The following is a 576,716-nucleotide window of genomic DNA, read 5'->3' as shown; positions in this document are numbered from 1 at the left end:
ACATTTTTGGGACCACTGGCATTTTTACAGCGATCGGTGCTATAAACATGCATTGATTACTGTAAAAATGTCACTGGCAGGGAAGGGGTTAACACTAGGGGCGATCAAGGGGTTAATATGTTCCCTAGTGTGTGTTCTAACTGAAGGGGGGAGGGGATTGTGTAGGGAAAAAGATAGATCACTGTTCATACTCTGTATGAACAGACGATATGTCTCTTCTCCCCTCAGAGAACCGGAAACTGTGTTTACACACACAGATCCCAGTTCTCCGTGTGCCCCGAGCGATCGCGGGAGCCCGGCGGTGATTGCTACCGCCAGGCACTTGCATCTGCTCCATGGGTGAGCAAAGGGCACACGTGCTCCTAGTAGCCACAGGGCGAAGTGACATTACATAACGTCGTTTCCCCCAGCCGAGCCATTCTGCCGCAGTACAACTGCAGCGGCTGGTTGGCAAGTGGTTAAAGCTTGTTTGGCTGTACTTCTCCTGTGAATTGCAGGAGTGCAGTTTGTTCTGAACACCTGTGACCCATTTTCAGCATACAGCGGGCTGTATCCTGCTGTCGGCTGATGTCACAGAGCTGGTCCAGGCTTCGGAAAGATTGCGACCGTATAGTCAGGGTCCGCCCACATGCCTGGACCGGCACCCGGCTCAGCTACTCAGCGAGCCGTTAAGAGCCTGAGCTGGCCGCTCCCATCCACTCCACAGCCCAGTGCTCCAGGGAGCGTGGGGGCAGACAGCGGTGACTGACAGTCACCAGCTCTCTGCTCACAGAGCTCTGAGAACCGAGCGATCTGTGCTATTTGATCACTCAGTTCTCAATCTTAGATCCGGCAGAAGACAGATGCAGCACCCACCTATGTAAGTAACATTCAAGAGAAGAAAATATTTACACATTTTTAATGCATTCTCTGAATTAGGGTAGAAAACCTTCTGAGTGCAGTGACCCCCCCATATACTTACCTGAGCCAGATCTTGAACCAGTGCGGACACGGCATAGGTGAACTGAATCTCATGGGAATCCCGTAAGTCATTGTGATGAAACATCGGGACGTGACTGTACGGTAACCAGTTTTTCACGCTTGATGCTATACTGGAAGTGACGCTCAGAGGATCAGGATCTTTCGCTGGTGAGATTCAGTTCACCTATGCTGTGTCTGCTGACACCACAGTACACCAGTACTTGCTGCTGCAAGTGGATACCTCTAGGCTTCATTGATTTGAGCTTATGTGAGTGCAATGTTTCAAGCTGTTTCGATAGAATAAACTTTTTACAACTTAGAGCACTTTGCTTCATTATATATGGAGAGTCCATAATATTGGGTGTCACGTCTGGATATTTAACCCTGTTATGCCCCGTACACGCAATCTGGTTTTGCTACGGGAAATGTTCGATGTGAGCTTGTTGTTGGAAAGTCCGACCGTGTGTATGCTCCATCGAACATTTGACGCTGTCGGAATTTCTGCACACAAATGTTTGATAGCAGGTTTTCAAATATTCCTCCAACAAAACTTGTTGTCGGAAAGTTCTTTCGTGTGTACACAAATCTGTCGCACAAAAGTTCACACATGCTCCAAGTCAAGCAGAAGGAGCTGCACTGGCTATTGAACTTCCTTTTTCTTTTTCCCACGGTTGGAATTTTTGGTCAACATTTGTGTGATTGTGTGTGTACAAGACAAGTTGGAGCCAACAACCTTTGAACAAAAATCTACGGTTTTGTTGGCGGAAAATCCAATTGTGTGTACGCAACATAAAGGTTGATGCTGTTTTGCCAAGCATGAGAGTACAAGGCATCGTCATTTAGTGAGTTTTTAACTGCTTCAGCCCCGGACCATTTGGCTGGCCAAAGAGCAGAGCACTTTTTGTGATTCGGCACTGCGTTGCTTTAACTGACAATTGCGCGGTCGTGCGACGTGGCTCCCAAACAAAATTGACGTCCTTTTTTCCCACAAATAGAGATTTCTTTTGGTGGTATTTGATCACCTCTGCGATTTTTATTTTTTGCTCTGTAAACAAAAAAAAAAGCATTATTTTTTACTTTCTGCAATAATAAATATCCCCAAAAATATAGAAAAAACATTTTTTTTCTCAGTTTAGTCTGATACGTATTCTTGTATATGTTTGGAAAAAAAACTATCGCAATAAGCCTATATTGATTGGTTTGCCCAAAAGTTATAGCGTCTACAAAATATAGTTTTATGGCATTTTTATAATTTTTTTTTATTAGTAATGGCGGCGATCAGCGCTTTTTATCGTGACTGCAACATAATGGCGGTAGGGTTGCCACATCATCCCTTTAATCCAGGACACATATTAATTACACAGGTTCTCATGCTAATTTAATGCAGATAAGGCACCACCTTAATCAGCCACAGAACCCGTGTAATTGATGTGTGTCCTGGATTAAACGGATGATGTGGCAACCCTATATTGCAGACACGTCAGACAATTTTGACACATTTTTGGGACCATTGGCATTAAAACAGCGATCAGTGCGATTAAAAATGCATTGATTACTGTAAAAATGCCACTGGCAGTGAATCAGTTAATGTGTGTCCTAGTCTGTGTTCTAACTGAAGGGGGGAGGGGACTGTGTAGTGAAACTAACAGATCTCTGTATGAATAGACGATCTGTCAGTTCTCCCCTCAAAGAACCAGAAACTGTGTAAGGCTGGATTCACACCTATGCAGTTTTAGCGCCTTTTTGCATTTTGCACTACAGTCCATTTACCATGGATTCCTATGGAGCGCGTTCTGTAGTGCAAATCTGCAAAAAGCACCAAAAATGCATAGGTGTGAATCCAGCCTAAGGGTTCTCTGTGTGCCCCGAGCGATCATAGGAGCCCAGCGGTGATCGAGACCGTCGGGCACTCGCAACGGCTTGAGGAGAGAGCAGGGACGCACGTGCCCCCTAGTTGCCACAGGGCGAAGTGACGTTACATAGCGTAGTTTCGCCCAGCTGTGCCGTTCTGCCACAGTACAACTGTGTCGGCTGGTTGGCATGTGGTTAACCAAAGAGGAGTGGAAACACTGAGCCCATGTGATGTGGTGAAAGTTATGAAGATCTCACATCAGGATATATTCAGCTTTCCTTGTTTGAGACAATCCAGTCTCATTTATGGACTATTTTTGCACAAACTTTATTATTAGTTGTTTATTTATGTATTAGTGTTGATCACTATCACTGGGTTTATTTATTTATACTGTTTAGCGCTATTTACTTTAGTTTACACTGTAAATAATTATATTCATACAGTTGCCCCGACCCCATAGACCTCTACAACACAAGACACTGCATTGTAAACATGCTCTGGTGGGGCCCCTGACTTTGGTCCTTGCCAGTGATGATTGTGCTGTTTGAGGATCTCTCCATACACAGGGACTGAATCCTCCAATCACCTGTACGAGTCTCTTTGTACATGACCTGTTCTGTTCTCACAAATCAATAAAGTTTTTCCTGGATGTACAAACCCAATGGCTCCATTACAGAACACGGCAGCCCGTTACAAACCTCAAATAAGAAAATGGGATGTAACAAACCCAATAACGTGGGATACTGCACCCAGTGCACCGATGACTACTGACTTTCACTATTTCCATTCGTCGCTTCTCATACACACCCCTCCTCCCCTCCCCCTCGTGACACCAGAGCGGACATCACTTCCTGTCAGGAATCGTCTCCTCAGCTCAAACAAAAGCGCCCGTTGCCGCACAGACCCCGCCCATCCTCTCTGGCGTCGCTTTGTGCCGTTCAAACCAACCAATAAACGGCGTTCTGCTATCGGTGAAGCGAGTCCGTCTTTGTACTCTGGCTGGCTATTGGTTGAACTCTCACTCTGCACCAGGAAAGACACGCTGACTGGCCAGCGCTCTCGGCTGCTGGTTTCTATTGGTCAGCTCAAGTGACGTCTTTTTGTTTTGATTGGACAGCAGGGACCATTTGGAGAAGGCGTGGTCAAGAAGGGGACGAAGGTTATATGAAGGGGTGTCGGTGGGCCGTAGTGGCTTAGTGCCGGGGGAAGCTAAGTGACTGGAGGAGACCTGGGTGTCCGGAGAGCCGGCTAACGAGGAGGAGGGCGCCGCTGGGAGGAGAAGAACGCTGGCGGTCGTACACAAGGGTTAGGCCCGAAGCCTCCGAGTTTGAACGCTCAACGTCACATCCTTGTCACCAGAGATACCCAGGCTGGCCTGAGACCCGCACCGGAGCATCCCTCAGTCGTACCGAGAGAAGAGCCGATCTTCCCTGCTCCAGAGGCATGGTATGTGCGGACAGTGTTCAGGCCTGGCCACTGGGGGAAGAGAAGGCTTTGTACTGAACGTTTCCTCCTTATGTCACATCTCCTGTCTCTGATTTCTGACTGTCTACAGTCTTTAACCAGTCACAGGTCTGTGTGCACCCTGATCTGTCAACCGATCACTGGTCTGTGTGCACCCTGATCTGTCGCCAATCGCAGGTCTGTGGGCACCCTGATCTGTCGCCAATCGCAGGTCTGGGCACCCTGATCTGTCGCCAATCGCAGGTCTGTGGGCACCCTGATCTGTCGCCAGTCGCAGGTCTGTGGGCACCCTGATCTGTCGCCAGTCGCAGGTCTGTGGGCACCCTGATCTGTCGCCAGTCGCAGGTCTGTGGGCACCCTGATCTGTCGCCAGTCGCAGGTCTGTGGGCACCCTGATCTGTCAGCCAGTCGCAGGTCTGTGGGCACCCTGATCTGTCGCCAATCGCTGGTCTGTGCGCACCCTGATCTGTCAACCAATCGCTAGTCTGTGCGCACCCTGATCTGTCAACCAATCGCTAGTCTGTGCGCACCCTGATCTGTCAACCAATCGCAGGTCTGTGTGCACCCTGATCTGTCAACCAATCGCAGGTCTGTGTGCACCCTGATCTGTCAACCAATCGCAGGTCTGTGTGCAACCTGATCTGTCAACCAATCGCAGGTCTGTGTGCAACCTGATCTGTCAACCAATCGCAGGTCTGTGTGCACCCTGATCTGTCAGCCAATCGCAGGTCTGTGTGCACCCTGATCTGTCAGCCAATCGCAGTTCTGTGTGCACCCTGATCTGTCAGCCAATCGCAGGTCTGTGTGCACGCTGATCTGTTAGCCAGTCGCAAATCTGTGTGCACGCTGATCTGTTAGCCAGTCGCAGGTCTGTGCACGCTGATCTGTTAGCCAGTCGCAGGTCTGTGTGCACGCTGATCTGTTAGCCAGTCGCAGGTCTGTGTGCACGCTGATCTGTTAGCCAGTCGCAGGTCTGTGTGCACGCTGATCTGTTAGCCAGTCGCAGGTCTGTGTGCACGCTGATCTGTTAGCCAGTCGCAGGTCTGTGTGCACGCTGATCTGTCAGCCAGTCGCAGGTCTGTGTGCACGCTGATCTGTCAGCCAGTCGCAGGTCTGTGTGCACGCTGATCTGTCAGCCAGTCGCAGGTCTGTGTGCACGCTGATCTGTCAGCCAGTCGCAGGTCTGTGTGCACGCTGATCTGTCAGCCAGTCGCAGGTCTGTGTGCACGCTGATCTGTCAGCCAGTCGCAGGTCTGTGTGCACGCTGATCTGTCAGCCAGTCGCAGGTCTGTGTGCACGCTGATCTGTCAGCCAGTCGCAGGTCTGTGTGCACGCTGATCTGTCAGCCAATCGCAGGTCTGTGTGCACGCTGATCTGTCAGCCAGTCGCAGGTCTGTGTGCACGCTGATCTGTCAGCCAGTCGCAGGTCTGTGTGCACGCTGATCTGTCAGCCAATCGCAGGTCTGTGTGCACGCTGATCTGTCAGCCAATCGCAGGTCTGTGTGCACGCTGATCTGTCAGCCAATCGCAGGTCTGTGTGCACGCTGATCTGTCAGCCAATCGCAGGTCTGTGTGCACGCTGATCTGTCAGCCAATCGCAGGTCTGTGTGCACGCTGATCTGTCAGCCAATCGCAGGTCTGTGTGCACGCTGATCTGTCAGCCAATCGCAGGTCTGTGTGCACGCTGATCTGTCAGCCAATCGCAGGTCTGTGTGCACGCTGATCTGTCAGCCAATCGCAGGTCTGTGTGCACGCTGATCTGTCAGCCAATCGCAGGTCTGTGTGCACGCTGATCTGTCAGCCAATCGCAGGTCTGTGTGCACGCTGATCTGTCAGCCAATCGCAGGTCTGTGTGCACGCTGATCTGTCAGCCAATCGCAGGTCTGTGTGCACCCTGATCTGTCAACCAATCGCTGGTCTGTGTGCACCCTGATCTGTCAGCCAATCGCTGGTCTGTGTGCACCCTGATCTGTCAGCCAATCGCTGGTCTGTGTGCACCCTGATCTGTCAGCCAGTCGCAGGTCTGTGTGCACGCTGATCTGTTAGCCAGTCGCAAGTCTGTGTGCACGCTGATCTGTTAGCCAGTCGCAGGTCTGTGGGCACGCTGATCTGTTAGCCAGTCGCAGGTCTGTGTGCACGCTGATCTGTTAGCCAGTCGCAGGTCTGTGGGCACGCTGATCTGTTAGCCAGTCGCAGGTCTGTGGGCACGCTGATCTGTTAGCCAGTCGCAGGTCTGTGGGCACGCTGATCTGTTAGCCAGTCGCAGGTCTGTGGGCACGCTGATCCCTCAGCCAGTCGCAGGTCTGTGGGCACGCTGATCCCTCAGCCAGTCGCAGGTCTGTGGGCACGCTGATCCCTCAGCCAGTCGCAGGTCTGTGGGCACGCTGATCCCTCAGCCAGTCGCAGGTCTGTGGGCACGCTGATCCCTCAGCCAGTCGCAGGTCTGTGGGCACGCTGATCCCTCAGCCAGTCGCAGGTCTGTGGGCACGCTGATCCCTCAGCCAGTCGCAGGTCTGTGGGCACGCTGATCCCTCAGCCAGTCGCAGGTCTGTGGGCACGCTGATCCCTCAGCCAGTCGCAGGTCTGTGGGCACGCTGATCCCTCAGCCAGTCGCAGGTCTGTGGGCACGCTGATCCCTCAGCCAAGTCATTATCAGCCAGTCACAGGTCTGTGTCCCTGCAGGGAGCATCCTGATATCAGCCAGTCACAGGTCTGTGTGCTCGCAGGGGACATCCTGGGACACCTGACTGCTAAACACATGTGCAGTCAGATCTGACTGTTCACAGGGGTGTGCCAAGCGCAACTTACGATTCAGGACTTATAGTGATTTTATAGGACTAGCCATTGTGGACTATCCAGGTTTTCTTAGTTTGGAATAATCGGGCTCAGTGTTATTGCCCATGCACGCCATCTTGTACTGATCTCACCATTATTGGCACAAGCAGTGAAAATCTAAAGCCTGTACACGTGTATTTAGTGTAAAACTGCTGTCAGGTTTTCTGTCTCAGGGATAACGTTCTCACTTCCTGTCCTGTAGTCTTACAGATATCATTTCGATGTGAGGGAAAGCCCCCACTGTGCCTGTTCATAGCAGAATGCAGTGCTAGAACCCACATGGGGTGCCAAAGAAGCAAGTGACCCCATGGAAGATTTTTCCCTCTATTCCTGCTCTGCTGGTAGTCTTCTTCATTCCTGGGGTCGTTTTTAATCTGTACAATCTTGCTGGCCATAGACTGTTTGTTTAATTTTTGGCCGGTTTAGCAGGGACCAGCCTAATATCAAACCATGTATGGGCAGGCTAAATGTTGGGCTTGCTGAGTTTTTCATGCGATTACCTTCTTCCAGCATTGCAACTTCGGTGCCCCGCATGGACGGGCTGCCACTGCTAGGCACTATGGGTTTTGTAGTGGAAGGAAAGGAAGTAAGGGGAAAGGTAGAGGAGGCACAAAACACAATTTCATGAGCAATCCCTTATGAGGTCATTAAGTAGTGGATGTGTATGGATAATTTTTGAAGAATGATGGTCTTTCTAGTGTCGTTTTAGTTTACATTATTATGTTAAAGTGGAGTTCTGCAATTTTTTTTAAAAGTCAGCTACAAATACTACAGCTGCTGACTTTTAAAATATGGACACTTACCTGTCCAGGGCACCTGCGATGTCAGCACCTGAAGCTGATCTGTCTCTCGGGTGGAGGTGCCGCCATCTTCGGTAAGGGAATCGGAAAGTGAAGCCTTGTGGCGTCACAGCTTGGTTCCCTACTGTGTATGCGCGAGCCGTGCTGCACAATCCTACTGGTCACTGCTGTCTTCTGGGGCCTGTGTCTCCCAGAAGACAGTGAGGGGGATGAAGGAGGTGCCAGATATGGCATAGATATCCGTGGATACTGTGACTATCTATGCCCGGAAGTGGGAGCAAATGCCTGGTTTAGACAGGTATCTGCTCCCCCCCTGAAAGGTGCCAAATGTTACACCGGACTAGGAGAGGATTCCGAAATGCGCTAGTTCATTTCCAGAACAATGGGATTGCTGACATGAATCAGCCCTTAGAAAAGTACTTTCAATGATTAGCCATAACATTGACATCCAACCTAATATTGCGTATGCCACCAAAGTCCTCCATGCCAGACTTATGGTGCTCTTTCTGAAAGCAAACCAAAACTGCAGGACATAATTGAAGTCTGTAGAAAAGCTTGGCTACAAAAACCTCTGGTACACTGCTCTTCTCCCTCGCTGCAGCCAAAGTGCAGTGTGAAAGTGCCCTTATACATGCCTGTCCTGCTAGCATCTGCACAGCCACCACTGTAGTATCTCCCAACCAGGTAGCTTCAACACATGGTAACAATCCCTATTCATTGCTATGTCAAGCCTCTTGTAATACATCCCAATCCCATACACACGGCTGGGAGATTTTGCAGTGGAGTTTGTGCAGCCTCAGTAAGGATCTGGCAGGAGTACTGGTGAGCATGTGTTGTATATACTGCTAAGTTTTAGTACCAGTGATTCACTTGTAAAGATTTTGTAGCAAGTTATTTATATTGTGAGTGGGTGTAAATTTAGGTGTATACTGAGAGTTCTTTCATTGGTATGACTTCCCAAAGTTAATTACTCAATAAATTTAAATTCCTTAAAATTACGAATGTTTGCTTGAGGGTGGAATGAGGAAATGGTTGAATGAGCTATGACCTGGGTGATCGAGCTGTTATCTACGTATGTGTTGGACCTGTGACTTAAGTGAACTTTCAGGTTCTAGAAGTTTAAGCGATGCACACTAATCAAATCGGTGCCTGCCCTTGGTGGTGCTTAGAGACAAATCTCTACCATTGGCACACAGTCTGCACAGCCAAGGGCCGTTGGAAGCCAAAGAAATTGCCAGCATATGTTTGAGCTATCATAGGGCATAGAAGCGTAAAAAGGAAACTCTCTGCATGAGAAGAACCTATAAATTCCATGAACTGTTAAAACTGTATATGTATAGTCAGTTTTTAAGTCTTATTTACGCCATATATTTTAGAGCTGCACGATTCTGGCTAAAATGAGAATCACATTTTTTTGCTTAGAAGATAGATTACGATTCTCTCACTATTCTCTCTGCATATCATCTTTCACATTAAAACGAAAGAGAAAAAAATAAGATACTGCAGATTAACAGGTACAACTTATGTAGAAGGATTTGTTTTGTGTCCCTTCACTGGAATATACAGGTGCATCTAATTAGAATATCATCAAAAAGTTAGTGGAGGTCCAGCCTAACGCTAAAATCGCTACATCTACAGACATCTGTGATCGAACACTAACCTATCTAGCCCTGTAAAGAAGAAATTGGCAGCAGTGGCTTCTCCATAAGGGGCGCCGGCCCCTAATCTCTATGTGGGTGCCGGACGCATAAAGTTGTATGAGGGTGTTTATTATTTGTATATTTTGAAGCGTGTGATTAGAGCCAGAGGCGCTAATTGGCTTTGAAAAGGTTGGGGTTGCAGAGCACTACACCCTGAGCCCACCCACTTGTGACAATAGCCAAACAACATTCGCTATTGTCTTCCTGCTTCTCCTTCTGGCCAATCGGGACCTAAGACCAGATTTGCCACTGTTGGGAGAAGCCAGGGAATCCGCCTGCATGGGGTAGGGGGAGGGGGAATTTGTAAGCCAGTCCAATCTCCAGTGGGGAGAGCAGAGGAGACTGAAATGACTGGGGAGTGTCATCACCCATAGACTTACTATGGGGCTTCTGTTGGCTGCCTCCACAGTGAAGCCGTGGCTGACAGCTCGGTGTGGGATCGGGGCCGGCTTTAGAAAATGTATGTATATTTATATTTTCTTACAGGGCTAGATAGGTTAGTGTTATGCCTTGTGCACACGGTCAAACATTCCGACCACAAAATCTTTTTTTTTTTTTTTTTTTTCTGAAATTTTGTTGCATATACACGGTCACACAAAGTTGTCGGAAAATCCAATCGTTCTGAACGAGGTGACGTAAACCACGTAAGTCGGTACTATAAACGGGCCAGTAGCCAATAGCTTTAGTGTCTCGGTTTATTCTGAGCATTCCTGGCACTTTGTCCGTCGGAATTGTCTACACACGATTAGATTTTGTTAGAAAATTTTAGCGCCTGCTCTCAAATTTTGTGCGTCGGAAAATCCAACAGCAAAAGTCCGATAGTGCCCACACATGATTGGATTTTCAGACAACATAATCCGTTCGGAATTTTTCCATCGGAATTTCCGACTGTGTACAGGGCATAAGAGCGTGGATGTATATAGATGGAGCGATTTTAGTGTTAGGCTGCACTTCTCCTTTAATTTATTTCAGTAATTCAACTCAAAGTGAAACTCATAGATTCGTTGCACAGTGACATATTTCAAGCACTTCTTTTCATTTTGATTGTGGCTTGCAGCTAGTGAAAACCCAAAATTCAGTATTTCAGAAAATCTAAATATCGCAAAAAATGTTTTAATACAGAAATGTCAGCTTACTGAAAAGTATGTCCATGTACAGTATAGTGTGCACTCAATACTTGGTCAGGGCTCCTTTTCATAAATTACTGCATCAATGCTGTGTGCCATGGAGATCAGCCTGTGGCCCTGCTGAGGTGTTATGGAAGCCCAGGTTGCTTTGATAGTGGTCTTCAGCTCCTCTGCATTGGGTCTGGTGTTATCTTTCTCTTGACAATACCCTGCAGATTCTCTATGGGTTTAGGTCAGGAGAGTTTGCTGGCCAATCAAGTACAGCGATACCATGATCATTAAACTAGTTGGTTCTTTTGGTATCGTGGGCAGGTGCCAAGTCCTGCTTTAACCACTTCATGCCAAATGTACCTTTACGTCATTTGGTTGAAGAGGTTATACCGGGCGGATGCCTACAGCAGCAGGTTTTCACCCCAGTACCGTTTTTAGTGCTAGCGTTCGGCTCACAACAATCGATGCAGCTAATGAGCTGCTCTGCCGTTATAGGCAGCTGAACGGCAGGGGCCTTCCACTGCCCCGCCTAGGTCTCACGTCCCAGTGAGCACTAGCAGCTGACACTGGACACAATATGCAGCCGTGGCTTTCTGTGTGAAGGACCGATGTCCCTCTGACCAGCTTTTATTCCCCTCACGCTGACAGCATGAGGGAAAAAATACTGATTACCGAGCTTCTGTTTATATCACTTGATTTTTTTTTTTTTTTTGGACTAAATGAATGAATAGCAGGACTTGTCTGCTTTTGCTGGTAAATATGTAGGTGTTCCCTGTTCCTGTCAGAAGTCCTGCTGGAGGCTCTACAATGTGCACACTTGCGTTGACAGGAGTCACCAAATTTTGTAAACAGAGCCAGTTTACTGTGTAAAAAATGTCCTAGTATCAGTAGGAGTAAACAATGTCACATCTTTGTCGGTGAGAGGAATTGTGCCCCATCATTGGTGTAACTTGGTGGGAAACATCATGCCCCATCGTTGGTGTCAAACAAAGGAACTATGCCCCATCATTGGTGTTATGGGGAGGAATCGTGCCCCTTTCTTGGTGTCATTGGGGGGAGTTATGCCCCAGTGCTGTTGGAGGATGAAATATTGCCCCAAGGGCTGGAATAAAGCAAGCAAGGGGCCTCATCTGGTCCCCAGACTGCAGTTTGAAGACCACTGGTTTAGAACTAAAACCTTAGGCTCAGCCATCCCAGAGAATACACAGCCAATGAAATGCTGACTCAGGAGCCGCTTTCGATCACTGCTGTGGAGAAGGCGGGGAGCCACTTTGGCTCTGTCTCTCCCTCACTCTACCCTGTTAATGGCTGCCCATAAAATTGTAGTTCTAAACGGGGTCACATATGTAATAGACTTCATTGGGACTGGCAGCATCCATGTGCCTGGAGTTGGGGTCAGCATGATGTGCAGAAGAAAAATGAAAACAGCAAGTGCAGGCAAGTTCTGCTATTAACAGCTCTTTATTACTTTAATATCCCCTGAGGCCAGTCATTCCACTTGGTGTATGAAAGGGTTTACAACCACTTTAACTCTGGGCCCCACTCGCGACTACATGAGAATGGATGTGGCCACCAGCACATCATTCATTTGTACTGGCTGAAAGGCTGTTTGCATACACGTTTGATTCCAGTTGCAGGAATCTGCTGTCAGGCCCTAATCGGATGGTTTTTATTTGGTGTTAATTTTTGAAGTTTCTTTAAACCTTTACAAATGATTTTCTCTGCTGTTTTTTTCAGAATTCAAACGTTGAAAACCTACCCCCACATGTAATTCGCCAAGTTTACAAAGAGGTTTCTACTTTGACATCTGATCCGCCAGAAGGAATAAAGATCATTCCCAATGAAGAAGACATAACTGATGTGCAAGTCAGCATTGAAGGGCCAGGTTGGTATATTCTGTTTTTGTAAGTTCCATGTCTATATGTTCAGATGAATTTGATACTTTCAAGCAGTGTAATGGGATTAACATTGTTGTAAGTATTAGCAGGTTTACAATCAGAAGCCTGTACAAGCACAACAGAATCTCTTTACGCTGAGTAAATAGATACTTAACATGTCATGCTTTAAAATTGCGCACACTTATAGAATGGCTTTCAGTGTTTCTCTGGCTTACGGTCTTTGCCGACTGGTCACCGAGGCGATAAAAGGCTTTTTTTATATCTTTTAAAGGTAAGTTTTGGGTCCTTTTTGACATGTCTTTAGGACCTGCTATCCTTTCTATTACAAGGGATATTTACATTACTTGTAATAGCAATAAAAGTAATTAAAAATTAAATCGCCAAAGCAAAACACACATGTGAGGTGTCACCACAAATGTTAGCAAGAACAATAAACCGGTGTCAGAAAAATCCAAAACCATAGTCCTGGAACTTTCCTAGTTATCACCCTTGGATGGTAGACTGGATAGTGCCTTGCTGGCTTGCATACTCACCCACAGCAAACTCCCCTCTTGGCTATAAACAAATGTGTAAGGCAACTGAGCTTGGACCTGTGTTCTGTTCTGCTGTTGGTCTCAGAAGTGATGGGATTGGCTGGAGAAACCATTGCGTACAGAACGGGACACAGGAGATCAATGCTATGGAAGCGTGTGTTTATGCACAAACATGGAGGATTTTGCATAGATCAAACAGTTGGCTAAGCTAATACTTACAATATTCCCTCCAGCTACAGCTTGTTCAGTTGTATTTAAAGTGACAATGCACATTGCCTGGCTGCCTGACTCCAGTGCTTTTGAGTTAGATTTGGAACGAGCACACTGAATAAGTGGCAGAAAAGTCACTTCCTTTTTTCTATACTTGTTCTGGGTATGAGACTCAGTGCTAAAAAAAAAAGCGACGGGTGCCGTGGTATGGTCCCAGTCTGAGATGGCTGCCTAGTCTCTAGCCTTCCAAGACCTCGAGGTCCTGAATACTACTACTCGGAGATGATCCACAACTTGACCATGGGGAGAACACACCGGATTGTTTCAGCAACTCGTTCCTGTTCCCCCCGAGGGCAGGGAACACAACTGAGCTGCAATATCAGTTGTTCCAGACTCGGCAGCAGCGAGATGCCATGTCTGCCTCACATGCCTCTTCACTGAGATCCCGCTTGGCTAGCAGAAGCCTGTTATGCTCACAAGGTCAGAACCCCGGCGCCTCAGCTACCCACACAGCTCCTGCCCCCATTGATCTCCAGGTGATAGCTGCTGACATTAAAAACACCTTGTCAGCAGCTATCTCTGATCTAAGAATGGACATCCACTCCATTGCAGCCAGGATTGGGGAGGTGGAGAGAACCGCCTGCCATTATGCCAGTCTCTGCCATGTGCAAAAATTCCCATGCAATCCATCTGAGAGAACTTCAATATCACCTTGAAGATATTGATAACTGGGGATGGCGCCACAACTTAAGGGTAAGGGGGTTACCCAAATCCATTGAATCCAACACCCACAGTATCAGCACTCTTCAATGACCTCCTAGAGAGACCACATGATACACCTATAGAAGTTGAGTACATAGGGCACTGCGACCAAGAGGCAGAGACAGACACCCCTAGAGACATGGTCTGCTGCCATGTTAAAGAGGAACTGCAGTCTACTCACATAATTTGTAATGAAAACGTCTTTACCATTCTGAAGTTTCCCTATATTTTATATATACTGTGATTCTGTACTTTCAAAATATGCTGCAGAAATCTCTCTCCACTAAGTCTGGCTGCAACCATTTTTAACTGTGGGCAGCTGAAGCTGCTGTCCACTTCCTGGATTTACACAGAGGCACACCTCCAGCTCTGCAACTCTGATTGGCCCTTTTATGACCCACCCCCCTCCCTTCCTGGCCAACTCTGAGAACTGTGCATGTCATACCCTAGGTGCTTTTCAAGACAAGAAGCAGGAAGTGGGTTGTATAAGGTATTTACTGGCAGAAATTTTTTGCTATCCAACGTTAAAACAGCAAGGACAGAAGATTTAAAATGGAATGATGAAAAAATGACTGAAGTTCCACTTTACACCCTAAAGGAAGAAATCCTCAGGAACGCGCATTATCTTCTACACCAAGGCAGATAGATTAAAGCGGAGGTCCACCATAAAGTGGACCTTCCGCTCATTGGAACCCTCCCCCCCTCCGGCGCCACAATTGCCACCTTTCAGGGGGGAGGGGGTGCAGGTACCCGTACAGTACAGGTATCTGCACCCACTTCCGGCGTAGATTCTGCAGAAGGTACGCCCCTTTCCGAAGGTCCCCCGCTGCCTGCTGGGAAACACGGATCCCAGAGACAGCGGGGACCATCCTTATTGCGCAGCGCGACTCGCGCATGCGCAGTAGGGAACCGGGAAAGGAAGCCGAAAGGCTCCACTTCCTGATTCCCATACCCAAGATGGTGGTGGCAGCACCCGAGAGACGATCTAGAGATCGGCTTCGGGTGCCAACATCGCGGGCGCACTGGGCAGGTAAGTGTCCTTATTTTAAAAGTCAGCAGCTGCAGTATTTGTAGCTGCTGGCTTTAAAAAAAAAAAAAAAACGGCGGACTCCCGCTTTAAAATCTTCCAGGACCTTTCTAATATAACCCTGCAACACAGAAGGGAACTAAGACCCCCTGCTGGACCTTCTCTGAGCAAAAGTTATAACCTATCGCTGGAAGTTTCCTTTCTGCCTCTCAGCCTCCTCACAGGGACGCACAGCAATTCTAAGTGTTCCAGACGATTTTAGAACATTTCTGCGATACACTGAAAATACCCCCTAGTTGATCTGCCAGATTGGTACAGCGATTTCTGAATGCCACCACTGAGAAACGCCAACTCCATGGATGACATACAAGAAGCTGGTTGTCTCAACTATCCTCACTTAAACGCTCAAGGAGCATGAAGGTGCGCAGTCCCACAGCCTCTCCAGCTCACTGAAAAGCTAGTCTCTCATGCTGAAGTGTTCCCTACACAATATGGCCCAAGGTCAGTACACTCTTGTAGATTTCCAGAACATTCTCTGAACTATCTTGTGACTCCATGTTTTCCATACTCGCAATACCCTTATGCCGTGACTCATGGAAATATCCACTGATCACTCATATGGACAATCCTTAAATCCCTCTCCCTTTCCCTATGAAGCTCTAAACTGTACACTGTGCTTGTATCCCCCAGAATTTTGGGTCACCCATTGGTCCGTACTATGCACCAATCCTTTTCCACTCCCTGAAGACCTCTATCTTCATCTATACAGCCCCTCAACACTGTGTTCTTAGGGTATAGAGAAGGAAGTCTGCCTCTAACATCCCCCTGTTAAAAACGACCTAACCCAAAGCACTCATCTGAGCCTACCTATCCTAAGCACCTTATTACTACGAGGTCAAGGTTCTCAGGATAACCTCATCGCTGAGCTAATCTACCAACTCAACACCTTATGGACCTGCCACTTATCACTCTGCCTCGGTCTTATCTAATTCCAGAGGCTGATACAACAGACCTCTACTACCCCACTTACGTCCAGCCAATTCGCTTGCCCTCTGAATGACTCTTGTAAAAAATTTCAGACTCCAGGATAGTCTCTACCCTGTCAACTACTCACCTCACTCTCCAGAATTAACGGACATTGGGGTAGAACTCACAGCTCCTTATCCAAGAAGGCTTTACAGTTCTTTCCCCGAGTCTGGTGAACTTTGGCCTACCCCCAACGCCACGTTTTGAGCCCCATTCCCCCCCCCCTTTTTCCCTCCCCTTCCTCTTTTTCTTTGTTTTTTGCTATGGACAGTGAAGCTCATGTTCTAGTTCTTGTTTTATATATGATGCAACCAACTAGAAGCAGTTATATAGTTACATAGAGTGTACTGAAGGGCCATATGCTATTCTTGGCTTGTTTTTTGATCCATTCTCTGTATTCACTTATATACTATTTTGTTTATTATACCTATTCTGTGACTGAGGACTCCCAAGGGAGATAACTGCAAAAGCTATATTTGCCTACATTCCATCCTCCAATTCCCACCCTCTTCAAATAAAAATGGGAAAGCAAGAGAGAAAAAAGGGGAAAATGCATCTTTTTTTTAATTATCCCCCTCAAAGATCTCTTGCCTCAACAGGGGACTTTTGTTCTAGAGGAAAAAAGATAGGACTGTAGTCTCAGCGAAAGTCTGTCAAGTGGATGCATGTTCCAAAGCAGTTAACCAGTTCTCATTTTTTTTTTTTTTTAAGGTTCATGTTTTTTAGATTCGCTACACTACTTTATCTTAGACCCTTGAAATACTTTCCAGAATTGCTGTTCTTTCCATGATCTGAAGAGCTTGTACGCTACTTGAGACTTCCTCTTCAATATTATACAACCTTAGCTCCTCTCCTATAATAGACTGGTTTCCTTCCTTTCCCACCATTGCAAGAAAGCATGTTTTTTTTTTTTTTCAACCTATCCGATCTCTACCTTCACCGTTAAACACACATACTTACACACATGGGATTTCTGCCCTCGTGTCCTCTCCCCGCACTTGTCTCCTTCATAAGATTTTCTGACCTTTTTTTTTTTTTTTAAGAGGTTGGAGACAACCGCCTATCCATGACCAATACCTACCACTCCCACAACCAGCGACCTCAGGAAGTAATCGCTGACCCAGTCCTGATCTCCTTTCATACTTAGGTGAGTTAAGTGGCCTAAACCCCCGGATTTTTCATTCTTCCCCCTTTCTCCCTTCCTATCCACCTCTGCCTTTCCTCCATTCCAACTTCTTACTGGTCCGCTCTTCTCATACCCCCTTTCTTACCCTTACTACATCTCTACCATCTCTCCCTCCCTACTATCTCTCCCTCCCTCCCTACCATCTCTCAGGGACGCTACATCCTTAGACACACTGTGGGACAAACCCATTACTCTAGCCAACATTTCTTGCCCCAATGTCTCATAAGTTGTCTTTTTTCAGATCAATCACATGCCTCCTAGGTTCATTCCAATCCTGAATGCCCATTCTAGGTGGAGAAGTAAACGTTCCCCTAGACCCCCTCACTGACGCCTCCACCGGCACCTCTCATCTCCCATTTCTAGCCCTGTGCCAAAGCAAATTGTGTTTTCAGGACTGTCTTCTACACGCTGCTTGGCAAACTATTCACCCCCAGGACAAGGATTTCACCTGCTGCTCCCCACAACAGATACTCAGACTATATCTTCCTCAGTCAACAAGACCTACCCTGCCTAACCAAAGCAACAATCGAAACCATGTTTCTATCCGACCACCACCCAGTCACTCTCGCTAACCTTTACAGAACAGGCCCATGTCGCCAAATTTTGGCGACTTGATTCAAATCTATGAACTGACAAAGACAAAGTACTCAACATATGAAAGAACTTAGACTACTTCAGACAATGACACTCCCGATACTACACCTCTCTCAATGGGAAGCACATAAATGTGTCATGCAAGGACATTTCATATCTGACTTCCACTGCAAAACATGAGAAACAAGCCCACATAAAAAAACACCTTTCCAAAATAAGCTACCTAGAAAAAGCTCATAAACGCACCTTAGCCCAACAAACCTTACAACACCTCACAAACTCAAGCTTCTCTTGGAGGAACTTGGACATAGGCTCAAAGAAATTCACCTGGTCTTAGGAGCTCGTCTACGAGCATAGCAACAAATGTGGGCACCTGTTGGCACATGTCTTGTGCGGTAAAGCTAAAGCCACAGTTCATCTCAAGACCTCAACTGGCACCACTCTTGACAGCAATCCAGACATCGCACAGGAACTTTAACATTGCTACTCTTCCTTATACAATCTCTCAGACATTAAGACACCTTTACCCCACAACAGGATAACTCAAACCAATTCCTTGAGAAATACTGCCCTAAAACTATCTCCACTGAAACCGCTGTGACCTCAGGCACTCACTCTTGCTACAAGAATGGAAGCCAGCACTCAAGCAAACAAAACCGGGTAAAAGTCCAGGCCCAGATGGCCTTACAGCCATCTGTTATAAGACCACCTTAGACATATTGGCATCCCCATATATTAAAGCCTCAATTCTCTTTCCACCTTTATGCCCCTTACCCCAGGACTACTAGAGGCCCATATCATGGTATACCCAAGAAAGGGCAAGAAGACCCCGCTTTACAGGGAGATCGCTGCTTGTAACCACCCCCTTTGCACCGACCATCTGTGAGGCTGCCCGGCCCCCCTTCTATTCTGAGGTACTGGATCAAGCATCGGAGAATTTGCATGAGTTGGTGCAACACTATATTCTATGAAATCCAAAGCTTCCTCTGGCTGAGGTGGAAATATTGACATCCACCCACCTCTCCACCACAGCCAGAGGAAGCCTTGCATTCGTTTATAGAACACAAAGCTTCCTGTGCATGGCTGAGCAGCACTCAGCCTGACTTTTTTGTTTTGGGAACAGGATGGGAAGTCCTCATTTTAGTGGTGGTACACAGCACTGTATACAGTGCACCCAGCAGGTAAATCTGTAGCAAAGGAAATTATTTGGGCCAGCTTGGCTCAAGCAAGCTATTTAAAATCACAGTAAACATGGAGAGACTTAAAGCGCACAAAGGCCATGTGCAGAATCTTCAGTTAACTTATTTAAATACTTCAATTACTCACAAGGGTACTTGAAAAACAGCATGTAAAACATAGGCTCTGTCCGGATATAGATACTTTAGAATCACTGGATACCATTGACCAACTGTAGGGCCCTTAGACCCCTTTCACACTGTGCCGCCCATAGCGCCAGCGGTAAAACGCCGCTAAAAATATTGGATTTGGGTGCATTCCGGCTGCTGACGGGTTTTAACCCCAGCTAGCGCCCAAGAAAGGGTTAAAAATGCCCGCCATGCTCCGCAATAGTTGTTTTGCCGGCGGTATAGCCGTTCTGCCTCATTGATTTCAATGGGCAAAAGCGGTAAAAACACTGCTCTAAAGCTGCTGGCAGGACTTTTCCTGACACCCTGCCAGCGCACCGCTCCACTGTGAAAGCCCTCAGGCTTTCACATTGGAGACAATGGAGCAGCTGTTTGAGGGCGGAATGCAGGCGCTATTTTTAAAGCTATAGCGCCTGAAAATCTCCCTCAGTGTGAAAGGGGTCTTAAAGCAACCTGCTGTCATGTCACGGACTCAGTTGTGCCTAATACCAATGCATTTCAAGGGCCAGGTGCTCTTGCTCTAGGACAGGGGTCTCCAAACTGCTGATGCAGCTCTTTACCTGCCGACTGGCCATAGTCTGGCCCCCCCCCCCCCCCTAAAGTCTGAAGGACAGTAAACTGGCCCTTTTGTTTAGAAAGTTTGGAGACCCCTGCTCTATGATAACCGTCCTGCGGTGTGCCTAACTAGCACTTTTCAAAGGTCCTAAATGGCAGTCTCCATTGTTCCAATAAGAGTTCATTTAAGTGACAATTTAAATGCATTCTACTCAGGCAATATAGTTTGCAAAATATAAAAAGTGTTAAAAAAAAACAAATTGCCAATGTTCATGCGACAGTTTAATCATATGTGAAGTAGCTGTTCTGTTGGCTTGGCTTCTAGTCAGTGGTAACTTTATCTGGTTTTCACAGTGGGCTGCCTCCAATTGTTACATGCAGCCCAGGTGTTTCTTTTGTGAATGGTGATTTTATTGCATTTTTATTTTGTCCATATTGAAATATTTACAGTGCTCCCAAATGTATTGTCCCATAACCATGTATGTTCTTTTTCAGTCTGCAGAATTTCAGTATGTTTTTTTTTTTTTTTTTTTCAGAGGGGACGCCGTACGCAGGTGGTATTTTCAGAATGAAGTTAATTTTGGGTAAAGATTTCCCAGCAGCACCTCCCAAAGGATACTTTCTTACCAAAATCTTTCATCCAAACGTTAGTTCCAATGGAGAAATCTGCGTCAATGTTTTAAAGAAAGATTGGAAGGCAGAGTTGGGTATAAGACATGTCTTACTGGTGAGTGTGTAGACATCTGTCCTGGTTTTTAGTGGTGTGCAGCTACAAACTTTGAACATTCACTGCCATGGAGGCAAGAGGCATAATTTATCTTTTAAACTTGCCTTGGGCCAGCATGAATACGTGTTATCCATGTCACATCTGAAGGTCCGTTGGGGATGCTGAACATGATTGTAGTCTGGGCCACATACCCTTGGCACTGTTGTGTTCCAGGTGCTGCTAGAGCAGCAACATGCAATGTGTAAACTAAACTTGAGTCATTCACTTTTACCTCCACTGTTTAGCAAATGTCTTGAATTACAAAGTGTTCTTTAATTGGATGAGGACTTTGGCTGCGAGGAAGACTGCGCTGGACTTTATGGACAATGCAAGGCTGCTTTTTAGCTTTGCATAGGTGGGGTGAAATTCCTTTGTAAGAACAATTAAAGTAAGTTTATCAGTAAACTACTAATACTAAGAAGGAAAGGTGTGCTAAGCTATGAAATTCCGTAAGAGTGCAAAAGCAATGTGTTACTAAAGGTTTACTAAGCTTTGCAGTATGATAGGATTAGTACATTTTATCAATAAGGACTAAAGTTTTTAAAGCCTTGTTTTATGGACATATGTAATTGTATTCAAACTTGAGTCTAGGATCACCAGACTACAGTAGTAATACACCTTCTAGAAGGCTAACCCAATATGTGGCTAAAGTCCACAAACATCTTGCTAGTACAGGCCTCTTGGCATTTTCCGGGTGCCAGATCTTCTTGTTTGGGCAGCGGGGAATGAGGCAACCCTTGTATTTCTGTGCTGAGATTGTACACTGAGCTCTGCATTCTCCGCTTCCAAGCAAACAGGCAAGTAATATATTTAATTTTTGTCTTATGCAATAAAGAGCATAAGGACGCTTAATATGTCTAAAGAAAATTTGAAAAATGGCATATGGTCCCCACCCAGTCCATACTATGTCATAATTAAAGAAAAAAAAAAGTAGCCCCCCCCCCCCACTAAACAGTCATACCAGACCAGTATCGAAGCACACAGACTCCCCCCCCAATACCATACCGGGCCACATGCCCTCATTATGGGGGGCAGCTGTTGGCGGGGAAAGCCCATTGACTCATCAGTTGTCAAGGATGCCAGGGCTGGCTTTTGGCCCCACTCCTTAACCAGCTTATACTGCGCTATTGGGAAAAACTTTGCACAATCGCACCGAACTGATGCTGTTGCCGAACCGTTCGCCCAAATCTACTCTTCAGATTTATGGACTAGTAGGTAGACAGACAAGCTAATCTTGTACAGGAAATGTGATGCTGGGCTCCAGCTTGATCGTCTGGTGTGTACAGTTGTACAATACACAAGTAAATGCGCAAAAACAGGGTCAAAGATTTTCCCAATGTCCACCAGTCTCTCACCAATTGAAACCAAAAATCCAATTAAATGAATGAGTCCATATTATGTAAAGATCCGTATGATTATAAATATAAAAGCTACTGTCTAGTAGAACAAAGGAAAGCATTTAAAACCAGGAGCTCCATATCCAGGGCTGCCATCAGTGAAGGACTGAAACCATGTTCCAAAGTCTGTGAAAAAAAGCAAAGGAAGAGGCGCCTCTGGGTGTAGATAACATACACTTTAATAAAAAATAAAAAAAAACGTATTTAATACAGGCAACTCACATTTTGGATGTGGTCTATGAGCATTCAGTCACTTTAAAAGCTGAGCATGGATGTGGTCATCTAATAGTCCGTCAAGCTGAGGCACTGTAGCTGCTAGGGGCCAGGAAGTGGCACAGACACGGAGAGAGATGACATCATGAGGTGGGTGCTCATGATGTCATCTCTCTCCGCGTCTGTGCCACTTCCTGGCCACTAGCGGCTACAGTGCCTCAGCTTGACGGACTATTAGATGACCACATCCATGCTCAGCTTTTAAAGTGACTGAATGCTCATAGACCACATCCAAAATGTGAGTTGCCTGTATTAAATATTTTTTTTTTTTTTTTATTAAAGTGTATGTTATCTCTACACCCAGAGGCGCCTCTTCCTTTGCTTTTTTTTTTTTTTTTGTGTACAGTTGTACAGACTTCTCCCCTGTACTGAAATTGCTTACTAACCTCAAGCAGCAAAAAATATTAAAGCCTTGCACGCTACCATATATATTCACTAAATATTCCAAGGTCAGCTGCTGACACTTTTCACAATCTTATATATGTGCTAAAAATAGATTTCATATTTGTGTAATGCTATACCCTCCATACAAGTGTAATCTGTAAATCTAATATCAAAAAACTAATATTGTGTACAATAAAATCTATAAAAAATATTCAATAAATATATAAAAATATATAGTTCATATAAACAAAAAATCCAATGGTGAAGTTCATCAATGTGAGTTCATCAGTGATTCTTCTAGTACGAGTGCTTCTTAATCAATTTCATCCATGCAATAGTGCTCCAGAAATAAAACACAAAATATAGTGAGTCACCACTCTTGTGCTCCCCACCCTGTGGTCTTATCCTCACCTCAGAGTATCAACTAAGTCATGTTTGGTCAAGCTTCGCTTGCGAGCCTCACGTGGGCTCAAACATAGAAGGATCTCTAGATTCCTATATCGATCTTCCGATCAGTATTCCAGATACAAGTGGACAAAAAACAGGCTCCAATAGTGCTTATAACGTTTAAAAGCATAACTGGCTACTCACGTACCTGGTGCTTCCAGCGCACCACGCTATTTTGCACAGTTAAAAGATGTGTCCATTAAACAGCTGCACACCTGCTATATTCCCGCAACTACTCGCTCCTCGTGAAGCCACTGGTGCCTCCACCGTCCCGAGTTATGAGCAGCACTATTTGAGCCTGTTTTTTGTCTACATGTATCTGGGATACTGATCTGATATAGGAGTCTGGAGATCCAGGTGAGGCTCGCAAGCGCTGCTTGACCAAACTTAACTGTTAGGTCACACTGAGGTGAGGAGAGGACCACAGTGTGGTGACTTATATTGTGTTTTAGGGAGGACTATTGCTTGGATAAAATGGATTAACCACTTCAATACAAGACATTTATAAACCCTTCCTTCCCAGACCATTTTTTTTTTTTTTTTTAGCTTTCAGCGCTCTCACACTTTGAATGCCAATTGCTCAGTCATGCAACACTGTACCCAAACAAAATTTTTATAATTTTTTTTAATACAAATAGCTTTCTTTTGTTGTTTAATCTCCACTGGGTTTTTTTATTTCTTGCGACACAAGTAAAAGCGAACATTTTGAAAACTTTTTTTCCGTTTCTATAACATTTTACAAGTCCTGTTCATAAATTTGGGCCAAAATTTATACTGCTACATCTTTGATAAAATAACCCAAATTAGTGGATATTTGGTCTCTGTGAAAGTTAGTCGACAAGCTATGGTGCAAATCATTGAAAATTGACCACACCTGATCCACTGACGGCCAATCTCATTTCTTGAGGCCCTGAAATGTCAGGAAAGTAAAAATACCCTGAAATGACGCCTTTTGAAACAGACAAAAGTATTTAGCAAGAGGCATGGTGAGTTTTTTATATTCTTGGGGAAATTAAGAATTTTTGTTTTCCACAAAAATTGTCATAAGTTTTCTCACACACAGCATATGCATACTTCCATTTACACCCCAAAATACATTCTGCTACTCCTCCCGAGTATGGCAATACCACGTGTGTGACTTACACAGCCTGGCCACACAAAGGTCCAACATGCAGGGAAGCACCATCAGGGGTTCAAGGAGCATAAATTATACATCTAATTTCCTAACAACCTATTACAATTTTGAAAGCTCTGCAGCACCAGGACAATGGAATTACCTACAAAATGTCCCCATTTTGGAAAGCAAACACCCCAACGTCTATTCTATGAGGCATAATGAGTCTTTTAAACGGTTCATTTTTTTCCCCACAAGTCTTCGGAAAATGTGGAAAGAAAATTAAAATTTTATTTTTTTTACCCAAAGTGCCAGTTTGATATTTCTAACTCTAAGCATGTATATAGCAAAAATGACCCCCCAAAATACATTCTGCTACTTCTCCTGAGTATGGCGATTCCAGGGAGCACCATCAAGCGTTTTTGGAGCCTAAATTACAACTCTAATTTCCTAATGACGTATTACACTTTTGAAGGCCCTGGAGCACCAGGACAATGCAATTGCCCACAAAATGACCCCATTTTGGAAAACAAACACCCAATGTATAATCTGCGTGTACCATTGAGTCTCTTTAACGGTCAATTTTTTTACACAGGTCTTCAGAAAACGTGGAAAGAAAATTAATCTTTTTTTTTTTTTTTCCCCTCAGTTGTCAATTTATAAGATTTCTAACACATCGTATATACCAAAAATTACACCCCAAAACACTTTCTGCTGCTACTCCCAAGTATGGCGATACCACGTGAGACTTTTACACAGCCTGGCCACATACAGTCCCTGACAAGTCTTGTCACTTCTCTATTTTGTAGAAACTCCTGCTATTAACCTGACTTTTAATTAATCAATTGGTGTTAGAAATAGCTCATATGAAAAGATAAAGCCCTCCCAAATGATGTTTAATGCACTGAAATAAATTAGTTTCACTGAAAAAAGATTCATCATTTAATCAAGACAGGCAGGTCAAATTTTGGCAAGACAAAAGTTGTCGCCTATACAGAAATTGAACTTTACTGAAAATCAAAAATGTCAGCAAATTAAGTAGTGGTGCTGTGAGATCCAAATTTAATATCTTATATGACTTCTGTGAGCTTGAAGGACAGCATCCATGCGGTTTGGCAAGGATTCATACAATTGATGAAGTCATCAGGAATAGCATAGAAAACAGTCTTGCATGCCTCCCAGAGTTCATCAATATTCTTTGGTTTCGTCTTCCATGCTTCATGTTTCTTCCTACACCACATATGCTCAATGATCATGTTTGGTGACTGGGCTGGCCAATCCTGGAGCATCTTGATCTTCTTTGCTTTAAGGAACTTTGATGTGGAGATGGAAGTATGCGATGGAGCACCATCCTGCTGCAAAATTTGGCCTTTTTTATGGTTGGGAATATGAGGTAGCTAAGATTTTTTGGTATTTTAGACTATTGATGCCTTCCACTCTGCAGATCCCTCGCACACCCCCATACTGGATGTAATCCCAGACCACGATTTTGCCTCCACCAAACTTCACTGTTGTCTGGGTAAATCTCGGCTCCATGCGGGTTCCAGTAGGTCTTCTGCAATATTTGCGGCGACTATGGTTTAATTCAACAGAAGATTCATCTGAAAAATCCACCTTCTGCCACTTTTCCAGAGTCCATCCGTTTAGCAGGCTGTGGCCCTTGGCAAATGCCACATGTTTTTTTAATTGTCTTTTGTTTAGTGCTGGCTTATGGGCACTGATTTGACCATGGAGGCCATTTCGAGACCTAATCCGACAAACTGTTATGGTTGACACAGGGACTTCAGGTGTCCAGGTCTCGTGGAGCTCTGCTGCAGTGGAAAATGGGCTGGCCTTGGATTTTCGAGCCAACAAACGGTCCTCTTGAGCAGTTGTCTTGCAGGGTCGGCCGGACCTGGCCTTGTCCAAAACATCTCCAGTCTTTTCAAATCTTTTTATCCTCTGAACTTGACGATGAGACACATTGAAGGTGTCTGCCACAGCAGTGGATCTGGTCTTCAGCCTCTTGATAATCAACACTTTAGTCTCTGGGGGAATCTTAGGCATGTTTGCAGAGGTCTAGTTGCAGTTGAGAAGGTCTAGTGTACTGGTTTTCGTTTTTATACACACCTGAGACCTAATTGATCCATTATTAGTCACAGGTGAAGCTCATATAACAAGGTGACACTTATGTCTTGGCAAAAATTGACTCAATGGGCTTTACTAAGCTGTGAATATTAGAATACTTTTTGTCTGTTTCGTTTTGCACTGAGACATTACAAAAGCTGTTGTGATTAAAATGACCCGTTTCTTGTAACAAAATCTTGATTAGAAATATATTTTAGCGGCACTTCAGGTCAATTTGTACACAAGCGACAAGACTTTTGTCAGGGACTGTACAGAGGCCCAACATTGAAGTAGTACTGTCAGGAGTTCTAGGAGCATAAATTGCACATCTCATTTCATTCCTGCCTATAACACTTTTGAAGATCCTTGAGCACCAGGACAGTGGCATTGCCCACAAAATGACCCCATTTTGGAAAGCAAACACCCCAATGTATATTCTGAGGCATGGGCTGCAGATAGGTACTCTGTTGGACTGGAAACAGGTACTCTTATTGGCTTTTTACACAGATCTTGGATAGGTTGTGTCTGACACGCCTCATCCCTGATCGCCACGCTGGAGGCCTGCAGGAACGGCGAGAAACCGAGGATGTCACATGTCCGCCCAGGCTGGGAGATCCCTTCTCTGGATGTCATAACTATGTCCTGGTATTGAAGTGGTTAAACCATCAGCAATTGGAGATTTACGGGAATTGCGGTTTGGACACAACACTGGCAACCATTTACAGTCCGCTGCATGATGAGAGGAGATTGTTATTCGCTCCAATACTACCCAACAAATTGGCTGCCTCTGAGGCAGCGACAACTTTGTCCCAGTTAGCCGCTGTGGTGTCAACAGCAAAATCTTCCTATACTGGACTGTATTCGGTTGGCGGGGTGTCCAAACAGCAATTCGTCAATCTCAGATTATTGATGGTTTAACCTCTTGCTGGCTGCCAAAAACATCCTGGGCTTTCAGTGGGGACATCTGAATGATGCCTGCACCTGCAGGCATCATTCAGCTATCATTTTGTTCTGCCGGCGATTCTCTTCACCGTAAGAACAGGCAGGCATCTCAGCCTTTCCTGCCTGGAGGAGAGATGTGGGGTCTTATAGAGACCCCACATCTCTCCATAAATAGGACCTGTCACACACTATTTCTATTCTTTTAATTCCTTGTAATAGGAACAAAAGTGATCACTTTTATTTTAAAGGGAAAGTGTAAAAAATAAAATCACAAAAGAAAAAGTGCCCCCCATCCCTGTGTGTCATGCTAGCATATGTAAACAACGTTGAAACCACACGGGTTATGTATCACCAAGATTGTTAGTGAGAGCAATAATTCTAGCACTAGATCTTTAACTCTAAACCTGAAACCTGTAAAAAAAAAAAAATTGAAAGTGTCGCCTACAGAGATTAAGTACTGAAGCTTGGTGCCATGCCACAAGTGTGCGCAATTTTAAAGCGTGACATGTGAGGTATCTACTCAGCCTATCTGTCACATTCTACAAAACAATTGGGCTAACTTTACTTTTTTTATTTTTATTTTTTTATCACGTTTGAAAAATTGCTGCGTAAATACTGTCGGACAAAAAAAGTTGCAAGGGCCGCCCTTTTATTCCCCAGGGTCTCTGCTAAAAAAAAATGGGGTTTTGGTTAATTTTCTAGCAAAAAAGATAATTTTTACATCTTTTGCCGATGGGCAAGTGGTTAAAAAAAACAAACGAAAGGTGGTTGGAGTTTCTGACATCGGCCTTTTTCTTTTCTTTCTTTTTTTGAACAGCTGTGCAGCTCTGCACTTGTCACATAGAATCAAGGAAATGTCAGGTTAAGATTGTGAGGGGGGGGGTTGAATCGAGATTGCAATCTAACGATTAATCGTGCAGTTCTAGGTCATGGGCAGCATTCCTCCTCCAAACACGGTCAGTTGCGTTGATGCCTTTTAAGAGTGCTCAGCGCGTTGCCTGTATATGGCAGAATAAGGACAAAAGTGACCTGACATAAACTAGCATCAACATGCCTCCATCCCTAATACATGAATGTGGAAAAAAGAGGTAGTGGGACTTGTCTATGCAGTGAATCTTGAAGAATAACACTTTATTTAAATGGTGTATAATTTAATAAAAATTGATAGTATAAAATTTACAGGGGTAAATACCCCTTCACTGTATTCAATATGGGGAAAAAATGTTTTTCCTTCGGGAGCACTATTCATCCCTTATGGAAGACCAGTAGAGGGAGTATTTACAAGTCTTCAGATAAATGCAATAGGCAGATGTGGAACAGCAAGGTAAAATTGGGTATGTTGCCTAGCTTTAGGAGTGAGCAGCGCGTACCCATCATGAGTAGCACAATTGTATATTTAAGTCTATTAGTGGTCTAGACAATAAATGAGGACTCTGCTAGCCTTCTCGTATCCCATTTTTGTGTGGTTTTTAGTGAGTAATTCTGTAGCAATAATTGTAGATTGTAGTGTTTGGTCAGCCGAAGACAACCAAGTCAGCCAACAACCTTGACTGTGTTCACAATCTACTTCAAATAAGTAGCATTAAGGGTCCGCCTAATAGGATACTAATTAAAATAATTGCTTAGGTTTGTTTTTATACTGCATTGCTTTGGTACAGCGAAAGAATGTCCAATCTTGTACAGATTGTATAGTGCATGGCCAGCTTTGGCATTGAATTCTGGGATTTCAGCCACTTTGTAACGCTGGCTTGCTATGAGCGAAGTCTACAGCAGTGCATGTCAAGTATTAAGTATAATCTGGCAGTATCAAGATTCCTTTTATTTAGATTTGAGCGTGCAGCCCTAGAATATGTCCACTTGCAACTCGATTGTGAAAGTACAAATATGGGCCTTGTGCAGTTATTGCTGGACTTGCTCAAACATCAGACCCGCCCTGAATGTTTGAATGATTTGTGGCTGAGGGGAGATGACTCCAGTTTGTATTCACCTGTCCAGTTCCAGTCTGGTTCTTAGGACTCAAGTTAGCGGGAACTGGTGCTGTCCTTATTCTTTTAATTTCCTATCATTCTCCAATCACCCATTCTCTCCCTCCCCCCAGTATTGAGATGACCTGTTTAGAAAGAAGCTATAGGGATAGAATGGGAGCTGCTGCTGTTTTGACTTTAGGGCTCATTAATACCTGCGATTAGGGCTGGACAAAAGATTCCTGTGGTAAAAATCAGCAAATTCCTGAAAACTATCTGAATAGCCAGTGGTTACTTGCGACTAGGGAGAGATAAGCCCTGGATGCAAATCTGTCCATGGCATGTAATCTATCAATTATGTGCATACATATGGACAGCCGAGGCTCCATTTATCCTATTGCTTTTTACCAAGTTGCTTTTGGCAACTGTTTGCATTCACCTGTGATTCCAGCTGCAGGGATCTGCACATTCTTGTTATGGGAATCTGCTGTCTGGCCCCAGTTGCATTTGGGAATGAGCCCAAAGGCTCCAGTCACTACTTAAAGAGGCCAGTGACTTGGTGCAAGCACATCAGTTAGGTGTTGGGGCCAAACTTCTGCTTGGGTCACCTAGGCAAACCCAGTGGTAGTGGGAGCAGGTAGCTGTCAAAACTAGGTAACTCCTCCAAAGCTTTTACAATAGGAGAGGATAAGTGAATTTAAGTCCTTCAGTTAGCTCTTGCCTCAAATATTTTAAAGAGGTTTTTGTATACAAAGTGTTTTTATTAAACTTTTGAAGGTTTCTTTCACTAATGTTTGTATTTTTTTCTCTTAAGACAATAAAGTGTTTGTTGATTCACCCAAACCCAGAGTCGGCATTGAACGAAGAGGCTGGTCGTCTCTTACTGGAGAACTATGAAGAGTACGCATCCCGTGCAAGACTCATGACAGAAATTCATGCACACAGCTCATCCTTAAGGGGCAAGGATCCTACAGACCCCTGCTCCTCTGCATCAGCAACAGGTGCTCTTGGCGATGGACCCATGGCCAAGAAACATGCTGGAGACCGAGACAAGAAACTTGCAGCTAAAAAGAAAACGGACAAAAAGAGAGCCTTGAGGCGACTTTAAGTTGGAAAATAAAAACATTTACCCAAAGGGGCAGGGAAGTATTCAGGTCAAATTATGTACAAGAACTTTAGACCAGGAGGGGAGGGCCGGTGAAGAGAGTCTGGGGAGCAATTACATCCATATCCTTTTTTTCCCCATTTTTGTTTTGTTTTTTACAGCCTGCTTTTGTTAGTTTTTTTTCCAATCTAAGTTATTTAAATTATAAATCTATTAAATACGTTTTTTCATAAAGCACTATGTGAACACATTTCTCTTTAAATGCTGGAAATGTATTTTGATGTGTACTGTACATCGCTGAGAATCAAAGCCAAGACTGGGAAAATATCCCCAAAGAAAAATGTGCACTTACCTGCATGGTCGGTGAATACTCCAACTCTGTTCTGCATCAAACAAAAACCTGTTATCACTCTGTCCTTGGAGTTCAGAAGATCATTTTTGTAGATTGACAGCTCATCTTTGTATGCTTCCCCTTGGTGGTTTATGAAGACTATGGCAGAATTATGGTGGTGCCCAGCAGCATTCACTGCTGCACTCCAATTACAGTATATTTTTAAAATGTATAGACAAAATAAAAATCTGTTCTGTGTAATACATGCACATTTCCCCATGTGTTCAGTACTTTCCAATGCAGTTTTATAAAAAAGACAATATGGGCAAATGTGCAAGTACAAAACATATCTACCTGTTTGCCAGAAATAGTGTGCTCCTAACTTATTTGAGCGGACAATGCTTCATCTGCTGCACTGAAATCCCCAGCAGTATTGCCACACCTGTCTGAAATCTGTACCTGCTGGATACAGAGCACTTCCCTTTCCTGATCTTGTAACACACAGGAGCTGTCCTGTAATTCAGTAGGAGAGAATTCTTGGGAAGCTGGCAACAAGATTACTGCGCGGCCTTTTCAGCTCACTACTGGAAATTTGGGAGTTCACTGGACCTTTGGCAGTATCAAGGAAGTGTTTTTCTGTATTGGAGACAACCTGGAGAAATGTGCATGTGGTGTTGATATACTAATGTTTTTATATTTTGCTCAGGTATACACATTAAAGAATCTGTTCAGCTGATTACAAAACTTCAAAGTTCATCTAATGTGAAATAGCCTGACCTATACATTTCAAGAAACAAATACAGGTGGACCTACCCTGGTGCTGATAGGAGGACCAGCCCCTAAACTTCAATAGACAAGCGAGGCATCAGGCAGGCATCTCTGGTACATTGCTGGGTTGACCAAGGGTGAAGAAAGGCAGGCCAAGCTTTGTAATTGACAGCCTAGTTAAGGATATGTATTGCAGTGGGCCTGTGAGCCTGTGTATGTCATGTGATATTCTTCTGAGGACCACTGAAAATGGCATCCTATCCCTGTTGGATCAACAAATATTTGCTCTCAACTCCTCACTGGCTTGAAATTCATGGAACTCAATGTGAGTGCTTTCCTTTCCTCTCCACTTAAGGGAGTATGAAGTGTCCAAGAAAATTCTTCAGTATGAGGAAGTGGTGGATGTTGAGGGTCTGGAATCCTCATGACTAGTCCTTTCAGGTGTAATCTTGGGCTTCAGGGCTGTCGTACAGAAGACCATTGTGGGCTTCTTGGTGGATGTGGTACACAATAAGACTGCTCTTTCCCCTTAATTCACTAGTTTTTGGGTCTTGGCAGCTGCCAAAAACTCAAGTCCTCATGTACTTGTAGTGATGTATGCCAATTGTTGCCACTGAAGCATTTTGATTGTCCTGGTGGATCAAGTCCCAGTCTTTAAAGGCAATATAGTTGAGCAGTAGGAGAGGCTCTGTAGATGCGGCATTTTGCCAGGCTCTTAAATTAGAGACAAGGCATATGCTGTGTTCCAGAGCATCAAACACAAGATCTGCCATTTGATAGCTCCCGGAACACTCCAAGAGTTTTGAGTTTCTTGCTAGATCACTTGGAAGATTCCATATAACTGCTTTCAAGGATGGGCACCATGCCTGTGATCCTATAGCTTAAAGGGTTAAACCCAAAACTATATATATTGCAGCTTGGCAATCATTAGCTGTGGTGGCTACATGTTTTCTTTTAGGCTCCCCAAGATTCTCCTGGTAATCTGGCCAGTAACACACCAGTATTAGTGCCCTCACTCTGGCTGAAGGAGCACAGGGGGCACCTTTAGACAGCAGCATTGTCAGTCCAGGGGGAGGGGAGTATTATATGTACTAGCAGATTTAAATACACAAAAACAATTGTAGCCAAACTCCAGCTAATACTTTATGATCAGTTACAGCAAACCATTTTCCCTAATGGTTTTACATAAAAAAAGAGCAGATTTTTTTTAAGCACTCATCATTGATCTAATTCCTGTAACTGTAAGAGCTTGTTCTTTTGACTAGATTACCAGATGAAAATGGATATAAAGCCTTAAAAGAAAATGAATGCAGCCATCACATCTAAGAAATGGTAAACTGCAATACAATGTTTGGCTTAATTGTTTTAAAGTCTTTTTCCCTATAAAAATAACAAACATGTTATACTTGCCTGCTCTGTGTAGTCAATTTTTACAGAGCAGCCTGGATGCTCCTCCTGGGGTCCATATTTGCTGCTCCTGGCCCCACTATGGGGGCACTCGAGCAGAGTCACAGCTCCCTGTGTCCATTCAGATGTGGAGCCCTGGCCCCGCCCCCTCTCTCTCCCCTGATTGGCTAGCTGGTTTTTACTGGCGGCAGCCAATGGTGTTGCTGCTGTCAGCTAATCAGCAGCTGAACCGAAGAGAATAAACTCTATCCAGAGGTATTTGCAGAAATTTGTGGTGAGGGGTGCCAGATGTGGCTCTTGTGATGTCCAGGTTCAACTACAAATGCAACAATTTTGTGTTCTGAACCAGGTGATGCCTTGGTGACTTCTCTGCAGCTTTTTCCTTGTCTAATGTGCAGCATGATGGAGGGATAGTGAAGGGCATTCTGGTGATTCTGATCATCTGCTTGACCAGGAGGAACATTGAATGCAGACATTGAAAAGCTCCTGGCAGATGAACTGTGGGCTCCTCCAGATTTGCTGTTGCAGGGTTCGATCTGCCATGTTACTTTACATTTGCTGGCTTTGGCAAGCTTGGTGGTTGATGCCAAAGTCCAGAGGGTTAGGGTTGTTTCTGACCAATCCCTATCCTCAAGGAAGGTGTAACTGTGTATGTAGAAGCGTGCAAGGTTGTCTTTTGGTTGCAATTATTTTGGCTTTGAGGGTAGCTTTTATAGTTTCATCAGGATAAGGTGATATTGAGGCCTTGACCCTCCTTTCTACCAAAGGTGCTTTCTTTGTTCCATTTGAATTGGGACATAAATGTTAACAGCTTGAACATTAATCTGAAGTTTACAGCTTAATTTTTAGTTTCATTCCCAGTCACTTTGTCAGCCCATTTCACTTTGTATTGAGGGCAGAGTTCCTCCCTTTCTGGTCGAGGCCTATTCCACCAGGACTGGCAGTTCTTCCTGGGCTATCACGTGTCAGGCTTCTATTCAAGTTTAAAAGGTGGCTACCAGGTCTTGTTTTCCAAGTTCTATCAGGTAGATGTCTGTGTCTGCAGAGTCCAGTTTTTGGCGAAAGGCCTTGTATGTGTTTTGTGGTCAGGTTTTCCCCTTTGTACTTTTAGCTCAAGGCTCATACATTTTGGTGTCTAATTCTTAAAGCATATCTAAATCCAAAGCATTTTAAGTTTTGGAAAGGTTTGCATGGGATAAAACCCTTGTTTTCTGCTCTCTGAACCATTGGGAAGGCCCCCTCATTTCCTGGCCCAGAGACACAGCAGCAAGTGAAAAAATCTCCCCAAAGTGAGTCTTAGGTCATAAACATCTTCATGTTTCAGCAACAACTGCAAAGTTTTCTTTCTTGTACATCACGGGACACAGAGCCATATTACTAAAATCACATTGAAAACACTGCGCTATCAAAGGTATAAGCCTCTGAACTGGTAAAAATATATCCTCTACACCGTGGTAATGTATAAAATATATGATGAAAATATGACACATGCTGAATAGCCAAATAACGTGACAATGTGCATTCATATGGTGATAAAAAATAAAGCAAAAAATCCGTGGAGACCTAGATGGATCCAAATACTGGAATTATAAAAAAAAGTACTTAAGTGCACCGTGAAAAGTTCAAATTGATCCAATTTACAGGTGCTTCATGCGATTCAGTATGCTGTGAAAGCGATAATCAGATGCTGTGTTCTCACTCAGGTGCTCCTCCTCTCTTTCTCCCCCCCCCCCCCCCCCCCGTAATGAAGGCTCACCTTAAGGTGTGTGACCTTGCTGTTAAGCTTAGTCAATTCATGCTTTGGAACTGCTACAGGGTTCAACAGTGTGTCCGGTATCCTGGATAAATCGCAAATGTGCCTCAGTAAGTCAATGAAAAAGGATCTCATAGTGTAGTATGCTTATGCAATTTATTGAACCAAAAAATAAACGGGTCCCACACAGGGTACTCGCAATATCCAGGCACTTCGGTGCGCCATTCTACATCAAGCAAAAAAATGAATGTTTGAAACCGGCTGGTAATGGGATGGTATGCTATCGTTCCTAATAGCTGATCTGCTAAGCGGGCAGTCCAGTCCCCTTCCCCTACATGTGTTGATACAAGGGAATTTCATATCTTCCTCAGGCTGATGTCCACATTTGTCCCTTCTTTTTAAAATAGGGGGTGTAACCATAGGCAATAGGGGGGCGCTTGTCGGCGTTCTCCGATGCCAGGTGCTCGAGGAGACAAGTTTTTTTTTTAAAGCATACTGTGCTGCTGCAGGTTGTGGAGGGACACAAGAGAAAATAGGTGGCATCAGGTTTGGGGACAGGCATTTCTTTTGACACATTGTTACTGCTGCATCAGGCTGAGCATTAATAGCAGCAACTGTGCTGAACTATAACTCAAGCAGTATATGCATTCCTTCTTGTAGTACCTCTGCTTTGTGCATTGGGTTATGGTGTGTGGGGGGGGGTAAAAACACACAGGGCTCTAGAAAGACTTATTTAGTCACACGGAAGCCTAGATCCATCCCAGTAAGATGGCATCCTCCCCTGAGAGTAATATGGCTGGTTACGGTGAGCCTTCAGGAGGGGCAAGTGTTGCAGCTGCTCTTAAACACTGTAGGCCCTGTGTATATTGCTAAGAAGGTTTTTTTCTTCAACCGTTTTAAGCTTAAAGTACGGTTTGATGTTTTAATCGCATCCCAGAGTTGGGACTAAACGTAACAGGTCCCCGTGCTCAGGACTCATATTGAGGAACAAGGAGCGAGATATGGCAAATTTTATCTCTAGGACCAGGAAAAAGCTGTCTCCTCCTGTAGAACCTGATGAGAAATATCAAGCTTGCAGGAAAGGCTTTCAGTCACTCACTAAATTGGCCTGCTCCACATTTTTGCTGCCAGTAAGTCAGTCAATGAGCCCACTTTTGCTTTGGGTTCACTAAAAGCCCTCCAATCTGTTCATGCTTTTTCTATCCGTTCATGGCTAAGAAAGCTTATGTATTCTGAGTGAAAGCACCCAGATAGATTTATTTTTTATTTTTTCCCCCTTTGAAAAAGTTCTCAGTACTTCTATGGAGGAAAGGCTTTATGGGGAGTTCCAGCGATTAACGCTGTAACCTCTTAAAAAAAAAAAAAAACTGACTTGTCCAGTAGACAATGCTCATGCTAAAGGGTCCAACAGATAAGAAGTTGGAATTCCTTTTTAAAAAAATATATTTTGCCCGCAGTTTGTCATTCAAACCTGCGCTGGCGTTCAGAGGCCTATGGCCACATCACCCTGAAAGTGCCCGATCTCGTCTGATCTTGGAAGCTAAGCAGGGTCAGGCCTGGTTAGTACCTGCATGGGAGACCGCCTGGGAATTCCATGAGCTGTAGGCTTCCAGGACCAGTTTATAGAGGTACTCCAAAGTTATCCCTGATCAGCAGGCCCAGTGTTTGGCCGGCATATCAGAAGCGTTCTGTTTTACAGTTATCGCTATAGAAGATTCTATTTTCCAGACCTCATGGCTCATGCAAAGGATGGTACATGTCCATAGAATCCTATGGTTGAAAAGATGGTAAGCCGAAGCACCATACAAAAGTTCTTGGCCAGTTTCCCTTTTTATAGTGAACGGTTATTTGGAGACAATCTGGATTAGTATATCCAAAGAATTTCTAATGGGAAAAGTTCCCTTTTTCCCTTATCGTCTTTCAGGACAGCCACTATGAGAGATAGACTCCTCTTCCTCTGGAAACACTGCGCCAGCCCATAAATTCTTACTTCCCCTGCCGGACCTCAGTTATTAGTGTTTCCTCCGGCGGGGAGACACTGTGCAAGGAACCAGGCCGATCAGTCGGGGAGGCTGTGGCCATTTTTTTGTTAAAGAACCCGGTTGAAGGAAGCAGGGGCTTCGTTTGGAGAAAGCTGGGTTCAATCCATTCGAAACCGAGCGGGCCGAACGGTTTACTTACCTCACCAGGTACTGCCACCCCTTCCTAGTCGAGCGCGGCTTCAGGTCGTGGGGGACTCCTATCGCGTCTACAGGGACGCAGCTGGCAAGCCGTTCGCAAGATTTCCCTGTACAAGGGTACAGTCCGCCCCTTTTTTTTCTTTTGAACCGAACGACGGGCGACGTCGTATCCGGCGGAAGCGAAGGCTTGACCTCGAATACGATCGACTTCCGGGTCGTGGAGCTGATAGGAGGGCCGGGCACAAGCTGGAGATGAGTTCGGAACGCGCACAGGCAGCGTGGAACTCTGTAGTAAGCAGCCACCTGCAGTCATGTCGGAAGCTGAGGCTCAAACAGACTCTATCTCCAACATTCCTAAGGTAAGAGCACCCTGGGGAGGGGTACTCTCTATCTAGGATCCCCCCACCCCAATGTATGGTTCTATCATGGGGGGGGGGGGGGGCAGACCCCCTGGGTGGCCAGGGGGGAGGGGAGGCTCAGATTCCTTCTTTTAAAAAAGGGTCTAGTGCACTCCCAGGGTTGTATCCGAGCTTTGTATTGACTTTGTCTTTTTTCAGTTTTTTCTTTTTTCCTTTTTTTCTTATTTCAGAAAGCTATGGAAAAAACTAGGTCTACGCATAGCTCTAAAAAGAAGTGTGCCTCCTGTAGTGACATTTTAGGGGAATCTTGGACCAAAGTGTTGTGCAAAGGCTGTAATGACTCCCTCGTTAGGGAAAGGGAATCTGAACAGGAGTCAGGACTAGCAGCTTCAGTCAAAGAGCTCTCGTCTACCTTCTCTTCTTTTAGGTCCCTTTTTGAAAAATTTCAGCTTCCTACGGGTCCATCTCCCCAGGATACAACCCCACCTCTAGCACAGAGTTCTGCTCTGGTCCAACCTGCTAATACAGGGGGGGCAGAGGTTGCAGGCCCTTCAGGGACAGGTAGGGAACTTCCAGACAGTTCCTCTTCCGATTCCCAGGAGGTTTCAGAGGGGGAGGACCAGGACGGGGGGGTCCAGGAAAGCCTCCAGATATAAATTATCCCTTGATGAGGTAGAGGACCTCTTAAAGGCAATTTATACAACCCTCGGTATCCAGACGGATAAGAAGCCCCTAACCCTTCATGACCAAATGTATTCAGGTTTGGGGGAACCAAAAAGAAGGGTGTTTCCAGTGCACGAAGTTTTAATGGAAACAGTTAAAAAGGAGTGGCAGGATCCGGAGAGAGAGCCCTTTTTATCTAGATCCCTCAAAAGAAGGTTCCCATTTTCAGAGGACCCGGCATGCCTTTGGAATAAAAATCCCAAATTAGATGCCGCTTTCTCCCAGGTCTCCAGACACACAGATTTGGCGTTTGAAGACATGGGGGCCTTGGCAGATGTCATGGACAAAAGTATTGACTCTCTGCTTAAAAAAACGTGGGACTTGGCTATCGGCAATCTAAAGCCTGAAATGGCAGTTACAGTTGTGGCTCGCAATTTAGAGCACTGGCTCTCACAGATCCAACAACATATTGAGGCAGGCACAGATAAGGAAACCATTCTGTCATCCTTTCCTACTATGCTGCGAGGGATCGCTTACATAGCAGATGCCTCTGCTGAGTCCGTCCGCATGTCGGGCAGAACGGCGTCTCTAGCCAATTCGGCCAGAAGGGCCCTCTGGTTAAAAATATGGCCAGGGGATAATGCCTCCAAGATAAAACTGTGGTATACCGCTGACGGGGGACCTCCTTTTTGGCCCAGGGCTAGAGACTGTTCTAGACCGGACAGGAAAAAATCCTTTCCTCTTAAACGGAAAACCCCCGTACAAACTAAAAAGGGGTTTCGTCCGCAAGGGCGTAGGGAAACCCCTAAACCAGAGGGGAAAAAGAAAACCTGGCCCCAAAAAGGCAGGGGCAGAGGAGGGGTGATTTTTCGCCCTCCTGTCCAGCCCCGTAAAACCCAGTGACATCCCAGCTACAGTGGGAGGAAGACTGGGGGCCTTTCTACCACAGTGGGAGACAATATCCCCCAATCAATTTATTTTAGGGGTAATAAGAAGGGGGTACCTCTTGGAATTCTTAAGACCACCCCCTCGAAGGCTCCTTGTCACACATCTACCCAGGTGCATGGTAAAGGCCGAGGCCTTGCTAGAAGCTCTGAGGGAATTGGAGAATCAGGATGTTATTCTCAGGGTCCCAAAAGCAGAAGAGGGAAGGGGGTTTTATTCTCACATCTTCGTAGTAAAAAAAACCCTCAGGAAAGTTCAGATTGATTCTGAACTTAAAGCCCCTGAACGCTTCAGTGACATACAAAAGATTCCGCATGGAGTCGATCTTTTCAGTAAGGGCTCTTCTGCCCTGCAACTGTTTCATGGTATCTCTGGACCTAAGGGACGCGTATTTGGACATCGCTATAGCGGAGGCCTCGCAGAAGTTTCTATGTTTTGCCATAGATTTAGGGGGAGAAACAGTACATTTTCCGTTTCAGGCCCTGCCATTCGGGCTATCCTCTGCACCCCGCATTTTTGCCAAGGTCCTGGCAGAAGCCATGGCCTTTCTTCGGCTCCAAGGGATATGTATAATAGCCTACCTGGACGACCTGCTTTTATTTGCAGCATCCCCAACACAGTTGGTCAAGGATCTCGATCTAACCAAAGGGGTCCTTACAGACCTGGGGTGGCTTCTGAACTTGGAAAAGTCCAGCCTGATCCCCTCACAACAGATCTCCTATCTAGGTTTCCTGTTGGACTCAACACTGTTGAGAGTTTTTCTACCAAGAGAGAAGGTACAAAAGCTGGACAGAGCGTGGCCTCTCTTCAGAGCAACCAGCTGGTTTCCATAAGGGTTCTGATGTCAGTATTGGGTCTCCTTACATCTACCCTCCCAGCAGTGCAGTGGGCAGGGCTACATTTTCGTCCCCTACAGACCTTCATCCTGGGGGTTTGGGACCACAGTCAGGAGGCTCTAGACACCCTAGTACATATTCCACACCAAGTAAAGAGATCCCTCTGGTGGTGGAGGAAAGTGACGAATCTGTCGCAAGGGCGTCTGTGGCTCATCCCGGTTTCTCGGGTAGTGACCACAGATGCAAGTGGAAAAGGCTGTGGGGCACATTTGGGTTCCCTTCTAGCCCAGGGCACTTGGGAGGACGGCGAGTTGACTCGATCGTCCAACTGGAAAGAATTAAGGGCAGTGGGACTAGCCCTCACATTCTTCAAAAAAGAGCTCCGGGGTCACCACATTCAGGTGCGGTCGGACAACTCCTCCGTAGTGGCCTATTTAAACAAGCAGGGTGGCACGAGAAGCGGAGCTCTGTTGTCTTTAGCGACAGAGATCCTGAGCTGGGCCGAGACCTACACCCTTTCGCTCTCAGCAGTTTTCCTGAGGGGAGAGAAAAACGTGGTAGCAGACTTTCTCAGCCGAAAGAGGCTGAGGGAGGGCGATTGGGTTCTCAACCAGGAGGTTTTCAATCTCATAATAAAGAGATGGGGATCTCCAGAGGTGGACCTGTTCGCGTCCAGAAACAATGCAAAAACCCCCTGTTTTTTCTCCCTAAAAAGGGAGAGGGAGCCTTAGGTGTGGACGCCTTGAACCAGAATTGGCACTTCAGAACTTGCTATGCCTTCCCACCTCCAGCGTTGTTGCCAGCAGTTCTGAGAAAGTTTCAAATGGAAAACACATCTCTGATTCTGGTGGCTCCGCATTGGCCCAAGAGAGCATGGTTCTCAATGCTAAAGCAGTTGGCGGTAGAACCTCCCTTACTCTTGCCCCCTCGGGACGATCTCCTCTCTCAGGGGCCAGTCCTCTGCCCACGAGTACGCCAGTGGAAGTTAGCGTCCTGGCTACTGAGGAGGGTTTATTAAAATCTAAAGGTTTTTCAGAGAGACTAGTTTCTACCCTCCTGGACAGTAGGAAAAAGGAAACTCGCCAGATCTATGAAAAGGTCTGGTTACGTTTCAACAAGTGGTGCGCAGAGAGCTCTTTCCCAGTACGGAGCTCCTCCGCAGTTTTGGAATTTTTACAATGTGGGGCAGATAAGGGCTTATCCATTAGTACCCTTAGGGGTCAAGTATCAGCCCTCAGTGTTTATTTGGAAGATCATTTGGCTGCCAACCCATGGGTAGTCAGATTCTTTAGGGCCCTGTCCAGACAGAGACCGGTCCAGGGTCTGTCCTTTCCCAGATGGGATTTATCTTTAGTTTTACAGAGCTTAACTGGACCCCCCTTTGAGCCTTTAAAGGAGTGTTTTCTGAGAGAACTTACTCTGAAGACAGTGTTTCTGGTAGCAGTAACAACTGCCAGGAGGGTCAGTGAGATGGAGACCTTATCAGTCAGGGCTCCCTTTTGTGTTTTTTCCGGACCGGATAGTTTTAAAGACCGATCCGGCCTTTTTGCCGAAAGTGGCATCCAGCTTTCATAGAAGCCAGGAAATTGTTTTGCCCTCTTTTTGTCCCAATCCCTCCGGCGAGAAGGAACTAAATTTTCATTATTTGGATGTTAGGAGATGTATCCTACACTATCTAGAACTGACCAAGACATTCAGAAGGTCAGATTCCTTATTTGTTTTGTTTTCCGGGGCCAGAAAAGGTTGTAAAGCGTCCCGGCGCACTATTGCTAGATGGCTCAGAGTAGCCATTGAGCAGGCTTATTCAGTTGCAGGGAAAGAAATCCCAGTGGGTATTAAAGCACACTCCACTAGAGCTATGGCAGCCTCCCAGGCAGAAAGAGCGGGAGCAACGCCAGAGCAGATTTGCAGAGCAGCAACATGGTCCAGCTATTCCACTTTCATAAAACACTACAGAGTGGATCTGGTGTCGGCAGGTGAGCAGACCTTTGGGCGAAAGGTTTTGCAAGCTGTAGTCCCACCCTAACTGGTAAGTGCTCGTTTATCCTCTCATAGTGGCTGTCCTGAAAGACGATTAGGGAAAATTAGAGTTACACTTACCGGTAACGTCTTTTCCAGTAGTCTTTCAGGACAGCCCTACTAGTTCCCACCCGAAAATTGGGGGGAGTCTTACAAAAGACCAGAGCGCAGCAAGATAATGGTATTTGATAAATATGTTATTAATGTGTTCTTGTGTCTCCCCAGCTGGCCGGAGGTAATCTCGATAAACTGAGGTCCGGCAGGGGAAGTAAGAATTTATGGGCTGGCGCAGTGTTTCCAGAGGAAGAGGAGGAGTCTATCTCTCATAGTGGCTGTCCTGAAAGACTACTGGAGAAGACGTTACCGGTAAGCGCAACTCTAATTTTTCTGGTTAAGAAGTATTTTTCTTTTAAATGTGCTTCTTTAGAGCATCTGCCTCCAAGCAGTCGCAATGGCCTCCACCGTCAGGATTCTAGATGTAAACCCCAGGGTCAAGAGGACCTGGGCGAGGTAACCCACAAAACAAAATACTAAAGCCTTCTGAAAGGATGCCCCTGCTCGCTCTAATGGGGGGTGGGGGGGAGGCTTCTACAGCTTTCAAAAGTCTGGCAGGAACAATGTCAGAGTTCCCATCTCATTTTCTCAGGTCAAAACATTCCCAGAGATCCAGTGAAAAGAAGTCTTTCTAGCTTGGATCATCATCTCTTGTCTCAGAGTGATATCGGTTCCCTTGGTAGAGCAAGGATTAGGGTTTTTTTTTTCAAACCTTTTTTTACGGTTCCAAAACCGTACGGGGATGTCAGACCCATTTTTGGATCTCGAAGATCTAAACCGGGTTTGAATATCCGTTCTTTTCGCATGGAGTCAATCTAATCTGTAGTCTACGTCCTACGAGGGGGAGAACTTCTGGCGTCAATTGACGTTAAGAATGAAATTTACGCTAGAAAATCTTAATCTTTCGTTGACTGACACAGCATCTTCATCTTGACCTTAGGGTTATATCGCCCCTTTAGGAGAGGACTAGGCAGAAAGTGTTAAAAACAGCAACACTCGCACAGTACTGCCCATGGGGCGGTCCTACTGGCTATGATCCCTCACGCTACATCCAGCAGCTCAGTTTTTTTTTCTGCCTAGAGTAGGACCTGGCTCCCGGTGGGACCATTGGTCCTGGGAATTTTTTCTTTTCTGCATTTTTGATTCCTCTGCTCTACACTCAACAGGCTGGATAATATAGATCCTGGTAGTATACCCAGCCTCGCCATTGTGAGTGGGTTGGCCACGACATGCCCCATCTGATCCAGGGGTGACTGGTGAGCTATATGCTCCGGGGCACAAATATGACTGGGCTACTGCTGTCTGTGTCAGTGTGCCATGGCTGACAGCCACCCCGTACTGCTCAGGTGATGGGTCTGTCTGTGGCATGCATCCAGCAGTCCCTGCAGGAGGGGTAAGTATGGTTCCACCTGTCTCGGCAGGATGGAGCAGCTGGGTATTCCCTGGGAGGTCGACTAGGGGGTCTCTCACTCTCCCTTTCTTCTCTCCCTGTCCCTTCCCTCCTCCCCATGCTATGGGCCACTGTGTGACTGGGGACATGTGGGTGCAGTGCATGTACCTGGCCAGGGGGCTCTGGGTCCTGGCAGGGGGCTGCGCTGGGTGTTGGGGGTCCGCTCCTCCTCTTCCCTGTTTCTGGGCCATGGTAGGGTGTTCTGTGTTTGACGTGTGGCGAGGCCACTGTGCGATCCGCGACCATTTTTTTTTCTGGAAGTTCGCGCCCATTTTCTCGGCGCCCTCAGACGTTTTTGCTGAGGCGGCCGGTGGCCATTTTCTAGTAGCCTCGGGTAGTTTTGCCTCTAGCGCTGGGTGCTTGTTTCCTTCTAGAACAGCGTGCTTTTCACACAGACACCTCGTGGCTGAAAAAGGAGAGAGCGGACAGCAGCAGCCCAGTGCAGTACCATGTTCAGGGTGGTGAGTCCTGCTGGGGGCCCCTCAGTCTGTGGCAGCTAGGAGAGTGAACATTTTGTGTGACTTGCCTTAGGTCCCTAAGTGGTGACAGGTGAGTGTGGGTCAGCATGGCTTTGGAAGCTGGCACTTCTTCCCCAGACATCCCGGTTATTGCAACTGGTTCCCCTGCACCTTGTGGTGCCAATGGACACTCTGTCAGCAGTGCTGGGGCCTTTGCCAGGGTGGAAGTGGTGTGCGGGCGCAAGGGGGGTAAAAAACGTCCCCTCCCCCCACCGTCTTCGGCTGTGACAGGCGGCCCCTGTTCTGATGTGTTAGAGGATTCGGACAGTGAGCATGACTGTGTCCGGGTCAGTGCAGGAAAAGGCGCTTGTAGGAGCACTTATTACAGCGGTGCGGGATACCCTAAAGATAGAGAATACGGCGGGGGCTTCTACAGAGGCGGCGGCGGTCCCTTTCGGGTCCCACAAGCCGGCCTGTACGGCTAAGGTATTTCCTTACCCAACTTATTTTGATAAGTTTATTTACAAGCAGTGGTGAAAACCGCAGCGGGCCTTTTCAGTCCTGAAACGCATGGCGATGCGTTACCCCTTTGAGGAGAGTTTCCTGAAGAAATGGACATCTCCTCTGGTTAAATAAGGTAACCACGATTCTGGTGGAAGGGACTCCTGCTTTCAAAGTCAACTGAAGGGCCGAGGCGGTTGCACGGTCCATGTTTACGGTGGTGGGGTCAGCATTGCGGCCAGTGTTGACCACGGCCCTGGTGTCACAGATGCTTAATGAATGGGCAAAATTGTTGCATTGTGAGTTGGAGAAGCAACAGGCTTCCCCGGTCTGCGTGGAGCTGGCGGACCAGTTGGTGCAGGCCCTTAAGTATGCCTGTGATGCGGCCTTAGATATGGCCCCCTTGCTCTCTAGAGCATCTGTATCAGCAGTAGTGCTACATCTCCTGATTTGGCTGAAATGCTGGTCTGCGGACCAGGCATCTAAGAAAGCACTGGCAGACTTGCCCTTCCAGAGAGAGAGGCTATTTGGAGCCTTGCGGGATGACAATAAGAATGTTACTGGGGGTAAGAATACGTTTCTCCCACAGTCCAGAAAAGTTAAGGCGTCACGCCGTAGGCAAGGGCCCTCCCTTTCCGCTCAGAAGTGGATTTTTTCCTCCAGCTGGGTTGGCAGGTAAGCGTTCCCAGTCTGACAAGGTGCTTGCTGAGGGACAAAAGCGTCCCTGGTTTCGGCAAGCCTGAGAGCAAATCTGTTACCACATGAAGGTTTGCCCAGCCTGCTTCTCGGGTGGGGGAGGGTCGCCTTCGGCAGTTTGCAGCCCGGTGGACCTTCCTATTTCTGACCAGTGGGTCTGCGAACTGGTTTCATCAGGATACAAGATAGTTTTTCTTGTCTACCAAACAGATTTTTTTTTTCTCTCCAAACTTCATCTTCTTCCAGCTCGTCAGTAAGCCCTGTTCAGGGCAGTACAGGACCTGCTGTTGTGCGGGGTGATAGTACCTGTACCAACGCCGTAAAGGTTTCAGGGATTCTTCAATCGTTTTGTAGTCCCAAAGAAGGGGTCTGTCCGGTCCTGGACCTCAAGACCCTCAACAGATTTGTGAAGGTACAAAGGTTCAGGATGGAATCAGTTCACTCAGTGGAAGCTGCACTCCATCAGGGGGATTTTCTGGTGTCCCTGGACATCAAGGATGCATACTTGCATGTCCCCATATGCATCAAGCATCAGAGGTTTCTGCAATTTGCGGTCAGGGACGTGCACTACCAATTTGTAGCTCTACCTTTTTGGTGTGTTGTCGGCACCGAGGGTCTTCACCAAGGTGCTAGCCCCAATTTTGGCTTTGCTAAGGCAGCGAGGGATCGCAATCGTGGGTTACCTGGACAACATCCTGAGTGCAGCTTCCGCCTCAGAATTAAGGGAGGATGTGGCAATCACTAGGCAAACTGTTAGGGAGTTTGGTTTGGTACTGAACCTACAGAAGTTGGTGTTGTTGCTGACTCAATGCCTGGAGTACCTGGGCCTGCTTCTGGACTCCTCAGAGGCAAGCGTATTTCTCCCTTCAAGCTGCGGTGAAGTTGTTGTGTTCCGCAGGTGGTTGTCGCTGCGTTTTTGCATGCAAGGCCTGGGTCTCATGGTAGCCACTTTCGAGGCTGTACCGTATGCTCAATTCCACACTTGAGTCTTGCAAAAGGAGATCCTGTCCAAATGGATAGTCAAATTCGGGTATGCCAGCTAGTTAGGGATTCCCTGCTCTGGTGGCTGAGATCACCGGCCCTTCCATCTGGGAAGTCGTTCCTTCCTCTTCATTGGATGGTGATCACACCGGACACCAGCCTGAACAGTTGGGGGGGAGTTTGGGGCATAAAGTCAGCCCAGGGTCACTGGACCCAGGAAGAATCTCTCCTGCCGATCAACGTGCTGGAACTTTGGGCTATTGGACGGTGCCTCTCCACATGGTCACAGAGGCTGCATGGGGCATTCGGTCAGGATACAGTCGGACAACACCATGGCATATGTCAACCATCAAGGAGGAACAAGGAGCTCGGCTGCAGCACTGGAGGTCACTTACATCCTGCGGTGGGCAGAGCGGTGCATGCCGGCTCAGTCGGCCGTGTACATTCCGGGTGTAGAAAACTGGCAAGCGGACTACCTAAGTCGTCAGATGCTGGACCAAGGGGAATGGTCGCTACATCCGGATGTATTTCGGCTCCTTTGCCTAAGGTGGGGCATGGCAGATGTTGATCTCCTGGCTTCTCGACACAATCAGAAGGTACAGAGGTTCCCCAGATTGGCCTCAGCATCCGTGGTACGCCGACATAGTACGAATGGTGGCGGATGTTCCTTGGCAACTGCTGATGTGAGAGAACCTTCTTTCACAGGGTCCAATACTTCATCCTGCTTTACTGTCACTGGTTTTTAATGGCATGGCTGTTTAAAGCCAGGTGCTAAGAGACCGAGGTCTGTCGGATTCGGTAATATCCACTATGCTGAGGGTACGGAAGTCATCTTCTCTGAAGATTTATCATCATACGCAGAAGGCCTACATCTCCATGTGGGAGGAGATGGGGTAGCGTCCGCACACATACTCGATTTCCAGGATCCTGCTGTTTTTGCAGCGAGGAGTGGATCAGAAACTTGCCTTAAGCACCATCAAGGGGCAGATAACAGCTTTGGGTGTCTTTTTTTTTTTTTTCCAGGGACTCATTCATTGGTGAGTACGTTTGTTCAGGGGGTTTGACATGTGGCCCACTCTCTCAGAAGGTAATCTTTTTAGTAGCTATTAGATCTACCAGGACGGTTTCTGAGTTGGCGGCCTTGTCTTGCAAGTCTCCCTACTTGATCCTCCACAAGGATAAAGCGGTGCTGCGTCTGCAGCCTTTGTTTTTTTGGCAAAAGTTGTTTAATCTAAATGAAGACATTGTGCTTCCTTCATTATGTCCTCGGCCGTCACACCTCAAAGAGGTGGCTTTGCATTCTTTGGATGTGGTACGCCTCTGCGGGTGTGTGTGTCTGCTATGGCTCCTTTTCGGAGGTTGGACTCTGTATCGGTGGCTGGTCCGAAGAAGGGTCTCATTGGCCACCATTTCTCAGTGGATCATAAGGGAGCGGGCACCTCCCTTTCCTGTCATGGCACATTCTACCAGGGCAGTTGGTGCTTCTTGGGCTTTCCCACATCAAGCATCTGTTTCCCAGATGTGTAAGGCAGCTACCCGGTCGTCCGTTCACACTTTCACAAGGTTGATATGAGTGCATCTTTGGACGCTTACTTCGGGCACAAGGTTTTGCAGGCGGCTGTTTAAGGTTGCAACTTGTGCGTTGAGGAGCTCTTGTTGTTATGGGTGGAGTTATTTTCTTGCTGTACCCCTCCCCTCGTTTCTTTGACACTGCTTTGGTACGTCCCTAAGGTCAAGATGAAGATGCTGTGTCCGTCAATGAACAAAAGAGAAAATAGGATTTTTGTACTCACCGTAAAATCCTTTTCTCTGAAGTTCATTGATGGACACAGCACCCACCCCTCCTGTTTGTACTGCTGTTGACAATCTGAGCTGCTGGATGCAGTGTGAGGGGTTATAGCCAGTAGGACCGCCCCCTGGGCCGTACTGTGCAAGTGTTTCTTTTTGACACTTTCTGCCTAGTCCTCTCCTAAAGGAGCAATATAAGGTCAAGATGAAGATGCTGTGTCCGTCAATGAACTTCAGGGCAAAAGATTTTACGGTGAGTACAAAAATCCTATTTTTCAGTTAGTAGCTCTGCCTTTCATTCTAGCTACTCCACCTTGAATGTTTACAAAGGTCCTTGCTTCTCCTTTAGCCAGGTTAATGGCTCAAGGTATAACAATACTAGCCTATTTAGATCTTTTCATAGATCAGTTTGGTAGCCTGCTTAATCCAAACTTTGGTCACTGCAGTTAGCTACCTGGAATACCTAGGTTGGATTCTCAGACTAGAGAAATCCTCCTTAAATCCATCAAGGAGATTGCAGTACTTTGGACTGATCATTGATACAGCTCAGAAGAGGATGTTTTTTTCCCTAGGAAAGAATCTGCTCCATATGGTGGAAGTAGATCCAGGGGTTGGCACCCCAGGACATATGTCATAGGTAGGGTCCTTGAATTCCTACAGATGGGATTAGAATTGAAGCTGGCCTTGAGTACTATCGATGGGCAGATATCGCCCTTATCTGTCTTTCTTTTTCATCAACCACTTGCTTCTCTCTCTGGTTCGTAACTTTATTCAGGGGGTAATGTGAATTAATCCTCCAGGTTGGTCACCCCTGAACCTTGGGACTTAATTTTAGTCCTGTTGGCTTATAGAAGCAGTCTTTTTTTCGGAGCCAGTATGAGATATTCCCTTGGTCCTCTTGATGGGGGAAAAATAATTTTATTGGTTGCGATATCCTCTGCAAGAAGAGTATCCGTGTTGGCTGCTCTTTCTTATAAGGAGCCATATCGGTTGCTCATAAGGATGAGGCTGTATTGCGGCCTCATCCTGAATTTGTACCGAAGGTAGTATCAGGTTTTCATTTAAACCAGGATATTGTTCTGCCTTCGGTTTTTTTTTTTTTTTCCAGAACTTTGTTTCTGTGGAAGAAAAGTCCATTACATTTTCTTGATGTGGTGAGAGAGGTCAGGGTCTATTGAAAGTGACTGCTCAGATTTGTAAACAAAGGTTTTGTTTGTGTTGCCAGATGGTCCTAATAGAGGACAGGCAGCATCAAAATCTACTGTTTCTAAATGAATTTGTCAAGTGATTGTTCAAAATTATGGTTTTAAGAAGAAAGTTCCTCCTTTTGATATTAAAGCGCACTCCGCCAGGGCTGTTAGTGCTTCTTGGGCAGTGCATCACGAAGTCTCCATGGCTTAAATCTGCAAGGCCACAACTTGGTCTTCAGTCCATACAAGTACCAGATTTTATCAAATAGATGTAAAAGGCATGAGGACATCACCTTTGGGTGCAGTGTACTGCAGGTCCCACCAGTCAGAGGGATTATATAGGGAGTGCACTTTTTAATTTAGGGCATGCCAGTGTCCATCACCTGAAGGTGGCCTATAACCCACATAGTAACTACTATGGGTCTGTGTCCCATGATGTACTTCAAAGAAAAGGATTTTACAGGTAAGCTGTTATAAAAATCCTATTTTTCACTAGCTGACCCAGTGCTGGCAGTCTCCAGGACAAATTGAGATGGTAAATTTCTCCAGCAGGGACATCAATAAAACAGCTCAAGAGCGTAATATGTAAAGCTTTGTATGTTCTTTAACCCCTTGCTGCCGAGCGTACGCAGATGTGCTTACTCGGCTTCCGGGGGTTATACCAGGATGATGCCCGCACCTGCAGGCATCATCCCGGAACTGATTTTTACAGCGGGCGATTGGCTTTCCAGCCATAACAACCGAAGCAGCTAAAAGCCGCTCGGCTGTTATGCCGGAGGAGCGGGAGGGGACGTCAGCCCCCAACCCCCCCCCCCCCACGGGCCTCCCGTTCAATCGGGAGCACCAATCGCACAGCCGATGCCTCTGGAGGCTTCATTCCAGTCTCCTAATTGTAAACACGGAAGCAACGTCATGACATCACTTCCGGTTTACTCGGCTGCCAATGGCGCCAGATTTAAAAATATATACAGTATTCAGAATCGCCGAAAACGGCGATCTGAATACTTTGAAGTGTAAAGGAGGGATCGGGGATCTTTTAGACCCCCGATCCCTCCTTAGAGTACCTGTCACCACCTATTACTGTCACAAGGGATGTTTAAATTCCTTGTGACAGCAATAAAAGTGATCAAAATTTTTTTTTTTAAATAATCAATTTATTAATTAAAAAAAAAAAAAAAGGCGCCCCCGTCCCCGCGAGCTTGTGCAGCAAAGAAAACGCATATGTCACGCCCGCATATGTAAACGGTGTTCAAATCACACGTGAGGTATCGCCGCGACCGTGACAGCGAGAGCAATAATTCTAGCACTAGACCTCCTCTGTAACTCTAACCTGGTAACCAAAATTTTTTTTTAAAGCGTCGCCTATTGAGATCTTTAGGTACTGTAGTTTGTCGTCCTTCCACGAGTGCGCGCAATTATAAAGTGTGACATGTTTGGTATCCATTTACTCGGCGTAACATTATCTTTCACATTATGCAAAAAAATTGGGCTAATTTTACTGTTTTTTTTTTTTTAATTCATGAAAGTGTCCCTTTTCCCAAGAAGTTGCATTTAAAACACTGCTGCGCAAATACCGTGTGACATAAAATATTGCAACAATCGCCGTTTTATTCTCTAGAGTCTCTGCTAAAAAAAATATATATATATATATATATAATGTTTGGGGGTTCCAAGTAATTTTCTAGCAAAAAATATGGATTTTAACTTGTAAACACCAAATCTCAAAAATAGGCGTAGTTATGAAAGGGTTAAGACTGCCTAAATCATGTGAATAAAATAGGACTTACCTGTCCATATACCAAAAATTACAAAACTCAAAAAAAAAAAATCAATAGTAGCAAGAAACTTAATTCAAATGACTGTACCCGCAACGTGGTGCATTTGCACTGGATTGCACAAAGTAATGTGGTCCATGCACTATTTTTCAAAAAACACGCTGCACCAGATCACACGGTACTGCGGTACCATGCAATCTGGGACAGGAAATGCACTACATTTACAATCTGCATTTGGGGTGTAGTTAGGAATATATTGACCCTGGCTGCAGATCACACACCCACTGTGTTTTGAATGTGGTGAGGGAAATGCACACAGAACACCGGTTTCCAAAAAATCCAAAAACAATCACTGAGTTGGAAAAGGGATAGTCCTCCTTATGTCAGTATTTTGTTGGCCCACATTGTGCTTTAATTACAGCCATTAGTCTGTTGGGATAGGTCTCTACTAACTTTGCAATATTTGCCCACTCTTTGCAGAACTGCTCAAGTTCAATTACATTTGATGGCGACTGTTTGTGGACTTCAGTCTTTCCACAGATTTTCATTGGGGTTTAAGTCTGACTATGCCATGCAAGGACATTCATCTTTTTCTCCTTCAACTACTGTGTGGTAATTTTTGCTGTGTGCGTTAGGTCATTGTCTTGTTGGAAGGTAAACCACCTTTCCATTGACAGCTTTCTGATAACTTCAGTCCCATCTGACCCCCTTGAAGATTCTGAGGCCACATGGAAAAAAGGTGTTCTGGTCAGATGACTAAAATTTAATTTTCTTTTCTTACATCAGGGGACACAGAGCCATAGTTCTTACTATATGGGTAGGTGATGGACACTGGCACGCCCTAAGGCAAGAAGTGTACTCCCTATATATCCCCTCCCACTACTGGGAGTCCTCTGTTTTTTCGCCAGTGTCCAAGGTGTGCTGTGCTAAGCTCCACTGGAAGCTTCCCTGCTGGGGCTAGCCATGCTGACCGGATACGTTCTGATGTCCTTTCATGGGCTAATTGGATGGTACCCGGTCCTCATGTCCAAAGAAAGAAACAAATTTGCTTGCAAATGCTTCTCTTTAGAGAGCTGGACCCTGGGATTCAGTACTATTTGGTAGTAAGGCCATAAAGTGTTTACTGGCAGGGTGCTGTTGCAGGTCCAGGATTGTGGGTAACCCGAGGTTCCCCAGTTCCTGAAGGTTTCCTAAAAGGTCTCAGAGCCCACCGTGAAGGGTGATGATTGGGTTTTTATCTCAGATAACCCTGCTGCGAGGAAAAGGTAAGGAAGATTTTCTCAGGAATGGAATTTCTTCTTCTATGTATAATGCTGTCATGCCTATGTGTCACCACTAAGGGCTGTATTGAGCACTCACCGACCTGATGCTGGAAACAGCACATAAGCCTTTATTTCTACTTCTCGGGCCACAACAGATCCTCCGGTAAGAAGGGGGGGTCTGGGTCTCCTCCTGCACCCCCACATATTGATCCCTTTCCCCTTTGGGGGATTGATATAAAATCCGTTTAAAAAAAAAAGGGACAGAGCATGCGGCCGCTCAGTGGAGGATTTACCCCCCGCCACCATGTCTGCTGTTTTTACAGGACGCCTGAGCTGCCGCTCGCGTGGGAAAACACTTTCCTTTGAAAGGAAAGGGGGGGCCATAATTTGTGCTGGGGCATGGCTAACGGCGTCAACATGGAGGAAGTGTTTAAGCGCAGTGTATGTGTAGCTGCTGCTGGCTGTGGAGGGACACATGCTGAGGATGGCTTGTTCAGGTTAGTGACACAGGCGTTTCCCTTTGACACATTATACTTTACCAGGCTAGGATTAATAGCAGCTAATGGCGCTGGACTATAGCCTAGCAGTGTACATTCTTTTGCTGGTAGTGCCTCTGCTTTATGCCTCAGGCTATGAGTGGTAATGGGACCAGGAACTCCTCTAAAGGGGTCAATGGTTTTCACTATAAACTAAATCCATTTCCAAAAGAACGTCATCCTCCTCTGAGAGCGATGCGGCTGGTCAGATTGAGCCATCAGGGGAAACTGTTGTTTCATAAACACTTCAGGCCCTGTATACATCATACAAGAGGTTTATTCTACCATTTGTAATTTGGAAAGAAGATTGATGCTATGATGTCTCTCCATAGTGGGGCTAAACATAGAAGATTCCCATCTAGTGCTTAGGACCCTCTTATTGAGGTGCAGGAGGCTAGGGATCAGGTCGATCTTCCCAATATTTGGAAGTTACTTATTTATCCTCTTCTGAGCATCCCAATATGGAAGGAGTAGCATTACAAGACCGGTTGCTTGTGTACTCCCTTACTCAACCTTTTTGCTGCCTGGCTCTTCAGGAACCTACCTCTAATTGGGTTCTTTAGAACCTCCCCCATCTGGGGATGTATTTTCCTATTCATCCATGGCTAAAAAAGCTTATGTATTCTGAATGGGAACATCCATATAAACAATATTATCCTCCCAAGAAATTCTCCACACTTTATCCTATGGAAGATGATTTCTATGAAGAAAATGGGGGGGGGGTTCCAGCAATTGATGCTGCAATCGCCTCAGTGAGCAAGAATCTCACATGTCCGGTGGATAATGCACTGATGTTAAAGGATCCAACAGATAACAAGTTGGAACTTCTTTCTAAAAACAATATGTCTTTAGCAAGTTCATAGCGCAGCCGGTTCTTGCTGCAATTGTTGTATCTCAGTCCATTAAGGAACAGTTTGTGGGGATACTTGAAATTCTGCCTGATCAACAGGCCCAGCAATTGGCTGGTGTATTGGTCAGCCAAAGCACCGTGTAAAAAGTCCTTAGCCAGTTTTCCTTTTCATGGTGAACGGCTATTTAGAGACGATCTGGATAAGTACATCCAAAGGACCTCTAATGGGAAAAGCTCTTTTACCAGTAAAGAAGAAGTTCAAATATTTCTCCTTTAATCGTGTTGCCTCTCCTGTGCCAGGGGCATCAGCCTCTAGGCAGTCTCAACGGCCTCAACCATCAGGTTCAAGAGGAAGTCCCCAAGGGCAGCACCAGGATCAGAAGAGATCTTGGGACAGAAAGCCCACAAAGCAGAATGCTAAAGCCTCCTCATGAAGGGGTGCCCCCGCTCGTTCGGGTGGGTGGAAGGCTCCTGCAATTCTTAAGATCTGGCAGGAACAATGTCAAGACAGATGGGTGGCTTATGCAGTTTTTTTCTCTAGATTACAACTAGATTTCCGAGAGTTTCCGTCTCCTCGTTTTTTCTAAGGGAAAATGTTCCCAAGGATCCAGAGAAAAAGAAGTCTCTTTCTGGCTCTGGATCACCTATTATCCCAGTCAGTGATATCAGAGGTTCCCTTAGTGGAACAGGGCACAGGGTTTGATTCAAACCTTTTACGGTTCCAGAACCAAATGGAGAGGTAAGACCCATTCTAGATCTCAAAGATCTGAATCGGCACTTAAACATCCGATCCTTTCGCACAATCCGATCAATTGTGTCCATCCTGCAAGGAGGGGAGTTTTTGGGTTTTATCAATATCAAAAATGCATATCTCCATGTGCCAAATTTTCCCGCACACCAGAAATTTCTGCGCTTTGAAATATAAAATCATTTCAATTGTGGCCCTGCTATTCGGTTTAACCACAGCGCCATGGGTGTTCTGAAAGATTCTGGCACCTCCTTTAGCCAGATTAAGGGCTCAAGGCATAGCGGTCCTAGCCTATTTAGACAATCTACCTTTAATAGATCATTCAGTCTCAGGTCTAAACTAGAGTCTGAGCACAGCTGTAACTACCTGGAATCTCTGGGTTGCATACTCAACCTAGGGAAATCCTCCCTAAAACCTTCAAGGAGATTACAGTACTTGGGGCTGGTTATAGATACCGTACAGAAGAAGGCATTCTTACCCCAGACAAGAATCAGTTCCATTCTAGGACTAATTCAACTTATCAAAGAAAATAAAAATCCTTCCATTCTGTGAGATTGTTAGGGGAAATGCGCAGTTTTCACAAAACAAATGCGCAGTTTTCACAAAACAAATTCCTCAAAACACCATCCTGTCAGTCTGGAATAAAAAATGCAGGCATTGTTTTTTTTTTTTCCAATACGCTTGGCTCCTGACGTAAGTCAGAGCCTAAATTGGTGGTTGTTATCCAGCAAAAGGGAAAATCTTTTCTACATATACCCTGGAAAGTATTAACAACAAATGCCAGCCTTCTAGGTTGGGGAGCAGTCCTGGAAGAAGATTCTGTCCAGGGGAGATGATCCAGGTTAGAGGACCTTGCCTATCAACATTTTAAAAGATTCGGGCAGTATGTCTAGCCCTAGAATTTGGGACGGATAGGATGTCAGACTACGGGACTGTCCTGTCAGGTTTGAGTCCGATAAGGCCACGGCGGTGGCTTACATCAATCACCGGGGGGCACGAGAAGTCGTGCAGCCCAAAAAGAGATGAATAATGTTCTAGCTTGGGCAGAACACAAGATTCCTTACCCATCAGCAATTTTCATTTAAGGTATAGAGAATTGGCAGGCGGACTACTTGAGTCACCAACAATTATTTCCGGGAGAATGGTCTCTTCATCCCGCCATCTTCCTGGCGCTATGTCAGAGATGGGGTATTCCAGACCTGGACCTATTCACGTCCAGATTCTACAACAAAGTTGACAACTTTGTGTCGAGAACAAGGGATCCACTAGCAGGCGGAACAGACGCATTCGTCTTCCCATGGGATCAGTTTTCACTGATCTATTAATTTCCTTCTGCTACTTCAACGCCTTCTCCGCAGGATTAAGCAGGAATGAAAGGAGGTGATTCTGGTGCCCCCAGTGGGTCCCAGAAGACCTTGATTTACCAAGATCATAAAGATGTCAGCTTCTCGCACAAGGTCCGGTATTTCATCCTACCTTACAGAAGAAAAATTTAACAGGTTTTACTGTTGAATCCCACTTTATAAAAGATTGTGGGTGATCTCCTTCGGTAGTGTCTATTTTGATTCATGCCAGGAAGCCGACTTCCAGAATCACTTACTTTAGAGTCTGGAAGGCATATGTTTCTTGGTGTGAATTCAGGGGTTGGCACCCCAGAAAGTATGTCATAGGTAGGATTCCTGATTTCCTGCATATGGGATCTGAAATGGAGTTGGCTTTGACTTCTATCAAGAGCCAGATCCCGGCCTTGTCTGTGTTTTTTCCTATGGCCTCTTGCTTCCTACTCTTGTTGCGTAGCTTTTCCAGGGGGTAACACGGTTTATTCCCCCTATCAAGGCACCTCTAAATCCTTGGGATTTCAAATTGTTCTTATCAGCTTTGCTGATTCAGCCGTTTGAGCCTTTGCGAGAAATTTCCTTGGTTCTTTTGACAAGAAAGATATCTTTCTGGTTGCCATTTCTTCTGCTAGAAGAGTATCGAAACTAGCGGCTCTGTCTTGTAAGAGCCATATTTCATCATGCATAAGTATGAGGTGGTTTTATGTCCTCATCCTGAATTCCTACCAAAAGTGGTAACATGTTTTCATTTAAACCAAGATGTTATTCTTCCTACTTTCTCCCCAGAGCCTTAATCTGGGGAAGAGAAGGCACTACATTCTCTTGATGTAGTAAGAGCGATCAGAGTCTATTTAAGGGTGACCGCTCAGGTTCGCAAAACAGGTTTTGTTTGTACTGCAGGCTACAGTATGAGTCCTCTGGCCTCCTGTCTTTTGTTATGTCTCTCCCCCTTCAGTTGCCATTGCTATGGGACATCCCACATAGTAATTACTATGGCTCTGTGTCCCCTGATGTAAGAAAAGAAAATAGGATTTTTATAACAGCTTACCTGTAAAATCCTTTTCTTTGATGTACATCAGGGGACACAGAGGTCCCTCCCTTCTTTGGTAAACACTTGTATTGCTTGGCTGCAAAACTGAGGACTCCCAGTAATGGGAGGGGTTATAAAGGGGAGTACATGCATTTAGGGGCGTGCCAGTGTCCAGCATCTGTCGGTCCGATATAACCCACATTGTAATTACTAAGGCTCTGTGTCCCCTGATGTACATCAAAGAAAAGGATTTTACAGGTAAGCTGTTATAAAAATCCTATTTTTAGTGTCCTTTGCACAGTGTGCACCTAAAGCTTACCTGAATACAATTGCTGGTGTTCTCATACAAATACAGGCAGGGAGCTGCAGTATTTTGTTTTAGTGTCCTTTGCACAGTGTGCACCCAAAGCTTACCTGAATACTATTGCTGGTGTTCTCGTACTAATACCACAGGCAGGGAACTGCAGTATTTTCAGGTAGTGTACTGTGTCCTCTGCACAGTGTGCAACTAAAGCTAACTGAAGACAATTGATGGTGTTCTCATACTAATAATACTACAGGCAGGCAGTTGATTCTTCTAGCTGCAGTATAATCAGTGTGTGTGTGTGTATGTGTATGTATATATATATATATATATATATATATATATATATAATCTCAGCTTTGTGCAGCTACATCTCCCTGCAGGCCATTAGTGTGTCTGGAAGGCCAACAAGGAGAGGCAGACAGTCGCGAGCCAATAAAAGAGGGCAAGCATGCTCTGTGTCTAGAGGCAACAGTGCTGGTCATGGACATGGTGCATCCTCATCAGCACGTAGCCGTGGGACACGCTTGTCCTTTTTTTTCGGCAGCTGGCCACGTTGAGCCACAAAATGCCGAAGACTTGGTAGAGTGGATGACCAAGCTGTCCTCATCCCCTCTCACCCAGGCTCAGGGCACTTTGGCAAAGCAGCTGACAATGTGGCCTCTTCCCTTGGCGCAATGGCATCAGTCACTCCTTCCCTAGCCCCACCATGTCCCTCTGAGGAGCCCCTTAAACTGTTTGACCACAGTATTGGGTACATGCTCCAGGAGGATGCCCAGCGTTTTGAAGGCTCTGATGATGGTACCAAGCTAGAGGAAGGCAGTAAAGTTAGTCCAGAGAGAGGGGATGCCCAAGAAGGACAGCAATCTGGCAGTCATGTTCCCCCAGCTGCAGCATACTGCCAGGTTTGCTCCAGTGATGAGGAGGGAGGGGATGATGAGGTCACTGACTCCAAGTGGGTGCCTGAGAGGAGGAGGCACATCTCCAATGAGGCAGGATGCCCTCCAGGGGCCAGCTTAAGGGCAGCACACCGACTGCATCACACTGCAGAGCTCCACATGTGCAGGGTGCTGCTGTCTCTGCGTGTTATTCCAAAAGTTCTTTGGTGTGGGCCTTTTTTTGAGACGAGTGCATCCGATTGCATCACTGCTATTTGCAACATATGTCTCAAGCGTATCTCATGTGGCCAAAACATCAGCCGCTTGGGCACCACATGCTTGACTAGACATATGTTGACCTGCCATGCAGTTCATTGGCAAGCGTACCTAAAAGACACCAAAGAACAAAGCGGACCTCTCCTTGCTCCTCATCAGCTGGGATCTCCAACCCCACCTATACCTTCAGTCCTCTCTGAAACCTGCACTGAGAGGAATGAAGGTGTAGAATTAGGTGTGTCACAGCCAAGTACTTGCGGGCAATCTGCTATCGGTACACCGACATCGGATTGTACCAGGCAAATTTCCCTGCCCCAGCTGCTGCACCGCCAAAAGAAGTTCACTCCCAGCCATCCACATGCCCAGCGGTTGAATGCTAGCTTGGCTAAATTGCTAGCACTTCAACTGCTGCCTTTTCAGTTAGTAGACTCGGCCCCCTTCTGTGAGTTTGTGGATTGTGCGTTCCTCAGTGGCAGGCTCCCAAATGCCACTTTTTCTCATGGAAGGCGATTCCGGCTCTCTACTGGCAGGTGGAAGGCAATGTCTTGGCCTCGCTGGACAGGGCAGTCAGCAGTAAGGTGCGTATTACCGCTGACTCGTGGTCCAGCAGGCATGGGCAGGGATGTTAACTATCTATCACGGCACATTTGGTGACTCTGCTGGCAGCTGAGAAGGATGCAGGACACGGTGCAGTACTGTTGGAGGTTGTTCCTCCACCATGCCTCCAAAATGCTACTACTGGTGATTCTGACACACCTCTCTCCTTCACCCCCTCCTCTTCTTCTTCCTCCATGGCCTCTTCCAGTGCTTTGTCCTCGGAACCAGTAGTGCTCCATAGGCATTCAAGGGGCTATGCAAGTACGCAGGCAAAAAGATGTCATGCAGGGCTTGCGCTGGTGTGCTTAGGGGATAGAAGCCACACTGGGGCACAGATTCTGTCAGCTCTGCAGGGGCAGGCTGAGGGGTGGTTGACGCCACGCCAGCTTAAGCCAGGAATGGTGGTTTGCGACAATGGTACCAACCTCCTCTCCGCCCTCCGACAGGGACAACTAACCCATGTGCCCTGTTTGGCTCACGCCCTTAACTTGGCGGTGCAGCTGTTCTTGGGCAGGTACCTGGGCTTACAGGATGTCCTGATGCAGACCAGGAAAGTCTGTGTGCATTTCCGCCAGTCATATAATGCCAGTGCTTGGCTGACTGACCTCAAAAAGGAATTTAACCTACCCAAGCACCGCCTTATCTGTGACATACCCACCAGGTGGAACTCAACGTTGGCCATGCTTCACCAGCTGCACACACAGCAGAGGGCCATCAATGAGTACCTGTGCAACTATGGCACCAGGACAGGGTCAGGGGAGCTTGTTTTTTTTCCCCCATGCCAGTAGGCCATGATCAGGGATGCATGCACTGCCCTGTCACCATTTGAGGAGGCCACGAGGATGGTGAGCAGTGACATTGCATGCATCAGTGACACTATCCCTCTTGTCCACCTGTTGAAGCACATGCTGTGTGGAATAATGGACAGGGCACTTGAGGCAGGAAGAGGAGGACTTCCTTACTCAATGCCCCCTTTATCCAGACAGTGTTTCTGCTGGCCCGCCGATCGCACAGGAAGAGGAGGAGGATTGTGTCAGCATGGAGGTGGAGCCTAGCACTCAGCAGCAGTCTTTAAGGGATCATTTAAAGTCCAGAGAAACCCATGGACTTGTACGAGGCTGGGACGAGGTGGCTGCGGATCATGTCGTCCTTAGTGACCCAGTGGACTCTGGACCGAATGCCTCAGCTAACCTACGCTGCATTGCCTCCCTGATCCTGCAAAGCCTGCAGAAGGATCCTCATATTCTTCGGATCAAGGAGAGGGATCATTACTGGCTGGCAATCCTTCTTGATCCACGTTACAAGGGTAAGGTTGTGGACCTTATCTTGCCATCGCAGAGGGGGCAGAGGATGAAACATCTTCGGGATGCCTTGCAGAAAGGTCTGTGCAACGCGTTTCCAGAGACTGGGAGGTTACAAATTCCTGGTCCTGGGCAACGTGTTGCTGAGTCTTTGGTCAGTCACAGAAGGAGCGGTGGAGAAGGTGGCTGTCTGACCGATGCGTTTTTTTTTAGTCCACAGCCCCAAGGTATGATCGACTCCAGCAACCATCGCCAGCGTCTGATTTACATGGTGCAGGAATACCTAGGGGCAAGATCAGACATGGACTCCTTTCCCACCGAAAATCCTCTGGGTTACTGGGTCTTGAGGATGGATCACTGGCCAGAGCTTGCACAGTAAGCAATTGAGCTACTGGCCTGTCCTGCATCCAGCGTTCTTTCAGAACGCACATTCAGTGCTGCTGGAGGCTTTGTAACCTATCACAGGGTGCACCTGTCCACTGACTCAGTTGATCAACTGACATTCATAAAAATGAATCAGTCTTGGATCACCACCAGCTACCAAGCACCTGATGCTGATGTAACTGAATATTTTTTTTTTTTTTTAAATGTCAAATCCCTTCAATACTGCCTATGCTGAGTGACTATCCTCTTTCTCCCCAATGATCATGCTAATAGCTTGTAAGAACATTTTTGGTTCTGGGCGCCGCCACCAGTGGCTAAGGCCCAATTTTTCAGCCCCTGTTTAACAGGGGCGTGTAATTACAATTTTTGATGCAATAGTTTGCAGCAGGGCTCATTCCTGCGCTCCAAATAGAGTATCTGTGATGGGTTGCAGTGTTGTGGCACCAGCACTAGTGCCTAAGGCCCTGTTTAACAGGAACATGTAATTACAATTTCTTTTCTTACATCAGGGGGTCACAGAGCCATAGTAGTTACTTTGTAGGTTATATATTGGACCTTCAGGTGATGGACACTGGCACACAAGACGTGTACTCCCCTATATAACCCCTCCCTGGGAGTCCTCAATTTTTTCGCCAGTGTGTAAGGTGTTGGTCATGAGTAAAGATGTGCTGTGCTGAGCTCCACTGGAAGCAATCCTTGCTGGTTGCTCGCCATGCTGACCGGATCCGTTCTGATGTCTTTTCATGGGCTAAATGAATGGTACCCCGGGCCTCGTGTCCGAAGAAACTATGTTTTGCTTGCAAACGCTTCTCTTTGAGAGCTGGGCCCTGAGATCCAGTACTTTTTGGTAGTAAGGCCATAAAGCTTTTACTGGCAGGGTGCCGTCGCAGGTCCAGGATTGTGGGTAACCCGAGGTTCCCTGGTTCCTGAAGGTTTCCTAAAAGGTTTCGGAGCCCACCGTGAAGGGTGAAGATTTCAGGCTTTATCTCTGATAAAACCCTGCTGCGAGGATAAGGTAAGGGAGATTTTCTCAGGAATTTCTCCTATGTATAATGTTGTCATGCCTATTTGTTACCAGTGGGGGCTGTATTGAGCACTCACCATCCTGATGCTGGAAACAGCACAGAAGCCTTCATTCTCCTCTCCTCTAGCCACAACAGATCCTCTGGTAAGAAGGGGGGTCTGCTTCTCTTCCTCTGCCCACAAAATAGTTTTTTCCCCTTTGGAGGGTAAGATGCCTAACTAGTTTCCGTTTAAAAAAAAAAAAAAGAGACAGACAATGGTCGCTCAGCGGAGGATTTACCCCTCGACATGCCTGCAGGACACTCATGCGGGAAAGCACTTTCCTTTGAAAGGAAAGGAGGGGGGCCGTAATTTTGTGGGGGGCGTGGCTAATGGCGTCAGCCGCTGGCCACACATGGAGGAAGCTGATTTTAGTGCTGGATATGTGAAAGCTGCTGCTGGCTGTGGAGGGACAGACAGGAGGATGGCTTGTTCGGGTTAGTGAACACAGGCTTATTCCTTTGAAACATTATACTTTACTGAAGGCTAGGATTAATAGCAGCTAATAGCGCTGAACTATAGCCTAGCAATGTGCATTCTTTTGCATAGTACCTCTGCTTTATGCTTCAGGCTATCAATGATAATGGGACCAGGAACTTCTCTAAAAGGGTCATTGGTATTCACTATAAACTGAATCCATTTCCAAAAGAGTGTCATCCTCCTCTGAGAGGGATACGGCTAGTCAGATTGAGCCGTCAGGGGAAACTGTTGTCACATATACAGTCCCTGTATATATCATATGAAAGGTTTGTTTCTTCTACCATTTGTAAATTGGAAAGAATATTAATGCTAAGATTAGGGATGGCCAAACTGTTCGCCCGGCGGTCGGTTCGCGGCGAATTTCGGCTGTTCGCGGTCCGCCCGATCGGCGGACTATTGCCGCTGTTCGCCCGGCAGACTTACGTGTTTACTGTGTAAAAACTTTGACCTATGATGACACATCCATCATGTGGTACAGGACAGCCAATTGAGATATTACAGCACATGGACACTTGGACATTCCCCCTAACTTATAAATAGACCCGATCCGGCGGACATTTTACATTCTTTCTTCTGTCACTATAGGGAGAGATTGCTGTGTGGAGCATGGAGAGACTGCAGTGACCCAAACCGCTAGCTATTAGGTCCACAAAAGTTCTTTTAAGGACTGGTATGGTATAGGTGTAGTTCAGGATATAGGTTTGAGGCACTGCTATTCAAGTCATTGTTGCAGCAGGTTGTCTTTTGTCAGTGCTGAGAGAGGGACAGATAGGACGCTGTGTGTTGCAGAGAGGGCCAGTCAGTTTAATCATTAGCTGTTACTATTAGGTCCACAAAAGTCCTTTTCAGGACTGGTATGGTGTAGTAGTACAGGATATAGTTTTGAGTGCTATTCAAGTTATTGTTGCAGCAGCCTGTGTTTTGTCAGTTTAAATGGGGACAGACAGGAAGCTGTGTGTGGCAGTGAGGGACAGTCAGTTTAATCAGTAGCTGTTACTATTAGGTCCACAAAGGTCCTTTTCAGGACTGGTATGGTAATAGGGTTGTACAAGTATAATATTCTTTCTTCCAAATATAGAGAGAATATTATACTTGACTGCTGCCCTTCTGCTGCAGTAGTCCTTTATCAGTATAGGGACTGAGGTACAGTCTGCTAATCACAACCTACTAGTTGCACAAAGGTCCTTCTAAGGACTGGTAAGGTATAGTGTACTAGAGTATATAGGGTTGAGTGAGGTACAGTCTGCTAATCCTTAAGGACTGGTATAGGGTTGAGGTGCACTACTGCTGACTGCTGCCCTATTTTGCAGCAGTCCTTTATCAGTATAGGGACTGAGAGTTTTGTCACAGGGTCATTTAAAAAATGAGAGGAAGAGGCAGGCCCTTCCACAGGGGTGCTAGGGGTAGGGCAGGAGCAACAGGCTTGAGCCAAAGTGGGAAATTGCAGAAGGTGCGTGCGATTACGTCAAAGGAAGCACCAGAATTGGTTGAGTGGCTCACTCAGCCTTACTCTTCTGCACCCTCCTCATCCTCTCGATCTGCACCCTCTTCTTCACTCTCTGCTATGTGCACCCCCAAAGACACTACCACCACCAACAACACCACCACCACATACCTTCCGCTTGAGTCACAGGAATTATTTTCCGATCCGTATCAAGACATTTCTGATGCGCAGCCACTCTTGGCATTGGATCAGGAAGAGGAGGTAGCAACAACCGCCACTCAGCAGTCTGACGACAGTACCCAGATCAGCCCAAGGAGGAGGTTGGTCACCGGTGTTGCTGCCTACTCCGAGATCTCTACTTATAGCGGTGGGGAAGGTGACGTAGATGATGTGTCTAGTGATGTCACGTGGGTGCCCACAAGAGAGGAAGAGGAGGGGAGTTCAGAGGGAGATATGGACCATCAGATAGGGAGGAGAAGCAGGAATAACTTGCATTGCACAGGAGGGACAAAGCAGACTGCTAATTTATCAGGAGAGCGTCATCGATCATGTACGGTCACATCTGGCACTCCCAGGACACCGGCACATGGCTCCGCAGTGTGGGCTTTTTTTTTTAACGTGTCCGCTGCTGACAATAGTGTTGCCTTCTGCAATCTTTGCAGTCAACGCATTAGTCGCAATAAGCCCAACACTCACCTAGGGACGACCGCCTTAAGAAGGTACATGAGCTGCCATCACCGAGCCCAGTGGGAGCAACGGAACACACAAAGCCACACTCCAGGCTCTCACCGTCCAGCCTCGTCTTCTACTTCTCCTTCTCCTCTCTCCTCACAATTGTCCTCCACTCCACCTTCTATCACGCCAAGCTCACGTTTTTCTGCAAAAAGGCACGCTTCCGTGGGCCTAATGTTCGGGCGTAAAAAAATTATGACGCCGGATAACCCTCTTGCCCAACGGTTGATGGCTGGCTTGTCAGAACTGATAGCCCACCAACTACTGCCATATAAACTGGTGGACTCGGAGGCCTTTTGAAAATTTGTGGCCATTGGAACACCACAATGGAAGGTCCCAGGAAGGAAGTATTTCTCACAGAAGGGCATCCCAGAGCTATATGGCCATGTTCAGCGGCAAGTGAATGTATCTCTGGCACACAGTGTCTGTGCCAGGATACATCTGACCACAGACACGTGGTCTAGCAAACACGGGCAGGGAAAGTATATCACTTTTACTGCCCACTGGGTGAACCTTCTGACGGCCGTCAAGCATGTAACCCGTGGCACCCGTGTAGATTTGGTTTTACCGCCACGGATTGCATGCAGGCCTGGCTCTTCTTCTCCTCCTCCTCCTACTCCATCCTCCTCCCTCTCCTCCTCGGCTGACTCCTCCTTTTCCGCTGCTAGCATCTCTTCCGCTGCGCCGCCCAAGCTCCCCAGAACCTATTCGACATGCCAGGTGAGGCGTTGCCATGCCGTGCTGCGTCTGTTGTGCCTGGAAGCCAAGAGCCACACTGGCCCGGCACTCCTTTCAGCTTTGCGTTCACAGGCAGATCAGTGGCTAACACTGCTCAATTTGACAGTTGGTAAAGTGGTGTGTGACAACGGTGCCAATCTGCTTAGCGCATTGAAACAGGGCAAAATTACGCACGTGCCATGCATGGCACACGTCTTAAACTTGGTCGTGCAGTGATTCGTTGTCAAATACCCTGGGGTCCAGGACATCTTGCGGCAGGCAAGGAAAATCTCGGCCCATTTCAGAAGATCTTACACGGCCATGGCTCGCCTTGCTGACATTCAGCGGCGACACAATCTGCCGGTCAGACGTCTTATTTGCGATTGCCCGACGCGATGGAACTCAACCTTCTATATGCTTGATAGGCTGCTCCAGCAGAAACGTGCAGTTAACGTCTACCTGTATGAACTCTGCTGGGTTTTTTTTCACCGTGCCAGTGGCTGCTCATGCGCGACGCATGCAGACTTCTGCGGCCATTTGAGGAGATCACCAAACTGGTCAGTCAGAGCCATGGCGCCATCAGTGACATGGTACCTTATGCCTTCTTTATGGAGCGTGCATTGCGTCGTGTCATTGATCAAGCTGTGGAGGAGCGGGACGATGAGAAAGTCGCAATTCTGGATGAATTCCCGGGGGGGCCTACTCTATCTGAGACAAGTCAACAACAGGAGTCTGAAGAGGAGTCAGAGGAGGATGGTGCCGGGCGGATGAGGAGGAGCAAGAAGAGCATGCTTTAAACCTTTCTGGGATCCCTGTTGTTGTGCGTGGATGGGGAGAGGAGAATGAAGAGGACAACATTATCCTGGATGATGAGCAGGAGCCAGGCCACCACACCGCTTCCAGTTTAGTGCAAATGGGGGCCTTCATGCTCCAGTGTTTTAATAGGGACCCCCATATAAAAAGCATAAGGGTCAAGGACCAGTACTGGGTGGCAACGTACTTAGACCCCCGGTACAAACACAAAAAGGCGGAAATGTTATCGCCGTCACAGAGGGCTGTCAGAATGGAGCACTTCCAGGCCTTGCTTCGAGAAATGCTGCATTCTGCTTTTGCATGCGCTGGCAGAGGAGCAATTCCCACTCCCAGAGAAGGAGTTGCGGGTACCAATCCAACAGCGCCTGCAAATAGAGGCTGGTTTGAAGATGTGTTGGTGACTTCGGATATGAGGTCATTCTTTCATCCGGATCCAGCATCAGGGAACCCCTAGACCGTCAGGTGTCCGACTACATCGGGTTAACGTCCGATGTGGACGCTCTGAGGAGTGATGAACCCCTGGACTACTGGGTGGGCAGGCTTGACCTCTAGCCAGAGCTTGCCCAATTTACAATCGAACTGTTGGCTTGCCCCTCGTCCAGTGTCCTGTCCGAAAGGACGTTCAGCGCAGCAGGGGGGATCGTGACCGATAACCGTACTCGCCTAGCTCACGACAGTGTTAACTACCTCACATTTCTACAAATGAATGAGGCATGGATCTCGGAGGAATTCAACACATGTGACCAGTAGACCATGTATATGTCTATAAACGATTTTTTTAATCGATCACACAGACCTTCTTTCTTCATTTGGCTCACTTCCTTGTACAAAAAAGCACACCGTACTATATGCCCGCACCCTCCTGTTTGAAGAGGTTGAGGGGTGTCATATTTCTCCTGGGGCTGCTTATTATGAGGGGCTCCCACCATCCCTGTGCTGTGCTGACTTCCTCCTGGGGCTGTACCTCTGCTGTGCATATTATGAGGGGCTCTCATCATCCCTGTGCTATGCTCATTATGAGGGGCTCCCACCATCCCTGTGCTGTGCTGACTTCCTTTTGGGGCTGCTTATTATGAGGGGCTCCCACCATCCCTGTGCTATGCTGACATCCTCCTGGGGCTGCTTATTATGAGGGGCTCCCACCATCCCTGTGCTGTGCTGACTTCTTCCTGGGGCTGTACCTCTGCTGTGCATATTATGAGGGGCTCCCACCATCCCTGTGCTATGCTCATTATGAGGGGCTCCCACCATCCCTGTGCTATGCCGACTTCCTCCTGGGGCTGCATATTATGAGGGGCTCCCACCATCGCTGTGCTATGCTGACTTACTCCTGGGGCTGTACCTCTGCTGTGCATATTATGAGGGGCTCCCATCATCCCTGTGCTATGCTGAGTTCCTCCTGGGGCTGCTTACGGTGCAGGTGTCAGTGCTGTATATCACGGTGCTGGTGTCAGTGCTTTATGTCACGCTGCTGATGTCAGTGCTCTCTATCACGGTGCTGGTGTCAGATCACTTTATCACGATGCAGGTGTCATTGCTGTATGTCACGCTGCTGATGTCAGTGCTCTCTATCACGGTGCTGGTGTCAGATCACTCTATCACAGTGCAGGTATCATTGCTGTATGTCACACTGCTGATGTCAGTGCTCTCTATCACGGTGCGGTTAATCATCTCCTGCACCCTCTTCTTTGCCTACCCTGACCTTCCCTCTCCTCCATTGCCTTCATGCGCTCCACAGTCCCGAATTGTCACAATTTCACATATAAAAAAAAGAATGCTTGTAGTTGTTGATCCCAGATTCACCTCATACATGTGTTATGTCATTGGCGAAGTGGTGGGACTATGTGTACACAGCTAGTAATTATTTGGTGGCTGCAAATTTGACCTGTAGGTTTGTAAAGTTTACCTCCCATTGAAGTCAATGGCGCCCGCCGCAAATGTTACGGTTCGCGAACTATCGGCCGTGTTCGCGAAACGTCCCGTCGGAAGTTCGTCCATCACTAGCTATGATGTCTCTCCATAGTGGGGCTAAACATTCCCATCTAGTGCTCAGGACCCTCTTGTTGAGGTACAGGAGGCTGGGGATCAGGTTGATCTTCCCAAATATTTGGAAGATACTTATTTATCATCTTCAGAGGATCCTAATATGGAAAGTAGCATCACAAGACAGGTTGCTTGTGTACTCCCTTACTCAACCATTTTTGCTGCCTGCAGCCCAGGCTCTTGAGGTACCTACCTCTAATTGGGTCCATTAGAACCTCCCCCATCAAGGGATGTTTTTTCCTATTCATGCATGGCTAAAAAAGTTTATGTATTCTGAATGGGAACATCCGGATAAACAACAGTATCCTCCCAAGAAATTCTCCACACTTTATGAAGGAGGATTTCTATGAAGAAAATGGGGGGTTCCAGCAATTGATGCTGCAATCACCTCAGTGAGCTGAACTAGTGATTCAAAAAGCAATATGCAAAAAGTATAAATATATACAAAATATTGCAGTATATGTAATAAATACAATATTGAACTAAAGTGCATATATCCAAATGCAAATAAAATAAAAAATATAAATAGCAGATAGTGAAAACTAAAAATCATGCATAATAAATAAATGACTCCATAGGAACGTAAATGTCCATAAAATTCATCTTCCTGTAAACCATATGTGGAGTATAGGGACTCTTAAAAAATAAAGTGCAAAGTGCTGGCAATCAAACTTCAATAAAGTGCTGCTAGTGATGGGTGATTTGTGAATTTCTCCGTGCTGGTAAGATATAAGGGTGTCCCCTTACCTTACTGCTGTAAGGTAACAGCATATAAGTATGACTTTTGGGGGTCCTTGGTGACCATCTTAATGTGGGATGGTGGCCCCAGGCTCTTGTTGTTTATGGATATCCTGCCTATAATCGGTGTGAGCATCCCCCTTTAAATGGTGATCTTTGGGAACTCCAGGATGGAAGGGTCTCACCAATAGGTCATATGCAAAGATTAAGTACAGGAAGGATGCCCTATAATGTAGTATATTAACCACTTGACCACTGGGCACTTAAACACCAGACCAATTTTCAGCTTTTGGTGCTCTCACATTTTGAATGACAATTACTCAGTCATGCAACACTGTACCCATATGAAATTGTCCTTTTTTTCACACAAATAGAGCTTTCTTTTGGTGGTATTTAATCACCTCTCGGTTTTTTATTTTTTGTTCTATAAAAGAAAAAAGACCGAAAATTCTGTAAAAAAAGTGAAATTTTCTTCATTTCTGTTATAAAATTTAGCAGATTAGTAATTTTTCTTCATAAATTTTGGCCAAAATTTATACCACTACATATCTTTGGTAAAAATAAGTACAAATTGGTGGATATTATTTGGTCTTTGTGAAAGTTATAGAGTCCACAAGCTATGGTGCCAATATCTGAAAATTGATCACACCTGAAGTACTGACGGCCTATTTCAATTCTTGAGACCCTAACATGCCATAAAATTACAAATACCCCCCAAATGACCCCTCTTTGGAAAGAAGACATTCCAAGGTATTTAGTAAGAGGCATGATGAGTTTTTTAAAGTTGTCATTTTTTTCCTACAATTCTTTGCAAAATCAAGATTTTTTTTTCCTTTTTTTTTTTTCCACAAAATTGTCATATTATCAGTTTATTTCTCACACACAGCATATGCATACCACAAATTACACCCCAAAACACATTCTGCTATTACTCCCGAGTACGGCGATACCACATGTGTGAGATTTTTACACAGCGTGGCCACATACAGAGGCCCAAAATGCAGGGAGCGCCATCAGGTGTTCTGGAGCACCCAGGACAAATCTGTCATTTCTCTCCTACATGTAAAAATCATCATTTATATGCCAGAAAATTACATAGAACCCCAAAACATTATATATATATTTTTTTTAGCAAAGACCCTAGAGAATACAATGGTGGTCGTTGCAAACTTTTATCTCACACGGTATTTGCGCAGCAATTTTTCGAACGCGTTTTTTTGGGGGAAAAAAAGTTTTGTGCTTAAAAAAAAAACATTAAAGTTAGCCCAATTTTTGCATAAAGTGAAAGATGAAGTTATGCTGAGTAAATAGATACCTAACGTCACTTTTCAAAATTGCACATGCCCATGGAATGGCTCCAAACGTCGCTACTTAAAAATCCCCATAGGCGACGCTTTAATTTTTTTTTACTGGTTACATGTTTTGAGTTACAGAGGAGGTATAGGGCTATAATTATTGCTCTCGCTCTAACGTTCACGGCGATACCTCACATGTGTGGTTTGAACACTGTTTTCATATGTGGGCGGGGCTTACATATGCGTTCGCTTCTGCATGCGAGCACATGGGGACAGGGGCGCTTAAAAATTTTTTTTTTTATTGTTCATTTTACTTTATTTATTTTAGTTTGACATTTTTTTCCCCAAAAATAAATTTTTGATCACTTTTATTCCTATTACAAGGAATGTAAACATCTCTTGTAATAGGAATATGGGATGACAGGTCCTCTTTACAGTGAGATCTGGGGGTCAATAAGACCCCACATCTCACCTCTAGGCTGGAAAGCCTGAAATAAAAATTAAAAAATAAATAAAAAGATTCTGGCTTTGATCGTATTGGCGAGTTGGTAGAAGCACCGGAGGGCGGCGAGGGGGGGCACGTCTATGGCTGGGTATTGCAGGGTATCACCGAGTATGGCTGGGTATCTCCGTGTATAGCTGGGTATCGCAGGGTATCTCCAAGTATGGCTGGGTAGGGCAATTTATGTCAGGGTATTGCAGAGTATTGGCGGGGTATTGCAGAGTATTGGCGGGGTATTGCAGAGTATTGGCGGGGTATTGCAGAGTATTGGCGGGGTATTGCAGAGTATTGGCGGGGTATTGCAGAGTACTGGCTGGTATTGCAGTGTACTGGCTGGTATTGCAGAGTACTGGCGGGTATTGCAGAGTACTGGCGGGTATTGCAGAGTACTGGCGGGTATTGCAGAGTACTGGCGGGTATTGCAGAGTACTGGCGGGTATTGCAGAGTATTGGCTGGTATTGCAGAGTATTGCCAGGGTATGGAGGGGTTAAATTCGGTGAGCAGCGATGTGGGCACTGCAGATGCAGCCCACAGCGCTGCTGACACCGATCTCTTTCCCCTCTGCTGTACTGATCGGTACAGAGAGGGGGAGGGAGGAACCGACGTCATAACATGACGCCGGTTTGTTTACAAGTGATCACTCCGTCGTTTACCGTGATCCGTGATGCGCCGGGTCCTGTGGGCCCGGCAGTCACGGATGCTCTTGTGTGCGTGCCCCAGGGGGCGCGCAAGAGCAGAATTCTGGGAGGCCATTAATTAATGGCCTCTCAGAGTTAAACAACCTCCCTGAAGCCGTTAATCGGCTATGGGCGGTTGTTAAGTGGTTAAACTGATGTTTATTCAATAAAAGGTAACAAAAGACAGGTACTCACATAGGGATGTATAAGCAACGGGTATTGTAAAAACGAGCAGCGAGCTCGATGACGTCACTTCTGGTATACCCCTGATGAATTCACGTGACCGTGGCGACCACGCGTCGGGCACTGTGATACCGGAAGTGACGCCATCGAGCTGTTTTTTTCGGGAGCACTTAATTTAATGACGATTAAAGTGAAAAAAAAAAAGTGTCTATAGTTTGCCTGTGAAGTGGCATGTGTTTCCCGTGTTTATAACAATCCCTGCACAAAATGACATTTAACGGAAAAAAAAGTAATTTAAAACTGCTTGCAGTTTTAATGTAATGTCTGGTTCCGGCAATACGGATGAAAATCATTGAGAAAAATGGCATGGGTAGTCCCCACTGCCCATTACCAGCCCCTTTGGGTCTTGTACGGATATTAAGCAGTATACAGGCACAAGACAGGGACTGTTTAGGTTTGTTAAGTAGAATCTGTTTATAATTTTGAACTGGTCACTGTTCACCATCCTCATGGCCTCCTCAATGGGTGACAGGACAGTGCATGCATCCCTGATCATGCCCCACTGTGGTTAAAAAAACTGAGCTCCCCAACCCTGTTCTGGTGCCGTAGTAGAAAAGGTACTCATTGATGGCCCTCTGCTGCGTGTGCAGCCACTGCAGCATGGCTAACGTTAAGTTCCACTTGGTAGGCATGTCACAAGTAAGGCCTTGCTTGGGCAGGTTCAACTCCTTTTGGAGCTCAGCCAGGCGAGCACTGGCATTATATGATCGGCGGAAATGCACACAGACTTTCCTGGCCTGCCTCAGGACATCCTGTAAGCTGGGTACCTGCCCAAGAACCGATGCACCACCAGGTTAAGGATGTGAGCCACACAGGGCAGATGGGTCAGTTGTCCCTGTCGGAGGGCGGAGAGGAGGTTGGTGCCATTGTTGCAAACCACCTTTCCTGGCTTAAGCTGGCGTGGTGTCAACCACCTCTCGGCCTGCCCCTGCAGAGATGGCAAAATATCTGCCCCAGTGTGGCTCCTGTCCCCCAAACAAACCAGCGCAAGCATGGCATCTTTTTGCCTGTGTACTTGCGTAGCCCCTTGAAGGCCTATGGAGCACTGCTGGTTCCGAGGACAAAGCACTGGAAGAGGCCATGGAGGAAGAAGAAGAGGGGGTGGAGGAGAGAGGTGTGTCACAACCAGTAGTAGCATTTTGGAGGCGTGGTGGTGGAACAACCTCCAACACTACTGCATCTTGTCCTGCATCCTTCCCAGCTTCCAGAAGAGTGACCCAATGGGCCATGAAAGATAGGTAACATCCCTTTCCATGCCTGTTGGACCATGAGTCAGCGGTAATATGCACCTTACCACTGACCGCCCTGTCCAGCGAGGCATGGATATTGCCTTCCACATGCTGGTAGAAATCTGGAATCGCCTTCCGTGAGAAAAAGTAGCGTTTGGGAACCTGCCACTGAGGAACCGCACATTGCAAAAACTCACGGAAGGGGGCCAAGTCTACCAACTGAAAAGGCAGCAGTTGAAGTGCTAGCAATTTAGCCAAGCTAGCATTTAACCGCTGGGCATGTGGTTGGCTGGGAGTGAACTTCTTTTAACGGTCCAGTAGCTGGGGCAGGGAAATTTGCCTGCTACAATCGGACATCGGTGTACTGCTAGCAGAGCGCCCACAAGTACTTGGCTGTGACACACCTAATTCTACACCTTCATTCCTCTCAGTGCAGGTTTCAGAGAGGACTGAAGGTCTAGTGGGGTTGGAGATCTCAGATGATGAGGAGCAAGGAGAGGTCCACTTTGTTCTTCGGTATGGGTCTTTAAGGTATGCTTGCCAACGAGCTGCATGGCAGGTCAACATATGTCTGGTCAAGCATGTGGTGCCCAAGCGGCTGATGTTTTGGCCACGCGAGATGCGCTTGAGACATATGTTGCAAATGGCAGCGGTGCAATCTGATGCACTCGTCTCAAAAAAGGCCCACACCAAAGAACTTCAGGAATAACGCACAGAGGCAGTGCCCTGCACAGGCGGAGCTCTGCGGTGTGAGTCAGTTGGTGTGCTGCCCCTAAGCTGGCCCCCAGAGGGCATCCTGCCTCATTGTAGATGTGCCTCCTCCTCTCTCCTATCAGGCACCCACGTGGAGTCAGTGACCTCATCATCCCCTCCCTCTTCATCACTGGAGAAAACCTGGCAGTATGCTGCAGCTGGGGGAACATGACTTCCAGATTGCTGTCCTTCTTGAGCATCCCCTCTCTCTGTGCTCACGCTACTGCCTTCCTCTAGCTGGGTATCATCATCAGAGCCTTCAAAACGCTGGGCATCGTCCTGAAGCATGTACCCAACACTGTGCTCAAACAGTTTGGAGGACTCCTCAGGAGGACATGGTGGGTCTAGGGAAGGAGTGACTGATGACATTGAGACGAGAGAAGAGGACACGTTGGCAGCTGCTTTGCTAGTACCCTGAGCCTGGGTGAGAGAGGATGAGGAGGGCTTGGTCATCCACTCTACCAAGTCTTCAGCATGATGTGGCTCAACACGTCCAGCTGCCGAAAATAAGGACAAGCGTGTTCCATGGCCACGTGCTGATGAAGATGCACCGTGTCCATGACCAGCACTGTTGTCTCTAGACACAGAGCCTGCTTGCCCTCTTTTATTGGCTCGTGACTGTCTGCCTCTCTTTGTTGGCCTTCCAGACATAGTAATGGCCTGCAGGGGGATAGGAAAACCAGCAATTGGGGTAGCTTTAGGTGCACACTAAGCAGATGACACAGTATACCGACTGTAATTACTGCAGCTTCCTGCCTGTGTTACAGAAACAGAACAACACTAGCAATAAAGGGTATCTTTAGGTGTATACTGTGCAGGAGGCATACTACACCCACTGTAAATGCTGCAGATGCCTTTATTACAGAAACAGAACAACACCAGCAATAAGGGGTAGGTTCAGGTGGCACACAACACCCGCTTTAACTGCTGAAGATGCCTGTATTACAGAAACAGAACAACACCAGCAATAAGGGGTATCTTCAGGTGTATACTGTGCAAGAGGCACACGACACCCACTGTAAATGCTGCAGATGCCTGTATTACAGAAACAGAACAACACCAGCAGTAAGGGGCAGCTTCAGGTGTATATTGTGCAGGAGGCACACAACACAACCTTTAACTGCTGCAGGTGCCTGTATTACATAAACAGGACAACTGCCACTGGGTTAATCCTGTGAAGGATACGGAAAGGCCCAATAAACCGAGGTGCAAACTTCAGTGAGGGAACACGAAGCCGGAGGTTGTGAGATGACAGCCAGACCCTGTCCCTAACCTGGTAGGAAGGCGCATGCAGGCGTCTGCGGTCAGCATGGAGACTGTACCTATCATTAGCATGACGCAAAGCCTCCTGGACTTGTACGCCAAGTGGAACGAAGACCACGGAGATGCTCCTCTAATGCAGGAATACTCTGCGGAACAAACCAGTCAGGCAACATGGAAGGTTGGAAACCATAATTCACCATAAATGGAGACAATCGGGAGGCATAATTCAAGGCACTGTTGTGAGCAAACTCTGCCCATGGTAATAGGTCTGACCAGTTGTTATGGTGGTCAGAAATATAACAACGTAGGAATTACTCCAAGGACTGATTGGCTCGCTATGCAGCCCCATTAGACTGCGGGTGATACACAGAAGAGAACGCAAGCTGGATTCCCAACTGTGCACAAAAGGCTCGCCAGAACCGGGAGACAAACTGACTGCGCCTGTCCGAGACATTCACCTTGGGTAGCCCATGTAAGCGAAAGATCTCCCGAGCAAAAATGGAAGCCAGTTCCTTAGAGGTAGGCAACTTCTTAAGTGCAATACAATGACACATCTTTGAGAACCAGTCAACCACCATAAGGATAACAGTGTTGCCTTGGGAGTTGGGCAATTTCACAATAAAATCCATTGACAGGTGAGTCCAGGGCCTCTCTCCATTGGGTATGGGTTGTAGGAGGCCCACTGGAAGGTGTCGTGGAGTCTTACTCTGAGCACACACGAGACAGGCAGCTACGAAGGCAGTAACATCAGCCCGTAGACTAGGCCACCAGAATTGTTGGGAGATGGCCCAAATGAGTTGATTTTTCCCAGGATGGCTAGCTGCCTTGGGAGAATGATAAGTCAGGAGCACTGCAGTACGGAGACTCTCTGGGACAAAGCAGCGGTTACAGGGTTTATCAGGAGGAGCATGGACCTGAGCAGCAAGAATTTTGTCACCCAAAGGAGAAGTAAGACTGGTGCGAACAGTAGCCAAGAAACGATCAGGAGGAATCATAGGAACCGGAACCGACTCCGACTTGGAAGTGGAGGAAAATTGACGTGACAAGGCATCAGCCCTTACATTCTTAGTACCGGGTAAGAATGAGACAATGTAATTAAAGCTCGACAAGAAAAGAGCCCATCGCGCCCTTCTGGGAGAGAGTCACTTACCCTCAGACAAGAATGTAAGATTCTTATGGTCAGTAAGAATAAGAACAGGCACAGTGGTACCTTCAAGGAGATGTCTCCATTCTTTCAGGGCTAAAATTATCGCCAACAGCTCTCTGTCACCAATCTCATAATTGCACTCAGCAGGTGACAATTTATTGGAAAAGTAGCCACACGGATGCATAGCGCTCTCAGAGTTAGGACGTTGAGACAGAAGGGCGCCAACTCCAGTCTCAGAAGCATCAACTTCTAGGAAAAAAGGCAACGTAGGATCAGGATGTGCAAATGGAGCAGAAACAAAGGCAGCCTCGAGAGTCTCAAAGGCCTTAATGGACTCCGGAGACCAACTCTGTGGGTTACCGTCCTTTCTGGTCATATCAGTCAGGGGCTTAACCAGAGACGAGAAGTTATGAATGAACTTCTGATAGGAGTTGGCAAAACCCAGGAAACGCTGCAGAGGACGTAAACCCACGGGTCGAGGCCCCTGCAGGACTGCCGAAAGTTTCTCTGGATCCATCGAAAAACCAGCAGTGGAAATTACATAGCCCAGGAATGTAACCTGTTCACGATGGAACTCGCACTTCTCCAGTTTACAATAGAGATTGTTCTCTCTTAGTTTCTGAAGCACACGACAGACATCTGTATGGTGGCTCTCCAGGGACTTGGAAATTATGAGGATATCATCGAGATAAACCACCACACATAACTGTAACAAATCTCGGAGGACATCGTTATTAAATTCCTGGAAAACTGCCGGGGCGTTACAAAGGCCAACAGGCATTACCAGGTATTCATAATGGCCTGTTATGGTATTAAACGCAGTTTTCCACTCGTCGCACTCCTTAATGCGCACAAGATTGTATGCCCCTCTCAAGTCAAGCTTCGTGAAAACCATTGCTCCCTTGAGGCGGTCAAATAACACTGTGATCAATGGAATCGGGTAGGCATTCTTAATTGTGACACGATTGAGACCCTTATAATCTATACAAGGTCTCAGTTCACCGCTCTTCTTCTTCACAAAGAAGAAACCAGCAGGAGATGAGGATTTGCGGATGAAACCTTGAGAAAGTGCGTCAGCAACATACTCCTCCATGGCCTTATCCTCCAAGACCGACAAAGTGTAAACCCAGCCACGAGGAGGTATGGCACCAGGTTGAAGAACAATTGCGCAATCATAAGACCGGTGTGGAGGCAAACTACCAGCTTGATCTTTATCAACGACATCGCTAAAACTGCGGTACTCCTCTGGCAGGGAGGGGAGTGAAGAGGTGCACAGGACCTTGGATACCTTCAGGAAGGATGTCTCACTGCATTGTGGTGACCAGGAGAGAACCTCAGCACGGAGCCAATCAAAAGAGAGGTTGTGCCTCTGTAACCAAAGATAACCAAAGATAACCAATAACCAGCGGAAACCTGGGTGAGGAAATAACTTGGAATTGGATTATCTCATGATGAAGTGCCCCTACGGCCATGGACAACAGAACCGTCTCATGAGTCACATGGGCAGGCTGTAAAGGTCTCCCATCAAGAGCCTCAATGGCAAGTGGAGTGTCACGCAGCTGCAGCGGAATCGAGTGCTGCGAAACAAATGCAGCATCAATGAACAGGCCTGCAGCCCCAGAGTCGATTAGAGCCTGTATCTCGATGGGCGACTCAGCCCAAGAAAGGGGGGGCTTATCCTTCTGGATAACTGGGGACGAAACAACGGCACCTAAAGTCTGTCCATAACAGGACCTCAAGGTTTGGGCGTTCCCTGGACGGGTAGGACAAGACTTCAAAAAGTGACCTGCCTGGCCACAATAAGGGGACAATCTGTCCCTCCTCCTAAAGTCTCTCTCATCCGCAGAGAGACGCGTGAAGCCCAGGTGGGTGGGTTCATCTTCACTGACCGACAGGAGGCATGGGAGGTGAGGGAGGCATGGGTGGGACTACAAAGCTCGGAGGCAAACGTACAGGAGGCTTCCGCAAGCGCTCCTTAAGAGAAAGTCTTTCTCTGAGTCTGGAGTCAATGAGGATGGCAAACGAGATCAAGCTCTCCAGCTCTTTGGGTATATCTCGGGCTGCTATCTCATCCTTGATGGAATCTGAGAGACCATGAGAAAAAGCAGCCATGAGGGCCTCATTGCTCCAAGCAACCACTGCTGCCAGAGTACGGAATTCAATGGCATAGTCGGCAACAGTTCTCGTACTCTGTTTGATGGACATGAGGCACTTGGCAGCAGAAGCAGAGCATGCAGGAACGTCAAATGCCCTTTTAAAGGAGGCCACAAACTCAGGGTAAATCAAGAAAACAGGTTTTTGCATCTCCCATAGAGGGTTAGCCCAGGCCAAGGCTCTCTCAGAAAGCAAAGATATCATGAAACCTACTTTGCTTCTGTCCATGGGAAACGCCTATGGCAGCATCTCAAAGTATATCTCAACCTGATTGAGAAACCCTCTGCATTGAACTGGATCACCCCCAAATCACTGGGTAAGCGGAATGAAACCAGACATACCTCTTATAGAGGTAATACTCGAGGCAGGTGCCTGCACAGAGACTGGCACAGCAGCAGGGATGGCCTGCGACTCAGGTTGTACCGGAGCAGCCACCGTGGGGGATTCCAGGTGAGCCGTGCGACTCAGAAGCATTTGTAACGCCATGGCAAACTGATCCATGCAGTGATCTCGCTCATCCAATCTGGAAAAAATATTACCAACAAGTGGATTGACTGTATCTTCTGAATTCATGGCCTTTGCCTACTGTCAGAAACCATGAATCAGACCGAGACAGAAGTACAATTAAATCACACTTGTTTATTAAATAAAAAGGTAAATAGAAAAAGCGTAGTCAAAGCTTAGCCAGAGTCCAGTAACCGGATCGAGTAGTCAGCCAGGCCAGAGTTCAATAACCAGATCGGGTAATCAGCCAGGCCAGAAGTCAGGGATCCAAGTAGAGCAACAGCAAGCAGGATAAGGAGCCAGAAGGGATGTCAGCAAGCCAGTCTTTAAACAGAACCGCAGGAGATGGTTTCTAGTGATGTGACCAAGGCGAAGGCAGAGGTGAAGTGAGCTGGACAGCTTTAAGTAGGCAGTTCAGACGAGCATGATCAGGAACAGCTGGTAACTGTGGAGAAAGATGAGAGCTGGCAATTAGCCAACAGCTGAGCAGCCAGCCCAGAGAAGGAAGGGCTAAGTCAGCCCTAAAACAACACCAGCAATAAGGGGTAGCTTCAGGTGTATACTGTGCAGGAGGCACCCTACACCCACTGTAAATGCTGCAGATGCCTGTGTTACAGAAACAGAACAACACCAGCAATAAGGGGTAGCTTCAGGTGTATACTGTGCAGGAGGCACACAACACCCACTTTAACTGCTGCAGATGCCCGTGTTACAGAAACAGAACAACACCAGCAACAAGGGGTAGCTTCAGATGTATACTGTGCAGGAGGCACACAACACCCACTTTAACTGCTGCAGATGCCTGTATTATAGAAACAGAACAACACCAGCAATAAGGGGTATCTTCAGGTGTATACTGTGCAGGATGCACACAAAACCCACTCTAACTGCTGCAGATGCCGGTATTACAGAAACAGAACAACACCAGCAATAAGGGGTATCTTCAGGTGTATACTGTGCAGGAGGCACACACCTCCCACTGTAAATGCTGCAGATGCCTGTGTTACAGAAACAGAACAACACCAGCAATAAGGGGTATCTTCAGGTGTATGCTGTGCAGGAGGCACACAAAACCCACTCTAACTACTGCAGATGCCTGTATTACAGAAACAGAACAACACCAGCAATAAGGAGTAGCTTCAGGGGTATACTGTGCGGGAGGCACACAAAACCCACTCTAACTGCTGCAGATGCCGGTATTACAGAAACAGAACAACACCGGCAATACGGGGTATCTTCAGGTGTATACTGTGCAGGAGGCACACAACACCCACTTTAACTGCTGCAGATGCCTGTATCACAGAAAAGAACAACACCAGCAATAAGGAGTAGCTTCAGGTGTATACTGTGCAGGAGGCATACAACACCCAAATTTTTTTTTTTTCAATTAACTTTTTTTTATTAGAATATACAACAACAAAATCAGAAACATTACATGCCGAGGGCACCGCGGCAGGATGGGCATACAAAATAGAACTGTCAGATGTGGATACCACTGTGCCTGGTTAAAGAGAAAAAACTCAGCAATCACTGGCACATCAGGCCCTACCGAAACAGTAGGCAGGGAACACAGAGTACCAACTTGTAGCTCACGGCGTTAGTTACAAACAGAAGTAACAAGAGAAGAGGAAGAAAAGAATGGGGAGGTAGAAGAGAGAGAGGAAAAGGGGGGGGGGAAGGGGAGAGGGGGAGGGGAAGAGAATAGAAGGGTAGGTAGATTAGCATCCCTGCTTCCAGGGCCTCTCACCTCGTGTCCTCCCGAAGATGCCAGCGCTCCCAGACCACACCGTGCTCGTCCAGCTTGTCCCTCACCCTAGCCGTCAACTTTTCCATCAGTTAAACATCCTTAATTCTAGCGTACAGGTCCTCTTGGGATGGGGGTGTTTTTTTTTACCAATTTAGAGCTATCAGGCAGCGGGCAGCTGTGAGTATGTGCCGGAGTAACTTCCTGGGCGGCTTGGCCATCTTCGGGTGCGATAAGCCAAGCAGGAAAAATTGTGGCGTGAAGGGTATAGGTGCGTCAAAGAGGCGGGTCAATAAGTGTCGGACCGAAGTCCAATAGGAAGCTATTAGGGGGCACGTCCAGTAGAAATGGAAGAGAGAGCCCCTGTCACGCTGACAGCGCCAACACCGGTCGGTGGTGGAGGGGTATATTTTATGGAGGAGGTCCGGAGTCTGATACCAAAAATAAAGGATTTTATAAGAATTTTCTTTATAGAGAGTGCACATTGAGCTTTTGGCTGCCTGTCTCCAGACTGTCTGCCATGCCTCCATCGGAAGAACCTCCCCCAGCTCTCTCTCCAATCTCAACATGTATGCGTGTTTGCCCTTCGTGTCCATTGGGAATGCATTAAGAAGTTGGTATATGTCAGATATGAGACCCCTACGGTTACGTCCCTCGAGTATTATCCGTTCAAACAAAGTTGGAGGGGAAAATTGCACGGTGAGGGCTATAGTCTGGGCAAAGTGTCTGATCTGGAGTTAACTAAAGAGGGTTCGGCTTGGTAGGTCAAATTTGGTCTGGAGCTCCGGGAATGGCAGCAGCCTGCGGGTTACAGGATGAACCATATGGCCAAAGTGGAACAGATTTCTAGAGGCCCAGGGCCAGGACATCTGGTGAGTGAGGCTGACTGGGATTTCGGGATTGTAGAGAAACGAGTTCATGACCGAACATTTGGACTGCAGCAGCCCGGAGCCAGACAACCTGCGCCAGAGCTGCCGAAGGTGGGACATCGGACCCAACAGTCGGTCGGGAGGCACCGTCACCTACATGTTCCATAAAAGGCTGTTGGGGTGAATTGGGGCCAACCATAATTTCTCAATTTGCGACCATTTATTGTAGGACCACTGCGGGAACCACGCAAGGATCCCCCGTAATTGGGATGCCTGATAGTATTTCACTAGATTCGGGAATGCCAAGCCCCCATCAGCCCGGGACGCGGTCATAACGGAGCTTGGTATTCTATGTTTCTGATGGTTCCATACGTAGCTCAACGCGTCCCCTTGAAGCTTCCGCAAGTGGGCATAGGGGACGGGGATGGGTAGAGTTTGAAAGAGATAAAGGAGCTTCGGCAAGATAACCATCTTAATAGGTACAATCCTGCCCAGTAAAGAGATCCGGTGGGGCCTCCATTTTTGGAGAAGGGCTCTTATCGAACTGTACAGGGGCGGGAAGTTGGCGTGGTATAAAGTACTATAGAAGGGAGTGATATAGACCCCTAGGTATTTAATGGAGGCGGTTTCCCATCTGTAAGGGAAGGTGGACTGTAGGTGATCAACCTCCGCTGCCGGAACATGCAAGGGGAGGGCTGCGGATTTTGTTGCATTTATCTTGTACCCTGAAAGTGCTCCATATGCAGCCAACTCCGCGTGAAGATTGGGCAGGGAGATCCTAAGGTGGGTCAACGTCAGAATGACATCGTCCGCAAACAGGGACACCTTAAATTCCTCGCCTCTCACCGACACCCCCCTAATATCCGGGTTGCCCCTAATGGCTGCCGCTAGCGGCTCCACACACAGTGCAAAAAGCAAGGGAGAAAGGGGGCATCCCTGGCGGGTACCATTAGTCAGCCGGAATACGGGTGAAGTAGCAAAGGGGGTTTTAACTTGAGATGTAGGAGCTGTATAGAGATTAATTACCGCCTGCAGAAAGGGTCCCGTGAAGCCCAGGTGCCGCAGTGTGGTTATCATAAAGGGCCAGCTCAGGCGATCGAACGCCTTCTCGGCATCGAGACTCAGGAGTACCGATGCCATGTTTTCCCTATTGGCTACATCAATTAAGTCAATGATTTTCCGAGTATTGTCCCCCGCCTGGCGCAAGGGGACAAAACCCACCTGGTCCTTATGAACTAAAGCGGGGAGGAGTGCGTTCAATCTATTCGATAGGATCTTAGTGAATATTTTAAAGTCAGAGTCCAGCAAGGCGATGGGTCTGCAGCTGGCGCATAGCGCTGGGTCTTTGTCCGGCTTCGGGATCAGGGATATAAAGGATCTCTGCATGTCGGCAGGGACCGGAGTTTGGCGGAGAAAGGCATTGTATAGTTTAGTCATGTGGGGCTAAGTAGGGGAAGGAAGGCCTTGTAGTATTCATACGGTAGTCCGTCCGGACCGGGGGACTTATGGGCGGGCAAGCCTGTCACCGTCTCCTCCAGTTCCTCCGCCGTAATAGAGGCATTAAGACCTAGCAAGTCTTCTGTCCGCAGTCGGGGCAATTGCACGCGCTCTAGGTAACGAGTGATACCGTCCGTCAGATCAGGTGACGGGGGATTGTGCGGTATCTCGGCTTTATTATAGAAATCCGTGTAATAGTCAGAGAAGGCGTTCGCAATTTCCTGGGGATGGGTCAAAAGAACACCTCGCCTGTCCTTAATCTGGTGGGGCGCAGACATATGGGTTCGTTCCGCCAGTTTACGGGCCAGGAGTGACTGTGCCTTGTTGCCCTTGTCGTAGTACACCTGCTTCAGGCGGACCCGTTCTTTTTCTACCTGGCCCATGGCTAAGTCCCGAAGGGTTGCCCGTACATAAACGATCCGTCGGAGGAGTGGGATAGAGGGGGAGACTTCAGTTTTGTGGTATCCGCCTTTTCGGCTGCCCTGGCATCCTTCTTCATAGCCGAAGAAAGGGCAATACAGCGACCCCGGAGGACAGCCTTATGGGCCGACCATAAGGTCTGGAGCGAGACGTCAGGGGTGTCGTTTTCCCTAAAGTAGTGTTTCAGAGTGCATTCTAGTTTGATTTTGGATGGGGGTGCTGCAGGAGAAAGTTGTTTAGCCGCCAGTTACATGGCCGTCGTATAGGGGTACCGAGGTTCAGCGAGAGAGCGATGGGGGCATGATCCGACCATGAGATGGGGAGAATCTGCGCCGAATCGACAATACGTAGTGCATTGTGGTTTACAAAAAAGTAATCGATACGGGAGTGGGTCTGGTGGGGGGCAGAGTAGAAGGTATAGCAGAGGTCGGTCGGATGAAGTGCCCTCCAAACGTCAAAAAGACCGCGTCTCCTAGTCAGCTGGCAGAATAGTTTGGAGTCCCTAAGGACCCGTGTCTGTGGGGTTTGAGGGGTCACTGCCAGACGGTCATGGACAGCAGAGTGGGATAGGTTAAAGTCTCCTCCTAGCACAAGAAGGTCTGAGGGCGTGCGGGATAGGCGGGTAAGAACCTTGGCCAGAAAGCTGTGTTGGCGCACGTTTGGAGCGTACAGGGCGCACAGGGTAATGGCCTGCGCTTGCCAGGTGCCTCGAAGAATGATGAAGTGTCCAAGTGGGTCGAGATATACGCTAGAGCACGTAAAGGGGGCCCCTTTTTTAAAAAAGGATAGCGACCCATGCTCTCTTCCGCGGGTTAAAAGCTTGGTAGACCTGTGGGTAGTAACTGGATGCGAATTCAAAAGAGTCCCCCTTGTTAAAATGAACCATAATGATATCGGCCCGTGATTGCCGGAACTCCCGGAGCGCCAGACTTCTTTTTTTGTTTGTTAAGCCCGTGGACATTTAGTGATAGTACCTTAGCCATTGTCATATAAGGAGTGGGTAAAAAGCATACTTAGCTGAGGCCAACAGTAGCAAAGCTGGATCTGGGAGCGCGGCATCCAAGGGAGGAAGTCAGGCGACGTGCCAGATAAGGAGGACCATAGAGCGGGAGGGGGTAGAAGCCTAGGGTGAAGAAAAAGAGTTAGAAAACATATACAATTAAATAATAACAGTCATTTACAGTCTGGCCTACAGGGACCGAGGTGTCCCAGGGCCAAGTTCCAATTGGGCTCCCCGGGCTCCCTCCCAAACAATAAGGGGGGGGGGTAGAAAAATCTGGGGAGGCAGGTCCCAGATAGGGAGGCCTGGAAAAACAGGAGTCCAAAAGGGAATGCAAAAACAGTTGACAAAAACGACAAAAAAAAAAAAAAAGGGGGGGGGAGGCAGGGAACTATCAGGTGGCTAACCACGGGGGGGGGGTAGGTAACTCCGAAACCGGCCTGTCCGAGAGGAGTCCAGGGCCAGCCCAGTTCGTGTAGCGGGATTAGGTAGGCTATAGGCCAACGGGGGGCACAAGAGAGAAAACAAGAAAAAAAAAAAAAAGGGGGGGGGGAAGAAACGTAGTGGTGTTCGTGGGAACTCAGGAGGGCAGGGTCATTGTGATCGATGTCTGGTTGGGAGGGTAGAAAAAGCAGTGTTCCGTGTGGCTCCTCCTGCGGGCTCATCTCATGCTGTGTTTGGGGGGTCTGCGCGGGTGCTCAGGGCCACAACACCCAATTTAACTGCTGCAGATGCCTGTATTACAGAAACAGAACAACACCAGCAATAAGGGATAGCTTCAGGCGTATACTGTGCAGGAGGCACACGACACCCACTTTAACTGCTGCAGATGCCTGTATTACAGAAACAGAACACCAGCAATGTGTATCTTCAGGTGTATACTGTGCAGGAGGCACACAACACCCACTGAACAAGCGCTAGGTTTCCAAGAAAAAAAAGACACTGTCCCTGCCTATTGAGCTCTTTCCCTGACCGCCGCAACACACTACACAAGGCTGCCGCGCTGGCGGCCTTATATAGTGTGGGGCATGTACTAAACCCCCCTGAGCTATAATTGCCCACAGGCATCCTGCCTGTGGCCAATTATGGCTCTCCTCGCTGCCGGCGCTGTGAGTGGCCAAGCATGCGGGGTCACAGTGCATGCTTGGCCAATCATGAGCCAGCAATGCACTGCGATGGCGCAGTACATTGTGGGCCGTGGGCGCCACGTGAATATGGTGCAAACGGGCCACAAGGTTCTGGATTCGCCGAACAGGCAAACAGACGATGTTCGAGTCGAGCACCGAGCTCATCCCTATACAGCACCACGAGTGTTCTGAAAGATTCTGGCACCTCTCTTAGCCAGTTTAAGGAGGCAAGGCATATCGGTCCTAGCCTATTTAGAAGATCTTCTTTTAATAGATCATTCAGTCTCGTGTCAAAGACCAGAGTCTGATCACAGCCGTAACTATCTGAAATATCTGGGTTGGATACTCAACCTAGGAAGATTATCCTTAAAAATCATCAAGGAAATTACAGTACTTCGGGGCTGGTTATAGATATCATACAGAAGAAGGTAGTCTTACCCCAGACAAGAATCAGTTCCATTGTAGGACTAATTCAACTTATCAAAACAAAGGAAAATTCCTTCCATTCGGCTGTGCAGGAGATTGTGTCAGAAACCATGAATCAGACCGAGACAGAAGTACAATTAAATCACACTTGTTTATTAAATAAAAATAAAAAGGTAAATAGAGAAAGCTTAGTCAAAGCATAGCCAGAGTCCAGTAACCGGATCGAATAGTCAGCCAGTCCAGAGTTCAATAACCAGATTGGGTAATTAGCCAGGCCAGAAGTCAGGGATCCAAGTAGAGCAACAGCAAGCAGGATAAGGAGCCAGAAGGGATGTCAGCAATCCAGTCTTTGAACAGAACCGTACTAGCTGCTTCAAAACACCATCCTGTTGGTCTGGAATAAAAAGATTCAGGCCTTGTTTGTTTCCAATACGCTTGGCTCCCGACATAAGTCAGAGCCTAAATTGGTGGCTGTTATCCAGCAAAAGGGAAAATCTTTATCCTGGAAGTTGTTAACAACAGATGCCAGCCTTCCAGGCTGGGGAGAAGCCCTGGAAGAAGATTCTGTCCAGGGGAAATGGTCCAGGTTAGAGGACATTGCCTATCAACTTTTTGGAAGATTTGGGCAGTACGTCTGGCCCTAGAATCTGGGACGGTCAGACTACAGGACTGTCCTGTCAGGATTTAGTCTGACAAGGTCACGGTGTTGGCTTACATCAATCACCAGGGGGGCACGAGAGGCGTGCAGCCCAAAAAAGAGGTGAATAATGTTCTAGCTTGGGCAAAACACAACATTCCTTGCTTATCAGCAATTTTCATTTCAGAAATAGAGAATTGGCAGATGGACTACTTGAGTCGCTAACAATTATTCCTGGAGAATGGTCTCTTCACCCCGACATCTTCCTAGTGATATGTCAGAGATGGAGTATTCCGGACATGAACCTATTCGCGTCCAAATTCAACGACAAAGTCGACAACTTTGTGTCGAGAACAAGGGTTCCGCTAGCAGGCAGAACAGACGCATTAGTCTTCCTATGGGATCAGTTTTTACTGATCTATGCATTTCCTTCAGTTCTCCTACTTCCGCGCCTTCACCGCAGGATTAAGCAGGAACGAAAGGGGGTAATTCTGGTGGCCCCAGTGGGTGCCAGAAGATCTTGATTTACCAAGATCGTAATGATGGCGGTAGGAGTCCTTCGGACTCTGCCATTATAGCCAGACCTTCTCGCACAAGGTCCGGTATTTCATCCTACCTTACGGATGAAAAATTTAACAGGTTTGACTGTTGAATCCCACTTTATAAAAGATCGTGGGTGATTTCCTTCGGTAGTGTCTACTTTGATTAATGCCAGGAAGCCGGCTTCCAGAATCATTTACTCTAGAGTCTGGAAGGCATATGTTTCTTGGTGTGGATCCAGGGGTTGGCACCCCAGGAAGTATGTCATAGGCAGGATCCCTGATTTCCTGCATATGGGATCTGAAATGAAGCTGGCCTCTTGCTTCCCACTCTTGGTGCATAGCTTATTCAGGGGGTAACACAGATTAATCGCCCCATCAAGGCACTTCTAAATCCTTGGGATTTAAAATTGGTCTTATCGGCTTTGCAGAATCAGCCATTTGAGTCTTTACGAGAAATTCCCTTGGGTCTTTTTGACAAGAAAGATAATCTTTCTGGTTGCCATTTCTTTTGCTAGAAGAATATCAGAACTACCGACTCTGTCTTGTAAAGAGCCTTATTTGGTCATGCATAAAGGATGAAGTGGTTTTATGTCCTCATCCTGAATTCCTACCAAAGGTGGTAACAGGTTTTCATTTAAACCAAGATATTCTTCCTTCTTTCTCCCAGAGCCTCAATCTAGGGAAGAGAAGGCACTACGTTCCCTTGATGTAGTAAGAGCGATCAGAGTCTATTTAAAGGCGACCGCTCAGGTTCGCAAAACACATGTCTTGTTTATACTGCCAGAGGGTTCAAAGAGTGGACAGGCAGCGTCAAAATCCACTATGTTTCCAAATGGATTCATCAAGTGATTGTTCAAGCTTCAGCTTAAAGAAGAAAATTCTTCCTTCCTTCTTATATTAGAGCACACTTATACAGGGCGATTAGTGCCTCTTGGGTGGTGCATCATCAGGCCTCTATGGCTCAGACCTGTAAGGCCACGACTTGGTCTTCGGTTCATACGTTTATCAGATTTTATCAAATTAGTATTAAAGGTCATGAGGATATTGCCTTTGGGCGCAGTATACTGCAGGCTGCAGTATGAGTCCTCTGGCCTCCTGTCTTTTGTTATGTCTCTCCCCCTTCAGTTGCCATTGCTATGGGACATCCCACATAGTAATTACTATGGCTCTGTGTCCCCTGATGTAAGAAAAGAAAATAGGATTTTTAAAACCGCTTACCTGTAAAATCCTTTTCTTTGATGTACATCAGGGGACACAGAGGTCCCTCCCTTCTTATTGCACACTTATATTGGTTGGCTACAAAACTGAGGACCCCCAGTAATGGGAGGAGTTATATAGGGGAATACACATCTTGCCTTAGGGGCGTGCCAGTGTCCATCACCTGTTGGTCCAATATATATAACCCACATAGTAACTACTATGGCTCTGTGTCCCCTGATGTACATCAAAGAAAAGTATTTTACAGGTAAGCTGTTTTAAAAATCCTATTTTTTGATGCAATACTTTTCAGCAGGGCTCATTCCTGAGCTCCAACTATAGTTTATGTGAGGTGTTGCAGTGTTGTGGCACCAGTGCCTAAGGCCCAATTTTCCTGCCCCTGTTCAATAAAGACATGTAATTACTATTCTTGATCTAATATTTCACAGCAGGCCCATTCTTGCGCCCACCAAGAGTAACTGTGAGGGCTTTCAGTGTTGTGGCAACTCCACCACCACCAAAGGCCCAATTTTTCTGCCCCTGTTCAACAGGTACGTGTAATTACAATTCCTGATATAATATTTCACAGCAGGGCCCATTCCAGCGACCACCAAGAGTAACTGTGAGGACTTACAGTGTTGTGGCACCACCACCACCAAAGGCCCAATTTTACTACCACTGTTCAACAATGGCATGTAATTACAATTCTTGATATAATAGTTCACAGCAGGGTGTTCCAGCGCAGACCAAGAGTAACTGTGAAGGCTTACAGTGTTGTGGCAACACCAACACCTAAGGCCCAAATTTCTGCAGAGTATATAGGGCAGGCCCCTACTTTCAAACATCCAACTTACAAACAACTCCTACTTGCAAATGGAAGGAGACAACAAGAAATGAGATGAAATCTACCCCTAGGAAGGAAAATTCTCTCCTGTAAGAGTTAATATGAGAAAAACATGTCTCCTTTCCACTGATGCTTTAACACCAATCCTTGTTTCACTAAAAACCCCAAATCTTCAAAAAACATTTGTCATTGGGACAGAAAGTGAGGTGAAATCTTCTGAAGAGGTGCACAGACAGCAAAACAAATATGCCATTTTTAAAACTTTTTTTTTTGCATTGATACATGTCCCCTGGGGCAGGACCCGGGTCCCCAAACCCTTTTTAGGACAATATCTTGCATATTAGCCTTTAAAATGAGCAATTTTGATTTTGAATGTTCGAACGGGGTTCTAAAGTTTGCGCAAACTTTCGGTCCATTCGCAGGTTCTGGTGCGAACCGAACTGGGGGTGTTCGACTCATCCCTAGTCCTGATCTACAACATATAAAAAAAAGGGGGGGTAACTCACCTGGTGTAATGTTGGAGGGGGAGACGAGCGAGGCTTCGATCCCCTGCATCGCTGGACCCTGGGACAGGTAAGTGTCCAATTATTAAAAGTCAGCAGCTGCAGTATTTGTAGCTGCTGACTTTTATTTTTTTAAATGGGAACCCCTCTTTAATGAACATCCACTCAGAATGAGGAAAGGACCACCGGGCCGTTTATGTGCAGTGGCCAGGTGGAAGGTAGTTAAACTATCTAAGGCAAGGATATTGGTGTTGGTATTAGGTAACTAGTAACACTACATGTTTTGTGAATTCCTTAAAATATATATAAATAAGTGCTATATGCCTTTGAAGAAAATGCTAAGGTTTATTGTTAGGAAAGTTTGGTTACAATTCTAAATACTTTTTATTTTCTTATGATAATCATGTATTGCAAGGTTAAGAAACTATGTTCTGAGATTGAATATGTGTTGAAGTAATGTGAAAGGTTTTGTTCTGGGATTATTTGGTTCCACATGGGTCCAAAGGATAAGGAACTAAAAGTGTTTTGCCTCAGGTCACTTCTGAATCCAGTCTAAGAATTGGAAGCTCTTTTTTTTCTGATTTGTTGAATTCTGCTGCAGTATTGAGTGTATGCCTAGTAATGAAAACTGCTGCTAGAAAACACTTTATTTCGCCATACTTAATGGACTTATGTTTGAATTCTTAAAATGGCAGAATATTATTTATTTTTTAATTACCTCCAATAGTTAAGAAAGACTTTATCTAGTAGTGAGGTGTTTCTGTGGTTATTCATGCTGACTGGAGAAGTATCTGCCCCTAATTTCGCCTTTATCCGGATGTTCTACTTAAAGAAAAATTGTTGAAACAATGTATGGAAATCCTTGTTGTTTTAAAGCTACGCAGGAAGTCCTGGAATGATTCCAGAAGCTTTGACAAACCATCACTTTGGAAACACCTCTACCTTTACGCAAGCTAAAGGTTGGAGATACCTGTTGGAAAATTTCCTAAAAAAGCCTAGAGGAAAAGAGCTATATTGGCAGCCCAAGGCCTGAAAGTCCAGTGAATATCACATGAGAGAGAAGACATGAAGGTTAATTTCTTTGTTTCTTTGCAACATCATTTCTAGTTTGTTTGTGGAGGTCAAGTTTTGTCCTTACTGAGAGGGAAGTTCTTAAAGGGTGGTAGATCTTTTCTAGATGCATGAATAGATACAGAATGTTTGGAGGATATTTTTAGAAGTTAGAAAATGAACTTGAGCTCGTGATCTGGAAGATGTATAAACATTCGTAAGGTTCAATACAAGACAGACATTTTTCTTTTTCTTTTTTGCTAAAGACTATTTTATTACCTTAAAGACGGTTATGCTCTTTTATTTTTTCATGGACATTTTCTATACAATTGGGATAAGTTAAAGCTGATATATCATTATCCAGCCATATGTTAATTTAATGTGTATATTATTTTATGTTTCTATACATGCTTATAAAGATAGGCCCATGCAATTCAGGATGATGCATATTGAAGGCAAGATTCATGATTGTCACTTTTGTGACAAATGAGAGGAAATTGTTAGGCTTATGCTTCAAGTTCAAATTCTACTGTGATATATTCTGAAGTTTCACGCACATTTTTTTAATGGAATATAAGACAATTCCTCCCATCAGTATCGAACAGTTTTGTTTTCCTGTTATTTCTGCTATTCTGTCATCTTCCCCCCTGAGTTAGATTGCTGTTATATATGCATCTGTTTCCTTTACGTAAAAGTCTATGGTTAATTACTTTTACTTTACTTTACCTTTTTCCTGTTATGCACAGTATGTTCCTGAAATATAGACTATGACGTGTGTATAATTAAGACAGAATACTGAACTTTTCCTGTTTCAAACTGTATATAAGACTGAGACACTGGAAATAAAACTTAAGTTGGCATTCAGCAGATTTTGAGTTGAGTGTTCACTTCTTGAGCTGCTCCGATGTGTGAGAGGTGTGGAACGGAATGAGGCCGGCAAAAGGTTAGTAGGGATTACATAGACAGACAATATAGAAAGAGATAAAACCCTTAAGTAAATATATAGTTAACTCCTGGGATAATCTTTTAGACAGAATAAAGTAATATATAAGGGAATATGGATATGTACCATTAGCTTGTTATATATCACATATATTAATACAGCATTCCCCCCCTCCACCAAATGATTTGGACCAGTGCACAAAGCAAGGACCATAAAGACATGAATGAACTAGTTTGGGGTGAAGATACTTGACTGGCCTGCCACCATACCCAAGTGTGTGATAAAGTGCCTGCTTACCAAATGAACATGAAACCCTTTCTCAAGAGAAGTCATGTATGATCAGTGTATGATGACTTAAAAGGCTATCACGCTACGACTCCAAGGCTCCCTGATCATCCGGAGTCCACAACTGAACATGCCAACCAAGACTCAAGATATAGGTAACCATGTTAAAAAAGAAAGAATATTAGGGACCTGGTTACAGTCTAATGGGACTACCTGGCCCGCCAGGGTCGGGGGCCCCCCCTGGAGCCGGAGTGCATCCCCTCTTCTATCTCCTTTATCCTTCTTTCTTCTCTTTCCTCTCTCTACTCTTTTTCACTCATCTCAGTCTATGATAGCTATCTCATTTGGTTTTTCCCTTCTCTACTGGGGGAGTTCTTTGTTTTGGTCACATATGTGCCTTTGATTACTGTACGGTTATTAGGTTGTACTGATTATGGTACTGGAGCCGGGATTGAGGGCCGGATGGCGGGGTCCCAGTACTTGCCATGCCGTTCTCATATAGAGCAAGATAAACACTTGATTCCGGTATGTGTTGATCTAATTATTCTTTGAGCTACCTTTTAAGCCATGCATATGCGGACCTACCTTTTTTCTTACGGTTACTGTTATGCTATTTGAGTTGTATTATTATAAGATTTCTGCCTCTCTGTGTCTAAGGGATGTCAAATACTGAGATTGTAATTTCTAAGTGGAAAAACTTGAATAAAAATATTGAAAGAAAAAAGAAAGAATATGCCTCTCTATAGTGCAATAAAAGACTGACACCTTATTTATTACAGGAAGAGATGCATTCACAGTAGTAAAATAAACATGCACATGTATAAATATCCCATACCAGCAGAGATCCCTGGTTCTAAGGATGCAGTGACGTTAGTATGAGAAGTTAACAATCCCAAAGCAGGTCTGGCTATTATGGGCTCTATAAAACTCCCAGCTTGCTTAGAAATTATGTCTCACCTTTGAATCAGCCCATATTTAGGCAATGAAATTGCCTAAATATGGGCATGTGCCTATAAAAGGGCATTGATTCTGGTGATATCAGTTCCCTTAAATTGACACATGTCCATATTTAGGCAATTAAATATGGGCATGTGTCCATAAAAGGGCATTGACTTCACCAACATTCCAGCCCTTTGTTTACATGTCCTACAGGGAAGTGAATGGCCCAACGCACAGCTAATTGGGAAATGCAATTTCGATGCTTGGATAGAGAAGAGTTTGGAGGATGCCCAAGCTCATCCTTATTGTGGTGAGACTAAGCCTGCATGGTTAGGATCGTTTTTCATTTCTTGCTGGCAGTTAGGTGCCTGGGCTAGAAGAAAGTTTCTCCAGGATGGTTAGTCAGGGCCCATTGTTTCAATGAGTTGCCAATGTGGCACTGTCATGGTTATGCAGTGATGTGTGTCTGTCTGCTTACCTTCTCCATGTGTTTCTTAAGAGGCCAGCCACTTCCACCTGGTGGTTTTTATAACCTCTCCTCTAAGCATGGCTCCACCCCAGGCCCTTTTAGGGAACCCTATATTAACCTATGCACTGCAAACCAGCGGTGCTGATCATTGTGTATTCACTGTGTGTTTGGCTTCCTGTTTCCTGCTTGCCATGTGCTCTACATTTGTCTCTGTTACCGACCTTGGCGTGTTCTCGACGATTCCTGTCTGCTTGTGACCTTGACCTTTTGGTGTGTCCCCGACCATCCCTGTCTGCCAGTGACCCTAAACCTTTGGCGTGTACTCTGTTGTTTCTGTCTGCTAGTTGCCCTGACCTCTGCCTTATCCCTTTACTATCCTTGTTGTTCCAGCCTGCTGTTTCCTTCTGCTGTAATCTACCGTGAGCATGAGCTGTGAGACCCTAGGGGCCGTGACCAGGAGACAGACTGCAGCGAAGTCCATCCTCACCACTGGAGGCTCTGGTGAACACCTGCTGGCTCTTAGACTCCGCGCCGTGGGGATCCCACTGGGATCTGTGTTAGTGATCAAGTAGACCTGCTTCTTGACTCTCCCTGGTTACAATCAGCAGCAGTCAGTCCTAAGGTCCACTACCTTAGCGGTGCACTTCCAACTCCTACGGAGTGCATCTGTTACCTGGTCTCAGGTGACCTGACAGGCACGTAGCCTGTACATATTGTAAATAGGCTCTGTAAATTAATTGAATGTATTCACCAATATCTGCTGTTTCCATTTAACGTGCTGTGGACTTATTTGTTAACTAGCAGTAGTCAAATTGCAATCACTATGAGTCTCATTTTGCTTTTCTTGTGCAAGTTGGGAAATAAGTGGAGACATCAGACTTGTGCATGTGGTCTAATGCCAAACAAAAATATCCATTCATAAAATGTTTTCTTTTTGTTTTGGATAAAAAAGCTTTTAATTTTGTGGTCTATGTCCATGCTGTGGATATTCACCTTTTATATTTGTCTTGGTGATCATTGTCGCCAGGACAGAAAGTTAGTAGAAATTAAGAAATGTAAGGTCTCAATGGAACAAGAGGTAAAACTGTGTAAATGGACAGTCTTCACTTTGGACATTGTGTTTCTGGGACAGGAAGCAAGAAGGAGTCTCCCATATGGCCACAGACAGCAAAAATAAAATACATAATTGAGAGGACTTTTTACCCTTCCCCAATCTATCCAAAACTAAAGAAATCAGTTTTGATTAAAGGGGTTGTAAAGGCAGAAGTTTTTTTTTATCTTAATGCATTCTATTCATTAAGATAAAAAGGCTTCTGTGTGCAGCAGCCCCCCTCAGCCCCCCCCCCCCCAAACACTTACCCGAGGTCCCTCTCTGTCCAGCGATGTCCATGACTGTCTCAGCCGCCTGAAATTCTCCTTCCTGATTGGCTTAGACATAGCAGTGGCACCATTGGCTCCTGCTGCTGTCAATCAAAGTCAGCTAGCAAGTTATGAGAGGGGGGGCAGGTCTGGTCTGGGCTCCATGTCTCCGTGTCAGGGAGCTGTGACTCAGCTCGGGTGCCCCCAGCTGCTTGCCTGGGGGCACTGAACAGGAGGGAGGGGCCAGAATCACAGAAGGGGGACCCAATAAGAGGAGGATACGGGCTGCTCTGTGCAAATCCACTGCACAGAGCAGGTAAGTATAACATGTTTGTTATTTTTATAGGAAAAAAAAACCCAAAAACTTTAGAATCACTTTACAATCATCGTAATGATACATTTTTGGGCTTAACATTTGTTTTTACTGGAGTACAATGGTGAAATGTTCTGCTGTCTCAGTAACTGTGGTCACCAGGGCAGGAAATAAGGGTGATTTCTTACTCTCTCCAGTACAGATTTATACAGTAATAAAAATAAATACTTTGAAGTAGTGGAGTACGGAAGTATTAGACCTCCTGTTATATTTGTATTGCTATCCAAAAATGTTCTCTTCTGGTAATTTATCACATTCAGCTGGACTAGTTTTGAAGATGTTTTGAAGCCTATTCAACCAACTTCTTTAGTGATAATGATTGTCAGGAACATACCCTGGTATTTGTTTCCACACAGGTAGAAGGGCTCTTCAAACAAATCACCATGAAAATTTCAAGGCAGATTTGTATTGTCCAAGAACAGGCTGGGAGGTGTGAAAGTTGTTGAACACCCTGTTCTATTTGCATAATCCCATTTCTTGGTATCAGGTCTCCATAGGTATTAAACCTTCGATTTGCATGGTTAACAGTGTGAATTGTTGTCAGTTCACCAGTGTAGAGATGTTAAAATGGCATTATGTGTGGAAGACAAATGGTGTCAAAGGCCTCCACCCCTGTTTGGGGATGGTTGCTCCAATTTGACATAAATAGTTTCTTTCACGACTCTTCCTAATAGTTGAGAGATATAGACCAGGAGGCCTGGTTCCCCCACCAGGCCTACCGGGAACAGGGGCGAGCTAACGGACTATTGCGGTACATGTATCAATATTTATACAAAATAATTTAGATCAACATTAAAAAATAGACGAAATTTATTAAAGTAATAATAAAATCATTTAACATGCAAACTGGTACAGGTGGTGACGTATTTCTACTAGTTTCGCTCTAAATGAGCTTCTTCAGGAAATACATGCGTCTGTAAGGAAGTATAAATATATATAATAGGTAACAGGAGAAGTCATATACAAATACAATGTGAGGTAAAGGGGAAAAAGTATACAACACAAGCTAAAATACATTTTATGGTGCTTACCCCACATTATGGCATTATGTGTGGAAGACAAATGGTGTCAAAGGCCTCCACCTCTGTTTGGGGATGGTTGCTCCAATTTGACATAAATAGTTTCGTTCACGAATCTTCCTAGCAGTTGTCCTCTCTGTCCAAAATGTGCACCTCTCTGTCTTTGAAGGCTAGAAAGAGGCCATTTATGTCAAACTGGAACAAACAGGAGTGGGAGTGGCTTTTGACACTGCCTGTCTTCCACATGAAATGCTGTATTGACATTTCTAACACCTATGTAGACCTCCTGATATCAAGAAAGTAGAACTAAAGGCAAAACATACTTTTTTGTTTTGGATATAGTAAGGGGGGGTTATAACCCCTGCCAGTTTTTTGTCATCTGTGTCCTATTGGAGTGGATTTTTGGGGATTTTTTCATATACTTCCCACCCCAGAACCAAAATAAGAAGTGGGAGGATATCTCTGGTTGTCAAAAGGATCATCAGAACTGGTGTACCCACTGAAAGATTTCTCCTCTATTACTTTTCTTGGGACACGCTAAAATGTAGGATTTTCTTTTACTTTCACTTTTGATGACTCTTGACACATTCCATGGTGATCGGATTAAGATGAGTCTGCTACATGTGTTAAAATACATTCACCTGCCACTTTATTATGTACACTTTGCTAGTACCGGGTTGGACCCCCTTTTGCCTTCAGAACTGCCTTAATTCTTCGTGGCATAGATTCAACAAGATGTTGGAAACATTCCTCAGGGATTTTGGTCCATATTGACATGATAGCATCACACAGTTGCTGCAGATTTGTCGGCCGCACATTCATGATGCAAATCTTCCTTTCCACCACATCCCAAAGGTTCTCTTTTGGATTGGGATATGGGGGGTTATTTTACGAAAGGCAAATCCACTTTGCACTACAAGTGCAAACTACAAGTGCAAAGTGCACCTGAAATTGCACTTGGAAATGCAGTCGCTGTAGATCTGAGGGGGACATGCAAGGAAAATAAAAAACAGCATTTTAGCTTGCACATGATTGGATGATAACATCAGCAGAGCTTCCCCTCATTTCAGATCTACCCCTCAGATTTACAGTGATTGCACTTTCAGTGCAATTTCAAGTGCACTTTGCATTTGTAGTTTGCACTTGTAGTGCAAAGTGGATTTGTCTTTCGGAAATAACCCCCATGGTGACTGTGGAGGTCATTGGAATACAGAGAACTCACTGTCATGTTCAAGAAATCAGTTTGAGATGATTTGAGCTTTGTGACATGGTGCATTATCCTGCTGGAAGTAGCCATCAGAGGATGGGTACACTGTAGTCATAAAGGGATGGACATGGTCAGCAATAATACTCAGGTAGGTGTTGCTTAATTGGTACTAAGGGGCCCAAAGCGTGCCAAGAAAATATACCCCACACCATTACACCACCAGCCTGAACTGTTGATATAAGGAAGGATGGATCCATGCTTTCATGTTGTTTATGACAAATTCTGACCCTACCATGTGAATGTCACAGCTGAAATCAAGACTCATCAGACCAGGCAACATTTTCCAATCTTCTATTGTCCAATTCTGGTGAGTCTGTGCAAATTGTAGCCTCAGTTTCCTGTTCTTAGCTGGCAGGAGTGGCACCTGGTGTGGTCTTCTGCTGCTTCAAGATTTGATGTGTTGTGCTTTCTGAGATGGTATTCTATATACCTTGGTTGTAATGAGTAGTTATTTGAGTTACTGTTGCCTTTCTATCATATCAAACAATTCTGCCCCTTCTCTTTTGACATCAACAAGGAATTTTCATAAACAGAACTTCCGCTCACTGGATATTTTCTCTTTTTTTGGACCATTCTCTGTAAACCCTAGAGATGGTTGTGTGTGAAAATCCCAGTAGATCAGCGGTTTTTGAAATACTCAGACCAGCCCATCCAGCGCCAACAACCATGCCACATTCAAAGTCACTTAAATCCCCTTTCTTCCCCATTCTGATGCTCGGTTTGAACTTCAACACGTCTAGATGCCTAAATGCATTGAGTTGCTGCCATGTGATTGGCTGATTAGCAATTTGTGTTACCAAGCAATTGGACAAGTGCACCTAATAAAGTGACTGGTGGGTGTATATGCTGGGGTATGTTTCTGACATTCATTTAAAACCAAGGCTGTGAAACATCTTTATCAGTACAGAACAAGCCCAGTTGAATGTGATGAATTACTACCAGCAATACAATGGTCTGGATAAATGAGAACTTACACAGACACTCTATCCAAAGCAAATTAAACCGATTTTGGCTTGAAAACAAGAATGACTTTTCCTTCTGGTTCTATAAGCCTGTCAGTGGGATACCAGTTTAGTTTTGTAAGTAATGAAAAGGAAACAGTATGTCGAAGGTAAAAGGCTTTTAATGTGATTGATTACAATAAACAAATGGCAATGCTGCTTTGAAGTCAACCTGGCTGAGTTGCATGGTAAAGATAAAGACTGTTAACATCAGTTAAAGCAGCAGTTAATTTGGAAATGTTCTTGACATTTTTAACCTTTTTGTTGTCAGAGTTTGAAAAATTTAGTAAATTCTATAACATCAAATAGTGTATTCAAAATGACATTAGTAAAATGGAGTCACACAAGGTAAATACCTGCAATTAGATTTTTTCCCTTTTGCAAATTTAGCAATGTTGCTGATTAAAACTAAAACTCCATACTACAACTAATAAAGTAAATGTTATTTCAAAGTTAAAGAATTATATCCATACAATGGTTCACAGTACTTTAAAAGAGAACTCCAGACAAAACACAAAACTCAGTAATAAATATAAGGAACGCATATTTACCTGTGTCTTTTTTGTTTTTGAATGCACTGGTTAGCAGAATACTGTGAGGTTCCATAAAAGTTTTGAGTTGCAACTGCAACAAAGGCCTTTTATTGACACCAACTTGTCTGTGTTGGTTGTGACTGCAGCTAGCCATCGCACACAATGATATTCAAGTTTAACTTCTCATAGCCTGCTTTTCATAAATGTTTAGGCGATTGCAGTAGACTTATTTTTTAAGCAGATATTCAGGGAAAATAGAAAAAGTATCCTTTAATCCAGTTAGGTTTTCATATAAAAATCATTTAGTGTACTCATCAAAGTATAATTACCTGAAATCTATGTTCACTTCCCATAATCCTTCACCCTCCATAAAACAATCTTAAAACCCAATTGATGCTGTGTCTGGCTGCATAGCAAGTAAAGAATATGTTTTTTTTATTGTGTTAAAAGTGCTTTAGTACTTTGACGTGCTTTCCTGTGCCAACAGCACACTGGAAATCTGGACTGTAGCTCTCACATAGAGGATAGTAGTCATGGCCACGATTAAGGCCTGATGGACGAAACACGTTGGCTTTTTTTTTTTAACTGTTATTCATCTGCATTATTAAAACAATGTTTTAGCCGACTTCTATGGCACCAGCCTTTCTCCTTTTTGGCACGGATTGTACATGGAGGTTTGCAAAGACTTCCCAGGCTAAGTGCCATGTTCTTGAGGCTGACCAGGCATTACAGAGGAGGTAGTAGCTCGGATGCACCTGTTCTAGTACATATATTCTTTATTTGTTCTGCAATCTAACTGTATAATACATGGCTTCAATTGGGCTTTAAGCATGAGTATCAACAGTGCGATCTAAGGCAGGCTCTATTACATTGCACAATAATGGTAACCTGATATGTTTTAGGCACTGTGGGGTAATGTGGCAGAGCACAGGGTGGATCTAACCACTGGGGTGATGCTCAGCAAGGTGAAGATATGGAGTTGAGATGGGTCTTGCAAGTTCTGAGCAGCTGAGTTACCTTCTGGCTAAAATAGTGTGGTAAAGGTGTGTGCGCCACAAAAAAGAATGAACAACATTACAAGAATTTTGAAATGCAGAACAGTTTACATACTATAGATATATTTAAACTGTATCTATAGCTTATTAAACATCCTGGATAAAGTTTCCCTTAAAATAAAATATGTACAGAAATATAAGGGCTGCCATTGGCTAACCTCCTGAAAATGTTTACCCCAAATGAACCCCTAAAATTATTTTCTGGTCTCAGAGTGCCCTTAGTAAAACCAGTTTATCAGGGTTTAATGGGATAGGAAAACATCCAAATCTTGCAGTTGTGGTCAGAATGCCACTTTTAAAGTGTTACTAAACCCAGGAACCTGCATTCACTATATCTGGTCTCCCACAGTACACAGAACACGGAAATGCAATTATTTAAACAAAAAAAAAATAAACTGCTAAATACCTTTTCTCATCAACAGTATATAGCAGTCATGACTTCTATCAGTGTCTGCCCAAGCATTGGTTAAAGCTTGTAGGAGGAGTTTTCATTCTCCTCTGACTGTCCTATGAGGCTGCATGACTCTCGACCTTCTGTCTGGACAGTGCTGATTGGCTCTGTGCTGATTACACACACCCTCCCAAAAAAACGTGCAGTACACACCAATCTGAGCATGTGCTTCCAAAGCTCTATACTATCAGGAGATGGATTGGGGACTGTGGAAGGGGAGGATGAGAGAAGACAGGATCAAAAAGCCTTTTTACACAATGCACAGGATTAACCCCTTAGGTTCCACAGTGAGTGTGTATGCTTTACTGCATATACACACTGATTTTTACTGTTGTGGGTTTAGTAAGACTTTAAGGACAGCTAAAAAGATCATTGGTGTTATGATGCTGCCTATGCCAAGTGGCGGTGGTCCTGATTAATGCATCATTAATTGGAAGGCCAATCAGCCATAGCTCAAGGGACCCCTAGCAACCTCTGGAGGAACCCTAGTGCTTCCAGGGCTATTGAGCCCTGGTGGAGAATGGCTGCTTCAGATAATTGTTACAAGAAAGTGACCCAGAAAGTATTGAAACCATGGGAATAATATTACAGCTTGGCAAGTAGCATTTTCAGAAGGTGTAGGCAACAATATAGACAGCTGTTAAAAATAGTTATATCCATATTCTGATAAAATAATAGTGTTTTGTTTTGTCCTGACTGGAGTTTTCCTTTATTTTTTTGAGTTCCTGTCTTCTTTGGGCACTATGATTTAATATTTAATTTGCAGCAAAAAGGTTAAGTGTTATGTTTCTAGATGATTGTACAGTAGCATGCAATGCTCTTATGTGCAACCACAATATTGCAGGATATTACTGTACTAATATCTGTGGAATCAGGTTTTTAAGTTCTTGTGATTAAAGTTACTAAATCAAAGTTTAATTGTATATTCTGAAGTGAAAAAATTATGTTTAGGGAAGCACAACAACTCCTAGAGTACTTTGATATAATTGCATGCAAGCATAAAATTAGACCCTTAGTTTAAACATCAGGTAGACAATTTAACAATGAAGGCTTTAACTAGTGAAGGATCTGTGCGGTGAAAACACAATATGCCTCACCCACAGACTAGTGGGAAGAACATTGAAGTTCGCTGTCATTTTTTGATTATTAGGCAGGAGGAACAAAGAAGCGAATAATAAATCATTAAAGTCTACAACTGTGCTCTATCAGGTATTTTGCTTTAAAGAAGAAAAAAAAAAAAAACAGACTCCAAAATATTTTATACAAAATCTATTTTTCTATAATTAAAATGAACACAAGTACGTTTTATCTACACAGAGATATAGATGTATCTTAACATTTTGAACATGTCTTGAAAAAATGAGAAAAAAAAAAATCCTAAAAAAAAGTCTTAGGGACAAAAAAGAACACTTTGCACGCTGAGAAATGGGCACCCAACAAAGTCTTCTATGCCGAGTCGGGTGTCTATTGACAGCAAAAAAAGGTTTGAGTAGCATATAATAGCCCTTACAAAGTTAAACAGAGAACTGCCTTTTATAGCCAGGCTCTGAATAACATATATATTCATATTTTTTTTTTATATAAAAGAGATAGGAAGAAGTAAAAAGCTCCCATAATTCTTCAGTAACAAAGAGGAATGCGAATATGGAAATGTACATGATGCTATATGGTGCATATGGCAAATCTGTCTTTCTGTTGTATATAGAAGTGGACAAACTAGACTAGTGCTCATAAGGACACATAGCTAATGGAAAAAAGCAGCACTACTGGCATTGCTAAGGTGTATCTACTATGGATGTAGCTAACTCTATGTTTTATTCCATAAATAAGTGGAATCTCAATCTTAAGTTGAAAAAAAAAAATGTAAGGTTCCCATACATGGAGGAAAAATGTGTTCAAATGCTTATCTTTTGTATAATCAAAGTGGGTGGTGTATGTGCAGGGAATATACAGCAGCAGATAGTCAAAGTCAGAAAAAATAGTTTTTCAGAAAAGCCATTCTCAGACGTTATCTGTTGTAAATTTAATTGTGTGTGCTAATTGGTAGGCACATTAAAGATAAATTAAAGTCTTGGTAATAAATAGGCAGTCAGAGAGACAATATACTAACAACTTCTATTTTCTAAGTCTTAAGCTGGCCATACACACATCAAATGGAAGCCAATTTGACAGCAAAAGTATTTCGGTGGGTGGCACTGTTGGCACCACCATGCTCAAAAAAGTCATTTTCAATCCACTTTTGTTGAGGGAGCCATGCAGAAAGTTTTTGGTCAAACAGCACCTGCACCCAATCAGATGCAGGCACTGTTTGGGTACTCTGGCAGCTGCAGGTGCTGGCTGTCAGAATATAATAGCAGCATGGCAGATTCGTCCATCTATACAGGTTATCTCGGATGGAGGAACTGATTTCTCTCGTTCAGCTACTTAACATGTATGGCCAACGTTACTTCAACTTTCCTATTAAAGTAGTTGGTGTGGGTGTCTAAATATTCCACAGAGTTTGAGCCTGAAGTTTCAATAATTCACTCAGAGCTGGTCAGACTCAGAGCACTGTGGAGCATGGCAGGAAAGCAGCATTAGGACCCATTCATACCAGATGCAGTGCGATGACTTTTTGAATGCATTTCCGCTGTACCGACGGCCCAAAATCTGTTAGGTAATGAGCATAGTTCACCCCATTGCATTACATTGCAATGCAGTGAAAAACTACAGCAAGCTGCTTTTTTGCAATGCAAATGTGTATGAATGAATGCATTGCACGTAAATGCGACTCTGGAAGCAAAAAAACAAGTTTGGCTCCTTGGAAGACCTGTCCACCCCCATGAGAAAAATGCTTTGAAAAAACTCACGCAAACACATGTAAACTCAAATATGGAAATACATGAAACACACAAATTTTCAGGTGTGAATGTGTCCTAAAAGAAAAAATGTATTTCAGAGCATTTCCCACAAATAAGGCAGCCACAAATCATAACATGTCTTTCTGTTTTATATATAGGACTTTAAAGAGATGGAAAGAGGTCAGACCTCAATCGGGCTTTAATGCTGAGATAAGAGACCAGTCATCAGCCAGGTCTATTAGCTAGTGGGCAGTTTAGAGTCTAGATTCATATATCTTTATGTGCAACCATAGAAAGCATTCTAAACATTAGGATCACGATGGATTTATGTGGGTGCATATTCAGGGTTTTTTCCAGTAATGGCTGCAAACCAATGCAATTGTCAATTAAAAAATATTTCTCATATGATCGGGGATCAAGCAACTAAAAAAAATATATTTTTTGGGGGTACCTTAAAGCACACTGGTTTGCAATATGACATCAAGCTTTCAAAATACAAAAAAGTCTTCCCACCCTTAATTTTTCCTGGAAAACTTAATTAGAAAATGATTACTATGTACAGTAGATTCAGGAAAAAGCTGCCTAACACCATGCTGCCTGCAAGATATAGATATATATGTATCTAGCAAAAAAAAATGTCATCCCAGTTTTTATTTTTAGTGAAAGAAACATCTGCCGCCAACCAAAAATACAAACACAAATAACTTCCAAATGATATCTTTTACCAAATAACTAAGTAAAAAGTTAAGCATTGCATTCAGCATATATGGCACACAATCTCTAAAATAGCAATATAAAGTATTATGTCTTCCCAAGGTGACTTATATACCTATTACCATTTATTTATGCCAACTCAAGCCATATTTTCCTAAATGTCACAGTAGTATCTATATATTAAAGTAGAACCTAACAGTATCTGAGCACCACAATCTATTTGATTCATTTTTTATATTCAAGGCAGACTCGCCCATCCATCCATGTCTCCTTGCTGTATTTTGTATTTTGAAATTACTTTGAAAAAAACACCCCCTAACTTTTCTAGTTGCAGCCATCTTGAGTAAGGGTAGATGATTCATGTAGCATTCACTTCCATGAATCTATCTGCTCTTAGCTCAAGCATGCAGGCTGAGAAAGCCCCTTCTTTCCTTGAAAGAAAAAAAATGCCCATTAAGACACTTAGGATGTATGGCATAATTTTGGGCTATTCTAGAAACCAGGAAGCAACTGAAGCAAGGTAAAAAATAATTAAAACAAGTAAATATAATATGAATTTATTTATTAAGACTAGCAGCATAAGGATTAAAAATAACTAATGTTGATTGGGAAAGTTAAAATCTGCTTTAAGGCCAAGAGCAAGTTGAAAAATAAGTAGACAAACTGCAAGGAATTGTCTTACACCAACCTGGCTATGCCAAATCTTAGTAGTTGACTGGAATAAGTAGATCAGAAGTCTTCACTTAATGTCATTAAATGTTGACATTTGTGGTGTTAAACAGTTGGATAATCTAAATCAGGGCTCACAATTTCAAGTCCTGAGCCTCTAGCCAAGCCTTAAGAGTTACTCGATACCAGTTGCCCCACCCAACCCCTCCCCTGCCCTGCCCCACCCCTAAAAATGCCCTCATAAATGATGTAATGAAATTAGACTGTTACATATTTTATGCAGAATGAAGTTCCAAAAATAAATATTAACAACTTCTTTAACATTATTAACATAAAGCATATCAGTATACATCAATGCAGCCTCACGGTGCCCATGAATGCAGCCTCACTGCCCATCAAAGCAGCCTCACTGTGCCCTTCACCGCAGCCTCACTGTGCCCTTCACCGCAGCCTCACTGTGCCCATGAATGCAGCCTCACTGTGCACATCAATGCAACCTCACTGCTCATCAATGCACCCTCACTGTGCCCATAAAAGGACACTTTACTGTGCCCATAAATGCAGCCTCACTGGCCATAAATGCAGCCTCACTGTGCCCTTCACTGCAGCCTCACTGCCCATTGATGCAGCCTCACTGTGCCCATGAATGCAGTCTCATTGTACCCATAAGTGCAACCTCGCTGTGCCCATCAATGCAGTTCACTGTGCCTATCAATGCAGCTCACTGTGCCCATCATCAATACAGACTCACTATGGATGATGGATCACACATACACAGCAGGCATCTCCTGCCATGTGTCGCAGAACTGGGTCTGTGTTTGGTGGCGCTGTAACAAGGTGCTGCCCCCCTAGACCGGCTTGTGTTATAGGCGGAACATGTTTCAATCAGTATTCCATCTACTATCACAGGAGTGGTCTGGGGGGGGCAGGACCTTGTTACAGCGTCACTGAACACAGACCCAGTTCTGTGGCAGACAGCGGGCATCTCTGTTATACACAAGAGGAGGCGAGAGAAGGGGAGGGGAGAGCTGCAGCCTCAGCTCAAAGTGGCCCAGGGCAGTCCAGACCTGCCGCTCTATGTCCTCTGGCTGATCGCTTTTGGCAAAAATGGTACAGGCTTTTTACAGGACATCAGAGTGGAGGCGGTGGGGGGCAGGGAACCCCTCCTCCAGGCTGCTCTGATGGCCTCACCGCTTCTGCTAGAAGTGATCAGCCAGGAAACTGTCAGCCTGGTCCGCCCCTTCTCACTCACCCTGCACTAAATTCCACTTGCAAAATGTGAGCAGGCGAGTGGAATTTTTGAGGGCTGGTCTAAGTGCAATTTAAGCTAAGCATATGCAGGGGACTCTTGATTGGTCAGTTCTGCAAAATATGTGTAATAGAGCTTTTTGGAGATCACTTTTTTAGCCCTATTAGTTATGTAACTATGTACTTTAAAAGCTTCAATCACTATCTATACATATATACACGTCTTATCACTTTAATCTTTTACGGGCTGAAAACTACTTTGCCTATAACAAGCATAATTCATACCACCAAAGTAATATTTATCGTTACATAATCTACTGTAAGACCATATCCATATTTAATCCTTTGTCACCTAATGTCATATTATTAAATATCACTTAGCCATATACTGTCTATCATGGTCTGATATCATAATCCTGTTATAAGGTTAGAATACTGCAGTCATCTTTAGAAATTACAATGTTGATGGTGCCCTGATAATTCCTTCTGCTAGATAGTGGAGATATTTTTGAATTTCAGTTTGTGTTTAACCAGACTCCCTCTTCAGTCAGAATGATATAGTGAAAAAATAAAATAAAACTCAGTAAGGTCTACTAAAAAACTAAGTGGCATACTAAAATGTGTAAGGTATTTCCTCATAAAACCCTTTTAGATGCTTGTCTTTCCTCCAATATTTCTGGATGAATAAACAGCAGTGTGATGGAAATGTGCTGTATTTTCAGAAAAAAAGGGGACAGAGACACCTGCAAATTTTGAGACACCTGCAAACTGGGTCAAAGGGTGAGAGTGAGAGGTTCCAAATAATTTATCAAGCATTCAAGCCATGTATTTTATATAATATTGTGTAGTTTAGGTATGAGTATATGAGTTATACACCACATTAAGTGACTTTACTCTTTAGAACATTGTTGAATGTTTGAATCTCTTCTCACTATCCTGTGAGGTTTACAACAAAGGAACTGGACATCACAGGTATTATGTAATGGAAATTTCCAATCTAAATATCATTTAATACTTGGTAATTATCTGTCTGTCATAAAACACAAAATAATCCCCGTTTCAAAGGTTGAAACAACAGAGTCCTTGGCTCTCTTTTATTTACAAAAGTAAGTGGAGAAAACTACAATCTTTCTGATATAATGGCCCCCAAGAGCATCATCATATCTGAATGACAACGCAATACTAGATTTCAAATGAATCCCAGAGCACAGAGGAAAGAATGGGGACAAATAACATTTGAAAAATGTATATGCTATTTCTTACAAGAGTTGTTTTCATGCTGCATTTCAAAGAACACATGCTTACTACGTTTGATTTTCTTTAGGAAAAAAAAAAGGGACGTGTTATGTAAATGACCAGAACCCAATGCTCTAGTCTAAGTTTGGAAGAGATATGTTGCCACGTAGCGTGAAAGATTAGCATGCTTTGCTCTTTCCTTCTTGTTTTACCTGACCCTCTAATTTGCTGTTATATGAGAGCAGAAAAAATAACACCTACTACAGAATTTGGTTTAACAATTTAAAGAGGGATATCACCTTTCCACGTGAACATCTGATTATGTCTGAAGAGACATATCATATAACTAGTCCTATTTACACTGTTCGTGTTACATTTTTATCGTTCCTTCTATATTTAATATATATCAGTATATATAATCCGCTTCGTACAGGAAAGCAAATATTTTAATGAAAACATATCTACTGTCACAGTGAATAGTACTTATAAGAACCTGGTTTGGGCTGAAATGTACCAGCAAGTAGCATGGGGGGTTATTTACGAAAGGCAAATCCACTGAAAGTGCACGTGGAAGTGCAGTCGCTCTAAATCTTAGGGGTAGATCTGAAATGAGTGGAAGCTCTTCTGATTTTATCATACAATCATGTGCAAGCTAAAATGCTGTTTTTTATTTTATTCCCATGTCCCCCTCGGATCTACAGTGAGTTTACTTCCAAGTGCACTTGCAGTGCAAAGTGGAGTTTGCTTTAGTAAATAACCCCCACGGTGTCTTGACCTGTTGTGAATGGTTACAAGCTGCTGCCTAAAGTAATAGTATTTGCTTTAGCATCTCATACACTGATAATCAGAGGAATAGTTTTATATTTCCAGATCTTTCAAAATATATGTGTCTCATGCTTTTAGAACTTTTATTTAGGCTGTAATCGTTCATTTTTCTTTTTTGTATGATAGGTATACTTTATATTTTTATACACATTGCCACTTTTTGCACACTGAGTGCTTCTTCACTTGGCAATCTCGTTGCAATGTATTAATGTGTGTTCTAGGGATAAAGTAGTTATTTCTAAGGAGTGTGGAGAATAGGGTGCTCTGGATAACAAGAAGACTTTAACAAACAGTACATGACTGGCTCTTGAGATGTGATTAATGCACCACAGCTGCACTTCACAAGCGGGAAGCATACCCTATAGGAAAAACAAAGCAAAGAAGAAGGCGCTTCTAAATGCAATAATAAAATACTTTAATGACAAGGAAGGGTTAAAAATACTTACAAGACGGAAGTGAAAAACAGGCCTATCAATGGATCCATAACTTCCAGTGGGATGCCTCCTGGGAGTAAAGACAGCTGCCAAACCTTTGAAGAAGGAGCAACTGGGCATGCTCCGAAACATGTACCGCCCACTCTGACACCACTTGCGGGTTGCCTGAATTCCATGCTGGTCCTGACAGCACAGCCCCTCCATCTTGGATCAGAGACAGTGTTTACCACTGCTGGTCAGCAGAACCTTCCATCTGCAGCTGTCCTTACTCCGAGGAGGCATTCCTCTGGACATTATAGATCCATTGATATGCCTGTTTTTAACTTGCATCTTTTAAGTGTTTTTAACCCTTGCTTGTCATTAAAGTGTTTTATTACTGCACTTACAAGCGCCTTCTTCTCTGGTTTGTTTTTCCTAAAGTATTTCTTTCAAGTTGATGCAGAGGTCAATACTCATTTGCACTGTGCCCTTGGATGAACTTAAAATTAAGAATGTATAATTTGAGGTGAGTTAATTTCTGGTCAAACTTTTAGTTAGTATTGACCCCTACTTCAACCAGAAAGGACCCTTTCCAGATGAGACTTTTATGCACTTCATTTAGGACCTCCAAGACTGGTCATCGCCCTGAAAACAATGGGCTGAGAGATATCTTTCCATCCTTGTGCGACTTATACAAGTGGTGTAGAATCAATATCCACCTATGAGAAATATTCGGCGCCAGAATCATGACCTGCCTTTATCAAGTTCTCTATGGCAGTGGTCATCAACCCTGTCCTCAGGGCCCGGCCAGGTTTTCAAAATAAATGAAATACATCACAGGTAATATCATTTGCTGCTCAATGATTGCAGTATTCTTGTCTGCATCTTCCCAAGGTAATAGATAAAACCTGGCCAGTTAGTGGGCCCTGAGTACAGGGTTGATGAACACTGCTCTATTAGAAGTCTAAAAGCATAAGTGCTCAAATGACAATCTAAGGGCCCCTTTACCAATCGTTTTCTAATGTCTGATGCCTCACAAAACTGAGCACAATCAATAGACTGATCTCAAGCCTCAAATGTGGTTATCATATTAGGGCTTATTCAAGCCAAGTGCATGCACCAGAACACATACTGGTATGTGTTTTCAGATTGTGCTGATATGCATTTTAAACATATTGTGGTGCTTTTTTTTAACATGTTTTCTCTTTCTTTTTTTTTTTTTATCTTTTTTGATATTACTATTCACTGCAGAGGGTTTTGATGCTTTACAGTGCTTTGAAACGAGCTGTGCAAGTTTACAACATGTCCTATTTTTTGGCACCAATTGTTGGTGTGAAATGAAACCATAGGACGTAGGGCAAATTGCCTTGTTCTTCCTTTAGGACTGCGTTAGGTAACTCTGCTTAATGCAGCCCAATGCTACTGGTGTGAACAAGCGCCTGGCTGAAACAAGTATTCTACAAAAAGTTAAAGTTGTACCAAGTATAATTTATTTAACTAACTAATCAGCAGTTAGGAAATCCTCTAAGCTTTCTGAACAAGCTCTCCGCTTACAAATTTTAAACCAGAGAAAATGGCTTTTAAAAGTCAATCTTAAAGCAGTTGATTACTACCAATGTACAGTGCATCTAGAATAACATTTGGTACAAGCAAAGCAGGGAACAACCAAATGTGTTTGATATTCCACATTTTGTTGTAAAAACCCATAGTCTGCCAGTTGAATACATTCCTCACAATTACAGATAGGAACATCATAAAAAAAGTATATATATATATATATATATATATATATATATATATATATTAGGAAAATTTGAGAAATGATTTTGTTTGGACAGAAGAGACATGTCCGTTATTACTACATTTGGCACTTTGATGTGTGAGTAGTGACATGCCTTTAAAAATACAGAAATACAGGACTTCCGTCTATGCTCCAGACTTCCATCAGTCAGTACCCACAAGTAGATGAGTAGGTATAAATCTTTTTTAATGCAGGTAAGTAGGACACTGTTATGCTCAGCAAATGCAAGAGCAAGTGAATGGGAGATATGAGAATGTTAGTATTAGCCGAGGATTTCTACTATTCACTTTTTTCTTGTGAGCAGCAGGTCACATGATCAGGTACTATAAGCAGCACAACATGTGATCCGGTATTGTGAGCAGCAGGTCATGTGATCCGGTATTGTGAGCAGCAGGAGGTCATGTGATCTGGTATTGTGAGCAGCAGGTCATGTGATCCGGCATTTAGAGCAGCAGGTCACATAAGTGGGTTTTGTAAGCGTCAGGTCAAATGAACAACTTTTCATCCACGCAGGTCACTGATCCACACTAAACTTTAAAATAGGCTAAATGCCATATCAAAAACCTCTAAGCACTAGGCACAAGAAAAAAAAAGTTGTTGCTATTGTAACCCTTAGTAAATAAACAAAAATGTCTGAACAAAAGTCTGCCTTCTCTTAATATCCCTTTCTGTGTGTGGACAACATTTGGACAGTCCTACTGTAATAGGGATTCCAAACGCTGGACCACAAATAAGGCAGAGTTGGGGAGTTTTTATTGTAGTGCCATATATTTGTTCTTCCAAGTCTTTGACTCTCCCATAGTTTTTTGGATTTCTCAAACAAACAGTAAAGAAAGAATAAAAAGGAGTTGGTTTCTAAGTAAACTGCATCTAAAATCCTTGCTTGTATGCATCCCTAAAGGATAGGACATGTGAAGCTTTGCCCTACTGGATCTACTGGATCTATTCCCTTTCTTAAAACGTTGCTTCTATTAAACCCGGTGTATCTGTGAGCTGTGAGTTAAAAGTGGTTTTAAAGGTTCAACGTTTTTTCATAGAATGCATGAAGATAAAAAAAACCTTCTGTGTGCAGTGGCCCCCAGCCCCCCTAATACTCACATGAGCTTCCTCTCAATCCAGCAATGTGCATGAGAGCTGAGCTTCTCCAAGGTCCCTTATTCCTCATTGGCTGAAAGAGCAGCGGGAGCCATTGGCTCTTCCTACTGTCAATTGCTGCCAATGAGCCGATGAGGAAAGAGCGGGGCCAAGCCACAGCTTTTTGTATCTTATGGACGCATAGAGCGTGGCTCAGCAGGGAGCATGCAGAGTGCCCCCAGAGCAAGTGGCTTGCTAATGGGGGCACTGGCTGAAGAGGAGGAGCCAGGAACACAGAGGAGGATCTGGGCGGTTCTGTGCAAAACTACTGCACAGAGCAGGTAAGAATGACATGTTTGTTATTTATTTTTTTAGGGAGCATTAATGTAACTTTAATTGTTTTTTGTACTGATCAGGACATTACATATTTAGTGCAAAACCCATTGACCTGCACAGAACTCTGTTATAAAACCCAGGAGGAGAGCTTGATGAAAGAAGGAAAACAAAATCTGTTCTGTACCTCACCACCAAAATGTAACCAGGCCAAACGCCTTGATATCCTTATATTTGAAATGTGTGGTTTGTTTTCACATTCTTAAACAGAACGTTATTCAAAAAATTTAATCCAATTATACTTAATAGAAATGTGACCATAGTAGATGATAGCTATAGTTTTGAGCTGTATGGTTCTTTATGCCCCCTTTGCTATGTGGTTTGAATTATAAATCATTTTATGTACACTATTTATTAGCCCATGAATATGTAATATTTCCATCCCTGTTCTTGTAATACTGAACATCCAGCAACTATGTTCCCCCTGTGCCTGCATGGGTTTCCTCTGGGTACTCCGGTTTTCTCCTACACTCCAAAGACACGCTGGTAGGTTAATTAGCTCCTATCTAAACTGGCCCTGGTGTGTGTATGAATGTGAGTTAGGGATCATAGATTGTAAGCTTACTGAAGGCATGGACTGATGGGAATGTACAATATATATGTGTGTAAAGTGCTGAGTAAATTCTCTGCCTTCTAAATACCATCTAAATACCTGTAATAAATAATAATGATAAATAGCTGATAGCTATAAAGTATAATAGCCAGCCCAAATCTCTGGAAGCCTGCACGGAGATGGACTGGCCACAATAGTCTATATGATAAGAAGTCAGTGCATGCACACAATTTTTAGAAATCTTGGCTCCCGGGTTGGTGAAGCACTATCTGGTCTTTGGTAGGATGGGTGGCTTATAGCAAACAATTTCTGATTAACATTCTTTATACTAATTAGCAGGTAAAAAGGGGGCATATAGAGATTTATGCTTCAATACTACAGTGTTCCTTACCGTTTCTGGCCTTTGCCAGCAGTATATAATGTGGGAACAAGCTTTGAGGATAACTGAACTAATAGGTAAATAAGTTCTAAGTTCTGTATATACACAAGTTATTGCTCCCTACTGTGGTAATGGAAGAAAGGATGGCAGCTTGCTTATTATTTACATAAAGTTTACTTCCCTGTCTCCCAGCTGCACACTTCGACCACTTGAAAGTGACTCACACCCCAGGGTACTTGATAATGGTGGAGTTCATAAAGTATAAAAAGGAGAAATGCTATTTTAATGATTTCCAATTTGAGAACTCTTCTAAAAATACATGTAATGTTAAATCCCACCCACTATGCGTGAAATTTAAAACCCTGGCAAAGAGCAAGAACATGTAGCTAAATATATTAACCAGACAACAGATTTAGGCCTTCAACAGTTGGATTGTTGGATTATTAATTTAAATTCATAAAGCCATTTGAAAGTATTTGACATTTGTTAAATGACTCAATATTCCTTCCAGCTTTGTTCAGCAATAAACAGCGCAGTGCAAAGTCACTCAAATTTTGGAAAAAAGACCTAGGAGACAGCTGATACTCAATCTTAACTGTTACACAGAACTGTATCTTAGGGTGTAATATAATTGACATATTAATTCTATTAAAAAATGTTATGGTCAAGAAAAAACCTTGATTTGCCACTACTTTTCCAAATTATTATTTCTTAGGAACTCCAAACAAACATTTATCCCAGTTTTGCATGACACTAAATTCTGTGGATAATAAAACGCATATTGAAACCAAACATTTCTACCTATGTATACAGTTCCATGCAGAGAAATCTAAGCTGATCCAAAAACTTGATATGAAGTCGCTGCGAATGAAGATTTTCACTAGTATAATCCGCTAATAGATATATGCTAGGTCAGTTGTTATTGACAGTGCTCTTGGAACAGTCACAAAAGTGGTACTTCTTATTTATCTTTATATTTTGTATCAAATTTTTTCCCAAAATGCAAAAAAACAAAAACCTTGATTAACCATCCTTTGGAGAGAAGTGGCTGCTTTAAGACATCTACCCCTATTTTTTTAATGAATACTATATTGTTTGTGTAGTAACCCCAATGATGGGAGCAGTATATCTAATAGTGCTGTATCTCATTTTCTGTAGTGGTGCTTGGGTGGCTGGCTGTGGCCCCTGCCTCCCTTCTGTGTGGTTCAGTCTCCAACTTACCTTTCCCTTTGATCCATTGGGGGATTGGTATTAGGATCCCTTGTATGACACCTTATCAGAGGCTAGTGGTTATTATATCTATGTTAGATGTTGTGGCAAGCTTTTCATAGCATCAATTTTACAATGTTGTAAATGATAAGGTCCATTTTATGAATATATGTGTACTGTCAAAATCTTCTTTCAACTTTTAACATATTCCCACGACACCCTTAATGAAGCAGCTGAGGACTGTAAAAGGCATCTGCGGCTATTACCAGTGGGATATATTATTATTCGCACATCTGTATTCATTTTAATATTTGGTGTATATATTTTGTAATGTTTGATGTAGAACCACATTCTGCAAATTTCACATGGCGACTAAGGTTAGACATTTATTTGAACAAAATTGAATAAATATATTGTTTTATCTACGTCAGCTGTCTATTTGAGTATGGTGCCTCAAAAGTCCCTGTATATGGGAAGGTGATCCTTAAAATGGTGTTTCTAGAATATTTGGGATGTGACACCATATGCCTATTGCCTGAGAGGTGGTAAATTTGTCTACTTGATTAACCTTTAAAAAGAATTCCAGGAGAGCACACAAAACCTATGGGCCAGTATCTTCTTAGCAAGAGGGCCAGCTAGTAAACAGTGTCCTATAAATGAATATTAGACAATTTTATCTTTAAACTTTGGCTTGTTGCTTTAAGGGGCTTGCTCTAAAAATCATAATCATTCTATTGTGGCTGCATAATATTCACAATACATGTTTAAATACATGAACCTATTAGCCAATCAAATCATGCGAATTGTGATGTAGCTATCTTCCATTTCCAGTAACAATTCTCAATGGGTATATGTTTTGGAGCAGGACACTTTAGAATGCAGGCCTGGAAGAGGTAGATGCATTTATTTTAAACTGGAGAATGGGTGGTAGGGTAGTATACTTTAGTTATAGTGTGTTAAAATATTTTTGTTTATAAACTATTTCTCTGCTTCTCTGGTTAACTGGTGCATGGTTCAAAATGGTTGCTATAATAATTCACAAGGCAGAGCACAGCAATTTACAGGGAATTATCATACATTTTACTTACCACACTTCAAATTGAGCCATCAGAGGTGGGCCAGAGCATCAGGTATCAGTGCTTTGAAAGGAGTTCTTGTTTTTTTTTTTTTTTGGGAGGGACTTGCATTAGGCATAGTGGGCATGTGCCTATAGGTGGCTGGGGGGGAGGAGATTTTTTTTTCTCTGTAAAACTATTAGCCTTTTGGTTTTTTTTTTTTGCCATTATTAGTACATATAAAAATCTTATATTAGGTTATTTACACAGTATCCTAAGTTTGAAGCCAGGCTAGGAGCAGGAAAACAAGTAATGCTTAGTTTTCACTTGTGTTACTCTATGAAAAGCGAGCCATACAGGTTTAGTTGATAACCATTCAGGAGGCAATATTGCTACCTTCTAAATGCCACTTTAATCTTAGACAGATAAACAGGGTTTTTGAATGAGAATACTGTGCCAAAACCACAAGCCTTGCTTTTGGCTTGCAGTTGTGATGCGGCCCCATTAACTTGAATCGGATGTGCTCGCTGGTGGTGCTACCTGCCAAATGTGATAGGGGATATCATTTTTGCTGCACCATGAAGAAAAGCATTGCGGCCACAGCATGTGTATAATCCCTTCTGGATGCCTATTTTACCACCCCATCTGCAATGGTAAACGAGTCCTAAATGGTGTGTGTTAAAGAGTTGATCCTAGCATATGACTGTTAGTGTAGGGGGATAGAAATCGTGAGCCTACAGGTATCAGTGATGGAATTCCAATTCCAATTCTACAGAATTCTGGCAGACTTTAAGATCTACTATCAGTATAGAGGGGGCCACAGGCCAGCCAGCCTTTTTGAAATTGTATGGGTGACTGATGTCCTGGGCTGGTGCCCTTTGGGGGATGACCAGGCATGGCATTCTTGTTATTTGTAACAGCTAAGTATAAATAAAAATAAATACATGGCACTGCCTCTGCTAAATTACAAGAGTGGTACCAGTATCGGCTTTAGTACACATCCATTGATTATGCTAGGCCCAGGCTGCTGGAAACAATACCCCTGGTATAAAAAAGTGAAATGGCCTTCTAACCTACCTATAAACAGTACACATTGCATTTGAGAACTGATTTCACAGTGAAAATGGGAATAAAAAGTACTGAATGCTGCGAAATCAGATAGCTTCATCTTTTTATAAATAGTTTGAAAAGTTAGGTTAATTTACATTGTACACAGTTCTTTATAAATAGGCTTCATCATCTACATATATATCATGGAAGTGGCCATGAAAGTATCAGTAATGGGAATTGAAAAGAAAGAGAAAAGACCAAGCAGACATGACTGGCAAAAAATTCTATCAACAGTGTCTCCTATATACATTCATGCCCTCTCAGTGGTGGGAGTTGCTTAAGTAACGGTAAAGTTCAGGTCAAATATTTTCAAGAGATATAGTTGAGAGTCTATAGAGCAGTGATGGTGAACCTTGACACCCCAGACGTTTTGGAACTACATTTCCCATGATGCCTAACTACATTGCAGAGTGCATAAGTATCATGGGGAATGTAGTTCCAAAACATCTGGGGTGCCAAGGTTCGCTATCACTGCTATAGCGTGTAATGCCTGCAGTTTCAGAAAGAGATTTTAACTCTAAAGTAGCTGCATACAAAACAATGTGTGACTGTGCTGAGTTTAATTGTTGGCCAATGTAATTTGGGGTGTTAGGTTAACCAAAGCCACTAACTGTCACAAAATCATATCCAAGGTAACTGTGGTTAATAGAACTGTACTGTGTCAAATAAATGCTGAGACTTTATACAATTTGCCTATGACGCTTCATGGTAAAACACATTGGGGGACATCCAGTATATTAGCAATGCACCTAGACTCAAATCAGGCTGCCTCTCATTTAGCAAGGTCAACGCGATGGTTTTCCAGTGTATTTGTGACCCCTAAGCTTACAATTCTTGTCATCACATTGAGGCAGATTTGCAAGGTCTGCCACAGATTTGCCACTGAAGATGAGAAAGATTTTCGGGCTGCGTTAACATATATGCAAATTGGATGCGGATTTCCCTGCATCCAATTCACATGACAGGCGAGTGTGACCAGCTCTCAATAGAGCATCTCACACAGGTCTGGGGCAGCCGCAGTCTGGATTGCAGAAGGGTCATGTGCATCTTTGGGTCCGGTTCCTGAACTGGTGAACAGGGATGCACCGTACCCCATGCTGGGAACCACAGCCGAAGACATGTGAAGCTGGGCCTCACTTCGAATACACAATTAGCAAGTGGTTAGGGGCAGGTTTTATTCTGTTATATAAATGTAGCTGAACTGTTGTAGCAAATCTGGTCTCTTAAGCTATCTACACCGATCCTGATTAGCAATGTGATAGAACTGATAAATGTCCCCCTTTGCTTATGCAGTATATTTGATACCATATAGTATTTCGCACAGAACTATTGGGTCCAACGTTCGTGGGATTGAAGCAGATATTTTTCATGGACACAAGGACTGGCAGAAGAAAATGCTATCTAGGGCGATTATAATTACTTGAAAGGGGGTTTTATTTTTCTAACTGAAGCTTTTCTTTATTCTAGTGGATTGTTGTGAAGACTAACACTTCAATATCAGTAATGTTATTTGAGTTTGACATAGGTGTAAGACAGCACTTTTGATTTGATGTGCACAAGGAGGCATTCACATATCCTCAGTTCAAGCATCTCTCATATGTATAAATAAAAAAAAAATAGCTACAATTAAATCACATTACCTAAAAGCACTAAATAGTGCAAATGACAATGCCACAGTGTTGAAAAAAGATCTTCAGCCTGTTGTATATTCATGTCATAATCCTGGAAAGATTTGCATTACATCTAGAGCAGTAGAGGTCAATAAGCTTGATGGAAGGTTTAAAGAATAATGCACATATTTGTTCATATATTCATGCTACACATTGGAATCTTCCCTCCACTGGTTGTGAATCAGTCTTTAATTCTCTGCAAATCCACCATTAGATAACAGTAGGGTATTTTTTTAATTATTGTAGGTGAATTCAGTATCTTAGCAATGTAACCTTAGCAGCATAACATGACTTCTGAATACAGGATGGACAGTCAATCAAATGTCAAGAAAGCAACATTTTTAGTACAATTAATTAAACCGACTAATCACACAAACGTGTTAATAATGTTTTTAAGGAATTAGATATTCTAGCTTATTGACATTTAGTTTGTAATGTGGCAGAGAGAAAAAAGGTAATTTTCACAAATGGCAGATTAGTAAGTTTGTGTCTGGCAGAGAAAAAAAAATCTTAAATAGATCTTAACCAAAAAAAGACTGCCTGAGGGGAGATATTATTGAAACAGTTAAGGCCATTCCTGTTTGAGAGCTCTCCATGGAAGTGTATAGAGTAGGAGAGGGAAAGGGGGTGGGGGGAGTAAAATACAGGCCATTGTACCATCGGTGATGGTATGAAGATAAAAGTCCAAATAGTAGTCTCAAGTACTGTGATGTCATTGAGTTAAAAAATATAATAATAATAAAATAAAGATTTCTTTATGGCACGATCCTTTTTTTCTTTTTAAATAATACAACCAAATCATATGACGCATTGATAGCGTAACGTTAGGAACCAGATGGCTTTCTTTTGATGCAAAAATTGGTTTTTATATTGGAGACGATGATCCAGACAGTAAGCACTGCAAACGTTAGAGGATAAAACTGTTCAAGACGATCAAACTATTCCTTTCTAGACAAGTCCTTATTTGTATTCATGAAAAAAGCAAGAAAACTTGAATGCAGCTAATTGTAGCCACTTAGATTGCAAAGAAACCTAATTACATTAATATTGTTGTGAATACCTGGCATAGTTTGTGCTGTACTGAACCACCTGTATTGGCTACTAGATTGGATTGCACTTGACCAAGTTCCTTTGCTAGTAAAAGGGGTGAAGTTATATGTTTGGGAAAATCGAGACTTTAAAGTCTAGTCTTTGCAGTGACATCACTGTTTTCATCCTATACATAATTTTCCTTGTAAAAAAAAATGTGTGCAACTTCTTTTTTTTTTTTTTTAATCAGTTGGCATCATATATTGACCTTACCCTGATTGAATTCTGATTGCTAGTTGTTCTCTGGGATGTATTCTTTACTGGAAAAAACACAACCGGAAGTCAAATCTCTTTTTCCATTTTGAAAACACACCGTTTCACCTTGGGCTAACCAATCTCTACTTGCCAGCCACGTAAGGTGCTGTATGATCTTCATCCATCAGAGAGCAGGCTGGTGCCAGAGTCACAGCTTTCTGCTTGTTTGTGAATGTCATCACCTTTGACATCATTTGGTGCCATTGACTGTTTCATCAACTTGGCAGTGGAGGCAGCTGCATACATTAACAGTAAAACTAAGGTGAAAAAAAAAAACATGTAGAAATACTCCCTTTTCATTACTCCAGAGATCTGGAGTGATCTTTTCTTGGTTTTACTTCTGTATGAGCTGATAAGTTCAAACTAGCAATGCAAAAATAGTAAGGAAGCCACAGAATGAAAACCAACTGCCTCTTTTTTCTGATTAAGGAAAAAAATAAACAGTAAAAATATGCAGCTTAAACAGTGACTTCATTCTTACTCCCAGTACGCAGGTGCTGGCTCGGAAGATGGCCAGGAATAAACTGAAGTTGCTCAATGGTATTCTGGCGCTTAGCAGCAAAAGCTTGCCGTCGATTGGCTGTGTGGTTGGCCATATCCCACGTGGTCTTGGGGGAATTAGAAGAAGTAGGGTGGGAATTCATTTTAATCATGTGGTGACGGTCTAGCATAGGAGTGCTAGCACAGACATTGGTGTGAGACAGGGCCTTCTGATGTCCAAGACGCATTTCCTGGAATGGTGGCGGCCCACGATGATGTATCCTTTCAGGAGACAGCAGATGCTCCTGTGAGTGCAAGACTTCACGAGAAAGAAGACGTTCTTGAGAAATTAGGCGGTCTCTGGGTATAGTGTAATCATAGTGAACTGGGTAGTGATTGTCCGAGAGGATGTGCTCCTGGGACATGACTCGTCTTGGTGTTTGAGATTTTTCCAGGTAGCCATCACGGTCATAGTTCATCTTCATGACATGAAGTGGAAGGGTACCACGTGTTAATTCTGCTAGGTGTTTTCTCTTTAGATAAAACTCATCCATGTCCTTCTCAGCTTAATAAAACAATAAGAAACACATAAAAATAAATTATGTCATAGACATTTGATGACCCTATTATTACCGATCTACAGTATTTGATTATACAAAAATAAGTGTAGTGCAACACTCCTATGTGGTATACTGTCAAATGTGTACATCAATCTAAATAAATAAGTATATATATATATATATATATATATATATATATATATATATATATATATATATATATATATATATATATATATATATATATATATAACAGTGTTTGACTGTTTGTCCATGCAAAAATAAAATTACAAACAATTTTCTTAACCAAAAAGTGCAATAAGTGACCAGCTATCTCAGCTTCTTCACGTGACTTATGCACCTCCACCAACAAGGTGAAAAACCTGCTCACCACAAGCAAGCTCAAAACAAGTGATCAATTATCACAAACTTGGCAAACCCTCCACAGCTTTCCTGTGGATGTATATACCCTCCGTTCCCAAGTATATTCGTGTAACAGCCAACATAAATCATAAAACAAAAAGGTAACAACATAGTGCACTCCATTTCCAAAAGGTTTGTTAAAACCCCAGCCAATATAAAACACAGGAAAAAAATGAAAACGCGCTTTTGAAATGTGATCATCAGCCTGCGCACCACTTCACACTTGGATGCGGCATAAAGTCACGGGCTCGGCTCCTCCCTCTTAGACACGTTGAGCCCTCCAATTCGGCTTCTTTATTAGAAATAGTGTTTTATATTGGCTGGGGTTTTTAATAAACTTTTTAGAAATGAAGAGCACTATGTTGTTGCCTTTTTGTTCCATATGATTTATGTTGGAAGTTACACGAGTATACTTGGGACCAGAGGGTATATCCATCCAGAGGAAAGCTGTGGAGGGTCTGCAAGTTTTTAGCTTGCTTGAGGTGAGTAGGTTTTTCACCCGGTTGATGGAGGTGCACAAGTCATGTGAAGAAGGGGAGATAGCTGGTCACTTATTGCACTTTTTGGGTGCTGGACTGTTTACTTTTTGTTTACTGTTATTTTAAGAATTTATTTTGTAATTTTATTTTTGCACGGACTAAGGGTCCGTTCACACAGGGGCAACACGACTTTGAGCGAGACTTTGGGAGGCAACTTGGACACGACTTGAGTATGAATCACAGCACGACTTGAGGCAACTTACAAGGCAACTTGAAGTTGCTTCCAGGAGAGGAGACTTTACCAGTGGCCAATCACATAATAATCAGCTCTGTGGGAGTGAGGGGTTTGCCTATAAAACTATTTTTACTTCCTGGAAAGTTGCTTCAGTTAAGACAGGGGATCAGACTTGGAGGCAACTTCCATTGAAATCAATGGGTACAAGTTGCCTAGAAGTCGGATTGAAGTAGTACAGGAACCTTTTCTGAAGTCGGAGCGACTTCAGTAGTGTACATTAAGACGGCTCTCATTCACTTACATTGATTTTATCATGTTGCGCGACTTGAGGCAACTTGGGACGACTTCAAGTCGGATCCAAAGTTGCTCCTGTGTGAATGGACTCTTAGGGCCGGTTCACACAGCGAGGTGACACGACTCGCCTCGCCTCGCTCCCGCAAGTCGCCCCCGTTCTGTACAATGGAACCGTTCTGAGAGGAGCGACTCGAGTCGCTCCGACTCAGAAAAAAGGTTCCTGTACTACTTCTGGGCGACTTCGGGGGCGACTTGCATTGACTTCTATACAGAAGTCCTCTGCAAGTCGCCGCTGAGGTCCCCGCAGGTCGCGGCGAGGCAAGTCGGAGACGCCTCGCCGCGCCTCGCTGTGTGAACCGGCCCTTAGGATCAAATATTGCTTTATATATGTATATTTAGTTTTATGTACACATTGACAGTACAGTATACCACATAGGAGTGTTGCGCTTCACTTATTTTTGTATAATAATTTCTGTGGAAGAAGGTGTGGTGGAATCACTTTAAAGTGTTTGTCAGTAACACATTGTATTTTCTATTTTTGAGTGATTTAATATCGTTTATAGGAGGTAATTAGGCTGCGCTTATTGAGATCTAATTATTATCCACAGTATTTATTTAAAAGAGAACTTTGTTTTTTGTTTTGTTTTTCAAAATCATACTTACCTAGGTTGATCACCATTGATTGCCCAGGTCTTAGAGCTCTGTGAGCAGATGGCTGGTGACAGTTAGTCATCGGCTCTCTACTCTGCCCCCCCCCCATAATCATCGGAGTGCTGGGCTGTGGAAAGAGCTAGAGAGGCTGGCTCAGGTTCTCGGTAGCTCGCTGAGAGGCCGAGACAGGTGCCGGTCCAGTGATTTGGACAGATCACAACTTTATTGTCGGGATCTTTCCCCAGCCTGGACAGGCTCTGTGACATCAGCCAACAGCGGGCTTCGGCCTGCTGTTTGCTGAAAACGGGTCACAGGAGTGTAGAACGAACTGCACTCCTGTGAGCCACAGGAAAAGTACAGGTAAATAATCTTTGACTGTATTTATCCTTTAAAGATTGTAGACAAACAACACAGAACGACTGCATTATCTACTTTCAAGACCCTGTTTCCACAAAATAGAGAACTTCACAAAGCCAAAATTTCATGGTGAATGAGTTAAGACAATAGAAAAAAGAGAAACAGAATAAAATCATAAGTTTTGTTTTGTTTCCAGCAAAGCAAGCTACAAATATAAAATTAAGCCCTTTAATAATGGTGCTCACATTACTGCATCAACCCCCTGTAGGTCTATAGGCTTCCTCCTTTTCTGAGACAGAAATTGATGGGAATTGGATCTATGTACACTGAAAAATGTTAATTAATATATTGGTGCTGTGCTATATGTAAACTGGAAAAAAAGATGTTCTCCATTTTCTGAATTTCTTGCAGTGTTTTAGTTCACCTGGATAGAACACATTTTTTTCTCACAGCAAGGAATAATTTACATGGTGCTGAAAATGGTGTTGGGTCAGATTTTGTATAGTAAAGGAGAACGGCAAGAAATTATAATTGAAGTTGGTGTAAAAGGTTTATGCCTCACCATATGGTGATTACTGCCTGATTTGAAACAACACAGAGCAGAATGCAGGGACCAGAAATATAATGAAATTGACAGAACAGCAATGGGAACGTACTCTAAAGCCTTTGTACACACATCTATTTTTTTTTCATTCAACCCAGCGGGTTGAATGAAAAACTGACAGCTCAGGTCAGAGCCGCTGTACTAACAATCTGGTGTTAGTACAGTGATCTCCCCTGCTGTGCTATGGTGATCTGACAGGGAGATTTCCCCCCACCAGAACACTCCAGCGCTCTCAGCCAATTGCAACAGTCCGCAGACTTTATTCGGTTATGATCCTTCAAAAGCCGGCCAATGCCGTCCGACATTAAGCTCATGTGCACTAGGCTTTACAGCAGCTTATTTAGCAAACAACACAAAGATAACTATCAATTATAGCTTAAACTGGACATACATACATAAGATCTTGGCTGGTTCAGCAGGAACTGGCCGAGATCCGAACCATGTATGGGCAGGCTAAATGTACTCAAGCTGATCAATTGATCAACTTGGGTACAACCCACCTACCGGATTTTACATATGACAATTGCTAACAGGTGTTACAGCTGCTAGCAATAATCACTGTATTCTCCCGACAGGAACTGCTTCCCCTGCCTCCCTGCCACCAGAATATAATGGCTCAGCGGGGGGATTCAAGCCTATAATTACCACTGTCAGAGCTGAAGGCTGGCTTATGGGGCACAGCAGGGGGTCCGGTGCGTTCCTGTTCTCCATTTCAGGAGTGAATCAGGTCCAAATTTTTGCCTGGATTTAGACCTGAAACTGAGCCAAAGATGCACAGGACCCTTTTCCAGTGTGGGCTGTGGCTGCTCCAGGTCTGTGGCTGCCCCGGAGCTGTGTCAACCAACTCCATTGAGAGCCGGACACAGTCTTCTGTCATGCAAATTTGATGTGGGGAATCCTGCATCCAATTTGCATCAGTGTGAACCCAGCCTTAAAGTGAACATGTACCCTGACTATACACACTAAAGAAATTACAGCCTTCTAATATAAACAACCAGCAGGTGGTTCTAAGCTGCTTGAACTCATTAAAGCCCCTTTCACACAGTAAACAATGTACCAGTGGCTCTTTCTTTTTTTTAGGAATTGCTAAGGTAAGGAACAATGTACCAGTGGCTCTTTCTTTTTTTTAGGAATTGCTAAGGTAAGGAACAATGTACCAGTAACCCTTCCTTTTTTTAGGAATTGCTAAGGTAAGGAAAAATGTACCAGTGACTCTTCCTTTCTTAGGAATTCCTAAGGTAAGGAACAATGTACCAGTGGCTCTTCCTTTCTTAGGAATTGCTAAGGTAAGGAACAATGTTCCAGTGGTTCTTCCTTTTTTTTTTTTTTTTTTTTTTTAGGAATTGCTAAGGTAAGGAACAATGTACTAGTGGCTCTTGCTTTCCCAGAAATAGCTGAGACAAGGAACAATGTACCAGTAGCTCTTCCTTTTCTATAAATAACTGAGGTAAGGAACAATGTACCAGTGGCTCTTCCTTTTTTAGGACATGCTAAGGTAAGGAACAATGCACCAGTGGCCCTTCCTTTTTTTTAGGCATTGCTAAGGTAAGGGACAATGTACCAGTCCTGTTTCTTTCTCATGTATTGTTAAGGTAAAAACAATGTTCTAGTGGCTGTTTCTTTCTCAGAGATTATTAAGGTAAGAAACAATGTTTCAGTGGCCGCTTCTTTTTCAGGTTTTATTAAGGTAAGACTTCATTCACATTGCCGATTTATACCAGTGAGAATTGTAGCATCAGGAATCAGAGATCAGCCAGCAGTCCCATTCACTATAATTACAGATCGCCCCGGTCGCTACAGCTATTTGCTACTGTCCACAGAGCCAGGGATTACCTGCGGTGATCCCTGCTGGATGCACACAAAGCGATTCCAGTAGCAATCACTGCAGGTAATCGCTGGCTGTGTAGAATAGCTGTGGTCTCCGGCGACCTATCATTATAGTGATTTCTGCTGCTACAACAAGCACCGGCCTAAATCGCTGGAGTAAATGTAGCAACAAGAAACAATGTACCAGTGGCTTTTTTTTTCTCAGGTATTATTAAGGTAAGTATATATAATAAAAAGTGCAGCACTAGAAAATATCAAATGCAAATATGCAATCTAGAAAAGGTGCAGATGTGCTCATGTGAACCATAGTTTATATACAATATGCATGTGAATATAATATAATGCAAAAAAAAAATAAAAAAAATGGCTTAATTGCAAGCAAGAATAAAGTGCAAATTAAACACTTATACAGAAAGCTCATTGGTGATAAAAGTTTGTAAGAAGAGATCCTCATGAAGCATGGATCCAATAGGTGAAATCATGTGAAGTGTAAAATATGAACTTGACCACGTGAAACCCGTCACCACAGAGAGACAAGAGGCTTACCAGAGAGTCAGCGACCGCCCTTATTCAGGGGGGTCATAAGGCGCTTGTTGGATCTGAGATCCTGTGAAACGATGACCTGATGTCCTGGTGCATCCCTCTGAAATCTGCAGTGATTTTACTTCTGTTCGGAATTCCATTTTACTATTTTTATTGCTGTACGTGGGTCATACATGGGTCATACATGGGTCATATGTGGACCTCTTAGTTTTACATGCAGCATTACATTTCTCTTTATTAAAGTAACCTCACAAGGCATTATTGCACTATTGGAGTTTTTCCTTTTTTTTGCATATTTGTATTTTTTGCAATCGGGCCTTGAGTTCATTTGTACTGGATCTGAACACTGCTTGGTACCTGTGAGGATTTCCAGAGAGGGACGAAACCAGGACATTGGGTTATCCCTCTATAAGGTCCCAGATTTCAGAGGGATGCACCAGGACATCGGGTCATCGTTTTACAGGATCTCAGATCCAACAAGCACCTTATGACCCCCCTGAATAAGGGCGGTCGCTGACTCTCTGGTAAGCCTCTTGTCTCTCTGTGGTGACGGGTTTCACGTGGTCAAGTTTATATTTTACACGTCACACGATTTCACCTATTGGATCCATGCTTCATGAGGAGCTCTTCATTATGAACTTTTATCACCAATGAACTTTCTGCATAAGTGTTTAATTTGCACTTTATTCTTGCTTGCAATTTAGCATTTTTTTGTTTTTTTACATTATATTATATTCACATGAATATTATATATTAACTACAGTTCACATCTGCACCTTTTCTAGTTTGTATAATTGTATTTGATATTTTCTAGCACTGTTTTTATTATATATTCTTTTTGTGCCTGATAACTGGGTTATAGTGCTTAGCTGCTTGTTTTGCTGTTTTTACCAAGCGCGGATATTACTCTTATTTTATATTATTAAGGTAAGGAACAATGTACCATGGTTGTTCCTTTTTCTAGAATTGGAAAGGTCAGGAACAAAGCAGAGAATGATATACAACACCCAATTGTACAATTTGCAGCTGTGACTGGAATTATCAACTTAGGCCCCTTTCACATTTGTGCGATCTGTCTTGCGACTTGGTAAAACAAAAAGTGTAGCGCTATATATGATGAAAAAAATTTAATTGAAAAGAATACAAATCAAATCAGATGTTAAGCAATGAACCCAAGTACTCTAAATAATAAAATATAAACATAAATGGTGAGCCGTATGTGTAAGTGGCTAAATGTCCGTGAAGGTCAAAAAGACAATATAACGATGTGCAAAGAAAGTTCAAAACAGTGTTTCAGGGAAAGTTCAGAACTTCGTGTTGGTATCCAAACAGTGATGGAATTATATGGCTATAGTGAGGGGAACCACCACCGATAAACAGAAGGCTTACCAAAATGTTTGAACCCATTTGTACTTTTTTCAATTAAATTTTTTTCATCATATATAGCGCTACACTTTTTGTTTTTCCACCGTTTTGCTATATCATATTGTTGTGTTAGCTGCTAGCACTAAGGGCAGCGCAGAATTATTTTTATACTATGTTTTGCGACTTGGGACTACAAAATTGCATGACAAGTTGTACTCCATGATTTTCAAGTACCGTTCATATTTGTGCGACTTCAAAGTAGTCCTTGCACTACTTAGGTCTGACTTTGATGTGACTTGAAGTCTCTAGACCTCAATGTTACACAGGCATTGCTTCAAGTTGCGTCAAAATCGTGCCAAAGTCACGTGACTTTCAGGATGTACAAGTGTTAAAGGGGCCTCAGACAAACAAAGCTAAAAATATAATATAAATATAAATATAAAATAACATACAGTATAGCTTCTACAAAACTTACCCAGTCTTTTTAGTGATGAATATCTGCTGATGTCTGATTTAATAGCAGACTCATAGGAGGGTGGCAAATGAGACAAGTTATGGAAAGAACGAGAGAATGACAGTGTATTATATTTTTTGGAAGAAGGTGGAAGCTGAATATTGTTCATTCTGTAATCTAGATAGGGAAGTAAAAACAAAAACAAATTTTAATTATATTTTCTTCTGAAATATGCAAGAGTACCAGTTTGTAATTCATATAATACCATTATGATGAATGTGAAAATTGAATTTATTTAGGTGGTTTGTAGACAATGTGCAACAAATGGTATTCTGTACATATCCTCCCATTTCTGCTGTCGGAATTATGTCCAGGACTTATTGACTTCAGTGGTGATTATTCTGATGCTGACAAACAGCACTACTTGGAGTTACGCAGAAGGAGACAATTGAAAATAGATCAGGAATGTGTTTTAAAAAGTAGCTTTGCAGATCACACATCAACATGTCATAGAGTTACACCGCCCATCAAATTTATCTTGACTAAGCTCTACTACCCTCTCCATCCTCCAGAGAAGTCCTTCAATTTTACTCAGTCCAATGCCAATGGTGGCATCTGTGCAGGCCAGTCAAGTTCCTCCACCTTAAACCCGCTCATCCATGTCTTTATGTACCTTCCTTTGTGCACTGGTCCAAATCATTTGGTGGAGGGGGGGATTATGGTGTGGGTTTTTTTTTTAGTGGGTTGGGCTTAGTCCCATAGTTTCAGTGAAGGGAAAGCCGCGTACACACGGGCGGACTGTCTGGCCAACTTAGTCCGTCAGACAATCCGACGGACAGTCCGTCATACTTTCGAATGAACGGACTTGACCACACACACCACTTTTTGAGCGGACTAATACGGCGTACTAAGTCCGCCATACTATCCGCCCTACTTTTGAAATGAACGGACTCGCCCACACACGCGGAGGAAAGTCCGCTCATTTGTTGCGCGTCTCCAGGTAGGCGGGGCCCGCGAAGGAGACGTCGCTGACCCCGCCGCCTGGTATGGACTTAAAGGGGAACCCCAACGCCGAAAAAAATCGGCGTGGGGGTCCCCCCAAGTCCACAACAGACCCATGTCCGTGCACGCTACCCGGCCGGCCAGGAAAGGGGGGCGAGCGAGCGCCCCCCCCCTCCTAAACCGTACCAGGCCGCGTGCCCTCAACATGGGGGGGTGCCTTGGGGAAGGGGGGCCGCGCGGCCCCTCCACCCCAAAGCACCTTGTCCCCATGTTGATGAGGACAAGGCCCTCTTCCCGACAACCCTGGCCGTTGGTTGTCGGGGTCTGCGGGCGGGGGGCTTATCGGAATCTGGGAGCCCCCTTTAATAAGGGGGCCCCCGGATACCGGCCCCCCACCCTATGTGAATGAGTATGGGGTACAATGTACCCCTACCCATTCACCTGTAAAATAAAAGTACCAAAAAAAACACAACACACGAGATAAAATACTTTATTGCACAGCTCCGGGGGTCTTCCGTCTTCGGGGGTCTTCTCGCCGGACTCCTCCGCTATCTTCTTGTAGCTCTTTTGCTAGCGGAGGAGTCCGGCTTTCTTCCTCGCCGCCGGCCTCTTCTCCCGACTTCGGGGGTCTTGTCCCCCTCTTCGGTTCTTCTGCCGGGCCAACGCGCCTTCTTATAGCTCTTTTACAGGCGGTGGCCCGGTCTTCTGTCGCCGCCGCCGCCGCCTTCCGTTCTTCTTCTTCTTCTTCTCCAGGAGATGTTGCCTCGACGATCTCTCCGGCCAGAATGCCAGGGACGCACTGCGCGGCCACTTATATAGGGACAATGGGGCGGTGTCACATGGCTTTATGTCACATGGTGGGGGGGCCGCGGGGCCCCCCCTTCCCCAAGGCACCCCCCCATGTTGAGGGCACGCGGCCTGGTACGGCTCAGGAGGGGGGGGCGCTCGCTCGCCCCCCTTTCCTGGCCGGCCGGGTAGCGTGCTCGGACAAGGGTCTGTTGTGGACTTGGGGGGACCCCACGCCGATTTTTTTCAGCGTTGGGGTTCCCCTTTAAGTCCATACCAGGCGGCGGGGCCAGCGACGTCTCTTTCGCGGGCCCCGCCTACCTGGATACCCGCTCGAAATGAGCAGACTTTTCTCCGGGCGGGAAAAGTCCGCTCATTTCAAAAGTACGGCGGACTGGCATACACACGGGCGGATTGTCCGCCGAAATGCGAGTACGACGGACAGTATTTCGAACATTCCGAATACTTAGTCCGCCGTACTGCGCGCTGAAAAAGTCCGCTGAAGCCCACACACGAGCGGACTGTCCGCTGAAATGTGTTTCGGCGGACTAAGTAGGCCAAACAGTCCGCCTGTGTGTACGCGGCAGAACTCTTAAGGCATCAGCATACCAAGACATTTTGGACAATTTCATGCTGCCATATTTGTGGGAACAGTTTGGGGATGGCGCCTTCCTGTTCCAACATGACAGCGCACCAGTGCACAAAGCAAGGTCCGTAAAGACATGGATGAGCGAGTTTGGGCTGGAGGAACTTGACTGGCCTGCACAGAATTCTGACCTCAACCCGATAGAACACCTTTGGGATAAAATAAGAGTGGACTGTGAGCCAGGCGTGTAAAGGCGGGCATCCCAATACTGGTAATATAGTGTATATACAATATATATATATATATATATATATATATATATATATATACACAGTATATCACAAAAGTATCTCAGTATCTCACATTTTTCTACATTTTTTTTATTATATCTTTTAATGTGACAACACTGAAGAAATTACACTTTGCTACAATGTAAAGTAGTGAGTGTACAGCTTGTATAACAGTGTAAATTTGCTGTTCCCTCAAAATAACTCAACACACAGCCATTAATATCTAAACCACTTGGTAACAAAAGTTAGTACACCCCTAAGGGAAAATATCAAAATTGGGCCCAATTAGCCATTTCCCCTACCCAGTGTCATGTGACTCATTAGTGTTACAAGATCTCAGGTGTGAATGGAGAGCAGGTGTGTTAAATTTGGTGTTATCGCTCTCACTCTCTTTTACTGGTCACTGGAAGTTCAACATGGCACCTCATGGCAAAGAACTTTCTGAATATCTGAAAAAAAGAATTGTTGCTCTACATAAAGATGGCCTAGGCTATAAGAAGATTGCCAAGACCCTGAAACTGTGTTGCAGCACGGTGGCCAAGACCATACAGCGGTTTAACAGGACTCAGAACAGGCCTCACAATGGTCGACCAAACAATTTGAGTGCACGTGCTCAGCATCACATCCAGAGGTTGTCTTTGGGAAATAGAAGCAAGAGTACCAGCATTGCTGCAGAGGTTGAAAGTGTGGGAGGTCAGTCTGTCAAGGCTCAGACCATAGGCCGCACATTGCTTCAAATTGGTCTGCATGGCTGTCATACCAGAAGGAAGCCTCTTTTAAAGATGATGCACAAGAAAGCCCACAGTTTGCTGAAGACAAGCTGACTAAGGACATGGATTACTGGAACCCGTGGTCTGTTGAAACCAAGATAAACTTATTTGGTTCAGATGGTGTCAAGTGCGTGTGGCAGCAACCAGGTTAGGAGTACAAAGACAAGTTTGTCTTGCCTACAGTCAAGCATGGTGGTGGGAGTGTCATGGCCTGGGGCTGTAAGAGTGCTGCTGGCACTGGGGAGCTACAGTTCATTGAGAGAACCATGAATGCCAACATGTACTGTGACATACTGAAGCAGAGCATGATCGTCTCCCTTCAGAGACTGGGTCGCAGTCCCCAAATCCCCCCAAATCCACCTCCAAGATGAACACCACCTTGCTAAAGAAGCTGAGGGTAAAGGGGGTTGACTGGCCAAGCATGTCTCCAGAGCTAAACCCTATTGAGTATCTGTGGGGCATCTTCAAATGGAAGGCGGAGCAGTGCAAGGTCTCTAACTTCCACCGGCTCTGGGATGTCGTCATGGAGGAGTGGAAGAGGACTCCAGTGGCAACCTGTGAAACTCTGGTGAACTCCATGCCCAAGAGTGTTAAGGCAGTGGCACACAAAATATTGACACTTTGGGCCCGATTTGGACATTTTCACTTATAGGTGTACTCACTTTTGTTGCCAGCGGTTTAGACATTAATGGCTGTGTGTTGAGTTACTTTGAGGGGACAGCAAATTTACACTGTTATACAAGCTGTACACTCTCTTTACATTGTAGCAAAGTGTAATTTCTTCAGTGTTGTCATATGAAAAGATATAATAAAATGTTTACAAAATTATGAGGGGTGTACTCACTTTTGTGAGATACTGTATATATATATATATCTATATCTATATATATATATATATATATCTATATATATATATATATATATATATATATATATATATATATATATATATATAGATATATACATATATTGTTAAAGAGTTGATGGTGGGTAAGAGAGTTATGCTAAAGTAGTACATTTTGCTTCAATCGCTTTTTTCCGATTTTTGTAAGACTTACCTAATGTCGCTGAATGCTTTGGGCTATTAACGGTAAGGATGAAGTTATGATGCATATTGTCTGAAAAACAAAAAGGAAAACATTTAATACATTAAATATTGTTAAATATCCTATCACTTTCATTTTTCCCCCCCCCAAAATGATGTTAGTTTATTTTTAGTTTCCAGGTTACTGGGTTTTCTATAAAAAAAAAAAAGTAAACCTGTACTGTAAACATCTCTTATTTGCTCAATTTTTAACTGTAAAATATACAATTGAAAGGATTTAGTTTTATCTTTTTGTTACATGCCAAAAAAATACTAAATTATCCTTCCAGAAATTACTGTGATTTCTGCCTTTGCTGCACCTTTGCTGCACATTTATCAGTTACATTGTTCCCAGCTCTCTCTGCGAACTACAGAACACCCTCTATTTTATAAAGAAGAGGAGATAGGGAGGTGTCCTGTAGTGATAACAAGTTCATGCATGTGCGGTAGTCCTTCCAGTGATTAAACAGTGTATCCAGTAGGTGCCTGTACTGACCATAATGGATGGTGCTGTGCAGAATGTGGAAGTCACTATGACTGTAGCTGTGTTCTTTTCACTTTTGTATTGTGAAAACAGCATCACATAAGGTCAGATAGGCAGGGTCCCTTCCTCAAGGCAACATAATGACATTATGTGACTTGGCCTTGTGGAAAGGATGCGGACACACACTGAAAAGTAGACCCCTTTCACACATACTACATAGTCTATTTCATCAGTTCAGTTACATTTTTTCAAAGAAAAAACGGATCAGTTTTTCCATCAGTTTACGCAGTTCTTTACATCCACTTAACCATTTGAGTCAAAATGTTGGTCTACATTAGGGCTGCATGAATCATGATTTTTTTTTTGCTTAGAATAAAGATCACGATTCTTGCGGCGTAACATCATCTTTCACATTATACAAAAAAACTTGGCTAACTTTACTATTTTGTTTTTTTTAATTAATGGAAGTGTATTTTTTCCCCAAAAAATTGCGTTTGAAAAGCAGCTGCGCAAATACAGCATGACATAAAATATTGCAACAACTGCCATTTTATTCTCTAGGGTCTCTGCTAAAAATGTATATAATGTTTGGGGGTTCTAAGTAATTTTCTAGCAGAAAATACTGATTTTAACTTGTAAGCAACAAATGTCAGAAAAAGGTTTATGCTTTGTACACACAGTTGGACATTCCGAAACTTGTGTTGCATACACGCGGTCGCACAAAGTTGGTGGAAAATTGGATCATTCTGAAGGAGGTGACGTCAAACACGTACGTCGGGACTATAAATGAGCCAGTAGCCAATAGCTTTCGTCTCTTAGTTTATTCTGAGAATGCGTGGCACTTTATCCGTCAGAATTGTCTACACACGATCGGAATTTATGCGATTGGATTTTGTTGTCTGAAAATTTTAGATCCTGCTCTCAAACTTTGTGCGTCGGAAAATCCGTCAGAAAAAGTCAGATAGAGCCCACACAAGATCGCATTTTCCGACAACATAATCCAATCTGACTTTTTCCATCGGAATTTCCGACTGTGTGTACAGGGCATAAGTCTTTAAGTGGTTAAACTGACCTCATTTAAAGCCCTTTCACACTGTAATGCCCGGTACACATGATCGGACATTCCAACAACAAAAACCATTGGATTTTTTCCAACGGATTTTGGCCCAAAGTTGTCTGAAAATCCGATCATTCAGAATGAGGTGACATGCAAACCATACGACGGGACTATAAAGAGGCCAGTAGCCAATAGCTTTCGTCTCGTAATTTCTTCTGAGCATGCATGGCACTTTGTGTGTCAGAATTGTCTACACACGATCGGAATTTAAACAAACGGATTTTGTTGTTGGAAAATTTTAGATCCAGATCTCAAACTTTGTGTGTCGGAAATTCCGACGGAAAAAGTCAGATGGAGCCCACACACAATCAGAATTTCCAACAACACAGTCTGACTGTGTGTATAGGGCATTGGAGGTAAAGCGTCGCTAGTTTTAGCGTCGCTTTACCATAGTTTCAGAATGCTTTTTGGCCGCTAGTGCTTTTAACCCCCACTAGTGGCTGAAGAAAGGGTTAAAGCTGCTTATGTTGCGGCGCTTCCGAAACACTTTTCAGGTGCTTCAGAAGCGTTGCCCATGCCCATGTATACAGCAGTGGCGTCACTAGGGTTGGTGTCATCCGGGGCAGTAAAACATGGTGTCACCCCCATCCACCAATTATAGTCGCCCCTTAGTACAGACCCCCTTCCTTCAGTAGACCCCCCTCCACTAAGTATAGACCCCCCTCCATCAGTACAGCCCCCCTTCAACCAAATATAGTTCTCTCTCAGTACATACCCCCCGCACTGATAGAGGGTTTTCAGGTTGAAAAAAAAAACGCAAAACGGAGCCAGGGCTTCTGTCACCCATGGGATGGTGTCACCCCTGTAGTGGGTGGCACCCGGGTGCGGACCACACCCCCCGCACCCCCCTAGCAACGCCACTGGTATACAGCCCTCCTAAACCGCCCCAAAGATGTTGCTTTGTAACGCCCCGCAAGCACATCACCCTAGTGTGAAAGCACTCAGGCTTTCACACTGCGGTGGCATGGGAGGCATTTTGGAGGACCTTTACAGGTGATATTTTTAGTGCTAAAACAGTGTGAAAGGGGTCTTACAGACCAAAGTTCATTCCTTTCATCCAAAGAACCGAGAGATACATTGTATCTCTTCTCTTCTCTCTGAGCTGAGGAATGTATATATATATATCTATATATATATATATAGATATATATATATAGCTGAGGAATTATATATATATATATATATATATATATATATATATATATATATATATATATATATATATAATATTTGGGGGCTCTAAGTAATTTTCTTGAAAAAAAAGATGGATTTTATCTTGTAAGCAACAAATGTCAGAAAAAGGCTGTGGTGTGAAAGGGTTAAAATCCTCCATTATAGTTTTGTTAGATGTTTTTGGAGTATCCCAAGGCTCACTGTATCTCCGTTTTCTCAGCAAAACTGTAAAAAGATACCCTGTTTCCCCTAAAATAAGACCTAGCATGAGTGTCGGTGATGGCTGCAATATAAGCCCTACCCCCCAAATAAACCCCACCCTCTTTCCCCAAAAATAAGCCCTACCCTGAGAATAAGACATAGAAGGACTTTAACTAGGGCTTATTTGGGGGGGTAGGGCTTATATTGCAGCCATCGTCGACAATAACGCTAGGTCTTATTTTAGGGGAAACAGGGTATGTACAGCCTGTTCACTGACTCAAGTGACTATGAACTACCGTTTGCCTGGCTGCTGTGTGCTTATCAGGGAATGGAACCTGGGACCACACAGCCAGAGACCAGTCCTAGCTCAGTGCTACATAAGTATGCCATCTCATACTTTAACGTTCCCTGTGGAAGCTGCAAACCATTTTAGTAGTCACCACTACTACAGCGATAGCAATGATCTTCCAGATCTTTGCTGCCTTTCACCGAACACCATGTGTGTGATCTCCGCCCATCATGCTATATCATGCTAACAGATGTGTTGATATACATAGGGTTACACAGGAGGCAAAATTTATATAGGAATATATAATATCTGCCATCAATAGTTAAAGAAAAAATTATTCTCTCATGAGAGGCTGCAATTTATGCAAGAATGCTAATAATCTTAAAAATTTACACATTTTAGATGGGATTTTGAGGTGCTTTAAAAGATTTCCTAAAAAAAAAAAATCTTCGAGCAGTCATTCCTCCTTGTGACCACAGGGTGTCAGTGTAAACACATCTAACATCCATTGTGCTGTGACTTCTAAGGCCTAACAAAATGCACAATTATTATATATTACAATTTGTGCAATGTGTATTTCCATCAATTAGACACCAATTGATATCATCTATCCTTTTTTTTTTCTATTTATATATTTATTTTTTCATGAAATACGTATTTATAGGATTTTCATCTTACTTGAACAACAACATTTCCATACTTGCAGAGTCAAGTACATACTGTATATCCTTAATAAATTCCTATGAAATGTATCAATCAAATGTTACATAAGCAGTTTTGCATTCCTACTAACTACTGTACTGATAGTTAAAATGCAGAACACAAACAATTAACAATCCATGTCCTGTATGCATGTATTTTGTTCTGGTGCATCAAATGGTATGCATTTTCAATGTATCAAAACTGGAGACAGAATCTGGAGCAGCTTTGCATGGCAACCAATCGGCTTCTGTCTTTCATTTTCAAAGCATAAAGGTACAAGTCTATGATAGAAGCTGATTGGGTACCTATGCACAACTGTAATCACATTTTTAATTAGGGTTGCCACCTCTTCTCCAAGCCAAACCCGAACACTTTAGAGGCCTAGGACACCTTTGGGAGCCGCAAGGAGAGTAATAATGTGTCACGCATTGCATGCCACAGCAAACAATGGGTGTGGCCAAATTGCTTTTCCTGACTTAATTGCTCTCCCCCCCCCCCCCCAGTGGTGCCGAACCTGAACCCAGACAGCCACCTGCAACTCCCAGATGCCAACAGATTTGTGTGTGACTCTCTTGGTAACTTGGAGAGCCGCAGCCCAATCTGAAAGTCTGAATAATGTGTCCGGGTTTCAGTCTGCCTCAAACCCGGACTTATGATTCAAAAACCAGCCAGGTAGCAACACCACTTTAACCTACAAGTAAGCCTAGATTAAGACTTACCTGTAGGTGCTTGCAATTTCTCCCAGACCTGCACGGTCTAGGAGATATTTGCAAATCATCGTACAGCAATTTCTCCTGCGCATGCGCTGGAGTTAGAAAGGGCACACTGTGCCGTTTCTAGCTCGGGTCATTCGGTTAAAGGTGGCTTCCACACGCATGCACGGGAGTGACGTCACGCGATGTCACGCATCTCTGGCCAGTCACAGAGCCCAAGTTCGCAACCCCAGAAGGAAGAGCGGTGAAGAATGGATGCTCGCTACTAGCGAGGAAGAGGGGGACATCACTGGCTTCTCCTGCAGGTAAGTGTCACATAATGGCCATCAGGGTTTACTTCCTCTTTAATGCACCCGCTTTAGGGGTACCAGTGATATTAGAAGAAAAGTATACTAGCTCAGTGTAAAAATGTCAGTTTATCTGTCTGTCATGCTCACAATACATTCAGCATTACTGACCTTTATATGCAGATCATGAATTGTGACTTCACATACATTCTAAGTCAGGAACTCATAATATTGAAGCCAGAGGTGGCCAGGTAACTAGCATGCTCTCTAGGAGGTTAGAAGTGGCAGTCCTTTAGGGTTCCTTTAACCACTTGAGACCCGCGCTATAGCCGAATGACGGCTACAGCGCGGATCTCCTTTGCCGGGATGACGTCTATTGACGTCGTCCCGTGCACGAGCGGCCTGCGCGCTCTGTGATCGGCGAGTCTATGAGACTCGCCTGATCACTGATCCGAGCAAGGGGTCGATCCCGACCCCTTATCACGTGATCAGCTGTCAGCCAATGACAGCTGATCATGTGATACAACGGAGCCGGTAATCAGCTATTATTCCTCCTCGCGCTGACAGCGCGAGGAGAAAAAAAAGAGCCGATCACCGGCGGCCGTGATCGGGACATCAGTCCCGATCACGGCCAGCCCTGCCAGTGCCCACCTGCCCCCTGCCAGTGCCACATCAATAAAAAATGTGTCCCCCCCTGTCAGTGCCACCCAGCAGTGCCCACAGTGCCACCCAGCAGTGCCCACAATCTGCCTCAACAAAGGTGCTGCACCCCAGTGCCACATATCTGTGCCCATCAGTGTCATCTACCAGTGCCCATCAGTGCCACCTATCAGTGCCCATCAGTCCCATCTATCAGTGGTACCTATCAGTGCCCCTTAGTGCCACCCATCCGTGCCACCCATCTGTGCCACCCATCCGTGCCATCTTATCTGTGCCCATCTTTGCCCATCAGTGCCGCCTTATCTGTACCCATCAGTGCCGCCTTATCTGTGCCTATTAGTGCCCACCAGTGCAGCCTATCAGTGCCCACCAGTGCAGCCTATCAGTGCCCACCAGTGCAGCCTATCAGTGCAGCCTATCAGTGCCGCCTCATCAGCGCACTTCAATGAAGGAGAAAAATGACCTGTTTGCAAAATTTTATAACAAACTATTAAACATGATTTTTTTTTTTTTGCATCTTTTTTTGTTTGTTTAGCAAAAAATAAAACTCCGAGCTGTAACTAAATACCACCAAAAGAAAGCTCTATTTGTGGGAAAAAAATGATAAAAATATTATTTGGGTACAGTGTTGTATGCCCGCGCAATTGTCATTCAAAGTGCATCAGCGCTGAAAGCAGAAAATTGGTCTGGGCATGAGGGGGGTTTAAGTGCCCAGTAAGCAAGTGGTTAAAGTAGAACTAAACTCCCTCAATGATCCCTCAACATGAACAATTTTAACCCTTATCTGCTAGAATTAGTAAATAGATAGGAAGGTATATTATATTTACTTGTTTTAAACTTTTTTTTTTTTTTACATTTCTTCAGTTGTTTCCTGGTTTCTAGTCTAGGCCAAAATGATGTCATCCATCCTAGGAATCTTCATGGCAATTTTTTCTTTCATCTGGAGGAAGGGTGGAGGGTTTTCTCAGCTAAAAACACCCTTCTGCCTGCATGCCCGAGCTAAGAGCAGATGTATTCCAGGAAGTAATTGCTACATGAATCATCTGCCCTTACTCAAAATGGTTGCGGCTAGCAATGCTAGAGGAGTGATTTTCAAAGCTATTTCTCAACAATATGAGGCTCCATGCACACTGAAGCTCGTAAATGGCCGTTTTTGGGGGTTTGGGAATTTTTTTTTAACAGCTCATGGGAGTTATTTATGAAAGGCAAATCCACTTTCCACTGCAAGTGCACTTGGAAGTGCAGTCGCTCTAAATCTAAAGGGTAGATCTGAGGGGAAGCTCTGCTGATTTAATCTTCCAATCGTGTGCAAGCTAAAATGCTGTTTTTTATTTTCCTTGCATGTCCCCCTCGGATCTACAGCGACTGCACTTCCAAGTGCACTTGCAGTGCAAAATGGATTTGCCTTTAGTAAATAACCCCCCCATAAACTCCCCTCTATGTTATCCTATGTGTCCATGCACACATGGACGTTTTTGGACGTTTATCAGCAGTGGAGTTTATGGGCTGTTTTCTGAACGCCATAAAAACGCGTTCAGGAGTCGTTTTTCTGACCACAAAAAATGCCAAATGCTCATAAACGCTAATAAATGCTGATATGCTCAAAAACGTGGCTCACCAGCGTTTTTTTAACATTTTTGATCCATTGAAAAAAAACGCTAATAAAAGCTATTGCAAAAACATTAAAAAACATTGAAAAAAGACTCACTGCAAAGCTACCTGTGTTTTTATAATGTTATTTTAACGTCCAGTGTGCACACGGAAGTAAAGAATGCAGATTTTTTGACTGATCTGAAATGGGATGCATTGTTGTCTATGGGACATTGCACAAAGCTGAGTAAACATCAGTAATACAGTGATGAGTACAGAGCAGTAAAACAAAATAAGAAGATTTTTCATTTGAGTGCAGTAATTTACTCGCATAGGTGTGTTTACTCATCTATAAGCATGTTTACTTGAGTATAAATAAGTATATTACAACACTGGCAATGAAGTAGAATTTTACTTGTAACATAGTAACATAATTGGTAAGGTTGAATAAAGACATCAGTCCATCCAGTTCAACCTATGTAGGTGTGTATGTGTAGAAAAATAATTTACCATATCCCTGTATATTGTTTACATTAAGATGCACATCCAAGGGTATTTCTATCCATACTTCCTGCCGACACCACCGATTGTGGAAGAGTGTTCCACATCCTTACCGCCCTGACACTGAAAATCGTGAAAACCCTGTAAACGGTTTAAAGTTAAATCGCTTCTCTTCCAGTCTCATTGTGTGCCCCGTGTCTTCCTACAATCCCTGGGACTGAAAAGTTTCATACTTATGCTGGGATCACCATTGAGATATTTGTATATCACTATCATATCCCCTCTCAAACGTCTATGCTCATCTATATGCTTATGTACCTTTACACACCTATACTCAGCATTACTCTTTACACAGTTTTTGGTCCCTTGCACATCCAAGGGGCCTAAATTGTGGAGACATGGATGGGTGAGTTTGCTTTGAATATTGAAAATGAATGAAATATCATTGTCAGTTTGTGGTGCTCGCATAAAGTTTAGTTCCACTTTAAGGGTTTTATAAGGATTCATGTGGCTGCAGACCTCACCACACACAGATGATTAAGGCTGGGTTCACACCATTGCAAATTGGATGCGGGTTGCCCCCCATCCAGTAGTCAATAGCAGGAGATTTTGACCGGCTTTTCTTTGGTAAATTTACACAGGAGTCCTGTGCGTCTTTTGGTCCATTTCAGGTTCAAATTCAGCCAAAAATTCAGGCTGCAATCGGACCTGCAACAGTGAACCGGGACACACCGGACCCCTGCTGGGAGCCGCATGTGGCGATGGTGTGAACCCAGCCTAAAGCAGAGCTGCACTGAGTCTGAGCACCACAAACCAAAAACAATATTTCATTCATTTTTAATATTCAAAGCAAACTCTCCCATCCATCCATGTCTCCATGCTTTATTTTATTGAGCAATCACTTTTAAAAAATACCCCTTAGCATTTCTGACTGTGGCCATCTTGAGTAAGGGCAAATGATTAATTTAGCATTTACTTCCTGTAATCCATCTGCCCTTAGCTCAAGCATGCATTCAGGAGAGTGTGCTTAGCTAAGAAAATCTCTGTTTATCCCCTCCTCCTCTCCTGAAGACTCCTGGGATGTATGACACCATTTGCCTAGACAAGAAAGCAGGAAGTAATGTAAAAAAAAAAAAAATTTAACAATTAATATGATATACTTTCCCATCTATTTACTAATGCTAGCAGCATGAGGATTAAAATAATCAATATTGATTGACTGGATTAAATCCATGGCCCCAAGAAGACACACATTCAACCAAGTACAACTCCAAAGACATGCAGGTAGGTTAATTGGCTTCTGTCCAAAAATTGGCCCTATTATATGGATGGGGACCTTGCATTGTGGGCTCCTTGAGGGTAGGGACCAATGTGAGTGTGCAATATACAGGGATTGGGACAATTGTAGACACTCACTCAGGTTGAAATGGATGGACTGGTGTCTTTATTCAAACTTACTAACTATGTACAGTGGTGTGAAAAAGTGTTTGCCCCCTTCCTCATTTCCTGTTCCTTTGCATGTTTGTCACACTTAAGTGTTTCGGAACATCAAACCAATTTAAACAATAGTCAAGGACAACACAAGTAAACACAAAATGCAATTTGTAAATGAAGGTGTTTATTATTAAAGGTGAAAAAAAATCCAAACCATCATGGCCCTGTGTGAAAAAGTGATTGCCCCCTAAACCTAATAACTGGTTGGGCCACCCTTAGCAGCAACAACTGCAACCAAGCGTTTGCGATAACGTGCAATGAGGCTTTTACAGCGTCCTGGAGGAATTTTGGCCCACTCATCTTTGCAGAATTGTCCTAATTCAGTTACATTAGAGGGTTTTCGAGCATGAACGGCCTTTTTAAGGTCATACCACAACATCTCAATAGGATTCAGGTCAGGACTTTGGCTAGGCCACTCCAAAGTCTTCATTTTGTTTTTCTTCAGCCATTCGGTGGTGGACTTGCTGGTGTGTTTAGGATCATTGTCCTGCTGCAGAACCCAAGTTCGTTTCAGCTTGAGTACACGAACAGATGGTCGGACATTCTCCTTCAGGATCTCTTGGTAGACAGCAGAATTCATAGTTCCTTTTATCACGGCAAGTCTTCCAGGTCCTGAAGCAGCAAAACAGCCCCAGACCATCACACTACCACCACCATATTTTACTGTTGGTATAATGTTCTTTTTATGAAATGCAGTGTTCCTTCTACGCCAGATATACTTGGACACACACCTTCCAAAGAGTTCCACTTTTGTCTCATCGGTCCACAGAATGTTGTCCCAAAAGTCTTGGGGATCATCAAGATGTGTTGTGGAGAAATTGAGACAAGCTTTGATGTTCTTTTTGCTCAGCAGTGGTTTTCTTCTTGGAACTCTGCCATGCAGGCCATTTTTGCCCAGTCTTTTTCTGATGGTGGAGGCATGAACGCTGACCTTAACTGAGGCAAGTGAGGCCTGCAGTTCCTTGGACGTTGTTGTGGGGTCTTTTGTGACCTCTTGGATGAGTCGTCGCTGCGCTCTTGGGGTAATTTTGGGCGGCCGGCCACTCCTGGGAAGGTTCACCACTGTTCCATGTCTTCGCCATTTGTGGATAATGGCTCTCACTGTGGTTCGCTGGATTCCCAAAGCTTTGGAAATGGCTTTATAACCCTTTCCAGACTGATAGATCTCAATTACTTTCTTTCTCAATTGTTCCTGAATTTCTTTGGGTCTCGGCATGATGTGTAGCTTTTAAGGATCTTCTGGTGGACCTTACTGTGTCAAGCAGCTCCTATTTAAGTGATGCCTTGATTGTGAACAGGTGTGGCAATAATCAGGCCTGGGTGTGGCTAGAGAAATTGAACTCAGGTGTGGACAACCACAGTTATAGTATGTTTTAACAAGGGGGGCAATCACTTTTTCACACAGGGCCATGATGGTTTGGATTTTTTTTCACCTTTAATAATAAACACCTTCATTTACAAATTGCATTTTGTGTTTACTTGTGTTGTCCTTGACTATTGTTTAAATTGGTTTGATGTTCGGAAACACTTAAGTGTGACAAACATGTAAAGGAACAGGAAATGAGGAAGGGGGCAAACACTTTTTCACACCACTGTAACTATGCAACTAAGTAAAAGCTTTTTATATTAGATGGAGCAAGAGATTAACAAAGAATTGCATGTCAGAGAAGTTCAGACTGTTGTATTATAGACAGGAGAATGGTCATAAAACAATTTGATTATGATTGGGAGAGATAGGAAGTGGATAGCGTTGATGTTGAACTTCACTCTGCAGCAATCTGTTTTTTTTTTGTTTAAAAAATGTTATTCAAACCATTTGGTGGTACAAGTAAGTTCACACTGGAGAGACCTGTCAGGAGACTTAGTTGCCTGACAAGTTGCGCTCCATGCAGTGCAATGGAACCGTTCTAATGGGAGCGACTCAAGCCGCTCCGACTTAGAAAAAGGTTCCTGCACTACTTGGGGGAGACTTCGGAGTGGCTTGTATTGGCTTCTTTTAAAGAAGTCATCTGCAAGCCGCACTGAGGTCACACTGTGTGGGGCAGCATCAGAGTCGGAAGACTTTGAAGCCTCCCTAGTGTGAACCGACACTTAGAGAGAACAAAAAAAATAAAGAAAAACAGCAGCATGAAGTGTATACAATAAAAAAAGGAGTGTTCAAGGTGCCATTGTCAGTTATATCACAAGATTCGTTAAATGACAAAGGAAAACATAAAATCGTATTTATGAATGTAAAACAATATTACGACTTAAGTCAAACGAGAAAGCTAACATCATATATACAAAAATGACATTGATGTGTTTAACTGTAAATGGTTAGTCAGATGTAGATTATCCACATTGATAATATAGTTGTCAATCTTCTAGAAAAAATTGTCAGCGTGTTTAAACCAGGGGTTCCATTTAATGTTATAATTCATAGAATTGTATAAAATATGGAATATTTTTTCCATAATGTTAATGGAGTTTACTCTTGATTTTAATTGGGTAATAGGGACTTAAACAGATTTCCAGTTTTTGGCTATTAGCCAGTGTATGGCAACACAAATGGTATAAATAATGCCACAAACTCACAATCGGACTATCCAGTGGACTTAGTCCGGCTGAAAATCCGACAGACTTTCATGCAAATGGACTTGGCCACACACGATCACTCCAAAAGTCTGACGGATTTGAACATGATGATGTCGAATAAGGAAGTTCATAGCCAGTAGCCAATAGCTGCCCTAGCGTTGGTTTTAATCCGTCAGACTAGCACACAGACGAACGGATTGTCCGCTAAAAGCAGAGTTCTGCGGACAATTCGGGAAGAAAAAGTCAGCTGGAGCCCACGCGCGATTGAATTGTCCGATCGTGTGTACGTGGCATTAGACTTGTGCACAATGGAAAAATTTGTTTCGTTTCGGTTTGTTGTCATTCATAAAATACATAATTTAGTTCTGTTATATTCGTTATGTTACATTAATACGTTTTCGGATAATTTGTTATTTATGTAGAGTGTCAATATTCGTTATACTGAGTCTCGAATCATGGCGAATTCATTCGATATATATACGCTATAATTTTGTTCGTATTCGTTCAAATTCAATATTTATGTATGTAAAATATTCGTGATAATGATTTGAAGTTTGCAAATTCGTTTGTTTATTGAATCTATTAACACACACAATGACAATATCTCATCTCCTCTGCTCAAATACAACACAACACCCTTCTCACTCAGTTCTCATGAATGCACTTTGCCAGTAATCCAACCTCCAGCACAAACTTAATCATCTGATTGGACTGTAAGATTTACTTTGAGCTGGCCTTTTATTTCATTAGATCTTTAAGGAAATACCAAATAATATCGAATTCATTCGTTATATCCGCTATAATTTCTTTCGTATCAGTTGAAATTCGTTATTTTTTAATCAGACATTCAGATGCATCCGAATGTCCAAAAGATGCAAAATTTGGCCGAATTTTTCGATTCGTTACGAAATGGATTGCACAAGCCTAGTATGAATAAGTCACATATAGGGGTGATATCGGGGTGAACAAAAGACAATTAGTAGAGGTGAGGTGGACCAGGTTTCCTGTTATGAATGAAGCAACATTTTCAACTTACACCAAATATGGGATATTTCCTCACATTCCTAGAAAATATGAAGAAAGGAACCTTGAGAGGAACATCCTCTAAAACAGGGATATGTAATTAGCGGACATCCAGCTGTTGCAGAACTACAAGTTCCATAAGACATAGCAAGACCCACAGCCACAAGCATGACACCCAGAGGCAGAGGCATGATGGGACTTGTAGTTTTGCAACAGCTAGAGGTCCACTAAATGCATATCCCTTCTCTAAAACATGTGGGAGAGACTGCGGGGAATATAGCATGTAGTTTGGTAGGTGTGAAATATTATCTGGTAAAGCATTTCATGGCAAACTGTAATGCCTCATACACACGATCAGACATTCCGACCACAAAATCTGTCTGATTTTTTCCGATCTTGCATACACATGGTCGCACAAAGTTGTCGGAAAATCCTATCATTCGGAATGAGGTGATGTTCGTAACGTACAACGGGACTACGTAGAGGCCAGTAGCCAATAGCTTTCGTCTCCAATTTTTTTCTGAGCATGCATGGCACTTTGTGCGTCGGAATTCTCTACACACGATCGGAAAAAGTCAGATCGGATTTTGTTGTTGGAAAATTTTAAATCCAGCTCTCAAACATTTTCCGTCAGAAATTCCGACAAAAAAGGCCTGATAGAGCCCACACATGATCGGACTTTCCGACCGTGTGTATGGGGCACTAGGGATCTTGTACATTTTCCTGAGCTGCTGAGAGACTGAGATGGGAGTTCCCCACCCCTTCACAGCTCAGTGCTCCAATGAGCGTGGAGGAGCTGAGAGGAGAGATGCTGATTGACAGTCAGCAGCTCTCTGCTGGAGGAGCCGAGAGAACCAAGCCATCGGTGATGCTCGATGGCTCGGTTCTCAATGCAGAGAGGGTGGGGGACAGATGTGGCATCCGTCTGATGCTGCATACACTTAGGTAAGTATGAATCTGGGAAAGAAAAAAATATATACTTTTCTTTTAAGGTCTGATTTCCATTTCTGCATATATGGTCATTTTTCTTGTGGGTCCGTGCTCACCAAATGACCGCAGTTCTCTGAAATCGAACCCCTTCCTCGTTTCCAAGTTTTATAGAAAATTTGTTCGTATAAAGAGGTGGTGTTGACATCAAATGTATTACAATGTGTGGTATAGAAATGTCTAATGTGTAGAAATTTGCAGTCCCATATGACCAATTGTTTCTGCACATACATAGAAATTTGCAGTGTTCACTATTCTGTAGGTTGATATAGCAATATGTATTTTTATACTCCCCACTTTACATAGCGTGCAGCTTTCTTTCCATTATTTTGATATTTATTCGATAAGTTCGACCTTAAAAAAAATGAGTCTGTCCTTTACTATTCATCGTGCTGGGCACTGGCCTGGGGGAGAAGTCAGGCAGAGCCAGCATATCACTGCAGTAACACTCACAGCGACAGTGATCGCACTTTTCACTTTGCGCTTTTAATTTTGCGCTTTTCAGCAAAGCAGCTTCATTATTATCCCATTAAAGAAGAAAAGAATATGCGCTGCATTTTGAGAATTCATAATTTGCCACGTCACGAATAGTGATGGACGAACTTCCGACGGGACGTTTCGCGAACGCAGACCGCGAATGCGGCCGATAGTTTGCGAACCGTAACGTTTGCGGCGGGCCCCATTGACTTCAATGGGAGGCGAACTTTGCAAACCTACAGGTCAAATTTGCAGCCACAAAATAATTACTAGCTGTGTAAACATAGTCCCACCATATGGCCAATGACATAACACATGTATGAGGTGAATCTGGGATCGACAACTACAAGCATTCTTTTTTTATATGTGAAATTGGGACTATTCAGGACTGAAGGCAATGGAGGAGAGGGAAGGTCAGGGTAGGCAAAGAAGAGGGTGAAGGAGATGATCACCAGCAGTGTGACATACAGCAATGATACCTTCACCCTGATAGAGTGATCTGACACCAGCACCGTGATAGAGAGCACTGACATCAGCGGCGTGACATACAGCAATGACACCTGCACCGTGATAAAGTGATCTGACACCAGCACCATGATAGAGAGCACTGAAATCAGCAGCGTGACATAAAGCACTCACACCAGCACCGTGATATACAGCACTGACACCAGTACCGTGATATACAGCACTGACACCAGCACCGTGATATACAGCACCGACACCTGCACCGTAAGCAGCCCCAGGAGTAAGTCAGCATAGCACAGGGATGGTGGGAGTCTCTCATAATGAGCATAGCACAGGGATGGTGGGAGCCCCTCATAATGAGCATAGCACAGGGATGGTGGGAGCCCCTCATAATGAGCATAGCACAGGGATGGTGGGAGCCCCTCATAATATGCACAGCAGAGGTACAGCCCCAGGAGTAAGTCAGCATAGCACAGGGATGGTGGGAGCCCCTCATAATAAGCAGCCCCAGGAGGAAGTCAGCATAGCACAGGGATGGTGGGAGCCCCTCATAATGAGCATAGCACAGGGATGGTGGGAGCCCCTCATAATATGCACAGCAGAGGTACAGCCCCAGGAGGAAGTCAGCACAGCACAGGGATGGTGGGAGCCCCTCATAATAAGCAGCCCCAGGAGGAAGTCAGCATAGCACAGGGATGGTGGGAGCCCCTCATAATATGCACAGCAGAGGTACAGCCCCAGGAGGAAGTCAGCACAGCACAGGGATGGTGGGAGCCCCTCATAATAAGCAGCCCCAGGAGAATGTCAGCATAGCACAGGGATGGTGGGAACCCCTCATAATAAGCAGCCCCAGGAGGAAGTCAGGACAGCACAGGGATGGTGGGAGCCCCTCATAATGAGCATAGCACAGGGATGGTGGGAGCCCCTCATAATAAGAAGCCCCAGAAGGAAGTCAGCATAGCACAGGGATGGTGGGAGCCCCTCATAATAAGCAACCCCAGGATGAGAACTAGTAGGTTGTGATTAGCAGACTGTACCTCACTCAACCCTATATACTCTAGTACACTATACCTTACAAGTCCTTATAAGGACCTTTGTGGAACTAGTAGGTTGTGATTAGCAGACTGTACCTCAGTCCCTATACTGATAAAGGACTGCTGCAGAATTGGGCAGCAGTCAGCAGTAGTGCACCTCAACCCTATATATTGTGGACCTATACCAGTCCTTAAGGATTAGAAGACTGTACCTCACTCAACCCTATGTACTGCAGTACACTATACCTTACCAGTCCTTAGAAGGACCTTTGTGGAACTAGTAGGTTGTGATTAGCAGACTGTACCTCAGTCCCTACACTGATAAAGGACTGCTGCAGAATTGGGCAGCAGTCAGCAGTAGTGCACGTCAACCCTATATATTGTGGACCTATACCAGTCCTTAAGGAGTAGCAGACTGTACCTCACTCAACCCTATATACTCTAGTACGCTATACCTTACCAGTCCTTAGAAGGACCTTTGTGCAACTAGTAGGTTGTGATTAGCAGACTGTACCTCAGTCCCTATACTCATAAAGGACTACTGCAGCAGAAGGGCAGCAGTCAAGTATAATATTCTTTCTATATTTGGAAGAAAGAATATTATACGTGTACAAGCCTATTACCATACCAGTCCTGAAAAGAACCTTTGTGGACCTAATAGTAACAGCTACTGATTAAACTGACTGTCCCTCACTGCCACACACAGCTTCCTGTCTGTCCCTATTTAAACTGATAAAACACAGGCTGCTGCAACAATAACTTGAATAGCACTCAAAACTATATCCTGTACTACTTTACCATACCAGTCCTGAAAAAGACTTTTGTGGACCTAATAGTAACAGCTAATAATTAAACTGACTGTCCCTGCTGCACACAGCATCCTGTCCCTCTCTCAGCACTGACAAAAGACAGGCTGCTGCAACAATGACTTGAATAGCAGTGCCTCAAACCTATATCCTGAAATACACCTATACCATACCAGTCCTTAAAAGAACTTTTGTGGACCTAATAGCTAGCGATTTGGGTCACTGCAGTCTCTCCCTGCTCCACACAGCAACCTCTCCCTATAGTGACATACGAAAGAATGTAAAATGGCCGCCGGATCGGGTCTATTTATAAGTTAGGGGGAATGTCCAAGTGTCCATGTGCTGTAATGTCTCAATTGGCTGTCCTGTACCACATGATGGATGTGTCATCATAGGTCAAAGTTCTTTTACACAGTAAACACGTAAGTCCGCTGGGCGAACAGTGGCAATAGACCGCCGATCGGGCGGACCGCGAACAGCCGAAATTCGCCGCGAACCGACCACCGGGCGAACCGTTCGGCCATCCCTAGTCACGAATGTTAATTCTCCATTACGAATGCTAGTTTAGAAGACCGACCGCTTCTGGCTAATCCTTGCTTCTGAGTATGCGTGTTTGTACTTTGGACTTTTGTCCAATGGACTTGTGTTCACACGCTCGGAAAATCCGACAAAACACATTTGTTTGTGGAAAATTTTAAAACCTGATAGCCAGCATTTGTCAGCAGAAAATCCGACAACAATTGTCTGATGGAGTGTACACACGGTCGGATTTTCCACCAACAGCCTGACATCACACATTTCACGTCGGAAAGTCCGATCATGTGTATGAGGCTTAAGACAGTCAGTGGGTGTTGTGGGAGGCTGGGTGTCTGCATAAAAGAAGCATGCTCTCTGCAATGTCCTCGTGAATAAAAATTTGGAGACATACAGTGGGGAGTGGAGGGGAAGAAAATTACAGGCTGGCACAGTTTTCTACCAAGCACCAGAGGCAGAAGTAGATGGGACAGAAACAGGCTGGAGTGCACTTTCGGGTATCTGAGTTTCTGTGCACTCCTGTGCCCAAAGCGTCAAAGCTGTATATCTGCAGTGTGAAAGCTAAGGCACTGCTGCTCCATGGAATGACATAAATAGCGTCCAAATGGGTAATTTATTGCATGAGCGCAACACAAGGAGAGTGCAACATTTCGGAGTCACGCAGGACCCCTTCGTCAGGCATGTGATAACACATGCCTAACGAAGGGGTCCTGCGTGACTCCGAAATGTTGCACTCTGCTTGTGTTGTGATCATGCAATAAATTACCCATTTGAATGCTATTTATGTCATTCCATGGTGTGCTGGCAAGTATCTTCTCTGTGCCTTCATACAGAGACACCGGGTAGAACTGAGATAAGATCAGCTGCAGGGAGACCGCAGACAAAACTGGTGACTAGAAAGTCTACCTGCCTGACATTTTTTTTGCCACAGCTTCCAGAACTTAGTTCCTCACAACTGATTTATTAAATGCACCTCATATTTGTTTAATGGTGTATGTATTCCACTTAAAAGAAAAACTCTAGCTCTGAATTATCAGTGGTGGGGGAGCTGATTTGTGCATTAAAGCAAAGAGCTTGCAAGTTTTCTAGTGATTTTCATCATGTCTCCTTTAAGTTAGGTGTCCTGCACTAACAAGCTTCTCACACGGTTCTCACATAACTCTACACACTTCACACATACTGGTGCGTGAAAATCAATGTTAACAAAGAAAGCTGTGAAATTTGCTGCTTAGCGATGTATTGAAACATTGTGATTTACTGGAAAGAGCTATCATTTTTCTTAAAGGAAACCTCTATTAAGCAAGTATGCTGATTCTGAGCTGATTCTGAGCTTCGCTTCTGAAAAACACTACTTGCCTGACTCTAGGAGCTTTAATACATTAAGGCTCCATTCACACCATGGCATTCCGTTTTGCAGGCAAAATCGCTGCGATTCTGCTTGTGATTCGTAAATGCCGCAAATCGCGGGAGGCTCCTGCTATCCACGTTACTTTGGCACCCAAATTGCAGAGTGATTTTACAGCGATTGTCGCATGACAAATCGCACCAAAATCACGCTGCGTTTTGGGTGCCATTCAAATTAATGGGGATTGCAAGGGTGTCCCACGATTTGCAGAGTTTCCAAATCGAGGGCAGAATTTCAGTAATTCCACCTGCAAAACGTAACGCCATGGAGTGAGTGAAGCCTTATGCCGCATACACGCGGTCGGATTTTCCAACAGGAAATGTTGGATGTGAGCTTGTTGGCTGAAAGTCTGACTGTGTGTATGCTCCATCAAACATTTGTTGTCAGGCTTTCCGCCAACAAATGTTTGCTAGCAGGTTCTCAAATTTTCCATCAACAAAACTTGGTTGTCAGAATTTCCGCTCGTGTGTACACAAGTCTGTCGCACAAAAGTTCACGCATGCTCGGAATCAAGCAGAAGGAGCCGCACTGGCTATTGAACTTCCTTTTTCTCAGCTTGTCATACGTCTTGTACATCACCGCATCCCCACGTTTGTAATTGTGTGACCGAACAAAAATCCACGGTTTTGTTGTTGGGAAGTCCGATCGTGTTTACGGGGCATAAGACTCACTGACTTGGAACAAGTATGCAGGTGATTCATTGACCTTCCTGATTAGTTCAGTAAATCAAAAATTACTGAAAGCAATGGGTTGCAGACAATATTTTTTGAAGGAGTTAAGCATGACAGCCACCCAATTTCTCTCATTACAGGTTTTCTCTTTTTTTCTTAATAGTAGCGATAAGACAAACACATGCAATTTTGACAGGTTCCTTCAGGGGAGTGGGCCTGTGTGCAAGAAAACAAGTTGAGCCCCATTGCTTAATGAAAAATAATAAGGCATGCTGATTGCGCTGCAGAAAAGAGTGGGCATAGTTTTCATTATGTGAGAGCAGGGCACATTACATGGGACCAGGGCACATTACGTGAGAGCAGGGCACATTATGTGAGAGCAGGGCACATTACGTGAGTGCAGGGCTCATTATGTGAGAGCAGAGCACATTACATGAGAGCAGGGAACATTATGTGAGAGCAGGGTACATTACATGAGAGCAGGGCACATTACGTGGGACCAGGGCACATTACATGAGAGCAGGGCACATTATGTGAGAGCAGGGCACATTATGTGAGATCAGGGCACATTACGTGAGATTAGGGCACATTACGTGAGATCAGGGCACATTACGTGAGAGCAGGGCACATTACATGAGATCGGGGCACATTACATGAGAGCAGGGCACATTATGTGAGAGCAGGGCACATTACATGAGAGCAGGGCACATTATGTGAGATCAGGGCACATTACATGAGAGCAGGACACATTACATGAGAGCAAGGCACATTATGTGATAGCAGGGCACATTATATGAGAGCAGGGCACATTATGTGACAGCAGGGCACATTACATGAGAGCAGGGTACATTATGTGCGAGCAGGGCACATTACGTGAGAGCAGGGCACATTACATGAGAGCAGGACACATTATGTGAAAACAGGGCACATTACATGAGAGCAGGGCACATTATGTGATAGCAGGGCACATTATATGAGAGCAGGGCACATTATGTGAGAGCAGGGCACATTACGTGAGAGCAGGGCACATTATGTGATAGCAGGGCACATTATATGAGAGCAGGGCACATTACGTGAAAGCAGTGCACATTATTTGAGAGCAGGGTACATTATGTGATAGCAGGGCACATTACATGAGAGCAAGGCACATTATGTGAGAGCAGGGCACATTAAGTGATAGCAGGGCACATTACGTTAAAGCAGGGCACATTACGTGAAAGCAGGGCACATTACGTGAAAGCAGGGCACATTATGTGAGAGCAGGGCACATTACATAAGAGCAGGGTACATTACGTGCGAGCAGGGCACATTATGTGAAAGCAGGGCACATTACATGAGAGCAGGGCACATTACGTAGGTTACATGAGAGCGGGGCACATTACATGAGATCAGGGCACATTACATGGGACCAGGGCACATTATGTGAGAGCAGGGCACATTACGTGAGAGCAGGGCACATTACATGAGAGCAGGGCACATTACATGGGACCAGGGCACATTACGTGAGAGCAGGGCACATTATGTGAGAGCAGGGCACATTATGTGAGAGCAGGGCACATTACGTAAGTGCAGGGCTCATTATGTGAGAGCAGGGCACATTACATGAGTGCAGGGCACATTATGTGAGAGCAGGGCACATTATGTGAGAGCAGGGTACATTACATGAGAGCAGGGTACATTACATGAGAGCAGGGTACATTACATGAGAGCAGGGCACATTATGTGAGAGCAGGGCACATTATGTGAGAGCAGAGCACATTATGTGAGATCAGGGCACATTACATGAGAGCAGGGCACATTACATAGGTTACATGAGAGCGGGGCACATTACATGAGATCAGGGCACATTACATGGGACCAGGGCAGATTATGTGAGAGCAGGGCACATTATGTGAGAGCAGGGCACATTACGTGAGAGCAGGGCACATTACATGAGTGCAGGGCACATTACATGGGACCAGGGCACATTACGTGAGAGCAGGGCACATTATGTGAGAGCAGGGCACATTACGTGAGTGCAGGGCTCATTATGTGAGAGCAGGGCACATTACATGAGTGCAGGGCACATTATGTGAGAGCAGGGCACATTACATGAGAGCAGGGCACATTATGTGAGAGCAGGGTACATTACTTGAGAGCAGGGCACATTAGGTGAGAGCAGGGCACATTATGTGAGAGCAGGGTACATTACGTGAGATCAGGGCACATTACATGAGAGCAGGGCACATTACGTGAGAGCAAGGCACATTACGTGAGAGCAGGGCACATTATGTGAGAGCAGGGCACATTATGTGATAGCAGGGCACATTACGTGAGTGCAGGGCTCATTATGTGAGAGCAGGGCATATTACATGAGTGCAGGGCACATTATGTGAGAGCAGGGCACATTACATGAGAGCAGGGCACATTATGTGAGAGCAGGGCACATTATGTGAGAGCAGGGCACATTACATGAGAGCAGGGCACATTATGTGAGAGCAGGGCACATTACATGAGAGCAGGGCACATTACGTGAGAGCAGGGCACATTACGTGAGAGCAGGGCACATTACGTGAGAGCAGGGCACATTACGTGAGAGCAGGGCTCATTACGTGAGAGCAGGGCACATTACGTGAGAGCAGGGCACATTACGTGAGAGCAGGGCACATTACGTGAGATCAGGGCACATTACATGAGAGCAGGGCACATTACATGAGAGCAAGGCACATTACGTGAGAGCAGGGCACATTATGTGAGAGCAGGGCACATTACATGAGAGCAGAGCACATTATGTGACAGCAGGGCACATTACATGAGAGCAGGGCACATTACATGAGAGAAATGCACATTATGTGATAGCAGGGCACATTATATGAGAGCAGGGCACATTATGTGAGAGCAGGGCACATTACATGAGAGCAGGGCACATTATGTGAGAACAGGGCATGTTATGTGAGAGCAGGCAGGGCCATCTTTAATATTGATTGGACCCTGGGCAAAACTTTTCTTGGGGCCCCCCTCCCATGCAGTTTTGCTCTCCGCCTGCTCTGAGGCATACAATAAATAGCAGCTAGACTCAAAATCAGTTTACTGAATCAGATCAGGCAGCTATTGCGATTGGTTGCCAGAGGTTACAGTGTATCATTACCCCTTACTGACTGGTTGCTAGAGGTTACAGCACACATTACAACTCACTGATTAGTTGCTAGAGGTTACAGCACATGATTTATGCTTGTTGACTGGTTTCTAGAGATTACTGTGAATATGACCTCAGGGGGAATGATATACATATCAATGCAGCTGGCCGCCGCTATTTACGTATAAATGGCACCTTTACATATGAATGCCACCAATATTTACATATGAATTTCCGGCAATTTACATGTAAAAACAGGGTCTGCGGGTGAGTCAGCTGTATACAGCAATAGGGCAGAGCTTTGCAGCATTGGTAGCAGCACTTCACACTGAGATATTGGGACACAGCACTGGACTAAAACCTCAAGGGATGAGGGAATTTAAACCAGGATAGTTGGCAAGTATGGGGCAGCTGCTTTGGGCCCGACAACAATGACAGGGCCCAGGGCAGCTGCCCCTTTTGCCATGCCTTAAAAACGGCCCTGAGAGCAGGGCACATTATGTGAGAGCAGGGCACATTACATGAGAACACCCATGCGATCCAATTCCAGTATGGGAAGAAAAAAGTCCCTGCACCTTTTTTGTGTGAATTCAATGCGAGTTCAGTCATACAACTGTATGGTTGAACTCAAACCGCACAGACATCGCATGTGATCGGTCCCATGTCTATGGAGTATGGGGTGAACTGAATCACATGCAATGTCTGAGATCGCACAAGTGTGAAACTAAGCTTAAACACCATGCCCTACCTGAGCATGGTTGCTGACCATGTCCATCCCTTTATGACTACACTGTACACATTTTCTGATGTCTACTTCCAGCAGGATAATGCGCCATGCCCCAAAGCTCAAATTATCTCAAACTGGTTTCTTGAACATGACAATGGGGTCACTGTACTCCAATGGTCTCCACAGTCACCAGATCTCAATCCAATAAAGCACCTTTGGGATGTGGTGGAATATTTGTATCCTGGATGTGCAGCCAACAAATGTACAGCAACTGTGTGATTCTATCATGTCATTATGGACCAAAATCTCTGAGGAATGTTTCCAACACCTTGTTGCATCTATGCCATGAAGAATTAAGGCAGTTCTGAAGGCAAAAGGGGGTCCAACTCGGTACAGGCAAGGTGTGCCTACTAAAGTGGCCAGTGAGTGTATATCATTTATATATTAGTGGACATTACAATTAGCCACACTAAAAAAAAGTCCCATGCTGTCCTGAAAAATGGATATTGTGAATTATTATTATTTATTATGTATGTCTTATTATTAGATGTTACATGTATTGTGTCATGTCATAATCCTTTGCACATACATGTCTATAGGATGTAAACCTGCACATGTGTGTGAGTTGCAAGCTAAAAAAAAAAAAACTTGGCTACCAGTTCATTGGCTGATGACCTAATTTACTAATATGGGTGGCTTTAAGTTTGTAGGATTTTCTAGACTTCTGTTATTTTAATAGGGTGATGTAAAAAGCAATAGCTATGTGTCCCATTTCATAGCCTATCCAATAGATGTCTTATCACAGAGAAGTCAGTACATACTTTGCTTATTTTTAAAATGTAAATGATCTTCTCTGCAATGAATACCAGCCTTCTGTAATAAAGATGATAAATGGGTCTTTCAGTGAGATTTTGAAGCTCCTCCATTTAGAGCTCTTCACATTTTCTGCACACACTGGTAGAATTGCAGCTGTGACTGAAGCAGTCAGGATAGGATTAGAATCAGGATCATTAGAAGATTAGGAAGATGAGATGCGAGGAGGTCTGAGCTGTACATAACACCACCGCTATATATTGATTTATGGGTCTCAATTCATTTGTTTCTGCCAGAGGTCAAGAGGAGCAAATTATCTGGATTTGGATTGTTTTTGAGAATCTCCCCATTGGGCTTAAACATTTCAAGATTTTCTTTGTTTCAATAGCAGAACAAATGGAGATTTTAAAGAAGAGTTTCAGAGAGTATGATCAATAAAAAATAAAAAAAGAGAACCTGTATATATATATATATATATATATATATATATATATATATATATCTGTGTGAAGCACCAAGGCAGTAGTGATTATGTGCTGGCACCACCATCTTGTGAAAAATGAATAAATAAATAAATAAATAAATAAATATATATATATATATATATATATATAGTATATATACATACACTGTGTGTGTGTGTATATATATATATAGATATACTGTGTGTGTGTGTGTGTGTGTATATATATATAGATATACTGTGTGTGTGTGTGTATATATATATATATATATATATATATATATATATATATATATATATATATAAAATATATAAAAAAAAAAATTTTGTCCCTCAGTTTAGTCCAATAAGTATTCTTCTACATATTTTTGCTAAAAAAAAAAAATCGCAATAAGCGTTTATCGATTGGTTTGCGCAAAAGTTCTAGCATCTATAAAATAGGGGATAGTTTTACGGAATTTTTATTATTATTATTTTTTTTTTTTACTAGTAATGGTGGCGATCAGCGATTTTTATCAGAACTGCGACATTATGGCGGACACATCGAATACTTTTGTGGCCATTTTGGGACCATTCAACATTTATACAGCGATCAGTGCAATTAAAAATGCATTGATTGCTGTGTAAATATGACTGGCAATGAAGGAGTTAACCACTAGGTGGCACTCTAGGGGTTAAGTGTGTCCTAGGGAGTGATTCTAACTGCGGGGGGGAGGGGTTGTGTGTGACACGACACTGATCACCGCTTCCGATCACAGGGAGCTGGGATCAGTGTCGTTAGGCAGAACGGGGAGATGCTTGTTTACATCAGCGCTTCCCTGTTCTTCCTCTCTGTGAGACGATTGTGGGTATCCCTGTGGACATCGATCACGCTCAATGAGCTCCTGGCGGGCGTGCCCCAAAGCCGCCTCTTATAGGGCAACGTACAGGTATGTTAATATGCTTGTACGTGCTCCTCTGCCGCAGTATATCTGCATGAGGCAGTCGGGAAGCGGTTAAATAATGGAAAGATTCCCTCGTGGGGTTTTTTAACAGCGGACCACACATGGATCACACGGATAACACAGACCTTTGAATAATTTTTTGGCTGCTAAAAAAACGCACGAGGGAACCTTTCCATTATATAAAGTTTCAAGGTATGAAGCATCAGAAGCTCACACATATGTGTTTTTTCCATTCTATATCTAAAAGTGGTTTAGAGGCACTCACGGGTCTTGCAGAGGAGGAAGATCAAAGACAGCGTGCTTTTTATTATCCGCAACTACTTTAAACACTGCTGTTTGTGACCTTCCTCCTCTTCAGTGAGTGCCATGTTTTGAATATATATGGATTTCTTTGTGGGTGAGCACCTGGGCATTTACTTCAAGCATAGAGTGCCGTGGCTACCCTCGGAACTATATATTTTTGTAAATATTTTATTCTATCTTTTCATGTGACAACACTGAAGAAATGACACTTTGCTACAATGTAAAGTAGTGAGTGTACAGCTTGTATAACAGTGTAAATTTGATGTCCTCTCAAAATAACTCAACACAGTCATTAAAGCGGACCATCACTTGTTTTTTTTAATTTTCCCTCTATTAAATCTTCTGCCCTTTTTTTTAACTTTGGATAGTAAAACATTTTTTTATGCCAGTAAATACCTTATACAGCCTACTTCCTGTTTCTTGTCTGGTAAAAAGCCTAGGCTTATGACATCATGCACAGCTCTCACTCTCACTCTCCTGAGAGTTTGCCAGGAAGGGAGGGTGGATGAGTCATAAGAGGGCCAATGAAAGCTGCAGAGCTAGAGGTGTGTGTGTGTGTATATATATATATATATATATATATATATATAAAAATACAGAAAGTGAACAGGCAGCAGCTTCAGCTGCCCACCGTTAAAATGGATGCAGCCAGACTCAGTGAAGGGAGATTTCTGCAGCATATTTGGCAAGTACAGAACCACAGTATACAGTATATAAAATAATATGCAAAGTGGTTGGAGGGAAGCTTCAGAATGCAAAGATGTTTTATTACAAATGATGTGAGCAGACTGCAGTTCCTGTTTAATGTCTAAACTGCTGGCAATAAAAGTGAGTATACTCCTAAGTGAAAATGTCTAAATTTGGCCCAAACCGTCAATATTTTGCGTTGCCACTGGAGTCCTCTTCCACTCCTCCATGATGACATCACAAAGCTGGTGGATGTTAGAGACCTTGCGCTCCTCCACCTTCTATTTGAAGATGCCCCAGAGATGCTCAATAGGGTTTAGGTCTGGAGACATGCTTGGAGAGTCCATCACCTTTACCCTCAGCTTCTTTAGCAAGGCAGTGGTCATCTTTGAGGTGTGTTTGGGGTCGTTATCATGTTGGAATACTTCCCCGTGGCCCAGTCTCCGAAGGGAGGTGATCATGCTCTGCTTCAGTATGTGACAGTACATGTGGACATTCATGTGGACATTCATGGTTCCCTCAATGAACTGTAGCTCCCCAGTGCCGGTGTCCTATCATATAAGGTCCCCCATCAGATAGTGTCCGCTGTGTACTGCGCATGCGAAAATAGCCGAGGATGAACGGCTGGTTCTAGCCCCACCATCCAAGTGGACATAGAGGAGCCGAGCCCGAAGTGTGGCGAGCGAAGCTCGCCCGCGAGGGGCCGTCTGATTTTCACAACCCTATGTCCGCTTGGATGGTGGGGCTACCACCTCCAATCACGGCGCAGGTGCCGTTTAGCTTCGGAAATTTTACGAAGCTTATTCTGCTCCATACTGTGCATGCGCAGTACGGGGCGGGCGCTATACGATGGCCGGACTGAATATGCCAGAACACCGGCAGCACTCATGCAGCCCCAGACCATGACACTCCCACCACCATACAAAAATTTGGAAAAAAAATACTGCGCTAAAGAAATCTCTCAACAATCAGTCTAAATATCTAAAGGCTGCGATTGATACGATGTGATACACACCTATAAAGCATATAAGTCAGGAATTTCAACCGCGCTCACAATTACAAAAATCTAAAAAAATATATCTAAAACCTAGAACAGAATAATATGTATACACTATAACTAGTCAAAAATTATAATACAAAAACCCAACTAAGTGAATAATAAAAATATACTCTATAACTCATACAATAATCAAGTGTACAAAAAAAAATATATATAAAGTGCTCAAAAATTATATATAAGCAACAGTTCCGCATAAAGACGTAGTCATGAGCATACAGTGGTAAAGTGCACAGAATTTTTGTGAACAATCAGAAATATTATGAATAGAGTGCTCAAAAATTATATATAAGAAAACAGTTCTTCATCAAGATGTAATCATGGGCATAACAGTCCAATAATCATAGTGTTTCTTCTGAAGAAATCCTATGCGGGTGCAAGAGAGAGAATTTCCTTCACCAACACCGTGCTGATAAATGGTAAAAATGCGCGCTTACCAAATCCCAGAATTAGAAAGGCATTTGATATCAGAAATCTTAGGGGTCATCACATAGGGACATCACCTCGTTTTCACGTGGTTGGACCATTCATAAAAGGCAAGCAAAGACTCCCATAGCGTAAAACCGTAAACCAAAATCTTTTATTCCATAATAAAAAACATACTCACAAACATAAAGGTCAAATCAGCGTTAAGAAAAGCCAGCCGGCAAAGCGAACGCCCAAATGTCACGTGATTTGCGTCAAGCACGTCAAGACCATCCTACGTACGTTTCGCCATATGTGGTGTCGCCCAGGAGGCAGGACGAGTGCCGTGCATACAGGAGGAGAATTTCCTGTTTACACGGCAGCTGTAATAGGAAGTCCCATCTCTGCCATTGGACGACTGTTCTGTCCATCAGAGGAGGCGGGACTTTCTCTTAAAGGGGCCGTTGTATAAACAGGAAATTCTCCTGTAGGATGTCTTTAGCGCTCGTCCTCCCCTCAATGGCTGCTCTGATGGTAATGGTGGTTGCATTCCTGGCAATTGCAATTGTGGGGCTGCATTACTGGCAATGGTGAGTGAATTCCTAGCAATGGTGGCTGCATTCCTGACAATGGTGGCTGCATTCCTGGCAATAGTGGGAGCATTCCTGGCAATGGTGGGTGCATTCCTTGGCAATGGTGAGTGAATTCATAGCAATGGTGGCTGCATTCCTGGTAATGGTGGCTGGATTCCTGGCAATGGTGTCTGCATTCTTGGCAATGGTGGCTGCATTCCTAGCAATGGTGGGTGCATTCCTGGCAATGGTGGCTGCATTTCTGGCAATGGTGAGTGAATTCATAGCAATGGTGGCTGCATTCCTGGCAATGGCAGGGCTGCATTCCTAGCAATAGTGGGGCTGCATTCCCAGCAATAGTGGGTGCATTCCCGGCAATAGTGGGTGCATTCCCGGCAATGGTGGGGCTGCATTCCCGGCAATGGTGGGGCTGCATTCCCGGAAATGGTGGGGCTGCATTCCTGGCAATGGTGGGCGCTGCATTCCTAGCAATGGTGGGCGCTGCATTTTCTAGCAATGGTGGCTGCTGCATTCCTGGCAATGGTGGGCGCTGCGTTCCTGGCAATGGTGGGGCTGCAGATGGGCACTGACCCTTATTTTGCTTCACAGTTCTTTATTTAAAATGTAAATTTTTTTTTTCCTGAAGCTTCCCTCTTAAAGTGAAGATGCGTGTTATACACCAATAAATACGGTGTATCCAAATAATACAGTTGAGTTAATCTCTTCACCCCACACAGCCACAAAGGCAAGAGAATTCTTGTTGGGTAGTGTATTAGTGCTCGGATGAACACACTTAGACCGAATTTTAATGGTTCAAAGAATGTAAGGCAAAATGGTCGGCCCTCACGCATGTTCAGTCTGGCCCTCTTTGAAAAAAGTTTGGACATCCCTGATATAGGGGGTCTACAATGCCAAGAGATGGTGAAAGCAGGGGTCCGTCATCCGGAGATAGTTCAGAAAATCATCCGGATTATTCTCCTGAAGCTCCCGCAGCAAAGGCATATGGCATAATTGGTCACGATTAATAAAGCAACCAATTTTTGGTCCAAGAAATCCCCCTCATCCTATTCGTGGACTGGACTTGGATCATAACAATAACTCCAAGGTCAATAATAAATAACACGTTATCTCCTCCGATTCTGCAACATGGCTGGTTGACGAACGGCCATTCAGAAATTAACTGAAAAGCACGAAATGAAAAGCGCGAATCAACACTCACCAAAATTCTACAAACACGAAATTAGCAGAAGGAGCCGAAAGGGTGGTGCATGACAATTGAACTTCCTCTTTATCATCTCGTAGTACGTCACTATGTTCGTGTTTGTTGGCTGGCAATTGTGTCCCATTTGTATGTAAGCTAATTTTTTGGCCAACGCCCTTCGTACAAAAAGCCAAAGCTTTGTCCATGGAAAAACCGATTGTGTGTAGGAGGCTAAGTCATACCTCCCAACAGTCCCAGATTGCCTGGGACAGTCCCACTATTGGCAGCTCTGTCCTGGGTCCCAGGCACCTTCATTCTGTGACAATACAGTGTCCCGGAATTGCCTCCTGGCCCTGGGCCAATCTAATGCTCCATGCACTGTGGTGGACCCCTGGCTGGCGGAGACTGCTTTTACTTTATTCTCTGGCCCCTGGCTCACTGCCCCCCCCCCATCCTAAAACTTCACCAGCCACCACTGATTCAGATTCTGTTATCTGCTTAGTAATAATGGATAATGGCTGTGCTTCACTGCTACTATTTCAGTGTAAGTTTTTCAGTCTGGTCTGATCTCATAGAAAGCAATGGGCAAAGAGAGAGTCCTCAGCATGTAAGCTCCTGGTCAGGACTTGAAACACAACTCTTCAGAAATGAAGTGAAGCATCTCGGAGATATAGGAAGGGAAATATGTGCAGCTTGGGGGGCCATCATTCAGTTATAACTAAAGGCAAAACCTTTTTACGTTTTGGATGGAGTGGAGACAGATTAGAACACCTGCCTGGTTCTTAAGCTCCATACACACTATCAGATTTTCTGCTGATTTTTTCCTTTAGATTTACCAAAACCATATATGAGGTCAAACCTTAGGAGTTTCAATTTGTATGCAATCAGGCAGGCCCTTGCACTACATGATTTTGGTAAATCTGAAGACAAAAATCAGCAGAAAATCTGATAGTGTGTGTGTGTATGGGGCTTTATTGTTGTCTGTGCACCTGTTAGGGCAGCTTTCTAAAGATTTTCTAAAGAAAGGGCCAGTTTATGGTCCTTTAGACTTTAGGGGGGCCAGACTGTGCCCAGTGGGAGTAATTTCACACCTCCTGTTACAGCTATGGGACAGGACGTGAAGCCAAATCCCAATGGGACACCAATGGGACCCCAACTGGACACAGATGGCAAAAAAATATTGAGGTTATACCCTTAATCCAGGTGTGTCCAATTCAATTTAATGGCGGGCCTCATTATGGTTTCCCTCAAATGGCCGATTGTATATGCCATGGTGTTCTGTCTGAGTAGTCTCCAATAAAGTTTATTGCGGATGATACCAGCAGTGTTATTCTGATAATTATAAGCAGATGTCTAGAACACCTCCCCCCCTTACATCAGATGTCAAGCCCCCACCATCAGATGTTAAGAGTCCCCCAGCTGGGGAAGGAACTGGAAAGCAGAAAGTGCAGGGTTTGGAGGAGGACCAGAGGAGAGCTGGAGTTAGCTGCCAGACTCGGCTGAATGCTGAGTGTGTGTGTGTGTATGTGTGCACATATATATATATATATATATATACAGGGCCGCTGATAGGGGGGGACCACCAGTCCTCCTGTAGGGGGCCCTGGCACACAGAGGGGCCCTAACACCAAGAGGAATCGGTGTTGTCGATCAGAGGGGCAATTACAGAAAGATGCCCTGTGCGGCTCTCTGCAGCAGATAAAAGCTGGTTTGTCTCCCACCCACCAGCTTTCAGCTGCTGCAGGGAGAGACACAGAGCATTGTTCCTGTAATTGCTTCCCCCTCCCTGTCCTATTATAAAAGGGCTCATTTACACAGGTTCTCTGTTATGTTTGTGTCCGCTAATAATAATTTTAGTGTATTTTTTGTAAAAATAAATTGATATATGGGGGGGGCTGCCTTGTAGGCTGTATGGGGCCCCGTGATTTCTAACAGCAGCCCTGTATATATATATATATACAGTGCTGTGCAAAAGTATTTGCCCCCTTCCTGGCTTTTTATTTTTTTGCATATTTCTCACAGTTAATTTATTCAGATCATCAAATAATTTTTAATATTACAATATTACACAAAGATAACCTTAGTAACCCAATGCCGTTTTTAAATTATTATTTAATTTGTCAAGAGAAAAAAGATTTCAAACCTGCCTGTCCCTATGTGAAAAACAATTGCCACATCCCATGCTGAATCATGAATGAACTCTGAGGCCGCGTACACACGCGGGGACTGTTCGCCCAACTTTGTCCGCTGAACAGTGTTTCGGCAAACAGTCCGCTCGTGTGTGGGCTTTCAGCGGACAGTTTCAGCGAACAGTCCGCTGAACAAGGTTTTTCGGAAATTCCGAAAAACTGTCCGCTGAAACTTTGTTTCAGCGAACAGTCCCCTCGTGTGTAGGCTTGTTCGTCAAACTAAGTTCCGCACATGCTCAGAAAGGATTTACACGCCGAAAGTTATAATGCAGTGTATAGAACGTCGTATTTTTCGTCCCGTCATCGCGCATGGTTTCAGCAAACTGTTCGTACGTCGTGTGTGGCCATGTCCGTCCATGCTAATTTTGAGCGGACTGTTTGCCGAAACTGTTTGACGGACAAAGTTGGGCGAACAGTCCCCGCGTGTGTACGCGGCCTGATTAACCACAATTTGTGGGAATGCTGAGTAAAAAAAATCTTTTGCCACACCCAGGCCTGGTTACTGCCAGACCTGTTGAATCAAGAAATCACATAAATAGAAGCTGTCTGACAAAGTGAAGCACCTAACAGATCACAAAAAGTCACACATCGTGCCACAATCTAAAAAAATTAAAACAGATTAGGTCTAGTAATGGTTTCAAAGCCATTTCTAAGGCTTTTGGAACTCCAGTGAATCACGGGGAGAGCCATTATCCACAAATGGAGATAACTTCCCAGGCGTGGCCCTCCTACAAAAATTACTCTAAAGCCCCATACACACTATCAGATTTTCTGCAGATTTTTTCCTTCAGATTTACCAAAACCATATAATATGAGGTCAAACCTTAGGAGTTTCAATTTGTATGCAATCAGGTAGGCCCTTGCACTACATGGTTTTGGTAAATCTGAAGGAAAAAATCAGCAGAAAATCTGATAGTGTGTATGGGGCTTAAGAGCATGACGACAACTCATCCAGGAGGTCATAAAAGAACCCAGAACAACATCTAAAGAACTGCAGGCCTCACTTGCCTCAGATAAGATCAGTGTTCATGATTCAACAATAAGAAAGAAACTGGGCAAAAATGGCATCCATGGAAGAGTTCCAAGGCCAAAGCCACTGCTAACCAAAAAGAACACAAAGGCTCGTCACACACAGGTGCTACCACTATGCGGACTAGGCAACCCACCTAGGGCGCACTGCCGCCTAGGGCGCAGCCAGGACCGCTGGTTTCCCTACTTTGCGCTGGGAGCTTGTCAGTGGCTCTTTCTCCATAGTCCAGCATGCACAGGGTGCGCACAATGACAGCACACTAGCACGGCCGGCCACGTCAGCTCCACTCACACACACACAGAATGGCATGTTTGTGGGCACTCCGCTCCCCCTCCTGTCTGCCTTCACTTCAGGTCGTTTCTCATTGTTTACTGAATGGGAGGAGCGAGAGAAGTGTGGGAATCCCATCCCAATAACGGGGGAGGCCGTCCCGTCCCGCCCCGGGGCAGGAACACTTAACAGGTGACAATACATTCGCCTCCACCCTCCTGCCTCTACTCGACGCTGACTTGAGCCCTGGGACAGAAAAGCACACTGGTAGCTATTGGCCACGCCCACCACCACACAGAACGCCCGCCCCTGCTATCGATTGGTTGTGGATCCACAAGCATACGACTCCATGATTGGCTGCTCTGACGGGCTGTTTATTGCTGAGCTAGTATTCCATGCAACGTGATTGCCTCTTGAGAAGCTGACACTAACAGCCAACACAGTGAGTGAAGTTCTTGCACATGTCAGACTGGCCCCCCACCATCACCTGTCACACTGGCCCCCCACCATCACCTGTCACACTGGCCCCCCACCATCACCTGTCACACTGCCCCCCAGCACCACCTGTCACACTGGCCCCCCCACCATCACATGTCACACTGGCCCCCCACCCTCACCTGTCACACTGGCCCCCCACCATCACCTGTCCCACTGGCCCCCCACCATCACCTGTCACACTGGCCCCCCAACATCACCTGTCACACTGCCCCCCCACCATCACATGTCACACTAACCCCCCACCATCACCTGTCACACTGGCCCCCCACCATCACATGTCACACTGGCCCCCCACCATCACCTGTCACACTGGCCCCCCACCATAATCTGTCACATTGGCCCCCCACCATCACATGTCCCACTGGCCACCCACCATCACCTATCACACTGGCCCCCCACCATCACATGTCACACTGGCCCCCCACCATCACCTGTCACACTGGCCCCCCACCACCACCTGTCACACTGCCCCCCACCACCACCTGTCACACTGGCCCCCCACCATCACCTGTCACACTGGCCCCCTACCATCACCTGTCACACTGCCCCTCACCATCACCTGTCACACTGCCCCCCACCATCACCTGTCACACTGGCCCCCCACCATCACCTGTCACACTGGGTCCCCACCATCACCTGTCACACTGCCCCCCACCATCTCCTGTCACACTGGCCCCCCACCATCACCTGTCACACTGCCCCTCACCATCACCTGTCACACTGCCCCCCACCATCACCTGTCACACTGGCCCCCCACCATCACCTGTCACACTGGCCCCCTCCACCACCACCTGTCACACTGGTCCCCCACCACCTGTCACACTGGCCCCCCACCACCACCTGTCACACTGGCCCCCCCACCACCACCTGTCACACTGGCACCCCACCATCACCTGCCACACTGGCCTCCCACCACCACCTGTCACCTGTCACACTGGCCCCCACCACCACCACCCCTGGTCACACATTCACCAAAAAACATCTTGATTATCCCCAAGACTTTAAGGAGGCAAATATTCTGTGGACCAATGAGACAAAAATGATACTTTTTGTAAGGTGTGCATCCCTTTGCAGTTGGCATTAAAACTAATACAGCTTTTCATAACAAGAACATCATACCAACAGTCAGATATGGTAGTGGTAGAGTGATTGTCTGGGGCTGCTTTGCAGCTTCAGGACCTGGACAACTTACCATAATTGATGGAACCATGAATTCTGAGCTCTACCAGAAAATCCTAAAGGAGAATGTCCGGCCATCAGTTTGTGACCTCAAGCTCAAGGGCCCTTGGGTTATGCAATAGGACAATGATCCGAAACACAACAGAAAGTCCATCTCCAAATGGTTCAAACAAAGCAAAATTTAGGTTTTGGAGTGGCCAAGTCAAAGCCCGGACTTAAATCCTATTGAGATGCTGTATCATGACCTTACACAGGCCGTTCATGCTGGAAAACCCTCCAATGTGGCTGCATTAAAACAATTCTGCAAAGAAGATTGGGCCAAAATTGTTCCACAGCAATGTAAAAGGCTAATTGGCAGTTATCGCAAACACTTGATTGCAGTTGTTGCCGTCAAGGGTGGCACAGCCAGTTATTAGATTTAGGGGGCAATTACTTTTTCACATAAAGCCAGGCCGGTTTGGACAACTTTTTTGCCTTAATAAATGAAACCATCATTTAAAAACTACATTTTGTATTTACTCAGGTTATCTTTGTGTAATAATAAAATTAGTTTGATGATCTGAGTCATTTAAGTGTGACAAATATGCAAAAGAAAATAAAAAAAAAATCAGAAAGGGGGCAAATACTTTTTCACAGCAGTGTGTGTGTGTGTGTGTGTGTGTGTGTGTGTGTGTGTGTGTGTGTGTGTGTGTGTGTGTGTGTGTGTGTGTGTGTGTGTGTGTGTGTGTGTGTGTGTGTGTGTGTGTGTATATATATATATATCTAGAGAGAGAGAGAGAGAGAGAGAGAGAGAGAGAGAGAGAGAGAGGTATTATTATATTATAGAGAATTTATATAGCACCAACAGTTTGCGTAGCGCTTTAAAAAATAGGGGAAGACAGTAGAGTTACAATACAATTCAATACAATGGGAATCAGGAGGGGGGCTACTTATTATGTAAATTATGAAATTTTTCAGATAAAAATAATACTCTAAATGAAATGAATACAAAAAATACATTCTAGTTGGCCAGCCAATTACAAAAATGTATCTATGTTTGCTTTTGTATCTTTGTTTTTGGATAATTTGCTCAGGAGGAAAAGCTGTTTTGCAAACAAAGGATGGATAGCGGAGCACAAGGTTGCCTGTGACCATCCATTCCAGCTAGAAGTGGAACCCCCCAGACTTACAAAGGCTGACCTTGCCAGAGTAAGGATCCCCCTGGGAGAATCTAGAGTTATTCACACTGATTGTAATGGCAACAGTGGTTTCTATGGCTGCAGTGTATTTATAATTGTATTGATAAAACACAACACAGAGTATTGTCTTCTAAAATGACTGCAGATGGATTTGGTATAATCCTCGATGTTGCAGCCTAAAAATTCCAGCGCCAAGAACCGTTTATATCAGGAGTACAAGGTACAGCTTATTATATAAATATGATGCTGATTAAGCATGTACCATTTTATTAATAATATGGAGATGCATGGATGAGTTTAGGGCATGGATTATAGAGTATCCATTGCCTACTGATAAACTGTAAAAAATACTTATATTAACCACTTGCCGATCAGCCCCCATCATTATGTTGCAGCAGGTCGGCACAATCCCGCAAACCGTTGTAGCTATACGTCGGCTCCTTTAAGCAGGACAGCAGGCGCGTGCCGCCGCACTGCGGGGGGCCAATGCGATGACCGCTGGCCACAAGCGATCGCAGACACGAGAGGCAGAACTGGGACATGTGTGTGTAAACAGACAAATCCCTGTTCTGTGAGGAATAGCTAATAGCTAGGAACAACGATCTGTCATCCCCTCTAGTCAGTCCCCTCCCCCTACAGTTAGAACACACAGCCAGGGAACACAGTTAACCCCTTGATCACCCCCTAGTGTTAACCCCTTCCCTGCCAGTGACATTTATACAGTAATCAGTGCATTTTTATAGTACTGATCGCTGTATAATTGTCAATAGTCCCAAAAATGTGTCAAAAGTGTCCGATGTGTCCGCCATAATGTCGCAGTCACAATAGAAAAATCACAGATCGCCACCATTACTAGTAAAATATAAATCATACCATAAATCTATCCCCTATTTTGTAGAAGCTATATAATCAATATACGCTTTTTGCGATTTTTATTACCAAAAATATGTAGAAGAATACATATCTACCTAAACTGAGAAAAAAAGTGGATATTTATTATAGCAACAAGTACAAAATATTGTGTTTTTTTCAAAATTGTCGCTCTTTTTTTGTTTATAGCGCAAAATAAAAACCGCAGAGGTGATCAAATACCACCAAAAGATAGCTCTATTTGTGGAGAAAAAAGGACGTTCATTTTGTTTGGGTACAGCATTGCACGCCTGTGCAATTGTCAGTTAAAGCGACACAGTGCCGTATCGCAAAAAGTGCTCTGGTCAGCAAGGGGGTAAATCTGAAGTGGTTAAGTTGAACTCCAAGGACAATAAAACTGATACTTTCAAGCCAGACTCTGTGTGACACAGCAATGCCTACTCACAGAATATAGTGACTACGTGTCACAGAAATCAAGAAAGTGAATGCATGGGGAGCTTCAATTGATAAACTTCAAAATTGTTTAGATTAATAGGAGTAGGTTAGAAAGAATCAAAATACAATTTGGTAATGAATATATGATTTTATATTTTAACTATAGATATGCTTACCCACTTGCCGACCGTGCTATAACCAAATGACGGCTACAGCTTGGTGGTCCAGTTCTGGGAGGGCGTCATATGAGGTCCTCCCATGATCGGACATCAAGCTCTGTGATCGCTGTGTCCTTGGGACACAGCTGATCACAGACCAGGGTAAATGGCCAATCACAGAATGACCGCACAATTGTCATTCATAGTTACATAGTTACATAGTAGGTGAGGTCGAAAAAAAGACACAAGTCCATCAAGTCCAACCTATGTGCGTGATAATATGTCAGTATTACCTTGTATATTCCTGTATGTTGTGGTCGTTCAAGCGCTTTTACAATAGTTTCTTGAAACTATCATTGCTCCCCACTGAGACCACTGCCTGTGGAAGGGAATTCCACATCCTTGCCTCTCTCACAGTAAAGAACCCTCTGCATAGTTTAAGGTTAAACCTCTTTTCTTCTAATTTTAATGAGTGGTTACGTGTCTTGTTAAACTCCCTTCCATGAAAAAGTTTTATTCCTATTGTGGGGTCACCAATGCGGTATTTGTATATTGAAATCATATTCCCCCTCAAGCGTCTCTTCTCCACAGAGAATAATTTCAGTGCTCGTAACCTTTCTTCATAACTAATATCCTCCAGACTCTTTATTAGCTTTGTTGCCCTTCTTTGTACTCACTCCATTTCCAGTACATCCTTCCTGAGGACTGGTGCCCAGAACTGGACAGCATACTCCAGGTGCGGCCGGACCAGAGTGTAGTAGAGGAGGAGAATTATCGTTTTATCTCTGGAATTAATCCCCTTTTTAATGCATGCCAATATTCTGTTTGCTTTGTTAGCAGCATATGGGCATTGCATGCCATTGCCGAGCCTATCATCTACTAGGACCCCCAGGTACTTTTCCATCCTAGATTCCCCAGTGTATAGATTGCATTCATATATTCAAAGTGCGACAGCGCTGAAAATTGGCCTGGACAGGAAGGGGGTAAAAGTGTCCAGGAAGCAAGTGGTTAAAGTGAGGAGCTGTCCTAGAACAGTGTGTAGATTGAATGTACGAGGAAATATTTCATTGAGTCAGGTTGGTTTCACATCTAAGCCGCATGCGGCTCACAGCAGGAGTCCAGTGCGGCTCCGTTCACCACTTCAGGTCCGATTTCAGCTCAAATTTTGGGCTGAATTCAGACCTGAAACAGACCAAAAGACGCACAGGACTCCTGTGCAATTCGCACCGGAGCCGCTGTGGAGAAGTGTGAACCGGCTCCATAGAGATTTGCATCCAATTCGCAATAGCATGAACCCAGCCTGAACATCTCTGTGAATATATGTGAATCTGTTATTTTCGTGGTGCATGGAGTTCAGCCTTAGATATACCGCGTTTGTGATAAAAATATCTGTAACATATAACAGCGATAACACCGCTGCAAAACACAGGAGTTCTAGCTAAGTGCAGTGAAAGTTAGTGTTGCATTCTGGGAGGAGGTTTGGTTGCCACAGTAACCTATTAACTGCTAGTGTCTTTCATCTATCGTTTTATGTAAATAGAAAAAGAAGGATTGCACATGAGATGTAATAATCAGCAAACATAAATGTTTAGGACCTAGCTTGGCAGCTTGCTAGGGACATGACTGCGCGCTTCCATGTAGTATAGAGAGAAATAAGAACAATTCTTTCATCCCTGCATTAGTTGTACCATTACATAAGCTCAGGCTCAGCTTTGTTCTACATAGAATCAGAGACAGAACACAGCGGCGTGGTTACAATATGCTTGTAAAGAGATCAAAACATCTAAACCATCAACTGACATATTTTAGCTATATACAAGCATTTTTCGCACATTGATATGAAGATTTGTATGTCTTTACATCTGTCTGCATTGAGTTCTGTTTTTATCTTTTGGTTTTATTTCCTTTTTTCTTTTACATTTTTTAACCCTTTTCACAGTCTCTTCTTTAAAACTGAACATTTAAGAGGAACTTCAGTCTGCTCACATCATTTGTAATAAAAACATCTTTGTCATTCTGAAGCTTCCCTCCAACCACTTTGCATATTATTTTATATATACTGTGATTCTGTACTTGCCAAATATGCTGCAGAAATCTCCCTACACTGAGTCTGGCTGCAGCCATTTTAACTGTGGGCAGCTGAAGCTGCTGCCTTTTCAGTTCCTGGATTTACACAGTCACACACCTCCAGCTCTGCAGCACTCATTGGCCCTCTTATGACTCACCCCCCTCCCTTCCTGGCAAACTCTCACAAGAGTGGGAAAGAGAGCTGTGCATGATGTCATAAGCCTAGGCTTTTTACCAAACAAGAAACAGCAAGTGGGCTGTATAAGGTATTTACCGGCAGAAAAAAAATGGTTTACTATCCAAAGTTAAAAAAAAAGGGCAAGATATATAGACGACATCCTCCTCCTATGGGATGGTAGCCGTGCTGATCTAGATATATTAAAAAAACAAGGGCAAAAGATTTAATAGATGAAAAGAGGAAACAAAATGACTGAAGTTCTGCTTTAGGCTGGGTTCACACTGCTGCGGGGGGAGATCCGGATGTGATTCGCACCGCAAATCACATCCGATCTCCGTAGCGATGCGAGTACAGCCATACAGATAGTATGGCTGAATTCGCATCGCTCCCGCAGCAAACTCGCACGGGACCCTTTTTTTGGTCCGCAACAGAATCGGATCGCATGGGGGTTCACACCATGCGATCCGATTCCTGTGCGAGTCGGCAGATCGCACTGCGATATGCGGACGGATCTGGGGGTGTCATTAACATATCATTGACACTCCCAGCCGTCCGCATAGGGCAGTGTGAACTGCCGGCGGGAGTAATGCGATGCGGGAAAACGCTGCGGATTCGCGGCGTTCCCGCATCGCAGCGGTGTGAACCCGGCTTTAATGAGCTTACACAGATACTTGACAAGATACCATACCAAAACTGGCCTTACAAAAGTAAGATTTTGTTTGCAATCTTTAGTTTAGTTTTAGTTAACATTTATTCAATTTTCTAATAGTTAGCGGTGTCAAATTGGTGTTCGTTTTCGACAGCATTGATGAAAAAATTCAAAGAGGCGGGACAGAAATGTTTCTCGAATTAATGGAAGTCTAACAGCCTATGTAGGTTTCGTTCAGTCCATTTGTTCCAAAATTGAATGTTAAATGCAAACAAAATGTTAAAGTTCTACTGAACGATATTCATGAAGTCACAAAGTATACTAAGAATTTTTGTACAAATTTTTGAAAGCTCATGGGAATATATTGGATTCTGGCGCTGCACGTTCGCATGAGCCCTTACACCAAGGGTTTCTGACTCCAAGGGCCAGTTTACTGTCCTTCAGACGCTAGAGGGGTCGGACTGTGCCCAATGGGAGTAAACAATGCCCAATCTTTGGTAATAGGGGGAGAAATAGTTGGTGTCAATGGGAGAAATACTGCCCCATTTTTGTTGTCAGACTAAGGAATTATGCCCCATTTTTGTTGTCAGTCGAAGGAATTATGCTCCAATGTCAGTGTCAGTGGGGCTGCATAAAGGTAAGCAAAGGGCCGCAGTTTGGAGACCACTGCCTTACCCACTTTCCTGCAAAATCCTCAACTGCTGGTCCAGCTCTATGCACGCCAATGAATAGGTCAGAAAATGACATCACCACACTCCAGTCTGCAGCAACTTTTCTTGTTTGTTCAACAGCAACAAGGGTTACATCTTTTCAGCATCAAACATGAGAGTTCATGTTAAATATCTGGTGATCCTGTCCATCCCTCTGCATTCCTATTAAAACTGACCACACTAGGCATGGAAGCACAGCATGGTCAGTTTTTTGGCTGTGCTGGGAGCTAATCCAATGATCGGGTTTGTGTTAACACGCCATTCACCATGAGGATCAGTGTACTGCTGTTTCTCCTCCCCCAGATATCGTTTTTTATATGTATACACAAATGTTTTGCCTTTAATTTCTATTTTAAACTGAATTGGTTATTTTTGTAAGGTCAGGATTTAAATATACTTTAAAAACAAGAAAAACTTGTTAGATCCTGGAATGAGATGACTCATTTTATTTTCTGATTGATAACTGATGTATTCTCTCCACTTTATTAGCAGATACATCCTTTATAGTCAGTTAACCACATTTTATAATTCATACATTTTTTCAACCTATAATCCCTAAATAATAAAAAATAGGAAATTGCGGGATCAGTGTATGAATCTTATGCAGGTTGCTGATAATAAATTAAAGTTTATTTTATATTCTCTTGAAATGGTACCTGTTAATATACAAGTATGGGAGGTGCTTTGCTTACTTGGGTATTAAAGGGTCTACCTATGGGGCCATCATTCTGATCCTGGCTTCACTGCCTAGTAAATCACTCATCAAGCAAACCCCAATGCACAAAGATACTCTTTAGCAGTTAATTAATAAAGTGGCATGTAGCTCCCTCTCTAGTGTGCTAGTGAGTTTTTGTTTAGTGTAGGTAACTTTCCAGGCTTGGCTAGCACCTGGAGTGTTCTAAGAAGCTCTGACCAATCCCCAACTTGCATTGGCAAGGGGCAGACCTTCCTAAATACCCAGGGTCAGCCCAGCTGGAGAGGAGTTGTTCGGGCGGAAGAGCTGGAGATTGAGATTGAGTGCTAGGCTGTCAGGTCCTTTGAGGGAGCTCTCCAGTCTGAGGGGGGTGACCTTGGGCCTGGGCTTGGGTGCGGACGGGGCCCTCCAAGAAATCATGGAGGTATTCTGGACAGGAGGCACAGGAAGAGCAAGAGAGAACAGCAGGAGAGAGTACTGTCGGGCAAGTCTCCAGGGAGAGGAACAACTGGTCGCAACCAGGAGAGGGCTAGTGAGTGATATGCACAGGTCTGAGAGGACTGGGGAGGCACGCCTGAGAGGACTGGGAGAATGCAGTCTGTCATGGGCAATGGGAAGGGAAGCTGCAGCCAGGAGGGCTGGCAGGGCCTGAAGATGGGTTACTGGGCTCAGTAGCTACATGCAGGACAGCTAGCACCAGGAACTCTTTTCTTTTTTTTACACTATAGGGGCCCGCGGTCCCTGTCTGCAAAGGGCAATTACTAAGGCCTGGCTGAGTCAGTTTCAGGCCTAACCATGTTGTGCTAGGTGTGCCTAAAAGTTCAAGCAAGTGAAGTGCTGGACGATCTGAGGAGTGGTGATCTGCAGCAAGAGTTGTACTGGAGTGTATATACCTGAGGGTTTATAGTTGTCCCAAACAAGTTATACAAATTTTACTGGGCATCCCATGCTTTCTTTGCCCCATCCAAGTTCTATCCCCTCAATAAAATAACAACAAAACAAAGTACATGGGCTTTTCTATATCTCTGAGTGTCTGAGAGGTGAATGCCAGGCTGGGCAGGGTGACAGGTGGACCACAATAATCAGCAGCTCTTACATGGGTACTGCTACAGGCAGATCAGTGATTGTCCATGTGAAATGGAGCCCCTTGTTAGCTTTGAGTTACTCCCAGGCCATCACTAACCCCATTTTTAGAAGTCAAACTCTACATGTAGCTTACATGCTCCTGAATTCTCTTCTGCTATCATGTCCAAATACATTTTAATGATCAGTACAAATTGCACTTCACAACCTAGCCAGGCAGTAGTCACTTTTCCAAACAAGCACAGAAAATAGAATTTTTTTTCCCCGATTTTCCAAATAATAATTCTAATAGGTTCAGACTATGTATGTGGGTGGAATATAGTAGATTTATCATATCTCCTAAACCACTGCCATCTGCTTGTAGAAACATATGTATACAGAAGGCATATGAAGATTAATTAAGAATTAAGTCTGCCCGTTAACTTGTAACTGCCATTACTTAAACAGTTCAATATTTATTCACTCATGTTTAAATCCCTAATGATAAATGAGCTAAGCTTTGCCACTGGTGGGCTTAATCTTCCACTGGCTGCATATGTGAGTCCCTGCTAGATTTCCTGACTTTTCATGAACTTCATGCTCTGAGTCCTACACAAGGAGTGTCATTGTTCTTGCTGCAACCTTAATACAGTATCAAATATGAAGGATCCAACAAGGAGAATGATAACTCCTCCTCATGGGAAGTGTGTGTGGGGGGGGGGGGGGGGATTAGTATCTAAGAGACAAAAGCTGGTGGGTGATTTAAACTGATATCACAAATTTAGGGTGAAATATCAAACTTTGCCGAATTGACCATTTCCATTGAAATGAGTTTGTCAAGAGCCACTGAGAATGTATACTCACTTTTTGTGCACCAAATGCCTTTGCAAATCCAGTTATTACAATATAAACATGGTGGTGATGGTATTATCCCTTTGCTGCCCATAAACTGTACAGAGTCTCTTTTTAACAAGGCGAGAGAGGAGTGATGTGGAAATTTTGATATCAAGGAGCTTCAAGGGAACCATTGTGAGGACTTTCCATGCCTCTTATATATATATATATATATATATATATATATATATATATATATATATATATATATACTGTATATGTGTTTTTACAGGAAGATGATGTACAGGATATATTTTATGATATTATGATGAGCTATGACCCAGCTTACTACCTTTTCCTGTTTCTCAATAGCTGTCTGATATCTTCAATGGTCAGGTGATATCTAAGTTACCCTATTGTTTGCCATATCAGACGTGGTGTCTCCACTTGGTCTTGTGGGATGATATACTAATTTCAGGACTGGTTATATTAAAGCGGGAGTCCGCCGGGACTCCGCGTTTTTTTTTTTTTTTTTTTTAAAGTCAGCAGCTACAAATACTGCAGCTGCTGACTTTTAAAATAGTGACACTTACCTGTCCAGCGCGCCCGCGATGTCGGCACCCGAAGCCGATCTCTAGATCGACACTCGAGTGCTGCCGCCGCCATCTTGGGTATGGGAATCAGGAAATGGAGCCTTTCGGCTTCATTTCCCGGTTCCCTACTGCGCATGCGCGAGCCGCGCTGCGCAATGAGGACGGTCCCCGCTGCCTCTGGGATCTGTGTGTTTCCCAGCAGGCAGCGGGGCACTTGCGGAAGGGGGCGGGCACTTGCGGAAAGGGGCGTAATGTACGCCCCTTTCCGCAGAGAGCTAGCCCGGAAGTGGGTGCAGTTACCTGGATTATCCAGGTAACTGCACCCCCCTCCCCCCTGAAAGGTGCCAATTGTGGCGCCGGAGGGGGGGAGGAATCCGATGAGCGGAAGGTCCATTTTAGGGTGGACCTCCGCTTTAAGATCAAAGAGGGCTAACTGTTTTAAACCAAGAGATAGACTTAACGAAGGCAGACATAGAGGCACCAAAGAGAGTCTAATGTTTAAGCATGATGACAAACTGTATTTGAAATTACAGCCAATCAGAATTTGATGCAACTCTGGACCAATGACCAGGTTTGGGGGGGGCGGGGTAGAACCTGGATTGGTGGGAGTAGGGGTAGAGGGGGGGTATAAAAGCAGTACAGAGAGCTAATGTAAAATCTCTGTGTATTATATTTACTTTACTGTAGTCCCTTTACTTTCTTTGTGTGTAATTTAAATTATCTTTGTCCATTGGCCAAACTGTATTTGTAACATCACTATGCTCTATTTGGTAATATCCGATTATTCTAACGTTTCTTTTCTGTATAAATAAATTAGATCTTTGTATTTTAGCACCATTATCATTCCTTATTGATTTCATGGGTTATAGCTGCAACCGCATGGGTTGATTCACATATAGGTAAAAGATTGTAATCACGTATTTTATGCATCATTATGCATATAAGTGAGGTAGGTAAAGATCGCCATGTCAGGAGGAAGTAAAAATACACATTCCTCTTGTATTTGGACAATATTTGCTAATCCTGGAGTTCAGCTTTAGGCTCCATTCACACATGTGACTCCAAAGTAGCTCATCTTTGGAGTGCAACTTTGATGCAACTTTGACACAACTTTGGATGGGTATGGCTTGGATGCAATTTTGGCTTTGGCCAAAGATAATGGACAAATGCTGCATGTAAAACATTCAGGTATGTCTTTCATTCAAATTTTGAGGGTTAACAATGAAGTCTATGGCCCTCACGTTGCATGAAAGTCAGAGCAAAGTAGTGCTTGAACTATTTTGAAGTTGCTGCAACTTTAAGTCACACCTATATGAGTGGTTATCATTGGAAAACATGGGGTACGACTTGTCATCCGACTTTGATGTCCAAAGTCCTTTGACAAGTCGTACAAGTGTTAATGGACACTTAAGGTGAAGGTCATTGCAATGGTTGAGTACATCTTTGAAGGATACAGCATCCTCCAGGGGTAAAGTCAGGTGTCTGGCCAAACTTATCAGGGCCTCAACAACCAATCTGGGAGACTCCAGTGATGGACATCCTCTTCCTTAAAGGGTTATGATTTTGACATCTTATTGTGAAGAGGTGATTTAAGCTCAGCCTTGATCCATTCTTTCAGAATGATTTAACTCAGTTTTCAGAGGGGAAGTAAAGCGCTTTTTCTTTAGGTGTTTGAAACACGTTGTACCTCTGCTGCTTTGCAGGGGACACTGCAGCATTAGAAGTTTGTGAAGAGGGTTGATTGGTCTAAGAAGGCTCTGAAACTGGTTGACTGGTTCTGGGAGGAGAACTGGATGTTGTCAAGGTATACAGTCCCTGTGCAGAACGTATGGAAACAGGGAGTCCTGGCCAACTTGCTTAATAAGTGAGAGCACATATTTAATGTTGCCATCCTTATTCCTGGCTGCTTAAACAAAGTCGGATTCAAACAGATTTGTGCCTGCTAAGGCACAAGCGCCAAGGACCCAGCAAACATCTGGTCTAGGGTGAGCATGATGGCAGTGATAGTGATATCTGAAGAAGGAGCCAGAACTTCTCCTGTGATGATGTCCTGATCTTAATGAAGACCTGGCCTTGGATGACTTAGAAAGATCTCGTTTCTCTGGAGGAATACTGGCATTCTGATCTGATGGGGCTAAATAACAAATAGCCCATTAGTCCTCTGCTCAGTACAATTAAAGAGAGAAAAAACCCAACTTGAAAGGTGATCCTTCCCTTCTTGACAAAGGTTGACCACAAGGAGGCAGTGATAAATCCATGCCTCAAGACAAAAGGGTATCGCTTTCAGAAAAATAAGCATGAACCAGGTAACTCACAGAAGCAGCAAAGGGGCACAGAGGGACTCAAACTGCCAGCTGCATGGGGGATCAGTCAGGGATCCTGAATAAGTTTAAATAGCCTGCTAAGCAGGTGTCGTCACCACAAGCATAGGGAGAGAAAGATTCCTACTGGCACCATGGAAACATCCTAAAAGTAATGCCGTGTACAGACGATCGGACATTCCGACAACAAAACCGTGGATTTTTTCCTTCAGATGTTGGCTCAAACTTGTCTTGCATACACATGGTCACACAAATGTTGTCGGAAATTCCGAACTTCAAGAACGCAGTGATGTACAACACGTACGGTGAGTCGAGAAAAATGTGGTTCAATAGGCAGCGCGGCTCTTCTGTTTGATTCTGAGCATGCAAGGACTTTTGTGCATCGAAATTGTGTACACACGCTGGGAATTTCCAACAAGTTGTTGTCAGAAATTCCGACAGCAAATGTCCGATGGAGCATACACATCGTCGGAATTTCCGACAACAAGCTCACAGCGAACATTTGTTGGTGGAAATTCCGATCGTCTGTACGCGGCATACCTGTTAGGGTTGCCTGTCCAGGATTCACCCGGACAGTCCGTGTTTAGAGTCAGGTGGACTGAAACCCAGACACATTATTCACACAGGAATTTGGCTTAGAACAGGGTTTGACAGGAGGGTGAGGGGGCACTATGTGCGCCACATTACTATTCTCTTTGGAGTGTCCAAAGGTGTCCCAGGTCTGTTACAATCCCATAGTGTATACTAAAGCAAAAAAAAATAAAAAATTACTGTGCACTGCTAAAGTGTTCGGGTTTGACTTGAAGAAAAAGTGGCAACCCAATAACTGTGCATGCATGGGTAGGTGATGTGGCTACCTACTGCACATGTTAGAGCTGATGCTCAAGCAGCCGACCCCAAGCAGCTGGCCCCAAGCCACTGTGGAAAGCACTGCCTTCGCTAGAAACAGGAAAGGTATGTCAGAATAAAGCTTATACCTCCAGAAAAAAAAACCCTGACCTTAACAGAGGACAAAGAGAAGGCAAAATTAAAACATTACACAGAAGGCAAAGCAAAGAGAAAGCAAATGAACCCATGAGTACAGACCAAATGCCAACCTCAAGCACCTACACAAAAGGGCCTTCTTAATGTACAGAAAAATGGGGAGCAGCAGGTGGGTAGCCATAACTATCGCCACAAGGTAAGAGGAGTTGCTTTACACAGCCCACATTAGGTCCAAGGAGGAGGACAAAAAAGGAATGCACAGGCTAGATCGGCCTAAAACAGTGGTGGTCCATAATGCACGGCGCAGGGGCGCCACCCCCCTATCCATGCGCCTGGCCCCCTAATCTACATACAGGGCGTTGGATGCATGGATTCCAATGATTTTTTTTGAAGTGCATGATTAGAGCCAGAGGCTCTAATAGGCTTCAAAAAAAGGTGGGCCCTTGGCGCAGAGCATTGCATCCCGAGCCCAACCAGTTGTGTGACAATAGTGAACAAATATTCCCTATTTTCTTCCCAATTCCTCTCTCGGCCAATCAGGAAGCAGGTCATGAGACTTATCAGAAGCGCTCCTATTCGCGGCCTAGGAGGAGGAGGAGGAGGGATAAGATGCAAGGGAAGCCGCAAGTGTGGCGGCTGACCGACTAACCGTCGGGGGGAGGGGTGTGTATGTGCAGGACTCGCCCGAGGGGGGGTTGGCAGTGGGTGCATTGTTTGCTGCCCCCCCCCAAAAAAAAATATATGTAGCGGCCATAACCCTTTGTAGGGTAGCCTTGAGTTACTGGGCTTACCGGTTACCTCCGTTTGGCTTGTTCTTCCACGTCTAGGGGTTCCCAGGGTTGATACCCAACAACTTAAACGCTGACACAAATAAATTCCTTTTTTGAAAGGTTTTATTTAGCAGTGATAACATCCAATAACACAGTCTCTCATGGGAACAGAAGGCACGGGTGAAGAACTCAGGTACCTTTAACTGCAGGTCTAACAAAGTCTCTAATTCCACCCAGAGAGTAGCCACTCGCAGCTGGGTACAGAACAGATGCTGGGTGCTGAACAGATCTCTAGCCAGAGATCATGGCAGTCAGCACGTTGATTCTAAACTTGGAGCAATCCTATGAATGTGTACAGGTTGTAACCAAGAGTGAACAGGAACCTTTTTCCTCAGTACCTGGAACGTTCCCTGTCTCCTTAATAGTACTGGAAAAAGCGTGGATTCGTCAATGTCCTTCCCAACTCAGTAACCAGGCACTTCTCAGGATGCCGCTTGTTGGCTCTCCTCTGAAGAGTCCTTCCCCAGTCACTTCCACGAGCTATGGTGCCCCTCCAAGCCGAGAGCACACCCGGACATCTTAAGTCTCCCCTCAGTTACTGCGCCTCGGACCAGCCAGTTCCAAGACTTGGGAACGGACGGATCCCTACCCCAGACCAGACGGGTCAATTGGGGGTAACTAACAGGAACATGTTGCGGGATGTCGGACACCCCATGACCGGGACCCCTCACGGTCCTGGAAAAAGAACAGACCACACGGGCCTCACAAACGCCTCTCTCTAAACACGTGACCCCAACATCTTAAGTACCCCCTCCTAGACTCCTCAGCGAGGCCCGGCACTCCCGCTGATTGGCTCCGAGAAGGCTGATACCCAAAACGTCTAACCAGGCCTGGTTCTGGCCTGTCATGTGCACCTCACCACACACATGACCAAGCAGAACTTCTAACATAGCCCAGCCAAACTGATGTCAAAGTCAACCTACATAATTAACCCTCAGAACCCCTACTGTTCTGAGGCATAAAACTAAATTTACACCTGTGTGACACTAGCCAAAATGTCACCCGCTACATATACCACCAGCCGTCACTGGCCTAAAATATATGGAAGTGGGTTTCTAAAGCCTGGTACACACTATTTGTTTTTTTTTGTTCAACCCAGGGAGCTGAACAACAAAAAACTGAGGAGTTCAGGAGGAGCCCGCTGTACTAACTACTAACTAAACTGAAGCCAAATCACAGTACTTTGTAGGCAGTTACAGAAATGTGGAGCTAGTTTAGACTGAACTAGCTCCATGTTATTGGGCCTTTTGGATACATACCTGTGATCACATATCTTATCTTGCCTGCTTATATAATCATTGATGTAAGTATTTTACCTTTTACAATAAACCCGTAGTTTATGGTTTTACACTACGTGGCAGACTTTTTCTTTTATGAATGGTGGAGTCAAGGATTTTGTCTGGTGACAAATTGGATCAGAAGTTGACCTGATATGCTGTTTCCTGAGAGTGAACACGTTTCCAGTTTCATGCCTGTTTGACTCCGTGCTGGTAGCATTGGGTCCACCTAATCTGGTAAGAGTATCCAATTTTCTCATTGGTGGTGGATGCACAATCTACAGTGATTTCTTAATGGATGGTGGTCAATCCTTCAGATGTCGACTTTACCTTCAATTTTACCATTGAATTTTATCCAGTTTTCTGTGATCTAATTTCACTTTTTGTACTGTTTTTTTGCTTTTTCCCTCATGGTTTATTACCAATTCACAATGTTATTCACATTTATGGACTATATAATGTTTTCACCTTTATGAATTGTATGTAGATTCATTCATTGTTTTTTGCACTTAGCACTTTATCATTCGAATTATATATTTGCCCATCCAAGGTGTTACATATACTGTTTGCAGATTTGCACTGTTTTTTTTCAGTTTACACATATAATATGGATTAGCACCACACTTGAATATTCTTATCATCTACTCAATATGTCTGATTGTAGTGTTAGCAGCTTTTCTTAATTTTTGGAGTAGCGCAGTGTTTATTTTGAAATTTATGCATGAAAACATAAGTACACTGGGGTGTAGAAAAATGGCAGAAGGTACTCTGGACTGATGAGTTAAAGTGAAATATTTACTAGCAGGAGGCAGTTTGTTAATTGAAGGGATGGAAAGCGGTTCAATAATGACTATCTGCAGGCAAAAGTGATGCATGGGGAAGGTTCCTTCAATGTTAGGGGCTGCATTTCTGCAAATGGAGTTAGAGATTTGGTCAGAATCAATGGTGTCTTCGATGCTGAGAAATACACAGAGATACTTTTCCATCATGCCATACCATCAGGGAGGCGTGTGATTGGCCCCAAATTTATTCTGCAGCAGGACAGTGACAACAAACATACAGCCAATGTCATTAAGAACTATCTTCAGAAGAACAAGGAGTCCTGAAAGTGTTGGTTTGGCCCCCACATCATTAAGTGTGTCTGGGAGTACATGAAGAGACAGGAGGATCTGAGGCAGCCTACATCCACAGAAGATCTGCGGTTAGTTCTCCTAGAAGTTTAGAACAACCTACCTGCTGAGTTCCTTCAAAAACGATGTGCAATTGCACCTAGAAGAATTGATGCTGTTTTGAAGGCAACCAATTGAACACCCAATATTGATTTGCTATGGGTTTCTCTTCTGTTCATTTACATTCCATTTTGTTAATTGATAAAAATAAACAAGTAACACTTATATTTCTGAAATGATTCTTAATTCACAGAATTCTTTCCATATGCCTAAAACTTTTGCATTGTGGTGTACTTTAGTACGTTGTGTGCTTGAAAGTGAACTCATTCAGAAGTCTCTCCTATGCAGTGATCTAATGGTCCCAATATTATGGTTTTAGCTTATATACCATCAATACCAGTGGTGGCTGGTGGGGTTTTTCTTTGGGGTGGGGGGATGGCAACCCCTGGGCCGTCACTAGCACAGCTGCCAGCAACCCACTGCGGAGTTAACACCCCCCTCCACCACCCGCTGTGGATGCGGGCGGTGAGAGCAGGTGCTGTGACCATGTTCCAATATAGTGGGCTCCGTTGTCCTCTCCTGGAGTCCTCTCTGCGGTACATTTCCTCTCTGCTCATCCCGGCACTAGGCATCCAATAGGATCGGCTGACATTTTGGTCTATTAGGAAACAGGTTTCATACCTGCTTTGCGATTGGCTGGGAGAAGGATCAGTGTTGCAACAGCGAATATTCATTCGCTGTTGTAACACACCTGGGTGGCTCCGGACATATCTCTGCAACCCGAGCCCACCCGATTTTGAAGCCTGTTAGAGCATATGGCTCTAATCAGGTGCATCAAAAAAAAACCTGCCCACTGTAATTCATGTGACCGGTTCCCCCAAAAGGGGCCGGACACATGAATAGGGGGCGGCAGCAACGGCTGTGGATAAATTCATGCTATGCATGAATCTATCCACTCCATATAGGGGGAGGGTGCGGCGCCCGGGTGCCCCTAATGGACGGGCCGCTGCTGAATCATGCTGTATATACTCAAGCTTCTATAGTTGTTTCTTACATGTTATAGTTATTTTTATGAAACGTTTTGTTATCTACATTTACTAGTCTTGTAAATCATGATCATAATTAAGCTATAAAAGTTATATACTGGTGTTAGATCATACATCATGTTGATTATCTTATGCTAGTGGGATAGTGGGATCTACTTTAATGTAGTGTAGAAAATGATCATTGTATGGTTTTAGCGGAGCACAAAGGGACATTTAAACAGAATGGAAATTAGCATAAACTGCTATTGGTAAAAGGCTTATTCATTTACTTTGTTTTTGCACTGCTTTTTCTATAATGGGTAAGATGGAGCTCAGTTAATTAGAAAAATTAAAAGCTCCTCATGGGTCCTGGAAGACAAGATTGAAGATGTTCAGTGCTTGTAATTACAATGTCTGTAAGGGTGGTAACTCTTCAGCTTGGAAAGTGTCTGGAATATGTAACTGCGTTGATCACCCTCTTAAAACTTTTGCATCAAATGTCTACATTGTTGTAATGGGGTATGGGGATAGGCAGGGGTTCACTTCTTTTAGGCATGCCAGAGAGAACATATATAGAGATACTCTGTAACATCTCACTGATTGGTGAAAGTGTCTAGGTGGAAACTGCTTCTCATGGCCAATTAGACAAATGCTGGATGGTAGGAGGCGGTAAAGGGACTACTTACAGAGTGTGGTGGAATGTAGTTTCGGAGGATGTAACAATCAGTTGTCCTATGGCAAAAAATATGTCTGACTTAATGTGGGCCTAATGTCTAGCATGCAACTTACTCAGGCAGTCATGAAACCTAAGGCCGCGTACACATGGGCGGACTGTTCGCCCAACTTAGTCCGCTGAACAGTGTTTCAGCGGACAATCCGCTCGTGTGTGGGCTTCAGCGGACTGTTTCAGCGGACAGTCTGACGAACAATGTCTTACGGAATTTCCGTAAGACAGTCCGTCCAAACTTGGTTTCAGCGGACAGTCCGCTCGTGTGTAGGCTAGTTCGACAGACTAAGTTTGGCGCATGCTCAGAAAGGATTTACACGGCCGAAGGTTGCATTGCAGTGTATTGGACGTCGAATTTCTCGTCCCGTCGTACGTGCCGTTCACGTCATCGCGCACACTTTCAGCGGACTGTCTGCTCATCGTGTGTGGTCAAGTCCGTTCATGCAAATTTTGAACGGACTGTCTGTCGGATTGTCTGACGAACTAAGTTGGGCGAACAGTCCGCCCGTGTGTACGCGGCCTAAGAAGCACAATTCAAATACATGGTGCTTTGTTGAGAATTTGTGGATGGTAAGATGCTGCTTGTGAATTGAGAAACAACAATACTAAAATGACAGCTAGTACAGACATTTAAAGTGGTTGTAAAGGCAGAAGGTTTTTGTATCTAAATGCAGTCTATGCATTACGATAAAAAGCCTTCTGTGTTCATCAGCCCCCCCCCCCCCCCAGCCCCCCTAATACTTATCTGAGCCCCATCCAGGTCTAGCGATTTTGCAGGAGTGTCTCAGCTTCCCAGGACTTCCCTCCCCATTGGCTGAGACAGTAACATGGCGCCATTGGCTCCCGCTGCTGTCAATCACAGGCAGTCAGACAATGAGGAGAGAAAAGGGGCAGGGCCGGGCTGTGGCTCCATGTCTGAATGGACGCACGAAGCTGTGGCTCGGCCCGGGTGCCCCCATAGGAAGCTACTTGCTGTGGGGGCACGCAACAGGAGGGAGGGGCCAGGAGCACCAAAGATGGACCCACAAAGAGGAGTGAAACAAATTTTTTTTTTTTAGCTTAAAATAAAAAAATGTTATACTTACCTGCTCTGTGCAGTGATTTTGCACAGAGCAGGTAAGTATAAAATTTTTTTATTTTAAGCTAAAAAAAAAAAAATTTGTTTCACTCTAATGCTGCGTACACACGATCAGACTATCCGGCGGACTTAGTTTGGCAGACAAACCGCCAGAAAGTCCGCCGGACTTTCCGAACGAGCTGACCTGCCCACACACAACCAGACTTTTCCGGTGGACTAGGTCTGCCGGACTATGGCGGGAGTCCGCCGTACTTTTGAAATGAACGGACTTGCCCACACACGGAGGAAAGTCCGTTCATTTTGAACGAGGCACCAGGTAGACGAGACTAGCACAGGAGGTCAATGTCGCTGCCTCCATGGGCGAGATTGACATGTCATTGGCCCTTATCCGACCATGCAGCCCGGCCGCTCAGGAGAGGGGGTGGGGACGAGCGAGCACCCCCCCTCCTGATCCATACCAGGCCGCGTGCCCTCAACATGGGGGGGTCCATGTTGAGGGGGACAAGGGCCTCTTCCCGACAACCCTGGCTGGTGGTTGTCAGGGTCTGTGGGTGGGGGCTTTAATAAGGGGGACCCCAGATACCGGCCCCCACCCTATTTTAATGAGTATTGGGGTACAATGTACCCCTACCCATTCACCTGGTGAAAAAAATGTAAATTAAACACAACACAAGGTTTCAAAATAATTTATTGCACAGCTCCGGGGGTCTTCTTTCGTCTTGGGGGTCTTCCCACCGGACTCCTCTGCTATCTTCTGCTAGCTCTTTTAGTAGCGGAGGAGCCCGGGTTTCTTCTTCGTCGCCACCTGGGGGGTCTTCTTCCAACTTCGGGGGTCCCCCTCTTCGGTTCTTCTTGCCGGGCCTCCGCTCCTTCTTCCAGCTCTTTTACTAGTGGTGTCCCGGTCTTCTGTCGCTGCCGCCGCCTTCTCTTCTTCATATTGTTGTTGTTATTCTTCTTCTTCTTCTTCCTTGAGATGTTAACTCGACGCTCTCTCTGGCCCCAATGACAGGGACATGGTGTGCGGCGACTTATATAGGGACAATTGGCGGGGTCACGGGTGATGTCCCCGCCCCTTATGATGTCACATTCCCAGCATCCTCTGGGACTGTGACATCATAAGGGGCGGGGTCCTTACCGTAATACTCATTCACATAGGGTGGGGGCCCGTATCTGGGGTCCCCCTTATTAAAGGGGCTCCCGGATTCCGATGTGCCCCCCTGCCCGCAGACCCCGACAACCAACGGCTAGAGTTGTCGGGAAGAGGCCCTTGTCCTCATCAACATGGGGACAAGGTGCTTTGGGGTGGGGGGGCCGCACTCGCAGTCCAAAGGACAATTTTTGATTTAAAACTACTTTCTAAGTCCGCTGGTCTTTTGGGGAAAAAAAGTCAGGCGGAGCCCACACACGGGCGGATTGTCCGGCGGACCAAGTCCGCCAGATAGTCTGATCGTGTGTACTTGGCTTAAGTCTTCTCTTCTCCCCAGCTAAATAAATTGACAGTTGTCGATGAAACTAAGTATAGGTGAGAGTTATGGATCTGGACAACCTGTAGAAGCCTGGTGGGTTACCCCTTCTGACATGGCCTTCTACTAGGAAGGTTTTGCAAAGTGTTGCAATTAATTGTCAGATGGTAAAATTATTCTGTCATTGCAAAAGAAGAGGTGACTGTGCATGCCTTCATTCTGGTTGGACATGCTTCAGCACTTTTAGAATCAAAACTCATCAGCCTGCTCTACTTTTCACACATTCCTTTTGGGTAGTGAGGTAGCCCATCATTGTGTAGGGCCAATAGGAATGTAAGAGGAAGGAGAAGTAGCCAATGTGATTTGACACTGCCAAACAATTTTAGAGTTGCAGACTGCAGAGGTAGGAACCTTATTTAAAATGATTGTAAATGATTACCATGTAAAACAACCCATCCACTTTAAAATAGGATTGAAAAGCAAAACATTTTTGTATAGATACATTAAAAATATTTTTTTTCCCTTTTTTTATAAGTGGTCACATTCCCTTTGTTTTCAGCTGCATAAGAGCTGGGGCAGGAGAAGCAGCTGCACGCTGAGCTTCCCAGTAAATGGCTGTGCAGTGGGAGAGTGTCAGGACAAGTCTGATAATTGTAGGAGAGTACACCAAGTTCCCAGCATAACTAGGGAACTGACCATGGTGTGCTTTCTTGCTTAGTGTGGTCAGGTTTTAAAGCAGAAGTAAAGTCTTCCTCTTTAATTGTACCTACAGGTAAGCCTATAATAAGGCTTACTTGTAGGTACTGTAAATATCTCCTAAACTTCCCCCTTTAGGAGATATTTACTATGTACGATTCCACCAACATCATCGGCGCATGCACACTGAAGGAAGTGCCCGCTCCTGCCATTTCTTCAGGGCCCGTGCCATGACTGGTGGCTCCCAGAGATAAAGATGTCAGCCCTGTCAGCGGTGTGCCGGCGCCGATTCAGGCCATCGTTCTAAGGTAAGCATTTCATTATGAGCTAGTATCTGTTTTTTTTGTTTTTGTTTTTTGGAGGTTTACAACCTCTTTAAAGAGGAAGTAAACCCTGATGGGTTTACCTCCTCTTTCATTCCCTGCAAAGGAAAAGCATAATGGACTACTATGCATTGCATAGTAGTCCATTATGTGTCACTTACCTGACACAGGAGCCAGCGATGTCACCGCTGTCCCCTGTAGTCCGGCACATCCATCTTCTCGGTGGGGTCTCGCAGCTCCGCCGCTGTCATTCGGCGAAGCCGCGATTACGTCACTCCCGCGCATGCGCACGGGAGCCAACACGCTCGGCATCTTCGTCATTGACGATGCCGCGCTCAGTGCGCCTGCGCGCCGCTCTCTGCGGCGCATGCGCCGCAGACAGCAGTGCCTGTCTTCGGGCAAATATCTCCTAAACCATATAGGTTTAGGAAATATTTTTTGGACCTACAGATAAGCCTTAATCTAGGCTTACCTGTAGGTCAAAGTGTGTTGTAAGGGTTTACAACCACTTTAATAGGAAATAAGAAGGACTGGCAGGAACAGGGATTTCACTTAAAGAAGGCAATACAAAAAGAACAGGATATTTTTTCATACAAGTACACGGTACAGCAGGCACATATCAGTAAGATGAAGTGTTGGGGTAACAAATACTTTAAGTTATGATGTGTTCCTTATGCAAGGAGATGTATGAACAGAGTGGAGTAGAGCAAAAATGGAAGACTGTAATGAAACAAACTTTAGCCAAATATACAGTATAATGCCATTCTGCCTGTGATTAGTACAGCCTCTGAAAAGAGGAGCCACTCTTGGACATTGGTCTCAGATTGATTTAGTATGCCTGATTGCCCATATAACATCTGTGTAAAAGCATCACATTACATTAAACAGTAGTTATTATCATCCTGACCAGGAGCTTTTTTTGTTTGCTGCATTCCATTGGAGAAATGTCTGTTCACTTCCTGTTGCAGAGACACGCCAATCAGTGAAAGGAAACAGTCACCAGGACAGATGTCCCCATTGGAAAAATTCCTCTCACCTTCTGGTATACTTGGAATTCAAAACTGTATTTCTCATCACTTTAAGCTATGCTTCTAGTGGTGGACTGAGAGATTTCAGTTGTGTTACATATGAATTGTGGCGTAAAACCAGACATGCATCTGACTTAAAGCAGAGTTCTGCCTGGGTAAAAAAAAAAAAAAGTCAGCAGCTACAAATACTGTAGCTGCTGACTTTTAAAATAACGACACTTACCTGTCCTGGGAGCACACAATGTCGGCACCCAAAGCCAACCCATCCCTCGGCACCGGGTACAGGCGCTGGCATCATTACTAAGGGAAACAGGAAGTGAACAGCCTGTTTCCTACTGCTTATGCGTGAGTTGCGCTGCACTTTCTGAATAATCCCTGCTGTCTTCTGGGACCTGTGTGTCTCCCAGAAGGCAGCGGGGAGGAGGAAGAGGGGCCGGATGGAGGAGGTGGAGGGGTCGGATGGAGGAGGAAGAGGGAACGGATGGAGGAGGAGGAGGGGCTGGATGGAGGAGGAAGAGAGGTATCTGCTTCCCCCTGGAAGATACCACATGTGGCACCAGAGGGGGGAGGAATCCGAACAGCAGAAGTTCCATTTATCGGTGGAACTCCACTTTAAATGTAACCTAAATATTTTGTATAGGAGATGACAGTAAAAAGTAGGTACACCCAACCTTTACTAAATCCACCTTCGTGACATCTGTTGATGCTGGACAAAGAATAGCAATTGTGAGAGTGCAGTTATCTGGGATGCTGTATGTCTCCTAGGATTCTCAACTAGGCAGGTTGAGGGGCTCCAGGATGATTGTTTAATTTGGAGGAAACTGTTTTCTCAGTTTACTTTGTAATTGGTAGAATCTGGTTTGAGGTCTGGAGATTTTGTTGTGATCTGGGTGGGAGGAAACCAACCCACGACCAGGATTTAGGAATAGCCAGGACACTGATTGTACAGGTGGGTTCTGGGATTTTTGTAGAGACAGGGACCCTCATAAGGAGTCCAGGTGTGCAAGGGATAAGCCAGAGGTGCAGTCTGTGATTGAACAGAGAGCCCAAGCCTGAGGGCTAGAGCAGCAGGGAAGCTGCGAGGAAAAGAGCTAACAGAGGTACAGCATTTGTACATGAACACAGGGACCGGATCAAAAAGTCTGAGCAGTAGTGCTGCTGCTAAATAGAGGCAACCATGTAAGGTGATATATTTGACAAAAAATTCCAGTTTAATGCACGATTGAAAGAAAGCAGTCCAAGATAGAAACAAAACAGAAATTTCTTAAAACCTCAGCAGCTAGGGTTTGTAAAAGACCCCTATTGAGCCCTGTCCAAAAGTAAATGGCCTGAGTTTCAGAACAACTCAGGAAACACATCTATAAGCCTATTTTGTTTTGATCCATAATTTAACTCCCAGAGCCAAATTTTACACATAATTTATAATTTCTGCTGTTATGCTGTCATATCTTCATAAAATGTGGTTACATTAACGTATAAGAAGTTACCAATCAGTTAACCACAAAACACACCCATACTAAACTATATTACAGTCCATGGTCCAGGAAGCTAATAAGATACATTAGACCTCCTAAGAAAAACCTTCATACAGTAAAATCTATATCATATTTGGTGTCTATCAAATCATTATAATAATATGCTGGTAAATAATATGTTTGTTGTTGGATTGTGAAACCTCATCAGACCTTTTGATAAAGTGTATTTAAACCTGCTATACCTTCTCCGTGGACAACAAACTGCTGTTGCATTCAATATTGAAACTTCTATGGATGCTGAAAATCATGTTTGTGAGGGGCAGTCACTCTGCTATATCTGATGATATGTTATATCAGACTGGACTTACTCTGCAAGTGAATAAGACCAAAAACCAGGGGTACTTTGCTTAACCACTTCAGCCCCGGAAGGTTTTACCCACTTCCTGACCAGCCCATTTTTTGCAACACGGCACTGTGTCGCTTTAAATGACAATTGCGTGGTCGTGAAACATTGTACCCAAACAAAATTTATGTTCTTTTTTTCCGACAAATAGAGCTTTCTTTCGGTGATATTTGATCATCTGTGTGGTTTTTCTTTTTTGCGCTTTAAATAAAAAAAAGTGACAATTTTGAAAAGAAAACTTTTTGCTATAATACAAATTCCCCCAAAAATATATAAAAAATGTATTCATCAGTTTAGACCAATATGTATTCTACATATTTTTGGTAAAAAAAAACAAAAATGCAATAAGCATATATTGATTGGTATGCGTAAAAGTTATAGGGCATACAAAATAGGGGATAGATTTACGGACTTTTTAAAAAATGTTTTTACTAGTAATGGGATCTGCAATTTTTAGCAGGACTGCGACATTGTAGTGGACAAATGTGACCCTATGTGACAAGTTTGGGGACCAGTGACATTATTACATTGATGAGTGATATAAAAATGCACTGATCGATGCATAAATGACAGTGGTAGGCAAGGGGTTAACACTAGGGGGAGATCAAGGGATAAAATGTGTTCCCTGTGTGTGTGCTAACTGTAGGGGGGATGGGCTGCCAGGGACATGACAGAGATCGCTGTTCCCAATCACTGGGAACAACAGATCTCTGAGATGATTCCTGTCAGAACACTTATAGCCTTGTTTACATAGAAAGATCCCCGTTCTGCCTCTGTGTACTGTGATCACGGGACCCGTGGGTGCTCTTCTGTGGCGTCTGCACGCCCACAGTTTCACATGCAGAAAGAGCTGATCTGCCACAATATAACTGTGGCAGCTGGTCGGCAAGTGATTAAAGGGTAACTCCTCTTTTATGGGGGAAAAAAAGCAAATAAATAACAAAAATATATAACATATACAATGCGGCACAAGTCATATTATAATTAAATGTTACTAAAAACGATCTTTCCTTTTCAATCTGCAGTCACTGTAATTTTCTGAAAATATAATGCAATATCGCTACCTGGAGGTGTTCTGTACACAGAATGTGTACTGACCACCCCCTAGAAACATAATTTCCTGCTTGTGTGATTGGCTCAACAATTTTCCCAGAAGTTTGCCTAAGATACAAACTCAGATTTCAGGCATCCCCTGCAACAAAAATTTCATTTTTGGTGAGATACTCCCAATAGGAACACCGCTAAAGGGATGCAGACCCAACAGCTTTCCTCATTAGTGCCCTACAGGTGCACAGCTGACTGATAATTATAAAACCTCTCCCATTAGACCCACTCTGCACAGAGGAACAAACAGTGATTTCTTCAGAATAACAAAAGATAGGAATCTGCAACAAAGGTTGTTATAATCCTTGCAATGTACAAAGATCACCCAGAGGGGAATGTTTTTTTCTCGACAAAAGTGGAGTTACGCTTTAAGTATAGTAGACAGAGTGAATCCCCTTTGTTTAAGAGTTGGCATTGCCTGTTTTGTTACATATTTTCTGTAAATATTTCCTAAAAACACCTTAGCTTCTGTGAAGGGCTTACAAACCACTTTGACCTACAGGTAAGCCTAGATTAAGGCTTACCTGTAGGTCCAAGAAATATCTCCTAAACCTACACGGTTTAGGAGATGTTTGCCGAAAGACAGGCACCGATGTCTACGGGGGAAGGCGCCGTAGACAGTGGCGCGCAGGCGCACTGAGTGCGCCGCAGTTAACGGCGATATGCCGCGAGTGGCGGCTCCCGTGCGCATGCACGGGAGTGACGTCATCGCGGCTCCAACGAATTACAGCGCCGGAGCAGCGAGACCCACCAAGAAGATGGAGGCTCCGGACTACAGGGGACAGCGGTGACTTCGCTGGCTCCTGTGTCAGGTAAGTGACACATAATGGATTACTATGCGATGCATAGTAGTCCATTATGCTTTGCAGGGAATCAAAGAGGAAGTAAACCCATCAGGGTTTACTTCCTCTTTAAGGAACTTAAGTTAAGCTTTACATTGTAAAACACTGTTTCATGTGAGTGCTACAGACATTTCTTAAAGGCCAGAATTGCAACAACACTGGTGTGAATGGTGCATGTTTCTGCTAAAACACGTGGTGGCGGCTACTGAGGGTGTGTGTAAAGGGTTAATTGGTTGATTAAACTAATCTAGTAACAATCACTGCTATGCTATTCTACTGATGCTTAGATTAGATCTCTGCACAGTGTGGAATCTGAAAGTGTAATCCTCACAACCTGGCCTGTGTATCTCTGTTGTGCCGCGTACACACGATCGGAATTATGGTCGGAAAAAGCTCTGATGGTTTTCCCAATGGAATCTCAATGGAATTCTGCTCAAGCTGTCTTGTCTACGCACGGTCACACCAAATTCTGACCGTCAAGAACGCAGTGACGTACAAAACGTAGGACAGGACTAGAAAAAGGACGTGAAATACCCAGTAGCCATTAGCTTCCATCTCGTAGTTGAATCTGAGCATGCGTGAGTTTTTGCGCGTCGGAATTGCATAAACACGAATTTCCTCTCAACATGCTCTCAAATTTTTGCTGGCTGGAATTTGGCACATACACAAGGAGATAAAAATGGAAACGCTCTCATCGGTCTTTTGCTGGCCGAAATTCCGATCATGTGTATGTGACATAAGGCTCCATTTACACCTATGCATGTTGCTTTGGAGCGTTTTTGATGTGTTTTTTTATGCTTTTTTTTTCTTTTTATTTGGCCAATTTATTGTTGGCCAGATTAAATACTGCTAAGTGCGTAAAAAACGCACTGAAAACATGTCAAAAACGCACTACATGCTTTTCTGCAGCGTCTCCATTGAAGTCTATTGAACCGAAAAAGCAATAAAAGCAGCGTTTTGCATTTAAAAAAGTCTTTGACCCTTTCCAAAAATGCAGAGGCACAAATGCATTGATGTGAACGTGTTTCTTAGGAACCCATGTTAAAAAACACGTCCTGTGTTTCTGTAAAAAGCATGAAAAAACATATTTTTTGTGATTGAAGCCTAACTTCCTAAACCTTTTCCCTGCACATTCTCAATGCTTGAAATTTAACACCAAGCCTATTTTCTTCGTTCACACTGGCAGTGCCGGGCATTAGCGCTAAAGTGCCGCTTGTTTTAGCCGCGCTTTATACCCCTTTCACACTGGCAGAGCCGACCGTTTTAGTGCGGCTTATGCTGTGTTTTTGGGCCACTAGTAGGGTGGGTTTTACCCGAAAAAAGGGTAAAAACTCCAGTATAAAGCTCTGCCCATTCATTGCACGTGCTAAATACAGCACTTCCAACTCACACCAAGCTGCTGATTGCAGGACTTTTCATAACGTCCCGCAATGGCCCATTGTCGTTTTGTATTGTATTGCACATTGTTCAGATGCTAGCCGTCTGTTTTTAGTCTGTGTAGTTTTGACTTTTTGTATTAATAAAAACAACAATTTATTAGTCCTATTTTATGTGTTGGCGGTCTGTCAGAGTCCCATTTAGGGGGTTTTCTTGTTCTTATATTTTTCATATGCCTGGATGGTGTCATTTTGAGATTTGTGTATATCAGAAATATCATGTCTTCTGTTAAATCTTAAGCACAAGAAGACAAACCCTCTTGCTACGCTGCGGTAGTAGTTACTCACAAACATGGCTTTGCAGCGGCATTCCGCATTCTTCTGTGCAAAATATGTCATCTCCTGAAACATCTTTTTTTTGTAGAGCAATGCTGGGTTGTGTCACTTTCTACACAAGCGACACATCTGAATTGCTGGAAAGTGCCAAGTAACAAGACTTAATATTAGTAAATGCATGAAAGTTTGATGAAAGGAGACAATTTCCAATGGAGCGGTGTGCTGATGCGTAAAAATTGAAAGCAAGGCCTCAGGAATGGTTATTGTAGATAGCAGTATAAAAAGAACATTGAACTGTATGACTAATACATATGAGGCAAAGGATTTTCATCACAATGTGTTCTCTGGGATATTATGAATTAACGCTCTGCACTCTCCCGTCTACTAAAATAATTCCAGTATAGTTAAAAACATGATCTGGTTTCAAAATGAGAAGCTGTTGAAATCATCTAAAATAACCACTTACCAATCCTTTATAACACAAAGCTAAAGCTCTGTGTAGCCTACATCCTTACAAACAGTATGTGTTTATTCTTTACACAAGATTTATACTTGACCAGGGCAGGGAGAACTCAATATAATGAATGTTTCATTTCTGTTCTTGGTTAAAGGACATATTGTTTATTTCTTAAAATATAACATCTATCCTTCCTAGCCCCCTAAGTGCATTGAGCAGAACTATACCCACTTTCCCCCTCTCCCAGGTCCTACTTACATCCTCCCATGGTGGCATCCTCCCACATTTTCTACAGCCCATCTGGTAAAAATCTAGAACTTGGCTGCCTATGCCTACACACTAATGCCCCATAGACATGAATAGGATGTACCCGTACTGCAGGAGCAACCTCCAGTGAATGGGACGTCATTACCCCACCTCTACAACCTCATCCAATCAAAGAACGCTTTGTATTCATGGAGATAATGCAAAGCTATCTCTGAATGGTGACTGTGCTGAGCTGCTAACCTCCTGTGTTCATAATGCAGCAGTGCTGCTGCTCAGAACAGGACCCCAAAGCTAGTGGAGATCACTGTAGTGGCGATGTCTACTACAATGATTTTCAGCTTTTCCATAAGTGTAGTGCTAGTCCCAGAGGAGCTGCAAGATTACTGTCCAGGTCTTCCTAAAACTTCTTTCCCCCGCAATCAGGCACCCAACAGGCTCATTCACTCTTTCTTCAAGGACCAGTCTATGGAATATTGTTTTTGTGGTTTTTATTTTTGGAGAACTTGGATAGGGTTGAAGGAAGTGGTGGGATACTCCATAAACAAGAACTATGTACAACTTAGTCTTCCTTTCTGCGCAAGCTATAATGAAGTCTGGGCTTGAAACAAATAGTAGACTTCAACTTAAGTAATAGTAGTTAAAGCCACAAGAGCAAAGCTCCTTTAAAGTGGTTTTATACCTTTTTTTATATTTGTACCTACAGGTAAGCCTATAATAAGACTTACCTGTATGTAAAATGAATATCTCCTAAACCTGTACGGTTTAGGAGATATTCACCTTGCATGCGCTGTGAAGGTTTGGCAGACGCTGCCGGACCTTGCCGGAAAGAAGTCTCCCGTGTGCATGCGCAAGAGTGATGACATCGTGGCTCCGGCCACTCACATCACTAAAGCCGCGAACCCGGAAGACACACCAAGGGGAAATGTGAGCTCCCACGGGGGTGACCGGTATCAGCTGCCAACGCCACCTAGCGGATTAGTTTCAGAACCTGGTCCAGGCCAATGATTTCTGGCTGGACCTGCTGATCGGTTTTGACTAATGAAATGCTTCCTCTGCCTGTAAGTGTAAACACAGGCAGGGAAAGTGATGTCACCTCCCTCTCTGGAATTCTTTTCCATTCCAGAGAAAGGACATCCAAACGTGAGTTGCACCAACACTATACTGACATAATACACATAGGCACACATTTCACCCCCTGTCACTATGCCACTCAGTGCAGTGTTCATTTTTTTCTTTGATCACTGTACTGGTGTCATTTGTGACATTAATTAGGGTACTTAGTAGTAGGCCCAGATAGGTCTACAGACCTCCCCAAACCCCCCTAATGAAGGTTTAATCCCTTGATCCCCCTCTGTCACCAGCAATCACCGTATTAGTGTCACGGGTGACTCTGGTTAGTTAGTTATTTTTTCATAGCATCAGGGCACCCGCCGTACATTACCTAATAAAAGGTTTAACACCCTCATCACCTGGAAGGTGTTATCAGTTCGTTTTTAGCGCCAGTTAGGGTCTGCATTGCCCCAGGCAGCGTCAGATTGGTGCCAGTAATGCTAACACACACGCACGCACCATACACCTCCCTTAGTAGTAAAGTGTCTGAATGGATCAATATCTTTGATCTGATCAGACTTATATTAGCATCCCCAATATTTTAGGGTTCCCAAAAACACAGCGTTAGCGGGATCAGCCCAGATACCTGCTTGCACCTGCGTTTAGCCCCTCCGCCCAGCCCAGCCCACCCAAGTGCAGTATCAGTCGATCACCGTCACTTACAAAACACTAAACACAAATTTCTGCAGCATTTGCAGAGTCAGGCCTGATCTCTGCGAACGCTAACAGTTTTTTTGGTAGCGTTTGAAGCAGTCGCTGACAGTCATGTGCTCTTTTTTCCTGTGAGTCTCACTAGTTGTACCAGTAACTTTAGAGGCCAAAATGTCCAATCAAAGGTACACTAGTGAAGAGATCTACATGTTTCTGAGCATGACAGATGAGAGTGAAGAGGAACTCACCTATCTGTCAAATTCAGGCTCAGAATACGAACCCGTTGACAGCAGCGACACCCTGACAGATAGCCCTGACAACGGAGTAGTGGTCCCTGCCAAGGTCAGGCATACCCGACCCTGTTCTTCTGCTGTTGTTGAGGTGTAAGAACTGCAGGGCTCTAGTATGGAGCAGAGGGCCAGCACTGGTGCCGCTCATCCTTCTGGTGAACTGGCAAGCACCAGCGGCCTAGTACATCCCGGTAATACATCCAGCACTGCAGTAACACTTTGTGACGTGGTGAGTCCCATAAGTGCAGTTCAAGCTGGTGAGGTGGCTAGCACCCACCAAGAAGACAAAGACAAGCCCATAGTGCCCTTCCTGCTGCATTTGCCAATCCGAATTTGGAACCCACCACTTCTGCAGCACCCGTACTTCCCCCATTCACTGGCCAACCCGGAATTCAGGTGGAAACAGTTGATTTTATGTCACTTGATTCTTATTCGCTGTTTTTCACAGATGATCTCTATAGATCTAGTGTGGACCAAAGCAATTTTTATGCTGGTCAATTCATCGCCGCTAATCCCCAGTTGACCCTTGCCAGAGATTGGAGACCTACTAAGGTCTCTGAATTTAAGACCTTTCTGGGGCTATCCCTCCTCATGGGCATAACTAAAAAAAGTGAGTTGTGGTCATATTGGTCCACTGACCCAGTTCACCATATGCCCTTGTTCTCTGCCTCCATAACCAGGACACGATACGAGCAGATCTTGCAGTTCATGCAATTCAATGACAATGAACCCTGTCATCCTCAGGGTTACCCTGAATATGATTGGCTCTACAAAATTCGGCCCCTTGTAAACCACTTCAACCAGCAGTTTGCAGCCTTGTTTACTCCTGATCAAGTTGTCTAAGTTAATGAGTCCCTGATTAAGTTTTATGTCCGCTTGTCATTCAAATAGTATCTTCCCAGCAAGCGTGCCAGATATGGGGTCAAGATGTATAAGATCTGTGACAGGGCAACTGGCTTTACATATACTTTGAAGGTTTATGAGGGAAGATTTTGTTTGGGTACAGCATTGCATGACTGCGCAATTACCAGTTAAAGCAGTGCAGTGCCAAATTGTAAAAAGTGCTCTGGTCATTGAGCAGCCAAATCTTCCAGGGCTGAAGTTATTCATGGAGCCACAGCTGACTATAAGGCACCAGAGGAGTGGCTAGAGCACAAGGTCCGCAAGATCTGCCAGTGTCTGTACTCTCAAGGTCCAAAGACAGACAGATAGCAGCCTCCTTCTAAGCATCACCTTCCAGGGATACCAGACAGATCTTTGGCAGACAGCTCCCCTCAGTCAGCTTCTCCTTAGAACCTGAGTCTCAGCATTCATCCCCTCAGGTCCACCAACAGCAGCTTCTGCCTGGGAGGGCAGTGTGCCCCCCCTCCCACTCTGGGACAAGATCAGGAGCTCTGTGTGCTCCCAGAATATATGCAGTCTCCCAGCATGCCTGACTCTCTGGGATAGGCCAGGGCTGTATCAATATCCTTGCTGCCATCTGCATAATTTGCATGAAATTTATAGTTAAGAACACAGTATATACAGAGATTCCTTGGCATGGGTACTGTGGCTTTCACATGTTTGTAAATGTGTGCAAACAAAACCTTCTGTTTGTAACCTAAACTGTTACACACAGTCAATTTGGGTGTTTTGCAGGCTGGTCAGTAATTATGCTGTGAACTCTTTGTTTGTTTTTGATATGTGTTGTTCTTCCATGTGCACCTTGCTGCAAAGGCCAGTTATAGATTGGGGAGGTTTCCACTTTTTTGTACAGTTGGATGAATTGGGTGCCTTTGTTATCATTGTGCTCTTGCTGGGTGCCATGTGCATCCCTGTGCCTTTAACCATTTCAGCCCCCTTCCTGACCAGGCCATTTTTTGCATTATGGTGCTGCGCCGATTTAACTGACAATTGCACTGTCGTGCAACGTTGTGCCCAAACAAAATTGATGTTCTTTTTTCCCCACAAATAGAGCTTTCTTTTGGTGGTATTTGATCACCTCTGAGGTTTTTATTTTTTGCGCTATAAACAAAAAAAGTGACAATTTTGAAAAAACTGAATATTTTGTATTATTTATTATAATAAATATCCCAAATCAAAAAAATAAAATAAAAAATAATAATTTTCATCAGTTTAGGCCAATATGTATTATTCTACATATTTTTGGTAATAAGCGTATATTGATTGGTTTGCGCAAAAGTTATAGTCTACAAAATAGGGCATTGATTTATGGTATTTTTATTATTATTATTTTTTTTTTTACTAGTAATGTCGGTGATCAGCGACTTTTATTATGACTGCGACATTACGGCAGACAGATTGGACACTTTTGACACTTTTTTGGGACCAGGGACATTTTTACAGCGATCAGAGCTAAAAATAGCCACTGATTGCTGTATAAATGTCATTGGCAGGGAACACTAGGGGGCGATCAAGGGGTTAACACTAGTAGGCAATCAAGGGGTTAACTGTGTTCCCAGGTGTGTTCTAACTGTGGGGGGGTGGCACTGACTAGAGGAGGAGACCGATCTGTGTTCCTACACACATCCTGGTTCTCGCTCTGTCATGAATGATCGTGGGTGCCTGGCAGTCATCATGCCCACCAGGCATGCGCATCGGCTCCGGGGACACGCTGCTAAAGCGTCTTAAAGAGCCGACGTACAGCTACGACAGCTCACGCAGGGGAGCCAACCTGCCACAATATAACTGCGGTGGCTAGTCGGGAAGGGGTTAAGGAGGAGTAGGCTCCCTCCAGGCATACCTGCCCTTAATCTATCCATTCATCCATGTGCTCCTACTATTAGAGTTCTAGACATTTATGCCGTGTACACACGACCGGAATTTCGACGGACTTCTGTCAAATCAGACTTGTCTACACACAATCACACCAAAGTCCGACGGATTCAACCGTGATGACGTACGACCGGACTAGAATAAGGAAGTTCATAGCCAGTAGCCAATAGCTGCCCTAGCGTCGGTTTTCGTCCGTCGGTCTAGCATATAGACAAACTGATTTTTCGACCAGACTCGAGACCGTCTGAAAGATTTGAAACATGTTCTAAATCTAAAGTCCGTCTGATTTTTCGACAGCAAAGGTCCCATGAAGCCCACACACGGTCGAATTGTCAGACGGATTCATTCCGTCGGACCTCTGCTGTCGAAAAGTCCGGCCATGTGTACACGGCATTAGAGTTAGGACCACAGTAAATACAGAGGTCCATTTTCATGGTCACTGTGGCTTACTCATATACTGTATTTGCAAATGTGTGCTAACAAAACCCTCTGTTTTTAATGTAAACTGTTAGACAGGGCCAATTCGGTTGTTTTGCAGGCTGGTTGGTAAGTGTGCTGGGAAAACTTTTGTTTGTTTGTGATGTGCATTGCCCTTCTATGTCCGCCTTGTTGCAAGGGCCAGTTATAGATTGGGGTGATTACCACTTTTTTGCCATCTGCATGACTCCACACCTATTATCCAGAAACTTCTACATGGAAACAGAGGGAGCTATCAGACAGACTGACAGCTTCAGAGCACACAGAGCAGACCTAGCTAAACAATAACAGCTCACTGAGTACAGTGGGCCAAACTATGCATTTACCTCATCCAATTACAGCCACACTGACTACAGTCTGGAAACGAAATTTCCCTATAAAAAACACACCCAAAGACACACAATACACGGTTCGAATCTTGGCTGGTTCCTGCCAAGATTTGAACCGTTAATGGGCAGATTGAATGTACCAATCTTATGATTAACGCTAGCGGCTGCTATAGCCATTAGCAGTAATCACTGTCTTCCGATTGCTGATTCCCCTGTCAGCCCTCTCTGTGATGATAGGGGAATTATGGAAAGAGATTTGCACCATGTATGGTTGGCCTAACACTTACCTAACTATCATAGCACCTACCTAGGAGGGTGCTACACAAGCATGGTGTATGCATAGCTATTACATAACCATGTAAAAAATGCCATACCTGGAATTCTTCTTTAACGATTACAATTCACAAATTACCTTTAACTGTTTCCAAGATCATTATTGAATTCAATAGGACCTAATGAATGTGCCAATTGTTAACTGACCTTTTCAGTATCAGTTATATAGTACCAATTTCCTTACAATGCTCAGATGCATATGCAGACCCATTCAACTGATTTTCCTACAGTTCTGTGGGTTCCAGGGCAGCCCTGGGAAGATAAGTTCCTCAGCACTCCTTCCTCAGCAGCTCAGGAAGGGGTCACACCAGATGAGGCAGAGGTAGCTGAGCAAGTAATCTGCAGCCAGGTGAGCAGCTTTCCACTGTCAGAACCATCATACGGACAACCAGCCAGGAGCCTAATAGCAAGTTCCTTTACCGGGAAGACTTAGCTGCCATGAGGAGCACCTCCCCAATTGCTACTAGAGTACTCCAGATACTATCGGTAGCCTATTTTCCTTGGGCTTTGGATCCCTCCAGCTGTTTGTCTGTGTTATGGACTTCACTAAGAGGGAAGCTATTTATGAGGACAATCACAAGTTTCTGAGTTTTGTGCTGTTTTTCTGAAGTATTCATTCTCAAGCCGCGTACACACGATCGGAATTCTGGCCAGAAAAAGACCGATGAGAGATTTTTATAGGAAAATGCGACCGTGTGTATGCTCCATCGGAATTTAGCTGTCTGAATTTCCGCCAGCCAAAAATTGATAGCATGTTCTCAATTTTCCAGACGGAAAAACTTTCTATCGGTAATTCCGATCGTGTGTATGCAATTCCGACATGCCAAAAATCACACATGCTCAGATTCAACTATGAGACAGAAGCTATTGGCTACTGGCTATTGAACTTCCTTTTTCTAGTCACATTGTACGTGTTGTACGTCACCGCGTTATAAATGATCAGAATTTGATGTGACTGTGTGTAAGCAAGACAGCGTGAGCCGAATTCCGTCGGAATTCCATCGTGAAAACCATCAGAGCTTTTTCCGACGAGAATTCCGATCGTGTGTACACAGCATTAGACTCTGTTGTTGTAGAGTCTTATAGAGACTATGCTATGCATGCACATGTGTAGATGAATCTTGTAGAGAACTTGTTTATTTCCAGCCAGCAGTGAACAGCATGTAAACCTTTTTAGTTCCCACCCTCAGGTCCTCACACATCTATGCAAATCTGAAACAAATACATATTCTACAACATGTTACTCTGAACCACACAGACAATTGCTATTCAGAGTTCTTGTTTATGAAGCTTTCATAATCTGTTTTGTAAAATTCTGCAGAGTGTGCACCTGTTTAGTAAACCGCAAGTTACATTTACTCCTGTCTGATCATTCAGTCGATTATCTATTCTGGTAAAGTTACATTTTCATTAGCTGGGATGGTAAACATAAAAAAAACGTTGCTAAAGCACAGTGAAATTTGCTAAGCACAGAAGGTGCAAATGATGCTGACTTACCAGGACAGACAAAGTGTTAGCAGTTGCTTAAGACTACATTAACACGTTGCTTTTTGCATTGCATTACTTTATTAAAACCAAGGGATAATGTATAATTCATGTTATGCTCTGGGCTTTTGTAAAAACACACATAAAAAATGATAACGAAGGAAAGTACAATTCAAGGTACAGATGCTCGACAACTAATAAAATGTGAAAATCTGATGGAACGCACAGTTCCATTTATCAGCCTGTGCTAATAAGGTTTGCTTTTCTTAAATCACCACCACCAGTCAGATTAAAATACACAAAGGAAAATGGTAGTTGGAGAATCTAAGTCACATTGGTGCAAATGTGGCAGCCAACAAAGTTCATGTTTAGCTCATGAACAAAAGAGAGCCTACTGCCGTTTTTCTGGGTCTCAATGCTCTCATTTGAGTCCCTGGGGCAGAGGTTATTTATCCGTATGACATCTTGTTGCTTTGGGTTTATTCCCACAAGAGCTCGGCTGGTGCAACAACAGAGATATTTGTTTAATTTTTTCCCCACCACTGAGCTGCATTCAGTCAGCCCATGGAACCCTATGGGAACGCTTTGGCTTTACAGATTCACCAGCACAGCAGAAATTCACAGGTACATGGACCTGGATATACAGACTTTGACTCCAAGTCCATGCCCTGTGCACCTGGCAAACTTGGCAGTGCAGGTGAGCCTGCACAGCCAGTGTATACCCATTAAATTACAATGGTATACCTGCACACAGCTAAGCGGTGGAAAAAAGTAAACAAACAGATCTGGCCTCTGCAGTGAATGTGCCCCAAAAGGGAATGCATACTGTATGTACTGTTCTTGTATAGTTTATTTGTGTATTATATTATTATGTGCCTTGGATCTTAAAGTTACAGTCAAAAATTATGTGGCTGGTGGTGTCTCTGCTCTACCTCGACAGACACCACCAGCCACATCATTTTTTACTCCAACTTTAAGATCCACAAGGCACATCCAGATATCTGGCTGATGGATAGAACCATCTCTAATCCTTGATGTTCTGGATGGTTTAATAACTTTTGGTACACACTCTCTATCAACCGGACCTGCATTAAGGTGAAAGTACTATTCTACCTTTCCTCTATAGCTATGGCCTATATAGAATTATACCACTGAGTTATACAATAAGACCATCCCACAATATATGGACCCCTGGCTAATGTCATTCACGTTCTCAGTTGCTTGTGGACATAGCTTTCTTTTTATTTTTGAGTTGTGTTCTTTGTCTTTATGGGTGGAGCATCAACATTTGGCATATAAGCTACAGATCTGGAACCTGCAAGCACTCTGTGCCTGAAGAAGATCTGTCAGACAAAGCTCTGGGCTTTTCCTTGCATTTCTGCTCCCAATATTTGTGTTTGTTGCTTATATCCCCATATTCATTTTGCTATATATTATCAATATGTAATACATTTTGATTTTTTTTTTACCATCAAAGTGTTTATAGCCCAGTTTAAAATCCCAATCTGAGGAATTCATGTTTTGACTCTATGTATCAGGTATGTGGTCCGCAATCAGTTTAAGTAATTAGTTGCGGTAGAGGGTCTCTTTAAATTTGCATCACTAGAGAGATCATTAGCAGGAAAAGGATGTCCTTATTCCCCCAAAAGCAAAAGAAGTAGACTCGGTGGACACTTGGCCCTTTACTATTGTTCTATATTTCTATTACATATAAATATTTCACACCTGTGCATTTCAGCATCTTGCATGTGTTAAGAATGCTAAACCTTTAAGAAAAACCTGCTGTTTACAGAATTCAATAACTAAAGCTCAGCTTTATACATAGCTGAATGAGCTATGTTTTTCTACAGTAGCTCCTATATAATCCAGTTCAATTTATTGTTCCTAATAATACATTTGCTCAATACATGCCATTCAAGCCATTAAAGTATTGTAAATAATGAACTGTCATATGAATATTTTTTGGTCGTATTTGTATTATAGTCATACTAATTTCCCACACTGCCCCTTCCCTCATTTACTTACCATGGTTGTTCTTTGCTGACTTTACGGGGTTATAGAGGTTTTTTGGAGGACGAGATGGTCCATTGTCATGTTGCCCTAAAGTCACAGTTGTGCTGTTATTTCTTTCTCCATGGCTCCCTGCAACGGACTGGTGGCGGAGAATGTCCACAAGAGCTCTGGAAGAGTGATACAAGTAAACACCATACATTATGTCATATAAGAAAATACACTTGTAATTAAAGTGCATGTAAGGGAAAGTGTTGTGGTTTTGGATTGAGTAGGTAAGGAAGAGAACACCTATCAAGTTGTTCTTGCTTTCTGCCATATACTCATAGATGGGCTAAATGATGGGCTAAATGAGAAAAGTCAAATGGATTCCTACTTGACATAGAGAGAGGAAACTCCAATGCTGGTTATTGTATTCAACCATCATTGACACTCATGGCTTGAATACCTTAACAGTTACTGTGTGTGATAGGATGGAGTTACTGTTTGGGCAACAATCTTTACCTAGTTCCTCTTTTTTTCAATCACTGTTTGTCAAGCCGGGAATGGTGGGCAGAGCCACCCATGACTCAAATTTCCTGCTAAATCAACTATAATTCGTCACATCTCAAGTTACCTGGTTATCATTGTTACCAGAACTGAACTGGATCTGAGAAAAAAAAATTGTGTTGTCACTGGAAATGGAATAGAGGGGAATCCTCAGAAGGAGACAATTTTTACTGGTGACAACAGATAAGAGGGGAATCCCCCCACATTGTAGAGATTTCCTTTAACTTTCATCTCTAGCACAGAAAATTAAGGGAAATCACTCCAATGGGGCACACAGCAAAACATACATTGACACAGGTCAACTCTTCCTTACTCTATCCAAAACTAAAGAATAAAAGTTTTGTCAATACTTACACTTTAGGTAAGCTATAAAATGACACAATGGGGGATAGGAGAGATATAGTCTGCCTTTGCTTTTTAGGCCTCATGCACACTGGATGCCAGTAGCGTTAGCTGTAGAAAGATGTAGCTGTAGAGTGAGTTTGCAGCGTTTTTGCAGTAACGTTTTTCAGTGTTTTTTTAGCTGTAGAAGTTTTTTTAGCATTTTTATCAAAACTATACTCCTACAAAAGCTTATGACTTACAAAATGCCGTTAAATGCAAAATAGCAGCGTTTTTCAGGGGTTTTTTAAGCTTTTATCAGAGTTATGAACATTTTAGCTTTGTTTTGCTTGTGTTATCAAGCTTCTTTTACTATTAAAGGGAAAGTAAAGTATTTTTCATATAGTATATATTATTATTACCATAGTAAGGAGCTCTGGTCTCCTTTTAACATGTTGGCCAAACTAGTCTTACCTTTCTTAACAGAACAATAAACATTGTTAACAAAGATTAATAGCTCAAACTGAAATGTATACAACTAAATGAGTGAAAATAGCTATTTATTTATCTCTTCACTAACCTCCTGTTGTGTACAGACAACCCTGTATAAAGTGAAGCCGGGTACACATGAGCCAAATGTCGGGAGTAGGGATGAGCCGAACACCCCCCGGTTCGGTTCGCACCAGAACTTTCGAACAGACCCCAAATTCGTACGAAAGTTAGAACCCCATTGAAGTCTATGGGACTCGAACGTTCGAAATTAAAAGTGCTAATTTTAACTGCTAATTTGCAAGATACTGTCCTAAAAAGGGTTTGGGGACCTGGCTCCTGCCCCAGGGGACATGGGTCAATGCAAATTTTTTTTTAAAAACGTCCATTATGGCGGGAGCACTGATTTTAATGACGATTAAAGTGAAAAAAAAAAAGTGAAATATTCCTTTAAATATCTATTTAAAACGAGCAAGATAGCTAGCTATATAGGTGGATATAGCGGTGCATACTGGGTTCAGAGCACGCAGACAGCACGCACAATCTCCTAACAACTGACTGCAAGCTCTATTTAAAACGAGCAAGATAGCTAGCTATATAGGTGGATATAGCGGTGCATCCTGGGTTCAGAGCACGCAGACAGCACGCATAATCTCCTACAACTGACTGCAAGCTCTATTTAAAACGAGCAAGATAGTTAGCTATATAGGTGGATATAGCGGTGTATACTGCGTTCAGAGCATGCAGACAGCACGCACAATCTCCTACAACTGACTGCAAGCTCTATTTAAAAAGAGCAAGATAGCTAGCTATATAGGTGGATATAGCAGTGTATACTGGGTTCAGGGCACGCAGACAGCACGCACAATCTCCTAACACTGACTGCAAGCTCTATTAAAAAAGAGAAATATAGCTAGCTATATAGGTGGATACAGAAGAGCAAGAACGAAAAATCGGCCGATAACAATCGGTGTATACTGTGTTAAAGGTACACAGAACACCCACTAACTCCTACAGATGCCAACACACTACACAAGGCCGCCGCGCTGGCGGCCTTATATAGTGTGGGGCGTGTACTACACAGCCTGAGCTATGATTGGCCACAGGCATCCTGCCTGTGGCCAATCATGGCTCTCCTCGCTGCCGGCGCTGTGATTGGCCAAGCATGCAGGGTCACAGTGCATGCTTGGCCAATCATGAGCCAGCAATGCACTGCGATGGCGCAGTGCATTGTGGGCCGTGAGCGCCACACGAACGGCCCACAACGTTCGGAATTCGCCGAACGGGCGAACAGCCGATGTTCGAGTCGAACGTATGTTCGACTCGAACACGAAGCTCATCCCTAGTCGGGAGACAACGGCTGGTTTTAAAAAAACACCCGACATTCGCCCCGTATGTATGTCGTTCTGTCCGACTGAAGCTGGCTTCCGATCAGCGCTCTCAGACAATTGTCTGAGAGCGCTGATCGGAGTGTTCTGGCAGGAGGGCCACCAGGAAATTTCTCCCCCGCTGGTAAACTGTATTTTAACAACTGTGGGACCTGCTACTGTAAGAACATAATGCATTCTGATCCGTGGCTGCAGCCAATTCATAGCTCTTTCCATACAATTTTCTTGGCATTTTTTTTAAAGTAAGTCACAAGATTTTTCCAATTTGTCAGACTTGGGCCTGGCATGTAGAATGTGATAACACATGTGCATAGCCAAATAGCACACACTTACTAGGGTCAATGTAGTTAAGAGCCAGTTAACCTACCAGCATGTCTTTGGAGTGTGAAAGGAAACCTACACGAACACAGGAAGAGCATGCAAACTCCATGCAGATAGTATCCTGGCTGAAATTGGAACCAAGGACACCAGTGCTGCAAGACCTAAGTGCTAACCACTAAGCCACTGTGCCACCCTTGCAAGGCCTACCCGACACCATCTGAACAAGTAACTGCACCCTTTCATTTAATAACTGGTTTCAGCAGTTTATGTGCCAAAGACTACAAATGAAAGCTTACAGCTATTAAAGATCTGTTTTTGACATCACTGTGAAGGAATTTTAACTAAAATTGCTTTCAATCAGAAACGTATAAAATGCTAATTTTAAGCCACATTTAGGGTTGGGCTTTGACTAGGTCAGGCCAGAAATAGATTCCAGTTTCTTTTTTGGGCCATTATGATGTAGACTTGAATTTGTATTTTGGTTCAATATGTTTTTGCGGCTGACAGTTCATCATCAGTTTAGTTTGGTGGTAAGCAGTCAGCAGAACTATGAGGCTTGTTAACACACTGGACAAGATGAGTATAGTGGGTTAGTTAAGTATACTGTTGGGGGTAGCTTAGGTCAATCTAGGGTTAGGTATTATAGAGCTTAATTTCAGGGTCAAGGTTGGAGATAGAATTTCAAAAATAAATTTTTAGTTTGGGGGAAGGTTCGTTTTTAAGGCATCATTTTAGAGGTTATATTTCAGGGAGAATTGTTGTTATGGCTAAATGTTAATGTTTAAAGTATTAGGATTAAGGTATATGTTATGGTTAAAGTCATACATGTTACGGGGAGGTTGGGAATTAAGGTAATATTTTAGTGGTGAGGTTGACTTGGAATTGTAGCTTTGTGGAGTAAAAATAAAAAAACTGAGGTAGCTATGGTACGTGGGGTATGTAAATCTTGGGCGCTTTGTTTATCAATGGAGGGGACAAGCCGAAAGAAAAAACTTAGAGTTATACTATAAGTGTTAAGGTATCAAAGAGTTTTGTTCGTCAGGCAAGTCAAACTCAAATAAAACACTGGCCAGAATTGAGCAGAACATTTCAAGTCGCCATATCTATTTACTTGCAGAAAAACAGCATTAGATTGTAAGCTCTTATGAGCAGGCCCCTCTTAACCCTCTTGTATTTTATTTTATTGTGTTGTAACTGTACTATTCCCCTTTAGATTGTAAAGCTCTTGGCAATCTGTTGGTGCTATATAAATCCTGTATAATGAAAATAATAATAATTGCTTTTTGGTGATTAAATATCTCGGAGGAAAGTGCAAAGTATGGCAAGTAAAACTGGCCATGGATCAAAATGAAGCTGGTTCAGCAGGAACTGGCCGAATTTTGTACCATGTGTGGGCACTGTGGTTGTACAGAAGTCGATCAACCAATCGACTTTTGAACGACTGCCCTGTCAGATTTTCATTCCTTTGATCAGTGCTGCAGGCTATAGCCTGCAACGCTGATCAATGTATTCTGACGGTGGGGAAGTCTCCCCATTGTCAGAATATAATAGCGCAGCAGGAAGGATTCCCTTATGCACATTGTACATGTAGATGGGGGAATCAAGTCAGTTTTTTTAGTTCAAACCACTGATGTAAAAAACTGTATCACCTATGGACTGCCTAAGTGTATTCTTTACTAAGTGTAGAACACTCATTAAGTTAAAAATTGTTAGATTGCAATAGAAAATGAGTGGAAGGACTGTATATTATGGCCCAAGACACTAATTTGACATGCTTGTGGGGGGTTTACAGAGGGAATAGTTTGAGGCAATTTTTTGAGTTGCACATACTTTCTGCTCCAAAAGCCACCAGCATCATGCTTTCACTGTATTATTCATATATGGGTGTAGGACATTGCCATTTTTAATTTTCCAATATAAATCACTTTTTTCAGAATTCTTACAGGCTCTCTAGTAGTGCAAAGCATCCCTAAAGCATCCATCACTGATTCATTTGACAGTTGTAAAGCTTTACATTTGTACAAAAAAAAAGCTGTGTTTGGTTTACAGTGAGACCCATGTCATCCAAAAAGTTCCTATTTTATCTCATTAATTCATAAAACATTCTCCCAAAAGATTTGGGGATCATCTAATAGCTTTCTTGAAAAATTAGAGACAATCATTAATGCTCTTCTGAAGTAATGGCTGACCATTGTCTTTCTTATTCTAAAGATCCGAAAACGTAATTTTGTGTTTTTTTTGTTTTTTTTGTTTTTTTATGTTTTTTAAGTGAGGCTTATGCTGAGCATGGCTGGATGTATTCAGCTGACTTTCCCTTTAAGTGGGTTCAAATACTTTTTTAACACATAACCAGTTGGTGTTAGACGAAGTTGTTTGTTCAATAAATGAGAACCGTTAAATAATATGTAATATTTGTGTTTTTGTAGCTAATGTCATTTTAAAAAGGCTCTAAATGGTGTTTTAGCACATGGTATCGGGCTCTGAAAAGACAAAAAATATTATTATTATAATGCTATTTCTATAACATATTCTGTTTGATAGGTATTTATATTGTTAAAGTGTAACTCCATGCAGGCAGCTACATACACAGTTGAAATATACTGTAATACAAATAACTGTTTTAGCTCACACATCAAAGACTAGTCTCCAAGGAAACTGTGTAGTGTAAAGGCGGACTACGTACCAGTCCTATAGCTGAAGCCACAAGTAGTATATCCACACAACACAGTTGAATCAAAACACATTATTTTTAGGATGTTGGATTTACAAACAGATGACTGAACTGTGCTGTGTGCATGTACAACTTATTTATGTGCCAAATCATTTTTAAATCAATCTTGTGATCACGACATCTAGCAGTTTGGTAACCTCTCAGCCCTCCAGACTGTATAGTAAAGGGGAAGCCAAATGCTCCTGTTCTCTTCTCCTATCATCATGCTCTTTTTCAGCATATTTGCATTCTGCTTACATGATTGGTTGCTAGTGCAGCTCCTCCCTTTCTAGTCTAAGTGCTGCTGCACAGGGGGACTGCAAGAGAATGACTTTGAGTCCATTTCAGGTACTTACAAAAAAAACATTTCAATGTTCAATGAAATACATTAACTACTTTTAAAAAGCGAATGATTTTAATGAGTACAGAACTGCATTTAGTGTTGGAGCTTATATCAGCCTGGAGTTCAATTTTAAAGTATTAAAGGCTCTTATATGGCAGTCTAATCAAATCCAGTTACTATGTGGTGTACATGGCTCATAAAGTATACAAAAAACTTTCTCTGACTGAGCCAAAATGTACTTCATTTGTGTCTCATACATTCCCCCACCCAGTTACTGCAGCTCAAAGTGGAAAGGTTTCAGCAACAGAGTCAGTGATGCCAATCCAAAAAACTGCAGCAGGACTGGGTGTGTCCAGGTGCATACTAACATGCTACAGGCTTAGCAGTGGCAATGCCACACCCCAACTTTTTTCATCTCATTCTAGTGCAAGCAGATTCGGCCTACATGAGAGTGACAACTGTGCTCTTAATTCAGGAGCAGTGTAGTGTTGTAGTCACAACATCACAGGATTTCTTTGGTAGATTGTTTTATAGTTTTCAGTAACTAAAATTGTTTATTAACCTCCCTGGCAGTATGATTCAGTCTGGTTTTAGGTACTGAAAGCGGTACAATTATTTTGCATGGAAACTTGGCGTTTTATATTGTAGTCCTGTAATTCTTAGGAATAACTCTCTTAAATCTGTTCAAACCAGAGTCTAGCAGACATCCCAGGTATGGTAAAGCTTATAATATAATAAAGAATAATAAAAATTATTCAATAATGTAATCAAATACTAAAACACTGAAAAAGGGACACTTTTTGGTTGCTATGGACAATCTCCAAATTTCAGGCAGAAAAAACAGTATTTATAATATAAAAGTGCATGCAGGACATTGCACAGACCACTAGGGACAAAGGGGGTGTGTATTTTTTTTATACAGTACTGTAATTTGTAAGATTACAGTACTGTGTGTGTTTTGTGTCTTTTTACTTTTTTGAATTTGCCACCGTTCTCCGTTCCCGTGTGCCGTAACGTCGCAGGGAACAGAGCTCGGCGGCATTCGGCGCTGTGAATCGAGCGGAGGACATCGCTGGATCCAGGGGACAAGGTAAGTAACTCTCCCTGTGTCCTCCCCTGCATCCAGCGATGCGATCCTGAGTCTGGCTCGGGGTTACCGCTCCTGTTAGTAAAATCCCAACCCGAGCCAGACTCGGGATTACCACTAGGGGGGTTAAAGAGGAGCTCCAGGCTCCATCAGAAAAAAAGTCAAATACTGTAGCTGCTGACTTTTAATATTGGGACACTTACCTGTACCTGGATCCCTTGGTGTCCTCACCCCAGCCAATTTTTCAATTGGCTCTCGGGTTCTGCTGCGCCGCCATTACGGCTTCACAGCCAGTTCCCTACTGTGCATGTGCAAAGCGTGCTTCACTTTGTGAATGGCCCAGTGGCAGGTAAAGGAGGAGGGGGGACAAACTTCTGGGTGACTTCAGCCAAGAGTAGGAGCGTGTACCCGTCAAAGCCAGGTACTCTCTACCCCCCTCCCCCCCTGAAATGTGCCAAATGTGGCAGTGGAAGGGGGGGAGGCAAATAAGCAGAGCCTCCCCTTTTGGGTGGAGCTCCGCTTTAAGTATTGTATTCTCAGCAGCTGGCAGTTGATATATATAGAAGTAGATTCCAGCTGCTCTGCCATACTACATGCAAGAGGCAGTGAATTGATGGCGCTGAAACTTCAGGTAGGTGTTATTTGGTACATGCAATTGGTTTTATGAAAACTGTGATGGAAATGTCCCAGTGGAGCATCTGGGTGATATGTGGGTTGCTTCTGTACACTGAGGCCGCGTACACACGGGCGGACTGTTCGCCCAACTTTGTCCGCTGAACAGTGTTTCAGCGGACAGTCCGCTCGTGTGTGGGCTTCAGCGGACAGTTTCAGCGGACAGTCTGACGAACAAAGTTTTTCGGAATTCCCGTAAGACAGTCCGCTGAAACTTGGTTTGAGCGGACAGTCCGCTCGTGTGTAGGCTTGTTCGTCAAACTAAGTTCTGCGCATGCTCAGAAAGGATTTACACGCCGAAGGTTGCATTGCAGTGTATAGGACGTCGTTTTTCTAGTCCCGTCGTACGTGCCATTCACGTCATCGCGCACGCTTTCAGCGGACTGTTCGTTCATCGTGTGTGGTCAAGTCCGCTCATGCAAATTTTGAGCGGACTGTTTGTCGGATTGTTTGACAAACTAAGTTGGGCGAACAGTCTGCCCGTGTGTACGCGGCCTGAGAGATTCACATGGAAACCTCAGGATGTGAATGCAATTTTTGGATCAGAAGATTGCAGCACCACACTAAAATGTTGAAGTCCTAAATAGATTTTTATTCCAAACATGTAGTGAACCTAATAACCAATGTTACATATAAATGGCAATAATCCCAACCTATAACTGGCCTTTACAGTAAGGAACACATTAAAAGGCAACGCATGTTAAAAAAAACTAAAGTGAATTAGTGCCGGGGTGCACTGGATACCTTCACTGCCAATCTGCTATTGCTGGGTGTCCAGTGCATCCCTGTTCTTTGAAGGAGGGATGGGCTCCCTCCATGCATACCAGCCTTTAATCTATCCATTATTATGTATGTGCTCCAAATTTGGAGAATCTCAAATTATAGAATTAGGACTGCAATACACTGGGGTGCCATGACAGCAGCAGCTTATGCATGTATTTGCAAATGTGTGCAAACAAAAGCCCTTGTTTTTAACATGAATTGTTAGACAACATCAATTCAATTTGTTGCAGGCTGGCTGGTAAATGAGCTGGGAATTTTTGTTTGCTTTTTGTTAACCAATGTGTTTTGGGGGGCACACTTTGCCCCCTTCACCAAGGCTTAAGGTAAGGTGTTGCAACACATACCAGCTGATGAATGGGACCGAGCTACATTGTGCTTTTGACATTCAATTTCATCTACATCTGATTTCTGAAGCCCTGATAAGGACGACAAAAGTGTGGCCCCAAAAATGCATTGGCTATTAGATTCTCTACACATTTGGAATAAAATCTTTTTTTTGGATGTCAACACTTTCATGCAGTTCTCCTATCTTCTGATCCAGTGCTACCTGTAACGCAGATGTTCAGAAACCTGAGTGTGTGCTTAGATACCCAATCAATTAAGGAGAGTGTATCCAGGTGTAATCAATAGCTAAGAATGTGGGATGCCATTTAACTATTCCAACATCTTACTGTGGACAAGCCAAAATATTTTGACATCCTCTAATTTTTGTCATCTTCAGCAAACTCTTTTCAGTTTTCCTTTCATTTAGATTTTAGAATTTAGACTCTCTCAAAGAGCTGGAGGGCAGTGGTGGGAAGGAGCTAAAAAAACATGTTACGGCTTCATTGTAAATATTTTTAAAGTTTCAATATTTTTGATGTATTAACCCAATCAAAATGTAATAAATAGCATGTATAAGACCCCTTTTACACTGGGGCAGCAGCCACGATATCGCTTAAGCCCTGCTCGTTTTTGCGGCGGTTTAGTGCTGTTTAAGGGGAGCTTTTCGGTTGCTAGCTGGTCACTTTTAACCCCAAAGAAGGGGTTAAAAACTCCCGTGTTGCAGCTCTTCCGAAGTGCTACCTATTCATTGCAATGGGCAGGGGTGTTTTGGGAGCGTTGTATACAGTGCCCACAAACCGCCCCAAAGATGCTGCTTGCAGAAACTTTTCCGAACGTCTTGCAAGAGCACCACCCGGGTCTGAAAGCACCCATTGTAATGAATAGTAGGCAGTTTTCAGGTGCTTTACAGGCTCTAGCGCTAAAACGCCTGAAAACGCCTGAAAACTGCCTCAGTGTGAAAAAAGGATATAAAGCACATTATTTAAATATTATAAATACACTTTTTCAGAAATGTCATTGTTAGAAACTGATTTTTAAAGCCTGCAAGTCAAACTTTTTCTCGTTCATATTGAATAAAGTAAGGAATGGTTAAAGCTCCCAACTCTATATTGAATAAAGTAGGGAATGGTTAAAGCTCCCAACTCTGTCACATTTATGTAATTTCTCTGTGGGTAAATAAGTGTCCCTATTGGAATAATTCCCTTTATTCCTGTTCTGGTAACAGACAATGTGAATCTCCAGAGTGGGAACATAGACAATAAAAACCTGTAGGGGATTCTCACTCCTCACCAATCTATCCTTAACTAAAAAAACAAAAGTGTTGAGTTTAGATGAAGCTAAAGTTGCAGAACAAATACATTTAAGCATATGTATTATCTCATAACGTGTTGATCTCTTTAAATACCATTATGTACAAAGTGCCCCTGGTGTAGCTTACCTTATGTCAATTGTCAAGAGGGCATTCATTACTAATATCCCCTAACAGCGTATAAATATTTTCCAGACAATAAATTTTTTTTTAAATATTCCAGAATACATCCTCAGGTCCATATGAGACAGATCTTTATAATTTGCTAAATACTATAACAATATACTTAATTAACCCTTTAACATGCCAAAAGAACATTCGGTTTGCTGTAAAAAAAGAGGTCATGGGGAGCCGCATCTAAATTATATTTAGTGATGACACTTAAAAGGAAAACAATAGAAAAGTGAAGGCTGCCATTGCTGACTTCTTCTAAAATGCTAGTTCCCTAGCTGTCATGGTGATCTTCTTGTTTCAATACTTAACTCACTGACCTTCAACAAGTAAACAGATAAGAACTTCTGAAAATCCCCTATATCTCCTGCTCTGCATACTTGTTGCAGGTCAGTGAATTCAAACACTTTGAAACGAAAGGATCAGTGAAAGAAGGCGGTTTTTAGGTCTCATTTAGGTCTTACATTGCTAGTTTATTGAAAAGGACATAAATATAAGAACTGCCATTGCTGGCTTGTTTCAAAAGTGCAAGGCTCCATGGCATTTTTTGACACCAGCTTCATAAACCTTCACAACCGGGAACAGTCTAAACTCCGGCCCTGCATTCTGGCTCCAGCTGGCTCCAACGTCAGCTCCCATATTTTTGTCCTAATAAGTTCACTTTAAAAACTTTCAACACTTATGTAAAATGCTGTGAACTAGATGACCTTTTTAAAGTTTTGAATAGAGTAGGGAACAATTAAAACTGCTGCCAGTTTTTTCTTCTTTTTTTTTTAGTCTGTGTACCATTAGGAAAATATTCCAGAGACAAAATGGGAAATTTTTGCAACAAGCGTCTTCATTATAAGATTTCCCCTTATCTCTTTTTCTAAGGGGAAAACTCTAAAATGCACATTTCCCCTTACTTTCGTTCTCTGTGCCAATGGTCACCTGTACAAATATAGTGGTGGCTCTTCCCAATTAGGACTCAGACAGCAATGTACTACCTGCAGGGAGTTTGCATGTTCTCCCTGTACCTGCGTAAGTTTCTTCCGGCTACTATGGTTTCCTCCCACACTCCAAAGTCATGCTGGTAGGTTAACTGGATCATGTTTAAATTGGTCCTAGTACAGTATGTGTATATATGAATGTTAGTTAGGGACCCCTAGATTGTAAGCTCCATGAGGGCAGGGACTGATGTAAATGTACAATGTAAATGTACAATATATATGTAAAACGCTGCGTAAATTTACAGCTCTACATAGGTACCTGTAATAAATCTGACAGAAGTTCTAACCCTTCCTCACTCTATCCAAAACTTTAAAAAAAGTTTTTGCCTAGAGATTTTCTCTAAGTTTTCATACACCATTGAAGAATTACAATGCACAAAAAGACCTGGTTGTAAAATGCAATTCACTAACTAGGACAAATACAGCAAACATGCTTCATCTGCTTATATGTTAATGCCATATTACATTTTCTGAAATTGCAGAAAAAAAATAGGCTATTATGTTAGTAAATAAAGGAAAATAAGAATGTGCTGGTGAAGGTACCCAATAACGAGCAACCCTGTAAGGATGCTATGGATATAATACAACATTTTCTGTTATGGAGGTGCAGCATGAAAAAAGTCTGCATACAGTGTACAATATTTTTTTTTAAATGTTTCTCTCTAAGTTTAATAATAAATAGAAATAATGCTTACCTAAACCAGAACACTTACCTGGATAAAGTGCCATGTACCCAACACCATAGGAACCCAAATCCCAGATCTATGATATTTTGCCATATCACGTGGTCCAGAGCCTTGACCACCTCCTCTCTCCTCATTATTGGCCAGTGATGGGCCAACAGTGATGCTTAGGCAGTAGAAAGAGTAGGGACCAGGTTCTTGACCATGTGACATGGCTGACATTTGTAAACTAGACAGCACCCACACCACTTGTTATTAATAATAAGAGCAGTACTTTGCCACATGAAATCTGATATCAGGCTATAGAAATCTCTAACTTCTGAAATGTTTTCCATCATTTAGTGCAATGCAAGCTATTAAGTTTTCTAACATGTTTTTAGCCAAACATGGCAACTTTGAGAGCTACCATGTTCATAGAGACAGTAGATTTGACTGTTACCATTTTAGAATTAAATTTAGAATGTAATTTCTACATATCTCTATTCCGTATTAGTCTTCCCTGTAATCTCCCTAGCTGTCCTAGAAAAGACATCTCCTCCACTCCATCTCTGCCCGACATCAATTAATGCAGAAGAGTGGAAAGACTGAGTCGAATTTAAAGGCCAACTTCACAAAATCTGATATTTAAGTACTGTACAATATAACATTTCCAGATACAAGGCAACATATGGAGCCCTGTTTCCAGTTTACAGAAGCGTTTTCTTAAGCTGGCCATGCACTCTTATACTACTATACTACTGCTATATTTATTTTTAGCATAGATGGAGGAATCCCCCCACTGGGCTACTGTATTCTGATAGGCGGCAGCAGCCTTCATAATGCCCGGAAAGCAGCTGTATCTGACTTGGTGAAGATGCTGCTTGGCAAATAATTGTATGCTGTCTGCCTATACCAGCACATACCTATGACAAAAGCCGTTTGAATGATTGACTTTTGTTTAACAGAGCAGGGCCAGCAGAGCCACTGACAAAGCAAATTTCAACCTCTTCATCAGGAATCTGATGAAATTCGTTCAGTGTATGGCGAGCTTCATTCTTGTTAATTAACAGTTTATGGCAGATGAGCTGTGCAAAGTACATGGTGTCAAGGCTGTCAAGTTAGTTCTGTCTCTTGCAGTTATCAGGCCATGTAAGGTCAAATATTCGCTTATTGCCTTATTTCTATCTCATATATTTCATACAGTATATCTTCAACACATCAACATCATAGTTTATCACCATGTAATGCAACTGAAACTAGAACTCCTATCCAAGTGCAATATTTTTTTAAATTTCCTGCCAATGATTTACTCAGCTCACCTGGGCACATTAATCTCTCTACCCGGTGGACGTCGGGAGGCCTTATTAAAGGCAATTTTGGCTCCGATGGCCACGGCTAGAGTAAAACTAATGACACCACAGATGACATAGACGGTGCTATTGGTCTGGTCAGCATGACCATTATTGTTCAGCTTGCTGTTAGCACTGGTGGTAATAGGCTGGGTTGTGTGTGCCCAGAAAGGACTGTTATAGTTTTTACAGGTGTCCTGCTCCAATCGCTTGTGACGATGCTCACAACAAAAGCGGTAATGACAAGTGCCACAGCAATAGCGATATGTACCCGTGGTACAGTTAAAGGTGGCATCATACTGTCCCATCACATCATAGTACCCATAGCACATATCTGGTACAATCTGGCTCTTTCCTGATGAGGTATTCTGGGATACCTGTGGTCTTTTTATGTGTGCAAGAAGCATTGGCATTGCCTGGGTTTGGTTCTTCTGCCATTGACTCTGGCCATTGCCAACACTAAGTGCAGAGTGCACACCGAGAGCATCCAGAGTAACACTAAGCAACACTGTCAAGAGATGATACATGGTAGTTCAGAACTGTAGGGTCCAATGGCAGTAACAAATATAATTCTCTTTTTGATGTATGAAGGAAGAGGCCTTTGTTGTTTGGCTGTGGTGCTTTTGAAGTCTTCACATGACAAATAATGAAAGTTTATGTACTTCTGAATCACTTCAGACTTCTGTTTTTGCTTTATTAAACTTTATAAAAAGTTGTCTTCATTACAAAAAACAATGACTCCAAACAAAACCTGAAAGAAATCAGAAAGAACACGTTAGGGAAGAAGACAGTATTGATGTACTCTGAAGAGCCATATAATACTTCACACCTTTGTACTTTTATCTGAATGGCATTATGACTGCAGGCAAAAAACATTCACTTGAATAATTTGGAGACATACTTTCATAGGATTATTTACTGGCTATATTTTTAAGACTTGTGATACTCTAGCTGAATAAAGCAGACAGGGCTGTGCTTACCTCACAATAGTCATGGCTCTTGGCAACTTGCAGGTAGTATTGACTGCAGAACTATAGCAAACCTGTTCTTTTGCTTTAAAATCCCTCTTTCTGGAAGCATATACTTGGCTTTACTTTTCTCCTTAATTGCTTCTTTTAGCTGCTGGAGGTGAAAAAATTGGATTGGGAAGATAGTCAACCCTGTGGAGGCTCCAACTAGAGTTTCAGCTAGACCTTACACAGGATAGTCTTTCCTTCATTCTAGTGGCTGAATGGAGCAGCTGGGAAATAAAAGGATGGTAAGTAAATACTGCTGGAACCGGGGAAAGTAACCCCTTAATGCCGGCGCCTCCCACCCCTTTAAGAGGTTTCTGATGCCGGGAGGTGAGGCAGTGTTTCTGATCATGTGAATGCCATGATTGGCTTTCACAGTAGTCACATGATTAGAAAGCTCCCGATCACAAGTAGAGATCAGGAGCTTTCTGTTAGCCACTAGCAACTGTGCTGGCAGTGCGCAGGGCGCACGCTCTTGGCAAAGCTCTGTTTGCTTTCTGGTATGCATATACTGTATGTGTGTGTTCAGCATTAAGGCCCATCTGTTAGAAAGCCACATATTTGTATACCATCAGCACAAAGGGGTTAAAGTTCACCTGTTGCTTTGCCATTAATAGCCAAATCAAACATTGCTTTAAAGTAGAACTTAGCTCACCTAAACAACAATGTGGTTGATTTACTAAAACTGGACAGTGCAAAATCTGGTGCAGCTGTGCATGGTGGCCAATCAGCTTCAAACTTCAGCTTATTTAATTAGGCTTTGACAAAAAACCCTGGAAGCTCGTTTCTATGCAGAGTTGCACCAAATTTTGCTCTCTCCAATTTTAGAAATTTCGGAGTAGGTTCTATATAGGGGTAAAGATAAGTTAACAACTAGTAAGATGAATTAGACTATCTGCAGGTCGGGGAAACACACATCCCTTGTTTATGTGCAGGTTCTGCACTGGTGGTCTGTACAAGCTAAAATAAAATTATCCATCTAAAACAGACAGCATGTGGCCTACAACTCTGTGCTTTGAACAGAAATTTTACAGTTCCCCTCTCCTAATATTCATAATATAGGGATGATGTGTTCCATAGTGCACAGAGAGAGCTGGAAACAGTGCTTACTAATTACAGTCAGCAAAGCCAGAGTGCACAGGAACGTAATGTATCACAGGGTTTCTGGCAGGATCATCAGGAATTTAGTTAGTATTATTGAACAGATATAAAAAAAAGCTTTCAACCATATTTAACCATAAAAAAGGGAGCAAATTAAATGAGTTCATTGTTAGGGTTCCAATACACTTTAATTGATTAATTTATAATAATAATGAGCCATTATGGGATCACCGTGACAGCCAATCACAGTAATCACATGATCAGGAGTGTATTTTTGCAGATTTTATTTATATCACAGTAAAAAGGGAGAGACAACTGAACAAGAAAGAAGGACAGAACGATTTAGTGCCAAATGAGGGACTATTCCTCCAAATTAAAAACATATGGCAGCTATGACAAAGAGCTCATACAATTATTTTTATAGATTGCCTTGATAACTCCACTGTAAATCAAATCTTGTGAAAAATGATTAATTATAAAAGATTATATACAAGCGAACCATATAAATCTCATATATGTGCAAAAGTGCCAGTGTCCAGATATTTAAACCATACAAATTAACAACCAATGTCCATCAAAAATATGTATCCATCGAAAAAAATGTCCATTGAAAGTTGAATGTCAATGCTATTGCACTCTCCTCAAAATGCATACAGCCAATTTCTTATTGTGCACTCTATTCACCACCAATCCTGTGCTGAATCCTTCACCATGCAGATTTCTCGCTCATCAAATTGACATATATTTTGAGCGTAATCATCCAATCCACCAAGGATTCTATATTCACTCATATGGAGTATCCCCTCTCACTTAATTGGAAAATAAAACAAATGCTATCATTGAGCAACATGTTTATTCTTTAGTGCATAAAAACACCCAATTCTCAATTTTCAACTAACTAAATTTAAAAGTGCCTCCAACCTGCACTGAGTCTATCTAGCTATCCATAGCAATGGCTTGCAGATTGTTCTGTGCAAAGGAACCGGCCTGCGTTTCAAATCTCGGATTCAATGGTACCAAGGGCAGGAAGTGACGTGTGCGTCGCACCACTATGGCTCAATGCGTTTCACATGAATAATGCCTCATCAGGAAGCTTTGAAGCTATGACAAAGGAATAGAATGATATTCTCATTCAATCTAATATTTTTTGGTCTATGATATTCACTAATGTTTACTTTTAGTGTGCAGTACATTTATGCATTCTTGCAATCTGGGAAAACAGACGTTTTTTACATACTATTTAATCTATTTAATGTAGAAAAGTAATTAACTGTTTATATAGTCCAGTAATACTTGCATTGTGACCTTTGCCCAATGTAATCTAGTCAAATGGTTGAAACATATACTGTATATCTGTTCTACTCTGCTTTGATATAAATTAAGGCTAATGTATTTTTTTTTACATTTTTAGCAAATTAGCATTACTTTCACATGCAGCATCATAGAGCTGGGTTTGCAACAAAAAGTTTCACTACAGCAGCTCAAAGCACCTCCATTTCATCTGTAAAGCCTAGATGGAATGGAATTTCAAAAATGTGGTCCAATATGTGGTCCAATATGTGATCCATCCTTTTCCATGAGTTGCCATTCATTTACCAAAGTGTCAGACAGCAGACAAGTCAGCCTCCATGATGGCCTTACTGACATTTTTCCTGATTTCAGGGTACATATTTCTGTTCTGACAGAGAGAGAATTCAAGTGAATAAAAGCACACACATATCCTTGAGAAGCACTATTAGAAATCATATTGAGAGTATTCATAGTCATAAATATTCAGATACCTAATGTCAGGTTCTTTTCAAACAAGTTTGGGAACAAGTGGAAGAAAAGATGTCCTGCTCTTATACAGTATGTATAGCTTTAAAACAAAAAAATATATAAAATGTAGGCACTTAGGCTACCTACAGCAACTCTCATTCATTTCTGTTTTGCCCAAATTCTGGACTGTTCTGAACAGGTAAAACTCTGAAATTTTTGGGTAGTGTCAGAATTTTCTGCTCCCTCCAGCCCTGTCTATTGACCCATCACAATGCACTGCCTTATTGGCCAATAAGAATGTTTGGGGTGGGAAGTGCAGAAGCTTTACCCATTCGGAAAAAGCTTTGCCCATTCAGAAAGGCTTGGCCATTGCCTATAGCTAAAAAGAATTGGAATTACACTGCATTCCAGAGCAGAGCGATAATATGCAACATGTTTGCATTATATTACACCATTCTGCTGGATCCCACAGTTACCACACAGAAACGCAGTGCACCATGCTTCTGTGCAGTGAAATGTAATAAAACTGAATGAAGCAGTACACTTCAAATAAAGTTTGCTACAAAAAAAAGAAAAAGGGTGGTGTGATGGGATAAAATGCACATAACACCACCTCCAGCTGCACTGCTCTGCAGCCCAAAATGCTATGCATGCAGCCTTGGTTTCCACTGCAGATCATTGTAAATGGGCCCTAAGGGTTTTTTTCACACTACGGTGGAACCTTGGTTTACCAGTAACGTACTTAACAAGCGTTTTGAAAGACGAACAACTTTTTTATTTAAATTCTGACTCAGGTTGCGAATGTTGTCTCACAAAACAAGCGGAATTCAAGCTAATGGGCTGTGCAGTACCGCATTTGGCCAGAGGTACGGGGGCGCCGGGGATACTCGGAATGGTTCAGAGCCGTTCGGAAATATTCGGAATGACTCGGAATGACTCGGAAATACTCAGAAATACTCCATTCCCGAGTGTTTCCGAGCCTTTCCGAGACCTTTCGAGTTCAGCCAAGCTGTCCCTGAGCTCTCCGGCGCCCCCACCTCTGGCCACATGCAGTATTGCATGTAATAGAAGTTATCGTAGTTTCCATTGACTTCTATGGCAAAATTTTGCTATGTGAGTGCTTTGGATTACAAGCATTCTCCTGGAACGGATTATGCTTGTAATCCAAGGTTCCACTGTATTTCTGTTGAGCTGTGTTTTTCTGCACAACACCGTACATGTAGGGTGTGAACAGAATAATTGTTTTCTATGGGCCTTGTCCATGCTCTACATGTACAGTGGTGTACAGAAAGACGCAGCTCAATGGACATGGTATGAACAAGCCCTTAAAGCAGAGGCTTACCCAAAAGGGGAAGCTCCTCTTCGCACAAGAGGGGGGGGGGGGGATCAGGTACCTGGCAAACTAGCTCAGGTGCCAACATTGCTGGATCCCTGGACAGGTAAGTGTCCTTATATTCAAAGTCAGCAGCTATAGTATTTGTAGCTGCTGACTTTAAATTTGTTGGGGGGAGACTGGAGCTCCTCTTCTAAAGTTCTAAAGTTATTTGAACTCAGCAACAACTATTTTGTAACAAGTACATATGGAAAATACAAGTTGCTAATTTATTTATTTTTCATTTTTTTTATGATTTTGATAGACTTGTGCTTATTCAAAGGAAAAAAGTATCAATTTTCCAAGTTTAAAAGTACAAATTAGTATTGGGCCATTGCATTTTTCACCTTTGTGATATTTATTGAGATGGGGATGAAAACGTGTTGAATATTTTTAGGGTCATTCTTATTTAACCTCTATCCCCTTGCTGCACGCATATATTGGGCCTCTTGGTGGGTGGGCTTTAACGCCAAGAGGCCGCATATATGCAGCCCTATGTAAACAAAAAACTGTGCTGAGAGCTCCCAGCACAGTCACCAGTGGAGACCGGAAAGCTCCTGATGCACACTTGCAATCGGGAACTTTCTAAACATGTGACTGCTGTGACAGCCAACCACAGTGGTCACATGACCCCAATACCCACCTCCGCCTCCGGGCATCTAGAAGTACTTTAAAGGACGGAAGGTGGTGCAGGAAAGGTTTAACATATATCTAAATACAAGAAAACAAATGCTTCATAGTTTCACAGTAGGTAAGGTTGAATAAAGACAATAGTCCATCCAGTTCAACCAGTATAGGTGTACAGTCAGGTGTCAGTGTCGATAATCATTTCCAATATCCCTGTATGTTGTGCTCACTAAGATACGTGTCTAAGAGTCTTTTAAAGATATCAATCTTTTCACTGACACCACCAATTGTGAAAGAGAGTTCTACGTCCTTATGACGGTGAAAAAACCCCTACGCAGATTAAGGGTCCTTTTACACGGGGCGGATCAGTAATGACCCGCCCGTGGATATCCGCTTGCACAGCGGGGATCGCCAGAGCGATTTCCGCTGAGCAGGAAGAGGACAGGTCAGTCTCTGCACACTGCGCAGGGACGGACCTGTCACAGCGCCACTCTCCCCTATGGGAGATCGGGTGACAACGGACCGCAGTGTCCGTCATCACCCGATCCGATCTGATGACGGATGGAAAAATAGCTTTTTCCTCCGTCACACTTTTTCGGATTGGAGCGGGTCGGATGTCAGCAGACTTGTCACCTCTATGGAGCATCCGTTCAGGTCCGCCTGAAAAACTGACAGGCGGACCTGAACGGATCGTCCGTGTGAAAGGGGCCTAAGGTTAAACTGCTTCTCCAATCTCATTGTGTGGCCAGTGTCCTCTTAGCCCACGTACACACGGTCGGAGATTTTGGCAACCAAATCTGTCGGATTTTGCCCGTCTGATTTTGTCCGTCGGATTTTGTCCGTCAGATCTTGTCCGAAACTGTTGCATACACACAGTCGGACCAAGTTGGCGAAAAATCCGATCTTTCAGAACGTGATGACGTAATTTCGTTACGATGGGACTACGTTCAGGCTAGTAGCCAATAGCTTTGATGTAGGAATTTGATCTGAGCATGCGTGGCACTTGGTCCGATCAAAATTCTCTACACATGATCGGAGTATGTCCGACCGGCCCAGTTGGTCGGGAAATATTTCCAACATGTTGGAAAATTGGGTCTGACGGAGATTCGGACGGAATCAATCCGATGCATACCACACACAGTCGGATTATCTGACGACACGGTCCGATAAGACGCATTCCGACGGATTCTCCGACCGTGTGTATGCGGCATAACACTCCCTGAGACTGAATAGTTTCCTCCCTATGCTGGGATCACCATTGAGTAATCACCAAATAAAATATATTGCAGCTTCCCAGTTCTTATGTGTGTTGGTTGCATTCATCTTCTTTCTTTCAGGCTAAGCACATTTTATGCAAGAACAGAAAAATACATTTTATTCCTGCCTAAAATCCACCTTCAGGATATAATAGAAGTCTATGGCAAACTGAAGCTAGCCCGGGAAAGTTTCAGATGCACTGCTCTTCACCCACAGTGCAGGTGAACCACAGCACATCAGTGTCAAAGCAGCCTTATAGGGGGCTCAGAACAGTAAGGGTTCATTTCGATTTGCAGTTTGGGGGGTGCTAAAACCCCCTAGTTAATACATGTTTTTATCACCCCCGCCCCAACCGCACCCCCTTTAGTTATATGCCATATCATGTTGGTGGGGAAAGCACCTGCCAAGCATGACTCATTCAAGTGCACTGCAAGTGCCCTGCAACCTTGTGCAGTACAGCAAACAAGGGGTTAAAGCAGGCAGCATTGTGTTACTTGCTTTCTCACCACCTGCTTTAACCCCTTGGATCCCGCAGAAGCATGCAGTTGGGGGGGGGGCACTTGCAGAGTTGCCCCATTTATTTGAATGGGTCCCGATTGGCAGGTGGTAGTACCTGCCAAAACCAACAGTGGGCTTAATAGTTGTACCGCCCCTTAACTTTATGTGTGGATGCGCATTAAGGGTGTTGCTGCCAAATGCAACTAAGGGCTCATTCACAAGTGCAGCAGGCACTGCTGCTCCCCTGAAATGTGATCCGAGTGTGTTTGACAGGTGATAAGTAGGCAATATATTGCCTCCTCACCACCTGATTTAAACCCATGATTGCCATGCAATGCAAGCAGGGGCACACTGACAACTCATGGGGCCCCCGGGCAATAGGAGATTATGGGGCCCCCAGGCAATCACACATTATGGGGCCACACAGTACAAACACACACACAGTATACAATCACACAGTATACACAGACATGTTTCTATTGGCTGGGAAGGTACTGGAAAGGTGGGGCAGCTATAATCTAAAGATTTCTAGATCAAAATGATGTTGTTAAGGGACATTTCAGAGACAGATGTAAAAAACACAGATTTTTACATACTTTCCCTGGTTTTACTGAGGCTGGCAACCCTGATGGGGCCCCCTAGTGGCATGGGGCCCTCGGGCAGTGCCCGACTGGCCCAATGGTCAGTCCGCCCCTGAATGCAAGCCATTGTGCCACAGTAGTACAGCAATTAGAGGTTTAAATAAGGTGTGAGGAAGCGACACTGTGCCCGTTGATCTTTGACTTCTCCCATGTTGTTCAGCTAGATCTCCACCTCTTTAAGGTTGCCTACTCCTGGTATAACATGTTTGTTACTTTAATAAAAAATGTACCCTTTAAGTGTGAACCCAGGTGGGGTGACGGGCTCTGCCTCCTAGGAGGCCATGCTCTTAAATTATGATGAGTGGCTCTAATGTGAGTTATAGTTCCAAGACTATTCATTTACAGATTGTTGCTTTAATTGTGTACTTCATTGATACCTACTTTGCTTTTATTGATACTTGTAATATGCAAAATACAATATAAATCTTTTGGTAAAAAAAAAAAAAAATGTACCCTTTAGAAACACTTTAAAGTTGATTGTTAGGGTTTACATACATTTTAAAGATATGTTTTACCATATGTAGTGGCAATATAACCTATGACTTTTTTTGAATGATTGCAAACAAGATGCAGCAGAATATACGTGGGCCGATTACATATTTAATAAATATTTTATGGTGAATGTACAATTCATTTCCTATGTGTTTTTAGTACAATGGAACCCTTTGAGAGGTTTTCTGTGCTCTGTATGGTTTGTTGTTGAGAGGCAGAATGTTGTCACAGTACGATGTCTGTGATACTTTGTAACTCTGCAGTCAGTTCATTAGGGCTAATGCACTATAATATAATACAAAAGTAGCGTGTAAAATGAATTCCGAAATACAATAGAAATTACCACATTACTAAGCTTGTTTTTAGTTAGTTATTACCCTCAACGTTTTCACACGCTAACTCAATTTCTTGCATTAAAGGGACCATAATTGATGTATTTAACAAACCAATGTGCTGTAGTCAAGAGCAGTCAGTCAGAATCCACCTTCTGCAAACTGTTGTATAGTGCTATTTATTTGGCTACAGCTGTGTTTTTCTGCCCCCTTTTGTAACATTCTGTGTGATTTCCCAAACCTCTCCTTTTCCTCTTCACTTCTGTTGCGGTTATGAGTGCTGCTCTATGCACACTACAAATCCCATAGTCCATAGTTCTACGTCTATCTCGGAATCGAACAAAAGAGGGTCCTTACGTTCCTACAAACAGTGGGAACATGGAGAATGAACGTAGCCACCTTCTAACCTGAAGTCAGACCACAGCTGAAAAAACAAAAGAATGTGGCAATTTGTAGGAGCTTGAGAGCAATAGAAGGTACTTTTTAAGTTAAGAATGCATACTTGAATATATATATATATATATATATATATATATATATATTTTTTTTTTTTTTAAACAGAGTTTAGTATCACTTTAACATAAGTTTTTAGAACAAACATACTCAAAGTGGAAAGTTTTAGACTTGCACTTTGTACTACTACATTGTACCTGAAATATAGTCATATGAAAGAACATTTCAAACAAGCTCAATAGCTCTGGTGTGGTGGCTTTCACACAGCAAGGTTTTCACTGATGGGCACCCAGTAGTAGCTTAAACCATAAAAATACAGAAAGAAGCGCAGGACCAAAACCAGATGAGGAGTCCAAGATAATTTTAATTGTCGGCAAAAAACTTATATAAAAACAGCCAAAGCGTTTTAGGAATTGATCAAGTTCTTCCCCTTCATCAGGGCTCAACACATGACTGCTGTCAAGTTGTGTTAGGGCTGGGCTCAACCCTTCTTTCTCTGAGCTGGCCGCTCAGCTGTCGGCTAATTGGTTTCTAACAGTAGGTGAAGGCCATGAATTAAGAAGATGCAGTCAATCTACTTGTTGATAATATTTTTTTTAGATTGGATGAGCAAGATCTGGTACAACCTGTGCTGCAGGCCATCCCTGCTGCAGGCACCCGACTCAAGTATTATCTGTATAAGAAGTATGTCTGGTTCCAACCTTCCATGTTGCCTGACTCATTTGTTCTGCAGAGTATTCCTGCTTTAGAGGATTATCACCGTGGCCTTCGTTCCACTTGGGCACAAGTCCAGGAGGCTTTGCAACATGCTAATGATAGGTACAGACTCCATGCTGACCACAGACCGCATGGAGTCTTCCTATCAGGTTGGGCACAGGGTCTGGCTGTCATCTCGCAACCTCTGACTTCATGTTCCCTCTCTGAAGTTTGCACCTCGGTTTATTGGGCCTTTCCATATTCTTTATGGATTAACCCAGTGGCTTACGCATTAGAGCTTCCTTCTAATATGCGTATCTCTGATGTATTTCATGTCTCCTTATTAAAATGTTTGGACTGCAACCGCTTTACCACCTCGGTGCCTCGTCCTCACCCTGTACAGGGTGAGAACCATGAGTATTAAGAAGTACAGTCCATAGGTTTCCATGGGAACATACAGTACCTGGTGCTTGGAAAGGGTACGGTCCATTGGAACGCTCTTGGGTCTCATCCTCGATTGTACATGCTCCTCCATAATTTCCATAGAATTTTTCCCCTCAAGCCTGGTGGTCCTCTGAGGGGTCATTGAGGAGGGGGTACTGTCAGGGCTGGGTTCAGCCCTTCCTTCTCTGAGCCGGCCTCTCAGCTGGTGGGTAATTGCCAGCTCCTATCTCTCCACAGTGACTCACCTGTTGATGATATCTTGCTCGTCAGTCCTGCCTACTTAAGCTGTCCAGCCCAGACTATCTCTGGTGTTCCTGTTAAAGACTTGCTTGGCTGACATTCCTACTGGCTCTAGATCCTGCTTGCTGTTCTACTATGCTGTTCCCTGGCTTCCTGACTTTCTGGCTTGTCTGACTATCCATTCTAGTTACTGAACTTTGGCTATGATTTGACTATGTTTGTTCTATTTACGTTTATTATTAAACAATAGTGATTTAACTATACTTCTGTCTTGGACTGATTCATAGTTTCTGGCAAGTTACTCCATTCAGAGAATTTGATACTGGTTCCACAGTGCAATATAGATGTGTGAAGCCTCGGTTTTATCTGGGTCCATTAAAGTTTTATTCTGTGTTGAGCCCTCGTGGGGGGGGGGGGGAGTGACGTTTAGTTTATGCGCAAGTCAGTGTACCTTCTACAACTAGTCTGTAAGTGGCTGCCCAATGGCCAATGAGAGGAAACACAGTTCTCAAGAAACTTTGGCAAAGATAGAAATGTAGGCAGATGGATTGGCAAGGCAAAACCATGGAATTGTCAGCCCCGGAGGAGGGAAAACCTGGTGGTAAGTCTGTCATACTTGTGTATGCAGGGGTGAACTGGCCTTCCAGAGCACTGGAGCATGCTCCAGTGGCCCTGAGTATATAGGGCAAAAATGGCAATAAAAGCACCTAGTAGGGGGCCTGTCCCCTACCATCTCCTAGCAACTAAGAGAGAGAGAGCTGTATGATGTGTATTTCTATGTATACAACCCATACACATACAATACACAACATACAGCTTCACCTTCCAGCCACTAGGAAATGGCAGCAGTATGCAGTCAAGTGGCCAGCCTATGTAGTAGATGGGTGGGTCTGGCAGAGTGTGTATAGTTAGTGGATAGATGAGCTGGCAAATGATATTTTGGCTGTAACTGACAACTCCCTGGGCTGTTGATTACATAGACTGGCCCACGCACCTCCCTGATGTCAGTGAAAACTGCTGGCACGCTGTGCTAAGAAAGCCTGTGTGCATGTCTGCCTGTGCTGCTAATGCAAAAAAAATCAAAAATACAAAAAAAAAACCTTTTCAGCAAAATGAAGACGCTTTGCAGTTTTCTTGCTTGATTTACAATAGATAATCCAGAAGCATGTATGAAGCTGAAATTAACATTTTACAGACTAGGCATACTTTGACTAAACCTTGAAAAACAGGGACAAGGATCACAGTGAAACTACACAGCTGGCCAAACATTGTTAGATTCCTCAATCCACACGACCAAAATGAATGAAGGACCCCCCCTTGTAATGATGTTGTAGTCTGGATACACTGATTAGCAGCTATAGCTGATTTACTGCAGCTGCTAATTGAGGACATTTTTCCAACATGTCCATTCAACAGAAGTTCCATGCTTATACCAGGTTTATGACTCAGTAATGCTGACATTTGAGGATTCATTTTTCCACAGTGCCTGCGGCTACAGAGGGCAGTGAGGACCTGGTTTAGTCTCATTCACTGCTTGTTGAGAGAATATGTAAATACTTGAGTGACCATAGCCTGGCCAAAGGTTGACTTAAAAAAAAAATTGTCCACTCTACAAAAGAAGATCAGAATCCACATTTATTGAATTGAGCGGCAAATCATTTGACTTAGCCAGACATGCGCAAAGCAGTTTTCTATTTATTTAATTTATCCTCACATGGATAATCCAGGTAACTGCACCCACTTCCGGCCAGACCGCCGCATGGCTCCGCCCACCGCCGCATGGCTCCGCCCCCCCCGTTGTGTTCTGGGAAACACACAGTTCCCAGAGACACAGCGGGGAACCAGCGCAGCGCGACTCGCGCATGCGCAGTAGGGAACCGGGCAGTGAAGCCCTCTTGCTTCACTTCCCGATTCCCTGACAGAGGATGGCAGCGGTGGCTGCAGCGAGACGAGCGATCTCTCGTCATCTGCCGCCGACATCGCTGGAACCTGGGACAGGTAAGTGTGATATTATTAAAAGTCAGCAGCTGCAATATTAGTAGCTGCTGGCTTTTAATATTTTTTTTTTTTGTGCAGCTCCTCTTTAAGAAATGTCATTTTGTTGCGGCAATGTTCCAAACATGGTAAAAATATGCCATTTTACAGGCATACTATAGACACCCTCAGGCATGATACGTAAAGGAATTTTTAATCGTTATTGGTTCACTTTAAGCATTAAAAAAATCACTGCTTCCGAAAAAACTGCCATTTTTAAAAAATAATTTTCCATTGGTACATGTCCCCTGGGGCAGGACCCAGGTCCCCAAACACTTTTTATGACAATAACTTGTCACAAGTTATAACTTTTCATAAGTTATAAGTCAAAAATCAGCACTTTTGATTTTTCATGTTAGTGTCCCATACACTTTAACAGTGTTCTGGCAGCTTTCGAATTTGCCCCAAACACCGCATATTGTTCGGTGCTCACAGAACATCCGAACAACCAAAGTTCAGCCTGAACTTATGCTCAGGCCGAACCGTTCGCCCATCCCTACTCCTAACGATATTCCTCTTCACCATGGTTTCTGACGATATTCCTCCTCACCATGGCTCCTGACAATATTCCTCCTCACGGTTTGCTCCTGATGATATTCCTCTTCACTATAGCTCCTGATGATATTCCTCCTCACCTCACGGTGGCTCCTGATGATATTCCTCTTCACTATAGCTCCTGACGATATTCCTCCTCACCATGACACCTGATGATATTTCTCCTCACAATGGCTCCTGATGATATCCCTCCTCACCATGGCTCCTGATGATATCCCTCCTCACCATGGCTCTTGACAATATGCCTCCTCACCATAACTCCTGATGATATTCCTCCTCACCATAGTACCTGAGGATATTTATTATTACCATGGCTCCTGACGATATTCCTCCTCACTATTGCCCCTCACAATATTCCTCCTCACCATTACTCCTGACAATATTCCTCCTCACTATGGCTCCTGACGATATTCCTCCTCACCATGGCTTATTTCAACTGTCTTGTCTACTGCATCAATCACAGGCCAGCATTCATCCTCTAGGAAGCTCTCCTTGTTATTATTTTGAATGCCTTCTGGTTGTTAAGCATGTGCACACAGCTTAGTGCACTTAGCGCAAGAAAAATGTTCATGATAGGATCGCTAGTGTGACATGGCCATAAAGAGGCACTGTAATACCAATATCAGATTAAAGCTGAACATCAGGGAAAGCAAAAATTCTCCCTCGCACAGGGGCTATCCTTGCACTGCAAGGGTTAAAAACAAACTTAGATCTAGGGTACCAAAAAAAGCACTTTTACTTACCTGATCCCCCGCTTCTACAGGCTTCCTCCACTCTGATAGACCCAGCCCTTGCATCCTCAATTCCTCTATGCTCTAGCAGTGCAAGGTTCTCTGACATTGTCAAATATAATACACCCTGCACTGGATGTGAGGAATAAATGATTCTTGTTGCTGACTAATGTCTTATCTCATTGATCGTTTTTTTGCAAGTTAGGCACCTCAGATGGTTTTATTTAGTGTTAAGTACAATGGGCAAAGTGCCAGTAGTTAACACTTCTGCCTTGGGTCCTAGGGGTATCTGTTTGAATCCCAGCCAGGACACTCTCTGCATGGAGTATGCATATTCTTCCCACATTTGAGTGGGTGTACTTTAGTTTCCTCCCACACTGCAAAGACATGCTGCTAGGTTAATTGCCTCCTGTCTAAGTTGACTATAGTGTTTGTATATTGTATATGCATATGAGACAGGGAGCTTAGATTGTAAACTCTTTGAGGGCAGGGAAAAATTTAAATATAAGGTGTTGTGTAAAACTGTCAGTGCTATGTTAACGCCTATAATAATGATAACCAATAAGAATTCATCTTTTAATGTTCTAATTTCAAGAAAGAAAGAATAATTCAGCACTTTGAACATTGATCTTTTCTAATTATATAAGCAAAGTGTATTGAAAAAAAACTCAGTTTTTAAAATGAAATGGTAAAACGCAAAAACATGAACATTTGGGAAATAACACAACCGCCCAAAAACGAACAACCCAACAGGAAAATTCTACAGGTCAGGTAGTTTTTCTACACCTTAAAGTGGAAATTTACCCATAACAATTTGATTTAAAAAAAAAAAGAATATTCTTTAGCAAGGAACATACATTCCACATTGATAATTATGCTACCAAAAATATTGTGTGCTGTAAATTGCCTCCAGCATTGCTCATGTTTCTTCTTGCTGGAGGCTATCATTTTCCTGAAGCCTAGGGCTCATGAGCAGCAGTGAATATTTAGGCTGTTTTAGCAGATCAGCCTTTAGTAGCTCCGATTTTAGGTACAATGCCAAAAATGGAGAGCAACTGGGCATGTGATAGAGACAGTGTATTACTGGATTTTAAACAGTATAGGCACTTGTTATCAATTTTGTTTACATAGCTACAGCTGAAAAAGGACCTAAAGTGATCTAGCAGAAGTTTATTATATGACTAAAGTTCCACTTTAAATCAGAGTTCCAAAGTGGAACTTCCGCTCATCGGAACCCTTCCCCTCCTCCGGCACAATTGGCACCTTTTAGGGGTGAGGGGGTGCAAATACCTGTATTATACACTTCTGGGCATAGATATCCGTAGAATCTGCGGGTATTTACCCCACTTCCTGCAGGGTCCCCTGCTGTCTGCTGGGAAACACACAGATCCCAGAGACAGCAGGGACCGTCCTTATTGCGCAGCGTGACTCGCGCATGCGCAGTAGGGAACTGGGAAGTGAAGCCGCAAGTTTAGAGAAATATTTCACATATTTCAGGGATTTAGCTGGATCTAAAAGGTAATATATATATATATATATATATATATATTATGGTCGATCAGAGACTGTCCATAGAGCAAAGTGAAGGTTCAGTGAGTTTAGTAAATAAGGTAAAGCTGTACATATAACTTCTTGTGGGGATGAGGTGCCTTTTGTTGTAGGTGTCACTAGGCAGTTTGGACCATACCTTTATCAAGGTAAAGCTGTGTTCACTTCAATAAAACAATCTTGTTTTACCAAACATGCTGTTTTCTTATTTCTAGCACATGAGTGGATATTCTAACTGAATGGGTTCAATGCATTTATTAACTTTAACTTAGCAAAGCAAGCAGCCTATACTCCTTCAGTAAATAGACCCCAATATAGCAGGGTTGATTTATTTATTTTATTTTATTTCATATCACAAAAGTGAGTACACCCCTGACATTTTTGTAAATATTTTATTATATCTTTTCATGTGACAACATTGAAGAAATTACACTTTGCTACAATGTAAAGAAGTGAGTGTACAGCTTTTTATATGTGTAATGTGTAAATTTTCTGTCCCCTCAAGATAACTCAACATACAGCCATTAATGTCTAAACCGCTGGCAACAAAAGTGAGTAGACCACTAAGTTGAAAATGTCCAAATTGGGCAGAAAGTATCAATGTTTGTGTGGTCATCATTATTTTCCAGCACTGCCTTAACCCTCTTGGGTATGGAGTTCACCAGAGCTTCACAGGTTGCCTCTTCCACTCCTTCATGATGACATCATGATGACATCATGGAGCTGGTGGATGTTAGAGACCTTGCGCTCCTCCACCTTCCATTTAAGAATGCCCCACAGATGCTCAATAGGGTTTAGGTCTGGAGACATGCTTGGCCAGTCCATCACCTTTACCCTCAGCTTCTTTATCAAGGCCATCATGTAGAGCAAAAATAATTTTTTTCAGATCCTCAGAGAGTTCTTTGCCATGAAGTGCCATGTTGAACTTCCAGTGACCAGTATGAGAGAGTGAGAGCGATAACATCAACTTTAACACACCTGCTCCACATTCACACCTGAGACCTTGTCACACTAAGGAACCACATGACACCGTGGAGGGAAAAGGGCTAATTGGACCCACTTTTGTTGCCAGAGGTTTAGACATTAATGGCTGTGTGTTGAGGTCTTTGGAGGGGACCTCAAATTTACACTGTTATACAAGCTGTACACTCACTACTCTACATTGTAGCAAAGTGTAATTTCTTTAGTGTTGTCACATGAAAAGATATAATAAAATATTTACAATAATGTGAGGGGTGTACTCACTTTTGTGAGATACTGTATATAGCGTTGTCAATTTATGCAGTGCTTTACATATACATTGTACATTCAGATCAGCCCCTACCCTCAAGGAGCTTACACTCTAAGGTCCCAAATAGTGATGGACGAACTTCCGACGGGACGTTTCGCGAACGCGAAACGCGAACGGACACAAACGTTCGCGAAAACGACCGTTCGCCGCGGGCTCCATTGACTTCAATGGGAGGCGAATTTCGCAAACCTTTAGGTCGAATTTGCGGCCACGGGGTAATTATTAGGGGGTAGCACGTAGTCCCACCACCTGGACAATAGCATAATACATGTATGAGGTGAATTTGGGATCGATAACTACAAGCATTTTTTTTTTATTTGGGAAATTGTTCTGACAATTCAGGACTATGGAGCTAATGAAGGCAATGGAGGAGAGGGAAGGTCAGGGACCAGGGTAGGCAAACAAGAGGGTGCAGGAGATACAGAGCACTGACAGCAGCACCGTAATACAGAGCACTGACATCAGCACCGTGACATACAGCGCTGACAGCAGCTCCGTGACATACAGCGCTGACAGCAGCTCCGTGACATACAGCGCTGACAGCAGCTCCGTGACATACAGCGCTGACAGCAGCTCCGTGACATACAGCGCTGACAGCAGCTCCGTGACATACAGCGCTGACAGCAGCACCGTGACATACAGCGCTGACAGCAGCTCCGTGACATACAGCGCTGACAGCAGCTCCGTGACATACAGCGCTGACAGCAGCTCCGTGACATACAGCACTGACAGCAGCTCCGTGACATACAGCGCTGACAGCAGCTCCGTGACATACAGCGCTGACAGCAGCACCGTGACATACAGCGCTGACAGCAGCTCCGTGACATACAGCGCTGACAGCAGCTCCGTGACATACAGCGCTGACAGCAGCTCCGTGACATACAGCGCTGACAGCAGCTCCGTGACATACAGCGCTGACAGCAGCTCCGTGACATACAGCGCTGACAGCAGCTCCGTGACATACAGCGCTGACAGCAGCTCCGTGACATACAGCGCTGACAGCAGCTCCGTGACATACAGCGCTGACAGCAGCTCCGTGACATACAGCGCTGACAGCAGCTCCGTGACATACAGCGCTGACAGCAGCTCCGTGACATACAGCGCTGACAGCAGCACCGTAAGCAGCCCCAGGAGGAAGTCAGCACAGCACAGGGATGGTGTGATCCCCTCATAATAAGAACCCCCAGGAGGAAGTCAGCACAGCACAGGGATGGTGGGAGCCCCTCATAATAAGAACACCCAGGAGGAAGTCAGCACAGCACAGGGATGGTGGGAACCCCTCATAATAAGCAGCCCCAGTAGAAATATGACACCGCTCAACCTCTTCAAAGAGGAGGGTAGGGGCATATAGTACGGTGTGCTTTTTTGGGTCAGGGAAGTGAGCCAAATGAATTAAGAAGGTCTGTGTGCTTGATTCCAAAAATTGTTTATAGACATATACATGGTCTACTGATCACATGTGTTGAATTCCTCCGAGATCCATGCCTCATTCATTTTTAGAAATGTGAGGTAGTTAACACTGTGGTGAGCTAGGCGAGTACGCTTATCGGTCACAATCCCCCCTGCTGCGCTGAACGTCCTTTCGGACAGGACACTGGATGAGGGGCAAGCCAACAGTTCGATTGCAAATTGGGCAAGCTCTGGCCAGAGGTCAAGCCTGCCCACCCAGTAGTCTAGGGGTTCATCACTCCTCAGAGCGTCCACATCGGCCGTTAACCCAATGTAGTCGGACACCTGACGGTCTAGGCGTTCCCTGATGCTGGATCCGGATGACACCTGTCGATGGGTCGGCTGAAAGAATGACCTCATATCCGAAGTCACCAACACATCTTCAAACCGGCCTCTTCTTGCAGGCGCTGTTGGATTGGTACCCGCAAATCCTTCTCTGGGAGTGGGAATTGCTCCTCTGCCAGCGCACGCAAAAGCAGAATGCAGCATTTCTCGAAGCAAGGCCTGGAAGTGCTGCATTCTGACAGCCCTCTGCGACGGCGGTAACATTTCCGCCATTTTGTGTTTGTACCGGGGGTCTAAGTACGTTGCCACCCAGTACTGGTCCTTGACCCTCATGCTTTTTATACGGGGGTCCCTATTAAAACACTGGAGCATGAAGGCCCCCATTTGCACTAAAGTGGAAGCGGTGTGGTGGCCTGGCTCCTGCTCATCATCCAGGATAATGTCGTCCTCTTCATTCTCCTCTCCCCATCCTCGCACAACAGGGATCCCAGAAAGGTTTAAAGCATGCTCTTCTTGCTCCTGCTCATCCGCCCCGGCACCATCCTCCTCTGACTCCTCATCAGACTCCTGTTGTTGACTTGTCTCAGATAGAGTAGCCCCCCCTGGGAATTCATCCAGCATTGCGACTTCCTCATCTTCCCGCTCCTGCTCCTCCACAGCCTGATCAATGACACGACGCAATGCACGCTCCAGAAAGAAGGCATAAGGTACCATGTCACTGATGGCGCCATGGCTGCGACTGACCAGTTTGGTGATCTCCTCAAATGGCCGCAGAAGTCTGCATGTGTCGCGCATGAGCAGCCACTGGCGCGGTGAAAAAAAACCCAGCTCCCCAGAACCGTTTCTTTCGCAGAGTTCATACAGGTAGACGTTAACTGCACGTTTCTGCTGGAGCAGCCTATCAAGCATATAGAAGGTTGAGTTCCATCGCGTCGGGCAATCGCAAATAAGACGTCTGACCGGCAGATGGTGTCGCCGCTGAATGTCAGCAAGGCGAGCCATGGCCGTGTAAGATCTTCTGAAATGGGCCGAGATTTTCCTTGCCTGCCGCAAGATGTCCTGGACCCCAGGGTATTTGACAAGGAATCGCTGCACGACCAAGTTTAAGACGTGTGCCATGCACGGCACGTGCGTGATTTTGCCCTGTTTCAATGCGCTAAGCAGATTGGCACCGTTGTCACACACCACTTTACCAACTGTCAAATTGAGCGGTGTTAGCCACTCATCTGCCTGTGAACGCAAAGCTGAAAGGAGTGCCGGGCCAGTGTGGCTCTTTGCTTCCAGGCACAACAGACGCAGCACGGCATGGCAACGTCTCACCTGGCATGTGGAATAGGTTCTGGGGAGCTTGGGCGGTGCAGTGGAAGAGACGCTAGCAGCGGAAAAGGAGGAGGCAGCTGAGGAGGAGAGGGAGGAGGATGGAGTAGGAGGAGGAGAAGAAGAGTCAGGCCTGCATGCAATCCGTGGCGGTAAAACCAAATCTACACGGGTGCCACGGGTTACATGCTTGACGGCCGTCAGAAGGTTCACCCAGTGGGCAGTAAAACTGATATACCTTCCCTGCCCGTGTTTGCTAGACCACGTGTCTGTGGTCAGATGTATCTTGGCACCGACACTGTGTGCCAGAGATACATTCACTTGCCGCTGAACATGGCCATATAGCTCTGGGATGCCCTTCTCTGAGAAATACTTCCTTCCTGGGACCTTCCATTGTGGTGTTCCAATGGCCACAAATTTGCGAAAGGCCTCCGAGTCCACCAGTTTATATGGCAGTAGTTGGCGGGCTATGAGTTCTGACAAGCCAGCCGCCAACCGTTGGGCAAGAGGGTTATCCGGCGTCATCATTTTTTTACGCTCAAACATTAGGCCCACGGAAGCCTGCCTTTTTGCAGAAAAATGTGAGCTTGGCGTGATGGAAGGTGGAGTGGAGGACAATTGTGAGGAGAGAGGAGAAGGAGAAGTAGAAGACGAGGCTGGACGGTGAGAGCCTGCAGTGTGGCTTTGTGTGTTCCGTTGCTCCCACTGGGCTCGGTGATGGCTGCTCATGTGCCTTCTTAAGGCGGTCGTCCCTAGGTGAGTATTGGGCTTACCGCGACTAACGCGTTGACTGCAAAGATTGCAGATGGCAACGCTATTGTCAGCAGCGGACACGTTAAAAAAAGCCCACACTGCGGAGCCATGTGCCGGTGTCCTGGGAGCGCCAGATGTGACCGTACATGGTCGATGACTCGCTCCTGATACATTTGCAGTCTGCTTTGTCCCTGCTGTGCAATGTAAGTCATTGCTGCTTCTCCTCCCTATCTGCTGGTCCATATCTCCCTCTGAACTCCCCTCCTCTTCCTCTCTTGTGGGCACCCACGTGACATCACTAGACACGTCATCATCAACGTCACCTTCCCCACCGCTATAAGTAGAGTAGGCAGCAACACCGGGGACCAACCTCCTCCTTGGGCTGATCTGGGTACTGGCGTCAGACTGCTGAGTAGCGCTTGTTGCTACCTCCTCTTCCTGATCCAATACCAAGAGTGGCTGCGCATCAGAAATGTCCTCTTGATATGGATCGGAAAATAATTCCAGTGACTCAAGCGGAAGGTATGTGGTGGTGGTGGTGGTGGTCGTGTTGTTGGTGGTAGTGTCTTTGGGGGTGCACATAGCAGAGAGTGAAGAAGAGGGTGCAGATCGAGAGGATGAGGAGGGTGCAGAAGAGTAAGGCTGAGCGAGCCACTCAACCAAGTCTGGTGCATCCTTTAAAGTAATTGAACGCACCTTCTGCAACTTCCCACTTTGGCTCAAGCCTGTTGCTCCTGCCCTACCCCTACCACCCCTGCGGAAGGGCCTGCCTCTTCCTCTGCATGTCATTTTTTAAATGACCCTGTGACAAAACTCTTAGTCCCTATACCGCTGAAGGACTGCTGCAGTATAGGTGAGCGGTCAGCAGTGGTGCACGTCAACCCTATCTATTGTGGACCTATAGCGGTCCTTACAGAACAGCAGACTGTACCGCACTCAAGCCTATGTACCGTAGCACCCTATACCAAGTTACCAGTCCTTATAAGAACTTTTGTGGACCAAGCAGGTTGTGTGTTAGTGTTTAGCAGACTGTACGTCAGTCCCTATACCGCTGAAGGACTGCTGCAGTATAGGGCAGCGGTCAGCAGTGGTGCACGTCAACCCTATCTATTGTGGACCGATAGCGGTCCTTACAGAACAGCAGACTGTACCGCACTCAAGCCTATGTACCGTAGCACCCTATACCAAGTTACCAGTCCTTATAAGAACTTTTGTGGACCAAGCAGGTTGTGTGTTAGTGTTTAGCAGACTGTACGTCAGTCCCTATACCGCTGAAGGACTGCTGCAGTATAGGGCAGCGGTCAGCAGTGGTGCACGTCAACCCTATCTATTGTGGACCGATAGCGGTCCTTACAGAACAGCAGACTGTACCGCACTCAAGCCTATGTACCGTAGCACCCTATACCAAGTTACCAGTCCTTATAAGAACTTTTGTGGAACAAGCAGGTTGTGTGTTAGTGATTAGCAGACTGTACGTCAGTCCCTATACCGCTGAAGGACTGCTGCAGTATAGGTGAGCGGTCAGCAGTGGTGCACGTCAACCCTATCTATTGTGGACCGATAGCGGTCCTTACAGAACAGCAGACTGTACCGCACTCAAGCCTATGTACCGTAGCACCCTATACCAAGTTACCAGTCCTTATAAGAACTTTTGTGGACCAAGCAGGTTGTGTATTAGTGTTTAGCAGACTGTACGTCAGTCCCTATACCGCTGAAGGACTGCTGCAGTATAGGGCAGCAGTCAGCAGTGGTGCACGTCAACCCTATCTATTGTGGACCGATAGCGGTCCTTACAGAACAGCAGACTGTACCGCACTCAAGCCTATGTACCGTAGCACCCTATACCAAGTTACCAGTCCTTATAAGAACTTTTGTGGACCAAGCAGGTTGTGTGTTAGTGTTTAGCAGACTGTACGTCAGTCCCTATACCGCTGAAGGACTGCTGCAGTATAGGGCAGCGGTCAGCAGTGGTGCACGTCAACCCTATCTATTGTGGACCGATAGCGGTCCTTACAGAACAGCAGACTGTACCGCACTCAAGCCTATGTACCGTAGCACCCTATACCAAGTTACCAGTCCTTATAAGAACTTTTGTGGAACAAGCAGGTTGTGTGTTAGTGATTAGCAGACTGTACGTCAGTCCCTATACCGCTGAAGGACTGCTGCAGTATAGGTGAGCGGTCAGCAGTGGTGCACGTCAACCCTATCTATTGTGGACCGATAGCGGTCCTTACAGAACAGCAGACTGTACCGCACTCAAGCCTATGTACCGTAGCACCCTATACCAAGTTACCAGTCCTTATAAGAACTTTTGTGGACCAAGCAGGTTGTGTATTAGTGTTTAGCAGACTGTACGTCAGTCCCTATACCGCTGAAGGACTGCTGCAGTATAGGGCAGCGGTCAGCAGTGGTGCACGTCAACCCTATCTATTGTGGACCGATAGCGGTCCTTACAGAACAGCAGACTGTACCGCACTCAAGCCTATGTACCGTAGCACCCTATACCAAGTTACCAGTCCTTATAAGAACTTTTGTGGACCAAGCAGGTTGTGTATTAGTGTTTAGCAGACTGTACGTCAGTCCCTATACCGCTGAAGGACTGCTGCAGTATAGGGCAGCGGTCAGCAGTGGTGCACGTCAACCCTATCTATTGTGGACCGATAGCGGTCCTTACAGAACAGCAGACTGTACCGCACTCAAGCCTATGTACCGTAGCACCCTATACCAAGTTACCAGTCCTTATAAGAACTTTTGTGGAACAAGCAGGTTGTGTGTTAGTGATTAGCAGACTGTACGTCAGTCCCTATACCGCTGAAGGACTGCTGCAGTATAGGGCAGCGGTCAGCAGTGGTGCACGTCAACCCTATCTATTGTGGACCGATAGCGGTCCTTACAGAACAGCAGACTGTACCGCACTCAAGCCTATGTACCGTAGCACCCTATACCAAGTTACCAGTCCTTATAAGAACTTTTGTGGAACAAGTGAGTTGTGAATGTTTAGCAGACTGCAGCAGAAGGGCAGCAGTCAAGTATAATATCCTTTCTATATTTGGAAGAAAGAATATTATACATGTACAAGCCTATTACTGTACCACTGATACCAGTCCTGAAAAGAACCTTTGTGGAACTAATAATAACAGCAAGTCTTTAAAATTACCCTCACTGCCTGACAACACTGCTTCCTTCCTGTCCCTATACAAATTGGCAAAAAAAGAGAACGATTAGTGGTTACTGGAACAGCTCTTTTGTGGACCTTGATAGTAACAGCTAATGATGATGATGATGATGATGATGATGAAAGACTAATCTGGCTGTCCCTGTAGCATACACCGTCCTTTCCCTTTCTCTAAACTAACAAAAGACACTCAGGCTGCTGCAAGAATCAGCAGCACAGCAAACCTATCAACACCTAACACCTATACCAGTCCTGAAAAGAACTTTTGTGTACCAAATAGCTAGTGGTTTATCTCTCCCTACTCCACACAGGAACCTGTCCCTATCTTAACAGAAGAAAGAATGTAAAATGGCCACCGGATCGGGTGTATTTATAGGTTAGGGGGAATGTACAAGTGTCCATGTGCTGTCATGTCTCAATTGGCTGTCCTGTATCACATGATAAACGTGTCACCAAAGGTTAAAGTTCTTGTATACATTAAACACGTAAGTCCGCCGCGGCGAACGACGGAAAAAGGCGTTCGAACGTGCGGACCGCGAATGTCGGAAATTCGCCGCGAAACGACCGCCGGGCGAACCGTTCGGCCATCACTAGTCCCAAACTCACATTCATACATACACATACTAGGGACAATTTAGACAGGATCCAATTAACCTACAAGCATGTCTTTGGAGTAAAAGAGTAGAGGCTATTCACTTAGCAAAGTAAGGGCTCATATCAATGGTGCATTAAGGTGCATTGCAGGCAAAGCATTAAAAATGCAACCTTTTCTTGTCAAATGCTGCATTTTCATGAGAAAGCAGCTGCATGGGTTCAGATGAAAAATACAGCATTTGATTAGAACACCCCCATTGCCATGAACCCAAAATGTGCACTATTTGAAGTGCATGTTCACTTAGTAAATGAGGTAAATGAGTGGTTACATTGGATACCAAATCATGTAGAAGGGACATTTAAAAAATGGATTTTGCATGCACAGGATTTGACATTTGAAATAAACACAGCTTTACCAAACTGGATGTAGTTCAGGGGCAAACCATTTGCTCATAATTCTCTTCCAGTCTACAGCCATCCATTGTTTTCTGTAACTGCACATGTAAAATGTAGATGTATCATAATCACACGCTGGCAGCAGACTACAGCTACAAAATACTGCAAAATTCTCATCTTCTTGCTCCTGTAATAGGTCATCTACCATTCTTCCAACACTTTGGCCAACAGAGGGTTGTAAATGTATTATTTGGTTAAGTGGAAAGTAACAGATAACACATCCCAACATTTTGAGATAGGAATGTGGGACACCTACTAACAAACGTATGTAGGCATAGGACACGCCCCCTGTCACACCCCCTTAAAGGAGAATTAACTAAAAAGAAATGTTAATTAAATCCACAAGTGCTTTTTCTTACCACGACTATTCCTTTAAATTGGCTTTTAAAATGTAAAATGCAGCAATTTAGAAATTGGATGAAAGGTTTAGCACTGGCAAACACTTTTTGAAAGATAAAAAGTGCTTTTTATATACAACTATATCCACTTAAGGACCGCCTCACGCCGATGTACGTCGGCAGAGTGGCACAGCTGAGAACAAGCGCATACCTGTATGTTGCTTTTTAATTGGCCAGCCGTGGGTCGGGAGTGAGCCGCCGGCAGCACGCTCCCGACCCGGGCCTGGGCTCTGTGACCGTGGCCGCAGGACCAGCGGACCCGATCGCCGGTGGTGTCCCGCGATCGGGTCACAGAGCTGAAGAATGAGGAGAGGTCTGTGTAAACAAACTTCTCCCAGTGCTTCCTAGTGTGGCTGTCACTGATCGTCTGTTCCCTTTTATAGGGAAGGACGATCAGGGATGTCACATGCCAGGCCACGCCCCCTACAATAAAAAAAAACACATAACGTCATACATAACACTACACTGCCCCCCTAGTGGTTAACTCCTTCGCTGCCAGTGTCATTTACAGGAATCTGTGCATTTAAATAGCACTGATTGCTGTATAAATGACAATGGTTCCAAATATGTGTCAAAAATGTCTGATTTGTCCGCCATAATGTCGCAGTCACAATAAAAATCGCTGACCGCCGCCATTACTAGTAAAAAAAAATTAATAAAAATGCTATAAAACTATCCCCTATTTTGTAAACGCTATAACTTTTGCGCAAACCATTCAATAATCTCTAATTGCGATTTTTTTTCCAAAATTATGTAGAACAATATGTATCAGCCTAAACTGAGAAAAAAAATATTTTTTTATATATTTTTTGGAGATATTTACCGTATATACTCGAGTATAAGCCGAGATTTTCAGCCTCTTTTTTGAGGCTGAAAGTGCCCCCTCGGCTTATACTCGAGTCACCGCTGTCTGACTGCTCGATCAGCGTATCGAGCAGACAGACGGCGGACATTAAAATTCAAAAGCCGCGCCTCCTTCTCCGCCTCCGCCTGTGATAGGCGGAACACTGAATTTCCCAGCAGTCAGTGTTCCGCCTATCATGGACATCCGCTCATTCTCATACTACGGACGAGGATGAGAGGATGTCCGTGATAGGCGGAACACAGGCTGCTGGGAAATTGTGTGTTCCGCCTATCACAGGCGGAGGCGGAGGCGCGGCTTTTGAATTGTAGAATGGCCGCCGAGAAGAGCGGCGATCCTGGAGCGGCGATCCATCGGCACGACACGGGACGGAGGAGGCACGGGACGGAGGAGGCACGGGACGGAGGAGGCTCGGGACGGAGGAGGCTCGGGACGACGGCGGCTCGGGACGGAGGCTCGGGACACAGGTAGGCTGGACACACACACAAGGCTGCACGGACACACACACAGGGATGGATGGATGGATGGACACACACACACACACACACACACACAGGGATGGATGGATGGATGGATGGATACACACACACACACACACACACACACACACACAGGGATGGATGGATGGATGGATGGATACACACACACACACACACACACACACACACAGGGATGGATGGATGGATACACACACAGGGATGGATGGACGGACACACACACAGGGATGGATGGATGGATGGACACACACACAGGGATGGATGGACGGACACACACACAGGGATGGACGGACACACAGGGATGGACAGCCATGTCTCACCCTCGGCTTATACACGAGTCAATAAGTTTTCCAGTTTTTTGGGGGTAAATTGGGGGCCTCGGCTTATATTCGGGTCGGCCTATACTCGAGTATATACCGTAATATAGCAAAAAGTAAAAAATATTGAATTTTTTTCAAAATAGTCGCTCTATTTTTGTTTATAGCGCAAAAAATAAAAACCGCAGAGGTGATCAAATACCACCAAAAGAAAGCGCTATTTGTGGGAAAAAAAGGATGCCAATTTTGTTTGGGAGCCACGTCGCACGACCACGCAATTGTCAGTTAAAGAGACGCAGTGCCGAATCGCAAAAAGGGGCTTGGTCCTTTGGCTGCAAATTGGTCCGGGGCTTACGTGGTTAAGGATCAGACCAAAATGAGGGACAGATGAGGAAAAAAGAGGGACATTGCTCAAAATCAGTGACAGTCCCTCGAAATCAGGGACAGTTGGGAGCTATGGATAACAACAGGAGCGACCTTTGCAAACACTAGCCCTTGGTATAATGTCTATGATATCAGTGCCAACTACTTGCACGAGAGTTCCAGATAGTATGGAAACAGTGGCTCCAAAACCCAGACAACACAGGGGCAGAAAGGTTTATACAGGATTGACACATAAGGCAAGCTTCCAGGAGCAAGGTAGTCACTTTGATAATTACCAAGTAACCCCTGAGAAAGGAGTGACTGATAGGCGAGGTGCGGTGCAAACAGCAGAAGATGGGTGCTAGTCTTGATCACAACGCTGGGGCCTGGCTATCCAGAAGAGCGGATTGTAGTGTCCCTAGTCTATTCCTCCTTGTTAGGACTAAGCACTCTATCCCTACCCAACATGGATCCTGTCTTTATTCTATCCACTACACAACTGCGCACCAAGCACAGCAAGGCACTGCTATTTAGGCCCGATCAGACTACCCATTTTCTCTATGGAGCGTCCGGTGACACCTGCCAGTATCCGTTCTGGTCCGCTAAAAACAGATGGATGGGGATATGTTTGCAATTGTTATCCATCTGGCGGATCAGATGACAGTCGGATGGAAATGGACAGGCAGTCCGTTTCTATCTGACCGCCCCATAGAGAAGAGCGGGTCTGTGTTTTCATAGCGGAGTGGGCACGGACCTGTCATCCTGCTTGTTTTTTAGTTGAGGGGACAACTTCATTTAACCATAAAACCCCATGGTATCTGTTTCACAAAGGGGTTGATTTATTACAGGTGAAATAGACTGTGCATTTTGTAAGTGCAGGTGTACTAATTTTCCACAGTGCTTAGTAAATATGGTGAAGCTTCACTCTGTAAAGAATACCCAATTGGGTGCAAAAAAAAAAAAACACAGCATTTTTGCTTGCACGATTGGATGATGGAAATCAGCAGAGCTGCACCTCCTTTACTAAGCTCTGGGGAAAATTAGTGCACAGCCTTTAGTAAATCAACCCCACAGACTGAATTTGCTGAAATGATCTCTGAGATCTAAAAAAATGCTGCCTTTTTCAAAATAATCACAGTAAGGACACATAAGACATGCATTGTCACATGGTCTTTTTGCAGGCATATAAGCACATATTTATGCAAAGAGTGACTGCACACAGAGTCCTGCATGTACAGACACACAGGACTCTCTGCACAGAGCAAAAATCACCCCCCCCCCCCCCCCTTAGCTTTTTGCCTATTTTATTACAGTACAGCCTTTAGTTCAATGTTTTTTTAATCCAAATTATATGTGATGGATCAGAACACAATAGTCTAAGTTGGTGAAGTAAAATTAGAAAAATATATACATAAAACTATTTTTCAGAAATAGAAAAATGATAATTGGCACGTGCGTATGTATTCACTCACTTTGTTAATAAGCCCATAAAAAGCTCTGGTGCAACCAATTACCTTTAGAAGTCACATAATTAGTGAAATGATGTCCACCTGTGTGCAATCTGTGTCACATGATCTGTCATTACATCTACACACCTTTTTGAAAGGCCCCAGAGGCTGCAACACCTAAGCAAGAGGAAACACTAAGCAAACACTGCCATGAAGACCAAGGAACTCTCTAAACAAATAAGGGACAATGTTGCTGAGAAGTACAAGTCAGGGTTGGGTTATAAAAAAATATCCAAATCTTTGATGATCCCTAGGAGCACCATCAAATCTATCATAACCAAATGGAAAGAACATGGCAGCAATGGCATCACTAGGGTTGGTGTCAACAGGTGCGAAAAAAAATGGTGTCACTCCCACCAACAATAGTCCCCCCTTAGTACAGACCACCCTCCCGCAGTATAGATCCCCCTCCCTCAGTACAGACCCCCCCACTAAGTACAGACCATCCTCCATCAGTATAGACCCCCCTCCCTCAGTATAAACCTCCCCCCTCAGTACAGACACCTTCTCAGTGCAGACCCCTCCATCAGTACAGATGCCCCCACCTTGGTGCAGACCCCCATCGGTACAGACACCCCCACAGTACAGAACCCCCTCCATCAGTACTGACACCCCCTACCTCGGTGCAGACTCATCCCCAGCAGTACAGAAATACCCCCTTAGTGCAGACTCCCTCAGTTACAGACCCCCCTCAGTGCAGACCCCCCAGAAGTACAGACATCCCCCAGTGCAGACCCCCTCAGTACAGACAACCCCCTCAGTGCAGACCCTCCCCAGCAGTACATACACCCCCTCAGTGCAAACCCCGCCAGCAGTACTGACACCACCTGGTGCAAACCCCCCAGTGCAGACACGCCCAGTGAAGACACGCCCAGTGAAGACACCCCCCAGTGCAGACCCCCTCTCAGTACACACACCCCCCTCGGTGCAGATGCCCCCAGTGCAGACACCCCCTCCCAGTCCGGCCCCCCCCCAGTACAGACACTCCCAGCAGTACAGACACTCCCCTCTGTGCAGACCCCCCCCAGTGCAGACACCCCCAGCAGTACAGACACCCGCAGCAGTACAGACACCCCCCCCCCAGTGCAGAACTCCCCAGTGCAGACCCCCCCCTCAGTACAGACACCCCCCTCAGTACAGACACCCCCCTCAGTACAGACACCCCCCTCTGTGCAGATCCCCCCAGTGCAGACAGAATTACATACACCCCCCAGCATTACATACACCCCCCCTCAGTGCAGACCCCCCAGCAGTACATTCACCCCCCAGTGCAGACCCCCAGCAGCACAGACACCCCCCGCAGTACAGACCCCCCTCTGTGCAGACACCCCCAGTACAGACACCCCCAGCAGTACAGACACCCCCCTCAGTGCAGACCCCCTCAGTACAGAAGACCCACCAGTACAGACCCCCCAGGACAAACACCCCCAGCAGTACAGACACCCCCCTCCGTGCCTGACCCCCCTCACTACAGACACCCCCTCCGTGCAGACCCCCCCAGCAGTACATACACCACCCCAGTGCAGACCCGCCTCAGTACAGACACCCACCCCCAGTACAGACACCCCCAGCAGTAGACACCCCGCTCAGTGCAGACCCCCTCAGTACAGACACCCCCCACCATGCAGACCCTCCCAGTACAGACCCCCCAGTACAGACACCCCCAGCAGTACAGACACTCACCCTCAGTACAGACACCCCCCTTCATGCAGACCCCCCCAGTACACACACCCCCAGCAGTACAGACACCCCCCCCTCAGTGCAGAACCCCCCATCAGTATAGATGCCCCCCTTACAGACCACAGAACAGCAGATAAACACAGCAGTGTGTGTCTCTCGAACTCAGGCTCTTCCTCCTCTGTGGATGTAAACAGAGAGGAGGGGGAGGTGGCTTCATTCTGCTCCGCTGAGGGACACAGCCACAGTGTGAGGCACAGGGCAGAGGGCGGTGTTAGAGGTGCCGCTACCCATGGGTGTCACCCCTCTGGCGGGTGTCACCCGGGTGCAGCCCGCACCCCCGCACCCTCCTAGCAATGCCACTGCATGGCAGAACAGCAAATCTGCCAAGAGATGGCCGCACCCAAACTCATGGACTGGGCAAGGAGGGCATTAATCAGAGAGGCAGGACAGAGACCTACATAGGACGACAATAAGCCATACGCTCCATAGAGTTGAACTTTATGGCCAGAAGAAAGCCATTACTTTCAGCAAAAAACAAAATGGCATGTTCTGAGTTTGTGAAAAGGCATGTGGGAGACTCCCAAAATGTCTGGAAGAAGGTGCTCTGGTCTGATCAGACTAAAATTGAACTTTTTGGCCATCAAAGAAAACACATCACATCACCCAAAGAACACCATCAGTTTTTCAGCAGTCGGGACTGGGAAACTGGTCAGAGTTGAGGGATAGATGGATGGTGCTAAATACAGGAATATTCATGAGCAAAACCTGTACCACTCTGTGTGTGATTTGAGGCTAGGACAGAGGTTCACCTTCCAGCAGGACAATGATCCCAAACACACTGCTAAAGCAACACTTTAGTGGTTTAAGGGGAAACATGTAAATGTGTTGGAATGGCCTAGTCAAAGCCCAGACCTCAGTCCAATAGAAAATCTGTGGTCAGACTTAAAGATTGCTGTTCACAAGTGCAATCCATCCAACTTGAAGGAGCTGGAGCAGTTTTGCAAGGAGGAATGGGCACAAATCCCAATGGTAAGATGTGGCAAACTCATAGAGACTACTCCAAAGCGACTTGTGGCTGTGATAACTGCAAAAGGTGGCTCTACAAAGTATTGACTTTAGGGGGGTGAATTGTTATGCATATTGACTTTTTCTGTTATTTTGTCCTATTTGTTGTTTGCATCACATTAAAAAAAATATCTTCAAAGTTGTGGGCATATTCTGTAAATTAAATGATGCAAATCCTCAAACAATCCATGTTAATTCCAGGTTGTGAGGCAACAAAACACAAAAAATGCCTTTTTTGCAAGCCACTATATATATATATATATATATATATATATATATATATATATATATATATATATATATATATATATATATATATATATATATATATATATATTGTATATAATATATATTTTGCATAGTAAGAAGTTCATGCTCAATGGAAATCACAAAACACTTGATATTTAGACCTCTTTTCCACTAGCCTTCTCCACAGGCTTGTTATTGATTCTGGTTTGGTCTGGTGTCTGTACTGAGGGGGAGGTTTATACTGAGGGAGGGGTGTCCTCACATTATTGCTCACGATATTGCACATTGTGAGTACTGAATCAAGGTTTTTTTATGAAAACGTACTAATTGTGTACTGTTTTGGAGAACTAAACCATTTATAAAATTTATATTTATTTTTTATAGTTTGCACTATACCTCCTGTGGTCACACAATGCTACATCTTTTGACACCAAGTGTATAAGCCTTTTTTTTTTATTAACAAGAATTGTAAAACATGAAATAGCCTTCAGTGGATAATTAAAATATAGAAAAGATATATAAATATACAGTACCCTATATATATTTGTATTTGATGGATATGTTATGTTTTGATATATTATCCAGATGATTGGCGGCTGTTAAATCCCCTGAGGAAGCCTCCGTGGACGAAACAACATGTTGGGAACTTAAATTGTAACACTGCCGCATCTATGAACGTAACAACGACCATGTAACAAATGTGTATATATTTTAACACAATATGGTTTTTGTAATCAATATGTTGAATTTTTAAAGAGGAAGTAAACCCTGATGAATTTACTTCCTCTTTCATTCCCTACAAAGGCAAAGCATAATGGACTACTATGCATCGCAAATATCTCCTAAACCATATAGGTTTAGGAGATATTGCTTGGACCTACAGGTAAGCCTTAATCTAGGCTTACCTGTAGGTCAAAGTGGTTTGTAAGGGTTTACAACCACTTTAATCTGTCATGTTCCAAGTGTGAATATATAAATCTTAGCACCCTTTACAAATCCAACTTATCTACTTTTGTGCTTTAATCAAATCTACTACTGCAACTACCACCTTAAGGGCCGGTTCACACTGGGGGCGATGCGAGGCGACACGACTTGCCTCGCCGCGATCTGACAAGTCGCCCCTGTTCTGTACAATGGACCCGTTCTGAGAGGAGCGACTCGAGTCGCTCCGACTCAGAAAAAAGGTTCCTGTACTACTTTTGGGCGACCTCGGGGCGACTTGCATTGACTTCTATACAGAAGTCATTTGCAAGTCGCCGCTGAGGTCGCGGCAGGTCGCGGCGAGGCAAGTCGGTGTCGCCTCGCATCGCCCCCTGTGTGAACCGGCCCTTACTAGAAAATGAGAATTAGTATTTGCTATCATAGAGTTGCACAAGCAGGGCCGGTGCTACCACTAGGCAAACTAGGCAGCCACCTGGGGCGCACTGCTGCCTAGGGCGCCTGGCCACTGATTTTTCTACTCTCTTCTTTCTGCAGCAAACAACTAAGTCTCAGCATCAGCAGGCAGCCGTGCTCTGTTTGCACAAAGTGTCAGAGGTGCAGCAGCGGCGGAGGAATGTATCTGTGTCTCGATTCCAAAATGAATGGAAGCAAAGAAATATTAATTGATGGGCACTGGCAGGCTGAATTTATGGGTGCTGGTAGGCTGTATTTGATGGGCACTTCATTAAAAAGGTGGGGTATACATCGGGCAGGTCAAAGATGGTGGAGTCAGGGTGTACCTGAAGGGGCCTGCAAAATGAGGTTTCGCCTAGGGTGTCAAAAATGCTTGCACCAGCCCTGTGCACAAGGTGGTGGTTTTGCAGAGAACAATTATAGAAATTTAAATGGTAAACATGGGCAAGAGACACTTAGCGGTTGGCACTATAAGCAGTAGCAGGCTGTGTTTTCTTTCATTTCTTTCAATGGGAAACCATTGACAGGGGCAAGGGGAATGGCTGTATTGTGAATATAAATGTTATTTTTTTATCTGGCCATCATAGACCTCCTGAAAACCATCCATGGACCATGTAGGGTTCCATGAACCCCAGGTTAAAAAAACACTGCCCCAGAGGCACTACATACACACCTGCAGCAGCCATACATGTCCTTCTTTCATGGCAGAATCCAAGTTGATTTAACAGGCAAAACTCCGACACTTCCAGGTAGTGTCAGTGCTACCTGATAAGCCCAGTCACCTAAACATTTCTTCTGGCCCATCACTATGATGGGCAGCCAAGTAGACCAATAGTAGTGACTGTGCAGGAGCTAGGAAAGGGAAGGCTCTGCAACATTGCTTAGTCAACACATATTTGGCTGTTTATGGCCACAATAAGGCAGTGATCACCCACGTGAAAGTATGTAGTGCTATGAACCCTTTTTTATACTGCCCTTTGCAGCCTGTTCACAGAAAGGATATCATGCAGATACATTTTTTATCAGTTACAGGACATGCATCCTCCTCAGCTCCTGTTCAACTTCCAGTGGGTGACATAAGTGAAAATTTTTATTTAAACCTTGAAACACATACAACACACAGTGTCGAGACAAGGTCATCTAGCGCCAAGGGCAAAGTTACCAAATGGCACCCCCCTCCTCCCCTTCAAAAAAATTTGACCAATAATCTGCACAATTACCCCCCAAGCATGAATTCCCTTTGCAAACCAAAATTTTCCTCAAACAAAAATTCCCCCTCTTCCAGTACTCCTGCCAGCTTGTAGGAAGGTGCTCTATGCAGCGCCACCCCCCCCCCCCCCCACCTTACATGTTCCCACAACGTGCAAGGCAGCCACACCTCCTGCTCACTCCTTGTCTCTGTCCTAACAACAGAGCAGTCATAGGCGTGCACACAGTGTGTGCCAGGTGTGCCAAGGCACCCTCTAATCACCCTGTTCAGTGCCGAGTTTCCCTGCTTCCTGGCGCCCCATCTCCCCCCTGCAGTGCTGCCATCATGCCTCCTCTTGTCTCCGACCAGCTGCTGCAGGGGATGTTTTAGGATGGAGAGCGGTAATATTTAATTTTCTGAATGAACACTGTGAGTTATCTGTACCTGTTGCTGCTGTGTTCAGTCTTAACTGAAGCATACTAAACTATGTTTAGTATGCTTCAGTTTGTGAATGAACAGGAAGCACTTCCCATTAGTTCACTGTCCAAAGCAGCTGAGGCTTCAGAGAAAGGGACTGGGGATGCTCTGTCCTCAATCACTTTCTCTGAGACATTAGGGGTCTGTTTAGACCCTTGATATTTCCCCAAAGCCCCCAATGGGGCTCCTAAAAAAATAATATTGTAAAAAAAAAATTAAATAAAAAAATTGAAGAAAATAATAAAAATAACAAATACTGACGCCAATCTCGGCTCCACTGACACCGTCCACTGCTCTGCTGATATACACGCATGTGTGTTAGACATGTGCAATTTGTTTCGTTCTGAATTCGTTTTTTTACTAATTTCAACAAATTTGTCAATTTGGAAATATCCGCATTTACGAAAAACCAGTTTAACAAATTTTTCCAAATATTCGTAAATTAGAATATTCGAAAATGTGTAAATGCGTAAATTTAAATTTTTTTTTATTATTAATTTGTTTTTGTTCCATTTGTTTAGATGTGGCATTCATTATTTCGGATAATTCGTAAGTTTGGATAAATTCGTATTTGTTACGTTCGCTAAAATTTCAATGCCTATAATTTAATAGTTACCGTATATAAGCGAGTATAAGCTGAGTTTTTCAGCACATTTTTTGGTGCTGAAAAAGCCCCCTTGGCTTATACTCGAGTCACTGTGCCCATCTGCAGCCTCATGTGCCTAATCTCTCGACGCTGTGACATACAGTCTAGTCGGCAGCCATCCAGTGTAACAAAGCCCCGCCTTCTCCTCTTCCTCGTCCTTGTCCTCGTCTGTGATAGGCAGAACACTGACTCACTGCTGGGAAACTGAATCAGTGTTCTGTCATGGACGAGGACGAGGAGAAGGCGGGGCTTTGTTACACTGGACGCCCACCGACTAGACTGTATGTCACAGGAGATCAGGTGCATGAGGCTGCAGATAGACACAGTGAGGCAGAGAGATGGGCAGAGTGAGGCAGATTGAGGCATGCATATGGACACAGTGAGGCATGCAGATGGGCACAGTGAGGCATGCAGATGAGCACAGTGAGGCATGCAGATGGGCAGAGTGAGGCATGCAGATGAGCACATTGAGGCATGCAGATGAGCACATTGAGGCATGCAGATGGGCAAGTGAGGCATGCAGATGGGCAAGTGAGGCATGCAGATGGCACAGTGAGGCATGCCGATGGGCAGAGTGAGGCATGCCGATGGGCAGAGTGAGGCATGCAGATGGCACAGTGAGGCATGCCGATGGGCAGAGTGAGGCATGCAGATGGGCAAGTGAGGCATGCAGATGGCACAGTGAGGCATGCCGATGGGCAGATTGAGGCATGCAGATGAGTACATTGAGGCATGCCGATGGGCAGCGTGAGGCATGCAGATGGGCAAGTGAGGCATGCTGATAGCCAGAGTGAGGCACACAGATGGACACAGTGAGGCTGCAGATGGGAATTGTTGAACCTCTTTTCCACTTACAGTAGCTGCTGCATTTCTCACCCTAGGCTTATACTCGAGTCAATAAGTTTTCCCAGTTTTTTGTTGTAAAATTAAGTGCCTCCACTTATATTCGGGTCAGCCTATAGTCAAGTATATATATGGTATTTATTATCATTTAATTAGTTAGTTATTCTTTCAATTTTTCTGATTTTCTTTCTTATTTCCAAATTTACCAATTTGCGAATTTACGAATGACCCGTAAAATGAAAACAAACAAAAACAAAAAACTAAATAAACGAAAACGAACACATTTTTCGGCAGTGCAAATGTCTAATGTGTGTTTGTGCTCCGGGGCAAACACCCTAATGCAATAGGCGGCGCACACCAATGACAGCAATGTTTACCTGAATTGCCTACATGCAATCGATTGCAGTTTTGCAAAACCCTTTTTGCCTGTAAACTGGTAATCCTGGAACATACCTGCTAGTGATGCTGGAACACCCTCTTTGCTGCTTCTCACACACAATAAGACTAAACCTAATAAATAAAGAATGTCCATACTAAGACATCTCTTACATGCACCAATCAGATTCAAACCGGGCAGCCAGTATGAACTCATTTTAAGATGAATTAAGGTAATTTAATGACAATTTCTCTGTTTACTGGATGGCATTAGTCCTTTGCAGATTGCTTTCATGTGTTGCCTGGAATTGCTCATTAATTAGTGCAAGTGTAAATCTAGACCCTGAGTCACCATGTGTGTGTTTGTTATTAGTGCTCAGAAAAAGGCTGAATTTCCTCAACAATCTTCCAGGCTTCCAGAAATATTATGGACCACGAGGTATAAACCACGCTTGGCATTATTAATCAGTCAAATGCTCCATTATAGCAGTTTTATTTATTCCCATTTATTTATTTTAGTGCGTTTAAAGAGTTTGATATAGTGTTTTGGCACAAGCACAGAAAATAAAAGCGATGGAATAATGCGGTTGTTCTGGGCGCCGAGCGTGTTGAATTGATGCTGGGAGTCATTGGTGTACGCTGTCTCACGCTGTTTATATCCATCATTTCAGTCAGTAATGCTTGCAGCTGGAGTTCTGAGCAGTATGATGAATCTTGCATATTAATGTTCTCTTTATCCCCAAAGCCTTTATCCAACATTCTATTTTTATTCGTATTATCATTTTTACACAATTGTCACACATTTTCTTTGTGTTCGTTTCTCAACCCTCTTCCCTAGGCTTAGAAAAATGCCCAATCTATGGGATGGCATGTGATATCACTGCCTTTTTTTTGCCTAACTGGCAACAGCAGTGTAAGTAGCATACAGATAAAAAACATAACAGTTAAAAAAAAGCAAAATAGCATAGAAAATATAACACTATAACAATATAACACTCCACAGCAATCCACTGGGTTTTGTTTGACATTTATTCAGTAGTCAGAGTAATAAAAGATGACTGTTGACCACCTGCTGTGGGTCACTGCACATTTTATATTACTGTTCGCCGTGTAAAATAAGCCTGGTGTCCTTTATTTGATCACAATGAAGTGATGTGCGGTGACCCACATCAAACAACCAGACAGTAGCTTTCATTAGCCAAAATCCTCTAAATTGCTTTTAGTTCATCTCTGAATGAAGATATATACAGTATATGTTCATCTTTGACTGTTTTATAGAGTTTAGTGTATACTTTGTTGCACCAACCCCTGGTCTGTATTGAAATATATGCAAGGAACATGGCAAGTTATCTACATTCATCTTGGCAGTTTCTGTGTTTAAAACAGTAGTAAACCGCAGGCTTTTTTGTGTGCCAACAGTTTACGCAGCGCTTTACAATAGGGAGACAATATGGTTACAATACAGTAAAATACAAGAGGATTAAGAGGGCCCTGCTCAGAAGAGCTTACAATCTAATAGCACTTTATGTGAAACTTACCTTAGAACGAAGCCCTCCAGCGGTGCGCTGTCACCACTGAAGGTGCTTCCGTCTTCCTTCCGGGTTCGTGGACTCCGGCTGTGTGAGTGACCGGTGCTGGTGCATGCATGCGGGAGCCGCTGATTACAGCACAGGACTCTATAGGAACGGCACAGGTATGCTGTTCCTTCAGAGTGCATGCACTGGCGATGTCACCGGCTGTGTAAATACCGTATTTATCAGTGTATAACACGCACATTCATTTTAAGAGGGAAGTTTCAGGAAAAAAACTTTAATTTTAAATAAGGAACTTTGAAGCAAAATTAGGGTCAGTGCCCATCTGCAGCCTCACCATTGCCATCAATGCAGCCTGATCAATGCCTATCTGCAGCATCACAAGTGTCATCAAAGCAGCCTCATCAGTCCACATCAATGCAGCCTCACCATTGCCATCATTGCAGCAGCCTCACCATTGCCATCACTGAAGTAGCCTCACCATTGCACTGCAACTTCACCATTGCCATCAATGCAGCAGCCTCACCATTGTCATCAGCGCAGCCTGATCGATGCCCATCTGCAGCCTAAAAGGGACAGGGAGGGGGGTGCACCGACAGATTACATACAGTGAGAATCTCCTATGATAGACGGTGGTCCAATGGTGGCCCAGGAGACGGGACTTCCTATTACGGAGGTCGCCAAGTAAACAGGAGATTCTCACTGTATGTAATATGAGGGTACTCGTCTCGTACCGCTCCCTGTCCCCTCCGAGGCAGCTAAAATTAAAGTATCGGCATATAACACGCACACGCTATTTTCACCGGATTTTCAGGGTGGAAAAGTGCGTGTTATATGCCAATATATACAGTATCTCCTAAACGGTGCACATTTAGGAGATATTTACAGTCCCTTTAGGTAAGCCTTATTATAGACTTACCTATAGGTAAAACGAATGCATTAATACTCCCACTTGAAATGTTCAAATTGTCATTAGAATAGTGAGCTGAAAACATCTAAACCCTGGACATCCTCTTGAAGATGCTAAACAAAGTATTTTTAAAGTAGCAAATGATCCATTAATCGAACATCTATTAGAGCAGCCTTTCTTAACCTTTATTTCCCAGAGGAACCCTTCAAATAGTTCAGGTCTCAGGGAACCCCTGCTAAGATTAGTCCATCAAATTAGGAATATGCCCTTTACATTGGTGATGCATGAGAAAAATGCCCGCTCACAATGGTGGTCAGAATGCCACCGTTAAAGGCTAACTACACATTCATGGGACAAAACTGGCAAATAGAAAAAAATAAAGAAGCATATACAACTGCGAAACTAGTCATATTGTAATTGAATGTTATTAAAAATGACCTTTCCTTTTTAATCTGCAATGCTGTAATTTTCTGTAAAATGCAATGCAATATGGATACCTGGAAGAGTTATGTACACAGATGGTATATAGAACGCCCCCTGAAAATGTCATTGTATGCGTCAGTGATAGGCTCGCTGATTTTCCCAGAAGATATAAATCTAATTTTGAGCATCCCCTGCAATATTGTGTGCTGTTTTTATTTTTTACACTTTTTTAGGTGAATGGATAGGGGTACAATGTACTCCATACTCATTCACATAGGGTGGGGGGCTGGGATCTTAGGGTCCCCTTGTTAAAGGGGTCTTCCAGATTCTGATAAGCCCCCCTCCTGCAGACCCCAACAACCACCGCAGGTCCCCACTTCCCCAAAGCAACCATCACTCTATGTTGAGGGCATGTGGCCTTGTACGGTTGGGGGGGGGGGGGGCTTGTCTTTCCTGACCTGCTGGGCTGCGGATAAGGATCTGGTATGAATTTTTTTTGGGGGGGACGGACCCTTCGGTCTAGTATGGTAGGACTCTATGCCTTTTTATTTTTTTTTATTTTGGTGTGGAGACTCAAAGTGCCTGGTATTGCCGGGATCAAAGTCGGATACCGTTTATTGAAGTTGGATGAAAGCCGGACTTTAAGTCGCAGGGAAAAGTCGGATCCACAGTTGTATGACTGTCGTGTTGTACCAGTGTGAACCCAGCCTTACTCATGCATTGGCAGTGTTAGAACACAAATTTATCTTTCCTGACTGATTTGTGGATTAGGATAACCTGACCTTTGTTAAATGGAGACACAGGAAATACGATTTTTTTGTGAAGTCCATGCCAGTTCAAACTGTGTTTTAAAGGCTTAGTAGCCCATTTTTATTAAAACAGATTATCAAAAGTCCACAAACTTGCCCACACTGGGGTTTTGGTTGCACACAGCATAAACAAAAATACCAAGCCACCTGACTCTCTCGGCTCACTCAACACCTTGCTGCAGATTCCTTTGCTAGCATCTAGGTAGGGGTTATCCTGACACTCCACACGCTTTCACTCCTCTGAGACTTCCTTCTATCCCTTGGACTCTTTCCTAGTTGCCTCAACTTTCTTAGTCACCCAGACTCTCTTGGCTGTCCCAACTCTCTCAATCCCATGAGCATTGAATCTCCTCCACATAGAGTACTGTCTCCCGAGTAGATCGCCTCTGTCTCCCAACAGGAACACCTGTCTTCAGATGGGAATACACCGCCCTCCAGGCTAAAGCCCTGAACTATTCTCAGTCCTTCATTATGATGGCTGTGCACACCCTGCTAGTCTTCAACAAGATCCGGACACAGGGTTGGAGATTTCTTACCTCTCAAGACACTTTGAAGTCTCCAAACTACAAAGCCCGATCTGGGAATACCAAAAGAGAGAGCTGTATAAACATTTTTTTCAGCTCAAAATCAATACTCCAGAGTCTGGTACTCTGCACATGTGCAAACCCTGTTCTTTTTTCCAACCAATTTCTAAGGTGGCAGGGCCTCATACTTTAGACTACCCACAGACACATTTAAGGCCACAGTATAAAAGAAGAATATTCATGTTGTACTTGGTAAGACGAAAGGTTTTACCTTTGTTTTTCGTGCTCTTACGGGCCTACTTCAACTTTTTAGGCGGCACAGAAGATAAAGTACAGTAATAACTTGGATTACGAGCATAATTTGTTCCAAAAGCATGCTTGTAATCCAAAGCACTCGTGCCCCCGGACCTCTGGCCACATACGGTAATATATACAGCAGTGGCTTGAGTCCTGTTTGTCTTGTGAGACAGCGCTCGCAAATCAAATCAGGATTTTCAAAAAAACATAGCTCGTCTTGCGAAACAATCATATACCGCGTTACTCCCAAACTGAAATATCACTGTATTATTTATTGTTTAAAATATATTATTTTCTTGTTTATCTGGTCAAACAACAGTTCTGTGCATAAGACCCTTTTTTGGTAAAATGATTTGACCCCCTAAACCTGTGCCTAAATTATGCATACTAACATATTTGAATTGTCTTACTGGTAGTATTTTCTAAACAAACACTTTAGAACAAGCCATCATTCACCTCTGTAGATATAGGCGATGTGAAGAAATCGATCTTCAAAAGTACACAACAAAGGCACAGAAATGTTTCCTCTTTCCTGTGAAGAGGAGATTATAGCAGCCTGATAACCTTCTATTGTAAATACAGAGCTGGTATTTACAATAGAATAACTTTGAATGCTACCGAAAGATGTCAACAGTGATTAAAGTAAAACTCTGGATGGAAACAAAATATTACTCCCACCCTCCCTACATACATTATATATACTGCCTGTTTGGTCTAGTGAGGCCCTAATGGAGTGCATTACTGCACTCCACATTCCAACAGGCTCTCTCCATGCCAGAGGAACCGTTCCCTAACCCTGCTCCTCTTCATCAGTCGCTTGGTAGCTTCCTATACCAAGGCCATCTGCTTTGCATTGCATGGGATCACGTCAATAGGCAGCACAAGCATCTCATGGGTGAGCTCCTTTCCCGTCTTTTTATTTTCTACAACATAGAACATCATACTATTCTCAGATACATAGTCAGAGAGGAAACAAGTTACCAGCTTTGTAGAACTGCAAGTCCCAGTGTGTACCTTGTATGCAGAGACCTTTACTTTACATAAGTGTATATCTGTTTCTGCCATGGTGTGTGCACAGCAGAAGGTCATGGAAAGAATTTGATTTATTTCATATGTCAAGTGGTATTTCTGTGTATGCAGCAAATGCCCACTCTGGCAGACGTCGGATGTTGGCGACCCAGCATACAGACTTTCATGTAGCACCCACGCTTGCTTAGCAATTAGCAGCACACAGTGACGACGCGCAAAGTAGAGTAATCCACAGAAACCTCCAATCACTATGTAGCTCTAGTAAACTAAAATATGATTTTGGTTACTATGGTTTACCACTCTCCACACACTCCTTTTGCCATCTGGACATTTTAGGGAATAAACCTGAATGTGCATTTAAAGTGTTATTAAACCCACAACAGCCAAATCAGTCTGTATATGTGGTAAAGCATGCTTGTTATACTCACTGTGGAACCTAAGGGGTTAATTTGCTGCACTGGGTAAAAAGGCTGTTTGATCCTGTCTTCTCTGATCATCTCCTTCTTCCACTGTGTCCAACTTATCTGCTATTTGCAGAGCTAGAGGACAGACACATGCACATGCTCAGTTTGGTGTATTGCTAGAGAGTTTTTGTTTTTTTCTTGGGAGGGTGCATGTGATCAGCACAGGGCCAATCAACACTGTTCAGACAGAGTGTCAGGGGTCCTGCATTCTCATAGGACAATTGTGGGAAAATGAAAACTCCTCCGACAAGCTTTAACCAGACACGGATAGAAGTCACAAGACTGTTCTAACTGCAGATGAAAAAAAGGTATTTAGCAGTTTAGATTTACTAAAATAATTGCATTTCCATGCTCTGTGTACTGTGGGAGACCAGATATAGTGAATGCAGGGTGCTGGGTTTAGTAACACGTAAACTAAGTTTGACCTGTAGTGGAACATTGCTTCATTGTGTCCTGTAATGACATAGGGACTGGCAGATGGAAGCACAGCTCACAGCAGGGGACCAGAAACACATGGTTAAGCCGTGTTTTTACTGCTCCTCCTAGGATGCATAGACAGAGGACAGGGCTGTTGACATTTCACAGAAAAAATTATCTCTCTAGTTGCATTAATCAGTCAGTAGTGCAGCTGAATGCGACCCATTCAATGGGGCCATGCTGCAAACATCCCGCAACCACATACAATGCACACAGTTGCAGCAAATCGATGTGGCATTTACAGGGTTAAAACAGGCAATGATGAGGCAAAATATCACCTCTTCATCACCTGGCAAAGGACTTTGAAAAGCAAGTTGAATGCAAATCGCTTTTCAGAGCTGCAGCAATCATACCATACATCTAAACTTAGCTAACTAAACACAGTAGCCTGGAGATTGGTAGTTCTTTAACCACTTCAAGCCCAGAAGGTTTTACCCCCTTCATGACCAGGCCATTTTTTGCGAAATAACATTGTGTTACTTTAACTGACAATTGCGCAGTTGTGCGATGCTGTACCCAAAATAATTTATGTCCTTTTTTCCCTCAAATCAAGCTTCCTTTTGGTGGTATTTGATCACCTTGATCAATTTTTGCGCTATAAACAAAAAAATGCATCAATTTTGAAAAAAAAAAAAAAAATTCTAATTTCTTCATCAGTTTAGGCCAATATGTTTTCTCCTACATATTTTTGGTAAAAAACAAAAAACAAAAAAACAATAAGTGTATATTGGTTGGTTTGTGCAAAAGTTATAGTGTTTACAAAATAGGGGATAGATTTGTGGAATTTTATTTATTTTTTACATTTTTTTACTAGTAATGACAGCAATCAGTGATTTTTAGCGGGACTGCAACATTGCGGTGGACAAATCTGACACTAAGTGACATATTTTGGGGACCAGTGACACCAATACAGAATAAGAAGGGTGTGTGAGACTTTAGATGAGGCACATGACACGAGCTTAAAAAATTATATTAGCATGTTTATTGTCATGGATAACATAACATGACACATTGAAGTTAATTCATGACTAAGTATTGATAATTTCATCTATATACATAGCAATGACATAAGAGCAATATATATACACACATTTAGATTGCATAATGACCCATGACAGTAAACGGTATTGTAAGCCAATAGTACTAAAGTTCAATGATCAATAAAAAGTAAAATAGGTCAGGATAGAAGTTGAACTATAAGTTAGAGAGATGGTAGCATCCAATAAGCTTGACACATTCCGTGGATAGATTCCACTTCTTCAGAAGAAGAAATATAGCATATCTACAAAAAACAAAGGGTACCAGTATAGTCTAATATTTTACCCAAATGGCAAGAAAAAAGTATCTGCCTTGAGTACTCACATAACGGTTACTGTTAAAAAATGCGGTACTACAAGTCCAGGAGCGCCAAGAAAGTCTGTCCTGGAAGCTGTGAGGATAGAAACACATGGAGCGGACAGGCACACAAACACACACCCAAGGGAGAGAAATACTCTCCATATTCTTGTCAATAGTGATACGGGAAAGTAGCTCCCACCATACCTATAAAGTAAATGAATATATAAATATAAAAATATCATGTGTGACTAGTGCTGATATGTAGGTAAGTGTAACCAAAGCCCATTGATAACTATTGAGGGAAACACAAAGCAATGTAGATAAATGTAATGCAATGTAGATAAAGGACATGAAAAAAAAACATAAACTGAGTATGAAAAAGAAAAAGTCAAACATAGTATAAAGATAATGCATGGATCCCATATAATTCCCAAAGGGAACCAGAGAGTGAAAAGAAAAGACAATGTACTGAAGAAAACCCTGTCAATAATGAAACCACCAGAATGATTACCTAACGTAGTTACATGGAACCATGCTCCAAGATGTGGTGTACAGAGTGCCTGAGTGAGCAAATGAAAAATCTAAAATCCTGATTGGGGGTATATATAGCGTCCGGGATGGCCACGGGCTCATCTCAGTGTCACTCTAGGCATGGTGAGTGGAGAGAGGCAACCTTGCCAAAGCGACACCAATACAGTGATCAGTGCTATAAAAAATGCACTGTTACTGTACTAATGACACTGGCAGGGAAGGGGTTAACATCAGGGGCAATTAAAGGGTTAAATGTGCTCCTGGGCAGTGCTTCCTAACTGTGTGAGGGGAGTTTTGGCTGTGAGATCCTGTGTTTCTGCTTAGCAGAAACACAGGATCTCTGTCTCCCTTACTAGCAGAACAGCGAACTGCCTTGTTTACTTAGGCAGACTGCCGTTCTGCCTCTCTCATGAACGTTCAGGAAGAGGCGATCATGTACAGGTACATTATTTCGCCTGTAGGTGCTGCTGTCCCGCAGTACATATACGTGGGGCGGTCGGCAACTGGTTAATACTGTTTCCCCCCAAGTGTCATATATACAGTAACTACTAATAAAAACAGATATATATGTATATGCTTTTTCAGTCACCTATCTATATATGTGACAATTGTTGAACCTATATATTTGGGTGGAGTCAGGTGATCTGTGTTCTGTGCCCTCTTGACGGCTGTCTGGGTGGACATGTGTTGTACTGCTTGGGCTGCTAGGCCAGGGATTGGGCCTATCCCGGGCACATCTGGCTGCTAGGCTGTCTGAGGGCCTATCCAGAAGCAGGAGAGCAGCACAGGGTTGGGACTGCAGCTTGCAGTCCAACCAGAAGTGACGGTTCTACCGGCCAGAGAACCTGTTGTGGTCGGAGGTAGAGGGGAAGCTGTTGCCAGTAAGGAACTGTCCGCCTTATTACCAGGGACCACAGTGAGTAACTGAAGCGAGTACCGGAGCAGTATTCTCACCAACCGGGGAAGAATGGGGAAACTTCAGTGGGAATTAAGCCAGGGACCCAGCCAGCGGAGGTGACGCTCGCAGAGCAGCCTTGTGTGTCAAGCCAGGGACCGAGCAGGCCAGCCTGGGTGAAGCTTGAGAGGTATCTTGTGTGCCAAGCTAGGGACCCAGCAGAGAAGTGGGGGGTGACGCTTGATGAAGATACCACCGTGAAGATTGGAGGAGCTCAAGGGATTCACTGGCAGTGGATGAGTGGGTCTAGTGAAAGACTGGGAGCTCAGTGTATTGAAGAACTAAAAGGAGCGATTGTAGTGAAAGAGAAAGGAACTATTACATTTGTGTTAGGAACTGTTAAAGAATGTTGCCATAGGAGTCAGCATTCCTGCACATGCTTGCTGGATGCCTTTTCCTGCATGGCTGTCCTTCTATCAAAGTCTTGGAGTCTGCCAATTAATCTTGCAACTACCTCAGGGTGTCCTGGCCCTAACTATCTTTCCCCCAAAAAGATTGTTAAGAGAAATAAACTTTCTTTTGCATTCAAGAAGTGTCTGGTGCCCAATAACTATAACTACTCTACACCCACCATGCCTCACAACCCACTACATGCAGAAGGATGTCAGCTGTCCCTGACCCTGGAAGTTCTCATTAGACCAAAAGAGGCCTGGGATCTTGCTACACAATCATGATCAGTCTGTTGGTGGTGGTTGCATCCTGCATCTAAGCACTGCAGCTGAACATACAAGCAAATCCTCTCCTTTTCTCCATGTCCTAATCATATAATCATACCACACATCACATTACCAAAACCCATGGAAGAGGGTTGAGTTTTCCTTGACTTCCCAGCAGGCACCCCAATTCGGGTATAGGTCAAGTCTTTTCTTCTTATTTACAAACTTGTGCACCTCCGCATTCCTGGCTTGGGACGGGGACATAAGTGCTCCCATCTTCTGGTAGATTCCCTTGGCTGGTAAATCTGGGGCACATGATCCTATTACCCTTATTGTTATGACAGCCTTGCACACTCCAATGGGAGAGGGTTTCCTGAAATGAACCTATCAAGTCTTTTATACTGTAAAAATAATTATTCAAGGTAACCTGTTATCAACAATCCATTGTTATCAAATGTTTCATAACAGACTGCATGTGACAAGAAAAGATCTTTTTTTTTATTAAACCTTTTAACAGCACTATCTGCATTAATAAGCCGAATAACTGCCTTTAGTGTTCAGAGACGCTTCTAAACAATGGCATAGAGATGCAGTTCAAGGATCCGTATTCAAAGTTTAATTGAAAGGCTTAGAAAACATATCACATTTTTCCCAGTAGATTTAGGCCATTTGACAGGCCATCAGGTTCGGGTATGAATATAGTCGCCTATCTGGGTGCATCTTCTGGAACCAACAGACAAATGTTAAAGCAAATCTAGCTTTAGTCAGAGGAAGTTTTTCATGTGCCTTGCAAAAGTATTCACCCCCCTTGGCTTTTTACCTATTTTGTTACATTACAGCCTTTAGTTCAATGTTTTTTAATCTGAATTATATGTGATGGATCAGAAAACAATAGTCTAATAGTCTAAGTTGGTGAAGTAAAATTATAAAAATATAAACATAAAACTATTTTTCAGAAATAAAAAAATGATAATTAGCATATGCGTATGTATTCATCCCTTTGTTATGAAGCCAATAAAAAGCTCTGGTGCAACCATTTACCTTCAGAAGTCACACAATTAGTGAAATGATGTCCACCTGTGTGCAATCTAAGGCCGCGTACATACGGGCGGACTGTATGGCCTACTTAGTCCGCCGAAACACATTTCAGCGCACAGTCCGCTCGTGTGTGGGCTTCAGCGGACTTTTTCAGCGTGCAGTCTGGCGTACTAAGTATTTCGGAATTTCCGTAATTCTGTCCGTCATACTTTGGTTTCAGCGGACAATCCGCTCGTGAGTAGGCTAGTTCGACGGACTAAGAATGGCGCATGCTCAGAAAGGATTTACACGGCCGAAGGGTGCATTGCTGTGTATTGGACTTCCTATTTCTAGTCCCGTCGTACGTGCTGTACACGTCATTGCGCAAGCTTTCAACGGACTGTTTGTGCATCCGTGTGTGGTCAAGTCCGTTCATTCGAAAGTATGACGGACTGTCCGTCGGATTGTATGACGGACTAAGTAGGCCATACAGTCCGCCCGTGTGTACGCGGCCTAAGAGTCAAATGATCTGTCATTAGATCTACACACCTATTTGAAAGGCCCCAGAGGCTGCAACACCTAAGCAAAAGGCACCACTAAGCAAACACTGCCATGAAGACCAAGGAACTCTCCAAACAAGTAAGGGTCAGGGTTAGGTTATACAAAAATATACAAATATTTGATGATCCCTAGGAGCACCATCAAATCTATCATAACCAAATGGAAAGAAAATGACACAACAGCAAACCTGCCAAGAGACGGCCGCACACCAAAACTCACTGACCCGCAAGGAGGGCATTAATCAGAGAGGCAGCACAGAGAGGTAACCCTGGAGGAGTTGCAGAGTTCCACAGCAGAGACTGGAGTATCTGTACATAGGATTACAATAAGCTGCACGCTTCACAGAGTTGGGCTTTATGGAAGAGTGGCCTGAAGAAAGACACATTTTGAGTTTGCGAAAAGGCATGTGGGAGACTCCTAAAATGTATGGAGGAAGGTGCTCTGGTCTCATGAGACTAAAATTTAACTTTTTGGCCATCAAAGAAAGCAATATGTCTGGCGCAAACCCAACACATCACATCACCCAAAGAACACCATCCCCACAGTGAAACATGGTGGTTGCAGCATCATGCTGTGGGGAAGCAGTCGGGACTGGGAAACTGGTCAGAGTTGAGGGAAAGATGGTTGGTGCTAAATACAGGGATATTCTTGAACAAAACCTGTACCACTCTGTGTGTGATTTGAGGCTAGGATGGAGGTTCACCTTCCAGCAGGACAATGACCCCAAATACACTGCTAAAGCAACACTTGAGTGTTTTAAGGGGAAACATGTAAATGTGTTGGAATGGCCTAGTCAAAGCCCAGACCTCAATCCAATAGAAAATCTGTGGTCAGACTTAATGATTGCTGTTCACAAGCGCAATCCATCCAACTTGAAGGAGCTGGAGCAGTTTTGCAAGGAGGAATGGGCAAAAATCCCAGTGGTAAGATGTGGAAAGCTCATAGAGACTTATCCAAAGGGACTTGGAGCTCTGATAGCTGCAAAAGGTGGCTCTACAAAGTTTTGACTTTAGGGGGGTGAATAGTTATGCACATTGACTTTTTTGGTTATTTTGTCCTATTTGTTGTTTGATTCACAATAAAAAAAAAAACATCTTCAAAGTTGTGGGCATGTTCTGTAAATGAAATGATGCAAATCCTCAAACAATTCATGTTAATTCCAGGTTGCGAGGCAACAAAACACGAAAAATGTCAAGGGGGTGAATACTTTTGCAAGGCACTGTATATCTAAAACCAAAACTTTTTGTTTCGGTTTTGATAGAGTAGGGAAGTTTTTTTTTGCCATTTATGTAACAATGCCCCACTGTTGGTATCAGCGGGAGATATAGTGCCCCATCATTGGTGTCAGTTGAGGAGTCGCGCCCCATCACTGGTGTCGGTGGGAGTATAGTACCCCATCATTAGTATTAGGGGGAGTAATAGTGCCCTGTTGTTGGTGTCCACGCAAGATCTAGTGCCCCATCATTGTTATAAGTGGGAGGAATAGTGCCCCATCATTGATGTTATTGGGAGGAATACAGCCCCATCATTGGTGTCAGTGGGTAAGAAGAGTGCCCCATTGTCGGTGTCAGTGGCAGGAACTATGCCCCACTGTTGCTGACGGTGAGGGTAATAATACCCCAAAGGTCAGATAAAAGTAAGCAAAGGGCCGCATCTGGCTCTCGGGCCACAGTTTGGAGACCACTGCTCTAGGAGCTGGAAATCACTGTAGTAGACCACTCCAGGTTCTGCGCTGAATAGCTGCCTTGCTCCATTGTGAACATGGAAGGTTGTTTGCTCATTTAGATAATGGGTGGGGTGACTGTGGTGTCCCACTGTCCCACCTCTCAACCTTGTCCAATCAGAGAACACTTTGCAATCACTGAAAAAATCCAAAGTGTTCTCTGAATAGTGCCCATGCTGAGCAAATATCCTTTCCATGTTCACAATGCAGCAGGTCAGCTGCTCGGCACAGGACCTGGAAGCTAATGGAGATCACTGGAGTAGTGGTGCCTAGTTCAATTATTTCCAGCATCCACAGGGATCCCACAGTTATGGCACATACATACTAACATTGGATAAAGCTGGTCCAGTGTAACTATGTAAAAACTGCCATACCTAAACATCAGTTTTAAGACAGCGTGAAAGCACAGTCCCTACTATGGAGCTCAGTCCCTAGATTTTAATAATAAAAGGTACAGTTTTTTATGATGCATGCTTGTAAAGCTTATAATAGGTCTGCTCTAAAGAGGAGCTATGGTCACTTCTAAAAAAAATAAAAGTTGGCAACTACAAATACTGTAGCTGCTGACTTTTAACTACCAGTCTTCAGGTCCCTGGTGCCTCCATCTTGCTTGTGGGCAGCTGACTGTGACTTCCTGTGGCTTCGCAGCTGGCATATCACTGTGCATGTGCCAGTCATGCTGTGCTTTTAAATGGGCCTGCTGCCTCCTGGGACCTGTGATATGTCCCAGGAGATTGTGGGCAGGGAGGGGATGGCTTAGGTCAGTGATGGCAAACCTTGGCATCCCAGATGTTTTGGAACTACATTTCCCATTATGCTTCACTACACTGCAGAGCGCATGAGCATCATGGGATATATAGTTCCAAAACATCAGTGGTGCCAAGGTTCGCCATCACTAGCCTAGGTGATCCAAGTGGAGGTGGGAGCGTGTACCTGCCAACACAAGGAACCCGCTACCAGAAAAGCAAAGTTTCTAAAGGTGGCAGAGGAAGACAGGGGGTGGGCAGAACTTTCCTTCTTAGGTGAAGTTCCACTTTAAAGTGGTGCTTTATAAAACTATCCGTGTTTTTTCATTTTTTTTTCTATCCAGTGGGCCATTTCACAGATTGCACAAACATATCAGCAAGCCCCACAAAAAAGTAGTACCTTTGCACAAAATTAAAGCTGAGCTTTAGAAAGAATCTAGTTTTAAAATTTATATTGGGTTAGCTGGTTACCTGTAATTATTGTCCCCTACAGAGGACTGGAGTGGAGTCTCAAAATCATACCTCCCAACTTTCTGAGATGGGAACGAGGGACACCTATAAGCAAAAGTATGAATGTATAGGAAACACCCCCTGCCAGGCCCCCTTAAAGGAGAATTATACCAAAAAAATATTAGATAAACCCACAAGTGCTTTTTTTTTTACTGCTACTATTCCTTTATATTGGCTTTTGGAATTTACAAATGCAGAAATTTTGAAATTGGATGAAAGGTTTAGTACTGGGAAACACTTTTTGAAAGATAAAAAGTGCATTTTATATACAATTATATAGATCAGACCAAAATGAGGGACAAATGAGGAGGAAAGAGGGACAGAGGGACATTGTTCCAAATCAGGGACAGTCCCTACAAATCAGAAACAGTTGGGAGCTATGTCAAAATCTCTGTAGTCTGTGAAACATACAGGAAGTACTTTCCTGTTTCAGCGGTGCTGAAGCATCTTCCCCCCCCTGATATGGTGAAGACAGAGGGTCTCTTCCTTGGCACCACTGCTATTCAGAAAATGTTTTATATTCTCTCTCTTTTTTTTTTTTTATGAATACAAGGCATTCTCTGATTGGATTAGGTGGAGTGGAGGGGCAGATGATGTCACAATCTGCTCTCATCCATTCAGTGAATGTCATATACTCACTGAAAAGAATAGACAAAAGGCTGCGGGGCTGTCACTGTATCAGAAAATATGGCATTGCGGTCCCATCCCTACATCAAATGCACAAAAAGAAACCTCCTTAATGGGACTTTAATGGACCACCAATACCACCAAGATGGAAGATAAAACTTGTATTTTAATTCATTTTACAAAAAATTTTGCAAAGACACCCAGACACAAAGTATCTCCAATAATCTGATTATATCTCCATATAAAAAGGTTTGGAGATGGTGCCAATGATTGTTTGATGAATCAATTGTTATACAATTTATCAATAACATAGTAAAAAATATGGGAATATCGCAGCCTTAAATTCTTGAAGAAGGCAGGCATTATATCTATATTATTGGGGCACAGACATTGTGTCGATGAATTTCATTTGCATTTAATTGGTGTAGAGACTGATTGTATTGATTGCTTATCTTGTAAAGTTGGAACCTGGTCCCACTGTCTTCTGAGCCTTCTTATTGGTCTGTACCCATCACATACAATGACCCAATAATGCGATTTTAGGCCATATTCACGCTTTTAGCGATGATCACCACCCCTCTAAATAGCAATCTGTGACTCAGAGGCAATATGTGCCTTTTTCTAAAGGCAGTAGCACCGCATGCTTTATACGCAGTCGCGGCGCAGCTTCATTCACTTCAATAGGTCTCATTTAGTTCTGCCAAACATGACCTGCGGTCTAATGTTTGCTGCACTGTGACTGGGGAAGTATGAACTAATATGGCCATTGGCCATACTAACTTGCGGCTGGGCAGTCAGGTCAGTTAAACCATGGCTCAACTGCCTATTTTTACCGTTGCCCATATACTGTAAATGTGACCTTACAGGGAAAGTCAAGATTTGCATATAATAATTTAGCAACCTGTGTCTAATTGTGTTGACACTGTTGTGGTTTTCAGCGAATGTAAAAACTTACAGCATGTATGATAGTGAAGAATAGATATAGTACATACAAATAATTCATATTAAGTTAAATTGAGATGCATGTGGAACTTTTTCTCTTTTTTTAAATAAATGTCTCACATTTTTGTGTCAATAAATATGTGTTTCCCACTCCTGAGCATAATATCCCTCCTAGATTGTAAGCTCTAATGAGCAGGGCCCTCTGCTTCCTCCTGTATTGAATTGTATTATAACTATACTGTCTGCCCTTGTGTTGTAAAGTGCTGCGCAAACAGTTTGCGCTAAATAAATTCTGTATACATAGGCATGTGCAAGGTGTGTGCCTGGTGCCACACCATATTCCTGGAGTCGGCAACCTGTCAATCACAATCTACCTGTCAATCGAGTTGGTGGTGGGTAAACCGCGATCCTTCCTTGCCAACCCCCAGAACCTGGACAGGAAGGGCGGCGGGGGTGAAATTATGTGAAACCAATTTGTATTTTGTTCCTGCAGCAACTGAAAGTAGGCTTCTCCTCCTCTTCCTCTCACTGACATTTAGCTGCCACAGGAGGAAAATGCAGGGGATCAGTACCAATATATGCCACCCCCTCAACCCCTCCTGACCCTTTTCCTCTTCTTTATGCTGCCCCGATTCCTCTGTATGTTCCCCTTGTCCCCCTGTCCCCAACATTTCAGAATGGAGAGCAGAGAAGAGGCCGGTAAATATGTAATTGACCGGCTCCTTCCTTTTCTGAATTAACACAGTGAGTGATCGATACCAATCGATCACTGTGTTCATTCATAACTGAAGCATAGGATACTATGATTACTGTGCTTTAGTTTGTGAATGAACAGGAAACTGCTCAGCACAGGGCACTTCTTGTTAATTTACTGTCCACTGCAGCTGAGGCTGCAGAGAAAAGGAATTAGGGAATCTCTGTCCTCAGTCCCTTTTTCTATCTCAAAAGTGAGTCATCAAGGGTCTGTTTAGACCCCTGATATTTCACCAAAGCCCCTCAATTGGGCTCCTAAAAAAATTGTAAAAAAATTAAAATTAAAATTAAAAGCCATATAAAAAAACTATAAAAATTGTCAAAAATATATATATATAAAAAACTACTGCCACCACCCACTGCTTTGCTGACTTTGTCCTCTGCCCTACTGACAAAGTCCACTGCCTTATTTTAGTTAGTTAGGTTGAATAAAGACATCAGTCCATCCAGTTCAACCTGAGTGAGTGTCTACAATTGTCCCTTTTCCCTATACCCACATCGGTCCCTATCCTCAAGGAGCCCACAATCCAAGGTCCCCATTCATATACTAGGGCCAATTTTGGACAGAAGCCAGAAGCCAATTAACCTACCTGCATGTCTTTGGATTGTGGGAGGAAACCGGAGTACCCGGAGGAAACCCACGCAGGCACAGGGAGAACATACAAACTCCAGGCAGGTAATGTCATGGTTGGGATTTGAACCAGTGACCTTCTTACTGCTAGGTGAGAGTGCTAACCACTACACCACTGTGCCGCCCATTGACACCTCCCACTGCTCTATTGACTAACACCAACCTCTGCTCTACTGACGCATCAACCTGACTGACACCACCCACTGCCCTACTGACACATCAACTACTGTACTGACTGACACCATCCACTGCCCTATTGACACATCAACGGCTCTACTGACTGACACCATCCACTGTCCTACTGACACATGCAGGTGTCTTGCCTACATTCAAGCATATGGTGGTGGGAGTGTCATGGTCTGGGGCTGCCTGAGTGCTTCCGGTACTGGGGAACCACAGTTCATAGAGGGAACCATAATGTACTGTGACATACTGAAGCAGAGCATGATCCCCTCCCTTCGTAGACTGGGCCGCAGGGCAGTATTCCGACATGATAATGACCCCAAACACACCTCCAAGGGGACCACTGCCTCGCTAAAGAAACTGAGGGTAAAGCTGGGGTAAAAGGTGATGGACTGGCCAAGCATGTCTCCAGACCTAAACCCTATGGAGCATCTGTGGGGCATCCTCAAACGGAAGGTGGAGAAGTGCAAAGTCTGTAACATCCATCAGTTCCGTGATGTTGTCATGGAGGCACGGAAGAGGACTCCAGTGGCAACCTGTGAAGCTCTGGTGAACTCCATGCCCAAGAGAGTTAAGGCAGTGTTGGAAAATAATTGGTGTCCATACAAAATATTGACACTTTGGGCCCAATTTGGACATTTTCACTCAGGGGTGTACTCACTTTTGTTGCCAGCAGTTTAGACATTAATGGCTGTGTGTTGAGTTATTACCACTTTACAATGTAGCAAAGTGTAATTTCTTTAGTGTTGTCAAGAGATATAATAAAATATGTACAAAAATGTGAGGGGTGTACTCTCTTTTGTGAGATACTGTATGTGTGTGTGCGTGCGTTGCGTGTGTGTATGTGTGAATATATATATTATACACACACACACACACACACACACAAAATGTTGGAGCTTTGCGGTGCACACCCTAATACAATAAGCTGCACACACCCATGTCTGTATTATAATAATAATAATAATGGTGATTGTAGGTTCTACCTTTCTTTTTTTGTTTACAAAAGTTTTATTTGACAGTTAGGATGTACAAATATAATGCATAATATAGAGTTTCAAAATGGATAGAGTAAAAAATAACAGTACAAATTGGGATTTAAACGAGAAGCGAATGGTACAATTCTTAGATAAGGTAGATAAAGTGATACATTTAAGAGATTTGCGAGTCTATGGATGGTTCCTAGAGAGGATGCCCAAAATACCAGCGTTAACCCGCAAAAGGCAAAATTAGGGGGGAATAATAATAAGTAATTAGGGCAAGGACCAGTATTTCCACTTGTTGTTAAAGATATGCATGCTATCATGTAGGGTGTGGTAGATCCTTTCTGAGATCTTGAGCATCTCCATACGATTCAAAACTTGCAACCAAGGAAAATAACTAGTTCTCCAATTGAGTGCTATCATCCATTGTATCGATCTAATTAATGAATGAAGCAGTCTAGTACAGGGTATTGGAGTGTTTGGAACATTGGCATACAATATGCATATTTGTGGTGTGAGGGAAATTTTGTGTTTGGAGGATAGTTCCAATCTGGTAGTAGCTGCTTGCCAGATGGGTTTGAGATGGCAGCAACTCCAAAAAATGTGTGCAAATGTGCCTGGTTCTGTGCATCCTCTAAAACAGTTAGGGGATGCTTCGGGGTAAAAGGAGTGAATTTTGGTAGGGGTCATATACCATCTTGAGAATAGCTTGAGAGGGGTTTCTCTAAAGGCAATCGCACTATTGCTTTTTTGGAGATTACCAATCATATCGTTCCATAGTTCAGGGGTAAATGTACAGTTAAGTTCCTCTTCCCAGTGTAACATTGGGGCAGATTTTTCCGGGATAGAGATGGAGTTTAAAAGGCTATAGAGTTGTGAGATGAGACCTCTGTCTCGTGAGGAGTGTATGCAGATATGTTCAAAGAGTGTCTCCGAAGAGAGGGTTTGTAGGGTGTAGTGAAGGGAAAAGAATTGTTTTATTTGATTATAATGTATAAGTTCAGAATGGGGTAGGTTGTATTTTAGTTGAAGTGTGTTAAATGTCGGAAAAGTTGATTTATAGATAAAAGAACCCAATGTGGTGAGTTTATTATTGGACCATAATACAAATTGATTATGAACATCATTTGATTGTGAAAATCTTATGTCCCCTAAATATGAGGCTAGTGGGGGAATAGCAGAGGCAAGGTTAAATGGAACTTTGATCTTTGCCCAAATTTGAAACAGTTGAGCGGCAATCATGTTGGCTTTGTTTAAATTGCGAAAATTGCATTGATCGGACCATAAAATGCCTTGTATGTATAGAGGAAAGATTGAAGATGATTAAAATATTTTCCATGGGATATTATAGGTAGGAGCATGCCATTGGGAAATTTGTGAGAGCTTGGCAGCGAGGAAGTAGTGCCAAATGTTTGGAAGGCCTAGACCGCCAAGGCATTGTGGTCTGTGCATAAGGGAGTTGCTACATCTAGGTTTTTTGTTTGCCCATATAAATTTGTTTAATTCTCTTTGGAGGGATTGAATTCTAGTTTTGGGAACGTTTATGGGGAGGGCTCTGAAATAATATAAAAGTTTAGGGACTATGGACCTCTTAATGGCACAGATTCTGCCTAGGAAGGAGATATGGTAGGGGGACCATTTATTGAGTAGGGAGCTAATGTGGGGAAATAATGGGGGGTAGTTCTCCTTGTAAAGGGATTTGAATGAGGGAGAGATATGGATACCGAGGTACCTGAAGGAACTTGTGGTCCACGAGAATGGGAAGTTTTGTTGTAGATGATGTAAAATGTTTTGGGGGATGTTAATGGGTAGGGCTGAACATTTGCTGATATTGATACTTAAACCCGAGAGTTTTTGGAAGTTCTTTAGTTCAGAGAGAAGGTTAGGTATAGAGATGAGAGGGTCAGATAGAAATAATAAGGCATCGTCGGCGTATAAACTTATCTTAAATTCATGGGGGCCTTTGGTGTACCCTTTAATGTTGATGTTATTTCTTAATGCTTGAGCAAGGGGTTCCATAGCTAAGGCGAATAAAAGGGGGGATAAAGGCCAGTCCTGTCTAGTGCCCCTACTAAGTGGGAAAAATTTGGAGTTCATGCCAGGTATTTTGATCCTAGTATATGGGGAGTGGTAGAGAGTGGTAGAGAGCGTTAAAGCCATGTAGGAATTCGTCAGGGATTCCAAATGCCTTATGAATGTCTAGGCTAAGGAGACAAACTGGTTTAGAGTGGAGATTGGCATCTTGTATGATATTGGTGACAAGTCTAATGTTGTCGACTATTTGACGGTTGGGAATAAATCCAGTCTGGTCTATGTGAATGATATTGTTAATGACTGCTGCAAGTCTATCGGCTAACAGTCTGCCAAACATTTTTAGGTCGTTGTTTAGAACAGATATTGGACGAAAGTTCTGTGGAAGGGTGTGATCTTTGTGTGGCTTGGGGATCAATGACATGTTGGCTAGGAGCATTTCTTCAGGAAACTGGTTACCCTAGAGAATATAATTGAATAGGTTGGTTAATTTGGGAGCTAAGAGGGGAGCAAACTTTTTGTAGTAAGAGGATGTGTAGCCATCAGGACCTGGGGCCGTGGTCGTTTTGAGGGATTTGATGATTTTTGTAATCTCGGGAACCGTGCAAGGGTCATTTAATGATTTAATTTGATCATTTGTAAGGGATGGAAGGTGTAGGTTGTTTAACCAGTCAGAGGGTGGGGTTTGAGAATGGGGGCTTGGGTCAGAGAGTAGATTTTTATAGAAAGACGTGAACATTTCTAGAACTTCTTGGGGGTGTGTAACCAGGTTGCCCTTATTGTCGCGTAATGTAGGTTCTACCTTTCACACCATAAGCCCCATCCCCTGTAGCATACTTGGAAAACCATTGACAACTTGTTGAATATGGGACTTAAATGTCTCATGGGAGACATTATCATTGAGAATGTGACCAGTCTTTGAAGTGCGCCCCCTTTTTCTATATCTTCTAGATTCTCATTATTGAGCAAACTATTTCGTCATAAATTTTCTCTTAGGACTGTGCAGGTAAATTTCGCCATATAGTATCCATTGAGCATACTAGCACAGCTGCGCCTACCTGCGAACATGGACGCTGCATTTGCAGAGATCTTCAGGATTTACACGTGAACGAACATAAATGCATACACGCCTAAATGTGTAGCCATTCATTTGAATGAAAGAAGAACTGTACACGTTGTACACATTTAAACACACCTAAAACGTTAGTACTTTAGAGGTGTCATTTCTACATGATCTTCTGCCAGCAAGAATCTGCATTAATGCAAAAAATATGCATATGCCCATGTGAATGGACCCTTAAAGTATATACTTTTGTATGACCATTTTGCAATATTCTTGTTGCTGATTTTCCTGTAAATACCACTTATATTTTCCTACTTTCTATTAAATTATATACAAATATTCATACTGCACACAGATGAAAAAATATATATATTTTACAGTTTTATTTTTTAATTCTGAAACTTTTTTGCTGGTTTGCGTCGTAAATTCATAAATGCAGTTTTTAATGAAAAATAGCTTCAGAGTCCATACCCGAAACGGACTACAGTTGACGCATGTTCATTTCTGCATGTTGTTTTTATTATTTGTAATTACTATGAATTATGTTTTATTACCAGCCACATAGAAAGTATTTTTTTTTGCAGCAGCAGTTATAAAAAACAAACAAACTCAATATAAATTTTTTTTTTTTTTTTTTTTTTCATTGTACATAAAATCACAGCACATATGACTGTCAGTTAACGGCACATTAAACAATATTTTAAATATTTCTTTCAAATGTGTTTGTTACATTTGTTTTTTTTTCCAGTTTTCAATTGACAGCTGCCATAACCAAATGTTGATAATAATTTTTCCAGGGAAATGAGTCTACAGAGCATGTGTTTATGTGGAAATACCAGCATAGACTTATTTCATAGTTCATTAAAATTGTTTACAATATTTGGTACATATGGCTGATATAGTATATTGTACAGGCAAAGCCAGAAACTGAGCCACTTCATTTCATAAAATGACATATTGTGTTGTACTTTCATATTATAATAATGTGAACAGTGTACGTACTGCTGAAAGATATAAATACAACACACAAATGGTTTCCATGTTTTTGTAGTTCTGGGGACTTTGTGACCTTTTTACTTTTTCATATAATGATTATTGGATTTTTAAAATTTTTTTTAAGGAAAATAAACCCAACCAGCAGTTCATAGTCCTTATCAAGCCCTAACATAACTCTTCTATTGCACCTCATTGTGAGTTGAATAACAGCCATTGATGAAGCCCCGAAGAAGGGGGGGGGGGTCTTTCCCCCCGAAACTAGTTGGCTGTATTTTTATTTGTGGCTGTATTTGATGCTCTCAACCAATAACCATTTCAAAAACATTTTTAGAAACCAATATATTATACCTGCACACTGCTAATCTAACTGTAAGCCATCTGCTGCACCAAACACTTGAAAAGTGCCTTAAAGTGATTGTAAAGTCTTTTTTTTCTATAAAAATAATAAAAAAATTATTTTGGTATGTGTTTTTGCACAGAGCAGCCCATATCCTCCTTTTCTCAGGTTCCTCTTTGGCGCTCCTGGCCCCTCCCTCCTGTTGAGTGCCCCCACAGCAAGCAGCTTGCTATGGGGGCATCCAAGCCCAGTCACAGCTCCCTTTGTCCATGATTGACCCCTTTCATCCAAAAGTGGGCCAAATAGTGCTGTTTCCAAAAACAGGGGATCCTGTTATGCCAGCAACTGTTAATTATGTCCCTATGCATTTCGTTTTTGTTTTGCTCCTTGAAGACATCGAAGGACGAAACGTGTAGGGACAAAGTTCCTGACATTATCCCTCAAGGAAGTTCAAGGCTTGCACAGGATGCTAGTAAAGCTGGCACTGAATAAGAAAGAATGTGTATTCTGTGTTCCGGAACTTAGCACAATTTTATTTGAGTATTTATATTTTTATGATCTTGTATGGGCAATTTATGTTTTCCATGTGGCTGATTACTATGGTGAATACTGTGGGTGACGCCGAGCCAGTATAGGGGAGCAACTTAAAGGAGCAGGATCACTGTTTTTGGAAACAGAACTATGGGGGTTATTTACGAAAGATAAAACCACTTTGTACTGCAAGTGCACTTGGAAGTGCAGTCGCTCTAAATCTGAGGGGTAGGTCTGAAATGGGTGGAAGCTCTGCTGATTTTATCATCCAAATGATGTGCAAGCTAAAATGCTGTTTTTTATTTTCCTTGCATGTCCCCCTTGGATCTACAGCGATTTTACTTCCAAGTGCACTTTCAGTGCAAAGTGGATTTTCTTTTAGTAAATAACCCCCTATGTCTAATTGCACAGACATCAGTAATAACCTGACAGGTGTTTTATTTCCTCACCACTCTCTCCAAAACTATTAAAAATGTGCTGCCTTTAGTTATATTTTAATGAATACACCAATGTCTTCTCTCCATTCCCAGCATGCTGGCTGGACAGTGTAAAGGCTAAAGAACACCGATATGGCTCTCCTTGTTGGCACTCTTCCCTCTCCTTCTATAAGGCTGCTTTCACACTGCAGCGGGAGCGGCGTCGGCGGTAAATGCCGCTATTTTTAGCGGCGCTTTACCGTCGTTTTAGCGGCGGTGTGCGGGCGCTAGCGGGGTGGTTTTAACCCCTGCTAGCGGCTGAAAAGGGGTTAAACCCGCCTGCAAAGCGCCGCTGTAGCGGCGCTTTGCCGGCGGTATTGCCGCGGTGTCCCATTGATTTCAATGGGTAGGAGCGGTTTAGGAGCGGTGAATACACCGCTCCTTCACCGCTGCAAAGATGCGGCTAGCAGGACTTTTTTCACCGTCCGGCCAGCGCATCGCTCCAGTGTGAAAGCCCTCCGGCTTTCACACTGGAGTTAAAGGGGCCGGTTTTTTTCAGGCGTTACACAGGCGCTATTTTTAGAGCTGTAACGCCTGAATACCGCCCCAGTGTGAAAGCAGCCTTAGAATAATTCTTCTCAACACATTTGGATGCAATACATCTGCTTGATTCTCAGTCCTGTCCCTTCTTCTCCAATGCAGCTGTAGAGGGAATTGCATGAGGCTAATACCAACTACTGTACCTTCAAGTATTTTAGTATTTACATATATTTAAATGGTAACTCTACTCTTACAGGCAAATAAAAAAAAAAGATTAATAATATATTGTAATTATATGTTTTTTGAAAATGACCTTTCCTTTTCTATCTGCAGTGCTGTCATCATATAAAATGCAATGCAAGATGGCTACCAGGATGCATCGTGTACACAGATGGTGTGCAGATGTCCTCCAGATATATAATTTCCTGCTTGTGTGATTGGCTGACTGATTTTCCCAGAAGTCTGCACTAAGATACAAGTCACATTTTTGGCATTCCCTGCAATACATTTTTGGTGAGATGCTCCCAAAGGGAAATCATGTCTAAAGGGATCCAAACTCTGCCACTTTCCCCATTAGAGCCCCACAGGTGCAGCATCTGTTTGTTGATTATAAAACCGCTCCCATACATATTCACTTTGCATATGGACACCTAAAAACAAACACCTATTTCTTCAGAATAATAAAAAGGAATCTACAACAAATTTTGTTAAATCCTTGCAATGTACATAGATCACCCAGAGGGGAATGTTTTTTTCTTAACAAAAGTGAAGTTACACTTTAATGATCTATTTATTAATATAGCGCTGAATTCCTTTGTGCCATTTATACCTTCCCAAAGTTCAGCTTTAAATACAGTGCCCCACTACAGCTTTGATGACAATTATGGTAGAAATTTAACCAAAACGGTTTATACTTTTTCTTTGTTTTAGACAGATCAGGGAAGTGAGTAGAAGGGGGAAGAATCTAAATTTAAAACTTTATACAAGGTGACAAGAAACTAAAATTGGGTAGAAGAAGTGCTCAACTCGGCAAACCTCAATGGATAAAGGGAAGACAAATCTATATCAATTTACAGATGTTATATTTTCGGAAAAAATATAAACCCCAAACATTTCAGAACAATTACAGCGATCAGGGCTGTTTGAACAGATCAGTGTCAGAACCGTGTGTATGCTTTATGATTTGACAGGTTTAAATAATTAGAAATGTGTATATATGGGCCACAGTGATGGGTAAATGTGTGTTTCTTTCTTCCTAATGTCTGTTCAGTGACAAGAGGGGAAATATCCAATGGGGACAATATGCGAATACCGTATTTATCGGCGTATAACACCCACCCCAAGTTTAGGAGGGAATTTTAAGGAGAAAAACTTTTAGGAGGGAAGTTTAAGGAAAAAAAACTTACATTTAAATGCCCATCAATGCAACCTTATCAGTGTCCATTGCAGCCTTGCCAGTGCAGCCTCATCCCAGTGCACCTTGGCGCCGCAGTGACGGAGCGAATGCCAACAAGATTGCAGGGACCGGGTGGAGCTGAGATACACATAGCCGAGTGTACTCGGCTCTTCTCGGCTCCGCTCACAGTCACGCCCAGTTCCGCCCTATAATGGGACTGGGACTGGGTGTGACTGTGAGCTGAACCGGGAAGAGCCGAGTACACTATGTGTATCTTGCGGCGATCGCTTCCCTCCAGTCAGCAGAGATCGGCAGGGGATCGGTGGGATCGCCGATAAATAGGGTAAATAAATTGGGTCTAGCTTTGCCCCATTCTGCTAAAAATATTTATATTCCTCTAACCCTGTGATAGAGATTGTTTACCCCATCCATCCCATGGATCAGAGCAATTTTCAAAGTTCACTTATGAGTCAGTTGATACATAAAAATACGTAAAATGTATTTTTAGAAAGCAATGGGGTTGATTTACTAAAACTGGAGAGGGCAAAATCTGGTGCAGCCGTGCATTGTAGCCAATCAACTTCTAACTTCATTCAGCGTGTTCAAATAAGTTTTGACATAAAATCCTGGAAGCTGATTGGTTTATATGCAGAGCTGCACCAGATTTTGCACTCTCCAGTTTTAGTAAATCAACCCCAATGTTTTCCTTTAGTAGTAATATCTTAAATCACTATAAAGGCTAATTAATATGAATATGCTTTGTTTTCCAGTTGAACTGTGATTGAACAATAATGCCCCATACACACGGTCGGAAGTTCCAACGGAAAAAGTCAGATCGGATTATGTTGTCGGTGTGTGGGCTCTATCAGACTTTTTCTGTCGGAAATTCCGACGGAAAAAGTTTGAAAGCTGGATCTAAAATTTTCCAACAACAAAATTGGACTTTTTTCGATCGCGTGTAGAGAATTCCGACACACAAAGTGCCACGCATGCTCAGAAAAAAATTGGAGACGAAAGCTATTGGCTACTGACCTCTACGTAACGTCACCTCTTTCCGAACCATCGGATTTTCCGACAACTTTGTGCAACCGCATGTATGTAAGACTAGTTTCTGAAAACCACGTGTATGCAAGACTAGTTTATGAAAAAATCCGACGGATTTTGTGGTCGGAATGTCCGACCGTGTGTATGGGAGATTAGTGTTACCATAGATACAAAGGGTGAATGCTATTCTAATATATGTCCTGTTCACCATTAAGTTATGTTCATGGGAAATAATTTAGCAAAAGAAAAAACTATTTTAAAATAAATGCATTTGAATAAAAAGGTGGGGACTTTTTTAAAAGAGTGACATCAGGCAAATTGTGACAGTATTTAGGGAGCCAGTTGTGCGGTTATTATATTTACTGAGAATTTCCGTACGAATGTTTGTACGGATGTGCATTCAAAAGTCTACTAGTTTATGGTCAGCTTTAGGGGCACAAAGGAAGGGGAATCCCAACATCACCAGCGGATATGTGCAAGATGACCAGTTTATGTATTAAAGGAGTGGGGTAGATTGGAGCAGTGCAGTAACGCCTTGATAAAAACTCAACTATTACCAATTTAACTTGTGTACCTTCCACATGATGCTAAAAAAAACAAGCTTATTGTAGGGGAGGATGACGACCAGATTTTTTGCCATCTGTGTCCTATAGACTCAACAGGAAGTGAGAGAATTGCTTTTCAATAATAAAAGAAGTTGTATCTTATACAGTTGTCATGGAAACAAGTGACCCAATTGGAAGATTTCTCCTGTTCTGGTGGCAAATTAAAATTTTCTACAACTTTGAGACCATTTAACTCTGCCTTATGCTGCGTACACACAACCGGACTTTTCGATGGACTTGGTCCGGCGGACAATCCGAAGGACTTTGCAGCTGAGGTCCGCTGGACTTTCAAACAAATGGACTTGGCCACACTCCAAAGGTCAGACGGATTAGAACGGGATGACATAGAATAAGGAAGTTCATAGCCAGTAGCCAATAGTTGCCCTAGCGTCGGTTTTAGTCTGTCGGACTAGCACACAGACGATTGGATTTTTCAACCGGACTCAAGTCCATCGGAAAGATTTGAAGCAAGTTTTATTTCTAGATCCGCTGGACTTTTGGGAAGAAAAAGTCCGCTGGAGTCCACACACGATCAAATTTACCGACGGATTCCAGTCCGCCGGACCAAGTCCGTCGAAAAGTCTGGTCGTATGTACGTGGCATTACAATCTACAATTTAAGACATGGAGTGTGGTAACATGTGCAAAATTGCAAAAATGTGCTGGCTATTAAGGGCACAGGCAGATGTCATTAATTATCAATCACGCATCTAGCAATTATGTGTAGCAGATGACATTTTCGACAAAGTGTCATTCATGTGTAAATTTAGTTTTTGCCTCAGAACAGTAGTGGGGTTCTGAGAGTTAATTATGTAGGTTAACTTTGACATCAGTTTGGCTGGGCTGTGTTAGAGTTCTGCTTGGTCGTGTGTACAGTGAGGTGTACATGACAGGCCAGAACCAGGCCTGGTTGGGCGTTTTGGGTATCAGCTTCCTCAGAACCAATCAGTGGGTGTGCCAGGCCCGCTGAGGAGTCTGGGGAGGGGTACTTAAGATCTTGAGGTCACGTGCCATGGGTGGTTCGTTCGTGAGGCCCTATTGGTCTGTTCCTGTTTCTGGACCGGGGTAACCCTGCTAGGGGTCCCGGTTACGGGAGTGTTCGTCACCCTGCAACATGCTTCGGGTGATTTAACCCCAATAGACCTGCCTGGTCTGGGGTAAGGATCCCTCTGTTCCCGAGTCTCGGAACCGGCTGGTCCAAGGAGAAGTAACTGAGGGAGGATTCAAGGTGTCCGGGTGTGCTCTCGGCTTGGAGGGGCACCGCAGCTCGTGTAAGCGGCTGGGGGAGGACTCTTCGGGAAGAGGGCCAACAAGCTGGCATCCTGAGATGTGCCTGGCTGCTGAGTTGGGAAGGACACTGACAAATTCACGCTTTTTACAGTACTACCAAGGAGACAGAGAACGTTCCAGGTACTGAGGAAAAAGGTTCCTGTTCACTTTGTTACAACTTGTTCAAGGCCAAAGATTTCACAAGTTCTGAGTCAAAGTGTTGATTGCCATAATCTCTGGCTAGAGGTTTGTTCAGCTTTGAAGTGCCCAGCTGCGAGTGGCTACTCTCTGGGTGGTACTAGAGGTTTTGTTATATCTGCAGTTCAAGGTGCCTGAGTTTGTTCACCCTTGCCCTCTGTTCCCATAGGAGACTGTGTTGTTGGTTGTTACCCCTGCAAATAAAAACCTTTCAAAAGGGCTTTATTGGTGTCAGCATCCAAAGTTGTTGGGTATCAACCCTGGGAACCCCTAGACGTGGAAGAACAAGCCAGGCGGAGGTAACTGGTAAGCCCAAAAAGTTAAGGCCACCCTGCAAAGGGTTATGGCCGCTACATATTGGTATGTTGGTGCCCGCTAAAATGCATAGTGCCATGTGTTTTGGTTTGGCACGATTTAAAAAATCATGCCAGCACCTTTCTTGTGTGTTTCACAAGCATAAAGCAGCCCATTAAAAATTGTGACACGTGGGAACGTGCAAAATAATGAGCATGAGGAGAGGTACACCAGATGCACCTCCTGATGTGAATGAGCCCTCAGACTGAGTTTCCCCAGGATTGTGCACTTGACTGATAAAAAGGTTGAAACACACTTCCCTATGTGATGAAAACATTTTTTTTTGTTAAAAAACTAAAACAAATGTGTAAAAAAAAAACGAAGGTTCGAGCCAAGCACTCAAAGTAGAAGCTCTGCTTGTTGCTTCCTCACCCTCTCTGGTGCCACATTTGACACCTTTCAGGGAGAATGGGTACCTGGTTTGACAGGTACCCGTCCTTACTTCTGGGAGACCTGGTTGCGGCAAGATGTGGCATAGTCCCCCAGAAGTCTGGCTCCTCCTTCCTCCGCCACTGGGCCAGGTAGAAATCGCAGCGTGATTCACGCAAGCCGCAGTAGGGAATTGAATGGTGTAGCAACACTTGAGAGCCGATCAGAAAATTGGCTGGGGTGCCGACATCGTGGGATTCCTGTACAGGTAAGTGTCCTAATGTTAAAAATCAGCAGCTACAGTATTTGGAGCTGCTGACTTTACATTTTTTGGTGGGGGCTGGACCTCCTGTTTAAAATCATGCCCCCAAATTTTTTTTTGAGGCCTGCCTCGTTTGCGTTACACATACCGTCGTGCATGCCAGAGTGAGACCAGTAATTCTAAGTCTATTATTCATGGTGAACCCTAAACTGATGACCTGTTTGAAGGCTTGATTTGTTTGATATCTCTGTCTTTACTTGGCGCAACTTCATGTGTTATATTTTACCAAATAATTGGGGAATACTGTATATTTTGTGCCCTGAAATTTAAGGAGAATTATAGCCAAATCTTTTTTGACTATACTTTTCCTATGGATCACAGGAGAGCAGTAATGCTGTGTACACACAATTGGAAGTTCCGACGTCCAAACCAGATTTTTTTCCGACGGATGTTGGCTCAAACCTGTCTTGCATACACATGGTCACACAAATGTTGTCCGAAATTCCGATCGACAAGAACGCGGTGATGTACAACACATACGACGAGCCATGAAAAATTAATTTCAATAGCCAGTGCAGCTCTTCTGCATGCGTGGACTTTTGTGCGTCAGAATAGTGTACACACGCTTGGAATTTCCGGCAACAAGTTTTTTTTATCAGAAAATTTGAGAACCAGAAATTCTAACAGCAAATGTCCGATGGAGCATACACACGGTCGGAATTTGCGACAACAAGCTCACATCGAACATTGGTGTCGGAAATTCCGATCTTCTGTACGCGGCATTAGTTCTGCACTCCTATGACCCTTTTTTAGCTGACAGCAGGCTAAAGCCCTCTGTCGATTGACATCCCAGAGCTGATCCAGGTTCCGAAAAGATCCTGACTAGGGATGAGCTTCGTGTTCGAGTCGAACGTACGTTCGACTCGAACATTGGCTGTTCGTGCGTTCGGCGAATTCCGAACGTTTTGACCGTTCGCGTCAAAATTCGAGTGACGCGCGCGGACCACAATGCACTGCGTTGGCGCAGTGCATTGCTGCCCGATGATTGGCCAAGCATGCACTGTGACCCCGCATGCTTGGCCAATTGCAGCGCCGGCAGCGAGGAGAGCCATGATTGGCCACAGGCATCCTGCCTGTGGCCAATCATAGCTCAGGCTGTGTAGTGCACGCCCCACACTATATAAGGCCGCCTTTAAGGCGGCCTCCTGTAGTGTGTTACTTTGCATCTGAAGCAGTGGGTGTTCTGTGTACCTTCAACACAGTACACACCAATCGTTTTTGGCTGATTTCCTATCTTGCTGCTGTGTAGTGGTTGTTGTCTGTTCCCTGACTGCAGTATACACCACTATATTCACCTCACCTATATAGCTAGTGATCTAGCTTTAACCACTTAACAACTGCCCATTGCCGATTAACGGCTTCAGGGCGGTTGTTTAACTCAGAGAGGCCGTTAATTAACGGCCTCCCAGAATTCTGCTCTCGCGTGCCCCGAGGTGTGCGCACTCGAGAGCATCCGTGACCGCCGGGTCCATAGGACCCGGCGCATCACGGTAAACGGCCGCTCATAGCGGCCGTTTACCACATGATTGCTCCGTCAAATGACGGAGTGATCACTTGGAAACAAACCGGCGTCATGTTATGACGCCGGTTCCTCCCTCCCCTTTCTGTACCGATCGGTACAGCGGAGGGGAAAGAGATCGGTGTCAGCAGCGATGTGGGCTGCATCTGCAGTGCCCACATCGCTGCTCACCGAATTTAACCCCTCAATTCCCTGCCAATACTCTGCAATACCAGTGCATACTCTGCAGTACCCTGCTATTACTCTGCAGTACCCCGCCATTACTCTGCAGTACCCCGCCATTACTCTGCAGTACCCCGCCATTACTCTGCAGTGCAGTACCCCGCCATTACTCTGCAGTGCAGTACCCTGCCATTACTCTGCAGTACCCCGCCATTACTCTGCAGTACCCTGCCATTACTCTGCAGTGCAGTACCCCGCCATTACTCTGCAGTACCCCGCCATTACTCTGCAGTGCAGTACCCTGCCATTACTCTGCAGTACCCCCCATTACTCTGCAGTAACCCCCATTACTCTGCAGTAACCCCCATTACTCTGCAGTACCCCCCAATACTCTGCAGTACCCCCAATACTCTGCAGTACCCCCAATACTCTGCAGTACCCTGCTATTACTCTGTAGTACCCCGCGAATACCCCGCCAATACTCTGTAATACCCTGCCATAAATTGCCATACCCAGCCATACTCAGAGATACCCAGCCATACTCGGTGATACCCTGAAATACCCAGCCATAGACGCCCCCCACCCCTCACCGCCCTCCGGTGCTTCTACCAACTCGCCAGTACGATCAAAGCCAGAATCTTTTTTTTATTTTTTATTTCAGGCTTCCCAGCCTAGAGGTGAGATGTGGGGTCATATTGACCCCCCAGATTTCACTGTAAAGAGGACCTGTCGCCCCATATTCCTATTACAAGGGATGTTTACATTTCTTGTAATAGGAATAAAAGTGATCAAAAATATATTTTTGGGAAAAAAAATGTCAAACTAAAATAAATAAAGTAAAATGAACAATAAAAAAATAAAATAAAAATTAAAACGCCCATGTCCCCATGTGCTCGCATGTGCCACACATGTGAGGTATCGCCGAGAATGTTAGAGCGAAAGCAATAATTCTAGTCCTAGACCTCCTCTGCAACTCAAAACATGTAACCAGTAAAAAAATATTTAAAGCGTCGCCTATGGGGATTTTTTAAGTAGCGACGTTTGGCGCCATTCCACGGGCATGTGCAATTTTGAAGAGTGACATGTTTGATATCTATTTACTCAGCATAACTTCATCTTTCACTTTATGCAAACATTGGGCTAACAAGTGGTTAATAATAGAGCTTGCAGTCAGTAGTGTTAGGAGATAGTGCGTGCTGTCTGCGTGCTCTGTACCCAGTACATACCGCTATAATATAGGGCAGGCCCCTACTTTCAAACATCCAACTTACAAACATCTCCTACTTGCAAACGCAAGGAGACAGCAGCAAGTGAGATGAAAAAAGATGGACGACAAAACAAATTATACAGGGGTGATAACCCTTCCCTATGTTTTCCAAAAAGCTTAAAGATAGTTTTTTTTGACTGGAGCTACACTTTAAAAATGTACCGGTTGAAAATGACAAACAGATTCAACTTAACACAACAAACCTACACAGTCCCTGTCTTGTTTGCACCGCCTGTATACTGCTGTTCTGAGTATATAGGGCCTGGGGGCCACACGCATTTCCTTTTTTTAATATGGGTACGGGGTTCCCCTTAATATGCGTACAAGACCCAAATAGGCTGGTAATGGGCAGGGAGGGCTACCCATGCCATTTTTCTCAATGATTTTCAACCATATTGCAGGAACCAGATATAACATTAAAACCGCAAGCAGTTTTAAATGGTGTTATTTCCGTTTAATGTCATTTTGTGCAGGGACTGTTCTAAACACGGGAAACACGTGGCACTTCACAGGCATACTACAGACACCCCCCAGGCACCATATTTAAAGGAATATTTCACTTTTTTTTTCACTTTAATCGTCATTAAAATCAGTGCTCCCGCCAAAACGGTAGTTTTTAAAACTTTTTTTTGCAGTGACCCATGTCCCCTGAGGCAGGAGGCAGGTCCCCAAACCCTTTTTAGGACACTATCTTGCATATTAGCCGTTAAAATTAGCACTTTCCAATTCGAACGTTCGAGTCCCATAGACTTCAATGGGGTTCTAACGTTCGTACCGAACGCGGGGGTCGTTCGCAAGTTCTGGTGCGAACCGAACCGGGGGGTGTTCGGCTCATCCCTAATCCTGACCATATGGTTGGGATCCACCCAGAAGCCTGGATCAGCACCTGGCTCAGCCTCTATGCAATCCAATGAGAATCTGAGCCGGCCCCTGCTGCCCCTTCCACATCACAGAGCTCCACTGAGCGGTGAAGTGACAAAGCAAAGAGCCTGACACTGGCATTCATGGCTCTCTGTTCAGAGTGGAGAGGAGAACTGCGCGATCAGCTGTGTTTGATCTCTCAGTTCTCACTACAGAGCCCGCGGAAGGACAGATGAAGCATCTGATCAATGCTGCATCCACCTAGGTAAGTTTAATTATTTTTTTCCAGAAAGCCTTACTTTTACCTTTTGTGTATTTTTAGAGGAATGGATGGCTCAATGAAAGGATAAATGTTAAGGGTTTTACTCTATCTGGGCCACATGGATTATTTAAAGCTCCAGTTCCTCAGGAACCCATGCTCTTTCCCTGTGTGTATCTTTGCACTCTTTACCGTGGGACATCTTACTGATGGATATTGGGAGCAACTTAGAGTTAGGGACCTCAGTAGTTGGTAGAGATGACTTTAGTAATGAAAGTTTTTCATGAGTGCATCAGGTCTGTGTCCTATGTGCATTGTTCATTCTCTTTTTATTTGTTTATTTCAACACTGCAGTGTGCAGCTGGGTTACTGGATCTCTATGCAGGGCCATTTTTAAGGAAGGGCAAAAGAGGAAGCTGCCCTGGGCCCTGTCATTGTTGTGGAGCCAAAGCAGCTGCCTCATACTTGCCAACTATCCTGGTTTATATTCCCTCATCCCTTGAGGTTTTAGTCCTGTGCTGTGTACAAATGACTTACCTGCAGATCCCGTGTTTACATGTAAACTACTGGCATTCATATGTAAATAGCAGTGGCATTCATATGTAAATAGCTGTGGCTGTCGGCATTGATATGTCTATCATGCCCCCCGAGGTCTTATCCAAGAAAAGTTTTCCCAGGGTCCAATCAATATTAAAGACGGCCCTGCTCTAGTGCACAGGAACCTGTTGTCCATGTGCTACTTTTGTGTTTCGAGTTGGAAGGTACACCTGTCTCTCTTGGGAATTCTACTATTATGTCCTCAAAAGCTGTTTGTGTTTGGTAGGGGATTACCCCTCGTATGTATTGATGACCTATAGATGCTTGGTGCACCTTCTTCCTTCACAAAGGGATGCTTGTATTTGTTATACCTTGTCTGCCTCCCTGTGGAGATTGTATATTTTACTGCAGCACTTATGCAGTGTGATTTTGCTAAATACAATTGTGTTAATCAGAGATTGGTGTTATGTCAGTTTCATGCTTCTTCTATGCGTTGTGCCATGTGTGACACCTACCAACTGCTACAATGTGACACCTGAAGTCCATCTTTGGCTTCTTGCTCTTGTCTTTATTTTTTCAAATTGTGTTCTATGCAAAAAATATTTAACTAAACATTTAAAGCAGAGTTCCACCCAAAAGTGGAAGTTCCGCTCGTTGTACTCCTCCCTGCGGTGCCACATTACACACCTTTCGGGGGACGACGACAGGATACCTGTCTTTCACAGGTATCCTCAGCCATGGATGCTGACATCACCACCCCATCTCCCTCGCTCCTTCAATGTCGGGTTCCCTTACTCACAATGGAGGCGGCATGCACCTGACAACTGATGGAAACATCAGCTGTGGTGCTGACATCACTGGACTCCAGGACAGATAAGTGTCCGATTATTAAAAGTCAGCAGCTGCAGTATTTGCAGCTGCTCGCTTTTCAGTTTTGCAGCGGTGGGCAGACCTCCGCTTTAACAATAGCAGGCAATGTTGACCATTTCAAATTCTGTGGCTTAGAAAAATTCAGAAATTTACCTAGAGGAGTGATGTCCACCAGAAACTCCAAGAGAGGGAAGTCTGGTGGATCTTCAACCTCCATATAAGATTTCTCACAGGGATGAATCACAAATATGACTCTTGTGTTCTCTTCCTCCAGTCAGTCCATCCCTCACACAGTTATGTCGCGTGCACACAATCAGACTATCCGGCGGACCAAGTCCGCCGGACAATCCGCCCGTGTGTGGGCTCTGCCCGTCTGTGTGCTAGTCCTAGTAAAAGAGCTATAAGAAGATAGCGGTGGCCCGGCAAGAACAACCGAAGAGGGGGACAAGACCCCCGAAGTGGGAAGAAGAGGCGGCGGTGACAGAAGACCGGGCCACCGCTAGTAAAAGAGCTATAGGAAAATAGCAGTGGCCCAGCAAGAAGAACCGAAGAGGGGGACAAGACCCCCGAAGTCGGAAGAAGACCCCCGGAAGGCGGCGGTGACGACGAAGAAGAAAGCTGGGCTCCTCCGCTAGTAAAAGAGCTAGCAGAAGATAGCAAAGGAGTCCGGCGAGAAGACCCCCCAAGACGGAAGACCACCGGAGCTGTGCAATAAATTATTTTAAAAGCATGTGTTCTGTTTTTTTTCTTTACACTTTTTTCACCAGGTGAATAGGTAGGGGTACATGGTACCCCAATACTCATTCACATAAGGTGGGGGGCCGGTATCCGGGGGCCCCCTTATTAAAGGGGGCTCCCGGATTCCGATAAGCCCCCCGCCCGTAGACCCCGACAACCAAAGGCCAGGGTTGTCGTGAAGAGGCCCTTGTCCTCATCAACATGGGGACAAGGTGCTTTGGGGTGGGGGGGCCGCAGGGCCCCCCCTTCCCCAAAGCACCCCCCCATGTTGAGGGAACGCACCTGGTATGGCTCAGGAGGGGGGGCGCTTGCTCGTCCCCACCTCCTTTCCTAACCGGCCAGGCTGCGTGCTCGGATAAGGGTCTGATATGGACTTTGGGGGGACCCCCACACCGTTTTTTCAGCTGTAGGGCTTCTCCTTTAAGTCCATAACAGGTGACGGTGCCAGCGAGGTGTCAATCTCGCCGATGGAGGCGGCGACATTGACCTCCTTCGCGAGTCCCGGCTACCTGGAGCCGCATTCAAAATGAACGGACTTTCCTCTGTGTGTGGGCAAGTACATTAATTTCAAAAGTCCGGCGGACTAGCACACAGACGGCCGGATTGACAATTTTGAGTCAAAACGTCTTTGGAAAGAAAAAGTCCGCCAGAGCCCACACACGAGCGGATTGTCTGGCGGACTCTGGTCCGTCGGACCAAGTCCACCGGATAGTCTGATCGTGTGTACGTGGCATTAGTGTCCAATTTGTCTGCCACAATGTCGCAGTCCCTTTAAAAATCACTGATCGCCGCCACTACTAGTAAAAATTCTAATAAAAATAAAAATGCCATAAATCTATCCCATAGTTTGCAGATGCGATAACATTTGCGCAAACCAATCAATATACACTTATTGGGATTTTTTACCAAAAATATGTAGAAAAATACATATTGGCCTAAATTGATGAAAAAAATAGATATATAAAAAATCTTGTATGTGTTTCATATCAGAAAGTAAAAAAAAATTTTTTTGATAGCACAAAAAAAATAAAAACCGCAGAGGTGATCAAATACCACCAAAAGAAAGCTCTATTTGAAGGTAAAAAAGGAAATACATTTTGTTTGGGTACAGCATCAGATAAACGCACAATTGTCAGCAACGCAGTGCCGAATTGCAAAAAATGACCTGGTCATTAAGGGGGTGAAACCTCCCGGGGCTGAAGTGGTTAAACGAAATCTCTCTAAAACCTAACTGATAATATTCCTCCCTGCCCATACCCCCTCCATGACTTTTCCATCAAGGTCAATAATGCAATCATCAATCCCTTCCCTCACATCAGTACTAGGTGTAATCTTAGATTCTGACCTGTCCTTTCAGCCCCAAATCCAATTGTTGTCAAAAGCTTGTAGACTTCATCTCATCTCTAAAATTTGCCCCTTTATGACTAATGAAACCACCAAGCTCCTCATTCACTCCCTTGTTATTTCTCGCCTTGACTATTGTAACTCCCTTCTCATAGGCCTACCTCTCCATAGGCTATCCCCTCGCTGCTGCCAGACTCATCTACCTTGCCAACCGCTCAGTGTCTGCCACCCCTCTCTGCCAATCCCTCCACTAGCTTCTGATTGCCCACCAAATTCAATTCAAAATACTAACTACAACATACAAAGCCATTCACAACTCTGCCCCAAGCTACATCACAATCTTGTCTCCCAATATCACCCAAACCATTCTCTCCATTCATTTCAAGATCCCTCTGCTCTCAAGCTCCCTTGTCTCCTCCTCCCATGCTCATCTCTAGGACTTCTCCAGAGCCTCTACCATCCTCTGCAACTCTCTACCTCAATCTATCCATCTATCGCCTACTCTGGCTGCCTTTATGCGATCCCTGAAAACTCATTGATTCAGGGAAGCTCATCACGCCTCCAACTAAACTTTTATCACTTCCATCAGCTCATCCCCCACAGTTACAACATTTTGTACCGCTTGCCTCACCCTATTAGATTGTAAGCTCTTATGAGCAGGGTTCTCTTAAACCTCTTGTATTTTTTTGTATTGTAACTGTACTGTCTCCCTTTTATATTGCAAAGCACTGCATAAACTGTTGGGACTATACAGTGCCTTGCGAAAGTATTCGGCCCCCTTGAACTTTTCAACCTTTTGCCACATTTCAGGCTTCAAACATAAAGATATAACATTTTATTTTTTTGTGAAGAATCACCAACAAGTGGGACACAATTGTAAAGTGGAATGAAATCTATTGGATATTTTAAACTTTTTTAGCAAATAAAAAACTGAAAAGTGGTGCGTGCAAAATTATTCGGCCCCTTTACTTTCAGTGCAGCAAACTCACTCCAGAAGTTCAGCGAGGATCTCTGAATGATCCAATGTTGTCTTAAATGACTGATGGTGATAAATAGAATCCACCTGTGTGTAATCAAGTCTCTGTATAAATGCACCTGCTCTGTGATAGTCTCAGGGTTCTGTTGAAAGTGCAGAGAGCATCATGAAGACCAAGGAACACACCAGGCAGGTCCGTAATACTGTTGTGGAGAAGTTTAAAGCCGGATTTGGATACAAAAAGATTTCCCAAGCTTTAAACATCCCAAGGAGCACTGTGCAAGCGATCATTTTGAAATGGAAGGAGTATCAGACCACTGCAAATCTACCAAGACCTGGCCGTCCCTCTAAACTTTCAGCTCAGACAAGGAGAAGACTGATCAGAGATGCAGCCAAGAGGCCCATGATCACTCTGGATGAACTGCAGAGAACTACAGCTGAGGTGGGAGAGTCTGTCCATAGGACAACAATCAGTCGTACACTGCACAAATCTGGCCTTTACGGAAGAGTGGCAAGAAGAAAGCCATTTCTCAAAGATATCCATAAAAAGTCTCGTCTAAAGTTTGCCACAAGCCACCTGGGAGACACACCAAACATGTGGAAGGAGGTGCTCTGGTCAGATCATCACCCTCAACACACCATCCCCACTGTCAAACATGGTGGTGGCAGCATCATGGTTTGGGCCTGCTTTTCTTCAGCAGGGACAGGGAAGATGGTTAAAATTGAGGAGAAGATGGATGCAGCCAAATACAGGACCATTCTGGATGAAAACCTGTTGGGGTCTGCAAAAGACCTGAAACTGGGACGGAGATTTATCTTCCAACAAGACAATGATCCCAAACATACAGCAAAATCTACAAAGGAATGGTTCACAAATAAACGTATCCAGGTGTTAGAATGGCCAAGTCAAAGTCCAGACCTGAATCCAATCGAGAATCTGTGGAAAGAGCTGAAAACTGCTGTTCACAAACGCTCTCCATCCAACCTCACTGAGCTCGAGCTGTTTTGCAAGGAAGAATGGGCAGGAGTTTCAGTCTCTCGATGTGCAAAACTGATAGAGACATACCCCAAGCGACTTGCAGCTGTAATCGCAGCAAAGTGTGGCTCTACAAAGTATTAACTCAAGGGGGCCGAATCATTTTGCACGCCCCACTTTTCATTTTTTTATTAGTTAAAAAAGTTTCAAAAATCCAATAGATTTCGTTCCACTTCACAATTGTGTCCCACTTGTTGGTGATTCTTCACAAAAAATAAAAATTTTATATCTTTATGTTTGAAGCCTGAAATGTGGCAAAAGGTTTAAAAGTTCAAGGGGGCCGAATACTTTTGCAAGGCACTGTATATATCCTTAATAATAATAATACTACAATGTGTATCTATAACCCAATATTTTATTTCGTTTTGGATAGAGTAGGATAGGGGTTAAAGCTTCTGCAAGGTTTTTTGCTTTTGTCCTTTTTTTTTTTTCTATTGGGGGAATTTCCTAGAGACGCAACAGAAAGGCAAAGTGAAGAATCCCCCTCTAAAGCTGGCCATACATGAGTAGATTTTTGAATGAATGTTCATATAAATATGTGTATGAACATTCTCTCAAACATTCTTTGATGAATGGACAAATGTTCAAAAGTATTTCAAAATTTTGTCTACTTTTAAAATTACATTTTTGAAGAAATGTAATGCCCCATACACGTTCGGACATTGCGACTACAAAATCCGTCAAATTTTTTTGACTGATTTTGGCCCAAATTTGTCTTGCATACACACGGTCGCACAAACTTCAATTCTATCCAAAGCTTAAAAAAAATAAAAAATAAAGGATTTTGTCTAGAAATACCCTTAAAGCATTAGACTTTATTTCATTGTTAGAGACGCTTGTAGCTTAGTGATAGGTAGAAAAACATCATAACTCATGATTTCAGTGTCAGAAGACCCATGCAGCTGCCAACACTGAACCATAATGTACCAAATTTGGACTGCGTATTTTATTCTAGAGCACCAGAAACCAGAGGTATATATTATTATTATATATTTTTTATTACCTAATGTTAAGTGCAAAGTGCAGTAAACCAGAGCAACCATCCAGATGCCAAATGAAGATAAAGATCCAATCTGATTACAATGGGTTACTGCACATCATGATTGTGTTCTGTACCACCTTAGTAAGGAAAGGTCCAACTGTGCACTGCATACAGATATAATATTCAAGCAGTGGGAATCATACAAGTATTCCACATGCCCGGAAAGGCTTGGGGTGCACAGCTTCGCCTTGGGAGTCGAAACAGCTGGTCCTGACACTGCTAACACCCATCCTCCAAGACATCTGTGATTAGCACAGAAGGGGATTCAACAATGCAGATATGGCTCTACAGAGCAGACAATACTCATTTACTGTATACTCTCATCAGTGTACAATTTAGTGTATTCATTTGCAGTGTATGCATAATCAGCATCATTATACAACACAGCTTGTTCATTATCAGTGCATAGAAATGCATCTTCATACATTTCGGCATTTTCATTATCACTTAATGCACTTACCAATTATTATCATAGTGTGAAACATCTTTATTAAGGTACATTCATGCAGCTGAATTTCTTCTCTACCAGATAACAGTACCACTGCCATTATATCCTTGTTAACACTTCAGAAGATGAAGACTAAAATTAGGGGTATCATTTCTGGGATGTGCTGATTGTTCGAAGATCCCAAAGAAAGGGCCAGTTTTTCAGCTTTTTCTATGGTTTGTATATCCCATGCTTTCTCTATATACTTAAGAATTAAAGTAAAACTCCACTTGTGATAAAATGCACCTGTTAACCTATGTCCTCCCAGTTTATCTGCTCCTGCATTGTCTTTTTTTTATTGTAATCTGTTTCCATATTCTTCCACATTCCCTATGTGTTATGTTCATTCTATCTCTCTTGGTGTTCTCCTTTTTGCAAATAAAAGAAATCCTGTTTCCTGGCATTTAGGAAATGTTTAAATAGCCTCTGTCCTCATTCTGTGACATACGTTCCCTGTAATAACTGAGCCTGATTTTGTCTGGTTCAATCTACCTTTCTGTAGCTATTACAAGACATGAATAAAGATGAACCAATCAGTGTCATCAATCATGAATTTGTAATGTTCTTTTGGTAATATGCAGCAAAATCATTTTGGAATCTTTAAAATTTGGGCTGAACTTTGAATAAACATTATTTATATGAACAAAAAAGTAACAACCTGCATCTTAAAGTGCCTTGAAACCTTGGAACAGTGTTTCTCAACCTTTTTTCAGTCAAGGCACCCTTTAAAATTATAGATAATCTCAAGGCACCTTTTAAAATGATATGAATAGTCTCGAGGCACCCTATTCTAAAATATAAAAAGTGATTCTAATGGTTTTACATAATGCAGAAACATCCACACATAGGGCACCCAGCATTAGAGGTGATGTTTTCTTCCAAAGCAAATACACTTTTGCACACTGGTACTGACTAGTATTCCAATGTTTCTCTTCTCCCTCAATTTCTCTCCATCAGTCAGCTAATGTGACCTCAGTGTTGAGGGAGAGGAGCAGAGGAGGGTCAAACAAGGATGCTGTGGAGGCAACAGACATCCTCCTTATCAACTTATGACATTGGTTGTTAGGATGCCAGTGTCTAGAAAGTTGTAATGGTGCATAATGAAAACCTGTGGCTTTGTGTAACTAAAATGCAGGCTTTATCCACTTGCTGGCTTGTATACAATTGTTGATCAATTTTTATGCATTTTGCCAAGGCACCCCTGAAGAAACCTCAAGGTGCCCGGGCACTCTGGTTGAAAAAGGCTGCTTTAGATCACAGTCTACCCATCCTGCCAATTTCATTGGTATCAAGAAAATAACCATTGTCTATGGGTTAGCAGCAGAAACCATCAGTCGAGGTTTGTCAGGCATGAATCAACTGGTGAAGCTTGCAAGCCTTGTGCATATTGTCATGCTTTACCCATAATAAGTTGGCACCAGAGGAGTCTGCAATGTGTCTCCTCGCCTCTCTACACGAACAGTTGCATGAAACCATGTTCAGCTTCAGGGACCCTGCAGAATGCAGAAATACGTGAGGGCGTTTGGATCATGTCTGATCATAATCTAAAGTCTTTGGTTGCTTTTGCTGGTACTGTGATTGGTAGAATGTGGTTGGTCTGCAATTTATGCCAATCTGGTCAACAAACATATACAGTTTTATTAAACAACCAAACTCAGATTATTTCCAAAATCCAGTGGTCATCATGGGCGTCCACAGAAGTTTTTTCGGGGGGGCGTCATTTTTGGGTCACCCATGCCCCGCCACTTTTCGACAATGTTGTTATCACATTATCATGGTCAGAGACTGCAGAGGTAGTACAGTTCCTAAGATTAGCAATGGATAATGACCAACAGGGCCTTTTACCAGATCCAGCGAAACTACAGCAGTGATCCCTCCGGCTGGACGATTGATCACTCTGGGTCCCCCGGGGGCGACTCTGGTCAGTAGTGTAGCATGTCTGTACCCTGGTCTCTCTGGCTTCCGCCCGGCACACTCCTCATTCTTTGTCCTGTACCACTCTCTCCCTCAGCTTTTTTCCAGGATGCAGTCTCTCAATCTCTCTCTTGATCGAGATGTAGCCTCCTCCCTGTGGAAAATGGGGATACCAATCTTTGGGACTACATGTCCCATGATGCTCTCCTCTCCTCCTGGTCTCATTTGATTAGCCCTCAGTTATGGCCAATAGGGAAGGAACGGAGCGGGCAGGAAGCCCCGATAGGAATGCGACTGTGCTACTAAATTTAATATCTGGTCCCAAATTCCAGGGGGGGGGGGACACTTGACACCCCTTGCCCCTACCTGCGGACGCCCATGGTGGTCATATTGACATTTTGTTGGGGATCTCTGTCCAAGTTATGTCACAAGACACAGGCCATTTATCATACACCTGTGAGGGTGTAAGGTTTTCTGTTTTTTTCTTTACAATATATATAATTTGCACAATAATATTAGGCTGTTCTCTTTCTGGAGAAGCTCCTACATATAGACAATTGTATTCAGAATGTAAGAATGCATTGCATACTAACATAGTATGTGAAACTTAAAACAAAGCTGTTCCAGCACCACAATGTCAGCACTGCAGGGGCTCCGATCGTCACCCGTCTTGCTTCCCAGTTCACAGGCTCCAGCTCTGTGACTGGCCAGATTCGCAATGACGTCACTCCCACGCATGTGCGTGGACTTGCCCTTCAAGACACAGGGTTCTGAAGGAACGGCATGGGCGTCAATTCTTTCACAGCGCATGTGCCAGTGATTTTACTGCCTGGATGTAATGTACATTTAGCAGAAATGTACACTACTTGTAGGAAAGTCTTATTATAGGCTTGCCTATAAATAAAAATCAGTAAAGGAAATTTACTTCCTGTTTAAAATAAATAGCATTTGAAATTCGCGTTGTGGGATTTGTCATTTTACCAGAACGTTTTGAAATTGTAGGCAGAATCGCAGCCACTCTGCTCATCATTCAAAACGCCCAGGTGTGAATGCAGCCTAAATGTGGGCATCACTAGAGCCCTTGTTATTAGGGAATCAAATATCTAATATAAGATTGTACAGACACGGGAGAGAGAGAAGAGGCAGGATGGAACGAAGAATTCACTCCTGAAGCCTCAGCTGCATTTTGTTTCCATCTGGCAACATTGGCAGCTCTCTGCGACTGCTGCTGATCATCTAATGTATGAATAAAGGACACAATAGGGTCCGATATCAACATCATAGAGACCAAATTGAAATGCTTAAAGCGACTTCCAGTCATTATTTTAACTTTTAACTTTCCATCTGTTAAATCTTCTGCCCTTGTTGTTGTTTAACCTTTAGATAGAAACCATAATTTTTTTCTGCCAGTAAATACCTTATACAGCCCACTTCCTGTTTCTTGTCTGGTAAAAAGCGCAGACTTATGACATCATGCACAGCTCTCTCTCTCACTCTCATGAGAGTTTGCCAGGAAGGGCCGGGGAATGAGCCATAAGAGGGCCAATGAGAGCCGCAAAGCTGCAGGTGTGCCTCTGTATATTTGTAAATCCAGGAAGTGAACAGGCAGGAGCTTTAGCTGCCCACAGTTAAAATGGCTGCAGCCAGACTCAGTGGAGTGAGATTTCTGCAGCATATTTGGCAAGTACAGAATCACATATTAATTATTAAATTATTATTATTATTATTAACCGCTTCCTGACCACCCCACGCAGATATAGTGCGGCAGAAGGGCACGTAGGCAGATTAACGTACCTGTACGTTGCCCTTTAAGAGGCGGCTTGCGGGCGCACTAGCTGGGAGCTCCGTGACCGTGATCGCAGGTCCCGCAGACCCGATACCCGCAATCGCCTTATGGGGAGGAAGAACAGGGAGATGCTAATGTAAACAAGCATCTCCCCGTTCTGCCTAGTGACACTGTCACTGATCATCTCTCCCTGTAATCAGGAACACTGATCAGTGACGTGTCACACACAGCCCCTCCCCCCACCATTAGAATCACTCCACTTAACCCCTACATCGCCACCTAGTGGTTAACCCTTTCACTGTCAGTGACATTTTTACAGTAATCAATGCAAATTTTTACTATTGATCGCTGTATTAATGCCAATGGTCCCAAAAATGTGTCAAAATTCTCCGATGTGTCCGCTATAATGTCGCAGTCACAATAAAAAGATCACCGCCAGTACTAGTAAAAAAAATAATAATAATTATCAACAAAAATACCATAAAACTATCCCCTATTTTGTGGATGCTATAACTTTTGCACAAACCAATGAATAATTGCTTATTGCAATTTTTTCTTACCAAAAATATGTAGAAGAATACGTATCGGCCTAAACATGTTTTTTGAAATATTTTTTGGGGATGTTTATTATAGCAAAAAGTTAAAATAATGTTTTTTTTTTCAAAATTGACACAAAACCGCAGAGGTGATTAAAAACCACCAAAATAAAGCTCTATTTGTGGGGGAAAAAAGGACATCAATTTTGTTTGGAAGCCACAATGCACAACCGCGCAATTGTCAGTTAAAGCAATGCAGTGCCGAATCGCAAAAAAGTGCTCTGGTCAGGAAGGGGGTAAATTCTTCCGGGGCTGAAATGGTTAAAATAATATGCAAAGTGGTTGGAGGGAAGCTTCAGAATGGCAAAGATGTTTTTATTACAAATTATCTGAGCAGACTGAAGTTCCTCTTTAACAAAAGCAGCGAGAATATATGAAGCCTGCAACACAATAAAAAGTACACGTAAGAAATGTAAATAAATGGAATCCTATAAATAGGAAGCTAAGAGCAGTGAATGAGACTACAGCACTATAGCAACAGTGTGCAGGCAGGCTACATGATCCAGATGCAGATAAAAGCTGTTCTCAAGCTCAGAAAGCATGGCAAATGAACCAGAATCTGTCGTTTCTGAGAAATACATACATAGGTCCTGTTCTCACGTGTGTGCTACAAACCTTTTTGTGTTATAGCATTCATGATCATGAACATACATGTGGGTAAAAAAAAAAAAACTTCCGGAAGATTTACCCTCCCTCCTGACCAGGCCATTTTTGCAATACAGCACTGCGTTAATTTAACTGACAATTACACAGTCATGCAACGCTGTATCCAAATAAAAATGTGCTTTTTTTTCTCCTACAAATAGAGCTTTCTTTTGGTGGTATTTGATCACCTCTGCGGTTTCCATTTTTTTCGCTAGAAAAAAAAAAGCCTGGCATTTTTGAAAAAAAAAAAATATTTTTTACTTTCTGTTATACAACATATCCAATAAAAAATGAAAAATTTAATTTCTTCATAAATTTAGGCCAATATGTACTCTACTACATATTTTTGGTAAAATAAATCCCAATAAGTGTATATCCATTGGATTACGCAACAGGTATAGCGTCTACAAACTATGGGGTAGATATTTTTTTTTTACTAGTAATGGCGGCAATCAGCACCTTATAGTGGGACTGCAATATTGCGGCAGACAGTTGGACACTAACTGACACTTTTGACACTTTCTGGGCAGGGCCGTCTTTAATATTGATTGGACCCTGGGCAAAAAAATTCTTGCCCCCCCCCATGCAATTTTACTCTCTGAGACATACAATAAATACAATAAATAGCAGATAGACCTAAAATCCGTTTACTGTATCAGATCTGGCAGCAATTGCGATCGGTTGCCAGCGGTTACAGCATATAATTATTGCTTACTGACTGGTTGCTTTAGGTTACAGCACATATTATGGCTCACTGATTAGTTGCTAGAGGTTACAGCAAATGATTTCTGCTTGTTATTTGGTTGCTAGAGATTACTGTAAAGGAATACTGCTCACTGATTGGTTACTAGAGGATACAGTACATCATCTCCTCTGCAGGGGTGCATTATATACACATGAATGCCGCCTTTATTTACATATCAATGCCGCTGGCCACAGCTATTTACTTATGAATGCTGCTGCTATTTACATATGAATGCCGTTTATTTACATGTAAACACAGGGTCTGCAATTGAGTCATCTGTACACAACAATATCTGGACACAGCACAGGACTAAAAGTTCAAAGGACAAGGGAATTTAAACTGGGATAGTTGGCAAGTATGAGACAGCTGCTTTGGGCCCCACAACAATGACAGGGCCCAGGACAGCTGCCCCTTTTGCCCTGCCTTAAAGACGGCCCTGTTTCTGGGGACCAGTGACACTTATAAAGTGATAATAATGGCACTGGCTGGGAAGGGGTTAAAGATCAGGGTTGATGAAAGGGTTAACTGTGTGCCTAGCTAGTGTGTTTTTACTAGGTGCTTTTACTAAGGGAAGGCATGGATCCATGTCCCTGCTTTGCCAGAACACAAGATCCATGCCTTCCCGACAGAATGGTGATCTGCCTTGTTTACATAGGCAGATTGCCGTTATGCCTTTGTAACGAACGATTAGCAGGTGCTGGCGGACATCGAGTCTGCAGTATCCATAAATGTATGCAATCACAGTGGGAGCGGGTCGCCAGCAGCATGCATGCGCACCCCAGACCTGGAAGTGTCGGATTATATACTAGATACGTGATCTGGCACTGGGGGCACAGTGTTGGTCGGCACTACAGAGGAAAAAAGACTTGGCAGTACCTATTTCAGATGATTGCAAAATGAGCAAAAAGTGTGACCAGGCAGTGGGGAAAGCGAATAGAATTCTAGGCTGTATTACTAGAGGGGTCATTGGTAGGATGAAAGAGGTTCTCATTCCCTTATATAGATTTGACTCAGATCTCATTTGGAATACTGGGCTCCATTTACAAAGCAGTATATTCCTCTTTAAAATTTGTAGTAAAAAAGCTCAGAGCAATTCACCAAAAGACACTATAAAATTCCACATGCAGTATTTCATCGAAATATGCGGTATTTATCCCATGAAACCATGCAGTATTTTATCCCATGCTATATCCAGTGGGATGGATACAGTGAAGAAGAACTAGAACCCCTATCAGTTTTGATTGCTAATAAAGAGGTAACATTGTTTAACCACTTGCCGCCCGCCCTATAACAAAAGCATCGCGGCAAAGTGGTTTCAAAATCCTGACCAGACGTCATATGACGTGATCAGGATTTTGAGCCGCTGCGCGCCCCCGGGGGCACGCATCGCGGCAATCGTTGTTGCAGGGTGTCAGTCTGACACCCTGCAACTATGATCTCGGTAAAGAGTCTCCGATGGAGACTCTTTACCACGTGATCAGCTTTGTCCAATCACGGCTGATCACAGTGTAAATAGGAAGAGCCGGTGATCGGCTTTTCCTCACTCGCGTCTGTCAGACGCGAGTAGAGGAGAGCTGATTGGCTGCTCCTCTAACAGGGGGGTCTGTGCTGATCGATTATCAGCACAGCCCCCCCCCCCCCCCCCGAGGATGCCCACACTGGACCACCAGGGACGCCACCAGACCACCAGGGATACCCAGCACAAGGTATGCCACCCTAGACCACCAGGGATTCCAGTCAGTGCCCACAATGGATGCCAATCAGTGCCCACAATGGGCATCACTAATTGGCATGCATTGTTTGGCACTGATTGGCATCCATCAGTATAACAATACAATGCCGCCTATCAGTGCCCATCTGTGCCACCTATCAGTGCCCATCCGTGCCCATCTGTGCCGCCTATCCATGCCCATCTGTGCCACCTATCCATGCCCATCTGTACCGCCTATCCATGCCCATCCGTCCCGTCTATCCATGCCAATATGTGGCAGCTATAAGTGCCAATTTGTGCTACCTATCAGTGCCCATCCGTGTCGCCCATCAGTGCCGCCTATCAGTGCCCATCAGTGCCGCCTATAAGTGCCACATATCAGTGTCCATCAATGCCACCTCATCAGTGCCACTTCATTGGTGCCACCTCATCGGTGCCCATCAGTGCCGCCTTATCTGTGCCCATCAGTGTAGCCCCATCAGTGCCCATCAGTGAAGGAGAAAACTTACTTATTTACAAAGTTTTGAAACTGAAACAAAAAAAAAACATTTTATTTTCAAAATTTTCGGTATTTTTTTATTTGTTTAGCAAAAAATAAAAACCGTAGAGGTGATCAAATACCACCAAAAGAAAGCTCTATTTGTGGGAAAAGAAATGATAAAAATATAATTTGGGTACAGTGTAGCATGACCGTGCAATTGTCATTTAAAGTGCGACACCGCTGAAAGCTGAAAATCGGTTTGGGCAGGAAGGTGTTTAAGTGCCTGGTATTGAAGTGGTTAAACTGCAGAAATATGCCAACTCACTAATCAGTGCAGTCCCTGCAGCATATGGATTTATACAAAAGAAAAAAAGTGATTAGAATAGTGGTCAAAGGGAAGCTGCTTTCACAGGATACATGTGGTGTATCAAAAACAACTAAATTAATTTAAGTAAATACAAAATATTTTTAAAAATGCCAAATATTGAATGAAAATAGTATCCAAAATGACACACATATGTAAATACTCTTCTTCCACCAATAAAAAATACGATGTATGTGTGTAATTTTTTATACAATTTCCCTTGGTAACTCCTGGAGGAACCCTAGGCTTGCAGCAAATGATGGATATGCTTGTATATGTACACACACAAAAAAGTACAAAAATCTGGCTAAACGACCCTAGAAAATAGATCTCACTACATGTAATGGGGTGGATTTACTAAAGGCACATAGACTGAGGACTTTGCAAGTGCAGTTACTCCAGAGCTTAGCAAATGAGGGGTATCTCTGCTGACTTCCAATCATATGCAAGCCAAAAATGCTTTTTATTTTTTTTTTATTTGTGTTGCATGTGATTGGGTATTCTTTAACCACTTCAGCCCCGGAAGATTTGGCTGCTCAATGACCAGGCCATTTTTTGCGATTCAGCACTGCATCGCTTTAACTGACAATTGCGCGGTCGTGCGACGCTGTACCGAAACAAAATTGACCTCCTTTTTTCCCCACAAATAGAGCTTTCTTTTGGTGGTATTTGATTACCTCTGCAGTTTTGCGCTATAAACAAAAGAAGAGCGAATTTTGAAAAAAAAACAATACTTTTTACTTTTTGCTATAATAAATATCCCAAATTCTTTTTAAAAAAACTAATTTTTTCCTCAGTTTAGGCTGATATGTATTCTTTGACATATTTTTGGTACAAGAAAAAAATGCAATAAGTGTATATTGATTGGTTTGTGCAAAAGTTATAGCGTCTACAAAATAGGGGATAGATTTATGGCATTATTATTATTATTTTTTTTTACAAGTAATGGCGGTGATCTGCAATTTTTATCGGGACTGCAATATTGCAGCGGACAAATTGCACACTTTTGACACATTTTTGAGACCATTGACAATTATACAGCAACCAGCGCTATAAAAATGCACTGATTACTGTATAAATGTCACTGGAAGGGAAGGGGTTAACTCTAGGGGGCAATCAAGGGGTTAACTGTGTTCCCTAGGTGTGTTCTAACTGTAGGGGGAATGGGACTGACTAGGGGTGTAGAGAGATCGGAGTTCATACTTAGTATGAACAAATGATCTTTCTCCTCTCCCCTGAGAGAACGGGGATTTGCGTTTTTACACACAGATCCCGGTTCTCGCTCTGTCTCAAATAGCGCCTTAAAAGGCTGATGTAGAGTTATGGCGGCTCGCCCAGGGCAGACCTGGGACCGGTTATAAAGTGATGCTTTATTTTGTTTACTAAGCTCCAAAGGAACTTGCAGAGTAGAACTATTTACATTTTTTTTTCATTTTCGGTAGTGTAATGGAAGGTTATAATTAGGGTTGCACCAATACTGATACCGTATTGGTGCCATTACAAAGCATTTGCATGAGTATCGGTAGTCATGCAAATGCTCCGATACCTGAAACTGATACTTTCCAGCTCGAGTCTTTCAGCTGTCAGCAGGATTCTCCCACTGACAGCTAAAATGTAAAAAACAAAAAACAAAAAAACTGGCAAATATTGGTTATTAAGGAGCAGGACTGCCACCTCATTAATAACCGATGACTCATTTAGCTGTCAGTGGCGTTCCCCCTGTTGACAGCTGAAGTGTAAACAAATGTTTATCAACAACATTGCTCAGCCACTGAAAAGAAAGATAAAAAGAAACATTGTTTATTTTTGTATCTTTTTGTTTATTCATCTACAGATCAAAGGGATGAACTTCGATCTGCAGATGAAGTCAGTTTAAAGCAACCTGTCAAGTTTTTATTCAGTTTTCCTCTGTTTTAACCCCTTATTAATGCTTAATTTACTCCAGCCTTAATTAACTCTTTCTGATTCTATTTTATAAACTATTAATAATTATTTAATAATTAATAACTATTAATAATTTAAACATTTTTTTTTTTGTTTGCTTTTGTTTGTTAATATTTTTAAACCTTTAACATATATTTACACGTTTCACATTGAAAATAGCCCAAATTAAAAAAAGAAAAATGTATTTAATTTGTAAATAACTCTTCAATGCTTTGTACCATTGCTGACAGCTGAAGTGTAAACAAAACAGTTGCAGTAAGTATCGATAACTGGTATGGGCCAATACAAAAAAATCGGAAATTGTTGTCATTGTTAAAAAGAATTGTATCAGTGCATCAATAATTATAACCCCTGTCAGATTTTCCCTTTATTATTTTTCTGGGGACAACCCAAAAATTGGGATTTTCTTTTACTTTCGATGATAATAGTAAACAGGACAAATATAGAGGGGGCACAGACAGCAATAAAAACCTTACAGGTGTTTACTAATCCACCTCCACTCTATCCAAAACAAAAAAGTTTTTCTTTTAGTTATATTTTAAGTAAATCAACCCCCAATGATTTCCACATTTAGGTTGCTGTGCATTACTGTTAAGAGAACTGATCCAAAAAGGTAGAGACTACTCAGAATTGGCTATTATATTTTTACATTCCTTAAATACTGCATACCTAGACCACTACTTAATTACTACATGCATTTAATTATTTCTTTTATTTCTGTGAATTGACTTCAACCCCTCTTAATGCGGAATTTACTGACAGTTTTGGGTGTTTTGTGGTAAATACCGCAACCGATATAGTGAATTGACAGTTGCAGAATCACATGCGATATTTAGGGAAAATGAGTCCGGACACCTACATACTGCATGCACTCTGGTTATGGGAATGGAGCCCACTGTGTCCAGTTCTGAAGACCTCACTTACAAAAAGAAATTGATAAGATAGAACAAGTCTAGGGACGGGTAACAAAAATGGTGAAAGGTCTGAGGGGTAAAACAGACAAGGAAAGACTTGAGGAACCTAATATGTACAACCTGGAGGAAAGAAGGGAAAGGGGAGACATGCTGAAACCTATAAATAAATCAAGGGTGAGGCTTCAGGAGGGCAGTATTTTTACTATAAAGCCAAGATCAAAAACATGGGGATATTAAAATACCTCAAAATAGTATAAGAAAAGTTCAAAACTAATCTTAGAAAGTATTATTTTACTAAAAGGGAAGTTGATGCTCGGAACAGACTTCCAGTAGAGGTAGTGAGTTGGTCAACATTATGTGGATTCAAACAAGCTTGGGGCAAACAGAGATCTATACTCAGACAAAAAAAAGTAAAAAAAATACAAAACTTGCGTAAATAAAAATTAAAAAAAAAGACAGACTCATGTGAACAGCAATTAAGAAAAGAATGGGAACAGTCTATATGCACATGAATGGGGGTGGCTTGTGCCACTGCAAATAGGAAGGTGTGTGGAAGGTTGTTTAAAGTTCCTCAGTAACGTGGAAACTGTCCAGTTGTTTAGGGCAGCAATGGAAAATGCTCACTTTGAAGGTGGAAGAGACCAAGTCATTGGAGAAAGAAAAAAAAATGCCCACTGGTCTGGAACTTAGAAAAAATTACTCTATCACAGCTGGTTGCTGCAGAACTGGGAAGAACCCAGAGGTAAGTAAACGTTTTACTGCACAGCTTTCACAAATAAAGAGTGTTGAGAACCATCTTCTATTACTTGGGGTTCTAAAATATATAAAGAATTCTATAGTCACAATGATGTAGTAAAGGGTCTACCATGCTTGTAGGACAACTGTGACACATATCTACACTCCACCAGTGGTTAAGGCTGTAATTGTGCTGCAGCAGCCTCGGCTATATTTCATAGGATGTAGGTGGGAGGCACTGGACCACAATTGATTGTGTTCCTCAGTGTGAAGGTGATTCCATACTGCAGAGCACAATAACTCTGGCTAGGCAGCTCTCTAACAAGGAAGGGACCTCAAAGGCACCTTGGGTGAAAAATGTAATGTGTATGTAAAATAAGAGCGCTCATCAAAGTATAAGAGTCAAAGTATATTTACTTTATCGCAGGTGTCCAAAGAAAACAAGGACAACAAGCCAATGGTGCTGATTTATAAAAAGTGGAGAGTGTGAAATATGGTGCAGCTCTGCATAGGAACCAATCAGCTTCCAGGTTTTATTGTCAAAGCTTAACTGAACAAGCTGAAGTTAGAAGCCGATGCCATGCACAGCTGCACCAGATTTTGTACTCTCAGTTTTAGTAAATCAACCCCAATGTGTTTTTTGGTGACTGAAGGTTCCCCCTTCATCAGGGATGAAGAAAATATATAAATTAGATATGCACATCAAATGATTAAAATGATCAAAATAATAGTAATGATAATAAGATAAAAAATAGGATACAAAAATATAGGTAAAGATTGAAATATAGACAGTGAGCAGTGTCTATATTTTTATACTTACCATTATTTGCTCTGGCAGGAATGTACAGAAGCATTAAGTGTATGCAAAGTAACATGACAAGGCACCTAGGTTTTAAGATTTGGAGAGGGCAACAAATGGCATGCTAAAGAATAATGGGCTTTGAACTCAAATTCCCCTTCCATCACATTAAACGACCAACAGTTAAGCTCTTGAAGTGTAAAAAATAGGACCAAGCTCAGCTTTTATTGAAATGTATGCCAAAATGTTAATTTGAATGTATTATGGTCTGTAATAATCAATAATATATGATAAGAGGCAAACAGGGCTGGACTGGGACAAAAATTTGGCCCTGGACTGCATCCCCCTTTCATCAGAGTTTCCCCAACAGCACCCCATTACAGCCGAGTGTCCCCATCAGCAGTCCCCTTACATCTGTGTCTCCATCAGCAGTCCCCTTTCATTAGTGTGTCCCCATCAGCATTCTTCTTACATCAGTGTCCCCATCAGCAATCCCCTTACATCAGTGTCACCATCAGCAGTCCCCTTACATCAGTGTCCCCATCAGCAGTCCCCTTACATCAGTGTCCCCATCAGCAGCCCCTATCAGCAGTCCCATTACATCAGTGTCCCCATCTGCAGCCCCCTTACATCAGTGTGTCCCCATCAGCAGTCCCCTTACATCAGTGTCCCCATCAGCAGTCCCCTTACATCAGAGTGTCCCCATCAGAACCCCCTTACATCAGAGTGTCTCCATCAGCACCCCCTTACATCAGAGTGTCCCCATCAGCGGTCCTCTTACATCAGAGTGTCCCCATCAGCAGCCCCCTTCACATCAGAGTGTCCCCAATCAGCACCCCCTTACATCAGAGTGTCCCCATCAGCACCCTCTTCACATCAGTGTGTCCCCATCAGCAGCCCCCTTACATCAGAGTGTCCCCATCAGCAGCCCCCTTACATCAGAGTGTCCTCCCTCTCCTCCCCCTCCCACATGTACAGTTCTGAAGGCAGCATCTCATTCCTCTCCCCAGTCATGTGATAAGTGACAAGTGACAAGAGGAGAGAGGAAGGAAAGTCTGCCGGCTGTCTATCCTCCCTTGCAGGCTGGAGGGAGCAGAAAGCCTAATCATCTCTCCAGCAAGTGTTGGCAGCTGATCCGTTGTGACAGGAGTAAAATTTGTGATCACTCACTGTCAGTGAGGAGCGGCTCAAGGACTGCATCTGACCGGCCCACTGAGCCATTGGCCCACCAGGAAACTCCCAGTAGTCCCGATGGCCAGTAAATGCCTGGAGGAAAAATTGGCAGATGTTTTCCATTGCTGGTAACTCTTAGCCAACAATAATTAAAATTTGGAGTTGTCATCTTGCATATACATTTTTCATCACATGCTCAGACTGAGTTCCCGAGATTTACTTTATTCCAGGCCTTGACAGGTGTTTGCCCAGTACTTTTTTCTGTCCATTCTTGAAAATAAAAGCATGTGCTATAGAAGACATTAGAAAGTCTGGTGTATACAACCATCAACCAAAAATGTTTAGAGGTGACTATTTTTTTACTTGGTCTACAGGGAGCAGGCTTGGGACCCAAGCCCTATTTCAGTTCTTCAGCTGGTTTTGTCTATAAATGAACAGATTAGAAGACAATTTAAACCCAAATTGTTAAACTGTGTACTTTCCCACTTTGCAGTTCTAAGCAATGGATTTCAATTGCCAATTAGGAGATATAGCTTTGCTCTTGAATACACCAGAGTAGGCTCCATAAGAGGTCCATCACACTCCCTTCTAGTGATAAGCACAGCTGTTTAATGGCATATCTTGTTGAGATCAGATTCCTTCTGGTGTTTCCTGTATGAACTATCCTTTGAAATCCAATGTTTATTCTGATATATCTAGGATAACTAGCAATATAAACAGAATTTTTAACAAGGAAAGTAGACAGTTTAAAATAATTTCTTCTTTGAACATTTTAATCCCTTTCATGTTGTAAACCTGACACAGCTACTGTAAAAAATATCTTTTGCCAATCCATGTAGGTTTATAAAACAGCATGTCGCTGCACCCATCTATTCCTGCATACATGTTGTGGAGGGAATGTAGGACTGCTGATAAGGCAGCCTTCCTGTACTGGGCCATCAGTTCAAAAGAAAGGGTGGGGGGCAGGCATCTGCCAAGGAGGGCTGGCTGTACTTCCTTATTGCTGGCACTTGTGAATCCCCCTGCAGCTCTGCCGGCTTCTACTCCCTTTCTCCTACAGGCTGTGCTGCAGGGGGATTGGTTCTAGGATCTGCACCCCCCTTGCTATCTGGAATCCTGTGCACTCACCCCTCCCCCGTTGCTCTGCCAGCTTCCCTCCTCTCCTCTCCCAGGGGCTGCTGAGTGCACACATCGCTCGTGTCTATTCACCACTGAAGCACAGTAAACTGGGTATCATTCTTTCACTGTCCGGTGCAGCTGCAGAGAAAGGGGCTGATGGATATATGTCCTCAATCCCTTTCTCAGTTTCAAATGTGAGTTATCAGGGGTCTGTTTAGATCCCTGATATTTCACCAAAGGACAGTTAAGTGAAGGACTTGTTCAAATGTACTTTGCTCTCTGAAGAGTAGTCAGCATTGCTCTAATCAGAGAGCATTTGACAGATGGCGAGGAGGCATATTGCATATTTCCTCCTTCCCAACTGCTTTAACCCCGCACCAGCAAACTGCATCCTTGTGCGTTGTCTACTCACTTCAATGGGTCTTGTTTCATGGGGGTATAAATTCTCCCATGGCTGCAAAGCATAGAATTGTGCCTGTGCCATTTTAGCAAAAATATAATAAGATATTTTCAAAGGGGGTGCTGTCAGCACATGGCTCCCTGATTTCAATCACTCATTGGACACAAGCTCATAGACCTGCTTGGAAATTTACTGCATTAGCCTAGCATGCTCAGATTCTTTAGTATAGTACAGTATTATACAGCATAAGTTCTAGTGGACACTTTTCCAATTTGCAGCAAATTTGCATGGCAAAAGAGCAAAGTTGCAGTAGTGAGTCTACTGCAAGAGCTCTGCGAGTTTACAGCATGAAAATTCAACCACAGCGACTAGCTTTGTTAGTGTGGAGCGATAGCAGACACCTCAAATGTCAATTTTAAACCTTCTTTAGACCAACATTTCTGCCAAAAGACAGCATCACAATGATGTATGAATGTGAATTTTTTCACCTTCCCTGCTGGCATTAATATTTTTATATACATATTTGAGAGTAAGTAGCTTTTTCACATCAAGTATTTCATTATTTTAGATTTAATGATCATTTTCTTTAAAAATAAACTCCAGTTTCTTTTAATATTTCTTGCATATGTGTGAAATCATTGGGTTCTATGTGCCGGTAGTACTATGTCCTAGGAGTGTCTGTTGTGCTATATAGCAATCTTAACCTAAACATTGAGAGTGAGGGTGCATGGACATTCATTCGGTGCAAAAAAAAAACCTTATTAGGCTATTTCCTGTGTTGGATGAATGTTTTATATTTGATTTGAACCAGAAAATACTGTATGCATCCAGCACAGGAAAGTGCTATCCCCATACAGTATGAAACACTAACTAGCGAACACATTTAACCCCTTTATCACCCCCTAGTGTTAATATCTTTCCTACAAGTGATATTTACATAGTAATCAGTGCATTTTTATAGCACTGATCGCTGTATAACTGTCAATGGTCCCAAAAATTTGTCAAAAGTGTCCAATCTATCGGCCGTAATGTCACAGTACTGCTAAAAATCGCAGATCGCCACCATTACTAGTAAAAAAAAAAATATTAATAAAAATGCCATGGATCTTTCCCATAGTTTGCAGACGCAATATTACTTTTGTGCAAACCAATCAATATACACTTATTGCAATTTTTTTTACCAAAAATATGTAGAAGAATATATATTGGCCTAAACTAATGAAGAAATTTGTTTTTAAAAAAAAATTTGGGGATATTTATTATCGCATAAGGTAAACATTTTTTTTTTCAAAATTGTCAAGATTTTTTTTGTTTATAATGCAAAAAAGAAAAAATGCAGAGGTGATCAAATACCACCAAAAGAAAGTTCTATTTGTGGGAAAAAAAGGACGTGAATTGTATTTGGGTTCAATGTCGCACAACCGCGCAATTGTCAGTTAAAGAGACGCACTGCCGTGTTGCAAAAAATGGCCAGGTTATTAAGGGGGCAAATCCTTTCAGGGCTGAAGAGGTTAAAAAGGGTCCTGTCATGCTTTTTTTATATTACAAGGGATGTTTACATTTCTTGTAATAGGACTAAATGTGACCCTTTTTTTTAATGAACAGTGTAAAAATAAAAAGTAAAATAAATAAGAAAAAAATAAATAAAATTTAAAGCGCCCCACCCCGCCAAGCTTGCGCGAAGAAGCGAAAACGCATACGTAAGGTGCTCCTGCATTGCAAAACGGTGTTCAAACCCCACGTGTGAGGTATTGCCGTGATCGCTAGAGCTAGAGCAATAATTCTAGCAAAAGACCTCCTCTGTAACTCAAAACTGGTAACCTGTAGAAAGGTTTAAACATCGCCTATGGAGATTTTTAAGGGTCAAAGTTTGTCTCCATTCTACGAGCGGGCACAATTTTGAAGAATGACATGGGTATCAATTTACTCACGTAACATTATCTTTCACAATATAAAAAAAATTTGGCTAACGTTACTGTTGTCTTATTTTTTAATTCAGAAGAAGAAGAAGACGGCGACAACGACGACGAAGGAGAAAGCTGGGCTCCTCTGCTAGCAAAAGAGTGGCAAAAGAGCAGAAGATAGCGGAGGAGCCCGGCGAGAAGAACCGGAAAGAGCGGAGAAGTCGGAAGAAGACCCACGGAGTCAGAACAAGACCCCCAAAGTCGGAAGAAGACCCCCGGAGCTGCCTAATAAACTACTTTAAAAACCTGTATAGAGTGTTTTTTTATTGATGCTTTTCCCCTCAGATGAATGGGTAGGGGTACGATGTACCCCATACTCATTCACATAGGTTGGGGGGGCCGGGATCTGGGGGCACCCTTATTAAAGGGGGCTCCCGGATTCCGATAAGTCCCCTGCCTGCAGACCCTGACAACCAATGGCCAGGGTTGTCGGGAAGAGGCCCTTGTTCTCATCAACATGGGGACAAGGTGCTTTGGGGTGGGGGGGCCGCAGGCTGCCCCCATTCCCCAAAGCACCCCCCCATGTTGAGGGAATGCGGCCTGGTTACGGTTCAGGAGCGGGGGCACTTGCTCGTCCCCACTTCCTTTCCTGACCGGCCAGGCTGCGTGCTCGGCTAAGGGTCTGGTATGGACTTTGGGGGGATCCCCACACCGTTTTTTGGCATAGAGGTTTAACCTTAAAACCCATACCAGGTGATGGGGCTCGCAAGGTGTCAATCTCGCCGATGAAAGCGGTGACATTGACTTCCTTCTCTAGTCCCATCGTACCTGAAGTCACGCTCAAAATGAATGGACTTTAGTCTGTGTGTGGACAAGTACATTCATTTGGAAAGTCCGGCGGACCTCCGTTGCAAAGTCCATCGGATTGTCCGCCTAAGTGCGCTGGATAGTCCAATCGTGTGTACGCGGCATTAGTGGAAGTAGGGGTCTCTTTGCAGAGGTCTGACATACCTCCTAGTGAGTCAGACTTATAGCTTAGAAATCAGCAAGGCCCTTGCTTCCTGTGGTTGGAGAGCTCTGCCTCTGACACAGCAGGGGTTGTGTCAGACTTCTGCAGAGAGATCACTACTTCCACACAGTGTGCAAGGGTCCTACTCTGCAGTATGCGGAGAACAGGTTTTTCTACCAGGCCGTGGCTTGGGCATTAAATACCCTCATATTTTTTATAGTATATTCTGGAATGCTTAGAAACTTCTTTCTGCCTTTTCACTAATATAGATCACCTGGATGACAATTTACATTGTTGTCTATTCTCTTTGATACGTTGTAGTTGTAGTGATGTATTCAAGTAACCTTATTAAAGTAGTATTAAACCAGAACAAAAATCTAAAATATTGCAGCTCGGTAATTCTTAGATGTTGTGGTTACATTTATATACTAGTTTTTACACTTTTTTTTTTTTTTCCCAGTCTGTTATTTTTCATATTTGTTTAACAGACCAAACTGCCCAGCAAAAGAGACAGCCAGAAGGTTTAGACAAATTACCACTGGCAAAAGTGCTTACAACGATCAGCTGTCATTCATTTATGTAAAACCTTTATTCCAAAAATAAACTGTTGCTGCAATTATTAAAAAAAAGTTTAAGCTAGAGTTCAGCTTTCATTTGTCAGTCAAGTCCATTTAAATCTAGTAGTCTAAGCCCTTGTACACACGTCGGACACTCCGACGGAAAATGTCAGATCGGACCGCGTTGTCGGATAATCCAACCGTGTGTGGGTTCCATCTGACTTTTTCCATGGCAATGTCCGATCAACAAAGTTTGAGAGCTGGATATAAAAATTTTCCAACAACATGATCCGATCGGACTTTGTCCGATCGTTTGTAGAGAATTCCGATCGGACAAAGGGCCACACATGCTCAGATCAATTTCCTAGACCAAAGCTATTGGCTACTAGCCTGAACGTAGTCCCGTCGTAACTAAAGTAGTCCCTAAAGTTTTACGACAACTTGGTCCGACCGTGTGTATGCAACACCAGTTTCGGACAATATCCGTCGGACAAAATCCAACAGATTTTGTTGTCGGAATGTCCGACCGTATGTACATGGGCTAACACTATGCTCTCCCCAGATTGACAATGCTGCTGTCCAAAAGTGTCTCTCTTGCTCCTTCATCAGGAATGGAGCCACCCTAGAGCTGTGTATACACTAATAGATTTTTGAACGAATGTTCCTACAAATATTCAATGTTGTTTCAGAGTAGCTTAAAATTTTGTTTAACCACTTCCCACCCGGCCGATGCATATATACGGCCGGGTGGGAGCCGTCTACTCCTGATAGGACGTTCAGGAACGTCATTCAGGAGTAGCGGGATCGCGCGCGCCCGCGCAGCGGCGCGATCCCGATGTGCTCGTGTCACCCGGACACGGCACATCTCAGATCGGCAGGAGGGCTCTGTGATTGGCCCTCCTGATCACATGACGGCCGTGTCCAATCACGGCCGTCATGTGATGTAAACAAACAGCCGGTTGCTAGGCAATCGTCTTTCCTCTCCTCACACGGAAGTCACCGCTGAGGAGAGGAGAGCAGATCGCTGCAGCCGGCTGATGATCAGTGAGTATGGGCTGCTTTTTACAGCTTTTTACTCACTGATCATCAGTGTAGTGTAAACACACAACACACCACACAGTACAAACACAGTCCCCACATATGTCCCCAAAACACACATGTCCCCAAAACATACATGTCCCCAAATAATAAAAACACATGTCCCTAATAATAAAAACATGTCCCCCACATATATCCCACTAAAATCACATGTCCCAATGATTATCTGCACACATATGTACGTGATCACCTGCACACATATGTACATGATCATTTGCGTACATATGTCCGTGATCACACAAACCAATTATTATACACTTAACGGAATTTTTTTTACCAAAAACATGTAGCAGAATACATTTTGGCTTAAATTTATGACACAATTTGATTTTATTGGATTTCTTTTCAAATAGAAAAAAGAAAATATTGTTTTTTTTCCAAATTTCCGCTATTTTTGCGCTTATATCGCAAAAAAAAAAAACGGAGTCGTGAATAAATAACACCAAAATAAAGCTCTATTTGTGCGAACAAAATGATAACAATTTCATTTGGGTACAGTGTAGCACGACCGTGCAATTGTCACTGAAAGCGCGAGAGCGATGAAAGCTGAAAATTGGGCTGGGAAGGAAGGGGGTGAAAGTGCCCTGTATTGTAGTGGTTAATGGTAACATTCGATTTTGGAACTAATACACTTTACTGAACAAATACCACATACCCTGTTAGACATTTGTTTGTTCAAGAAAATTTTTCCACCCCGCTCCTTCAAATTTTATCATTGCTAAGGTAAAAAATTGAATGCTCATTTTACCCCACCAATGATTAGAAAATGTAAGGAACATTCTTAAATCTAAAATAAAAATAAAAAAAATAGGCGGCAACTTATATTATAAATTTGCTTCACCACCCCACTACCAGCCATTGGGAGTGTTTAGAGTGCTACTGACTAGTGGTGCACCAAAATAAAAATTCCAGTTCTGAAACTGAAACTTCAGGATGTACGTTTTTGCATTGAAGTCAATAGGATGCGATTTTGCATTGAAGGCGGTTGAAGATAGGTGGGCTGTCACTTTTACAATATATAATATAAATTATGTAGTGACATCAAATACCATAGTTAGAAATAGAAGTGAGATAATAACATGATGAGTCTGTCTCAGTTTTCAAGCAGAAAGAATTGGACAAAGAACTTAAAATATTAATTTTAAAATAGTACTTTATATAAAACCTACACTAACAAATAAACATACTATATAAAAGAGGATTTACTTGCATTCTATGTTTTAATGCATTGTTTAAAAGTAAAGTTTTGACTTGTTACACACAATGCAATAGTATATAACAGTTAACATGTAAAAATATGTGATGATAATGTCTGATGAATCCCAAACTATGTGGTGTGGGGGGAATAGGGAAGTGGGACAAACACATCTCTATATTAAGCATGCATTCAGGTGAAATATGTTAGTGTGGGGGTGGGGCAGTCCTGGTTTGGGGGGCTTCAGTGTGCTTTTGTACAGTACACTAAATATTTTTGAAAGATCTGACTTCATCCAAGTTCAGTCCTCCATTTTTGTAGAAACTGTACACACGCTTCTATTCCATCTGCCCAGTTACTTGAGAGGCCTGAAACATACCAGAAGCATAAGGTGGCAACATCTGTTTTTCCTGGGCTGAACACAATGCCATCCTAATTTTCTCCAAAAATCAAATGTTGGTGAAAGACGTTTCAGTCAAAAATAACACAACTTTTAGTAGTCCAGGGTCTTCAAAAGGCTTCTGTTGAGGCGCTGTCATAAATGGTCAGGTTGTAAATGGTCAGGTGTGAAGTTAAGGAAACACATCTGTGGGGTTAGGGTAGTGACCTACACTGACCTACAGCTGAGCACACATTTATGTTTCATACATTTTCCATAATTCTTACTGTAATTAATTTACCTTCCTAAAAGTGGTTACATTAATGCAGATGACACCACTCAGTTAGCTAACAAATTATAATTTCATCCTGATGAATGATATGCTAGTGTTTGGACTGTGGAGAAATTTCCTATGAAAATATAGATATACCCAGGACAGTTGTCAGGAATGGTGTTTTCGCTGGGCATTATAAAACACTCCAACACAACTACAAGACATCCCACAGACCTTTTTATTGGTAGGGGTTAGCTCTGCAACGCCCTGTCCGGTAACAAGAAAAAGCTGTAAGAGTGGCAGGGAGTTCTTCTTATAACACTGAAACTATTAAGGAATGCTATGGGGCCTAGTGACCCTTGTAATACCATATTGGACTTACTGGTTAGGTGCCAAGGCACCATACCAAAGATCAGGGGGAAACCACTTAAAGGCTTTGTTCACCTTTGGGACCATGTTTCAAGTTACAAAAAGATTTGGGGTACAGCATGAAAACATAGTCACATTCTCCAACCCCCATCCTCAAACTGCCCCCCCCCCCCCCACTTACTTAAATTACACAGTACTTCCCACTTCAGCCTTCTATCTGTGTTTTAATTTGGTACAGCTGTGAATGGCTACACCCGCTCAGTCACATTATCCCTTCCCAAAGACTACAAGTTCCATCTGTTCAAAGATCTCAACAGGTCAAAACTGCAGTGACATCACCACACTTGTATTCCATTGTTTAACTCCTCCAGTCCTATAATGGTAGGTTCCTACCTCTGTACGACCTGGTGCTGGGATGTAAACAATGCAGGAGCCTGTGTGTTGCACCCGCGATGCACTGATCATGGTTGATATGCTCTGTCTATTGACACGCACAGCCCGACGTGGGAGCGTGCCACATGGATACCTCCATAGCACATGGTTTGCTAAGAGGGCACCTAGAGGAAGAAGCAGACAGCACCGGTGAGGGTCTCCAGGAGCAGAGGTAAAGGACCGCTTTGTGTAATATAATTTCACAGAGCAGATAGGTATAAAATCTTTTTTTTATTTTAGCAAAAAAAAAAAACCTTTAAAGAAGAATTCCATGGTTTTTTTTACCCATTCGGTGGGGCTGTGCCCCCACTGCATGAGTTAACTGCCCGTTTTTGTCTAGGGGTGAAGAAATTGGAGATACACTTACCTAACCCACCAATCCTTCGAGCGTGAGACCTGTCCCTGCCGCCCCTGATCTACTGCATGCTACTGGTCTTGTGTCGTGAACTGTTCCTGACATAATGTCCACACCACTCACTATCCTCAGACAACCTATCACCCCAGTATTAAAGCCAAAAGCCTCAGAGTAATTTTTGACTCAGTCATGACAATGGATGCACAAATTGGATCAGTAGTTAGCGGATCCCACTACTGTACCTTCTTTGTCTATTGCGTAGACTCATCCCCTTCATCCCAAAAGGAGATACAGCAGCAGTAGTTGGAACAATCATCGATTCCCGATTTGACTATCCAAATTCCCTCTATCTAGGACTTCCCAAATATCAAATTTCACGTCTACAAGTCATCCAGAACACGGCAGCCAGACTGGTAACTGGAAAAAAAACCCTGGGAATCAATCACACCGTCCCTGAGGACCCTCCATTGGCTAGCTATGAAGGACCGGGTCATATTCAAAACACTCTGCCTCCCTCACAAATGTTAACACATGGCGTGTCGGCACAGCCCCACTGCATGGAAAAGAAAAATTCTTGGAGTTTTATTTTACTGTTGCTTTTCTTATAATAGCTTTTCTGTAAATATTACATTTTTCTTTTCATTAAATGTTATTAAAAAATGCTAAGGTACATCTCTGAATGCTCTAACTAAAAATTAAGGAACTCTGAAAAAGCTACCATAGTGTAAACTCTGTTACGTTACTGTCTGGTCTTCACCATTTCTGATACTGAATTTTGTTTTAAAGGTCAGAATCATAGAAGCTGATGCTGTGAACAGTGCAAGTTTTCATTGAAACATGTGGTGGTGGCGGCTACCATGTGTATGTTCACGCAACCCTAGATATGTTCAAGTAACCGTAGATCAGTGATGGCAAACCTTGGCACCCCAGATGTTTTGGAACTACATTTCCCATGATGCTCCACTACACTGCAGAGTGCATGAGCCTCATGGTAAATGTAGTTCCAAAACATCTGGAGTGCTAAGGTTCGCCATCACTGCCGTAGGTGCATGCACTTTATACCTGCAAAAGTTTTTATTTTTTTTGCAGATTTGCTTTAACACCTTACCTAATCTGCTGTAGCTGCCTTTTGGCTATAGTGCCGTTGTTCAGTTCTGGGATAGCTTCAATGGACATCCTTCCAGAACCCCCGCCCCCCACTGTGTGTCCCTGCGCCACGCATCTGGTGCGCTGTGTGACTGCTGTGTCCTTCAAACACAGTTGAGCTCAGATCGTGGTAAAGGGCGAAGCACAACTGCCCTTTACCATGTTATAATCTGTGTCCAGTCACAGCTGATCACATGTAAATAGACCTCCCGGTTATCGGAAGTCTTTTGCAATGTACACGCGATAAAATTGTCCGGCGGAATTGGTCCGGCAAACAATCCGGCAAACAATCCGCTGGACTTTATAATGAACGGACTTGGCCACACACGGGCGCTCTAAAAGTCCGGCGATTTCTAACGCGATGACGTACAGCACGTACGACGGGACTAGAAAAAGGAAGTTCAATTGCCAGTAGCCAAAAGCTTCCTTCTCGTACTTGCTTCAGAGCATGCGTCATTCTTAGTCCGCCGGTCTAGCACACTGACGAACGGATTGTCCGCTGAAAGCCAAGTCCGGCGGACAAATTTTGAGTCAAAACTACTTTCTAAGTCTGCCGGACTTTACGATGAAAAAGTCCCCTGGAGCCCACACACGATCGAATTGTCTGGCGTACTGTGGTCCAGCGGACTAGGTCCGCCGGACAATTCGATCATGTGTATTTTCCTCACATGTTGTATATGTGTGTGGAAAGGATTGCCATTAATGGGCAAGCCTGTCAGCACATTGTTTACATTGATAATCAGGCACTGATCATCAGTGCTCTGATTATCATTGTAGCCCCATCAGTGCCAATGAGTATCCATCAGTGTAGCCTATCAGTGCCCATCAGTGCCGCATATCATCTTCACCTATCAGTGCCCATCAGTGCCGCCTATCAGTGCCATCAGTGCTGCCTATCGACGACACCTCACCAGTGCCCATCAGTGCAACCTCCTCAGTGCACATCAGTGAAGGAGAAAAATTACTTATTTGCAAAATGTTATAACAGAGACTTTTAAAAATATTTTTTTTTAGCAAAAAATAAAAACCCCAGTGGTGATTAAATAGCACCAAAAGAAAGCTCTATCTGTCTCCAAAAAAGGATAAGAATTTTATATGGGTACATTGTTTCATGACCGCAAAATAAAACTGACTTGGACAGGAAAGGAGTAAAAGTGCCCAGTATTGAAGTGGTTAAACTCCGTATTCACCAAAAAATCTTAAAAAACAAGACCTAATACCATAAAAAAATTCCAGTTAGCACAGCTTGCCTGGAGTTCTCCTAAAAAGCAAACTGTTTATTGTGAAAAGTGTTTGCTGCATCTCATCGCAAACACATCAGTTCTTGACACATGCAAAATCAAGTGAGAATAACAAAACCTGTTCTTCTGGAGGTGTCACATATACAGCATGGCACATTAACCTTTCATGACCACTCTGATATATTGAAATCCATGCCTGTTTAAGCCTAGATTCACACCAGTACTGCTGTATAATCATGTGTTTTTCAGTGTGTTTTTGATGCTTTGTCATGTCATGCTTTACCACTTCAATACCGGGCATTTTCACCCCCTTCCTGCCCAGGTCAATTTTTAGCTTCCAGAGCTGTTGAATGACAATTGCGTGGCCATGCAACATTTTATCATATTTTTTTGAGACAGATAGAGGTTTCTTTTGGTGGTATTTAACCACTTGCCGACCAGTCACAGTACATATACTGCGACAGTTCAGCTCTATTGCGCAAAACAATAGACCTGTGCGTCATTTCGTGCAGCAGGGGCGCGCCCGTGTGCTGATTGGCCAGAAGGGGAGTCAATCAGAGGGCCCAGTGGATCAGATGTCTACCAGCCATCCGTGATCACTCCCCAGAGACGTTGAACAGAGGTCTGCTAATGTAAACAAGGCAGATTGCTAATCCGACAGGGATGAACTCAGATGCTAAGCAGGAGCACAGATCTCTGTGTCCATCCAGTGAGTCCATCCCCCACACAGTTAGAGAGCATCCCCTAGGAACACACTTAACCCTTTGATTGCCCCTGGTGTTAACTCCTTCCCTGCCAGTGTCATTTGTATAGTAATGTCCCGTACACAAGAGTGTAAATTCCACCAGCAAAAGTCCAATGTGAGCTTTTGTTTGGAAATCCCGACCATGTGTATGCTCCATCTGACTCCATCTGACTTTTGCTGGCGGAATTTCCACCAGCAAAAGATTGAGAGCAGGTTCTCTATTTTTCCGACGGAAAAAGTTCAGATTGGAAATTCCGATCGTCTGTTACATAGTTACATAGTTAGTAAGGTTGAATAAAGACACCAGTCCATCCAGTTCAACCTGAGTGTCTACAATTGTCCCTATCCCTGTACATTGTACACTCACATCAGTCCCTACCCTCAAGGAGCCCACATCCAAGGTCCCCATTCATATACTAAGGCCAATTTTGGACAGAAGCCAATTAGCCTACCAGCATGTCTTTGGAGTGTGGGAGGAAACCAGAGTACCTGGAGGAAACACGCAGGCACAGGGAGAACATGCAAACTCCAGGCAGGTTGTGTCATGGTTGGGATACGAACCAGCGATGTTCTTGCTGCTAGGTGAGAGTGCTAACCACTACACCACTGTGCTAACAATTCCGACACACAAAATTGCTACACATGCTCAGAAACAATTCAATGCATTGTTCAAAAACATTGAACTTAATTTTCTTGGCTCGTCGTAGTGTTGTACGTCACCGCGTTCTTGATGGTCGTAAGTTCAGAGAACTTTTGTGTGACCGTGTGTATGCAAGCAGAGCTTGAGCGGAATTCCGTAGGTTTTTCGGATGGAAATTCCGCTCGTGTGTACGGGGCATAACAGTGCATATTTTAGTACTGATTACTGTAATAATCTCACTGGTTCCCAAAAAAAGTGTCAGTTAGGTGTCCCATTTGTCCGCTGCAATGTCGCAGTCCCGCTAAAATTTGCTGATCGCTGCCATTACTAATTTTAAAAAAAATGCCATAAAAATTTCCCATTGTTTGTAGACGCCATAACTTTTGTGCAAACCAATCAATATATTCTTATTGGGATTTTTTTTTTTACCAAAAACATACAGCGGAATACATATTGGCCTAAATTGATGAAGAAATTTGATTTTTTTTTTATTGGTTATGTTTTATAGCAGAAAGTAAAAAATATATATTTTTTTTTTTCAAAAATTGTGGGTCTTTTTTTCTTTCTAGCACAAAAAAGAAAAACCGCAATTATCAGTTAAAGTAACGCAGTGCTGTGTTGCAAAAAATGGCCTGGTCATTAAGGGGGTAAAACCTTCCATGGCTGGAATGGTTAATCACCGCAGTTTTTTTTTTTTTCCTCTATATGAATAAAAAAGTCAGAAAAAAAGAAAAAAAATGAAGTCTTTCTAGTTTCTGTTAAAAAAAATTAGCAAATACCGTATATACTCGAGTATAAGCCGAGATTTTCAGCCTCTTTTTTGAGGCTGAAAGTGCCCCCCTCGGCTTATACTCGAGTCATCGCTGTCTGCCCGCTCGATCAGCGTGTCGAGCAGACAGACAGCGGCCATTCTATTCAAAAGCCGCGCCTCCGGCGCCGCCTTCGCCTGTGATAGGCGGAACACTGAATTTCCCAGCAGCCTGTGTTCCGCCTATCACGGACATCGTATCATCCTCGTACTACGGACGAGGATGATACGACGTCTGTGATAGGCGGAACACAGGCTGCTGGGAAATTCAGTGTTCCGCCTATCACAGGCGAAGGCGGCGGCGCAGCTTTTGAACTTTACAATGGCCGCCGACGAAGAGGGCACGGGACGGCACGGCACGGGACGGGACGGGACGGGGGCAAGGCAAGGCACGACACGGGACGGATGCAAGGCGGCAAGGCACGGGACGGAGGCAAGGAGGCAAGGCACGGGACGGAGGCTCGGGACAAAGGTAGGCTGGACACACACACACACACACACACACACACACACACACACACACACACACACATGGATGGAGACACACACAGGGATGGATGGATGGATGGATGGAGACACACACACACAGGGATGGATGGATGGATGGAGACACACACACACAGGGATGGATGGATGGATGGATGGAGACACACACACACAGGGATGGATGGATGGATGGACACACACACACACAGGGATGGATGGACGGACACACAGGGATGGATGGACGGACACACAGGGATGGACGGACACACAGGGATGGACGGACACACAGGGATGGACGGACACACACACAGGGATGGACAGGCATGTCTCACCCTCGGCTTATACACGAGTCAATAAGTTTGCCAGTTTTTTTGGGGGTAAATTGGGGGCCTCGGCTTATATTCGGGTCGGCCTATACTCGAGTATATACGGTAAGTAATTTTTCTACTTCACTTATGTGTGCTGATGGGCCCTGATTAGCTGCACTGATGAGAAGGCACTGATGAGGCTGCACTCATAGGCGGCACTGATGGGCCCTGATAATAATCTGCACTGAATGGCACTAATGGGGCTGCACTGATAATCAGGGCACTAATGATCAGTGCCCTGGTTATCAGTGTAAACAATGTACTGACAGACATAGCGTTTACATGTGGTCAGCTGTGATTGGACACAGCTGATCACATGGTAAAGGGTCACTGTGATTGGTCCTTTACCGTGATGTGGGATCAGCTGTCTCCAATGGACACAGCTTTCACAGAGCACTACCTAATGCGCACCCCAGGGAGGGCGGGGTTCTGAAAGGATGTCTATGGACGCCATCCCAGAACTGAACGACCATGCTGTAGCCATCTTCGGGGTATAGCGTGGTCGGGAAGTAGTTAATGTGTTGTTTTTTTTTTGCAGGAGTTTGTGACTGTTTGTTAAGAAAAAAAACCCTTCCAAATATGCACCAAAAAGACATGTACATGCGTTTTACATGTACTCCCCTTGAAGTTTATGGAGCCCAAAACACACTAAACCACCTATCCCTTTTCAAATTGCACTATATTGCATTAATCTGAACAGGCACCATAGCAAATAATGTGATTTCAACTGTCCTGCAGCGTGACAGAAGAAATTGTACCTATGTGAGTGGACCTAAATATTTAACTTATGGCCAGAAACTTTTCATTTAAATTACAAGAGAATAACAAAACTCCTTTTAATTTAGAATACAGCTAAGTAATTGAAGTTTTTCATTGTGAGGCCTTAGCTATGGTTTATGAGTTGTAAATCTTCACTGAGGCTATTATAATGCTTCATTCATACTTGCACTCCTGTTTTTAGCTTTTCTAAATACAAGAGAAGTTCTATGGGAGTTATGCTTTCACGATCACTTTTACCTGCATTTAGAAGTTGCTTTAGCACAGGGGCAGTGGGGATGACTGGGAAAGGGTGTGGACGGGGCTTACTTTCCCTGCACATGGGGATACCAATCTTGTGTATGCATGCTCATCAATTTCCAGGACCAGGTGGGGCAGTGTTCATGTCAACGTTATGGCGGTACCCCAGCTTAGAGATGAGCCGTACAATCTGTGCAGTAGGTAAATATATAGAGTGCCTCTGTATTCTGCTGTCCCATGTTACTACACACATTGCTTGGTAAACATTGCAGTTAGGAGGAACACCGCTGAGCCTATGTCCTCTCAACCAGTCCAGAGTATCTCTGCCACCTAACCCAGTGACAGAATATGGACCCGCCATGCATATGGGTGTACTTAATTAACTCCTTCAGCTCTCCAGTACCATGCAGCCAGGTACATGGGGATTCCATACCACAGGTTCAGTCCCAGATACTTTTGGGGGAACCGACCACTAGGGAGGGAGCCATAACACCAACCCCCTCGCTACTGGAGGACCTGTCACCTATGCCAAGTACCATGCTTTGTTGACCAACTGCTATACATTCCCCACAAGTTCTTGGTTTCCCATGGCAACTATTCTTTTCATCCGACTTTCCTGCCTAGTTAACCCTCCATAGTGGCCTTGCTTTCATACCCCATGTGAGCTATACAGGCCCTGTTCTTCTGATACACCATGGGCCACCATGCACCGCTTTCAATGACTTCAGATCAGGCTTGAAAGCTCTCCAGTACCATGCGGCCAGGTACATGGGGATTCCATGCCACAGGTTCAGTCCCAGATACTTTTGGGGGAACCAACCACTAGGGAGGGAGCCATAACACCAACCCCCTCACTACCGGAGGACCTGTCAACTATGCCAGGTTCCATGCTTTGTTGACCAACTGCTATACATTCCCCACAAGTTCCTGGTTACCCATTGCAACTATTCTCTTTATCTGACTTTCCTGCCGAGTTAACCCTCTGTAGTGGCCTTGCTTTCATACCCCATGTGAGCTATACAGGCCCTGTTCTTCTGATACACCATGGGCCACCATGCACTCCTTTCAATGACTTCAAATCAGGCTTGAAAGCTCTCCAGTACCATGCGGCCAGGTACATGGGGATTCCATTCCATGGGTTCAGTTCCAGATACTTTTGGGGAAACAGACCACTAGAGAGGGAGTCATAACACCAACCCCCTTGCTACCGGAGAACCTGTCACCTACGACAGGTTCCATGCTTTGTTGACCAACTGCTATACATTCCCCACAATTTCTTAGTTACCCATTGCAACTATTCTCTTCATCTGACTTTCCTGTCCAGTTAACTCTCCGTAGTTGCCTTGCTTTCATAACCCACGTGAGCTATACAGGCCCTGTTCTTCTGATACACCATGGGCCACCATCAGGGCCGCTGATAGAAATCATGGGGCCCCGTACAGCCTACCTGACGGGGCCCCCTTCAGCTCCACCCTGGCCCCGCCCCTAGTCCCACCTCCAGCCCCACCCCTGGCCCCACCCATTGCCCCTCCCCAGACACGTGACACTGACAACAGATGGCACGTGACACTGACAGGTGGCACTGATGACAAATGGCACTGATACGTGGCACTGATGACAGATGGCACTATGTGGCACTGACGACAGGTGGCACTGACGACAGGTGGCACTGGGGGCAGGTAGCACTGGGGTGGATGGCACTGGGGGCAGGTAGCACTGGGGTGGATGGCACTGGGGGCAGGTAGCACTGGGGTGGATGGCACTGGGGCAGGTAGCACTGGGGTGGATGGCACTGGGGTGGATGGCACTGGGGCAGATGGCACTGGGGCAGATGGCACTGGGGCGGATGGCACTGGGGCAGATGGCACTGCTGGGGGCGGATGGCACTGCTGGGGGGTACAAAATTGCTTACGATTTTTAAAATAAAGGATTGTAATCATTATAAGTATGACAAAAATACACACCTCACCTTGTCCCCAACTTCAAGATAAGATCTCACCTCGATCGCCCGGCCCCTGCTCTCTCTGCTTCTGGTTAGTCATGTGTAGAGAGAAAGAGGATTGGGCATATCACTCCGCAGCATAACCTTTCTATGTTAATGCTGTGCGGTGTGCGATGTGCGGAGCGGGAGCAGAAGCTGTATTCCTCCGCGCCCGAAAAAGAAGAAAGAGTCCCCCCCACTACAGGCAGCCGCATACTCATAGCGTAGAACACATACTGAAAAAAAAAAAAGGGGGGGGGGTGGGTTGACATTTGCGGATGTGCTGGAGGTAGAGGGGATTATGGCTGGATGTTCCATGATCGTGGAGGAACTTTTTTTTTTTTTTATACATACAATTTTTGGCAGTTAGGTTGCCCGGGCCCCCCTGCTGGTCAGGCCCGGTACAGCAGGGCCAGATGTACTGGCCTATCAGCGGCCCTGGCCACCATGCACCCCTTTCAATGACTTCAGATCAAGCTTGAAACAGTTACAGCTTTATTAAAGCACTTGGACACATTGCAGTATAAAGTGCAACACTGGAAACTCAGAGAATAACTCTTCCCTAACCTGATCAGTCTAATCTTGCTTGCTTAAACTAACATACCCTTAGTAGGCACCTGCCTACAGTGGGGCTGCAGCTTCCCATCTTCGCCCCGGGAACTGGATGACCTTGTACCAGCAGTGTTGCATACAATAAAGCCAGGATGTAACTCTCTGTTTTTGTAGGCAGTGTCCACATCCCTTCCATGTCCCCACAGACATCTCTCACTAAACGTTGTCCACAATTCTAGCAGTGGGCATGTTCTCTCCAGAGGCTTCTCTGTCTAAGCAATGTCTGCATCCCTAGCACTGTCTGCGTCCTCCCCACAGACATCTCTACTAAGCGGCATAGGCGTGCACAAGGGGGGTGCTTGGGTTCACCCCCATCTCTGCGACCATCTTTGTCACCAGGTCATTGACTTTCTACCGTGGCTGCAGTGTTCCTCTAATGCACTGCACAAAGCTGAGGCTTGCAGCCAACATCTCAGCTGTGCAGTATCTCCCTGGTCTTAGAAGGTGGTGGGCAGTGCGGGGGTATGGCTGAACATGTGGCTGCCCTGGTTGATCGACCAGTTGAAATTGGAAAGGAGGCGGAGCAGAAATGAAAGCACACTGCTCACTGACTGGCTGTCCTCACCGCACACTGCTCTGCTGTCCTCACTGCACACTGTTCACTGACTGTCTATCCTCACTGCACACTGCTCACTGACTGGCTATCCTCAACGCACACTGCTCACTGAATTACTATCCTCACCGCACACTGCTCACTGACTGGCTGTCCCCACTGCACACTGCTCACTGACTGGCTGTCCCCACTGCACACTGCTCACTGAATGACTATCCTCACCGCACACTGCTCACTGACTGGCTGTCCCCACTGCACACTGCTCACTGACTGGCTGTCCCCACTGCACACTGCTCACTGACTGGCTGTCCTGGCTGCACACTGCTCACTTACTGGCTGTCTTCACGCATACTGCTCACTGCCTGGCTGTCCTCACCGCACACTGCTCACTGACTGGCTGTCCTCACCGCACACTGCTCACTTACTGGCTATCCTCACCGCACACTGCTCACTTACTGGCTATCCTCACCACACACTGCTCACTTACTGGCTATCCTCACCACACACTGCTCACTGACTGGCTGTCCTGGCTGCACACTGCTCACTTACTGGCTATCCTCACTGCACACTGCTCACTGACTGGCTGTCCTGGAATAGGGACCTCCCCCAAAGGTCAAAGATCAGCAGGCATGTCCCCCAGAGGTCAAAGGTCAAGTGTCGGGCTGATCCACCAAAGTGTTCCGCCTACCCCAACTAAGTCGGGGCATGAACAAGTCGGGGCAAGTGCTCACTGACTGGCTATCCTGACTGCACACTGTTCACTAACTGGCTGTCCTCACTGTACACTGCTCACTGACTTGCTGTCCTCATTGCTCACTGACTGGCTATTCTGACCGCACACTGTTCACTGACTGCCTAGCCTTAATAAATTAAAAAATTTACAGTGTTTTTTTACATTGATAAGTATATATATTATATATATATATATATATATATATATATATATATATATATATATATATATATATATATATATATATATATATATACATTTATTTATATACACACGCATGTGGGGTGCACACCCCAATGCAATAGGCTTTGCATACCTATGCTAAGCAGTGTCTGCACCCCAAGCAGTGTCCATATCCTCCCCACAGACATCTCTCACTAAACACTGCCTACATCCCTAGCAATGCCAATGTCCTCCCCACAGATATTGCGGTTGATTTACTAAAGGTAAATAGACTTTACACTTTGCAAGTGCAATTGTGTTCATTTTCCCAAGAGCTTAGTATATGTGGTGAAACTTCACTTTGTAAAGAATACCCAGGTGCAAGGAAAATGTAAAAAAAAAAATGCGTTTTTGCTTGCACGTGATTGGATGCAACATTCACTATGCTCTGGGAAAATGAGAGCAACTGCACATGCAAAGTTCATAGTCTATATACCTTTAGTAAATCAACCTCTAAGTCCACTAAGCAGTATCCCCATCCCCAGCATTGTCCATGTCCTCCCCACAGACATTCACCAAGCTGCGTCCACATCCTTAACAGTATCCTCTGGCTCCTAACAGATATTGCTCACTAAGTGGTGTCCACATCCCCAGCAGTGTCTTCATTGCTCACTAAGTGGTGTCCACATCCCCAGCAGTGTCTTCGTTGCTCACTAAGTGGTGTCCACATCCCCAGCAGTGTCTTCGTTGCTCACTAAGTGGTGTCCACATCCCCAGCAGTGTCTTCATTGCTCACTAAGTGGTGTCCACATCCCCAGCAGTGTCTTTGTTGCTCACTAAGTGGTTTCCACATCCCCAGCAGTGTCTTCATTGCTCACTAAGTGGTGTCCACATCCCCAGCAGTGTCTTCATTGCTCACTAAGTGGTGTCCACATCCCCAGCAGTGTCTTCATTGCTCACTAAGTGGTGTCCACATCCCCAGCAGTGTCTTCGTTGCTCACTAAGTGGTGTCCACATCCCCAGCAGTGTCTTCATTGCTCACTAAGTGGTGTCCACATCCCCAGCAGTGTCTTCATTGCTCACTAAGTGGTGTCCACATCCCCAGCAGTGTCTTCATTGCTCACTAAGTGGTGTCCACATCCCCAGCAGTGTCTTCATTGCTCACTAAGTGGTGTCCACATCCCCAGCAGTGTCTTTGTTGCTCACTAAGTGGTTTCCACATCCCCAGCAGTGTCTTCATTGCTCACTAAGTGGTGTCCACATCCCCAGCAGTGTCTTCATTGCTCACTAAGTGGGGTCCACATCCCCAGCAGTGTCTTCATTTCTCACTAAGTGGTGTCCACATCCCCAGCAGTGTCTTTGTTGCTCACTAAGTGGTTTCCACATCCCCAGCATTGTCTTCATTGCTCACTAAGTGGTGTCCACATCCCCAGCAGTGTCTTCATTGCTCACTAAGTGGTGTCCACATCCCCAGCAGTGTCTTTATTGCTCACTAAGTGGTTTCCACATCCCCAGCAGTGTCTTCATTGCTCACTAAGTGGTGTCCACATCCCCAGCAGTGTCTTCATTGCTCACTAAGTGGTGTCCACATCCCCAGCAGTGTCTTTGTTGCTCACTAAGTGGTGTCCACATCCCCAGCAGTGTCTTTGTTGCTCACTAAGTGGTTTCCACATCCCCAGCAGTGTCTTCATTGCTCACTAAGTGGTTACCACATCCCTAGCAGTATCTTCATTTCTCACTACGTGGTGTCCACATCCCCAGCAGTGTCTTCATTGCTCACTAAGTGGTATCCACATCCCCAGCAGTGTCTTTGTTGCTCACTAAGTGGTGTCCACATCCCCAGCAGTGTCTTCGTTGCTCACTACGTGGTGTCCACATTCCCAGCAGTATCTTCGTTGCTCACTAAGTGGTGTCAACATCCCCAGCAGTGTCTTCGTTGCTCACTAAGTGGTGTCCACATCCCCAGCAGTGTCTTCATTGCTCACTAAGTGGTGTCCACATCCCCAGCAGTATCTTCGTTGCTCACTAAGTGGTGTCCACATCCCCAGCAGTATCTTCGTTGCTCACTAAGTGGTGTCAACATCCCCAGCAGTGTCTTTGTTGCTCACTAAGTGATGTCAACATCCCCAGCAGTGTCTTTGTTGCTCACTAAGTGGTGTCCACATCCCCAGCAGTGTCTTCATTGTTCACTAAGTGGTGTCCACATCCCCAGCAGTGTCTTCATTGCTCACTAAGTGGTGTCCACATCCCCAGCAGTGTCTTCATTTCTCACTAAGTGGTGTCCACATCCCCAGCAGTGTCTTTGTTGCTCACTAAGTGGTTTCCACATCCCCAGCATTGTCTTCATTGCTCACTAAGTGGTGTCCACATCCCCAGCAGTGTCTTCATTGCTCACTAAGTGGTGTCCACATCCCCAGCAGTGTCTTCATTGCTCACTAAGTGGTGTCCACATCCCCAGCAGTGTCTTTGTTGCTCACTAAGTGGTTTCCACATCCCCAGCAGTGTCTTCATTGCTCACTAAGTGGTTACCACATCCCTAGCAGTATCTTCATTTCTCACTACGTGGTGTCCACATCCCCAGCAGTGTCTTCATTGCTCACTAAGTGGTGTCCACATCCCCAGCAGTGTCTTCGTTGCTCACTAAGTGGTGTCCACATCCCCAGCAGTGTCTTCATTGCTCACTAAGTGGTGTCCACATCCCCAGCAGTGTCTTCATTGCTCACTAAGTGGTGTCCACATCCCCAGCAGTGTCTTCATTGCTCACTAAGTGGTGTCCACATCCCCAGCAGTGTCTTTGTTGCTCACTAAGTGGTTTCCACATCCCCAGCAGTGTCTTCATTGCTCACTAAGTGGTGTCCACATCCCCAGCAGTGTCTTCATTGCTCACTAAGTGGTGTCCACATCCCCAGCAGTGTCTTCATTTCTCACTAAGTGGTGTCCACATCCCCAGCAGTGTCTTCATTTCTCACTACGTGGTGTCCACATCCCCAGCAGTGTCTTCATTGCTCACTAAGTGGTATCCACATCCCCAGCAGTGTCTTTGTTGCTCACTAAGTGGTGTCCACATCCCCAGCAGTGTCTTCGTTGCTCACTACGTGGTGTCCACATTCCCAGCAGTATCTTCGTTGCTCACTAAGTGGTGTCAACATCCCCAGCAGTGTCTTCGTTGCTCACTAAGTGGTGTCCACATCCCCAGCAGTGTCTTCATTGCTCACTAAGTGGTGTCCACATCCCCAGCAGTATCTTCGTTGCTCACTAAGTGGTGTCCACATCCCCAGCAGTATCTTCGTTGCTCACTAAGTGGTGTCAACATCCCCAGCAGTGTCTTTGTTGCTCACTAAGTGATGTCAACATCCCCAGCAGTGTCTTTGTTGCTCACTAAGTGGTTTCCACATCCCCAGCAGTGTCTTCATTGTTCACTAAGTGGTGTCCACATCCCCAGCAGTGTCTTCATTGCTCACTAAGTGGTGTCCACATCCCCAGCAGTGTCTTCATTTCTCACTAAGTGGTGTCCACATCCCCAGCAGTGTCTTTGTTGCTCACTAAGTGGTTTCCACATCCCCAGCATTGTCTTCATTGCTCACTAAGTGGTGTCCACATCCCCAGCAGTGTCTTCATTGCTCACTAAGTGGTGTCCACATCCCCAGCAGTGTCTTCATTGCTCACTAAGTGGTGTCCACATCCCCAGCAGTGTCTTTGTTGCTCACTAAGTGGTTTCCACATCCCCAGCAGTGTCTTCATTGCTCACTAAGTGGTTACCACATCCCTAGCAGTATCTTCATTTCTCACTACGTGGTGTCCACATCCCCAGCAGTGTCTTCATTGCTCACTAAGTGGTGTCCACATCCCCAGCAGTGTCTTCGTTGCTCACTAAGTGGTGTCCACATCCCCAGCAGTGTCTTCATTGCTCACTAAGTGGTGTCCACATCCCCAGCAGTGTCTTCATTGCTCACTAAGTGGTGTCCACATCCCCAGCAGTGTCTTCATTGCTCACTAAGTGGTGTCCACATCCCCAGCAGTGTCTTTGTTGCTCACTAAGTGGTTTCCACATCCCCAGCAGTGTCTTCATTGCTCACTAAGTGGTGTCCACATCCCCAGCAGTGTCTTCATTGCTCACTAAGTGGTGTCCACATCCCCAGCAGTGTCTTCATTTCTCACTAAGTGGTGTCCACATCCCCAGCAGTGTCTTTGTTGCTCACTAAGTGGTTTCCACATCCCCAGCATTGTCTTCATTGCTCACTAAGTGGTGTCCACATCCCCAGCAGTGTCTTCATTGCTCACTAAGTGGTGTCCACATCCCCAGCAGTGTCTTTGTTGCTCACTAAGTGGTTTCCACATCCCCAGCAGTGTCTTCATTGCTCACTAAGTGGTGTCCACATCCCCAGCAGTGTCTTCATTTCTCACTAAGTGGTGTCCACATCCCCAGCAGTGTCTTTGTTGCTCACTAAGTGGTTTCCACATCCCCAGCATTGTCTTCATTGCTCACTAAGTGGTGTCCACATCCCCAGCAGTGTCTTCATTGCTCACTAAGTGGTGTCCACATCCCCAGCAGTGTCTTCATTGCTCACTAAGTGGTGTCCACATCCCCAGCAGTGTCTTCATTGCTCACTAAGTGGTGTCCACATCCCCAGCAGTGTCTTTGTTGCTCACTAAGTGGTTTCCACATCCCCAGCAGTAGTGATGGACGAACTTCCGACGGGACGTTTCGCGAACGCGAAACGCGAACGGGCACAAACGTTCGCGAAAACGACCGTTCGCCGCGGGCTCCATTGACTTCAATGGGAGGCGAATTTCGCAAACCTTTAGGTCGAATTTGCGGCCACGGGGTAATTATTAGGGGGTAGCACGTAGTCCCACCACCTGGACAATAGCATAATACATGTATGAGGTGAATTTGGGATCGATAACTACAAGCATTTTTTTTTTATTTGGGAAATTGTTCTGACAATTCAGGACTATGGAGCTAATGAAGGCAATGGAGGAGAGGGAAGGTCAGGGACCAGGGTAGGCAAACAAGAGGGTGCAGGAGATACAGAGCACTGACAGCAGCACCGTAATACAGAGCACTGACATCAGCACCGTGACATACAGCGCTGACAGCAGCTCCGTGACATACAGCGCTGACAGCAGCTCCGTGACATACAGCGCTGACAGCAGCTCCGTGACATACAGCGCTGACAGCAGCTCCGTGACATACAGCGCTGACAGCAGCTCCGTGACATACAGCGCTGACAGCAGCACCGTGACATACAGCGCTGACAGCAGCTCCGTGACATACAGCGCTGACAGCAGCTCCGTGACATACAGCGCTGACAGCAGCTCCGTGACATACAGCACTGACAGCAGCTCCGTGACATACAGCGCTGACAGCAGCTCCGTGACATACAGCGCTGACAGCAGCACCGTGACATACAGCGCTGACAGCAGCTCCGTGACATACAGCGCTGACAGCAGCTCCGTGACATACAGCGCTGACAGCAGCTCCGTGACATACAGCACTGACAGCAGCTCCGTGACATACAGCGCTGACAGCAGCTCCGTGACATACAGCGCTGACAGCAGCACCGTGACATACAGCGCTGACAGCAGCTCCGTGACATACAGCGCTGACAGCAGCTCCGTGACATACAGCGCTGACAGCAGCTCCGTGACATACAGCGCTGACAGCAGCTCCGTGACATACAGCGCTGACAGCAGCTCCGTGACATACAGCGCTGACAGCAGCTCCGTGACATACAGCGCTGACAGCAGCTCCGTGACATACAGCGCTGACAGCAGCACCGTAAGCAGCCCCAGGAGGAAGTCAGCACAGCACAGGGATGGTGTGATCCCCTCATAATAAGAACCCCCAGGAGGAAGTCAGCACAGCACAGGGATGGTGGGAGCCCCTCATAATAAGAACCCCCAGGAGGAAGTCAGCACAGCACAGGGATGGTGGGAGCCCCTCATAATAAGAACACCCAGGAGGAAGTCAGCACAGCACAGGGATGGTGGGAACCCCTCATAATAAGCAGCCCCAGTAGAAATATGACACCGCTCAACCTCTTCAAAGAGGAGGGTAGGGGCATATAGTACGGTGTGCTTTTTTGGGTCAGGGAAGTGAGCCAAATGAATTAAGAAGGTCTGTGTGCTTGATTCCAAAAATTGTTTATAGACATATACATGGTCTACTGATCACATGTGTTGAATTCCTCCGAGATCCATGCCTCATTCATTTTTAGAAATGTGAGGTAGTTAACACTGTCGTGAGCTAGGCGAGTACGCTTATCGGTCACAATCCCCCCTGCTGCGCTGAACGTCCTTTCGGACAGGACACTGGATGAGGGGCAAGCCAACAGTTCGATTGCAAATTGGGCAAGCTCTGGCCAGAGGTCAAGCCTGCCCACCCAGTAGTCTAGGGGTTCATCACTCCTCAGAGCGTCCACATCGGCCGTTAACCCAATGTAGTCGGACACCTGACGGTCTAGGCGTTCCCTGATGCTGGATCCGGATGACACCTGTCGATGGGTCGGCTGAAAGAATGACCTCATATCCGAAGTCACCAACACATCTTCAAACCGGCCTCTTCTTGCAGGCGCTGTTGGATTGGTACCCGCAAATCCTTCTCTGGGAGTGGGAATTGCTCCTCTGCCAGCGCACGCAAAAGCAGAATGCAGCATTTCTCGAAGCAAGGCCTGGAAGTGCTGCATTCTGACAGCCCTCTGCGACGGCGGTAACATTTCCGCCATTTTGTGTTTGTACCGGGGATCTAAGTACGTTGCCACCCAGTACTGGTCCTTGACCCTCATGCTTTTTATACGGGGGTCCCTATTAAAACACTGGAGCATGAAGGCCCCCATTTGCACTCAAGCGGAAGGTATGTGGTGGTGGTGGTGTTGTTGGTGGTAGTGTCTTTGGGGGTGCACATAGCAGAGAGTGAAGAAGAGGGTGCAGATCGAGAGGATGAGGAGGGTGCAGAAGAATAAGGCTGAGTGAGCCACTCAACCAAGTCTGGTGCGTCCTTTAAAGTAATTGAACGCACCTTCTGCAACTTCCCACTTTGGCTCAAGGCTGTTGCTCCTGCCCTACCCCTACCACCCCTGCGGAAGGGCCTGCCTCTTCCTCTGCCTGTCATTTTTTAAATCACCCTGTGACAAAACTCTTAGTCCCTATACCGCTGAAGGACTGCTGCAGTATAGGGCAGCGGTCAGCAGTAGTGCACGTCAACCCTATGTATTGTGGACCGATAGCGGTCCTTACAGAACAGCAGACTGTACTGCACTCAGGCCTATGTACCGTAGCACCCTATACCAAGTTACCAGTCCTTATAAGAACTTTTGTGGACCAAGCAGGTTGTGTGTTAGTGATTAGCAGACTGTACGTCAGTCCCTATACCAATGAAGGACTGCTGCAGTATAGGGCAGCGGTCAGCAGTAGTGCACGGCAACCCTATGTATTGTGGACCGATAGCGGTCCTTACAGAACAGCAGACTGTACTGCACTCAGGCCTATGTACCGTAGCACCCTATACCAAGTTACCAGTCCTTATAAGAACTTTTGTGGACCAAGCAGGTTGTGTGTTAGTGATTAGCAGACTGTACGTCAGTCCCTATACCAATGAAGGACTGCTGCAGTATAGGGCAGCGGTCAGCAGTAGTGCACGTCAACCCTATGTATTGTGGACCGATAGCGGTCCTTACAGAACAGCAGACTGTACTGCACTCAGGCCTATGTACCGTAGCACCCTATACCAAGTTACCAGTCCTTATAAGAACTTTTGTGGACCAAGCAGGTTGTGTGTTAGTGATTAGCAGACTGTACGTCAGTCCCTATACCAATGAAGGACTGCTGCAGTATAGGGCAGCGGTCAGCAGTAGTGCACGTCAACCCTATGTATTGTGGACCGATAGCGGTCCTTACAGAACAGCAGACTGTACTGCACTCAGGCCTATGTACCGTAGCACCCTATACCAAGTTACCAGTCCTTATAAAAACTTTTGTGGACCAAGCAGGTTGTGTGTTAGTGATTAGCAGACTGTACGTCAGTCCCTATACCAATGAAGGACTGCTGCAGTATAGGGCAGCGGTCAGCAGTAGTGCACGGCAACCCTATGTATTGTGGACCGATAGCGGTCCTTACAGAACAGCAGACTGTAACGCACTCAGGCCTATGTACCGTAGCACCCTATACCAAGTTACCAGTCCTTATAAGAACTTTTGTGGACCAAGCAGGTTGTGTGTTAGTGATTAGCAGACTGTACGTCAGTCCCTATACCAATGAAGGACTGCTGCAGTATAGGGCAGCGGTCAGCAGTAGTGCACGGCAACCCTATGTATTGTGGACCGATAGCGGTCCTTACAGAACAGCAGACTGTACTGCACTCAGGCCTATGTACCGTAGCACCCTATACCAAGTTACCAGTCCTTATAAGAACTTTTGTGGACCAAGCAGGTTGTGTGTTAGTGTTTAGCAGACTGTGCGTCAGTCCCTATACCGCTGAAGGACTGCTGCAGTATAGGGCAGCGGTCAGCAGTAGTGCACGGCAACCCTATGTATTGTGGACCGATAGCGGTCCTTACAGAACAGCAGACTGTAACGCACTCAGGCCTATGTACCGTAGCACCCTATACCAAGTTACCAGTCCTTATAAGAACTTTTGTGGACCAAGCAGGTTGTGTGTTAGTGATTAGCAGACTGTACGTCAGTCCCTATACCAATGAAGGACTGCTGCAGTATAGGGCAGCGGTCAGCAGTAGTGCACGGCAACCCTATGTATTGTGGACCGATAGCGGTCCTTACAGAACAGCAGACTGTACTGCACTCAGGCCTATGTACCGTAGCACCCTATACCAAGTTACCAGTCCTTATAAGAACTTTTGTGGACCAAGCAGGTTGTGTGTTAGTGTTTAGCAGACTGTGCGTCAGTCCCTATACCGCTGAAGGACTGCTGCAGTATAGGGCAGCGGTCAGCAGTAGTGCACGGCAACCCTATGTATTGTGGACCGATAGCGGTCCTTACAGAACAGCAGACTGTAACGCACTCAGGCCTATGTACCGTAGCACCCTATACCAAGTTACCAGTCCTTATAAGAACTTTTGTGGACCAAGCAGGTTGTGTGTTAGTGATTAGCAGACTGTACGTCAGTCCCTATACCAATGAAGGACTGCTGCAGTATAGGGCAGCGGTCAGCAGTAGTGCACGGCAACCCTATGTATTGTGGACCGATAGCGGTCCTTACAGAACAGCAGACTGTAACGCACTCAGGCCTATGTACCGTAGCACCCTATACCAAGTTACCAGTCCTTATAAGAACTTTTGTGGACCAAGCAGGTTGTGTGTTAGTGATTAGCAGACTGTACGTCAGTCCCTATACCAATGAAGGACTGCTGCAGTATAGGGCAGCGGTCAGCAGTAGTGCACGGCAACCCTATGTATTGTGGACCGATAGCGGTCCTTACAGAACAGCAGACTGTACTGCACTCAGGCCTATGTACCGTAGCACCCTATACCAAGTTACCAGTCCTTATAAGAACTTTTGTGGACCAAGCAGGTTGTGTGTTAGTGTTTAGCAGACTGTGCGTCAGTCCCTATACCGCTGAAGGACTGCTGCAGTATAGGGCAGCGGTCAGCAGTAGTGCACGGCAACCCTATGTATTGTGGACCGATAGCGGTCCTTACAGAACAGCAGACTGTAACGCACTCAGGCCTATGTACCGTAGCACCCTATACCAAGTTACCAGTCCTTATAAGAACTTTTGTGGACCAAGCAGGTTGTGTGTTAGTGATTAGCAGACTGTACGTCAGTCCCTATACCAATGAAGGACTGCTGCAGTATAGGGCAGCGGTCAGCAGTAGTGCACGGCAACCCTATGTATTGTGGACCGATAGCGGTCCTTACAGAACAGCAGACTGTAACGCACTCAGGCCTATGTACCGTAGCACCCTATACCAAGTTACCAGTCCTTATAAGAACTTTTGTGGACCAAGCAGGTTGTGTGTTAGTGATTAGCAGACTGTACGTCAGTCCCTATACCAATGAAGGACTGCTGCAGTATAGGGCAGCGGTCAGCAGTAGTGCACGGCAACCCTATGTATTGTGGACCGATAGCGGTCCTTACAGAACAGCAGACTGTACTGCACTCAGGCCTATGTACCGTAGCACCCTATACCAAGTTACCAGTCCTTATAAGAACTTTTGTGGACCAAGCAGGTTGTGTGTTAGTGTTTAGCAGACTGTGCGTCAGTCCCTATACCGCTGAAGGACTGCTGCAGTATAGGGCAGCGGTCAGCAGTAGTGCACGGCAACCCTATGTATTGTGGACCGATAGCGGTCCTTACAGAACAGCAGACTGTAACGCACTCAGGCCTATGTACCGTAGCACCCTATACCAAGTTACCAGTCCTTATAAGAACTTTTGTGGACCAAGCAGGTTGTGTGTTAGTGATTAGCAGACTGTACGTCAGTCCCTATACCAATGAAGGACTGCTGCAGTATAGGGCAGCGGTCAGCAGTAGTGCACGGCAACCCTATGTATTGTGGACCGATAGCGGTCCTTACAGAACAGCAGACTGTAACGCACTCAGGCCTATGTACCGTAGCACCCTATACCAAGTTACCAGTCCTTATAAGAACTTTTGTGGACCAAGCAGGTTGTGTGTTAGTGTTTAGCAGACTGTGCGTCAGTCCCTATACCGCTGAAGGACTGCTGCAGTATAGGGCAGCGGTCAGCAGTAGTGCACGTCAACCCTATGTATTGTGGACCGATAGCGGTCCTTACAGAACAGCAGACTGTAACGCACTCAGGCCTATGTACCGTAGCACCCTATACCAAGTTACCAGTCCTTATAAGAACTTTTGTGGACCAAGCAGGTTGTGTATTAGTGTTTAGCAGACTGTGCGTCAGTCCCTATACCGCTGAAGGACTGCTGCAGTATAGGGCAGCGGTCAGCAGTAGTGCACGGCAACCCTATCTATTGTGGACCGATAGCGGTCCTTACAGAACAGCAGACTGTACCGCACCCAAGCCTATGTACCGTAGCACCCTAGACAGACCAAGTTACCAGTCCTTATAAGAACTTTTGTGGAACAAGTGAGTTGTGAATGATTAGCAGACTGCAGCAGAAGGGCAGCAGTCAAGTATAATATTCTTTCTATATTTGGAAGAAAGAATATTATACGTGTACAAGCCTATTACCGTACCACTGATACCAGTCCTGAAAAGAACCTTTGTGGAACTAATAGTAACAGCAAGTCTTTAAAATTATCCTCACTGCCTGACACACTGCTTCCTGCCTGTCCCTATACAAATTGGCAAAAAAGAGTAGGCTGGAACGATTAGCTGGAACAGCTCTTTTGTGGACCTGATAGTAACAGCTAATGATGATGATGATGATGATGATGAAGAAAGACTAATCTGGCTGAGCTGTCCCTAAAATAGCAGCATACAGCGCTCTGTCCCTTTATCTAAACTGACAAAAGAAACTCAGGCTGCTGACCTAACACCTATACCAGTCCTGAAAAGAACTTTTGTGTACCAAATAGCTAGCGTTTTCTCTGTCCCTACTCCACACAGGATCCTTTCCCTACAGTGACAGAAGAAAGAATGTAAAATGGCCACCGGATCGGGTGTATTTATAGGTTAGGGGGAATGTCCAAGTGTCCATGAGCTGTCATGTCTCAATTGGTTGTCCTGTAACACATGATAAACGTGTCACGAAAGGTTAAAGTTCTTGTATACATTAAACACGTAAGTCCGCCGGGGCGAACGACGGAAAAAGGCGTTCGAACCCGCGGACGGCGAAAGTCGGAAATTCGCCGCGAAACGACCGCCGGGCGAACCGTTCGGCCATCACTACCCAGCAGTGTCTTCATTGCTCACTAAGTGGTTACCACATCCCTAGCAGTATCTTCATTTCTCACTACGTGGTGTCCACATCCCCAGCAGTGTCTTCATTGCTCACTAAGTGGTGTCCACATCCCCAGCAGTGTCTTCGTTGCTCACTAAGTGGTGTCCACATCCCCAGCAGTGTCTTCATTGCTCACTAAGTGGTGTCCACATCCCCAGCAGTGTCTTCATTGCTCACTAAGTGGTGTCCACATCCCCAGCAGTGTCTTCATTGCTCACTAAGTGGTGTCCACATCCCCAGCAGTGTCTTTGTTGCTCACTAAGTGGTTTCCACATCCCCAGCAGTGTCTTCATTGCTCACTAAGTGGTGTCCACATCCCCAGCAGTGTCTTCATTGCTCACTAAGTGGTGTCCACATCCCCAGCAGTGTCTTCATTTCTCACTAAGTGGTGTCCACATCCCCAGCAGTGTCTTTGTTGCTCACTAAGTGGTTTCCACATCCCCAGCATTGTCTTCATTGCTCACTAAGTGGTGTCCACATCCCCAGCAGTGTCTTCATTGCTCACTAAGTGGTGTCCACATCCCCAGCAGTGTCTTTGTTGCTCACTAAGTGGTTTCCACATCCCCAGCAGTGTCTTCATTGCTCACTAAGTGGTGTCCACATCCCCAGCAGTGTCTTCATTTCTCACTAAGTGGTGTCCACATCCCCAGCAGTGTCTTTGTTGCTCACTAAGTGGTTTCCACATCCCCAGCATTGTCTTCATTGCTCACTAAGTGGTGTCCACATCCCCAGCAGTGTCTTCATTGCTCACTAAGTGGTGTCCACATCCCCAGCAGTGTCTTCATTGCTCACTAAGTGGTGTCCACATCCCCAGCAGTGTCTTTGTTGCTCACTAAGTGGTTTCCACATCCCCAGCAGTGTCTTCATTGCTCACTAAGTGGTTACCACATCCCTAGCAGTATCTTCATTTCTCACTACGTGGTGTCCACATCCCCAGCAGTGTCTTCATTGCTCACTAAGTGGTATCCACATCCCCAGCAGTGTCTTTGTTGCTCACTAAGTGGTGTCCACATCCCCAGCAGTGTCTTCGTTGCTCACTACGTGGTGTCCACATTCCCAGCAGTATCTTCGTTGCTCACTAAGTGGTGTCAACATCCCCAGCAGTGTCTTCGTTGCTCACTAAGTGGTGTCCACATCCCCAGCAGTGTCTTCATTGCTCACTAAGTGGTGTCCACATCCCCAGCAGTATCTTCGTTGCTCACTAAGTGGTGTCCACATCCCCAGCAGTATCTTCGTTGCTCACTAAGTGGTGTCCACATCCCCAGCAGTGTCTTTGTTGCTCACTAAGTGATGTCAACATCCCCAGCAGTGTCTTCGTTGCTCACTAAGTGGTGTCCACATCCCCAGCAGTGCCTTCATTGTTCACTAAGTGGTGTCCACATCCCCAGCAGTGTCTTCATTGCTCACTAAGTGGTGTTCACATCCCCAGCAGTGTCTTCGTTGCTCACTAAGTGGTGTTCACATCCCCAGCAGTGTCTTCGTTGCACACTAAGTGGTGTCCACATCCCCAGCAGTGTCTTTGTTGCTCACTAAGTGGTGTCCACATGCCCAGCAGTGTCTTCATTGCTCACTAAGTGGTGTCCACATCCCCAGCAGTGTCTTCATTGCTCACTAAGTGGTGTCCACATCCCCAGCAGTGTCTTCGTTGCTCACTAAGTGGTGTTCACATCCCCAGCAGTGTCTTCGTTGCACACTAAGTGGTGTCCACATCCCCAGCAGTGTCTTCATTGCTCACTAAGTGGTGTCCACATCCCTAGCAGTGTCTTCATTGCTCACTAAGTGGTGTCCACATCCCTAGCAGTGTCTTCATTGCTCACTAAGTGGTAAAGTGCTCTGCAGTCAACTTAGATGCTGCTTACTGAGTAATTGTAAGTAGAAAGCTCAAGAAGATTTCACAAGATTTCTGGCAGGATCAACAGGTTTTTTTTTTAAACTTTTCGAACAGGTAAGTACAAAACACTTTCAATGGTATATTTACCAGGCCAAAGGGTGGCAAAGAAGTTCATTGTTAAGTTTTACATACAGTTTAAAAAGCAAAGAAAGGGTAACCAGGAAAAAGCATTGTTATTTCTCAGTGCTGGGAGCCAAGCAGAGATAAGAGCCTGGTACCAGGGCAGTTGAGGTTTGAGTGCAGTGATGTCAATAAACTAAATAAGAAGTTTCTACCCTGGAGATCCTATAGCACACAACACAAAAATGGAAACAGTCAGAGTACAGTATTGCTGATGGCACACTAAATTCACATAGCCCTATTACTAACAATTATTGTGATGACTTTGTATCTTTCATACATGGAGATAAGCTTTATAGAGTTTGTCATGTCCGCTAGCTGTGTTAAGGACAAGAAGCGTTATTCCAATGTACCAAATGTTCAGAGTCACGTTCTTTCTGCTTCCAATCGAGAATAAAGCAATTAAATCCAAATACTTTGCTATATGGTGAAAATTATTATTACTACTTCTGAAGAAAACTGTTTACTAGTGGGGGTCTAGTTATGTCTACTGATGCCAATTCAGACACTAGGGGGACGATTTACTAAAGGCAAATAGACTGTGCACTTTGCAAGTGCAGTTGCTCCGAGTTTAGTAAATGAGGTAAAGCTATCACAGTCATTTTTTTTTTCTTATATTCAATTCTGTTTATTCAACACATTTTCTTTTCCATATAAATAAAAACCTACATGAGATTATACACATAATCAATTTCACAATTTTCACATATCACCCACCCGTTACACTGCCCCCCCCCCCCCAAAAAAAACACTCTAAACTATAAGACACCTACATACCAAAACTCAAAGCACTTATTTCCACATTTTTAACAAAAAAATATATAAAAATCCCAAATCTGGGTGCCTGTCTAGGAGCATTCACCCATGGTCTACATGGTAGATCCATATCCTTTTCCAATGCTGCTAGATGTATACAGGCATACAGCTTTGATGTTAATCCTTTAGTGGAAGTAGCTCTTACTACTCCAATCCAACCCTACTGTTTTAAACTGAGCTGCCAGTGTACCGTATATACTCGAGTATAGGCCGACCCGAATATAAGCCGAGGCCCCCAATTTACCCCCAAAAAAACTGGCAAACTTATTGACTCGTGTATAAGCCGAGGGTGAGACATGCCTGTCCATCCCTGTGTGTGTGTCCGTCCATCCCTGTGTGTCCGTCCATCCCTGTGTGTCCGTCCATCCCTGTGTGTCCGTCCATCCATCCCTGTGTGTGTGTGTGTCCATCCATCCATCCATCCCTGTGTGTGTGTGTCTCCATCCATCCATCCATCCATCCCTGTGTGTGTGTGTCTCCATCCATCCATCCCTGTGTGTGTGTGTCTCCATCCATCCATCCATCCATCCCTGTGTGTGTGTGTATCCATCCATGCCTGTGTGTGTGTCTCCATCCATCCGTGTGTGTGTGTGTGTGTGTGTGTGTGTGTGTGTGTGTGTGTGTGTGTGTGTGTGTCCAGCCTACCTGTGTCCCGAGCCTTTGTCCCGAGCCTCCGTCCCGTGCCTTGCCTCCTTGCCTCCATCCCGTGCCGTGCCTTGCCTCCGTCCCGTGTCGTGCCTTGCCTCCGTCCCGTCCCGTCCCGTGCCGTGCCTTGCCTTGCCTCCGTCCCGTGCCCTCTTCGTCGGCGCCTCGGCGGCCATTGTAAAATTCAAAAGCCGCGCCTCCGCCTTCGCCTGTGATAGGCGGAACACTGAATTTCCCAGCAGCCTGTGTTCCGCCTATCACGGACATCGTATCATCCTCGTCCGTAGTACGATGTCCGGCTTTTGAATTATAGAATGGCCGCTGTCTGTCTGCTCGACACGCTGATCGAGCGGGCAGACAGCGATGACTCGAGTATAAGCCGAGGGGGGCACTTTCAGCCTCAAAAAAGAGGCTGAAAATCTCGGCTTATACTCGAGTATATACGGTATGTCTTATCTGCAAGCATTGGTAAAAGCATTTATTCTAGAGACCAAAATTTGTCTTTTAGCTCCTGAAAGGTTTTTAATATCCTAGAAGAATATAATTGCGAGATTAATATGATTCCCTTCTGCTTCCAGTTATTAAAGTTCTCTAAGCCATGGTTTCTCAACCTGTGAGGTATGGTGTATACACCGCTCCTAAAGCACCTCAAAGATGAGGCTTGCAAGACTTGTTTTAATGTCCTGCCAGCGCAGCGCCCCAGTGTGAAAACTCTCTGACTTTCACTTTTACAGTGAGAGGAGAGGCGCTTTACATGGGCCTTTTTATAGTGCTATATCACCTGTGAAGTAACAGTGTGAAAGGGGTCTTAGGGTTTGCTGTTACATATATTCCCAGATATTTACACCTCTCCACCACTTGTATGTACCTGGCACCTGGATCAGTTATCCTCCCTGGCGGGATGATTATTTCAGATATTAGTTGCTGAAAGCGGTACAATTATTTTGCATGGAAATTTGGCGTTTTATATTGTAGTCCTGTAATTCTTAGGAATAACTCACTTAAATCTGTCCAAACCAGAGTCTAGTAGACATCCCGGGTATGATAAAGTTTTTAAAAATTAAATCATAAATTATAATATAATAAATAACTATAAATAATTATACCAAATAATAATATAATAATAATAAAAATGATTCAATAATGTAATCAATGAAATTTAATTTGCTCAGTTGCAGAATTGTCGCTGTCATTACTTTTCAGTATTTGATGATCCCTATCGCTCAATTCTGCGAGTGATTCTAATTTATTATCGCTGTTTTCTAACTGGTCTAAAACCACTTTTGATGTAAAGGGACAGTTTTGGTTGCTATGTTTCCAGGCAGAAAGAACAGTTTTTATATTATAAAACTGCATGCAGGGCACTAGGGACAAAAGGGATGTGAAATAATTACATACAGCAATGTAATCTGTAAGATTACATTATACTGTATGTATACTGTGTGTTTTACTTTTTGAATTTGGCACCGCTCTCCGCCCCCGTGCGTTGCAACGCTCGCAGGGAACGGAGCCTGGTGATGTGATACATCAAGCAGAGGACGAGCTGCTCACAATGCAGGGGGACATCGCTGGATCCAAGGGATAAGGTAAGTAAGCTCATCCTGGATCCAGTGATGCGGTCCCGAGTCTGGCTCGGGGTTACCACTAATGGTACTGAATTTTCACCCAGAGCCAGACTCGGGAATACCTCCAGGGGGGTTATTCGATAAACCAGAAAAGAAGCCAGAGCTCTTTATAATATCCAAGCATTTTTGCTTGCATATGATTGGATGATGAAAGTCAGCAGAGCTCCCCGCCATTCACTAAGCTCTGAAGCAACTGAACTTGCAAAGTGCACAGTCTATTTGCTGTTTGAAAATCAACCCCTATATGTGCATTACTACAGTGCTTTATTACACGTTAACGTAGGTTGCATTTAAGCAGCCCTTCATTTTGAAAGTGCCTAAATAAATGATTGGCTTTAATATGACTTCACTAAGTTCTTGGTTTTGAAAATACCTTATATTTTTTATGTATTTGTACATCTTGCTATAGAAGTGTTTTTTGCTAAACATGCTAAAATATGAACAGGTGACGAACAGGTGACTGTTTTACTAGGAAGATCATCTGTTGTTTGAAAAAAGAAAAGAGTTTGGGACTTTAAATGAGGCCTCTGAAGTAGAAATCAGTACCTCCATCCCGGCTTTTGCGCAGCAAAAAGAGAGAAAGGGTTTAGGACTTTGAGTGAAGCATGCAGCTGGAGAGCAAGGAGGCACTAAAGTTTATCAAAATTAATTTTATTCCATAAATACAACATACAATACAATACATTACTGGAACAGAGATACATTGAGACCCGCAAGCCATCTAAAGTTGAGTTGCATAATTTATAATATGCAATATAAATACGTAAACATAAGATACAATTGTATATGACGTCCCATACAATAGTGATAAAATAGTCACTGACTGTAAACATAAGGTAGCAGCATTGTTGGTTCAAACAACTGGATGTATAACCATGAGTGTAGCATCTATAGCTCGACGCGTTTCGTGACTAACTGTCACTCATCAGGAGCAGACGCTGTAGGGATGTCTAAAAAATTGAGAAGTGAACAGTGAGTAAACTGAACACATATAAGATGGGGAAGGGGGAATGATGGAACATTCACCCATACTTACAGGTCAACAATGAACGTGGAGTGTGGCGATGGATGCCACGGCGAAGCTGCAGACAATTGTCTCCCACGGGAGCAGAGGTGGCAAAAACAATGGAAAAGCAACGGGGAATCCTGAAGGGTGAAGTGTGACTGGGGGAGTGGTCCCCACCAAAATCCATGTGTGTGCATGGTTTGTGAATGAAAACATGTGTAAATGAATATAAAAATGTGTATAAATATATGAGCAGTATGTGAGATATTATTATATTACTGGTGAAGCAATAATCCAAATCTATTGTAAGAAAGTGGTAAAAGATGCGGGAAGTAAACGTAAATGTGGAATAGAATGTGAAAAAATAAAAAAATTATATATATATATATATATATATATATATATATATATATATATATATATATATAAACCACGCACTATAAAGGAAAGACCAATATTGTTGATGTGGGTGAAAAGATGAATGGAGATGAAAAACTACAAAGGCAAAAAAAAAAAAAAGCAGAGATGAAAGATTAAAATTACCTCTTAAGTGGATGTGCATGTATGTGAGATAGCCGTGCATGATAACCCAGAGAGCACCAGCCCAAACAGAGAGTGCCCGATCAAACAGTGGAAGTATGAATACTCCACTGCAACCATTGTTTGCCACCAACACCACGCCGGCAGATATGGGAGAGAGGGGAGGCATCAACCCGAGCGATAACCGCCCAGCGAATGGAGCCAAACACACTCACTCATCCAAAACGCCGGATGTAAAACCCAGGAAGCCAGCGCACCGACATCTGATCGGCATCATGCACCCCGGGCCTGGGGGCGTGGCGTCAATGTGCAGCAGAACGCCCATACAACCCTTCCACTAATGGAGTGGGAAGGAGGGACTCCCGGTGCACGTTGCAGCTCCCAGGGCATGACCAACCACAGCAAATCCAAGCAATCCACTCAGACCACACGCCAAGAAACACTGTGCCATGAATGCATGAGTGCATGCTGCATATCTGTATATGACATGTTAATGACTGCCTATCCTATTTATCTTGACCCATGAGTATGCAAGGGAAAAGAGTAGGGTTGTCCAAAAATTGCTGTCCCTGCATACATGCTTCCATCCTTGATAATTAATGAAAAAAGAATAGAGTTTGGGACTTTAAATGAGGCCTCTGAAGTAGAAATCAGAGGTACCTCCATCCTGGCTGTTGTTTTGGCAAGTGTGTGCACTGTGCATCCTGGTGCCCAACACGCGGGCTGTTGGCTCTCTGTGTGTAGCCTGCACCCTGGGCTGGGTCACCTGCCTGTTGGGCATCTGTGCACCTTGCAGAACGGCAGTGGAGTGACAGACTCTGAAATAGACTTTACTGTCAGGTGGAGTTCACAGTACAACATATAATGTCGTGGCCTCGTTCCATAGCTCCCAACTCTCCCTGATTTCGATGGACTGTCCCTGATTTGGAACAATGTCCCCCTGTTCCTCTTTCCTCTTCACTTGTCCCTCATTTTGGTCTGATCTATATAGTTGTATATAAAATGCACGTTTTGTCTTTCAAAAAGTGTTTCCCAGTGCTAAACCTTTCATCCAATTTCTAAATTGCTGCATTTGTACATTTTAAAAGCCAATAGGAATAGTCGTGGTAAAAAAAAAAAGCACTTGTGGATTTAATTAACCTTCTTTTTTATTAATTCTTCTTTAAGGGGGTGTGGCAGCGGGCGTGTCCTATTCCTACATACATTTGCTAGTAGGTGTCCCTCATTGCTATCTCAAAATGTTGGGAAGTATGCTTATTGGGGAGAGAAATAGTGGCGCAAGAGCGTGTAATCTGGTAGGTGGGATTACATTTCACTGCTACTGCCCTTCACCAATGGAGTGGGGAGATTAAAACACTGTCACTGACCACCGATGGGGTGGGTCAAAAAAGCACTACAACAGGGCACCAGAGTAAGTGGGGTGATAACATAATTGCCACAGACACCAATGCTGGGAGTTATTATTGCAGTCACTGACACCAATGCTGTGGGTTTCCTATTGCATCCACCGACACCATTGGTGTGTGCAGCCTATTGCATTAGGGCATGCACCCCATAGCACAAACACACATGAGTGTATATCAGCAGTGGACGATGTCAGTATGGCAGTGGACGATGTAAGTAGTATTTTTAGAATTTTTACATCATTATTTTTTATTCATTTTTTTTAGGAGCCCTGGGCTTTGATAAAATATCAAGGGTCTAAACAAACCCCTAATGTCTCACTTTTAAGACAAAGAAAGAAACTGAGTCCTTTTCTCTGCAGCCTGCAATAAACTTAGTTTAATATGCTTCAGTTAACCACTTGCTGACCTGCTCACTGTGGCAGGTCTGCTCTCCTGCGCAAATTGACATACCTCTACGTTAATCTGTAAAGGCAGGATAACGGGCACGCGGGTCCCACAATCGCAGCGAGGAGAGGCAGAACGGGGAACCACCTATGTAAACAAGGCATTTCCCTGTTCTGCCTAGTGACATGACTGTTCCCTGTCATCCCCTCTACAGTTAGAACACGCTGAGGGAACACAGTTAACCCCTTGATCGCCCCCTAGTATTAACCCCTTCCCTGCCAGTGTGATTCTTACATCAGTTCATTTTTATAGCACTGATCAATGTAATAATATCACCGGTCCCAAAAAAGTGTAATTTGAGGTCAGATTTGTCTGCCGCAATGTGGCAGTCCCGCTAAAAATCGCAGATCAACGCCATTACCAGCAAAAACAATAAAAAATAAATAAAAGTCCCTAAATCTTTCCCATAGTTTGTAGACGCGATAACGTATAATTGTCAATGGTCTCAAAAATGTGTCAAAAGTGACCAATTTGTCCGCCGCAATATTGCGGTCCCGATAACAATTGCAGATCACCGCCATTACTAGTAAAAAAAAAATAATAATAATAAAAATGCCATAAATCTATCCCCTATATTGTAGATGCTATAACTTTTGTGCAAACCAATCAATATACGCCTATTGCGATTTGTTTTACCAAAAATATGTAGAAGAATATAATATATATCTGCCTAAACTGATGAATAAATTAGTTTATATATATATATATATATATATATATATATATTTTTTTTTTTTTTTTGGATATGTATTATAGCAGAAAGTAAAAAGAAAATGTTGTTTTTTTTTTCAAAATTGGCAGTGTTTTTTGTTTATAGTACAAAAAATAAAAGCCACAGAGGTGATCAAATACTACCAAAAGAAAGCCCTATTTGTGGGAAAAAAAGGGCGTAAATTTTGTTTGGGTACAGCGTCGTAGTTAAAGCAACGTAGTGCTGTATCACAAAATATGCTCTGGTCATTAAGGGGGCAAATCCTTCCGGGGCAGAAGTGGTTAAAAATGAAGACAGGAGCAATACAGATCACTCACGATGTTCATTCAGAAAAGAAAGGCCAGTTAATGAAATATTTACCAGCCCCTTCCCTGCTCCTCAGAGGAGAGGAGAGAAACTGGCAGCACCGCAGGGGAGAGACAGGAAGCAGGGGGAATCAGCACCGCACTGGCTGATTAGGGTGTGCCCAGGCACACCCGCAACCAGCACACCCTGTGCGCACACCTTTGACCAACACCAATGCAGGGGGTTATTATTGTGGTCACTGGCACCAATGCTGTGGGTACTTATTGCAGTCTGCCTCTCAGACTGTCTTTCTTTTTCTCTAAAGATGAAATGTAAAAAAACAAGACTTTAAGACCTGACTTTGTAAGGGAAAAGAATCATGCAATCAATTTCAAATGTTAATACTTGTTAGAGACTGCCCAGTCCAAATATTAAAAAACAGGATCAAGACAGAGTTCTTGGCAACCAGACTACATTTGAATAAACATTAGTAGTCCTTTACTATGTGGAAAGAATCCGGGCGCACAAAGCGTCCTTCTATGTTCCTCTGTGTATGATTGTATGAATCCTGAATTATAAATAAGTAGCTCAGTGGCATGGAAATGCTGACTGCGCTTGTCGTTCAAACATCGCTTGAATTTTCAACCTCCTAATAGTTTAGTGACCTCACCTTCAGTTATTTTAATTATTCATTTTTTTTCTTTCTATAAAGGTATTAAAATATTCATGGATCTCAGGGCCATCTTTATTACAGGTACCAGGATTGTTTTATATGGTGCTTTTTATGTTTTTTGGCTCCACATATAAGTATGCATGGATACTTGCAAAGATATCAGAGGAAACCTCGGAAATAAGCAAATGTGTAAATTCCTAGCAGGCTTCCCTTCATTCATTCATTGGATGAGAACGCCTTCTTAGTTGCTGCATACATATGAAGCTGAGCTCCAGGCAGATACAAGAAACACACATTAATGCAGCTATGTAGTCATTAATAAATCATTTTGTTTGTAACACATCAACTGTAAATAACTGAATTTTACTTGGTATCAGCAACTTGCAATCCCCTATGCATCAATCATGACCCTGGAGGAGGGAGGGGCAGAAAGGAGAGCCAATGTGCTGACACGGAAGATGCTGACAGTAGGAGAGAGCAGAGTGCTGACCTCATCATTTTTCACTGTCCAGTCAACGGGTGGGGGTGAAGAAAGAACATAAGTGTACTTCTTCTACAGTTTATAAGTGTAATGCCTCATACACACGATCGGACTTTCCGAAAACAAAACCGTGGAATATTGTCCGAAGGCCGTTGGCTCAAACTTGTCTTGCATACACACGATCACACAAATGTTGGCCAACAACTACGAGCGTAGTGACCTACTAGACATGCTATGTGGTTTTTCAGCTCTTTAGCGCCACCCTTTGGGCCCCTTCTGTTTGCTGAGTGTTGATTCGCGCTTTTCATTTCGCACTTTTCTTTTTCAGTTCGTTTCTGAACGGCCATTCGTCAACCAGACATCTTGCGGAATCGGAGGAGATAATGTGTTATTTATTATTGGCCTTGGAGTTATTGCTTTGACATTTTTTTGGGGTTAAATAATGGTTTGATTTGGTATATTTTCTATATTTTCGGATGCATATAATTGCACTTTTTGGTTAAGTTCTATTGGCAGATAGCATGTCTAGTTTTATGTATTTTCTTTTTTTAATGCACAATAAAAAAAATTGTGTAGAATAATACTTGGCTATGTGTTTTACTTCAAATGATTGTTTGGGAGTAGGCAGTTACATTTTAAAAAATACAATGTAAAATTGACAAGGGACACCAACAGAGGTGTAGCTTTGTTCTTATAAACTACGGGATAATGGTGTTGTGGTAACTTGCCCAAATAAAAACAAACATAATAATATTATTCTTGATATCACTAGCCAAAAAAAAAAAACTGCATTTCTAGATTTAATAATTTGCCACGTCACGAATGTTAATTCACCATTACGAACTCTAGTTTACAAGACCGATCGCTTCTGCTTCCAAGTTTGTACTTTGGACTTTTGTCCAACGGATTTGTGTACACACGATCGAAAAATCGGACAACAGACATTTGTCCACGGAAAATTTGAAGACATGCTAGTAGAGCTGCACAATTATGCCGCGTACACACGTAGCAGACTATCCGGCGGACTTAGTCCCAGAGGATGCTGGGACTGTGACACCATAATGGGCGGGGACATCATCCTGTGATGTCCCTATATAAGTCGCAGCACGCCGCGTCCCTGCCATTGTGACTGGAGACAGCGACGAGGCAACATCTCCAGAAGAGAAGACGGCGACAGCGACAGCAGCAGCGTTCGACAGAAGACCGGGCCACTGCTTGTAAAAGAGCTAGAAGAAGGCCCGGTGGCCCGGCAAGAAGAACCGAAGAGGGGGACAAGACCCCCGAAGAGGGGGACAAGACCCCTGAAGTCGGAAGAAGAGGGCGGCGGCGGCAAAGAAGAAAGCCGGGCTCCTCCGCTAGTAAAAGAGCTAGCAGAAGATAGCGGAGGAGTCCGGCGAGAAGACCCCCGAAGACGGAAGAAGACCCCGGAGCTGTGCAATAATTTATTTTAACCCTTGTGTGTTGTGTTTTTTTACATTTTTTTCCACAGGTGAATGGGTAGGGGTACATTGTACCCCATACTCATTCACATAGGGTGGGGGGCTGGGATCCGGGGGCCCCCTTATTAACCACTTCAATACCGGGCCATAGTCAAATGACGGCCACAGATGGGATCTCCCACCCTGGGTGGACGTCATATGACGGCCTCGGTATTGCGCCGCTCCTGCAGGCCCCCGGGGGCCCGCAGCATGGCAATCGTGGATGGGCTGTGTCCCTTGGACACACCAAAAGAAAGCTCTATTTGTATGAAAAAAATTATAAAAATTTTGTTTGGGTACAGTGTTGCATGACTGAGTAACTGGCATTCAAAGTGTGAGAGCACTGAAAGCTAAAAATTGGTCTGGTAAGGAAGCTGTATAAATGTCCTGTATTGAAGTGGTTAAAGGGGGCTCCCAGATTCCGATAAGCCCCCCGCCCGCAGACCCCGACAACCAACGGCCAGGGTTGTCGGGAAGAAGCCCTTGTCCTCATCAACATGGGGACAAGGTGTTTTGGGGTGGGGGGCACGCGACCCCCCTTTACCAAGGCACCCCCCCATGTTGAGGGCACGCGGCCTGATACGGCTCGGGGGGGGCGCTCGCTGGTCCCCACCCCCTTTCCTGGCCGGCCGGATAGCGTGCTTGGATAAGGGTCTGATATGGGTCCAGGGGGGGACCACCACGCCGATTTTTCGGCGTAGGGATTCCCCTTTAAGTCCATACCAGGTGACGGGGCCAGCGACGCCTCCTTGGCACACACACGGCCTGATTGTCCACCGAAATGCGTGTCCGGCGGACAGATTGGAGTGCAAAACTACTTTCTTAGTCCGCCGGACTTTTGGGTAAAAAAAGTCAGCCGGAGCCTACACACGGGCGGATTGTCCGCCGGACTTTTCCACCAGATTGTTTGATCGTGTGTATGAGGCATTAGTCATCAAGAATCGTTATCGCAATCTTGACTAAAGTGTTTCCCAATTTTTTCTATGCAAAGAATTCTCTGCTCTTCTGAAGCCACAGCAGTCAAAAGAAAGGAAGAGAAAAACCTGGCAGTCTGCCAAGCAACAAAACATTCTTTATCAGTTGAACTTAAGTATAAACATTGTAACAATTTGTCAATGGAATAGATTTTGTGTGTAAGTGGAAAACGTTTAATCACTTAAACACTAAACCTTTTTCTGACATTTGTTGGTTTCAAGTTAAAATAATTTTTTTTGGCTAGAAAATTACTTAGAACCCCCAAACATTACATATATATTTTTTTTTAAGTAGACACCCTAGAGAATAAAATGGTGGTTGTTGCAATATTTTATGCCACACTGTATTTGCGTAGTGGTCTTTCAAATGCAATTTATTTTATTTTTTTAATTGCTTTAATGAATTAAAAAACAAAAAACTAACCAATAAAGTTAGCCCTTTTTTTTTTTTTTTGTATAATGTGAAAGATTTTACATCATGAGAATCATGATCTTTATTCTAAGCTGAAAAATCGTGATTCTCATTTTGGCCAGAATCGTGCACCTCTACATGCTAGGCATCATTTGTTGGCGGAAAGTCCGACAACAAATGTCCGATGGAGCGTACACACGGTTGGATTTTCCGCCAACAGACTGTCATCCAACATTTCCCATCGGAAAATCCGATCGTGTGTACGGGGCTTTATAGTGGATGTGATGTCATCCACCTGGCTATGCTGTGTGAGGGGGGTGTGTACATTTCTGAATTACATGGACAAAATACAAATATTTTGGCAGGTAACACAACTCCTTTACATATATTTTATCTTTTTATTTAGCTGTTTGCTAAATAGACCTTGTTGTCTCCTCTGTCATAAATGCTTTTCCCGGCCTGTCAGCGGCACTCTAACCATGCATGTGCAGCTCAGACCATATGTGTCTGCTGGGCATAGAAGATTGTGGATCCCGGTACTCAGGGCTTGGGGATCATTTGGTTGAACTTGATGGACATGTGTCTTTTTTCAACCTGACTATGTAACTATAACTATGTAACTATGTCCACAATGTCAACAAAGCTGTTATGACTGAATTTAGGGTGGCACAGTGGTGTAGTGGGTAGCACTCTCACCTAGCAGTAAGAAGGGTCACTGGTTCATATCCCAACCATGACACTACATGCCTGGAGTTTGCATGTTCTCCCTGTGCCTGTGTGGGTTTCCTCCCACACTCCAAAGACATGCAGGTAGGTTAATTGGCTTCTGTCCAAAATTGGCCCTATTATATGAATGGGGACGTTGGATTGTCGGCTCGTTGAGAGTAGGGACCAATGTGAGTGTGCAATATACAGGGATAGGGACAATTGTAGACACTCGCTCAGGTTGAACTAGATGGACTGGTGTCTTTATTCAACCTTACTAACTATGTAACTATGCAATTCATTCATAACAGCTGTATTGCTTATGCTGTGATTGGCCCACAGCTATCAGATGGTACCTGGGCCAATCACAGCACCCTGTACCATGCGATTAGCTATAGCCAATCACAAATCACTAGTGATCACATCTGTCATGAATGGTTAACCCATTCATGACAGTTGAAAACATTGCTATTGCAATGATCTTTATTGTAACAACAAACAAAATGTGAAAAAAAAATAAAAATAATGATGACCTCCTCAGAGTAGTACATTGTTACTATGGTGATACTGAACTACTCTGATGAATGCATTTAAAATCAATAGTTACAAATTTAAAAAATGAACAAAAACTGAATACAGTACATTTTTTACATGCGGTCACCAGTCTGTGTCCCTGATCAGCACCATATCAGTCATATGATGACATTTTACTGTACTGGTGACAGAAAACAAATTGTGGGGAAAAAAATTGTTTTATTCAGTTTCTTTATTTAAAAACCAAATGGTGACCAAAAAAATATTACTTCAAAGAGTTCACATTGCCTGTTACTAAATGCCTCAGACTGTTTACTTTCCAAAAAGGTGTAGTTGGGGGATATTTGTACTGTCTCAGCATTTTAAGGCCTCAAAAAATGAGAAAGATAAGTCAGTACATCAGAATTGATACATTTTCAAATATGTATTTCATAGTTTGTAGACGCTATAACTTTTACACAAAGCAATTAATATACACTTATTAGGATTTTTTTTATCAAAGACATGTAGCAGAATACACATTGACCTAAATGTTTGATGAAATTAGATTTTATTGGGTGTGTTTTATGACATAAAATAAAAAATATATATATATATATTTTTTTTTTTCACAAATTTTGGGTTGTGTATTTAGTTAATATCGCAAAAAATAAAAAAACCCAGTGGTGATAAAATACCACCAAAAGACAGCTTTATTGGTGTGAAAAAAAAATGATAAAAATGTAATTTGCGTACAGTATTGCATGACTGCGCAAGTGCAAGTTTAAGTAGCGCAGTGCTGAATAGCAAAAAAAATGCTCTGGTCATGAAGGAGGGAAAACCTTCTAGCGCTCAAGGGGTTAAGGAGTGTTATCAGCTTCTGTTAATTACAGAACACCTTCTCCGTATATGTTAAGTGTTCTGTAGTCCCAAAACGCTTTCTAAGCTAGTTTAGAGTTCATTTTGTTCAATATTTTTTGTTTTAGGAATGTTTTTCACAAATAAACAAATTCGATGTACAGGCATACCCCACTTTTAAGTACACTATGGGGTTTATTTACTAAAGAATTTTAAGCCTAATAAACTTAGTAGCTCAAACAGCTGGTACCCAACGGTGAGGGAGATAGGAAGGACAAGGAAATGGTACCTTATTCCATACAGAATAAGCATACTGCTGGAAAATATATGGATGTAGAGTTACGTAGCAGTCCAGTCCTCATAGACACCATAGTCATTTTACATACTTTTCAACTTTTTGAGATGGGAACAAGGGACACAGATTAGTAAAAGTATGTGGTCATAGAACACACCCCTTGCCAAGAGAATTATACAAAATAAAGATGTTAAACCCTTTATACTGGCTTTTGACTTTTTCAAATGCATCAATTCAAAAACTGGATGAAAGGTTTAGCACTGAGACAAACTTTTTGAAAGCGAAATAGTGCATTTTATATACAACTATAAAGATCAGACCAAAATTAGGTACAAATGAGGAGGAAAGAGGGACAGAGGGACTTTGTTTGAAATCAGGGTCAGGGAACGTCTTGTAAGATTGTTTAACCACCGTGATTATCTGCAGTGGAATGTTTCCTATAGAAGCCTCTAATGATCTACTCAATTCTTGCTTCACCACTACTGCTGTGGACAGACGTGACCCTTTCACCGATAGACACATTGGGGGTTATTTACGAAAGGCAAATCCACTTTGCGCTACAAGTGCACTTGGAAGTGCAGTCATTGTAAATCTGAGGGGCAGATCTGAAATGAGTGGAAGCTCTGCTGATTTTATCATCCAATCGTGTACAAGCTAAAATGCTGTTTTTTTATTTTCCTTGCATGTCACCCTCTGATCTTCAGAGACTGCACCCCTATGGTTTTAAGCAGAGGATAAAACCTGTTTTTATGACTTCTGACCAGCTGATTCTTGTAATCAAAATGTTATTGCACATATAGAAACCAGTGAATCCTCAAAACAATCCTGTGCTTTGTAAATGCAAGGCAAAGCAACATGCTCTCTTTAAAGAGGAAGTAAACCCTGATGAGTTTATTTCCTCTTTCATTCCCTGCAAAGTTAAAGCATAATGGACTACTTTGCATCGCATAGTAGTCCATTATGTGTCACTTACCTGACACAGGAGCCAGCGAAGTCACCGCTGTCCCCTGTAGTCCGGCGCATCCATCTTCTCGGTGGGTCTCGCTGTCATTCGGCGAAGCCGCGATGACGTCACTCCGGCACATGTGCACGGGAGCCGCCACTCGCGTCATATCGCCGTTGACCGGTGCGCGCCGTTATCTACGGCGCATGCGCCGTAGACAGCGGTGCCTGTCTTTCGGCAAATATCTCCTAAACCGTGTAGGTTTAGGAGATATTTCTTGGACCTACAGGTAAGCCTTAATCTAGGCTTACCTGTAGGTAAAAGTTGGTTGTAAGGGTTTACAGCCACTTTAAAGCCCTCTGTGATAAACCCAACTGGGACAGGGGCTTTTGAAGGGGACTAGGGGCTAGCCTTCTACCCACTGAATATGGCCTATGGAGGAGACCGGGGATTTTGTCTGCTTCTCCCGGTCAGAGCATGGAAAAGGGGTCAGTTCAGCCTGTGATCCCATGGAGAGAGCAGATCATTCTCTATGATGGACAACACGTGATGAATGCTAAGAGTGAGGCTTGGATTCATTTTCTGAATAAAGACAACAAAGCTTCCCTTTTGGAATGGATGGAAAGGTGTATCAATAATCTTGTACAGGATAATGGTCAGAGGAAATATGGTGACCATCCTGCAGACTGGGTTGGAGAAGCTCCTCCACTTTGGATAGAAATATTTATCAACAATATTCCTCAAGAAATCTAAGAAGATAAATGAATTCCACTTTTTCATACTGCTGGAGGATTGTATGAGTTTTGTTTTATGATGACTTTTGTAGTGGACAGATTACACAAGTGAAACCCAAACACCTAACAGACAGCATGTGTAATGTACTTTGTGTATTTGTGGGCTTGGTGCGGGGTTGTCTGGGGTGGACCCTCCTAGACTAATCAAAGTTCGGGTGCCTGGCTGTTGATTAGCTTACTGTTAATTAGATAACTGTTAGCTGTTGGCCGTTCATTAGATGTACAGTTAGCTGTACTAATGATATTACTGTTTAATGTTTGCATTGTTTAGGATAATGTGATCCAACTCTTATGTGATTTTGTGTGGTATAAATTATGTGTGAATTTACAATAAAGGGTCAGTTCCAGTTTGCACCTAAGCTAGTGTAGTATAGTTCTTGGGTGCAATGCTCAGCTATAATACCTGGTACCTGGTTCCAGACTGGAGGAAGCTGTATCTTGACAGAAGCACCTAAGCGGGGTGCCAAGCGATCCATCACACCAAACCCCCCCGCCTCAGCAGGACATGGTCACCTCACCTTAGAAGTTATTACTGCTAACTGGCTCTAAAAGATACAGCAACTGGTGATATCATCTGTATCCCTACTTTACCACCTAGTAACCTGGAACAAATATGCAGCTTTTCAAGAAGAGTGGTGCTGCTCTAAGGAGCAGTGCTCTCACTACATACACAGGGCCGTTAATGGCAGCAGAGTCCAGGATCAGGAGGAAGGGCGGAGGACCATCAAAATCCGCTAGAGAGCTGGGTCTGTGTAAGAGCATCGGTCCAACAAGGTATTTTAACCCTTGCTGCAGCACTGTGGTTTTAAGAAAAGTAAGATAAAATCAGATATATTACTGTATATGCAGCCAACAGCATAACAGTAATAAACCAGGAGGGTTTAATTGGGCTTTCAAAATTTTTTCTGTAATTTAGCTTATTGCTAAGAGCCTCTCAAAAATGATATCAACTTCATTTCATCCAGTAACAATGCTGACTACCAGCATGTCCAAAAATGAAATGACACCTTCAGAAATCCTGCTTAGGCGCCTGCCATGCTCCTCTCCCTCATGTCATCATCCAGTGGATTAAAATCAAAATGTATTATCGCTCCGCAGACACACACACTTATCGCCTAAGCCAGTTTCAAGTTAAAGAATTATCATACTTAATACTGACACGTTAAGGCTGTAAAGCTAGATTGGATGTTTACCATTGCGGGAATATTGCTTGCCATTTGTATGTGCTGTCTAAAACAGCAGTAGCTTAAACCCAATATAATCCTTATTAATGAGCAGAAATTGCTGCTGTGCATATGATTGTCCCTGACTGTCCCCAGCTACAAAGACAGTTCATGTCTATGTCATTCATTCTGTTAGCTTCATAAACAATCTCAGTAAATCACGTTATAAAATAGCTATGCCATATCTGCAAATTAATTTGTTTTCCAGCCCAGCCAGTCTTTAGTCGCTGTATCTCTTTTACTCTTAAAGGAAATCTATGGTCATAACATACTGTACTTTAATTTATTAACATCAGCATCTAACGGTTATTTCGAAAATCCAATATAAATTAGGTTGAAAAATCTCTTTTCTGATTTGCCATCTCTTTCCACAACCTCCTAGATTCCCTACATGATTTGCAGTTTCTCCTCTGCTTACTTTCAATTTCTAAGGACTACGTATCCCTTGGTACCTTGCTGCCTGCAAGCAGTGATTCCTGTACTGACACCGCCTCCTGACACTCCTCCTACCAGCACCTCTGCAGTTGAGAAGGCAGGCTCTGTGAAACGTGTGACACAGCAGAGCCTACTCACAGGACATAGCGAATGCGTGTCACAGAATACAAGTAAATGTTTGGGGAGCTTCCCAAAGTAGGTTTGTAGACTATAGTTCATTTAGACTAAGCCTAGGTTCACACTAGAATGTGGTGCCAGAAACCCGTGATCCGTGTGCGTTTCTGGCACTGCATTTAAATCTCACTGCCCTTGCGACCTGCGGTGGGTGTCAGTGGAATTCAAAGTACATCCCAAACGCAGGTTGCAGATTGCATGGTACAAAACAACAATGTGATCCAGTTGCAGCGAGGTTCCAAATTTGGTGCATGCACAACTTTTGTGCGATGCGGTGCAATTTGAACTCATTCCAAATTAATGGGCTCAAACTGCACTGCACAGAATCACATGTGAATTGCACAGGAATGTGGTGCAGTTCCTGTGCAATTCATATGCGATTCATATTGTGAACCGAGGCTAATAGGAGTACATTTGACCACAGATACACTTTAAGAATGAGACTTCAGTTTTTTAATTCTACGGTTATTTCTGATTGGCATACCCATGGCAGGCAATGTAACAGGCTCACATTGCTCTTTAATGCATAAGTAGCATGCATTTACTCACTCCCTCCTTCTTCTCATCCACCCAAAGCCCACCTTATGGTGTCCATACACGAGACAAAACATTTTTGAAAATCTGTCATTTGGACAGTTTGTTTGTTTTTTTGTCCAGGTAATGGGCAAAAATCAAAAATCAGTTGTGATGTTTTTGAGCCAAAAGTTGGTAGGAAAAGTTTGGAAAACTTCTGCCGAATGTACAATAAATTGAAAGGTTAATATGTTTCTCACCCATTAAAAAGTGTTGGTATCTCGCATATGTGACCCAAAAGCAAAAAACCAATGAGAACTGATTTAATTATGTCCACTGAATGGTTTATCATTTGAAATTTGGTCATTACATGATGGCAATATAGTTTTCTCTCACAACCCTGTGTTCATTTTTCAAAAATGCGTTTGAATGATTTTTTGACTGGTGTATCGCTAGAAATAGATTCCTGTGTAGGTGCTGAATTCAGTAAAGTGAACCCGTTTCTCTGCCCAATATGGGCTATGTACTACTTATGAATGGCCATTGTGTGCACCATCTAAATATCTGTCCCTACCAATGCCAACATATGGAACAAGACAGGAACACAAAGGGAAATAGGAAAGACAGCAGACGGATTGTGTGCCAGTTATTTCTGCTGCCTGCCCCATCAGCAGCCAGTGCAGGCACCTACACTGCTAGCTGGAACTGATACTTCACCTGCTAAACGAATACAGGGACAAAGCACAGCCAAAATAAGTGTAGCACCCTCTAGTGTGCTAGTGTACATAGTTGTAGTGTAGGAAAATTTGGCCTGACTGAGAGACAGGCCTGGGTTGAATCTCGGTCAGGGCTGAGTGACTCAGCGAGGCTGGATAACTCGGCAAGCAGCATCTCTGGTGGCTCCCCCTGCTCTTTGGAGAAGCTTCCAGAAGTAGAGGGTGGAGTCTAGGAGGAGCTGCTGGGAGTATTGAGGAGGCCCCTTAGCCAATCCCAATCAAAATTTGCTGGCAGTGCATTTTATATAAAACTATATAGATCAGAACAAAATGAGTAACAAATGAGGAGGAATGAGGGATGGAGGGACGTTTCTCCAAATCATGGACAGTCCCTCAAAATCAGGGATAATTGGGAGCTATGCTAAAGGGGCCACGGGTTTCTGCCTATAACAGGCTTTTGATCAAAAATCTGCTGGGTCAAATCATTTTTGATCAGTGTGCCAGCTGAAGTTCTGCAGGCAAGTGTGCTGGAGGAAGCAGAGGAGTTTATATAATATGGGAAAAGTTGTTCCTGAAGTTTTCGAAGTCAAGTGGGCATCCCATAATACCCCTATTCCCCATCCAAGTTTAAATCCATTCAGTGTGCCTGGCTGTGCAGGGGGGGGGGGGGGGTCACATTTCACCTGCGGCTCCTTAGGGGGTGCGCTGCATAAGTTTGATCATTTTTATTGACAGCATAAATTAAATAAATGTGTGATTTCACATTTGCCTGGAGTATTTTATTAACTCTTTTGTGACCAGAGGTCACTGAAACTTAGATGTCTAGACCAGATTTAATAGTGTCAGTGTGAGTCAGTTAAGTGGCAACATGGTCTGCAAACTAGGAACACACACAAATGTGCGTTTTCAGTCCTCTGCTATAATGTTAATGAAGGGTTTTTATGGCATGGAACGTTTTGCGTGCGGGAAAGGAATACTGCCGTCACAAAGTGACCCTCCCCATGGATAACGACTATAAGCAGGCTGTTATATTTAGAGTTGAACAAGCTATGTAAATTGTCTAACATGTCATGATTTGTAATTCTGCTACTTTGTAACACTTAAGCCTAGTACACCTTGTTAGAAAATCGAACGATAATATCTGTATTAACCCCTTAGCGCTAGCGCTAGCGCCTTCCGACCCTCTAAGAGGTTTCCGACAATCGGAGGTGGAGATTTCGGTCATGTGACCACCATGATTGGCTGTTAGAGCAGTCACATGATTGGAAAGCTCCTGATCATAAGTAGCGATCGGGAGACCACCGGTAACTGTGTCAGGAGCGCGCATACGGCTCAATACCAAATCAGTGTATATTATTTAGTCTGAGAGTGATATATATATATATATATATATATATATATATATATATATATATATATATATATTATATTACCAAACGTATTGGGACGCCTGTCTTTACCCGCACATGAACTTTAAGGGCATCCCAGTCCGTAGGGTTCAATATTGAGTTGGCCCACCCTTTGCAGCTATAACAGCTTCACCTCTTCTGGGAAGGCTGTCCACAAGGTTTAGGAGTGTGTCTATGGGAATTTTTTGACCATTCTTCCAGAAGTGCATTTGTGAGGTCAGGCACTGATGTTGGACGAGAAGACCTGGCTTAGAGTCTCCGATCTAATTCATCCCAAAGGTATTCTATTGGGTTGAGGTTAGGACTCTGTGCAGGCCAGTCAAGTCCCTCCACCCCAAACTCGGTCATCAATGTCTTTATGGACCTTGCTTGTGCACTGGTGTGCAGTCACATAGGAACAGGAAGGGGCCATCCCTAAACTGTTCCCACAAAGTTGGGAGCATGAAATTGATCAAAATGTCTTGGTTTGCTGACGCCTTAAGACAGTGATGGTGAACCTTGGCACCCCAGATGTTACAAAACTACATTTCCCATTATGGTCATACACTTTGCAGTGTAGTTGAGCATCATAAAATTTAAAATGTAGGAAATGTAGTTCCAAAATATCTGGGGTGCCAAGGTTCACCATCACTGCCTTAAGAGTTCCCTTTACAGTTCCCTTTACTGGAACTAAGGGGCCAAGCCCAACCCCTGAATAACATCCCCTCACCATAATCCACCCTCCACCAAATGATTTGTACCAGTACACAAAGCAAGGTCCATAAACATATGGATGAGCGAGTTTGGGGTGGAGGAAGTTGACTGGCCTGCACAGAGTCCTAACCTCAATCTGATAGAACATCTTTGGGATGAATTCGAGTGGAGACTGCTAGCCAGGGCTTCTCGTCCACATCAGTGCCTGACCTCACAAATGCGCTTTTGGAAGAATGGTCAAATTTTTTTTTATACACATTATGATTCCTTGTAACAGTGATGATCACTGTTATAAGCAATTCTTTTTATGAATGGCATCCATTCATAACCATTATGTACTATTGGGAGAGCTGTAATTAGCCACAACTATCACATGGTACAGTGTGTTGTGATTGGCTGTCTGTACCACGTGATCACTGTGACAAATCATAGAGAGCAGCACAATAGTACACAATGAATGGCTATGAATGAATGTGTACAATCGTCATGTGATCGCTGTGATTGGTCATAGTATGGACATAGTTCACACTATTGCAGTGCAGTGCAGTGAAAAAAAGTACATCAAGTTGCATTTTTTCCACACTGCAAATGCACAGAAACACACACAAATGCATGTAAATGCAGGAAAATGCACTGTGCATATCAAGGGCATGTGCACATTTGCTACATTGCGTTCAAAATGCACTGCACTTGCAATCTGCAGCCGGTGTTATTGTTAACGTACAGATCCTCCAAGTATAGGTGGCAAATGCAGCGTGTGTGTCTGCACTGAATTGTATGGCACAGTAGTACCATGCCATAATCTGATTGCTGTGCATTTTGTAAAGCAGTGCATGCACTAGTTTGGTGTATTCTGTCACAATTTCAGCCCTTTCAAACGAATGGGCTCAAATCACACTGCACGCAGATCACGCGTGAATCGCACAGGAATGAACAGTGCGCTCCTGTGCTACTCGTGGTGTGAACTGGCCCTTAGAGCTTGTTTTCCCTACCAGCAAAGGTCAGACACGCCTTCTGGTGTGTTAGTCCAATAGCTCTGCAATCAGCGCATGTTCCCTGCTGATTGGAAAACTTTAGCTCTGATTTAAAATATTTGTTATCCCAACACTCACTGATACGTGCCGGCTGTACCATGTACTTGTATGAGAAAGTGTCCTGTTCTTTTTGTATTGCTTCCTTTGTGTGAAATCCCTGGTGTTCCTGACAGTCCCTCTGCTTTCCTCAAACTGACCACACTAAGCAAGAGAACACAGCATGGTCAGTTCTCTAGCTATGCTGTACATTCTACCAATAATCAGACCTGTCCTGACACGCCCCTCACTGCACAGCCATTCACTGGGAAGTACAGTGTCCTGTTACTTCTCCTCACCCAACTCTAGCACCCCTTTCAAACCGAGGGCATTTTGCAGGCACTATAGCCGTTAAAAATAACACCTGCAATCTGCCCTCAAACAGCTGCTCCATTGTCTCCAGTTTGAAAGCCCGTTGCCCTGGCAGGACGTCAGGAAAAGTCCTGCCAGCAGCTTCTTTGGAGCGGCGAAGGAGCGGTGTATTTATCATTCCTCCACCGCTGTTCCCTATTGAAATCAATGGGGCAGCACGGCTATACTGCTGGCAAAACGCAGCTACTGTGGCACATTGCGGGAGGGTTTAACCCTTTCTCGGCCACTAGCGGGGGTTAAAAGGGCCCCGCTAGTGGACGAAATGTGCCGCAAATCCAATGGTAAAACGTCACAAAAAATAGCAGCGTTTTACCGCCGACGCTATGGGCGGCACAATGTGAAAGGAATCTAAGGCTGCATTCACTCTACAGCAATTTGAATTGCGGGCAGATTTGTTGTGGATCTGCCCCTGATTTGACAGCGCCGAGGTGTGAATGACAAAATGCACTCAAGATGCCATTCATTTGAATGACACCTCAAATCCTGGTGCAGGTCTGCCTCGATTGTTGCAGATTAAAACGTGCTACAATTGCGGCAACCCGCATCGCGGGACGCATGTTGCCCAAGATTAGTTTAGGAGCTACTTTTGGCCGACAAAAGTTTTTTCTTACTTTCTGCTATACAACACACCCAATACAAATATGTCATGTAGGGACTTTTTGTTTACTTTTTATTTTTTACTAGAAATGGCAGAGATCAGTGATTTTTAGCAGGACTGCGACATTGCAGCAGACAAATTGGACACTGACACTTTTTGAGGACCAGTGACACCAATACAGTGATCAGTGCTTAAAAAAATGCACTGACGCTGTATAAATGACACTGGCAGGGAAGGGGTTAACATCAGGGGCAATCAAAGGGTTAAAGGTGTTCCCTGGGAGTGCTTTATAACTGTGTGGGGGATGATGACACTAGATGAAGAGAGAGATCTGTGTTCCTGATTAGTAGAAATAACAGATCTCTCTCTTCCTCTGTGACAGATTGACAGTCTGCCTTACATAAGCAGACCAGCGTTCTGCCATTTCCCCCGAGCGATCACCGGTGGCCTGCTGATTGGCTCCCGCTGTGTCCAATCACAGTGGGAGGGGGTCGCCGGCAGTGCGCATGCCCGAGACCAGGAAGTGCGCAAGTGGGCAGTCCAGAAGTAGTTAAAGCTTATCTATGGTCAAAATGTAAAATCATATATTCATTTACACGTTGTATTTCAATTATTTCTAGCCTACTTTTAATAATCTGACATTTTATTAAGCACAGCTCCATCTAAAAGGGGGGTAGCTCCGCTTGTTTGCCCCCCCCCCGCCACATTTGCCACCTTTTGGGGGGAGCGGGTACTTGATCTTGACAGGTACCTACTCCCACTTCTGGCTCAGCTTGCTGGGGTGAACTGAGCCAGAAGTTTGGCCTCCTCCTTCACCTGCAGCCAGCACATTAACAAAGCGCAGCATGCTTTGTGAATTCGCAGTAGGAACCCAGCTGTGAAGCCGCAAGGCTTCACTGCCAGTTTCCCTTAGTCAAGATGGAAGCCCCAAGCTTCTCTTTAAAGTTTGTACGCTTACTCACCAGGGGCTGCTAGTCCATTAAGGGCACACAGAAACACCCCCTCTAGCCACACCTACCCCTATATGGTTAATAGATAGGTCCATGCATAGCTTGAATCTATCCATGGCTGCCACAACCACCCCCTATTCATACGTCCGGCCCCTTTCAGGATGCCGGGTGCATTAATTACAGCAGTGGGGTGTTTTCTGAAGCACCTGTTTAGAACCATAGGCTCTAAATAGGCTTCAAAATAGGGTGGGCTCGGAGCTCAGAGCATTGTTGGGTGCCCACCCAGGTGTGTTAGAAAAGCAAATGAATATTTGCTTTTCTAACACTGAATCGCTTCTCCACCAATCGGGGAGCGTGGGTCTGATACCTGTTTCCCAATTGGCTGAAAGGTCAGGCGATCCTATTGCACGCCTAGGAGCAGGATAAGGGGGATCCATGGCGGAAGGCACAGTGATCCACACCACAGGCGGAGGAAGAAAGCCCTCAGACACGTTGCCCGCCCGCTTCCTAGAAAGAAAAAAACATCAGCCGCCACTGTTACTCACTATGCCCTGGGAGTCACTGCTGTATTACATATTACACAGAGCCTACCTTCTGATCTACAGAGGTGCTGAGAGATGGAGTTTCAGAAGGTGGAGTCAGTACAGGAATCACTGCTTTGAGGCAGCAAGGTACCATGGGATACGTAGTCCTTAGAAATTGGCAGACAAGAAGCTGAGCAGCATGCAGGGAATCCATGAAGTTGTGGAAAGAGATGGCCAGCAGACAGGCAACACTCCCAATATGAAAGAAGATTTTTCTTCTAGTAAGTTTACATTGGATTGTCAAAAACAACTATTGTTTGTATTGTTAGTACAATGATGATGTTATAAAATGATAAAGTGTGCTGCGACCATAGAACTGTTTTAACCTTTTGCAGCCCACATAACACATATGTACAGTGGCAAAGAGGATGGGCTTTAAAGGTGAAGTACTGCCAAAGCTCATTGTTGTACTTCTCCCATGGATCGCAGGCGTGAAGTTCGTTTCGCACTCCTGAGACCCGTTTTCAGCTGACAGCGGGCTGAAGCTTGTTTTCGGCTGAAATGACTATGCCGGTTCAGGCTCAGGAAGGATTGCGACAATATGGTCGGGATCCACCCAGAACTCTGGACCAGTACCCGGCACAGCCTCACAGCAAGCTGCCGAGAGCCTGAGTTGGTGTCCTGTTGAGAAATGTCCCCCACCGGATAGTGTCCACCCTGTACTGTGCAGTACGGAGGACAAAGGAGAAGCCGAAAGTCTCTGTTCATGAGCTCTACACGACCCCTGTAACAGTACATTCTGTCATGCACTTCCGCACGCTCCCGGGGCTTGTGCAACTCTGCAAGGGGTGGGTGTAGGGGCGGATGCATACAAAAGAGGCCGCATGAATAGCAGAGCTCATACGATGGGCGGATGTATTATTGAGAAGTGTGAAGGTCCACCAAACCCATCAACATTGCTAAACCCAGCCTTCAGTTGTGTAAACATGCTCCGCAAAGATCCGCCTATTTGAGAAATCCATGAACATCGGGAGCGTGATAGAATGTACTATTTATTGCGCAGGCACTGTGAAGAACTTATGAACAGCTGTTCATGTTTGGAGACTTTCATAGTCACCTTTGTCCTCCGTACTGGGCAAGCGCTGCGCCTGCGCAGTACAGGGCGGACACTATCCGATGGGGGGACCTTTCTTGTCAGAACTCTGGCTGCTCAGTCCAGCGCTCCATTGCGTGTGATGGGGCAGAGCAGGGAGCTGATGACTGGTAGCCACCAGCTCTCTGCTCAGGAAGCTCTGAGAGCCGAGCGATCGGTGGTATTTGATCGCTTAGTTCTCAGTGTTAGAGTCAGCTAGGTAAGTATGAATAAAAAAGCAAACCCATACTTCTCTTTTAACACCCACAGGGCACACATGTGCATTTATGGGAGGCAGAGGCTTCTGTGCTGAAAGTGTGCTCACTACGCCCACAGGACTAGGAAGACCTGCCCCCCTCGTTGCATATAAGCCCACGTAAGTGGACACAAGAGTGGGCATGGAGGGATTAGGAAAGTACCCAGTTCCTAAAACTTGAATGAAACAGAGTTAAAAATCATGCTAAATCATTCATCTGCCCTGTTACTCCATTTGTCCTACATTGATGGTTGAATGCGGCACACTATGCATTTGCAATGCTATCTGATAGAGAATTCTGAGCCAAACTGTTCATGATCACTAAAAAGCTATAAAGACAGCCTGTGCAGTTGGAAGAACAGATGTTTAAACTCCAGCTATGAGTTCAAGAGCCAAGAAACGGCTTCTTCCACAAAGTTGTCTGCCCATAGACACTCAGATATCACCCCGAGAGCGACGGAAGATATTTGCGTGCCCAAGACGTTGAAAAATCTCCTTATGTGATAAAAGCGCCTCTAACTGCCATGGGCGTTCGTTATTGCCCCCTAAGTAGGACACAGATGGCGAGTATTGAGAGCATCACTAGTGACTCTCTATGGCCACTCTATGTTACACTCCACACACTACAACCATTTACAGCTGAGCGAGTGAGTTATTCATTTGATAAGGGGTTAGGAACGCTTTAGGAAGGGTTCTCTTCTCTATTAGGGCAATTTGGAGCACGCTGCATGAGATATTTTTTCTATTCACTCTTTTTTTATATTGAGAACTCATTCGCACCAGCAGACACACAACAAGGTGCACATGTCGCGTATCCTGATCGACTTTGTGTACGCTCACTGTGATAGGTTGTTAACCACCAAGCCTCTTTCTGAGATTTGTTGTTTACAAGGTAAAAAAAAAAAATTCTGCTAGAAAATTACTTAGAACCCCCAAATATGTTATATATATTTTTTTCTAACACTCTAGAGAATAAAATGGCGGTTACTGCAATACTTTCTGTCACACGGTATTTGCGCATCGGTCTTATGAGCGCACTTTTTTAAATTAAAAAATAAGACAACAGTAAAGTTAGCCCATTTTTTTTATATTGTGAAAGATAATTATACGCCGAGTAAATTGATACCCAACATGTCACACTCAAAATTGCGCCGCCTCGTGGAATGGCGACAAACTTTTACCCTTAAAAATCTCTATAGGCAACATTTAAAAAATTCTACAGGTTGCATGTTTTTGAGTAGCAGAGGTGCCTTAGGGCTAGAATTATTGCTCTACCGATCGCGGCGATACCTCACGTGTGTTTTGAACACCGTTTTCATATGCGGGCGCTACTCACGTATGTGTTCGCTTCTGCATGTGAGCTCGGCAGGACGGGGCGCATTTTTACCTTTTATTTTTTTATTTTTACACTGTTCTTTTAAAAAAATAAATAAATGGTGTCACCTTTATTCCTATTACAAGGAATGTAAACATCCTTGTAACAGAAAAAAAGCATGACAGGACCTCTTAAATATGAGATCTGGGGGTCAAAAAGACCTCAGCTCTCATATTTACACTAAAATGCAATAAAAAATAAAAAATAAAAAAATGTTGTCATTTAAAAAAAAAATGGCCCATTGAGAGCTATGGGCGGAAGTGATGTTTTGATGTTATTTCTGCCCTGCAGTGATATGGAGATGGGTGGGGTGCCATCTTCCCCTCACTCGTCTCCATATCAGGCCAGAAGGATCCAAATGCCTCCGCTGCTGCCGGCGGCTCCGGTAAGCAGCGGAGGGCACCGGAGCGCAGTGGGAGGGGGGGGGGGCCTCTCCTGCCGCCGATAAAAGTGATCTTGCGGCAAAACCGCCACAGAAACCACTTTTATCTTGTAGCGGACCACCCGCTGAAGAAGAAGATATCGGGGTTATGGCAGCTAGCTGCTGCCATAAGAAAGATATTCCTCTTCAAAGTACCGACGTATAACGACGGTGGGTGGTCCGGAAGTGGTTTAAAATGAATCAGTGCTTGCTTTTATTTTTTTATCTTTTTAACTTAAACATTTTTAACTTTTCACCCTATTTAATTCTATTTGCAGAAGCTTGCTTCGCAAGAGTGCAACATGTCATATTTTTTCCAATGCACACCAACTCAGCGCAAATTGCGTTATCTATTTATTTAAACGTTATTGGGCAATGCTACTCAGCATAGCCCAATGGAGCTGGTGTGAATGAGCCCCATAAGTTATTATTCATTCTTATAATATTAGAGTAGGATTTTACATTCATAAATTCTGCTATATATACACTATATTACCAAAAGTATTGGGACACCTGCCTTTACACGCACATCAACTTTAATGGCATCCCAGTCTTAGTCCGTAGGGTTGAATATTGAGTTGGCCCAACCTTTGCAGCTATACCAGTTTCAACTCTTCTGGGAAGGCTGTCCACAAGGTTTAGGAAGGAGTGTGTCTATGGGAGTGTTTTTTCATTCTTCCAGAAGTGCATTTGTGAGGTCAGGCACTGATGTTGGACGAGAAGGCCTGTCTCGCAGGCTGCGCTCTAATTCATCCCAAAGGTGTTCTATCAGGTTGAGGTCAGGACACTGTGCAGGCCAGCCAAGTTCCTCCACCCCAAACTCGCTCATCTATGTCTTTATGGACCTTGCTTTGTGCACTGGTGCACAGTCATGTTGGGACAGGATGGTCTATCCCTATACTGTTCCTACAAGGTTGAGAGCATGAAATTGTCCAAAATGTCTTGGTATGCTAACACCTTAAGAGTTTCCTTCACTGGAACTAAGGGGCCAAGCCCAACCCCTGAAAAATAATCCCACACCATTATGATTTGGACCAGTGCACAAAGCATGGTCCATAAAGACATGGATGAGCGAGTTTAGGGTGGAGTAACTTGACTGGCCTGCGCTGAGTCCTGACTTCAACCCTTTGGGATGAATTAGAGCAGAGACTGCGAGCCAGACCTTCTCGTCCACATCAATGCATGACCTCACAAATGCGCTTCTGGAAGAATGGTCAAACATTCCCATAAACACATTCCTAAACCTTGTGGACAGCCTGCCCAGAAGAGTTGAAGCTGTTATAGGTGCAAAGGGTGGGCCAAATCAATATTTAACCCCTCGGACTAAAGCCTCATACACACGGTACGATTGTTGGCAGGGGATTGCCTGTTGACAGACTGTTGTCCTAAAATCTTACCGTTAGTACGCTCCTTTTGACAATTGTTGACCAATTGTCCACCAACAAATGTTGGATGACAGGCTAGTAAATTTTCTGCAGACAACGGTTTGACGTCAGATTTTAGTATGGTCAGTACACAAATCCATCACACAAAAGTCAAAAGTACAAACACACATGCTCGGAATCAATGCTCACCAAACACGAAATTAGCAGAAGGGGTCCAAAGGGTGGCACTCAAGAGCTGAAATTCCTCGTAGTACGGCACTACGTTCGTGTTTGTGGCAGGCATGACAATTGCGTACTAGTATGCAAGACAAGATCCTGGCATGTGCCCTTTTGACAAAAATCAGGAGCTCGGTTGGCCAACAATCGTACCGTGTGTACGAGGCTTTAGACTGGGATATCATTAAAGTTAATATGCGTGTAAAGGCAGGCATCCCAATACTCTTGGTAATATAGTGTATATATACAACACAATTGTACTACAAAAAAGTTATTGCCCCCCAGAAGTCATCGTCAGAGAAGAAACATTTCTACTGTAAAATAGAATTACAATGCTAAACAGTTAATCAGTTTTCATGTGTTTAGGATAGCATGTTTTCTAAATACTGTCCTGCGAAGTAAAAAGTACAGGTTCATTTTAAGGAAGTATCCCTATGGAATTCCCCAGGGAACCTAGTGCATGAAGCACTTGGTTCTTAGCTTTGATTCAATTTTGTACTACAATTACTGTACATCTTTCTCTATGTTTCTGCTAGTTGTAGCTCCACTCCAAGCAGAAGCCCAATTTATGGGTGTTTCTATGGGGAAGCTAAAGCACAGCACTTTAGCCAGCGGCCCCTATCTCCATAGAAGGAGGAGACATTGTAACAGTGCAGTAGTAGGAATGTAGTACAGACATACTCTATAGCAGTGGTCATCAACCAGGTCTTCAGGGCCCACTAACAGGCCAGGTTTTATGTATTACCTTGGAGAGATGAAGACTAGAATACTGCAATCATTGAGCAGCAAATGATATTACCTGTGATGCATTTCAGTTATCTTGCAAACCTGGCCTGTTAGTGGGCCCTGAGGACAGGGTTGATGACCAGTGCTCTATAGGGCTCAAAGCAATCTGACACAATGGCTGCATTCATTGCCTCACTCTCCACTCAGTGGCAGCCAGGGCAGCAATTTATTCTTATTTTTTACAGTCAGAGTAATAGCCGGCGGCGCTCGTCATTCACAATGGAATTAAAACACCACAAGTCCCCAGCTAGTACTCTGCCTGTAAAATATAAATCACCCTCCTACCGTCACTAAGCAGACACTCTAAAGGCCCATAGGCTGACTCTGCTGACTCCCTGCTCAGTACCAGCAAGGCGGGGATTGATCTTTTGCAGGCAGAGTACTAGCTGGTGGATTGTTTTGGTGTCATTCACAGCGCCGAGTACCGTCATTCAATACAACAGGGCATCATGCTCTAGGCCATCTGAGGGATTCCATAGGGATTTAAAACTTGTAAGGATACTTCCTCTTTAAGGTTGCTGTAGTCCTGGGTACCTCGGTGTACCATGAACAGTATTTTAGTAAAGATTGTGGGGTTGGGTGTGACTTGCTGATCTGTCATTCATCCTCTCACAGCATCAGAGTATCTGACGCCACAACCGTCAACTCTCTATACTTGCCTTATGAAAAAAGTCAAGGTTTAATCTTAAAGGAGTTGAAAAGTTGCATGGTTTTTCCAGTGACAAGCACAAGCCCAGCAGCTCCAGCCGCTGTCTCTGTCCTCATTGGATAGATTGATAGTAGCAGGATCCATTGGCTCCCACTGCTGTCAATCAAATCCAGTGACACAAGAGTGGGGGGGGGGGAAAGTCCTGCTGACTTCTGGGACTCGGGGGGCACATCCACATTGGTGCCCCCATGGAAAGCAGCTCTCCGTTGGGGCACCGATGAAGGGGAGGAGCCAGGAGCACCGGCAGGGCACCCCAGAAGAAGAAGATCAGGGCTGCTCTGTGCAAAACCCTTGCACAGAGCAGGTAAGTATAACATGTTTGTTATTTTTATTTAGAAAAGTGCGAACCTTTACAACCCCTTTAAGAAGGCGACATAGTTAGTAAAGATGGTGTATAATCTGTGAAGCATGGCTTGATGTTTAACCACTTGCCGCTTGCCATATAGCAAAATGACTTCAGCAAAGGGGTTGTGTTAGGGGGACCAGATGTCATATGATGTCTTTCAGGATAACAAGCCACTGCGCACCCCCGGCGATCATTGTTGCGGTGTGTCTGTATTAAGCACTGCAACTCCAATCTAGGTAAAGAGTCTCTGATGGAGACACTTTACCACGTCATCAGCCGTGTCCAATCACGGCTAATCACAGTGTAAACAGGAAGAGCCGTTGATCGGCTTTTCCTCACTCGCGTCTGTCATACGCGAGTAGAGAGAGCCGATCGACTGCTTTTCTGACGGGGGTCTGTGCTGATTGATTATCAGCGCAGTCCCCCCAAGGATGCCCACACTGAACCACCAGGGACGCCACAAGGACCACCATGGATGCCCACCACTAGTCACCACCAGGTATGCCACCCATGACCACCAGGGATGCCAATCAGTGCCCAAATGGATGCCAATCAGTGCCCACAAGGGGCATCATTAATTGGCAGGCATTGTTTGGCACTGATTGGCATCCATCAGTACCATCCATTAGTGTACATCAGTGCCACCTATCAGTGCCCATCCGTGTCACCTATCAGTGCCCATCCTTGCCGCCTATCAGTGCCCATCTGTCCCGCCTTTCAGTGCCTATCAGTGCCACCTATGTGTACCCATCAGTGCTGCATATGAGTTCCACCTCATCGGTGCCCATCAGTGCCGCCTTATCAGTGCCCATCAGTGAAGGAGAAAACGTACTTATTTACAAAGTTTTGTAACAGAAACAAAAAAAATCTTTTTTATTTGTTTAAGAAAATAAAAATCACAGAAAAAAATCTCTATTTGTGGGAACAAAATGATAAAATGTAGTTTGGGTACAGTGTAGCATGACCGCGCAATTGTCATTCAAATTGCGACAGCGCTGAAAGCTGAAAATTGGTCTGGACAGGAAGGTGTATAAGTGCCCAGTATTGAAGTGGTTAAATATATTCTCTTAACTCTTACAGTTCATTTGAATAATATTTGATGTGTGTGTGTGTGTGTGGGGGGGGGGGGGGGGGGTGAGGGCAAGTCAGATCATTAGAGGAGAGCACACTGGGTTTCCAGCATAGCTAGAAAACTGACCATGGTGTGCTCTCCTGCGTGGTGTGGTCAGTTTCTAATAGGAAAACAAAGGGACTGGCAGGGGCACCAGGGATTTCACACAAAGGAAGCAATACAAAGAGAACTTTTCCATATGAGTACATGGTACAGCAGGCACATATCAGGAATATGAAATGTTGGTGTAATAAACACTTTAATCAAATATTGGTAAATTGTATGTTGTATCCTATACCTTGGTGCTGGCTGCTTTAGTTGTATCATTATATTTAATTGCGCAGCAGATTACAATTTATTTTTATAGCTAGTTCATTTGAATAGTTAGTGTGTTGGTAGGTTAGGTTCACACTACTGCGACTACAGTTTGATCTGATTTTCAGTGCGATTATGTAGAACGCCATGGTGGTATTTTGGATTCAGTTTGCATGTTCTATGGGCCTACATCATGCTGTAATCACACCAAAGTAGCACAGGACCCTTTTTCGAAGTCGCAAAGTGCTGTACTGCATTGATGTGAATGAGCACCATTGAAAAAAATGTGATTTCTATTGTTATACGACTCTGTGTGACTCAAGTCACATCTGAAATCGCACTAGTGGGAACCAGGTTATATAGTTACATAGTTAGTAAGGTTGACTAAAGACACCAGTCCATCATGTTCAACATGAGCGAGTGTGTCTACAATTGTTCCTATCCTTGTACATTGTGTCTCATTAAGATGTTCATCTATTATTATTATTTATTTAAGGTACACATATAGTGCCGTCAATTTACACAGCGCTCCACACATACATCGCACACTCACATCAGTCCTACCCTCAAGGAGCCCACAATCCAAGGTCCTCAACGCACATTCATATACTAGGGACAATTTTTTATTTATTTTTTTTGGACAGAAGCCAATTAACCTACCAGCATGTGTTTGGCCTCAATCATGTATTGCCGTGAATGTCTTACTTCCTCCAGCATATTTGCTCATAATAGATCAGTGGGAGCGATTCCCCATCCACATCAAGTGTGTGGATTATGGAATCAGGTAATTTTTTGGTTCATCTCACTGAAAAAAAAAATGTATGGGCTTCCATAAAGAGGAAGTAAAGGCACTTTGAAAAAAAAAAATGCAACCTGCAAGGCAAAGGCATAATGAGCTAGTATGCATAGCATACTAGCTCATTATGAATAACTTACCTGAGAACGAAGCCCCCGAAGTGGTCATCCTCCTTTATCTTCACCGCTGCCATGTATCCTGGAGTGACTTCCGGGCCTCGCTGCTCCGGCACTGTGATTCGCCGGAGCCGGGATTACATCACTCCCTTGTATGCGCACGGGAGCCGACACGAGCATATCGCCGTGATCTGCAGCGTGCTCAGTGCACCTAGACAGCGGTGCCTGTCTTTTTGTAAATGTCTCCTAAACCGTGTAGGTTTAGGAGATATTTCTTGGACCTACAGGTAAGCCTTAATCTAGGCTTACCTGTAGGTCAAAGTGGCTTGTAAGGGTTTACAACCACTTTAAGCTGGCCATAGACGAGTATAAATTTGAAGAAGGCAGAACGATTGTTCCATATTCACATGGTTAATATGCTTATTCTTATCCATTTCCAGTATTTGACCCCCCCCCCCCCCCAAAAAAAAAAGAACTAATTTCAAACCATTTGTGGTGCATTCGGGAAAAAATGCCAAAATGACATTGCATCAGTTCTGGCCATAAGGAAATTGATTGGGAAAAAAATAATGCTTTAATGTAGAAAACAATCAGAAAAATGTTGATGTTCACTGGAAGATTGTCAAAACAATTATAAGTCAATCAAATATTATTTAATTTCAAATATTTGAATTTTTCTTTTGTTTTCTACTCTATGGCTATCTCCAGGACTGCAGAATTGGTAAACCATAGTGCAAAGTGTATATGAAAGGTAACAAAGCCAAGGCCTCTCTATTAGGCTCATAATATTATTCAAGTGTATTATTTAAAAAAAAAAAAAAAAAAAAAAGATCAACCTTGCTTATAAAAATTGGTTCTTCTGAAATAGCATTTGCAGTACATGGGGCTCCTGTAGACGCATGAATGAAGCATTAGAAGACATGTCAGATCCACTGCACAACTCCGCTATAGCAGTTCAGACTGCTATAGTGGAAGGAACTGCCGTCCCGAGCACAAATAAAATGTCTGGCATCATTTCATTAACATGCTGTGCTGATACAAATCCCTTTGCCTACCGCTATACCCTTTCTTTCACCCATGTTCCCAGCTGCATTGCGACTGATCCAAAGAATTGCAGCAGTGTCTAAAGTGTATAAAATGTCCCTTCTGCCTACAGGCATCAGATTATCAGTGGCCTCTCTAGAGATTTTTCCATGCCGGTACTTAATAGTGATGTAGCTGAGCTGAATTGCTACAAAGAAATAGAGTGGATGTCCAGGCAGCAACACTTTAGCATACAGCGGCAGTTTTTTAATTTTTTTTATTTTTCTACCCTGGCCAGGCCCCACCATGCTTGGTACTCCTGTTGCATGCAAGATAAGTTTTCCCCTGCCTGCAGCCACTCTACCCTTCCAATTACCGGTGCTTAGTGATAAGATGTTGGCGTTTTTCCTTGCCCAGCAACAGCTAGCCAGTTCCACCTAAACCCCCCACCCCATTATAAAGGCTAGCTGCACTAACTTAGCCTCACTATGATATCCCATTGTGAACCAAAAGGTGCCAGGTTAGGGGCTGCTACAAAACATGCCTTCCAAATCTGGCACCTCTAGGTTATGTTCTTGCATCCTGAGCTTAAGACCCAGAAAATCCTCTTTATTACACATACTTGTGGATTTCAAATGTGTGGTAAGTTTCAATGCCACACTACAAATGAGAAAATAAAAAGAAGGGGGCACTGTGGGGTACAAGGCCGATTATTTCAGGTGTTCAAGCACCCCTACTCCAGTACCATCCCTGCAGATCCTACATGTATTAAATGCTCCTCAAAATTCCTGGGACCAGCTGACACAAGAAGATGGAAGATCTGCTAATGATGTATTGTGTATTTTTTTTCAGGTTATGTAAGATGGAATATGGTTGTTATTATGGACAACACAGATACTTTGAAGATTGAGCCCAATATGGTCTACCGGTAGGTCCTCCTACAATACTGCTGATTCTGACTCTACACAGGTGGTGGAAACCGATTCTTAACCTTAATCACAAATACTTTTGAGGTTTAGTCCAAATGTATTGTGAGTTTTTAATTTCCAATCACGTTACTCACGTGTTGGACTCTGATTCTTTTTTTTTATTATTATTAAAATGTTATTATTTTAGCATGACCTTTCTTTCTCATCATGATGTCACTTCCCGGTAATCTACCCAACAATACACATGACTCAGTACCAGCAATTGTACAGCAGATTTTGTTCAGTCCATTTAGAAATAAAAGCAGAGATTGCCTATAAATCACACATTAACGATTCTGCGGTATTATCTCATGGTCTTTATTACCTGAGCTGTGCCGTATAAAGTTAAACTGCTTTTGAAAGTGCAGCTCTGCCTATTAAATAATCCCATCAGCCCTTGCTCCTTTACATCTCGCTCACCTCCTCCATCCTTTGCGCTTTTGTGCTTTTACATAATGCAACATTCTCTGCGATCACTAAAGCTAAGTTAGGGTCTCTCTGTATTGTATCTGCAATAAAAAAAAAAAAAAAAAAAAAAAAATCCTTGCACATTGCTATGCAGGAGGCATCAGTCTGATGTCATAAAATTGCAATTTGTCTTCCAGCAGCACCAGTTCTTATATATTTGCAACAACTGGACTTTTCCACATCACCCTTCCCCGTCCATTCATTTTACAGTGCACCCAGCCCATATAAAGCATGCCAGCTAGCCTGTACTGTTTCCATGGCAACCAACAATGTGGAAATGGCACCCTTCCCCCTATCCCCTTACTGCTGCTTTAGGGATGCTGTTTTTACTCTGATTACACCCCTCCTCCTTCCACCGACTGTACACAAATCCCATATTCTCTACTGGCACATACACAGAGGACACTGAACACACTGATCTGTATCATGCACCCAACCATGTGAGAGGCACACATCCACAAGTTGCTACCTTGCATCTAATAACTTGACATGGACACGCTGATCCATCAGCCTTGTTATCCAGTCTCCATTGTACAGATATGCTCTGTTTTCAGCATTGTAAGTGGTGGGATTAACCAGACTCCCCCCAAAATGGGCACCTCCATTCATGCACATTGTTCTGTACTGACGGCTTCATAGGTGCATCAATCTCCGGCATCACAGATGGCCAGCCAGGGTAATTGTAACGTAAGCAGCCTTGTTTGCACCCAACCATAAAAACGATTATTAGTTATTCAAGGCACACGCTCACACAAGCACGCTGGACCTGCTTTGTGCACTTCACACAAAGAGCAGCAAATCCATTGCACCCAATGTGTACATCTCATTATCTATCTATCTACGTTTAGAAAGGCAAAAAATAAAAAATAAAAATCATGGTTAAGTAGACAGCGCCAGATGCAACTTAAGACCGCTGTCCGATAATACGTAAGACAGGGAATTTACAAGTGCAATCCAATCTTCTTACAATCTATAGGTTAAAAAAAAAAAAAAAACACAAATAGCAGGACCATTGGCTTGTGATGTGACTGCTGAATTGGATTGAAGGCACAAAGAACTGCACAGCCAGTGTCAGCTGAAGAATCATGTTGCTCTGCATGCATTGAGATAGGTGGTCAAATTTGCAGTATAATCAACCTTACTGCGAATTCCTTATTATCATTGTATAACAGCATCCTATAAGACATATAACACAACCTTTGTCATGAATAATTTAACAGACTGCATTTCTCACAGCTTACAATAAAACAAATGAATGGTACCTTACCTTTCTCATAGAAAATTCATAAAGTATAAAATCCAATATTGTTGTACGTATCTTGAATTTCCAATGAACAGTATCCATGCAAAAATATAGAAAACTGGAGAAAAAAAAAATCTGTTGCTTTTCGTGTTGTCTTATTTTTGTATTTTCTTTTTTTCTTTTTTTTTCTTTTTTTTTGCTTAGTCGGTAGTCAGTTTGATACAAAAGAAACAGACAATAAAAATTATGCACTTGTTTTAAAAAATGAAATTCTTCTATGCTTACAAAAAGACTGTGGAAAAAAATTAGACCTAATGTCTATTTGATGCCATTGGATAAAACAACCCTCCCCTTTCTCTAAGCAGTGCTGTCATTGGCTGGACATTTCAAGGGGTGGCTTTTTGTTTTTGTAAGCCCACCTCGTTTTCTTCTTATTTCCAATAGATCTCTTCCTTTCCAGTAAAGATTGCATTAAGAAGCAGTCTATTCTCCACCTCTGGTTGGTTTTGCAGAAAGAACGTAGAGAATTGGCAGCTGGATTAACCTTTCTTATGCTAAGGTGTCCTGCTGCATGCATGCGATTGCAGAGCTCTACATCTGTCAAAGGGATGTTGTTGTATACATGCAACATTTCAGGGCTCTCTTTTCCCTTCCCCTAATCTACTAACTCTTCACCACCCACTTTATCTGTCAAATGTCATCAGAAGAGTAGTAGGGTTGGTCCTGTTGGAATATTGATTGTGGGGGGTGAACAGCTTGTAGCCTACAGTAATCTCACATAACAAGCCTATGTGACTCAATGACATAGTTAACAGAAACCTGCGTCGTAGTGAAGCCCTCATATGAGAGAGGAGAACAATATAACCAGGTGGGGATGTAACACATGGACAAGGGAGGGGGGAATCACATACTTTGCAATGGACTTATTTGTGATGCATAATTACACTACATGCACCCTAAGGTAAGAGGAAGTAACTTGCGGCTGCGGCATTACAGAATTACGTGAAGCGTGAATTAGCAGATTGCTAGCCCCTGTAGGCAAGGTCAGCCCTTTGCCATATGTCCTTTTCTGTATGCCTATACCTCAATTTCTTTTCACTGCATTATAGGCACTGGCCTATTTTTTATCCAACGGTATTTTTTTTCTTTTTTGTTAAATTGTATAGAATATGTAAAGTATATAAATTAACTGAAAAGCATACTTACCCAAAGTAACCAATCAGATTGCATGTTACATTAGATTACAGGAAACATAACAGCAATGAGACAAAGAGATTTTATAAAATGCTCTTTACTTTATCACATAAGCCCAAAGGTTTTATATATACAGTGCCTTGGAAAAGTATTCATACCCCATGACATTTTCCACATATGCTACAACCAAAAACGTAAATATATTTTATTGAGATTTTGTGTGATAGACCAACACAAAGTGGCACATAATTGTGAAGTGGAAGGAAAATGAGAAATGGTTTCAATTTGGAGATTTTCACTTAGGGGTGTACTCACTTTTGTTGCCAGCGGTTTAGACATTAATGGTTGTGTGTTGAGTTATTTTGAGGGGACAGCAAATGTACACTGTTATACAAGCTGTACACTCACTAATTTACATAGTGTCATTTCTTCAGTGTTGTCACACGAAAAGACAGAATAAAATATTTATAAAAATGTGAGGGGTGTACTCACTTTTGTGAGATACTGTAATTGTGAAGTGGAAGGAAAATGATAAATGGTTTTCCAAATTTTTTACAAATAAATATCTGAAAAGTGTGGCGTGCATTTGTATTCAGCCCCCTTTACTCTGATACCCCTAACTAAAATCTAGTAGAACCAATTGCCTTCAGAAGTTACCTAATTAGTAAATAGAGTCTACCTGTGTGTACTTTAATCTCAGTATAAATACAGCTGTTCTGTGAAGCCCTTGGATGTTTGTTAGAAAACCTTAGGCCGCGTACACACGCGCAGACTGTTCGCCCAACCTTGTTCGGCAAACAGTTTGTCAAACAGTCCGCTCAAAATTTGCATGAGCGGACTTGCCCACACACGAGCGGACTGTTTGACGAACAAGGTTGGGCAAACAGTTCGCTCAACTTTTGAAATGAACGGACTCGCCCACGTAAGGAGGAGGCAAATCCGCCCATTTCGAGCGCGTGTACAGGTAGGCGGGGCCCGCGAAGGAGACGTCGCGGGCTCCGCCGCCTGGAATGGGCTTAAAGGGGAACCCCAACGCCGAAAAAAATCGGCGTGGGGGTTCCCCCCAAGTCCACACCAGACCCTTGTCCGAGCACGCTACCCGGCCGGCCAGGAAAGGGGGGCGAGCGAGCGCGCCCCCCCCCTCCTGAGCCGTACCAGGCCGCGTGCCCTCAACATGGGGGGGTGCCTTGGGGAAGGGGGGGGGCGCGCGGCCCCCCCACCCCAAAGCACCTTGTCCCCATGTTGATGAGGACAAGGGCCTCTTCCCGACAACCCTGGCCGTTGGTTGTCGGGGTCTGCGGGCGGGGGGCTTATCGGAATCCGGGAGCCCCCTTTAAGAAGGGGGCCCCCGGATACCGGCCCCCCACCCTATGTGAATGAGTATGGGGTACAATGTACCCCTACCCATTCACCTGTGAAATAAAGTACAAATAAAAACACAACACAGGGGGAAAAAATATTTTATTGCACAGCCGGGGGTCTTCCGTCTTCGGGGGTCTTCTCGCCGGACTCCTCCGCTATGTGTGTGTAGCTCTTTTGCCAGCGGAGGAGTCCGGCTTTCTTCCTCCCCGCCGCCGGCCTCTTCTCCCGACTTCGGGGGTCTTGTCCCCCTCTTCGGTTCTTCTGCCGGGCCACCGCGCCTGGTCCGGTGGCCCGGTCTTCTGTCGCCGTCTTCCGTTCTTCTGTCGCCGCCTTCGGTTCTTCTGCCGGGCCACCGCGCCTTCTTGTAGCTCTTTTACAGGCGGTGGCCCGGTCTTCTGTCGCCGTCGCCGCCTTCCGTTCGTGTTCTTCTTCTTGTTCTTCTTGTTCTTCTCCAGGCGATGTTGACACGTCGCTCCCTCCGGCCGGAATGCCAGAGCCGCCCTGCGCTGTGACTTATATAGTGACAATGGGGCGGGGTCACATGGTATATGTCACATGGGTTGATGTCACATGGTGACCCCGCCCCCTTACGATGTCATAGTCCCCATGTGACATCAACCCATGTGACCAACCCATGTGACATATACCATGTGACCCCGCCCCATTGTCACTATATAAGTGACCGCACAGCGCGTCCCCGGCATTCCGGCCGGAGAGCTCGTCGAGTCAACATCGCCTGGAGAAGAACAAGAAGAACAAGAAGAAGAACACGAACGGAAGGCGGCGACGGCGACAGAAGACCGGGCCACCGCCTGTAAAAGAGCTACAAGAAGGCGCGGTGGCCCGGCAGAAGAACCGAAGGCGGCGACAGAAGAACGGAAGACGGCGACAGAAGACCGGGCCACCGGACCAGGCGCGGTGGCCCGGCAGAAGAACCGAAGAGGGGGACAAGACCCCCGAAGTCGGGAGAAGAGGCCGGCGGCGGGGAGGAAGAAAGCCGGACTCCTCCGCTGGCAAAAGAGCTACACACACATAGCGGAGGAGTCCGGCGAGAAGACCCCCGAAGACGGAAGACCCCCGGCTGTGCAATAAAATATTTTTTCCCCCTGTGTTGTGTTTTTATTTGTACTTTATTTCACAGGTGAATGGGTAGGGGTACATTGTACCCCATACTCATTCACATAGGGTGGGGGGCCGGTATCCGGGGGCCCCCTTCTTAAAGGGGGCTCCCGGATTCCGATAAGCCCCCCGCCCGCAGACCCCGACAACCAACGGCCAGGGTTGTCGGGAAGAGGCCCTTGTCCTCATCAACATGGGGACAAGGTGCTTTGGGGTGGGGGGGCCGCGCGGCCCCCCCCTTCCCCAAGGCACCCCCCCATGTTGAGGGCACGCGGCCTGGTACGGCTCAGGAGGGGGGGGGCGCGCTCGCTCGCCCCCCTTTCCTGGCCGGCCGGGTAGCGTGCTCGGACAAGGGTCTGGTGTGGACTTGGGGGGAACCCCCACGCCGATTTTTTTCGGCGTTGGGGTTCCCCTTTAAGCCCATTCCAGGCGGCGGAGCCCGCCACGTCTCCTTCGCGGGCCCCGCCTACCTGTACACGCGCTCGAAATGGGCGGACTTTCCGAGCGGGAACAGTCCGCTCATTTCGAAAGTACAGCGGACAGGCCCACACACGGGCGGACTGTTCGCTCAAACACAGTTTCAGCGGACAGTTTTTCGGAATTTCCGAAAGACTTTGTCCGTCCAACTGTCCGCTGAAACTGTCCGCTGAAAGCCCACACACGAGCGGACTGTCCGCCCAAACACTGTTCAGCGGACAAGGTTGGGCGAACAGTCCGCCCGTGTGTACGCGGCCTTAGTGAACAAACAGCATCTTGAAGGCCAAGGAAAACAGACAGGTCAGGAATAAAAGTTGTGGAGAAGGTTCAACCAAGGTTAGGTTAATAAAAAAATATCCCAAGCTTTGAACATCTCATGGAGCACTGTTCAATCCATCATCCGAAAATGGAAAGAGTATAACACAACTGTACACCAACCAAGACATGGCCGTCCACCTAAACTGACAGGCCAGGCAAAGAGAGCATTTATCACAGAAGCAGCCAAGAGGCCCATGGTAACTCTGGAGATGCTGCAGAGATCTGCAGCTCAGGTGGGAGAATCTGTCCACAGGACAACTATTAGTCGTGCTCTCCACAAATCTGGCTTTTATGGAAGAGTGGCAAGAAGAAAGCCATTGCTGAAAGAAAGCCATAAGAAGTCCCGTTTGCAGTTTGCGAAGAAGGTGCTCTGATCAGATGAGACCAAAATTTAACGTCTTGGCCTAAAAGCAAAAGTGTTATTTGTGGCGGAAAACTTACACTGCACATCACCCTAAACACACCATCCCCACTGTGAAACATGGTGGTGGCAGCATCATGTTGTGGGGAAGCTTTTCTTCAGCAAGAACAGGGAAGCTGGTCAGAGTTAATGGGAAGATGGATGGAGCTAAATACAGGGCAATCTTAGAAGAAAACCTGTTAGGCCGCGTACACACGGGCGGACTGTTCGCCCAACTTTGTCCGCTGAACAGTGTTTCAGCGGACAGTCCGCTCGTGTGTGGGCTTCAGCGGACAGTTTCAGCGGACAGTCTGACGAACAAAGTTTTTCGGAATTTCCGTAAGACTGTCTGCTGAAACACACGGGCGGACTGTCCGCCGAAACACTGTTCAGCGGACAAAGTTGGGCGAACAGTCCCCGCGTGTGTACGCGGCCTTAGAGTCTGCAAAAGACTTGACACTGAGGCGGAGGTTCACCTTCCAGCAGGGCAACCACCCTAAAAATACAGCCAGAGCTACTATGGAATGATTTAGATCAAAGCATATTTGTGTGTTAGAATGGCCCAGTCACAGTCCAGACCTAAATCCAATTGAGAATCTGTGGCAAGACTTGAAAATTACTGTTCACAGACGCTCTCCATACAATCTGATAAAGCTTGAGCAATTTTGCAAAAAAGAATGGGCAAAAATGTCACTCTCTGGATGAGCAAAGGTGGTAGAGATATACCCAAAAGGATTTGCAGCTGTAATTGCAGTGAAAGCTGGTTCTACAAAGTATTGACTCAGGAGGGCTGAATAAAAATGTACCCCACACTTTTCACATTTTGTAAAAAACATTTATTTGTAAAAAAATGTGAAAACTATTTATCATTTTCCTTCCACTTCACAATTATGTGCCACTTTGTATTGGTCTATCACATAAAACCCAAATAAAATACGTTTAAGTTTTTGGTTGTAACCTGACAAAATGTGAAATATTTCAAGGGGTACGAATAATTTTTCAAGGCACTGTATATATACAGTATCTCACAAAAGTGAGTACACTCACATTTTTGTAAATATTTTATTATATTTTTTCATGTGACAACACTGAAGAAATGACACTTTGCTACAATGTAAAGTAGTGAGTGTACAGCTTGTATAACAGTGTAAGTTTGCTGCCCCCTCAAAATAACTCAACACACAGCCATTAATGTCTAAACCACTGGCAACACTATATTACCAAAAGTATTGGGACGTCTGCCTTTACACACATGTGAACTTTAATGGCATCCCAATCTTAGTCCGTAGGGTTCAGTAATGAGTTGTCCCACCCTTTGCAGCTATAACAGGTTTAACTCTTCTGGGAAGGCTGTCCACAAGGTTTAGGAGTGTGTCTATGGGAATGTTTGACCATTCTTCTAAAAGCGCATTTGTGAGGTCAGGCACTGATGTGAATGAGAAGGCCTGGCTCTCAGTCATCCGAAATGTGTCCTATTAGGTTGATGTCAGGACTCTGTGCAGGCCAGTTAAGTTCTTCCACCCCAAACTCTCCAAACTCGCTCATCCATGTCTTTATGAAGCTTGCTTTGTTTACTGGTGCGCAGTTATGTTTGAAGAGGAATGGGCCATCCCAAACCATTCCCACAAAGTTGAGAGCATGAAATTTCCAAAAAACCTTGGTATGCTGGAACTAAGGGGCCAAGCACAACCCCTGAAAAACATCCCCACACCATATCCCCCCTCCACCAAATGATTGGGACCAGTGCATAAAGCAAGGTCCATAAAGACATGGATTAGCAAGTTTTGTGCGGTGGAACTTTTCTGGCCTGCACAGACCTCAACCCAATAGAAAACTTGTGGAATGAAAGACTGTGAGCCAAGCCTTCTAGTCCAACATAAGTGCCTGACCTCACAAATGCTCTTCTGGAAGAATGGGCAAACATTCCCATAGACACCTATGTGGATTCCCTGAACCTTGTGGACAGCTTTCCCAGAAGAGTTGAAGCTGTTATAGCTGCAAAGGGTGGGCCAACTCAATATTGAACCCTATGGACTAAAACTGAGATGCCCTTAAAGTTCATGTGCGGGTAAAGGAAGGTGCCCCAATACATTTGGTAATATAGTGTATACATACACACTCACCAGCCACTTTATTAGGTACACCTGTTCAATTGCTTGGTAACACTAATTGCTAATCAGCCAATCACATGGCAGCAACTCAATGTATTTGGGCATCTGGACGTGGTGAAGACGATTTGCTGAAGTTCAAACTGAGCACCAGAATGGGGAGGAAAGGGGAATTGAGTGACTTTGAACGTGGCATGGTTGTTTTATGCCAGACGGGCTGGTCTGAGTATTTCAAAAAATGCTGATCTACTGGGATTTTCACCCACAACCATCTCTAGGGTTTACAGAGAATGGTGGGGAAAAGAGAAAATATCCAGTGAACAGCAGTTGTGTGGATGAAAATGCCTTGTTGATGTCAGAGGTCAGAGGAGAATGAGCAGACTGGTGGAGATGATAGAAAGGCAACAGTAACTCAAATAACCACTCATTACAACCAAGGTATGCAGAATATATCTCTGAATGTACCCCACATTGAACCTTGAAGCAGATTGGGTGTCACTCATGTCAGCTAAGAACAAGTAACTGAGGCTACAATTCCCACAGGCTCACCAAAATTGGACAATAGAATATTGGAAAAACGTTGTCTGGTCGATTTCAGCTGTGACATTCAGAAGGTTGGGTCAGAATTTGGCGTAAAAAAACATAAAAGCATGGATCTATCTTGCCTTGTATCAATGGTTCAGGCTGGTGGTAATGCAATGGTGTGGGGGATATTTTCTTGGCACACTTTGGGCCCCTTAGTACCAATTGAGCATCGTTTAAATGGCACCGCCTACCTGAGTATGGTTGCTGACCATGTTCATCCCTTTATGACTACAGTGTTCCCATCTTCTGATGGCTACTTCCAGCAGGCTAATGCAGCATGTCACAAAGCTCAAATCATCTCAAACTGGTTTCTTGAACATGACAATGAGGTCACTGTACTCCAATGGCCTCTGGGATGTGGTGGAACAAGAGATTTGCATCATGTATGTACAGCCGACAAATCTGCAGCAACTGCATGATACTATCATGTCAAAATGAACCAAAATCTCTGAGGAATGTTTCCAACACCTTGTTGAATCTGTGACCCAAAGAATTAAGACAGTTCTGAAGGAAAAAGGGGGTCCAACAAGGGACTAGCAAAGTGTACCTAATAAAGTGGTCATTGAGTGAGGGATCATGGATGTTTTGTGAGGTCAGTGGCTGGTGAGGCACTGGCTAGTATCAGAGCCAGATACACACAGGTTACATACGCCGCAAGCGTTAGAGCGAAAGCAATAATTCTAGCACTAGACCTCCTCTGTAACGCTAAACGTGCAACCTGTAAAAAATTTTAAAGCGTCACCTATGGAGATTTATAAGTACTGAAGTTTTGGGCCATTCCACAACCGTGTGCAATTTTAAAGATTGACATGTTAGGTACCTTATTTATCAGCATATAACACACACCCCAATTTAAGAGGGAAGTTTCAGGAGATTTTTTCTTTTTTTTAAATAAATCACTTTGAAGCAAAATAATGGTCAGTGAGCATCAATGCAGTCTGATTCGTGCCCATCTGCAGCTTCAGTGCAGCCTGATCTGTGCCCATCTGCAGCCTGATCTGTGCCCATATACAGTCTAATCAGACAGTGCCCATCTGTAGTCTAATCAGTGCCCATCTGCAGCATTGCTCAGTGTGCATCTGCAGCCCTGCTGTTATATATGCTGCCATCAAGGGATAGGTGGGGACGAGAGCTGCCGAAATAGAACCGGATCTCCTGTGTACTCGGCACGGCATCCTGCCCAGTCCCGCCCCTTGGCCCGGATCCTATGATGGACATAATGCCGGTCCAATGCCGGGACGTCTATGCTAGGAGCCGTCCAGGGGCGGGACAGAGCATGACTGCGAGTCGAGCTGAGTACACAGGAGATCAGGCTCTGTTTTGGCAGCGCTTGTCCCCACCTTCCCAGCCTATATCGGTGTATAACACGCACACATGATTTTCCACCTATTTTAAGGGGGGAAAAGTGTGTGGTATACTCTGATAAATATGGTATCTATTTACTCGGCGTAACATCATCTTTCACATTATATAAAAAATTGGGCTATGTATATATAATGTTTGGGGGTTCTGTGTAATTTTCTAGCTAAAAAAATTATGATTTTTACATGTAGGAGAGAAGTGTCAGAATTGACCTGGGTGGCAGAGGGTAATTAGCATAATTAAGTAATATGCAAATAATTATTATATATTGTTTTTAAGGTAATTTACTATATTTTCAAAATCTGTACTCAAGCAGGTGGCTTAACGGACAAATTACTGAAGGTTGAAGTTATAACTTCCAACCAGTAATTTCACAGTAAATAGATAAATAATAAATTATTATGTAGTAACACATAGCATATAAATATATGATTTAGCTTGAATATAACAGTACATTTTCAACAGAATCAGTTTCTCCATCTTAAAGGGGTTGTAAAGGTAAAAGTTTTTTCACGTTAATGCATTCTATGCATTAAGGTGAAAAAACATCCGACAATACCGGCCCCCCTAGCCCCCCGTTTTACTTAACTGACCCCTCGAAAGTCCCGTGCTCGCCCCCGACATCCTCTTTGCCGCTCAGCCTGCCATTGGTTGGTTACAGTGGATGGATTAAAAGCAGCACAGCCACTGCGCTGCTGTAAATCACATCTAGTGACACGGCACACCGGGGGCGGGGCCAAGTGATACAGTGAGCCGCTATGGCTGCCGGCTGTATCACGGGAGCGACCCTGCAAGCACTCCACACAATGCGAGGGAGCTCGCATGAAGGTGTGGAGTCCTTGCAGGGGGGGGGGGGGGGAGCCGAGACAGCCGTCGCGGGACCCCAGAAGACCAGGTTCAGGGCCACTCTGTGCAAAACGAGCTGCACAGTGGAGGTAAGTATAACATGTTTGTTATTTAAAAGAAAATAAAACATTTTCTTTAGTGATCCTTTAATTATGTGAGAAAAACATGGGATTGTGGGTAAATCTTATCCAAATAAACACGTTTTTCCCTATAGATAAGAGGGCTCGGCTGGAAGGCAGCATTTGTCTTTTAGACACATGCCCCTGCTATGACACTGCAGTCAGAGACGTGCCTCCACTGCAGCATTTTTATTGGACAGCTGGGGCTAATGGTACTTTACCATTGGTCCAAGACTCCAAGCTGTTTATTAAGCTCAGTGCCTCTGACAAGAAGTGAGAGGCACTGTGAGCTCATCCTCTCAGTCTGCTGCAAACAGAGTGTACTAGCTTGTATTTAAACTGGCTGCTCTGTATGCAGCTTCTGACAGTCTGCACAGGTAGCCCCATATCTCTGGAACCATAGGTTGTAGGAGCCCCAAATTTACCAGTGGTGGGGTAGGACTTAGGCAACATACCCCCAAAATTTGGGGTCTCTGTTTAGGGCACAGCCCCTTTATTGGGTTTAAAAAAAATGTAATTATGAAATTAACTTTAAACTTTAATACCAAACAGAATCGCTGTTAAAAGACCAACATGCTTAGTCACTAAGACTCAAGCAGAAATAACTTATACCAACCAAATAACAGTTTACCAACCACTGTCCACCCACAAAGTGGGCGACATTACCAACCTGGCCCACCCCACCACTGTGGCCTAAAAAATCGCTCTTTACAATCTAGCATTGAAAATGCCCTTACCAATGACTGAGAAAACGGAAAATTGTATACTCACCTTTCCGTAATTTTCCTTTCCTGACGCATCCCATGGCAGCACACACACTGGGTTGTGACTCCGCCTCCACAACCTGATAGGACTGGTTAGCTATAAGATTTGAAGAGGAGTCCACCGTTGCATTCTCAGTAACTATCACCTTAGAGGGGTGGGATCCTGTGTGCTGCCATGGGATGCGTCAGGAAAGGAAAATTACGGAAAGGTGAGTGTACAATTTTCCGTTTTCCTGACGCATCATGGCAGCACACACACTGGGAAATAACTCGCTAAATGGGAGGGTGCCTTTCAGAAGTTTTTAATTACTCAAGTACAAGGTATGGATGAATTTGATTGAATAATTGATCTCCCGAACTCAACCGTAGTTAGTTGAGCCTGGTCTATTCTGTAGTGCGACATGAATGTGGTTTTTGACGACCAAGTTGCTGCCTTGCATATAGTCTCTGGTGATACTCTACAGTACGCTGCCCATGAGGCCGCCATCGCCCTCGTTGAATGCGCTTTCAGGTTTTCCGGTATTGGAAGATGTTGAACTAGATATGCTTTCTTGATAATTTTAATTAACCATGAAGCTATTGTCCTTGAAGAAGCCGCTTGACCTTTTTTGGCGCCATGCGGAATGACCAGGAGGTTTTCTGACTTACTAAATGGAGCGGTAACTTCCAGATAGGTGGAGATTGCAGACTTCACGTCCAGAGGATGCGGATTTCCGTCTGTGTTGAGAAAAACAGGAAGATTGATCTCCGGATTAAAGTGGAAGTTAGATGCTACCTTCGGCACAAACTGGTCCGAAGGTCTGAGTACGACCCTGTCTGGGTAAAAAACTAGGTGTGGTTCTTTGATTAATAGGGCTTGCAGCTCGGAGACCCTCTTGGCCGATGTGATTGCAACGAGAAATTATAGTTTGTGTCAAGTCCCATAGGGATAATGATACCGCCGGCGAGAAAGGTTCTTTTGTTAAAGCTTCCAGAACGATCGACAGGTCCCAGGTCGGAAAGGTTGGTTTTCTGGGAGGCCTTATTTTAGGCATGCCTTCTGAAACTGAATGACGAGGGGATTTAAAGCCCCTTTGATTCCTGTCATTGCGGATATGGCAGAGACATGAACTTTTAAGGTGCTTGACCTTAATCCTTTCTCTAGGCCTAGTTGTAGAAATTCTAACACCTGAGAGACTGATGGAGAGAGGGGGTTCCAGGACTGCTGCTGGGCTATTGCGGAAAATTTCTCCCAAATCTTATTATATATGTTGTTTGTCGATTTCTTCTTTGCTTGTTGTAAGGTAGATATTACTCTTAATGAACAACCCTGTTCTAGCAACCTTTCCCTTTCAGTTTCCAAGCCATCAGGTGTAATCGCTCCGGTGACGGGTGTAGGAATTTCCCTTGCGAGAGCAAGTCTGGGAACAGCGGAAGTGGGAGAGGCTCCTCTGTGTTCAATTGCAGGATGGTCGGAAACCATGGTCTTCTGGGCCAGAAGGGCAACACTGCTATTACTGTGGAAGACGAACTCCTCAGTCTGGCCAGAAATCTGGCTATCAGGGGCACCGGAGGGAATATGTAACCTAGGCGAAATTCCCAAGGATGGTGGAGACAGTCGATCCTTGTTGCTGCTGGATAGGCGGTCCTTGCTAAGAAGCGAGTGCATTTGCGGTTCGCTGGAGTTGCTGCCAGATCCATATCGGGAACGCCCCATTTGCGTGTCAGAAGAGTAAAGGCCTTGTGACTGAGAGACCACTCGTTGTTTGATATAAATATTCGACTTAGGTCGTCCGTGAGTTGGTTGTGAATCGCGGGTACATATACTGCCCTCAAATCCGTCAGGTGGACTTGAGCCCATTCGATTATAGGTCAAACTTCCTGCATTAGGACTTTGCTTCTGGTGCCCCCTTGCCTGTGGACGTAATTCACAGCCACTGTATTGTCCATGCGTAGGAGGACACTCTTCCCTGAAAGAAGGGGACTGAAAGTTAGGAGTCCTTGCCATGCGGCTCTGAGCTCCAGAACGTTTGAGACTATCCCTTGTGGACAGAAGGGCCAGCGGCCCTGTGCTCCCCGGTCTAGATGATACGCTCCCCACCCAAGATGACTGGCGTCTGACGTTACTATTTCTGGGAGTGGGTGAACGATAGGACGACGGCGTGCTAAATTGCTGGTTTGTGTCCACCATCGTACTGATTCCTTGACTGCCCTGGTGATCGATATTTGTTGTGACATTGATACCCCATTCCATTGTTTTAGGAACGAATTCTGGAGTATCCTCGAATTCCATTGGGACCACTGAACCATTAGAAAGGTTGATGACATTGAGCCCAGAACGCTTAAGCACTTTCTTGCAGACAGGTAGTCTGCTGACAGTAGCCTTTTTACTTTGCGGATAAGTGGATAAAGTTTTTCCTGGGGAAGCCCTACTGTGTTGGATCTGGTGTCTAATTCGGCTCCTAGGAGGACCATCTTCTGTACTGGGACCAGGCTGCTCTTCCTCCAATTCACTATCCACCCGAATTGCTGGAGTGTGGAAATCAGAATTGAACGATGTCGTAGAAGTGTTTCTCGACTGTCTGCTAGAAGAAGAATATCGTCGAGATAGTGTAGGATTCTTAGTCCCCTCTTTCTCAATAGTGCTATGACTGGAAGTAAAACCTTTGTGAAGGTCCTGGGTGCCGTCGATATCCCAAATGGGAGGCTTTTGAATTGAAAGTGTTGCTTGTCTATCGCAAAGAGCAGATATTTTTGAAAGGTTTGATGCACTGGAATGTGTAGATAAGCGTCGGACAAATCGACCGAGAGCATCCAGTCTTGCTCTCCTACTGTTAGTAATATTGATTGGGGACTCTCCATCCTGAATGATTCGACTAGAATCATTTGGTTCAACCTTTTCAAGTCCAACACAGGCCTCAGGTCTCCTGTTTTCTTTAACACTAAGAAAAGGGGAGAGTAAAACCCTTCTCCTTTCTGCTCCTGTGGAACTTCTATGATTGCTTGCTTTTGGAGCAACTCCATGATGTATTTGACTAAAAGCTTCCTTTTCCGACGCGAAAATGGTAGTTTGGTAGGTCTGTAGTGTTTTTTTGGTGGCTTTTGCTTGAACTTCCACCTGTGACCTTGCTGAATGGTGGATATCGTCCAGGGATATTTTATTCTGTCTATCCATACTTGGGCAAATAACCTCAGCCTCGCGCCTACTATTGCGGGCTGGGAATGCGTGGCATCAAAAAGATTTTTGTTGGTCTCCCGCAATGGTTGTCTTTGATTTTTGGACTCTCACAAAGAGGGTTGTGTGTTTCGCCAATTCCGTTTGAATTCTTTCCCGGGTCTATAAGATCTTACATCCCGGTACCTTTCGGGCAAGTGTCGTCTGAAGGACGGATTTTTCTGTTGTTTGGGTCTTCGGTCCGACGGTATTAGACCCGATTTTCCTCCCGTGACCTTTGATATTGCGGAATCTAATTTTGAACCGAAAAGGTTAGTGCCATCGTAAGGGATCTTACACCAGCTGGATTTGGAAGTTGCGTCAGCAACCCAAGGTTTCAGCCAGAGCGCCCTCCTGGAGGTTACTGAGGCCAGCATCGCTCTTGCTGAAGATCGTATAAGGTCCACCGCCGCCTCTGCTACAAAATCGCCCGCTAGGCTGAGTTCCTGCAGCGCTGAAATAATCTTGTCTTGATCTGCTGCTTCCAGAATTAATTTTTCCACGCCAGACGTCCAGGAGGTGATGGCTCTACCGACCGCTGCTAGAGCAACTGCTGGCCTACAGGCCCCCCCCCGCTGCTGAATAGGCTTTCTTAAGGTCGAGGTCGATCTTGCGATCCATCACATCCTTAAATGTTACGGCGTCTTCTATTGGTAGAGTTACATGGCACGCTAAACGCATCAGTGAGGAGTCTACCACAGGAGCAGAGATAAGAGGGTTCACTGCTGGCTCTTTTAGGGGGTAGAGCTTTGCTAATCTGTTATTCAAACCCGATTTTTTTTCTGGTTTTTGCCATTCATCTTTTATGAGCTCCTCTAGCTCTTCAATAAAGGGAAAGACCTCCGGGTCTTTTTTCAGATTAGGGAAATATTTTCGTAACTTAGGAGGGGCGTCTTTCTCTTTTCCCAACCGATCACCTCCTTAACTGATTTCGCGAACGGGTTTATCAATGCAAAATCAAAAATTGTAGGGGCCAGGGGTTCCTCTTCCCCCGGGGAGTCGTCTGGATCCTGAGGAGTGTGTGAAGTTGAGGCTGAGTTAGATGATCTGATTGGATCATATGCTGTCACCTGCAAAATCGTTTCTTTAACCGAGTCTCTTATGATATTGGAAGCTTCTCTTGCGTCAGCTTCTTTGTCTCGAGTTGCTTCCCCCAGACAGATTTGGCAAACAAGCTTACGTGCTCCTCTCGGTGCGAGGATGACGCTTCCCTGCGGTGACGGGAAGACCTTGATCGACTACGCCGAGAGTGCAAGTGTCTTGAGGGGGAACGTTCCGTTCATTTAGAATGGGCTGACCCCGATGACCTGCCAGAGCTACCAAAATGAAAGGTATTAATGGCAGTGCTCTCTTTTCTCCTCTTCATTACTTACCAATGCATACGTCCCCTTACCTTGTAGTTCTTGGATGGTCTACTAAGGCAGCGGTCTCCATAAGGAAGAATAGAGTACACCTGTGACCAGAGGTTTTCAGTGTAAGAGCTAATGCAGAGTATAGGCAGAAGGTGCTGACACAGAAATTAATGGTAAGTAACATAAAGATGGTAGAAAGAACACTTACCAGAGATCAAGGAGGACTTGTCTTGCAAGGCAGCAGGCTGTGTGCAGAGACCAGGATGACAGGTGGTGTAGAAACACAAGCAGCACTTCAAAAATGAAAAAGGCAGTTTTTAAATAGACCGCCGTCGCTGGAGGAGTGACGTCACCGCCGCGCATGCGCACTGGCCGGCCGCGCCGCCCCGTGCCATCTTGGATGCTGGCAAATGCAGAGGGCAGGGGGAAATGTCACTTCCTGAGCGCCAAGCGTCCACACACAGCCGCCATGTTGGGAAGGGCATACCGCTGTGGAACTACAGGGCTCAGCATGCACAGAGGAAGCAAAGAAGGAAAAGAAAAGGGAAAAAAGAGAAAACGAAAATGAGACAAGGATAGAGGTATGCCTGGGGAAGTAAGTGGGAGAGCAGTAGCTAGAACGAAATAGGTAGAGGGAGACCGCTGCATAACATTAAAACCTCTTTAAGGTTTTTTTTTTTTTTTTTTTTTACTTATCTTGATTTTTTTGCCCCTGAGACCACCAAAGTGGGGCCCCCTGCGTTATAGCTCATTTAGAGACCGTACGGACAGGGGCTTCCAGGTAGGAGAGGCTGAACCTAGCTGGGGTGGTGCGGTAAGGGGCTCCATTGCTAACCGATCAAATACGTGATGTCCCATTCAGGTGAGGAAAAAAAGGAGAATGCAACGGTGGACTCCTCTTCAAATCTTATAGCTAACCAGTCCTATCAGGTTGTGGAGGCGGAGTCACAACCCAGTGTGTGTGCTGCCATGATGCGTCAGGAAAATGTAACAAAAACATACCTCCGAAATTTCTTGCAGAAAATGATTAGCTAAACAATACATGTGCTTTTTTTCTTACCTCTACTTTTCCAATTTATAATGTTTTTTCAAAATAAAAAATGCAATAATTTAGAGGCTAGATAAAAAGTTGCAGCATAACACTTTTGGCAGTAAAATAGTACATTTTGTATAGAGATTAAAACAAAGGACAACTGAAGCTGCACGAGGGATAGAGAGATGTGGTCCCAAAGCAGGGACAATTAGGCACTATGCCAAATACTGCTAGACCTCTGATGAAACTCTCCAGATCACAATAGAGAAAAATGAAGTCACTAATAATGAGTATTCAGTAAATCAGCATACCAATCAATCAATTTTGTGATAACTGTATTATGAACTGAAGCCCAGGCTTAGAAAACCACTTATTTGTAGACAGAACAGTTGCCATTTTATTTAGGAGGTCTAATATTTGAAATCCACTTAAATCATTCCCTTTAAAATGGTGTTCCACCCAAAAAAATTTTTTTTATAAATGTGCCTAAAAAAAACAAAACAAAAAGAATTTGGAATTTTTTTTTTTTACTTACCTCTATTAATGGTTGTTGCTAGGGGGTCCCTCGTAGTCTGCCTCCTTCAGTGCCTGGGCTCTTGATGTCACTTCCCCTCAGTGCAGGAAGGGCTCAGCTCTGCCCCCTCCCTCTTGTCAATCATCTGTGACATGTGACAGGTCCCAGATGATTGCACGTAGGGTTGCCACCTCATCCCTTTAAAACCGAACACATAATAATTACACAGTTTCTGTGGCTGATTAAGGTGATAATTAAACTGACTTGGTGCCTTATCTGCATGAAATTTGCCTAAGAACCTGTGTAATTCATATGTGTTCGGGTTTAAAGGGATGAGGTGGCAACTCTAATTGCACGTCCAATCACAGCACGCGGCGCCGCTCACGCATGCGCAGTGGGTTACAATTACAATGCTGGCGCCGCCAAACAGAGGGGGAGACGAGCGGGGCTTCGATCCCCTGTGTCGCTGGAGCCTGGGACAGGTAAGTGTCCTATTATTAAAAGTCAGCAGCTGCAGTATTTGTAGCTGCTGACTTTTCATTTTTTGGTTTAATAATGGAACACCACTTTAAGGTGAACAACAAGTATATCCAACACTGCTCACTCTTGCAAATAGGGAATATGATCAGCCAACTATTCCAAATACATACCCCATATACCCTGCAAGAGAACTGTAATTTTAACAGGAGGGAAATAAAATCCTCCACACCAGAAAACATATGAATGTCATCTATTCATACTATATATTTTTTTAATTATTATTTTATATAATATATATATTAAAGTGGGAACATGCATAATAAATGCAAAGGGCAGGGTGGACATAAAGAGCAGGGTGCCCATCTATGTCCTGATGCACTCCCTATGTAGCAGCTGTATATCCTGCACCATCAACATCTTTTATGGACAGATTTAAATTATGATTCTGATAAAGGAGAGGCATTCACATGCAAAAAAAAAGAAAGAAAGGGGAATGCCTTGCGAATAGCTGAAATTGCTCTATTGGTCAATGGGAATGACCTAAGGCATGAAATGATAGCTGCCTAGTCTTGTCTTGCTAATCCAATTCTGCAAACACTTTTGTCCAGCAGTCGGTGTATTGTGCCACCTGCACAGTGTACACCTAAAGCTACCCCAATTGCTGGCGTTCTGCTGGTCCTATACCACAGGCAGCTGCAGCAATTACAGTTGGTGTATTGTGCCACCTGCACAGTGTACACCTAAAGCTACCGCAATTGCTGGTGTTGTGCTGGTCCTATACCACAGGCAGCTGTAGCAATTACAGTCGGTATACTGTGCCACCTGCACAGTGTACAGCTAAAGCTACCCCAATTGCTGGTGTACACTGTGCAGGTGGCACAATACACTGACTGTAACTGCTACAGCTGACTGCGGTATAGGACCAGAAGAACACCAGCAATTGCGGTAGCTTTAGGTGTACACTGTGCAGGTGGCACAATACACCGACTGTAATTGCTGCAGCAGCTGCCTGTGGTATAGGATCAGAAGAACACCAGCAATTGCAGTCGCTTTAAGTGTACACTGTGCGGGTGGCACAATACACTGACTGTAACTGCTACAGCTGCCTGTGGTATAGGACCAGAAGAACAACAGCAATTGTGGTAGCTTTAGGTGTACACTGTGCAGGGGGCACAATACACCAACTGTAATTGCAACAGATTCAAAGGAAATTCAGACACTGTCTCTCCGTCTATCTCTCTCTCTCTTAGCCAACGCACACACACTACGCAAGGCCGGTGTATTGTGCCACCTACACAGTATACAGCTAAAGCTACCCCAATTGAGTATAAAAATGAAGAAAACCGCGCTAAAACACCGGTGGGGGTTGGAAATCAAAAAGGATAGTGGTAACAATGACTACAGCCAAATACTAATTGTATCACTAGGTTGCTGCCACCCACAAGGAGAGAAACTCCAATTGGGGTTTCCTCCAAAAAATAGAACAATATGGTAACCGGGGTAGTTGGCGCTACCTACAAATAAAACTCCTTACAAATAGAGTGAAGAAAAATCCTTCTGCCGGGATTCCTCAAATCCTTTAAGATCCTAATTGTTTCCAACAGGATCAAGAAAAACGGCAACAGAAAACAGTTCCTACTAGAATCTATTACAATCATAAAGATAGTCTAATGTGTATCGGCCACACCCTACAGAGTAAGGTCGGTATATATAAAAAATATATATATATAATCCCGAATAGATCATGTATTCATCCTAAAAAATATATATATATTAAAAAGGGTATATGCCAAAAAGTGCTGCTATTATGCGATTTTCCAAGTTACAAGCTACTCAAATGTCCCAAAAAACAGCAATATTCCTACTGGAAATTAGTTCCTGAGATTAACAGATAGATCCAATAAACGAAGGAGAAAGGAGAGAACTAAAAACCAAACAACAACAGACAAAAGACAAACAATTGTATGTGTGTATCTGTTGCTAAGTGCAATATTGCCTAAAATCGCATTAACGCCAAGATATATTTAAATAAGCAAATTCCCAGTAAGAGGCGTATATAAATGTGCTTATGAAATTGTAGTCAAAACTTAAATATACAAGCTATAAGTGCAAAATACTAGTATAAACATATATATAAAAAATATATTATATATATATATATATATAAAAAGTGCATCAAAAAGTGCGGGTGAAGAAACAAAAAATCAATTAGCCAACAAGTTAAATAAACAATCCATAATGAAAAAATATATATAAATATAAAAATATATATATAAATATAAAAAAATATATATAAAAAGCAAACAAAAATAAAAATAAAAATAAAAATAAAATAAAAATGCAAATAAAAATAGAAATACAAAAATAGTGTCCAATTGTCCAAAAATAGCTTCAATAGTGCAAAAAAAGGTGCAAAAAAAGTGACTTTAGTGCTTCTTGTGCAATCTTGAACGTGACTTCTGTGTTCCCCCACAAGGTACCCCACTCACCAGAAGAATGTACCCCTGCAGGGGTAATTCGCCTTGAGATCAAAGTCTGCCGATATCCAGCTCCTCAATCGCATCCGGAGAGAGGTTTCTCAATCCCTGCCGATATCCAGCTCCTCAATCGCAACCAAGGGGAGATTTCATATGTCCTCATAAGAAAAAAATTGTAGCCTCCATAGTGTGATTTGTATAAAAAATCAATTTATTGCCACAAAAATATAAAACAATAAAAACATAAAAATAAAAATAAAAATAAAAAATGGAAGAAACAAATCTCATATGTTGAGACAAGATATGGAAATACAGTCCACTAAAAAATCACTCAGCCCCCATATATAAATAAATGGTAACGTTCCAGGAAAACAGATAGTAAATCCTAGAACCAAGCTGGGAGAAAAAAATACATAATCAACCATACGCTAATGGCACTATATCCCAAAAAACAAAGGACTAAGAGTGCAAAAACCACTTAGGAACAATGTACCAGGTTATACCCTGCTGCATATGGTCACTCCAGTTTATGTAAGTCCCCCAGGGATAGTGCCCTTCTAAAATCAATCCGAACGTGGAAGCCGCTCGGTAGATACGCAGCTGCGGCTTGCACTCCAACTGCGTTCCAACGAACGGAACTAACGTAATAAGCGTAACTCCGTCTAACGCGTTTCGTCATTGACGTCTTCAGCGGCGGTGTCACGCTACTACGTCCTACATCTCAAATAGGAAAAATCCCAGATTAAACGGCATCTGATTGGCCATCAATCGTAATCGACGCCCAAACGAACAATAATGGGCTGTACCTGGTGTCTGAAGGAGTGACAACCACCATATCCAATCCGCATGTTAGTACCACCCAATCCCAAGCCAGAAGGCGAGGGGAGGATATCCAAAAAACGAGATTTCAAAACTTAACTTATAATAAATAATGAATAAATCCGAAAACAATCTATCGTCCACCTATTGGGTACACAGCACATGAGGGTGATCTATCCCAAGGGGAACTCACAGAAACTGTATACATGATAACAATAATTTTACTGCTATAAGACCCCTTTCACACCAGGGCGTTTTTGCAGCGTTTTAGCATTAAAAATAACGCTATTAAAACGCTCATAAAACGCTCTCCATGCATCTCAATGGACCCTTTCACACCAAGGCGTTGCGCTGGCTGAGCGTTGAGAAAAGTCCTGCAAGCAGCATCTTTGGAGCAGCTTTTGGGCGTTAAAAAAAGCACTTCAAAAACGCTCCTCTCCATTGGAATGAATTGAAAGCGCTGTAAAAACGCCCTAAAAACGCCTATAATCCGCCCTGAGCTGTAGAAAAAGTCACATGATCTCAAAAAAAGTAAACATGCAAGTAGAAAGAGAGCATCTACAACAACAGGACTGAAATTGTGGAAAGGTCACAATGATTTCCAAGCCATCAAAGTGCCAAAGAAATCGTAGAAAAATGTAGATTTGAAGTAAAACAAGACACTGCATTTACTTTATATAAACTGCTTGTTTTTACATGATCTCACAAACAAAAGATAAACATGCAAACAAAAAGATAGCATCCACAGCAACAGGACTAGCTGTGGGGAGGTAACATGATCTCACTGAAGCGTAGGATGCTGGTAAATCAGGAAATCCTGTTTGTAGAGGTGGATAGGAGCTAAGAGAAGATGGAGGTTGAAAGAGACCAGGGATTTGGGACCAGTGGGAGTGGGATTAGGGTTGGAGATTAGGGTTCTGGGACCAGTGGGAGTGGGATTATGGTTCTAGATTTGGGTTTTGGGACCAGTGGGAGTGGGATTATGGTTCTAGATTTGGGTTTTGGGACCAGTGGGAGCGGGATTATGGTTCTAGATTTGGGATTTGGGACCAGTGGGAGTGGGATTATGGTTGGAGATTTGGGAGCAGTGGGAGCGGGATTAGGATATAGATACTTACGTTCCAATGCTCATTCGAGTATAGTTTCGGAATTTGTCTGGGTGCACTCTTAGGTGCTCATATAGCAACACAAATTGCCCGATAGAGCTGTGTGTTTGTAGGATGGGATGAACCCAATACCGACGTTGCTGCCTCTGTTGGTGGATATTTTCCCAATACAGTAGCACAAACATCAAGAACAGCTCCATGAACTCCATCTTCTTTCTGTATCCTCTGTCACCTCACAAGATCCCAGGAAGTAAACAGGAAGTGATGTAGGGAGGTGAGGTGGCTCTTTGACGCCCAACGCTTGTAAAACGCTTGTAAAACGCTGTAAAAACGCCCACAGCGTTGCAGTAATTTTAACGCTAGCGCCCCAAAAACTCTGTAAAAACGCTGTAAAAACGCTCTAATAACGCTGTAAAAATAGCAGCGTTTTACCGCTGACGCTATGGGCGGTGTGGTGTGAAAGTGCTCTAAACATTAATAACATTACTGACCCTTTTAACAAGTTATCATAAACAAAGGTATAAATAAATCAAAATAAGTGTTTAAAATTGAAAGTCTGCCAAAAATCGGTCACTTATAGAGCTGAGATAGCTGAATGCAATGGGTATCACCAACAGAAAGAAAAAAAGAAGAAAAGAAAAAGGACCACCCTATTTTGATTCATTGCAATCCAGCTATTATCTAGTAAAGATACTAATACCAATCTAGTAAAGGTTTGTAATTATTCATCTTTCCACAGCCTATATGGTGGGCTGTAAAAGAAACGAACAAAACTAGAATTATGGTATAACATACTCAATCAAAAATAAAAATAAAAAATATATAAAATAATAATTATATGGCCTATATTTAGTGGATCCGCATTTATCTAGATATCACAAAAAGGTGTTTAAAAATTGAAAATCTGCCAGAAATCGGTCACTTATAGAGCTGAATACAATGGATTTCACCAGCAAAAGAAAAAAGAAAAAAGAAGAAAAAAGGAACCACCCTATTTGTTTCGTTACAATCCAGCTATTACCTGGTAAAATTACTAATAACAATCTAGTAAAGCTTTGTAATTATTCATCTCTCCACAGCCTATATAGTAGGCTGTAAAAGAGACGAACAGGACTAGAATTGTGGTATATCATACCCAATCAAAAATAAAAATAAAAAACAATAATTATATATACCTATATTTAGTGGATCCGCATTTATCTAGATGTCACAAAGAGGGGAGAGACAAAACAAGCCCGTATATATCAAAGTTGGCATATAAAGTCATCACTCAGCAACACTTAGGCTGATCCAAAATGAACATAAAGCCTTCAAACAAGTCGGTATATAAAAGATATATATGAGAGAACCTTGTCTTATAATAATAAATAAGAGATAAGTGTAATAGTACCAATCACCATTCTGCTAACTTAATATAAATGAATATGTAAATCTTAATCTATGGTAGATTGGTAGGTAACACACATATCCTAAAACAACAGTCAAGAAACCATCAGAGAAGAGAGGTCTACGGATTGGCTATGAAACAGTTTAAGTCTATATCCAGGTTGAGGCCCCGTGGCGCGAGAGACCCCAACCTGTATATCCATGCAGTTTCATTTTGCGAGATGAGGGTGGTCTTATTCCCTCCCCTCCAATTGCCTTTAATGCAATCAATCCCATAGAAGATTAATCCAGAAGGATCTCTTCTGTGAAACTCATCAAAATGGCGGGAAAGGTTGTGATTTGGGAACCCTTTTTTTATATTATTAATATGTTCCCTGATCCTAACAAATAAAGGACGTGTGGTCCTGCCCACGTACTGTAAATTGCACGGGCACTCTATAACATATGTTACATGTGTGCTCCGGCAGGTGATTAATTCCTTTATTTTGTACTCTTTATGGTCTGTTTTTGCCTTAAATGTTTCTTTTTTTCTTGGCTGTTTCTTGCTAACTCTACATGGGAGGCATTTCTGGCACCTATAAAATCCCTTCATGTCATTAAAGATTTTGATTTGTTTTGGTGGGTCGATGGCATTATGTACTAGAAGGGAGCGTAAAGTGGGGGCCCTTCTGTACACAAAGCAGGTTTTTTTTGGGAGGACCTTAGATAGCACTTTATCCTCTTGAAGTATAGGCCAATACTTTTTGATAATTTTTTCAAAGTCCCTGTATTGGGTACTGAAACCAGTGATAAATGCCAGTTCCATCTTTCTGTCTTTTTTACTCTGTTTCTCCAGTAGCGACTTCCTCTCCAAATTCCCAATGTTATTCTTTAATTGGAGTAGTGGTTCCGGCCTATATCCTTTTTCTTGAAATCTCTCTAGGATCATATCTGCTTGGAGATGGTAATCTTCTACTGAGTGGCAATTTCTCCTCAATCTTAGCAACTGTCCCTTCGGAATGTTATTTTTCCACTTGGGGTGGTGACAGCTTGTAATCGGGATATAGCTGTTTCTGTCAGTTGTTTTGAAGAATGTCTTAGTACTAAAAATTCCATCTATTTTTGAGATTTGGAGATCCAGATAGTCAATACTATGTTCGCTGTATTTACCAGTAAAAGTTAGACCATAGATGTTATTGTTTAGGTTGTTCAAAAATACTTCAAGGTCTGTTGGGGTGCCATCCCATAATAAAATGAGGTCATCTATATATCTACGGTAGAACCTCACCTGAGGTATATTGCTACCATAGATATATTCCTCCTCCCACATGTTCATCATGAGATTGGCCACACTCGGGGCATAACGAGCCCCCATGGCTACCCCCTTGGTCTGGACATAGTATTTCTGATCATACCAAAAATAATTGCAACACATTGCCAACTTTAGTCCCTCAATGATGTATTCTATTTGTTCTTGTCGCATATCTGTGTTCTCATATAATGCCTTTTCAACTCCTATTAGGCCGTCACGCTGCACTATACTTGTGTACAGTGAATTTACGTCGATGGTTACCATCAGAAGTCTCTCAACGTCTACTACATTTTGAAGTTCTTTTAAAAGTTGTGTGCTATCCCTCAGATAGGATCTCCCTTTTTGTACCAGGGGTTTCAAGAAATTATCCAGATATTCCCCTAGATGCGAGAAAATTGAATTTATTCCACTAATTATAGGCCTACCTGGGGGCTTGTCAAGCCTCTTGTGGATCTTCGGCAAATAATACATCACTGGGGTTCTGGTCGAATTTGAAATGAGATATTCTGCTTCACTGTCGTTTAGAATTCCCATTTCTTTTCCTTTTTTCACAAAGGTTGCTAGTTTCTTCTCATATTCATATTTGGGATTTCCCTTCAACTTTTTATGTGTATCTTCAACACTTAACAGTCTTTCCATCTCCTCTATGTAATCCGATTTGTTCAGAATTACCAGGCCCCCCCCTTTATCGGCTGGTCTGATGATTACATTTTTCTTCTCTCCTAGTGCCTTGATGGTTTTCCAAATATTCGTAGTTTTCTTATAATTGGTTCTCTCCATTTTTCTTAAATCTCCTTCCACCATTTTGCTAAATGCCCCTAAACATTGATTTCCTGGTGTGTTGGGGTTGAACGTAGACTTGTTTTTCAAATCCGTTTGTACATATAAAGATTCTTTTTTATTCTCTCCTCCTGCATTCATAGCAAAATGTTTTTTGATATTCAACTTCCTCATGAATTTCTTTAGATCAATATAAGTCTCAAACTAATCTAGTGCCTTATCAGGCGCAAATTTTAAACCTAAGTCCAAAATCCTCAACTCGTCGTCCTCAAACTTTATGTTGTTCAGGTTATAGATGCCTTTTCCAATTAGGTTCTTCTTCTTTTGTTTCTTCTTTCCTCCTCTACTTCCCCTGGTCCGTTTTCTCCTTCCCTGTGTCTCCACATAGTGCTTCCATCTCTTTCTGTATTGTTCGCCCATGGTGTCTCTAAAGGGTGTGGATCCATGTGGTCTGGGTATTGTCCCTCTCTGTTCATTGTCCCATAAGAAGCTCCCTGGGGTCCCCCTCTGTTGTCTGCTGGTCCTCTCCATCTTGGATTCCTGTGGGGTGGTCTGGCGGTCCATCTTCCTGGGGGCCTGTCCCGTTGTCCATCCCTGGAAAAATCCCTATAATCTCTAGAGTTCCTTCTAGGTTGGGGGAATCTATTTTCTCTATAGTTCCCTCTATCTTGCCAATATCTATATTGCGGGTAGTCCCTCAAGGGGGTGGGTCGGGGATATCTATTTCCTCGGTCCTGCGGATATCTATGTTGTGGATAATCCCTTAGAGGAGTAAACCGATTTCTTGTGGGTATGTTATACCTCGGTGTAGTCGGGTCTTCCATTATATATGGTTCTTGCTGATAACTTCTTTGGTCATCTATCTGAACATTCCTACGATTGGATGGTTTATTCAATAATCTACTGCCTTGCATTGGGTTTGTTCTCATAATTGGTTGTGGCGTACTGGTTGGTTGGTCTAGATTCATAATTTCCATTGACCCATCTGGACTCTCATTATCATGGGCTGTATTTATTTCATCTAAAAGATCTTGAAGTCCTGATTGCCATTTGTACACTTTTAGGTCATTATAGTCCAGTACATCCCTCTTAAACTTTTTTAACTTTTTTGCTTGTATATCCAGATCGTACTTTCTGATTGCTTCCTGTAATTCTTTCTCCTTCTCCTCATAATCTCTGTGTTTACTAAAGGATAGAAGTTGTTGCTTGATTTCAGAAATAATCGTTTCTATCCCTTTTAGTTTATATTGTCTCCTTTTAACAATAACTCGTAACAAGTCATTTTCAGACCTGTTGAAAAAGGAGTACCACTCATCCATAAGTTCTGTATCATCAAGATTATCATTGGGGTTCAGATCCCATCTTAGGCTCCTGGGTGTCATCTTGGCATTTATATACATTTCTAGGCTGGCTATGTCCCACCATACTCTCAGCTGCTTTTCCATAGTATGCTTGAGTTGTTTCATTAAACCACATAAATCTTGTGTATTAGTGACTCCTTCCTGATCAAAAATACTCTTAATATCTATATTTCTACTCCCCATATATCCGAAAATGTCCATAGCTGCAGTTACAAAGAGCTCCCCTGGGCAACAGGGGGTCTTGAAGATGAGTATAAAAATGAAGAAAACCGCATACCACATGAAGAATACCACAGGCAGGCAGCTGCAGTAATTACAGTCGGTGTACTGTGTCATCTGCACAGTTTGCACCTAAAGCTACCCCAATTGCTGGTGTTCTGCTGATCCTATACCACAGGCAGCTCCATTACAGTTGGTGTATTGTGTCATCTGCATAATGTGCACCTAAAGCTACCGTAATTGCTGGTGTTCTTCAGATCCTATACCACAGGCAGGCAGCTGCAGTAATTACAGTCAGTGTACTGTGTCATCTGCACAGCGTGCACCTAAAGCTACCCCAATTGCTGGTGTTCTTCAGATCCTATACCACAGGCAGGCAGCTGCAGTAATTACAGTCGGTGTATTGTTCCATCTGCACAGTGTGCACCTAAAGCTACCCCAATTGCTGGTGTTCTGCTTGTCCTAAACCACAGGCAGCTATAGCAATTACAGTCAGTGTATTGTGCCACCTGCACAGTGTACAGCTAAAGCTACCCTAATTGCTGGTGTTCTGCTGCTCCTATACCACAGGCAGTTGTAGCAATTACAGTTGGTGTATTGTGCCACCTGCACAGTGTAAAGCTAAAGCTACCCCAATTACTGGTGTTCCACTTGTCCTATACCACAGGCAGCTGTAGCAATTACAGTCAGTGTATTGTGCCACCTGCACAGTGTACAGCTAAAGCTACCCCAATTGCTGGTGTTCTGCTGCTCCTATACCACAGGCAGCTGTAGCAATTACAGTCGTTGTATTGTGCCACCTGCACAGTGTAAAGCTAAAGCTACCCCATTTGCTTGTGAGCTGCTTGTCCTATACCACAGGCATCTGTAGCAATTACAGTGGGTGTATTGTGCCACCTGCACAGTGTACAGCTAAAGCTACCCAAATTGCTGGTGTTCTGCTGGTCCTATACCTCAGGCAGCTGTAGCAATTACAGTGAGTATATTGTGCCACCTGCACAGTGTACAGCTAAAGCTACCCCAATTGCTGGTGTTCTTCTGATCCTATACCACAGGCAGCTTCTGCAGCAATTACAGTCGGTAATTACAGTGTGCACCTAAAGTTACCCCAATTGCTGGTGTTCTGCTGATCCTATACCACAGGCAGCCAGCTGCAGTAATTACAGTCAGTGTACTGTGTCATCTGTACAGTGTGCACCTAAAGCTGCCCCAATTGCTGGTTTTCTTCAGATCCTATACAACAGGCAGGCAGCTGCAGTAATTACAGTCGGTGTACTGTGTCATCTGAACAGTTTGCACCTAAAGCTACCCCAATTGCTGGTGTTCTGCTGATCCTATACCACAGGCAGCTCCATTACAGTTGGTGTATTGTGTCATCTGCATAATGTGCACCTAAAGCTACCGTAATTGCTGGTGTTCTTCAGATCCTATACCACAGGCAGGCAGCTGCAGTAATTACAGTCAGTGTACTGTGTCATCTGCACAGTGTGCACCTAAAGCTACCCCAATTGCTGGTGTTCTTCAGATCCTATACCACAGGCAGGCAGCTGCAGTAATTACAGTCGGTGTATTGTTCCATCTGCACAGTGTGCACCTAAAGATACCCCAATTGCTGGTGTTCTGCTGATCCTATACCGCAGGAAGGCAGCTGCAGCAATTACAGTCAGTGTATTGTGCCATCTGCCATCTGCAGTCTCAATGGCATCAGTCACTCCTTCCCTAGCACCACCATGTCCTCCTCCTGAGGAGTCCCCCGAACTGTTTGAGCACAGTGTTGGGTACATGCTCCATGAGGATGCCCAGCGTTTTGAAGGCTCTGATGATGATACCCAGCTAGAGAAAGGCAGTAACGTGAGCCCAGAGAGAGAGGATGCCCAAGAAGGACAGCAATCTGGCAGTCATGTTTCCCCAGATGCAGCATACAGCCAGGTTTGTTCCAGTGATGAGGAGCGAGGGGATGATGAGGTCACTGACTCCACGTGGGTGCCTGATAGGAGAGAAGAGGAGGCACATCTCCAACAAGGCAGGATGCCCTCCAGGGGCCAGCTTAAGGGCAGCACACCGACTGCATCACATTGCAGAGCTCCGCCTTTGAAAGGCGCTGCCTCTGCACATTATTCCAAAAGTTCTTTGGTGTGGGCCTTTTTTGAGACGAGTGCATCAGATCGCACCGCTGCTATTTGCAACATATGTCTCAAGCGTATCTCGCGTGGTCAAAACATCAGCCGCTTGGGCACCACATGCTTGACCAGACATGTGTCGACCTGCCATGCAGTTGGTTGGCAAGCGTACTTAAAAGACCCACACCAGAGAAAAAAGTGGACCTCTCCTTGCTCCTCATCAGCTGGGATCTCCAACCCCACTATACCTTCAGTCCTCTTTGAAACTTGCACTGAGAGGAATGAAGGTGTAGAATTAGGTGTGTCACAGCCAAGTACTTGCTGGACCATCGAAAGAAGTTCACTTCCAGCCATCCACACGCCCAGAAGTTGAATGCTAGCTTGGCTAAATTGCTAGCACTTCAACTGCTGCCTTTTCAGTTGGTAGACTCAGCCCCCTTTCCGTGAGTTTGTGCAATGTGGGGTTCCTCAGTGGCAGGTTCCCAAACGCCACTTTTTCTAACTGAAGGCGATTCCGGCTCTCTACTGGCATGTGGAAGGCAATGTAAATGCCTCGCTGGACAAGGCGGTCAGTGGTAAGGTGCATATTACCGCTGACTCATGGTCCAGTAGGCATGGACAGGGACGTTACCTATCTTTCACGGCGCATTGGGAGACTCTTCAGGTAGCTGCCTCCAAAATGCTACTACTGGTGATTGTGACACACCTCTCTCCTCCACCCCCTCCTCTTCTTCTTCCTCCATGGCCTCTTCCTGTGCTTTGTCCTCGGAACCAGCGGTGCACGGTAGGCGTTCAAGGGGCTACGTAAGTATGCAGGCAAAAAGATGCCATGCCGTGCTTGCGCTGGTGTGCTTGGGGGACAGGAGCCACACTGGGGCAGAGATTCTGTCATCTCTGCAGGGGCAGGCTGAGAGGTGGTTGACGTCATGTTAGCTTAAGCCAGGAATGGTGGTTTGCGACAATGGCACCAACCTCCTCTCCGCCCTCCGACAGGGAAACTGACCCATGTGCCCTGTGTGGCTCATGTCCTTAACTTGGTGGTGCAGCAGTTCTTGGGCTGCTACCCGGGCTTACAGAGGCAGGCCAGAAAAGTCTGTGTGCATTTCCAACAGTCATATAATGCCAGTGCTCGGCTGGCTGACCTCCAAAAGGAATTGAACCTGCCCAAGAACCGCCTAATCTGTGACATTCCCACCAGGTGAAACTCAACGTTGGCCATGCTGCAGCGGCTGCACATGCAGCAGAGGGCCATCAATGAGTACCTGTGCGACTACGGCACCAGGACAGGGTCAGAGGAGCTCGTTTTTTTTTACCCACGCCAGTGGGCCATGATCAGGGATGCATGCACTGTCCTGTCACCATTTGAGGAGGCCACGAGTATGGTGAGCAGTGACAGTGCATGCATCAGTGACACTGTACCTCTTGTCCACCTGTTGGAGGACACGCTGCATGGAATAATGGACAGGGCATTGAGGCAGAACAGAGGCAGGAAGAGGAGGACTTCCTTGCCTCTCAAGGCCCCCTTTATCCAGACAGTGTTACTTCTGGCCCGCTGATCACACAGGAAGAGGACGAGGAGGAGGAGGATTGTGTCAGCATGGAGGTGGAGCCTGGCACTCAGCATCAGATTATTTACAGTCCCAAGAAACCCATGGACTTGTACGTGGCTGGGAGGAGGTGGCTGCAGATCATGTCATCCTTAGTGACCCAGAGGACTCCGGACTGAATGCCTCAGCTACCCTATGCTGCATGACCTCCCTGATCCTGCAAAGCCTGCGGAGGGATCCTTGTATTCAGCAGATCAAGGAGAGGGACCATTACTGGCTGGAAACTCTCCTTGATCCACGGTACAAGGGTAAGGTTGCAGACCTTATCTTGCCGTCGCAGAGGGAGCAGAGAATGAGACATTTTCGGGAGGCCTTGCAGAAAGATCTGTGCAACGTGTTCCCAGAGACTGGGAGGTTACAAATTCCTGGTCCTGGACAACATGTTGCTGAGGCTTTGGTCAGTCACAGAAGGAGCGGTGGAGAAGGTGGCCGTCTGATCGATGCGTTCAGACAATTTTTTAGTCCGCAGCGCCAAGGTATGATTGGTTCCAGCAACCATCGTCAGCGTCTGATTTAGATGGTGCAGGAATACCTAGGGGCAAGATCAGACTTGGACACCTTTCCCACCGAAAATCCTCTGGGTTACTGGGTCTTGAAGATTGATCACTGGCCAGAGCTTGCACAGTATGCAATTGAGCTACTGGCCTGTCCTGCATCCAGCGTTCTTTCGCACATCCAGTACTGCTGGAGGCTTTGTAACCGATCACAGGGTGCTGATAGCTTGTAAGAACATTCTTGGTTCTGGGCGCCACCACCAGTGGCTAAGGTCCAATTTTTCAGCCCCTGTTTAACAGGGGCGTGTAATTACAATTTTTGATGCAATACTTTGCAGCAGGGCTCATTCTTGCGCTCCAACTAGAGTATCTGTGAGGGGTTGCAGTGTCATGGCACCAGCACCAGTGCCTAAGGCCCAATTTTTCTGCCCCTGTTAAACAGGGCCTGTAATTACAATTCTTGATATAATATTTCACAGGAGGGCCCATTCCAGCACCCACCAAGAGTGACTGTGAGGACTTACAGTGTTATGGCACCACCACCAGCACCACCACCAAAGGCCCATTTTTTCTACCACTGTTCAACAATGGCATGTAATTACAATTATTTTTTTTATTATCAAAATTTTTATTGATTTTATAACCATTCCATTAATATTCCACAGTATATCACATATCCAAAACTTTCAAATATAAAAACCTTTTCCAATATACCATATCCGTCCCCCACACCAAAAAAAGGGGGGGGCTCTTCCTCTCCTCCTTCCCTCTCCTTATATCCCCCATCTCCCTCCCCCTTGCTTTCTAAAAAAAAAATATACACCCCACCTACCCTGAACTTAGTGTATGAGGCTTCTAAAAAGCCGTATTGACCTTAATTAGTCATTGCCTCTCTCCATCCTCCTCCATCTACTCCAAAAAAAGAAGAAAAAAAAGGAGAAGAAAGAGAGGAAAAAAAAAAAAAAGAAGAAGAAGAAGAAGAAGGGGTGTCACCCTACCTACACTTAGTGTACGAGGCTTCTAAAAAGCCATAATAACCTTAAGTAACCACTCTCTCCCTCCTACATCCACCATCAACCAAAAAAAAAACATCACCCAATATCTAGTGCATCATTTACCTTCTCCCGTGTTACTTGTGCCGTTGGGGGGGGGGTCAGGCGAAGTCTGTGGGAAGAAAAGAGAGAGAGAGGGGAAAAAAAACAGCCCTCCTCCACGGGCGTTTACCCACAGTCTTTACCACTCTATAAATTATACATTATTCAATCTCTGCTGAACAGAGCTCCCACTTAGTCCATATTTCCTTAAACTACTCCTTTCTATTTTTAACCATATGTATCCATCTTTCAGCCTCCATTATTCTATCAACTTCTTTCTTCCACTCTATCAGAGTTGGTCGTTTAGTCTGTCTCCATAATCTAGGTATTAATAATTTTGCTGCATTTAATAAATGCGGCCTTATACGATCTTATCGATGTCATTGTCCCATGGAATAAGAAATTTAAGGGCGTTAGTTCTATTGTTCCGGGGGACAACCTTTCTACCCACGGAGCAATTTCTTACCAAAATCCTCTAATCAGGGGACATAGCCACCATATATGGAGGAAGGTGCCCCTCTGCCCGCACCCTTTCCAGCAATTTCTTGAATTTGAGAACTTATGGATGTATGGTTTGTGGAATCAATAAGATTTTTAATTTGTGTCGAGGTAAAGCCATGATTTAATTTGCCTTCCCATTCTCTAATATAGTAAAGTACTGTATTTTTCTTAGTCCTAAGAACTAGTATATACATTTCAGACCGTAAGTGACCGACCCTTATCATCTTCACACACCTAGATTCAAATATAGTGAGCGTATTCAAGGGTCTTATCATAGTTTTCATCTTATTAAAAAAACATATCTATTGGTGGTACCTCCACTCGACCATTGGTACTGGTCCTAGCTTCTGCACCAGTTCTACTAGGGGCATTAATGTTCCATGTGGAGCAAATTTACCACATGACATATCTCCATCTTTCCCCCACGCCCCCATTGATCCCTCCTCTTCCCTCGGTAGAAACCACGGGAACCCCTCCAGCGGGGCAAGGGGAAATATCCGGGGAGCGTACTCTCCTAATTGATTAAGTTTATCCCATATCTTTAAAGTATTCTGAGTTAGGGGTGACGTCCATTTTGAGAGTCCCCTATTTGACTTCGGAATCCAGGGTAATCCTGTCAATCTCCTACCTGCCATTGTTTGTTCTAGCGTTACCCATATTTTATTAGGTTGGTCGTGACTCCAATTAAAAAAACGTACTAAGACCATTGCCCTATAATAAAGCCTGACATCAGGTAGTCCCATACCACCTTCTGACTTCCCTTTGCATATAATATATTTTTGAAAAAACTCTGTGGCAGTGAGATTGGTACTGTATATAAGATGTAAATTATTTTAGGTAGTATATTCATCTTTATTGCATTTACCCTTCCGAACCAAGTTAATAATTGCCCTTTCCACCTATTCAATTCCTCTATTACCCCCTCCATTAAGGTGCTATAATTCAAATCATATAAAAGTTTGGGGTCAGGTGTAATATGCGTTCCTAAATAGACAAGAGACTTTTTATTCCATACAAAGGGATAGGGGTTCTGCAGAGTCCTGGTCAATTCAATGGGCACCTGACATGGCAAGATTACAGACTTCTCAAGATTAATCTTAAAATTAGATAAAGCTCCAAATTTAGTTACTTCTGCCATCAACGCCAATAATGAGGACTGTGGTGAGGACAGATAGAACAATAGGTCGTCTGCATATGCCGAGACCTTATATTCCTGTACCCCAATACACGTCCCCTGTATATCTGTATTTCTTCTTACTTTGCATAGAAAAGGCACTAATATCATATCAAACAATAATGGAGACAAGGGACACCCTTGTCTCGTACCATTATATATTTGAAAATATTTTGACAAGGTGCCATTTACTTTCCCTCTTGCTCTCTGGGCTGCATACAGCGCCAATATCCAACCCATCATACGATCACCCACCTTCCTTAGTCTTAAAGAGGAAGTAAACTCTCCCACTCTGATGCTTCTTTTCATTTAGTCCATTATAATAATTAATTATCAAAGTATAGCCACTGTAATCCAGCCCAAATTGTATATTACTTACTGTTTAAAGAAACTTTAACCACTTTCAAACCGGACCATTTTGCTGGTCAATGACCAGAGGTCTTTTTACAATTTGGCACTGCGCTGCTTTAACTGGTAATTGCGCGGTCATGCAATGTTGTACCCAAACAAAATTTGCGTCCTTTTTTTCCCACAAATAGAGCTTTCTTTTAAAGGTATTTGACTGACTCTGCGATTTTTATTTTTTGCGATATAAACGTAAAAAGACCGCAAATTTTGAAAAAAAAAATTATTTTCTACTTTTTGTTATTAGAAAAATCCAATAAACTCAATTTTAGTCATACATTTAGGCCAAAATGTATTCAGCCACATGTCTTTGGTAAAAAAAAAGTCAATAACTGTATATTTATTGGTTTGCGCAAAAGTTGTCACATCTACAAACTAAGGTACGTTTTCTGGAATTTACGCAGCTTTTAGTTTATGACTGCCTATCTCATTTCTTGAGGTGCTAAAATGGCAGGGCAGTACAAAACCCCCCCAAATGATCCCATTTTGGAAAGTAGATACCCTAAGGAAATTGATAAGAGGCATGTTGAGCCCATTGAATATTTTATTTTTTTGCCTCAAGCGATTGAATAATGACAAAAAAATATATATATTTTTTTTTTTTACACAAAGTTGTCACTAAATGATATATTGCTCACACATGCCATGGTTATATGTGGAATTGTACCCCAAAATACATTCTGCTGCTTCTCCTGAGTACGGGGATACCACATGTGGTCGACTTTTTGGAAGCCTAGCCGCGTACGGGGCCCCGAAAGCCAAGCACCGCCTTCAGGATTTCTAAGGGCATACATTTGTAATTTCACTCCTCACTACCTATCACAGTTTTGAAGGCCATAAAATGCCAAGATGGCACAAAACCCCCACAAATGACCCCATTTTAGAAAGTAGACACCCCAAGCTATCTGCTGAGAGGCATGTTGAGTCCATGGAATATTTTATATTTGGCACAAGTTGTGGGAAAATTACAAACTTTTATTCATTTTTTTTTTTTTTCACAAAGTTGTCACTAAATGATATATTGCTCACACATGCTATGGGCATATGTGAAATGACACCCCAAAATAAGTTCTGCTGCTTCTCCTGAGTACAGGGATACCCCATATGTGGGACTTTTTGGGAGTCTAGCCGCGTACGGGGCCCCGAAAACCAAGCACCGCCTTCAGGCTTTCTAAGGGCGTAAATTTTTGACTTCACTCCTCACTACCTATTACAGTTTTTAAGGCCATAAAATGCCAAGATGGCACAAAACCCCCACAAATCACCCCATTTTAGAAAGTAGACACCCCAAGCTATTTGCTGAGAGGCATGTTGAGTCCATGGAATATTTTATATTTGGCACAAGTTGTGGGAAATTTACAAACTTTTATTTTATTTTTTATTTTTTTCACAAAGTTGTCACTAAATGATATATTGCTCACACATGCTATGGGCATATGTGAAATGACACCCCAAAATAAGTTCTGCTGCTTCTCCTGAGTACGGGGATACCACATATGTGGGACTTTTTGGGAGCCTAGCCGTGTACGGGGCCCCGAAAACCAAGCACCGCCTTCAGGCTTTCTAAGGGCGTAAATTTTTGACTTCACTCCTCACTACCTATTACAGTTTTGAAGGCCATAAAATGCCAAGATGGCACAACCCCCCCCCCCCCCCAAATGACCCCATTTTGGAAAGTAGACACCCCTAAATTTAGGGGTACACTAGTGAGACTCACAGGTAAAAAAGCACCTAGGCTGTCAGCGACTGTATCAAAACGCTACAAGAAAAACTGTTCGCAGGGATCAGGCCTGACTCTGCAAACGCTGCAGTTATGTGGGTTGTGTTTTGTAAGTGACAGTGATCGATCGATACTGCACTTGGGTGGGCTGGTCTGGGCTTAGCGGAGGGGCTAAACGCAGGTGCTAGCAGGTATCTGGGCTGATCCCGCTAACAATGCGTTTTGGGAAACCTAAACTGCTGGCGACGCTAATATAGATCTGATCAGATACTATATTACTAAGGGAGGTGTATGCTTTGTGCGTGGGTGTTAGCGGTACTGGCACTAACCTGACTCTGCCTGGGGCGACGCAGACCTTACCTGACCCTCAAACTTATATCACCCGCCGGGTGATCAGGGGGTTAAACCTTTATTAGGTAATAAATGGCGGGTGCCCTGAAACTATAAAAAAATAACTAACCAACCAGCGTCACCTGTAACAGTTATATGGTGATCACTGGTGAAAGGGTTAACTAGGGGGCAATCAGGGGGCTTTATGCGGTAGTATATGGGGGTCCCTGGCGCTATAAAAAGCTGCGGCGAACCTAAATACCTACCTGCCTAACTAGCGTCACCTGTGACACTAATACAGCGATCAGAAAAACTATCGCTTATTAGGCTGGGTTCACACTGGAGCGATGCGGGAACGCCACGAATCCGCGGCGGGTTCCCGCATCGCATGCCTCCCGGCGGCAGTTCACACTGCCCTATGCGAACTGCTGGGAGTGTCTGTGAAATGTTAATGACACCCCCAGATCAGTTCGCATATCGCAGTGCGATCTGCAAACTCGGATCGCATGGTGTGAACACCCATGCGATCCGATTCTGCTGCGGACCAAAAAAAGGGTCCCGTGCGAGTTTGCGGCGGGTGCGGCGGGTGCGACGCGAATTCAGCCATACTATCTGTATGGCTGAACTCGAATCGCACAGAGATCGGATGTGATTTGCACTGCAGTGCGGTGCGAATCACATCCGTTCTCATAAACCGCTGCAATGTGAACCCAGCCTTAGTGACACTGGCGACGGGGGGTGATCACGGGGTTAAACCTTTATTGGGGGGGTTAGGGGGGTACCTTAGAACTAAAGGGGGCTAACCCTAACTGCCCTAACAGTTATTACAGTCACAAATGACACCCGCCGGGTGATCAGGGGGTTAAACCTTTATTAGGTAATAAATGGCGGGTGCCCTGAAACTATAAAAAAATAACTAACCAACCAGCGTCACCTGTAATAGTTTTATGGTGATCACTGGTGAAAGGGTTAACTAGGGGGCAATCAGGGGGCTTTATGCGGTAGTATATGGGGGTCCCTGGCGCTATAAAAAGCTGCGGCGAACCTAAATACCTACCTGCCTAACTAGCGTCACCTGTGACACTAATACAGCGATCAGAAAAACGATCGCTTATTAGGCTGGGTTCACACTGGAGCGATGCGGGAACGCCACGAATCCGCGGCGGGTTCCCGCATCGCATGCCTCCCGGCGGCAGTTCACACTGCCCTATGCGAACTGCTGGGAGTGTCTGTGAAATGTTAATGACACCCCCAGATCAGTTCGCATATCGCAGTGCGATCTGCAAACTCGGATCGCATGGTGTGAACACCCATGCGATCCAATTCTGCTGCGGACCAAAAAAAGGGTCCCGTGCGAATTTGCGGCGGGTGCGGCGGGTGCGACGCAAATTCAGCCATACTATCTGTATGGCTGAACTCGAATCGCACAGAGATCGGATGTGATTTGCACTGCAGTGCGGTGCGAATCACATCCGTTCTCATAAACCGCTGCAATGTGAACCCAGCCTTAGTGACACTGGCGACGGGGGGTGATCACGGGGTTAAACCTTTATTGGGGGGGTTAGGGGGTACCTTAAAACTAAAGGGGGCTAACCCTAACTGCCCTAACAGTTATTACAGTCACAAATGACACCAATGCAAAAAAAAAATAATGCAATTGGTGTCACTGTGACTGGGGGGGCAGGGGTGATTGGGGGGGTGATCGGGGGGTGAAGGGGGGGGTGAGAGTGTGCCTGGCATGTTCTACTGTGTAGTGTCGTGTTGGTGCAACTCACCGATCCTCTCTCCTCGGTGCCGGAACGAAAAATACCGACACGGAGGAGAGATTACATCACTTCCTCTGCCTGTGTTTACATTACAGGAGAGGAAGTGATGTCATGCTTCACTTCCATTCGTCAGGAGCGATCGCGAGGGGGTGGCCATGAATGAATGGCCACCCCTCATCCCGGATCGCTCCTGAACGGATACCGACCGCCGCTGGCACCGGGGGGGGCCCGATCGGGCCCCCCAACCGCGGGAAGGCAGGGACGTACAGGTACGCCCATATGCCTGCCCGTGCCATTCTGTCGACGTACATTGTCGTACGGCGGTCGGCAAGTGGTTAAAAAACTTGTTTCCAGGGGTTAGGCAGCCCCATCTTAACTATTGTTTTCTGAGTCCACAGTGGAGTGTATTTCCGCCCTTACATTGAGCACTTCCTGTACTGTTAACCAAGCCTCCTTCTCAATCCAATATTTCTATGGAAACCCTGCTTCCCTGTTCATAGCTGACTTGTTTTATTTCATAGTATTTACTTGTGCTGATTACCTAGTGTTTGCCTGTATGAGTCCTATCAGCTTCAGCTGATAAGACTGCAGTACTGCTGTCCCATTCCCTGGTTTACACTGTATGTCATGTCACATTGTCACATGGTGTGTAGAAGGAAGCTCTGAGTGATTAGCAGCCTCCGGGGAGTTCAGTGGTGTGAGCCGTAGGAAGTTCTGATAACAAATAGATAAGACATAGAGAGTGTGCCGTAAATCAGGGGAAATCTGGGCATGCTCAGTGAAGTTTTTCTAAAGAACAAAAAGGATTACAACAATACTAAGCAAGTAAGGAGATATCTACAAGCAGTATTCATTAGGCATTTTTATGCTGATTTACATGGGACAAAGTTGTGGGGGAGGTTTACAACCACTTTAAAACCTCGGTCATAAAAGCCCAGCTCACCCTGTCAATTGCCTTTTCTGCGTCCATTGATACTGTCACTCTAGGGCCGCGTACACACGGGCGGACTGTTCGCTCAACTTTGTCCGCTGAACAGTGTTTCAGCGGACAGTCCGCTCGTGTGTGGGGCTTCAGCGGACAGTTTCAGCGGACAGTTTGACGAACAAAGTTTTTCGGAAATTCCGAAAAACTGTCCGCTGAAACTTGGTTTGAGCGGGCAGTCCGCCCGTGTGTAGGCCACTTTCGAAATGAGCAAACTGTTCCCGCTCGGAGGAAAGTCTGCTCATTTCGAGCGCGTCTCCAGGTAGGCGGGGCCCGCGAAGGAGACGTCGCGGGCCCCGCCGCCTGGTATGGACTTAAAGGGGAACCCCAACGCCGAAAAAAATCGGCGTGGGGGTCCCCCCAAAGTCCACAACAGACCCTTGTCCGAGCACGCTACCCGGCCGGCCAGGAAAGGGGGGCGAGCGAGCGCGCCCCCCCTCCCGAGCCGTACCAGGCCGCGTGCCCTCATTATGGGGGGGTGCCTTGGGGAAGGGGGGGCCGCGCGGTCCCCCCACCCCAAAGCACCTTGTCCCCATGTTGATGAGGACAAGGGCCTCTTCCCGACAACCCTGGCCGTTGGTTGTCGGGGTCTGCGGGCGGGGGCTTATCGGAATCCGGGAGCCCCCTTTAATAAGGGGGCCCCCGGATACCGGCCCCCCACCCTATGTGAATGAGTATGGGGTACAATGTACCCCTACCCATTCACCTGTAAAATAAAAGTACCCAAAAAAAAACCACAACACACGAGATAAAATATTTTATTGCACAGCTCCGGGGGTCTTCCGTCTTCGGGGGTCTTCTCGCCGGACTCCTCCGCTATCTTCTTGTAGCTCTTTTGCTAGCAAAGGAGTCCGGCTTTCTTCCTCCCCGCCGCCGGCCTCTTCTCCCGACTTCGGGGGTCTTGTCCCCCTCTTCGGTTCTTCTGCCGGGCCACCGCGCCTTCTTATAGCTCTTTTACAGGCGGTGGCCCGGTCTTCTGTCGCCGCCGCCTTCCGTTCTTCTGCCGGGCCACCGCGCCTTCTTATAGCTCTTTTAGAGGCGGTGGCCCGGTCTTCTGTCGACGCTGTCGCCTTCCGGTCGCCTTCCATTCTTCTTCTTGTTCTTCTTCTTCTTCTTCTCCAGGAGATGTTGACACGTCGCTCTCTCCGGCCGGAATGCCAGAGCCGCGCTGTGCGGCCACTTATATAGTGACAATGGGGCGGTGTCACGTGGTATATGTCACATGGGTTGGTCACATGGGTTGATGTCACATGGGGACTATGACATCGTAAGGGGGCTGGGTCACCATGTGACCAACCCATGTGACATATACCATGTGACACCGCCCCATTGTCACTATATAAGTGGCCGCACAGCGCGGCTCTGGCATTCCGGCCGGAGAGAGCGACGTGTCAACATCTCCTGGAGAAGAAGAAGAACAAGAAGAAGAACGGAAGGCGACCGGAAGGCGACAGCGGCGACAGAAGACCGGGCCACCGCCTCTAAAAGAGCTATAAGAAGGCGCGGTGGCCCGGCAGAAGAACGGAAGGCGGCGGCGACAGAAGACCGGGCCACCGCCTGTAAAAGAGCTATAAGAAGGCGCGGTGGCCCGGCAGAAGAACCGAAGAGGGGGACAAGACCCCCGAAGTCGGGAGAAGAGGCCGGCGGCGGGGAGGAAGAAAGCCGGACTCCTCCGCTAGCAAAAGAGCTACAAGAAGATAGCGGAGGAGTCCGGCGAGAAGACCCCCGAAGACGGAAGACCCCCGGAGCTGTGCAATAAAATATTTTATCTCGTGTGTTGTGTTTTTTTTTGGGTACTTTTATTTTACAGGTGAATGGGTAGGGGTACATTGTACCCCATACTCATTCACATAGGGTGGGGGGCCGGTATCCGGGGGCCCCCTTATTAAAGGGGGCTCCCGGATTCCGATAAGCCCCCCGCCCGCAGACCCCGACAACCAACGGCCAGGGTTGTCGGGAAGAGGCCCTTGTCCTCATCAACATGGGGACAAGGTGCTTTGGGGTGGGGGGGCCGCGCGGCCCCCCTTCCCCAAGGCACCCCCCATGTTGAGGGCACGCGGCCTGGTACGGCTCGGGAGGGGGGGCGCGCTCGCTCGCCCCCCTTTCCTGGCCGGCCGGGTAGCGTGCTCGGACAAGGGTCTGTTGTGGACTTTGGGGGGACCCCCACGCCGATTTTTTTCGGCGTTGGGGTTCCCCTTTAATTACATTCCAGGCGGCGGAGCCCGCGACGTCTCCGTCGCGGGCCCCGCCTACCTGCACACGTGCTCGAAATGAGCGGACTGTTGCCTCGTGTGTGGGCGAGTCCGTTCATTTCAAAAGTTGCGCGGACTTAGTACGACGAACAAAGTTTGCCGTATTTGTCCGCTCAAAAAGTGCCGTGTGTGGGCGTGTTCGTTCATTCAAAAGTTTGAGCGGACTGTTTGACGAACTTAGTTTCGGCAGACAGTCCCCGCGTGTGTACGCGGCCTAGATGTTTTATCTGGTCCATTTTGCATCCAATGGAGGATATGCAAAGCCCTTATGGTGTTATCTCGCGGTCCTTCATGAAACCTGTTTGATCAGGGTGAACTAGCTTTACGATATGCTCCTGTAGCCTCTGTGCCAGAATTTTTGCTAGAACCTTAGTATCTGAATTTAATAAGGGAATTGGTCTATAGTTAGCACAGTGTTGTGGATCTTTTCCTACCTTAGGAAGCACTGTAATATAGGCCAATAAAGCTTCTGGAGGTAAAGGATTTGATGTATTGATCGCATTAAAATAATTACACATTGGAGCCCCCAAAATTGGTGAAAATTTCTTTTTAGTATGAATTTGTGAAGCCATCTGGCCATGTGCTCTTCCCCATTGCCAGATTCGCTATTACGCCTTCGACCTTAATTGGCCTATTTATTTCCTCAGTTACTTTGGTTGGCAGTGAAGGCATTTCTGAGGTCATAATATATTCTCGAATCTCCGCCAATCGCTGTTCTTCAGTAGCGTTCAGTGAGCCTGGTTGCTAAAGCCTGGGTTTCAACTATCTTCCTATTTTGTACTATTAAATTATGAACGTGTCTGGAGTCCTGCTGTTTTTTAAGCTGTCTAGCTAGAAGGCGTCCACATTTATTACCCTGTTCATAAAACTGGTGTGCGTAAAATCTGGACTTATTTCGAATTTTACAATCCATATATTGTGTCAATTTACCTTGCAGAGTTTCCAATCTCTTGGCGTCTGCTGGTCCTACAGATCTTTTATGTTTTACCTCTAATGCCGCGTACACACGACCGGACTTTTCGAGGGACTAGGCCCTACAGACTTTCGACGGAGTTCTGACGGAGTTCTGACAGAGTTCTGACGGACTTTCCGAATGAACGGACTTGGCCACACACAATCACACCAAAGTCCGACGGATTCGAACGTGATGACGTACGACTGGACTAGAATAAGGAAGTTCATAGCCAGTAGCCAATAGCTGCCCTCGCGTTGTTTTTTGTCTGTCGGACTAGCATACACACGAGCGGATTTCTCAGTAGGAACTGGGTCCGGTGGAGTTCTGTCGGAAAAATTTGAAACATGTTCTATTTATAAAGTCTGTCAGACTTTTGCAAATCAAAAGTCCGCTGCAGCCCACACACGATCGAATGGTCTGCCGGAATTATTCCGTCTGACTTTTGATGTTGAAAAATCCGGTCATGTGTACGCGGCATTAATCATTAATCTCTTCCAGCAGATCTGTTATTTCTTTTTGTTTTTCTTTTTTAATCCTTGACCCAAATGCTATCAGGTTCCCCCTAATCACCGATTTATGGGCTTCCCATACAGCTTGTTCAGAGGTTTCTCCAGACACGTTCAATTCAAAATATGTTTTTATTTTAAGTGTTAATGCCTCTACTATATGGCTGTCATCTAACAGCATCTCATTTAGTCGCCATGTTTGTTCTAGATGGCCTGTTGAGACTGGATTTATAGTCATGGTTATAGGAGTGTGATCTGAAATCATTATTCACTCTATTGTACATAGTCAAATCCTTTCCAGGTAAAACTGATCCACAAGGAAAAGATCCAAACGAGAGTACAGTAGGTGACCGCGATATTGTGTCAATCTCAATGCTTTTATTGGCGAGATTGACACCCTGCGAGCCCCGTCACGGGAGCCAGCGCCGAGCCGGCTCGCATCAGGAAAGGAAAAATGTTTATTTTCCCGATAAGCGACAAGCATCGCTCGCCGGGTTCACACTGGTGCGGGGATCCGAATTGGATTCCTGCCAATACCAGGCACTGTATTTGGTATGAATCCTAAGGGAGAACTGCACGCCAAATAAAAAAAAAAGCGGCATGGGTTCCCCCTTCGGAGGCATACCAGGCCCTTAGGTCCGGTAGGGATTTTAAGCAGAATCTCCTATGCCCAAAAAAAAAGATGTGCGGTACCCCCCAAAATCCATACCAGACCCCTATCCGAGCACGCAGCCCGGCTGGTCAGGAAAGGGGGTGGGGACGAGCGAGCGCCCCTCCTGAGCCGTACTAGGCCACGTGCCCTCAACATGGGGGGTGCTTTGGGGAAGGGGGGCCACACGGCCCTCCCACCCCAAAGCACCTTGTCCCCATGTTGATGAGGACAAGGGCCTCTTCCCGACAACCCTGGCCGTTGGTTGTCGGGGTCTGCGGGCGGGGGGCTTATCAGAATCCAGGAGCCCCCTTTAATAAGGGGGCCCCTGGATCTCGGCCCCCCACCCTATGTGAATGAGTATGAGGTACAATGTACCCCTACCCATTCACCTGTGAAAAAAATACACAACACACAAGGTTTAAAAATAATTTATTGCACTGATCCGGGGCTCTTCCGTCTTGGGGGGTCTTCTCGCCGCACTCCTCCGCTATCTTCTGCTCTTTTACTAGTTCTGTTACTAGCGGAGGAGCCCGGCTTTCTTCTTCGCTGCCGCCCGGGGGTCGTCTTCCGACTTCGGGGGTCTTGTCCCCCTCTTCGGGGGTCTTCTCCTGGAGGATGCTGGGACTGTGACGTCATAAGGGGCGGGGTCACCGTGTGACATCAACCGGTGACCCCTCCCCTTGTCCCTATATAAGTCGCCGCACACCGCGTCCCTGGCATTGCGGCCGGAGAGAGCGTTGAGTCAACATCTCAAGAAGGAAGAAGCAGAAGAAGAACGGAAGGTGGCATCGGCGGCGGCAGCAGAAGACCGGGCCACCGCAAGTAAAAGAGCTAGAAGAAGAAGCGGTGGCCCGGCAAGAAGAACCGAAGAGGGGGACAAGACCGCCAAAGTCGGAAGAAGGAGCAGCGGCGACGGAAGACAGGGCCTCCGCTAGTAAAAGACCTAAAGGAAGAAAGCGGAGGCCCGGCAAGAATAGGGTGAGAAGACCCCCGAAGAGGGGGACAAGACACCCGAAGTCAGAAGAAGACCCCGGGCGGCGGTGGTGAAGAAGAAAGCCGGGCTCCTCCGCTAGTAAAAGAGCTAGTAAAAGAGCAGAAGATAGCGGAGAAGTCCGGCGAGAAGACCCCCTAAGACGTGTTGTGTTTTTTTACATTTTTTTTCACAGGTGAATGGGTAGGGGTACATTGTACCCCATACTCATTCATATAGGGTGGGGGGCCAGGATCCGGGGGCCTCCTTATTAAAGGGGGCTCCTGGATTCTGATAAGCCACCCGCCCGCAGACCCTGACAACCAATGGCCAGGGTTGTCGGGAAGAGGCCCTTGTCCTCATCAACATGGGGACAAGGTGCTTTGGGGTGGGGGGGCCGTGCGGCCCTCCTTCCCCAAAGCACCCCCCATGTTGAGGGCACGGACCTGGTATGGCTCAGGAGGGGGGGGGCTAACTCGTCCCCACCCCCTTTCCTAATCGGCCGGGCTGCATGTTCGGATAGGGGTCTGGTATGCCCCCAAAGGCATGGAGGCTTCATTAGTGAGGCGACATTATCGCTGCTCGCTCGCTACTATAGGAAAATGACATTTTCCTATTGCAGCCAGTGCGATAACCAGCGCGACGGGATCGCGCTGGTTAGAGAAGCCTGTCACCGGGAACCAGCACGACAGGATCTCACTGGAAACACAATATCGGCGGCACCTACTGTACATATTGTGTATTCTAGAATAATAGCTATAATCCCCTGTCTCATTATGTGTTGCATGCCATCCATTAACCAAATGGAAGGACTGCAAAAGCTGTTTTAGGTGTTTTAAAGGATATGGGGGTTTTACCTGTCGAAGTATCCATATTTTTGTCTAGTACTAGATTGAAATCTCCCCCCAAAATCAAGAATCCCTCTCTATAACCCTCAAGAAGTTTCAAGGTCTTTATCAGAAAGTTCACCGTTCCTGCGTGTGCATAGACTGAGGCAAAGGTATAACAATAGTCATTTAATCTCGCCTTTACAAAAAGATAGCGGCCTTCGGGGTCTATCAGAGAGGATATAACATCTATTGGGCATGTCTTTTTAAATGCTACTGTCACCCCTTTTGCCCTTCTGATCGATGATGGTGCATAGAACCACTGATTAAATGCATATAGTGGCATATTTTGTATATCCCCCTCATAAAATGTGTTTCCTGTAAAAAGATTACATCTGCCGTGTAGCGGCGCAATTCCAACCAAAGACGGCCTCTCCTCTGAGCTGAGTTTAAACCTCTTATGTTATATGATATTACCTTTATGGGACCTGCCATTCCTCTCTATTTATTACATAAGCCTGTAGGAGGGGCAGAACATCGGAGGGGAGAGAAAAAAGAAAAAAAGAAAAAACCCACTTGACCCCCCCCCCCCCCTCCATCCTTCCCTCCCCATAACCCAGTATTCCCATCTGGGTTATCTACAAGTTGAAGGAGTTGTCCGTAAGGAGGTGAAGCCCCCCTCCTCGACATCTCCCTCCTTCTGCAATATCACAGATTTCCCAGTCCCATATATCAGACCTGGCCTATTGAGTGAATTATGCTTTATCCCCACCCATTGGTCACAACGACCCCCCCCCCCCCCTCGGGCTTTTAAATACAAATTCCCCTATAATACCTTCTTCCCATTGACTCAATTTCCTTCCTTCTTTTAGATTTACCTCCCTTATTTTCTCTATCATAAATATAACTACCTTTCCCAACCCCACAAATCCTCAGACCACCAAGTCCATATATATACACCTTTCTATATATAACTCCTTGGGTCCGAAGGGTTGCAAGGTTTCATGGTTTAATCACCTTTACCATTATTTACAAAAAAAGGAGATGAGAGGAAAGGGAGGAGAGGGAGAAAAAAAAGGGAAAGTGAGAAGAAGAGCAACAGGACATAAAACGCAGCTGTCGGTAGTTACATGTTTCCAGGGCCACTGATAAGCCAGTACAACTGGCCCTGTTATACCGGGCCCAGCCACCAGGGGGCCCGAGCAATCTGAATAGATTGTAGAAGAAAGAAAAAAAAAGTCTTTCTCCAACTTCCCCCTCGCTCCTCCCTCCGCAGCTGTTCAACTGCTCTCAATGAGCACTCACTCGGGCTAAACATCTCAGAGGCAGAAAGGTGGAGCCTGACTGTGAGATCTTGTAGTTAGAGTGGGCGGGAGGGGGTGTGGCCGGCTTGGAGGATGATCGTCCCTGGCTTCTTCTGGTGTGCACACATGAGCTGCATTATGGTGGCAGTGGATCTGGATTCTCAGGGGACTGCAGGTTAGCCCAGTCACATTAACTGCAATGTCAAATCTAATGTCTGCTTTTCATGTAGCACAGCAGTCCTGACTGTGTGAAATTGGGTTTTATACTGCACTGTCATATTTCTCACAGAAGTGCTGCATGAAAAAGGAGATGCCATCCATGTCAGCAAACCCCACTTTTTTTTTTTTAAATCACTGGATCACACCATGCCTGGAGCTGAATCACACAGGAACGCACTGTGCGTTCCTGTGCTATTCACATGCAGGTCTGTGCAGTGCAATTTCAAGCTCATTCATTTTGAATGGGCTAAAATTGCAATGCACCAAAAGTAGTGTAGTGTATGCACTACTTTTTAAAATGCAATGCAACCAGATCACATGATCCAGGGCTGACAGGGGCAGGGCAAACACACTACGTTTGCAAACCTGCTTTTGAGGTTTCATTGACTTTTCATTGACACCTGGTGCAGATCACAAAAGCAGTGCATTTTGTGTGCAGGTTGAATTTTACAGGAATCCACAGCACATTTCTTCACAATTCAATGCAGCCATGGTGTGAACCGCTCCCTTAACCACTTGCCGACCGCCGCACGCCGATGTACGTCGGCAGAATGGCACGGGCAGGCATAAGCACATACATGTACGTCCTTTGCCTCCCGCGGGTCGGGGGCCCGATCGGGCCCCCGCCCGGTGCCTGCGGCGGTCGGTTTTCGTTCGGGAGCGATCCCGGACGAGGGGACGGCCATTCATTTATGGCCACCCCCTCGCGATCGCTCCCGACGAATGGAAATCCCCGGTGACATCACTTCCTCTCCTGTAATGTAAACACAGGAGAGGAAGTGATGTATTCTCTCCTCCGTGTCGGTATTTTTCGTTCCGACACGGAGGAGAGCGGATCAGTGAGTTGCACCAACACATCCCACACACAGTAGAACATGCCAGGCACACTCACACCCCCCCTTTACCCCCCGATCACCCCCCCAATTACCCCTGCCCCCCAGTCACAGTGACACCAATGTCATTTTTTTTTTTTTTTTTTTTTTTTTGCATTGGTGTCATTTGTGACTGTAATAACTGTTAGGGCAGTTAGGGTTAGCCCCCTTTAGTTCTAATGTACCCCCCTAACCCCCCCAATAAAGGTTTAACCCCGTGATCACCCCCCGTCGCCAGTGTCACTAAGGCTGGGTTCACATTGCAGCGGTTTATGAGAACGAATGTGATTCGCACCGCACTGCAGTGCAAATCACATCCGATCTCTGTGCGATTCGAGTTCAGCCATTCGCCGCACCCGCCACACCCGCCGCACCCGCCGCAAATTCGCACGGGACCCTTTTTTTGGCCCGCAGCAGAATCGGATCGCATGGGTGTTCACACCATGCGATCCGAGTTTGCAGATCGCACTGCGATATGCGAACTGATCTGGGGGTGTCAGTAACATTTCACTGACACTCCCAGCAGTTCGCATAGGGCAGTGTGAACTGCCGCCGGGAGGCATGCGATGCGGGAACCCGCCGCGGATTCGCGGCGTTTCCGCATCGCTCCAGTGTGAACCCAGCCTAATAAGCGATCATTTTTCTGATCGCCGTATTAGTGTCACAGGTGACGCTAGTTAGGCAGGTAGGTATTTAGGTTCGCCGCAGCTTTTTATAGCGCTAGGGACCCCCATATACTACCGCATAAAGCCCCCTGATTGCCCCCTAGTTAACCCTTTCACCAGTGATCACCATATAACTGTTACAGGTGACGCTGGTTGGTTAGTTATTTTTTTATAGTTTCAGGGCACCCGCCATTTATTACCTAATAAAGGTTTAACCCCCTGATCACCCGGCAGGTGTCATTTGTGACTAATAACTGTTAGGGCAGTTAGGGTTAGCCCCCTTTAGTTCTAAGGTACCCCCCTAACCCCCCCAATAAAGGTTTAACCCCGTGATCACCCCCCGTCGCCAGTGTCACTAAGGCTGGGTTCACATTGCAGCGGTTTATGAGAACGGATGTGATTCGCACCGCACTGCAGTGCAAATCACATCCGATCTCTGTGCGATTCGAGTTCAGCTATACAGATAGTATGGCTGAATTCGTGTCGCACCCGCCGCACCCGCCGCAAACTCGCACGGGACCCTTTTTTTGGTCCGCAGCAGAATCGGATCGCATGGGTGTTCACACCATGCGATCCAAGTTTGCAGATCGCACTGCGATATGCGAACTGATCTGGGGGTGTCATTAACATTTCACTGACACTCCCAGCAGTTCGCATAGGGCAGTGTGAACTGCCGCCGGGAGGCATGCGATGCGGGAACCCGCCGCGCATTCGTGGCGTTCCCGCATCGCTCCAGTGTGAACCCAGCCTAATAAGCGATCGTTTTTCTGATCGCTGTATTAGTGTCACAGGTGACGCTAGTTAGGCAGGTAGGTATTTAGGTTCGCCGCAGCTTTTTATAGCGCCAGGGACCCCCATATACTACCGCATAAAGCCCCCTGATTGCCCCCTAGTTAACCCTTTCACCAGTGATCACCATATAACTGTTACAGGTGACGCTGGTTGGTTAGTTATTTTTTTATAGTTTCAGGGCACCTGCCATTTATTACCTAGTCTCACTAGTGTACCCCTAAATTTAGGGGTGTCTACTTTCTAAAATGGGGTCATTTGGGGGGGGGGGGTTTGTGCCATCTTGGCATTTTATGGCCTTCAAAACTGTAACGCCCTTAGAAAGCCTGAAGGCGGTGCTTGGTTTTTGGGGCCCCGTACGCGGCTAGGCTCCCAAAAAGTCCCACATATGTGGTATCCCCGTACTCAGGAGAAGCAGCAGAATTTATTTTGGGGTGTCATTTCACATATGCCCATGGCATGCGTGAGCAATATATCATTTAGTGACAACTTTGTGAAAAAAAAAAAAAGTTTGTAATTTTCCCGCAACTTGTGGCAAAATATAAAATATTCCATGGACTCAACATGCCTCTCAGCAAATAGCTTGGGGTGTCTACTTTCTAAAATGGGGTCATTTGTGGGGGTTTTGTGCCATCTTGGCATTTTATGGCCTTCAAAACTGTAATAGGTAGTGAGAAGTGAACTCAAAAAATTACGCCCTTAGAAAGCCTGAAGGCGGTGCTTGGTTTTCGGGGCCCCGTACGCGGCTAGGCTCCCAAAAAGTCCCACATATGTGGTATCCCCGTACTCAGGAGAAGCAGCAGAATTTATTTTGGGGTGTCATTTCACATATGCCCATGGCATGCATGAGCAATATATCATTTAGTGACAACTTTGTGAAAAAAAAAAAAAAAAAAAAAAAGTTTGTAATTTTCCCGCAACTTGTGGCAAAATATAAAATATTCCATGGACTCAACATGCCTCTCAGCAAATAGCTTGGGGTGTCTACTTTCTAAAATGGGGTCATTTGTGGGGGTTTTGTGCCATCTTGGCATTTTATGGCCTTCAAAACTGTAATAGGTAGTGAGGCGTGAAATCAAAAATTTACGCCCTTAGAAAGCCTGAAGGCGGTGCTTGGTTTTCGGGGCCCTGTACGCGGCTAGGCTCCCAAAAAGTCCCACATATGTGGTATCCCCGTACTCAGGAGAAGCAGCAGAATTTATTTTGGGGTGTCATTTCACATACGCCCATAGCATGTGTGAGCAATATATCATTTAGTGACAACTTTGTGTAAAAAAAAAAAAAAAATTTTTTTTTTGTCATTATTCAATCGCTTGAGGCAAAAAAATAAAATATTCAATGGGCTCAACATGCCTCTTATCAATTTCCTTAGGGGGTCTACTTTCCAAAATGGGGTCATTTGGGGGGGTTTTGTACTGCCCTGTCATTTTAGCACCTCAAGAAATGAGATAGGCAGTCGTAAACTAAAAGCTGCGTAAATTCCAGAAAACGTACCTTAGTTTGTAGATGTGACAACTTTTGCGCAAACCAATAAATATACAATTATTGACTTTTTTTTTACCAAAGACATGTGGCTGAATACATTTTGGCCTAAATGTATGACTAAAATTGAGTTTATTGGATTTTTCTAATAACAAAAAGTAGAAAATATCATTTTTTTTCAAAATTTGCGGTCTTTTTACGTTTATATCGCAAAAAATAAAAATCGCAGAGGCAATCAAATACCATCAAAAGAAAGCTCTATTTGTGGGAAGAAAAGGACGCAAATTTTGTTTGGGTACAACATTGCATGACCGCGCAATTACCAGTTAAAGCAGCGCAGTGCCAAAGTGTAAAAAGACCTCTGGTCATTTACCAGCAAAATGGTCCGGTCTGAAAGTGGTTAAACATATTACTTCTCATTAAAAGTTTAGAATTTTTTTTTTTTTAAATGGGCTTAGCTGACATGGCATCTTCTTCTTTTTCATATAGAACTGTTTGACTGTGACAAATTGGACAGTGCAGTTATGAACACAGCACAGTATTATCTGCATTTTACACACAGTCATTTTAGACTAACCACACCTAATAATTAAGTGTAATTTAAACCATGTCCATTTTCCAGCTCCGCGTAGCGCATATTTAAATTAGCCATGCCCACAATTTAGGCTTTATGTATACCCTAGCCCCTTTATAGGGGCGGGGCCAGGGGTGGGGCTGAAGGAGGGACCAGGGATGGCGCTGAAGTGGGCCCCGTCAGGTAGGCTGTACGGGGCCCCATAATTTCTATCAGCGGCCCTGCATGTTTCAATCACATGTTTTCCTAATTCACCAAGTATATAGTTAATTAAGTAAATTAAGGCTCCAAAACCGCTGGCCCTGAAATGGGGGTGTGTGAAACACTACATTAAATCCACTCAGTAAGAGATGGGGGGGGCAAGGAAGAGAGAGAAGAGGAGAAAAAAAAGAACACCCCCCCCCCCCCAAAAAAGCCAATATTACCCCATATACATAAATCACTAATAAATGTCTTCCTCAAGCAAGCCATATTAAATAAATAAATGTAGAAAACATGTGAGTCTACCAAAAAAAATAAAAATAAAGAACCAATATTACACCATATGCATACATCACATATAAATGCCCAAGCAAACCGTATTAAATAAATAAATGTAAAAAACATGTAAGTCTGCTCAAAAAAAAAAAAAAATGTTAATCTCTTTTAGCTGTTATAATTATTTATCAATACATAAGTAATTGACATCTTCCTTTAACAGGTAAAGATAAGTGGTTCAAAATCAGTATATTAAATATTTAAAAAACAAGACAAAAAAAAACAAACAAACCCTGTGATATAAAGCATACTCTTCACGTGTGAACTCCTAACATCACATCCCTCAAAACCCACTACCTTGTGTCTCTTCACATCCCTGTAACACTATATATTTACAGATAATTAATATCTTCTTTAAACAGAACACACCCCGTAAATATAATTTCCTGACAGACTCCATGGCAGCCTACGTATGGGTTAATCCCGCCTCTCATACCTCATAGGACCCCACTCCCATAAATCTTTGCTTCTGTACAGAGACTGTGTTCCTTTTTTGTCCTCCTCCTAGGACCAAGGTATTTGCTTACCTTATGAAGAGTTCCGGTCCAGTCCTGTTTGCATGAAGATCCTGATGGTGGTTATGGATTCCAGCAGTCCCAGCTATTAGCCGGGTGGAGACGGGCGATATATGCGATGCCATGAAGAGCTTACTAACCTGCCATTGGCAGGCAAGCAGCAATTTGGCCATACATCCTTTGCTATTAGCAGAAGGCCTCTGTTTTGATGTCCCGTTCGTGCAGTGGGTGAAGTACCCCCAGTCAGGATGGATCGGGATCATGCTGTGGCGGTATCGTATTGGTTTAATCATTTCTCATTATGGCAGCCTGTTTTTGTGTGTTGTTTGTCATTTCCTTTGCCATTTCCTAGTATGTATGGCGGCTGGAGCACATCTGCGTTCCAGTCCGCCGCCTCTTCCGTTCGTTCTGCGCAGGCATGGGCCCCGTTCGGATCGAGGCTTGGTTCGAACGTGCGCAGTTCTCGGAAGATGGCGGCGGTCGTGCATACGCGCGAACTCCGCTGGCCGACGCCGGGGGGCGTGGTGATGTCACCATCAGCGCTAACATTCAAATAGCTGTCAGATATAGCTATGGTTGGGATTGCTCTGCGGGAGAACGGCGGCTTTCCGGTGTGCTGTGTGTCTTGCTTGGAGGTATGTCCTGTTCGCCAGTAAGCTCTACTATTGATTCCTTTTGGATGCTTATGGTGTTTTAAAATCTCTCCAGCATACAGACTTTTCATTATGGACGTATCATCGCCCCACCCAGTAGCCAACCCTTACGCTGCAGGTAGGAATATTATTTCCTGCCGGTTTTATTTTGGGTAACTACTTTTGTTTTCTCTTGCTGTAGTCTTTTTCTTCTCTATTTAGCCCTTATAGGTTTGAACGTCATTTGTCGGCTCGCAAAGATACTGACCAGTCTAGGTTACAACATCGTCATTCTACGTCAAGTTCTAGACGCTCTAGATCACCCTCCAGACACCGTAAAGATAGGTCAAGATCTGGATCTGGTTGTCATTCAACCCACCGTTCCAGCTGCTCAGAGAAAGCCTGCTGGGGTTGTAAAGCTCACGTTCCAGAGGGTAAATCTCTCTGTGAGTCTTGTTATTCTAGAGCTATGAAGGAAAGAGGAGCCGGAGACCAGCAAGTGGAAGCATTGGTCAGGAAGGTGGTTCAAGAGTCTCTGAACAAAGTAGAGTCTGATCAGATGTTTAATCCTCCTTCTGTTACAGCTCTAGTCGATGTAGATGCAGACCCTGTAATTCCGGGTCCCTCCAGACACAGTGTCTCTCCAAGTGAGTCTTCGGACAGTGAGATTGATGAATCGACTGCAGGTTTCGATTTTTCTCTTGTTCCGCAGCTGGTCAGAGCGGTCAATGATGCTCTAAAATGGGAAGATCCAGTTGAAGCACCCTCTAAACAGAGGAAGTACTTTAAACACCTTAAGAAGGATCGCCCGAATTTCCCCTTCTTGGGTGAGCTCGGGGAGATTATTTCAGACGAATGGGGAAAAGTGGAGAGGAAGAACTCCTTGATTTCCAAGATTGCCAAAATGTACCCGTTTAAAAGTGAAGACGTTAAACATCTGGATTCAGCCCCTCTTATTGATGCGGCACTAATGCGTCTGGTCAGGCATGTTACACTCCCTCTTGAAGATACCGTTTCGTTCAAGGATGGTCTAGAGAGGAAGATTGACACCGACCTAAAGCGTATTTATATCACTGCAGGCATGGCCTGTAAGCCAGCTCTGGCTCTTGCGGCATTGTCTAAAGCCATGGAGTCTTGGACGGATGATGTTGGTGCGGTTCTGGGAAGCGTTTCGGAAGAACTGATCCGGAGTTCACCAATACATGAACTGAAGTTAGCATCAGTCTTTTTGGGAGAAGCATCCCTTGATATTATCCGCCTAGTGGCACGTGTCATGCTCTCCTCGGTTACTGCGAAGTGCACTTTGTGGCTTCGTCCGTGGGTTGCAGATCCTGCCTCTAAGCAGACATGGTGTAAGATTCCCTTTGAAGGGTCCTCCCTCTTCGGGAATAAGCTTGATTCTGCCATTACCCGTGCTACTGGAGGTAAATCGGGGTTCTTACCCCAGGATCCTCGCCTCTTGAATCAGAGGAATGTTCAACCTAGACAAGAACAGGAGCGTGCTAGAGATGCTCGCCATTACAGGCCTGGTCGGGAATTTAGGAAGAACTGGAGAAGAACTCAGTCTTCAGGCCAAAAATCCTCTAAGTCAACTACATCAGGGGGACGAGAGGCTTCTAAGTCCTTTTGATATGGGGCCTGTCCAGACGGAGCAAGTAGGGGTTCGGCTACTCCATTTCCGGCACGTCTGGGCAGCCTCGATTCAAGACTATTGGACTGTCAAGACGGTCTCCTCAGGTCATTCTTGGGTGTTCAACAGTCCGCCCATTCATCAATTTGTTCCTACAATCCTACCACTTGTGGAAGGAAAAAGAAAGGTGCTCCTGTCTTACACAGACTCCCTGTTGGCCCAAGGTTCTGCCATTCTGGTCCCAACCAAGGAGAGATTTCAAGGGGTCTACTCCCCCTTTTTTATGGTCCTCAAAAAGAATGGCTCTTGGAGACCAGTCATCAACTTAACACATCTAAACTCCTTCATCAAGAAGGAAAAATTCAAGATGGAGACATTACTAACAACACGTCAGTCAATACAACCAGGCGACTGGTTGATTTCCATAGACTTGAAAGATGCTTATTTCCATGTTCCGATCGCAAAAGAGTTTCAGAAGTAATTTCGGTTCGCAGTGGGCCAATTACATCTTCAATTTGTATGTCTCCCGTTCGGGCTTACAACATCGCCTCGAGTGTTTTCGAAGCTCTTACTGGCTGTAGTAGCGCTAATCAGGATCAAAGGTATCCGATTGCACCATTACCTGGACGATCTACTTTTGCTTTCCCAAGACAGAGAATACCTGCTTATACATCGAACTCAGGTCATCGCTACACTCACGGAATTCGGTTGGCTGTTGAACGGGGAAAAAAGTCATTTGGATCCAACTCAGTCTCTGATTTTTCTCGGAGCCCAGTTCAACACAGTAAAGAGTATCATTTCCCTGCCGGTGGAGAAAATTCCAGTGATCCGAGGCAGGATTCAGCTTGCATAGCATTCTCCTCTTCTCAAAGCCTCGCAGTGCCTCAAGATAATTGGCACTATGGTATCCACAGCCCCCATGATAAAGTGGGCACAATGGAGGATGCGTCCCTTTCAGAAGGGTTTTCTTCTACAGTGGGACCAAGGGTCTTGGGACCATCTTGTCAGGATAACCCCCTCCATGCGGGAGAGTCTCTTCTGGTGGCTTCAACGAAAGAACCTCCTCAATTGCCATTCCATAGCTCCCGTCTCTTGGATCACGGTAACGACGGACGCCAGCAACAGGGGCTGGGGCGCCCTGTGTCTGTCAGAAATAGCCCAAGGCATATGGGATTTTCCAGCCCGAGACGTAGTCTCGAATGTTCTAGAGCTTCGTGCTGCTCTCCGTGCTCTTCAATCTTTTCCTCACCTGATTTTGGGGACCTCGGTTCTCCTAAGGCTGGACAACACGACAGCAGTATCTTATATCAAGAGACAAGGGGGCACCCGCAGTCTCTCTCTGCTGAAGGAAGTAAGCCCGATCATGTCCTGGGCTCAGATGAACTTGGCAAATCTGACGGCGGTTTACCTCCCCGGAATTCAGAATGTCCAGGCGGACTTCCTCTCAAGGTTCTCACTGGACAACAACGAGTGGTCTCTACATCCCGAGGTATTCACATGGATTCTGTCTCTGGGGATCTTGCCAGAAGTGGACCTGTTTGCCTCCCCGTGCAATTTCAAGCTGGAGAAATATTATACGAGGTGTCGTTGTCCCCAGGCCTTCGGTATGGATGCACTGACGGATCAATGGAGGTTTCGCACAGCTTATGCCTTTCCCCCAGTTCCGGTCATCCTGCGATTCCTTTCAAGACTCAGGTGGGAGAAAGTCGAGGTGGTGACAGTTGCTCCATTTTGGCCCAACAGGCCGTGGTTTCCGCTCCTAATGCAGCTGAGTTTTCAGGATCCAGTTCCTCTCCCTTCCAGGGCAGATCTCCTACTACAGGGAACATCTCTTCACCCATGCCCGTCCCATCTTCATCTGATGGTCTGGTTCTTGAAAGGGGAAGGTTGGAAGCATTAAGGTGTCCAAGTACCGCTATCGCTACTCTACTGAACGCTAGAAGGCCAGGTACTAATAAGGTCTATCAAAGAATTTCGGCGAAGTTTGCTGATTATATTTCTTCCACTGGCGGTTCCTGTAGTGATCCGAAGATTCAAGACATTTTGGGTTTCCTACAGACAGGACTAGACCTATCACTATCAGTGAGTTCCTTACGTGTTCAAATTTCGGCAATTTCTGCATTTACTGGCGTCTCCTGGGCCAAACACCGTCTTATCAGACAGTTTTTCAGGGGAGCAATAAGACTCAGACCCCAGAAAAAAACAAGATTCTCCAAGTGGGATCTTCCTTTTGTCTTGGATTTCTTTTCAGAGGAAAGGCCTGAGCATATGGTTCAATTATCTATTAAAGCTCCTTCTCTCAAAGCTGCCTTCCTGGTGGCCATAATATCGGCCAAGAGGGTCTCCGAGATCAGCTCTCTGGGTTGCAAAGAACCCTTTCTGACGTTCTTTCCGGATCGTGTGGTCTTGGTTCCCATGTTAGGGTCAAATCCTAAGGTCACATCTGTTTTTCATGAGAACCAGGAGATTGTTATTCCAACTTTTCGGACTTCCGAAGATTCTAACATTAATCCTTTAGATGTTGGAGAAGTTCTAAAACAATACTTAGAAACCACAGCTCCCTTTCGGATTTCTGATCATCTTTTTGTTTACTTTCATGGAAAGAATAAGGGATTGCGTGCTTCTTCAAGAACCATTGCAGCTTGGATTGTTCAGGCTATTCAAGGGGCTTATAAAGATAAGGGTTTGGCTCCTCCAGAGGCGGTGACGGCTCATTCTACCAGGAGCGTTTCAACATCATGGGCGGCTGCTCGTCATGTTTCTCCGGAAGTGATCTGTAAAGCAGCCTCATGGTCATCAATTAATACCTTTATGACACATTATTGTGTTGAGCCGGCTTCTTTATCTTCGGTTAATTTTGGTTTACATGTCTTATCTGTTGACGGTGCCAATTAAACCTTGTTTTTCGTTAACCAGCAATTTCCCACCCGGGTGTGTATGGCTAGTTATTTCCCATACGTAGGCTGCCATGGAGTCTGTCAGGAAAACTGAAAATTTATATCAAATACTTACCATAATTTTCCTTTCCTGATGGACTCCATGGCAGCAGGAGTTCCCTCCCATTTGCTGGAGTAGGCTAGATTACGGAACACAGTCTCTGTACAGAAGCAAAGATTTATGGGAGTGGGGTCCTATGAGGTATGAAAGGCAGGATTAACCCATACGTAGGCTGCCACGGAGTCCATCAGGAAAGGAAAATTAAGTAAGTATTTGATATAAATTTTCCGTTGTATATCTATAAATGGCTAATTGATGTATTTTTTAACCGTAATATACTAAGTAAATATAGTAAATTCCTTCACAGAACATTAGATAAATATAGTGATTTCACCACCCACGCAATTTAAGTGATAGTGAATATCTTGCTTAACCACTTCGCGCCCAGGCCATTTCTGAGCCCTTGTACACATGGTCGGAGAATCCGTCGGAATGTGTCCTATCGGGCCGTTTTGTCGGATGATCCCACTGTGTGTGGTATGCATCGGACTGATTCCGTCCGAATATCATGTTGATATCATATCAACATGTTGGAAATATTTCCTGACCAACTGGGCCGGTCGGACATACTCTGATCATGTGTAGAGAATTTTGATTGGACCAAGTGCCACGCATGCTCACATTCAAATTCCGACACGGAAGTGCTCGTTCAGGTAAAACTACTGCTCGTAAGCGATATAGCACATTCTTCATGCTACAATGTTAAAAATTCTTTCATCAAGCACATTCTCTTGTTCTTTACAATGCTGCAAGAACAAACTTCTTTTGATGCTCATAGTCACACACACTTCTCCCGAACGGATTTCATTACTCTTTTTTAACCATTTCAGCAATACAATTTTAGTTTGCGTCACATCTACACAATTTTTGATTTCTCTTTTTATTTTTTGGATGTTTTTTTGGGGGGATTCCCTAAAAATCTCCTTTAAAGACACTTTGCTCATTTCTCCTTTTTTGTGTTTTTTTTGTGTGTGTAAACTTACAACATTATTCTATTTTTGATATTTTGTTTTTCTTTTTTAATCAACAGGAGGTTGTTTAGTGTTGGTACCCCTTGTTATTTATTTCACTTTGTATTTTTGAAATGTACCTGCCTGCTCACAAATAAACTGTACTTTTGGAAGGAAAACACATTACACAAGTATTTCATCAAACAAAAAAAACCTTTATTTTGGTCGCTAGAAACTAAAAATAGGAAGGCAGCACTAGAGAAACTTCTTAACTTTGGTGCAGCCTTTGGCCCCCAGGGCAGACATGAACAAATTCTAATTGAAAAAATTGGTGGCCGGAGGAGTAGATATCTCAGGGAGAGAAGTCTGGTCCCGAAGTCCTAGAGAGCAGGAAATTCAGATGCCATTTCTGTCCCCAGGATGTGGATCTTCAAGAGGCTGCATCTTCTGGCAGACCAGACTCAACCCAGGCCATCACTCACTCGTCTTCCTTCGGCACTTCCCACCAGGCATCCTTTGAGGCTGTGGCTGGGCTCCTGTAGCTGGGGCAGGAGGAGGAGGGCTTTGGTCAACCTCCTGGCTGCCAATTGCCACAGCCTCCCCCCGACTGAGGTCATCCTGTGTATGAAAAGGGGACATAGTTTTAGTTTTTTGATCATCAATCACACCATTTTGTGCTCCTGGCTTTTGCAAATTGAATGTTACCAAATAGAACAGACTATCATTCTGAGACCAGCATTTTTCTTTCCAGTCCCAATCATTTTTGGTCACTACTGTCTATTGAGATGTAAACCACTTTGAGAAATCACTACTTACTGATCAATAAGAACATCTAGTTAACATCATTAAATGTAACACAAGAAATATGTTCAACAATGCAATACCTGTCTCAAGCTGGGCCCCACCACATGTTGCTGCCTGGAAGGCCCAGGTTGGACATCAGAAGCCTCAGCTGGGGGTGAAGGATGCCTTGAAGGAAGCCTGGAGAGTGGTGGCCTGAGTGGTGGCCTGGGTACCCCTTGGTCTACCAGAAAATGCAGCCTGTCAAAGTGAACCATCCTGGGGTAATAAACAGCATCTGGATCTCCTGCTCTCAAGGACTCCAGGTGCTTCTTTCTCTCCCTGAGATATGTTAGCTTCATGGCCACAATTTTCCCATTCAGCCCATGTCTGCCGTGGGGACCATGATCCGCAACAAAGCAAGCAGTTTCTCCAGTGCTGCGTTCCTCTTTGTTCTGTCAGTATAAAACTTGTTGTGGAACTGCCACAGGCAGGGCATCTCCATGTACAGTTCTATGAATAGCCCCATAAAGTTTGCATTTGTGAAAGGATCCATATTGTCTGCAAGACACAACACAAGACAAACCATCAAATACTAATAATGCAATTAAAATCCCTCCTAATCTTGTCCCAACATCGGCCTAGATAGAAGCAGTCTAGTCTAGTGAAGCACCAAGTAAAAAATGTTACCTTCGTTTCCACGTTCGTCGCGTCCGCGCCTCACACTCTCCTCCCAGATCGTACGGACGATACACGCGTGTTGCGTTTTATATACAGTGCGCATGCGTGAAACTCCGCCTGCCCCTGGCGTTCTTTCCAGACTATTCCCCGCCCCTTCGCTTCCCGCGCAGTGGGGAGAGCACATAGCGGAGAGAACGCAGGTGCGCACTAATAATAGTTCCACTAACGAGGAGGAGGGTGAGGAAAGCCCGGAGCCTGAAACGTCCCGATCCAGGAAGACAAGATTTAAGGCCTCAAATATGTCCTTTGGAGAGATGTTGGAGATGGTCGACATATTGAACAGGACCGACTATGATGGGAAGTATGGACCTTACCCAAACCCAAATATCAGAAAGGCCAAGATCATGAATAAAGTTGTGAAGAGTCTTCTGAAGAATTTTGGGGTACACCGATCCAAGGATCAACTGAGAAAACGCTGGTCAGACCTGAAACTGAGGGAGCACGAGCAGTACCTAAGGATCAAGCGTGTTCTTAAAAAAAGTAAGTAGTTGTGTGTTCATATGATTATTCTTGCTTGCATACTGCTCCATGTGCTTTGATTTCATGTTGTGCATTTTAAAATGGCCACTTTCAAGGTCATGGTTTCGTTCGTTCGTATGAAACATCGTTCTGCAGGGAAGTATTCCAGCTTAACAAAGTGTCCCCAATAATGTTCTCACCTTGTAACTCGGCCCAAAAACAAAATTGTACAACACTTCCAAGCAATGTTTCATATTCCTATTTCTGCCCTCTGTGTGCTAATTAATCTTTGTTTACATTCTCATAGGGGAGAGAAGACTCGGCAAGTATGAGGACACCAGGGACCACACCCCTCCCAAAGAAGGGCAACTTCCAAAAGCAGAAACAGAGGAGCAGGAGCAGGAGCAGGAGGAGGAAGGAGAGATTGTGGAGGATGGACAAATTGTCACCACAACAGGTGAGTGTCGGAGAACACAGCTTCCGGTAAGCTCATCAATGTATATCACCATATTTGGATTACATGGTGTGTTTGTTTGCTTTGTTTTGTAGGTGATGTGGAAGAAGATTCCTGTTTTACCAGTGAAAGTGCCCAGATCTTGATCGGGGAGATAATGGGGTGTAATCGGGATTTGGAAATTGTCCAACAAAACATCAATGATGTTAAAAATAAAATGAAGAACATCATTGATGTTTTGGGGAGAGTGTGAAACCAAAAAAACTAGATAGGGTTTTATTTTTTATTCAAACGCAGAGTGTGTAAACATGCGCTAGCTCCCATCATGGGGGATCAATGTACATGTTTTGTGTAAAGTGTCTGAAATGAAGGGGTTGCAGCCCCAAAGCATGTACATTGATCCCCCATGATGGGAGATAGCACATGTTGACACACTGTGTGCATCTGCCAAATTAGTTTTTTTCAGGGGTGACACCCCATGTGCTGAAGGCAATATCAGCTCAGTTTGTACATACTCATGTCTGATATTGTCTTCACTTTTCCAAGTTGAACTTTGTGAGTTCCTGTGTTCTGTATTTTACGGTTTGATACATGCCTGTTTACACAAAAACAAGGAAAAAAAAAAATTATTAAACTCTGTTTTGGATACACAAAATCTCTTGGTTTGTTGTAAAAACCTTTTATAAACGCACATATGAATGTGCTTGTATTAAAAAGTTGAATTCTCAACAATGTGTGGCTTCCTTTTTCATTGCGCATAAAATGTATTTTGTAGTAAAATTTGAGTTTGTGCTGAGAAGGAGTGTACTTTACTAAAGGCAACTCCACTTTGCACTCCAAGTGGAGTTTCAGGTGTACTTTTGCAGTGCACTTGTAGTGTATAGTGGATGTGCCTTTAGTAAAAAAAACACCCAGAGTGAGGTGTAAATTTGGATAATCATGCCATTTTCCGGCCATGGTGCTGAAAATGAGCACGATTTGGGTCAGTAATGCACTACCTACATTCGTTAACAAAAACAATGTGTGTGTGTGGCAGACCCATAACATAATAAGATTATCTTAAGAAGAGACTGTCCCCTCATCTCGCTCTGAACTTGGGTTTGCACTGTTGGTGAAAAAGGCACAACTTGAAAAAAACTGGCAAAGTGGGAGGCCACAGTCTGCCATTCCTGTGGCGTTGAAGGACACTGTGTAGTGAAACAAGAACAAAAACTAGTAATTTGACAAATCAGCATTGCAAGCAGATTAGACACCCACATTTTTGGTCAAAATTCTCATAACATTTTGTGAACTGAGTATTTAAAGCCTAAGGTATAAGGTCCCCTTATGAGAGTCATAAACCCCCCCCCCCCCCCTCTGATGGGCCCTTGCTAAAAAATGAGGGGGGATGTTTAAGACAGGTAACCCTCTCCACTTGATTGAGAGCTGAATGCCTAAATAATGTGTGATATTTTGGGAAGCCCATCCTTACTTACACTATTGGCAGCCCACCGGACAGGTAAGAAGTGTCATAATAACTAAATGGAAGCACATTTTGACATTCTGCTAGTACATAGCAAGAAAATGAATGTGTTAAAAATATAAAAATAGCATTTGAAAGTATTGAGGCAGGCCCTTACACTACATGCTTTGGTGAATTCGTCCATAAATGGGATCATGAAAAAGGTAGGTATAGTGTAGCAGTTGGGGAGAGGGGGGTTACTAATGAGTTTGGCACAACTCCAGAAATAAAAAAAAGGTCACTTTGCATGAATTGAAGCACACACATCACATTTGTAGACATTTTGGGGGGTGTTTAGGGGAAAGCAATACTATGGAGCTGACAAAAGACATTGGTAAGTGACTAGACTATAGTTTTATGGGCCAAGAAGAGCATGGTGGGGAAGTTAGTGAGGCAAATATGCATGAGGACAAAGGGGCAGAGTATATGAATTAGAGCATATTGCAATGATGGTAATTAGGGAATGAGGAAAGAAATACAAGACATTAGCAATCATGAAATACATAGAATGTGATGTTTAAGGTTAAAACTTAGCATAATATAGTCCTTCTGCAGGAGCTGAATGATGGCAGAACAGGTCTCTGGAATAATGATCCCCAGAGCCTGGGGGGAGATGCCTGTAGAGAACTTGAGGTCCTGAAGACTTCTCCCTGTCGCCAAGTAGCGCAACGTGGCAATGAGCCTCTGCTCCGGAGTGATGGCTTGCCACATGCAGGTATCCTGCCTACTGATATAAGGGGTCAGCAAAGCCAGCAGACGGTGAAAAACGGGGTCCGTCATCCTGAGAAAAATCCAGAAATGATCAGAATTATTCTCGCGGATCTCACGGAGCAAAGGCATGTGCGAGAACTGGTGACGCTGGCGCAACCAATTCTTGGTCCACAAACGCCTCCCCTCCCTGTTCATGGACCGGGCTTGTGTCAAAGTAAGAACCCCAACACAAAGCCTCTGCACAGCACAAACTGTACGACGAGTACATAGAGGAAACATGGTTTGAAAACGGTCGGCTGGTCAGAACGGACACCAGAAAGCACCGATAAACAGCAAGGCCTGAAAGAACGACCTGAATCGCAGAAGCAAGCAGACAATAAAAAATGCCTTTCAAAGCGTACTATACCAAGATATAGTCCACAATGAGAAGCAAATACTTAATGACTGCACGCACTGATTATCAGATACGCAAAGACAAGCACAAACTGAAGAGCGGTAGCGATCTGAATCACAAATCTGAAAAGCACGAATCGTCTCTCACTAAACTTCTACTAACACGCGATAGACACAAGATCAGCAGAAGGAGCCCAAAGGGTGCCGGACGTGGAGCTGAACTTCCCTTTTCTAGTCCCGCTGTACACGGCTTACGTCATCGTGTTCTTGGCAACCGCTAAATCAGACAACTTGGCCCGACCGTGTGTATGCAACAGTTTCGGACACAATCCGTCGGACACAATCCGACGGACAAAATCCGACGGATTTGGTTGGCAGAATGTCCGACTGTGTGTACAGGGGCTGACATTTCTCTCCTACATGTAAAATTCCTAATTTTTTTGCTAGAAAATTACATAGAACCCCCAAACATTATATATGTCTTTTTAGCAAAGACCCTAGAGAATACAATGGCGGTCGTTGCTTTTTATCTCGCACGGTATTTGCGCAGCAATTTTTCTAACACGTTTTTTTCTGAAAAAAAACTGTTTCATGCTTAAAAAAAAAAAACAGTAAAGTTAGCCCAATTTTTTTGCATAATGTGAAAGAGGAGGATACGCCGAGTAAATAGATACCCAACATGTCACGCTTCAAAATTGCACGCGCTCGTGGAATGGCGCCAAACTTTGGTATTTAAAAATCCCCATAGGCAAAACTTTAAATTTTCTTACTGGTTACATGTTTTGGGGTACAGAGGAGGTCCAGAGCTAGAATTATTGCTCTTGCTCTAACGTTCACGGCGATACCTCACATGTGTGGTTTGAACACCGTTTTTCATATGTGGGCGGGACTTACGTATGCGTTCGCTTCTGTCTGCGAGCTCACGGGGACAGGGGCGCTTTACTTTTTTTCTTTTTTTTATTGTTAATTTTATTTTTATATCGCACGATCGGACATATTTACAGTGAGATATAGGGTCAATAAGACCCCATATCTCACCTCTAGGCTGGGAAGAATAAAATAAAAAAATTAAAAAAACGATCCTGGCTTCCTTGCCAAATCGGCGCCGTTATTTTGAATACCGAGGCCGGGCGTGACGTCATAACATCGCGCCCGGCCTCCGAATGATCATAGAGACTCCGGGGACGATCTGGTCCACCGGAAATCTCTATGGTAACTGGCGGGGGCTGGCGGATCCTGTCACCGACTCACCAATGGAAGCGCGGCGGGAGGGGGGGCCACCCGTAAGAACAATCAAGCGGCGGAACAGCCACTATGATCATTCATCACTCCGATATAACCACCGAAAGCCCATGACATCAATAGGCGTAGTATGGGCGCCAAGTTGTTAAACAGGACAAAATCCATAAACTTAATACATTCTCCACCCAAGAAAGAAAAAAAAACAAAAGAAAAAAAAAACATATTACACCGCGTACATAAATAACTAATAAATATCTTCCTCAAGCCAACCATAGAAAAAAAAAAAGAAGAAAAAAAAAAGAAAAAAGAAAACAAGGAGGTAAGTGATTCAAGATCAGTATACTAAATCCAGAGAAAAAAAAAATCCCTCTCTAATACTGTATCCATAAATGATTAATTAATATCTTCCTTAAACATAACATGTTTAATAAAAAATTCACAAAAAAAAAAATTAAATAAAGTACTCCCCCTCACTCTAGACCCCCTCATTCCCCATCGTCCCCTCCCTCCCCCTCTCCATCCTCCCCGACCCTCCCCCAGGTATTCCAGTATTAGCCCCTGTACACACGGTCGGAGATTCTGCCAACCAAATCCGTCGGATTTTGTCCGTCAGATTTAGTCTGACGGATTGTGTCCGAAACTGTTGCATACACACGGTCGGACTAAGTTGTCGAAAAATCCGATCTTTCAGAGCGTGATAACGTAATTTTGTTACGATGGGACTACATTCAGGCTAGTAACCAATAGCTTTGATGTAGGAATTTGATCTGAGCATGCATGGCACTTGGTCCGATCAAAATTCGCTACACATTATTGGAGTATGTCCGATCGAACCAGTTGGTCGGGAAATATTTCCAACATGTTGGAAAATTGGGTCCGACGGATATTCGGACGGAATCAGTCCGATGCATACCACACACAGTCGGATTATCCGACGACACGGTCCGATAGGACACATTCCGACAGATTCTCCGACCGTGTGTACAAGGCTTTAGGAACCTTCTGTCCATCGTTTTTCTCTATACCATCCACCTTTTCCCCTTTCCTCTTCCCTCTCCCCTCCCTCCCCTCCTACTGTCCTTTACTTTCTACGATGATTTTTTGTGGGTACTTGTTGCCACGGTTCTGGGCGTTGTAGGGGGATTTCCAAAATTATTCCTTCTCCAGTCCTACAAAGGATTTCATATCGTCCTTAGTCCTGAGGGTTGCCGTTCTGCCATTTCGAGAAGCTGTGAGGCTAAATGGGAAACCCCAACAGTATTTAACCTCTGTGGCATGAAGGGCATCCAATATTGGCTGAACACTCCTTCTCTGCCTTAGAGTCTGATATGATAAATCAGGGTACAGTGATATACTTGCTCCATCATATATAATTTCAGGTTTCCCACAGATGGCACGCGACACTGACAGGTGGCACTGAGAGATGGCACTGATGACAGATGGCACTAATATGTGGCACTGAGGACAAGTGACACTGATGTGGCACTGATGACAGATGTCACTTTGTGGCACTGATGACACATGGCACTGATGTGGCACTGATGACAGATGGCATTTATACATGGTACTGGGGACAGATGGCACTGACAACAGGTGGCACGGACGACAGGTGGCACTGATGACAGGTGGCACTGGGGACAGATGGCACTGGCACTGACAGTGGGGACATGTGGGCACTTCATTTTCCATTTTTTTTTGGTTTGTTTTTTTACTCACACTGCAGCGTTTGTCTCTCCCTCCTCACAAGCTGTCTCTGTGTAAGGAGGGAGAGCCGGCGATGAGAGATGATCTCATATGTTTATATATGAAATCATCTCTCATTGGACACACCGATTGCGTTGTAAACGGCCGCTGTGATTGCCCATTTACAGCGATCTGTGACTGGAAGTGTCCAAGGGACATGGCCAGCACAGAATTTCCCTGAGGGGCGCTCGCGGGAGCGCGCATTGCGGAAGTAAACAGGAGGATGTCCAGGGACATCCTGTTTACTTCTTTTAAGTGCACTTGTAGTGCAAAGTGGATTACCTGACAGTAATTTTCCTTTCCTGATGCATAAGCATGACAGCATACAGATCCCTCCCTTGTGGGACTCGCATTTGAGTATAGTTACAAGAATGCCGCCTAGAGGGAGGCGACATATTTAAATATAGTATAACCAGTCTTGATTGGGCGAGGGGCGGAGCCTAACCCATACATGTATGCTGTCATGCTTATACATCAGGAAAGGAAAATTATTGTCAGGTAAATATAACATTTTCAGTTTTCCCTTACCCTCTTCCCCCTCCTCCCCTCCCTCTCTCCCCTCGTGACCTTCAAACCCCCTCCCCCCTTCTCTTCTCTCTGTTTAACGACTTCTGTGCCTACCCACGCAGGTACCACATATGTTTTTGGTACTGATCATAATTCTGAGGATTGTTACTCACACCTGTATATTTTTATGTTAGAAGACATTCTGGTAACTCCATAGTAAACCAAGCCATGTACCAAGCAGATAATAGCAGCCTCAGCTCACTGTCTAGGCCACACATATTATAATGAATAAATAAATAAATAAATAAATAAAAATCTTCATTTTGCAAAGAATTGTTGGAAAAAAATGACAACATCAAAAACCTCACCATGCATCTTACTAAATACCTTGGAATGTCTATGTGCAATCCTTGCCGGGTGGCCTTGACTTATTGGGCTTACCAGTTACCTTCTCTTGGCCTGCTCTTCCATGTCTAGAGGTTCCCAGGGTAGATACGCAACGACTTGAACACTGACACGGAAAGTCCTTTAACCACTTGACCACTGGGCACTTAAACACCCTTAATAACCAGACCAATTTTCAGCTTTCGGTGCTCTCGCAATTTGAATGACAATTACTCAGTCATGCAACACTGGACCTATATGAAATTTTTGTCCTTTTTTTCACACAAATAGAGCTTTCTTTTGGTGGTATTTAATCACCGCTGGGTTTTTTATTTTTTGTGCTATAAAAGAAAAAATACCGAAAATTCTGTAAAAAAATGAATTTTTCTTTGTTTCTGTTAGAAAATTTAGCAGATTAGTAATTTTTTCTTCATAAATTTTGGCCAAAATTTATACCACTACATATCTTTGGTAAAAATAAGTACAAATTGGTGGATATTATTTGGTCTTTGTGAAAGTTATAGAGTCCACAAGCTATGTTGCCAATATCTGAAAATTGATCACACCTGAAGTACTGACGGCCTATTTCAATTCTTGAGACCCTAACATGCCAGAAAAGTACAAATACCCCCCAAATGACCCCTTTTTGGAAAGAAGACATTCCAAGGTATTTTGTAAGAGGCATGATTAGTTTTTTGAAGTTGTCATTTTTTCCCACAATTCTTTGCAAAATCAAGATTCTTTTTACTTTTTTTTTTTTTTTCACAAAATTGTCATATTATCAGGTTATTTCTCACACACAGCATATGCATACCACAAATTACACCCCAAAACACATTCTGCTATTACTCCCGAGTATGGCGATACCACATGTGTGAGACTTTTACACAGTGTGGCCACATACAGAGGCCCAACATGCATGGAGCGCCATCAGGTGTTCTGGAGCACCCAGGACAATTCTGACATTTCTCTCCTACATGTAAAAATCATCATTTATTTGCTAGAAAATTACATAGAACTCCAAAACATTATATATGTTTTTTTAGCAAACACCCTGGAGAATACAATGGTGGTCTTTGCAACTTTTTATCTCGCACGGTATTTGCGCAGTAATTTTTCGAATGCTTTTTTTTGGAAAAAAATCAGTTTTGTGCTTAAAAAAAAAAAAAAACACAGTAAAGTTAGCCCAATTTTTGCATAATGTGAAAGATGAAGTTACGCTGAGTAAATAGATACCTAATATGTCACTCTTCAAAATTGCACACGCTCGTGGAATGGCGCCAAACGTCGCTACTTAAAAATCCCCATAGGCGACGATTTAATTTTTTTTTACTGGTTATATGTTTTGAGTTACAGAGGAGGTCTAGGGCTAGAATTATTGCTCTCGCTCTAACGTTCACAGCGATACCTCACATGTGTGGTTTGAACACCGTTTTCATATGTGGGCGGGACTTACGTATGCGTTCGCTTCTGCATGCGAGCACATGGGGACAGGGGCGCTTTAAAAAAAAACATTTTTTTTATTGTTCATTTTACTTTATTTATTTTAGTTTGACATTTTTTTTCCCCAAAAATAATTTTTTTGATCACTTTTATTCCTATTACAAGGAATGTAAACATCCCTTGTAATAGGAATATGGCATGACAGGTCCTCTTTACAGTGAGATGTGGGGTCAATAAGACCCCGCATCTCACCTCTAAGCTGGGAAGCCTGAAAAAAAAAAAAAAGATTCTGGCTTTGATCGTATTAGCGATTCGGTAGAAGCACCGGAGGGCGGAGGGCGGCGGGAGGGGGGGGGATGTCTATGGCTGGGTATTGCAGGGTATCACCGACTATGGCTGGGTATCTCAGAGTATGGCTGGGTATCTCAGAGTATGGCGTTGCAGAGTACTGCGTTGCAGAGCATTGCAGGGTATTGGCGGGTGTTGCAGAGCATTGCAGAGTGTTGCAGGGTATTGGCGGGTGTTGCAGAGCATTGCAGAGTGTTGCAGGGTATTGGCGGGTGTTGCGGAGTGTTGCGGAGTGTTGCGGAGTGTTGCGGAGTGTTGCAGGGTGTTGCAGAGTGTTGCAGGGTGTTGCAGGGTGTTGCAGGGTGTTGCAGAGTATTGCAGAGTGTTGCAGGGTATTGCAGGGTGTTGCGGAGTGTTGCAGAGTGTTGCAGAGTGTTGCAGAGTGTTGCAGAGTGTTGCAGAGTGTTGCAGAGTGTTGCAGAGTGTTGTAGAGTGTTGTAGAGTGTTGCAGAGTGTTGTAGAGTGTTGCAGGGTGTTGCGGAGTGTTGCAAGGCATTGCGGAGTGTTGCAGGGCATTGCGGAGTGTTGCAAGGCATTGCGGAGTGTTGCAGGGCATTGCGGAGTGTTGCAGGGCATTGCGGAGTGTTGCAGGGCATTGCAGAGTGTTGCAGGGCATTGCAGAGTGTTGCAGGGCATTGCAGAGTAATGCAGAGTAATGGCAGGGTATTGCAGAGTAATGGCAGGGTATTGCAGAGTAATGCAGGGAATCGAGGGGTTAATTTTCGGTGAGCAGCGATGTGGGCACTGCAGATGCAGCCCACATCGCTGCTGACACCGATCTCTTCCCCCTCCGCTGTACCGATCGGTACAGAGAGGGGGAGGGAGGAACCGACGTCATAACATGACGCCGGCTTGTTTACAAGTGATCACTCCGTCATTTGACGGAGCGATCACGTGGTAAACGGCCGCGATGAGCGGCCGTTTACCGTGATTCGTGATGCGCCGGGTCCACTGGACCCAGCGGTCACGGATGCTCTCGTGTGCGCGCCCCAGGGGGCGCGCGAGAGCAGAATTCTGGGAGGCCGTTAATTAACGGCCTCTCAGAGTTAAACAACCGCCCTGAAGCCGTTAATCGGCAATGGGCGGTTGTTAAGTGGTTAAAAAAGGTTTTATTTTGCAGTAGTAACATCCAATAACACAGTCTCTTGTGGGAACAGAGGGCACGGGTGAAGAACTCAGGCACCTTGAACTGCTGGCCTAGCAAAGTCTCTATTTCCACACAGAGAGTAGCCACTCGCAGCTGGGTACTTCAAGGCTGAACAGATCTCTAGCCAGAGATCATGGCAGTCAGCACATTAACTCAAAACTTTAAGCAATCCTATGAACGTGTACAAGTTGTAACTAAGGGTGAACAGGAACCTTTTCCTCAGTAGTGATGGACGAATTTCCGACGGGACGTTTTGCGAACGCGAACCGCAAACACGGCCAAAAGTTTGCGAACCGCAAGGTTCGCGGCGAACCCCATTGACTTTAATGGCATGCGATCCTTAAAAACCTCTAGGTCATATTTTCAGCCACAAAATACTTACTAGCTGTGTACACATAGTCCCACAACATGGACACTGACATAACAAAAGTATTAAGTGAATCTGGGATCGACAACAACAAGCATTCTTTTTTTATTTGTGAAATTTTGACAATTCAGGAGCGCATTAAGGCCATGGAGGAGAGGCAAGGTCAGGGCTGGCTATGAGGTTCAGGAGATGATCAGTGCCACAGCCAGGGCAGCGCAGTCCTGTGCCAGTGTGCCAACCTGTGCTCCCTCTGCCTGGCCCCTACCCCCACCTATGCAGGGCTCCACTACGGTGGTCCGGAGGTGCCAGTCCAGTGCTGATCCTCAGCCATGGTGCTGGCACTGCCTGCTGATTGGCTTCTCCGCTGCTATCGCCCTCACTGTCTGAAACCAGCACCGCGATAGAGACCGAGCACTCACACCAGCACCGTGATAGAGAGCATTGACACCAGCAGCGAGATAGAGAGCACTGACACCAGCACCATGATAGAGAGCACTGACACCAGCACTGAGATAGAGAGCACTGACACCAGCACCGAGATAGAGAGCACTGACACCAGCACCGTGAGAGCACTGACACCAGCACCGTGAGAGCACTGACACCAGCACCGTGATAGAGAGCACTGAGACCACACCAGCACCGAGATAGAGAGCACTGACATCAGCACCGAGATAGAGAGCACTGACACCAGCACCGAGATAGAGAGCACTGACACCAGCATCATGATAGGGAGAACTGACACCAGCACCATGATAGAGAGCGCTGACACCAGCACCGTGAGAGCACTGACACCAGTACCGTGATAGAGAGCACTGAGACCACACCAGCCCCGAGATAGAGAGCACTGACACCAGCACCGAGATAGAGAGCACTGACACCACACCAGCACCGAGATAGAGAGCACTGACACCAGCACTGATACCAGCAACTCGCTGCGGGACCCAAAAATATGACACCGCTCAACCTCTTCAAACAGGAGGGTACGGGCATATAGTACGGTGTGCTTTTTTGTACAAGGAAGTGAGCCAAAGGTAGAAAAAAGGTCCATGTGCTAGAATAAATAAATCGTTTATAGAGTTATGCATATACATGGTCTACTGGTCACATGTGTTGAATTCCTCCGAGATCCATGCCTCATTCATTTTTATAAATGTGAGGTAGTCAACACTGTCGTGAGCTAGGCGTGTGCGCTTATCGGTCACGATCCCCCCTGTGCGCTGAATGTCCTTTCGGACAGGACACTGGACGAGGGGCAAGCCAACAGTTCCATTGCAAATTGGGCAAGCTCTGGCCAGAGGTCAAGCCTGCCCACCCAGTAGTCCAGGGGTTCATCACTTCTCAGAGCGTCCACATCGGCCGTTAACCCAATGTAGTCAGACACCTGTCGGTCTAGGCATTCCCTGATGCTGGATCCGGATGAGACCTGTAGATGGGTCGGCTGAAAGAATGACCTCATATCAGAAGTCACCAACACATCTTCAAACCGCCCTCTTCTTGCAGGCGCTGTTGGATTGGTACCCGCAACTCTTTCTCTGGGAGTGGGAATTCCTCCTCTGCCAGCGCACACAAAAGCAGAATGCAGCATTTCTCGACGCAAGGCCTGGAAGTGCTTCATTCTGACAGCCCTCTGTGACGGTGGTAAAATTTCCACCATTTTGTGTTTGTACCGGGGGTCTAAGTACGTTGCCACCCAGTACTGGTCCTTGACCTTTATGATTTTTATACGGGGGTCCCTCTTAAAACACTGGAGTATGAAGGCCCCCATTTGCACTAAACTGGAAGCGATGTGGTGGCCTGGCTCCTGCTCATCATCCAGGATAATGTCGTCCTCTTCGTTCTCCTTTCGCCATCCACGCACAACAACAGGAATCCCAGAAAGGTTTAAAGCATGCTCTTCTTGCTCCTCTTCATCCGCCCGGCACCATCCTCCTCTGACTCCTCTTCAGACTCCTGTTGTTGACTTGTCTCAGATAGAGTAGCCCCCCTGGGAATTCATCCAGAATTGCGACTTCCTCATCTTCCTGCTCCTGCTCCTGCTCCTCCACGGCTTGATCAATGACACAACGCAATGCATGCTCCATAAAGAAGGCATAAGGTACGATGTCACTGATGGCTGCGACTGACCAGTTTGGTGATCTCATTAAATGAAGTCTGAAGTCTGCATGCATCGCGCATGAGCAGCCACAGGTGCAGTGAAAAAAAACCAAGCTCCCAGAACATGTTATGCCGCAGAGTTCGTACAGGTAGCCGTTAACCACATGTTTCTGCTGGAGCAGCCTATCAAGCATATAGAAGGTTGAGTTCCATCGCGTCGGGCAATCGCAAATAAGACGTCTGACTGGCAGATTGTGTTTCCGCTGAATGTCAGCAAGGCGAGCCATGCCCTTGTAAGATCTTCTGAAATGGGCCGAGATTTTCCTTGCCTGCAGCAAGATGTCCTGGACCCCAGGGTATTGGACAACGAATCGCTGCACGACCAAGTTTAAGACGTGTGGATGGCATGTGTGTAATTTTGCCCTGTTTCAATGCGCTAAACAGATTGGCACCATTGTCACACACCACTTTACCAACTGTCAAATTGAGCGGTGTTAGCCACTGATCTGTCTGTGAACGCAAAGCTGAAAGGAGTGCAGGGCCAGTGTGGCTCTTGGCTTCCAGGCACAACTGACGCAGCACAGCATGGCAACGTCTCACCTGGCATGTCGAATAGGTTCTGGGGATCTTAGGCGGCGCAGCGGAAGAGGTGCTAGCAGCGGAAAAGGAGGAGTCACCCGAGGAGGAGAGGGAGGAGGATGGAGTAGGAGGAGGAGAAGAAGAGCCAGGCCTGCATGCAATCTGTGTCGGTAAAACCAAATCTACACGGGTGCCACGGGTTACATGCTTGACGGCTGTCAGAAGGTTCACCCAGTGGGCAGTAAAAGTTATATACCTTCCCTGCCTGTGTTTGCTAGACCACGTGTCTGTGGTCAGATGTATCTTGGCACCGACACTGTGTGCCATAGATACAGTCACTTGCAGCTGAACATGGCCATATAGCTCTGGGATGCCCTTCTGTGAGAAATACTTCCTTCCTGGGACCTTCCATTGTGGTGTTCCAATGGCCACGAATTTTCGAAAGGCCTCCGAGTCCACCCGTTTATATGGCAGTAGTTGGCAGGCTATCAGTTCTGACAAGCCAGCAGTCAACCGCTGGGCAAGAGGGTTATCCAGCGTCATAATTTTATACACTCAAACATTTGGCCCACGGAAGCCTGCCTTTTTCCAGAAAAACGTGTGGACGGCATGATGGAAGTTGGAGTGGAGGACAATTGTGAGGAGAGAGGAGAAGTAGAAGACGAGGCTGGCCGGTGAAAGCCTGGAGTGTGGCTTTGTGGGTTCCGTTGCTCCCACTGGGCTCGGTGATGGCAGTTCATATGCCTTCTTAAGGCGGTCGTCCCTAGGTGAGTGTTAGGTTTACCGCGACTTATGCGTTGACTGCAAAGATTGCAGATGGCAACGCTATTGTCAGCCCCGGACACGTTAGAAAAAGCCCACACTGCGGAGCCATGTGCCGGCGTCCTGGGAGCGCCAGATGTGACCATACATGGTTGATGCCTTGCTCCTGATACATTAGCAGTCTGCTTTGTCCCTCCTATGCAATCTAAGTTCCGCCTGCTTCTCCACCCTATCTGCTGGTCCATATCTCCCTCTGAACTCCCCTCCTCTTCCTCTCTTGTGAGCACCCACATGACATCACTAGACACGTCATGATCGACGTCACCTTCCCCACCGCTATAATTAGAGATCTCGGAGTAGGCAGCAACACTGGGGACCAACCTCCTCCTTGGGCTGATCTGGGTACTGTCGTCAGACTGCTGAGTGGCGGTTGTTGCTACCTCCTCTTCCTGATCCAATGCCAAGAGTGGCTGCGCATCGGCAATGTCTTGTGATGGATCGGAAAATTATTCCTGTGACTCAAGTGGAGGGTATATGGTGGTAGTGGTGTTGTTGGTGTTAGTGTCTTTGGGGGTGCACACAGCAGAGAGCAAAGAAGAGGGTGCAGATCGAGAGGATGAGGAGGGTGCAGAAGAGTAGGGCTGAGTGAGCCACTCAACCAAGTCTGGTCCGTCCCTTGACGTAATCGAGCGCACCTTTTGCAATTTCCCACTTTGGCTCAAGCCTGTTGCTCCTGCCCTACCCCTACCACCCCTGCAGAAGGGCCTGCCTCTTCCTCTGCCTGTCATTTTTTAAATGACCCTGTGACAAAAGTCTCTAGAGAAGTGCAGTATGTATGTGGAAGAAGGTATATAACACCCTGCTTCAATCGGTCGTTTTGGCCACAGGTCTATCACACCAGTTATAATACTTTTTTTTAATTACATTTGTAGTCAGAGTCTTCAAGCGGGAAATGCGATACTCCTAAGAACCAAGGCCTGAGGTGTGCCTTGGCCTAGCTGGTCAGTATGCCTGAGAAGAGGGCATACCCTGAATGTAAGAATAAGAACAAATACTATGAGAATGTATGAAAGTGGGGAACGGGTGGGTGGGAACCCAGAAAACCTACCGACACTGGCCCTGACAGAGGAGGAGGTTTAAATAGCCCTCTCAGGCTCCTCCTACAAATACAGGCTGGCCTGCGGCCAGCCTTACAACTTGTAGTCAGAGTCTTCAAGCGGGAAATGCGATACTCCTAAGAACCAAGGCCTGAGGTGTGCCTTGGCCTAGCTGGTCAGTATGCCTGAGAAGAGGGCAAAAAGACACAAAATTTAGGTGAAGAAGGGAAGGTAATGAACCATCAAGGATAAAGGTGTGCTCCCGGACGGCAGCAGTACGTATCCAGCAAGTAACTGGAAAGTGTTTGCCATGGCAAAAGATCACAACGACTCCTGACTTGGCGATGAGAAGGAACCCCCTATCGAACCTGTGACACAACCCTAAACCCAACTGAACATCCCCTGAAAGATTGAATAGAGCCGGATGCCCGCGACACCCAGACCCGAGAATGAACTGCTTGTGAAATGAGAGGATACGAGAGGGGAAAGGAACAAGGTCTGGCCCGAGGAACCCCCTGCAAAAGATCGCAAAATACCCCAATGAAACCAGTGAAATAGCCCAAAGACATACCCCCCACAAGAGGGTGAGTGGCAAAAAGACCACTAACAGGAGTGCTAAAAGCTAGAAACCTGATGGATGTGACGGAGTAAGCGGACAAGGCCCATGCCCATGGCAATAATACCGTCAACCTGGAAAAACCATACCGGGCGCAGGACCCAGGTCCCACCGGATATGATCGGGTCATGCTACAGCCTGAACCCCACAGCTGGGACAGAATCCTGAACCAAGGAGGGCCAAACCCCCTCTCAGGAAAACAGTCCCCATGGCATGCAACTGACATACCCAAGCACCCCCTATTTGGAACAAGCTGGGGATCGGAAAAAACGACTGGACTGATGTCCCTAAGTGGGACTCCAGGCAACAAGTTCAAACAAGATCAGAGCCAAGAGTGGCATCCAAACGATTGTGACATCTGCCCAACCTACCCCCCAAGGACCGTCACGTGGACGTGGCTTAACAAACACCCTGAGAGAGACTATACATCCCTGGGCAGTAACCAGGGCTTCAACACAACAGGACATCAACTGAAGGAAAACATTTTTTTTTTTTTTTTTTCGACTGCTTCTGACCCAAGGGTGAGCCCCGTGGTGAAATGACATCAGCACCAATCCACTAGCCCCCAACAACGGCCGGGCTGAAGGAAGTGATAGCAAGCATGGATGATACCGGTATGAATGCCAAGACGGCCCAACCTGAAACACAATACTAGAGAAATGACAGACAACCAGACAATGAGAACAACAATACCCCCTGCCTTACTAAGAATGAAACATGAGCAGAAAGTCAAGACCACTGTGCGTGAAAAGAACCTGCCGCACGGACCCCCCCCCCCCACCCAACATGTAAAGTGGTAAGTGAGCCCGAGTAACCTGCAGAGCAGAGGCAGGTAATTAACTGAAAAACTCAGGGCTAGTGTACCCACGGACCGTGGTGGGTAGTCGTATAGATGTGGTGAATGAACATGCAACGTATGACGTATGGTATACGGGCGAGAAGATTGAGGACAACAATCAATTAACAAACGAAAACCTCAGCCCGTATGGATCTGTAGACGTGACAGATCCGAACGTGTGAGCCCTAGCTACCTGACCCAGGTACAAACATGACACAGACACGATGAGACATGACAATCAATCAAGGACGAACGACTACCAGAGTATGCCATGAGTGGACAATGCCCCTTTGAGAAACTCTGAGACTGAACACCAAGTCTGAAATACCAAGACAGGCATGCTGGCAGCAACACAAAACAGAAAAAACGCTGAGACAGAAAACGCTGAGACAGAAAACGCTGAGACAGAAAACGCTGAGACAGAAAACGCTGAGACAGAAAACGCTGAGACAGAAAACGCTGAGACAGAAAACGCAACATGCCATGATGAAAAAACACCATGACAGAAAACACTGAAACTCCATGCTGAAGGAGAAACATAGTGACAGAAACAGAGGCAAAACGCAATGACAGCAACAACCAAGACTGAAACGCTGAGGCATAGATGAAAAGCCAGAAAACCTGGGCCAGAAATGCTATAACAGAAAAACTGAGACAGCGACGCAACAGCGGAATCCTGGCCAGAAATGCAAAGGCCAAAACACGCTGAGACTGAATGCAAAGACAGAAATCCTGGTTCAGAACGCCATGACAGAAATCCTGGTTCAGAACGCCATGACAGAAATCCTGGTTCAGAACGCCATGACAGAAATCCTGGTTCAGAACACCATGACAGAAATCCTGGTTTAGAACGCCATGACAGAAATCCTGGTTCAGAATGCCACAGCAGTCCAGGGGCAGACAGAAGTCCAAGGGCAGAATGCTACGGCAGAAATCCCGGGGCAGAAAGCTACGACAGAAATCCCGGGGCAGAAAGCTACGACAGAAATCCCGGGGCAGAAAGCTACGACAGAAATCCCGGGGCAGAAAGCTATCAGGCATCCAGGCAGGAACGCTATGACAATAATGCCGGACAGACCACTGACAGGAGATGCTGCGCAGAACGCTGTGACGGAAATGCAGCGCAGAACGCTGCGACGGAAATGCAGCGCAGAAACGCTGTGACGGAAACGCAGCGCAGAAACGCTGTGACGGAAACGCAGCGCAGAAACGCTGTGACGGAAACGCAGCGCAGAAACGCTGTAACGGAAACGCAGCGCAGAAACGCTGTAACGGAAACGCAGCGCAGAAACGCTGTGACGGAAACGCAGCGCAGAAACGCTGTGACGGAAACGCAGTGCATACACGCTGTAATGGAAAGGCGCAGAACGCTGTGACGGGAAAGCCGCACAGAAACCCTGAGACAGAAACGCTGAGACAGAAATGACACGTGGAGCTAAGGCGGGGGGAAGACCCGCCACATGAAGCTCAGGCGGGTGGGGAGACCCGCCACGTGGAGCTCAGGCGGGTGAGGAGACCCGCCGCGTGGAGCTCAGGCGGGTGGGTAGACCCGCCACGTGGAGCTCAGGCGGGTGAGGAGACCCGCCACGTGGAGCTCAGGCGGGTGAGGAGGAGGAAGCTCAGGAGGCCCACCCCGTGGAGCTCAGAGGGGGGGGGAGGGGGAGACCCAACACGTGGAGCTCAGGAGGCCCACCATGAGGAGCTCAGGGGGGGGGGGGGGACCCAAGATGTGGAGCTCAGGAGGCCCACCACGTGGAGCTCAGAGGGGGGGAAGGGGAGACCCAAGACGTGGAGCTCAGGAGGCCCACCACGAGGAGCTCAGAGGGGGGGGGGGGGAGACCCAAGACGTGGAGCTCAGGAGGCCCACCACGTGGAGCTCAGAGGGGGGGGGGGGAGAGACCCAAGACGTGGAGCTCAGGAGGCCCACCACGTGGAGCTCAGAGGGGGGGGGGGGGGGAGACCCAAGACGTGGAGCTCAGGAGGCCCACCACGAGGAGCTCAGAGGGGGGGAGAGCTCACTGCACTAGACCAAGTCGCCAGCCGCTTTGCCCCTCCTTAACACCAAGCATTCCCTGCACCACCCATTAATTTCTCCCCCCTTACTGGAGGCTACAGACAACAGCAAGCTGTTTGCTGGGTCAGAAGTGATGTTATGAAAGATGGGAATGCTTGCCCGTGTCAAAGTATACATATGGCAAAATAATGGTGCATGTCCAAAAACGGGATTAAGCCTTACGCGAATCGGGCAGAAACTCAACTTTGAGCCGATGAGCTCCTTTATCTCTATTAGGGATGGGAACTATTATGTAGGCTTCCAAAAAGTGCTTAAATTTGTTAGCACTATTCAAATGAATGACACAAATAAAACCGTTTTATCGCAGCACTTGTTGAAGACCTGACAATGGGCTTCCTCTTGTAACTGTGTCTACAACAACTGGCTGCTGTCCCATTTGCTACAGAAATCCCTAATTACTCTGATTCCAATTACACTGCAAGGTTACAGTTAACGGAAGATGGAAACACCCCCCCCCCCCCCCCCCATGAGCGCCGGGCGGCTGCACACTGGCCGAGGGGAGATCGGAGCCGAGGGGAGATCGGAAGGCGGAGGACAACCGCCCACCCCCCTCCCCCGGTGGGAGGGGAGGATGTGGCGAAGAACGGCCAATCCCTTCCCCCCTGGCAGGAACACCGTGCGGACTGCCTGCTGGAGAGCTGAGGGAGAGGAGAGTGAAGGACTGCCGAAAATATGCCATGTAGATATTTCTTGTGATACCCTCTTCTAAGACTATTCTATGAAGAATCAATGTTTAGCCCAGAGCTTTTTTCTCCTTTGCTTGAAGTAAAGCAAAATATAATTACCACTGCAGCCGCCAGAAAACCTTGACATCCAAATATGTCCCAAACATGCACCCTTCCTCCTGATCTAACCTCTTCTGGACTTCAGTTAACCTGATCTGGCAGACTTCCTAAAGTATCGGCAGTGTTTCCAGCTACCCAACATATCCCACAACCGTGTACTGCATATGGGGGGGGGCGGCGGCGTGGCCGTTTACCTCCCTCGCCAGGACAACCAGCGGGCGCACAGCATAATGCGGGGGGGAGGGGGAGCCGGCGCGGCCGATTACCTCCCCCTCCCCCCCGCCAGGAGAAACGGCGGAACACGGCATATGTAAGGGGGGGGAGGGGGAGGCGGCGCGGCCGATTATCTCCCCCTCCCCCCACGAGGAGAAACGGCGGGTGCTCCGTACCTGCGAGGGGAGAGGGGGAGGCCGACTACCTCCACCTCCCCTCACCGGGAGACACATAACCGAGACCCACGGCTCCCTAGTGGAATGATGCCTGGAGAGCGGAGCTGGCGGCGATCCCCAGGCGGGCGGCTCCCTCGTGGAGCCACATGCAAGGGGAGTAGTTAAACAACCCCCCCCCCAATGCGAGGCGAATAACGGAAGGACGCCCCCCCTCTCCCCCCAGCATGAGCACCAGGAGAAGGGGGCGGGCGGCACGCCAGCCAGAGCTGTGGGTGGTGAAGGGAGGAAGTAGGACGGACGATGAACTGTCCCCCACCCCACACCAGAACGCCGGGAGAAACAAACCGCCGACGGCCGCCACCCCCCTCCCCGCTGGAACATGGTTGAACAAAAAGGAGAGGGGGGGTGACAGCAGGGCGGCCACCACAAGCTAGTGGACCCAGGGAGGGAGCCGACCGCCGCTCTGCAAACACATGCTCCCCCCCAGAAAACCTACCGACACTGGCCCTGACAGAGGAGGAGGTTTAAATAGCCCTCTCAGGCTCCTCCTACAAATACAGGCTGGCCTGCGGCCAGCCTTACAACTTGTCACTCTTTGTAGTATCGCTGCAGAACCACTCAGCAGTCATAATGCTGCACAGTGGAAATGCACTATACTATGCTTTCTATATTTGCAAGTATTTTATACGTGTATTGCACCCCTATATACTGCACACCAAATAGTACACCTATACCAGTCCTTAAAAGGACCTTTGTGGACCTAATAGTAGCTAGCTAGTAGCTAGCGAATTGCAGACTGTCCCTGCTCCAAACACCAAGCTGTCCCTTCCTACACTGAGAAACGACAGCTGCAGAATCGGTCAGCAGCACGGCAGTGCAGTGCACTATAATATGCTTTCTATATTTGAAAGAAAGTATATTATACATGTACAACCCTATATGATTTACACCTCTACCAGTCCTTAAAAGGACCTTTGTGGACCTAGTAGCTAGGGATTTGCAGACTGTCCCTGCTCCAAACACCAAACTGTCCCTCAGTCCCTACACTGATAAAAGACAGCTGCAGAATCGGTCAGCACTCAGCAGCACAGCAGTCAGCAGTGCACCATAATATACTTTCTATATTTGAAAGAAAGTATATTCTAAGTGTATTACAACCCTATATACTGTACACCTATACCAGTCCTTAAAAGGACTTTTGTGGACCTAATAGTAATAGCTAGTGATTAAACTGACTGTCCCTGCTCCACACAGTGTCCTTTCCCTACACTGACAAAAGACAGAATGTAAAATGGCTGCCAGATCAGGTCTATTTATAAGGTAGGGGGTATGTCCAATTGTCCATGTGTTGAAATGTCTCAATTGGCTGTCCTGTACCCCATGATGGATGTGTCATCATGGGTCAAAGTTCTTTACAATGTAAACGCATGTGTCCTCCACACAAACAGCGCCAGAAGTCTGCCAGTTTGATGAATCGCGAACGAGCAAAATTCACCACGAACCGACCACCGGGCGAACCGCAAGTCCTTCTCTATTGCTCAGTACCTGAAACATTTCCCGTCTCCTCGATGGTACTGGAAAAGCGTGAATTAGTCTATGTCCTTCCCAACTCAGTAACCAGGCACTTGCCAGGATGCCACTTGCCGGCCCTCCTCCGAAGAGTCCTCTCCCAGTCACTTCCACGGGCTATGGTGCCTCTCCAAGCCGAGAGCACACCCGGACACCTTGAATTCTCCCTCAGTTACTGCGCCTCGGATCAGCCGGGTCTGGTAAGCATTCCTGTATAATGATAATAATAATGAGGTGATTTTGGTGGAGCCTGTTAGAGATTGTCTGTACTGATTTTGTCACCAACAATAGAGAGAAGTCACAAGGAGAGGGAGAGTCTACTGTGTACACTCAGCCAGAAGATGGTTTTCTTATCCCTATGAACCTTAACCACTTGCCGACGAGCTGCCGCAGTTGTACTGTGACAGAATGGCACGGCTGGGTGAAGCGACTTTATGTAATGTCGCTTCACCCTGTGGCCACTAGGGGACACACACGCGTGCCCCCCGTGCCAATGTGAGTGCCCAGCGGTCGCGATCACCGACGGGCTCCCGCGATCGCCGCTGTCACAGGGAGAACCGGGATCTGTGTGTGTAAACAGTAACACAATTTCCAGTTCTCTGAGGGGAGAACAGACAGATCGTCTGTTCATACAGAGTATGAACAGCAATCTGTCATTTCCCCTAGTCCCTTCAGTTATAACACACACTAGGGAACACATTAACCCCTTCACTGGCAGTGACATTTTTACAATCAATGCATTTTTCATGGTCCCAAAAATGTGTCAAAATTGTCCGATGTGTCCGCCATAATGTCGCAGTCACGATAAAAATCGCAGATCGCCGTCATTACTAGTAAAAAAATAAATGAATTATAAAAATGCCATAAAACTATCCTCTATTTTGTAGACGCTATAACTTTTTGCATAAACCAATCAATATATGCTTGTTGCAATAATTTTTTTACCAAAAATATGTAGAAGAATACATATCGGCCTAAACTGAGGAAAAAAAATTTTTTTATATATTTTTGGGGGATATTTATTATCGCAAAAAGTAAAAAATAATGCGTTTTTTTCAAAAATGTTGCTCTTTTTTTGTTAATAGCGCAAAAAATAAAAACTGCAGAGGTGATCAAATACCACCAAAAGAAAGCTCTATTTGTGGGAAAAAGAAAGCGGTGCAATGTTGCATGACCGCGGAATTGTCAGTTAAAGTGGTGCAGTACCAAATCGCAAAAAGTGCTCTGGTCAGGAAGGGGGTAAAATCTTCCGGGGCTGAAGCGGTTAAGTTCAAACTTTGATAAAACTCCGGCTCATGAAATTCCACAAAACAAAAACTAAGGGTCACCTTGGTTTTACATTTTTAGGCTCAGAACATTTTCAGCATGTGCATAAAATACCAAAGAGCTCCATAATGAAAATCACAAGGACAAGTCTGCCATGAATTTACATAACAATACAGTGTCCATCAGGGACATAACTACAAGTGTCACAGGGGTCGCAATTGCGGCCTGGCCCCATGCTCTAGAGCAGTGTTTCTCAACTCCAGTCCTCAAGGCACCTCAACAGGTCCTGTTTTCAGGATTTCTCTTAGATGAAACAGCTGTGGTAATTACGAAGGCAGTGAAACTGTTAAAATCACCTGTGCAACATAATGGAAAGCATGAAAACATGGCCTGTTGGGGCGCCTTGAGGACTGGAGTTGAGAAACAACGCTCTAGAGCAGCGGTCCCCAACTGTTTTGGCACTGGGGACCGGCGGCGTGGAAGAAAATTATGCCAGGGCCCGAGGAGGGGGGATGCATTTTTTCGCGGCCAATTTCTCGGGCAATGGCTGGTGTTGGCACTTCAATCATCATAGCACCATGGTTGATATGGTGTCAGGATGATAGAAGCACATTAATTATATTATTACATTGTAATTTAAAATGAATTAGTTCAACTCACATAATGCAGAATCAGTGGGAGCCCTGAATGTGTCACATACCACCGTCGCCTCCCACCAGATACAGCTTGTCACTTTCCACGTTGCCTGCCACCAGATGCAGCATGTCACTTGCCACCGTCGCCTGCCACCAGATGTAGCTTGTCACTTGTCACCATAGCCTGGTGAGCAGTTTGAATGCCTGGGTGCAAGCCACAGCCTGCCACCGATGATCAATAGGAAGAAAAGAACAGCTGCTTACCACAGAAACGTTCCAACAATTTTATTCCAAAAAACAGAAATAAACAGCAAACAAAGAGTGTCCCAACCCAGGAGGTGACGTGTGCATTTCACACTGACCTCAGTGCTTCTTCAAATCTGTCATCTGCCTTCAGATGCAGATTGTCACTTGCCACGTCACCTGCCACCAGATGCAGATTGTCACTTGTTGTCACCTGCCACCAGATGTGGATTGTCACTTACCATGTCACCGCCACCAGATGCAGTGTGTCACTTGCCACCATTGCCTGCCACCAGATGCAGCTTGTCACTTGCCACTGTTGTCTGCCACCAGATGCAGCGTGTCACTTGCCACGTCACCTGCCGCCAGATGCGGATTGTCACTTGCCATGTCACCCGCCACCAGATGCAGTGTATCACTTGCCACCTCTGCCTGCCACCAGATGCAGCTTGTCACTTGCCACATCACCTGCCATCGTATGCAGTTTGTTACTAGCCACGTGACTCACCACTAGATGCGGATTGTCACTTGCCACCAGATTCAGCTTGTTACTTACTACTTCACCTGCCACCAGATGCGGATTGTCACTTTTCACATTACCTGCTGTCAGATGCAGGTGATGTGACACAAATAGATATTCCTAGAAAACTTTCAAGCTTTTGCCTGGAGATGCTAATGTGTCTCCAGGCGCTAGGCTGCATTCTCCGGCTGCCTGCTGACACACAGGATTAACAAAAGCATCACTCCTTTCCAAGCAGATCAGTTGCCACGTCCCCTGCCACCAGGTGCAGCTTGTAACTTGCCACATGACTTGCCACCAGATGCGGATTGTCAATTGCCACATCACCTGCCACCAGATGCAGCTTGTCACTTGCCACTTCACCTGCCACCAGATGCGGATTGTCACTTATCGAATCACCTGCTGTCAGATGTGTCACTTTGCCTGCCACTAGATGCGGATTGTCATTTGCCATGTCACCTTCCTTCAGATGCGCACTGTCACTTGACACATCACCTGCCACCAGAGGCAGCTTGTCACTTGCCACGTCACCTGCCACCAGATGTAGACTGTCATTTGCCACGTCACTTGTCACAAAATGCGGATTATCACTTGTCACATCACCTGCCACCAGATGGGGATTGTCACTTGCCACAAGATGCGGATTGTCATTTACCAGTGGCTGTGTCGCCTGCCACCAGATTCGGATTGTCACTTACCACAAGATGCAGATTTTCACTTGCCATGTTATCTGCCACCAGATGCGGAGCGTCACTTGCCATGTCACTTGCCACAAGATGTGGATTGTCGCATGCCAGTGACTGTGTTGCCTGCCACCAAATGCAGATCATCACTTGCCAGTGGCTGTGTCCCAGAGTGAGAGCGGACAGTGGGAGATAATGTAATATTTCAGCTGCTCACACTGCACAGTGAGGGCGGAACTGTGGTAATGCAGGGCGGGTGGTGAGAGATGATGTCATCTCTCTGCTTGCTCACTCGCCCTGCTCCTCACTGACCTGCCTGCATGCTCACTGGCCTGCTCGCCCACTCACCTGCTGGCCCACTCACTGGCCTGCCAGTCGGCTCGCCACACTCGTGGCCTGGCTGCAGAAAGGCCAAGGCCCGGTACTGGCCCGCGGCCAGGTGGTTGGGGACCCCTGCTCTAGAGGGCCTGTGTGGCCCCCCTGTACACCTGGATAGGAGGGGCTGTGGCAGGAGTGGTGAAACCAATCACCTCCAATTTCCCCCTACAGCCACTGAAAGCCCACTTCTGCTCCTCTCCCTCCCACAGGCATTCAGTGGCTGCAGGAGGAAAATGGAGGGCATCGGTTTCTCTGCATGCTGCTATTCCTGCCCATTTATTCTGTGCCGCTAAGGCTGGAGATTGAGGGCTGTGTCCTTTCTCTAAGGTAAAACATCAGACGTCTGTTTAGACCACTGATATTTCATAAAAGCCCCCCAATGGGGTTCCTAACAAAACTGTAACTAAAAATAATAAAAAAATACAATTGTAAAAAAGATAAATTAAATAAAATGGTAAAAATATAATAAAAAATGAAAATTACAAAAATAAAAAAACTACTACCAGGGTCGCAAAGATCGCACTTGCAACCGGGCCCTGGCGTTCCGCCTCCGGGCTCGGAGGTAAGGGTCTGTGATGGGGGTCAGGGGGGTGCACTTCATGTTTTTTTGCATCGGGGCCCTGAAGGTCCTAGTTACACCTCTGGTGTCCATAGTTAATTCAGAAAATGTTAAAAAAATACAGTGTTCAGGAGAGGCCAAATGTTTGCCTGCACAACAGGGATTCCTTTAGATCCTGTGTGTCCCTCACTGGACATGAGCTGATGTGTTTGCATGTCAATTAGAAGAACTTAGAAGTAAATGTTCTCACCTAGTCTCTGACACAAATGTGTGAATTCCTGTCTTCAAAATTCAGAAAATTGTAATGAACCATAACTCCCACACTGTACAGTGCACAATTATAAAACTTCCTGCATGAGCCTAGTTGCACAGAAATGGACATCAAATGTGCTAGCTTTATAGTAAAATATAGAGAAATTAATATTTCATCTCTTTTTTTCTGCCATTGATTCTGCTAGGTGTAAAGAATCAGTGTTTGTGTGCTGAAACTATTACTCTAATGCCGCATACACATGATCGGACAAACCTCCGGACTTTTAAGCGGAGGACTTTCCGAACGAGCGGACCTGCCCACACACGACCTGACTTTTCCGGCGGACTAGATGCGGCAGACAAACCCCCGGACTATGGACCAAAGCACCCCCCCATGTTGAGGGCACATGGCCTGGTACGGCTCAGAAAGGGGGGCGCTCGCTCGTCCCCACCCCCTTTCCTGACCGGCCGGGCTGAGTGCTCGGATAAGGGTCTGATATGGACTTTGGGAGGACCCCCACGCCATTTTTTCAGTGTAGGGCTTCCCCTTTAAGTCCATACCAGGTGACGGGGCTAGCGAGGTGTCAATCTCGCCGCCGAAGACATTGACTTCCTTCGCTAGTCCCGTCTACCTGGAGCCGCATTCAAAATGAGCAGACTTTCCTCCGTGTTTGGGCAAGTCCGTTCATTTCAAAAGTCCGGCGGACTAGCACACAGACGGGCGGATTGTTCACCGGACTGCCAAATCCAGCAGACAATTTTGAGTCAAAACTTCTTTCTAAGTCCGCCGGACTTTAGGAAAGAAAAAGTCCGCCGGAGCCCACACACGGGTGGATTGTCCGGCGGACTCTGGTCCGCTGGATAGTCTGATCGTGTGTACGCAGCATTACTTTCCATTCTGGTCCGCTGGATAGTCTGATCGCGTGTACGCAGCATAATTTGTAACTGGACACATTTATGAGTTTTTGAAGATTGTGGTTACCAAAATCCTACATAACTTGGTAATATGCAGCAGCCACCCCCTTCCATCTATTTTGATGGTGAGTGGCAACTAACCTTGATCTCTAAGGTATAAAAATTGGTCATCGTCCACATTTTCAATCCATCCTCAGCAGGAGAAATATTTTTCCTGTAGGTTTTCTTGATTTTTTTTTTGTTCAATACTGTTTGTATGTCTCACATTTCAACTTTTTATGCACTACCCACTTAGAGATGTTAAATATAAAATTATTAAAGTGGTTGTAAAGCCACATTATTATAAAAAAAAAAACAATTTTTCCCCCAAGGTTTTTTTTTAGCAGCATGTAAACTGACCACAGTATCATGGATGAGCAGCCATGATTACTACCTTGGTCAGCACACACAGGAACAGGCAGGATCAAGCAGGTATTTTACAGCACAGAATGGGACAAATGACACCGCAGAAGCACCATGCTTTAAAGGAACAGGATGATTTTTTTTTTTAAGGTAACAACCACTTTAAGATTGTTTCTGAGTGCTTCAAAACCTGAATAGACTGTAGTGTGTGTGTGTGTGTGTGTGTGTGTGTGCGTGCGTGTGTGTGTGTGTGTGTGTGTGTGTGGTGGTTTTGTATTATCAGTGCCTATAATTTAATTTATAAAATCACTGCTAACTTGTGTAAGATTGAATTGTGTGGCAGTGCCCCTGTATTTTCTGTACTGCAGCAGTTGACTGACAGAGAATGAGAAAGCCAATCTGATTGCATTTCGGTTAATACTATTCAGGATACATTAAACATCATTCTAACATTGCAAACAAAATCTAAGTTAGTTCTAAAACCCTGTGGCACCAGTCACAGTCAAATAATTGGAGGTTTAAATAGAGCTATGAGGTTTTATTGCATTCTGCCACTTGGTTTATTAGAGGTTTAGTCTATTGTGAATTAGTGCATCTAATCTCCAAAGCAAGAATGTACTATATTGTAGTTTACCAGTTCGGAGATATAATAGCTGCATTACCTTTTTATTTTTCAGGATTCTTTCCATTCATTTTTACCTGATAATCCTGGCAATCACACCTTTCCTGTTCCTTGTCTATAGTCAATTCTTCACCATATCTATATGGCAGCCATGGTTGTGACACAAGACATTGTAGCAGGTCACCCAGTACATATTGGACTCAATTTCCGATGTCCTAGGTGTCAGCAGGTTTAAAGAGGACCAGTCATGTTACTTTTTTTGCATGAACCTGAATAGCCAGCTTTTAATTACTAAACGTATACAGATTTAATTATGAAAAAAATAAATTTTCCTAAGGTTCAAATTTGAATGCAGGTTGCTTGCATGCTGTATACTGTTCTTTTTTGCAATCTTTGGCTGTGACACTGTTTTCTCTGTACTACAGCAGTTGAATGACAGAGGACAATGAGCCACCAGTATTTTTGGATCCAGCCTACTCACCAGTAATATAAATATGGGCTAAGATTTGGATTTGGGGCCTCCCTGTCAGGTCTCTCTCTCTCTCTCTCTCTCTCTCTCTCTCTCTCTCTCTTTCATTGGTTTGGATGGGCTACATCGGAATGGATGTGCTATAGCTACTGTGGACTGCTGCGCCTTGCAGTCCATCTGATGCACCAGGGTTCTGGAGAATATCTAAGACCTGAAAACAACAAAATGGACTACTACCTTTTTGAGGTATGCCTGGGCAGCCAGTTAGAGGTAGATAGGGATATAATGATATTGCTGTTCATGTTGGACTGTACTAAGAAGCTTTTCAGTAAAGTTGCATCACCTGTTCTAAGCCCGGTCTGAAGTTATTCAAAGTGGTGCATGTTGGTTCAGGCATATCAAAAGAACCAGGATCTGTAAAGCACACATGGAGTATGAAGCTCTACTGCTACAAAAGGTCTACTTGGCAAGTTAAACAAGAGAAGCTGTGTAGTTTCTATGGGTAACCAAGCACTAATTCAAAACACAACGCAAATCTTTAGGCGTAGTACCTGGTAAAGGTGACAGGTCCTCCAGTAGTCAGGCTATATATAGGATTTTAAAAGTTATTCCAGCAGCAGGAGGGCCCCGGGGGGGGGGGGGGGCACTGTCATTAGCTGACAGTGCCCCCCCCCCCCATTATTAGCCAGGTATTTCAGGTGATACAGGGGGCTAAATTAGACAGTACAAAGCACTGTGCTGTATAACATGCTTTAACCACTTCAGCCTAGGGTTGCCACCTTTTCTTCAAACTAAACCCGAACACTTTAACAGCGCACGGCAAATTTTTACCCCCCCCCTTAGAGACCCCCCATTAGAACAGAGTGGCCTTATATCAGTACCCTATTAGATTAAAGACCCCCATTATATGAGAGTCCCTTTATATCAGTGCCCCCTAAAGACTTCCATCAGTTCAGGAATCCCCATTTCACATTAAAGTCCCATTTAGATCAGGAGTCCCCCTTCATCAGGTTTCTGGAGTCTGGAGTCCCCCTTTACACCAGGAGTCACCCTTTACATTAGGAGCACTGTACTGAGCATCAATGGTCCCCCTATGAGATCAGAGTCCCCCCCTTCACATCAGAGTCCTCCCTCACAACAGCAGGGGCCCGTTATATCAGTAACTCCTCATATCAAGGGCCCTTTTACATTAGGAGCCCTCCTTAAATCAAGAGACCCTCCTTCAAATCTCAATTTACATTAGTAGTCTTCTTTACATCAGTACCCTGGTGTGACAGTAAGGGGCAGAGTGATAGGAGAGTAGCAGAGTGTGACAGGGGGGCACATAGTGACAGGAGGGGGGCACAGTGTGACAGGAGGGGGATGCAGAATGTGACAGGAGGGGATGCAGAATGTGACAGGAGGGGGGTGCAGAGTGTGACAGAAGGGGGATGCAGAGTGTGACAGGAGGGGGATGCAGAGTGTGACAGGAGGGGGATGCAGCGTGTGACAGGAGGGGGATGCAGAGTGTGACAGGAGGGGGGTGCAGAGTGTGACAGAAGGGGGATGCAGAGTGTGACAGGAGGGGGATGCAGAGTGTGACAGGAGGGGGATGCAGCGTGTGACAGGAGGGGGATGCAGCGTGTGACAGGAGGGGGAGGAAGTGTGTGACAGGAGGGGGATGCAGAGTGTGACAGGAGGGGGAGCAGAGTGTGACAGGAGGGGGATGCAGCGTGTGACAGGAGGGGATGCAGCGTGTGACAGGAGGGGGATGCAGAGTGTGACAGGAGGGGATGCAGAGTGTGACAGGAGGGGTGCAGTGTTATAGGAGGGGGATGCAGAGTGTGACAGGAGGGGTGCAGTGTGACAGAAGGGGGTGCAGTGTGACAGGAGGGGGTGCAGAATGTGACAAGAGGGGGTGCAGAGTGTGACGAGGGGGTGCAGAGTGTGACAAGTGGGTGTGCAGTGTGACAGGTGGGTGTGCAGTGTGACAGGTGGGGGTGCAGTGTGACAGGAGGGGGGGCAGAGTGTGACAGGAGAGGGGGGCAGAGTGTGACAGGGGGGGAAGAGTGTGATAGGAGGGGGGGCAGAGTGTGACAGGAGGGGGTACAGAGTGTGACAGAAGGGGGCAGAGTGTGACAGGAGGTGGTGCAGAGTGTGACAGGAGGTGGTGCTGAGTGTGACAGGAGGGGGTGCGGTGTTACAGGAGGGGGTGCGGAGTGGCAGGAGGGGATGCGGAGTGACAGGAGGGGGTGCAGTGTGACAGGAGGGGGTGCAGTGTGACAGGAGGGGGTGCAGAGTGACAGGAGGGAGTGCAGAGTGACAGGAGGGGGTGTGGTGTGACAGGAGGGGGTGCGGTGTGACAGGAGGGGGTGCGGTGTGACAGGAGGGGACAGGAGGGGGTGCAGAGTGACAGGAGGGGGTGCAGTGTGACAGGAGGGAGTGCAGTGTGACAGGAGGGGGTGCAGAGTGACAGGAGGGGATGCGGGGTGACAGGAGGGGGTGCGGTGTGACAGGAGGGGATGCGGTGTGACAGGAGGGGGTGCGGTGTGACAGGAGGGAACAGGAGAGGGTGCAGAGTGACAGGAGGGGGTGCAGAGTGACAGGAGGGGGTGCAGAGTGACAGGAGGGGGTGCAGTGTGACAGGAGGGGGTGCAGAGTGACAGGAGGGGATGCGCAGAGTAACAGAGGAGGGGGGCAGAGTGACTGTAGGACACACACTATACATTGAACACTGTGTAGAAGAGTCAGCAACCTGCTATTGCAGTGTATATAGTTCTGGCAATGGGTGGGTGGGAGCAGCCTAAGAGCAGCAGGGGACTCTCTTACCTTACAAGCTGGACAGGAGCAGCATGGCTGAAGACAAGACGTGGGAGGCGGAGTTAGGAGGCGGGGCTGCTTTGCACAGAGGCACAGAAGATGAGAGGCACAGTCAAGCAGACAGGAGCAGCATGGCTGAAGGCAAGATGCGGGAGCCGAATTCGGGGGCGGAGATAGGAGGCGGAGCTGCTCTGCAGGGAACAATCATGCTGCCAAGTAAGTATCGCACAGGGCTAAGCACTTACTGTACACACACAGTAAAGAAAAGCCTCACCCATACAAAGCCCTCAATACTCACCCACCCATCATCATCCAGCAGCTCGTCCCACCTTCCTCTGAATGACACTTTTCCCACTTCCCCTCTCAACTGACAGCAGTGTGTCCGGGTGTCAGGCACACTGAAAACCGGACCTGTGTGTCAAAATCCCGACTGTCCGAGTGAAAACCGTACAGGTGGCAACCCTACTTCAGCCCCGGAAGACTTGGCTGCTCAATGACCAGGCCATTTTGTGCAATACGGCACTGTGTCAATTTAACTGACAATTGTGTGGTCATGCCAGGCTTTACCCAAACAAAATTGATGTCCTTTTTTTCCCACAACTAAAGCTTTCTTTTGGTGGTATTTGATCACCTCTGCGGTTTTTATTTTTTGCGCTATAAACAAAAGAAGAGCGACAATTTTGAAAAAAAAAAACATATCTTTTACTGTTTGCTATAATTAATATCCCAAATTAAAAAAAAAATGTTTTTCCTCAGTTTAGGCCGATATGTATTCTACATATTTTTGGTAAAAAAAAATCGCAATAAGCATACATTGATTGCTTTGCGCAAAAGTTATAGAGATTTATGGCATTTTTTCTTCTTTTTTTAAATTTTTACTAGTAATGGCAGCGATCAGAGATTTTTATGGGGACTGCAATATTATGGCAGACAAATCAGACACTTTTGACACACTTTTGTGACTAGTGACATTTATACAGCGATCAGTGCTATAAAAATGCACTGATTACTGTATAAATGACAATGGAAGGGAAGGGGCTAAGATTAGGGGGCGATCAAGGGGTTAACTGTGTTCCCTAGGTGTGTTCTAACTGTAGAGGGGATGGGACTGACTAGGGAAAGAGAGAAATCGGTGTTCATACTCAGTATGAACACACGATCTGTCTCCTCTCCACTGAGAGAACAGGGATGTGTGTGTGTGTTTACACACACACATCTCCCTGTTCTCATTGTGTAATGAGCAATTGCGGGTGGCCGGCAGTTATCGCCAGAGGCATCTTAAAGAGCCGACGTACAGCTACGACGGCTCGCGCAGGGGAGCCAATTTGCCGCAGTATAACTGTGGCAGCTGATCCAGAAGCGTTTAAGGGAACAGGATTTTTTTTTGGGGGTAACAAATGCTTTAAGAAAAAAGAATAAGCTATTGCACTGCCTGGAACCCAATCATCGTTAAACGGGGCACATAAGAGGGCCAGGAGAGTGTTAGGGAACACCAGGTAAAATGGATGTAGCTCCTCTTAAATTAGGTCTTGATATCCTTTGATAAAGGGGCCCTGCTGTCTGCCCTGAAACATGTAGTAACATCCCCTTCACTTCCTGTCATCACACAGAGAGAGGAGCTGTTTGGAGCCGCAGGCATCTTCCCACTTCTGGTTGCTGCTGATGCTTATGTTCCAGCCTGAAGTCTGACAGCTATCCTTCCATCTAGAACTCTGCTTCAACTAGCCCAGAGGTCGTCAACCCCCGGGCCATAGAGCCTCTATTTCCGGGCCGTGCCGCAAAGGAGACTGTCAGAGGTGCAGCGTCCTGAGCAGAGAGATGACATCATCTCTCATTGCCCACACCGCTGTTCCGCCATTACATACGGGACCACAAAAGCTGGTCTTCAGAGAGAGAATTAGGTCATCTCTCACCGTCCGCCCTCGCTATTGGACAGTACCTGAATCCAACCCAGCTAGCTTTCCCACGATCTTCGACCTGCGATGATAGACTGTAAGTACAGTGTACTCTGCACTGTTGGGGAGAAGGGGGGGCTTGATACAATAAAATCAATTGGTGACAATCTGACAATCTATGTTTTTGTGGCAGGTGACAGTGATAGTGACAATCCACATCTGGGGGCAGGCCACAGTAGTGAGAGGCCGCAGCAGTGACAATCCACATCTGGGGGCAGAAAAGTGACAATCCACATCTGGTGACAGGCCACAGCACTGACAATCCACATCTGGTGACAGGTCACAGCAGTGACAATCCACATCTGGGGGCAGGCCACAGTAGTGGGAGGCCACAGCAGTGGCAATCCACATCTGGGGACAGAAAAGTGACAATCCACATCTGGTGACAGGTCACAGCAGTGACAATCCACATCTGGGAGCAGAAAAGTGACAATCCACATCTGGTGACAGGCCCCACCAGTGACAATCCACATCTGGTGACAGGCCACAGCAGTGACAATCCACATCTGGTGACAGGCCCCAGCAGTGACAATCCACATCTGGTGACAGGCCACAGCAGTGACAATCCACATCTGGTGACAGGCCGCAGTAGTGACAATCCACATATAGGGGCATGCCGAAGTAGGGGGGGGCCACAGCAGTGACAATCCACATCTGGTGACAGGTCGCAACAGTGACAATCCACATCTGGTGGCAGGTTGCAACAATGACAAGCTGCAATTAGTGCCAGGATAGTGACAATCCACATCTGGTGGCAGGCTTCGCTAACTAGCCAAAATGAGTAAAAAACAAATGTGCATGGAGAGCTTCTTTGAAAAGGGGGAAAGACCCAATGATTAGACAACAGAAGACTCTTCTAAAACTACCAACAAAAAGAAAGCTGCATTTAAAAGAAAATACCAAGAGTACTATTTTAATTACGGGTTCATTGCAACAGGTGATTCACATTCTCCAAACCCACTTTGTATTATATGTGGTGATCGGTTATCCAACTAAACCATGAAACCTTCAAAACTGCTTTGCCACATGGAGACCAAGCAACCTTCATTAAAAGACAAGCTTGTTGAGTTTTTCAAAAGAAAAAACATGAATACGAAGAACAGAAGCAATTATTAAAGGCCACCTCTTCAATAAATGCATCTGCATTGAGATCCTTATTCTTAGTGGCTAACCGCATTGCTAAATATAAGAAACCCTTTACAATTGGAGAACAGTTGATTCTGCGTGCTGCACAGGACATTTGCTGTGAAATTTTAGGAGAGGCTGCGGTTGAAAAGGTGGCACGTGTTCCTCTTTCGGCTAGCACTGTATATAGATGAATTAATGAAATTGCAGAGGATGTTGAGGCACAATTGATAGAGGAATTAAGGAGTCACCATTGTATGCCATACAGGTTGACGAGTCTACTGATGTTGACAACAAGGCAACAATGCTTCTTTTTGTGCGATGTGTTTTCAGGAGGATGTGCATGAGGATATGCTATGTGCACTCTTGCCAACCAACACCACAGCTGCAGAATTATTGAACTCTATAAATGATTATATGTCAGGAAAACTGAATTGGTTATTTTGTGTTGGTATATGCATGGACGGAGCTGCTGCCATCACTGGACGGCTTTCTGGTTTTACTGCTCGGGTCAGGGAGGTTGCTTCCGAATGTGAGTCTACGCACTGTGTCCTCAATAGAGAAATGCTGGCTAGCCAAAAAATGTCACCTGAACTAAACAATGTTTTGCAGGATGTGATTAAAACCATATTAAATACATGCCCTTAACTCATGTCTGTTTGAACAGTTCTGTGAGGAGATGGACGCAGAGCACACACGTCTTCTCTTATACATAGAAGTGAGATGGCTTTCTAAAGGTAGACCACTGTTTGAGTTACGAGAGACGCTCCAGAGATCTCTTTCTGAAAAACAGTTGCCACTAGGAATGAGCTCGATGTTCGGGGTGAACATAAGTTCAGCTCAAACATCGGGTGTTCGCCCATTCACAGAACAGCAAACATTATGGGGTGTGCGCAGGAAATTTGAGCGCTGCGGAACGCCTCATAATCGAGATCGCAGTGCATTGCTGTATGATGATTGGCCAAAGCATGCACCTGACTTGTATGCTTTGGCCAATTAAAGCGCGCTCTGCTGAGAGAGCCATAATTGGCCAAAGTCAGGGATAGCTTGAGTTAGATTAAGCAGGCAGGTTATTCAGTTAGTGGCAGTGTATTTGATATATATATATATATATATATATATATATATATATATATATATATATAATAGCTATATATATATATATATATATATATATCCACTTAAGGACCGCCTCACGCTGATGTATGTCGGCAGAATGGCACAGCTGGGCACAAGCACGTACCTGTACGTTGCTTTTTAAGTGCCCAGCCATGGTTGGGAGCGCGTCGCCGGCTGCGCGCTCCCGACCGGGTCCTGTACTCTCACGGAGCAGCGGACCCGATCGCCGCTGGTGTCCTGCGATCGGGTCACAGAGCTGAAGAACGAGGAGAGGTCAGTGTAAACAAACCTCTCCCCGTGCTTCCCTGTGTGGCTGTCACCGATCGTCTCTTCCCTTTTATAGGGAAGGACGATCAGTGACGTCACATGCCAGGCCAGGCCCCCCACAATAAAAAAAAAACATAACGTCATACATAACACCTACACTGCCCCCTAGTGGTTAACTCGTTCACTGCCAGTGTCATTTACACAGGAATCAGTGCATTTTAATAGCACTGATTGCTGTATAAATGACAATGGTTCCAAAAATGTGTAAAAAATGTCTGATGTGTCGCAGTCAGAATACAAATCGCTGATTGCCGCCATTACTAGTAAAAAAAAAATATTAATAAAAATGCTATAAAACTATCCCCTATTTTGTAAACGCTATAACTTTTGCGCAAACCAATCAATAATCGCTAATTGCGTTTTTTTACCAAAAATATGTAGAAGAATATGTATCAGCCTGAACTGAGGAAAAAAAATGCTTTTTATATCTTTTTTGGGGATATTTATTATACCAAAAAGTAAAAAATATAGCATTTTTTCAAAATTGTCGATCTATTTTTATTTATAGCGCAAAAAAAAAAAACCACAGAGGTGATCAAATACCACCAAAAGAAAGCTCTATTTGTGGGGGAAAAAAAGACGCCAATTTTGTTTGGGAGCCACGTCGCACGACTGCGCAATTGTCAGTTAAAGTGACACAGTGCCGAATTGCAAAAAGGAGCTTGGTCCTTTGGCTGCAAATTGGTCCGGGGCTTAAGGGGAGATTTTATATATATATATATATATATATATATATATATATATATATATATATATATTTACTCTGTATTTAGCATAGACTATATATTCAGTGTTTACTCTATATTCAGTCAGTGCAGGCAGTGTATTAATATATATATATATATATAGTATCTCACAAAAGTGAGTACACCCCTCACATTTTTGTAAATATTTTATTATATCTTTTAATGTAACAACACTGAAGAAATTACATTCTGCTATAATGTAAAGTAGTGAGTGTACAGCTTGTATAACAGTTTACATTTTCTGTCCCCTTAAAATAACTCAAAACACAGCCATTAATGTCTAAATTGCTGGCATCACCCCTAAGTGAAAATATCCAAATTGGGCCCAAAGTGTCAATATTTTGTGTGGCCACCATTATTTTTCAGTACTGCCTTAACCCTCTAGGGCATGGAGTTCACCAGAGCTTCACAGGTTGCCACTAGAGTCCTCTTCCGTTCCTCCATGATGAACATCACAGAGCTGGTGGATGTTAGAGACCTTGAGCTCCTCCACCTTCCGTTTGAGGATGCTCCACAGATGCTCAATAGGGTTTAGGTCTGAAAACATGCTTGACCAGTCCCTCACCTTTATACTCAGCTTCTTTAGCAAGGCAGTGGTCATCTTGGAGGTGTGTTTTGGGTCTTTATCATGTTGGAATACTGCCCTGCGACTCAGTCCCCAAAGGAAGGGGATCATCCTCTGTTTCAGTATGTCATGGTACAGTATGTTGGCATTCATAGTTCCCTCAATGAACTGTAGCTTCCCAGTTCCGGCAGCACTCATACAGCCCCAGAAAATGACATTCTCACCACAGTGGGTGGTCTGATTAGATACCCTCCACGCTCCTCCCATAATTACAGGTCACCATACTGGCCCTCTTATTTATGGTCGGAGCCCTCCGCTCTAAGAGATATGAAAGAACACATAAACACGTCACAAGACTAACAACATAAAATAGACCTAAAGCGTGCCCTTGGCTTACGGTAAGGTAAGCCCTGGTGAGCTGGGCGGTGAGCCCTGGTCTGCTGGGTGATATGCCAAGAGAAGGGCGCAAAAAGACTTGGTTAGGGAGGTAATTATTAATTTATGTACAATAAGACACTACAGGGCAACGTTGCTGAATTTGACTACAAATCCATTTTTTGCGCAATGAAAAAGGAAGCCACACATTGTTGATAAATAAACTTTTTAATACAAGCACATTCACATGTGCTTTTTGAAAAGGTTTTTACAACAAACCAAGAAATTGTGTGTATCCAAAACAGAGTTTAATCAGAATTTAGTTTACTTGTTGTTTTTGTGTAAACAGGCATGTATCAAACCGTAAAATACAGAACACAGGAACTTACAAAGTTCAACTTTGAAAAGTGAAGACAATATCAGACATGAGTATGTACAAATTATTTTTTCCGAAAAGCTGCGCTATAATGATTCAGATCAATGTGTTAACATATAAATAAATTGATCATGCAAAAATAAATGAATCCAAAAATAAATCCAAAAATACAGACAGAGAATCTATATGTAAATGTTCAGGATATTAGTCCATTTCCCATTCAACAATAATTCTGCTTGTCATCTCCACCGTGTTCTATCACACCGCACCAATGAAAAAAGTGTCATCAGAGTTGCAGGAAAAGGCTTTCCACCACCAATAATACTGACGCTTACCAGCTATACTGATCCCATCTCAGAGATCAGATATCACCACTGTTAAATCACTCCCTCAGAACCTGGACTGCATGGAGGATGTATCTCTTTAAGCACGCTGTTCCAATGGTTGGTATATTCCTACGGCCACACCGCACATTGCCCAGCACATGTATAAACAAGAGGAATCGCCATAGTGTAATATTGTCGAAAATTTGAATAGATAAAAAGACTTGCACTAACATCAAATGTAAAAAGGATTCGTTTTCAGTAAAAAATAAAGGTTTAAAATACGCACCCCCTAAGAAATTAAATAAGTTTCAAACTTATATGGACATACATAAGTATGTCCGTACCATTAACATAAAGAGACATTTCACTTAAAAATTTTGTTTCAGTATTTGAATTTAGGAATAGCGCTGTATTATATGGGTTTTATTTTGTTTGGATATTGATACACGAATATAGCAGCTGTTTAAACACACTCATAGTGATATCTGCTTAAATACTTGGGGATTATGGACATCTTTGAGTATAGAGCATCTAAGAAAGTGAACACGGAAGGTGTATTTGAACAATACAAGGAGGACGAGGGAGATCTAAGTGGACTTTTTATGTGACTAAAAAATCGAACAGTCTCAGAAATACATACCCAATGGGATATCGCCTTCTTGGAAACTTACATTAAAAAAAGTATGGTTCCTCGAAGTTTACGTTGGGAGGTGTGTCCCCAAAAGGGAGAGAAGGAATTTGAGGAATGGTTCCGATATTTTAACGAGGCTGGAGTCAGTTTCCTCCAATTCCTGGTATCCAGGAAAAATAGCAAACTGGTACGCTTAGATGGAGAGATTAGGGCTCTGAAGGATAAATTATTACCACACAGGGATAAAGAAGAATATAAAGATAGGAGCACAAGTTTGCTAAAAATGTTAGATAAAGAGGAGAAGGAACAGAAAATAAAAAAAATAAAAAAATTTAATAGGGATTTTGAGGATTACCAGGCCAACAGTGTTTTTGAATGGCAAAAGAAATTGGGAGAGGAACAGATAGCGCGGTCTGATTCACAAATGGAAATAGGGACGCAGGGGGGGGGGCACTTTAGAACAAGAGCCCTCTCAAATACAACATATGCCTGTAGTAGGTCAAGGCCAGAAAACTCAAAAAAAAAACTGCCAGTAAATTTAATAAGAAGGAGAGAAGGGTGTCCTATTCATCACCACAGGGAAATTCCAATACTGGAAGAATGGGACAACAGCATCGCAACCCTGGAGGAAATCACCCACCCCCATATAGGCAGGCAGGTTACTATGATTGGGAGTATCGTCAGCCCTTCAATCTAGAACAACCATACTATGGTAGAGACCCTTATGTCAATGGAGGGAGAATGGAGGGACCTTATAACCATTATGGGCCTAATGAGAGACCCTTTAATTATACTGCACCACCTAATCATAATATTTATGGTGGCCCCCGACCTTACTATGACAATTGGAGAGGGGAGGATTTTGAGTATGGGGTGGAGACTCGTAATCGCTTCTTCCCCTTATGTGACAGAGATGGTCCCACCAATCAAGGCTCACAAAATTATACACAGAAAGGGAGGGAATATGGAGACTCAAGAGTAGACCCCCCCCCAGACCCACAGTAAATAATCAGGCCCAGCAGAATTGGGGTTTTCCCAAGGCAAATCAGGGCGTAAAAAGGGGAATAGAAAACAAAGAGGAACCAGAGGGGGGAGGAGAGCATAATCAAAAAAAAAATCTAAGAAATAAGTGGAGATGGTATTTTTAATCTTAGTTCTCAGATTCTCACAAAAGCTGAAACAGCTCTTCTCAATAAAGGTTTAAAATACGCACCCCCTAAGAAATTAAATAAGTTTCAAACTTATATGGACATATATAAGTATGTCCGTACCATTAACATAAAGAGACATTTTACGCTCACTCCAACTAGACAGTATGATGGTGTACAACAGGAATTTACACACACAGGTTTCTCTAATGCATCTACGTTCAACCCTCCTGGTGCATTGGCTCCCTCTTTAAGGGTTTTCAGGGATGTCCTCCTACAGGATTTGGAGTCTATTAAAATTAGAAATATAAAAATGGAAAAAAATTTGGAGGAGGGCTTGAAATCATTGTGTAAAAATAAAGATTTGGTGATACGGACAGTGGATAAGGGGGGGGGGGGGGGGAATAGTAGTTTTGGACCGTAAGGACTACCTGGCAGAGATGCATAATATAGTGGACGATGGAGACACTTATGCTATTCTTCCAGGTAACCCGGTAATTCAATATAAAAAAACGTTGCAAATACTGGTTGAAAGGGGTTCCCGTTTGGGCATACTGAATGAGAAGGAAAAAACCTTTCTAATTCCTAAAGCAGCACGGGCCCCAGTTTTGTACTATCTCCCTAAAATTCATAAAAGTCTTACTTGCCCCCGGGCCATCCGATTGTGAGCGGTATTGACTCCATCACGGCCCCGCTGGGCAAGTATATTGACTTTTTCCTTCAACCTCTGGTACAACGTATACCATCATATATTAAGGATACCAGATATGTAATCAATTTACTGTCAGGATTAAAAGTGGGTGCACCCACTTTTTTAGTAACAGCAGACGTGTCTTCTTTGTACACTATAATTCCGCATGCCATGGGAATTTCTACAGTCAAATATTTTTTGGATGTTTTTGCCACTATACCCAAGTTACAACAATCATTCATTATAGATCTCCTTGAGTATGCAGCCAATCATAATTATTTTTGGTTTGAACAAAATTATTATCGACAGATTCGTGGAGTATGCCCCCAGTCTCGCCAATTTGTTCCTGGCAAAATGGGAGGAGGACGTTGTCTATAAGGACAGGAGTCCCCACTTGTCCTTTTGGGCTAGGTATATAGACGACGTCCTCCTCCTATGGGATGGAACTGTCTTGGAATTTGAAGAATTCTTCATTAACTTAAATGATAATGAGAGAGGTATCAAATTTACATATGAGGTGAGCCAAGAGAGGATAAACTTCCTTGACTTAACGATTAATAAGAGTGGGGACACATTTAAGACCGTTTCTTTCTTCAAAAAGATGGATAGGAATGCGTTTATACCTAGGGGGAGTTGCCATCATGATGTTTGGTTGGACTCAGTGCCAAAGAGTCAATTCTTGATAATGAGGCAAAACTGCACCGATCTGGCTGATTATAGGTTGCAGGCAGATACAATAAAAAAAAGGTTAATAGAGAAGGGGTATGAGGTTGAGTATTTAGATCAGATAATGCAACAAATAGGAGAAATTGATCGTTCTATTCTATTGAATGAAGGCCCTAATAACAATAAAAGGAGGAGGGAGAGACCGGTCATACCTTTCATCACTACATTCTCAACATTATCTCATCAAAAAACTGCTCCAAAAGCATTGGCACCTGTTGGGGAATGACAGGATTATTAAAACTTTCCTACCAGCGAGACCACAGGTGATCTTTAGGGGAGTACCTTCGCTTCGTGACAAAATAGAGCCTAACGTGGTGGACCCTCCTATTAAAAAGATATCTTTTTTCCAAAATATGTCAGGATATCATCAGTGTCGTAAATGTCAAATTTGCGCACTGAATAAGAACAGGCAGAGAAAAACAGAATCCTTTAACTCCACAAGTACATCTAGGGAACACAAAATTGAACCATTCATTACGTGCAGTTCCACAGGGGTCGTATATCTTTTACAATGCCCCTGTGGGTTTCAATATATAGGTAGGACTAAGCGCACCATGCAGGTGTGCTTAGGTGAACATATCACCAATATACGAAATGGATTTAGGTTTCATTCGGTGTCAAAACATTACGCTACTCATCACAATCGTAATCCGGCTAACACATTGTTCTTGGGAATAGATAAGTACAGTGCTCACTGAAGGGGAACCTCTTTGGTGAGGGAATTATCCAAGCTGGAAATGACCTGGATACATAGGGTACGTTGCTATACCCCATATGGCCTTAATGTGGAGGTAGATGTTAACGCATTTATTGATAATGGTTAGATGAGATGTGGTGAGATGAACTATTGTGAACCCACTTTGAGTTTCTGTAAGACCGGGTATTGTTAACAGATTAAGGAGGCACAGTTATTGGTACCTTCCATATCCTATTTTTCATTTTTTATGTACAATTTGTTGTAGCATACACATTAGGGGGTATAGAGTGCCCCACCTTCTCCAAAATAAATATCTTTTTATGTTAATTTTTTTTAAAGCAAATTGGGTTGAGATCCTCATAACTAGCCTAATTAGATAATAAAATTAAAATTCTCACTACGTCATATGAGATCTTTTGGAAATAAACATGGTATTTGTATATATCATGCGAGACAAATATGATGTAAGATGGTCATAATAATTTTTACATTTTTCTTTTAAATTTTTTTTATATATATTATATTTTTTATATATTATATATTTTTTTTACATATTATTTTAATGTATTTTTTCCCTTCCTAAATATTAACTAATACTGGATATGCTGACTGTTGAGCCATTATATATGTACAGTAACTCGTTTAATATGAGGAAATAATTTCCCAGATTCAATATGGCCTTTTCATATAGGTAGGGAAGAATTCCGGAAAAGATCCTGCACATTATAGCGTTTTGCATATTGCGGAAGTGACAACAATACACTAAGTGTGTGAAGTGACTCCACACACTTACCTTTTCAAATCGTATCCCGGAATTCCTATTTAACTGTGTTCCCAGGGGACCCTCAAAGCACCCATACATCTCACTTTTTTTTTTTTTGCATCTGCAATCCTTACCATCTCCATCCTACCATTACCTGACAACCCCACCACTGCACCACTGTCCCCAAACTGGCAGGCACACTGCCCGCCACTTGTGGGCCAGCATCCACCACCTCTGTTCCCGGACGAGCAACTGCCGCCGACATTGCACCCCCCTTTTCAACCCCCCAACAAATCTTGCAATGCAACTTAAACGAAAAACATTTAGACATTATTTGACTTACCGGGCTGACTGGAACCCCAACAGCCGCCTTGCTTGCCTCCATCGCTGGCTCGCATTCCTGTGGCCCCTCCTCCTCGCACACTGTCAGCTCGCCTTCCGACCTGTCGTCCTAGACCAGGACCGGTGGTGTCATCAGCCCCCCAGGCAAAGAGGTCCTGGGGGCCGTGGAGTCCCTCCATTGTAGTGCCTGTCTCACCCCCGAAGCTCCGCTTCCTGCCATGGTTCCACACATGCCCTCACATACTGTGACCTGGAAGGTCAACCTCGTTCCTTCCACCGCCATCTTGTGCCATCTCGCGCCGCCCGTATAGGCCACGCCCACCCGCGGAGCTCCGCCCCATTAAAACACTTTTTTTTTATAAGCAGCCTGACGGCCATACTAATAAGTCTCCCTCGCCAAGCCTTCCTCCCCGCGCAGTGATGCAGACAGAGGAGGTAGTAGTCCTGCGATTCACGGACGGGGAAGCAGCACCATAACGGCCTGTGGCCCCACCCACCGAGCTGGGCTGGCGGCGTGGAGTCTGCCCAGACCCTGCTCAGGCAGACGGCTGGCTATTCTTTGCTAGGGGACCGGATTGTTCCCCCCAGAGGGCTCCTCGTCTGGCCCTGGTGAAAACAGAGTGCCAGAGGCCGCAAACTCTGCATGCACAGCAACCCTCACCTCCCAGCCTCCATCCGCTCACCTGTTCACCCATAAAGACCCTCATCCGAGTGACATCTCAGCCATGTTGGAGGAGCAGAGCAAAAAACTGCCTCCTCCTTTCTTTCTCCACAACTTTCTGTTCTCCAGCCCAGTCCCACCGCCTCCTTATATATTACCACTCCCCCTTGGACTTTACTCACTGTCCCCTCCCCTCTTATCTCTTCATATTAACCCATGCATTGTCTCCCCTAAACACATGGTCATGCCCGGCCCTGCACTACTTTGTCTTTTCTGTCTTTTCCGTTTGGCCTCACTGAAGAGATGGTGGAGTGGATAACGACGTCGTCCTCATCCTCCTTATCCTCTGTCACCCAGGCTCAGAGTATTTTGCCTTCCAATGCAGCTGCCAAAGCAGCCTATTCCACCAGCTCCTTGTCCACAGTCACTTCTGTAGCTCCACCATCATTTTTATTATTATTATTTACAATGTGCAAAAGGGAGACAATACAGTTATAATACAAGAGGTTTAAAAGGGCCACGCTCAGAACAGCTTACAATCTCATGCATGGAGGAGTTCCCAAAATTATTCTGGAGAATTCACAGTGATTTGAAGGCTCCAATGTTTGTTCACAGGTTGAGGAAGGGAGTAGTGTGAGCTTAAAGAGAAGGAGTGCCACAGAAAGACAAACTGGCAGACATGTTCCCCAAACTGCAGCATACTGAAAAGTTTGCTCCAGTGACAAGGAGGGAGGGGATGATGAGGTCACTGCTAGCTTGGCCAAATTGCTAGCAGGAAGCAGGACAGGGTTCAGTGTTGTTGGAGCTTGTTCTGCCACCATACCTCCAAAATAGGGATGAGCCGAACACCCCCTGGTTCGGTTCGCATCCAGAACATGCGAACAGACCAAAAGTTTATGCGAACTCTCGAACACCGTTAAAGTCTGTGAGACTCGAACGTGAGAAATCAAAAGTGCGAATTTTAAAGGCTAATATGCAATTTATTGTCCTAAAAAGGGTTTGGGGAACTGGGTCCTGCCCCAGGGGACATGTATCAATGGAAAACAAAAGTTTTAAAAACAGCCGTTTTTTCGGGAGCAGTGATCTTAATGATGCTTAAAGTGAAAAAATAAAAGTGAAATATTCCTTTAAATATAGTACCTGAGTATCTATAGTATGCCTGTAAAGTGGTGCGTGTTTCCCGTGTTTAGAACAGTCCCTGCACAAAATTACATTTCTAAAGGAATAAAAGTCATTTAAAACTGCTTGCGGCTGTAAAGTAATGTCGGGTCCCGGAAATATGGATAAAAATTATTAAGAAAAATGGCATGGGTAACTCCGCAGCCCAATACCAGGCCCTTTGGGTATTAAGGGTAACCCCGAACCCAAATTAAAAAAAGAAAAGACGTGGGGCACCCAGGCCCTATATACTCTGAACAGCAGTATACAGGCAGTCCTAAGAAAGACAGGGACTATAGGTTTGTTCTTAAGTTGAATCTGTTTGTAATTTGGAACAGGTACATTTTGTAAGTGTAGCTCCAGCCAAAAAAATCTATTTTTAAGTTTTTTGGAAAACATAGGGAAGCGTTATCATCACCCCTGTAACATTTGTTTTGCTGTCTGGGCCCCTCACTTTCTGTCCCAATGACGATTGGATTTAGAAAATTTGGGGTTTTTACAAGGATTAGTGATAAAACATCAGTGGAGGAGACACCTTTTTCCCAGGAGAGAATTTCCATTCCTAGGGGTAGATTTCCTCTCACTTCCTGTTGTCTCCCTACATTTGTAAGTAGGAGTAATTTGTAAGTCGGATGTCACAGATACTCTAGTTGAGCGCAGGAACAAGCCCCACTGCAAAATATTACAGCAAACACGCCCCTGTTGAACAGGGGCAGAAAAATTGGGCTTTAAGCACTGATGCTGGTGCCATAACACTGCAACCCCTCACAGATACTCTAGTTGAGTGCAGGAACAAACCCTGCTGCAAAATATTACAGCAAAAATTGTAATTTCACGCCCCTGTTACACAGGGGCAGAAAAATATGGCCTTAGCCATTGGTAGTGCTGCCCAGAACCAAAAATGTTCTTACAAGCTATCAACATGAACACTGAGGAGGAATAGAATAGTCACTATGCATCAGCATAGGCAGTCTTGAAGGGATCTCACATTTATAAAAAAAAATATTTTGTTACATCAGCATCAGGTGCTTGGTAGCTGGTGATCCAAGACTGATTAATTTTTATGAAGGTGAGCTGATCAACTGAGTCGGTGGACAGGCGCAATCTATGGTCAGTTACAAAGCCTCCAGCAGCACTGAATGTGCGTTTCGAAAGAACGCTGGATGCAGGACAGGCCAGTAGCTCAATTGCATACTGTGCAAGCTCTGGCCAGTGATCCATCCTCAAAACCCAGTAACCCCGAGAGTTTTCGGTTGGAAAGGTCTCCAAGTCTGATCTTGCCCCTAGGTATTCCTGCACCATGTAAATTAGACGCTGGCGATGGTTGCTGGAACCGATTAGACCTTGGGGCTGCTGACTAGAAAATTGTCTGAATGCATCTGTCAGACTGCCACCTTCTCCACCGCTCCTTCTATGACTGACCGAAGCCTCAGCAACACGTTGTCCAGGATCAGGAATTTGTAACCTCCCAGACTCTGGAAACACGTTGCACAAACCTTTCTGCAAGGCCTCCCGAAGATGTTCCATCTTCTGCTCCCTCTGCGACAGCTGGATAAGTTCCACAACCTTACCCTTGTAATGTGGATCAAGGAGGGTTGCCAGCCAGTACTGATCCCTCTTCTTGATACCACGAATCCGAGGGTCCTTTCGCAGGCTTTGCAGGATCAGGGAGGCCATGCAGTGTAGGTCCGGAGTCCTCTGGGTCACTAAGGATGACCTGATCTGCAGCCACATCCTCCCAGCCATGTACAAGTCCATGGGTTTCTGGGGACTGTAAACGATCCCTTGAAGACTGCTGCTGATGCTGAATGCTAGGCTCCACCTCCATGCTGACACAATCCTCCTCCTCTTCCTGTGTGATCAGCGGGCCCGCAGGAACACTGTCTAGATAAAGGGGACCTTGAGAGGTAACAACGTCCTCCTCTTCCTCCCTCTGTTCTGCCTCAAGTGCCCTGTCCATTATTCCATGCAGCGTGTTCTCCAACATGTAGACAAGAGCGACAGTATCACTGATGCATGTGCTGTCACTGCTCACCATCCTCGTGGCAAAAAAAAGCCAAGCTCCCCTGGCCATGTCCTGGTGCCATAGTCGCACAGGTACTCATTGATGGCCCTCATTGATGCATGTGCAGCCGCTGCAGCATGGCCAACGTTGAGTTCCATCTGGTGGGCATGTCACAGATTAGGCGGTTCTTGGGCAGGTTGCATTCCTTTTGGAAGTAAGCCAGCGGAGCACTGGCATTATATGACCGGAAATGCACACAGACTTTCCTGGCCTGCCTCAGGAGATCCTGTAAGCCCGGGTACCTGCACAAGAACCACCACCAAATTAAGGACATGAGCCAAACAGGGAACATGGGTGAATTGTCCCTGTCAGAAGACGGAGAGGAGGTTGGTGCCATTGTCACAAACCACCATTCCTGCCTAAAGCTGGTGTGACGTCAACCACCTCTGAGCCTGTCCCTTCAGAGCTGACAGAATCTCTGCCCCAGTGTGGCTCCAGTCCCCTAAGCACACCAGTTCAAGCACCGCATGGCATCTTTTTGCCTCAGTGCTTGCGTAGCCCCTTGAATGCCTACGGAGCACCACTGGTTCCGAGGACAAATCAATAGAGGAAGAGGCCATGGAGGAAGAAGAAGAGGAGGGGTGGAGGAGAGAGGTGTGTCAGAATCATCACTAGTAGCATTTTGGAGGCATGGTGGTGAAACAATCTCCAACAATACTGGACCCTGTCCTGCATCCTTCCCAGCTGCCAGCAGGGTCACCCAGCGCGTCATGAAAGATAGGTCCCTGTTCATGCCTGCTGGACCATGAGTCAGCGGTAATATGCACCTTACCGCTGACCGCCCTGTCCAGCGAGGTCAAGACATTGCCTTCCACGTGCCGGTAGAGACGGAATCGCCTTCTATGAAAAGAGGTACCGCACATTCCACAAATTCACGAAAGGGGGCAGATTCTACCAGCTAAAAAGGCAGCAGTTGGAGTGCTAGCAATTTAGCCAAGATAGCATTCAGCCGCTGGGCATGTGGATGGCTGGGACCGAATTTCTTTCGCCGGTTTAGCAACTGGGGTAGGGAAATTTGCCTGCTACATTTGGACGTAGGTGTAGCTATAGCAGATTGCCCGCAAGTACTTGGCACACCTAATTCTACACCTTCATTCCTCTCAGTGCAGGATTCTGAGAGAACTGAAGGTATAGTGGGGTTGGAGATGACAGCTGATGAGGAGCAAGGAGAGGTCCGTTCTTTGGTGTGGGTCTCTTAAGTATGATTGCCAATGGACTGCATGGGAGTTTTACATATGTCTGGTCAAGCATGTGGTGCCCAAGTGGCTTCTGTTTTGACCACGCTTGATACGCTTCAGACATATGTTGCAAACAGATACAGTGCGATCTGCTGCACACGTCTCAAAAAAGGCCCACACCAAAGAACTTTTGGAAAAAACATGCGGATACAGCAGTGCCCTGCACATGTGGAGCTCTGCGGTGTGTTGCAGTCAGTTGGCTGCCCTTAAGTTGGCCCCTGGAGGGCATCCTGCCTCATTAGACATGTGCCTCCTCCTCAACCTTCTCCTCTCTCCTATCAGGCACCCATGTAGAGTCGGTGACCTCATCATCCCCTCCTTCCTCGTCACTGGAGCAAACCTGGCAGTATGCTGCAGCTGGGGGAACACGACTGCCAGTTTGTTGTCCTTCTTGAGCACCCTCTCTCTCTGGGCTCATGTTACTGCCTTCCTCAATCTGGGTACCATCATCAGAGCCTTCAAAACGCTGCACATCCGCCTGCAGCATGTACCCAACACTGTAGTCGATCAGTTCGGGGGACTCCTCAGGGCATGATGGTTGGGGTAGGGAAGGTGGGACTGATGACATTGAGGCCATGGAAGAGGCCACTTTGGCAGCTGCATTGACAGCCAAAGTATTCTGAGCCTGGGTGACAGAGGATGGGGAGGACGAGGGCGGCATGGTCATCCACTCCACCAACTCTTCTGCATGTTGTGGCTCAACGAGGCCAGCTGCCAAAAAAAAACACAAGCGTGCCCCACAACCACGTGCTGAGGATGCACCATGTCTACGACCAGTAATGTTGGCTGTAGACACAGAGCCTGCTTGCCCTCTTTTAGTGGCCTGCAAGCGTCTGCCTCTCCTTGTGGGCTTTCCAGACATACTGTATTTGATTAATTTGTAATGTATTTGAATAGGTACACCAGGAATGGCCTGCAGTGAGATGTATCTGCATAAAGCTGGGATGTAAATATATATATATACTGATTCTGAATATACTGCAGCTAACTGAATGAACTGCCTGCCTGTAGTATATTAGGAAGAGAACAACAGGAACGATGTGCAGCGAGATCTAGCTGCACAGAATACAGTACTGAATATACTGCAGCTAATTTAATGAACTGTGTGCTTGTAGTATATTGGGAACAGAACAACAGGAATGGTCTGCAGCGAGATCTAGCTGCACAGGATACAGTACCGAATATACTGCAGCTAACTGAATGAACTGCCTGCCTGTAGTATATTAGGAACAGAACAACAGGAATGGTCTGCAAGGAGATTTAGCTAAACTGGGTACAGTATACTGAATATACTGCAGCTAAATGAATGACCTGCCAGCCTGTAGTATATTAGGAACATAACAACAGGAACGGTCTGCAACGATATCTACCTGCACAGGATACAATACTGAATATACTGCAGCTAACTGAATGAACTGCCTGCCTGTAGTATATTAGGAACAGAACAACAGGAATGCTCTACAGTGAGATCTAGCTGCACAGGATACAATACTGAATATACTGCAGCTAACTAAATGAACTGCCTGCCTGTAGTATATTAGGAACAGAACAACAGGAGTGGTCTGCAGTGAGATCTAGCTGCACAGGATACAGTACTGAATATACTGCAGCTAACTGAATGAACTGCCTGCCTGTAGTATATTAGGAACAGAACAACAGGTATGGTCTGCAGTGAGATATAGCTTCACAGGATACAAAACTTAATATACTGCAGCTAACTGAATGAACTACCTGGCTGTAGTATATTAGGAACAGAACAACAGGAATGGTCTGCAGCGAGATCTAGCTGCACAGGATACAGTACTGAATATACTGCAGCTAACTGAATGAACTGCCTGCCTGTAGTATATTAGGAACAGAACAACAGGAACAGTCTGCAGTGAGATTTAGCTAAACTGGATCAACTGCCTGCCTGAAGTAGATTAGAAACAGTACAACATGAACGGTCTGCAGTGAGATCTAGCTAAACTGGATCAAATGCCTGCCTGAAGTAGATTAGAAATAGTACAGCAGGAACGGTCGGTCTGCAGCGAGATCTACCTAACTGAATAAACTGCCTGCTTAAAGTCAATGAAATGACACACTCTCTCTCTCTCTCTCTCTCTCTCTCTCTCTATCGCTCTATAACGCTAGCAACACACTACACAGGGCCGACGTGTACTTAACCCCCTGAGCCATAATTGGCCAAAGCACCCTGCCTTTGGTCAATTATGGCTCTGTTTGCTTACGGCGCTGTGATTCGCCAAAGCATGCGGGTCATAGTGCATGTTTGAAAAAAAACAAAAATAAGAAAAAAGTACCGGCACTCAAATTGTGTTATCTAATGGTGTGCTGCAATCAAATAAGCCCCTCTTATAGGGGCTATATGGTAAAAATGTAACAAATTGTTACAAACTACCCAAAAAACAATATAAATAATAATTATGCATATAAAATATAGGAATATTTAATAGTACCAACTATCCTCAGTACTACTATTATTTATACATAAATAACGTGCAAAACCTTGATAATAAAACCTGTTTTATTTACCTAAATTACATGCTATTCAGTGCTCCAAATCAATCTAAGAGAAACACAAAAAAACACAAAAAAGCCCACAGTAATTTCAATCCATGTATAACCTCAATTCCAAAATATATGTGTGAAGTGGGATACAATTCCCTTATCACAATTCAGGGTAAAAAGTTAATTTATAAATGGTTAAATCTTCCTATATTCATGTGCATAGCTCCACACCAAAATTCACCCTTCGTGCTACCACCACCTTGTGAAATGGCCACTCACCAGAAATAAATAGAAGCTCGCCTTTGGTTCATTAAATGGATAACCACTCCTTACACACGTTTTTTCTCCATGCAGAAATCCACTGGTTATTCAAACTTATAAGAAAACATGTAGAACCATCATAGTGTAAAACATTTCAACTTGTTTATTAAAAAATATTTAAAACAGATTGCACTCACATGCTCCAGTGTCAGCAAGCCAACACTAAGCTTATCCAGCCATGAATCAGGGTGCGCTCTAAGCCAGTGTATGTTTTCCCACAGGTGACCCCTTTCTCACATATGCTCCACTCCTTAGTCTACCTGTTACCGACACTCGCGTTGTAAATGGTTCCCGCAGCCTCTACGCATTTCGCAATCCCATTTGCCTCATCAGGAAGGGTATACAGAGAGGATAGTGTATACAGAGAAGCTAGTGTATATAGAGAGCTTCCTGGTGACGCAAATGGGATTACGAAATGTGTAGAGGCTGCGGGAACCATTTACAAAGCGACCTGAAGGGCCTGGTATGGATTTTAGAGGGGCATCCATGCCATATTTTTTTGGGATTTTTGGTGCGGGGCTCCCCTTAATATTCATATTAGCCTCAAAGGGCCTGGTCATTTTTTTAAATTTAAAATTAAATTTTTAAATAAAATTTTTAAATTAAATTTTTAAATTAAATTTTTTCCTTTAGAAATTTAATTTTGCTGTGGTATTGTTATAAACATAGGAAAGATGTGCTTTATAGGCAGACTAAGGAGACCCCCCAGGCATGATATTTAATGGAATATTTCATTTTTATTGTTTCACTTTAAGCATTCTTAAAATCACTGCTCCTGAAAAAACGTCAGTTTTTAAAACTTTTTTTTGCATTCATAGATGTCCCCTGGGGCAGGACCCGGGTCCCTAAACACTTTTTATGGCAATAACTTACATATAAGCCTTTAAAATGAGCACTTTTGATTTTTCACATTCGCATCCTATAGACTTTAACAGTTTTTTTTAACGGTTTGCCTGTTTGCATGTTCTGCTGAGACCCAAGTCACTTTCAGCACATTTCAGTGTCACAGAATGGGTCACAAAACTTGCTTACTTGTGTGACATATTTAACCTACTCAACGAACTCAATCTGTCACTTCAGGGGAGATTGAGAACTGTGCTCTGATATTATGGTATCGGGATGATTGAACCACTAATGCAACACATCACTATTCCTCCCCCCCACGCGGCCTTGGAAAAATATTCTTTCACAAAACCGGTCCCTGGTGCCAAAAAGGTTGGGGACCACTGAACTAGCCACATGACTGCAGAGCTCTGCAGCTTCACGGTGATCCTATGGAGGTCTAAATGGGTCTATGACAAGCCTTGATCTACTTTTATCTTGTGAGTGCATTTTTATTTTTTTATTTTTTTGCTTTTTTAATAAATTGCTACACCTAGATGGAGGTGCCCTCTTGTGTTTGATTTTTTTATAAAGTAGATTTTATTATAAAAATATATTTCACACTCACCTAAAAATCAAATATTCATATGGGAAGGTGCTGAAACTTCTATTCTAAATACTCTAAATACTCAACTTAAAACGCATATAAAACGAATAGATGTGCAACCTAAAAATATATTTCTGTTCCAATATTTGATCAATATTCAACAAATTCATATAAAGTCCATAAAAGGAAACAATAAAAACATAAAAAAAGTGAAAAAGTCCAATTAAGGAGAATATTTTTATTTCTATTTTTACATGTAAATAGGAGCTGTTGGAATCATGTTCTATAAAGTACTTTTATTAGGCTTAAACTGTATAAGATGTGTAGCAGTGGCGGCTGGTGCTCAAAATCTTTTTGGGGGGCGCAAGCAACATGAAAAATTGTGAACAAAACATCAATTGCAGCCTGACTGTGCCCATCATATGCAGTCACTATGCCATATAAAATGCAGCCTCTGTGCCCATCATATGCAGCCTGTGCCCATCATACAGCCTCTGTGCCCATCATATGCGGCATGTGCCCATCATATGCAGCCTCTGTGCCCATCTGATGCAGCCTATGCCCATGATAAGCAGCCTGTGCCCATCTTATGCAGCCTGTGCCCAACATATGCAGCCTCTGTGCCCATCATATGCAGCCTGTACCCATCATATGCAGATTCTGTGCCCATCTTATGCAGCATGTGCCCAACATATGCAGCCTCTGTGCCCATCATATGCATCTTCTGCCCATTATATGCAGCCTGTGCACCATCTTATGCAGCCTCTGTGCCCATCATATGCAGCTTGTGTGCCCATCATATGCAGCCTCTGTGCCCATCATATGCAGCCTGTGCCCATCATATGCAGCTTCTGTGTCCATCACATACAGCCTTTATGCCTATTATATGCAGCCTGTGCCCATCTTATGCAGCCTCTGTGCCCATCATATGCAGCTTCTGTGCCCATCATATGCAGCCTGTGCCCATCATATACAGCCTCTGTGCCCATATATACAGCCTGTGCCCATCATATGCAGCCTCTGTGCCCATCATATTCTGCTTCTGTGCCCATATGAAGCCTGTGCCCATCATATACAGCCTGTCCCCATCATATGCAGCTTCTGTGCCCATCATATGCAGCATCTGTGCCCATAATATGCAGCCTGTGCCCATCATTTGCAGCTTCTCTGCCCATCATATGCAGCATGTGCCCGTCATATGCAGCCTGTGCCCATCATATGCAGCTTCTGCGACAAACCCCCCTGCTTGCCCGCCATCACACCACTGTGACAAGCCCCCCGACATCAGACGCCTGTGACAAGCCCCCCCCCCCCCCCCGCTCGACCACCGTCAGACCAGCATTTACCCCATCTGGGTGACGGCAGCAAGCTGGGGAATGGCCAGGCGATGGCTCCTGCATCCCGTGCGCCTCCTCCTCCATTCCGGCTCTGGGCTGTTGTGTTCTCATCCTCTCCTCCTGTGGCGGCGGTGGAGGAGTTCGATCCTCCAGCTTCCTCCCCTGTGAGTGTGTCTCTTCCGCCAAAGCTTAGCTTTGCTTTGGCCAATCGGGAAACAGGTCTCACAGGAATCCATGCGTCTAGCGTTCTGAAAGGGGCTGGGCGCATGGAACCAGAGAGATTAGGGGGGCTGCGCCCATGCGCCCACAATGCACTGTATAGAGGTGCCTGAGTAGGAACCGCTAAGCGTAATGGTCCACCTGTCAACGTGCTCAGCCCAGCATTCACTTCTCAGTTACCCTAAGACAATGAACAGTCCATGTGTTGTTTTCTTGTTTATTTTATTGAGTAAATTTAACTTGGGTGGGGTGAGTGAAATATGGGATGCCCAGTGAATTGTGTATCAATCAATTGGTAGATTGTATATCAATCAATTGGCGGATTGTATATCAATTAATTGGGACAATTATAAACACTTCTCTGTACAAGTTACCACTTCAGTCTCCTCCAGCACTCTCCTTGAACTTGCACTTTTAATCCTCAGGACCAGCTAGCACATGTAAGGTTAAGCCTGACAATGGCTCAGCCAGTCCTCAGCAATTGCCCTTTTGCAGGCAGGGACCACGGGCCCCTATAGTGTAGCAGAAATAGAAAGTCTTTAGTGCTACCTATCCTACAAGTCCCAGCATAGGAGGTTGCCATATCTCAGTCCCCCACAGAGTCTCAATCTCTAACTGTTTCCTCTCAGTCCTCTCAGACATACCTCACCAGTCCTCCTGACTACACATGTCACTCACCAGCCTTCCTGGCTGCAACCGGTGGATCCCTCCTGAAGACTTGCCTGGCAGTACTAGCTCCTGCTGTCCTCTCTTGCTCTGTCCTGCACCCGAGCCTAAGGCCAAAGGTCACCCCGAATGGGAATCTCCCTCAAAGGCCCCGACAACCTAGTACTCAATCCCCAGTTCTTCCACCCGACAACTCCTCCCCAGCTGGGCTGACTCTACGTATTTAAAAGAGAAGTAAGGGATTTTTTTCCCCCATCATACTTAGCTAGGTGGATGCGGCATCAGACTGATGCTGCATCTGTCCCCCAGTACCTCTGCACTGAAAACCGAGCTATCGAACACCGCCGACAGCTCGGTTCACTCAGCTTCCCAAGCAGAAAGCTGCTGCCTGTCAGTCAACAGCTCTCCTGCTCTGCTCCTCCATGTGGAGGTGTGGAAGGGTGGGGAGTGGTCGTCTCAGGCTCTCATCGGCTCGCTGAGAAGGGCATCAGTGCAGGCACCTGGCAGATCCAGACCTTATTGTCATGATGACGCGGTGCCTGGACTGATTCCTGCGACTTCAGCAGAGAGCGGACTTCAGACTGCTCTCTGCTGAAAAGGAGAAGCCCGGCCAAACAAGCTCAGACTAGACTTCTCCTTTAAGGTGACCTACCCCAGGTTGGGAATTGGTCAGGGCTCAATAGAAGAACCTAAGCAGCTCCACCTCTCCTCTCCTCCTCTCCTTCTAGAATCCCCTAGAAGAAAGAGGGAGGTCTCAGTGAGGCTTCCTGTGAGTCACCAGTTGCTAATCTCTGACACTTCCAGCTAGGGTTGCCACCTTTTCCCTTTAAACCCGAACACATAATGATTATTACACAGGTTCAGTGGCTGATTAAGGTGGTAATTAAACTCACTTAGTGCCTTACCTGCATTCAATTAGCCACAGGAACGGTGTAATTGATTTTGTGTTCGGGTTTAAAGGGATGAGGTGGCAACTCTACTCCCACCCCACAAAAACCAAAACAATTTACCTACACTCACAAAAAGAACCCTAATCTAGCACCTACCCATGTAGAGGGTGCTAAAGATGTAAAATTTGGATATTTTAGTATTCAGGTGACACCAGAGCAGAGAAGCCGATATTGGCAATTACAGTGTCTCTCCTGCCTGTTTGAATATTTATAGCATGGTGAGCGACATCTCAGAAGAGCCTCCATTCCCAGTCAATGTCTCTTATGAAGAAAAGCGTTGGCTAGAGCCAAATTTTGTGACTTTATAAAGTACCAGCCTGCAGGCCAGGTCCGCGGCTGTGTGTTTTATTTGCCTTCTAACGTTTATTTTCATGTAAGCGCAATGGTTACTTTTGAATAAATGGTAATTTTACATACTGCACTATAAAGTCACTTCCTTCTTGAACCCCCATGCTGTAGAACATCTGCAATTTGAGAGATATACTGTATTTGAGTGAAACAACCTCTTTACCATGAAGGAGTGCTTTCACGGGAGCCTTGGGAGTGAAACTCCTCAGCTGCCTGATATTGACATAAGTGAGATAGATCCTTATAATTTGGGATCCAGCCTTTCCGTTTGTGTGGGATAGAGCACCATATGAAGCACTGATATTCTGTGAATCACTTTTCGTCTTTCCTAATTGGGCTTTTTCACTTGGAAATTCTCTTTTATTTTTTGATTGTTTCCTTTTATGGACTCTATATGAATTTTTTTAAATATCAATCAAATATTGGAATAGATATATATTTTTAGGTTGCGCACTTAATTGTTTTATATATAAAGTAGATTTACTTATCTGAGTCTTCATTTGTCCATGCTGCTACATCAGTTCCCAAAGCATCTACTCCCCTACACTCTAGCAGTCCTTAGGTCCAAGGTCCATAGACCTGGATTGGACAGGATGACACAGAGGGACAGTCCACCACCTGAGTGTGGGAAAGTACTGCATGCCAGAGGAGCAGAGGATCAGATAAGTAAAATTACTTTTACTCTCCCCTAGACTAAATAATCCATTAACCCTTGCAGTGCAAGCACAGCCCCACTGCAAGTGTTATAATCATCAAGTTCCCAGAGATAGGCTTTAACTAACTTCCAAATTCCTCCTTCCACAGTTAGTGCTTGTCAGCCTCTTTTATAGAATTACAATGAGAGTTTATGATTATTTTCAATCCTTGGAATTATGTATGTGCAGAAAAAAAAAAAACTGTTAATGTGACATTCACCAAACATTCTCTGCAGCCTGGTGCATGTGTTTTAATATTCAGTGACTGATTCACCTACAAGGAATGTGTGATTAACTGCTTTATAAATACACCCCAAAGTGTTAACTTCTGCATGGAACTATAAAACAAATGCTGTATTGCATTTTGGTCCACGTCGTCATACTTAATCATTTCTTTCACATGCTGTAATTTAGAAATTGGTGGTATAAGTGTATGAAAACTATTGGTGACTGCATTTATACCTCCTGGTGGCAGTATAAGTACATTTCAACCAAAGCAGCAAAACTCCATAATACTATTTAGGATGCATTAAACAGCAACCTTAAATTGCGTACCAAATCTAATTCGAAAGCCTTGTGACACCAGTCACAGTCAAATAATTGGACATTTATATAGAGGTATGAGATTTCATGCCTCTGGATTTATTGGAGGTTTAATGTAACTAATCAAAAAAACAAGAATGTATTATATTGTATTTTTTCAGTCCTTAGATGTAACAGCTGCATTTGTTTTTATTTTTACCCTTAATTTTTACCTGGTAATCCACCCTGTTCCTTTTTGTTTACACTTAGTTCTTCCCCATATGTACTGTATGGGGGCAGCCATGGTTTTGACACCGGCTGGACTTATAATATGTCTGCCTCTATTCATCTTCATCAAATGGTGGATTGATAGGACTAGCAGTTTATATGTAGCCAGGAGCTGGATGTCTGTTTATTCCTGCAATCAGAAGACGCTGCGTGCCATTGTTTCAGAGGAAGCTGTTTCCCTCTAGTGTTCCAGTGCGGGATGTCCTGTTACTTCCTAAATCAGAGACAAGACAGGGCAAAGCATCTTGAGACATGTAGTCCATACGGATAGGATTCGCCCTCTGGCTGAGTTATGTGAAACTACAACTACCAGCGGGCTGATGGAGAAGAGCAGACCACTGGGAGGGACTATAAGAGAACAGGCTTGGGGCCTAGCGATCTCTCTTGGGACCAGCATGGATCTGCATGCGGGGAATCTGTTACAGGGTGAGCAGCAGCTGTTTTGCAGCCTGCTCTTGCGGATTTACCCAACGGATATCTGGAACAACACCTGCAGACAGTTCCCCTTCACTGTCCGGCAGCAGCCTGGAGGCTGCTCCTGTTCCATCCACCCTGCAGGAATATTGGATTTGTGTGAGCTAGAGGTCATCCCTTGAGCCACGTTCTTGAGAGATTATCGTCTTCATCATCATCATTATCATCATCATCCTTTTCATCATCAGTCTCTTCTGTTCCAGTGTGGTGAGCGGGCGATTAGACACTGTATAGACATAGCTCCCAACTGTCCCTGATTTCGAGGGACTGTCCCTGATTTGGAGCAATGTCCCTCTGTCCCTCTTTTCTCCTCATTTGGCCCTCATTTTGGTCAGATCTATATAGATGTATATAAAAATGCAATTTTTATCTTTAAAAAAAACTGTTTCCTGTCGCTAAACCTTTCATCTGATTTCTAAATTGCTGCATTTGTAATTTCCAAAAGCCAATATAAAGGAATAGTAGTGGTAAAAAAAAAAAAAAAAATTGTGAGTTTCATCAATCTTGTTTTTTTTGTACAATTCTCCTTTAAGAGGGCGTGGCAAGGGGTTTGCCCTATGCCTGGATACTTTTGCTGATAGGTGTCCCTCATTCCCATCTCAAAATGTTGGGAGGTATGTGTATAGACATCATTGTTTCCTGCACCATTACCATCTTTAGTCTAAAGATTTGTTCCAGCATATCATAGACACTATACACAGAGTGTCCATCCATTTTTCTGCTGTTGCTTGTAGTTCCACAGAGTTTAACATCTTTAAGTCAGTGATCCCTGCGAATACAATTGCAGTTCTGATTTACACATGGATATTGTCTCCTGGTTATACACCATTTATTGGATCAGCTATTCTGCTTTATCAATCAATATTCTTTGCATGCAATTAAACACCTGAGAGCTAGCTGAAGATTAACCGGATTGCCACGCAGCCACACTGGACTACTTTCATTTCCCTCCTCATTTCAGGGAATTGTTTGCTGAAGCTGTTAAAGCTGCATTTCACCACTGTAAGAGCAGGTTGAATTGTGCTACAGTTACTGTTTGCTGAAGTTGTATTTGTTTATCTGTCGTTTCCCTATTCTTATGTGAAGGAGCAGTAGAGAGGGGTCTCACACTCATAAGAGTCATTCCTTTACTCTCCTGTAGCCCACATAGACACATTATATGCACTAATTTGGATTTAGGAAATATAGTGTGCACTTTTGAATATTTGAATCATAAAGGTGATAGTTATTTTGCTACACATAATATCCTTTGTAAGACAACCTTTTTGAGGTTACATTCATGTTTGTTGTTTGATTCTTTCCCCATTCATCTCATTGAGTAAACTTTTCCTGTATTTCCTTATTGCTGTTGTTATTTAAAGGAAAAATGTTTGAACCCAGGGTGTCAGAGGTGGCAGAGAACTCACAGGGTCAGGGCAACCAGGGGGGTATTGATTTATCTTGTGACCATCAAGAGGGCAGCTCTCCATAAACAAGAAGGATAAGGATGTTTGTGCTTTCTTTTCTACTCACAGGAGGTGACAACGACATAATGCAGCTCCTGTATGCCTGTTCGAAGAGGCATTTCACACTCATTTTTATTCATATATAACTGGGATAATGAGATAAATGGGGCCACGCTACAACCACAATGCCCCTACATGCAATAAATACATTCCCATTTACCTCTATGGGCCACGGTGACAGGTCACCCAATACACATTAGACTCAGTCTCAGGTGGCCTAGGTGTCAGCAAGTTTAATGAGAACCAGCCATGTTACATTTTTTGCATTAACCCAAATATTTAGCCTTTAATTACTATACTATTTCTGACTTAAAGTAGTTGTAAAGCCCAAAGATTTTTACCGTCATGCATTCTATGCATGAAGGTAAAAAACCTTCAGTATGCAGCTCCCCCCACAGCCCCCCTAATACTTACACAAGCCTGTTCTCAAACCAGCAATGTTCACTAGAGTGGCTGATGTCCTGGCTCTCTGCTTCCCCATTGGCTCAGAGACAGCAGCCGGAGCCATTGGCTTCATCTGCTGTCAATCATAGCCAGTGAGAAGGGAGTGGGGTGGGTCCGAGCCCAATTCTGTGTGTCTTATGGACACACAAAGTGGGGCTCAGGAGGGAGCAAGGAAGCTAAGGAAGCACTTATAAGTGTAGGGCTACCCCTGTAAGGGCCGCTGGATTTTTGGGTCCCCCTCCACAAACACAGCCAGGCAACAGGAATTTTCAGGCATTCACTTGGTAGTCAAAAATCAGTCCAGGGTGTTTTGTTTTTAGTTTATTGGCGAATAAACCTGTATGGGGATAAGAAGATATGAGGATGCCCAGAACTGTACTTGAATGTAACTTGAAGAGTCTGCTATAATAGCTGTCCTCCTGTAGAATGTACAGATCAGCTTGACTGGTAAAGAAACAAGTTCAACAACACTGAATGCAGGTGCTTTCCTTCTGTGGAAACTTCCAAGGCACCTCGCTTCTCCTTGGAATCCCCAAGCAAGAGGTGTAGGGAAGCCATACTGGCTCTAAGCTGTACCTCTCTAGATAGCTAGCTGGGTATTGCATCTGGCTGCTTCTCCTCTAGAGGCTTTGGGGCGTAGTACTTGAAGCTACTCACTCAGTGCCTTTGAAACATCCTGTAGCGCATGTGGTGATGCTGAACAGACCTCCTGCTGGACAGGTCCCGATGGCTCCCAGGTAGACTTCGGTAAGCCTAGCTGAGGCTGAAAGAGGGTGAGGTTCTCTCTGCTGCTCTCTCCTTTCCTCTCTACCTCCTTCTGCCTGGACGCAGAGCCCCCCCCCCACCCACCCCCAGAACAGGGGTCCCCTCCAGGAACTAAATTCTGTAAGCTACATTAACCACTTGCCAACCAGCGCACGACGATGTACGTCGACAGAATGGCACGGGCAGGCAAATGGGCGTACATGTACGTCCCTTTAAATTTGCCACCCTGCCATCGGGAGCGCGCTGGCGGCGGCGCACTACCGTGCTGGTCGGGACCCCCGTGAGTCTGGTCGCGGGACCCGCGGACTCGATCGCCGCGGGCATCCCCGCGATCGTCTCACGGAGCGGCTGAATGGAGAAGTGCCGTTGTAAACAACATTTCTCCATTCTGCCTAGCAACTAGTGACGCTGATCTCTGCTCCATGTGATTGGAGCAGAGATCAGTGTTCACTAAATGAAAGCCCAACCCCCCCACAGTTAGTAACACACCCCTAGGAACACTTAACCCCTACACTGCCACCCACTGGTTAACCCCTTCACTGCCAGTGTCATTTACACAGGAATCACTGCATTTATATAGCAGTGATTACTGTATAAATGACAATGGTCCCAAAAATGTGTCAAAAATGTCCGATGGGTCCCCCACAATGTCGCAGTCATAAATAAAAATCGCTGATCGCCGCCATTACTAGTAAAAAAAAAAATAATAAAAAATTATTAATAAAAATGCTATAAAACTATCCCTATTTTCTAAACGCTATAACTTTTGCGCAAACCAATCAATAATCGCTTATTGCGATTTTTTTACCAAAAATATGTAGAAGAATACGTATCGGCCTAAACTGAGGGAAAAAAATGTTTTTTTATATATTTTTGGGGGATATTTATTATAACAAAAAGTAAAAAATAATGTGTTTTTTTCAAAATTGTTGCTCTATTTTTGTTTATAGCGCAAAAAATAAAAACCGCAGGGGTGATCAAATACCACCAAAAGAAAGCTCTATTTGTGGGAAAAAAAGGACGTCAATTTTGTTTGGGAGCCACGTCGCACGACCGCGCAATTGTCAGTTAAAGCGACGCAGTGCTGAATCGCAAAAAGTGGTCTGGTCTTTGACCAGCAAATTGGTCCGGTCTGAAAGTGGTTAAATACATGGGGAGTGCAAGGGGCACAGGACTAGTCACCAGTACTACCTGTAGTCTCGCCGCAGTTGATCTTTACAAGTTACTGGCTTACCATACCTTGTTCTGCATTGTGCATGTTTGAAGTGGCCATCTTGGTAGAGGCATGGTTTTACAGAACTTCCAACAAGGGGAACAATGAGTAGCAAAGTAGTGACATCCCCAAATCTCACTCTAAATCATGTGAGAGTGGCATTCAGAAGCAACAGTACCATAGAACAGGTGTTTCTGACTTTTTATCACTGATTTACAGTGTCATGTTACCACCGACTCCAACAGGAACCCTCTGTCATCCTCTCCAGCCTCTCCCCCTGCAGCCAGCCTAGGTCTAAGGGCTCTTCTGGACTCCGGTCTCAGGACCTTGGACTCAAGACACAGAACACTAGACTCAGGCCTTTGAATACAGTACTCTTGGCACTGGACTATAGGCACAGGGTGTAGGTGCGTGCATCGTAGTGCGACGGCAATAACACACACAGTCCAGGTGCAATGTAGGGAACTTCCATTAAAGTAAAGCAAAGACAGTTCACAACAACCCAGTGGGAATATAGCCCAATCAAAAAGACTAATGAATTCCAACAGCGTGTAATGAAGCAGGTTTCAGGGGGCAGAATGCGGCATGACCATCTTGTGACCAAGCAGCAAGAAGTCCATAAAAGTTGCGAACCCTACGCTTTGCTTCCTTGTCTGGAACCTTTCCCTACTGCTGGTACTGTCTCTGACAGATGGATAACCTGTCTCTACATTACCCACTCACAAATGCATGCCAACACTTGGGGAGCAGGGAATCTGACACAAGATGGCTGCCAAGCATCACCTGGATAAAGTGCAGCCAACCGGAAAACAGTCTCCAGGAATCAGGAAACCAAGTTTCCCCTGATTTCCTCTTTAGCTGCACTGAGGCTCCAGTCAAGCACCACCTACAGTGGAGGAAGCAGGTTGCACCTGCCTACAAAGGCAGTCGATTTTAGATTCAGGACCTTCTACACAGGACTACAGACTCAGGACACAGGACTCCAGACTCAGACTTTAAAGTTAGAAAATTTAATTGGAAAATGAATTAGCTTGATTACTCCATGGACAAATGGCACATAGTAAAGTCTTTGACTCCCCACTGCAAAAGCTTTTTTTTTTTAAACTCTGCAGACCAAGGGCAGAGTGAAGTGCTTGATTCCCCACTGCCATAGCCATTTTTGCTATGGGTAGATTTGTCAGGGTACTGCCATGCACAATAAACATTTCCAAATGTTCCCTATGACACAGAAAATTCAGGCTAGAGGTACACTTTAAAGCTGAACTCTGGGGTTCCCAGGTAAAATATTTTGCATTACATACAGTAAAAACCACACATGCACAACTTCACTTTTTATACAGATTTTAATAGTAATAGCGATGAGGATATTGGTTTGATATTCAGCTGCAGTGTCAAATTTTGGGCAGGTTTGTTCAGTCTGTAAATCTGTTGATCTGTAAAATCATATAATTAAGAATCTGCGGGATGACACAAGCATTAGGATGAGAGCCCACAATAGATTTTGCCTGGACAAAAGCTTTGGGAGACTGTGGTAATTGCCTATGTATGGGTGATACGGCACATTGTCCATTAAATTATCTTCTCTCTCCATCCATTCCTACAAATCCCCTTATATTTATTGTTCATAATTTTTTATTTGTTCTCTTTCTTGGAATCTTGATACTATGCTGATTTGTAAACATGCTCACATGGGCTTCTATAAATCAGGAATTTTAATATGTCATTTGTTCACTCTTGTTGTTGGTACCTTTGTTCAAAAACTTAAAAAAAAAAAATATGTAAAAAATATGAATCATGCTTGGCTGGTTGCCAAATTTACATGATTATTTTCAGACCTGAAGATATTCTGAAGAATCAAAATGTGATGAATCTGTCAATCTACTAATTCAATCTTCCCTAGTCCATGAATACTCCAGCAGAATCATAAGACTCTAATTTTTTAGATACAATATTTTTCATGACCTTGAGACATTGCTGAATTCTGACCTCTCTTAGCAATGTGCCTCTGAGCAGTGCTGACAGCTTAAACAGTCATTAGCAGAAGTGCAGCAGTTAGTGAGTCTAAATATTGCATGGCAAGATGTGCCAGATGCAGCAGGCACACACAATGGTAATGAACAATATGCATATTGATGGTTTACAGAATGTTAGCAATCTTTTAAGACCACTTTAGCAATTATTTAATTTGAATTCTGTTACACAAAACTTTCTTTATATACCAGTAGAAAAATGTAAGCAAAAAATACAGCCGAAAAATGAAGATGAAAATGTATTGCCAATTAGAAGATGAAATACAAAGTCAGCGATTTGGATAAACAAGTTTGGGGTGGAGGAATTTGACTGGTCCTGACCTCCACCTGGTAGAACACCTTTGGGATGAATTTGAGTGGAGGCTGCAAACCAGGACTTCTCGTCCAACATCAGTGCCTGACCTTACAAATGTGGTTCTGGAACAATGGTCAAACATTCCCATAAACATACTCCTAAACCTTGTGGACAGCCTTCCCAGAAGAGTTGAAGCTGTTATAGCTGCAAAGGGTGGGCCAACTCAATATTGAACCCTACGGACTAAGACTGGGATGCCAGTAAAGTAAATGTGCATGTAGAGCATGGGTGTTCAACCTGTGGCTCTCCAGCTGTTGTGAAACTACAATTTCTATCATGCTTGTAACTGTCATCTGCTTGCAATGCTTCATAGGACTTGTAGTTCTGCAACAGCTGGAGGGCCACAGGTTGACCACCTATGATATAGAGGCAGGTGTCCCAATACTTATGGCAATATAGTGTATATATGACATAAACTTATACCTATAGATTGATTTTATTATACATTTTTTTTTTATACTGGGTGATTGTGCCATCGATAGCACCTACATCCATCTCTTTTCTTTCTGAAATTGCATGCATTGTAACCAATAAGCTGCTAACTTCAGTGAGTCCAATTAAGCTTTGACAATAAAAACTAGACACTGATTGGTTACTATGCACAACTGCACCTGATTCTGTGTGCACCAGTTTTAGTAAATTTCCCCCATAAATTCGCATGACAAATCAAAACACATTAATTTCAATGGGTGCCATCTTAATCAATGTGATTCAAGTGGCACAAAAAGAAAAGGTTCCTGCACTAATTTATTGCGACTTTGGTGCAATTTGAGTGCCATAGGCTGAGATGAAATATTTCAAGCAGACACATTTTTATACATGCGATCTGCAAATTAACATCAGCCACAGTTCCCCAGAAGAAAAAGTTAATCTACATTCTATCTGGTAACCAGCAGTGTGCATCTGTACATGTTGTAATACCCTGCTGTACCTGACATCTGCAAGTCTCACACTAACCATTAGAGATGGGCTGAACACCCCAGTTCGGTTTCTGCCAGAACTCTTGAACATCGCAAATGTTCTGACCAAAATTCCAAACCCCATTGAAGTCTATGGCAGTGGTTCTTAACCTCAGACTTCAAGTACCCCAACAGGCCATGTTTGCTGGTTTTCCTTTATCTTGCACAGGTGCTTTAAATCGGAGTCAATGGCAAGGTATTTTGGACAGCTATTTTATCTAAGAGAAATTCCCAAAATATGGTCTGTTGGGAGTACTTGAGGACTGAGGTTGATAACCACTATATCTATGGGACCAAAACTTGAAAAATCAAAAATGGGGGTGCCTATCACAGAGCTGGAGGTATGTCAGGCCATTAAAGAGCTGAATGTCCTGGCCCGGATGGCTTCACAGCCCTTTTTTATAAAAAGCTACCAGACATAGTTGTGCCACCCCTCACTTACATGTTCAATAGCCTTAGGGGTGGAGCTAGCCTTATCTCCAACATCCTAAGAGCCAAGATAGTAATGATACCAAAGCTGGATTAGGACACGCAATCTTGGGCTAACTTTCGCCCAATATCCCTCCTGAACATTAATTTCAAGCTATTGACTAAAGTTCTCGCATCCTGACTGAATAAGGTCACCCAGACCCTAATCCATGAGGATCAGGTGGGTTTTGTTCCCCTATGTCAAGCAGCGGATAACACCTGACATATGATTCTTCTTACCTATTATGCACGTCAAAGGTCACAGAAGCCTATGCTGCTTTCCCTGGACCTTCCCAAGGCCTTTGACATTTTTTCCTGGCCCTACCTTTTAACAGTTTTGCACCCCCTCAGCCTCAGTAAAATACATGGGCTATGAGTCTCCCACTTTTCCCATTGTGAGAGGCACAAGGCAGGGCTGTCGCTTTTGTTCATTATTGCACTAGAACCTTTAGTGGCCCACATACTGGCTACTCCAAACATATGTGTGGTGGAGTTGGTTGGAGTAACCCACAAGTTGGCAATCTTTGCATATGATATGCTGATTTATGCTTCTTCTCCGCATACCAAAAGAGAGAGGGTTCCCCTATACGGACTTAAAAAGGATGTGGCAATGGATACTAGCATAATATTACTACTCGCATCCCCCCTTTTCCACATACCACTCTACCAAACCTTCTCTTCCCCATGGGCAACTTCGTGATCATTTCGGGTCTTCATATCAATTCATCCAAGTCACAGGCCTTAAACGTTTCTTTATGTGATTCCCCCTATGGTTCCTTGCGAGCGCAATTCCCATTCCAGTGGACGTCCTCTCTACCATACTTGGGGATTCACCTTACCTCCTCTTTCCATTCTCTATACACTGCCAATTATCCCCCTCTCATATCTTCTCTGAAACGCCTGCTAGATGCTTGGGATATTCCCCAAATCTCATGGATGGGTCGTATCCATGCTATCAAAATTCCCCTCCTTCCCAAAATACTACATTTATTTAAGGTTCTTCCTATTCCCGTTCCCCATCATGTCCTTTGTATTTTACAACGTCGTAGCTTAAAATTCATCTGGGGTAGGACTACATCGTGGCTCAATAGAATCATTTTGTATCCATCTAAAGTCAGGGGAGGGTTGGAAGTTCCTAATATTGGCCACTATTACAAGGCAGCCCAGATCACTCCCATTGTCCAATGGACCCTTATAGATCTCTTGGACGTCGACCCAATTCCTCTCTCTTCTATACAATGAAGTCCTCCTGTGTACCGTCCTAAGTCTCTAAACCATATTCTGGCCCATGCCCTCTCCATGTGGGATTGCATTAAATAATCTGCATGCCTGATATCCCGCCACCTCCCCCTTTGCCACTGCTCAACTGTCCTTTGTTTCCAATTGTGGAAGTACAAGGGTCTCACTACACTTTGCTTGCAGCCAGAGGAGTCTGCTTGTTCCAATACTTATGAGTCTCTTATGAGATCCCCGAATTGGAACGTTCTCGATATATACAATTTCGCTACTTTATTGAGTCTCTTACGAAACATCATGAACACCCCTTATTGTCCACTGCCTTTGAGACCAGATGTCAAACCAATCCTACTACTTAGGGTCTGAGCTCTTTGTTTTATTCCTCAATATCGAAAAATACGGGACCGCAAACCCCTATGTGTTGCAACAAATGCAAAAAAGACCTTGGTTCTACTCCACAACCAGGAGACTGGCGTAAGATGTAGGAGGCCTTGTTTAAATCTTCTTGTAATGTTCTGGCTCTTTAAAGTTCTTTCAAAGTTATGACTCATTGGTACTTTACCCCAGCTAGCATTGCGAAAGGTCTACCATCATACCTGTCAAACTGCTTTCAAGGCTGCCCAGATTTGGGCGATATGACACATATATGGAGGACCTGTTCCAAGGTCCGGAGGTTGTAGATTAGGGGATACACATTGGTTGATATGGTCCTCCATGTGAATTTACGGAGAGACCCATGGGAGGCACTGTCAGGGAGCTTACCCTAGTGGACGCTGTGCTGGCCGCTCTGGTGCGTGCCAGTGCGCATGTTCCTGTGCGCCCTGGGGTGCGCACCTCTGTGGGCTCTGATGTGCACAATCCTGTACGCGCTGGTGTTCGGGGCCCGTGCTTCTGTACGTGTCAGCGTGTGCAAGTGCGTGGTGTTTGGCGCCAATCAGCCTATTTAGGTTAGCTGTGCACTCTGCTCTGTGCTGCCTGATCATCAGCTCCCCTGTGCCTTGATTCTGTAACCCGTACCAGTGTTGCTGATCTTCTGATGACCCGCCTTGCTACTCGGATACCCCTGACTTCTGCCTGCACCTGACCTTGGCCTGTTTGACTCCGCTTCTGCCTGCTCCTCTGTACCTCGCTGCCTGCCTGTTGCCGAACCCTGCCTGTGCCCTGACCTCTTTGTCCTGCTCCTGCTCAGCACCTGTTTGCCTGTGTTCCAGCCTTCATACCAGCTGTTGTAGGACTGTCTACCCATCCAGCATCTGGATCCTACTACCTTTCCGCACTCCTGAGCCTCCTGTTTACTCTACCAGGGGCCGAGAGTCAGGCACGTAAGGGAGACCACCCTCTACCCAAATGGAATCACCGGTCAGGTATGTAGAAGTCTGATAGGCACGCTTACATAAACCTATCGCAGACAACACCCATCGGGAGAGCACCCTAATTACTCAAATTTTTGTGGCAACAAAGCAAACTATAGCGCGATTGTGGAATGTTGCCTTTTTCTTTTGGTAATTCTCGCAAACATTTTTTATTTCTTAGTTACACAAGTCCTGTCTTAACCACAACACATTGCTGTATAAGATGGTTGCCGCTCTCATTTTGTACTTGGGGAGCAGTATACGTGCAAAGTTTATTGATATTATTAATGTTCACATCTTGTTTCAGTACTGTTCCTGCCTCTCTTGTTATACCGTAAAATTTCAATAAAATTTCAGTAAATGAAAAATCAAAAGTGCACATTATTGGCCATACAAAGCATACTGCCCTGGGGGACATGTATCAATGCAAAAATGTTTTTTTAAAAAAGATAATTTTTAAAGAAGCTGTGATTTTAATGATGCTTTAAGTGAAATAATTTTCTAGACTGTAAGCGCTAATGGGCAGGGCCCTCTGATCCCTCCTGTATTGAATTGTATTGTAACGGTACCGTTTTCCCCATGTTGTAAAGCGTTGCACAAACTATTGGCGCTATATAAACCCTGTATTATAATAATAATAATGAAAATGAAAAATTCCTTTAAATATAGTGCCTGAAGGGTCCCCTTATTCTGCCTGTAAAGTGGGGCATCTGTACCGTGTAAAGAACCCGCTACAGCAAAACTGACATATATAAAGAAAATATATGACATTTTACTAAAATGTTAAAACAAACAGTGTTGGAGTCACCCCCCCCCCCCCAATTCATACCAGGCCCTTTGGGTCTGGTATGGATTTCAAGGGGAACCCCACACCAAAATAAAAAAAAAAAAAATCCATACCAGACCCTTATCCGAGCATGCAGCCTGGCAGTTCAGGAAAGGGGGGGACAAGCAACCGCCCCCCCGAACCATACCAGTCCACGTGCCCTCAACATGGGTGTTGCTTTGGGGTGGGGGGCTCTGTCACCCCCCCACCCCAAAGCACCTTGTCCCCATGTTGATGGGGACAAGGGCCTCTTCCCGACAACCCTGGGCTGTGCTTGTGGGGGTCTGCAGGCAGGGGGCTTATCGGAATCTGGAAGCCCCCTTTAATGAGGGGCCCCTAGATACAGGTACCCCTACCCATTCACCAAAAAAAGTGTCAAAATAAATATGGCAGGAGGCAGTTTTTGACAATTCCTTTATTAAAAAAACAAAAAAACAATGTCCCCTGATTTTTTTCAGGACCTGCTCCACCATTTGACAGTTCTTAAATAGATACGAGATGGGCCCCTTGGTGACGTTACCTGGTGGCACCGCCCCCCCTTGTGAAGTCACCGACCAAACATTCCACTGAGGGCCCCACAAATTCGGGTGCTCACCAAACAGGCAAACAGGCAATGTTCAAGCTGAACCTTTGCTCAGCTTGAACTGTTCGCCCAACTCTATTAATCAGATTCATGACACATGCTGATATCTTTTTACAAAGTTATCCATCCTGCATCCTGTGCCTTTATTTTTGTGCACCAGGAGAGAAATACAATGTTAAAGACTTAAATATATAAAAATAATTGAATTAAGGAACATTTGATTAAAAGTGATATGTATGTAATATGCAAACAGGCAATTTTTAAAAGCATTTTGCCATTTGTCAGATCATAACAAAAACATTAGTGGGGTATTTCTTAAATTGGTTTACAGCAGGGATATTCAATTAGCAGACCTCCAGCTGTTGCAAGTTCCACCATGTCTCTGCCTCTTGGTGTCATGCTTGTGGCGGTCAGTCTTGCTATGCCTCATGGGACTTGTAGTTCTGCAACACCTGGAGGTCTTCTGATTGCATACGGGATAAAAGGCACATTTGTCCTTTAAAAAAATCTTAAAATGATCTAAGTAGGCAAAGTAGTTATTGAGTTATTGACAAGTTAACTGATGCTTAGTGAAGCTGATAAATTTGGTCTGGGCATCCAGATTTTAATGACTCCTGGTCATTAAGAGGTTTACATTATATGGCTCTTGTAAATTAAAGTCTTTGCCCAATACGCCAATATTTGTGTCTTTAAAATGACTACCGCTTTCAAATACATTCAGCAAACATGTCCTATAATGATTTTACCAACTGATATTATAATTCATTATAGTTTGTATTGCTGAGGCACACATTCCCTGGGATGTTCATACATTTCCCTTTGCTTGACAGCAGACATTTGTAGCCGCGTTCATCGTCCCTGAGAGGCTTCAGTGACAGTGATGTATCTCTTACGTACAGTAAGTAGAACCCTAGGGGAATTTGTGTAGTGGAGCGCTGCCAACATAAGACCAGGCCAGTGAGTACTCAAATACACATAACTAGGAAGCTCAATACATATTATGTCTTCATGATGGCTGCAGAACACAGACTGGAGAATATACACAACGTGCATTAGAGAACTTAATGCTAAGTGCAATTTTATTTTCTACTGGAACACAGCAATATAAACATCGTCATGTCACACGTTTCTTCTACTGATATGAAATCGATTGCTATAGTTGATATTTGTAGAAATGATCTGTGGCAGCTGAATTTGATAACTGGAAAAGGGCCAGGATATGAGGGTGAAAGTCTGCATTTCTATGGGCACATGCACACATTGAATGCAGTCTCTACATAGCAATCAGCATCTTTAAGCTTTGTAATGTAGCCATGACAGGCCTTTGGTTTAAGCCTCGTTCATACTATACGTGCATAAGAGCTGATGGAAAAAACATGCAAATTTGACTTGCAGAGACACAGGTTTTCATGAGTATTTATGCAAATTGACATCAATTTTCATGTGCGCTTTTTTTTCCTGTGCATTTTCACACTACATCCTGTGTCATCACATACTGATGATTTTTATATGAATATAAAGGAGAACTCTCCAGCAAAAAGGAACATTTAAAAAGTGTAGCGTTCCCCTTTAAATTCCATACGAGAATATGAGAGCCTCAACCAGGATTCAGATCTGATACTAACATAAAAGGTGAACCCTACAATGAAAATGAAAAAAAAGTGTGATATTCCCCATAAAGCGGTAATAAACCACAGCATTCAGAAAAAAAAAATCCCCTGCAAGGCACTGGCATAATGTGCAAATATGCATCATTGAGGTTCATTTATTAAAGAATAGAGAATGTTCATACAATATATTTTGTGAAGATTTACTTCAATCATTCAAACAAAGCATGTGAAAAGAAGATCCCTGTTTACGTTTTTATCATCTGCTTATGATTGTGGCTGATGTAACACTGGGCAATGTTACTGATTGCAGAACTTTTTTCACCTATAAGATGGCAATGTCAGTCATGCCTTGTTTAGTTAGTGACTGACTTTACACAGGAGCAGTCTAGGAGATGTAGTTTAGAGGAGGATCTGAGCCATCCCTGGGAAGCAACAACAATACCCATGTGCACCTAAGAGCAGGATGAGTCAAATTAAAGGAAAAGCCTGGGAAAGAGTCGGGGCAGTTGGGGAGAGAAGAGGTGCTGTGCTATGCTGTGCTTGGCAAGCAGGCCTAGTGCTGAATTTTCTGGATGCTACTGTGCCTAAGAGCCGGGAGGCTGGACCGGAGAGAGTCTGCAGCAGAATCAGCGATCCAGATGCTACTCCAAGACGCTGCTATCATTGCCCACCACAACACCACACCACCATCATCAATCGACTACAGGATAAGCCCCCCCCCCCCCCCTCAAGAAGGTCACAGACCCATTATTAAGCTGCAATCACTTGCTAACAACATACAGTCATAGACCTCAAGACCTCATAGACCTCAACACCTGCTGCCATGGGAATTGCCAAAACCATACTAGACAGACCCATACATAGCCCAGTAATTTGTGCTCTACTCCAGAATGCTAACATTGTTCCCACCTTCACATCTAACTATTATCATGGTGTACATTGTGACTCATAGCTTCTGTATTTTGGCCTGTCCCTTCTTAGTATCCATCTACTTCAAAGGAGTTCTCTCTTTCAATAATTTCAACATTTGTAATACATTGCTGCAATTCTCCATTTATTGACAAATCCTTGTCACCCTGTGTGCAAACATTCTTAAAGGGCCCCAATGTAACCAGAAGAAGATCCAGCACAAAGACTTGCTCACTTACTCTATCAAGAGGGCAGAACTGTATCTTGCAGGCCTAAACTTAGCCCCTTGTATGAGAGGTCGAAAGTGACATAGTTGGCATATGTTTGCTACCCTTGTTTGCTCAATTAGGGAGTATCGCCTCAAATGGAGAGCTACTTTTTATGCTCTTTGGGTCACAGTGTAAGCTGATACTCGAAATCTTGTTGATGCAGCACTTTTTAAATAATCGATAAAAAAATCCTTCAACAAAATCCGTATAAATTCAAGTGAAATTAAGAACAAGGAAGGTATCTCAGATCTGTATAAAACATCACGAAAGAGTGGTAAGAAGAATTCTTTACCTGCACCACAGCACACAGGGCATCTTACCCTCTATAATGGACCACTTAAATATAGGCGGTCAGACAACAGATTCCCAAACATCTTCATGGGAGTTATGGATCCTCATGGATGATCACTCCAGAGATCAGAGAGCCCCAACATACATGTTCAAAAAGGAGAAAACAAAATGCCTCATGGTGTAGCATTTAAAAAGAGTACTCACAATGTACAAAGTCAAACAGGCATGTCATCAAAGACCCGGAAACATTTTTAACCAGCAAGGTGGCCACAGTCCTCGTTCATGATGATGTCACACAGGATGGTTAAAAAGGGAAGCCTTGGTTAATAAAGTCTATTCATCCGAGACCACCATAACATTACAGGTGGGATTGTTAATCAAATACCTTTGGATGTTGAGCTTATGACAATACTTATGGACATCCATCAAAACCTCCAATTTATTGAGTGGATGGGATGTGGCAAATTTCAGGCCATGGTTAAGTAGTTGTTTCTCCTCACTAACAAAGGTAGAAGATATATAAACTTTGTATAACACAATCCATTGTAGGTGTCATGTGGCCCGTCCCAGTGCACCACTGTATTGGCAAGATGACGCATTTCTGGGAACACAGCACCTTTTTCACAGCTATAACCATCCAACCAACCAACACAACCATCTTTATATATACAGTATCTCACAAAAGTGAGTACATCCCTCACATTTTTGTAAATATTTTATTATATCTTTTCATGTGACAACACTGAAGAAATTACATTTTGCTACAATGTAAAGTAGTAAGTGTAAGTACAGCTTGTATAACAATGTAAATTTGCTGTCCCCCTCAAAATAACTCAACACACAGCCATTAATGTCTAAACCGCTGGCAACAAAAGTTAGTACACCCCTACATGAAAATGTCCAAATTGGGCTCAATTAGCCATTTTCCCTCCCCAGCATCATGTGACTCGTTAGCGTTACAAGGTCTCAGGTGTGAATGGGGAGCAGGTGTGTTCAATTTGGTGTTATCGCTCTCACTCTCTCATACTGGTCACTGGAAGTTCAACATGGCACTTCATGGCAAAGAACTCTCTGAGGATCTGAAAAAAAGAATTGTTGCTCTACATAAAGATGGCCTAGGCTATACAAAGATTGCTAAGACCCTGAAACTGAGCTGCAGCATGGTTGCCAAGTCCATACAGTGGTTTAACAAGACAGGTTCCACTCAAAATAGCCCTCGACATGGTCAACCAAAGAAGTTGAGTGTACATGCTCAGCATCATATCCAGAGGTTGTCTTTGGGAAATAGACATATGAGTGCTGCCAGCATTGCTGCAGAGTTTGAAGGGGTGGGGGGGTCAGCCTGGCAGTGCTCAGGCCATACGCTGCACACTGCAACAAATTGGTCTGCATGCCTGTCATCCCAGAAGGAAGCCTATTCTAATGATGATGATGCACAAGAAAGCCCACAAACAGTTTGTTGAAGACAAGCAGACTAAGGATATGGATTACTGGAAACGTCCTATGATCTAATGAGACCAAGATAAACTTATTTGGTTCAGATGGTGTCAAGCGTGTGTGGCGGAAATCAGGTGAGGAATACAAAGACAAGTGTGTCTTGCGTACAGTCAAGCACGGTGGTGGGAGTGTCATGGTCTGGGACTGCATGAGTGCTGCCAGCACAGGGGAGCTATAGTTCATGAAGGGAACCATGAATGCCAACATGTACTGTGGAATACTGAAGCAGAGCATGATCCCCTCCCTTCAGAGAATGGGCCGCAGAGCAGTATTTCAACATGATAACGACCCCAAACACACCTCCAAGATGACCACTGCCTTGCTAAAGAAGCTGAGGGTAAAGGCGATGGACTGGCCAAGCATATTTCCAGACCTAAACCCTATTGCGCATCTGTGGAGCATCCTCAAAAAGAAAGTGAAGGAGCGCAAGGTCTCTAACATCCACCAGCTCTGTGATGTTCATCATGGAGGAGTGTAAAAGTACTCCAGTTGCAACCTGTGAAGCTCTAGTGAACTCCATTACCAAGAGGGTTAAGGCAGTGCTGGAAAATAATGGTGGCCACACAAAATATTGACACTTTGGGCCCAATTTGGACATTTTCACTTAGGGGTGTACTCACTTTTGTTACCAGTGGTTTAGACATAAATGGCTGTGTGTTGAGTTATTTTTTGGGGACAGCAAATTGACTGAGTCACCGGTGGGACTGTAAGTGCTCAATAAAGCTGACTTGAGGAAGTGAGCTACCAGAAGTTCGTAATTGCCCAGAAAGGATTCAGTTATACAGAGTAAACACAGAAGATGCCATTAGGAAACCCTGTATACTAGGGAACAAGTGGGAGCCTTAAAAAAATCAATACGGTATAGATGGCCGGCCAAACAAATTAGTACTTGTGGCCAAAAAGGTAAAATTATGTTAAATAATAACTACACAATGATAATTGATTATTAAATTATGGTAATAAAAAGGGGCATTTATAAAAAGTGTGTATTTGTTATGAGTACACTAGTGGCGGCCAGTGGAATTGTTTTTTGGGGGGGTGGCAAACAGTAGCATCAATAAAACAAATAAACTACAGTGGTGATATGCAATAAAACCTAAGTTTTCTTTCTGATATTGGTGCCAGACAATATAAACAAAATATAAAATGAATATAGAATTAGAATTTTTCCTAAAAAGATAATAAATAATCATAAGTAAAAATAAGATAACAAATCCCCCAAAAAATCCACATACAATGAATGTGTACTTTAAAGGCATATTGCCAAGAGGACATGACATATTTATGAAAATCATTTTAAAAACTGAGAAAACTTATATAAGAAATAGACAAGTGCACAATGGAAAATTTTGTTTCATTTTGTTTCATTTTCATTTGTAAAATACATAATTTTGTTCTGTTATATTTGTTATGTTATGTCAATTTGTTGTAGTATAATACATTATTTCTGTAGAGTGACGATATTCGTTATACTGAATCGATTTGTTTTGTATGTATATCGATTCGATATTTATGTATGTATATATTTGTGATAACGATAATTTGCAAAGTAATTTTTTTATTGAATCCATTTTAGCACACACAATGACAATATCTCTTCTACTATGCTCAAATACAATACAACACCCTTCTCACTCAGTTCTCAGGAATGCACTTTGCCAGTAATCCAACCGCCAGCACAAAATGAATCAGCGGATTCTACTGTAAGTGCCGGTTCACACAGGGGCGGCTTTAAAGTCAACCCGACTCTGAAGCCACCCCGTATAGCGTGACTTCAGCATGGCTTGCAAAACTACTTTGTATAGAAGTCAATGCAAGCCACTCCGAAGTCACCCAAAAGTAGTACAGGAACCTCTTTTTAAGTCGGAACAACTTGAGTCACTCATCACTTGAGTCAGGCAATATCAATATTGTCAGGCAGCTAAGTCGCCGGACAGGTCACCCCTGTGTGAACCAGCACTAAGATTTACTCTGAGTTGACCTTTTGTTTCATTGGACCTTTAACAAATGAATGAATAAATCATGTCAAATTCATTCATTATTTTCGCTATAATTTCTTTCGTATTTGTTGAAACTTGTTATTTTTTTCTTCAGACATTCAGATGCATCCAAAATGTCTGAAAGATGCAAAATTTGGCCGAATTTCGATTTGTTACAAAAGGAATGGCACATGTCTAATAAGAAATTCATGAGCTGGTACACAGAAAAGTCACACAATGTGGTACCCCTGGAGGGACCACAAATGTGGATACAGAAGCCCAAAAATGCAGGAAGAATGAGATAACTATAAACCCCATACACACTATCAGATTTTCTGCTGATTTTTGTCTTCAGATTTAATAAGACCATGTAGTGCAAGGGCCTGCCTGATTGCATACACATTGAAACTCCTAATGTTTGACCTCATATTATATGGTTTTGGTAAATCTGAAGACAAAAATCATCAGAAAATCTGATAGTGTGTATGGGGCTTAATATTAAGGCCTTGACCATCAGCTCAATAAACTCTCGCAAACACAAAGATAGGATTCCTCTAGGGGTGGCTCACCAGGACTACTACATCACAACCTGAACATCTAATCTCTCATTCGGGCCTTTGGGAGACAACACGTACCCAAAGTGTTTCTCGCTTAGATAGCTTTCGGTATCATCTCCCAATATCCGCATCACCTGTAATGGTCTCCAGAGCAAATTATTTTTTCACTATGTTTTTATTATGTTTTTCTTGAAAGTGGCAAGGAATAGAATGCTTACCAAAACCGTGTATAATGTTCCCCTTATGCTCACCAAAATGTACACGTAGCGTCTGCAAGGTCCGGCCAACATAGAGGAGGCCAAACGGATAACATACTGAGAACTGCAGGTAATGTAACTGCTTGATGAAATACGTTTGCCATCACTGCCCATGAACGCTTTTTCTCTATGGCACATAAAATGGCAGTTCCCACAAATAGTGGCACCACACCTATAATCGCCCCTCTGATCAAACAGACAGCTCCAACCCAGATTGGCACTGTTTTTTACAGACTGAACCCTCTTTCGGCCCGCAAAAGATTATATTGGGGCACTTTGGAGTTGCACTCAATAGAAAGGGGGGGCAGGGGTCTTGATGGAGAATGCCCCAGTACTTCTTTATAATACAGCTGATGTCAAAAGCTTTATGATTGTATCATATCATATCATAAATGTATCATATCATTTATGAGTGCAAAAAGTGATGATGTTCTGTTGGCATAAAAAGATTGATTTTCTGTTACCCTCTGCCTTCTCACAATGGGATGAACATACTTCTCTCTGCACTTGTTACATGCTTCCTCAACAAGAGAGGGGTTGTACCCTTTCTCTAGAAATTTCTTCTTCAATATGGCACTTTGCTCATCATAATCTTCCATGTGAATGCAGGTTCTTTTGAGCCTGCAAAATTGCCTGAAAGGCACATTTCTTATCCACCTAGGATGGTGATGGCTATGGGCATGCAAGGATGAATTACCTGCTGATGGTTTGAAGTGTTAGATTCTGCACCTACCATTAATTCAAGGTTCAGAAACACTAGCTTCTGACTATATACCACATGGGTGAGCAGAAAGAGTTAAATGGACTGTATCAGGCAGCACTGCACTGTGGGAGCTACAGTCCAGAGGAGAGAAAATTTACTGTAATTTCAACAGCATTTCCCAGAGAGAGATTTCCAGAAGGAGGGGAGGAACTGCATTTTCCCAGGATGTACTGTTTTCCCTTCCCATAAGGGACACCAGAGAGAGTATATCGCTGTCCAGTGTGCACCACCACCACTGCTGCATATCAGTGGCTGAGCGGGATTCAGAACACTGAGTTCACATGACTACACAAGATACAATGTCTAGTATATAATCAGTCCAAACATTGAAAAAGTCTTACACAGAAGTAGCAGAATGTGGTATGGGGTGTTTTCTTTGTAAAATATGGTCATTTTGTTTCCACTGTCCTGGTGCTCCAGGTTCCCCAAAAATGTCAGGTAATCAGAAAATTAAATGCATAATTTATGTGCCTGGAACACCTAAAGGCAGTCCATGGATTTTTGGCCCCTCTGTGTGGCTAGCAGTGGCCGCTGGTGATCCACCGGTCGGAGGGCAGAGGCAGACGGACCTGACCATGGGCAACCACCGTCACTTTGGTGTAATTCTAAAGCCGCGTACACACGGGGCGGACTGTCTGGCCAACTTAGTCCGTCAGACAATCCGACGGACAGTCCGTCATACTTTCGAATGAACTGACTTGACCACACACACCACTTTTTGAGCGGACTAATACGGCGTACTAAGTCCGCCATACTATCCGCCCTACTTTTGAAATGAACGGACTCGCCCACACACGCGGAGGAAAGTCCGCTCATTTCGAGCGCGTCTCCAGGTAGGCGGGGCCCGCGAAGGAGACGTCGCTGGCCCCGCCGCCTGGTATGGACTTAAAGGGGAACCCCAACGCCAAAAAAAATCGGCGTGGGGGTCCCCCCCAAGTCCACAACAGACCCTTGTCCGAGCACGCTACCCGGCCGGCCAGGAAAGGGGGGCGAGCGAGCGCCCCCCCTCCTGAGCCGTACCAGGCCGCGTGCCCTCAACATGGGGGGGTGCCTTGGGGTCACTCCACCCCAAAGCACCTTGTCCCCATGTTGATGAGGGCAAGGGCCTCTTCCCGACAACCCTGGCCGTTGGTTGTCGGGGTCTGCGGGCGGGGGGCTTATCGGAATCCGGGAGCCCCCTTTAATAAGGGGGCCCCCGGATACCGGCCCCCCACTCTATGTGAATGAGTATGGGGTACAATGTACCCCTACCCATTCACCTGTAAAATAAAAGTACAAAAAAAAACACAACACACGAGATAAAATACTTTATTGCACAGCTCCGGGGGTCTTCCGTCTTCGGGGGTCTTCTCGCCGGACTCCTCCGCTATCTTCTTGTAGCTCTTTTGCTAGAGGAGGAGTCCGGCTTTCTTCCTCGCCGCCGGCCTCTTCTCCCGACTTCGGGGGTCTTGTCCCCCTCTTCGGTTCTTCTGCCGGGCCACGCGCCTTCTTATAGCTCTTTTACAGGCGGTGGCCCGGTCTTCTGTCGCCGCCGTCGCCGCCGCCTTCCGTTCTTCTTCTTCTTCTTCTTCTCCAGGAGATGTTGCCTCGACGATCTCTCCGGCCGAAATGCCAGGGACGCACTGCGCGGCCACTTATATAGGGACAAGGGGCGGTGTCACATGGCTTTATGTCACATGGGTTGGTCACATGGGTTGATGTCACATGGGGACTATGACATCGTAAGGGGGCGGGGTCACCATGTGACACCAACCCATGTGACATAAAGCCATGTGACATAAAGCCATGTGACACCGCCCCTTGTCCCTATATAAGTGGCCGCACAGTGCGTCCCTGGCATTCCGGCCGGAGAGATCGTCGAGGCAACATCTCCTGGAGAAGAAGAAGAACGGAAGGCGACGGCGGCGACGGCGGCGACAGAAGACCGGGCCACCGCCTGTAAAAGAGCTATAAGAAGGCGCGGTGGCCCGGCAGAAGAACCGAAGAGGGGGACAAGACCCCCGAAGTCGGGAGAAGAGGCCGGCGGCGAGGAAGAAAGCCGGACTCCTCCGCTAGCAAAAGAGCTACAAGAAGATAGCGGAGGAGTCCGGCGAGAAGACCCCCGAAGACGGAAGACCCCCGGAGCTGTGCAATAAAGTATTTTATCTCGTGTGTTGTGTTTTTTTTTGTACTTTTATTTTACAGGTGAATGGGTAGGGGTACATTGTACCCCATACTCATTCACATAGGGTGGGGGGCCGGTATCCGGGGGCCCCCTTATTAAAGGGGGCTCCCGGATTCCGATAAGCCCCCTGCCCGCAGACCCCGACAACCAACGGCCAGGGTTGTCGGGAAGAGACCCTTGTCCTCATCAACATGGGGACAAGGTGCTTTGGGGTGGGGGGGCCGCGCGGCCCCCCCTTCCCCAAGACACCCCCCCATGTTGAGGGCACGCGGCCTGGTACGGCTCAGGAGGGGGGGCGCTCGCTCGCCCCCCTTTCCTGGCCGGCCGGGAAGCGTGCTCGGACAAGGGTCTGTTGTGGACTTGGGGGGGACCCCCACGCCGATTTTTTTTGGCGTTGGGGTTCCCCTTTAAGTCCATACCAGGCGGCGGGGCCAGCGACGTCTCCTTCGCAGGCCCCGCCTACCTGGATACCCGCTCGAAATGAGCGGACTTTTCTCCGAGCGGGAAAAGTCCGCTCATTTCAAAAGTACGGCGGACTGGCACACACACGGGCGGATTGTCCGCCGAAATGCGAGTCCGACGGACAGTATTACGGAAATTCCGAAATACTTAGTCCGCCAGACTGCACGCTGAAAAATACCGCTGAAGCCCACACACGAGCGGACTGTCCGCTGAAATGTGTTTCGGCGGACTAAGTAGGCCAGACAGTCCGCCCGTGTGTACGCGGCTTAAGTATACCAATGTGTTATAAATGTTTTATTAATTGACAACTTTGTTTAAAAAGTTTATTTTCCAAAAACTTTTAGAAAATACCTTGTAGTGTTTTCTTTCCAAAATGTAATTTGTGGGTGTTTCTCCTGCCCTGGCACTCCAGGGACTCAAGAAATATGATAGGTATAGTCAGGAAGTTAGAAACGTAATTTATACTCCTTGAAAGCCCAAAGGTGCTCCTTTGGAATTTGGGCCCCTCTATGCATCTATGTTGCAAAAAAGTCTTACGCATGTGGTATCCCCATACTCAGGATACCATGCCTCTTACTAAACACCTTGGATTGTGAAAAAGTGGTCATTTGGGGGTATTTCTACTGTCCTGGCATTTTATATCTTCAAAAAATGAGATAGACAGTCAGTACATCAGGACTGAGCAATTTTCAAATATATGGTATATACCAGTGATTGCGAGCCTTGGCACCCCAGATGTTTTGGAACTACATTTCCCATGATGCTCCTGCACTTTTTTTAGTGTAGTGGAGCATCATGGGAAATGTAATTACAAAACATCTGGGGTGCCAAGGTTCGCCATCACTGGTATATACCATATTTTGCAGACTCTGTATCTTCCACACAATCTACATAATATACAATGATTGTTTGTTTGTTTTTTCCACCGAAGACATGTAGCATATTACATTTTGGCCTTAAATTATATATAAAGATTATTTGTTTGCAAAGATACCAGAACTTAAGAAAATATATTTTTTTGTCTTTTTTGATTATATAGCAAAAAAGAAAAAAAACACAGCAGTGATCAAATACCACCAAAAGAGAGCTCTAGCTCTCCCCAAAAAAGATAATAGGATTTTTATATACAGCTTACCTGTAAAATCTTTTTCCTGGGAGTTCATCACGGGACACAGGAGCTCATTACATAGTGGGTTATATAGGCACCTCTGGTGATTGGACACTGGTTAACCCCAATTAAGGAGAATTCCTCCCCTATATAACCCCTCCCATATGGGAGGCACCTCAGTTTTTTAGCAAAGCAACAGGAACCCACGTAAAACCCAAGAGGGGTGGGAGCCCTGTGTCCCGTGATGTACTCCCAAGAAAAGGATTTTACAGGTAAGCTGTATATAAAAAACCTATTTTTTTGATCATACATCATGGGACACAGGAGCTCATTACATAGTGGGATGTCCCAAAGCAATGCTCAGATTGAGGGGAGGGAGACACAGATCATAATTATAGACCGCCATGGACCGGAGGACCTAAACTGCAGCCTGCAGTACACTGCGCCCAAAGGCGATATCCTCTTGCCCTCTGACATCCACCTGATAGAATCTGGTGAATGTGTGGACTGATGACCAAGTTGCAGCCTTACAGATCTGAGCCAGGGAGGCCTGGTGGTGCACTGCCCAAGAAGCACTTACAGCCCTAGCAGAGTGCGCTTTCACTTGAAATGGAGGGATTTTCCCTTTAACACTATAGACCTGAGAAATAATCTGTCTAATCCACCTTGAGAGAGTGGATTTTGATGCCACCTGGCCCTTCCTAGGGCCTTCTCGCAAAATAAATAAGCAATCAGTTTTCCTCATCTGAGCAGTTTCTTGAAGATAGATACTGATTACCCTAACCACATCCAAAGTGTGCAAAGATTCTTCTTCTGCGGACTGTGGGTCCAGAAAAAAGGATGGTAGGATTACATCTTGATTCAAATGGAATCCCGAAACCACCTTAGGTAGAAAGGACCTGTTGGGACGCATGACCACCCGGTCCTTATGAATAATTAGATACGGCTCTGTGCTGGAGAGAGCTGCTAGTTCTGACACTCTTCTAGCCGTGGATATGGCTACCAAGAAAACCAATTTTTTAGTCAGAAGAACTAATGAAGCCAGATGCAAAGGTTCAAATGGTTGCCCCTGCAAAGCCGAGAGAACCAAATTCAGATCCCATGGGCATACCGGAGGTTTGACTGGCGGCCTTATCCGCAGAGCCCCCTGGATGAATGCCCGTACCAGGGAATGCGATGCAAGTGGCTTCTGAAAAAACACTGACAAGGCCGAAATCTGCCCCTTGATAGTGCTTACGGCCAAATTCATTTCTAGGCCTGACTGGAGGAAGGCCAAGATCCTGCTAATGACATACTTTCTAGGATGCCATTCCCTGAGTTCACACCAGGAAACATATGCCCTCCAGATTTTGTAGTAAATAAGCCTGAAGGCCGGCTTTCTGGCATTGACCACAGTAGAAAGGACTGGCCCCGAAAGCCCACGGTATCTCAGAATGGGGGTCTCAGCAGCCAAACCGTCAAATTCAGACTGTGTAAAGCAGGATGGTAAATTGGACCCTGTGAGAGCAGATCTGGCCAGAGAGGGAGGATCCACAGCCTGCCTACTGCCAACTTCATGATCTCTGCGTACCACGGTCGCCTGGGCCAAGCCAGGGCTACCAAAAGAACCGATTTTGTCTCCCTCTTGACTCTTCCCAGGAACCGCGACAGAAGCGGGCATGGGGGGAAGGCATGAATCAGATTGTACTGATCCCAGGGAACCCCTGAGCAAGTGCATCTCTTGTTCTTGACACGAATTTGTCCAGTTTTCTGTTGAACCTGGACGCAAACAGATCTACGTCTGGAGTACCCCACCTGCGACATATGTTCCAAAACACGTCGGGGTGCAGAGCCCATTCTCCTGGGCACAACTGCTGGCGGCTCAGAAAATCCGCCTGCCAATTTTCCACTCCTGGAAAGAAGACTGCAGAAAGGCATGGAACATGCTTTTCTGCCCAGACAAGTATGCGATTCACCTCTTTTTGCGCAACCAGACTCCTGGTACCGCCCTGGTGATTGATATAGGCCACTGCTGTGGCATTGTCGGACTGAACCCGAACAGGGAGACCCCGTAGTCTGTAAGACCACTTTATGAGAGCCATATAAACTGCCCGGATCTCCAAGACATTTATGGGCAATAGCTTCTCGATCGCAGACCATTTCCCCTGCGAGCACGTCTCCTCCAACACTGCTCCCCAGCCTGTCAGGCTGCCATCTGTCGTAATAATCTTCCATGGAAGAGGAAGAAAAGTTTTGCCTTTCAGCAAATTCTCGGTTTGTAACCACCAGACGAGACTCTTGCGTGTCCCTGGGGATAGACACATAGGAAGATCCAAGGACTGGGGCTTCCTGTTCCAAGCCGCAAGGATGCATCTTTGCAGAGGCCTTGAGTGGAACTGGGCGAATGGAACAGCCTCGAAGGAGGCAACCATTTTCCCTAACAGTCTCATGCACAACCAAATGGGGGAAGATCTCCTGCCCAGAATTAGGCGCACCAGATCCCCAATGGCCAAGGCTTTTGGCCTTGGAAGAAACACCTTGCCCTGAGCGGTGTCGATAAGCATACCCAGGTATTCCAACATGGTAGCAGGCTGTAGGGACGACTTTTCTAGGTTTATAATCCAACCTGGGCGTTCCAGGTGTTCTAGCGTTCTGGTAACACTGTGGTTCAGGAACGCTACTGTTTTCTCCATGAGAAGCAAATCGTCTAGATAAGCCATGATGGCTATACCCAGAGCTCTTAGGTTTGCCAAGAGAGGGTCCAGAATCTTTGTGAAGACTCGAGGGGCCGTAGCGAGCCCGAACGGCAAGGCCACAAATTGAAAATGGCGCCGCTCTACCACGAACCTTTTAGTGTGCGGAAAAAATTGGCACATGGAAATATGCATCCTTGATGTCTATTGATGCCATAAACTCTCCCCCTTGCAGGGAGGAGACCACAGTGCGAATTGACTGCATTCGGAAGGACCGGATGCGTAAAAACCGGTTCAGATCCTTCAGATCCAGGATCGGTCTGACACTTCCATTTGGCTTCGGAACGGTGAAGAGATTCGAGTAAAACCCTGAACCCTGTTCTTTTGGGTCCACTTCTACTATCACCCCCTGGGATAGTAAGTGATCTAAGGCCAGAAATAGCAGTTTTTGCTTTACTGGGTCCCTGGGCATCCTTGACCTTAGAAAACGAGAAGGTGGAATCTCCTGAAACTCTAGCTTGTAGCCCAGAGATACCGAAGAGATCACCCACTTGTCCTGGATCTCTTCCTGCCAGGCTTCCGCAAACTGCAGGAGCCTTCCCCCAACTCGGCCGAGCGGGGGCGCCCCTTCACAAGGAAGCTTTTGGGCTCTGCTTGGCAGGCTTTCGCCCCCAAGATTTCTTCTGCCACTGGGCCCAGCCTTGAGCCTTTCCTGTAGAGGAGGGTTGAGAAGGCCGTCGCCACTGCTTAGAGCTTGATGCTCCGGGAGAGAGAGAACGCCTAAATGATGGACGTTTGCTCCTTTTGACTGGAAAGAGAGTAGATTTACCCCCTGAAATTTTTTGGATGAATTTGTCTAATTCTTCTCCAAACAAGCGTTCCCCTTTAAACGGGAACCCAATCAAATGCTTCTTGCATGATAGCTCAGCTGCCCAATTCTTTAGCCATAGGGCCCTTCGCATGTGTACCAACAGGAGAGACAAACGAGATGCTTGTTGGACAGAATCCAAAATCGCATCAATCATGAAACACAGAATTTGAGGTATTTCTGCATAATTCTCCACTTCCTCACTGGGAAGGGGGCCAAGCATCTGCTTAACCTGTTCCTTGAGGAACTGACACAACCCCACGGCTGCGACTGTAGGTTGCACTACAGCACCAGTCATGGAAAAGGAGGCTTTTAATAATGTTTCAAGCTTCTTGTCAGTTGAATCTTTAAATACCTGAGCATTATCCAACGGAAAGGTCAGGTTTTTATTCATGCAAGAAACAGCCGCATCGACAGATGGGACCCCCCCATTTCTTGGTGAAACTTTCCTCCAGAGTATAATGCATAGAAAACCTTTTAGGAGGAGCAAACAGTTTATCGGGATGTCCCCAATCCTCATACAACAATTTATCCATTTATCCATTAAGGGATGAATTAGAAAAAAAAAAGCAGTCTGTGGGACTTTCCTGACTCCCAGGGAAGAAAGAGAGGACATAGCGACTTTAGCAGCAGGCATTCTGAATGTGGTACGCACCAATTCAGTATAATACTGCACCTGTTTTCTGAGCGCCTGGGAGGAGGGGACTCTCTCCTCTTCCTCTGATTCCTCCGACTGCTCAAGATCCCTGTCCCAAGATAGGGATCTCTCCTCATTGTCAGAAGTGTCATCTGAAAGAGGAATCTCAGCAGAGGGAGGGGATCTACCCCTTTTCCTGCTATCTTTCAGGGAAGCAGAAATAAAATTCATGATTCTCCCTTCAAAACCCTCCAATGTAGCCCTAAGGGAGTCCTCAGTGACGTATACCGGGGCTGAGACATTAGGAGAGGCTGCAAAACCTGACAGGGGCACTGACTCATCCTGTGAGGCTGGCTCCAGTCTTGCAGGGGGGATGGTAACTTACAGGCATTTTTAGAACCCCTGGACCTAGGCGGTGATTTACCAGTGCCCTTGTTACCTCCCCCTGAGACCCTCTTATGAGGAGACATAGTCCTAAGCTACAAAGCAGAGGTACTAGTACAAAGTGCAATCACTGTTGTGCTTAAAGTCTTACAATAAATATACAGTGGTGTGAAAAAGTGTTTGCCCCCTTCCTCATTTCCTGTTCCTTTGCATGTTTGTCACACTTAAGTGTTTCGGAACATCAAACCAATTTAAACAATAGTCAAGGACAACACAAGTAAACACAAAATGCAATTTGTAAATGAAGGTGTTTATTATTAAAGGTGAAAAAAAATCCAAACCATCATGGCCCTGTGTGAAAAAGTGATTGCCCCCTAAACCTAATAACTGGTTGGGCCACCCTTAGCAGCAACAACTGCAACCAAGCGTTTGCGATAACGTGCAATGAGGCTTTTACAGCATCCTGGAGGAATTTTGGCCCACTCATCTTTGCAGAATTGTCCTAATTCAGTTACATTAGAGGGTTTTCGAGCATGAACTGCCTTTTTAAGGTCATACCACAACATCTCAATAGGATTCAGGTCAGGACTTTGGCTAGGCCACTCCAAAGTCTTCATTTTGTTTTTCTTCAGCCATTCGGTGGTGGACTTGCTGGTGTGTTTAGGATCATTGTCCTGCTGCAGAACCCAAGTTCGTTTCAGCTTGAGTACACGAACAGATGGTCGGACATTCTCCTTCAGGATCTCTTGGTAGACAGCAGAATTCATAGTTCCTTTTATCACGGCAAGTCTTCCAGGTCCTGAAGCAGCAAAACAGCCCCAGACCATCACACTACCACCACCATATTTTACTGTTGGTATAATGTTCTTTTTATGAAATGCAGTGTTCCTTCTACGCCAGATATACTTGGACACACACCTTCCAAAGAATTCCACTTTTGTCTCATCGGTCCACAGAATGTTGTCCCAAAAGTCTTGGGGATCATCAAGATGTGTTGTGGAGAAATTGAGACGAGCTTTGATGTTCTTTTTGCTCAGCAGTGGTTTTCTCCTTGGAACTCTGCCATGCAGGCCATTTTTGCCCAGTCTTTTCCTGATGGTGGAGGCATGAACGCTGACCTTAACTGAGGCAAGTGAGGCCTGCAGTTCCTTGGACGTTGTTGTGGGGTCTTTTGTGACCTCTTGGATGAGTCGTCGCTGCGCTCTTGGGGTAATTTTGGGCGGCCGGCCACTCCTGGGAAGGTTCACCACTGTTCCATGTCTTCGCCATTTGTGGATAATGGCTCTCACTGTGGTTCGCTGGATTCCCAAAGCTTTGGAAATGGCTTTATAACCCTTTCCAGACTGATAGATCTCAATTACTTTCTTTCTCAATTGTTCCTGAATTTCTTTGGGTCTCGGCATGATGTGTAGCTTTTAAGGATCTTCTGGTGGACCTTACTGTGTCAAGCAGCTCCTATTTAAGTGATGCCTTGATTGTGAACAGGTGTGGCAATAATCAGGCCTGGGTGTGGCTAGAGAAATTGAACTCAGGTGTGGACAACCACAGTTATAGTATGTTTTAACAAGGGGGGGCAATCACTTTTTCACACAGGGCCATGATGGTTTGGATTTTTTTTCACCTTTAATAATAAACACCTTCATTTACAAATTGCATTTTGTGTTTACTTGTGTTGTCCTTGACTATTGTTTAAATTGGTTTGATGTTCCGAAACACTTAAGTGTGACAAACATGCAAAGGAACAGGAAATGAGGAAGGGGCAAACACTTTTTCACACCACTGTATATGCTTAAACTGCACAACCTGATGCTGAGTAGGTGTCTTAGGTTTGCCTGGATCCAATCCCTTGGGATGCTTACTGCCCACAGCTCCTGTGTCTCACACTTACAGCCCCCTGACGCTCTGGGCTTTTTAAAACTGGCGCCTGCGCAGTACAGCGCTGTGCACACCGACGTGCATGGCTCACAGTCCCCCCTCCTCCATTAGGACCGCCGGAATCCAGGGGGGGAATGGAAATCTCCATCGGAGCTGCGTGGGACCCCCAGACTACGTGGGGGCAGGGATTGCAGTGGAGACGTGCGACATCTGGAGAACCAGGCTTCACTGAGCGTGTGTACTGAAAGGCATGTAAGTATGCATCAGGCTGCTCTTACTCCCTCTAGTGGTGGAAACCAGGTAAGACATACTACTACTCAAATGAAGAAATCCATAATATATATAGGATTAACTTCCCTTACCTGTCCTCGCCACAGGAATTGCTAAAAACAGACAGATTCCAGCCTTCACCCATCACGGCGGGCAGAGTTGTGCCAACCTTCAGGTTTTTTTTTTTGGGGTTCTTTCTCAGAAGAACCTCCTACCTGGACCTTGTAAAAGACTCTGCCAGAAACTTTCGTGCCACTATGTAAATAATACACCAAGTCTGGTTTTCCCAGAGCCCAGTCTTCCAATAGGAGAGGACTTACAGGCAAAACCTTGTTTCTTCGGATGACGAGGCCCGGGTACCACACCATCTTGGGAGTCAAAATATCGGCCCGAGATATGGATCTGGTTTGTTGTAGCCCTTAGGCCCCCGCAGGGACCTGCACAGAGCTTTCTTCATAGCACATGTTTTACGTGACCAACCACCATAGACACTGGCGAAAAAACTCCCATATGGGAGGGGTTATATAGGGGAGGAATTCTCCTTAATTGGGGTTAACCAGTGTCCAATCACCAGAGGTGCCTATATAACCCACTATGTAATGAGCTCCTGTGTCCCGTGATGTATGATCAAGAAATACAATTCATTTGGGTGTAGTGTTGCATGACTGAGTAATTGTCATTCAAAGTGTGATAGTGCTGAGAACTAAATAAATGCCTTGGGAGGAAGGGGGTGAAACAGTCCAGTCTTGAAGTGGTTATCAAACATTTCAGTTTGTTGTGCTTTTTATGATAAATGTGAACTCCCTCTTTAAATATGTAGAGATGCAGGGGCGTATCTACCCCAAGGCAAACAAGGCATTTGCCTTGGATGGCATTTGTTCCTGGATAAAGCCTGCAGCTACAGGCATTACAACAGAATCTGGTTGGCTCTCTGGTAATAGCAATCGGTAAACCAGAAGCAATGGCATTACATTACTTCCGGTTTACTCTAATACCATCAGTGCCTTTTTTTTAAATCTTTGTGTTCTGAATGCTTTTAAGGGCAGAGGAGGGATTTGGGCCTTATAGACCCCGAATCTCTCCATAAAGAGTACCTGTCACATGCCTATTGTTGTCACATGGATGTTTACATTCCTTGTGACAGCAATACAAGTGCTAAAAATAAATTAAAGCAACCGTGTAACAATAAAAAAAAAATAATAATTAATAATTAAAAAAATAAATAAAGTGTCCCCGTGCTCGCACACAAAGACGAACAATCGTGTTGGTCCAGAGCGCACGCAACAGTGATCCCCACACATGTGAGGTATCACTGTGAATGTCAGACAATGGGCAGTCATTTTAGCACCAGGCCTCTTCTGTAAAATCTAAAATGGTAACCTGTAAAGGCTTTTAAAGCATCATCTGTGGATAGTAAAATTTACATAGTTTGTCGCCATTGCACGGGCATGTGCACTTTTAAAGAGGCAGGGGTTATACAAATTTAGAGGGGGGGGCAGTACAAAACCAAAGTACACCACTGCATAGATGTTTATACATCAGACCAAAATTCGGGACAATTGAGGCGTAAGAGGGACAGAGGGATTTTACTCCAAATGAGGGACAGCTGGGAGGTAGTCAGAAAGTAGACTAGTGACTCTAGATAACATTTAACCTAAAATTTACCACAGACATTAGTGAAAAGTTTAACATGCAAATCTGATTACCTCACAATAAGTGGAATTTATCAAAACTGAAATAATCTGAAGCACCTGAGCATGATAATCAATCAGCTTCTATCTTTTATTTTCAAACCTTCACTAAACAAGTTGAAAAGAAGCTGAGTGGTTGTCATGCACAGATTCTGATGTGCTCCAGATTCTCTCTGCTTCAGTTTTGATGACTTCCCCTCAATGTCTTTTGGGGCAATTTCTTCTCTAAACTGGAGGTTTCTAGTCTTGTAAACTTTTCCGTTTAGGCAATGAGAAGAGCAGAGAGATATTTGCTCACTTTTGGAGATTTTATCAAACCTGAGAAGAGGCGATTAAGGATATCTAGATAGAGTATATGATTACCATGTATAAATAAATATGTGTTCCATATAGGGAACTTGGTGAGTTATTTACTGTCAGGTCAGTATTGAGGATAGAGGGCAATATTTAGGTATGGAGGAAAAGAGATTTCACCATTGGCGACCAGTGCATTATGGGCGCACGGGCGCCACCCCCCCCATCCATGTGCCTGGCCCCTTTCAGGACGCCGGATGCATGGATTCCTATGGCGGGGCAGGAAGGGGTGTTACTTTTTAAAGCACCTGAATAGACTTCAAAATAGGGTGGGCTCAGGGCGCAGAGAGTGCACCCTGATCCCCCCCCCTGATTGTGTGACGATAGTGAATTAATTTTCACTATTTTCACACTAACCTTTCTCCCCGCCAGTCAGGAGACAGGGTGTCAGACCTGTTTCCTGATTGGCCAAAGCACCAGGCCACCCTATTGGATGCATGGAGTTTAGGAAGAGGTGCGGAGGAGTCCCGCATCCTGTTCATTCTCCCCCGGGCTGAGCTCTGGCTGATGATAGTCCAGCAGGGTGGGCGCCAACTCGCCATCAAAGCACTGTCCGTACAATCGTAGCCTGGGCTGGGGGTAACAGGAAGAGCCGCTCAGGCTGTAGAAGAAGAAGGTGAAGCGGAAGATCAAAGTCAGCAGCAGGGAGATTCTGGGCTGATCCCGCAGCACTTCCAAGTGGCTGGCAGATTTGATGGTAAGGGTTCAGGGTGCCACATCTCATGAGTGGGTCCGGGGGGCAGGGAGGGCAGGCTTAGCACTGCTGTGCCCACTACTTCTACCCGAGTCTGTGCTGAGATCTAAATCCTAGGAGAGGGGTGTATGGGGGGAGGGGAGGGGGAAAGCATCATCCATGCATAGATCGACAGGAGAGAAGCCAGAGGATCAGGATAGGATGGGCACAGTGGCTGTATTTGGTGGACACAGTGGCTGCATATGATGGACACAGTGATTGTATTTAGTGGGCACAGTGGCTGCACATGATGGGCACAGTGACTGTATTGGGTGGGCACAGTGGCTGCACATGATGAGCACAGTGGCTGTATTTGGTGGGCACAGTGGCTGCATATGCTTGGCACAGTGGCTGCATATGATGGGCACAGGGGCTGAATTTGATGGCAAAGTGGCTGTATTTGATGGGCACAGTGGCTGTAGTTGATGGAAACAGTGGCTGCATATGATGGGCACAGTGGCTGCATTTGATGGGCACAGTGACTGCATTTTAATGGGCACAGTGGCTGCATTTTATGTTCACAGTGGCTGCATATGATGGGCACAGTGGCTGCTTTTGATGGCACCGTGGCTGCATTTGCTGGGCATAGTGGCTGCAATTGATGGCACAGTGGCTGCATTTGATGGGCAAAGTGGCTGAATTTGATAGTCACGGTGAGGCTGCAATTGATATTTTTTTTAAGTATTTTTCAAAAATTTTCAGTTTGTTTGCTCCCCTCCAAAAATTTTGAGCATCAGCCACCACTGGATTTAACCTCCTCATTTGAAAAGGTTTCTTCACAGTAAGAGCTGTGAAAATGTGGAATAGACTCCCAGAAGAACTAGTCCAGGCTAGCTCAGTAGAATGTTTTAAAAAGAGGTGGATGGTTTCCTAAATGCACAAAATATAACAAAATAGTTAGAGGAAATAACACCAAAGATTGTGGATCCAGGGAATATCCAATTGCCTTCAGAGGGATCAGGAAGTATTTTTTTCCCTCGCAGGAAGGACTTATGTCTTTTATCAACCTCAATAACTATGTAGCAAAATTGACATTCAAAAAGAAATTGACATAAATATGATAACAAATTAAAAGGGATGAACCCAGCAGTGGAAGTGGCAGTCTAATGCTATCCTTTGAAATGAAGCCAACACCAGGGCCGATAGGAGCACCTTGAGAAAACATGTTCCAGTAAAAAGTAGATTAACAGAATTTCCTTTTTTTCTAACAAGGCCACCACTGCAAAGATAGCAGAACTTTCAGTAGTTTTGACGCAGACTGGAGCAGCAGTAAACCTACCACTTATACCACCACCAAAATCAACATCATATCCACCATATTAGCCTTACCCGTGATTGCAGGAAAAAAATGCTCTGTGCATGGCCAGCGTTAACCCCAGACCCTTAAAAATGCCTCTGCAAGGATCCCTACTGCTATGTTTTATAATGCTCGTATATGTAGATAATTATGTGCAGTATGGTAAATAATATGTATGCTAATGGTTTGAATATACTGCATGAGCAGAATAATTTTTTAATAGTTCAGTATTGCCTTCTTTAAGCTCTGTTAGGCATTTATAAGTCAAAAATATCAAACTCAGCACACACATTTTATCTTTGAGAATTATAGCTACAAGGCCATATTAACATTTGGAATGCAGTGCCGTAACTGATGACTTAATTCTTTTCTAGTTTTCACTTAAAGAGAAAGTCCTGATGATAAAAGAAATGACACTTTCAATCTACCCTTATATATTCAGTTAAAACAAAATAGGTAGCAGGTTTTGTGCATAAAAGTGGGTAGTGTTAAGAGAACTTAGTTTTAATATGGGCAAATGTGTGATGAAAAAATACTCATCTAAGAAGACTCTTCAACACCATTTGGGGTTGAAATATCTTGCTTTTTATTTATTATTGTGGCACTCTTTTCTGGTTAGGTAAATTCAGTTTTTGGCTCCATTGTAGTGAAAGGAGCAGTGATTGATTGTGTAGGGCTGCTCAGAGTTTCTGAACTGAGAGTCCAATCACTCCCACCTGCCTCTGAAAAAAGCTTCCAGAGCATAGGGTCTGTGAGATTCAGATTAGTTGAATATTTATCATGCCCCAGCCCATCCCTAGAAGGAGGTGTCCTGAAGGTGGCCGGGGAGGTAATAAATGTGCAGGGGGCCTGAGCATATTGTTCTTTCCCTCAAGAGAAGGTACCAGTTCTCCTGGGGGACTGTTGTTATTGGGAGATAGCAAGAGAGAGAGAAGATGCTGCAGTCTAGGTCTCAGTGGTGGCGGGGCTGAGGGTAGGAAAGATTGCCTGAATGGGACATTTGCTTGAGGGCACTGCACTGAAGTCCTGGGTCTGTAGAATGAACTTGTTATCTCCCTAAGTATCTACCTGTGGATGCTGTGTGGCAGACAGCTCCTGGGACACTGTGAGTAACCAATAGTTTTGCAAGTGCTATAAGGAAACTAAGCACCAGAAGTGACTCTGTGGACTGCCACTTTAGGGTCCTATATATACTGACCATTCCTTGCTACCTTCAAAAAAAGCTGCTGTGGAAGATTAGATAGAGAAGTTTGTCCTCCTGCCATCATTACTGATTATTTTGGAGCATCCTGTGACCCTAAACCCTTCTCCTGTTAAAGTTTTTCAGCAATAAATACTAAGACAGCCCCTAGTCTGAGCCTGAATTGTCGGTATGTGTGGCATTGTGCTTGTGGGATTGGCATCCTCTGTACTATTTGGGAGAACCTGGGCATAATCTCAGTGGTTCCTTCAGGGGTAAGTGCTACAATAGGAATGATGTTCAGTGTATACCTGTCACTTCAAACACATTATGTTTATGTCTGGATAGACACGGGATCTGATTAGTGAAGCACAAGGCAGGTATACCTACTCATGAGTGTTCATACTTATAGGGCTTTCAAGATAAATGACTGCTACAAAGAATATTCAATTTTTCACGCAAACTACCTTTGGACAGTCACTTGCACTTTAGTGTAATAGCGTTTGCCACACCTTTAGACCAGGGGTCTCCAAACTATGACCCTCCAGTTGTTCAGGGACTACAATTCCCATCATGCCTAGTCATTGAAAGGTATGTTAAGCAGCCATCTTGTTTCTGTCAGCCATCTTAATATTCACAAACTTCCATTTTACAATATGTACAGTTTGAACACCCCTTTAACTTCTCAGATAACTGTCTCAACATGAGATTCTTCCTACTCATTTGTTCTCACACACTTATCTAAAACTTTCACACATTTTCTCAGCATTCCTTTAGCTACTGAAGAAATCATGTACTGTCTCTTATCTTTTTCTCATATTAACAAAGAACAATAGCGTTTTGTCTTGACCAGCTGTAATCGTCTTGATGTCTGCTGCGCATGTCTTATTCTGTGTGACGCGAAATTTACTATATCAATCGCTTTGTAATAACTCAATACAATTAGTTCTTGAAGGACGCCATGGTGTGTGTGTGGTTTTATTTGTCCTTCGAGAATTGATTCCAGAGTACTCTGAATTTATACAATACATTGGATCTAAGGTCTGAGAGGTTGAAGGGACCACCCTAGACACAGGATTAACCCTTTCAGTCATGTCTGTGAATGTCAGTTTTACAATGCCTTATGGGAAGTGTAGTTTTACAACAGGTGGAGGGCTGTAGTTTGGAGATCCCTACTTTAGACTAAAATGTTTTTGTTAGCTAGAGTTTTACAATTGTTTTTCATGACTTTCCGTTCTTTTCCTTATGTAATTCAGCTGACATTTCTATTAGAGATAATTGGATTGATTTACTAAAGAGTTGAGCGTTAGTATGTAGCAAAGTGAATGTTTACCAAGCTTAGGAAATAAGATTAAGGTTTGCTCACGTTAATCAACCAATGATGTACAAAAATCTAGTTTATTTCATTTCCTTTTGAACATGTTTGAGTATTCAAATTGAACACTGGTTCATCTTTCTTATTCTCATAAATTTTCAAAGCAAACATACCCATGCACTTTTCAATGTGAACATTGACTTTGCTAAGTGAACAGCTTCTACTTTTTAGTAAATCAACACAATAATTGGGTTACATGCTACATAAGGACAGTAGAAGGGTGTGCCTGGCTTGCAAGTTTCTCATGCCTGACCAACACCCTCCAGATGTTGAGCAGAAAAAGTGTATTGATCCAAATAGATTAATGCATATGAACTTCTAGAGTAATACCAAAGTCATTAAAAAGTTCATTATCACATTCAGTATTCTAATATGTTGTACATTCACAACCCAACTTGGCTCCACATATGGTCTTTTCAATGCAAGAAAGGGAATAAAACTGCGTTGTCTGTGTCCCTCATCTGCTCTTCCATCAAGAAGAAGATTGCAATGTGTTTCAAATTTTAGGATTGGCAAGAGTCTTACAACCCATTGCCTTAGGTGAGATATTTCATAGTTTCAAAGGGGTTGATTTACTAAAACTGGAGAGTGCAAAATCTGGTGCAGCTCTGCAAACCAATCTACTCCCATTTTGTTTTCATCAAAGCTTAGTTGAGCATGCTGAAGTTAAAAGCTGATTGGCTACCATGCAGAACTGCACCAGATTTTGCACTCCCCACTTTTAGTAAATCAACCCCATAGTGACCAGCCTAAATTTGATTTAAAATTTTTAGGATATTCCTAATGATATAAATGGTAACTCTGATTGATAGGTCCTCATGCAAGTGTTAGCTTCCTGCCAATGTAGCTTAGACACATTATATTAATTTCGCCAGCAAAAGTCCAATGGAGCATATACACGGTCGGAATATCTGACCAAAAGCTCTCATCCAACTTTTGCTGGCGGGATTTCCAATCGTGTGTACGGGGCTTTACAGTGTCAAGGGAATGTCTGCCTATCCTTGTTGTCCTCCCAGACATTATTGAGAGGGAGGGGGCGGTGCTTTTCAGCAAATGTAAAGAAAAAATTAAATATCTGTACATAGATGTAAAGAGGTGTATGGTGTACTTTAATTTGAGTACTCACACTACACAGACACACTCCACGGATACACTATAATATACTGCAATATAAAGTGCAAATGTACAGTGATGCACAGAACTATATGGCATTAAACCGGCAGTAATGCACACAAAACGATATGGTGTTAAACTGGCAGTAACGCACACAGAACTATATTGCGTTAAGCTGGCAGTAACGCACGCAAAACTATGGCGTTAAAGTGGAAGTAACTCACACAAAATTATATGGCGTTAAACTGGCAGCAACGCACACAGAACTATATGGCATTAAACTGGAAGTAAGGCATGCAAAACTATATGGTGTTAAACTGGCACTAACGCACACAAAACGATATGGCATTAAACTGGCAGTAACGCACACAGAACTATATGGCGTTAAACTGGCAGTAACGCATGCAAAACTATATGGCATTAAACTGGCAGTAACGCACACAAAAAGATATGATGTTAAACTGGCAGTAACACACACAGTAGTAAATGGCGTTAAACTGGCAGTAACGCAATAAAATAGACAGTATTCAACCGTCACTACTCTGACGATATCGGAATTGTCCCTAACCTAGCTATACACTAATGTCAAGATTACTGACACGGTCTCACTACACTACAGTGAAACTATCTGAGCTGTCCCTAATTTAGCTGCACGCTATGCAGAGATGAATGATGGTCCTCCTCACTACACTCTCACTATCCCTAGACTGACACTAAACTAATATTCTACACTGACAATTGAAGCAAAATAGCACAGTATATAACTAAAAGCACTGAACAGAGCTCTGTTCTATCTCTCCATGCCGAAATCACACTGAAATTGTCTGCCATTGAAAGAATACTTTTATACAGTGTCCAATCAGTGACAGTGCTCTGTGCCCTGATTGGCTGAAGCTTTCACTGCTTCAGCCTATCAGGGCTTGCAATGCACTGTTCGGCGCCGCAATGCATTGTGGTCGGTTTGGGGGGCCGAACAAATGGTCAAACGACCCGTTTGTTCGGCTGTTTGTCGAACACCTGAACAGCGAATCCACTTACTGTTGACTGAGATTCTACCTCTGCTAGAAGTCTGCTCCAAGCATTAAAGTGGATGTTAAACCTCTCCTATACCCAGTGAAGTGAACAGCCTCAGATGATACACAGAGATGAAACAAATCTCCCTACATAAGTTTTACTTGTATATCTGCTGTCTTTCCCTTTCTACATTATTTAGAAAGTGAACATTGTTTTAGAACATTTACTTCCTCTTTCAGCAGTGGCAGCGAAGTATTGGTATACACTGTGTGACAGCTGATTGGAGAAAAGGCACACAATGCCTCTTCACATAGGCAGAGGAAGGAAGGAATGCGCAGAGCTGTGCTGTGAATAGACCAGCTCCCTGCTACTCTATTTATAGCAATGTCCCTGATACAAATTGTCAGCTGCTTTTACCTCATGTGTTGGAGAACTTGTCAAAATTTATGCTGATAACAGAGGAATGAAGCAGCAGAAAGACACAGGGCTTTGGAGAGAGATAAGTAAACAATACAAATATATGTGCCCAGGTCAGGTTTCATGAATCGTATTTAGATCTACTTTAACCACTCTTACCATAAAGTAATTCTTTCTAAGGTAAGTTTTAAGCTTTCCTCCTGCTAGTTTGAGGACAAACTGTATTTTGGATCCTCACTGCATATAGAAAATACTGCCCTCCTGAATCGTATTCACACATTAATTTATTTAAAGGTTTCAATCATTTTTCCCTTTCCATTCTTTCCTCAGGTCTGTACATAATAACCACCTCAAGACTAGACACTTTCACCCCTTTCCTGCCCATGCCATTTTCAGCTTTTAGTGTTGTTACAGTTTGAATGACATTTACTCAGTCATGTAACACTGTACCCAAATGACATTTTTAGAGACTTTCTCTTGGTGGTATTTAATAACCACATGGTTTCATTTATTTGCTATATAAGCAAAAAAATACAGAACAACTTTTTTTTAAAAAAATTGCAACTAGTTTCTGTTATAAAATGTTTCAAATAAATCCCCTTTCTTCATAAATTTAGGCTAAATTGTATTACCTATGCTACATTTCTTTGGTAAAAAATAATCCATATCATTGTATATTTTTTACTCTGTGTGAATATTATAAAGTTTACAAACGATGGTATTTATATTTGAAAATGTGTTTGTCCTGATGTACTGATGACCTGTCTCATTTCTTGTAGCCCTAAAATTACAGAACAGTACAAATACCCCCAAATTATCCCTTTTTGGAAAGTAGATATTCCAAGGTATTTAGTAAGAGGCATTGTAATAAAACAATTGTATATCTGGCACATAGACAGGTGGATGATTGAAACAGAGTGAGTCCTTCAGTAAAAAGTCCATTAGACCAGAATTATGGCATAAAAGATAATAGGCAGCAGCCATCCCAAGAGTGTGTCCAAGGAACCTCTGTAAGAAATGACAGAAAAGGAAGGGGGAGGCACACCTAAGTGTAGTATTAAAACATGAGTATTTATTCCATAAGGTTAAAAACACTTACAAAATGTAAGGTAAATCACGCTTAATCAGATGTGTCATCAGCCCCGTAGCTGTCGCTGTCCTACAGGTTCATCTGGCAGGTCCAGATGGCTTGGAACAAGCGAGGTGGAATGTCCAGGAGATCAGGAAGTTCATGCAACTTGGCATGGACCACACAGGCGGAAGTGATGGAGGAGGTGGAGACTGGGATGGTGTTGGTATATCAGCCATGCGGCTGATAGCACATATGATTAAGCATGATTTACCTTACATCTTGTAAGTGTTTTTAACCGTATGAAATAAATACTCTGTTTTAATGCTACACTTGGGTGCGCCTCCCCCCTTCCTTTTCAGTAAGAGGCATTGTGATTTTTTTTGAAGTTGTAATTTTTTTGTCACATATTATTGAAAATTAACCACTTGAAGATCAGGCGTATTCTGACACTTTGTGTTTATGTTTAAAAAATCTGTATTTTTGCTAGAAAATTGCTTAGAACCCTCAGACCTTATATATATATATATGTCACGCGCTATGCGTTTTTTCAAAGTTAAACTTTACCCAAACTACAGTTTGGTTTGGGTTTATTTGCCTAAATTGGACTTCTGTGTTAGTCTGACTGGGCTGTGAGATGTTCAGCGTGGCCAAAGGGGGCACTGTCTCTTGTGGCGGGCGTGGAACTATGGTCTGGTCATGCGCTTAAGTTACTCTCTTTCGGAGCCAGGTCAGTGGGAGTGGCCCTCTCGCTGTGCCCTCTGGGAGAGGGTATTTAAGATACGGACGTCACGTGGTTCGGGGTTCAGGTCTAGTATGATGTGCTGACTATTTGGACCTGGTCCTCCTGACCAGCCCCCAGGAAGGCTATGGCCTGGGGTGCGGATCCACCCGACTTTAATGCCTCGGGGCTGGCTAGCCCAAGGCAAGGAAACTAAAGGAGGATTCTGAGGTGGTTGGGTGCTGTCTCCAGTTCGGGAGAGACCCATTGTACTTCGAGCATTCCAGGGGAGGACTCTTTAGAAGAACACCACGTACGGGTTAGTTTTCTTAACAAGAGCCTGGAAGGGCTGAAGTTACCGAAAGAATCCGGTCTTGTGGATATGGCCAAGCAGGCTGAGAGATCCAGGTATCCTACAAGTGTTCTACAGCTTAGTTTCCCTACGTGTCCTGCAACAACGTCTGTGACAAAGACTTTGTTCCTGAGTAAGCACCTTGTTGGCTGCTAGGCCTTGTGAGAGAGGGACTGTCCAACCTGAGTGTTCATCCAGCTGCGAATGGCTATTCTCTGGATGTAGTCAAAGTAAGCAAGTTCTTTAATGTTTTTTGGACTTTGACATTGAGAGTACCTGAACTACCCTTTCCAACCCTCTGATCCCAAGTTAAAAGACTGTTCAATGGTTTGAGATTTTGAAAATAAAATCTATACAAGTGGATCTATTGTCAGTCTCAAGTTACTGGGTCATCTACCACGGGACATCCCCTAGACGTGTCACAAGGAGAACGGAAGGTAACGGTAAGCCCAAAAATAACCAGCAACTCCTTCGGGAGTTAGTGCTACATATATATATATATATATATATATATATATATATATATTTATTTTTTTTTTTTTTTTGCAGAGGCCTTAATAAATAAAATGGTGGTTGTTGCTATTTTTTATGTCACAGTATGTGCACAGCGGCTTTTTAAATGCTTTTTTGGGAAAAAAATACTATTTCATGAATTTTAATGTAAAAAACAAAAACAAAACAGAATATAAATATAAAATTGTGCACGTTCCCCAGCTTTTTGCGGCTGTTCTGAACTTGGTACACACATGCACATATGATGGAGTTGTCCAGTGGTGCAGGATTTCTGAAAATCTGGTTTCACACTTGCCTCTGAGATGTTCGAACTCTCTCTCCCATCAGATCCATCAACTGCCCTTCTAAATCTGAAGTTAGAATCTTTGAAGCGTAGAAAATTCAAACTTTTGACCCAGCTCCTGACAGCCACGAAACAGACAGTAGCTAAGGCATGGACATCTCATGAGGTAAAGGAATTAAGGGCACTCTGGATAACTGGACTGGCCAGAGATACTGTCCATAGTGTAAGAATGATGTAGCTCAGGCAAACAGATGTCTCGGAACACTTGGGCATCACTTCAAGAGGAAATCAATCTCTGGCAAAGAAAAAACAAACAAAAAGGCACCTCCAATTGCAGTAAAACAAGACTTTAATTGCCCAAAGGAGTTTAAAATACACTTACTAGAAGTTGGATAAAATAAGGTTCATCATGGCAAGTAAGATGAAGTAGGAAGTCCAGCGTTAGGTAGTCCCAATAAGGTGGTCCCAAAGGTGGTCCAGTATGCAGCAGGAGATCCCAACCGACCAGCAGCTATCTATGGAAATCTCATACCCTAACTGTGGCTGAGACTAAAAACAGAATGAATCGTACCCTGCTTTATGCAAAGATGAAAGCCCTCGAAAAAGATCATTGGTAAATTCAATTAAACACTGTCCACCACCAGATTTAGAATTTTTTTTACTTTTGCCATGGTAGTAGGAACGCAACTTGGTGCCCTAGCTGTTGCTTCATCGGGTAATGCACTATGCTCAGGGAATTTCTCTTCTTTTCTTCTCCTTCTTTCTCCTCTTGTCTATTTTTTTAGGCTTTGGCCTACTGATTTTCTGCTTTTATCCCATACCCATGTATGAGTCTGTTATTTGGACTGGGCTCAAGCCTGCTTTCAGGCTTTAGAGACCCACTCCTTATTTTTCCACTGTTTTTGTTCACCCCCCTTTTTTAATATCCCTTACTTCATGGTAGCCCTTAGTGTGTTTTGCTTTTACAGCCCATTTCTACTGCTTCAAATAGGCCACGAAACAGCAGCTTGATGGACTTTGGTTTTAACACTTCATATAGATGGCCCTCTTGTATATTTAGACAAGCTACAGATATCTTTTTCTGTACTTTTGTTTTACAGCTTGCTAGCAAATAGGCCATGTTCTGTTAATGTTCCTTTTTGTAACTGATTCATACCTAATCCTTCCTAGTGGTCTACCTTGAGTTTATTGTATCTTAGGCTTCTTGTTGATTTTATTTAATAAAACCCTTGAACAAGAAAAATTGTGCACGCTCGTGGAATGGCAATAAACTATGATACTTAAAAAAATCTCCATAGGTGATGCTTTCAAATGTTTTATAGGTTACCTTTTTAAAGTTACCAAGGAGGCTTAGTGCTAAAATGATTTACCATTTACATATGTGTGCCCAACCTATGTATGCACTTGTCTCTGCGCGTGATCGGGGGCGGGGGGCGGGGATGCTTTAAAAAAAAGTATTATTATTTATTTTAGTCAAAATGTTTTATTTTTACACTGTCCCTTTAATTTTTTAAATCACTTTTATTGCTGTCACAATAAATGTAGACGTCCCCTGTGATAGCAATAAAGCATGATACCTGAACCCAGATCTCTCTTCTACTCTTGAAACTAGGAGATTACAAAAAACATTGATCTTTTTAGGAAAAAATATGGCTTTGTTTACATACTCCCTATATGGAAGGGACAAAATACTCATTGCTTCCTGTCTCCTAGACCATTGAGATGATCAGGGATGTTCTGGTCCTCTATCACCACTGGCAATGGGCCGCAACCACCAGATCAGATCCCAGGTTCCCCGGTGAAACAGGTAAGCCCGAGAAACAGAAAAGCTTCACCAGAGAGCATCAGGGACAAACCCTCCTGCTGCTTCCAAAAGCGACCCAACGGTTAATGAGCTGCTCAGATCACTTTTAGCAAAAATGGAATCACTGGCAGAAAATTGTAATACCAGGGATATAGCTGACAGCTGCTGCCATGGCCCTGGTATAACCATTTGAACACAATCACGTATGTATACGTTATTGTGCGACAAGCGATTAAATGCTTTTTTTCACAAAGTTGTTATTTTAACAAGTTATTTTTCAAACACAGCATAGGAATACTTAAATTAAGCATCCGAAAACACATTCTGCTATGCCTCCCGAATATGTGGGATGCTACATGTGTGAGATTTTTTCATAGAGGGGAGCAAAATCCAAGGAATACCTTCGGGCTTTCAAAATTACACATAAATTATGCATCTAATTTCCTGACTACCTATCACTCCTCCCAAGTGTGGCATTATCACGTGTGAGACTTTTTCACTGTTCGGACCAGACATTTTATCTAGTGTATCATACAAATCAATCAATTGTGTCAAATCCAAAGTACTAAATTAAATATAAAGGTAAAGCTCTACCTTCTCCAAAAATAAAATAACATATATGAAAATTCTGCAACAGTAATATACTGCCACCTAGTGGCAAACATAAATAATGTATTAAAAAACTTAGTGGTAGTAGTGGTGAGAACCTCCTGCAAACAAATCAATATAGTGCAATGGTATAAATGCCTAGTAATGATATCAAACAAACATTCAACAGTGAACATGGCCACCTTGTGGCAATACGAAATAATAATAATATTAATACTAATATACCAAGTACATTTATAAGGTGAAAATGCCAAAAGAAAACACTCTGTGGCAATGACTGAATTCACACCCTTCCATCGGTAAGTGTTCCACACAAAAAATAATACCAAGTGCCCTCCACTGTCAAAGTATACACACTGGAAGACCCCATATAGGCTCTAATCCTGCCTTTCCCTCAGGGGTATAAATCCTTTGGATGGCAGCTGCTCTGGCATTCCTGGGACTTTCATACAGCTCAGATAGTGGTACTTCAAGTATATATCATATGGGCAGAAAAAAACTAATAAAGTGCTTACTGTCAAAAATGTAGAGTTATATTTAAAAATATAAAAACACACACATTAGGTCATGCACTACCTCTGGTGTGCTCGGGTAAAACTCTAAGTACATAGGGGGTGCAGAAGCCCCTTAAAGTCACTTAGATGTCCGCAGATGCTTTATATCCACCATAAGCTCCCAGTCTGCTTCCTGGTGGTATGTGATGACCTCAGAGGCTCCGGCCAATGCATTTCGTCACAGGTCATGTGACTTTCTCAAGAGTGAAGGTACTCTAATGTTCGCCTCTATACAAGTGATCAGGGAATATAGCTTAGTGTAGTGTCACTTATAGCAGTCCCAAAAGTGCAGTTGTCCACAGGGGATGGCTGGGTATAGTGTCTCACAGGAACATAGTCAGATGTGCAGATAGGTCAGTTCAGGTCGCCGACAGAGTCATGGTCAGCAAACAGGCAAAGGATTGGTCCAGGCAACAGGTAGAAACTTTGTCAATAAACAGGCCAGGATTAACACAGGCAGCAGGCAGAGGCAACACTGCACTGATGTGACGGTGATCATGAACACTGTTGCTGGCTTACACTGGTCTGGTGACACTGGGGACTAGTGTAGCAGTAATCAGGAACACTGTTGCTGACTTACACTGATCTGGCTACACTGTGACTGGTGTCATGATAGTAATGGACACCATTGCTGGTTTACACTAGTCTGGTGACACTGGGACTGGTTTGGTGGTGATAAGGGACACTGTAGCTGGTGTGGAGGTGATCGGGGACGCTGTAACTGGTGGGGAGGTGATAAGGGACAATATAACTGATGTGGTGGCGATCAGGGACTACGGGACTGGTGTGACGTTAATCAGGGACACTGTAACTGGTGTGGGGATGATTAGGGACCATATGACTGGTGTGGCAGTGATCAGGGACAGCATGTCTGCTGTGGCAGTAATCAGGGAGTGATGAGTGGTGTGGTGATGATAAGGGAAACTGTGAATGGTCAGCAGTGATTAGGGTCACTGAGTAGTGTGGCAGTGATTAGAGACACTGACTGGCAGCACTGGTCTAGTGACATTGTACTGCTATGGTGGTGATCAGAGACTATGGCTCAGAGACAAAGGCTGGTGGCACTGTCCTACAGTGATATCAGAACAGCTAGGCATTGTACGTGATCACTGCCACAGCAGTACCATGGCACTTGTTCTGGTGACAGTATGTCACAGTACACTATGATTGCTTATTACAGTGATGATCACTATATAAGCAATCATTTTTATCTGTGTTTGGCATCAATTTCTTATACCATTGTTTACTATTGTGATTGCTGTGATAGGCCACAGCTATCACACTGTACAGGGCCGCTGTAAATGGCCTTATACCATGTGTTTCCTGTGACCAACAACAGAGATAAAGTAGTAAGCAATGATTGATCATGAATGAAAGCCATTGTTTACTACTAGACATTTGATTGCTGTGATTGGTCACAGTGATCAAATGGTACCAGGGCCAATCACAGTGGCCCGATACTTCAATTGTTGATCCACTGTGTATGGGGGACACATCGGTTACAGATTGCACCACTGCATGCCTCTGGGGGCACGTAAGAGGCACACTTCTGGGAGGATGTATGGGTACGTCCTCCCAGAACGACGCTTTCCCACCCAGTCATTTATTTACAGTGGCTCGGCAGGAAGCAGTTAAAATAGTTGTTATATAGTTATGCTATAGACACTTTCTATTACCATTATAACTGTGCAAGTACCATAACTGCTTTTCCTTAGTTTCAGGTTTTTTTTCTTACTTTTTTTACATGGCTAAACTGTTCTGTTATGTGATCATCTCTTCTTCCTGATAGTGGTTACAGGACACTGCAGACACACAGGGTGCCTGTATTCCATAGTATGTTTAACCTGAGACAAGATGCAAGCTGTGCTTCAGCAGGGGGCATGTTCAAGAGACAGGCTGTGATTGGGTGGGGGTGTTTGCCAGAACCAGGCTGTAATTGGTTGGAGGGGGTGGTGACTGAACAAATTACCCAACACAGAATGTTGTGTGGCTGCATAATGTCCTGAATGGCCAGCCAAAGGATGAAAACTGACCACGCTAGCACAGAACAGTTTCTGGTGCTTTGTGTGGTCAGTTTAGAACGTGGAAGAAAGATGACTGGCAGAATCAACCAAGTACTTCAGATGGAAAACTATGATTTATAACATACACATATATGAACAAACATATAGAAAAAAATAAATATTTAAAGCAGCATACACTTTATGTTCCTGAATTAGCAGCACTTGTACCTTAATCTCATTCTTCCTTTATTGTTTATTGGGAGCTTTTGGAGCTTGGAGAGTTCTCTTTCAGGGGTGCACCTTGTTTATTTGTATAAAATATAGATGTAATTGGAATGATGTATTCTACTTCCCATTTTGTGCTCTACCAGATCGAAATGCTGTAATATAATAATGTACCCGATAACAAAAAATAAAAAGATGTACTGTATAGGGAAAACGAATTAGCCACAACTGTTAATGACCATTGGAAAAAAAATGTTTTCTATCACATAAACTTTCTGTTGCCAGCTCTGCCAAAGAAAAGAGTTTAAAAATTCTCACTCATTGGTATAGATGTCCAGATCTCCTTAAAAAAACACTTCCCTCTGGCAGTACGTATTTGAGTGGGGATACCTGAATGATGTTCCGCAGCTTGATCATTCTTACAGACGACAGGAGGGGGCCCTATGGTACTTCTCCGGGCTCTCCATGCCATCGAGGAACCGGAGAAAGAATCCGCTGCTGCCGGATGAAGAGCATAGAGATTTCCAGTGACCAGATGGTTACCGGCCATCTCTATGACAGTCGGAGGCCCGGGCACAACCTTATGATGTCACGTCTGGGCCGCCGATTTCAACAAAGCCGTGATCTCGGTTGGAAAGCATTAGGTCTGTCTTTTTTTTTTTGATCTGATGCTTCCCAGCCTGGAGGAGAGATGTGGGTCTTATAGCCCCTCTCCATAAAAAGGACCTGTCACACACCATTCCTATTACAAGGGATGTTTACATTCCATGTAATAGGAATAAAGTTATCAAAAAACTTAAAAATAAAAAAATTACAATAAAATAAACAAAAAAAACCCACATAGGCTACTAGACCCCTCCCCCTCAATAAAAGATTCTGGGAGGCTGCACTAACAATCACAAAATAACAGATACTCACATATGGCGTAGCCTTCAAGTCCTTCTCTTATCCTTGATACACAGCTCTATAAAATTGGCTATACGAGATGTTCTCCATCTCGGTTTTTCAAGCTGCTAGAGATGTCGTTTCCCACCATTAGAGAGGGCTTCAAACCATGGGCGTCTTCAGCATAGGGCGGGGGGGGGGGGGGGGGGTGGCAATTGCCCCCCCCCCCCAGAATCGGAAGAAGCTGTTGAAGAGTGAAGACAGTTGCCCCCTGCTGTGTTGCAATGGCCGCCGCGGCAGCAGTGGACTTTTTTTTCTAAGTCTGCTCTCAGTCTGTTCCGACTTATCACAGCCACAGATACATACAGACATCCGTCCCTCCCTCCTCACCCCCAGCCCGATCATCGGATTGGCTCTGCCGCTCGGGCCTCTGCTTGACATGTTGGCTGTTCTGTGATTGGCTGCCTGCCTGCCTGCCTGGCTGTGTAAATGTACGTCACTATGCCAATCCGGCCGGTGCGGCGCGTGTGTTATATATAATCTTCTTCACTTTGTATAGAGTTACTCAGTCTCTCAGGTAAACCAGTCCATGATGCCCATATAAATATAGCCTAGAGAATGTACATCTTTTTGTATTGCAATATATCTGTTGTGGCCATATTTTGGTCTTGATGAAAACAACTTATACAGTATATACATCAAGATCAAAATATGGCCAGAATAGATGTATTGCAATACATTGCAATATAGAAAGATGTACATTCTCTAGGCTATATTTATATGGGTCTGGAGTGAAGCTGAATTATCTCAAGAGCTATTTCACACTGCTAGCTGGAGGCGTTATCGGTAAAGCGCCGCTTGTTTTAGCACGCTTTACCATCGTTTTAGCGGCGCTATTTGGCCGCTAGCAGGGCACTTTTAACCCCCGCTAGCAGTCGAAGAAAGGATTAAATGCGACTGTGAAGCGTCCTCCCCTGAAAAAATGTCTGCATACACCCATGCTTCAAACAAAATTGATGTCCTTTTTTTCCCACAAATAGAGCTTTGTTTTGGTGGTATTTGATCACCCCTGCGTTTTTATTTTTTGCGCTATAAACAAAAATAGAGTGACAATTTTGAAAAAAACGCATTATTTTTTACTTTTTGTTATAATAAATATCCCCCAAAAATATATAAAAAACGTTTTTTCCCACAGTTTAGGCCGATACGTATTCTTCTACATATTTTTGGTAAAAAAATCACAATAAGCGATTATTGATTGGTTTGGGCAAAAGTTATAGCATTTACAAAATAGGGGATAGTTTTATGACATTTTTTTTAATAACTTTTTTTTACTAGTAATGGCGGCGATCAGCGATTTTTATTGTGACTGCGACATTGTGTCGGACACATCGGACATTTTTGACACATTTTTGGGACCATTGTCATTTATACAGCAATCAATGCTATACAAATGCATTGATTCTTGTGTAAATGACACTGGCAGTGAAGGGGTTAACCAGGGGGTGGCAGTGTAGGGGTTAAGTGTTCCTAGGGGCGTGTTACTAACTGTGGAGGGCTGGGCTTTGTGTTAGTGAACACTGATCTCTGCTCCAATCACATGCAGCAGAGATCAGCGTCACTTGTTGCTAGGCAGAATGGAGAGATGCTGTTTACAACGGCACCTCCCCGTTCAGCCGCCCCGTGAGATGATCGCGGGTATCCCCGTGGCGATCGAGTCCGCGGGACCCGTGACTGGACTCACGGGGGTCCCCACCGGCACGCGAGCACGCCGGTGGCACGAACGCGATGGCAGGGCAGCATAAAAAAATGAACGAACCTCTACGCCAATATGCCTGCCCGTGCCATTCTACCGATGTACATTGTGCGCCGGTCGGGAACTGGTTAAGAAAGCTTTATTGTCATTTTTTTCAAAATCAAATCAATATTACTTTGATCCGTTGTCACAGAGCCCTTAAACAGCGTGGGGCCCATAGACTGGTGCCTACTCTGCTTATTTGATAATCTAGCACTTCCACTCGCACTTAAAGTTTCACTAAACCCACAACAGTAAAATCAGTCTCTATTAGGGATGAGCTTCGTGTTCGAGTCGAACGTACGTTCGACTCGAACATTGGCTGTTCGTGCGTTCGGCGAATTCCGAACGTTTTGGCCGTTCGCGTCAAAATTCGAGTGACGCGCGTGCGGACCATAATGCACTGCGTTGGCGCAGTGCATTGCTGCCCGATGATTGGCCAAGCATGCACTGTGACCCCGCATGCTTGGCCAATCGCAGCGCCGGCAGCGAGGAGAGCCATGATTGGCCACAGGCATCCTGCCTGTGGCCAATCATAGCTCAGGCTGTGTAGTGCACGCCCCACACTATATAAGGCCGCCTTTGAGGCGGCCTCGTGTAGTGTGTTACTTAGCATCTGAAGCAGTGGGTGTTCTGTGTACCTTCAACACAGTACACACCAATCGTTTTTGGCTGATTTCCTATGTTGCTGCTGTGTAGTGGTTGTTGTCTGTGCCCTGACTGCAGTATACACCACTATATTCACCTCACCTATATAGCTAGTGATCTAGCTTTAACCACTTAACAACTGCCCATTGCCGATTAACGGCTTCAGGGGGGTTGTTTAACTCTGAGAGGCCGTTAATTAACGGCCTCCCAGAATTCTGCTCTCGCGTGCCCCGAGGTGTGCGCACTCGAGAGCATCCGTGACCGCCGGGTCGCATCACGGATCACGGTAAACGGCCGCTCATAGCAGTCGTTTACCACGTGATTGCTCCGTCAAATGACGGAGTGATCACTTGGAAACAAACCGGCGTCATGTTATGACGCCTGTTCCTCCCTCCCCTCTCTGTACCGATCGGTACAGTGGAGGGGAAAGAGATCGGTGTCAGCAGCGATGTGGGCTGCATCTGCAGTGCCCACATCGCTGCTCACCGAATTTAACCCCTCAATTCCCTGCCAATACTCTGCAATACCAGTGCATACTCTGCAGTACCCTGCCATTACTCTGCAGTACCCCCCATTACTCTGCAGTAACCCCCATTACTCTGCAGTACCCCCCAATACTCTGCAGTACCCGCCATTACTCTGCAGTACCCGCCATTACTCTGCAGTACCCCCAATACTCTGCAGTACCCCCAATACTCTGCAGTACCCTGCCATTACTCTGCAGTGCAGTACCCTGCCATTACTCTGCAGTACCCCCCATTACTCTGCAGTAACCCCCATTACTCTGCAGTACCCCCAATACTCTGCAGTACCCTGCCATTACTCTGTAGTACCCCCCAATACTCTGCAGTACCCTGCTATTACTCTGTAGTACCCCGCCAATACCCCGCCAATACTCTGTAATACCCTGCCATAAATTGCCATACCCAGCCATACTCAGAGATACCCAGCCATACTCGGTGATACCCTGAAATACCCAGCCATAGACGCCCCCCACCCCTCACCGCCCTCCGGTGCTTCTACCAACTCGCCAGTACGATCAAAGCCAGAATCTTTTTTTTATTTTTTATTTCAGGCTTCCCAGCCTAGAGGTGAGATGTGGGGTCATATTGACCCCCCAGATTTCACTGTAAAGAGGACCTGTCACCCCATATTCCTATTACAAGGGATGTTTACATTTCTTGTAATAGGAATAAAAGTGATCAAAAATATATTTTTGGGGGAAAAAATGTCAAACTAAAATAAATAAAGTAAAATGAACAATAAAAAAATAAAATAAAAATTAAAGCGCCCATGTCCCCATGTGCTCGCATGTGCCACACATGTGAGGTATCGCCGAGAATGTTAGAGCGAGAGCAATAATTCTAGTCCTAGACCTCCTCTGCAACTCAAAACATGTAACCAGTAAAAAAAGTGTCGCCTATGGGGATTTTTTAAGTAGCGACGTTTGGCGCCATTCCACGGGCATGTGCAATTTTGAAGAGTGACATGTTTGATATCTATTTACTCAGCATAACTTCATCTTTCACTTTATGCAAACATTGGGCTAACAAGTGGTTAATAATAGAGCTTGCAGTCAGTAGTGTTAGGAGATAGTGCGTGCTGTCTGCGTGCTCTGTACCCAGTACATACCGATATAATATAGGGCAGGCCCCTACTTTCAAACATCCAACTTACAAACATCTCCTACTTGCAAACGCAAGGAGACAGAAGCAAGTGAGATGAAAAAAGATGGACGACAAAACAAATTATACAGGGGTGATAACCCTTCCCTATGTTTTCCAAAAAGCTTAAAGATAGTTTTTTTGACTGGAGCTACACTTTAAAAATGTACCGGTTGAAAATGACAAACAGATTCAACTTAACACAACAAACCTACACAGTCCCTGTCTTGTTTGCACCGCCTGTATACTGCTGTTCTGAGTATATAGGGCCTGGGGGCCACACGCATTTCCTTTTTTTAATATGGGTACGGGGTTCCCCTTAATATGCGTACAAGACCCAAATAGGCTGGTAATGGGCAGGGAGGGCTACCCATGCCATGTTTCTCAATGATTTTCAACCATATTGCAGGAACCAGATATAACATTAAAACCGCAAGCAGTTTTAAATGGTGTTATTTCCGTTTAATGTCATTTTGTGCAGGGACTGTTCTAAAAACGGGAAACACGTGGCACTTCACAGGCATACTACAGACACCCCCCAGGCACCATATTTAAAGGAATATTTCACTTTTTTTTTCACTTTAATCGTCATTAAAATCAGTGCTCCCGCCAAAACGGCAGTTTTTAAAACTTTTTTTTGCAGTGACCCATGTCCCCTGAGGCAGGAGGCAGGTCCCCAAACCCTTTTTAGGACACTATCTTGCATATTAGCCGTTAAAATTAGCACTTTCCAATTCGAACGTTCGAGTCCCATAGACTTCAATGGGGTTCTAACGTTCGTACCGAACGCGGGGGTCGTTCGCAAGTTCTGGTGCGAACCGAACCGGGGGGTGTTCGGCTCATCCCTAGTCTCTATATGCAGCATAGCATTCTTGTTATACTCACTGTGGAACTTAAAGTGTAAAAAACCCTCCTATCATTTCCAGCCAAGGAAGCTGCCATGTTTGCCTCTGTTTAATCTACAACTGCCATGATGCTGCGTATGTGATAAGGTATGACACCAGCCATTGGATGGTTTGACAGTTTGGTTGAGAGCACAACCAATGGGTGTTACATTTCGGGCATGTGCCAGAAATTAAACTGTTTTATGGATGGGTTTACTTCCACTTTAAGGGGTTAATCCTCTGCATTGTGTAAAAAAGGCTGTTTTATCCTGTATGCATAGATTCTCCCCCTCCTGCACTGTCTATCTGGGGAAGGCCAGCTAACACAGGCAGGGTGATGAGTAATGAGTAATGATTAAGCACAGGTCAGATGTGTGAAACGCGTCTATATGACTAATACCTGGTGTCCTTGGCAGGGCCATCTTAATAGCAATATGGGCCCTACAAGAAATATGATTTTGTTATACTATTCTAAAACATATCAAGTAAAAAAAAAATCAAGTTTCTTCATAAATTTAGGCCAAATTTTATTCTGCTATATATCTTTGGTAAAAAAAAAAAAAATATATCCCAATAAGTGTATATTGATTGGTTTGTGTGAAGGTTATAGCGTCTAAAAAATATGGGATATATACTGGAATTTACACTATGCTGGTGCTAACTGACCCTCACTGACCCCTGACTCGGGGGGGGGGGGGGGGGGTTTAACACTACTACAGTTATGAGATTTAATACTGTACACTGACACTGGCTGGGAAGGGGTTAACTATGTGCATATAAAGTGTAATGTGTGTTGCTTTTACTTACAGATCTGGTTGTCTTTCCCCCTGCTTCCCCACCCCTCCCAGGAGAAGAAACAGCCAGATCATTGTTCTGTGTACAGAGTCCTGTGTGTTTGTAAATGCAGGACTCCGTGCTGTTATTGGACATGATCAGCAGGATTCTGATAAAATCAGGTGGTCAGAGGAATGGCGGACAGGATACAGGAGGTGGTCAGAGGATTGCGGACAGATTACAGGAGGTGGTCAGAGGATGGCGGACATGATACAGAAGGTAGTCAGAGGATGGCGGACAGACTACAGGAGGTGGTCAAAGGATGTGTCAAAAGCTGTCTCTTGTGGTTTTTACATTTTGATGGGTAGGGGTATAATGTACCTGATACCCATTCACATGGGGGGGGGTGGGATCTGGGGGCCCCCTTGTTAAACGGGGCTTACAGATTCCGATAAACCCCCCACCTGCAGACCCCGACAACCACCAGCCAGGGTTGTCGGGAAGAGGCTCTTGTCCTCATCAACATGGGGACAAGGTGCTTTAGGGTGGGGGGTGCAGAGCCCCCTCATGTTGAGGGCATGTGACCTGATATAGTTCAGCAGGGGGATGCTCGCGCATCCTCCCCTATCCTGACCTACAGGCTGTATGCTCAGATAAGGGTCTGGTATGGAATTTGGGGCGACCGCCCCAAAAAAAATTTTTTTTCCTTGATTTTTCATCTATATTGCCGGGAGTCAGCAGTATATTACAGCCCCAAGCAAATTTAAATAATATTTTTCCGTTAGAAATTTCATTATTGCTGTGGTACTGTGCTACACATCACACAGATGCGCCACTTTACTGGCAGACTAAGGGACCCCCCCGCCCAGGGCATGATATTTAAAAGAATATTTAATTTTTATTTTTTCACTTTAAGCATTATTAAAATCACTGCTCCTGAAAAAACTATTCTTTTAAAAACTTTTTGTATTGATACATGTCCCCTAGGGCAGTACCCAGGTCCCCATACATATTTTATGGCAATAACTTTCCATAATATATTTTACAATAAAATTAGGCCTTTTTGATTTTTCATGCTCGTGTCCCATAGACTTTAATAGGATTTGCTAGAACTTTTTAGCTCTTTCTGTGTTCTGGTGCAAACCGAACCGGGGGTGTTCGGCCCATTACTAGTAATCAACATTCATGAAGGATTGTTCTTGCCAGACCAATTTGCTAACAATCTATGAGGAAGTGAGCTGCCACCTAGATAAAGGAAGGCCTGTGGGAGGGAGTTTTAAAAAGACATGTGGCCATTCATTGAAACCAGAAGAGAAGCGGTTTAACCTTAAACTGCGTAAAGGGTCCTTCACTGTCAAAGCGGTAAGGATGTGCATTTCCCTTCCAGTGGTGGAAGCAGTGGTATCAGCAGGACGTGTCAATAGTTTAAAAAACTATTAGATGGGCACCTTAATGATCGCAACATACAAGGATATGGGAATTACTATTGACATATTCTCACACACACACACACACCACAGGTTGAACTAGATCAGTGGTTCTCAACCTTCTAGTGCTGTGACCCCTTGATAAAATTTCCCAAGTTGTGGGGGCCCCTAACAGTAAAATTATTTTCATAGGGTGGGTTTTCAGCACCCAAGGCAAGACAAGAAAATAGGATTATTATAACAGCTTACCTGTAAAATCCTTTTCTTTGAGTACATCACAGGACACAGAACCACAGTGTTTACTGATGGGTTATATAGGCACCACTAGGTGATGGACATTGGCACACCGTAGACAGGAAGTTAAGCCCCCTATATAACCCCTCCCCTTACTGGGAGTACTTCAGTTTTGTAGCAAAGCAATATATGTGCATTAGAAGAGGGGAGGGACCTCTGTGTCCTGTGATATACTCAAAGAAAAGGATTTTACAGGCAAGCTGTTATAAAAATCCTATTTACTTTTTCGTACATCACCGGACACAAAGTCATAGTATTTACTGATAGGATGTCCCAGAGCAATGCTAGCTGAGCAGAGGGAGACACAACAAAAGTAGGGTGCAATCAGACCTGAGGACCTTGTACCACTGCCTGCAGCACACTGCGCCCAAAGGCGATACCCTGATGTCTTCTCACATCCACCTGATAGAATCTGTTAAATGTATGGACTGAAGACCAAGTTGCGGCCTTACAGATTTGAGCCATGGAGGCCTGGTGATGCACTGCCCATGAAGCACTAACAGCCCTGGTGGAGTGCTCTTTCATTTGAAAAGGTGGAACTCTTCAAACCAAAAGCTTGGACAATTACCTGTCGAATCCACTTAGCAATGGTAGATTTTGACGTTGCCTGTCCTTTGTTAGCACCTTCAGGCAACACAAACAAAACATCCATTTTGCGAATCTGACCAGTCGCTTCCAAATAGGTTTTACCTCTCTCACTACATCCAGAGAATGTAGTGAATTTTCTTCCGTAGAACAGGGATCTGGAAAAAATTAAGGCAGAACAATATCCTGGTTTAGATGAAAACCTGAAACCACCTTTTGTAGAAAGCTAGAATGAGGACCCAATACTGCTCTATCCTCATGAATAATTAAATATGGCTCTTTGCAAGAAAGAGCCGCCAATTGTGATACCCTTCTTGCGGAAGAAATGGCTACCAGAAAAATGAGCTTCCTTGTCAAAAGGACCAAGAGAATATGTCGTATCGGCTCAAAAGGCTGTTTCTGTAATGCCGACAGAAGTAAATTCAAGTCTCAGGGGTTCAGGGGAGCTCTAACCAGTGGATTAAGCCGCGTTACTCCCTGTATAAAGCCTCAGGCCAAAGAATGCGAAGCAAGCGGATGTTGAAACAATATTGACAAAGCCAAGACCTGGCCCTTGATAGTACTCAAGGCCAGCTTCATCTCTAAACCCATTTGCAGAAAAGCAAGGATTCTCCCTATGACATACTTTCTGGGATGCCAACCCCTGGATTCATACCAGGAGACATATGCCTTCCAGACTCTATAATAAATGACTCTGGAAGCTGGCTTCCTTGCATTAATCAAGGTGGAAATTACTGAGCCTGAAAGCCCATCACTCTTCAGAATGTGGGTTTCAATAGCCAAACCGTTAAATTTTGCGTTTGTAAGGTAGGATGGAACACTGGTCCTGGAAATAGCAGGTCTGGATGTGGTGGTTTGGTCCATGGGGACCCTACTGCCATCTTCACTATTCCTGCATACCAAGATCTTCTGGGCCACGCTGGGGCCACTAGAAGCACCAAACACTTTTCCTGCTTGATCCTGCGAAGAATTTGTGGTAGCAGCAGAATAGGAGGGAATGCATAAGTCACTGAGAACTGAGGCCACGGAGTCACCAACGCACCTGTCCCGCATGCAAGTCGATCCCTTGTTCTTGACACAAGTTGTCGATCTTGCTGTTGAACCTGGACGCAATCAGATCTACATCCGGGATCCCCTATCTTTGGCATATAGCCAGGAAGATGTCGGGGTGAAAAGACAATTCTCCTGGGAACAACTGCTGGTGACTTAAGTGGTCCGCCTGCCAGTTAGGGTCTGGTTTACCTCTCCCTGGGCTGCACGACTCCTGGTGCCCTCTTAGTGATTGATATAAGCCACTGCTGTGGCATTGTTGGATTGGATCCTGGCCGGACAACCCTGCAACCTGAATGTCCAGGCATTTAGGGCTAGGTACATTGCACAAATCTCTAGAATGTTCATGGGTAAGGTCCTCTCGGTTTTGAACCATTTCCCTTGGACAGTCGTCTCTTCCAGAACTGCTCCCCAATCCGAAAGGCTGTTGTTACCACCTTTCAGGTAACTGGTAACTGCAGATTCTCGGCTACCAACCACCAACTGAGGCTCTGACGCACTATTGGTGACAAATCTAGTACCTGGACTTTCTGGTTCCAGGCAGACAGGATACTGTTTTGCAGTATTCTCGAATGAAATTGAGCATAGAGAACTTCTTCGAATTAAGCCACCATCTTTCACAAGAACCTCATACAAAGGTGAATAGAGGGACCCTTCTTTGCCATGACTACCTGAACCAGCTCCTTTATGGCAGTGATTTTTGCCTGGGGTAAAAACACCCTCTCCTGGGTTGTATCTATGACCAGACCCAAGTACTCTAGTCTTCATTTTTTTTCTTTTTTTTTTCAATTTCTTTATTTTAACTTATCCAGTATACAAATAAATTAACAATTCATTAATCATATATTTCAGACATATAGAGACCAATCGGATCCAATCATAATCAAAAAGACAAGATTAATTCTCCCTTGAGTACAGCAACAACTATTTATATTGAAGTAAATCATATTCTGTCCTCCATATGTCCTATTTCCCACTTTATACTTAGACAACCCTTTTTCTTATGAAGTAGCCTCAAACTAAAATAAAACAAAACCAAACACAACACAATATAGAATCAAACAAAAAAAGAAAAACAAAGCAGAGAAAGAGAGAGAAAAAAAAAAAAAGACTCTCAAGCAGATCTAACCATCGACAGGGGAGGTGGAGGCCCCAGTCAGCTCTCCCTTCCCCACCCTCTCCAGTATCCTCAGGGTACAAAGAAGAGCTTCCCTTCCTCCGAAGATTTAAATATATTCCATTGGGCCCATGTTTCTAAATAAGTCTCATATTGGTTATGAGCCAATAATAGCAAATCTTCCATCCTATTCACCTCTTCAATTTGTGTAAACCACGAAAAGATTGTTGGGGGGTCTCGTATCCAGCCACTGTCATGTAATACACGATCTAGCTGCATTAATAAGATGGCGCAAAATTGATTTACAATATATTTTCCTGGGTATATTTGAAACATGTAACAAGAATAGGGCTGGGTCTTCCGGAAGGTTGTACGCAGTAAATTTCTGTGTTATCTGCCATACTTCCCTCCAGAAGTACCCCAGTCTTGAGCAAGACCAGAAAACGTGAAGTATCATCCCTCTTTCCTCCTGACACCTCCAACATTTATCTGAAATTGTCGGGTAGTATTTGGAAGGCATACGATACCATCTTATCATAATTTTAAAATTAGTTTCTTGGGCCCTAGTGGATATTGAGGATTTTAACGCTAAATCTATTTTGTGCCTGAGAAAACGTCCTATTTAGTGTCGTTTCCCACTTTCTTATGTAGGGGGGATATAGTCCTTGGGAGGGGCAACCAGTAATGTGTCCATTTGAGAAAGCGTGTGGGAGCAAGGACCCATCTCCTCACACAGTTGCTCCAAGGGTGTCAAAGTTCTTCTAATGCCGCGTACACACGATCAGGCTATCCGGCGGACCAGAGTCCGCTGGATAATCCGCCCGTGTGTGGACTCCGGTGGACATTTTGTTCCCAAAAGTCCAGCAGCCTAAAGCCTCATACACACGGTCGGACTTGTACAAACTTTTCCGTGGACTTTTGTACAAAGTGTGTTGTCCACAAGTTTGTATTGCATACACACGGTCGGACTTTTTGACAACAAACACGAACGTGGTGACGTCACAACGTACGGACGCCACTTCAAAAGAGGACGTTCAATGACTCCAGCGCCACCTTTGGTCAACTTCTGTATTGTAGTCTGATCGTTTGCAATGGTTCTGAGCATGCGTGTTTGTACCTTGTACAAAAGTCCGATGCTTTTGCATACACACGGTCGGACTTTGCACCATCGGACTTCTGTTGTCAAAAAGTTTGTCCGTTCGCAGAGCCAACAAAAGTCCGATGAAAACAGAAAAAGTTTGTCCGATGGAGCGTACACACAGTCGGATGTTGCTCCAAAACAGCTAATTTGCATGTTTGTTGTCAAAAAGTCCGACCGTGTGTACGGGCCTTTAGAAAGAAGTTTTGACTCAAAATTGTCCGCAGGACTCGGCAGTCCTGCGGACAATCCACCCGTCTGTGTGCTAGTCCGCCGGACTTTTGAAATTAACAGACTTGCCCACACACGGAAAAGTCCATTCATTTTGAAAGTGGCTCCAGATAGACAGAACTAGTGAAGGAAGTGAATGTCGCTGCCTCCATCGGCGAGATTGACACCTCGCGAGCCCCGTAACCTGGTATGGACTTAAAGGGGAAGCCCTACGCCAAAACAACGGTGTGGGGGTCCCCCCAAAGTCCATTACAGACCCTTATCCAGTCAGGATTCGGTCAGGAAAGGGGGTGGGGACGAGCGAGCGCCCCCCCCGACCTGTACCAAGATGCGTGCCCTCAACATGGGGGGTGCTTTGGGGAAGGGGGCCCTGCGGCCCCTCCACCCCAAAGCACCTTGTCCCCATGTTGATGAGGACAAGGGCCTCTTCTCGACAACCCTGGCCATTGGTTGTTGGGGTCTGCGGGTGGGGGGCTTATCGGAATCCGGGAGCCCCCTTTAATAAGGGGGCCCCCAGATACCGTCCCCCCTCCCTATGTGAATGAGTATGGGGTACGATGTAAAACACAAGTTTTTAAAATAATTTATTAGACAGCTCCGGTGGTCTTCCATCTTGGGGGGTCTTCTCGCCAGACTCCTCCGCTATCTTCTGCTCTTTTTCTAGCTCTTTTACTAGTGGAGGAGCCCGGCTTTCTTCTTCGTCGCCGCCACCGTCCAGGGGTCTTCTTCTGACTTTGGGGTCTTGTCTCGCTCTTCGGGGGTCTTGTCCCCCTCTTCGGTTCTTCTTGCAGGGCCTCCGCTATCTTCTTATAGCTCTTTTACTAGCGTTGGCCCGGTCTTCTGTCACTGTCGCCTTTTCAAAAGTCCGTCGTGTGTGGGCAGGTCCACTCAGAAAAGTCCGGTGGGCCTCTGCTACAAAGTCCGGCGAGTTGTCCGCCGGACTAAGTCCACCATATTAAGATCCAAGCCGCTTGCCGCAATGGGACCGCACACTGTGATTTCTCAATATTTGGCCATGTTTTAAAGCCTGAATGCCTACACCAATCTATTAATCTCACTATATGCGCCGCCTGATAATATTTCTGAATATCTGGTACCGCAACCCCACCATACCGTTTAGGCATATTCATTAAATGACGTTGTAGTCTGGGTCTTTTATGTGCCCAAATAAAATAAGTTATTAACGCATTAATCTGTTTAAAGAATTCTGGGGGTATATGAATGGTTAGAGTTTGGAACAAATACGAAAATTTAGGTAAGATTGACATTTTAATTATGTTACATTTACCAAACCACGAAAACAAGCCCTGTTGCCATTTAGCCAATAAAAGTCTCACTCTGGTCAACAAAGCTGGAAAAGTTAACACATACTTGATCCAACTTAGGTGGAATAAACGTGCCCAGATATTTAAAGCCCGTCTGAGTCCATCTAAATTTAAAATTATTTTTTAAGGCATTAATTTGAGTCAGGGACATGGATACCCCCATTGCCTCTGATTTAGACATGTTAATTTTTAAATTGGACAGTGCCCCACATTGATCCAATTCCCTTACAGGGTTTGGAATAGAAATAGCTGGCTTTGTGATAGAAAATAAAAGGTCATCGGCATATGCCGATAACTTATAATTTTGATCTCCAACTGCCAGACCCGTGGTGTCCGGATTTTGCCTGACTCTACAGAGAAGTGGCTCCAATGAGAGGGCGAAAAGAAGAGGTGATAAAGGGCACCCTTGATGGGTGCCATTAGAGATAGAGAAAGGTTCAGACAAAAATCTGTTTACTTTAATTTGTGCTTTGGGTCCTGAATATAAACTTGATATCCATCCAACCATCCTCTCCCCCACACCCACATAATGTAAGACCGCAAACATAAAGGACCAATTAACTCAGCCAAATGCCTTTTCGGCGTCTGTGTTCAAAAAAACAGTCAGCGTATTGGAGAGGTCGGCCAGATCAATAAGGTTCAGGGTTTTGATAGTATTATCCCGGGCCTCACGAGTTGGAATGAAGCCTACCTGGTCCATATGTATTAATGTTGTCAAATGTGGTTTAACCACTTAAGGACCAGGCCTCTTTTATAGACTTGATTCAGAAGCGATTCAGTTCGCATTGTGTGCTATACAAGTATTTCATTCATTCATTCATTCATTCATTCATTCAGACTTGGTGTTTACATGTTTAAAACTGTTTTTTTTGCTAGAAAATTACTTAGAACCCCCAAACATTTTATATTGTTTTTTTCCTAACACCCTAGAGAATAAAATGGCGGTCATTACAATACTTTTTTTCACACCGTAGTTGCGCAGCGGTCTTACAAGCACACTTTTTTTGGAAAAAAATCACTTTTTTGAATAAAAAAACAAGAAAAAAGTAAAATTAGCCCAATTTATTTTAGATTGTGAAAGATAATGTTACGCTGAGTAAATTGATACCCAACATGTCATGCTTCAAAATTGCGCCCGCTCGTGGAATGGCGTCAAACTTTTAGCCTCAAAAATCTCCATAAGCGACATTTAAAAAATTCTACAGGTTGCATTCTTTGCGTTACAGAGGAGGTCTAGGGCTAGAATTATTGCTCTTGCTCTACCGATCGTGGCGATACCTCACATGTGTGATTTGACCGCCTTTTTTATATACGGGTGCTACTCACGTATGCACTCGCTTCTGCGCGTGAGCTTGTCGTGACGGGGTGTTTTTAAAAACCTTTTTTTTTTCTTATTTATTATATTTGTTTTTATTTATTTTTACACAGTTTTAAAAAAAAAAAAATGGATCACTTTTATTCCTATTACAAGGAATGTAAACATCCCTTGTAATAGAAAAAAGCATGACAGGTCCTCTTAAATATGAGATCTGGGGTCAAAAAGTCCTCAGATCTCATATTTTGACTTAAATGCAAAAAAAAGAAAAAAAAAAGTAATTTGAAAAAATGACATAAAAAAAAATATACCTTTAAGAGGTATGGGCGGAAGTGACGTTTTCACGTCGCTTCCGCCCTTTTATGGTATAGAGACGAGTGGGGGCCATTTTAGCCTCACTCGTCTCTATACCCAGCTAGGAAGAGGACCCAATCGCCTCCGCCACTACCGACAGCTCCGGTAAGTGGCGGGAGGGGGTGGTACCTCTCCCGCCGCCGATAGTAGTGATCCGCCACGGAGACCACCGTTATCGTACAGACGACCAGCGCCTGAAGAGATGGATATCTCGGTTGTGGCAACAGCTGCTGCCGTTACCGAGTTATCCCTCTTCAAAAATAGGACGTACATCTGCGTGCGCTGTTTGTTAAGTGGTTAATACGGGTAGCCAATATGTTTGTGAATCATTTAAGATCGACATTTAATAATGAATCAGGACGGTAATTGCCGCATACTGAAGGGTCCTTGTCCTCCTTAGGTATCACAGAGATGTGTGCTTTCAGGGTTTCTGGTGTAAATCCTTTACCCTGTCCTATTGCATTAAATGTTTGCACCATCTGCTTACCCAACTGAGGGAGAAATGTCTGATAATATTTATGTGTGAAGCCCGGTGCCTTGCCAGATTTAGATGCTCTGATGGCCTCTTGTAGTTCCTCTAAAGTAATGGCAGCTTCCAGTTCTTCTCAAACCTGTTCTGACAACTGACAATAGTCTTCTTACTGGTTTTAAAGAAGACTTCTCTAGGTTGAGGACCCAACCTAGGTATTCCAGGTAGTTGACTGTGGTGACCAAGCTTTGGTCTAAGTGGGCTATTAAGAGCAGGGCGTCTAAGTGCGCTATAACCATTATACCCTGGGCCCTTAATCTGGCCAGAGGAGGAGCCAGGACCTTTGTGAACACCCAAGGTGCAGTAGCTAGGCCGAAGGGCAGAGCTACAAACTTAAAATTACATTTTTCCACAGATATTTCTGATGAGTGGGGAAAAAAGGTACATGCAGGTATGCATCCTTGATGTCTATTGATGCCAGAAGTTCTCCTCCTTGCAGGATGGACTAAGATTCCATGCCAAAAAGATCAAATTTTTAGGAACTGGCTTAATTTCTTGGGATCTAGGATGGGTCTGACATCTCCATTTGGCTTTGGCACCATGAAAAGGTTTGAATAAAACCCAATCCCTGCTCTTCCATGGGAACCACCATGATTACCTTTTGCGACAAAAGTCGCTCCAACACTTGAAAGAGAGACTTCTTTTTCTCTGGGTCTTTGGGAATACTTGATCTGAGGAACCGAGGAGATGAGAATTCTCAGAACTCTAGTCTGTAACCTAGAGTTATTGTGGAGACCACTCATCTGTCCTGAAAATCCTCCTGCCAGAACCTTGAGAAGTGTAGCAGTCTTACCCCCAATCAACGAGCAGGGGCGCCCCTTCATAAAGAGACTTTAGCATTCTGTTTTGTAGATTTCCTCCCCCAGGACTTCTTTTGTCCCTGGGGTTGACTCTGAGTTTTACCTCTTGAACCAGATGGAGGAGACCGTTGTGACTGCCTGGAGGCTGATGCCCCTGGCACTGGAGAAAGAGCCCGTGTAATTGAGGGACGTTTACGCCTTTTCTAAACAAGCAAAAGGGTACTTTCCCCACTTGAGATTTTTTGGATATAATTGTCTAAATCATCCCCAAACAGCCTTACACCACGGAAGGGAAAACCAGCCAGGAGCTTTTTGCATGGTGTTTCGGCTGACCAATTTTTCAAACATGATTCTACGTATATGCACCAACCCAAGCATAAGGCGAGAGGTCTGAAGGATAGAATCTCTGATTGCGTCAACTGCAAAACACAAAGCTAACTTCCGGCCTGCTGTTCAGGGAAAACCTTGAGCACCTGCTTCAATTGGTCTCTCAAAGATTGACATACCCCAATTGCCGCCACTGCAGTTTGAGCTACTGAACTTGCAGAGGAAAAACATTTTTTTAACAGGAATTAAATGTTTTTATCGGTTAGATCCCTAAGCATTTGAGCGTTGTCAACAGGACAAGTCAGACTTTTATTCACAGAGGATATAGCGGCGTCAATTGCCATTATACCCCACATCTTTCTGAATTTTTCCTCCATAGGATAAAGTGTTGAAAACTTTTTAGGAGGAAAATTTTTTTTATCTGGGTGATCCCACTCAGAATAAATAAACGTTTCCAGCAATAAATAAACAGGAAAAGCATGCGCAGCTTGAGGAGGCTTCAGTGAACCCAAACAAGATGTGGGTTTTTCAACCGACTCAGTTATGGGTAACTTAAATGTGGAGCAGACCATTTCCGCACTTGATTCCTTTTTTTGTATATTTTTTGGGGATATTTATTATAGCAAAAAGTAAAAAATAATGCGTTTTTTTCAAAATTGTTGTTTTTTTTGTTTATAGCGCAAAAAATAAAAACCGCAGAAGTGATCAAATACCATAAAAAGAAAGCTCTATTTGTGGGAAAAAAAGCACAACAATTTTTTTTGGGAGCCACGTTGCACGACCGCGCAATTGTCAGTTAAATCGATGCAGTGCCAAATCACAAAAAAACGCTCTGGTCTTTTGGCCAGCAAATGGTCCAGGGCTTAATTGGTTAAGACCCTTGGGATGGTTATTATTTATTCATACATCCATGCCATACTACTATATATCAACTTTATACCTTGTGAACAATTGTAACATTTTGCAGTGTATAGAACTGTAGATTCCACCATTAGTAAATTTTTAACTGCTTTACCGGAGGAAGAAAATAAATTTGGAAACGGTCTGACAGTTCTATCTAAATGCAGTCCTACGCATGGTGTTTTGATTTCAAGATACCAAACGTGTATGATAGTCATATTTTTTTATGTTACTTGGTCTTAAAAAAGCATGCACATTGTCAAGTGTAATTATTATTTTACTTCTTTAGCATATATGGGAAAGGATCACCATAAATTCTGCTAAATGGACTCAATTTATAATTTCAGTAAACCCAAACCAACAAAATATATGCTCATGAATAAAATATGTGTTATATGTATATCTCCTAATTTCATTGCAGATGCATATTGCAAAATTAAATTTTTGAAAATGCAATTGTTAAAAATTAAAAAATTTCTGAATTGTACAATTGCACCAAAGAACATAAGAAAGGCCCAAAGGCATTTCAATTATGAGGGGGCAGATTTCCCTAGATTCCATAAGCATTTTGGCACTACACTACATTTTGAAACGCCAGAACATTAGCAAAACATACCCCAAAAATGTCCAGAAAGCTAGATTTATAATATTAATTAGGCAGGTTTTTAATTTCCTCATTAATAGAGATATTAAGTTGCATGAGTGTTTCAAAGAGACCACGGCACAAAGATTAGACCTTGATTCTGGATTTAAACAGATATTTAAGGTTATGGAGAAACAAATCAAAATTTGGTGGGATATCACCATGTTAGAGCAATACCTTAAAGAAGAAATGGCTCCAAGAAGTCTCAGGAGAGACCTTGGTCCCAATGATGCTTTGGAGGATGAACATCTAATCAAAGAATGAAGCCATTTTTTCAATCAGTGTGAAAAGAAATTACAGTATATACTCGAGTATAGGCCGACCCGAATATAAGCCGAGGCACCTAATTTTACCACAAAAAAATGGTAAAACGCATTGACTCGAGTATAAGCCTAGGGTGGGAAAATGCAGCAGTTACTGGGTAAACAATGACCATCTGCAGCCTCACTGTGCCCATTTGCAGCCTCACTGTGCTCATCTGCAGCCTCATTGTGCCCATCTGCTGCCTCAATGTGCCAATTTGCAGCCGTACCTTTGATTACTAACACAGCGGGTGTTTCCTGCTGTGTTATGCAGTCTGTTTGGCCGTCCACTGTAATAAAGCCCCTCCTCCACCATGATAGACAGAACACTGATACAGTTTCCCAGCATTGTATCAGTGTTCCTCTATCACGGACGATGAGTAGGCTGGGCTTTGTTACAATGGACGGCCAAACAGACTGCATAACACAGTGGAAGACACTCGCTGTTTTAGTAATCAAAGGTACGGCTCACTCGAGTATAAGCTGAGGGGGGTTTTCAGCCTAAAAAATGGGCTGAAAATCTCAGCTTATACTCGAGTAGATACGGTAATGGGAATCATAATTGTCAGAAAGAAACATAAACTACGTCTTTTGGAATCCCAACTGGACACACTTAAAGTTAAAGTGCCACCTTTCTCTGATACCCCAGAGTATCTAGCTAAAACTGAAAAACTTCAGCATTATCTTAACAAACAAGATAATGAGACTAAGAATATAAAAAATAAAAAATATCAAAGAGATATGAAGAATTATAAAGATAACAAAATTTACAAATGGCAGGATTCCATTGTACAATCGACCGAGGGGGCCGATGGAACCCACCCACTACCATCTACCTCTGGTACTGGTCCCCATCCAAGTATAACACAGGGAAAGAAAGGGAATAAAAAAGCTATGAAGGTACACCATCCACAAGTACCATATGGTGGGGAAGGAGATGGGGGATGCAAACAAACTGAAAAATTATGAATACGGAAAAAAAACATCAAGTGCAGCCACTGTGCCCATCAAATGTAGCCATTGTGTCATCAATTGCAGTCATTGTGCCATCAATTGCAGCCACTGTGCCCATCAAATGCAGCCACTAAGCCCATCAATGCAGCCACTGTGCCATCAATTTCAGCCACTGTGCCCATCATATGCAACCACTGTGCCCATCAATGCAGCCACTGAGCCCGTCAAATGCAGCCACTGTGCCCATAAAATTCAGTCACTGTGCCATCAAATGCAGCCACTGTGCCCATCAAATGCAGCCACTGTGCCCATCAAATGCAGCCACTGTGCTCATCATATGCAGCCACTGTGACCCCAGCCCCTCCCTCGCGCTCTCTTGCTATCTGACCGCCACTTACCCCATCTTGGTGGTGGGTCAGGCAGCAGGTGATGGCAGCGAGCTGTGGGACGGGGAGCGTGATGTAAAGTGACCACCCACAGCCTGGAGCTTGAGGACAGCTCTGAAGCCTGCCTATGTTAAAGTTTGCCTAATTCTCAGAGTTCAGCTTTAAGGGTCCTCTTGGATGTACAGGAGAAGTATATGGTATGCCAAGGTGCTAACACTCAAGAAAACAATATGTGCTTTTATCATAGAGCTAATTATTAGAAATAATGTAAAAAAAATATATTTCTAATGCACATACTTTTTGAAAGACTTTTTAATCACTATGAGAATAAACTATAAGAAGTGGAACATGGGCTGAGTTGATACCTATAGCAGCCTATCCACTCACACTGTACTAAGGAATGTAATCTCATACTATGGCCAACCAATGAACTTTTGCTCCAGTTTTCCAATACTCCAGCTTTGACTATTAAACCACTAGATGTATAATATATGTATGTGAGCTGTCAGATGCTAGATACAACTCAATTGTCTAAAAGCAAAAACACACATATACTGTGTCAGCATCTGTCAAACTTTGAAGAATATGACAAATAGGTCTTTATGTAGTGTGAGATGGAGATCAATCAAATATGAGCTTCTTAAAAATGACTGCGTTTACGGGAGCTGTAGGCTGCCTAAGTTCGTGTTACTTACATAGCACAGCTTACATACTGCAGCAGTCATGAGTATGTGATGTAGGCCTTTGACACTGCCAGAGACGGCTCTAGGCTTTGTGAGGCCTTAGGCGAAATTTAGACATGAGGCCCTACTCACGAAAGAAAGAAAAGGGATGGAGGGAGTAAGAAATAAAGAGGAATGGAGAGAGGGAGGAAGAAAGAAAGAGGGATGGAGAGAGGAAGAAAGAAAGGAAGAAAAGAAAGAAAGAAAAAGGGATGGAGAAAGAAAGAAAGAAAGAAAGAAAGAAAGAAAGAAAGAAAGAAAGAAAGAAAAAAAGGGGATGGAGAATAAAAGAAAGAAAAGGGCTGGAGGGAGAAAGAAAGAAAAAAAGAGGGGTGGAGGGAGGAAGAAAGAAAGAGGGATGGAGAGAGGAAGAAAGAAAGAAAGAAAGAAAGAAAGAAAGAAAAAGGGATGGCGGGAGAATACAGAAAGAAAAAAAAAAGAAATAATTGGAGAGAGAGCAGAGTTAAGGTGCATTCTATGTACAGAAGGAACAGTTCAGAACTGCATTTCACACCAGCCACTTTAAATAAAAACCGACTCCACCAAATCCTCATCCTACACAGGATCCCCATTCCTCTTCAAGTAAAAATCCTCCCTTCCCCCCAAATCGTCTTCGCCTGCCATAAATCCTTTTTTTTTCTCCTCCACCATAAAGGTCCCAACACAGACCTTAGTTATGGTGCGGGTTTAGGCTCTATGTGCAGACGGGAGATGTTCTTTCTCCTAGACTCCTCCTCATCTGGTCTGTCATGAGTTGAGGAGGAGCCTAGGAAAAGCTGCCTCGGCTCTGTTACTCTGTGCGGTAACTGGCGTGGGAGATGCTGCGGGCACCAGCAAGTGCAGCATCTAGATCGATGCCTGAGCAGCCTGACACTTGCGATGTCAGACCCCTTCCTGTACATTACACCAGCTGCACCCAGGCGGGAGGGTTCAGTGCACCCACGCGGAGAGCTGTGCTGTCACTTCTGCAGAAGCTCGGCTTCAGTATTGAAAAGTGACAGCAATGCCCGGAAAGCACAAGGCAGCGACGGAGGTGACGGTGATTGATCACAGGAAAATTAGGCGGCCGGGAGGCCCCCCAGTGAGTGTGGGACCTTAGGTGACCACCTAATTTGCCTAATTAAAGAGCCACCTCTGGACACAGCACCCTAAAAGTAACATGTACAGAAGAAACTGAATTTATCCACTCATGCATACATACGGTTTAACACCATTAACACTATTACCCTACCCAATACTCCTGCCTGTATCTGACTACTCTTTTGCATAATATTTAGTTTACTGTCTCTAGACTGTAGCTTTACTGTCCTTACTCACTCTGTGGTGGGGTGATCCTGAGAGATGCGACCTGACACCAGCATGCACCGAGATCCATCTCAGCTTCCTAAATTAATCCTTTTATAGTCTATGTGTATATATATTTCCTTTCCTTCTTCTTAATGCATTGCCAATTTGGAACTTGAGTTTAATCAACCATAATCAGAGTTCACAATTTGTCTTGCAATACTACTTGGCACGTAGATAAAGTTGCAGTGCACGCTTACTAATTTATTGTGCCCAACAATCGATCTGAATCTTTACACCCAGTAGCAAGACTCTTGGACTTTTTCCCCTTGCCCCCTTCCTTTTACCAGGACTCAAAATCTTTGTGTAGTCTAAATTTAGCATTCAGAAGACAGGGCCTCCACTCGTTTGTCCCTGCTCAGGTTTTCTGGACCTGTCACATACTACCCTAATGGAGCATTTCCTATTTTCTCCCTTGCAGCCAGTTTGCTATTCTTTAGGGATTCTCCTTCTCCACAGAAGACAGACACAGCCCACATACTTATAGAATGTGTGGATTAGCTGGCTTGTAGTTCATTACTACAGACCACATTTCCCACACACATCTACTTTTTTTCAACCCTCATCAGTGCACGCAAATGCATGGAAATCATGAGCTTAATTTAGCTTCATCTTCAAGTGTAAATTATTCTGTAGGGGAGCACAGTAGGCAGGAATGTCTAGAAACAGCTATTCATCTTAGTAGCAGTGAAGGTTGCTATATAAAAAAAAAAAATCTCAGAAGGCACTTGACACTCAGGTGGTGCCTCCAGACTCATAAATAAGGGTTTCTAGTTAGCAGAAGGCCTATCTACTGCTGAGAATAGGCCTTCATAAAGAAGAAAAGGTAAATGGTCATTGAGTCCTCTCCAAACTACCTGATTGCGCTGACATCTGAGAGTCATCCCCATTGTCTCCTGCTGTCCATTTGTAAACTCGTAATGATTCAGAAGTCTGATGCAACCAACAATCACCTCTTGAACACATCCACAAATAATCTCTAGATACATTCTGCCTTAAAGAGCTGAAAGGTTAACCCCTTCCAAAATGACCAAAATTACCACTAAGAGGTTTGTGTAAAGAGAGAATTTTGATTTTCCGAGAGACCATTGGTTGTTCTTAGAAGCCAGCTCCATTTTGATCTTTTGAACCCAGAAGACAAAGACTGCTTTCTTTTATTATTCTTCCTGCAGATCATCAATGAGCATGAACTTCACATCCTGAACCTGCACAGCAGGAGGAATGGAAATGTTAGGATAGCTTAGTATTCCATCTGAAAGAACTGACATTTACAGATGTGAAGGGACCTGAATGGTAAGGAGGTAGCGTGGCTGATGCTTGGTATTCCCAAACTGTTACCGAAAAGGATTATAGAATTTTTTAAACAAAGTGAGGCTACTTTTAAAATATATGTTAAACCTTAACTACTTCATGACCAGTAGGTTTACAACATTGACCTGAAACTCTATGTTTAGCTAAGGAAAGTGAAAAGTAGTGCTGGACCCATAAAGTGATCTTATGGGTATTGCTATCTTAAGGTATTGGTAATTGTTGGTTATCCTCGCGCTACAATGGTAAAACAAAAAGAGCTAATATGGTTGCAGCAAACCACCGACAGAGGTGCAAACCCTCCCCTCAAGTAATACTAATGATAAAGAATGGTGTTGCGCTCCACACAAAATTAATTAAATCAAATAATAGTGAATAAATAATCGCATACAAAATCTAAAAAACACACCTATGCGATTATAACAAATTAATTTAAACTGTATCTATACCCTATATGCATAAAATCATTATAAAGTGACTAATAGGATATTCAGATAATACACATAATCCTAGTATCATTTATAAAGTGATCAGTAAAGAAATTCAAATAGTCTACGTATTCCTAATAAAGTGCAAGTGAAGCAATAAATAGCGAAATCGCAGGTAATAATAATAATAATCCAGAAGGGTGTGCAATCTAAGATGTGTCTCAATCCATAAAAGTGCATCCAAGTGAAAAAATATATATGCGTTAAAAATTGTATAAAAATAAAATCCAGCAAGTAAATAAACGAAAAATAAATAAAACTAGATATAAACCACAATCCAAAAAAATTCTTAAAGTGTCTCTATTTGTCGAAAAAATGGCAATCCATATCAGGTCATGCAAATAAGTGAGTCCACACTGTGCTGTGTAAAAGGTTAATTCTGTGAACAAACACGGGATAGTTCCACCGGTGATCTTACAACTCCTCAAAGCAGGTGCTCACACACTGAGTGCAGTGGGTACCTTACCTCACTGCTGTCAGTTAGACAGCAATATGCTCCAATGGTTAAGGTGTATATCCTCAGTTGGTATAGGCACAGCAATATGCTCCAATGGTTAAGGTGTATATCCTCAGTTGGTATAGGCACAGCAATATGCTCCAATGGTTAAGGTGTATGTCCTCAGTTGATATAGGCACCACAGACAATTCCCTCCAGGTACTCAGCCATGGAACACAGATCAAACCCGGAAAAAAGAAGGGCTCCAATAGTGAAGTAATGTCAAACAGATTTTATTGTAAAAAGGACAAAGTCCTGGGTACTCACATTTAGTAGCACAATTAAGAGCAAAAAGTTACAGTTAAAAGACGAACGGACTCCTCGTTCGTACCCCGGACATCGCTTCCGGTAGGTAGGATTTGCCTAGGAGGATACCGGAAGCGACGTCCGGGGTACGAACGAGGAGTCCGTTCGTCTTTTAGCTGTAACTTTTTGCTCTTAATTGTGCTACTAAATGTGAGTACCCAGGACTTTGTCCTTTTTACAATAAAATCTGTTTGACATTACTTCAGTATTGGAGCCCTTCTTTTTTCCGGGTTTGATCTGTGTTCCATGGCTGAGTACCTGGAGGGAATTGTCTGTGGTGCCTATATCAACTGAGGACATACACCTTAACCATTGGAGCATATTGCTGTGCCTATACCAACTGAGGATATACACCTTAACCATTGGAGCATATTGCTGTCTAACTGACAGCAGTGAGGTAAGGTACCCACTGCACTCAGTGTGTGAGCACCTGCTTTGAGGAGTTGTAAGATCACCGGTGGAACTATCCCGTGTTTGTTCACAGAATTAACCTTTTACACAGCACAGTGTGGATTCACTTATTTGCATGACCTGATATGGATTGCCATTTTTTCGACAAATAGAGACACTTTAAGAATTTTTTTGGATTGTGGTTTATATCTAGTTTTATTTATTTTTCGTTTATTTACTTGCTGGATTTTATTTTTATACAATTTTTAACGCATATATATTTTTTCACTTGGATGCACTTTTATGGATTGAGACACATCTTGGATTGCACACCCTTCTGGATTATTATTATTATTACCTGCGATTTCGCTATTTATTGTTTCACTTGCACTTTATTAGGAATACGTAGACTATTTGAATTTCTTTACTGATCACTTTATAAATGATACTAGGATTATGTGTATTATCTGAATATCCTATTAGTCACTTTATAATGATTTTATGCATATAGGGTATAGATACAGTTTAAATTAATTGTTTGTTATAATCGCATAGGTGTGTTTTTTAGATTTTGTATGCGATTATTTATTCACTATTATTTGATTTAATTTATCTTAAGGTATTGATGTTGATGTAGGTGATCTGGCTCCTGGGCAAGGAAGGAGCTTCCACACCCTTTGTGGTCTCCTTGGCTTGTAGTGTAATAAGACAAAATGTAAACTGAAATGCCATCCCACTGCTACTAGGTCCAGATATGCCTTTATTCCATTACAGTTCAGGGGGACATTCAAAAAAAGTAACCAATGCATTTTTGGGGTCTAAAACCACCCCTTCATCAGGGCTTGAAAACGATATAAATGTATTAGAATTGAACTGGACCTTTAATGGCATTTCTTCAAATGTGATTGTTAGCACAGGTCTTGTTGGCAGCTGGTTTGGCAGGCAAAGCCTTGATGAGGGGAATGGTTTTGGACTCCCAATATGCATTGACCACTCTTTTGATTGTCCTCTTGACCTTTGTTTGAATTAACTTATATTTAAGCAGTGGTGTGGCACTTAAATTTACATTTTCGCTACATTAAGCTATGTGTTTATTCCATTCAGTAAATCAATGCATTCTCTTTTAATTATACGTATTTAAATCTGCCTTGATATCAGCTTCATGTAATGCCCTTTACAGCAGCACTCATAATCAGCATTAGAAAGCAGTAAGGATCTGCTGCATACACATGTGATAATAGGAAACATTCTGACAGCAGAAAATGCTGATTGAGCAGAGGGATGACCTCATTGTGTGCTGCTGCTCTTTTATTGTGCAGCCAGCAAGCTGGTTGTGTTATTGACTGCGCTGTGCTGCTGCAGTGAAAGCTGAGGATCTGGCTTATGTTATCTGGCTGTAATGTCTAAATTAAAAACTAGCTTAAAAAATTGCTGTAAAAGAGCCATTACTGTCACAATAGTTAGCCTCACTGACGGATCCATGATAGATGCCTGTAGGCAGGTACCTACAAAACTGTTATGTTCTTTTTGTTGAACATGGTGCACTGTGAAATCTGTTACGTTTGTTATGTTTATACAATGTATGTGGTGGCCCTGGAACTTAAAGGGTTACTGAATTTGAGTCACATAGCTCTAAAGTGTTTGTGTATTCTGATTTGGGAAGCATATAAATACAGGAGATCAGCATTGGGCAGGGGCTGTCGGTCTGTGTGTGTATAAGAGCATCCGTGCACTACGAAAGGACTTTTTTTTCCATGAGATTTCATCAGCAGGAACCCAATTGAGATTTGCCAAATAATGGACTCTAACATTTTTAGGTATGATGCCAGATTTTGGGATTGGGCACCAGAGGCAGCACAGCTATGTGAATAATGCAGCACTGTTAGGGCGAGTTGATATGCTGGAGAGACTGCTTCTGTTGTGGATGTAACAAAGATTTCCTTCAGTAAAATCTCAGTTTGTTAAAAAATGACTGCCTAGTCTGAAGTTATTTAAAGTCACAAAGTGGTGTATGTAAGGTGGATCACATAGCACGATCACATAATAGGAAAGACATTGCAGTGTAAAGATGTAGTGCAAATGTTCCTTGCGCAGCTGAGAACTTGTGGATGGTGTCGCCACTGCTGCTGACTCACAGTACAAGTATCTAAATAGGATAGTATAGTTCTATTGTTGTGCCTAAAGTTATGAAACAAAAGTATATGGTATCCTCATCCTTATATAATGACTACAAAGAAAGTTTTGAGAGAAAAAAAGGGATTTACATGGAACATCACAACCATGGTTTCCCTTAGGATCACCCAGCAAAGTAACGGACTGTCTTGATACCAATATTATAAAAATACAAATGTTTATTATTATATATAAAAAGTTTTTTTTAGAAAATAAAGAGAAAAATTGTGTAGACATAAAATTTCAATGGTTGCACAATGTAGCTATAACATAGACAAAAAGAGATATTCTAACGATATTGGGTGTCCAATTCGGTCTTTGGTTTCTACTAGTTTCGCGACTTTACTGTCGCTTCTTCAGGAGACCTTGTTTGTCTGAAATCGAAGTTTATAACAGTTTATTTAACAGAATTAGCATAGTTCAAGGCACTTTACCAGGCACTCTGACATCGACATGGTGCTTAGATTGGAGTATGGGAGGAGACTCCCAGGGGCGGGCACGCGCCTCTCCGGCGGCCCTGTAAGCCTCTCATTTGTGGGCGGCATCAGGTCCGCTGTAGCAATGAGTCACCATGGGTTTCCATGGTGACTCAAGCTGATGTGCGTCGCGACGTTTTCGCGCATGCGCAGTAGGAGCGGCGGACCCGACGACGTCATAGCTCGGCGTCTGCGTCGGGCTTTTGACGTCGTCGGGCCGGAGGTTAAAGGTGCGCCAATATGGCGCATATTCACAGCAGCGGAACGGAGGACGAAGGACCTCCAGGCTAAGAGCGGTCGTGTTTGTGTGTGGGGGGGATTTCGCCTACCGGTAAGTGCTTCCCTTCCCAAACGTCCCCTATGCTGGCTACCCAATATATATATATATTTTTCTGATCTATATCTATGCATATCTTTACTAGGTTAACTTTGCACACATAAATACCTATTGTGCATCTGGCAAAGATTTGGACCCCTCGTTGTACTCTCTATGGGCGTACTGCCTACTGTGCACCAGACTTATTACCACACCTTCCTGGGCATGTCTAATATCCTTATCTGGACCCCAGCGTTGATGAGCTGATGCATTTTTCCATGCTGCATTATTTAAAAAGCATCTGGTTATATCGGTATGTTTATGTTATACCCATAGTAAGATATAAATGATATGCTCCTTAATTAGATATATTTACTACTCAGATTCTCTGACTATTGTTTTATAGCTGACTCTGAACCTCCCGTGTCCGCCCCAAAGGGTGGTTAAAGCCTGGCTGGTTAGGACCACCCGAACTCCAAATGCTTTGTGACTTGATGCCTTTGTGGTGGTGAGCTGCACACTTCGTTTTCTATTCCTTGCCCCCTCCCCCTTTTTTTAGGGTTTTGTAAAATAATACATCAAATATGTTGAACTATGCTAATTCTGTTAAATAAACTGTTATAAACTTCGATTTCAGACAAACAAGGTCTCCTGAAGAAGCGACAGTAAAGTCGCGAAACTAGTAGAAACCAAAGACCGAATTGGACACCCAATATCGTTAGAATATCTCTTTTTGTCTATGTTATAGCTACATTGTGCAACCATTGAAATTTTATGTCTACACAATTTTTCTCTTTATTTTCTAAAAAAAACTTTTTATATATAATAATAAACATTTGTATTTTTATAATATTGGTATCAAGACAGTCCGTTACTTTGCTGGGTGATCCTAAGGGAAACCATGGTTGTGATGTTCCATGTAAATCCCTTTTTTTCTCTCAAAACTTTCTTTGTAAATAGGATAGTAGCCAGCTGGCAAGGAAAAGGGGTGACTTGGCGGATTTGACAGAGGTCCCTGGTAGAGAAGGGATTAGGGTGCTTGGGTTCCTTCCCTAGCGATCGGAACCCCATACTTGGGTTTGACCAGGGCCAGCCCTACCATGGGACCCAATGGGACCATGGCTCCAGTCGGCATTTAATAGAGGTCAGCAGCCAGGTGGTGCCGTGGCCCCGGGCATGACATTTGGGGGGGGGGGGGGGTGAAATTTCACACCAGTACTGTATGTGTCACTGCTAGCTGCCTCCTCCTTATTTTAAGTTCCTGTGTCCCCCGCGATCCGGTGTTCTGCCTAATACAGTCCGCCCATCAAATGCTGTCCGCTCCGTACTGCGCATGCGCAGTACGGAGCAGCCGAAGCTTCGGAAAAACTCCGAAGTTGAACGGCGCCTGCGCCATGAGTGGAGGAGGTAGCCCCACTATCCAAGCGGACATAGGGTTAAGAATTTTAGAGGGCCCCTCGCGGGCGAGCTTCGCTCGCCACGCTTCGGGCTCGGCCTCGCTGCGCTCGGCTCTTTTTTATTCTAACTCTATGTCCACTTGGATAGTGGGGATAGAACCTGGACTCACGGCGCAGGCGCCGTTCGTCCTCGGGAATTTTCGGAATCTGTGTTCCTGTGTACTGCGCCCAATCACAGTGCGCTGGACACTGAACATGGCAGCCAGGGCGCAGGGGAGACAAGCAAAAATGTGAGCCGCCCCCGCTGCTGTCTTCTCCTCCTTCTATCCTCCGGACCGATGCAGGCCAGGACAAGGAGGTGAGTGAGTCTCCCTCATGAGAGTCATGTTACTAGCCCTGGGAGGATGAGAGAGCGAGAGAGAGAAGGAAGGAAGGAATACTGTAGGCAGGACAGTATAGTGTAGTATGGTGGACAGTGTAGTGTAGTATAGTGGGCAGTGTAGTGGTTACTATAGTGGTCAGTGTAGTGGTTAGTCTAGTGGTCAGTGTAGTGGACAGTATAGTGTAGTGGACAGTATAGTGGTTAGTGTAGTGTAGTATAATATAGTGGACAGTGTAGTGTAGTATGGTGGTCAGTGTAGTAAGGTGGTCAGTGTAGTATAGTGGTTAGTGTAGTGGATAGTATAGTATAGTGGTCAGTTTAGTGGACAGTATAGTGGTTAGTGTAGTGGATAGTATAGTATAATGGTCAGTGTAGTGGACAGTATAGTGGTTAGTGTAGTGGATAGTATAGCGGTCAGTGTAGTGGACAGTATTGTATAGTGGTTAGTATAGTTCTCAGTATAATGGACAGTACAGTGGTCAGTGTAGTGGTCAGTGTAGTGTACAGTGTAGTGAACAGTATAGTGGTCAGTGTAGAGTAAAGTATAGTGGTTAGTGTAGTAGTCAGTGTAGTTCTCAGTGTAGTGGACATTACAGTATAGTCGTCAGTGCAGTAGACAGTATGGTATAGTGGACAGTACAGTGGTCAATGTAGTATAGTGGTCAGTGTAGTCTACAGTATAGTGGTCAGTGTAGTGTAGAGGGCAGTATAGTATAGTGGACAGTACAGCGGTCAGTGTAGTGGACAGTATAGTGGTCAGTGTAGTGGACAGTATAGTATAGTGGACAGTACAGTGGTCAGTGTAGTATAGTGGTCAGTGTAGTGGACAGTATACAGTAGTTGTCAGTGTAGTGTAGTGGACAGTATAGTGCAGCGGCGCTTTGCCGGTGGTTCGGAGGCGCCGCCCATTGATTTCAATATGTAGGGGTGCTTTATGCCGCGTACACACGTAGCCAACTATCCGGCGGACTTAGTCTGACGGACTTCCCGCCGGACTGTCTGTCGGACTTTCCGAACGAGCTACTTCCACCGTACTTTTGGGTAAAAAAAAGTCCGCCGGAGCCTACACACGGGGGGATTGTCCGGCGGACTTGAGTCTGATTGTGTGTACGCGGCATTAGGAGCAGTGTATTCACTTTTGGTGGGCGTGATTTTTTTTTTTTGGGGGGGGCAGCATTTCATTCTTGGTCCCAGGCAGCACCATGTCTTGGGCCAGCACTGGGTTTGACTGTGGTACAGGGCCACCCAGGGACCTGACTTGAGGGTCAGGTTGAGGGGAGAGAAGATTAGAAATGTGATAATCAGGTCACAGGGAGAGAGATGAGTTATTATGGGCTGGTGAAGTTCAGTACTTGCTCCGCATCACTGGATGAGAAACATGCACAGTGCCACAGCAGGCTGAAGTAAATGGCGCTTGGCTGAGAGTAAAACAAGTTGTAAGGTAAACCAGATTTCCAGCACCAGAAAACCAGTGTGGATCTATGCATGTGCCCGTGCTTATGTGCATTGCACATATGCTCATATTTCCAAACGAAGGAGCAATGATAGATGTACTGTTCCATGTGCATGTGGGCCCTTGCAAACATGCACATACCAATTATCGTGGGCACTTGGCACCCAATAAACTATTTAAACTAGTCTGCTACCATGAGCAGATGCTGAATGGTGTTCAGCTTGTTCCTTTGTCCCTGAGACCTGATCTTCTGTACCTGCTTACCCATGTATGACCCGGCTTGCCTTTGGACATTGCTTCTGCCTAACCTGTGTTCACCTAATTATTCTGACCTCAGCCTGTTTACTAAACTCGTCTTTGCCTGCGTATTCTGTACTGCTTTCCTGGCTGATATTGACCTTGGCCTGCCTAATGGACTCTGCCTGTTGATTTGGTCCCTCGCTGCCCAATTTGTCTCCTGATGCTGCTCCTGTCTTCTGCTCTGGTGTAAAGCT

The 576,716-nt window shown here is 44.3% G+C and overlaps 2 protein-coding genes and 1 pseudogene across 2 annotated transcripts; 2 read left to right on the top strand and 1 right to left on the bottom strand.

The window, feature by feature from the left end:
* The first annotated feature begins 3,935 nt into the window (after positions 1-3,935).
* On the top strand, positions 3,936-30,616 carry UBE2S (ubiquitin conjugating enzyme E2 S). Its single transcript, XM_077457315.1, has 4 exons — positions 3,936-4,258; positions 12,467-12,614; positions 20,421-20,611; positions 30,092-30,616. The coding sequence occupies exons 1-4, from the start codon at positions 4,256-4,258 to the stop codon at positions 30,383-30,385; spliced, it is 636 nt and encodes a 211-aa protein (XP_077313441.1). The 5' UTR covers positions 3,936-4,255; the 3' UTR covers positions 30,386-30,616.
* A 5,514-nt stretch (positions 30,617-36,130) lies between these two features.
* Positions 36,131-36,249, top strand: LOC143934741 (5S ribosomal RNA; annotated as a pseudogene).
* A 78,700-nt stretch (positions 36,250-114,949) lies between these two features.
* Positions 114,950-379,800, bottom strand: SHISA7 (shisa family member 7). Its single transcript, XM_077457313.1, has 6 exons — positions 379,312-379,800; positions 216,856-217,636; positions 203,434-203,588; positions 130,684-130,743; positions 126,213-126,368; positions 114,950-118,964 (listed from the first exon to the last, which is right to left on the bottom strand). The coding sequence occupies exons 2-6, from the start codon at positions 217,410-217,412 to the stop codon at positions 118,378-118,380; spliced, it is 1,515 nt and encodes a 504-aa protein (XP_077313439.1). The 5' UTR covers positions 217,413-217,636; positions 379,312-379,800; the 3' UTR covers positions 114,950-118,377.
* Positions 379,801-576,716: the final 196,916 nt, after the last annotated feature.

The sequence above is a fragment of the Lithobates pipiens genome, unplaced genomic scaffold, assembly GCF_037356315.1.
Source record: "Lithobates pipiens isolate NorthernLeopardFrog02 unplaced genomic scaffold, aLitPip1_a1.2 Scaffold_27, whole genome shotgun sequence".
NCBI lineage: Eukaryota > Metazoa > Chordata > Amphibia > Anura > Ranidae > Lithobates > Lithobates pipiens.
The sequence above is the reverse complement of the archived record's forward strand: the minus strand, read 5'-3'. Positions and strand labels throughout refer to the sequence as shown.

Bases quoted from the DNA above. Each gene is read 5' to 3' on its own strand.
- UBE2S (XM_077457315.1), top strand. The intron at 12,615-20,420 runs GTTGGTATATTC...TTTTTTTTTCAG, and splicing joins AGTCAGCATTGAAGGGCCAG to AGGGGACGCCGTACGCAGGT. The intron at 20,612-30,091 runs GTGAGTGTGTAG...TTTTCTCTTAAG, and splicing joins GTATAAGACATGTCTTACTG to ACAATAAAGTGTTTGTTGAT.
- SHISA7 (XM_077457313.1), bottom strand. From the start codon at position 217,412: ATGTATCATCTCTTGACAGTGTTGCTTAGTGTTACTCTGGATGCTCTC. The intron at 130,744-203,433 runs GTAAGTAAATGA...TTTGTTTTTCAG, and splicing joins GTCAGCAAAGAACAACCATG to ACAATATGCATCATAACTTC. The intron at 118,965-126,212 runs GTAAGTTTTGTA...TGTTTTATTAAG, and splicing joins TTCATCACTAAAAAGACTGG to CTGAGAAGGACATGGATGAG.